Source organism: Callithrix jacchus, chromosome 12 (assembly GCF_049354715.1).
Source record: "Callithrix jacchus isolate 240 chromosome 12, calJac240_pri, whole genome shotgun sequence".
NCBI lineage: Eukaryota > Metazoa > Chordata > Mammalia > Primates > Cebidae > Callithrix > Callithrix jacchus.
In genome coordinates this window covers 115,342,272-115,849,068 of record NC_133513.1, presented here as the reverse complement: position 1 = coordinate 115,849,068, position 506,797 = coordinate 115,342,272, and the positions used below count along the sequence as shown (strand labels likewise).

At 45.5% G+C, this 506,797-nt stretch overlaps 5 protein-coding genes, 2 long non-coding RNA genes and 1 other non-coding gene across 77 annotated transcripts; 4 read left to right on the top strand and 4 right to left on the bottom strand.

The window, feature by feature from the left end:
* Positions 1-16,308: 16,308 nt before the first annotated feature.
* On the bottom strand, positions 16,309-83,325 carry PLEKHA1 (pleckstrin homology domain containing A1). 12 transcript variants are annotated; one of them, XM_078346698.1, is made up of 13 exons: positions 83,082-83,325; positions 63,367-63,527; positions 58,451-58,507; positions 56,092-56,137; positions 49,835-49,932; positions 43,039-43,164; positions 32,214-32,357; positions 30,620-30,688; positions 24,284-24,348; positions 23,569-23,632; positions 21,566-21,655; positions 20,300-20,370; positions 16,309-19,044 (listed from the first exon to the last, which is right to left on the bottom strand). In XM_078346698.1, the coding sequence occupies exons 2-13, from the start codon at positions 63,505-63,507 to the stop codon at positions 18,834-18,836; spliced, it is 1,182 nt and encodes a 393-aa protein (XP_078202824.1). In that variant the 5' UTR covers positions 63,508-63,527; positions 83,082-83,325; the 3' UTR covers positions 16,309-18,833. The 12 variants fall into 12 exon arrangements, with proteins under 12 accessions (XP_078202824.1, XP_035125237.1, XP_035125240.1 ...); XM_035269346.3 differs by having other exon boundaries at positions 20,330-20,370; XM_035269349.3 differs by having other exon boundaries at positions 20,222-20,370; positions 83,229-83,325.
* On the top strand, positions 82,309-87,483 carry LOC128929354 (uncharacterized). The gene is made up of 3 exons (XM_078346701.1): positions 82,309-82,631; positions 82,723-83,002; positions 87,319-87,483. The coding sequence occupies exons 1-2, from the start codon at positions 82,421-82,423 to the stop codon at positions 82,923-82,925; spliced, it is 414 nt and encodes a 137-aa protein (XP_078202827.1). The 5' UTR covers positions 82,309-82,420; the 3' UTR covers positions 82,926-83,002; positions 87,319-87,483.
* Positions 87,484-121,986: 34,503 nt separating this feature from the next.
* Positions 121,987-122,090, bottom strand: LOC118146520 (U6 spliceosomal RNA). Its single transcript, XR_004732380.1, has one exon. It is a non-coding gene; the product is annotated as a U6 spliceosomal RNA (small nuclear RNA).
* An 8,798-nt stretch (positions 122,091-130,888) lies between these two features.
* Positions 130,889-200,579, bottom strand: BTBD16 (BTB domain containing 16). 8 transcript variants are annotated; one of them, XM_035269336.3, is made up of 17 exons: positions 200,355-200,579; positions 199,500-199,599; positions 196,588-196,646; positions 194,732-194,916; positions 187,782-187,855; positions 185,495-185,638; positions 182,323-182,412; positions 181,146-181,260; positions 170,904-170,973; positions 169,625-169,755; positions 161,910-162,029; positions 139,510-139,601; positions 137,336-137,418; positions 136,015-136,092; positions 133,784-133,882; positions 132,089-132,277; positions 130,889-131,033 (listed from the first exon to the last, which is right to left on the bottom strand). In XM_035269336.3, the coding sequence occupies exons 3-17, from the start codon at positions 196,597-196,599 to the stop codon at positions 130,965-130,967; spliced, it is 1,551 nt and encodes a 516-aa protein (XP_035125227.3). In that variant the 5' UTR covers positions 196,600-196,646; positions 199,500-199,599; positions 200,355-200,579; the 3' UTR covers positions 130,889-130,964. The 8 variants fall into 8 exon arrangements, with proteins under 8 accessions (XP_035125227.3, XP_078202821.1, XP_035125225.3 ...); XM_035269334.3 differs by having other exon boundaries at positions 130,904-131,033; positions 132,091-132,277; positions 194,732-194,880; XM_078346695.1 differs by lacking the exon at positions 199,500-199,599 and having other exon boundaries at positions 194,732-194,880.
* A 22,774-nt stretch (positions 200,580-223,353) lies between these two features.
* Positions 223,354-469,426, bottom strand: TACC2 (transforming acidic coiled-coil containing protein 2). 50 transcript variants are annotated; one of them, XM_035269317.3, is made up of 25 exons: positions 469,309-469,426; positions 442,311-442,389; positions 432,381-432,440; positions 413,462-413,577; positions 383,537-388,789; positions 382,883-382,996; positions 338,169-338,294; positions 330,470-330,604; positions 277,141-277,277; positions 264,052-265,363; positions 262,071-262,106; positions 260,019-260,079; positions 258,532-258,826; positions 252,373-252,434; positions 250,329-250,444; positions 248,807-248,978; positions 247,320-247,457; positions 246,362-246,451; positions 239,382-239,525; positions 238,883-238,959; positions 235,297-235,340; positions 228,652-228,812; positions 228,313-228,419; positions 227,805-227,925; positions 223,354-223,905 (listed from the first exon to the last, which is right to left on the bottom strand). In XM_035269317.3, exons 2-25 carry the CDS (start codon positions 442,341-442,343, stop codon positions 223,840-223,842), a joined length of 8,976 nt encoding a protein of 2,991 aa, XP_035125208.3. In that variant the 5' UTR covers positions 442,344-442,389; positions 469,309-469,426; the 3' UTR covers positions 223,354-223,839. The 50 variants fall into 50 exon arrangements, with proteins under 50 accessions (XP_035125208.3, XP_054099378.2, XP_054099372.2 ...); XM_054243403.2 differs by having other exon boundaries at positions 258,625-258,826; XM_054243397.2 differs by having other exon boundaries at positions 432,381-432,437.
* LOC144578765 (uncharacterized) lies at positions 318,710-321,543 on the top strand. Its single transcript, XR_013525162.1, has 2 exons — positions 318,710-318,812; positions 320,825-321,543. It is a non-coding gene; the product is annotated as an uncharacterized LOC144578765 (long non-coding RNA).
* On the top strand, positions 407,371-452,555 carry LOC118146416 (uncharacterized). Of its 2 annotated transcripts, XR_013525161.1 has the most exons (7): positions 407,371-409,689; positions 424,953-425,073; positions 427,177-427,413; positions 431,977-432,167; positions 448,727-448,869; positions 449,771-449,917; positions 450,495-452,555. It is a non-coding gene; the product is annotated as an uncharacterized LOC118146416 (long non-coding RNA). The 2 variants fall into 2 exon arrangements; XR_004732214.3 differs by lacking the exon at positions 424,953-425,073.
* Positions 469,427-486,881: 17,455 nt separating the features above from the next.
* On the top strand, positions 486,882-503,455 carry NSMCE4A (NSE4A component of SMC5/6 complex). Of its 2 annotated transcripts, XM_002756684.5 has the most exons (11): positions 486,882-487,196; positions 487,957-488,034; positions 491,158-491,288; positions 494,284-494,435; positions 497,021-497,120; positions 498,133-498,223; positions 499,633-499,727; positions 500,750-500,798; positions 501,556-501,650; positions 501,737-501,823; positions 503,287-503,455. In XM_002756684.5, the coding sequence occupies exons 1-10, from the start codon at positions 486,911-486,913 to the stop codon at positions 501,809-501,811; spliced, it is 1,152 nt and encodes a 383-aa protein (XP_002756730.1). In that variant the 5' UTR covers positions 486,882-486,910; the 3' UTR covers positions 501,812-501,823; positions 503,287-503,455. The 2 variants fall into 2 exon arrangements, with proteins under 2 accessions (XP_002756730.1, XP_054099370.1); XM_054243395.2 differs by lacking the exons at positions 499,633-499,727; positions 500,750-500,798; positions 501,556-501,650; positions 501,737-501,823; positions 503,287-503,455 and adding an exon at positions 499,254-499,626 and having other exon boundaries at positions 498,133-498,227.
* The last annotated feature ends 3,342 nt before the right edge of the window (positions 503,456-506,797 follow it).

The window sequence follows — 506,797 nt, the reverse complement described above, 5'->3', positions numbered from 1 at the left end:
GCCATCCAGAACAAAGTCGAGTGATGAGAAGTCCGGTGATTTTTGCTTTTATTGTTTTGTGTGGCATGTATGTGATATCTAGCGTGTTTACAGAGGCTACAGATTTTTACACACACACGCAAATAAAGCTATTTACATACACATTTAGTAAAAGACTTGGAAGTATTAATCACTGACATGTCAACACAGGACATTTCTTGATGGAGTTACACATTTTTTGTCTTTTCTTTTTGCTTACATGGATGTTCTACAATGAGGTATTTGCTTTACAATAAGAAAAAAAAACATTAAAGCTTTTCTTTTTCAAAACAAAACAAAAGATTCTTGTCTTGAGGAAGTCTTAGGCTCACAAAAGAAAGAAAAATAAAGACTAGTACAGTAACAGTGATGGTGGCTCTGTGTCCACAGGAGCAGAGACCAAAGGAAGGAATGGTCAGTAGCAGCAGTGGAAGCCAGGGAGGCTCCATGGAGGATGCCACGTGGTGAATTGGGTCCTGGAAGATAATGAGAAGCTCACGGAATGGACAGACAGGGAAGCGATGCGTATTTGAGTGGGAGGGAAATCATCTCCACAGAATTACACTTAAAGGGTTGTCCTTGCTTCTAAGGGTCATTATTGAAGACCACCTAACAATTTTCTACAAAAACTGTGAAGGACATTGGTCCCCACGTTACTCAGTGTCAGCTGTAGCTCAATCCATATCATAAAAGATTCCAAACATTTACTATCTGGAAGGTTCTCTAGTTCTAAAAGATGATATGCTTTGTGGCACCAAACAACAAAGGCTATTCTAGAACTCAATGTTTTCCTTTTCTGTTGCCAGAAAACTCAGAGTTTAATTGGTGTTTATCTGTAGTTAACACCTTTCTCTGATTACTGATGAAATTCTGTCTATATGGAAGACTATCACAAAAAGACTTTATTACAACCTGTGATTCATGTTCAATTAGTCCGAGCTGGTTCATGCACACAGCCTTTCTCAGCGGGTTCTTCATCTGAACCACAGAACACAGACGTGATTTAGGCAACTGTTTTCTCAGCTCCAAGGATACTGTGTAATGAAGGCCATCCTAGACGCATAGGAGAGAAGTTAATTCCTTACATGTAATAGATAATGGATATTTTAGGGCAGAGAATCTCAAACTTTTTTATGGGACAGGGTCTCACTCTGTTGCCCAGGCAGGACTGCAGTGACACGTCAGGCCTTACTGCAGCCTTGATCTCCCGGCCTCAAGAGATCCTCTCACCTCAGCACCCACTGTGAATAGCTGAGATTACAGGCATGCACCACCATGCCTAATTCTTTTTAAATTTTATTAGAGACAACATCTCACTATGTTACCTAGGCTCGTCTCAAACTCCTGAACTAAGCAATCCTCTCACTTCAGCTTCCCAAAGTGCTGGGACTATAGGTGTGAGCCACCATGCCCAGCCAGTCTCAAAGTTTCATGGGTGTCAGAATCACCTGTAGGTCTTGTTAAAACAGATTGCCTTTGCTAACCCCAGAAAATCCGATTCAGTAAGACTGGGATGGGAGCAGTAATTTGCATTTCTAGGAAGTTCTCAGAAAGGTTGATATTGTTGGTCTCAGGGAGCACACTTTGAGAACCTCTTCCTTAGGGGATGAGGATTTAATTTCTCTCACAGCAAATTTAAGAGGAGCCCACAAGGTGATTGTTAGCACCTGACATTAAACATAAAACCGAACATGCATACGGATGAAAGGGGCCCAGGACCCGCTGCTGAAAGCACGGCATTGGTGTAGTGCTTAGACAGCGGACATTACTACTAGAATCCATTGGCATTTGCTTCTTATCTTATTTACTTCTCCTTTGCGCCAATCTAATCAACAAAGAGCTGGATTTGAGCTGTTTTCATTTTCTAATCTCTTCCAAATTTTGAAGTCTTTGGCTTTTAAAAGGAACTGCAGTGAAAGGAGAAAAGCGATTTAGTCACCCCAAAGTTTAAGAGCAAAAGCTTAAAGTGAATTGCAGTTCCAATGAACTGAACCGAACATTGGTGTGGAAAGGGAAAAGGGAATCAGGTGTTTTGGGGTCACGATGGCTTGTGTTATGGGAAAGATGAGAAAGCAATTCCAACACCTCCAGGAGAAAGTGGCATTTTGGTGAGAATTGAAGGATGGGTGGAATTAACAGGCAACAATCATTAGGAAAGTGGCATTCCAGGCAGAAGAAACAGCACGAATAATAGCAGGAAGGTGGGAAACCAGGAAATGGAAACGTCTGGTTGAACCGGAGCACAGGATATACACAGAAGCACTGTTTGAGAAGGAGGATATGGAAGAGCCATGAACGTAGGCTAAGAAGTTCAAATGCTAGTCACTAGGACAGTGTTTCTCAAATGGGGAACCTAGACAGGTTCTACGGGCGTTACATGTTTTTTACAAGAAATTGTACTTTTTACATTAAATTTTGATAATTTTTTAAAGACTCCTAAATTTAATTTGGATGACCTCCTCTTACCCGAGTACTGCCACTTTAATCTGGTGGTATGTTTGTGATCACATTGCTGCCAGGTAAAAGTCAGAAGATATCACAACTTGTCATATATGCAATCTTCACAGTAGTTGTAGATTTTGAGTTGAAGACAAATTGGCATCTGCAGTAATGTGTTTCTTTTTAAATAAATTCTGTATATTGTGCTCAGCTCCATGGAAATACATTAAAAAACTTAGATAAAATATATAATTTTCTAGGAATAGAATTGATCAAAGCTGACCCCAGAAAGACAGAAAGCCTAAGCATATCAATATTCATAGAGGAAATGAGGAAGTTGTCAGTGGCATACCCTCAAAGAGCACCAGGTCAAGAGGGTTTCCTAGGGAAAGTCCACTAACTCTTTAAGGAGTATAGAATTCCAATTCTTTTGAAGCTGTTCTGTAAGAGCTTAATTTTTTTTAAAAACCTTTCAAGTTTTTTCTTTGAAGCTAGTAAAACACCACAAAACCTACAAAAACTAGAGCTACACAAAAGAAAAATGCAGACCAATATTATTTATATTTATGCCAAACTCCAAAATAATAGCAAACAAAATCTAGCAGATTTTAAAATAACATATCTTGACCAAATGGGATTTATTCCAGAAATGTAATGTTGGTTAATTATTAGGAACTGCATTAATAGCTTTCACCAAATTAATTAAAGGAGAATAAAAATATTATTTCCAAAGGTCATTAACAACATGACTTACACAAGGACATAGTCCCTTGACTGAGAGTCAGCAGGAACAGCAGATGACAGTATCAGAACCACAGAGCATGGAAAACCAAGCCACTTTGCTAAGAAATGTGGAGGAAAAAAGGGGAAAAAGTTTGGTCCAAGAAGGCAGTTCTGAACTTTAGCAGTCCTGTAACTTCCCACTCCTAAACTCCTAAAAGAGGAGATCCTTTTTTCCTGTGGCTTAAGCCAGTTTGATTGAACTTTCTTCTGATAGCTGGAAATATCTCAACAGAGAGAAAGAAAAAGAAATTAAATTGAGGTGAAGGCTGGCAAGATGGCCAAATAGGAACAGCTCCAGTCTGCAGCTCCCAGTGAGATCAATGCAGAAGGTGGGTGATTTCTGCATTTCCAACTGAGGTAGCCGGCTCATCTCATTGGGAATGGTTAGGCAGTGGGTGCAGCCCAGGAGGGCAAACCGGAGCAGGGTGGGGTGTCACCTCACTCAGGAAGCACAAGGGGGTGGGGAACTCCCTCTCCTAGCCAAGGGAAACTGTGAGGGACTGTGCCATGAGGAATGGTACATTCTGGTCCAGATACTATGCTTCTCCCCACCTCCTCGCAACCCGCAGACCAGGAGATTCCCTTGGTCTCCTACACCACCAGGGCCCTGGGTTTCAAGCACAAAACTGGGTGGCCATTTGGGCAGACACCGACCTAGCTGTAGGAGTTTCTTTTAGTTGTATCTGGAACACCAGTGAGACAGAACCATGCACTCCCCTGGAAAGAGGGCTGAAGCCAGGAAACCAAGTGGTCTAGCTCAGCAGATCCCACTCCCACGGAGCCCAGCAAGCTAAGATCCACTTGTTTGAAATTCTCACTGCCAACACAGCAGTCTGATGTCAACTTGGGGCACTCGAACTTGGTAGGGGGGAGGGGCATCTGCCATTACTGAGGCTTGAGTAAGTAGTTTTCCCTTAACAGTGTAAACAAAGCCACTGTGAAACTTGAACTGGGCAGAGCCCACCACAACTCAGCAAGGTCCCTGTAGCCAGACTGCCTCTCTAGATTCCTTCTCTCTGGGTAAGACATCTCTGAAAGAAAGGCAGCAGCTCCAGTCAGGGGCTTGTAGATAAAACTCCCATCTCCCTGGGACAGAGCATCTGGGAGAAGGGGCAGCTGTGGGCCCAGCTTCAGCAGATTTAAATGTTCCTGCCTGCTGGCTCCGAAAAGACCAGCAGATCTCCCAGCACAGCGCTTGAGCTCTGCTAAGGCACAGACTGTCTCCTCAAGTGGGTTCCTGACCCCCATGCCTCCTGACTGGGAGATACCGCCCAGCATGGGAAGACAGACACCTCATATAGGAGAGCTCCAGCTGGCATCTCGCAGGTGCCCTTCTGGGACTAAGCTTCCAGAGGAAGGAACAGGCAGCAATCTTTGCTGTTCTGTAGCCTCTGCTGGTGATACCTGAGTCTGCAGTGGACCTTTAGCAGACCTGCAGCAGAGGGGCTTGGCTGTTAGAAGGTAAACTAACAAACAGAAAGGAATACCATCAACATCAACAAAAAGGATGTCCACACGAAAACCCCATCCAAAGGTCACCAACATCAAAGACAAAAGGCAGATAAATCCATGAAGATGAGGAAAAGCTAGTGCAAAAAGGCTGAAAATTCCAAAAAGCAGATCCTCCAAAGGATCACACTCCTTGCCAGCGAGGGAACAAAACTGGATGGAGAATGAGTTTGACAAATTGACAGAAGTAGGCTTCAAAAGGTGGGTAACAATCTCCTCCTAGCTAAAGGAGCATGTTCTAACCCAATGCAAGGAAGCTAAGAACCTTGAAAAAAGGTTAGAGGAATTGCTAATTCGAATAACCAATTTAGAGAAGAACATAAATGAACTGATGGAGCTGAAAAAACACAGCACAAGAACTTCATGAGGAATATACAAGTGTCAACAGCCGAAGTGATCAAGCAGAAAAAAAAATATCAGAAATTGAAGATCAGTTTAATGAAACAAAGTGTGAAGACAAGATTAGAGAAAAAAGAAAGAAAATGAACAATGCCTCCAAAAAATATGGGACTATGTAAAAAGACCAAATGTACATTTGACTGGTGTACCTGAAAGTGATGGGGAGAATTGAACCAAGTTGGAAAACATTCTTCAGGATACTATCCACAAGAACTTCCCCAACCTAGCAAGACAGGCCAACATTCAAATTTAGGAAATACAGAGAACACCACAAAGATACTTCTCAAGCAGAGCAACCCCAAGACACATACTCATCAGATTCACCAAGGTTGAAATGAAGGAAAAAATGTTAAGGACAGTCAAAGAGAAAGATCAGGTTACCCACAAAGGGAAGCCCATCAGACTAACAGGAGATCTCCCTGCAGAAGCCCTACAAGCCAGAAGAGGGGGGGGGCAATATTCAACATTCTTAAAGAAAATAATTTTTAACACAGAATTTCATATCCAGCTAAACTAAGCTTCATAAGCAAAGGAGAAATAAAATCATTTATAGACAAGCAAATGCTGAGAAACTCTGTTACCACTAGGCCTGCCTTATAAGAGGCTCCTGAAGGAAGCACTAAATATGGAAAGGAAAAACCAGTACCAGCCACCACAAAAACATACCAAATTGTAAAGACCATTGACACTATGAAGAAACTGCATCAACCAACAGGCAAAATAACCAGCTAGCATCATAATGACAGGATCAAATTCACATATAACAATATTAACCTTAAATGTAAATGGGCTAAATGCCCCCAATTAAAAGACACAGACTGGCAAATTGGATAAAGAGTCAAGACCCATCAGTATGCTGTATTCAAGAGACCCATCTCACATGCAAAGACACACATAGGCTCAAAATAAAGGGATGGAGGAATATTTACCAAGCAAATGGAAAGCAAAAAAAATCAGGGTTTGCAATCCTAGTCTCTGATAAAACAGACTTTAAAGCAACAAAGATCAAAAAGACAAAGAAGAACATTACATAATGATAAAGGGATTGATGCAACAAGAAGAGTTAACTATCCTAAATATATATATGCACCCAAAGCAGGAGCAACCAGATTCATAAAGCAAGTTCTTTCTACAAAGAGACTTCATCTCCCACACAATAATAGTGGAAGACTTTAACACCTCACAGTCAATATTAGATCAACGAGACAGAAAATTAACAAGGATATTCAGGACTTGAACTCAGCTCTGGACCAAGTGGACCTACTAGACAGAACTCTCTATGTACAGAACTCTCTACCCTAAATCAACAGAATATACATTCTTCTCAGGACTACGTCACACTTACTCTAAAATTGACCATATAATTGAAAGTAAATCACTCCTCAGCAAATGCAAAACAATGACAATCATAACAGTCTCTCAGACCACAGTGCAATCAAATTAGAACTCACGATTAAGAAACTCACTCAAAACTGCACAACTACATGGAAACTGAATAACCTGCTCCTGAATTACTACCGGGTAAATAATGAAATTAAGGCAGAAATAAATAAGTTCTTTGAAACCAACAAGAACAAAGACACAACGTACCAGAATCTCTAGGCCACAGCTTAAGCAGTGTTTAGAGGGAAATTCATAGCACTAAATGCCCACAGGAGAAAGTAGGAAAAATCTAAAATCAACACTCTAATATCATAATTAAAAGAACTAGAGAAGCAAGAGCAAACAAATTCAAAAGCTAGCAGAAGACAAGAAATAACTAAGATCAAAGCAGAATTGAAGGAGATAGACACACAAAAAAACCCTTCAAAAAATCAATAATCCAGGAGCTGGTTTTTCAAAAAGACTAACAAAATAGATAAACTGCTAGCCAGACTATTAAAGAAGAAAAGAGAGAAGAATCTAATGGACACAATAAAAAAATGATAACAGAGATATCACCACTGATCCCACAGAAATACAAACTACCATCAGAGAATACTATAAACACCTCTATGCAAATAAACAAGAAAATCTAGAAGAAATGGATAAATTCCTGGACACATACACCCTCCCAAGACTAAACCAGGAAGAAGTCAAATCCCTGAGTAGACTAATAACAAGTTCTGAAATTGAGGCAGTAATTAATAGCCTACCACCCCCAAAAAGCCCAGGACCACATGGATTCACAGCTGTATTCTACCAAAGGTACAAAGAGGAGGTGGTACCTTTCCTTCTGAAACTATTCCAAACAATAGAAAAAGAGGGATTCCTCCCTAACTCATTTTAGGAGGCCAGCATCATCCTGATACCAAAACCTGGCAGAGATACAACTAAAAAAGGAAATTGCAAACCAACATCCCTGATGAACACTGATGCAAAAATCCCCAGTAAAATACTAGGAAACTGGCTGGCCAGACATCAAAAAGCTTATCCATTATGATCAAGTTGGCTTCATCCCTGGGATACAAGCCTGATTCAACATACGCAAATCAATAAATATAATCCATCACATAAACAGAACCAACGAGAAAAACCACGATTATCTCACAAAGGATGCAGAAATGGCCTTTGATCAAATTTAACACTGCTTCATGATGGAACGTATCTCAAAATAATAAGAGCTATTTATGACAAACCCACAGCCAATATCACACTGAATTGGCAAAAGCTAGAAGCATTCCCTTTGAAAACTGGCAAAAGACAAGGATGCCCTCTCTCACCACTCCTGTTCAATATAGTATTGGAAGTTCTGGCCGAGACAATAGTCAAGAGAAAGAAAGAAAGTATATCCAAATAGGAAGAAAGGAAGTCAAACTGTCTCTGTTTGCAGCTGACATGATTGTATATTTAGAAAACCCCATTGTCTCAGCCCCAAATCTCCTTAAGCTGATAAGCAACTTGAGCACAGTTTCAGGATACAAAAATCAATGTGCAAAAATCACAAGCATTCCTCTACACCAATAATAGAGAGCCAAATCATGAGTGAACTCCCATTCACAATTGCTACAAAGAGAATTAAATACCTAGGAATACAACTTACAAGGAATGTGAAGGACCTCTTCAAGGAGAACTACAAACCACTACTCAAGGAAATAAGAGAGGACACAAACAAATGGAAAAGCATTCCAGGCTCATGAATAGGAAGAATCAATATTCTGAAAATGTCCATACTGCCCAAAGTAATTTATAGATTCGATGCTACCCATCAAGCTACCATTATCTTTCTTCACAGAATTAGAAAAAATACTTTAAATTTCATATGGATCCGAAAAGAGCCTGTATAGCCAAGACAATCCTAAGCAAAAAGAACAAAGCTGGAGGCATCACAATAGCTGACTTCAAACTATACTACAAGGCTACAGTAACAAAAACAGCATAGCACTGGTACCAAAACAGATATATACACCAATGGAACAGAACGGAGCCCTCAGAAATAAGATCACACATCTACAACCATCTTATCTTTAACAAATCTGACAAAAACAAGCAATGGGGAAAGGCTTCCCTATTTAATAAATGGTGTTGGAAAAACTGGCTAGCCATATGCAGAAAACTGAAACTGGATCCCTTCCTTACACCTTATACAAAAATTAACTCAAGATGGATCAAAGACTTAAATGTAAGACCTAAAACCATAAAAACCCTAAAAGAAAACCTAGGCAATACCATTCAGGAGATATAGGCATGCACAAGGACTTCATGACTAAAACACCAAAAGTAATGGCAACAAAAGCAAAAATAGGCAAATGAGATCTAATTAAATGAAACAGCTTCTGCACAGCAAAAGAAACTCTCATCAGAGTGAACAGGCAACCCACAGAATGGGAGAACATTTTTGCAATCTCTCCATCTGACAAAGGGCTAATATACAAAATCTACAAGGAACTTAAATTTACAAGAAAAAAACAACCTCATCAAAAAGTGGGCAAAGGATATGAACAGACACTTCTCAAAAGCAGACATTTATGTGGCCAACAAACATATGAAAAAAAAGCTCATCATCACTGTTCATTAGAGAAATGAAAATCAAAACCACAATGAGATACCATCTCACACCAGTTAAAATGGTGATCATTAAAAATTGGGAAACAACAGATGCTAAAGAGAATAGAAAAAAAAGAAAAAAGAACAAGTGATTGGATTGGAGGCAAAAAAAAAAAAAGAGAGAATATGGAGAAACAAGAACACTTTTACACTATTGGTGGGAGTATAAATTAGTCCAATCATTGTGGAAGACAGTGTGGCGATTCCTCAAGGATCTAGAACCAGAAATACCATTTGACCCAGCAACCCCATTACTGGGTATATACCCAAAAGATTACAAGTCATTCTACTATAAAGACACATGCACACATTTGTTTATTGCAGCACTGTTCACAATAGCAAAGACTTGGAATCGACCCAATTGCCCATTAATGATAGACTGGATAAAGAAAATGTGGCGCATATCCACCATGGAAGCTGGATTTACCTGCAGCTGTAAAATGGGTGAGTTCGTGTCCTTTGCAGGGACATGGATGAAGCTGGAAACCATCATTCTCAGCAAACTAACACAGGAACAGAAAACCAAACACCACATGTTCTCACTCATAAGTGTGTGTTGAACAATACAAACACAGGGAGGGGAACATCACACACTGGGGCCTGTCTGGGGGTTGGGGACTAGGGGATGGACAACATTAGGAGAAATACCTAATGTAAATGACAGGTTGACCATGGCACGTGTATACCTATGTAACAAACCTGCATGTTCTGCACATGTATCCCAGAACTTCAACTATAATAATTTTTCAGTGAAAATGAAGAAAAAGAAAAGAAAAAAATATATATTATTTCCAGACATGTTGAAGATATTTAACAAAATTCAATCACCATTAAGAAAAAAACTCAATAAAATATGAATAATTGGCCATTTCTTTAATCTGATAAAATACTTCTCAGCCCAAAAGTCAGCAGCACACTTCATGGGGAACCAATAGAGTAAGCTTGTCCAACCCACAGCCCACGGGCCACATGTGGCCCCAGGACAGCTTTGAATGAGGCCCAACACAAATTCATAAACTTTCTTAAAACATTATGAGATTTTTTTGTGATTTTTTTTCTTTAGCTCATCAGCTATCATTAATGTTAGTGTATTTCATGTGTCGCCCAAGACAATTCTTCTTCCAATGTGGCCCAGGGAAGCCAAAAGATTGGACACTCCTGCACTGGAGGCTTTTCCACTAAATTCAGGGGTGTGACAAAAATGACTACAGTTAGTCATTCACGCACACAGAACTCAGTGGGTTCTCAGTGCTGCTCAGAATACCCTAAATGTCCCTAGTCCATTCCTTCTCCACAATCCTAGATATCTTCTATTCTCTCCTCATGCCTTTCACACCTTTCCCCACCTTACCTGCAGTTGAGAATTCTGTTTCCTGGTTTACTAAGGCAAACAGACTTTCAGAGAGTATCCCTCCACATCTACCCACTTAGCCAGTGGCTGCACCACACACTGTGCTTTCCCGCCACAGATAAACACCTGTGCATTCGGAGAAGTCAAGCCTTCCACTTGTACACTAGCTTCCAACTCATCTCCCTTCCTCAAGGACTTGTTCCAACAATTCTGGACTCTTCTACATCATCAGTCTTTTACTACTGACTCATTTCATCAACAAATAAGCCACCATCTTTTGTTATTTTAATTTTTTTTTCCTTTGAGACAGTGACTCACTCTATCACCCAGGCTGGAGTTCAGTGGCACAATCAGCTCACTGAGGCCTCAACCTCCTCAGGCTCAGGTGATCCTCTCATCTCAGCCTCCCAAGTAGCTGGGACTACAGATGTACACCACCACACCCTGATAATTTTTGTATTTTTCTAGAAATTTTCGTATTTCTGTATTTTTTTTTTTTTTTTTTTTTTTTTGCCATGTTGCCTAGGCTGGTCTTGAGCTCCTGGATTCAAGCTATCCTCCCATCTAGGCCTCCAAAAGTGCTGGGATTACAAGCAGGAGCCACCACGTCTGGCCAAGCCACTATCTTAAAAAGAAAAGATTACTTTTGCTACTAGCAACCATCCCCTTTCTCCAGTCCTCTTGCAGTAAAAACTCCTCAAAAGTAGTTCTATTTGTCCCCACCACTCCACCACCACAAGCCCTGGCAAGATCACCAATGACATTTGCACTGTCCACACCGTCAAACACAATGAGCATTTCTCAGGCTGCCCCTTACCTTGACCTACAAGCGGCATTCACCACATCTGATCACCTCGTCCTGGCTTCATTTTCTTCACTTGGCTTCTAAGGCACCACGTAAGATACCCTTGATGTGGTGGTCACACCTTCTCACTCATCATGGCGACTACCTCCTCTTCTTCCAAAGCTCTTAATATTGCAGTGCCCCAGGGCTCATGCCATGGTCCTCTTTTCTTCTTTCATCTTCATTCTCTCTAAAGGTGATCTCAACCAGTTTCAAAGCCTTAAACAGCACCTAATACCTTGAAGACTCCCACATTTTTATTTCCAGTAATGATGTCTCTCAATTCCAGATTTGCATATCCAAGTGCCTGCCGTTTCTACTTGGATGCCTAACAGACATGCCTAACATTCAATCCTGTGATCAATACTGCAATTAGGATCTTTCCCATCAAACCTTCTCTACCTGCAATCTTTGCTACCTCAGTTCATGGCTTCTAGTTGTTCAGGCCAAAAAACTTGTCATTACTCTTAATTCTTCCCTTCCTGTCACTTGCCATATCTGCTCCATTGGAAAATCTTCCACCTTCAAAAGAGACAGGCAAAAAGCAAATGGAAGAAAAGATAACATGAGTGACAATAGGAACCAAGACCATGAGCATGATGTATGTGAAAGTCATCAAGAAACAGACTCCACTGGGACCAAAGGCCCCTATTTGGAAATAATAAATGTTTTCACAGGGAATAGAATGCATTCATGTCATGAAGATAAGGTACCAAAGACAGGCAAAAAAAAAAGCCGATGTGGCAACTTCCTTACCATGGAAAATTCCCCATACCCCCCCTCTCTTCCTGCCTCCTAAAGAAAACTTATATGAGAGGTATACATACCACATTTTGGGAGGGAAAATAGAAAAAAAGACAATGGATCCTTAAGAGAACAATTTAAAATTTCTCTATCATTTTGGGCCCCCAAATAAACCTTCAGAAATTTATAGTCACATGGCTTTTACTTAGAAGTACCTTTTTCTTTCTTGGGACCCTGCGAAGTGCAAAGGCCCTCTCCATCACAACACTTACCTTAACCCCACCATCACCCATGGGTCACTTCGCTCTCTGATGTGTAGTTTTCCACGCTAGATTTTATCACATATTTGTATTTTCTCTTGGCGGATTCCTTGTGGACACTGTCATCTTCTTAGGCCTCCTGTGTGGTGCACGTCGAACACCAAAGACACCGACTGGACCAACTCCATCAGGTCAAAAGTTCTCCACATGGAAGAAACCTGGTAGCCCACACCAAGTGATTATCTTTATAACCAGGCCCTACAGCTGTTTCCAAAGCAAGAATCCAGCATCTTAAAGCTATTTTAATCTGTTATTTACTCTACCTTATTCTGGTAACCTTATTTATCAAATGTCAGGGCTTGAACTCTTTCATGGAAGTTTTCATCGGATACTTAACTGTGATTGATCCTCAAGTGTTAAATGTAAAGGTGGGTACAAAGAAATCTGTCATTTGAAGTAGTACGGTTCTAGAAATGTTGAAAGCAGATTGAATTCGTTGAATAATCTGGAAGGAATATTTAAAAGGCAGTTTCCAAGACTTCTACTGAGACAGCAGAAGTGGTGTGTTAAGACCCCAAACTCTGATATCAGAAAGACACATTTCAAGCCTAATGTGACTCTGGGCAAGTGACTAAGTCTGCTTCCAAACCTATGGAATAGGAGACAGATGTGACTATAGAAAGAACAACTGAGAGGAGCCTTTGTGCTGATGAAACTGTTCTGCATCTTGACTGTGTCAGTGTCAAGATCCTGGTTATAATATTGTATTACAGTTTTTCAAGATGTTGGGGAAAACTCTGAGTAAAGAGTACAGAGTATCTTTTCCTTTTCTTTTTTTTTTTTTTTTTTTTTTTTTGAGATGGTGTCTCATTATTTTGCCCAGGCTGGTCTCAAACTCCTGAGCTCAAGTGTTCCAATTGCCTCAGCTTCCTGAATAGCTGGGGCTACAGGCGTGTGGTTCTATAGCATTTCTTACAGAAATAGAAACTGACAGGTAGGACATAATTTTTAAAAATCAACTTTATTTTCTAAACCCAGGTAAGTTCTTGGAAATAACTAAAGCTCTTTCCAAATAGGACCAAATACTAAATATTCTCCATTTTGAAAGTTTTATTTCTTACAACTTACAATTGTGTGAACCTACAATTATGTCTACATAAAAAATTATAATTTGTATATGTTGGTTTAAATTTTACATTAATTTCAAAACTATCCTAGGCAATCACATATCTTCTCTAATTTTCTATGGGGGCAATAAACAAACACTCCAAATTACCGAATTTTAAATTTAGCAATGATATAACCAGAAGGTGGCGCTGTTACCACATGAATATACCACAGTAAGACCCTATTAAATGTATCAAAAAATACAAAGATTCAATCAATCAAAATTGTAAATGCTAACCTCAAATCAGCAATATTCTCAATGTGTGTCTTGAGGTTTAAAACATACTGTTTACATGAATCATTTAAAAAATAGACAACATACACAAATTCTATATGGACTAACCTTTCGAAACATAGATTGGTATTAAGCTGTGATATCTTTACATTTTTTATACAAATATTACTTGCCTTACCAACTGTTAACAGAGATTTTGATAAAGGTACAAACACCACTTACAGAAAATTCCTGAACTGCAACTAGCAGTGAAAGAATTGCTAAGAAAGGGATCTCCTTTTTGTTAAAGCAAAAATGTTTACAACTTTCCCTTCTTATTTTGGGTTTAGGATAAAAACATAAAGAATACTTTTCAAAGGAAAAAAAATAAGTTGCATCAGTTAATAATTACCAAGACAAAGATAGCTTTTATCCAATTCCATTTTATATGACATAGAAAGTGACGTTCCAAAACACAAGACACTTGCCTCAAGTCAGACATGGCAGAACTAGAGTTGAAGACAGGCCCCAGGATGCCTGGTCTAAGACAGCCATTATATTCAGACCAATGAGACACTAGGCAAAAAGAAACTTTTAATGCAAAAGGCAATACTTTTGCTTGAACCATGTACTGTTAGCCTAATTCTACTAGTCAAACTAATTTAGATCTTTTCAAAAATGGATAAAATGTGTCCAGGAGTAAGCTTTAAATAAAAATTATGTATCCATACAACACAGCCACTTATTTGGAGCAACATCAACAAGACCAAAGCAGCCGTGGACAAACACGATGGTAACCATCAGGTGTCCAAGACCCAATGGGAAAGAGAGAAACCATTTGGAATATCAGTCACTTTCAAGGAAGGAGGCTCCTGGACAAGAATGACTGAAATTGTTACCCAGGCTATTAGCATCTCCCGTGGCTGGTATGAACAAGAAAACATGGGTTACACATGCAACGGCACATTTTTTTTTTTTTTTTAAGACTAGTCAAGTGCAGTAGTGTGAAGGGGGGAAAAGAGTAGAACAAGGAGTTCATAGGAAATAATTCAAAGCCCTTCCTAAATAGAACCAAATAAATGTTCCCTTTTGAAGTGCTGAGCATGCTGCCACAAAGGGGTAACAAACATAAACATACCCATGATCCACTGTCTAAGGGAACTAGAGAGCTAACAGGCAAAGCGCAGACACAACCCCAAGATCCTTGCATTCTAGGGCAAATGTGTCCCATCAATTTGTAGGAGCAGCATGTTAGAACACATACACCAAGTACGTAAGCTGCTGTTTCCCAAGTCATTTGACTCAACAGAGATCTGAGGGGCTAAGATGAAGAAAGCATTTCACGCAAGAAATGGCCTTCAGAAAAAGAGACTGAGGAAAAACAAGAGACCAAGTCAACGTGTTTTGGAGAGGAGGTGTGGAATCCCATAGGTTATTAGGAAGCAACCTGGTATATTTGGTTAATTACTCTAGCTACACCCTGGGCATAGATCCTAGTGATGCTCCCAAGTTCAGTGAGAAGCCAACAGTTGCAGCCTCCTTGCTAACATGCCCCATGGGCCAGGCAAATCCTCCTCCTTTCGGGGGTCTCAATCTATCTGTTAGCATTGATGGTGGGGGCTTGGCCTAGCTGATCTTTAAGATGTCATTCAGCTTTTGAGGAAAAAGTAACAGATCAAGATGTTCACTTTGATACTTACCCTGCACAATGGCAGGAATAGGGTAATCCAGGAGAGCCCCAACAGGACATGAATAGGTGAGCGGAGATACTGGTTCAAAGTCATTCCTGGCTGAATTTCAGAGGACAACGTATGAACACACCCGGGAAAAGCAGCAGGATCTGACAAGGGTTTAGACACCACAAGCAAAAGAGGGTATCTCAAATCTTGAAGGCAAGTTGCTTTAAGGAAAGAATATTCCAGAATTTCAAAAGTACAATTTATGTAACAAAGCAAACAGGGATACACTTTTCTCTAACGTGTGAAGTTCACACATTGTACATAAACGCCTTGTCCTCACTTACTGGAGAAGTACTGAAGCTTTACCTGTGCACCAAGCACTGCACTAGGCCCTGTATGTGGTGTTCACTGCAACAGATATGGGACATTTATTACCAACAGGGAACGTTTCCAAGGAGCAGCCTCTAACACTTGACATAGTTTGAGTGCATCTCAACTGCCCACCCAGAGATCAAGATGCTCTCTGCTTTCAGTCTTATATCAGGCCATCTAAATAATCATGGAGCCCTGTAAGTAGCCCAGATGATCCACACTATGCTCGGAAGCTAACATTGTAATTTTGCTTTTGAGAACATGTTTTTTAATTAAGAAAAATGAGCAAGTTCATTCCCCTATCAAAAAAATGTTTCCTTCTATGATTTCACATGAAGTGATGCCTTAAGAATTCAGTTCTGATGTTTCTTATTCTTGCAAAGATTACCAAATAATTACTCTGTCTTTAAATATGTAAATTGAAGTCAATCAACCAAACACATCCCTAATCATTTTATTTACTTGTTCACACAAGAGCTGAATGAAACAAAATGAGAAATAAGTCAGAATAAACTCTGTGCAGTTTATTCTCAAGTCATTATACAGTGTTCAACCAGTTTGACATATAAAGATAACAGACTTTAACAGTAAATGTTGGGAGGCACACATATATTCCCATTCTGAAAGAAGACATGTTATATATACAGAAAAAAATGCAGCAAATATTAAGGTATTCAAAGTAATTTTTTTGAACTCAGATGTAACATATTTACCAGAAAAGTGTGTAAGTTTTAAAATAATTAAATAATTTCCACTTATAAAAGAATTGAGATAAATACTAGGAGACCCTGACAATCACAAGAACATTTTCCTATGCTACTGAACAAGGACAGTTCTATTTAAAAATGTCCCAAAATAGAGCTAATATTTTACCACCATGAAATATATCAAATTGCAAATACCAAAATATGCTAAAATGAACATGCAGTGTGGAAGCTGTACCAAAATTAAACAGCATTAGGTTCTTAAATATTGCAAAGTGTCTATATCAGATTTCTCGGGTGTGTTTATGAAAAAGAAACTTCCAAAAAAGCCATTATAGTGAATATATCAGCAGAAAAAGTGATAATTAAAAATCTCTTTATCACTTTCAAATGTAGCTGCAAAAGAGAAAAAAATCTAACTTTAAAAAAATATTAGCTTATGAATAAAAAAATTGAGTGGTATACTCTTTATGCATACAGATTTTTAAACTGATACTATATAATTCTAATAGATCTTAACCTCTGGACCCCACTGCTGTAGTAGGAAATTTTTCTGTTTCAGACAAGAAGTCATCTTAGAAAATGAAAAAGAGAAATTTTCAGTGATATGTACGAATTCAAAACAAAACAGTACAGTAAAATGGCAAAACATAAAAAATAGCAGCATATGAAACTCAAGACTGTTTTTTTAAAGCAAATGTTTAAGATGGAACCACAAAAACGGTACTTACGGGTCAGGCGTGGTGGCTCACACCTGTAATCCCAGCACTTTGGGAGGCTGAGACAGGTGGATCACCTGAGGTCAGGAGTTCAAGACCAGCCTGGCCAACATGGTGAAAGTCCATCTTTACTAAAATACAAAAGTTAGCCAGGTGTGGTGGCATGCGCCTGTAATCCTAGCTACTGAGGAAGCTGAGGCAGGAGAACTGCTTGAAGCCAGGAGGCAGAGGTTGTAGTGAGCTGAGATCACGCCACTGCACTCCAGCCTGGGCAAAAGAGCGAGATGCTGTCTCCAAAAAAAAAAACCAGTATTTATTCAAACTGGTCTATAATTCAACACCAGAAATGAAGAATTCTTTAGAGAGTGCTTCTATCTATATGTCAATGATTAAATGTATTCCCAAGTTTGTTTTCTTTAAAACATATATATTGCACAGGTAGTAGAATACCAGCATTCTGGTATCTCTAACACAAAATGCTATCTTATTTAACACATTAAACTATTCTACTGAAAATCAATTTTATGTCAATGTTTCAAACCAGTCATGTAGGAGGACTTTTTAGCATATGAATCTCAAAACATTCCTAAACAAGATGAAAAAACACAGGCACTTGAATCTAGGTTATTAGTGACAAAAAGGAGAGGTCACAACAATTTCATGACTAAGGGCAGTTACGTCTTTACATATAAACTTGAGGTCTTTCACCGATCCAAATATAGAAATAAAAACTATTTACAAAACTTTTGTAAGAAAATCAGATCTCCCAAAAATTTCCTACCAATTAATGTTTGCTGAATAAAGCACTGACTGCTCCAAGGCCTGATTAAGCTTTTTCAAACAAACATCTAGGACAAAGTTGTCTGAATTCTAGTTTCTCCTTTTCTCTTCCCCAGTATAACCTGCAACCCTTACTGTTGGTCGAATAATATCCTCTATGCAAAATTTGCAACTCGCCTCAAGATTCAGGGCATCAAAAATGGTTGTAATTTCAACACAGTCCACATTGTAGTATAAATTTTACAGCACCACAGACATGATGAGTTTAGGTATCTTGGTCTGGCAATATTTCATTTGGTAATAGTGACCAACAAGGATGTGTAAATACTGAACATTTAATCAGACGTCATAGTAGCATTTTTTTAAATGACCAAAGTAATTAATCAGCATTTTTAATGTTTTAAGTTGTTAAACATTTAAACTGTCAAAATCACTAGGAAAAAATATTACACACACATTGTTACCCACCCAAATGAGAACACACAATGTTTCAGACAGATGACAGTGAGATATTTTGGATTTTTCCTTATTCTTTCTTTTTAAAGAAATTATATTTAGTTTGGCCACTCCCTAGATTCTTGGTTCACCAGCTTATAAAGAATACACCTAAGAGGCAGCATAATATCTGCACTAAAAACCATTTCCCCCTTTATCATCTTTGGCTAGAAGCCTCACGAAAGGAAACTGAGGCAGAGGCAGACAGGCTCCATGCACGTCTGCCTCACACGTCACTGACCGGGAGGCTCGCGTCATCCAAGTCTACTAGGTCACCATCTTTTTCCTGAGGGCCATTTTTACTTTGAGGTTTTAACAGAGCTTGTTCAGTCACTTTGGAAGCTGGTTCTCTTGGAGAGACAGTCTGGACCTTGAAGTTCCCTGGCTTGACCTTGGCAAGAGATTCGTAAAATCCTCGCTTCTCCATGGTAAAGCTTGAGACCAAAGAGTTGCTGCGAGAGGCTGTGGAATGTGAGGTGGTGGCGGCTGCGGTGGCGGGACGGAAAGCGTGTTTGGATTCTGAAGGACCGGGGGAATGCTCCTGCGAAAAGAAGTGACAGTCAGACACAGTCTATCACTAATGACCAGGTTAGTCACTCAGTGTGAGACTTGATCCTCTGAAAAACAAACAACACACACACACACACACACACACAAAGCACAAGCAGAGGCCATGCAGCATAATGTGCAAGTTCTTTCCCAAAGCAATGCATTTTTAGAGGTGAGTTTAAAGCGATGATAGCCAAAAACCATTTCCACTAGGAAACCAGCTCCGTCACCAAAGCCGAATTTGGCAGCTTCTGACACTTTGAAGATTCAGCCAACCTAAACTGAAATACAGTGTTCCAGCTGCAACCGAACTGTGTTTAAAAGAGAACCTCCCAGATGTATCATTTTATTTAAGAGCATATTCTCAGTCAACACTAATTATCCCACATAATTTAGAAAGCAAATATAGACTATGACAACGAAAGGCCATATTTCTTTAATAAGCATGAATCAACATCTTTCAAACATTATTTTGCTGATAAAACTTAAGATTTTCCTTCCCTGAATTTCATTGCAACCAATAATAGCACAGTCTTTTCATATTTTATTTAATTTTACTTCTGAATAGGTCATATATTCATATGGCTTAATATTTTAAAGGTAGCAAAGGGTACACATTTAATCCTATTTTAAACTGTGGTGAAATAATTATCAGTTGTAAATGTTAATTTCAATATGCCTCTAACTAGATCAAATCTGAAGATATCCTTAAATATGGCCATTCTAAATACACTGCTATATACTAGCATTTTATATTCCTTTATACTAGTGGCTTTGAAAACAAAGTGCTACAAATTACCAAAACACTATAAAGTCCTATTAGATGGCTAAATTTCAGAGATTTTTAAATGCCATGCAAACTATAGTAATGTACAGTTTATCCAATGCATATGCATGCATTAGTTTGCATATATTATTAGAACAATGGTGCATTTCACAAGTGTTATAGTATTTTAAAAATCTTAAAGTACATAAAGAAATTGAAACTCTTGCAGCAGTTCAGTATATTAATTTTTATACGTTAATGTCTCTTTCTGTTAGTAAAGTTGTATGTTTTAATTTTTTCTTTTAATATATATATCCAATCTGATGACTACAGTGAAACAGTTTGCGTTAGTATTGACAAAATCAGTTACAATAACTGCAAAAGGCAGTTTGGTTAACTCAACTTTCTATGATCAGTTGTAAGTAGTGAGTAAGTCTGGGCCCTCCACTAAGAAGGCACGTTTGCGTGAGAGCCCACATACGTGCTGCATTCACCAGTTCTTGATGTATACCTCTGTATACAAGGGTTCGACAGCCTTCTGGCCTGCCGCATCTGGAACACAGTGCAAAGCTAAGATTAGAGTTAACCTATACTGGGTAGAGGGAGGAAAAGAGAAAATTCTGCTGACAGTCATAGCTAGATAGTCTAATTTGCCCCCACCACAAAGCACAAAACACAAACATCCTTCTGCAACTTTTCCTCTTCCCAACAGACATTGTTTTTGCAGAGAGTCTCATACTTGACTGCTGAAAAAGTCACATAAAATACAGGCAGTTACAAAATGAACATCTATGAAAATGACTTATTGGATATTTCAAAAAGGATATAAAGAGAATGACTTAACAATTAAGAAATCAGAAACATTAATTTCTATTTATCTGTAGTTACTACTACCAGAAAATAAAAGGCAGTGTTATAATAGTATCAGAAAAAAATATTAAAAGTGTAAGTATCTAGCATATATATCATACTAAATCTACATAATAAAGGCTATCATGCTACATACGAGACTATTTTCTGCAGATGGCAGTGCTACATTTTAAGATACTTTGAATTTTCAGATCTGAGATCACTGGCCATTCCAAAGCTAAATCTAATTCTTTTGTACTTGAACATAATAAAAATCTTTTTTAAAAATATTTCTGAGTAGAACGTGTATTTGTATTTCAATTTTATTATCATACTACCACAGAGATAGTTATGGTAGTTTTCAGAAGCAGACTTCTCAGGTAGGTTTCCAAATGAGCATGAAAACATGAACTGGAAACACTGGGAGCACTGAACTGCATTTAAGGTCCCAGCTGCTATGGCATGGTGAAGCCAAAGGTAAAAAACAAAACAAAAAAACCTCAACTGAAATCAGAGGAAGTGAAGTGGAAACCAAGATGTTCACAAAACTGCGTAATGCTACAACTAAAAGTCTTAATGATCAGGCCATACACCACACTAAGCATCTGTCAAATTATGCCAAACCTAGAGCTAAGACAAAGCAAGGAAATGTTCATTCTTTAGTTGCCCTGCTTGTGAATTTAACACAATACAATTCACAGAAAGTTATGTATATGTAACACTACAAGGAAGCATTAAATTAGAAATGCATTATTTTTTGGAAGTCCAATTGGTATAAAAGTCAACATGCAAATAAATCTCAATAAAGAAAGAAACCAGATGGACTGGGAGGAAGGAAAACAATTCAACAGGATGGGGGGACCCAAGGGAGTATCACCCCAGAGAGCAGGAAACCTACAGAAGACGCAGATCTGCCGGGCCCCCGCTGTGCTACGATGGCGCCAGAGACTGCTTTAATCCAGCTGTGCATCTCTTCAGGGCTATCAGCCTAAAGGAAAACAGAACTCATTCAGTCAACTTTTCCTCAAAATCACCTTCTACTTCTATAAAGCCAATGTATTTACTTTGATAATTTAAATACTATTGTCAACAAAATCACTCTAACACAATTGTTTTCAAAAAAACTGAGAAATTGTTTTTTAAAAACAGGTTTTGCTAGGTCTTACTTCAGAGACATAAATGGAGCACTTCAATGTCAAGATCAGACCCATCAAAAGGCGTCAATGAATATCTCCAGAGAGAAACGAGAGGCGGAAGTCAGAGAAAACCCTTCCTATTTTACTCTACCACTAGACCACCTGAATCGAACGCAAGATTTATGCAGTTGCATAATTTTTTAAAATTCTGACATTATTTTACATATTATTTTTCTGGAAATAATTTCTAGTAGTACCCTAAATCCTACAACAAGTATTGACAGATAAGTCTGGCTTTCAATATGAATTTTAAATCTTACTACGAAATTAAATCCAATTAAATAAGGCCCCAAGAGGAGTTTACAGAGATACTGCCTCTTGCTTCTATATTCTAAAATATTATACTTCTAGAACCTAGAAATATTAAAAAATTTACAATACAAGATATTTTTGAATAAGTAATATTAACAAAAACTTAAAAACAGGCAAAGGTACAGTATATTTCATTCAGTACTAATGGAAATATAATTCTAGAAATTAATTTGACAAAATAGAAAGGGTCACACTCTGATACTCTCAATTAGAAACTTACCCTAAATAAATCAGCCAAAGTAATGCACAAAGATGTATTTCATCACATCATTTATTGCAGTAAATGTATAAAAACTGTGCATATAAACGTTCAGCAACATAGTAAACAGGAACAATTTACTAGTGGAACATCAATACAATGGAGGATGGTGCAGTTCTAAAAGGTCTTCAGATAATTTTTAATGACATGGAAAAAAAACAATATAGGAAACAAACAGAATATAACACTATATTTAGTATGACCCCACCTATTATAAAAATATATACCTGAAGAAAGGGAGCAAAAACATAAGAATGGTTGCCTCAATGTGGAATTGACTGTTTTATAAACCACATCTTTCTATATTTTCATTGTTTTCTGGAATAAGCATATTTAACTTTAATAAAACAAAAACAAATCATCTTTTTTTTTTTTTTTTTTTTTTGAGACAGGGTCTCACCCTGTCACCCAGACTGGAGTGCAGTAACACGAGCTCAGCTCACACCAACCTCTGCCTCCTGGGTTCAAATGATTCTAGCGCCTCAGCCTCCCAAGTAGCTGGGCTTACAGGCCTGCATCACCACACCTGGCTAATTTTTGTATTTTTAGTAGAGATGAGTTTTTTCCATGTTGCCCAGGTTGGTCTTGAAGAACTCCTGGACTCAAGTGATGTGCCTGCCTTGACCTCCCAAAATGCAGGGATTACAGGCGTCAGCTACCACACCAGCCCAAATCTTTATAAAAACTTTCTTTTTAAATAATTCAATGAGATATGCAAAAAGTACAATTTAAACTTAAATACAGGATGCCAACTATCAGATCTACTCTCTACTTTTACTTTGGGTATTTTCTTATAAGGTTACCAAAAAATGATATAACAGAAAAATCAAAATTCCAAAATATGTGCAAAAGTAATCTGACTTGAAGGTACACACTTAACATCTAAATTAAAAGCATTTCCCTTTCTCCAAATACTTAGTTCTAGTTCACTATTCATAAGAAAGAATATTCCCACTTCCTGAACATATAACTCTACCAATAACTCTATATATACCATCCTTCTATTAAGCTGGTGAATTACAGTCGTCATATTTTTTAAACCTCAAGAGCAACAAGCTTATTTATGTTTATTTCACCTCTAAAATTATTAATTGCTTGTTAGGAGGATCTACAATTGCCAAATAAGTATCTTACCTGCACGTAGAAAGTTCGAGACGTTGTTACAATTTCAAAGAGGTTGTCCCTCATCATTATGTCACTGTATGAAAAAAAAATCCAATTATACTTAAATAACAGTTGTTTGACAATTTCTCTGTTTACCCAGTACCCAGCATGTGTCAATAAATAAATATGAGGTAAAGCACTGATTTGACAAACCCAAATTACTTTTCCCCATTTATTTTCATATAAGATTTTACATATTTTATGTAGTTTTGCTTTTAGAAAAAGTTCATAATGCAACTTTAAAGTTCAGTTTGATGAAACACTGTCACATTTTCTTGTGTTGTATGCTCTACTCTGCATCTTTTAAACACTAAAATTAATACACTAATTTGTCAAATCTGATGGCCAAACCATAAGCTGTTTACATTAAATTTCTTCCTTTCCATTAATAAGCCGTTTGTGCATTTTTAGATTTCAAAGAAACAAAGGATTGTTTCCTAGTTTTTAGTTTTCAAATGAACAAAATATTTCAATCTGAGGGTTTTGAAAATTCTAACATATCTCAACTATAAAGAATTAAATATAATCTTTAACCTGAGGGTTTTGAAAATTCTAGCATATCCCAGCTATAAAAAGTTAAAACATAACTACAATTTATATGGAAAAATGTAATCTGTAAGTATATTACTCAAACTAAGGCACTGTTCTGTGTTCATACAGGCATCAAGTCAGAGCTGTTCCTTACCTTTGCTTACATTCCTGGACTTTATGAACCTCTTTAAGTGGAATAACACGAAGAGGTTCCTTTTCCTGGCAAAAAAAAAAAAAAGGCGGATACATGATGTTCATTCTTAAAATCCTTCCAAAGGTTAGCTGTCTTATTTGAAGACCCATGTGAAAATCATACTTCTTTTCTGAAGCACATCTCAGAAATAAATCTACCTTCTTAAGCCATCCAGCATCTGAACAGCTCAAACACTATAGTCTCATATACACTGTTGTTTGAAGCAAAAAAAAACTGCATATGACACTTATTTATGTTATTTCTGGCCTTAAAGACAGCATAGCTTATTAAAAGCTATTAGCCATCAGACTGTCCCCAATGGACGCATGTGCCAGTATGCGCAGCACCTTCTTTTCTGGAATGTCACTTTGATATACAAGTCAGCAGAGCAAGTGCACATCCAGCTTTCACTTAATTTTGCCATTTTACAAATATCACTTCTATAAATACACACACACACACACACACACAATTGTATGTTTACTAAGTGCTGAGACATCTGCTAGGTTTTAAATGTTTTATCTCACACTTTCCACAACCCTACAACATATGTACTATTTATTCATGTGCTGAAACTGCAGATTAGACATGTTAAATATCGCAGCCAAGGTTACAAAGTAGATATAAGATACAAATATAAAACTGGCTCCTAATAGCATATTTCTAGTATACATTCCACAAAATATAATATACATATTTCATTCACTATGCAGCATGAAAATTAAGATATATCATTACTTTATGCAGCACCAAAGATAAAACTAAACCATGATGGAGTACTTTTTTTATTTGAGACACAGAGTTTCACTCTTGTTGCCCAGGCTGGAGTGCAATGGCGTGATCTCAGCTCACTGCAACCTCCCCCTCAGGGTTCAAGTGAATTCTCCCGCCTCAGCCTCCAGAGTACCTGGGATTATAGGTGCCCACCACCATGCTCAGCTAATTTTTGTATTTTTAGTAGAGAAAGGGTTTCGCCATGTTGGCCAGGCTGGTCTTAAACTCATGATCTCTGGTGATCCGCCCACCGTGGCCTCCCAAAGTGCTGGAATTACAGGCGTGAGCCACTGCACCCAGCCTGGAGTGCTTTAAAAAATAAAAAAATAAAAATCACAGATCTTTTTTAAAAAGTTTCACAAAATAGTTTAATTTTCAAATAACTTCACACTATAAAAGACTTAGAAAAATGGTACAAATAATATCTATATATCCTACACCGTGTTTTCTGAACTGTTAATATTTTACATTTGCTTTATCACTATGTTTATATATGTGTGTGTGTGAGTATATAGAGATTCCTGAAATGCCTGAAGGTAAGTTGCAAATACGATGTACCTTTACTACTAAAATACTTCAGTGTGTATTTCCTAAAACATGGATGTGCTCTTGCCTAACCACAGTGCAATTATGAAAACTGGAAACTCAACACTGATGCAATACTATAATCTACAGACCATCTTCAGCTTTCACTAACTGCCCTACTCATACTCTTTACAGCACAAGGACAACTATTTTCTGATCCAGAGTTTAATTAATCCAGGGTCATATCTTGTATGTAGCTGTCATGTCTCCTGTAACTGTGGTACAGTTCTTCAACAGTTTTTCAGAGTTTTAAAAAGACCAGGCCAGTTATTTTTGTAGAACACCTCCCAGTTTGGGTTTGTCTCATATTTGCTGAAATTCAGGTTATACATTTTTGACAGGAAGCCATAGGCATGACACTGTTCTTCTCAGTGGACCACTATTAGGAGGTACACACCTGATGGTGGCTTGTCCTGTCACCGGTGTGTTAACTCTGATCTCTCGCTTAAGGTCATGTTTGCCAGTAACTGTAAAATTATTTTTTCCCTTTGTCATTGTTAAGTATCTTGTGAGGAGATACCTGGAACCGATGTAATACCGGGATTCCCATCATAATTTTACCACTAGTTTTATCAAACACTGAAGCCTCTTGCCTGAAACCATTACTAGTGGCTGCCAAATGGTGATTTATTCTAACCCCATCAATCCATCTACATGTATTAAGACAGAATTTTATTCTAAGGAAATTTTTTCCTTCTCCATTCATTTATTCATGACTCATCTTATTCTATGTAATAGAATAGTAATGGATAGTATAATCCATTACTATCATTATTTATTTTGTTGTTTAAATTGTCTGCATTTTGGTCAGGCCCTTCGAGGTAATTTCTGTGTCCTTTTGACATGTTCCATTCATTCTCTGAGGCACTTCCTTATTTTCTGGTACAACTTCATTTTCTGACCTCAGGTGGTACTTTATCTGCCCCAACTCTGAAATCAGTTATATCACCAAGGGTTCCTGATTCCTTTTGTTTACAGAATGGCATTTACAGTTGCCTTTGGACAGGATGGGTAGGGATTTGCCAATCTCTTCACTCAGCCACAACCTTCTCATGATAGATGAGAATATTTCAGTGCAGTTTTAATTATCAGTGATGTCAATTTTTAAAATATTTAAGACCTATTTTAATTTTTTAAAATTGAATATTCATGTCTTTTGTTCATTTGCCCACTAATTTCCCATCCATTTTCTTTTTTAAATTTTGAAACAATCACGAATTTATACAAGGATTGAAAATACAGCACAAAGAACTGATTTTCCTGAACCACTTCAGAGTGAGTTACTGACCTGTCCCACACTACCCCTGAATACTTCTCCTATAAAGACATCTCTTACATAATCACAACATAATCATCAGAATCAGAAAACTATGCCCAAAATATTTTTTATTAGAGCAAAAGAATTCCGTTCAGAAGCACGAACACCATCTGCTTATCAAATATTTTCTTTCCCTCAGTCTGGAACAGCTCCTCATTATTTCCTTGACTTGCATAATCTTGACTCTATTGAAGAGTGCAAGGTATTATTTTGGAGAATGACTCTCATTTGGGTATGCCTCATGAGATTCAGAGTATTCACCTTGGGCAGGAGAATCACCAGGGTGATGTTGTCTTCTTAATGCTACCCTGTCAGGTGGTAAGTGACTTCAGTTTATCTCATTAACAATGACATTCATTTTAATCATCTGACCAACCTGAGTAAAGTCGTATCTGCCAGGTTTCCTGGCTGTAATGTTATAATGAATCTCTATGTACTCACACACACACACATATAAACATAGTGATAAAGCAAATGTAAAATATTATCCCCTTGTACAATACTTAATACCTATTTTAGTAGATAGGTACTTTGAAACTATGTAAATATCTCATTCCTCATGATACATATAGATATACATCCATTCACCAAAAACTACAGTTTCTCTGACAAGAAACTTGGCTTCTATTATCCTTAATGTATTTCCTTATTTTATCAATCAGTGTGTATGAGGCCATTCTCCCGTCTCTGCCACACCCCCACCTTCCCTTCCCCATGTGGATGCCCTTCTCTCCCTACTCCACGTGGGGCTAACCCCCTAAGAAGACAGCCTCCTTATCCTGCGTGGGCTCTGACAGCCACACAAGGCTACACTGGTTCCTCTTGGATGCCTATGTTGCTTTGCCTCACCTAATAAAATGGGGTCTGAATTGTTTGGGATTGACGGAAGGAAAAGAGGGCAAAGACGATGAGGAAAAATCCTCTCATTTCTTAAGATTCTTTGTAAGTTTTATCTCTAATATATGTTGCAAATATGTTCACCAGTTTTTCAGTTGTGCACTTCAGTCTTTTATACTTATTTTTAAAACTTTTAAATGATCTTTTAGAGATACACACTGAGATATATCCAGATGAAATGGGAGATATCTAGATTTGCCTCAAAATATGAAGCAGGAAGTGGCTGGTAGAACAGAAACAAGACGAGCTGAGCCATGTGTTAACAATTATGACATCTAGGTGATGGGTACATGCAGGTTCCATATATTATTTCTGTCTACTAAAAGTGTATGTTTACACTTTTCCATGATGAAAAGGTTTTATAAATGAGCCCATTTATACTTTAAACATGTTTGTCATATATCATTCTTGAGCATATATAAAAAAGAAAAATATAAACAAGATATACTGGTCACAATTTTTGTTTTTTGACATGGAGTTTCATTCTTGTTATCCAGCTCGGAGTGCAATGGCACAATCTTGGCTCACTGTAACCTCCGCCTCCTGGGTTCTAGAGATTCTCCTGCCTGTCTCCTGAGCAGCTGGGTTACAGGCATGTGCCACCATGCACAGCTGATTTTTGTATTTTTAGTAGAGATGGGGTTTCTCCATGTTGGTCAGGCTGGCCTCAAACTCCTGACTTCAGGTGATCCGCCCACTTCAGCCTCCCAAAGTGCTGGGATTATAGGCGAGAGCCACCGCCCTGGGCCTGGTTATAGTTTTTTAAGATTTCACATCCAGATTCCAGATCTTCCAATCATTTTTTGACTTGGAGCCACCAATGTCCAAGTTTTTCACTCCACGCCATTCTTTACGCCAAAAAGTGTTGGTGATGCAGTATTTAAGAATGTTTCAGGATATCCCTGAGATTTTCTCTGAAGCTGCCAGCACTGTTTTCTGCACATGCTGATGCTGGTGTCTTCTGGATTTTACCCAAAGGATAGTATGTGCAGCCTGGCTGCCCCTCACCGTTAGCAACTCTAAGAAATACCCCTAAAATTTCAGAAATGTTAAAACTGGGGGAGGGGAAGCTGAGACAAAAACTACTACAGAAATATTTACTAAGCTTTGAAGACCTGTACACTGGGCATTATTCTGTGGAATTTAAGAAAAAGAACAAAGAACTACCACAGGAGATAGATTAACTATACTCTGTAAAATTAGGAAAACATAAGTATAGTTATAATTACTGGTCTTTAAAGGTTTTCAGCTTTATCTGCAATTTCCAAATACTGAAAATATTCCTAAATATTAAAACTACTGTTGATGATGGGGGCACATGACAATTTCCCCACCAAAACTCAACTCCTGGAGGCCAAAGAACTTTACTAATTATTCTCCTTCATTTCCAGTTCCCTGAACAGTGCGCCAGATTCATGGAGAGCTCAATGAATGTCTGTTGCATGAATGACTCTTCCCAGAAGTATTGGCATTAAATAAAATCAATGAGTCAACCTGCTGACCAAGCACAACTGTAGTCTTCTGAGACAACAAGGCAGGTACTTTCTAAACCAAGTAACTACCACTTCCAGTTGAAGCTCTTAAGCTTTGAGAAAGCCACAAGCTAAAATGCCTCTTCTTGCTGTGCTATGCCATTTTATATTCATTCAAAGACACTTACTGATTGTCTACCAAATGCCAGGCCCTGTGATCATAAAAGACTACAAGAGTCTTTACCCTCAAGAAGCTCATTTAATTTAGTAGCAAAGACAAGTATGCACGTGACTGCAAAACCTGAGAAGAGTATTATGATAGAGGTATGCATAGGGTACCACAGGACATACAAAGAGAAGACACTTAACCCAGTCTAAAAGCTTACCTGAAGGAGCTGACTGCTGAGGTCAGTCTTAAACTATTCCCTTCCTATACACTAGTGCTCTGCTGGCCAATACAGTGGCCATTATGTATAATGATGTAAATTTAAATTAATTAAAATGAAATAAAGTCAGTTTCTCAGTACACTAGCCACATTTCCAGCACTCAACAGCTACATGTAGGTAGTGCCATTGGAAAATACATATACGAAACATTTCCATTTGTGCAGAAAGTTCTAAGGAACAATGCTGTTCTGGTGACTTCATTCAAATAAAGTACAAAGTTCCCTTCTCAAAGATCCGATACAAAAAGAAGAGGTAGGATAGACATTTATAGTACAGAAGTGCATTCAATTTATCCAATAAGCGATTTCAGGACTCAGGTCACCCAACAATATTTTAAATAAGGATGCTACTCACACAAGGCAAAGAGGGAATTTCAATCTCTGATCCTACCTTCAGGGAGAACAAAAACATTTTATGTGAAGTGACTAATGAGTCAATCTGAACTAGGTAAAGAAAATGTTAAGAGAAGACAGAAATACAGAGGCTTAAATGTTGACTTTACAGACAGAATTCTTTACACCAGCTCCTCTGATGCCCCTTTAGAGAAAATTTATAGACTAGGGGATTCTGAGATCTCCAGATCTTTCAAGGTCGAATGCTGCTTTGAAGATAGGATCTTTTTACTTAACCACAAATTTAAGAAAAATATCATTAACCAAAAGCATCACAACCAAATAAACTGTAAGTATCTCTAAAAACTAGTTATTCTAAAACTAGAGAACAGTACCAGAAATTATATATAATCACTACAATGCAACACTTTTCAAACATTTTTATGGCAACATTTATAATGTAACAACATACCAGCTCAGATTTGAAGTAGCCTATTGTGTTTTCATCCAACTGAAAATATCTTCTCTTCCAGTTTTTCATCTACCAGAGATGAACACAGACATAAGACTTCTCTGTTTCTAAGAATGTCAAATGTTAGTCACCATTTAATTACCCTGATACGAACCCACAATCAGACATGCCAAGCACCGAAATATCTCATTACCTCCCTGAGAGATGCGATAAATTAAATCTCATCCCTCTCTAGCTACCCAGGCTTTGAATTCCTAATTCAATTTTTGGTGCCTGGCTTTCATCTTTTATTGTATGATTTTATGGTATTATTTCATTTATTTGATGCTGAAACAGTTTTTATATTTTAAAGCACTTCCCCTTCCTCCTACTCCCTGCCTCCTTCTGCCCCAAGTAAAGAGCAAACACAGGAAATGTTATTAAACCACATTAAGTTTCTCTATCTGTAAAAATGCACGAATTCTTCCACAAGTACTTTTTAGTAAAGCAGTAAATATTTAATAAAGTAAACCTATTTTGTACAAATATTTTTTGTCAATAAAATACCGTTTTTGCAAAAGCACTTAAGGAAACAAAAAGGAACCATCAGGCTGTCTCTGTACATAAAACAGAGAGCATCACAGCCTGATGAGAATACTGACTCTACCTGCAGACATTCTACAGTAAGAAACCCCTGCCCTCACCGCCATTTTCCTCAGCCTAAAGCAGGTCAAACGGGGTCAAAGAACATTCCTCTGGCTGCCCTAAAAAAATTAGAGTTTCCAAAAACTGATGAGAAGTCAAACAGAACAACCAAAATAATTTAAAGTATTTATTTACTCGCAGACTTTTAAAAAACATTTTCAAACTTTAAAGTTTATTATCTTAGGAAATTCTAAAGATCTAGTTCACACAAAAAGAATGGCTTAGACAGCAAGGTATGTTGCAACCTCAGAAATACTGGTAAATTTACTTGCTCTTACAAAAAAATTCATCATGGAACTAATTATGTGGGAATACCTGGGCTAACCCATAACAGCTTTTACCAAGTACCAGGTGCTATGCAAAGGGAAACACACCTCTCTTATTTACATCTCTTAAAAAGCAAAACTCTAGATGGTAGGTTTTATATGATATTCCTTAAAACCGAAACTGAGGGCCTCAGAGGTTAAGTAAGTAGCCCAAGGTCAGAGAGCTTACCACTGGGGCCAGCCCAGTGCCTAATCAAGGAAGGGACCCTACCATCCCCGACTCCTTCTCCAGCCCCTGGCCTGCCATCTCCCCACTACAGCTCTTTTTCCCTGACCCACTCCTGAGGATGAGTGGAGATCAACAGAAAAACTTTCTAGAACATTAAGCTGTTAGAAAAGCTCATTTAAACTGAAAGTCAATGGTAATAGGCATTAACTTTCCTGGTCCCCTGCAAACCAAGCAAATAATAGCATTGAGTTTTAAGCACAGAATAACCCCTATTTTATCTCGTGACTCTCCTCAGCATGCTGGTCTCTCACTTTGGGTCTTTCATAAAATAAAGCAAACAATTTGCCTGTTAATTTGAGTCTGCTAGAACAGAATCCCTTTTTCATTGTTTCATATATTTTGTTCGGCTACTCACCACAGCTCCTTGCTTGACACAATATCCAGCTTTGATAACTGCACTATCCAGAGGTGGTTTAGGAGCAAAGTAAGGGAGATGGCTTTGTGACCGTTTCAGATGATTTCTGTCAATACTTTCACCACATTCATTTACTTCTTCTTTCTAAAACGAAGCAAAATGAATAAATAATTTTCTTGCTTGTTTAGTTTCAAAGCATTCTTTTATTTCATGTTATCCCAGTGGAAAATCTTAAAATTCATCTTAGATTAGTTAGAAATAGATTTCTGAAGGGTTTTCTAATTAATCTGAGATACTTAATCACAATTTTCCTGTCACTGGTTAAAGCACAAATTTCCATTCCTCTTCTGCACCAGTCCTGCCACCAGCGCTCTTTTTGGGAGAAAGGGTTAACTTTTTATTTTGAAATAATTATACAGATTCACCAGAAGCTGCCCCAAAAAAGTACAACAGGTCCTATGCAGCCTTTCACAAGTTTCCCCTCAGAGGGGAAACTCCATAACATCAAAAACAAGAAACTGACATTAGTACAACCCACAAACTTTATCCAAAGTTGACCAGTCTGACATACATTCATTTGTCTATGTGTCTACACAGTTCTATGCAGTTTTATCACATATGTAGATCTGTGTAACTACCACTACATTTCAGACTCAGGACCGGTCATCACCCCAAGGCTCCCTTGTGCAGCTTTACAGCTCCTGCCCCCAAATCCCTTGGCAACCTGTTCTCCAAGACTGTAACTTTGACATTTTTTAAACATAATGTAAATGGAAGCATACGGGAAGTTATCTTTTGAGATTATCTTTTTCCACTCAGCATAATTCTCTAGAGATTCGTCCAGGCTGTTCCATCTATCTAAAGTTCATTCCTTGCTATTGCTGTATTCCATGGAATGGATGGATGACCAACTTCTTAACTGTTCACCCATTAAAGGACATTTGAGTTGTTTCCCGCTTTTAGCTATTAGGAAAAAAACTGCTATCAACATTCATGCCTAAGTTTGTGTGTGAACATCATTTTCCCTTTCTCTACGATAAACACCTAGGCCTGCAAATGTTGGGTTGTATAGTAATCACAAGCTTACTTTTATTTAAGAAAAGAAAGAAAAAACCTCCAAAGTGTTTTTCTGAGTGGCTATACTTTTTCATTCCCACCAGCAACACCTGAGAGATCATGTTTCTCCTCATCCCTGGCAGCACTGTGTTATCATTAACTTTTATTTTAGCCATTCTGACAGGTGTCCAGCAACATCTCATCATGCTCTTAATTTGTATTCCCTACTAGCTAATGATGGTGAACATCTTTTCATGTGCTTACCAACTGTGTATTTTTTGTCTTTTGATAAAATACCTGTTCATGAATTTTCTAATTGGATTTCTTGGGCTTTTTACTGTCAGGTTCTGAGTTCTTTACATGCTCTTTATATGTTCTACATATAAGTTCTTTGTCGGACATGTGGTTTGCAAATATTTTCTCCCAGTTTGTAGCTCTTCTTTTCAACCTCTTAAGAAGGTTTTTCACAGAGCAAATAGTTTTTATTTTGATGAGTTTCAATGTACCTATTTTTGCTTTACAGATTGTGCTTTTGATTTATCACAACTCTGCCTAGTCATAGAACAAGACTTTCTCCTACGCTCTTTTCTAAAAGTATTGTAGTTACATATTTTAAAAGTCAGTCCAGTGTGTTTTTTAAAAAAAATTGGCTGGGCATGGTGGCTCACGCCTGTAATCCCAGCACTTTGGGAGGCTGAATCAGGCAGATCATCACTTGAGGTCAGGAGTTCAAGACTAGCCTGGCCAATATGGTAAAACCCCGTCTCTACTAAAAATGCAAAAATCAGAGCCAGGCATGGCAGCACACACCTGTAATCCCAGCTACTCAGGAGGCTGAGGCAGGAAAAACACTTGAACCCAGGAGGTGGAGGCTGCAGTGACCAAGATTACACCACTGCACTCCAGCCTGGGTGTCAGAGTAAAACTCTGTCTCAAAAAAATAAAATAAAAATAAAAATAAACTATACCCAGGTTTTCATGTTCCCCGATGCACTGGTTCCATCTGTTTATTGACTGACTTTTTTTTTCAAGACACAGTCTCACTTTGTCACGCTGGCTAGAGTGCAATGGTGCAATCTCGGCTCACTTGCAACCTCCACCTCCCGGGTTCAAGAGATTCCTGTTCCTCAGCCACCCAAATAGTTGGGATTGCAGGCATGCGCCACCACACCCAGGTAATTTTTGTATTTTTTAGTAGAGACAGAGTATCACCATGTTGGTCAGGCTGGTCTCAAACGCCTGACCTAAATGATCTGCCTGGCTCAGTCTCCCAAAGTGTTGGGATTACATGCGTGAGCCAATGTGCCCAGCCAGTTCCCTATTTATAATATCTGACAATCTAGAATCCCACAAATAAGCCCAAAGTATATTTCTAGAATTTCTAAATTTCCTGAAAAAATCTAAGTCCTAAGAGTCACACATATCTTGAGGAACTTTCAACCCTTTCAAGGTTTAGACAGGTCAACACTAATTATATACTTAACTTTTTAATCCTAGCACTTAACTCACTGCTTATCCAATACTGAATACATTAATGTAAATGAGATTTAGTGTTCTCTCGTTACTATATTGCCTAAATGCTTTTACGATACTATTTTGTAATCTTTAAAACTATACTACAAAATAAATGACGCAATAAAATTCTATGAGATTTTTTTAATTACACCCCCCATAAAATCCTAGAACCTACTGAAATATCTATAACAAAATTACAATGCAACAAAATCTTAACTCTAAGCAAGATTAAAATAGCCACAGATACAAACTAACACAATATCTTAACACAACTACAGGAAAATCTTCTTAGCCCTTATGTCAACATAGGTCATAATACAAGTGAAAGAACCCTAACCTAGCCACATAGTAACCAGAAGGTTAACAGTTTTAAATCATTACTTTCGGAAAAGGAAATACACAATCCTAGCTTATTTTTTTATCCAACTTTGGTGAAAAATGTACATTCCTATGACAGCAGACATTTTTGTTCACTAACATACCCTTTGTCAAGCATAAAGAAAACACTCAGTGGTTAATTAATTAATGTTGTAAGATTTCTAATCCCACTAACCACCTCCCCTAGCAAAAGACCTGAAAAATGTGGGGGGTAATACAATCTCATCTAAAAGATTTATAAAATATCAAAGTCAAAGTTCAAAAGGCACACAGGTAATAAAAATGCCAAGCTTGGCAATACCAATTGATTTCCTTAAAATTCTTGGTTTCTCAACTACTAGTAACTTAATTTCCACTACAAATTATCCTTTTCAATAGTAAAACAAGAAATTTAAGCTCAAACAAGAGTTTTAATTTCATCAAAAATTGTTTATAAATTTATATTTTTCCTAAAACCCAAATAAAGACTTAATTTAGCATATTAGTACTTCTGAGACATAATTTAGTTAAAATTCATCCGTTTAGCTCACGTAGGCCAGGTTGTAGAAAAAAATAATTTTAAAAATTACTACTTGCAAACTTAAGAATATTCATCGTAGCACTGTTTATAAGGGTGAAAAAAACAAATGGGGGAAGATCCAAGATGGCCGTTTAGAAGCAGCTCAGGATTGCAGCTCCCAGTGAAAGCGCAGAGGGTGAGTGGATGCCGCATTTCCAGACGGATCTTTATTGCCCACAGACCAGGAGATTAGCAGGTGGAGGAGCCCCACAGGTCGCCAGCACAGATGTTTTGCCAGCACCCTGGCACGGTGGTTCTCCGTACAAAATACACTGGGTCTGCTTGACCTTTTAAGCTGGCGATTGGAACTCTGGGAAGGCAGAGTCACCCATTCATCTGATTAACAGGGAACTGAAACAGGGAGCCAAGCCAGGAGATTCCCAGGCAAAAAATCGCCTGAATCTCAGCGCTGCTGTTTTAGCCGGTGCAGTGGGTCGCCACACGGGAAATCACACAGATCCCGGCAACTTTTTAGCAGGCGACTGGAACACCTGGAAGACAGTCAATCGTTCAACTTAAAAAAAAAAGGGTCTGAGGCAGGGAGCTAGGTGATCAGGCTCAGCAGGTCCCACTTCCACAAAAAAAAAAAAAAAAAAAAGCAATTGGAAACGCTCTGGGTTGAGAGTTTCATAGCAAGCACAGCTGAACCAGGGACGGTCCAGCTCTGTAGAGGAGGGGCATCCACTATTACCGAGGCAGTAGTCCGCCACGGCTGGGGCAGTCGCTGCAAAGGCAACCTGCCATTACAGAGAGAGTCCACCATTACACAGTTGGGCCACCATTGCTGAGGCAGTTCTAACCAAACCCATATAAACAGGACTGCAGGGAAGTTCACAGGGCAGCAGGGCGGAGCCCACAGCAGCTCAGCAAAGCCTCTGCAGGCAGACAGTGACTAGGCTGCCTGCTTGCTGGGCAGGGCAGCCCTGAAAAAAAGGCAGCAGCACAATGGAAAATCATAAATAAAGCCCTAACTCCCCAGGACAGAGCACCTGGGAAAAAAAGGGGTTTATGAGTTCTGCTGCAGCAGATTTAAATTTACCTGCCCAGCAGCTCTGAATGAACAATGGAGCTTACAGTTCAGCACTTGAGCTCCTATAAAGGACAGACTGTCTCCTCAAGCAGCTCCCTGATCCCCATATATCCAAAGAGTCACCAAACAAAGGAGAGATCACACTGACTTTTGGCGGGCATCATTCTGGGACAAAGATAGCAGAAGAAGACACTGGTAGCAACCCTTACTCTTCTGCAGCTGTTGCAGGTGATCCCCAGGCAAGCAGGGCCTGGAGTGGACCTCAGCAGTCCTACAGCAGAGGGGCCAGATTATTAGAAGGAAAACTAAGAAACAGAAATAACTTCATCATCAACAAACTGGACGTCCACTCAGAGACCCAATCTGAAAAATCAGCAACTACAGAGATGACAGGTGGATAAATCCACAAAGATGGAAAGACACCAGCACGAAAAGGAGGAAAACGCCCAAAACCAGAACACTTCTCCTCCTACAAGGGATCACAATTCCTCACTAGCAAGGGAACAAGGCTGGATAGAGATTGAGTGTGATGAAATGACAGAATCAGACATCAGAAGGTGGGTAATAAGAAACTTCTGTGAGCTAAAAGAACATGTTCTAACCCAATGCAAAGAAACTAAGAATCGTGAAAAAAGATTTGACGAAATGCTAACAAGAATGGACAACTTAGAGAGGAATATAGGTGAATTGATGGAGCTGAAAAACACAACACGAGAACTTCGCGAAGCATGCACAAGTTTCAACAGACGAATTGACCAAGCAGAAGAAAGGCTATCAGAGGTCGAAGATCAACTCAACGAAATAAAACGAGAAGGCAAGATTAGAGAAAAAAGCATAAAAAGGAATGAACAAAGTCTCCAAGAAATATGGGACTACTTTGGGAGGCCGAGGCAGGTGGATCACGAGGTCAAGAGATCGTGACCATCCTGGTCAACATGGTGAAACCCCGTCTCTACTAAAAATACAAAAAACTAGCTGGGCATGGTGGCGTGTGCCTGTAGTCCCAGCCAGTCAGGAGGCTGAGGCAGGAGAATTGCCTGAACCCAGGAGGCAGAGGTTGTGGTGAGCTGAGATCATGCCATTGCACTCCAGCCTGGGTAACAAGAGTGAAACTCCATCCCAAAAAAAAGAAAAGAAATACGGGTCTATGTGAAAAGACCTAATCTACGTTTGATAGGTGTGCCTGAATGTGACGAAGAGAATGAATCCAAGCTGAAAAATACTCTTCAGGATATTATCCAGGAAAACTTCCCAACTTGGCAAGGCAGGCCAATATCCAAGTCCAGGAAATACAAAGACCACCACAAAGATATTCCGCAAGAAGAGCAACCCCAAGGCACATAATTGTCAGATTCACCGGGGTTGAAATGAAAGAGAAAATGCTAAGGGCAGCCAGAGAGAAAGGTCGGGTTACCCACAAAGGGAAGCCCATCAGACTCACAAAAGATCTCTCAGCAGAAACCCTACAAGCCAGAAGAGAGTGGAGGCCAATATTCAACATCCCTAAAGAAAAGAACTTTCAACCCAGAATTTCAAATCCAGCCAAACTCAGCTTCATAAGTGAAGGAAAAGTAAAATCCTTTGCAAACAAGCAAGTACTCAGAAATTTTGTCTCCACCAGGCCTGCTTTACAAGAGCTCCTGAAAGAGGCACTACATATAGAAAGGAACAACCAGTACTAGCCATTCCAAAAACATACCAAATGCTAAAGAGCATCAACAAAATGAAGAATCTGCATCAACTAACGGGCAAAACAGCCAGCTAGCATCAAAATGGCAGTATCAAATTCACACATAACAATATTAATCATAAATGTAAATAGACTAAATGCCCCAACCAAAAGACACAGACTGGCAAATTGGATAAAAAGCCAAAACCCATCGGTATGCTGTATCCAGGAAACCCATCTCACATGCAAGGATACACAAAGCTCAAAATAAAGGGATGGAGGAAGATTTACCAAGCAAATGGAGAGCAAAAAACAGCAGGAGTTGCAATTCTTATCTCTGAATAAAATAGCCTTTAAAGCAACAAAGATCAAAAGACACAAAGACGGACATTACATAATGCTAAAAGGATCGATGCAACAAGAAGACCTAACAATCCTAAATATATACGCACCCAATATAGGAGCATGCAGATACATAAGGCAAGTTCTTAATGACTTACAAAAAGACTTAGACTCCCACACGATAATAGTGGGAGACTTTAACACCCCATTGTCAGTATTAGACAGATCAACCAGACAGAAAAGTAACAAGGATATCCAGGGCTTGAACTCAGACCTGGAACAAGCAAACCTGATAGACATTTACAGAACTCTCCACCCCAAGTCCACAGAATATAACACATCACACCCACTCTAAAATTGACCACATAATTGGAAGTAAATCACTCCTCAGCAAATGCAAAAGAACAGAAATCATAACAAACAGTCTCTCAGACCACAGTGCAATCAAGTTATAACTCAGAATTCAGAAACTAACTCAGAACCGCACAGCTTCATGGAAACTGAACAACTGGCTCTTGAATATTGACTGGATAAACAATGAAATGAAGGCAGAAATAAAGATGTTCTTCGAAACCAATGAGAACGAAGACACAACATCCCAGAATCTCTGGGACACATTTAAAGTAGTCTCTAGAGGAAAATATATAGCAATAAGTGCCCACATGAGAAGCAACGAGAGTTCCAAAATTGATACCTTATCATCAAAATTGAAACAGCTAGAGGAGCAAGATCAAAAAACCTCAAAACCAGTAGAAGATAAGAAGTAACTAAGATCAGAGCAGAACTGAAGGAGATAGAAAAACCCTTCAAAAAATCAACAAATCCAGGAGCTGGTTTTTTGAAAAGATCAACAAAATAGACCACTAGCCAGATTAATAAAAAAGAAAAGAGAGAATAACCAAATAGATGCAATAAAAAACAATAAAGGGGATATCACCACAGATTCCACATGAATTCAAACCATCATCAGAGATTATTACAAAGAACTCTGTGCACATAAACTAATAAACCTGGAAGAAATGGATAAATTCCTGGATACTTGCCTCCTCCCAAGCCTAAACCAGGAAGAAGTCGAAACCCTCAATAGACCAATAACAAGATCTGAAGTTGAGGTAGCAATTAAGAGCTTACCACACAAAAAAATCCCAGGTCCAGATGGGTTCACAGCCAAATTCTACCAGACATACAAAGAAGAGCCCTTCTGAAATTATTTCAAATAATCCAAAAAGAGGGAATCCTTCCCAAATCATTTTATGAGACCAACATCATCCTGATACCAAAACCTGACAGAGACTCAACAAGAAAAGAAAACCTCAGGCCAATACCCATGATGAACATAGACGCAAAAATCTTCAATAAAGTACTGGCAAGCCAATTGTAACAGCACATCAAAAAGCTTATCCACCATGATCAAGTAGGAATCATCCTGGGGATGCAAGGCTGGTTCAACATACGCATGTCTATAAATCTAATTGACCACATAAACAGAACCAAAGACAAAAACCACATAATTATCTCAACTGATGCAGAGAAGGCCTTTGACAAAATTCAACAGCCCTTTATATTAAATTTAAAACTCTCAATAAACTAGGTATTGACGGAACGTATCTCAAAATAATAAAAGCTATTTACGACAGACCAACGGCCAATATCATACTGAATGGGCAAAAACTGGAAGCATTCCCTTTGAAATCTGGCACTAGACAAGGATGCTCTCTCTCACCACTTCTATTCAACATAGTACTGGAAGTTCTAGCCAGAGCAATCAGGCAAGAAAAAGAAATAAAGGGTATTCAAATAGGAAAAGAGGAAGCCAAATTGTCTCTATTTGCAGATGACATGATTGTGTATCTAGAAGACCCCATCGTCTCAGCCCAAAATCTCCTGAAACTGATAAGCAACTTCAGCAGTCTCAGGATACAAAAATCAATGTGCAAAAATCACAAGCATTCCTATACACCAATAACAGACTTAAAGAGAGCCAAATCAAGAATGAACTGCCATTCACAATTGCTACAAAAAGAATAAAATACCTAGGAATACAGCTAACAAGGAACATAAGGGGCCTCTTCAAGGAGAACTACAAACCACTGCTCAATGAAATAAGAGAGGACACAAACAGATGGAGAAACATTCCATGTTCATGGTTAGGAAGAATCAATATCATGAAAATGGCCATACTGCTCAAAGTAACTTACAGATTCAACGCTATCCCCATCAAGCTACCAATGACCTTCTTCACAGAACTGGAAAAAAACACCTGGAACTTCATATGGAACCAAAAGAGAGCCCACATAGCCAAGTCAATTCTAAGCAAAAAGAACACAGCGGGAGGCATCACACTACTGGACTTCAAACTATACTATAAGGCTACAGTAATCAAAACAGCATGGTACTGGTACCAAAACAGAGATATAGACCAATGGAACAGAACACAGGCCTCGGAGGCAACACAACATACCTACAACCATCCAATCTCTGACAAACCTGACAAAAACAAGCAATGGGGAAAGGATTCCCTGTTTAATAAATGGTGTTGGGAAAACTGGCTAGCAGTGTGCAGAAAGCAGAAACTGGACCCCTTCCTGACACCTTACACTAAAATTAACTCCAGATGGCTTAAGACTTAAACATAAGACCTAACACCATAAAAACCCTAGAAGAAAATATAGGCAAAACCATCCAGGACATAGGAGTAGGCAAGGACTTCATGAACAAAACACCAAAAGCATTGGCAGCAAAAGCCAAAATGGACAAATGGGACCTAATCAAACTCCACAGCTTCTGCACAGCAAAAGAAAGTCACTAGAGTGAAGCGGCAACCAACAGAATGGGAAAAAATGTTTGCAGTTTACCCATTTGACAAAGGGCTGATATCCAGAATTTACAAAGAACTAAAACAGATTTACAAAAACAAAACAAAAAAGCCCATTCAAAAGTGGGCAAAGGATATGAACAGACACTTTATAAAAAAAGACATACATGAGGCCAACAAACATATGAAAAAATGCTAATCATCACTGGTTATTAGAGAAATGCAAATAAAAACTACATTGAGATACCATCTCACACCAGTTAGAATGGCGATCATTAAAAAATCTGGAGACAGCAGATGCTGGAGAGGATGTGGAGAAATAGGAACACTTCTACACTGTTGGTGGGAGTGTAAATTAGTTCAACCATTGTGGTAGACAGTGTGGTGATTCCTCAAGGACCTAGAAATAGAAATTCCATTTGACCCAGCAATTATAATATATAATTCCATTTAACCCAGCAATATATAATCCCATTACTGGGTATATATCCAAAGGATTATAAATCATTCTACTGTAAGGACACATGCACACGAATGTTCATTGCAGCACTGTTTACAATAGCAAAGACCTGGAACCAACCCAAATGCCCATCAATGATAGACTGGACAGGGAAAATGTGGCACATATACACCATGGAATATTATGCAGCCATGAAAAACAATGAGTTCGTATCGTTTGTAGGGACATGGATGAACCTGGAGAACATCATTCTCAGCAAACTGACACAAGAACAGAAAATGGAATACCGCATGTTCTCACTCATAGGCGGGTGTTGAACAATGAGAACACATGGACACAGGGAGGGGAGCACTACACACTGGGGTTTGTTGGGGGGAATAGGGGAAGAACAGTAAGGGGTGGGGAGTTGAGGAGAGAGAGCATGGGGAGAAATGCCAGACACAGGTGAAGGGGAGGAAGGCAGCAAATCACACTGCCACGTGTGTACCTATGCAACAATCTTGCATGTTCTTCACATGTACCCCAAAACCTAAAATGCAATAAAAAAAATAAAATAAAAATAAAAAAGAAGAAATGCAAAAAGTGAAAAAAAAAAGCAGCAAAAAGGAAAAGAACTCTATTTGTCCAATAAAGGATTTATAATTTATGGTAAATCCAAACTACTATGCAGTCATTAAAAATGATATAAAAGGATTTTTGATGACTTGGAAAATGCTCACGATTTAAGTGAAAAGAAATCTGTTTACAAAGTGTAATATAGAACTCATCTCTCCACTTCTGAGGAGAAAAGTACACCGAAGAAAGGCTCAGAGAAAACAGGAAAAGTGTTCAATGTTATGCGACTTCCAAATATTTCATAATACTTCTGAAATAAACGAAAATACTTTATAGTAATTCAGTATTGTACTAATTCAGCAAAGACGCAATGTTTTAATTTTAATAATACAAAAATCAATATACAATAATTAGATCCTCACACAGTAGAAGAGTTACTATCTTACCTGAGTGGGAGTAATGATGGGTACGCCACCAACAATATCAGTTCTGTAAGACACTTGCTTCTTCCCACATTCACCATGGCGACTTAGGTTATCAGAATTAGGCTGTGAGTCTGACTGCTTTGGTACCTGAAATCGTAAATGAAATGAATCACTCTCCAACCAGCATTACACATGTGAACCTGTTTTCTCACATAATTTCTAATTAATATTCCGTTTGCATATAGCTGACAAATACATATAAAAATTATGTATAGTCCATGTATGTACTTTTAAGTTCTCACACTACTTTTTCTGTTTGAATAATACTTTATAATATAGCTATCACTTAATGAGTGCTTACTGGGGCAGGTACTATTTCACACATTTTTCTCATTTACTACTCCTGTCTACCCTACGTATAGGGGCTCTACCCCCGCCTAAGAGACAAGGAAATAGGCTCAGGGCATTAGGGAATACAGGCTGAGATCTTCACTATAATACATTCTAGCCAAGTGTGTGTAATTCTTCTAAACCCAACTGCTGTGCTCTAGACCCTGTTTACTGGCACACTTACTACTGGCTTACAGCTCTTTGCTGTTTCTTCCCTTTCTCCATTCCTACCCATGATTCTGGAATCACGGCATATTCAGTCTTTCCTGGCTTTGAGACAGAGACTGTTACCAAAACCATAGTAAGTACTCAGTAAGTGTTGAAAGACGGCCTCAATGGAGGAATCCAAAGTCAGCAGAAAAAATAAGCAAATTCTTAACACAAATCAAAAGGTTCAAAACAAAAATTTTCACTAGAAATTTAGAAGCCAAATTCTAACACTTAGATCAATGATAAATCATTCACAAGTACAGGGAAACAATGACTGCGATAACAGTATTATCTTATAACACCTCACTAAAGTGGATGAAAGAATCAGAGGTATCACAAATGTTTAACATATATTTTAGCTTTTCTTATGTGGTCTATTCAGGAAATAAGGTACCCATAGCTAATCATTATTTCTAACTGTAGACTGTTAAGCATGCAGTCTGTATTTAAATTATACATTTTTAAGGCTGTGAATAAAATGTCATAAAATCTGCTCAGCATTAAATATGATGTTGAACATGATTCAGTCTTTCTCCAATGATTCAAAGGGCATGTGGAACCTTGCAGTCTTTCAGAAACACTATGACAATCAGTATTGTCAGAAATACTACTGACAATCACAGAAGTAGTGGTACAGAAACATTTTACTTAGTTTGTCTGTCATACAGCTAATTCCTGTTAACAGAGTACTGGTAAAGCTACAAGACACCATTCACATTGTATTCAAAGACTCAAACCATTTATTAGTGTGATTCCAAAGCAGTGTGGTTTCTCAAACTTTAGCGTGCATAAGGTATCACCCAGGAACATTATTTAAACCTTCAGCTTCCCCTGCTTCAAACCCAGAAATTCTGACTCAACAAATCTATAGTGGAGCTCAAAAACCTGCACTTTAAGCAAAAACACCAGACATTTTGAGGCAGGAGTTTCATAAACCCACTTTGAGAAACACTGCTCTAAAACCTGTGCTCTCCTATACAACGCTACTCCCACCAGATTTGTGGAAGAGGGTATACAATTCAGATAAGGATTTGTAAAGCAGCTTTTTGTAAAATACTGAGTAAACATAGTCCATGTATATATGAAAGGCCATGGAGCGACAGTAAATCCCAATCCACACAAATGTAATTTATGGATATAATAAATGACTTGTATCTTAGGTGACTTCTAAAACCCCTTCTCCCTTCCTTCCCCACCTGCCTCCCTTGAAATGGTTCCTCTCAGGCCTCAGGCCCACCCTCCAGCCTCTGGTTCATATTCATACTACAATCCCCAGCACTGGCAGAAACAAAAGAGAGAGAAAACAGGAAAGAAAAGAGAATCCTGAATACCTCTTCAATTCTTCTAAGAACTTGCACACTTTGGAGAGCTTTTTAAAGGCAATAAAATAATGAACAGAATTTTACTTGTCAAATAAAATTAGGATAGTAATACCCTGGAATGATCTGCTAAGGAAGCCCATTTTATTTTCTATAAGGAAGCCCATTATATTTTCTAATGAATAACATCATATATTTCAATTATTCTGACAGAGAAAATATGGCCCAGTTATCTCACTGAGAAGAGAAAATAGCATTAAGAGAACTTGAAACCAGAGAGAAAACAATCTATTCAACTAGATTTGATGAGAGGTGCTGCTAAGAGATAACTCATAAGAAAAGTAGCAGTTATTCTCCCAAGAAGTTTAGTCATACATGGAAATTATTAAGAAAACCCTTTAAAATCATCCTAAAAAATGCCAAAATTTATTTCGTTTTTCAATTTTTCTTAAACTACAATATATTAAAAATCCTTGCTTATGCTGTTAAGCTCACTGCTTCTAATATATCCTTATAATAAAATCATATGCTAATAATTAACTTAGAATGGCTAACTTGGAATCATCTTGTTCCCTAAGAACAAGAAAAGTTCAAGCAAATACCCATGAATATGGATAACTCCTTTAAAAACCATAGGTACCACTGGAAAACTTGGTCTAAATTCAGCCATTAAGATAAACATTTTTTTAATGTTTATCTAATTTCAGGGACACCCCTCTGCCCCCAAACCATCCAACTGTCCAATGAAAATCAGAAAAGTGATCTCACTAAGCAGTTCGCACATGTCAGACATTGAATACGCTTGGTTTCTTTGTCTACTGCCTTTCTCCCTTTCCCTGACTTTCTATCCTTTTTTACGTCACTGCATTTTTTGTCGGAGATCTGAATGTGTTCCTGGCAGGCATTTGCATGTGAGCCTAATAGTAGGAAATTCTAATAACAGGAAAAGAAAAGGTAAAAATAAACTACAGAATAAAGAGATGAAAGAAACAGATTTAAGTATTTGTGAGTAAAATACATGAAAACACGGCAGGTTTCTCAAAAGTTAAAGGGAAAGCTGAAATGTGATGCTGGGCCAGGCACGGTGGCTCATGCCTGCAATCCCAGCACTTTGGGAGGCTGAGGAGGGCTTATCACTTGAGTTTTAAGACCAACCTGGACAACATGGTGAAATCCAGTCTCTACTAAAAATACAAAAATTAGCCGGGCATGGTAGCACACACTTGGAATCCCAGCTACCTAGGAGGCTGAGGCATGAGAGTCACTTGAACCCTGGAGGTGGAGGCTGCAGTGAACTGAGATTGCACCACTACACTCCAGTCTGGGCAATAGAGCAAGAAAAAGAGAAAGAAAAGAAGACAGACAAAGAGAGAGGGAGAGAAAGGGAGGGAGGGAGGGAGGGAGGGAGGGAGGGAGGGAGGGGGGGAGGGGAGGGGAGGGGAGGGGAGGGGAGGGGAGAGGAAGGGGGGAGGGAAGGGAATGGGAGGAGGAGGGGAGGGAGGAGGAGGGGGAGGGGAGGGGAGTGGGGAAGAGACAGAGAAAGGGAAATGGAAAGGGGAAAGGGGAAAGGGAAGGGCAAGGGGAATGGAAGGAGAGGGAAAAGAAAAAAAAGAAATTGTGATGATGTTCCATTTGCCGAGAATAAAAACACGCAGACACAATCTTCTGGGTCTTATAATCTTTCTGAGAACTCTATATCTACTTGCTTCCCGTTTCTATTAAAAATAAATTGAACTTGTGGAGTTTCTGCCACAAATTCAAAGAACTAATTTTTACATTCAAATCAAATATTTATTTTTAAATTTTAAAAAAGACATGTTTGTTTAAAAACAATGGATCTCTATTCAGGAATAAACCTACATCTTAGACATTCCTTAAAAATCAATAAGGGAACAGAAACCACCACACTTAGGTTGTTACTACTATAAATGAACAGTGGAAAGCATACTCTAAAATTTGATTTTCCTCACTCCAGTCACTGATACTCCCCCTTCAGGGCTGATTCTCCCATGTTGCTCTTTTCCTTTTCGTGCGTGTGTAATACAGATGGTCCAAGACTTACAATGGTTCAACTTAAACTTTTCAACTTTACTGTGGGTTTGCTGGGGTATCAAATGGGTTTTCAACTTGTGTTTTTCACTTACAGTGGGTTTATCAGGATGTAACCCCATCATTAGCTGAAAAGCAACCGTAAAGGGAAAAGGATTTCAAGTGGCACCCACCTAGACTTAAGTAAGGAAAGTCACAGACTATAGTGTTGGAGGATAATGGATTAAAATGGCAAGATATTATAACTAGGAAATAGTTTAAATATCATTCTCTTGCCCATTGTCCTCTAACTACCTCTATTTTGAAACCACACACTTCCAAACTCTAATTTTGGATTTCGAAAATTTTTAAATTTATATATCACACAGTACTCAGCAGACAACTAAATTACATAGTTGACCAAAATGAGGTGATTCCATAGAAAGATAAAGTGCACATATATCAACACATATACTTAAAGTTTTCAAACAATCTACATGTAAATCACCAGTAATTTCCATAGAAAAATATAACAAATTAGAGATTCCACTCTTTAATACACTTAAATGTATAAAATGCACATAAAACCGGTAAGATATAAAGGAATACAATTAACGTAAAGCATATCTTATTAAAGCATGGGAAATTCTTTCACTGCTACCGTATGCGTTAAATGTGTATCTATCTAAAGTTTATTTTTAGTAAGTGCTATGAATTCTACACTCACTTTATTAGTCACTACATTAATAAGGATTTCTAGATCTTATGTGCTTATATTTTCCAAATGTGAATTATAAAAACATTAAAATCATTTACCAACAAATTTATCTTAAAAACTATAAAAATTTCAACATGTAAAACTAAGCTGCAAGACTACAAAAGCTATTTAGAAGTCTTCTTAGAGTTCTATGTCTGTTTCTCCATCATGCTAAAAAGCTTAACTATCATTTGTATAAGACTGTTTCATACCATTGATCAATTAGACATAGCAATTCAAGACCCCGCAAAATGGTAAAAAGCCTGAGACCATTCACTCCATTTTCTTGTAAAGCACTAAGAAACCAGTGTGCTGCTTGTATTATAAATTGTAAAAACAAGAATTAATTTAGTAAAGTTATGAGATATTATCTTTCTAAAGAATTTTTTCAAGCAGAGAATATTTATTAAAAGAGTTAAAATGATTAGCTAAAAGCTTTTAAAAGCACATATGTCTGAATCAGTTCAAAAAACTGCTTTCCTGAAACTGCACAAACCTAAAATAACTTCTGCTTCAAGTACAGATCAGATGCAGCGCGTAGGCGTTTTCTGTCATGTGCTAACAAGCTGTTCTAGTACAAAACAAAAAAATTTGACTTAACTCTGAGAACAGCTTTAACTATACTGACTCTTTCTTGTGTTGTGATATAAATACAAAATTATTCATTTTAGATGAAAACTAACAAGTAACTAACATATGCTGACTTTCAGGGCACATGTTCTTTGAGAATATGTCACTTAGGGTCAGTAAATAACTGCACTGTATTAAAAAGAAAACACCAAAATCAACACAAATCTCACAACACAAGAATTCCTTCCCAATATTTTCCAGGCAGGACTATGATGTATTTCTCTATGAAAGTGTAAAGGGAAAGGTGAGGCAAGATACAATCAAATTAGAGCCTATCTACTTGCTGCTCATTATCATTAGCAAACTCTCCGTAAAGGTTTTTGGCTTTAGGAAGTCACTCATTGGTGGGTGATGAAAAATGAGAACACATGGACACAGAAGGGGAGTACTAAACACTGGGGTCTATTGGGGGAAAAGGGGAGGGCCAGTGGGAGGGGGAGGTGGGGAGGGATAGCCTGGGGAGAAATGCCAAATGTGGGTGAAGGGGAGAAGAAAAGAAAGCACACTGCCATGTGTGTACCTACGCAACTGTCTTGCATGCTCTGCTCATGTACCCCAAAACCTATAATCCAATAAAAAATTAAAAAAAAAAAAAAAAAAAAAAAAAGAAGAAGGAGAGGGCAGGAAGCAGTAAGGCACTGTTCTTTAGAGTTCGGGCTCAAGAGCCCAACAAACTGGACTGGGCTTCCAACTCCATAGTCTACCAGCTATAAAACCTGTAAAAAGCCATTAATCTTTCTAAGTCTCACTTTTCCAGTTAATTTAGGTAAAACCTTCGGTCTAAGATCTGGTACAGTGTAATCAATAAATATTCATCAGAAAAGCAAAAACGAAGAGAAGCACACGTTAGAAGCAAGAAATTGTAGCATGGGAAAGGAGGGCAAGGGTACCAAGCCCTGCAACAGAAGGAAAAAATTCGGACATGGGAAGTTTAGAGCTTAAGACAAATTTTTCAAGGGTCACATGGGTAGGACCCTCTGGCTGCCACAACCCTTCAAACCCAATCCCTATCCCTGTCCTCATTTTTCAGCCTTCGTCTCCCCTTGTCCTGCTCCTGTCTTCAACTCCTTCCCTATCTGACCCCAATCCCAGTCATGGCTTAGAAGAGAGAAGTGCCTATTCCCCAGGTAGGTGGCAGGAAATCTCTTACACTATACTAGAAGAAAAAAAATATATCCTCCGGGTAGAACTCTATGTGCTAAGTGCATTTTCTCCTAGAAACGTTGTAAGCAGTGATTAAGATCTGCAGTAATTTATCTCCTTATTAGGTATATAATAGGTTAAAAAGGCAACCATGGGCTGATTAAAGGGCCAACAGTCACCAAGTACAAGAAAAATATTCAAATTCTGAACCCCTGCCTTTTAAACAAAGTTTGTGTATGAAACCTATTGGTAAGCTGGGAACCTTTGGTAGATGTATTTTCAAAATGAAAAGATTAATTCCAGACACTGAATGTTTTTTCAAAACAATAAATATACTTACTGTAATTTTTATAGCTTTGTTTAACACATTTACCCATTCCACTAGGTCCTGCTGATCATTGGCTTGTAGGAAGTACTTCCTCATTCCTGCATTCATAACTGTTGACAGAAAAAAATAGCTCACCAAATACTGTACTTATTACCTCTAAATTTATTTCTGCAGTAGCTGAAAAACCTTGTTAGGTTCAACACCATGACTCTTGTGGATTCGACAAAATATATCAGACCACATATAACACTGCTTTCATCACACAATAACACAGGTAAAACTCTTATTTTGTCATGGCCATGTTTTTCATTAAATGAATACACCACAATATATTCAGTCAATCCCCTAATGATAGACTCTTAGGCTAGTTCCAGTTTTTGAAATTATATAAAATAACACAGTGAAACATCATATACATATATTTCTCCAAACTTGGCTAGCATTTCTGGGGAACAAATTTCTTGACATAGATCTGTTGAATCAAAGAAAACTGACATTTAAAATTTTTATAGGTATTTCCAAATCATCTTCCCAGAAAGCTGAATCCATTCATAATCCTACCAACCACATACGCAAAGGTTTATTTCATCTAAAACCCCTCCCCAGAACTGGTTATCAGCACCTGTGGATACCTCTAGTTTCTAGTTTTCAAAGGCTCTGTAGCATTGGGGCTGACAATCTGCAAGCAATATTTCCTAGACCCCAGCTAAGGCCATTCTCTGCCAATCTGATGAGAGACTGTAAGGTGGCAGGGGAAGAAAGAAAGAGGAGTCTCTCCTTGATTCCTGCTATTGTTGACCTCTCTCCAACAGCAGCACAAAACCAGCTACCGTAGGGGGCCTTTTCCTGCCCCACTACACTAGCCTTGCAGAGTCCTCCTGGATACCAATAGCTCCATGGTGGCCTCTCCTCCACTGCCCTAGGTTATAGTAATACTACTGTCTCTTCCCTGTTGTCTCTCTAGCCCTTGAACAGTAGTTGCTTCCTGCAGTTCCTAATTTCTGGGTTACTTCAGCATTCCCTTCATGTTCTTTCAGCCTTCCAACATTTGGGTAACCAATTCCTTGTAACAAATCCCTTGAGTTTGAAATACCTAGTGTGGTGTTTTCCTAATACTCTTTAACAACCTCATTGGTAAATAATTGTACCTTGTTCAAATTTTCATTTCTTTGGTTATTGAGATGTTTATTAGCCAAAACTCACAAATATCTTATGAGTTTTACTTTCTTTGCCCATATTTCTCCTGAATTGTTCATTTAGTATTAATTTATACAACTTCGATATTAATCTGTTCTGCTTTATTACCAGTACTTTTCCTAGTCTGTCATTTTTTTTTACTTTAACAGTATTTTTGATCAGACAGAAATATATTATGAATCTTTTCTATAAATGCGTCCAGATTTCATATCATCTAGAAAATCTCCCTAACTTAAGATTTGTTTTTCTAGACCTTATGAATTTCCTTTATACTTTAAATCTTAATACATTTGGAACTTTTATGCAATTTAGTTTATATATACCCCTTTAGGGACTATGTACTCGTATAAAGCAAAGGACATGTGCACATACAGTTGTCTACAAACTATCACATTTCACTCTTGAATTAAAGCTATTTATTATACACCATATGCACTTATTTTTAAAAGCATAAATATTATTCTAGGAGCTAAGTATCTGAATAGTTATACGGCTGCAATTGTTCAAATATAAAAATGACTTCCAAAAGTCTCCACCAAAATATTAAAAGATATACTAGCATACAGCTGAATGTGACTAAGAGAAGGGGGAAATGCAAGCTCTTAAGGAAAACACACAAGATTTTGAAATTGGAACTGAGACCAAGACACTCTAAACTACAGCTTCCTTGAATTGAGATGAAGGTCTTAGAAAGGAAGTCAAAGTCTATCTTGCAGAGCGCTACAAAACAACCAGCCTAAAACCTTAAAAGAAATTTAACACAATGTAAATCTGTTCTTGTATATCTTTATAGAGACTGGAGAAGTTATAAATGCCATAAATATGTATTAAGATAAATCCATAACTCACTAGGATGCTATATATATCAATAAGTAACTTCTGTTTTTAATTTCCAGTCATCAGTAAGGCTTCCTTTCATCATCTTTTTTCAGCTTAGGCTGAAGCTGAGCTCTCTTCATAATGGCTTCTTCCCCTCAATGTTATTTTGGGCATCTGCCCAGAATATCGTAAGAGTTTAAAAATCTATGCACTTATTAATATACTACACTTGGTACACAGTAAATGCTTAATACATATATTTTTGAATAAATCATATTTATATAAGGATCTCTTCTAAGGGAGGGAAGACATGTAAATATGTATCTAAAAAAGATTCCTAGTATACCTTGCAATCCGAATAAAATTTCATGTACTTTAAGAACTATTTCATGGCAAGATGTAGCTATATAGGTATGATATAGAAAAAAAATCAGCCTGGAATCAGTCCAACCTGACTAGCTTATGCACTTACAAGCAATATTATCTTACAAACATTACTTAATTTCTCTCAGCCCAATATTCCTCACCTATGAAATGCGAATGCCACTCATTCCACTTCTTTAAGGGGTATCAATCATATATGTAAAGAAATTAACACAGTGCTTGGTACAAAATGTTCTTCACTGTCATCATCTGGAGATTTCTAAGAAGTAGGGAAGCACTGTAAAAAATGTAAAGCAGGGCACGGTGGCTCACACCTGTAATCTCAGCACTTCGGGAGGCCATGGTGGGTAGACCACTTGAGGTCAGGAGTTCGAGACCAGCCTGGCCAACAGGGTGAAACCCTGTCTGTACTCAAAACACAAAAATTAGCTGGGTGTGGTGGCAGACACCTGTAATCCCAGCTACTTAGGAGACTAAGACAGGAGAATCACTTGAACCTGGGAGGCGGAGGTTGCAGTGAGTGGAGCAACCAGCCTCCCAGGTTCACCACTGCACTCCAGCCTGGGGGACAGAGTGAGGCTCCATCTCAAAAGAAAAAAAAAAAAAAGTAAAGCAAGTTACTGAAATGTGGCATATTAGCAATACTGTTGGGGAGGGGAGAAAGGGAAAGAACGAAAAAACGTCGAACAATTAAAAAAACAAAACTTTGACACTGATAAGTTGTCATGTTTCTAAAGCATGGATTTCACTGTGAATAATAAATGCATACCTAGAGGCCTGTAGCCTTCCTACCTTTTCCACTTGGGTATTTATTTTATTTCAAATCTTTATGATAAGAAAGAACAAATAAAATGGATAAAACTTGAAGCATAAACATTAGCTTAACTGCAAACAAAAATCATCTCACAACCTGAGATCAACTGGTTATGGATACATAGTTTTGGATCAAGAGATTCTACAGTATCTTTTTTTTTGGTCAATTTTCCCCAATCTGTTTTCTCTATTCAGTACTTTATCTGTCCTCTCGGTCTCTATCAGATGTTGAACTTCCCTGATGTTTTTTATCTCTATTCCATTATCTATCTTGACCTTTGTTCTACTTTCAGATTTCTGTGACTTTTTCTGCTGAGTTTTGCATTGTCTCATGTACCTTCTCCTGTTTGATAATCCTCTCTCTCAACATATGTTCAGTAATCCTGGGCTGTCTATTCGTATTTTAAAAGAAAGTGCTAAAAAGACCGATGAGAAGCTCTCTTGGGTTGTTGCAGGGCTGCTGACTGTGGACCTCACTAGTCAACTACAGCAAGCTCTTTCAGCAGAAATGCCCGGATATCAGTCAGTATCTATGGATCTTTCCTCCAGTGTATTCGGATCTTACTCACCTAAACCTGGCTGCCCAGTGCTCTGGGGCTGGGGTTGCATTCAGTGTGCAGACTTTCATTTAATCCTCCCATTTTCAGTTTCATGCTTCATTCCTTTCCCTCTTCGGGACTAGCGCCCCTAAGTATAGAGCCTCACTGATTCTACTTCTGGAGACACCACACATCCCATTTCCTGCTGGGACAGGGGAAAGGTGTCTGCCTGATCAACCTAGATGGAGGTAGGGAACAGAGGTTGTTTCTGATATAGACAGGCAAACAAAGTCCCTGTTTTTGGTCCTTCCTTACTGCTGCTTGCCAGAAAAATGAATCTCCTATATCTAAGCCTATCTGGAGTTGGCTTGGCAGCAGAACACTTAAATGGTGAGCTTTTCATTGGCCTCTTCCTCTACTCTGCTAAATTATCTACCATTCCTCTATCTACTTTTCAACTTTACACACTGAGGGTTACGAATAGTCTGCTCCCTCCATCAAAAATGGCTTGAGTGTTTCTTGTTCTCACTGGTTTGGGACAATTTGAGAGAAGATATATTGACATTCTGAATGAAAGTTGTGCTATTTTAGAAGCCAGTGCCTCTCTCTCTAAAGGTAAGCATTTCATGAATCTTTACTCCCATTGGTAATAGAGAACAGCTACTGACTGACCAATGAACGACTCATCTTAATTTTTTATTCCAACTAAAATCACCCATTCTAAATACCCCAATAAGCATGAATGTCAAAGCTATTATGGTATATTATTATTTCTGTAAGTTTGAGATTTTTTTTTAAAAAAAAGGATTGTCGAAGGTATGAACATTATACATTCTGAAATACAAAGTCCTCAGTTAATTTGACTTGCAATACCCATTCATTTACAAGGCTCTGAGGCATCTTTCTATAACCAAAATTATAACAAGTAATAAACATGTAACTTTTAAAAATAGCTTCATAGTGGGATAAAAGCATTTCAGAGGATTCCCTTGACAGCCACATTTCATCTTGCTCATATTAAGATGCTATTCCCAACTAATGACTAAAGAAACCTGCCCTTTTCAAGCAACAGAGCAAAAAACTTCAATTCTACCCCCAAAAGTATCTTTCTCACTGTAATGTATCCCTTGTGATGTTAGTTGGCCACTCCAAATATTTGGTCCTTCAGTCACTAATGTCCACTAACATACTGAGAGGACATCAGTTCTCCTAGCTTCAACTATGACTCCCTTCTTAACACTCCAAATGTCTCCAGTCTTGATCCTCAAGCTCCATCCAGTCCTCAATTACTGTCAACAGAACATTGGAAGTTCCCCATCATTTCAACCCCTGAGCAAACATTTTATGCTATGTAAACAGCTCTCCCTGACTTGTCACTGCTTTAAGCAAACTTCCCTGCTACCTCTCTCTTCCCTCCAATTCACCCATATCCACCAAGTCCCTGTACTTTTCCTTCTTTTCACCATTCCTCCTTCTCCCATTGCCACCACTCTAACTCAGGACCTTTTATAAGTACAATAGTTCAAAAGCCACTTACCCAGTCTACCTACATGAAAACTTTCCTATCCATACAAAAAAAAACAAACCTCCTTCACCTTATGTCTGCTTTCCAGATGCTCTCTTTCTCTTCTCCCTTTTTCAAAGTAATAAAAACTATCACTCATCAAAACACAGCACCCTGGCTTCTGCCTGCCTTTTTAACTCTCTAGCGACTCATCATACCCTCCAGCTTCAGAGTGTTCAGCTCCAGAGACACCACACTCTTCTCCCTACAAGCCTCTGTGCATGTAGTCCTCCTGCCTTTTCTCTGCACAATAAAGGATATAAGCAGGAGTCTAGTTGGCCACCAGTGTAAGCATCTCCTCCTCTAGGGAGGCTCCCCGACTCCTGAGCTCCCCACAAAGATTTGAAGGTCTTTTTCTGTGCTTCTTTAATAGATCACATATCCCTTTATCTACAGGTTATGAGAAATGAAATAATAATTGTCTGGTATTTTTATCTATGAGACAACCAGCCTTAAGGGCAGCAACTGCCTCTTATTCATCTTACAGCCCCAGTGCCAAGCACAGTGCCTGGCATACAGTAAACATTTTCTGAGTAAGTTAATCCAATGCCCTCGACTACTCCAACCCCAAACTACATTTCTCACTACCCACAAGCTAAAGACCAAATCCTTTTAATTATTTATATGTTTAATGGAAAATAACACAAGGTAGAAAGTTTAAAATTACCTGAAATCTCACTGGAGGTGATCATTATAAATCACAAAATAACAGTTACATATGGGTAGAAGAAGGTGGTTGTAATTAGGATGGGACACAGGAAAGAGGCTTCAGGGTTGGGAGGAGAATGGGTGAAAAATGTTATTTCCTTATCTGTATAGTGGTTACAAGGGAATTCACCTTAGAATAATTCAGTAAGCCACAGGTTTTGTGTGGTTTTCTGCAAGAGTTTTCTTTTGCAATATGATACAATTATGCCAGTCTAATTTAAAATACATATAACATGGCTACTCACCAAAACAGAACTCAGCCTTTGGCCTCAGCTTAGTAGCATCGCTAACCTAAAGGAAAAACAGAGACAGATGGTTCCTCACTTCTTCATATAAACCTAAAGCCAAAACTTCCATATGTATGATTTCCCAATAATTATACACATTTAGCCAATAGATTTAAAATTAAACTTTAAAGACAACTGAAAAAGAATGGCAAATTCAATACATAGGATGCAGTTCCCAACTGTAAGAGGTAATAAATAATACTTCCATATTTTCTCTGAACAAACTTGTTTTCTCTTAGGCTTTATGTCACACATACAAGTATTTTTAATGTAATTTTCAAAATATCCTCAATGAATATTCTACAAGAACTGAATTCTTCCCAAATAACGTATTTTTTAATCAGCTGATTTTTAAGCAAAAATAGGGATGGGTAAAGGGGACACTTTATATTTAAAGTCCACAAATCCAGGCATTTAACTGAATTAATCTTAATTTTAATAATTAATTAAGGCATTACTCTGCTATGAGGAGATCAAAATGGTACCAGATCCCCTCTTGCACAGGGGAATACCCTAGGATAATGGGATCACTTTATTAAGTGCAGCTCATGGTTCATTTTACAAAATGAGGCAACTAGCTACACTTGGTTGCTGCTATCCCTTTAAATAGAGCAGCTCCCAGAAGCTCATTCACTATTGTCATGCTGTTGTCCAGTGAGAGAACTCATAACTGTAGCATCTGTTTTGTACCTACAAAAGGAATTCTAAGTCTGGGGTTCCTCACTGATCCCAACTACAAACTCATAGTTCTGAATCACACACAAGTTTGTTCTAGAAATTTTTTGAATAAATTTTTTTTGGAAAAAAAACTGGTATATCGAAAGTAGAGTACAAACTGCACAATTTAAACTTTGGTAAGGGGCAGGACAAGATGAAAGTTAACAGAACTGCACAGAAAAAAAGTTACTTTTTAAAAGAAGAGCAATGGAGGAGGGGAAAGCAGGGGGCCAGTCACCCTGCCTACTTTACTGAGTTAATACTTGACTTAAGAAAGAGCTTCCATACAATATTTGTCATATGTAAATTTACCTCATATGATTTTAACAGGAAAATGTTTCCTTTTAAATATGTAATTTTATTGTCCAAGGGCTAATTACTTTTCTCTTCTTTTTGGTCAGTAAGAATGAATATCTCTATTGTAATACTGATATAAAATACTTTTTTTTTTATAACATCTGTCTTGTAAACAGAGGCACATTTGTAAATTGGTCTTCTGTTGAAGTGATCTACCTATGCCAATGGATCTCAGTATATGCATAATAGTACCGATATTATTTAATAATATTGTATTGTTACCTTTTGCATCTCATATTTTAAGTCATCAACAAACTTTTATTGCCTTTATGTAAAACACACACACACACACACACACACACACGCACACACACGGCTAGCACCTCAGCATTTCTTAGTTCCCTAAACATTAATAAAAGAAAATACAAAAAAAAAGGTACCTGACGAATATAAAATCAACATTTTTTATTTAAAAATTAAAAAAAATAGCATTGTAAAACTACCAAAAAAACAACGAAGAAAACAGAAATTAAAAGACACAAAGTGAAAAGAGGGAGAAGAAACCAATCTTTCAAAATAAAAAATGGTCCATATTTTCCTCAAAATAAAACATTAAGAAACAAAGTATCAAAGGCAAGGGGATTTAAAAGTTAGAAACAGTCTAAACAAACATAATACAGACTTACAAAAATCTCCAGACCTTCTCAAGGCAGAACTTAATCTTTTCACTGATTTCTCCCTTTCTGATGTTCATATATCTGATCATAAAAGTTAACGTTATACCAGCACTTTGGGAGGCCAAGTCAGGCGGATCACGAGGTCAAGAGATCAAGACCATCCTGGCCAACATGGTGAAACCCCATCTCTACTAAAAATACAAAAAAAAAAAAAAAAAAAAAAATAGCTGGGCATGGTGGTGCGTGCCTATAGTCCCAGCTACTTGGGAGGCTGAGGCAGGAGAATTGCTTGAACCTGGAAGGCAGAGGTTGCAGTTAGCCGAGGTCACGCCACTGCACTCCAGCCTGGTGCCTGGTGACGGAGTGAGACTCTGTCTCAAAAAAAAAAAAAAAACAAGTTAACTTTTGCAATTTGCCACATACTGTAAGTTAAAATCATATTCTTCATAATCGTATCGATTTAAAGAATTTCCTAAACATAGTAACCAGGTACTGTTTCAGCATGACAGAAATCTGAACATCACTGTTAAAGGACACAGAAAGGTAACTGCTGCTTCTATTCATACTCTCATTCCCAGGGATTTTAATTCACACATGAATAGAAGACAATGTATAATAAAGACTACCTTTGAAATGTAGGTAAGTTTAATGGCTCCAACACGTGATGATCCAGAAGGTAGGTTCTAGAAACAAATTATTAATATATAATTAGTATCCAATATTATGAATTCATTTTATAATATAATGTTGCACATACACTTCTGACAAGTTAAAAAACTCAATTGTTTAATATCACATTTTACAAATCAACTTTTCTTCTGTTCAAGTTTTTACTAGATCTGGCATCAGGTCCACAGCTTGGATAACAAAACTGAATCCTACTCTGTTCCATCATGATACATTCTATGACTAGAAGGCTATTTTTATTACTGAAGCTAAACTAATGATCTTTTTGTGAGCTTAAAATGCCATAAACAAGATCAGATTTTGTTTCTGAAAGCAATGGGAAAATATTCAGAGGCATAAAACAAATATAATTGTAAGATACTTTAAAAGACTATACATATTGCTTTGTTCTATTAAAACTTGTTTATCAAATATCTCTTAACAAAAACGGACAGCATTTCCCCCCATTAAATGGTTTAGTGTGTTATGCCATATTAATCTACATTCTTTTTTTCCAAAAAAATGTTTGCTTCTCTTTACATCATATGCAGGGGATGTAGGCACTTTCACACACAGCATTTTCATTCTTCCCTTAAGTTACAGATGTAGTTTGCATCACAAAAGAGTTAAAGGTGAAGAATTAGGGGAGAATCATCTCTGGTTGAAACTACCCAGAAAAATTGAAGGAATGAACAACATTTAGGCTGGAGGGTAAGGAAAATTTTGAAACACAAAAGCAGGGGAGAATATTCCAAGCAGAGAAAACAGAGAAACTATGGCAAGCAGTTGAAGATGCACAGAAGCTCTGTACTAGAATGAGAGAGCAGCTGTGTTGGGCTGTATGTAACGTAGTGCCCTGTAAGACTGTAGTACAAAATGGAGGTCTGAAAACTTGAACTAAGAACCTAATCATAGAGGACCTAAATAAAAAACAAAGTAGCAAAGAATTTATATTGTAGAGAATTTAATCCAAAGAAGAAGGCTATGAGCAAATCTGGAATCAAAATTATGCTTTAATTAATACATCTTATCATAAACTGAATGGATTATAGAGGAGGAGGTAGAGGTAGGAAAACCAGACAGAATAATCTGGGGAAAAGAAACAAAACATATAAATGAAAAGACTGATGGATTTCAGAAGTAAAAATGAAACATTAGTTTCAGTTGATTTTGAAAATTACTTCTGCTGGAGATTAGGCAGGATCAACTTTTCAACTGACTTTATAATAATGTACTCAAAAAAAAATCTATGGGCTTGTTCTAATGAATTGATAAGGAGGTAACTGGAAGCCTAGACATTTCAAAGTCTTAAGATTCCCAAACATGAACTGCTTATTGTTGACAGGGACACATCTTTTAAAAACTTTCATGCGTATATACTGTAAAACTGCATTAATTATGTTCTGCTTTAAACTATATACTATGTACAAGCTTCCAAATACAAATAATAAATAGTAAATATGTACATAAAATTATAATTAATATATAACATTAAAAAGCTATTTGTATTCTTATATATAATGTTTTATATTTATGGGTTTTTGGTTAATCTTAGAGAAGGTAAAGAAATGTAAATATATCTTGAAGAATCTTTAACTACTACCAAAGTGATTATTTCAAAAACTGTTACCCTTCCATTCAAGGGTAATAATTTATTTCTTCTAAGTGTTCCATGAGCCTATTATTTTAACTGCTGAATAGAGCTCAAGGCCTTTGTGGAAGGAGGAGAAATGAGACAGCAAAACATGACATACAGTGTCACGGTAATAATAGCACACTACAGGGAAAGGTAAGTAGCTGAGACAAAAATAATATTCAAAATATCCAGTCTCTATGGACTAGAATGATTACCATCAAGTTGGACTGGAACAAAAAAAAAGAGAGATTCAAAATATGTTACTTGACAATGAGCAAGAAATAATAAACTAATACAACATTTAAGAAAAAAAGGAAAACAGGCCATTTGTTGATTATGAGTTCCTAAACTCATTTTGCCAAATACTTGTTTAAATCTCTTCAGATTCGTACAGCTACTTAATTATTCCCTTCTCCATCATTACCAACCTCCTTGACAAAGCACAGAAAGCCTCAAAGTGATCCCTAATAAACAACAGAATGAATTTTTAAACCAATGGTTAGTGGTAAATGAAGCAGTGGTCAGAGGAAAAAGTGGTTCCCTAATAACAGATGGATCAAACATTTTCTTTCTATACCAAGCTGTATAACCATGTTACTGTACTTTGACATAAGCAACTAGATTGAACATACAAAATTACCATTTTTTTAGTAATTCAAAATGGTTGTATATTAGCAATTTCATATGGTTCGATCTAATTGCTTTATGTCAAGGTGCAATAACATGGTTACACTGATCATAACAACCTTGGTAAAGAAAGAAAATAACATAATCTTAGCAAGACATTTTACTAAAGTTTTCATGAGTAGGTATGTCTTGATTATTACATTTAAAAGTGACACAAAGTTGGTACTAATGGTTAATACACTGCCTGGCAGAATCAAGATTTCCTAAGTTGGAAAGAAGATATAAAATTAAGAACGAACTGAAAAAGATTTGAAATTCTGCACTTAAAAAAATCAGCACTATGTCCAGAAAAGCTATTGCATTAATTCCAACATAGAGATCTAGCTTTTAAAAGTTCATGTAGATAAGACCTAGCTGAGTGCAAACCTAACAAATACTCCCCCTGCTATAGGCAAAATGATCTAGTCTCCAAGTACGTCACTGGCTCTCCTGCTTTGATCTCTGCCTGCCCACACTATTCTTTGAGCACCAGAATACTCACTTTTCCATCTCTTAGTCATTATATCCAAACTTCTAAGTCTATTTCAAATGTTACCACTTCCATGAAGACTTCAACTCCTTCTACTGGCTGTATAACCTTTCTCTGAATTCCAAGTTCATGTCTTATTCAGGGTAATAAATATATTCTATTTTGTACTTAATTCCTTTTAGCTCTGTTAAAGGGGTAGTACTGATAAAGAAGACTGATAAGAAGAATCTATTATGTAGGAACACAGAAAAATAATCAAGGAGTTTCAAGTAAAATTCAGGAGAAACCATATAGATGTCAACCAGACGGTGTGAAGAGAGAGAAAAATCAGGGAGAGATAACAGGCAGAACTGTACAATGGCTCATATGGGTGAGGAGAGTTCCCTTACAACTCAAATTCTACATAAACATAAACACAAGTATATCTGTATCTTGTCTAATCTAAAATCAGTATATAGTGAAGAATACTGTACTAGTTATCAAGAGACCTAGTTCTTGCTCTGTGAAACAGAGCAGAACCTTATATAAGTCTCTGCTCTTCCCTAGACCTTCCATTCCTCACCCACAGAAGAAGCCTACTGGACAAAAATTAGCTTAAAAGTCTGCTAGAGATTCATCCCTTGTTTTGCACATACTTCCCTGCAACATACAGCACCATTTTTAACTTTTACAATAATTTTTATCTGAAGACAAAAAGTTCTAAAAGGCTGGGTGCAGGGGCTCATGCCTGTAGCACTTTGGGAGGCCGAAGTGGGAGGATCACCTGAGGTCAGGAGTTCAAGACCAGCCTGGCCAACATGGCGAAACCCTGTCTCTACTACAAATACAAAAAATTAGCCATGCCTCATGGTGGCACATGTCTGTAGCCCCAGAAACTGGGGAGGCTGAGGCATGAGAATCACTTGAACCTGGGAGGCAGAGGTTGCAGTGAGCCAAAATCATACTGCTGCACTCCAGCCTGGGTGAGACTCCATCTCTCAAAAAAAAAGTTCCAAGGTAGAGAAAGTTGAAAGTTTAAAACTACTCCACAGATGATATCTAATCTCAGGCCCCTTACAGATCTTAAAACTGAGATTCTAATTTTTAAATTACAACATTTACCGCTATGTTTTGCAAGGCAGCAATAAAATCAAAATGCATTTCAGTTCATGGTTGGCATGACAATGATTGACTCAAATCCAACACTACAAAATGAAAGGACTACAAATGTGTAAGGGTATCAACTAGTTAAGTCATTTATTTATTAAAAAATAACAGTCTGGCTGGGCATGATGGCTCATGTCTGCAATCCCAGCACTTTGGGAGGCCAAGGTGGGAGGATCACAAAGTCAGAAGATCGAGACCATCCTGGCCAACATGGTGAAACTCCGTCGCTATTAAAAATACAAAAAATTAGCCGGGTGTGGTGGCACACGCCTGTAGTCCCAGCTACTCGGGGAGGCTGAGGCAGGAGAATTGCTCGAATTGGGAAGTGAAAGATTGCAGTGAGCCAAGATCAAGCCAGTGCACTCCAGCCTGAGTGACAGAGCGAGACTATGTCTCAAAACACACATGCGCACGCGCGTGCACACAACCCACCCCCCCCACCACACACACACAGAGTCTCTATCCTAGATACAGCATCTTAAACCTAAATTTAATCTCATTAAAGGGACCTTGGTATTAAGTCTCCTTAATGCAAGAGAATCATCTAAATCATCTATCCCGGGTCTTTATTTTAGCTATTGTTTAAAATACACATTACAAAAAAAAATTTCTTATTTTGGGGACAGCTTCAATTATTATTTTTTTCTGTGACTCAAGATCTAATTTCCTAAAACCTAATTTTCTATCAGAGAGAGCATTTCTCTCTCGAGGAAAAAATATATACAAAAGCATTAATTCTTATCAAATAAACTGTTTCACCTTCTGAAATTCAAACAAGATGGCAGAGGTCAGGGGTGCAGAGCGGAGAGTACAGCCAGTGGAAATAAATATAAAAATATACTGTTTAAGAAGACAAATTCTAAAATCTGTACAGTATGTCAAATACTTAAATACAACTTTCTATGCTTTTAAAAGGTAATCCTTGGAATTTTACAAACCTGTGGATTATCCATGTACCACACGAAACTATCTTCTCTGGTATCCAGTATGAAGTACCTTCGAAGAAATTTCCCACTGTTTTCATTTTCTTCAATGTCTAGAAAACCACAAATGCGATTCTGACGATCCACATAAGGCATTTCTAAGCTTGAACATTACACTGTAAAATAAAAATATTAACAGTAAGCTCCCTATGAAACAGAACTTGCCAACATTAGGTAGGGCCAATTAAAATGAACACAACACCAACATCTGAAGCACTGGCAAAAATCCCTTTTGAAATTAAGTTATGAATTGTGGTTACTACAGTAACTATTTACATGAATCGTGGTTACCACAGTAACTCCTTACTTTGATGGGGACAGTGGAGAGCTACTTCGCCTCAGTTGAATAACTTACCTACTTTTTCCCTAAAAAACCCCAGGGGAGCCAAAAAAAAAAAAAAAAAAACAGCTATCCAAATTTTCATTTCCTGGAGATACTCTATCCTTTAGATTACTTTAGAAGTGCTTAAATTCACAAAACAATAACAGTTAACGTTTAGTGACCACCTGCTACATGCCAGGCTCTGTGCAAGGTTCTTTTTCCTGTATTATCTCTTCTTTTTTTTTTGAGACGGAGTTTCGCTCTTGTTACCCAGGCTGGAGTGCAATGGCACGATCTTGGCTCACCGCAACCTCCGCCTCCTGGGTTCAGGCAATTCTCCTGCCTCAGCCTCCCGAGCAGCTGGGATTACAGGCACACACCACCGTGCCCAGCTTTTTGTAATTTTAGTAGAGACCGGGTTTCACCATGTTGACCAAGATGGTCTCGATCTGTTGACCTCGTGATTCACCCACCTCGGCCTCCCAAAGTGCTGGGATTACAGGCTTGAGCCACCACGCCCGGCCTGCATTATCTCTTCTAATCTGAACAATCCTAGGAGTAGGCATCACCACCCCAGCAGATAAGGAATTTAACATAGAAGGGAAGTGACTTTCCAAAATTCCAAAACTAGTAGGCCAGAGTCAAAGCCTGAATCCAGACTACTGCATTCTGGAGCTCTTATGCTCTAAACCATCCTCTCTCTCTAAAAACCCTGAATTGTTAAAATTAAAGTGAATCAAATTAATTAAACTTAGTTAACATAGTGGAAAGAGAGATAAGCAGGTATGATGTGCCTCCTGGTGGAAGACACAAACATTGGTAGCTGGATATAGAGGGGATCTAAAAAACATTTTTTCTTGTTATAGAAACACGCCAGTTAGAATGGCAATCATTAAAAAATCTGGAGACAACAGATGCTGGAGAGGATGTGGAGAAAAAGGAACACTTTTACACTGTTGGTGGGAGTGTAAATTAGTTCAACCATTGTGGAAGACAGTCTGGCGATTCCTCAAGGCCTTAGAAATAGAAATTCCATTTGACCCAGCAATCCCATTACTGGGTATATATCCAAAAGACTATAAATCGTTCTACTATAAGGACACATGTACACGAATGTTCATTGCAGCACTGTTTACAATAGCAAAGACCTGGAATCAACCCAAATGCCCATTGATAATAGACTGGATTGGAAAAATGTGGCACATATACACCATGGAATATTATGCAGCAATCAGAAATGATGAGTTTGTGTCGTTTGTAGGGACATGGATGAATCTGGAGAACATCATCCTCAGCAAACTGACACAAGAACAGAAAATGAAACACCGCATATTCTCACTCATAGGCGGGTGATGAAAAATGAGAACACATGGACACAGAAAGGGGAGTACTAAACACTGGGGTCTACTGGGGGGAAAAGGGGAGGGCCAGTGGGAGGGGGAGGTGGGGAGGGATAGCCTGGGGAGAAATGCCAAATGTGGGTGAAGGGGAGAAGCAAAGCAAAGCACACTGCCATGTGTGTACCTACGCAACTGTCTTGCATGCTCTGCTCATGTACCCCAAAACCTAAAATCCAATAAAAAATTAAAAAAAAAAAAGAAAAAATGTTTTTTAGATCCCCTCTATATCCAACTACCAATCTACAGGAGATACAGAACACAGAGGAACATGCTAAACTGCACTAAAGGAATTCAATCAGCCAAAGTCAGACTATAAGAAACAAAAGAGCAAGAAAAACAGTTTCTTTAGCAAATAAATTATTACAGGAAAAAAGAGAAAATGAGACATTATAGATTAAAGTAGACTAAACAGGTATATCATATTCTGGTCCTAAAGTACTGTAACTTTTGTTATACTGATTAAAGTTTAAAAAACATTAGGTGCCAAGCTTTGTTTCTCTAGAGACTACAGATACGTGATTCCTTTCTGGGTGATGCTTAGTCCAAATCTACACCAGACAGCTGTTCCTATTCTGGTACATCCATAGCTGGCACCATTGTATCTTTCGGCAGGATGAATTTACATAACTAGTTCTTTATTTAGAGGCTCAAAGTAAATTTAACTTACAGTGAAAATTCCATTACAATGCACACTGATATATTATGTATCTGCATCACTATTCCATATGCAGTTGGAGAAATTATAAAACACACCAAAAAGTTTTAAATAAAAACATCCAATAAGTTTGTGTGTTATTATTGTCCTTATATATCTAGCACTTTAAAGGAAATAATTTCTTTAATAAATTTACCATAAGTTTGTTTAAAAAAAAAGTTTACAATGTAATCAAAGCTTGAAAAATCAATATTCTATACTACAATATACTACAGGTAAAAACTATCAACTTGCCATGAGAATAAACACAGATCAGTGGAAAAGAATTAAAAACACAGAAACAAACCCATACATCTATAGTCAACTGCTTTCAACAAGGGTGCTAATACCATTCAATGTGGGGGAAAAAAGCCTCTTCAACAAATGGTGCTGGTACAACTGGATATCCACATATAGCAGAATGAAGCTGGACCCCTACCTCACACCATATACAAAACTTAACCCAAAACGGATGAACAATCTAAGAGCTAAAACTAGAAAACTTTTAGAAGAAAATACAGAATAAATCTTACACTTGGTATTGGCAATGAATTCTTAGATATAATACCAAAAGCATGAGCAACAACAAAAATAAAATAAACTGGACTTCATCAAAATTTAAAACTTTTTTTTGCATCAAAGGACATCAAGAAAGTCAAAAGAAAATCCAAAGGAGGAAAGAAAATATCTGCAAACTATATATCTGACAAGGGTCTAGTATCCAGAATATATAAATAATTTTTAGAATTTAAAAAGAAAAACCAGTCCAAGTTTAAAATGGGCAAATGTCTTGAAGAGCCATTTATCCAAAGAAGATAAACAGCCAACAAGAACATTAAAAGATGCTGAATATCAGTCATTAGGGAAATCCAAATAAAAACCACAATGAGATAAAACTTCACACCCACTAGGACAGCTAATTAAAGGAGAGGAGAATAACAAGTGTTGACAAGGACATGGAGAAACTGGAACCCTCCTACATTGCTGGTGGGAATGTAAAATGGTACAACAGCTATGTAAAACAGTTTGACAATTCTTCAAGAGTTAAACATAGAATTACCATATGACCCAGCAATTCTACTCCCAGGTACACACACACCTCATTTTACTGTGCCTCATTTTATTGTACTTCACAGATATTGGGGTTTTTACATATTGAAGGTTTGTGACAACCCTGCCATGGCAGATCAGAGCTCACTGCTTCCTTGAACTACTGGGCTCAAGAAATCCTCCTGCCACAGCTTCCTAAATAGGTGGAAGGACTACATGCATGCACCACCACACCCCAGTTAACTTTTTTATTTTTTGTAAAGACAGGATCTCATTATGCTGCCCAGGCTAGTCTTGAGCTCCTGGCCTCAAACTATCCTCTTGCCTCAGCCTCCCAAAGTGCTGGGATTACAGGCATGAGCCACCATGCCCAGCCAAGTGTCTCACTTTAAACCAAAAGCCAGAAATGATTAAGCTTAATAAGTAAGTCATGTCAAAAGCTGAGACAGACCAAAAGTGAGGCTTCCTGCACCAAACAGCCAAGTTATGAATGCAAAGGTAAAGTTCTTAAAGGAAATTAAAAGTGCTACTTCAGTGAACACAAGAACAAGTGAAAGAGCTTTATTGCTGATATGAAGAATGCTTTAGTGGTCTGGACAGAACATCAAATTAGCCACAGTCTTCCCCTTAAGCCAAAACCTAACCCAAAGAAAGGCTTTCTTCAGTTATTTGAAGGCTGAGAGAGGTGAAGAAGCTGCAGGAAAAAGAGCTGGAAGCTAGCAGAAGTTGGTTCATGAGTTTTAAAGAAAGAAGCCATCTCTATAACATAAAAGTGCAAGGTGAAGCAGCAAGTGCTGATGTAGAAGCTTCCACAAGTTATCCAAAAGATCCAGCTGAGATCAAGAAGGTGGCTACACTAAAGAGATTTTCAATGTATGTGAAAATCTTCTATTGGAAGACACCATCTAGGACTTTCACAGCTCTAGAGAAGTCAATGCCTGCTTCCAAGCTTCAAAGGACAAGTTGACTATCATTAGGGGCTAATGCAGCTGCTGACTTTAAATTGAAGTCAATGCTCACTTACCATTCTGAAAATCCTAGGGCCCTCAAGAATTACAATAAATCTACTCTGCCTGTATTCTAGAAATGGAATAACAAAGTCTGGATGACAGCACACTTGTTTACAGCATGCTTTACTTAATTTTTTTTTTTTGAGATGGAGTCTCCCTCTGTCACCCAGGCTGGATTGCAGTGGCACAATCTCAGCTTACTGCAACCTCTACCACCAGGTTCATGTGATTCTCCTGCCTTAGCCTCCCAACTAGCTGGGATTACAGGCACATGCCACCATGTCAGGCTAATTTTTGTATTTTCAGTAGAGACAGGTTTTCACCACGTTGACCAGGCTGGTCTCAAACTCCTGACCTCAGGTGATCCACTAACCTCAGCCTCCCAAAGTGCTGGGATTACAGGTGTGAACCACCACACCCGGCCACTGAATACTTTAAGTCTGCTGTTGAGACTTACTCCTCAGAAGATTCCTTTCCAAATATCACTGCTCACTGACAATGCACATAGTCACCCAAGAGCTCCTATAACATACAAGGTAATTCATGCTGTTTTCACACCTATTAACACAACATCCATTCTGCAGCTCACGGATCAAGGAGTAATTTCCACTTTCAAGTCTTATTATTTCAGAAACACATTTTGTGATACTGAAATATACATTTGTGATTTGAAATATAGCTGCCATAGATAGTGATTCCTCTGATACATTTGGGCAAAGTAAATTGAAAACTTTTTGGAGAGAATTCATCATTCTAGATGCCATTCAGAATATTCATGATTCACAGGAGGAGGTCCAAATATTAACATTAACAAGAGTTTGAAACTACATATAGGACAGAAACAGCAAAAGGACTAGAATTAGAAGAGGAACCTGAAGATGTGACTAATTACTGTAATCTCATGCTAAAACTTGAACAGATGAGGAGCTGCTTCTATGGATGAGTGAAAACACTGGTTTCTTGAAATGCCACAGCCACCCCTACCGTCAGCAACCATTACCCTAATCTGTAAGCAGCCATCAACACTGAGGTAAAACTCTCCACGAGCAAAAAATTATGACTCATTTGAAGAGGCTCAGATGATTGTTAGCATTTTAAAGCAATAAAACATTTTTAAATTATAGTATGTACATTTTTTAGACATAATGCTATGGAACACTTAATAGACTACTGTATAGTATAAAAATCATTTTTATAAGCACTAGGAAATCAAAAAATTAGTGTGACTCATTTTATCATAACATTTATTGCCATGGACAGGAACTGAACCCACAGTATCTCTGAGATTTGCTTACAGATATTCAGAATTGAACACAGGTAGTCAAACCCTTATATATGAAATGTTCACAGCAACACTATTCACAAATAGCCAAAGGGTGGAAACAACCCCAATATTTATCAGTGGGTGAATGGATAAAATGTGGCATATACATACAATGGAATATTATTCAGACATAAAAAGGAATGAAATTCTGATACATGCCCTGGATAAACCTTGAAAACATGCTAAGTGAAAAAAGCCAGCAACAAAAAGGTACATGTTGTATGATTCTATTTCTATGAAAGATCCAAAACAGATAAATCCTGAGACAGAGAGGCTGACGAGAGGGGGAGATGCGGAAGAGCTGCTTAATGGGTGATGAAAATGTTCTGACAGTAGATACGGGTGATAGTTGCACAACGCTGACACTGTGAACATATGAAATGTCACTGGGGCCAAGCGCGGCAGCTCATGCCTGCAATCCCAACATTTTGGGAGGCCAAGGCGAGTGGATCACAAGGTCAGAAGTTCAAGAGCAGCCTGGACAACATGATGAAACACTATCTCTACTAAAAACTACAAAAAAAATTAGCTAGGTGTGGTGGCAGGCGTCTATAATACCAACTACTCAGAAGGCTGAGGAAGGAGAATTGCTTGAACCCAGGTGGTAGAGGTTGCAATAAGCCAAGATCACACCCATGCACTCCAGCCTGGGTGACAGAGTGTGACTCCATCTCAAAAAAAAAAAGTCATTGAGCTGTACACATTAAAATGGGTAATCTTATGCTAATTTCACCTCAACTAAAAAAATTAAAGAATGGTGTAATACTACTTACTAGGCAGTTTCTACAATGACTATCCCAATATATTTATCTTACTTCTTAGTTTAAGAGTAGAGCAGATAAATTATCTACTTGAAAAAACTCAGTCTTAGAATGCTCACTCCAGAAGTCAGCTGTCATATAGGAAATTTAACTGCCTTAAGACTGCCCTGTTATGTGAAAGCCAACTAGTCCCATGAATAAGCTAGTGGAGAGAGGTGGCCAGCCCACACCCAGCTGTTCCAGCCATTCTAGCAGAGTGAGCGAAGAGGCTACCTTGACCATCCAGCCCAGTCAAGCCTTCAGATGACTCTTGTTCCAACTGCTATCTGACTGCAACTACAAAAGAAAGACCCCAAGAGGGAACGGCTCAAATGAGCTCCTTCAACCCAGAGAACAGTGAAAAATAATGAGTGTTCTTTTACACACAGAAAAGCCCTCGGGCATATATCATATAAATACAATAAATATATAGAGCATTCAAGAATTCTATAAACAAATATGTCAAAATTTTCATTCATTTTTAGTGCTATAGATGAAATTATCACCTGAATAACTACTTGAAAATTAAAACACACTTTTAAATAAAATATAAGTAAAAGAAGAAATCAAAAGGGAAATTATAAAACATTCTTAACTAAATGAAAATTTTAAAAAGTCAAAATTTGTGGTATGCAGCTAAAGGTTTAAAGATGCTTTTATTAGAAATGAGGGTCTAAAATCAATGATCTAAAACTCCACCTTAAACAGCTAGAAAAAGAAGGTAAAGTATAATAAATATCAGAAAAGAAACTAATGAAATTGCAAACAAACAATAAAGAAAATTAAAACCAAAAGGTGTTTCTTTGCAAAGATCAAATTGATAAATCTATAACTATATGGACCAAGCAAAAGAGAGAAAGGAAATCACCAATATTAGGAAGTACAGAGAGATTATCACTTCACACCCTAAAGATATTAAGTGGGTAATAAGAATTCATGGAAACAAATTTGACAATTTAAAAGTCAACAAATTCTTTGAAAAAACACAACTTTGAAAAAACTGGCACAAGATGAAAAAGAAAACCTGAAGTACCTACTTCTTCTACCAAAGCAAATGAATTCATTACTAAAACCCCAAAAAGAAAAGTCCGAGCCTAGAATAGTTCATATGTAAGTTCTACCAATCCCTCAAGGAAAAAAATAACACCAATCTTTTACAAATTCTTCTAGTAAACAGGAGAACAGTTAATTTTCAACCAAGGTGCCAAGGCAATTTTGTAGAGAAAGGACAGTCTTTCCAAAAAATGAGACTGGAATAATTGACTGTGGAAAAAAACTAACTCTAAATGGATCACTGACCCAATGTAAAAACTAAAATGATAAAGCTTCTAGAACAAAATATAGGACCAAGTCTTCATGACCTTAAGGGTAGACAAATATTTCTTAGCTAAGACACAAAAAGCCTGAACCATATAATAGTTAATATATTCACAATGTAATCAAACTTTAAAACTGCTCTTCAAAAGACACCATAAAGAAAAGACAAGCCACGAAATTAGAGAAAATATTCATATGTATGTATCTAGACAACAACTGATACCCTAGAACAGGAAAGTAATTATTACAATTCAATTATAAGACAACCAAATAAGAAAATGTTCAAAAAGCTTGGAACACACAAGCTGACAAAGATATGAAAATAATAAATAAGCACACAAATAGATGCCCACCATAATTAGTCAGCAAAGTGCAAATAAAATCATGAGATACTATAACACACCTACTAAAATGTCAAAAAACAAAACAAAACAAAACCCTGACAATACTAAATGCTGTCAAAGATGTGAAATAAATGAACTCTAATACGTTGCTGGTGGGGGAATGCAAAATGACATAGCAACTTTGGAGAACAGTTTGGCAGTTTTTACAATTAAGCACATCCTTAGAGTACACCCAGCAGTCCCACTCCTAGTATTTGTATCCAGTATTTGATATAAGCATAACCCTTCAGTTGACACAAATGTTTACAGAAGTATTATTCATAACTGAACAACAAGAAAAAAAACAGGAACAACCCAAATGTCCTTCAACTGGTATATGAATAAACAAACTGTGGTACATCCAACACAATAAAATATTACTTGGCAAAATAAAGGAGCAAACTACTGATACATGTGCAACTAACAAATTTCAATGTATTTTGGTATGTGAAAGAAGCCAGATCAAAAAGCGTATGGGACATAGAACAGATCAGTGGGTAGAGGAGAGAGATGACTTAAGAGAGTAATTTGGGGTGGGGCGGGGGAGGGGGGTGATAGAACTGTTCTGTATCTTCATGGTAGGATACATGACTATGCATTCGTGAAAACTATAAGCCTACATGCCACAAAGAATGAACTTAACTGCCTGCAAAGTGAAAAAAAAAAAAAAAAAAAAAAAAACTAACAACAGAAAACAACAACAGTGATAGAAAACAGATCAGAGTTGCTAGGGCATGGGACGGGGATGGAATGACTACAAAGGAACACGAAAGAATTGTTTTTGGTACTAGAATTATTGTACATTTCAATTGTGATGGTGGTTACACAGTTGTATGCATATGTCAAAACTTACAGAATTTTACACTAAAATGGGTAAAATTAGATCTCAACAATCTTGAGTTTAAAAAAAGATACCATATGCACTCAACAGAGGAGCTAAAATTAAACAGACTGTCAACACCAAATTCATCAAAGACGTGGAACATCAGAATTTTTACACTGATCATAGAAATGTAAAGGGGAAAACTACTTTGGGAAAAGTGCTAGGAACAAAACCAAACATATACCTATACTATGAACCAGTCACTCCATTCCTAGGTTATTTACCCACAAGAAATGAAAGCATATATGCGCATATTAACTGACAAATGTTTATGGTAGCTTTACTAACAAGATTCCAACTAGAAACAACCCAAATGTCCATCAACAAGAAGGTAAATAAAATGTGGTAATCTACACAATGAATACTGCTCTCCAGTAAATAGGAGCTACTGACAGATCCAACAATATGGGTGAATCTCAAAATCATAATACTAAGTGAAAAAATGAAAGACATAAAAGGATACAGCCTGTATAATTCCATTTCTGTAAAATTCTGAAAATTGCAAACCAATCTATAGGGGCAGAATGCAAATCAGTAGTTGCTTGGTGCTGGGGGAGACGGGAAGGACTTTAACTGGCATGAGGATACTTCTCAGAGTTATGGGAATGTTCTGTATCTTAATGTGTTTGTAGACATGGTTAAAACTCATCAAATTATACATTTTAAAGAGATGAAGTTTACTGAATATAATTTCAAAAAGTTAATTAAAAATCCAGTAACAATTTTGTTTTTTGAGAAAGGGTCTCACTCTGTTGCCCTGACTGCAGTGCAGTTACACGATCTTGGCTCTCCACAACCTCCACCTCACAGGCTCAAGCCATTCTCCTGCCTCAGTCTCCCAAGCAGCTGGGATTACCGGCACACACCACTACTGCCGGGCTAATTTTTGTATTTTTGGTAGGGATAGGGTGTTTCAGCATGTTGGCCAGGCTGGTCTGGAACTCCTGACCTCAAATGATCCACCCACCTAAGCCTCCCAAAGTGCTGGGATTACAGGTGTGAGCCACCACACCCAGCCCACTAACAATTTTAAAAACTCATTTATAAATTACTACAAATAAAGGTTTTTAAAAGTTTTCCATAGCAAAAACTCAATAAGCCAAGTCAAGGCCAGCAGAAAATATTTGCAACTTATATCATAGACAAAGGGCTAATTTCCCTAACATTTAAAGAGCTTGCAAAAAGGTCAAGGGAAATATATCAAACGTTCAATAGAAAAATGAGTAAAAGACATGAACATTGTACCAATAAAGATATAAAAATTTCCCATTTTGGCCCTTATATGTATGAAAAGATATTCAGTATCACTCATAATCCCATATTGAGACGTAGCCATTGCCAATGACATCGCAAGAACAGGAAAAACATGAGAAAAGCCACCATAGGAATTCAAAGTGTGTACTGTAAGAAATGGCTTGGGAAAGATAACTGGTTTCATTAAAATTAAATTCAAAAGCAGTAGAAGAAAAGGAACTAGAGGAGCAACCTATAAATAAAAAAGGCTTTAAAAGACATCTGGACCAATCACGACATGTGGATTTTATTTAAATCCTGTTTCGTTAAAAAAAAAAAAAAAAAACGGATATATTTAAGAAAATTGAAAATTTGAATACTGCCCAATATTAAGAAAATAGACACATTATTTTTGGTGTGATAATGGCATTGTGGTTGTTACCCAAAAAAGGAGTCCTTTTCATTTACAGATTACTAATATAAAATAAAATGTTACTTATTTGGGGCCAGGCATGGTGGCTCACAACTGTAATCCCAGCACTTTGGGAGGCTGAGGCAGGAGGATCGCTTAAGCTCAGGAGTTCAGGCCTGCAATATGAAGAGACATTATCTCTACCAAAAAAAAAAAAAATTATCCAGGCATAGTAGTGTGCGCCTGTAGTCCCAGCTACTTAGGAGGCTAAGGTGGAATAATCGCTTCAGCCTGGGAGATCGAGGCTGCAGTAAGCTATGACTGTGCCACTGTACTCCACCCTGGGCAATAAAGCAAGACCCTGTTAAAAAAAAAAAAAAAAAAAAAAGACGTGAGGTGAGGTGAGGTTGAGTTGAGTTGAATTACCTGGGATTTGATTCAAAATAATTTGAGAGAAGGGAATAAACAGATGAGGCATTGGTGGTTGGGTTGATAGTTGTTGGGGCTAAATGATGATGTTCATTAGTCACACTATTCTATCTTTGTGGATGTTCACAATTCTCCATAATAAAAGAAAGTTGTTTTAATTTATACTACAGAGATACACCATTATCATCTATTTGACTGGCAAAAATTCAAAAGCCTGACAACACACCCTACTGATGAGACTGTAAGAAAACAGAAACTCTTTTACTGCTGGCAAGAATGCAAAATGGTAGAAAACCTACTGGGTGAATCGGGTCCTATTTAACAAAATCATATATGCTTTTATCCTATGATCCAGCATTCCTACTTGGTACTGTAATCTGAAACATTTTAGGTACGACAGGACTTCCAGACCATTATAATATACATGATAGGATAATGTAAATATACTGATACGATTAATTATATTTAAAATAAAATATGTATTTGTTATTAGGAACCAAGACTTTCACAATGAGAGAAAAGAGGTACAAATACAAAACAGAACAAACTGTGTACAATGCGACTGAATTAGAAATACTATGAACTACATAATCTCTGAAAGTATGATAGTAATAGAAAATCACCACTCTGTAATCCCAGTCTCTCACTGATTTATACAAGCCATCTTCAATGAACACTAAAACAACTAGATGAAATGTTGTTAGGAAACAGAATATTCATAGTCACAAAATATCACCCCACAGTTTTGTTACTAATTACAAACAGGAAATACACCTTCCTTTACGTTGGAGAGATCTTACAGCCCCCACCTTTACCAAATAACTTGTTATCTCTTGAAACAAGAATCTACTAACAAATTCCACTTCTCTCTAAACAAACTAAGTATGGTATAATTCCACTAACATGAAATATCCAGAATGGGCAAATCCATAAAGATGGACTACTAGTTGCCTAGGTACGGGATAAATGAGTTGTTGTCTAAGGATGGGAGGGTACAGGATTTCTTCGGAGGTGATACAAATATTCTAAAATTGATTGTGGTATTATCCATATAACTGTGAATGCACTGAATCGTACATTTTAAATAAGTGAATTATATGGTGTGAATTATATCCAGTAAAGCTGTTTTTTAAAAATAAACAATACAATTGTCTTTCATTCTAGAGCACATTAAAAACCCTAAGGAAATTTCACCTCCCAGACCTCTATTGTTGGAGTATCCCAGAGAGTGGTCTGAGGATTATATACTCAGACATATACTCAATGTCTTGGTGAGCTTACTCATTCTCGCCGGTCTAAATATTGATGACTTCCAGACTAGTATCTCCAGCCTTGAACACTGTTGACCTCCAGACCCATGTATATAAGTGCCTATTCTATGGTTCCACTTATCTAACAAGCCATCTCAAACTTAACTGAGCTCCAGACATTCCCTTCAGAAACCTGATCCAGCCTTCCGCAGCTCAGTGAAGGGCCACTCCCTTCTTCCAGTTGTTCGGGCAAAATATCTTGAAGTCACACTTAAGTTTTTCTCACCCTGTAGTAGTCTGTTCTTGCACTGCTCTAAAGAACTACCTAAGACTGGGTAATTTATAAAGAAAAGAGGTTCAGTTCGTTCACAGTCCCACAGTCTGTACAGGAAGCGTGACTGGGGAGACCTCAGGAAACGTATAATCACGGTGGAAGGTGAAGAGGAAGGAGTCACCCCTTACATGGCTGGAGCAGGAAGAAGAGAGAGAGAAGAGAGGTACACACTTTTAAACAACCAGATCTCATGAGAACTCGCTCACTATCACCTGCCACGAGGCCCCTCCTCCAACATTGGGGATTACAATTTGACATGAGATTTGGGTGGGGACACAAATCCAAACCATATCCTATCCCCATGTCCTATCCATCAGCAAACCCTGTTATCTTCATCTTCAAATTATAACCAGAATCCTACTTTTCACCACTTGCTGCCACTCTGGTCCAAGCAACTGTCACCTCCCACCTGGATTATTGCCAAGGGGCTCTCCTTGCTCCAGCCCTTGCCACATTTCAATCTATTCTCAATACAGCAGTCAAAGAGATCCCATTAAAACAATGATTCAGGTGTTCACTCAATAAACACACATATTACTACTCATAAAGCACTTTTCTAAATTCCTAAATATTAGTTGATTTAATCCTTAGAACAATTTTACAGATGACAAAACTAAGGCACTTGCTCAAGGTCACCTGCTTAGGAAGTAGCAGTGCCAGCAGTCAAACTAGAGGAGTCTGGCTCTACGGTCATACTGCTCAATACTATGTAATACCTCCCTCTTGCTCAAAACTCTTCAATGCAATAGATGTCCACTTATTAGAATTACCTGGGAGTTTTAAAAATTGCTGATGCCTAGGTTAAAACACCACCTCCCCCACCAGCACTGACCAATTAAATCAGAAACTGGGATGGAATCCAGGCATCAGTACTTTTTTTTTTTTTTTTTTTGAGACGGAGTTTCGCTCTTGTTACCCAGGCTGGAGTGCAATGGCGATCTCGGCTCACCACAACCTCCGCCTCCTGGGTTCAGGCAATTCTCCTGCCTCAGCCTCCTGAGTAGCTGGGATTACAGGCACGTGCCACCGTGCCCAGCTAATTTTTTGTATTTTTAGTAGAGACAGGGTTTCACCACATTGACCTGGATGGTCTTGATCTCTTGACCTCGTGATCCACCCACCTCGGCCTCCCAAAGTGCTGAGATTACAGGCGTGAGCCATCGCGCCCGGCCCCATCAGTACTTTTTTAAAACTTCCCCAACAATTCTAATGTTCAGCCAAGGCTGACAACCATTGTTTCAATAGGATCTCATTCAAAGTAAAAACCTAAAAACCAAAGCCCTTATAAAGACCTCTAGGTCTGCCCTTACCCTATCCCAATACCCACCTCCTCATTCATTTGCCTGCTGAACTCACCAGACAAGATTCCCACACAGGGACTTTTAACTCAGTTACTTTCTCTGTGAACACTTCCTTTAAGATCTTATCTAAAACTGCAAATACTCCAAACTGTTCTGCCACTTCTACCTCCACTCCCTATGTTATTCTTCTCCTTAGCATTTACTAACATTTAACAAATGATATGATACAGTTTACTCATTTACCTGTTTCTTGTGTTTCCCCACACTATAATGCAGGCTCTATGACAGCAGGGATTTTTTGTTTTTTGTTATTTACTGTTGTTTCCTCAATGCCTAAAACAGTGGTTGCCACACAGAAGAGCCTCAGTCACTATCTGTTGAATGAAGTATTAAGTAACCCACAATCACTGCATCAAAGATTAACATTAAGTTTCCAGATAAAAAGTTGTTTCTTCCTCATCAGACAAGAATCATTTACCAGATTTAACTGGTTTATTTAGATAATGGAAGGAAAAGGTTCAAACACTGTATTTTCATTTGAATTTATATCCTTAGTAAAAATTACATGACACAGTTATATTATTAACATGCTCTCCCCATCCAAATTTCTCCTTCAGCTTTACTCATACTCTAAGATAGAGTTAGATCTTACAAATCAGTCATAAATTAACATAATCACAGTTAACACTTCATCAGTCAGGAACCAGGAAGTCAGCCAAAAAATAAAGCAAAACACAGAAACATCCTGAGTGATATAAGAAAAAGCTACGAAAAATTGAATTCTGCACAGTGAGATCTCATCAGGCCCATAGGCCCATAGGACTTCATTATTATTTGTTAAAACATGTCGAGTATGACTACTCCTATTGCCCCACAATCACTGATAAACACAAAGCTGAGGATATATAGACATCAACGATCAAATATGTGTAGACTCAGGCATGGCTCTGACACCCTAATCAGCACTATCCTTCCACTATCTACAAGCGGTTCACAGAGGAAAAAGAACTAGAAGTCTTCCAAGTCTTCAGGGAGAACACAGGGAAAGGAAGAAGGTCTTCACCCAAAACAATGGCAGGGGCCTCCAACAGAAATCACCACGAAGATCAGAAGGGCCCAGAAGAGACTTGCATCCATTCTCCAGCTCCACATCTGCTTATGCAGCAGACAGAGTGACTGACCCTGCATGTCTACTTGAAAAGGGGGACAAAGAGAACTGATGAGAAATGGCGGGGCTCGGAAAGAAGGCAGACTTAAGTGGTCTGTATGCCACTATTTGGCATCACGAGGAAGTGAGTTTCCAGTGGGTTGAATGCAAACCATAGAGTACTTGGACTGGAGTTGTTTTGCCATTATCAAAATATCTGACTGCAAAGAGAAAAGATCTCCACCAGGATGCACGCACATTCACATAACCAGTAGGTAGACTGACAGGATAGGAGCAAGCAGATGGGTGTGTAGGTTGGAAAAGGTTTAGTTACAGAAAATTTCATATCCAGAAACTGTGCAGCAGGAGTCTCCCTGAAAGATCTCACCAAAATGCCAGCTTGGTTGCCTATCACTGGACTGCAATGGCCTACCACTGTTAATCAAGTGAGCACCAGATAACAAACACTTGTCTTTTTCCACTTCTCTCCTTGACAAGTTAGTATCCAAGAAGATCCCTCAAGAGTAAAAGGAAAGAGATATCCCAGGAGCTTACCACAAGCCCTCCGGACCCCAAGGGCTTCAGGAAGTAAGTGGCCTGACCATGCAGAAGGAAAAAAAGCCTTTAGATTGAATATGAGATTAAAAGTTCAAACTGGAATACACTGGAGTAGTTTTGTTTTGTTTTGTTTGTTTTTGAGACAGGGTCTCACTCTCCTGTCACCCAGGCTGGAGTGCTGCAGCACAATCTCTGTTCACTGCAATCTCTGCCTCCCAGGCTCAAGGGATCCTCTCACAACAGTATCCCAACTAGCTGGGACTACAAGCACGTGCCACCACGCTCAGCTGATTTTTCTATTTTTTGCAGAGACAAGGTTTTGTCATGTTGCCCAGGCTGGTGTCAAACTCCTGGGCTCAAGCCATCCTCCTACCTTTGCTCTCTGAAGTGCTGGAATTACAGGTGTGAGCCACTGAGCCCAGGACAGAGCTTTTTGATAACTAAATGATAGAAAAGCTATCATTTACCATGTTATGGAGGATGGGGGACAGCAGGGTGCGAGATAAAGAGCCTACAAAATATAGTTAAAGGCAGTGAATGGGGAAAAACAAAACTCATGTTTGTTTTCAGTAAGCTCGGACTGCTGAATAACCTGATGACATACACAAGAGCATTTTCACCCTAATAATGGGATGGAACACCTGACATGGAAGTTCTCATGAGGGATTTACTGTACTGGGTAAGATGCTACATTCGAAGCCTTCCGAGATCACTTCCAATTCTAATGCCTGTGATTGTCTTTTCCTTCAAGAGGTTAAACTGAATCCTGAATCCAGAATCTAGAGTTCAATGGTTAAACTATAAAAGGCTAGGCTGCCTAAAGGGCTAAAACCCAAATGGAGAATAAAGCTATCAGATCGACAAGTCTGATAAGAGTTCCATGTAGGAAACAATATTTTGCTTCTAAAATTTATTTAATTAAAAAAAATCCTAAATTACTAATTTTCTTTTATATTCAACAAAAATCCCAGTTCAAAGAAAGCTTGTAAAATCCTCCAAATCCCATCTTCCTGAATAAGATCAATTTGACTAATTAAAAGTTCTACTAAAATAAATAGCAAACATATGTTGGCTTAAGCATCTTCTAGGAATAGCAAACTCACATATCCGTTATTAGACAGTATCCACAAGGAAAAAAGTTACTTACGGTCAAATGGTTAAATATTGCTCATTAAGTGGAAGAGAGTTCCAGTGCTATAACAAATAACATGCTTCATGTTTACATAAAAACATCCCAGATTTTTATGTTTCTAAAAACAATTAAGCATTACAGACAATCATCTAAAGCTTTCAAGTTTCTGCCTTTTCTGAAAGCCTTCCTTTTGGATACTGTGTTGATAAACTCTTAAATGCTGTGTATGTACTCACAAATGGTCAAAAAACCTAAAACCAAATCTTAATATTTATCTCCTACTGAAGTCATTTTATTATATCACTGAAAATCTAAAAGAGGATTTTTTAATCTTGAAAATTAAATTTTAATATTACCAAAAGTAAATTGCTCCAGTATGAGGAAAAAGTAATTATATGTATATTACCTCAGCTCACAGTTGGAATCAAATAGGAAATACTTTAAGGCAGTTAGTACCATCAGACTGAAAATTTTCTAATAAAAGCAGTGTTATTATTGTTACAATTACTACACTATATTCAGAAAACTATCTTCCCTACTCTCAAGTTACTGAAACAAGAATGACGACTTGACATCAAGCGATGTATCATTGTCAAAGTATGAGTTAAATTATGCTAATAAATTATTTCTTAAATTTCATCCTGAGTTACAAATTATCACACAATTAAAACAACTTTGGGATCTGCAGCATGACTAATAACAACAGTAAAGAACTTCCAGGCTTAAGTCAAAAAGCCACTTTTTAAAAATCTCCATTAAATATTTTGGGAAAAATGTAAAATGTTTCCACCTTTCCCAGGTATCTTCCTAGGAGTCTCCAATGTTGTTATATCCCATAGGTTAGCAACCAATACTTGACTATTGGCCACAATGACTTTTTAAAGAAAAAAAATCCATCACTATTCTTAACATCCTTAAACACTTCTAAAAAAGTCCTTCCTGCTTATGAACTCATGGCAGTTTCCTCACAATTGTATACTTATCCTGTTTCACTGTCTCTCCTAGTCTATGACAAACTCAAATTTACACACCAACTTTCCTATGTGGATACACTGCTAAAACTGGGGAGAAAAAAGATACAAACCTGCTACTTTCGCCCCTCCCAAAGCAACAATGAAAATACTCATTAAGATAAAGATTGGAAGGTTAGCGTGCACGCGGTGTGTATGTACACATATATATTTATATAATACATGTTTTCTTAATGTCACACAAGTTATCCATTGGTGGATAAATTCACAACTATCTACCTTGATACAGGTATATGCTACAAGAGAAACCATACAGTGTAGGGTTAATGGCACTATAAAATAACTTTATTAATTCAAATTCTGTCAACCTTAAATACTCTTGTTTAAATTTATCAGTACTCTAAAATGATTTTAAAAAAATACTTTAACTCCACTGGGGGAAATATTCCTCTTGCCACAAGTGTGTCAACATGAAAAATTAAGAGCGTGAAAAATAATAGGCTTTTGGTGGGAATAAATCTTAAATTATTTTTAATATAACGGGTCTTCAAGATTGTGAAGAAAAACATAGTTTTACAAAACAATCATAGAACTCTTACCCAGACTTTGCTCTAAATGGTTTCAATGGCGTCAAATTAACATAGAAAGTGTGCTAGCTGAGTACTTGGGGAAATAAAGCAAATTGATCAGGAGTTCTAAGATAAAAGACAATGGTGTAAACTTCATAGTGCGCTATTTGTTCCAGTCATTAAACACACAGGAAATAAGTTTTTCTATTTAGAAAACTAATTCACAAGGGGCAATGACTTCATTAAGACAAAGAAAATCTTATTAAAACAGCCAGTAATCGATTGTAAAATAAGAAAACAAGTATTGCAGAATTGGAAGGTGGAACAGACTAGGAAAACACATAAACTGCCTGGATTATGTGTTCCTTGAACCTCTTCTTGCACTGCCCCCAATGAAAGCAAAGGAGTTTCATTATCCATACCCCCAGCCCTCTGCTCGGGGGCACAGCCAGAGGCAGTAAACACTGTAAGCAACAAGACCGCTTTCATTATGACAGCACTTTCCCCTCTTTCCAGGAGGGTCAATAGAAAGCTTCTGAAACAAACCACAAACCGCTCAGGACGGCCCCAAAGCTCTGCGGTTGGCAGCTGGCCTCGGCGTCGAAAGACCTGGGTCTGGTCGCCTCTCCGGTGCCACCTGCGTGACCTTGGGCAAGTCGCTTTCAACCCTGCCTCTGGCCACCTGCCCCGAAGGTGCGAAGGTAAATCGTTGACACCACCCGACTTCAGGGCCCTAGGCGGAGCCGGCTTCGGCCTCGGCGAGTCCTGAAGCCAAAACGTTTTAAACACCAGGAAAGGATGCCCGGCGCCGCACGCCCGGCGGGCACAGCCCTGGAGAGAGCCGTTCCGACCGGCACCGCCGGGAATCCCCAGGCAGCAGCGCGCACCGCGCCCCTAGCGGGATTTCTCGGGGGGGCGGAGACGCAGAGGAGCTCGTTGGCCCCGCGACCGCCGTCGGCCTCCCGCCCTCCCCGCCGGGTGCCGCCGAAGGCTGAGGGCTGAGGTCTGGAAAACAATCGCGGACCCGCGGGAAGAAGACGCCGGCCCCTCCCGCCGCCCCGAGCCCGGGCAGGTGAGCGGGCCAGGCGGCCTCCAGGTGCAGCAGCGCGCGGGGCGGAGGTTCGCGGAGGGGGCGCTGGCCCCGCACTCACCGGCGCCTCCGGCCCCTAGGCGGACGCCTCTCCGCTCGCCCCGGCGGGCGCCGCGCTCCCGAAGCCCCGCAGCCACCGCCGCCTCGCGCCCCGCCCCGGCCCCCACCCCCGCCCCAGCGCGGCTGCGTCCCTCACGCCAAACTTTACCGGGGCCTCGGCCCGGAGCACCCGCGCCGCCGCGGCCCCGGCTCCTACAGACGCCCGGCTGCCCGGAGCGGCGTCCACGACGGTCCGCCCGCGCACTGCGCACGCGTCTCCGCGCCGCCTCAGCCCCCAGACGGCGGCTGTGATTCCGGAGCCGGCGCTCCCAGCTCGCAGAAACTACGAATCCCGGCAGGCCCCGCGCCGGTCCGGGCGGCGTGGCGGGCCGGGTGTTGGGCGTCTTCCTAGTTCCAGGGGCGGAGGCCTCGGCGCGCCGGAGAGGGCTGCGTGAGGAGCTCTGGGCCGCCACGCCGCGGTGCTTCCTGGGAATCGTAGTTTTCGAGCACCACGGGGCTTGGCTTGGAGGTGGAACTCCGGGTTCTCTGATGTCATCGCCTAGAGCTGCGAGGCACAGGGATCTTTAAAAATAGACTTCGTTAGTTTGCAGATAATTTGTTTGCAAGCTGTCCCATAATCGGTCCAAGTGGCACAAATTCACAGGCTGCGGTGTGACCTGGAGAAAAACGCTTTACAGCTCTGCGCGCCAAATTTCCGCTCTTAACCATTTCTCCCTCCCTGCAAATGTAGCTCCACCTCCTACTTACAAAGGTGTTAATAGTACAGGAGGATGGGAGAAACTTAAAGAAGGATTAGTCGAAATTCTTTTAGCAAGGGTGGAGCATAAATATGTATCGTGGTAAATATTAGTTAAATGCTGAATATATAACGTATTTCTCGAGCACTTACTGTGTTCCAACTACGTGATAGGCAACCAGGCATTTATCTGAGAGAGAGACACTGTCGCTGCCCTCATGGAGCCTGCAGCCTGCATGGGAGAAACTTCCGCAAACAAGCAAAATCGTTACCGATTTTAATAGAATAGCCAGACTGAGAAAGTTCAAGAGACAGTAGCAGTGGGGTGGGGGAGGTTCTCAGAGAGGGTGACAAGGAAAGTTCTCTGAGGATGTGATATTTGAGCTGAAACCTGAAGAATGAGTAATATTCAGACATGCAAAGAACTGGGAAAGAATTACATGCCACGCCTTTCACAGTGCATGCCACTCTAGGCTCTTAACAAATATTTGTTCTTTTTGTGTGCTTCTTCCTTTCCTCTCTCTGCACAACCTTAGGTCACATCCTATCCCCTTCAAACCCTTTAAAAAATCTTTAGCAACGTCTTTCAGAATATCCTTCCTATGTGAAGATGTACATGAAACAAATGTCCAGTGGTAAGATGAGCTGTACAGCTGCTAGGACAGAAGACACAAGCCTGGTGACAGGCTGGCATCTGACTACTTAGCCACTTCTTTATTTGAGAACTGGGTTAGAAGTCTGGGCGCTCAGCCTGCTGACTTGTTTTCTGTTTATGGGGCATCATGCAGGATTTTGAGTTTGTCTCTATTAAAATCTTACAGGGAGCTTACCTATTATCGGAATCAGAGGTGTGGTGAAGAACGGTGCTAGATTTTCCTGTATAGACTTACCTATGTGACTTTATGCAGAGAGTGACACTTTGCCATTCTGACCCTCAGTGACCTCAACTGTGAATGAGTGTCCTCCACCCTGCCTGCCTTACAGAATGTTCTCAGAGGCTGATAAATTGATGGAGGTGAAAACATCTTGCAAACTCAATGGAACGCTCTAGGACTGCCTCTTTCAGACTGAGCATTTTCAGTTGCATTTCATACAACGTGATTGTTCGATTATCTTTTGAGAAACCTTGGCTGTGCAGCTTTTCTGACACCTGTGTCTTTTGGGGGCCTCATCTGTGTAATGGTTGAAAGGATTTGGCCTCACTATAATTTATAAAGTAGCCAGAGCAGATTGTTTCCTTTGGTCCACATAGTGGGTTTTTGTTGATTTAACTGATTCAGTGTGTAGTTAACTTTTAAGAATGAAAATCCAGGTGTCGCCTATCTTATCCCTCTAGGCATTTGAGTTTGCCTTCCCTGGCTAGCAGGTCTGGAAGGAGTCTCTAGCTTTTCAGCACTAGAATCTTAAGTGCTGTGATTACAGGTGAGCGCCTTTCACCCTCTGCAGGCTGGACCCACAGGGGATCGCTCTCCTGAATATTGTTTGACACCATTGATGAGTGGCTTAAAATTGTTCCTTTGGCCAATGTGGTGGCCCTCACCTGTAATCCCAACACTTAGGGAGGCCAAGGTGGGTCAGGAGTTTGAGACCAGCCTGGCCAACATGATGAAACCCCCTCTCTACTAAAGAAATACAAAAATTAGCCAGGCATGATGGCGGGCACCTGTAGCCCCAGCTACTCAGGAGGCTGAGTCAGGAGAATTGATTGAACCCACACAATGGAAGTTGCAGTGAGCCCAGGTTGTGCCACTGTGCTCCAGCCTAGGGGACAGAATGGGACTCAAGAAAAAAAAATTGTTCCTTTGTTCTTTTTGCATAACAAGCCCCCAGAATTGTTTGTCACTGAGAGCCATACTTACATACAATGAAGAAAGCCAGAGAAGTAACTCAGTTTTCCGAAGGACACACAAGATAATATCGGGACTGTTTTGAGGTTGCAATATAACCAGAACTTGAAGCTCCCGATCAGCCAATAAATACAGAGACAAAAAAAAAAAAAAAAAGCCCTCTGTTTTCCAGCCTTTTTTTGGATGCAGAGGTTTATTACATAACTGTGCTTTCAGTGTTATTTAAAAAAAAAAAATGTAGGGGGAAACTACAGTCTGGGAGCAAACCAAGAACACTCAGGACCCACTAAAGACACTAAGGAATGCTGGAATATTCCATGGCTACTTTTCATCTGAAGAAAAAGGAGTCCGAATTCAAGGATCTGCACTTTAGCAGTTTACCTTTTTTTTTTTTTTTTTTTAAGAGTCTCACTTTGTTGCCTGGGCTGGAGTGTAGCGACACAATCCCAGCTCACTGCAACCTCTGCCTCCCGAATTCAAGTGATTCTCCTGCCCTGGCCTCCCAAGTAGCTGGGTTTATAGGTGCCTGCCACCATGCCAGACTAATTTTTGTATTTTTAGTAGAGTCGGGGTTTCGCCAGGTTGGCCAGGCTGGTCTCAAACTCCTGACCTCAAGTGATCCACCTGCCTCGGCCTCCCAAAGTTCTGGGATTACAGGCGTGAGCCACTGTGCCCGGCCTGCATTTTACCTTTAAAGCATCACTGTCATCATTATCATCGTGCTTTCACATGTGAAATATTTTGATGTTTCATTCAAAAATAGCTCTTGAGCCCCTTCTGTTTGCTTAGTGCTGGGCTCTGGAGGCTCCAGACAGATATCAGCCCCTTAGACAACACAAAGAGCAGTGTACAGAGGCACACAGAAGGTTCCTGAACACTGGTCGTTTCTTTAATATTTGATGCCTGCAGCATTTCCTGCATTAATTTTCCCCCCAGCAATGGTCACTTTCCTACATATTCTGTATGTGCATATTCTAGCTTTTCAACAGTAGAATCCTAGAAGATTCCAGATGGGAAATTTGAGACATGCTTGAATGTAAAATATATTCCTTGTTTATTTGAAATTCAAAGTCAAATTCACATCTTTTATTTGATCTGAAAATGCTGGTCCTGAGAATAGAACACTTAAGCCAAGAGCCTCTCACCCTCTCCAGGCTGCACCCACGGGGGATCTCTCTCCTGAATGTTGTTTGATATCATTGATGAGTGGCTTAAAATTGTTCCTTTGGCCGATGTGGTGGCTCTCACCTATAATCCCAGCACTTTGGGAGGCCAAGGTGGGTGGATCACTTGAGGTCAGGAGTTTGAGACCATCCTAGCCAACAGGGTAAAACCCCTTCTCTACTAAAAAAAAAATACAAAAATTAGCCAGGCTTGATGGTGGGCATCTGTAGTCCCAGCTACTCAGGAGGCTGAGGCAGGAGAATCAATGGAAACCACATGATGGAGTTTCCATATATATATGGGATTATATCTCTATATGTAATTCCATATACTATATATAAATAATCCCATATTTATATATGTATGGTATTAAACACACACACACACACACACACACACACACACACACACACACATAGTTTGCATATCCCCTAAACTGTAACCTCCACATGAACAGGGATTTTTATGTTTTTTTCCCACTGCATCCTTAGTGCCTAGAACAGAAGTATGCGTTGAATGATAAATGATACAGCTTCCTTGATGGACAGAGCCAGCATCAGAAGCCAAGCAGAAGAAGTACCTCCAGAAGCAAACCTCTGTTCTAACCAGAAATCAGAAACAAGATAGAACAAAAATTAAACATGAACCAAACACTCTGAACCCGCCTTTGTTCTTCTTGTGTCCCCTCCAGAAACTGGGTAGCAAAGAGTTAAAAACAGCTCTTTCCTATTTTTCAGTGTACAGATGGCACAAGAACTCCAGGCAGGGAGTCAGTGGGGTTGCTTCTGTGGGCCAAGAGTCAGAGCTAGCTCTCTGACCCCGCTACACAACTGGCGACGACCAAGTGAGGGGAAGCGTGATTCTCAGTCCTCACCCCTATCAGGCAGAGATGAAGTGACCTGCCCAGATTACCAATCAGGTGACTGGAGTCTCCTTCTGGAGATAATTCTTACATCGCAGGGCCGGGGCACAATCCTCCTTTCAGGTGCCGTGAAAGACTGTCCACATTTTATGCTTACCGAGGTGCAAGAGTAGGAGTTCTGAGTAAGTCAGCAACCAGCCCAAATTCCAGGACCACAAAGGGAAAAACAACAACTGAGCATCCAGGGAGATGCTTGCCTCCTAGACATATAGAGGAGCAGAACTCGATCTCTCCTGCCATAGGATTATCAGACGACAAGGGAGGGAGCCCAGCACTGAACATCTGGTGGGGCAGGATATGAAATTGCTGAATGCCACTGGGGTTCTAAAGGTCCCAGCAACCCTATGATCTCTGGGGGTCTGGTGAGGTTCCAGCTGCATCTACACCCTAGTTAGGTCATGCATTAATTACCCTGACCACATTTGGCAGGCCTGGGATACTGGTACGTCCTAAAAGTGCAGAGCATGGAATGCTTGCTGTCATCCAAACATGTGGACTCTTGCTCCATTGTGGTAGGAAAACTTGAAAAACAAGATTTTCCGAATTCAAGATGATCATCCAGGGCCACAGTTGGGTGGCTAATTGTAGCACTGAAGTAGGGAGCGTTCTAGAAGGTGAAGGCTCCTTGCAAACAAAGCTGGGAGAGAGGATCTGGGAACAAGTCCATCTTGGGCTTCATAAGCTCCTTGGTCTGTGGGAACTGTACCTCAGACCCCTTCCCCTCACCTGTCTAAGTCTGGCCAAGCCCCTCTTTAGGTCAAAAGCCATGGGTTTCTCCCATCCTTCTTGACATCTGCCAGAAGAGTTTACTTCCATTGCATTCAGCAACAAGAACCAATGCCTCAAACATTCAGGAGTGCTGAGTGTGTGCCAAGCTCTGAGCCCCAAAAGAAGACAAGCACAGAAGTCACTGCTTCCACCAGGAGAACCTGGATGTCACAGGCCCCAGCCCAGGAAAGGAAAGTGAGAAGCTGAAGCCCTGGAGTCCATCTGCCCTGACTAGCTGGGTGACCTTGAATGCGTTACCTTATTTCTCTGGCGATATTTCCCACTTCACAGCCCCATCATTAGTCCTAAATAAAATAATGCAATAAAGGTCTGGCACATATTAGTGGCTCCGTCAATGTCAGCGGTTTTATGATTTAGTTTGGCCCAATTCCTGGGCCCACCTGACCAAAGCCATAATACATTCAGAGTCTCTTATATGGGCAGTGGGTAGGTTCTAGAATTATTCTGACTGCTGTGGTTCTTGTTCATATGAGGGTGACTGGGATGGAATTGTGGTGTGGGATCTTGAGGAATTTGGTGCAATGGGAGAAAAGGACCATGTGGATTTGGCGCTAGGGACGTAGCAGAGGCCTGACCTGGAAGGGCTCAGGCTGCCGGGCTCAGGGGCACTTGAATTTGTTTCCCCACAAATTTAAGACTTTTGAAACGCACTTGCAATGATTCTAATGTGCAGTAGATGTCTGGTTGTGCACCCAACCCCCGCCCCCCCGGCATTTCTGACCACAAAAATAAATAAGCAGAAATGAATTGACATGAGAAAACTAGAGCACTCTAAATTCTCCAGCTTGCCCCCCTCTCCCTCCCCCTCCAACCTACCTGCCCTTAGACTAACAGCAGGGGCAGCTTTAGAAATAGCATGCCTTCCCTGACCCCCTGGCATGTAAGTACATCTTTGTTCCTGACTGGCATTTAATAACAGTACTTTATGGTGAAACAAAAGCTGTAATCAGACGCCAACAATGGAAGCGGCAGTCAGCACTGAACAATACTTAGAATTCCCATGGCGATCCCCCCATCCGCAGCTGTGAGAACCAGAAGTCACAAGCATGAATTCCATTCATAATTATTCGCCCAGTCCCACTGTGACTTATGCGAAGCACGGCTTTCCTGCCTCCTTGGAGGGGCTTTCAAGGGGCTGAGAAGGGATGCCAAGCCTGGGCCCCAGCCAAGAGCAGCCATGCAGGTGTACATGTGGGGCTGACTGATGCAGTGGCATGGTGACAAAGCCAGACTGCTCCCACACTGGAGATTCCAGCAGCTATCTCTCCACCAGCACTTCATGCAAAACTTCCTTGACATAAAAGAAAGCTTTCTGCCTATTTCCTTATCCGAAACTGCAATCTGCACATTCCAGGATAAGCCCAGCAGCAGACTTCTCCTGTACCAAGTCCTGGATCCTTGGGGAAAGAAGGTCTTTAGAGGGACTGCTTTCATGGGTGTCATGCACATTAGAGGTTATGTATGTACCTATGCAACAACCCTGCATGACCTGCACATGTACCCCAGAACCTAAAGTAAAATTTAAAAAAAAAAAAAAAGAATCTGCTTCACATTAGAACTATTGGGATTGCATTTTTTTAAGACCCTACCCCAGAACAATCTGAATCTCTGATCACAAGGAACTAGGATTGCTATTATATCCTTCTTTCTTTTTGCTTTGTTTTGAGGTATAACTTAATTATAGTAATGTCTACAACTCTTAAGTATAAAGCTCAATAAACTATGTATCCACCATCCAGGGCAGGATACAATTCCAACACTCCAGAAGGCTTCCTCTAGCTCTAGCAGCCAGAGGTAAGCACTATTCTGATTCCTATCTACATAGAATAGTTCTTTCTGTTCTTGAAACTCATATAATTGTCATTACATAGTATGTATTATACTCTTTTGGGTCTAACTTCTTTTGTGCCACATGGTGTCTATAAAATTTATCTTCATCAATGTATGTTGTATTGCTGTGCAATATTGTTTTTCACATAAAGCACAATTTGCCTCTTTTCCAGTTGATGGACATTTGAATTTCTAGTTTTGGGCTATTATGAATAAAGCTGCTATGAATATTTTTATGTAAGTCTTTGGTAGACATTTGTACTCTTTTTCTCTTGGATATTGGGTGGAGTTGCTGGGTTATAAAGTAAGAGTACATTTAGCTTTATAAGAAACAGCAAAATTCTTTTCCAGATTGGTATACTAATTTTACTTCCATCAGCAGTTAATGAGAGTTCCAGTTGCTCCATTTTCTCACCAGCTCTTGATACTGTCAACCTTTCTATTTTAGCCTTTCTAGTAGATGTGCAACGGAATCTCATTGTGGCATCAGTAGTTTTAAAAGATCTTCAGATGATCCAAATGCACAGCAAGGGCTGAGACTCAAGGATCTCATCTGCCTCAGTTTATAGACAGTAAACCGAAGATAAAAGTAGAAAGAGTCAAAGTCAAACTCGGAGCTCCCCACTGCTGGTCCAGGATTCTTCCCATATACCTTTCCCTGAAGTTTAGTATTTGTCTGCCTTCCTGTTAGAACAAGGACAGATTTGGCCTAGAAACTGAGCATGACTTTAGTATCTCAGCACCACTGAGAGGGAGCAGAAGGAATTGGCAAAGACCCTCGGGCTGGCTCCAGGGAGACCATGTAGGTAGTCTGAAGCCCCACAGGCCAAAAGCCGAGAAACTCCAAGCGGGTGTTAGTACCTAAAGAAGCCTTGCAGACAGCAGTCAGCGTCCTGAGGGCAGCATCTGGCAAAGCCAAGCCCCTTATGAGTTCTCATCTTAGTCCTGCCACCTCCTGATTACCCAGACAGAAGCCCGATCACCACCTTTGACTCCTTCCCATCTTCCTTCCCCATATCCAGTGAGAGACCAAGTCCTGCCGGTTCTGACTCCTGAACATCTTTTGGATCCATCAATTCTCTCCATCTCACTGTTCCTAACCTAGTTCAGCTCCACCCATCTGTGCCTGGACTCCTGATCAGATTCTCCCTAGAACAATCATTTTCCCATACAAACCTAATAGAGCCATTATCCTGTTTACAAGCTTTCAGTGGGTCCCAATTGCCTTGAAATAAAATCTGAGCTTCTTCTACAACTCTCCCCCGGCCTGTAAGTCTGCAGACACTTCGTTTCAGTCTAACTCAACTGACTAGGGTTCCCCACACCCCAGCTATTCCCAGTTCCCTGCCTTAAAAAAGAAAACAGCTTTATTAAGATATACTTGGTATGCAATAAACTGGACATATGGAAAGAGTACAGTTTGGTAAGATTTGACCTATGCATACACCCATGAAAACATTGCTACAATCAAGACAGTGAACAAGGCCAGGCGCAGTGGCTCATGCCCGTAATCCCATCACTTTGGGAGGCCGAGGCGGGTGGATCACTTGAGGTCAGGAGTTCGAGACCAGCCTGGCCAACATGATGAAACCCCATCTCTACTAAAAATGCAAAAATTAGCCAGACGTGGTGGCACATGCTTGTCATCATCCCAGCTACTTGGGAGGCTGAAGCAGGAGGATCGCTTGAACCCAGGAGGTGGAATTTGCAATGAGCCAAGATTACAGCACTGCTCTCCAACCTGAGTGACAGAGCAAGACTGTCTCAAAAAAAAACAAAAAAGGCAATGAACACACCGTCACCCCCAGAACTGCCCTCTGCCCCTTTATCATTCCCCCCAAGCTACCTCTGCCACCCCAACAGCAACCACCGGTCTGCTTTCCGTTACTATAGTTTGCATGTTCTAGAACTTTTTGTAAATGGACTCATACAGTATGCACTCTTTTATGCATGGCTTCCTTGGCTCAGCCTAAGAATTTTGAGATTCCTCCGTGCTGCGTGTATCAGTTCATTCTTCTCTGTTAGTGGATAGTACTCCCTCGTGTGGATATACCACAGTTTCTTGATCCATCCACCTGCTGATGGATATTGGGACATTTCCTCTCCTGTGTCTTTTTCACATTGCTTCCTCCACCCAGAATGGGTTTTTCCTTCAGCCCCACCCGACTCCCTAACCTCCCACAAATAAAATCTGCCTACATGGGAACACAAACATTAACTCCCAACAAAACTCACTGACTGAGACATCTTTCTGAGCTTATAGAAGTGGCCCTCTCTCCTCAGCAACCCCACTTCTTCCCATGTTTATAGTGGTGTTTTCCCCAGGGGATCATGATTTCCTCAAGAGCAGGGACCATGTCTTAATTACCTAAATAGTGTCAGCCCCCAGTACAGCGTCCAGGATGGGAGATGTTGGGGGGCAGGAATTGGGTGGGTCATCAAGGGATAGTGGCCTGGTGGATGAGCCTGAGGGCAAATCTAACTTTCAGAAGGGAGGTTGGCAGAAACTAGGCAAGCCCAAGGCCTGGAAAGGGACTAGAGACCCCTATGGACAGTCTGACAGGAAATCCTGTGGAACAAACTCAGCTTGAATGTGATGTGCAGTTGTCCAGGCTCACTCCTGGTAGCAGTTCCAGGCGACTTAATTCCAAGCCCCCAGGCTTCACATCAGTGGCTGAGTCCCACATGGTCCCTGTGGAGATCAGCTTAAGAGCCTGGGAGAATGGAGCCCCTAGGTGGGGCATGAGTGAGTCCACCTACAAGGGACTGGTGGCTGGAGTCCTGGCATGACCGTGAACTCCATGATGGGCACTGTTACATGGTTCTGATCTCTCAAATACTGTTCCCCTTCCATTGGGGAATTTGGAGCTTCCCAGAAAGCTGGTCAGAAGAGACCATTCTGGGATTCACTGTGGAATTCCTCTTCCGCTTTCTCTTGTCCTTTCTCTTGTCAATTAAATTAAGCCCATCAGTATAGTTCTCAGTCTAGTATGGCAACCCAGCAGCACCACTCAGAAAGCCCAGTGTCCTGAATCAATAGTTCGCCATCTATTTGGGCTTTTTGTTCTAAAGAGATGATTGGCACATTGTTTAGGAAAACTTCTCCAAAAATACAAAAATGACTGATCTTTTATGAAGACCTAAATGACCACATCTCTATGATCGAAGCTTGTTAATTCATGATGCTGTTGCAAAAAGGTGCTGTTGGTGCCAGACAAACCCAAGTTCAAATCTACTGCTCGCCGGCTTGTGGAACTTTGAGCCACTCGCTAAAGTGTTCTGAGCTTCAGTTTCCTCCTTGAGCAAATGATCTCTCTGCTGCATAGAGGTTGTGAAGATGGGACTTTGCACACAGTAAGTGCTCAATAAGTGGCTTTTATTATGCTGTCTACTGGGCCATTAGAGGAGTCACACACACCCACGCCTACCCAGGCCCTTTCTGGGGTTCATCATCTTTACTTCCTAACAACGAATGAGTTTTCTCTGGAAGTTCTCCTGGTTATCCTGAAATGCCCTTCTCTTCATTCTGGGGCCCACATGCTGCCTGCCAGACTGTTTGTTTTGGATGAAAGAGGCCAGCAAGGGAGTGGCGGGCCTGCCCATACGGTTCCTTGAAACAAAAGTTGCTCCCTGAGTCATTGCCGGGAGAAGCCATTGCATCCAGGCACCTACGCAGACATATTAGAGGTAGGATGCCATGTGGCCAGGGCTGCTGGGGGTCGGGCAGGTGCACAGGCCAAGGGACAGGGACAGAGGGCCCTGTAAACCAAGCAAAGGGTACAGGTTTTATCCCGAAGAAATGGAACCGGATATTGAAGAGTTTTAAGAAAGAGAGAGACAGAGTCAGATTTGTGGATTACTTCAGTCCTCTGAACTCTTTGAGCAGTCTTTCTGAAAGTTCCCTACATTCCATCTTGCTCTGCCCAACACAGGTGGTATCCTGCTCTAGCCAAACCCCTAAATAGACTCTACACCTCTGCCTCATGTGGAATTCTCTCCACCTGGCAACATTCCCTGGTCCTTCAAGCCTGGCTTGGCTCTTTCTCCTTTAGAAATTCTCCCGTCCCCCAGCACATGATCATCCCCCATCCCCAGAACCCAGGGTTCTTTCCCATATACCAAGTGGACAGAGCCACTCAGAACTTGCTACTACATGTGGCTAATTCTTGGAGCACAGAATGCTGTGGAAAGAACAAAACCTTTGCATTTGCAGACCTGAATTTTCTAATTCTGTCCTTAGCCGCTGTGTGGTCTCCAACATCTCACAACATCCCTGAGCCACACTCTCCTCATTTGCACAGTGGGGCAATATGATGCATCTCCCAGGATTGTGGTAAGTATCACAGAAATATCAAAGCACTTTGTAAATAGTGATGATAAACAGAAACTGAAAAAGGCATGGGCTGAAGAGCTAGGAGGACCTGGGTTGGAACCTCGGCTCTGTCTCCCACTGGTTGACTGTATCTAGACAGGTCATCCAGTTTCTCTGTCTCCCACTGGTTGACTGTATCCAGACAGGTCATCCAGTTTCTCTGTCCCCTACTGGTTGACTGTAACCAGACAGGTCATCCAGTTTCTCTGTCCCCTACTGGTTGACTGTAACCAGACAGGTCATCCAGTTTCTCTGTCCCCTACTGGTTGACTGTAACCAGACAGGTCATCCAGTTTCTCTGTCCCCTACTGGTTGACTGTAACCAGACAGGTCATCCAGTTTCTCTGTCCCCTACTGGTTGACTGTAACCAGACAGGTCATCCAGTTTCTCTGTCCCCTACTGGTTGACTGTAACCAGACAGGTCATCCAGTTTCTCTGTCCCCTACTGGTTGACTGTAACCAGACAGGTCATCCAGTTTCTCTGTCCCCTACTGGTTGACTGTAACCAGACAGGTCATCCAGTTTCTCTGTCCCCTACTGGTTGACTGTAACCAGACAGGTCATCCAGTTTCTCTGTCCCCTACTGGTTGACTGTAACCAGACAGGTCATCCAGTTTCTCTGTCCCCTACTGGTTGACTGTAACCAGACAGGTCATCCAGTTTCTCTGTCCCCTACTGGTTGACTGTAACCAGACAGGTCATCCAGTTTCTCTGTCCCCTACTGGTTGACTGTAACCAGACAGGTCATCCAGTTTCTCTGTCCCCTACTGGTTGACTGTAACCAGACAGGTCATCCAGTTTCTCTGTCCCCTACTGGTTGACTGTAACCAGACAGGTCATCCAGTTTCTCTGTCCCCTACTGGTTGACTGTATCTAGACAGGTCATCCAGTTTCTCTGTCCCCTACTGGTTGACTGTATCTAGACAGGTCATCCAGTTTCTCTGTCCCCTACTGGTTGACTGTATCTAGACAGGTCATCCAGTTTCTCTGTCCCCTACTGGTTGACTGTATCTAGACAGGTCATCCAGTTTCTCTGTCCCCTACTGGTTGACTGTAACCAGACAGGTCATCCAGTTTCTCTGTCCCCTACTGGTTGACTGTAACCAGACAGGTCATCCAGTTTCTCTGTCCCCTACTGGTTGACTGTAACCAGACAGGTCATCCAGTTTCTCTGTCCCCTACTGGTTGACTGTAACCAGACAGGTCATCCAGTTTCTCTGTCCCCTACTGGTTGACTGTAACCAGACAGGTCATCCAGTTTCTCTGTCCCCTACTGGTTGACTGTAACCAGACAGGTCATCCAGTTTCTCTGTCCCCTACTGGTTGACTGTAACCAGACAGGTCATCCAGTTTCTCTGTCCCCTACTGGTTGACTGTAACCAGACAGGTCATCCAGTTTCTCTGTCCCCTACTGGTTGACTGTAACCAGACAGGTCATCCAGTTTCTCTGTCCCCTACTGGTTGACTGTATCTAGACAGGTCATCCAGTTTCTCTGTCCCCTACTGGTTGACTGTATCTAGACAGGTCATCCAGTTTCTCTGTCCCCTACTGGTTGACTGTATCTAGACAGGTCATCCAGTTTCTCTGTCCCCTACTGGTTGACTGTATCTAGACAGGTCATCCAGTTTCTCTGTCCCCTACTGGTTGACTGTAACCAGACAGGTCATCCAGTTTCTCTGTCCCCTACTGGTTGACTGTAACCAGACAGGTCATCCAGTTTCTCTGTCCCCTACTGGTTGACTGTAACCAGACAGGTCATCCAGTTTCTCTGTCCCCTACTGGTTGACTGTAACCAGACAGGTCATCCAGTTTCTCTGTCCCCTACTGGTTGACTGTAACCAGACAGGTCATCCAGTTTCTCTGTCCCCTACTGGTTGACTGTAACCAGACAGGTCATCCAGTTTCTCTGTCCCCTACTGGTTGACTGTAACCAGACAGGTCATCCAGTTTCTCTGTCCCCTACTGGTTGACTGTAACCAGACAGGTCATCCAGTTTCTCTGTCCCCTACTGGTTGACTGTAACCAGACAGGTCATCCAGTTTCTCTGTCCCCTACTGGTTGACTGTAACCAGACAGGTCATCCAGTTTCTCTGTCCCCTACTGGTTGACTGTAACCAGACAGGTCATCCAGTTTCTCTGTCCCCTACTGGTTGACTGTAACCAGACAGGTCATCCAGTTTCTCTGTCCCCTACTGGTTGACTGTAACCAGACAGGTCATCCAGTTTCTCTGTCCCCTACTGGTTGACTGTAACCAGACAGGTCATCCAGTTTCTCTGTCCCCTACTGGTTGACTGTATCTAGACAGGTCATCGAGTTTCTCTGTCTCCCATTGGTTGACTGTATCTAGACAGGTCATCCAGTTTCTCTGTCCCCTACTGGTTGACTGTATCTAGACAGGTCATCCAGTTTCTCTGTCCCCTACTGGTTGACTGTATCTAGACAGGTCATCCAGTTTCTCTGTCCCCTACTGGTTGACTGTAACCAGACAGGTCATCCAGTTTCTCTGTCCCCTACTGGTTGACTGTATCTAGACAGGTCATCCAGTTTCTCTGTCCCCTACTGGTTGACTGTATCTAGACAGGTCATCCAGTTTCTCTGTCCCCTACTGGTTGACTGTATCTAGACAGGTCATCCAGTTTCTCTGTCCCCTACTGGTTGACTGTAACCAGACAGGTCATCCAGTTTCTCTGTCCCCTACTGGTTGACTGTAACCAGACAGGTCATCCAGTTTCTCTGTCCCCTACTGGTTGACTGTAACCAGACAGGTCATCCAGTTTCTCTGTCCCCTACTGGTTGACTGTAACCAGACAGGTCATCCAGTTTCTCTGTCCCCTACTGGTTGACTGTATCTAGACAGGTCATCCAGTTTCTCTGTCCCCTACTGGTTGACTGTATCTAGACAGGTCATCCAGTTTCTCTGTCCCCTACTGGTTGACTGTAACCAGACAGGTCATCCAGTTTCTCTGTCCCCTACTGGTTGACTGTATCTAGACAGGTCATGCAGTTTCTCTGTCCCCTACTGGTTGACTGTAACCAGACAGGTCATCCAGTTTCTCTGTCCCCTACTGGTTGACTGTAACCAGACAGGTCATCCAGTTTCTCTGTCCCCTACTGGTTGACTGTATCTAGACAGGTCATCCAGTTTCTCTGGGCTTACTTTCCTCCTCTGTAGGTGGGAAGCATAATACTTGCCTGTGGGATTAATGTGAAAATCAAGTACATTAAGAGGTTGGCACTGTACTTGGCACAGAGTAATCTGGCAATGGATGTTAGTGCCCTTCCTTCCTTGCTCTCAAAAGACAGTGCTTTGGATCTTGGGGTACGCATGCATCTATTGATTGCCTAACTAGCTTAATTCCTGACCGGTGTGTGGATAGAGTGATGGAGGGTGGGTGGATGGAGGGATGGATGAATGAGCAGATTGGTGGACAAATGAATGTCTAACCAAATAACTGAATGAATCAATGGATGGATGACCGAACTGATAGTTAAAAAAAAACAAGGAGGACCCCAGACTGGGGTCCAAAGTGGCTCCCGCCGGAGGTCATGGCGCTTGCAAAGGCGAGGTCATCAGTTCAAGGCTAACCTGCGCAACCTCATAAGCTCTAACTGATTGGCAAAAAAAAAAAAAACAAGGAGCAAATGAGTGCCTGAATGAATGAACAGTGAAGGGAGAGAATGCGTCACTAAATGCGGGGCAGGGTAGACATGACAGTAAATGACTGTTCTGTGGCCCAGAGGCTGAGCCCCTCTGGCCTGGCCTTCCTGGTATGTGTAAAGTGCTAGTTACCATGAGGGCCCTCCCCCTATGGCAGACAGATGTCCCTGACAGGTAACGAGGGTCACAAAGTTCCTGAAGAGAAGCAGCTTCTGGTTTCTTTGAAAGTGCATCCAAGCCTGGATCCCAAGATGGCGGAATAAGGGGCAGCTCTGGAAAGCAGCTCCCAGCGAGAGAGACGCAGAAGCCGAGTGGTCTGCACAATTCCAAATGAGGTACCAGGTTCATTTTGTGGGTCTGGTGGACCCACAAATGGTATAAACCAAATAGGGCAAGTTGAGGCAAGGCAGGGCACTGCCCCACCCAGGAGGACCAGGGGATCTCCCCCTCTGGGACCTCGGTTCACATACAGCCCTCCACCCAAGCCCTCTACAACGAGAACAGGAGATCTTCACCAGGCTGAAAAGCCTCAGCGAGCTGCCTGAACAGGGGAGAACAGCAACTTTGGCCGGCGCCGGGGCTGTCAGCATAGATCTAGGCAGAAGCACTGGCTGATGCGAAAGCCAGAAAGCCAGCTGGACGGAACCACCCGCCCCAGAAAGAAGGGGAACTGAAAACAGGGAAACAGCCCATACGGCAGGACGAGTTTCCCCCCCTCCAGCCCCCCATAAGGCCCAGCAAGCTAAAAAACTCTCACTCCAGAGTTTCACACCCAGAACATCAGTTAGAGAGCAACCAGGAACGATCCAGCTCGGCATGGGGAAGGGAAGCCGCCATTGCAGAAGCCATCCTAATTTTCTTGAGTAAAGACTCAGCAGCTCCACTGAATCCGTGGCAGCCCAGCAGCGCCTCTGCAGGCAGACAAAGGAAAGGCCATCTCCCCAAGCAGCTACCTGAGATGGAACATCATTCTCAGCAAACTGACACAAGAACAGAAAATGAAATACGGCATATTCTCACTCATAGGTGGGTGATGAAAAATGAGAACACATGGACACAGGGAAGGGAGTAATACACACTGGGGTCTACTGGGGGGAATAGGGGATGAACAGCGGGGCGGGGGGAGCTGGGGAGGGATAGCCTGGGGAGAAATGCCAAATGTGGGTGAAGGGGAGGAAGGCAGCAAAACACACTGTCATGTGTGTACCTATGCAACTATCTTGCATGTTCTGCACATGTACCCCAAAACCTAAAATGCAATAAAAAAAAACTATGTAAATCCAATGAGATGGGAAGAAACCAGCACAAGAAGAATGAAACCATCAAAAACCAGAACACCTCTCCCCTACCACAAGATCACAACTCCTCAACAGCAAGGGAACTGAGCTGGATGGAGAACACATTTGACGAATTGACAGAAGCAGGCTTCAGAAGGTGGGTAATAACAAACTTGTCTGAGTTAAAGGAACATGTTCTATCCCAATGCAAAGAAACCAGAAACCTTGAAAAGAGGTCAGAAGAAATGCTAACCAGAATGAATAACCAGCTTAGAGAATAACATAAACGACTTCTTTATGTTTATGTTCTTCTCTAAAGAATGATAAAGGGGACATCACCACCAATTCCACAGAAATACAAACTACCATCAGAGATTACTACAAACAACTCTATGCACACAAACCAGTAAATCTGGAAATAATGGATAAATTCCTGGACACTTGCACTCTCCCAAGACTAAACCAGGAAGAAGTTGAAACCCTGAATAGACCAATAACAAGGGCTGAAGTTGAAGCAGCAATTAATAGCCTACCCACCAACAAAAGCCCAGGTCCAGACAGGTTTACAGCCAAATTCTACCAGACATACAAAGAGGAGCTGCTACCATTCCTTCTAAAACTATTCCAAACAATCCAAAAAGAGGGAATCCTCACCAACTCATTTATGAGACCAATATCATCCTGATACCAAAACCAGGCAGAGAAGCAACAACAACAACAAAAAACTTCAGGCCAATATCCATGATGAACATTGACACAGAAATCTTCAATAAAATACTGGCAAACAGAATGCAACAACAAATCAAAAAGTTTATTCATCATGATCAAGTAGGCTTCATCCCAGGGATGCAAGGCTGGTTCAACATACACAAGTCTGTAAATGTAATCCATCACATAAACAGAACCAAAGACAAAAATCACATGATTAGCTCAATAGATGTAGAGAAGGCCTTCGACAAAATTCAACAGCCCTTTATACTAAAAACCCTCAATAAACTAGGTGTTGATGGAACGTATCACAAAATAATAAAAGCTATTTACAACAAACCCACTGCCAATATCATACTGAATAAGCAAAAACTGGAAGTATTCCCTTTGAAATCTGACACAAGACAAGGATGCCCTCTCTCACTACTCCTATTCAATATGTATTGGAAGTTCTAGCCAGAGCAATCAGGCAAGAAAAAGAAATATAGGGTATTCAACCAGGAAAAGAGGAAGGCAAACTGTCTCTATTTGCAGACAACATGATCGTATATTTAGAAGACCCCATTGTCTCAGCCCAAAATCTCCTGAAACTGATAATCAACTTCAGCAAAGTCTCAGGATACAAAATCAATGTGCAGAAATCACAACCACTTCTATACACCAATAACAGACAAACAGAGAGCCAGATCAAAAGTGAACCCCCATTCACAATTGCTACAAAGAGAATAAAATACTTAGGAATACAACTAACAAAGGATGTAAAGAACTTCTTCAAGGAGAACTACAAACCACTGCTCAATGAAATAAGAGAGGACACAAATAGATGGAAAAATATTCCATGCTCATGGTTGGGAAGAATCAACATTGTGAAAATGGCTATACTGCTCAAAGTAATTTATAGATTCAATGCTGTCCCCATCAATGTCCACTACCAATGACCTTCTTCACAGAACTCAAAAAAACCACTTCAAACTTCATATGAAACCAAAAGAGAGCTGGCATAGCCAAAACAATCCTAAGCAAAAAGAACAAAGCCAGAGGCATCATGCTGCCTGACTTCAAACTATACTACAAGGCCACAGTAATAAAAACAGCATGGTACTGGGACCAAAACAGAAACATAGACCAATGGAACAGAACAGAAGCCTCAGAAGCAACACCACACATCTACAATTATCTGATCTTTGACAAACCTGAGAAAAACAAGCAATGGGGAAAGGATTCCCTGTTTAATAAATGGTGTTGGGAAAACTGGCTAGCAATGTGCAGAAAGCAGAAACTGGACCCCTTCCTGACACCTTACACTAAAATTAACTCCAGATGCATTAAAGAGCTAAACATAAGACCTAACACCATAAAAACCCTAGAAGAAAACCTAGGCCAAACCATTCAGGACATAGTCATAGGCAAGGACTTCATGGCTAAAACACCAAAAGCAATGGCAACAAAAGCCAAAATAGACAAATGGGATCTAATTAAACTCAAAAACTTCTGTACAGCAAAGGAAACCGTCATTAGCATGAACCAGCAACCAAGAGAATGGGAAAAAGTTTTTGCAATCTACCTATCTGACAAAGGGCTAATATCCAGAATCTACGAAAAACTAAAATAGATTTATAAGAAAAAAACAAACCCATTTAAACGTGGGCGAAGGATATGAACAGACACTTTACAAAAGAAGACATACATGAGGCCAACAAACATGAAAAAAAGCTCATCATCACTGGTCATTAGAGAAATGCAAATCAAAACCACATTGAGATACCATCTCACACCAGTTAGAATGATAATCATTAAAAAATCTGGAGACAGCAGATGCTGGAGAGGATGTGGAGAAATAGGAACACCTTTACACCGTTGGTGGGAGTGTAAACAAATTCAACCATTGTGGAAGACAGTGTGGCGATTTCTCAAGGATCTAGAAATAGAAATTCCATTCAACCCAGCAATCCCATAACTGGGTATATACCCAAAGAATTATAAAGTGTTCTATTATAAAGACACATGCACACCTGTGTTCATTGTGGCACTTTTTACAATAGCAAAGACCTGGAACCAACCAAAATGTCCATCAACAATAGATTGGATAAAGAAAATGTGGCACACATACACCATGGAATACTATGCAGCCATAAAAAACAATGAGTTTGTGTCCTTCATAGGGACATGGATAAATCTGGAAACCATCATTCTCAGCAAACTGACACAAAAACAGAAAACTGAACACCGCATGTTATCACTCACAGGTGGGTGTTAAACAATTAGAACACGTGGACACAGGGAGGGGAGCATTACATACTGTGGTCAGTTGTCGGGGGGCTAGGGGAGGGACAGCAGTGGGTGGGGAGGGTGGGGAGGGATAACGAGGGGAGAAATACCAGATATAGGTGATGGGGGGATAAAGGCAGAAAACTACCTTGACATGTATGTACCTATGCAACAATTCTGCATGATCTGCACATGTACCCCAGAACCTAAAGCACAATTTAAAAAAAAGAAAAGAAAGTGTATCTGGGTCTATCTTTGCAACAAAGGCAAACATTCTGGGGTTATGTGGACCTCCCCACCTTGGAGAGGAATGCCCACTCTAAGTTGCCACTAGAAAAGAACATCAGCCAAGGTGCTCTTCCATTTTGAGGTGAGGCTGTCCCTTTTGCAGCCACCAGTCTCCTTCTGGGAAAGAAAGGGCATCATTTGCTTCATTAGCGAAGATGGAACTGATGTCAGCAAGCCAGGGAAGCGTAGAATCCCAGGAAGAAGGAGTCTGGAGTTGGAGCATGGCCCTCATCCTGCTGTCTGTGAGCCTGTGGGTTGGAGATGACTCTGTCAATTACAGTATCACCCTCAGTTGGGGTGTCTGCAAGGCACCCCAACTGAGAAGTCATTCACAAGTACTATTTTTCATAGACATGCTAGGGGGGAGGCAGCCAAGAAATACCAGCCTCTCTTCCCGCCATTATACAGATAAGGGCCCCCCTCCATGGGAAAAGATGCGCTTAAGATTAGAGAGTGGCAGCAGAGCGTGGGCCACCTCCTTGAGTTTGATGATGCCCCCATCCTTCTGTACAGGCTCATAGGATAAAGAGGACACCCAGGTCCAGTTCAGTTAAAGCTTCCTATCAACTCATTGCAACAGTCAGTCAGTTCTGCAAGCCATGCACCTGCACCTGTTGCCTGATTTTCTCATCTAGATCCTTTTGCATCTTTGCACCTAGACTTTTACCACTTCCTTAAGGCAATGAGGACACTATGGACTTGTCATCTCTTCTTTGATGATGGACCCACAGACAAGTGGAGCAAAACCAAAGTACTGTGTGTCCCACACAGTACTGTTTTAGACTCGGTTTTATACATGTAGTTTCATTTAGAGCTTGCTACAACCCTGCCAGGTGTGTGTCCCATTTTACAGATGAGGAAAGAGGAGATTATGCACCTAAGAAATGGAAGAGCTGGGACTCAAGGTCTAGTATTTCCTGCCATGTCTACCATGGTGATCTTAAAAGACACAAAAGAGTGCTGAGCTTAACGGAAATAGACACACACACACACACACACACACACACACACCCCAGTTCAACTTAATATCATAATCCTGCATACACAGATTCCCCACTGAGAAAATGAAAACAAATCCTTGCTCATCAAAACCAAGAAAAATATCATCGAATCTGCATATGCGTATCTAATTTACCTGCATGAAAGGATCCTTCTGTGGCGTAGTAACACTTGGTGATAACATTACCTATCACACTGGGGCTCAAAAATTATAATCACATTACTAGCATTGTTACTAATTGGGAGTATTAACATCCACCAGTCTAAAAAAAACACCAGGATTTTTATTGTCTGTTTTAAATTTGTGTTTTAAACTAAATTTAAGAATTGCTGGCTCAAGAGGGGATGAGAATTCTCTGAGTTAATTAACTGAGGCATTCTCAAGGGCATATGAAGAGGGGTGAGGGGATGACACAGGTGAATTGCCCAGGAAATAAGTAGCCTTGATCCATCATCCAGAAAGCAGTTGGTGCTGTACTTGGTGCTTCAGAAAGGCTATCCCATAATGAAGGTGGCAAGAATCCCTCTTAGAGCTCCAAGCCTCAAATCCATCTAATCACCCATAGTCCACGCGCACCCCAGGCCAAGGCAAAACAGAGTGTGTCTTCTTTCCATTTTCCCTCCCTCTTCCCAGTGCCTGTCAGGACCCTTTTTTCTACTTTAGATGCTAAATTAAAATAACTCAAATAATGAACATAATATGAAGAAGTGAAAATTGCTTTCAATAATAATCACTCAAAAACTAGGTAAACATTCTTCCAGGTACCTCTCTACACAGATACATTCACCTGTAGACAAAGCTAAGGGATTTTACAAAATGACGTCATGTTCTGAATACTTATTTGTCAAAAAACATTTTATTTTGAAATAAAGATTCATAGGAAGTTGCAAAGATAGCACAGAGAGACCTCCTGTACATTTCACATAGGAAGTTGCAAAGATTGTACAGAGACCCTGCCTGTACATTTCACCCGGTTTCCCCCAGTGGTTATATCTTATACAATTATAGTACAATAGCAAAACCAGAAAATTGACATTGGTACGATGTGCATGTATACCTCTATGCCATTCTGTCGCATTCACCTAACTACCAATACAACCACGATGTGGAACTGTTTTATCACCACGACAATCTCATTCACCTGTAGACAAAGGTGAACTGTGCTACGCTTTATAGTCATAAACACTCCTCCCCACCCTACCCCCCAATATCCTTAGCCCCCCGAAACCACTAACATCCTACATCTCCATCCCACATCCCTATAGTTTTGGCATTTTGAGAATCATACATACATGGAATCACAGCATGTAACCTTTTGAGACTGACCTTAAGATCTATCCAAGTTGTTGTGTGTATTAATAGTCCATTTCTTTGTACTGCTGAATGGCACCCCATGGTACAGATACACTGCAGTGTGCTTAATCATTCACCGGTTGAGGGACATTTTGGTTGTTTCCAGTTTAGGGCTATTATAAATAAAGCTGTTATGGGCCAGGTACAGTGGCTCACGCCTGTAATCACAGCACTTTGGGAGGCCAAGGCAGGCAGACCACCTGAGGTCAGGAGTTGGAGACCAGCCCAGCCGACATGGTGAAACCCCATATCTACTAAAGATACAAAATTAGCCAGGAGTGGTGGTGCACACCTGTCATTATAGCCACTCTGGAGGCTGAGGCAGGAGAGTTGCTTGAACCTGGGAGGTGGAGGTTGCAGTGAGCTGCGTTGTGCCATTGCCATTGCACTCCAACCTGGGTGACAAGAGTGAAACTCTGTCTCAAATAAATAAGTAAATAAATAAAGCTGTTATGAACAATAATGTACAGATTTTTGTGGGGACGTAGCCTTCATTTTTCTGTGATAAACACCCAAGAATGAAATTACTGGGTCACATGGCAAGCATATGTTTAGTTTTTAAGGATCTATAAAATCGTGTGCCAGAATGAAATGGCTGTACCATTTTGCACTTGCATCAGCAATATAGGAGAGATCCAGTTTCTCCACATCCTCACCAGTATTTGTCAGTTTTTAAAACATCAGCTATTCTAATAGGTGTGTAATATACAAGGTTTCTTCTTTCATCATTTCTTTGTGCTTAGAGACTTCCTTTAGCTATTCTTTTTTTTTTTTTTTTTTCCGAGATGGAGTTTATCTCTTGTTACCCAGGCTGGAGTGCAATGGCGCGATCTCGGCTCACTGCAACCTCTGCCTCCTGGGTTCAGGCAATTCTCTTGCCTCAGCCTCCTGAGTAGCTGGGATTACAGGCACGTGCCACTGTGCCCAGCTAATTTTTTGTATTTTTAGTACAGATGGGGTTTCACCATGTTGACCAGGATGGTCTCGATCTCTTGACCTAGTGATCTACCTGCCTCAGCCTCCCAAAGTGCTGGGATTACAGGTGTGAGCCACCGCGCCTGGCCCCTTTAGCTATTCTTTTACAGTATGTCTGCAAGTGACAAATTATCTTGGTTTTCTTTATCTGGGAATATCTTGATTTTCTCCTTTTTTTTTTTTTTTTCCTTTTTTTGAGACAGAATCTCGCTCTGTCTTCCAGGCTCAAGTGCGATGGTGCAATCTTGGCTCACTGCAACCTCTGTCTCCCAGGTTCAAGTGATTCTCCTACCTCAGCCTCCTGAGTAGGCATGCACAGGCATGCACCACCACGCCCAGCTAATTTTTGTATTTTTAGTAGAAACGGGTTTTCACCATGTTGGCCAGGCAGGTCTCGGACTCCTGACCTAAGTGATCCACCTGCCTCAGCCTCCCAAAGTGCTGAGATTACACATGTGAGCCATCGTGCCCAGCCTTCTCTTTATTCTTAAAAGGTATTTCACTGGATATAGAATTGTAGGTTGATAGTTTTTTCTTTCAGCACTTAAAAAATATTTGCCACATCCTCCTGGCCTCTGTGGTTTCTGATGGAAAAATCTGCTGTCACTCAAATGTAGTGTGTGTTTGTTTGTTGTCTGGTTTCTGTTCCCCCTCCCACCTCCATAGGTAAAGCATCGTTTCTCTCTGGCTGCTTTCAAGATATTTTACTTGTCTTTAGTTTCCAGAAGTTGTCTATAATTCTTGGCAGGGATTACTATAAGTGTATCCCATTTGGGGTCCATTCAGCTTTTTGAATCTAGGTTTTTATCTTTTGCTAAATCAGGGACATTTTCAGTCATTATTTCTTTGGTTCCCTTTCTGCCCCACCCTCTTTCCCCTCTCTTCCTTGGGTTCTGATGACATATGACATAATATTTTTGTTATTGTGCCATGGGTCCCTTAGGCTCTGTTTGTTTTATTTTTTAGGCTATTTTCTCTCTTTTGCTCAGATTGGGTAATTTCTATGTTTCTATCTTCAAGATTATTATTCTCTCTCTCTTTTTTTTTTTTTTTTTTGAGACAAGTCCTCACTGTCACCTACGCTGGAGTGCAGTGGCTCATGGCTAACTGCAATCTAAACTTCTCAGGCTCAGGGACTACAAGCTCAGGATTATTTTGTCTGTCTTTTCATTTCTGTTGTTGAATCTATTCACAGAGTTTTAAGTTTTGCTTATTGTATTTTTCAGCTCTAAAATTTCCATTTGGTTCTTCTTTGAATCTTCTATTTCTGTGCTGAGAATTTCTATTTTAAAAAATTTATTCCAAGCATGTTTGCAATTTTTTATTGAAGAATTTTTATGCTGGCTGTTTTAAAATCTTTGTCAGATAATTCTAAATCTGAGTCATCTTAGTGTTGGTGTCTGTTGACTGTCTTTTTTAACTCAAGTTGAGATTACCCTGGTTCTTGGAATGATGAGTAATTTTTTATTGAAACGTGGACATTTTGATATTTTATGACACACTGGAACTTATTCAACCCTTGTATTTTAGCAGGTCTTCTGTGACACCACTGTGGCAGGTGGCAAGGTGTCACTTTGTTACTTGTCGGTGACGGTGGAATTCCAGGTTCTTGACTTGACCTTCACTGACACCCAGAGGGAAGGAACGTTTCATTATTCCCGTGCAGATGTGGAAATTCTAGCTCTACATTAGCCTTCCTCAGACACCACACCAGTAAGGAAGGGGAGAGACACCTCATCATCTCTGGATGGCAGTGGAAGTCCAGGCTCCCTGGGTGTTCTCAACCAGCATTGTGGGTGGGGTGAGGGGTAGGAGGCTTGTTGATGCAAGTCCTATCCTCCCACCTGGCCTGTTTTGACAGCACCCAGCGTGTGTGTGGAGGTGGGTGGAACTGGAGCAACTCATTGCAGCCTGCCGATGGGGGAAATGTAGGCTTGGCACTCAGCTTTACTGGCTTGAGTGGTGGTGGGGCCACAGTTTTTCCTGTAGCTTGGCTGCAGTAGAGTGATCGATGGCTAAGAGTTTTCAGTGTTGCTTGGCTGTCCCTTTCCTGGTCCTCTGGCTACAGAGAGTCCGCTTTTCTTGGAGGTTTCTTTGTCTGCACCATTGGTGTTTCCATGTTGCCAGCTTCTCCAGTGTGCATTCTGGAACATGGGAGACAAAAAGAAGACCAAGGAACTCACTCCCACTTCATTCCTTGGGTCCTAAAGCGTCTGGCCAATCTGCCTTCTTTTCTCCACCACACAAAGTCTTCTTAGGTTGTTTTAAACAGATTTCTAATGGCAGGATTCCAGGCAGTGGGAGAGGCTGGGGGGTGGAGCGGAGCAGACAATTAGGCCAAAAGCTCTTTTCTAAATTGTCGTCAGTGGGCATCACCTGTACCACAAGTGGATCACTTTACATTTTCCTTAGGATAAAAGAGCTCTTCTACACTGTCTTCATTGGCTTTTCACCCAGGAAGAGAGGTGAAAGTGTCCTTTAATTTACCAAGAAATGCCTTTTAAATACGTTGACCCACTTAGGTCTATCAGAAAGATAGTGGTCCTTTGTCCTCGTAATGGCAGAATGAATGACAGCCAGAATGAATTTAAACACTGGTCACGGGCTGTAGCTTTGTATTAATCTCATCAATTCCAAGGAAGCCATCAACTTCCAAAGCTCTTGACTTCCTCGCAGTATCTTTTACCTTGCTCAAAGCCAGCTATAAGCACAGTTGCAGCTGGGTGATGAGGATGGGCCTTTGTCTCCAGCAAGGCAGTGACTGGCAGCTCTGCAGTCTGATAGTCCCAGGCTCAAATCCTGACTCTGCTGCTGCTTAGCTGTGTGACTTAGGGCCTGCTCCTTCACCTCTGTGCCCTGTTTTCCTCATTTGTAAAATGAAGCTAAAAATAGCACCTGGAACCTCACAAGATTATTTGAATACTAAACAAATGTTTTATATAAGGTATTCATCACAGGGTCTGTCACGTAGTAAAGCAATGAATCTTAGTTATCATTACTAATACAAAGGTGACATTACTGGCAGGGCACAGTGGCTCACACCTATAATCCCAGCACTTTGGGAGGCCAAGGCAGGTGGATCACGAGGTCAAGAGATCAAGACCATCCTGGTCAACAGGGTGAAATCCCATCTCTACTAAAAATACAAAAATTAGCTGGGCATGGTGGTGTGTGCCTGTAGTCCCAGCTACTCAGGAGGTTGAGGCAGGAGAATTGCTTGAACCCAGAAAGCAGAGGTTGCGGTGAGCCGAGATCGTGCCATTGCACTCCAGTCTGGGTAACAACAGCAAAACTTCGTCTCAAAACAAAACAAAACAAAAACAAAGGTGACATTACTGTTGTTGTTACCAGGGTCTCTCTTTCGTTCTTCATGCTCCCTTTCCCATGCCCCGCAGTAGTGGATAGGTTGCTTTTAGGAGCAGAGGAAACCAGAAAATGTTCCCTGTAATACACGGTACAAGATGAAGCTGGAAATTGACCATGGGCTCTGTGGATACTGTGGGTGTGCCTGGAGCTCAGTGGCAGGGGCTCCCTCCGCCCCACAGGCTCTCAGTGAGGCCATGAGCACCCAGCTCAGAGATTCTGTGGGAGAATCCTCAGGTCTAGAGCTTTTCCAATAGCTGAGAACCTCCCTGCCCACCTAGGATCCCAGATGGTATGCCTGGGATACATCAAGAACGCATAATAAAGGTGGGTGACAAACAATTCTTGTTGCAAAACAAATGCATATATAATGGCCCAGAGGGCAAAATGATGGTGACTTTTGAAGATACAACATAGACGATTTCAACAACACTCTATGCACATGGGGGACAGAATATGTCTAGGGAGAGTCACTTACACAAAGACTCCAGAAGTATGTTCCAGAAGTATGAGTCTCTTTGGTACCTCCTTGCCATCTGGCCATCAGAGGCAACTAGGCCATCTAGGTCAAGGAGGCACCAGATGACATTTACCTGGATTGGACCTCCCTGCACCCAACTAAAGCCATCCTGCCTGCACAGCCCAGTTTTGAGTTCAAGCTCTGGCAGTTAGGTCACTGAAACAACACCTAGACCTTCCTTACCCTCCAGGGAATGCTTGGCCAACAACTCTCCTAGACAGTGTTGTGCAAAAGAAGGTGCTGTCTCCTTCCTTGGCTTTGGGTCACATAAGGAAAAGCACCCATTTAGTATCTTGACCCCTACCTGCAATCAGGTGTGTACTTCTACTCAATACATATTTATTAAGTGCCAGGCATGTTTGTAGGCACTTGGGATAAAAACAATGCCCTGAGTCCTCTTGCAGCTTCTGTTCTATCTGAATAGGGTAGGTGGGGCTGGGCTAGGAGGGACACACGGTAAACAACACACATGATAAGTGAGTACATGTCATGATCCATTGCAGGTGGCAAAGGCAAGCAGGTAAAGTGGATTGGGGAGGCCAAGGAAGGGAGAGTGTGGCCAGGGTTGGCCTCATGGTGAAGGTGATGCCTGTGCTCACGGTTGGTGGAGGGGAGGGAATGAGCTTCACAGAAGGCCACAGGACAGCGCCCAGGCTGAGCCCTTTATGGAAGAAAATCCCCATCTGCGGCAGGAATATTTTAATCTCTAGGCACTAAAAGCCAGTGCTTGGTCCTATGAGCCTCTGGACACTGAAGGAAAAAAAAATATGTTTGCTCCAAAATAAAAAGTAACAACATTGGAATTAATACATGTTTAATTAAATATTCACACACACACATATAACTTTTTTTTTTTTTTTTTTTGAAATGGAGTTTTCCTCGTCGCCCAGGCTGGAGTGCAGTGGCACAATCTTGGCTCACTGCAATCTCTGCCTCCTGGGTTCAAGGGATTCTCCTGCCTCAGCCTTCCAAGCAGCTGGAAATACAGGCGCCCACCACCATGCCTGGTTAATTTTTTGTATCTTTAGTAGAGATGGGGTTTCACCATATTGGCCAGGCTGGTCTTGAACTCCTGACCTCAGGCGATCCACCTGCCTCGGCCTCCCGAAGTGTTGGGACTAGAGGCAGAGCCACCACACTCAGTCTAGATTTCAATTCACAAAAAGTTCCCGAATATACAAAACTGCTAAGAAATCATGGTCAGTTATACATTAAATATTTTTATGGCTAAATAATTCCAAAAGCAAAATTATTGAAAAGCAAAACAGGTTAGCTGTAATATGGAAGGGGCTGAGTTTTCACATGTTTGCTGTCATGTGAAGTGGATCCTCCAAAAAGTTAGAGCAGGTCCAAGAGGGTCCTAAAATAATAGTCCCGTCCGTCAGGTCTAATGTTGCTTTGTTGCACGGAGTGACTCACTTTTCAGGCAGAAGTTGGTCGCCCGTCACAACACGGCGTCACCCACTGTGTGTAGATTGGATTCTAGTGCACTGAGAGCCTGTCTGCCTGGGCTGTGGGAGTGCTGGGCTGACTTATTCATTCTCTTGAATAAAATTTCAATTTCCCTTCGGAATCTCATTTTCCGTTGCATTCCTGTGTATCTCAGTCTATTTTGTGTTGCTAGAAGGGAATACTTGAGGCTGGATAATTTGTTTTTAAAAAGAGGTTTATGTGGCTCATGGTTCTGCAGGCTGTGCAAGGATCATGGTGCTGGCATCTGCTTGGCTTCTTGTGGGGGCGCAGGAAGCTTCCAATTGGTGGAAGGCAAAGGGGGAAACAGATATGTCACATGGTGGGAGAGGGAGCAAGAGGAAGGAGGTGGAGCCAGGGTCTGTTCAACAACAAGCTCTCACATGAGCTAACAGAGCAAGAACTCTCTCATTACCATGAGGTGGGCACCAAGCCATTCACAAGGGATCCGCCCCCTTGACCCAAACACCTCCCATCAGGCTCCAGATCCAACACTGGCAGTCACATTTCAACATGGAGTTCAGAGGAGGCAAATATCCACACCTTATCACCTTGTCATTTCTGAGCTGAGTCAGTACATCTCCGATTCTAAAAATAAGTAAAATAATGAGGGGAAGAAGAAAAGTATTATCGGCTCTTTCTTCCACCCAGGGGATATCCAGGAATTCACTGCATTTGCTAGTCAGAGAGACTCTACCTGGGCACTTAGCAAACACCTACTTTGCACCTGGCATGGGGCTAGCAACATAGTCCAAGAGGTATTAGAGCATCTGCTTTTGAGCCCTCATGCCCCAAAGCTCACTGAGTATGGCTACGTTGCATTTAGAGAGACTGGTCCTTTGGAAAGGGATGGTGGAAGGATATCCGGAGTGGATAGCAGAGCCATCAGCAGGCTTTCACCCCACCCCCTCAGGACCGCCTTATCCAGGGAGTAACAATCCTATTCAGAGCACGTCCCAGATGGCAGTCCTGCCCGTCTCTCCACCGGGGGCTCCCAAAGTGTGAGCCAGGAACCAGCAGCCTTGACATCATCCGCTGCTTTGCTGAATGCAAATTCTCCCATGTCACCCAGACCTACTGAGTCAGAATTGCTGGGGTTGGGAGCCAGCAGTCTGTGTGATTCCAAGCCCTCCACGTATTCTGATGCATGCTCAAGTTTGAGAACTATTGCTCTAAGTAATGTGACTTCTGTGGCTGAATCCGTGCTCTTACATAGTTTCAATGCACAGAGATTGTCTTTGACTCCAGGGAGCTCTGTGCCGGGAATCTTTTTCCAGAGCATTCTGAATAGCCCCTTTTATGGACCTGGGAGGTGGCCTGATGCACCCTGATGCAGCAGATAAGGGTGCTCTGAAGCCAGATGGTCCCTGTTCAGATCCTAGCTGCCATGCACGAGCTTCACCTGGTTGGCCGGCTCCTCTGGCTCTTTGAGGCCAGTTGCCTTATCTGTGAAGTGTCAATGATAACAATGGCAACAACCAAATAGGGTAGCTGAAGATGATGCCTTGGGAGCCTACCACATAGTAAACTCTCCAGCCTTCCTAGATACCGATAACCATTTTTTTAGATGCTCTTGTCACCCAGGCTGGAGTGCAGTGGAGCTACCTCAGCTCACTGCAATCTCTGCCTCCCAAGTTCAAGAGATTCTCCTGCCTCGGCCTCCCGAGTAACTGGGATTACAGGCATGAGCCACTGTGCCCAGCTAATTTTTGTATTTTTAGTAGAGATGGGTTTTCACTGTGTTAGCCAAGTTGGTCTTGAACTCTTGACCTCAGGTGATCCGCCCACCTCGGCCTCCCAAATTGCTGGGATTACAGACGCGAACCACCGTGCTTGGTCCTCCAATAACTGTTTTCTAAATGGAGTCATCATGACTTTGAAATCATGGCCACAATCAGGCCAATCCTCAGAACTAATGTGGCAGTAACCACTCCTCTCACATGGGCCAGCTTGCCTGTCAGGACAGGTGGAGGGCACTGTGACACACCCAGTTTCCCACCCAACGTGACTTCCAGTGTTCCTTCCTGGCAGAGGTGTGGATTCTCCCTTTTCTGACAGTCCTGGACAACCAAACAAGGCCCTCTCTGTCTGCTGCCAAGGAGACGGGGGTTTCGTGACCCTCTGTTTGCTGGAACTTGCTTTTTCCCTGCAGCAAGACCATGGTGAGTAGTAAAGCATCAGAGTGGCTTTTCTTTTCCCTCCTCTATGAGAAAGTCTTTGGCTGCAGATTCACATACTAAAGAATAAAGAACACTTGCAGGACTGCAGCCTTAAACAGGCAGTCTGTCCATTAATCTACACTGCAAGCTCCAAGCGTGTTCCACAGACTGGTACCAATGCACAGACAGCTATTGTCCACGCTCAATGGGATATTTGCAGAAATAGGGAGTAAGCATTTAGAAACCTTTGCAGCATTGGGGTTTGCAGCATGCAAACACACCATGAGTGAGGTTGTATTGTGTAAGTCTTTGAGTTACTCATTTTTCATTGTACTTTATACAAGTGCCCATCTAAGATTAACCTGGGGAAAACAACTGGTCCCTATCACACACAAACATTACCCATGTAGGGCTTTGAGAGGCTCAAAGATCAAGAACAGTTGGGATTTTGAGGACTGACCTCCAGAAGGAGAAAACTTGCATCAGTGAACAAGTCCTCTGCCTCTTTCTTTCCCCTTTTCTTCCTCCTCCCACCTTGGTATCACAAATGTTAATATTAGAATGATTCAAGATGGAAAACACGGTGATGCTAAGATCCTCTTGGGAGATTTTCTTAAGCACTGGGTGACCCAGAAGGAACATTCTAGAACACTCTTGACACTTGCCTGGAGGAGCCAGTCCTGAGAAGGGAGGACAGGCAGGGCGGTGGCGGGGACAGAAGATGAAGTCTGTAATGATGCTATGAAACGAGGCCAAGGAGGAGAAGGCAGGAAGAGAAAGACCCCAGAGGAGAAACCCCGCTTGCTTCCTCCTCCCTCCCCCACCCCCAGTCTCTCCAGCACCCTCAGGGAAGAGGAAGCTGTCACATGGCAGGAGGACCACTTCAGGTTCTCCCATAGCTTTCCACCGACCCTCCCGCAGGCCATCCCAATGGAAGAATTGTTCTGTGGGCCTCCTGTGCCATTTCAGCCTGGTGTGCAGTAGACAGGGAGATGTGTCACACATCTTTCAAGTCCCAGGCACTGGCCCTCCACCCTCAGGCGGTGTGTTTGGGGCGTCAAGCCTAATTAATTCACTGAGATATCAGTACTGTGACGTGTTGTGCAGCTGTGTAAGAGCCAGGCATTCCACGAGGAAAAAGGCAAAGTCCACGCTCTCGTGGAGCCATTATGAACAAGCCAGAAATGGGCAAGATCAGTCCAGAGAGTGGCAAAAAGCAAGAAAATAAAGCAGAGTGAAGACACAGGGCCAGAAGGAGAAGCCTGGTGTCATCAGCGTGCCACTTGCCATTGAGTTTCATGGCTCTCCGGGTGGATTCAAAATGTGTTACAGGTAGAAAGGAGTGATAAGAACTGGAAAGTATTCTTCCCAGAGAATCATACGTGATTTCCTTACAGAATGGGAGGTGTGGTCATGTCTGTGCTGTGAACTCAGGTCAGTGGGTCCACTGGGGAACAGGTGTCCTAGAGAGAAACCTCAGTGGATGCCAAAAGGCAGGCCCTTCAGTGGCCTGGGGGGTCCCAAGGCCCTATCTGTGGGTGGGCACCAACACACATGATTCCAAATAGCAGTGGCTTCTGCTTAACCCCCAACAATGCTATCTTTAGGGGAGCTTCATGTCCCTGGCTAAAACCTCTTGGTGATGCCTGCTGCCGGCAGGAGGACATTTCTCCACTGTCACCAGTGCCATGATCAAGATTGAGGTCTGCCTGTGGCCTTGAGATGTATGTAGCCTTAATTAGAGACCTAATTAGAAGGTAGGTAATTGCAAAGACAACAGATGGATAAATTTATAATGAAGGGAAGAAACCAGCCTAAAAAGGCTGAGAATACCCAAAATCAGAATGCCTCTCCCTCTACAGGGGATCACAGTTCCTCAACAGCAACAGAACAAGGTCTGATGGAGAATGAGTGTGTTCCATTAACAGAAGTAGGCTTCAGAAGGTGGATGATAAGAAACTTCTGTGAGTTAAAAGAACATGTTCTAGCCCAATGCAAAGAAACTAAGAACCTTGAAAAAAGGTTTGACAAAATCCTAACAAGAATAGACAGTTTGGAGAGGAATATAAGTGAATTAATGCAACTGAAGAATACAATACGAGAACGCTGCAAAGTATGCACAGGTTTTAACAGTCGAATTGATCAAACAGAAGAAAGGATATCAGAGGTTGAAGACCAACTTAATGAAATGAAGTGAGAAGACAAGATTGGAGAAGTAAGAGTAAAAAGGAATGAGCTAATTCTCCAGGAGATGTGGGACTATGTGAAAAGACCTAATCTATGTTTGATAGGTGTACCTGAATGTTATGAAGAGAATGAATCCAAGCTGGAAAATATTCTTCAGGATATTATTCAGGAAAACTTTCCTAACCTAGTAAGGCAGGACAATACTCAACTCCAGGTAATACAGAGAACACCACAAAGATATTCCTCAAGTAGAGCAACCCCAAGACACATAATCGTTAGATTCACCAGGGTTGAAATAAAGGAGAAAACTCTAAGGGCATCTAGAGAGAAGGGTTGGATTACCCATAAAGGGAAGCCTATCAGACTCACAATAGATCTCTCAGCAGAAACCCTGCAAACTAGAAGAGAGTGGGGGTCAATATTCAATATCCTCAAAGAAAAGAATTTTCAACCCAGAATCTCATATCCAGCCAAACTGAGCTTTATAAATGAAGGAAAAATAAAATTTTTCATGAATAAGCAAGCACTCAGAGATTTCATCACCACCAGGCCTGCTTTACAAGAGCTTCTGAAAGAAGTGCTATACACAGAACAGAACAACCAGTATTAGTCATCCCAAGGGCTTACCAAAAGGTGAAGAGTATCTCCATAATGAAGAATCTATATCAACAAATGGGCAAAATAGCCAGCTAGTATTAAATGACAATATTAAACTCACAAATATCAATATTAATCCTAAATTTAAATGGATTAAATGCCCCAATCAAAGACACAGAAAGGAAAATTGAATAAAAAGTCAAAACCCATCAGTTCACTGTATCCAGATCCATCTCATAAGCATTGTAACTTTCATCTCTGACAAAATAGACTTCAATAGTAACAAAGACTCAAAGAAACAAAGAACGACATTACATAATGGTAAAAGGATCAATACAACAATAGGAGTCAATGATCATAAATATACATGCACCCAATATAGGAACACCCAGATACATAAGACAAGTTCTCAATGACTTATAAAGATTCTTGGACTCCCGCACAATAACAGCGCGAGACTTTGACACCACATTGTTAATATTCGACGGATCAACGAGATAGAAAATTAACAGGGACATTTATGATTTGATCTCAGACCTGCAACAAGTAAATTCAGTGAATACCTATAGAATTCTTCACCCCAGGTCCACAGAACATACATTTTTCTCAGTATCACATTACACCTATTTTGAAAGTGACCACATAATTGGAAGTAAATCATTCTTCAGCATTTGCATAGCATTTCACAGACTTAAATGAAATATTGGTTGGCTGTTTGTTATTTTCTTCCCTTATCCTTTCCTGTCTCCGCTGATAAGCACAATTATTGGCACAAAAGAGGTTTTTAATACCTATTTTTAGATTGCATTCCAGCCTGGGCAATAGAGCAAGACTCCTGTTCTCTCCCCTGCTTTCTCTTTCTTTCTTTCAAAAAGAAAAAAAGAGAGATGTATGTAGCCTTCAGGGTGTCAAAATACATTGGGTGGGGTCTACCAGGCTGTAGCCATGCTGTAAAGTGTGCAACAGAAATGGAATAAATGTCCCTGCCCACTTCCATATCTCACCTGTCATCTGGGCCCCAAAGCAGCACAGCTTGTACCCACAAGCTGTCAGAATCCTTTGGAAAACAGTTCCTTCACCTCTGTCCATGGAGTCTCTCCTCACTTGACGGGCTCGTATCTGGGTGACAAGCAGGGTCAGGCAGCAGGCATAGTCCAGCCTCACAGGCAGCACCCTGCAAATAAGCTCATGCAAAGAGACACCTGCAGGCTGACACATTGCCAGCTTATCAGGTACAGCAACCCCTTTTGGCCTCACCTGGCTCTGGCTACATTACAAGAGACTCTTCCATTTTCACGGGAGGATTTTACAAATCAGCCTGCATTCGTTTCCTGCAGCTGCTGTAACAAAACACAAACCTGATGGCTTCAAACATCACCCATTTATTCTCTGACAGTTCTGGGAGCCAGAAGTCCAAAATCAGTTTCACTGGGCTAAAGTCAAGGATGTCAGCAGGGCAGGTGCCTTCTGAAGACTCTAGAGCAGAGCCTGCTCCTCTAGGGCCTGCTTGCCTTCCCCAGCTGTGGCCACATCACTCCCATCTCTGCTTTGGTAGCTTCATTGCCTTCTGCCTCTCTGAGCACCTGCCCTCCTCTTATAAAGACCCCTTGAGTATATGTGGCCCACCTGGATAATCTAGGATAATCTTCCCATCTCAAAATCCTTAACTCCACCACGTTTGCAGAGCTCCATTTGTCACACAAGCTAACTTTCACAGGTTCTGGGGATTGGGGTATGGATATCTTTGGGGCCATTATTCCACCTATCACATGTCCCCATTCAGGCCCTCATTTTGTGTTCACAATGGTTCTGTGAGGATGAGAAATTGAGGCTCAGAAAGGATAGACAATTTGCCAAAAGTCACCCAGCCAGAGAGTGGTAAGGAAGGAGGGGGTGGAATCTAGATTTAAGGGGTCTTAACTAAGTTGAACAGACGGTATAGTAGAGTAGAGAGGGTCAGGCATCCAGCATGTGAAAAGGCCTGCTGCTTTTCCCTCCACAATTTCTGCGTCTCCAACATGCCCGAGCATGCCTTTGTTCCTACTGATTTCTTTCAAGGGTTAAGAGTTGAGTGTTTGTTTGAGCAAAAGGGCACACCTGCAGACCGTCCTAGTTCAAGGAGTGACCCACTTTGTAAGAAAAGAGCTAAGCAGGCCACAGCTGGGTCCAATTTTCCCTCCCTCTCCCTGGCCTCTATGGTAGTCGAATGGTGGCTTGCACAGCACACACTCACATGTGGCTTCCTCAATGATTTTCTCAACGAACCCATGAGTTAATATACTTCCTGTTACTTACGGAGATGCCCCATATCCCAGGGACCCTCAGCTGTGACCCAACAGCAGGAACGGGAACTCTTAGCTCCCTGGCACTGAACCAGAAAAAAAAAAAGAGTCTTACAGCAATATTCACGTGTTATTATAATAGTAAGGCATTCCTCCAATATTTAGTTGGTGTTGGAGGCAGACAACAAGCATTATTCATTTCCTGGGTATCTCAAAGGCACAAACAGGAACAGTCGCACCTGCTTGGAATAAAACGTGCTCAGGCCGCAATAAGATATCAAGTGACTCATGTCACTTCTTGGGGAAGCCAAGAAATTGGCTGTGCTGTGCAGTGAGGCATAGATTAAAGTGAACTTAATCACTGTGTTCAAGACTCACTGAACCCTTTCTGGTGGCTCGGGGCAGACAAATGACAACCCCCCTGTTTTCAGCTGCAGTCCCATCTGACTTTCAGAAGCCTGGCTTCCTGCTTATCATTCTCGATGCTGCACCCAAAGTTTCTCTCTCCTTAAAGGAGTCTGGGAGCAAGTCAGGCCTCTTTGGTTGGGTGAGAAGGTGTCTCTCTGTGGCCTAGAAACCAGGAAATCCTGCTAAGTGAAGTAAAGGTTGAAGCTTCCTTTGCCTTAACCCACGTCAGCTCTGTGTAAGGATTGACCAGCCTCTTGAATGTGTCAGTCAAGGGCCCTTCATCACCAGCAACAGGGACAGAAATCAGCAGCAAGGTTCCTCGATGTTGGGAGGAAGATAAATTATCACGTCCACATTAGAGAGCAATTTTATACTATCAAATTGAAGTTACATACGCTTTTGGACCCATCAATTTTATATTAAATTTAGAATCTGCATATTTTAATGGATCATATTTACATACTTTAAAAAATGGTTTTATTTTTCCAGTTAACAGTATATCCCGGGAATTGTGCCACTAGGATGCTTCAACAACAACTTTTTAATGATTGTCTAGTGTACAGATCTACCCTATTGTGTTTAACTCCTGCTGCTAGGCATCTAAAATCACGCTGATGCTTTGGATTATGAACAATGCCATAAGAAATGCCTTTGTGCCTAAATCATGGCCTATTTTCTGGATTTTGATTTGATAAGTATAAATTCCTAAAGTAAGTTCGCTGCATCAAAAGGGCACGTAGTTCAGTCAGCTCTTGCAGGGTAATAAACCACTCCTAAACTCCTAAACGTAATTACCTCTTAGGATTCTGAGGGTTGGCTGAAGAAATTCTTTGCAGAGTTTCTTCTGGAGTCCCTCAGAAGGCTGCATTCCACAGGAGGGTTGACTGGGCTGCAAGGTTCCAGATGGCCTTACTCAAATGTGTAGCAATTGGTGCTGGTGGTCGGGCTGAGGTTCTCCTCCACTTGGCGGCATACTCTCCGGTAGGTTAGTAGAGGCCCCTGTACTACGTGGTCCCAGGGCTCCAAGAGGCCAGAGCAGAGGCTGCAAGGCACCTGGAGCTCCAAACTACTGAATACTACCATGTTACTTCTGCCACACTCTATTGGCCAAAGCAAGCCTCAGGGCCAACCCAGACTTTAGAGGATGTAGAAATAGACTCCATCTGTTGATGGGTGGCACCACAAAGCCAAGGGTGTAGACACAGGGAGGTGTGGTTCACCGGGGCCATCATTATAATGATCTGACACAGTAATTAACATCCTAAGCTCTTTTCTAATATGTCGCCACACTGACCTCAGAAGGGCAGTGCCCATTTACACTGCCACTGGCCAGTGTCCTTTGGGAGTGCTTGCCTTTAAACAAACTGGTACCACCACTTTGTGATACATGATAGCAAAGGAGCTTTCTGCCCCAAGGGGCCACAGTCACACCCCTCAGTGGTTACTCAGGACCAGGACAAGTTAACGAATCATTCAGGGAAGTTGCTCTCTGGGACGGGGCAAGGGCTAAGCTCTGTATCTTTCCCAGCTTGTCCTCCTTGTGGAGTCCTAATTAGGGAAAAGGAGCCAGTCTGGTGGGAGCTGGGGAAAGCAAAAGGAAGAGGCAGGTAAGCCACAAACCTGCCTTTCTTCATGGTCCAGGACAGGTAGCCCTTCTGCACTCAACTTATCACCAGACACCTGCAAGTTAGCTCACGGCAACCTTGCATTAAGCCCTCTTCAGCACAAAGCCCTCTTCGGCAATCAGCATAAGCATTATTCTATAAAATCTCCAGCCAGCCTTTGTTTCCTTGCAGTCAGCTCTTCTGCTGGCCTGCCCATTGCCTTCTCACAACATGGTTTCATACTTTAGCAAATCTGCCTTTCATTATCTACAAGTGTCTTGGTAAATTCTTTTATCCCTCCACCACTGGCCCAGATAGTCGTTGCTCACCTGCAACACATCTCACACCATGTTGACACCTGGCATTCTTGCCCAAGTTCCCCTCACCTCTGCTGACAAATAGCATCTAGAACAACTTTTTCAAAGCCCAGGATTCATCAGGGCAGCCCCAGGCCTGAAATTCTTGAATACTAGGTGCTCTTGAGAAAAAGACCAAGGTCCAGAGATGTCCCACCTGCCCATATCTCCAGCCTCTGCGGCTGGGTCTGCTGGCTCTGATCACTGGGGCCTTTTTCTGTGTTTTTTAAAGGCAGCAGTCTCACTTGCACATGTCTGGGCTTGAATCTTTTTTAGCCCCCAATTTCTCTTTAAAAAAAAAAACACGATTTTATTGAGATAGAACTAATGTATCATACAATTTGCCCACTTAAGTGTACAGTGTAATGGTTTTCAGCATATTCACAGAGTTGTGCAACCATCATCATCAGTCAATTTCAAAACATTTTCATCCCCTGAAATGGAAACCCTGTGCCCTTTAGTGACCATCCTCTTATCTTCCCAGTCCTAAGCAACCACAAATCTACTTTCTGTCTGTAGATGTTCCTCCTCTGGGCATTTTGTATGAGTGGAGTTATAGGATATGTGGTTTTCTGCGACTGCCTTCTGTCTCTTAGCATAATCTGTTCGGGCTTTTTCCATGCCAGCCCTACCTTCCTTTTTAAGGCTGAGGACTGTTCCATTGCATGGATAGACCATGCTTTGTTTATCCACACATCCACCAATGGACATTTAGGTTGTTTTCACTTTTCCTTTTTCTCTTTTACTTTTTTTAATTTAAAACAATTTATAAAATTTTGGAACGTTCCACGAATTTGTGTGTCATCCTTGCACAGGGGTCATGCTAACCTCTGTATCATCCCAATTGTAGTACATATGCTGCCAAAGTGAGCAGTATTTTTTCTCTTTTTGTAAAAAGGCCCTCTCATTCTGTCACCCAGGCTGCAGTGCAGTAGTGCAATGTGAGTCACTGCAGCCTCCACCTCCTTGGCTCAGGTGATCCTCCCACCTCAGCCTCCCAAGCAGCTGGGACTACAGGCATACACCACCACCCCCTTTCCATTTCCCCAGGAGCCTCACCCTTTTTGGTGCACGCCACCTCTCCTGGCTAATTTCCACTGTTCTGCCTGTTGTGAATAACGCTGCCATGAACATCCGCGTACACGTTTCCGGGTGGACATATGTTTTCATTTTCTCTTGGGTATGTAACTAGAGGTAAGAATTGCGGGGTCACGTGGTACTGTACATTTAATTGTTTGAGGAATTGCTGGGTCACGTGATACTGTTAATTATTTGAGGAATTGCGGGGTCACGTGGTACTGTGCATTTAATTGAGGAATTGCTGGGTCACGTGATACTGTTGAGGAATTGTGGGGTCACGTGGTACTGTGCATTTAATTGAGGAATTGCTGGGTCACGTGATACTGTTGAGGAATTGTGGGGTCACGTGGTACTGTACATTTAATTGTTTGAGGAATGCTGGGTCACGTGATACTGTTAATTGTTTGAGGAATTGCTGGGTCATGTGGTACTGTTAATTGAGGAATTGCGGGGTCACGTAGTACTGTACATTTGTTTGAGGAATGCTGGGTCACGTGATACTGTTAATTATTTGAGGAATTGCGGGGTCACGTGGTACTGTACATTTAATTGAGGAATTGCTGGGTCACGTGATACTGTTAATTGAGGAATTGTGGGGTCACGTGGTACTGTACATTTAATTGAGGAATGCTGGGTCACGTGATACTGTTAATTGTTTGAGGAATTGCTGGGTCATGTGGTACTGTTAATTGAGGAATTGCGGGGTCACGTGGTACTGTACATTTAATTGTTTGAGGAACCACCAGTTTTCCAAAGCGGCTACACCATTTCACCCTCCCACTAGCAGCATATGAGCAGTCATTTCTCTGCATCCTCACCTAAACCTGTTTTAATTCCCACTCCTAGGCTTCAGCTGTCTGTTTCAGCATTGCTTCCCCTGGGAGGGCTCTCCTTGGGCCTTGCCCCTGCGCCAGGATCTAGGTCAGCTCTTTGCTTCATGCTGTCCGGCAACTGTGTGCTCTTCAGAGCACCCAGGCACTCTTTAGTGCATATTCCACTGTTGACTGTCTTCCCACACACACTGTGGGCTCTGAGATGGCAGAGACTGTGTGTTTTGTTCACCTCCGCAGCCTCACCCGAAGCCTGGCCTGCAGCAGCTCACTGTAAATCCGTGGCGTGAGTGAAGTCAAAGAATGAAAGCACAAAGGTCACATGACTCATTCAAAGTTACAAAGCTCAAAGTCAGGAGGAGCAGCCACAGGAGCCCTTTGTCCCACATCGGCCCTGCCCACAGGACAGCCACTAGCCATTGTGTCCACTGAGCACCTGAAACGGGGGTTGGCCGACTCTTGGAGCACCGCCTATGAGTTAGCACTCCTCTCCAAGTGGTAGTTTAAAAAACAGGAAAAGAAACACGGCGAGAGTGACTGAGAACGAAATTTTAAATTTTATTTCATCTTATTTAAATTTAAATGTTTAGTGCAAGGAGAAGGAGGAAGATAAGAATAATATCAATGCAGAGCTGAGCTCTGCTTACCCAGCATGGCAACCTTCCGTTTCCACAGCACAGCTTCCTCCAGAAAGAATTTTGAGGCGGCCTCAGGCATGGGCACGCCCTGCCCCTGGGGCTCCACTTGTGGGGGGCCTGGGAAGAGACTGGGAGGCTTGGAACCCCAGAGAGTCTGCAGAGCCAGGAAGCATCCGGTTCTGGTTTCATGGTGGCCGCTGTTTTTACCTTGCTGCTTCTACTTAAATGTGGGAAGTAGAAAAGTTCCTTTTTAAAGTTTCCTTTCTTGTTAAATCATAAATGTGCTAATAACTTTGTTAAGCCCTGTCTGATGTAGCTATTAGACATGCCACACTCACAAGCACGTAGTACATTCTATGTCCTTGTACTTTAACCAAGATATCTGTTCTGGACATGCTCACAGGCATGTCCCAGCTCTCCATTGCTTTTACCTGTTTAGAAAAGTTTTAAGTATTAGCCAATTGGGTTTTAGTTTAAATTGTGAGGTCTGGCTCCAGCCAACAGAGATCAGACACAGCAGTAAGGACAACCTCAAATGCATAAGGAATAAATGTGTGTGTTTTCCTTTGTTCATTGTACTCTTGCGGCAAGATGGCTAGCAAGAATACCCTACCTGCAGTTCAGGAAGTAAAAATTGTGTTGCTGAAAGATCCTTTGTCTCACTGCCAATTTTTCTTTGCAGCCCTGAGCATGTATTTCCAACATGAAACTTATGGCAATTTAAATTTAAATAAATTAAAATGAAATACAATTTAAAACTCAATTTCTCAGTTCCTCCAGCCACATTTGAAGTGCTCAAAGGCCATGCGTGGCTAATGGTTACCACATCAGATGGAGCAGATATGGGACATTTCCATCATTGCAGAAAGTTCTGTTGGCTGCTGCTGCCCTCAGGGTCTGTCTCATAGAGGTTTCTCCTGTCTCTGTCTCCTCCAGGAGAAGCTCCCTCTACACCCTTCAGCTCTCAAGGGCTCAGGGCCCAGGGGCCCAATTCCCCACATCCTATGCCTATCCCCCGTGTGCAAGCAGGGCCTGGGACTTCTTGTACCCAGGTCAGCCCTGGGAAGCTCACTCATCTCCCCAATAGCTTGGTGAATCCCAAATGGTAGCCTAGGCTTACAAAGGCAAGAACAAACTTTCTCCTCCCTGGTATTACAAGACACACCAGTCTCCAGGATGCAGAACCCTCTAAAGAGGGGAGAGGGAAAACCCTCTCCCACTCTTTCCAATTCATCCCCATTCGGAGGAGCCCATGGGAAAATAAGACACTTCTTTTCCCCAGATCCTCCTCCTTCTGGTTCACAGGCTCAGCCACTCATATCTGTTCTTCCGTACTCACAGAATTTGAGAATCCCATGACTGCTGCCGGAAAAGACTGCAGAGAGCACCTGGGTCAACCTTTTCATTTTGCATAAAGGGAAGTAGGCCCAGAGAAGGAAGAGGGACTGGCTCAAGATCACACAGTAACCGTTTTGACCTTCAACAAGTACTACCTGACTCCAAGCAATAAGGGAGAAACAATAAGGAATAAATTGTATAAAGCACGTATATGGTAGGTGCTTTACAAATCACACCAACTTATTTAATTTTTACCATGAGTTTGATTGTGTATCTCAGATCAGTCTGAGGCTCAGAGAAGTTAGATGGCTTGCCTAAGGCCACACAGCTGGTAAGGGGCAGGGCTGAGATTCAAACCCAGGTCAGTGGTACTCTAGAACCCAAAAGATGTGGTGTCCACTTAATGAGCCCAGGGCCATCTTCCCAGTTGGAGGGGAGGGGCTGGGAGGTTAGCCAGAAGGTGAGCATCAGAAGTGAACGAGACATTTCAGACGTGGCACATAAAATGTTTCATTAACCAGTGCTCATGGCCACTGCTTTGGGCTTTGGGACTTTGCACTTTAAAATTCGAGTCTATGAAGTTCTTTCTTGAAAGAAAGCATGTAAGATTATCTTAAGAATTTTTATCTCAATACTAACACTTCTCACGTTCAGCGATGTTGTGATGTTTGGATGTTTGGATAAACAGAGCCTCAGCCAGGATGTAGTTTCACTTTCAACCACGAAGCAAGGAGACTCCCTGCTATAAAATGAGTTTTTAGGTTGCTAATTTTTGCCACTAACATTTTTGAGGTGGACCACGCCCCCTAGTGGAAAGGGGAGGACTGTGAATTATGGCTCACTCACAGGAGGGGGTCTCATTTCTAAGTTCTGTTTGTTTCATATTCTAGGAAGTTTGTTTAGCTTTGCTTTGAATCAGCCAGTGTGGTGAAATCGATTCACACGTTTTTTGTTATTGTCTGGATTTTGTTTTGGCTCTGGGTAAGGAAGACAACTGGGTGTGTGGAGCTCAGTAAGAAACCCTGCTGTGGAATTGACACAGAGATCAGAGTTTCTGGGTGTGACCCACAAACACCCTGCATCAGGATCCCCCAGGAAAGCCTGTGATAGTGCAGATTTCAGAGTGTCTCTCAGACTTCAAAATCAGCGTCTCTCAACCGCGGCTCAGGATCTGCACATGCACAAGATCGCAGGTGATTCAGATGCACATTCAGTCCTGGAGCCACGGGGCTGGCACAACACCTGTGTACCATTTCCCTCCATCCTAACCCTTCCAGGCCCAGGTATGTGCCATTCTCCCACCCTTGTCCCCGTCACAATCGAACGAGGTATCACATGGAGCACACCCTGCACAGCGAGGCCTGGCATGCAGCAGATGCTCCGTGCACATTGCTTTCAAACAGATAGTAGATGTTCAATAAACACCTGAATTAAACACCCTAAAAACATTTCCCCTCTTCTTTGTGGGCCATCAAGGGGTGGGGGGAAATAGAAACAGATGGGCCTTTGGCCAGGCCTGAGTTGGACTCCCAAACTCTGAGGAGTCTTGGATGAATAAATTTACTTTATCTGGGCTTTTTTTTTTTTGAGATGGAGTCTAGATCTGTCACCCAGGCTGGAGTGCAGTGGCATGATCTTGGCTCACTGCAACCTCCAGGGAGATTCAAGTGATCCTCCCACCTCAGCCTCCCAAGTAGCTGGGATTACAGGCATGTGTCAGCACACCCAGCTAATTTTTGTATTTTTAGTGGAGACAGGGTTTCACCGTGTTGGCCAGGCTGGTCTTGAACTCCTGACCTCAAGTGATCCACCCACCTTGGCCTCCCAAAGTACAGGGATTACAGGCATGAGCCACCCTGCCCAGTCTTAGCTTCCTTCTTATCAGACGTGGAAAATACATCTACCTCATGGGGTCAGGAGGATTCAGCAAGACAGTGCTTTGTAGGCATTTTCCCACCAGAATCGTCACTCCAGCTTGCTGGGGCTTCATTTTCCCCCTTGTACAATTAGGAGGTGGAAATGACATCACAGGGCCCCTCTCTGACACCCCAAGTCCTACTGTCTCCAGTACCTTCCTGTTGCTGGGTCAAGAGATGGGGAGGCAGCCCAATCCTTCAGTCCTTGCCTTGCCCTTTTGGGGCTGGCTTCCTCCTGCCCACCCCAGCCCCCCCACCAGCTTTGCGGCTGGCTTCCTCCTGCCCACCCCAGCCCCCCCACCAGCTTTGCGGCTGGCTTCCTCCTGCCCACCCCAGCCCCACCCTAGCATTCCCTGCTCTTCTTTACCACTCACCTTAGACACATTTTTGGTGTCGCTGCTTTGCAAGTTTCCCTCCCACTCTTGCAAACTCCTCGAGTATGAGTTTGCATATTTCAAATACCTAACAGTTGTTTCCCTTAGAGAGTGGGCAATCATTTGTGTTTCAGAGGTGCTTCCAAACAGCCTCTCCTCTCTTAGACGTCTGCAGATTTACTTGTCAGTGTTTTTAGTTCTTGTCATCCCCGTTATCCTATAAACTGTGGTAAAATGCCACAAGGTTGCATTTTTTTCTTGAGCCAGTAATACCAAGTTTCCAGGCATCCGTACAGGGGCTGGTCCATAAAGGGACCTTACATCCAGTGCTGCCTGCAGGCTCACAGCCCTGAGAGGGGGGCAGAGGGGTGGGTTTATGTCCTTTCTATAGATAAGAAAGTGATAGTCGGCTCAAGCCTGTAATCCCAGCACTTTGGGAGGCCGAGGCGGGTGGATCACGAGGTCAACGGATCGAGACCATCCTGGTCAACATGGTGAAACCCCGTCTCTACTAAAAATTACAAAAAAAAAATTAGCTGGCCACAGTGGCGTGTGCCTGTAATCCCAGCTACTCAGGAGGCTGAGGCAGGAGAATTGCCTGAACCCAGGGGGCGGAGGTTGCAGTGAGCCGAGATTGCGCCATTGCACACCAGCCTGGGTAACAAGAGCGAAACTCCGTCTCAAAAAAAAAAAAAAAAAAAGAAAGTGATAGTCATGGAAGGTAAGTGACAAGTGACTTTTCTGATGTCTCACAATTTTAAGGTGAAGCAAATATATCCTCTCCTTCTTCCCCAAATACCGTGCTCCCTACTAAAGAAATCATCCTGTTAGGCTGTGTAACCTCCCCGCCTTCCCCCACTCCCCCTCCACATTTTTTTTTTTTTAATTGAGACAGGGTTTTGTTCTATTGCCCAGGCAAGAGTGCAGTGACACAATTGCAGCTCACTGCAGCCTCAAACACCTGGGCTCAAGTGATCCTCCCACCCCAGCCTCCCAAGTAGTTGGGACTACAAATGTGCACCACCACGCCCGGCTAATTTTGATATCTTTTGTAGAGATGGGGTTTCGGCATATTGCCCAGGCTGGTCTCGAACTCCTGGGCTCACGAGATCTGTCTGCCTCAGCATTCCAAAGTGTTGGGATTATAAGCGTGAGCCAGTACACCCTTTTATCCTGTTTAACTCTCTCAAGAGAAAAATGGGGCTCTAAACTGCAAACCCCATTTTAAATGGAAAGAAAACTGTAAATGTACCTAAAATTCCTCCTGGAAAGTCACCCACCAAACGTCTCAGGGATGGCTGTCCCAGTCCGTTTTATTTTCTTCTTTGTATTTTCTCACTTTTCGGTGACAACATGTATGATTTTATTGAAGTAACGCTTCGTTTCTTAAAAAGTAAAAGAGTGAAACTGTCATGCTATTTGAAAATAAACTACAGCTCCCAGTGAAAACTTAGATGAATCTCTTAAATGTGATACTGAACAGAAGCATGTAGGCACGAAGGAGTGTGCACTGTCAGATTCTGTGTGAGGATACTCGAACTCAAAGGCCAAACTGATTCGTGGTGATGGAAGTCGGCGTGTTTTCACCTTGGGGGTCTACCGGGGGTGTCTGGGGTGCTGGTTTTGTTCTTTTTGTTTTTGATCTGGGTGCTGGTTATGTGGGTGTGTTCACCGTTCACCAAGCTCTATAATAGATTTGTGTGTGTGTATGTTGATTTTGTTTTAAAACATTGAATTTAAATACTATTTATGTGTATTACTAAGCGTGTTGGCACCCCCTTGGCTTATAGGCCCGAGCCAGTGCCTCACCTGCCTCCCCCTAGTAAACCCTAGTCCCTGCCCTGCAGGGCTGGAAAGAATCACTGAGGCTGTGTTATCCAACCATCTGCCCCACTGAGACACATCTGCCAACTGACCAAAACCCTTTACATTAGGGACTAACCTGGGGTTTCACACAGAATCAGTATAATATAGAGAGCTGGTTCCAAGATGAAGTAAAACTCAAGAAGCTAAACAGGGAATGAGGCAACCCAGAGATTGGTGATGAAGGAAGTCCCCACTGCCCCAAAGCCTGGAGGGACATAGGGATGAGGTGGTCTCAGAACCAGAAACAGGGACCCAGCATCCAGACAGATGCTGAAACCACTGTGGAGGCTGCCAGGCATGAGATGGGGCATGAGCTGGGCAGTGGAGGGAGGAGGTACAGTTACAGCTGGAAAATGCCCCTGAGCCCAGAGGGTGCAAACTACCCAGGCTTCCCCTGTTCTCTGTCTTCCAAGCTCCCATCCCCGCCTCCCATTGACTGGTGAGCAACCTGGGAAACAGGGCTTGAGGAAGGGTGGGGAGAACCTGTCAACGGGCTCCCAACACCCAGTTCCTTTGCACCTCCCTGCCAGGTCACGCTGCACAGGATGTCGGGTTCCACTGCTGGGAAGGAGGCTCCCCAAGTCTGTGCCTGACTCTAACGGGATTAATTAAACTAAACTTATCCACCTTGTTGTCTGTATGGTGTCATCGACTCTCCATCACTTTTCCAAAGACAATGGGTACTACAGTGTGGTGGACACACCCTCGGTGACCCTTGTATAATTCTCTCCCCTTGGGTGTGGGTGGAACATGTGACTTACTTCTAGTCCAGAGAGTAGGGCAGAGGGGAGGGGCTGCCAGTCCCATGATTATCACCTTACATTATATAAGATGCTGTGTAAGCAGACTAGAGTGAGAGATTCTTCCGCTGGCCTTGAAGAAGCAAAATAGCCATGATTTGAAATGTCTGTAGAGAGTCACATGGCAGGGAACTACAGGGGGCCACTCGGGCCTGTGCAACCTTCTCTCTATGCCAGTAGCAGCGGGGCCCTTGGTCATACAGCTGCAGAAAAATGAATCTGCCAACAACCTGAATACGCTTGGACATGAATTCTCCCTGGCCATGTCTTCAGATGAGAATACAGCCTGCCTGCTAGTAAACTGTAGTCTTATGAGGCCCCGAATATAGGAGGCAGTGAAGCTATGCCTGGATTCCTCAACCACGAAAACTGAAGGAATCAATGTGTTGTTTTGTCACTAAATTTGTGGCACTTTGTAACACTGCAATAGAAAGTGAATAAAGTGGGAAGGAAGGCTCTCTACTTCCCTCTTTCCAAACTGCAGAGCTTCAGTTGAAAAGGTGGGATAATAAATTTAGAGTCACGTAGAGGAATTCCCCGCTACCTCTTGTTCTGTCTGAGCCCAAACTGCCAGGGACAATGGGCAGGCAGTTCTGTGTGGCAGGCAGAGCTGCATCTAAGGGTGTCCTCTGTGCTCCCGGCTAGAGTCTGTTGCCACTGCAGGTCCTTCCATGGTGCTGGGAGAAACCAAAACGTCAGGGCTGGACTAGGGGTACTGTGGGTCAGGGCTGGTAAATGGACTCTCAGGTCTGGACCTCAAATGATACAAACATGGACAAAAGTTCGAATGAGACCATCACTGGCTGGGAATGGCACGGAATGCTCGAGTGTACCTTTTTACGCCATTTTATTTTCTTTTATGCAGATCAGTGTTGGGGGAAATCCCATAGATTCTTCTGGAAACTGTCAAGATGGTGGGAAGATGAATGCAAAAGTTGCATAGATTGGGCTGCCCACAGTTTGGATTTTCAAGATCTAAAACGTGAAACAAAACAAGGTGAATGCGACTTTTAAGATAAACACAATTGTCCCCCAGAAGGAGAAAAAGGAAGGCCTGACAGTTGTAGAAGCTGCTGGTTCTCAACTATGGTTGCTCATCAGAATGGCCTGCAGAGGGTATTTGAAATAAACTGCCAATAAATTAGGTATAATGTAAACACAATCACGTGCACAAATCTTAAGAGGACAGCTTGATGGATTTTCACAAAGTAAACACTCCTGTGTAATCATCACCCTGATCAAGACAGGTATTTTCAGCCCCACAGAAGTCTCCTTCTTAATGTTCTCCCTTAATTTCCCAGCCCCTCTCCCTCGCCCCCACAAAGGAAACTGTCACTGTGATTTCTAATATCATAGAGAATAACCTGGAAGCTTTTAAAAATACTGATACTCAGGTCCGACCCATGGAGTATCTGCTCTGGTGATGTGGGTGGGGCTCTGGCCTTGGGAGCAATAAAGGGCTCAGGTGATTCTGATGTGCAGTCAGGACTGGGAATTACTCACTGGCCTGTAGCAAAGTCTTATTCTGGTCATAAGCCACGCAAGGCAGTGGATCTGCCTGGTTGCTGGCAACCACCTACTGAAGTAGACGGGCCCCGTCCTTCCCCAGTGGGCCCGAGGCAGGTGGGTCTGGGCTGTGGATTTCAGGGAAATTAACGGGTCACTCACAGGCATCAGTGGAGGCAGTGATGGCAAATACACTCCACAGAGCCTCCTCATCTCAAAAAACAAACAAACAAACAACAACAACAAAACAAAAAAAACCCTTTGATGCTTATAAAATACATCTGGTATGACCCAAACCAAGCAGTCTGATTTGGGCTATATTTATCTGTTTCCTTGGTTTTTCATCCTAGAAGAGATTTCTCTTTAGCATTATTTGAAGCTGTGAGAATCCTCAAGAAACTGAGCCTGATTTTCCAGGGATCTCTAGTGTAGGGCACTAGAGATTGGAAGCTGGTGATCACCAAAGGATGGGGGAGAGAAAGAGCAAAAAGGAAATAAAAGAAAAAGACAACAGGGAAACTTGCACGGCTTTTGCAGGATGGCTTGGCCAACTCAAACTTCTGCAAGACCTCGTCTGTCCTGAACTCCTGCCACTTGCTGTCAACCAGGGTCCGGGCTCTGATCTCATACTTCACCAGGCGCACTGCTCGCAGGCTGACAGGCTTGTGCTTGTAGACCACGGAAGGGGATTCCAGGTCTGTGTGCCTTATTCTCTGCAAAGAGAGTGACCCACCTCAGGTGGAACTGCAATCGGGGTGGCCCAGAGTTCACGAAAGCCGGCACCTGGCACATAGACCCTGGTATATAATATGTGAGGGCAGCAAGAGGGCATTTCCCAATTGGCACCATCTCCTAAAAGTGGCTGCTGCTGAGTCAGTTCTCATTTGAGCCCTCACCCTACATAAACCACTGGCTCATGGCCTGGACTTTGGCGAATCTAGAAAAACACCATTAAGTCAAGCTTTATGACGGCTTTGCCAGAATTAAAAAACCAACATAATACTCATAAGGGCGTTTGGACTGGTATTGTCACATAATTCATCTCTTCCAATCAGAAGAACTCACTGTGTAGAGACGCCTGAGTCAGTGGAGACCAAGAGCTGAGGAAGAGAAATGACTTGCTCCAGGGCACATATGAGGTACTGGCAAAGCTGGACTAAAACTCTGGTTTCTTCATTCATGTATTCATTTCTTCATTTATCCATTCATTCATTCATTCATTCAGTCAGTCAGTCAGTCATTTAAAGCTCCTTTATACAGAGGTTGCAGTGACCCGAGACTGTGCCACTGCACTCCAGCCTGGGTGACAGAGTGAGACTCCATCTCAAAAAATAAAGAAAAGTGAAAAAATACAGCTTCTCTGTGTTCCTGGTACTGTGATTGACAGCAGTAATAAAAAGATTAATAAGACGTGGCCTCCCAAAAGTGTGCAGATTAGAGAAGAGAGACTTACAAGCAAATCTTAAGTGGAACACAGTGATCCTTCATCATAGTTGTCATTGTCACCGTCAACATCACCATCCTCATCTTCCCTACTGCATATGGTGCTCTGTGTGTCAAGCTTGTTCCAAGCCACCCTTTACACAGATGAACACATTGAAACTCACAGCAACCTGGAGAGGTATGTTCTGTTACCTTCTCTGTCTTAAAGGTGGGGAAACTGCACGTAGGAGGGTTCCTGGCACTTGCCCAGGTCCTACAGCTTGAAGGCCATTGGCCTGTGGACTCTTCACTCCTAAACATGGCATCTCCTGCCTCTCCTAAGGTCCAGCAGGAGCACTGCAGAGAAGGCAAGCACCCTCCTGAATTTTCTGGGGTCCTGCCCATAGTCCACTTTGCAGCTAAACAAAATTACCCCCTCTCCCAGTTGGGGGCACTATCAGTTATCTTCATGGGAGAATAACTGAATTATATGTATAAACTGAAGATGAATTGAGCCCTACATGTGGAGATAGAAGACTAGAATCTAATCCTGGCTTTACCAACAGAGGCTACTCAGTTTTCAGATCGTCATCTGCTAAGTGGGCTACCAGTACCTACTTCCCAAGGTTGTTATAAAAATCAAATGACAGCACATATATGAGTGTGGTTAGCACTTACAATGCAGTTCATATCGATTAGGAATTAATGATGAATCAATTATTATTAATTCAACATGGATTGACTCTAAATCTAAAAGACAGTTTCAGAGACATAACTTTCATGCATTCTACCCTTACCTGCATGTAAAAACTGTAAGAGGCAGTATCATGTTTGAGTCCCTTTATTTCAAAGAAGAATCCATATACAGCAATCAGTTTTGAATAAGTCGTATACTCCTAAATTGGGAAAGAAAAACGACAAAGTGAAGAGGGGAAAACATTTAGTATTCAAAGTCAGCTGGGTGCAGTTGCTCACACCTGTAATCCCAGCACTTTGGGAGGCCAAGGCAGGTGAATCGTCTGAGGTCAGGAGTTCGAGACCAACCTGGCCAATGTATTTTAGTAGAGATGGGGGCAAAACCCTGTGTCTACTAAGAATACAAAAAAAAAAAAATTAGCTGGGCATGGTGGTGTGTGCCTATAGTCCCAACTCCTCAGGAGGCTGAGGCAGGAGAATTGCTTGAACCCAGGAGGCAGAGGTTGCAGTGAGTCGAGATTGCACCAGTGCACTCCAGCCTGGGCGACAGAGCAAGACTCTATCTCAAAAGCAAACAAACAAAAACAGTCGAGAGGACATGGTAAAACAAAGAATAGCAACAACAACAAACATCGCTCATTCAGCACCTGATCTGAAGGTGAAAATGCAATGGCAATTCTAGTCTAGGAAACGGGAAAAGCCAGACTGAAATCCTTGGTAGTGGCAACTACCACTCCCAACTTGGAATAAGTTCACTCCAATTGGATGGCCACTCGACCTCAGTTAAAAAGGAATCTATACTACATATTAATGCTTTTAAGTGTGACATATTATTTCGAATGAAATAGACTTTGAACAATGGTGCTAGAAGATTCCATTGCCCAGTGAACCCTGGAGTCTACCTTGACTTGAGAACGACTATTAAAGGAAAAGCCATCAGTGGCCCCAAAGGTCAGCTTTGACTAATCCACCTTATTCTTTAAAAATATTTCAGTTCTCACAATATTATTTTAAAAAATTACAAAGCACAAAGGAAGAAGATATTTAGGCTGCACACAGCTCTGATTTAAAATTTCTTCTGTTTTTATGTTTTTGCCCATACTTTTCCCTGTATCTTCTTTCCCAGGTCCCTGGGAACCCATAAAGTTTGCAAAAGTTACAGTGTTCCCCCAAACCACACCTCACCCCCAATGTTCACAGTCCCCTGGCTGCCGTCCTGCTTGGCAAAGGTTTGAGATCCGGTAATCAGTGTTTCTGGAATGTTTACACCCTCCTCCCCTTGCTCTCGTCACTAACAGTTGGGACAGTTGGTAGAAGTTAGTTGCAGACTTAGTAGTAGCTACTGAACAGAGGCAATATTATTTACTCCTTATGTTCCTTAGTGAGGAAAAGAAGAGGTTAGGTATGTTCTTAGATGACCTTTAGTCTATAGACCTTTGAAACAAAGTATGTGGTTTCAATTTGAAGGGCCCAAGAGCCACTCAGCACTTGCAGAAAGTCCTGGCATCCACCTCTGCCGACTTAGGCACTACATCTCTGAAACCAAAAGGCTGGGCCAGCTTATCCAGGGATGACTCAGAGGGGACCCTCTGATTATAGATTCAAGGCCTCTAGTTCTTAGACTATGAATTCTTTTGAGATCACTGCTGGGGTGCCTAATCGAAGGAGACTGGTGATTTCTTGGAGAATTATATCCATCACAAGGAACCCAGCATGGAGCACAGCCAGCAACCCTGACCTCCCCTGCTCACTAAGTGTCAAGATGCCTTGCAATCAAGTTCCTTGACCCACTGCAGTTTTATTCTGAGATCCATCAAAATAGCTGCCCAGACTGAGTTCACCCTTATAACCTTAAACATGGACTTGGTGTGGAGTCTCTCACTGAGCCAGTTTGCAACTGCTGATGTTTGTGGGAAATAGGATGGCCAACCCTTCCCAGTTTGCCTTGGTCTTTCATGGCTTTAGAATTGATCTGTTGTACTTCTTATGTGTTTTCAGTCTCGCGTTTTAGAGATGAAGAAGGGCAGTGTGTGAGTTCTGAAGATGAATGAGTCACTAGTTAAAATTCAGTCCTGCTCCATCCCGGTACCACCAGGACCACTGGTCCCCTCAGGGGGGAAATTATTAAACAGCCTGTCCTAAGCCCCTGCCTTGTGAATTTTATTTCCAGGGAGCCGATGAGCATGTAGGAGAGACACCCATGATTCCCTCTTCTGTCCCCTGACCTTTCTACCAGGAGTCAGAAGTGATCACAGCCACCGTCCAGGGGTTCTTAACTAAGCATGAAAGGGACAGTTCTTTCCCTTGTTCGAGTGCAGGTCTCACTCAGTACCTGGTTAAAGATCAGCCCAAATCTCACAGCCTGGGTGTTAAGATCTTTCAGGTGAGCCATGTCACCTCCATTCTCCATCTGAAAGGAAAATGCACACAGCTGACCACAGTGGGATCCTCCAGACATAAGTGCCTCTCTTCATCTCCATGTCTCTTCCTTGATCTCTATACCCCTTACCACGTTTGTCAAAGAGTTTTGCCTCTAGATGCACATTCAGCCATTCATTCAGTTCACAGACATTTATTGAAACCCTACTGTATCAGTCCTGTGCCCAGTGCTTTCAGAGGATGCAAGGAGAAAACAGAAAAGTACCCGAGCAGTCTCACCTGGGAAATAAAATGTACACACACGGCAGAGATGACCACGGTCACAAAAATCAAGAGCAAGTAAGGCCCCTCATGGCAGGCTCCAAGGTGAGGGCTGGGGAGGGGAGGGAGAGGAATTCGAGAGGATGGCATTGGTAGCAGTGAACAAAAGGAAGGAGGTGGGCAGGGTCAGAGGACCAAGAGGGAGGTGGGGACTTCCCGAGACATCTGCACAGACTGTCCCCTCTCTGTCACTCCTTTGCTGCTCTGTTAGAGCACGGTCCTGAGTTATGTCCCAGAAATGCACCTCCTTCCACGGAGTCAAGATCTATGGTGTGGGCAGTGCTGAGCACTGCGGTTTGCACATTACAATAGGTATTTGTGGAGCAGGACTGAATTTTAACTAGTGACTCATTCATCTTCAGAACTCACACACTGCCCTTCTTCATCTCTAAAACGCGAGATTGAAAACACATAAGAAGTACAACAGTTTGCATGGACAATTCACAAAGGGGAAATGCTGCTGGAAAAACATTCCTAGCTACCAGTAATAAAGGAAACACACATTTAAAAATGAGATGTCGTCGTTCCCTTCTTGATAAACATTCCTAGCTACCAGTAATAAAGGAAATACACATTTAAAAATGAGATGTTGTCGTTCCCTTCTCAATTAACAAAAGCAATTTGAAATTTAAATGCTCTGTGTTGCTGAGTGTGTACAAAGAGAGACATGCTCATTTATTGCTGGAGGAAGAGTAATTTGGTCCCAACATTTGTTAATCTGTATCGAGAACAAAAATGCATATGGCGGGTGCTGGAATTACCCAGATTCCAAGTCTAGGTCTTCTCCCTTCTCTCCTTCCCAGGCACTGCTCTCCCTACTTTCCCTGGAGGACAATCCAGATATGTCCTTACCTCAAAGGTCTAAAGGTTTCAAATGTGAAACACATCTCCAGAAAAAACAAGGAGAGGCAATACATTTCAACAACTGTTTCCCTGCAGAGAAGGCAACTCACTGCGTGGTAATGGTTGGCTGCAACCCGGTGCAGCCACGACTCTGGGAAGAAGTTAAGGTCCTGCAGCTCCTCCAGATCCTTGCCTTGGAAGAAACACAAAAGGAACATTTTTTCATTTTATTCACACCAGAGCCTCAAAAATCCCATTTACAGAAAGGAAAAGGAAGAAGTCAGGAGCTGAGGGAAGAGAAAAGGGTGGATGGTCTCCTTTAAGATTTGATTGACAAAGTGGAAATAAAACATCTCAGGGTCACTGTGGTTATGTTCAGAGTCAATTCCTTTTGTATTTCAAATCAATTCTCTTCAAAAAAATCTTATACAAATACCAGCCTGGTCAACACGGTGAAACCCTGTCACTACTAAAAATGCAAAAATCAGCTGGGCATGGTGGCGTGCACCTATTATCCCGGCTACTCAGGAGGCTGAGGTAGGAGAATCACTTGATAGGAGACGGAGGTTGTAGCGAGCCAAGATTACACCAGTGCACTCCAGCCTTGGGGGAGAGTGAGATTCCATCTCAAAAAAAAAAAAAAAAAAAACAACTTATACAAATAAACTTCCAAAGGAATGAATAAATTCAACGGCCAATTCAACTTCAGTTTTTTAAAATCTATAATACATATTAATTATTTTAAGTGTAACTTATATAATTTTGAATGAAATACACTCTCAACAATCTTACAAGAAGATATTGCTGCCCAGTGAACTCTGGAAGATACCTTAAGAATTATTGTTCAGTTTACAATAGCAAAGACCTGGAACCAACCCAAATGCCCATCGATGATAGACTGGACAGGGAAATGTGGCACATATACACCATGGAATATTATGTAGCCATCAAAAATGATGAGTTCGTCTCCTTTGTAGGGACATGGATGAACCTGGAAACCAACATTCTCAGCAAACTGACACAAGAACAGAAAATTAAACACCGCATGTTCTCACTCATAGGCGGGTGTTGAACAATGAGAACACATGGACACAGGGAGGGAAGCAGTACACACTGGGGTCTGTTTGGGGGAAATAGGGGAGGGACAGTTCAGGGTGGGGAGTTGGGGAGAGAGAGCATGGGGAGAAATGCCAGATATAGGTGATGGGGAGGAAGGCAGCAAATCACACTGCCGTGTGTACCTATGCAACTATTTTGCATGTTCTTCACATGTACCCCCAAACCTAAAATGCAATAAAAAAGATGTTAAAAACAAAAAGAACTATTTTTTTTGTTTTCCTTGTAAAAGGAAAAGCCATAAGTGGCCCTTGAAGATCAGCTTTGACCAGTCCTCCTTATTTTTTAAAGATATTTCAGTTTTCACAATATTGTCAAAAAATTACAAAGCAAAAAGGAAGAAGTTATTTAGGCTGCACACAGATCCGATTAAAATTTCCATATATTTTTTTCTATTTTATTTTGTTTTTATTTCGTAGATCTCCGTTCCTCGATCCCTGGGAGAAAGTTAACAGTGTTCCCTGCCACCATTCCTCACCCTAACATTCGCAGCCCCCTGGCTGCAGTCCTGCCTGGCAAAGGAGGTCTGAGGTCAGGTCATCAGTGTTTCTAGAGTGTTTAGAAGCAACTTGGACAAAACATCAACCATTCCTGAGTTCTGGAGCTACTTATTATATCTGGATAGCTGGAAACGGCTTTGAAAATGTTCTCAGATGTCCTTTCAGATGCAAAGATCTCATGGGTGGCCTCCTGGACTGCTGATAACATGCTCCCCAATATGTCTTTCCTCTTTCCAAGTGACAGGTGCCATCCCCTGTGCCCAGAGCATGAGGTTGAGGGAGCACAGATCCAGAGTTTCCTCCCAAACTGCAGAACAAGGGGCCTAGAAGTGAACCGTGTGAAGAAGTAGGACATACAATTCAATCAATTCAATGCCAATAAAACAGCCCTTGGCAGCTGTGCACTGCTTCACAAGATACAAGCCCCTTCTAGCCATCATCAGATTTCATCAGAGTTCCAATTATCCCCATTTTACAGATAGAGAAAGTGAGACCAAGCAGCTATATGACTTTCCCCAAGTCACTCAGATTGGAAGTGGCAATGCCATGTTTCAGCCGATTCCCTTGGAAACATCAGGTGGGGCTCCCCCAGCAGTGGCTGAGGAGTGGACAGGTGCCCAGCAGCTTTCCCGTGGATGTGCTCACCTGGGCTAGGGCTTACCTCTTACCTTTGGTGATGTTGTGCAGACGCAAGCTGAGGAAGAGCGGCCTCAATCTCTGTCCTATATCCCGGTCCAGAAAGCAACGGTTCTTGGGAAAGCTTAGCAGAGGCACAAAGAAGAATAACAGGCCTTCAGCAAACTCCTTTCTGGAATAAGCCCAGGCTAGGGAAAGCCATGTCATACAGACTAGTGGCTTCACCAGCCAGAGGGGGATGGGGCCTGGGTCTTTACGGAGGGGTCAGGTATGTGGAAGCAGATGGTAGCTTAGATGACATTTTATAAAGTCCAGCCCCAGAGACAGTAATGGAGACAAATGCTTATATTCCCTTCAGCATCTAACACTGAATTCTGCACATAGTAGGTGCCCAGTAAATGTGTATAAAGTGACTGATGGGAACACATGTTACTTGACAGAGGACCTCAATATGCATTTTCTCACTTGAGTGTCACAAACTTCCTGTGGGGCAGACAGAGCAAGGATTGTTAGCTTCATTTCACAGATGAGAAACAGAGGCTCAGCCCAGACGGGAACCCAGGACCCCTAACTGCTCCTGTACATATGCTGCCTTTCCTGTAAGCGACCAAATGAGGCACTTCAAAAGTGCTTTCTGGTAAAATTAAAAAGAAGAGAACGGATGTGTTAGGTAACCAGTTTGAGCAGCTGGTTTCAGGATCATTTCTACTATATTCAGTTCAGCTTAATACTAAGCTCCAAATAACCTCCTCATGAAGCTGAAGGTCAGCACAGGGTTGAGAAGATGCAGTTCTTTTTGAGAAGACATGCACACACAGACACACATTCCATTCGCTGCCCTTGTTTTGAAACAACTTACTTCACAAAAATGGCCACTTCTCATAAATGGAGACCATGAGGAACCATGTTTCCAAGTCTCTTTGGAAACGCAGAGTCACTCCCACAAGGCAGAGCCTGCACAGGACCCACCCAGGGTACTTGTAGATTATTTTTCCATAAAGCAAGAGTGATGTCCAAGTCACACCCTGTGCCAGCTGGATGGAGGTCACCTCTGGCCAAGCGGCCCCCTCCGTCAGAGATGCCCGCCAGCTTTCCTGGAATCCTTCATTTTCAGAAGATCTGGGAATTCCTGGGACCGCCCAGCTGCTCCACATCAGGGATGCCAGAAGATAGGTCCAGAGGTGCAGAAAAGTTGTGGGCACAAAGACAAGTAAGTTCTGATTCGATTCGAGGGGTATTTACCAGCATCTACCCTGTGCCTGTCTCTGGAGGTAGACAGAGCAGCCGGAAATAAAGTCAGGTGGATGCTTTCAGAAGTGCAGAACTATTGGTCCTGGAACCAGCCCTCCATTACCCAGGGTAAGTGGAGCCGGGGCTGATGGGTGGGGTGCCTGTGCCCTGCAAACATTGACATCCTCTTGGGACAAATAACACTCGCTCCCTCCCTTTCCTCACACGATCAGGATGCCTCCTCCTTCTTCTGCCTCTTTTTCATCATGTCATGGAGGAACAGCTGAGGCGCCATCATGGCTGGGCATCAGGTGTCAAAGGGGAAGAACGGACCAAGCTGACGCCTTCCTCCTCAGCCTCATCCAGTGCTCTGGGGACAAGCCAGCACCTATGGTCAGGGCTCCATAGCCTGGCGCTGCCCTGAGCAGTGAGCCCCTGCTGGAGCTGCAGAAAGGAAAGGACCCAACTGGAGGAAAGCATTTCCCTCCATCAGGAAGCTCCAGGCCCGGTTCTGCTGATTTGCTTGGTGTGACAAAGCTGCTGGCAGGGGCGAGAGGAACCAAGACCCTGATACTCCTTTCAGAGGCACTCAGACTCAATGGCCATTCAGCCAGGGCCTCTCTGGACAGCCTTCCTGTCCCCGAGGATTTGGAAATAGCTTTGTTGAGACAGCTGGTTGGACTTTATGACTCCTTGGGCTCTCTGGAAAGTGGCACTGACTGACACCCACTTCTGTGGCTGACATGGAGAGGCCATGAGTCATCTCATCATTCAACCAAGCTGGGGACCCTGAGACAGGCAGACCAGGGTCTAGTCCCAGCCGCGCCAGCCACAGTCCTGAGACTGGGCCTCTCAGAGCTTCACTCTCCTTTGTCAAGTGGGAGCAGTCGCCACACCGGGGAAATGGGAGGAGTAAAGCTGACAGTGTTTGGGAAGGGCTTGGGCCGGCTGCTGGCCCCCAGTGAGTCCTCAACACCAATAAGCACCACCATTGTCCTCCTGCCCCAGGGAAAGTGAATGGACTCAAGGAGGGTCAAATGCAGGGAATTACTCTTGATGGCATTTGTCGTCATTGCCACCCTCCAAATCACCCAAGTTATGGACCACCTCAAAGAAAGGAAGTAGTGTCCTCAGCTTCTGAGTTCCTAAAATCTCAAAGGATCTGAGTTGTGGTCCACCCTCAGAACTGATCAGTGTAACCCGGCTCTGGGAGCCCAGCGAGGTCCATTGTCTTGGAGCCAGTGTCCTACACAGGCCACTCAGGGCCAGTCCAGCACATTTTCCATTTTACTTGATGCCACTTAACCATCTGGGAGCAGAGGCACCTACTCCTCCCTGGCCTAGTGGTGGTGTCACGTAAGATGGGAGCCAGCAGCTGCTGAGTCTAGGGACGGCTGTGCCTGGTTACGCCCGTGAAGTCAAAGACTGGCATGGTTTCCCCTGGTACTGTGCTCTGTTTGTGCAAAGACCTCTTTTGGTTTAGCACTTACTTTTTTGAGACAATTTCAGGCGATAGTTGAACTCTGCCTCCCAAAGTTCACTGAGGAACCCTGGGGGGTGACCCCTCTCGGGAAGACAGTTCACAATTCCTTGCTACTGAAAGACACACCCAGGTTGGCTCCGGGTTCTGCTTGCTAGACCCTGGGAACAAATCTCCCATAGACTCTCACAGTGCCTGGGGACAAGTCTCCTTCTGATGGGTACATATCGTAACGTTAGAGGTGCTCTTAGCCACAACTTTCTCACTTCCTCTACCCTGTCATCTGCTGGAGCCTTCGACCCTTCCTGCGAGGGTCAGGCCCACAGCCCTGATAGTCCCGGCACTTCGGATTTGAGCCTTAACATACATATATGCTACAGCACGGATGAACTGGGAAGCAGTACGCCAGACACAAGGGCGAATGCTGGATGACTCTGCTCTGTGAGGTACGTAGAGTCATCAAATTCCTAGAGACGGAAAGTAGAAGGGGGGCTGCCAGGGGCCACAGAGGGAAAATGGGAGTTGATTCATGGGTAGAGTTTCAGTTTGGGAAGACAGAAAAGTTCTGGAGATGGCTTCACAGCAGCGTATGCCACTGAACTGAATGCGTAACAACAGCTAAAATGGGAAAGATTCAGGCTACGCGTATTTTGCCACAAATTAAAAAAGAAATTGGAGTTAAAAATGACTTAGCTTATTTGAGAAATAGAACTAGCATATTAAATTTTAAGACAACACTTGAAAAAAATACACATTTAGGGCAATAAATGAGAAGAGGAAATGACATTTTTTTTTCCAAAATATAACTCAGTGTAGAAGACTTGGGACACTTCTGAAATCAAAGAACCAGAAAATGGAGGCCAGGTGCCATGGTTCATGCCTGTAATCCCAGCACTTTGGGATTACAGATCCCAAAGGGGCAGGCGGATCACCTGAGGTCAGGATTTCAAGACCAGCCCGGCCAACATGGTGAAACCCCAACTCTACTAAAAACACAAAAATTAGCTAGGCATGGTGGCAGGCACCTGCAATCCCAGCTACTTGGAAGGCTGAGGCAGGAGAATTGCTTGAACCTGGGAGGCAGAGGTTGCAGTGAGCCAAGACTGCACCACTGCCCTCCAGTCTGAGCGACATAGTGACTCCATCTCAAAAAACAAAACAAAACCAGGAAATGTTCCTCTTGGCTCCTAACACTCAAGTGTGGCAAATGAAACAATTCCTGCTGCTACCCCCACACCATGACCTACCAAAGATCACCACATTTTAGAATCCCTGTCACATGCTGTCCTGGGCCTTTTGTTCTACTCGGGGCTCAGTGAGTGTGTGCTGTCACCTCTATGCACCGTGCTTAGGCTGCTTGCCCAAGTCTACAGGCAGTGGCTGGCAGAGGTAGGGCTGAGACTCGGGGCTGACTTATCCTAACATGCATCTCATTTATTGCTTGTGTCTGCTCCTGGATCTCAAGCTCCATGATGACAGGGTTTGTGTCTGCATTGTTTACTGTTGTACTCTCAGTGTCTTTTACAGTGCCTGGCACTTAGTTTGCAAGATGTTGGGTGAATTAAGTGGATGAGCGACCTCGTACCCGCCAACTCTCCAGCCTCATTCACCCATCCCTCCACTCACCCATAACTTATCTTCTAGGAACGCCAATAGGGCCCCCCCCTGGTGCACATGCTCACACACACCTGCCTGCACATACAGGCCAGCCTATGCCACTGTCTGCATGCCCATGTGGTCCTGTCTGCTGTCACCATGACCTATCAGCTTTTCCCTGAGACTGAGTTCAGTGTCCTTCGCCTGTCTAGATGGTCCTGATCCTAGCACAAAGGGAAATCCTGTCTAATCAGAATCACAGCTGCCCTTTTTAAGAACCTCCTACACCCAGACTCCTGTGCTCCTTCCATTCCTCCATGCTTACTGCTGAAGGTATGTTTGGTGCTTCTCAGTATGCCTGGAAAGCCAAGAAGCAATGCTGGGGAAGTGAAAAGTTGGTAAGAACTAACCATAATATTTAGGGATCTTGAGAACAAGAGAGACTCAGGTTCCAGAGATCCAAGTTGAAGGAGAGCAGAGGCATCACCTTTCAGAGCAAGAAAAGACGCAAACAAGGCAAGAAGCACAAACATCAGATAATGAGAAATCCTCTTGTCCCAGAATACATCAACCTCCCAGCACAAGGCCTGGTTGAGTTATTCTAAAAGAGAACAATTTAATAGTCCTAATGTCCATGACTCACGGGATATTTCAAAATTAATATGCTGGTAAAGAGATCAGTGTTGTCACACCAGGGTTGCCCAGTTTCATGCTAACTCTGGCTACATCTGCAAAGGCCATTCATGAATCACAACAGGCACATGGCTTCTGCCCATCCTGGGGACGCAGCATCACAGCGCATTTCCCTCAAGAAATCAGTGGGCTCGGGGCACTCAGAGTACAGGGTGTGACAGGGAAGCTGTCCTTAAGTTTCCCTCTGCAGTTCCCTTGGGAGTGGTAAGTGGGGGAACGGGTGGGGGGAGATGCTGTTGGGTTCACCAGTGCACACCCACACAGCCAGCACATGCTCAAAAGAGGAGGTCAGAGGAGGAATCCATGCAGTGCGCACATGAGATCAGAGAAGGCTTTCTGGAACTGGCTTTGTGCAGCTCTGCAAAGGCTGGGTCAGATTTGGGTAGGGCACAGGTAAGAAGAGACTCAGGTGGAGAATCAGGGGAATCTAGAAGTTGGGATCATGTGAGAATTGGCTTCATTGGCTACGTTCAAATTACTTCCTTCTGGTAAGGCTGGAAGATCATTGGCAGAATCTACACTGCAGTGTCTGAGAGATACCTATTTAGTAATTAACAAATCAACTAAAGATCAAAATTACATGTCTGTTATGATTTTCCCTTGACTCTGAGACCTAAGAGTGTCAAAAGACCTCTATTAAGAAGACCAAGGTCAACCCCAGTACCACCATCACTTTACAAAAGGAGCCTCAGTAAGCTCCTCATTATCCCTGGGCCTTAGCTTATTCAACTGCAAAACCAAAGGGTGAGACCAGGTGAACTCTAAGGGACCTTACAGCATTGACCTTCTTTGATTTAATAAAGTGAGTAATTTATGAACTGGCAATAACTGAATGCATGTTGTTGTCCTGTCGCTTCCAAACTGCCACTCATTTCAATTAGTAATAATCATAAGAAGAGTTCTACACTATCCTCCAGCAGAAGGGTTTTGGAGGCGAGAAGACATTTTCTGCTTCTGATTATAAGGACCAATTCCTCCTGATAGAGGACTGAATTTTCCACCCTTCTAGCAGTCATTCAGATCCAGCCCTGCCCTACATACCATAAAAGGACACGTAAGAAGCAACAAGAAGCTACTCGTCAATCTCCTGCTGAGCCTGAGCATACACTAAGTAACCGGAGAGTCACCCCGAGGCCCTGAGAAGAGAGTTCCACTTGAAATGTAGCACACACACTGTGATGCCTAAGGCTGGAGGGAGAAAGTTTCAAATCAAAGTCAAATCCATACACAGCAGGACTGAAACCATCCCATGCTTTGGGCACTTCAAGCTGTCACTCTGCAAACATGACACTTGTTTCTATTTAACACTAAACAGCTGGCCAGAAAGTCACTATATTCCTTCTTGCAATCTGTATTTGACATGCAATGCAGAGTAGTTTTCAGAGTTAAAGTGAAATAGTTCAGAAGTTAAAATCACCATTAAAGAACATTCAAAGCATCATTCCTTCAGTACTTAGTCAAGTACTAGCTATTAAATACTGGGGACTAGAAGGGTAAAGTGAGTAAGACGCAGTCCTTGCACCAAACGGCCAGTGTGGGAACCACACATAGGAACAGACAATCACAATAATTATTTTATTTACAAGTGAGAAAGCTTACAGAGATGGGCATGCAATACTATGGAGCCCAGAGACTGAGCATGTGAACCAGACTGTGGGGGAAGAGGGTGCTCCTAGAGGGTTTCCTTGGGGATAACTGAGTTAAGTGTGGAGGCACAGTGGATCACTCCAGCAAGATGACATCTGAAATACACCAAACCCCTGTGTGATATAGCTGGCCTAGAATTAGAACCAGTACAATGCCATTTTAAAATGGGAAAACCATTTCCATTCTCCTCACAATGACTGCTAGCCATGACTTCTGTAAACTACTAAGATTACCTTGCAAAATGCAAAGAGAGGACAAGCTGCATACTTTCTCTTATCTGTAACTGCCAGAATTGCTGGCCTTTGTTTACCAAAGTAAGCACCCCCAGATAATTCCATCCTGGCGCCAAGTAACCTAAAATTATGTGGACCCCACACCTGTCCAAATAATGTATAAACTAATGTTTACCTTGACCTCTGTAAACCACTTAGGAGGCAATCGGAATGGCAAAAGTCCCCTGGCCCTTGGAATATCTGGAGCCTGCTCACCCTCCTCTCAGCCTAGGAGGTGATTGACAGCTTTCATTCCCATCTCCGTTCCTCACCCCCACTCCCAAGGTGGTTTTGTGGGTATAAAAAGGTCTTGTCACTCTTCTTTCTCTGCCACGGGTTGGAGAGACGTGAGTCGTCCGTGGTCGCCGGCAATAAACCCTGTAATTTGGCATTCTTTTGTTCTGGTGTTGACTTTCTGTGCTAAGTGCGATATAACACCTGAGCTCCTGATAAATCAGTTGATCTCTCTAAAGTCACCATAATTAATCCAAAATAAGATCATCTTCCACAGGTGCTATATTTTTTTTATAAATCACCATGGATTCCAAACTGCAATGGGCTGCTTCTCCCATCTTCTTTCATCTCCTTCTATAGCCAGGTGAACCAGATGAATGAATTAATCCTCTTGCTGCCATATTTGTTCTTACAGACACTCTCTCCACTCCAGCTTCTTGATATCACCAGAGCTCAGACCTTTCACCTCTCATGGCGACAGTGGTAACTCTTCCCATGGCCTCCTCACTTTCTCCACCCATATGTCCCCTACTTGAATGACTGATAAAACCGCACCCCACTCCTGACCCAGTACAACATAGACATGCATTTTATATCAAAACTCACGAGATGCAGTTAAAGGAGAAGCATAGCTCCAAATCAGAAAAGAAAAGAGCCTGGAAATCAGATGTCTAAATACCCATCTCAAGAGGTTAGAAAAAGAATATCAAACAATTCTTGAAAAAAGTAGAAGTAAGGAAATAATGAAGAGAAAAATTAATGAAACAGAAAACATACCATGGAAAAATATCAACAGGTGTGTCAAGTCAAAGGGTGTTTCTTTTAAAAGTGAATAAAATAAACCTCTATTAAGGTTGATCAAGGAAAAAAAGAAAAGAAATATACAAATTATCAATATCTGATATGAAAAGAGGGCTATCACAATAAATTCTGCAGATACTAAAAACATAACAAACATTTACCAAGTGGATTAAAGACTTAAATGTAAGGCCTAAAACTATAAAAATCCTAGAAGAAAACCTAGGAAATCCCTTTCTGGATTCAGTCTTTTCAGAGGATTTGTGATTGTCCTCAAAGCAATTGCAACATAAACAAAAATTGACAAGTAGGACGTAATTAAACTTAAGAGCTTCTGCACAGCAAAAGACATTATCAACAGAGTAAACATACAAATTATGCATCCAAAAAAAGTCTAATACCCAAACTCTGTAGGGACTTTAAACAAATCAACAAGCGAAAAAAATCTCATTAAAAAGAGGAAAAAGGACGTGAGCAAAAACTTTTCAAAAGAAGACATACAAGTGGCCAACAAACATATGCAAAAATGCTTAACATCACTAATCATCAGGGAAGTGAAAATCAAAACCACAGTGAGATACCATCTTATATTAGCCAGAATGGCTATTACGAAAAAGTCAAAAAATATCAAATGTTGGCAAGGCTGTGGAGAAGTGGGAACACTTACACACTGTGGGCGGGAATGTAAATCAGTTCAGCCACTGTGGAAAGCGGTTTGGAGATTTCTCAAAGAAATGAAAATTGCACTATATCATTTGACCCAGCAAGCCCATCACTGAGTATACACCTAAAGGAACATAAATCATCCTACCAAGAAGACACATGCATGCGTTTGTTTATCACAGCACTATTCAAGATCGAAAAGACATGGAATCAACCTAGGTATCCATCAGTGGTGGATTGAACAAAGAAAATGCAGTGCATACATACCCTAGAATCCTATACAGCCATTAAAAAAAAAATTATGCTCTTTGCAGCAACATGGATGCAGATGGAGATCATTATCCTAAGTGAATTAATGCAGAAACAGAAAATCAAATACCATTTCTTCTCACTTATGAATGGAAGCTAAACATTGGGTACACATGAACATAAAAATGGGAATAATAGAAATAAGGGACTACTAGAGTGGGAGGGAGGGAGACAAGGGCTGGAAAACTGCCTATTGAGTACTATGGTCATTACGTGGGTGATAGGGTCAATTGTACTACACCTCAGCATCATGTAATAGATCTGCATGTGTACTCCCTGAATCTGAAATAAAAGTTGAAATTAAAAAAAAATAAATAGATGTAAAATACAATCATAAAGACTTTTTAAAAATTTCACCAAGAGAGATTATTTTCTGGGCCATAAAACAGGTCTCAATAATTTAAAAGAACTAAAATCATAAAAACTATTGTGTCTGATAATAATGGAGTCAAGTTAGAAATCAGTAACAGGAAGATATATGGAAAATCCTCAAATATTTGGAAAATAGCACAGTTCTAAATAATCCATAGGCCAAAGAGAATTCAATGGGGAAATTAGAAAGTATTTTGAACTGAATGAAGTTTAAAACACAACATATCAAAATTTGTGAGATGCAGCTAAAGCAATAATTGCAGGGAAATTTATAGCACTAAACACTTAGAAAAAAGGTCTTAAACCAATGACGTTGAAGTTTCCACCTTATAAAACTAGGAAAAGAAGAGCAAAGTAAACATTTGACAAAATAAAACATCTATTCCTGATAAAAATGGTCATCAAACTAGAAATAAAAGGAACCTCCTCAACATGATAAAGGGTGTCTATTAAAAAACCTATAGTTAAAACTTTATTTAATAATGAAAGATTAAATTCTTTCCCCCTATAATCTAGAACAAGGCAAGAATGTCCACTCTCACCACTTCTGTCCAACAATGTACTGAATATTCTAGTCAGGGTAATAAGGCAAGAACAAAAACAGGCACACAGATAGGAAGGAAAAATAAAATTGTCTTGATTTACAGGTGATATGATTGCATATGTAGATTCCTAAGGAATCTGTAAAAAAGTTTCTAGAACTATAATTGAGTTCTACTATGCTTGCATAGTACAAAGTCAATGTAAAAAAATTTGTATTTCTACATATTAGCAAAGAACAATCAGAAATCAAAATTTAAATAAAAATACCTTTTAGAATAGTGTTATATGAAAGACTTAGAGATAAATTTTCTAAACAATGTGTAAAACTACATTAAACATTTATGAAAGAAATTTAAAAGGACTTAAATAAATGGAAATATATACCATATTCATGGATCAGAAGACTCAATCCTGTTAAGAGGTAAATTCTTCCCAAATTGGCCTGTGCATTCAAGACAATTCTTAACAAAAATCCCACAAGATTTTCCTATAAAAACCGTCCAGCTGTTTTTAAAATCAATATGAAAGTGCAAAGGAGCTAATCAAAATAACTTTGAAGAAGATTAACAAAGCTAGAGAACTTACATTACCTTATGTCAACACTTAGTAAAATGAATTATCTAATGAGGATAATGTATTAGTATAAAATAGAAATATGGTTTAAAGGAACAAAATATTGAGTCCCCAGACAAACACACACATATGGTTGATGTTTGACAGAGGTGCCAAAAGCAATTCAGGGAAAATTGAATGACCTTTTCAACACATTGTACTGAATAAATGGATATCTATATGCAAAACATGAACCTTAACCCTTACCACACATATATATAAAACTTAATTCAAAATTAGGCATAAATATAAATGTGACACCTAAAACTATAAATCTCTCAGAAGAAAACCTAGAGGAAAAGTCATAATCATCTTGCTTTGTCAAGATTATTAAGTAGGACACAAAAGGAATGAGCTGAAAAGAAAAAAATGTCAATACGTTGAATATCAAAATAAAAAACTTCTGATATTCAAAAAACAGTTTTTAAAGTGAAAATGTAAGTAATAGACTTGAAGAAAATATTTATGAAATATATATCTGACGAATGACTTGTATCCAGAATATATAAAGAATACTCACAATTTAATAATAACCCAATTTTGAAAATATGGGCCAAAGGTTTGAACAGACTTTTCATTAAAGAAGATAAATGAAGGACAAATAAACATATGATATGATGCTCACCATCATTAGTAACTGGGGGAATGTAAGCTAAAATCACAATGAGACACCATTACATATGCATTAAATTGGCAAAAATTAAAAAGGCTGACCAAATGTTAGCAAGATGTAGAACAAATGAAATGCCTGTAATCCAGCACTTTGGGAGACTGAGGTGGGTGGATCACCTGAGGTCAGAAGTTCCAGACTAGCCTGACCAACATGGCAAAACCCTGCCTCTACTGAAAATACAAAAATTAGCCAGTCGTGGTGGCATGCACTTGTAATCCCAGCTACCTGGGAGGCTGAGGCAGGAGCATCGCTTGAACCTGGGAGGCAGAGGTTGCAGTGAGCCAAGATCATGCCACTGCACTCCAGCCTGGCAACAGAGTAAGGCTCTGTCTCAAAAAAAAAAAAAAAAAAAAAAAAATAGTACAGCCACAATGGAAAACAGTTTGGCAGTTTCTTAAAAAGTTAAACATACTCCTACCATCTTACCGAGCCATTCCACTCATAGGTATTTATTTATTTAAAAGAAATGGAAGCATATTCTCCCATACAGACTTGTATGTGAATGTTTATAGTAACTTTCTTAAGTTACTAAAAACAACTTAAATGTCTATGAAAAGATGAATAGAAAACAAATTTTGGTAATCCGTGAATGGATTATCACTCAGCAATAAACGAAAAGATACAGCATCAGTGAATCTCTGAATAATTATGACAAGCGAAAGAATCCAGAAAAAAGGGAGTACGGACCCCATGATTTATTTATATAACGTTCTAGAAATACAGTCATGCACCACTTAACAATGTTTCAGTCAACAGCAGACCACATACAAGATAGTGGTCCCAAAGGATTATAATGGAGCTGAAAAACAGAACGGAAAGAGTCCTACCATCTAGTAATATCATAGCACAACACATGTGTTTGTGGTGTGGCTTGTGTAAAAAAAAACCCTACTGTGCCACCTGTTGTATAGAAGTGTAGGACATACAATTATGTACAGTACATAATACTTAATAATGATAATAAATGACTTATTTATGTATTTACTATTATATACTTTTAATCTTTATTTTGTAGTGTATTCCTTCTATTTATTAAAAAAAAAAGTTTGCAGCCTCAAAGAGGACCTTCAGGAGGTATTTCAGAAGAAGCCCAACGGCTTCTTCATAGGAGATGACAGCTTCATGGGTGTCACTGCCCCTGAACACCTTCCAGTGGGACAAGATGTGGAGGTGGAAGACAGGGACACTGATGGTCCTGACCCTGTGTAGGCCTAGACTAATGTGTGTGTCTGTGGCTTAGTTTTTAACAAAAAAGTTTAAAAAGTAAAAAATATATAATTTTTAAAAATAGGATAAGAGCTTATAGAATAAGATTATAAAGAAAATATTTTAGGCTGGGTGCCACGGCTCACGCCTGTAATCCCAGCACTTTGGGAAGCCAAAGCAGGTGGATAACGAGGTCAGGAGTTTGATCAGCCTGGCCAAGATGGTGAAACCCCATCTCTACTAAAAATACAAAAATTAGCCAGGTGCAGTGGCGGGTGCCTATAATCCCAGCTACTTGGGAGGCTGAGTCAGGAGAATCACTTGAACCTGAGAGGCGAAGGTTATATCAAGCCGTGACTACGCCATTGTACTCTAGTCTGAGTGACAGAGCAAGACTCCATCTCAAAAAAGAAAGAAAGAAATTATTTTTGTACAATTGTATAAGGTGTTTCTGTTTTAAGCTAAGTGTTATTACAAGAGTCAAAAGGTTTTAAAATTAAAAAATTTATAAATGCTTATGGTAAGCTAAAGTTTATTCATTATTGAAGGAAGAACATTTAGTGCAGCCTAAGTGCACCATGTTTCTAACGTCTACAAGTAGCACACAGCAATGTCCCAGGCCTTCACATTCACGCACCACTCACTCACTGACTCACCAGAGCAACTTCTAGTCCTGAGAGCCTCATGCATGCTAAGTGCCCTGTACAGGTGTACCATTTTTTACCTTTTACATCATATTTTTTTACTGTACCTGTCCTATGTTTAGATACATGAATACTTACCACTGTGTTACAACTGCCTACGGTATTCAGTACAGAATACATTCTGTTCAGGTTTGTAGTTCAGCAGTGATACACTATTCCATATAGCCCAGGTGTGTAGTAGGTTATTATCTGGCTTGTGTAAGCACACCCTATGATGTTTGCACAAGGATGAAATAGCCTAACAATGCATGTCTCAGAACACATCCTAGTTGTTCAGTGATGCATGACTATACAACATTCTAGAAAGTGCAAACAAATCTAGAGTGACAAGAAGCAGATCTATGTTTGCCCAGGAATGGTGGTGGTGGAGCTGGGGAAAAGAAGATAAGTGGAGTTTTGTTTTTTGTTTTTTTAAGTTGGAGTCTTGCTCAGTCACCCAGGCTGGAATACAGGGGTACAATCTCAGCTCACTGCAACCTCCGCCTCCCAGGTTCAAGTAATTCTCATGCCTTAGCCTCCCAAGTAGCTGGGATTACAGAGGTGGGCCACCACACCCAACTTTGTATTTTTAGCAGAGACATAGTTTCACCATGTTGGCCAGGCTGGTCTTGAACTTCCAACCTCAGGTAATCCGCCCACCTCGGCCTCCCAAAGTGCTGGGATTACAAGAGTGAGGCACCAAGCTGGACTAAGAGGGGATTATTAAGTGTCATAAGGAAACCTTTGTGTGGGATGGATGTTTTCATTATTTTTACTGTAATGATCATTTTATAGGTACTTCCGTATATCAGAACTCATCAAATTGAAGGCTTAGCTATATGTAGTTTATTGAGTTCCAATTATTCCTCAAAAAAGCTCTAAAGTCTGTTAATTACTGGTGGCAATAAACATAAAACAATTTAGATGAAAAGAACACATTCCTTAAAAAACAAAAGATAACTAAAATTGACATAAAAAGACCCATAAAATCTGAATAATACTACATATATAGAGAAAAATTCTATCTATAACTAAAAGTCTTCCAAAATCTCAAGCCCAAATGGCTTTACTGATAAATTCTTCTAAATATTTAGGAAGACAAAACAGCAGTCTCTCTCAAACTCTTCTAGAAACAGAAAAAGAGGGACTGCTTTTACACTTATTTGATAAGACTAGTGTAACCTCAATATTAATTAAAAGCTAGCAAGGATACACCAAGAAAGGGAAATTTCAAGCTAATATCTCTCATGAATATATAGGCAAAAACTCTAAATAGTCAGCAAATAGAATTCAGTGACATAAAAGAGGACAACATTGCTTGACCTAGTTGGTTTCATTCTGGGAATACGCAGTTGGTTCACTATTAAAAAATAAATCAACAATTCTATACCTTGATTGCAGTGCTGGTTAAACAGGCATACCTCTTTATCAAAGTCATCAAATGTACGTTTAAAATGTACTCATTTTGCTGTAATTAAATCATACCTCAAAGTTTATTGCTTTAAAAATCGATATATTTTACCAAATTAACAGCAAAAAGGAGAAAACTATGTACCATTTTGATAGACTCTGAAAACCATTTAGTAAAGCTGCAAAGATTCACTCATGATTCAAAACTCTAGAAATAGGAGGGGATTTTCAAAACTGTAAGAGCATCTACACCAAACCCACAGCAAACGTCATACATGGATTGGGGAATTAATGAAAGCTTTTTTCCTGAGACTGGGAAGAAAACGAAAAGATGTTCATTATCAGCACATCTACTCAACATGGTACTGGAGAGTCTACCTACTGCAATAAGGAAAGAAAAATAAGTGAAAGACACGAGATTTGGAAAGGAAGAGATAACTCTAGTATTATTCTTTAAAATCACATAATTATACACAGAAAACATATAAGAGAATATACAGACTACTGAAATTAACAAGAAAATCTATCAATATCTGAACACAAAGTCAATATACAAAAACGATTGTACTTCTATATGTCAGCAATGAACAATTAGAATATAAAAGTTTTAAATGATACCATTTACCATAGAGTCAGCACACATTCCACACTTAGAAATAAATGTAACAGAAGGTGAGCAACACTTCTATTCAATAAACTACTAAATTTTACTGAGAGAAATTTTATTTTTATTTTTTTTGAGACAGGGTCTCACTTTGTCATCTAGTGATTGGCACAATCACAGCTCACTGCAGCCTCAACCTCCCAGGCTCAAGTGATCCTCCTGCCTCAGCCTCTAAAGTAGCTGGGACTACAGGAGGGTGCCACCATGCCCAGTTAATTTTTTAATTTTTTGTGACGAGGTCTCACTATATTGCCCAGGTTGGTCTCCAACCCCTGGCCTCAGGAGATCCTCCTGCCTTGGCCTCCCAAAGTGCTGGAATTACCAGTGTGAACCACCGGGCCTGGTTGAGAAATTTCAAAAGACAAAGATTTATACCATTTTATGGATTACAAATCTCAGTATTGTAAAGAGGTCAATTTTCCCCAAATTGATCTATATATTCAATGTCTTCCCAGTCAAAATCTCAGCATTTTTCTCTCCATTTTTTCTTTTTTTGGTGAAATTTGACAATTTGATTCTAAAGTAAATATGTGAAAATCCAAAGGACCAAGAATGACCAAGGTAATCTGGGAGAAGAAGAAAATTGGTGGATGTCTTATTCCATCTCAAGATTTATAATGAAACAGTAACTGAGAAAGTGTAGTACTTGTTCAAGGATAGGCAAGACTAATGACACAGAATAGAGACACTAACAATGATGCGTGTGTCATAGGTATAGTTGTGTGACACTAACATGTAACACATAGCATATAACTTATGTTATGACAAAGGTGACACTGCAGAGCAGTACGCCAAGCATGGCCTTTCCAATAAATGGTGCTGGATCACTTGTGCATCCTTATGAAAAGAAGGACCGTGACCATGGCCCCTCCCTCATATCATACTTTAAAAAATACGTCTGGATGGACTCTAGATCTAAATTCAAGGTAAGACAATGCAGCCTCTAGAAGAAAATAAGAGAATATCCACATGGCATTAGAATAGGCAAAGATTCTTAAATAGCACCAACTATAGGCCAGGTGCAGTGGCTCATACCTGTAATCCCAGCACTTTGGGAGGCCAAGGCGGGTGGATCAAGACCAGCCTGACCAACATGGTGAAACCCCATCTCTACTAAAAATATAAAAACTAGCCAGGCATGGTGGTGTGCACCTGTAATCCCAGCTACTCAGGAGACTGAGGCAGGAAAATCTTTTGAACCCAAGAGATGGAGGTTGCAGTAAGCTGAGGTGGTACCATTGCACTCCAGCCTGAGCAGCAGAGCAAGACTCCGTTTTTTAAAAAGGCACTAACTATAAAAGAAAGGCTTGCTAGATTGGACTGCCTTAAAATTTAAAATTTTGTTCATCAAAAGACCATTATGAGGCCAGGCACAGTGACTCGTGCCTGTAATCCCAGCATTTTGTGAGGCCGAGGCGGGCAGATCACCTGAGATCAAGAGTTCGAGACCAGCCTGGCTAACATAGTGAAACCCCGTCTCTAAGAAAAATACAAAAAATTAGCCTGGTATGGTGGCACATGCCTGTAATTCCAGTTATTCAGGAGGCTGAGGCAGGATAATAGCTTGTACCCAGGAGGCGGAGGTTGCAGTGAGAAGAGATTGTGCCAACTGTACTCCAGCCTGGGCAACAGAGTGAGACTCTGACTCAAAAAAAAAAAAAAAAAGACCATTATGCAAGGAAGAAAGCCAACCACAGAGAGAAGGTATTTGGAATTCATATATCCAAGGACATGGACCAGAAGATAGAAAAGAACATGACTGACCAATAGAAAAGATGGGTAAAGACTTGAGCAGGCACCTCACTAAAGAAGATGCCCAGTGGCTGACAAATAAAGAAATGGTCAACCTCATTAGCAGGGTAACGTAAATTAAAAGGGAATACGCAAATTAGTTCCAGTATCCATCCATTAGAAAAGTGAAAAACTGGCCAGGCATGGTGGCTCACACTTGTAATCCCAGCACTTTGTGAGGCCGAGGTGGGTGGATCACCTGAGGTTGGGAGTTCAAGACCAGCCTGGCAAACATAGCAAAACACCATCTCTACTAAAAATATAAAAATTAGCTGGGTGTAGTAGTGGATGCCTGTAGTCCCAGCTACTGGGGAGGCTGAGGCAGGAGAATCGCTTGAATCTGGGAGGTGGAAGTTGGTGAGATTGTGCCACTGCATTCCAGCCTCGGAGACAGAGCGAGAAGAAAGGAAAGGGAAGGGGAGGAAAGGGAGAGATGAAAGACTGAAGATGCCTAGTGTTGGCAAAGATATGGAAAAACCGGAATTCTCATGCGCTGATGGTTATGGAATTAGCACAGCCACTTTACAAAACTGGTTGGCAGCATTTACTAAAGTTAAACTTATTCATGCCCAGTGACATAGTAATTCTACTCCTAGGTTTTACCCCACAGAACACTTAATTATGTGTACCACAGACGTGTTCGTGATTGTACACAGCAATACTATTCCTAGTGGCTGAACATGTCCACCAACATCTGAACAAACTGTGGTATAATCATATAATGACATTTTCTATGAGAATGAACAAGCTATTGCTACATGCAGCCACATGGATGGATGTTACAGATACACTATTGCGTAAAAGAAGCCAGACATTTAACAGTGTATGCCACACAATTCCACTTACACAAAGTTCAAAAAAAGAAAAGACGTGTCAGTAGTAAAACAGGTCAGGATACTGTTTCCTTTTGGTAGAAGAGGTAGGGACTGGCATAAGAAGCTTTAGGAGCTGGCCATGTCCCCTGTGCTGGTCTGGTTACACAGGTGTGTTCACTTTGTAGAAACTCATTGAGCTGTTCATTTAAGGTTCACGCACTTTCCTGTATGAATTTTATGCCTTGATTTTAAAATGTTCTTTTAAAAAGTTGAAAATTTGCCTGCTTCTGGCCTTTCTCCAATTACAGGTTTTCACAGCTTTTCTGAACTTCTCAGAATACCAAGTGGAATGAAATGATGACTTTTCCTTCATGGATGAAGGCAACAGCTTTGCTTACATTTTTTGTTTTTTCCTACAAGGAGATGTTAAATTTAATTCTGGACAGCCTATTTGTTTTTCTAAACTAGCTATTGCCAGGAAAACGGACTGAAGAGTGTAGAGGGGTGTGTGTGTGTGTGTGTGTGTGCGCGCGTGTGCACGTGCACTTTAGGTGTGTGTAATTGTGTATGCGTTTATCTGCACATAGGTGTATGTTTGCAGGCATTTGTGTGTTTATGTTTCCTTCTTACACTGATGTTCTTGGATCGCAATAAACTTGAAGTTGTTTCTAAACATCTCACTAGGCAAAGAAACTTCTTCAACATTAGATCAGTGTCTGAGGCACATGTTCAAAAAATATTTGTTGAATGAATGAAAGATTGACCAAGAAACTCAATGAACAAAAAAAAAAAAAAATGGGAGAGTTGAAAAGACTTGGACGTATGTCTTTATTTTTGGGTACAGTTGTCGCTGGAGAAGGCAATTATTCAACTACATTCCCTCTTAGCCTGTCTTCCGGACTCTGCTGAGACAGATGAGGAAAGGGGCGTGTGACTCATTTTACTCAGCTGATGGCTCTCGACCCTCCTTTCCGGATGCTGGGCTGGCCGAGGCCATGCCCGCAGCTGCTGCTCAGCTTCTTTCCTAGCAGGGTCAAGGGCCGGGTGAGCTAATATTTGTTCAGCTTGCCCCACTACTGACACGTTAGGAAAGAGCAGTTCCATCTTGTGAGTTCCCATAATGTGATGGCCTCAAAATGTCCCCTTCTGCTGGAAGTAGATTGCTCTGTCATTTATTCTATCAATATTGGCAATTTTAAAAATTGGGCCAAATAGCTTCCTTTCTTCTCATTCCCCAGCCTGTCTCCCCGGGGGTCTGCTCCTCTGTCTCACTTTGAAATGCTCCTGGCACATCCCGGTCAGCGACCACTGGAGCTTCCTTGATTAGCTGTTCCCTTTGCCCCTTTGAACTTTGTAGCTCAACGCCCCTGGTGACGCAATGCTGGCCCAGGCTGTGACTCCCTGCAGTCTCCCTCCACCTCCACAGGGAGCAGAGGAGCCTTAGGGCAGCCGAGCCCTCCGGCCACCAGCCCTGCTAGGCCAGCAGCTACAAGGCCCCCACACTGCCGCTGGTCAGCCCTGGGGATCCTCTGCAGAGAATGGCAAATGTGGAATCAGGGTGCCACCAAGCCTGGCTCCTGCCTCCAGGATAGATACCGCTCATCTACTGCGACATTCTTCTTCTCAGAGCCTAGAGCAAAGCTGAGAATCTTTCTTGGGCTAGTGCACTCAATGGGCACCCCCCCATCGACAAAAATAGAAATTTGTCTGCTATCGCTGTGATTTCAAGTTGCCACACACATGGCATTCTCTGAATTTTCCATCAGCATTTAAGACCCACTTCTCTGAGATGAACTGAGCTACATAAAAATGAACCCAGCAAAGTGGCTCACACCTGCAATCCTAGTGCTTTGGGAGGCCAAGGTGGGAGGACCACCTCAGGCCAGGAGTTTGAGACCAGCCTGGCCAACATGGTGAAACCTCATCTCTACTACAAATACAAAAATTAGTTGGGTGTGGTGGCACGCATCTCTAGCCACAGCTATTCGGGAGGCTGAGGCACTAGAATTGCTTGAACCTGGGAGGCAGAGGTTGCAGCCAGCCAAGATAGTGTCACTGCACTCCAGCCTGGGTGACAGAGTGAGTCCCTGCCTCAAAAAAGAAAAAAAAAATAGTACCCAGCACAGTGGCTCATGCCTGTAATCCCAGTGCTTTGGGAGGCCAAGGTGGGAGGATCACTTGAGACCAGAAGTTTGAGACCAGCCTGGGCAACAGAGTGACCCTGTTTCTACAAATAATAATTTTTACAATTAGCCAGATGTGGTGACATGCACCTATAGTCTCAGCTACTCAGGAAACTGAGGTGAGAGGATCACTTGAACCTAGGAGTTTGAGGCTGTAGTGAGCTATGATCATGCCACTGTACTCCAACCTGGGTGACAGAGCAAGACCCTGTCTCAAAAAAAAAAAAAAAAAAAACAGAAAAGAAAAAAAGTCTGATGGAGACTCATAGTTCAGTAAGCCATTATATATGTCTAATGAGGTACCAGGCAAGTCGGGGCAAGAGGAAGGATTATAAGCCCTTTGTTGAAGCTGCTTATGATGTCCCTGGGAGGGGCAGGATATATACATGAACTGCAGGGTTCATCAGGGGCTGGGCAGCACAGCCCATCACACACAGAGAGAGGAGGCAGAGCAGGTGGGGGCTGGAGAAAGCAGGAGCAGCCAGGTCAGATCTCAGGTGAGGGAGCCCGAGACTCAGGAGATACATTTGGGAGATGGAGGCTACTGACAAGGGCACAACTTCGAGGTGCTACCACTCTGGAGCAGGAGATGAGCTGAGCAGGAGGAGAACCATCCTCAATGCTAAGAGTGGGCCACAGGGTCCTCTGTGCTGGCAGAGTGGGCCTGCACAGTGTGCCGGGGAGAGCATCCAAGCCCCTCATTTTCCCATCTTTTCTCCCAGTCCGATCCAGAGCTTGCTGGAGAGAGTGGAGGGCTGAGCAGGGAAGGGGGAGGTCGGGGAAGGGACACAGCAGGCTCTGGCTGTCTGGAGTCACCCCCATACTATAGCGAGAGGACTTGGCCCTGTTGAAAGATTTGTTGTCACTGCTTAGGTCGAGGCAATGACATGACTTGGAAAGAAGCAAATGGTTTCCAACAAAGAAAACTGTACAGGATCGGGGGCTTGGGGAAATGCATGGAGATGCGAGGTCTGGGACAAGTCAACGTAGATTCAAAAGGAAAACAGAAGCAAAGCTGTGGTGGTGAGAGACACCCATGTGCCCGGCACTCGGGGGAAGAGCTGTGGAGTCTCTGGCTCAGGAGTGACAGCAACTGCGGCAGGGGGCCCATACCTGCACTCCCTCCTCCTCACTTGCTTCTCCCGCATTAAAAACACAGCTCTAATGAATCACCACATTCTAGCTCTTTTCCTATCTCCCAGTGCTAAGACATTTCCAGTACGAGAGCTGACCTGGAGCCAAACAGCAATTCCTCCTGGTGTGCATGACTCATTGGAAAAAAGTGTCTCATAGGCTATTAAAAGAGTGGGGGAGGGCGGGTAAGACATTTGGGTTCAAAGTAAATTATATGGAAACTAAACAAAGTACATATAATTCCGACACTGAGTACTGCTTTCCTCAAATAACAAGACAGCCAGAAAAAATGGGCTCTTTAGTTAACACAGTGCACAGATGTTCCAGAAATGAATTAAATGCTTCAAGACAATGCAAATGAAACTTGGCTTAAACAGGTCAATCCACCGATTAATATGGGAAGGTGTGATTATCTGCTAAACTCACATATGCAAAAGAAATGAAGCATCTTTACTCCACTTCCTTAAACTCGCCTCATCACCCTTGGAAGCCCTCATTCCTGAGGACGTGGGGAACAGAAGCAGAAACCTGCCAAGGTTACGCCACTGGTTACTTCCACAGTTTGAGGCAGATCCTCAGTGAGCTACTACACCAGCTTTTGTGGGCACAGGAGACGAATCAATCCTATCTGCTGTTCCAGGAATGGGCAGCAAAGCATCTTGGGCATTGGCAGATCTGGGCTCAATTTCGGCTCCACTCCTTATCACCTACATGATCCCTGACAAGATACTGCATTTCTATATCAGTTTCCCCATCTGTAAAGTGGGAATAACAAAACCAGCCATCGGTATTACGTAGATTAAATGGGATAATGAATTGATAGTGCCTATCAGAGTGACAGTACCCGGTAAAGCATATTTCAGTGGTGCCCACTATTATCATCATAATTGTTATCTTCCTTTAAAATGGAGAAGTTTAGAGAGTATAAGAAACTGGGTTAATGCTGTTAAACCTTTGCTCATTCAATTGCTTTTTTCCTTTGTCCAGAAAACCCAGAATTTTATGTGTTACCTAGAGAAATATAAATGTGAATGACCTGGCCTGATTTAGGTACATTAAAAAATGAATTTTATTCAACCTGAGAAAGCTGATTGTTTTTTTACTGAAGTTTTAAAGGTGAGGGTAGAGTGGTCATTTTCCTGAACAGAGGAGTACCTTTTGTATCATGCCCATTTCTGGACACAAGTTCCCAGAAGCACCTGATCATCTCATAGTCCAACACCTACTCGTTATTTACTTTTCTAGATAATCTGGTGTTCTGAAAGCATCCTATAATCTTAGGCCCCATTAAAAACAAAAAAAACTGCCCTCTGAATGATGCTATGAAAAATTATATCACCGATGCTTTTCCCCTGTGACATTATGAGCAGTGTTTTACATTTCAGTATTTGTGCATTTCATCAATCAACACTAAGTTATGTTACCTCTTAAAAAACGTCAGCATGGTTTCATAAGTCGGAATTGCCATAATCTTGTGGTTTAGTTGCAGGAAGACCCAAAAAAGTATCGTTTTCAGAAGACGGAATTCACTAAAGGTAAACAACCTGGCCAAAATAAAAAGATTGAGAAGAAATTTTAGAAATAGCACAAAATCATGCTGCTTGTAAGAAAATGGTTAGAATGAGTTTGAGAATGAGGTGACACCACCCTTGATTCTGAAGGTAGCCTCAGACTTTAAGCAGTTAAACAGCTTGCTCAAGGACCCTCAACTGGGAAATGGCAGAACTAGAATGTGAATCTCAGCAGCCTGGCACTGGGGCCAGGTTTTCACGCACCATCTGTGCCCCTGCAAAACAACGATCATCATTTAATGAGCTCTTACTATGTGCCAGGTGTTCCCAAGATGTTTTCTGTAGATTCTTTCATTTAATTCCACACAACCATCCTGCAAAGTTAGGATATAGTCCTTACTTTTATAGATGTAGAAATTGCAATTAACCCTATGTTTATTTGAAATTTTAGTATTTTTTGTTCATCATGGCGTTTTTGCATCAATTTTAATTCTAATACATTACACTAAAATACACTACATCTTGTTGACTAAGTTTTTTTGACGCTCCCTTAAATTTTGCACCAAGGTGAGTGCCTCACTTGCCCCACCTCAGTTCTAGCCATGATTGAGGGCTGAACCCTGAATAACTTATCCAAGGTCACACAATTCTGGGCTCAGACCTGGGTACAGGCCAGGTTGGAATCTCAGTTCCTTGCCAAACTGGCTGTGGAACCTCGTGCGAGTTGCTTAACTGCCCTGCAGCTGCAGTGTCCTCATCTGTGAAAGTGTGACCACAGCAGCTGCTCAGAGGAGAGTGGTGCAGAGGGGATGAGGTGAGTGGATGAGTTTCCTTTCGCTCCCATAACAAACTGTCATAAACCAAGTGGTTCGAAACAACACGAATGTATTTTCTCATCATTCTGAAGGTCAGAAATACGAAACAAGGTGAGATCAAGCTGTCAGCAGGGCTTTATTTCTTCCAGAGGCTCGAGGGAGAATTGTTTCCTTGGCCTTTTCCAACACCCAGAAGCCACCCACATTCCTTTACCTGTGGCCTCTTTCTCAGTCTTTAAGTCAGCAGTTCAGTATCTTCAAATCTTTCTATGGTTCTGACTCTTTGGCCTCCTTCTTCACATTTACAAAGTCCTTGTGATCATACTGGGCCCACCCAGATCATCCAGAATAAGCTCCTCATTTTAAAGTAAGCTGACACTATTCACTATAGCGAAGACATGGAATCAACCTAGCTGCCCATCAGTAGTGGACTGGGTAAAAAAAAATGTGGTACATATACACCATAAAATACTATACAACCATAAAAAAGAACGAAGGCCTGTCCTTTGTAGCAACATGGGGAAAGCTGGAGGCCATTATCCCAAGCAAATTGACACAAGAAATAGAAAACTAAATACTGCATATTCTCACTTATGCAGTGGGAGCTTAAACATTGAATACACATGGACACAAATAAGGGCCTACTTGATGGTGGTGTGTAGGAAGAGGGTGAGGATTGAAAAACTATGTATAGGGTGGCATTATTCTGTTCTTTAATTTGTATCAAGAAATGTCTGAGACTGGATAATTTGTAAAGAAAAGAGGTTTAATTGGCTCACAATTCTATGGACTGTACAGAAAGCACAATGCTGGCATCTGCTTGGCTTCTGGAGAGGCCTCAGGAAACTTATCATTTTGGCAGAAGGAAAAGTGGGAGGAGGATGTCACACAGCTAGAGCAGGAGCAGGAGACGGTGAGGCAGGAGGTGCCACATGCTTTTAAATGAGCAGATCTCAAGTGAACTCACTATCAGGAGAACAGCACTAAGAGGATGGTGCTAAGCCCCATTAGTGAGAAATCTACCCTCACGATTCAATCACCTCTCATCAGGCCTCACCTCCAATACCGGGTATTACAATTCAACATGAGATTTGGTGGGGATACACATCCAAACGACGGGTGACAAAATTATCTGTACACCAAATCTCTGTGGCATGCAATTTACTCATGTAACAACCTGTGCATGTACCCCAAACCCAAAATAAGAGTTGGAAAGAAGGGCCAGGCACAGTGGCTCACGCCTATAATCCCAGCTACTCAGGAGGCTGACGCAGAGAATCGCTTGAACCTGGGAGGCGGAGGTTGCAGTGAGCCGAGATTGTGCCACTGCACCCCAGCCTGGGCGACAGAGTGAGACTCCATCTCAAAAAGAAAGAAAGAAAGAAAGAAAAGAATCAGCTGATTAGTGACCTTAGTTCCCTCTGCAACCTTAGTTTCCTTTGCCATACAACCTAACATATTCATGGGTTCCAGAGAGTGGGATGTGGACACTGTGGGGCCGTCATTCTAATGACTACACACACACAAAGTGCCTAGTACAGTGCCTGGCACATCATGACATGCTCAGCGGCTGGAAGCTCTTATGCATACATGGAAGGGTCAGGTCCTAGCTCCAGAGCCTGTGCAGTGCCTGCTGCAGCATAAGGCCTCTCCTCCAGAAATGAGCATTGCCAAAGAATAGCTGCTACCCCATTGCGGCAGCTCTGTAAGTGTGGCTGTTTCCCAGACCCCTTCTCTAGCAGCCTCTGACGGTTGGTTACCTTTGCAACCATTTCAACCCTTCTTAAACCCACTGATATTTTCAGTCTCTGACCATGGACATAGCACCCTGGCCTTAAAATATGTCACCACTTCTTCATTCAACCACTGTCTGTGGTTATGGTGGGTGGCACGAAAGGCAAATCGTGACTCTAAAGGATACTGGAAGTGTCACCCACCTCTCATGCTATTTCTGAACAGAGTAAAACTGTCTCTGTCCTCTCCTTTGGTTTTCAGACCACCTACACATGCACGGACTTTGACTCCGGTCAGACAGGACCAAGTTTGTCACCATCTAGGCAATCATCGTGAGGCAGGAAGGGGACACTCTCCACAGAGCCACTTGGTATGATGTCCCCATGAAGAACTTTGTCAGCGGGGCTGGCGAAATGGAGGGACTTCCAATGGAAACTCCACACCTGAGGTCTTCAAGCCCAGAAGGTCCTTTGAGGTCTTACTAAAGAGGAGCTAGCAGCAACATGGGGGAGTTCTTGGGAAATCCATGAATCAGAATCCTGGTTCTATTATTTATGAAGGATAATTATTAAAGCAAATTCCTCTGTCTTTAGGTCAATATCAGACCTGAAAGTATTCGTTTCTGCAACAGATAACCACACCAAAGACATTCATACAACTTTTTATTTAACTAAGAGCTCTGATGGCCTCAATCAAGACAGAACTCACAAGGGCTTAACCCTCCCTCCCTGGGCTGCACCATGTGTGTTTACTGGCACTCACAAGCAGCCACTGGAATGTAACTGATATCTGTTCTTTAGAGAAAAAAAACAATGCTCTTCATAAGACACTGCCCTCTATTTTTCACTGAGAAAATTATATCTAAATAATAAAGGCCTTCTTGTGCATATAGACCATAGAGAAAGCCACGACCACGTGAGTAAGATATGAACAAGGATGCCCACTGCTGCATCACTTGTCTTGGCAAACAAACAAACAAAAGAAAACAAAAGGCCATTAGGAAGGGAATGAAAAGAGATCACTGTGCATTCATCCAACAGAACCATGTACAATTAAAAGTTAAAATGCTAATCAGATATGTAAATATCAGCATGGAGAGAACACAACACACGAATAAGCGGATAAGTTGCGGGATGTTGCAATCACGATGAGAACACGTATTTCAAGTTTAAATCTTTCAAGCCAGTATTATTTATGTGGCAAGAGGAAAATCAAGTAGATGAAATCTGCACAAGTTCCTAACAGTGGTTTAATTGTCTTTAGGAGGGGAAGGAGGCAGAAAATGAGCAGGGAATGGGACTGGGAGGGGCACATAGATGACTTCTGCTTCACTGGAAAGGTTTGATGTCTCAATTTAAGAAAAAATACCAACATTCGTTCATTTGGGGAGATGAGAACAACTGCATTTTGTATTATCATCCTACTTTTACACTTTTTTACAGTAAAAATAATATTAATATCCTTATTGTTCTTGACCATCAGTGAGGAAAATGAAGGCCTCATGCACAGCACATCAGTGGGCCAGTAATGACCATGGGATTTAAGCCACTCAGATGTGGGTTCAAACCCCAACTCCCATGTTGCATGGAGAGACTGTCAGCTGATCCCATGGTTTCCTATAATCTCTATCCCACAGGCAAGAAGCACCAATAATAGTATCCACCTCATTAGGCTGCTATAGGATTCAGTCTGGATAACCCACACAGAGTGTTCTGTATACAACTAGTGCTTAATAATTGGTGGGTATTGTTAGTATTAGCTAAAGAAGCACTGGGTTCAGGGACTATTACATTTGAGATGGTTGCCCAGAGGTGTCCCAGACACCCATGGGAACCTTGTCCCATGCTGAAGGGCAGGTTGTGGAACAAATGTGACAAAGAGGCCATGCATAGCTCTTCTTGGGGAATTCTTGAGACCCCGAGACTTCTCGGGTCACAGACGGGAAGTCAGGGAGAATTGGAAACACAGGCAGGCAGTGCTGCTGGTTGCAAGGTCATCTTTTGTTGAGATGGGAGCTAGATGGTGCTCTGAGGTCCCTAACCTCCTAAGTCCGTGAGGAGCTAGGCTTCCAGGAAAACAACTTGGAATGAAAGTTTCTTAGTATTAGAGTTAGTAGAACAGGGTAACCCAGCAGTGACCTCTATGAAGAAAATTAACTGAAAACCAAATGCCAGGCAAGTAAATTAAAACCAGAGGCCCAAGAGGTTAGAAAAACTGTAGCCTGTTTTACCCCAGGTGGTTTACATGATGGAAAACAAAACCTGAAGGAAGATGAGCTCGAGGGACTTCGGATAGAGACAGCCAAATGGCCCAGAAGCTGCAGCCTTCACTAAAAAAAATGGACGCTGTTCCAAACACCTGTGACCACAAACTGGGGGACTGGCCCCACAGCTGGAGGGGCAGAGAAGTCAGGCCAAAGGCCACTCCATCCCTGACGCTGGAGTCTGCATTCCACACATCCCACTCTGGGGCCACGTGGCTCCTTGGGACCATCAGTTCTCACTACGTCCTTTCAGTTGCTGGTAACCTTGGCCTTCATGACCAGCGATGAGGGGCGCAGCACCCAGGGCAAGATTGGACTTTGGAGCCAGTGGAGGCCCTGCCCCGCTCATTAGCCCTCTTATATCAGGGATAACAACTGTGCCCACCACAGGGGGTGGTGAGGATAGAAAGGGACAGCACACACAGCACACAGCACACGTCACAATGTTAGCTCGAGAAAGGTTCATTGTGAACCAGCTGTGGACCATGGTGCCAAATCCACGGGCCAGCAGCCTGAAACTCACAAGCACCCCATACGAGAAGCCCTAGCAGGTGAAACTTCTAACAAGCCTCCTCCTTCCTGAAGGGAGCCACACAGGGCTCTTCCCCCTTCAGTGATAGACTATCTGTTCAGACAGCTCCTGGGGAGGGGCCGGAGGAGCAGGACCCATTTTCCACATCAGTCATGTCTGCCAGGCCGGTGAGTCTAGACACTTGACACGTAATGCTCTTGACCTCTTTTCCTGCCCAGCGTGCGTCTGTCAGGCTTATGCCACCACTAACGTTCTGGTTGTGGTCAGACATTTTTTTCTCTTTAACCAAGTTAATGCTGCCAGGGTGTGACAGCTCAGCCTTTCCAAGGGAGGGACATTATGAAAACTCTAAGAGATGCCATGTTTATCTTTTCTTCAACAATTACGCAACTTTGCTCCACTGGGGAGTAGGGGAGCGCCTGAGTGGGGGAAAGCAGAGAACACCCCGGAATGACTTTAGAAGTGCACCCAATGTCCTGAGCTGGCCTGAAGCTGGGATTCCCGGGGGCTTCCTACAGAATATGGTCTCCTTCCCTCCATCCCAGAACTCCGTTCTACCTGACTCGCATCTCTGCAAATGTCAGGGCATTACATGCTATGTAGCCACTTCAAACCAACAGTGGAATAAATCTTTCCAAATCTAATTTCTGAAACCAGAACACTTTCCACACATAAACATGAGTAAACACTCATTTTCTAATATTCTACTAGGATTTTCAGTGGAATGTAGTTTTCACTTTTGAAATTTCCTCAAAGGTAATAAAATTTGGGTAACTTGGAAATGAGTACCAAGATCTTTTTGAATAAAGTCCTAAAGAGATATGACAACTAAGTGGTCCTAACAGAATCCTGCACTGGAGAAAAAAACACTATGAAAGACAGTATTGGGCAAGTGACGTTCAAGTATTACATCAATGTAAATTTTTTCAAGTTGATAACTGCACTATAATTTCCAAAAAATTCTTCTTCTTAGGAAATAAACACTGAAGCATGTGGAGTAAAGGACCTTAATAAATGTGACTTACCCCAAATATTAATATTTCAGAAAAAAAACAAGTGTGTATATAGATACACGCAGAGATGCAGATGATATAACAAGCAGGGCAGAAATTGAACTCTAGCGTGATTGACGGCACAGGGTGTATACAATCTATGCATTATTCTTGCAACTTTTCTGTAAGTTTGGAAATTCTTTTTCGCAAATACAAATGTTTAAGACACAAGTATAAAATAGAAAGTTCTTTTGACTTAGTCATTTCACTTCTGGGAATTCAATGTGGGGAAAGAATCTGAGATGAAGATAAATGTTGAAGGATGTTCACCAGTGTGCTATTTGTATTGGTAAAAGATTGGAAATAACCTAAAAAGCCTGGCATGGGGGAATATCTCCTTGAATTTCTGCAAAGGAGAAGGAGAGCTGGCAGAGGACAGGCATTTCAGGCAGGAGGATGGGCATGAACTGGGGCCTGGTATGGGGAGGTGTTCAGCAGGGAAGTTTCCGGGGGTCGCCGGTGGCTGCACTCACGCTGTGTGAGATCAAAGAGCCAGGTCCAGAGGCAAAGGCTGTTGGCTAGAGATGCGATTAGAAGGGGGTCTAGACCGGAAGCAAGACAGTTAGAGGTCACCTTGGTCCAAATAAGAGACCCTGGAGCTCCGGTCTTGGGCTGGGGCTGCTACCAGCGGAGAGAGGTCCATAGCGCTGGACTTGATTGGGAAGTAGAAATGACCCCAGGGTCGGGGTGCGGCCAAAGTGGTGTCCAGGACTCTCAAGGCTCTAGCTTGATCTGCTAGTCAGATGGTGGAGGAACACTGGGGGCAGGCTTGGGTGCAGGAAAGGGCAGGGGCACTGAGATTTGGGTTTTAACTCTAATTGCCAGAGAGGTCAAGCAGGCAGTCAGACATGTGGGTCTAGAATTATTCAGCAGAGGAGTCAGGGCTGGAGATGTAAATGATTCAGGGCGAGAGATTTTATTTTCTATAATGAGTGTGCATTAATGTTGTCAGGATTTTTTCTAAAAATTACTTAGGTAATTAAGTCTTTCATTTTTCCTACCCAGGCGAGTAATGAGACAACAGGGACTCAGAGGGTCCCTACCCACAAGAAGGAGCGTGAAGTGACCCCTGTTCCCAAGGCCGCACACAGCACCCTGAGTTCCAGCCCCAGCCGAGGCCCAACTGTCCGGGAGGCCAGGATGCTAAGGCGTGAGTGCAGCCTCCCCCAGAGCCCATCCCCCCCAGGTTAGCCCCCACCTTCTCCCAAGCCCCTCTCAGAGCCAGCTCTGACCTGGGAGACTTCAGCACTTTGTGGAGCAGGTCCTGCGGGACTCTGCAGAGGTGGACGTGTGTCCCCAGCAGAGGAACCAAGTTCATTTCCAGCCACTTCTCGCAGGCCGTGGTGAGCTGCTCTTCCTTGTACTAAGACAAGAAAAGCCAGTTAATGAAGTCCTGAACTCTTGGCGCCCTCTGCTGGCCTGCGAGGACGCTACATGTGTGCTCCGAGGGAGAGTCGCTGCAGACACGCTCAAATGTTTTCTACAAAATACGTGAATTACAGCGGATACCGTTTTCAAAGTGTTTTTTTCTACGCTGGAGCCGCTGCACTTGGCTGATTTAAATCAATCCTCACTGAAAACCTATGAGATGGGTTCATAGTCTTCCCTATGTTACTAGTGGGGAAACATACTCCCAGGTTCCTGCTCTTGCCTGTTACCAGTCACACAACTCATAAGTGGCAGAGCCGGATGCGAACCCCCCATAGGCCTTGCACACTGGCCCAAGTCAGTGGCTGATCATGGAGGGCTCAGGGGGTGTGCTCGAGGGAGTTCTGAGGCTACGGTGTGAACACACCCAAAAAGCAAGAATTAAAGGGCAGGGGAAGTAGAAAAGGCTTCCCCCCAGGGACCTTGAGAGAGTCTTAGCACACCTCGAATAGCTGCAGGGCCTGGGGTGCTTCTGCAGCCCAAGAGGTGCTGAGAAATGCTGACCAGAATGCAGATGCCACCACAAGTGGCCTTGGAATTGCCAGGGGGGTGAAGGGGAGGACGTGACAATAGGAAACTGTGGCATGCTGACTGGTAACCCCCAGGCCATTGATGGCCACACAGGGGGAGCTGGAGTCACGAGGCCTGGGGTTTCGACCCAGCTGGTTTCCCCAGGCACTGAGGTTGCTGCCCTCTGTGGCTCTGTTTTCTCCTCTGAGAATAAGCATTGGGTTCTATCATTTATTCCTAACTCTGGCACACTGACTAGACCCAGGTGGGTCCAGACCTCACAGCTCCAGCAAGAACGTCCTGGAAGCTCTTCTGCTGTTTCAGTGAGAAAGGCTCTGCTGCTTCTTCCCCACCTCAGATTAAAGTCTTTCTACTTTTTTGATGCTAAAACATCCTTTTAACAATAAAAAGTCTTTTTTAAAACAAATGTGTTCATGTGGCAAAATAAAATATATGGTGATGTCAAATAGATATTCTGGGGAGAACTTGGCCTGGTGGGTGAAATCCCAGCATCTGGGCTGCTCCTGAAGTCCCCCTGCCAGGGGTCCCGTGCCCTATCCGGATTATTCTCACCTTGCAGCCAGCCTCATAGAATTTCCTGATGGTGGTTGGCGTGAGACCGGCCATCATCACGTCCAGGCACCTACAGAGAGAACTGCAGTTTCTGGAGAAGCCCCGTGCAGCTTTTGGAGACGTGAGAAGTCCCAGAGGTTCTTTTTTTTCTTGTTTCTTTTTATTATACTTTAACTTCTGGCGTACACGTACAGAACGTGCAGGTTACATAGGTATGCACGTGCCACGGTGGCTGGCTACATCCCTCACCCCGTCCTCTACGTTAGGTATTTCTCCCAATGCTATCCCTCCCCTATCCCCCACTCCCTGGTATCCCTCCCCTAGCCCCCCAACCCCCAACAGGCCCCAGTGTGTGATGTTCCCCTCCCTGTGTCCATGTGTTCTCACTGCTCAATATCCACTAATGAGTGAGAACATATGGTGTTTGTTTTTCTGTTCCTGTGTGAGTTTGCTGAGAATGATGATTTCTAGCTTTATCCATGTCCCTGCCAAGGACATGAACTCATCCTTTTTGTGGCTGCATAGTATTCCATGGTGTGTATGTGCCACATTTTCTTTATCCAGTCTATCATTGATGGGCATTTGGGTTGGTTCCAAGTGTTTGCTATTGCAAACAGTGCTGCAATAAACATACGTGTGCATGTGTCTTTATAGAAGAATGATGTATAGTCCTTTGGGTATATACTGAGTAATGGGATTGCTGGGTCAAATGGTATTTCTATTGCTAGATCCTTAAGGAATCGCCAACACTGTCTTCACTATCTTCCACAATGGTTGAATTAATTTACACTCCTACCAACAGTGTAAAAGCAACAGAGACCTTTCACATGGAAGGGAGCCTTGCTTTAGCGATATGGACATTTGGCCAGAGGACAAGACCAGCATGGCTTCTTAGAAATAGCTCTGGGCTGGGAGATGAGGCCAGAGATCACATCCTTCAGGCGAAAACAAAACAAAAACCCTATAGCAAGGAACAGGATTACTGCTCAAAGCTGAAGTGCCACCAGGTGCTGAGCTAAGATTCGATTTTAGCTGACTTGGCCCTCTGGTCACCCCCTTCCTGAGGACCGTCTGTCTGTACAGAGCCTTATGGTGCCACTAGAGGGGCCTTAGGCCCCTTTCCACTCTGTGCACAAATGGAATCAAAAAGAAGCTTTCAGATGAAAGTCTCTGTGTGCTTATGACTAGGACCTGTTGGTTTGGCTCACCCGCCCACGAAGGATCTATTCACTGAGCATGTGCTACGTGCTAGGCACCCAGCGAGGTCCTCGTGCAAAGAACAAAACTGATAGGCCAGTGAGGTGACATGTTAACTCAACTTTCAGACAGATAACCACATTTAACAGTTATGTTAAGGGTTAAACAGTTAAAGAACAGGTGATGAGAAGGCAGAAAATGGGGACTTCAGCCTAGTGTGGTCAAATCAGAAAAGGGATCAGCAGTCAGAAGAATGGCACTTAAAACCTGAAAGAGGCAGACCAAGCATTGGTCAGGCCAGGGATTGGAAGACCAGCATCCCAAGGAGAGGAAACAGCGTATGCAAAGTTCCTGGGGCAGGAGCAGGTGCCAGGCTTTGAGGGGATGTCAGGGCTGGCCTAGCTGCAGGGCAGTGAGTTTGACACTGCTCCACACTGCCCCCTCTCTCTCCCTCTTTGACTACTGTAATTCGTCTGGGCTCAGTTCCGGCAGCACTTCCTCTTGGAAGTCTCCCTGATTGCTCCTCTCCACATACCCCCTTAGCTTTGATTTCCATGACTTCCTTCTTCTACCTGGTTCTTTGCCTCCCTCCAAGAAGGGCATGGGCCGGGGCAGATGGAGGGTGGTTGGTGTGCTCTGTGGCAGTTAGGGTCACAGACGTTTCAGTGACTGAAATTTCCCAGCTAATGGTAACCTCTCTTCAGCAAAATTGCCTCACAGGATGTTCATTCATTGAACAGGACACCTGAGAATAGCCACTGGGATCTCATATTGAAGCACAGCTTGGAACTCATTATGACTCAGTGGTTGTCCTAAGCTCAGCTGAGACACACACTGCTCACAGGCAGAGGCTTCAACGACATCTAGCACCTTCTGCACTTATTCTAAAATGTAGCCTTCAAGAGGCCAGACCAGAAGGCAGCTGGGGTCTCGTTGCCACCAACAACCACATCCCGAGAGGGCAGCTTTTACTGAGTTATATTTTGATGTTCTGCTTTTGCCAACATCAGGGAAAAAAAACATTACAAGATTCATTGTTCTATTTATGGATATTCTATGGATATTGTTGAGGACATCGATCATTAGGTCGTTTGGGGTCATCTGCTGAAGACATTCACAGTTTTAATACTAACAGTAGCTGTAATTCTCCCAAGTGTTTTTTTTTTTTTTTTTTAAGGGACGGGGTCTCACTATGTTGCCCAGTCTGGAGTGAAATGGCTATTCACAGGTGTGCTCCCACTACTGATCAGCACGGGAGTTTTGACCTGCTCTGTTTCCGACCTGGGCTGGATCACCCCTCCTTAGGCAAACTTGTGGTCCCCCACTCCTGGGAGGTCACCATATTGATGCAGAACTCAGTGCAGACACCCGATTGGCATAACGCACTACAGCCCAGAACTCCTGGGCTTGAGCGATCCTCCCACCACAGCCTCCTGAGTAGCTGGGACTACATACAGGCACACGCCACCGTGCCCGGCCAAGTGATTTGTTTTTTAAACTTTTATCTGGTTTTTATTTTTATCTCATGTCACTGATCAAGTGTCCCTTTTTATCTGCTGCTACCAAGTCCAGAGCTGGAGGTGTGGCCCATTTTAGGAAGAGCATGGGTTATTAGAGTTAGCATACAATTTTAGCCTTTCCATCTTTTTCTTTCTCCTTAAAAAAAATAATAATTTGGCATTCTGTTGCCTTATTTCATGTATTCATGGAAGCCACTCAAAGCCTTTACTAGAAGAAGTTAAGAAATTATCAGTGAATAAGTAATCTGGTCACGACCAAGGCACTTTACCCCCTCGTGTGCTAGGATTGGCCCTTCACACCATGAGACCGACTATCCATGAGGTGGTGTCTTGAGTACTGGAGAAACCTGTGCTAAGGAAACACGGGGCGCTGCTGTCATTTCCTGGGCACTTTGGCTTCTAGGACTGCTGGGTCCTGTCAATCCCGTACCTTGGCTGTCTCTTGAGCCTGCCCTCCTCCTGCTCCCACTTCCCCTGCCTCCTTCAGACCCTCCTGGTCTCTCAGCTGAGCCTCGGCATAGCCTCTCAAAAGCTGGCCTCCCTGCCTTGCAGCCATCCCACATCCTTCACACAGGAGGGGCTCAGCCTCAACTGCAGAGACTCTGCCACTCTCCCCTCCCACACCCAGGCTCCCCGCTCTGCTGACTGAACCAAGACCTACTCATGTGGCTACAAGGTCCTGCATGACCTGGGCTCATCCAAACCTCTGGCCATCGAAGCTGTATTGAGTCTTAGTGGCCAGGCCCATCCCAGTTTGTTGCTGCTCCGCCCTGTCCCCCCTCTCTCCCTCTTTGACTGCTGTAATTCTTCCAAGCTCAGCTGCAGCACAACCTCCTCTTGGAAGCCACCCTGATTGCTCCTCCCCCCATACTGCCTTAGTTTTGATTCCCATGCCTTCTTCTACCTGGTTCCTTGCCTCCCTCTATCTCCCGTGAAACAACAGACTGACAGGTCGCAGCCCTCCCCATCAAATCCATCCTGAGTGCCAGCTCTGTGACAACCTGCGCTGCTGGTTCTGGAAATGCCACCAGGGACAGATGGAAGCCCTTTCCTCCTGGAGCACATGGCCTCACCAGTCAGCAGAGGGTGAAGCCCAAGGTGTGAGGGGGCTGAACAGGAGGCTCGGGCCCCACCCTCACGGGGCTCAGGAGCCTTTAGATGCCAGCTTTTATCTGTCAAAATCTACAGGGAACACTAGCTGGGCTTGGAGCTGCCAGGGAGGAATGAATGCCCCAGAAGGCTGGCACCTTCTCTTATGCTTCCTCTTCCACACTGTCAAACTCATTGGCTGGACTGGACTGGAATGATCAGATTTCCCAGACCAAAGGAAGCAAAGAAAGCCACCCAGGCTCACCTCTGGCTCAGGCAGGTGGGGGCTTTCCATTTCCAGAATTTTTTTTTTTTTGAGACGGAATTTCGCTCTTGTTACCCAGGCTGGAGTGCAATGGCGCGATCTCGGCTCACCGCAACCTCTGCCTCCTGGGTTCAGGCAATTCTCCTGCCTCAGCCTCCTGAGTAGCTGGGATTACAGGCACGCGCCACTATGCCCAGCTAATTTTTTGTATTTTTAGTAGAGACGGGGATTCACCATGTTGACCAGGATGGTCTCAATCTCTTGACCTCATGATCCACCCGCCTCGGCCTCCCAACATTTCCAGAAATTCTAAAGGACAAGGTAATTGAGCACAGAGGAAGTTCAGCCCTGCATGGAGGCAAGAAAATGCTCTTCCGGGCCTGTGAGCCTGGAGGAGCCCAAGTGACAACCAGGGAGGTGCTCCGTGTGGATGTATGTGAGCATGTGTGTGCATACACATATGTGCATATATGTGCTGGTACATATATGTGACAGCCATAATCCCAGCTGTGACTCTAGCCCAAGTGCCAATGAAGAAGTTGACATGAGAGTCAAAGAAATATTACCCAGTGGAAGCTGTGTGCACACACTGCACACCTCAAAGATGGGAGGCCTCGGGTACGTGTGATTCAGAATTAAGCAGTCATCTGGCAATTTCCCCACTGCCTGGGAGCTCAGCTGAGATAACCTGTGAGGTCTCATTCAGTACCGGAACATTGTGAAGCTTTCAGAGTGACCTGGGGCACTTCTGTTACACACACACACACACACACGCACAGACCCTATGGTGCCACACCCTGCCAACTGCACCATCAGCCTCTCAAAGGCAGGCAAGACCCAGCCCAGCTGTGTGCAGGCCTGCCCTGGCCTCTGCCCTAGAATCCCAGCCCCACCACAATTATCTGGAGAATCTTGGGCAGGTCCCATCAACTTCAGGCAAGGCTGTTTGCTCATCAGTGGAATGAAAGGTTTGGCTCAGTATCTGCAGAGCCCTTCCTGCTCTGGCATTCAAAACAAGGCAGTGGGAGGGGAAAGGAGACTGAAGAACCTGCCATTCTTGGTTCATCTCTGGATCAGCTGAGGGGAGAGTTCTGAAGGCTAGATGTGGCTTCCAGTCTGCTCCTAAGGTAGGGCAGCTGAGGCTTGGAGACAGAAAGTGACCAGAGGCCCCACTTCAAGAGGGAAGCTGCTCTTCCAGCATTCAGGTCAGAGAAACCTTCCTGGACCACACCAGAAAATAGCTGCTCAGAAATTCTCTGTGTAAATGAGCTATGATTCCATAGTTATACATCACAAGGCTATGCTGGGCTGACAGTGGGTGATACATACCATGGAAGGGGCATGAGGAATCTCAGGGAAAGCTGGACTTTTCACCCCACCACCTTCAGGTCAAGGCCAGATTCCTTAGCTGGCTCTAAGAGGCTCTACCAGTGGGCTCTGCCTGTAACTCCTCATCTCTCATCTGCCACAGCCACCTAACCCCACAGTCTGACCAAACACACTGGAGTGCCTCTTCAGGACGCCAGGCCCCTCCTCAACAACGCTACCAGATGCTCCAGATTAAAGGCCCGGCCCCAGTCATTTCAGGATTCCCAGAATGAGGCATCCGCTCAAAAACGTTTGTGGGGTTGAATCTCACTGTGTGAACTCCACAAAAAAAGGAATTGAAACCTGTAAGATCCCCAGGAGAAATCCATCTCTTCCCTCTGCAGAGCAGCTAATGCCTTCTCTTGGTTTAGATGGAATATTCATTCATTCCTTCATTCACTCAGATAAAGAGCCTGAGGTTTAAGAAGCAAACAAACCAGGCAGACCATCTCCTGCCCTGATCTCTTCTTTATATTGAATTGCATCAGGAATCAGGAAAAAAAGCTACGAGATACCATCTCTGTCTTCAGGACGTCAAGCCGGTAGGCATACATCCCTGAAAGCGCCGGAAGAAGAAACAAAACATTCTAGAGAAATGAATCCCGGATCCAAGATGGCCAACCACTAACAGCTCAGGATTGTAGCTCCCAGTGAAAGCCCAGAGAACGAGACGACGCCACACTTTTGGACGAATTTTCGTCACTCACTGATCAGCCGATTCCCAGTGGAGGAGCCCCACGGGTCACCAGCGCCTCTTGTGGCCGCCGCAGCGGTTTTGCCGGCGTCTCGGTGCAGCAGCTCTTCATGCAGAGCCAACGGGACTGCTTCCCCTACTGACCGGAGTTTGGAGCTCCGGGAAGTCAGAGCCGCTTGTTGCGGACTCAAGAGGGAAGCCAGACCAGAGGTTCCCGGGCAGAAGGGCACCATCAGTCTTATCGCTGCTATTTAGGCCGCCACAGTGGGTTGCTCGGATCCCAGCACTGGGAATCAATAAGTCGGACGTCGACTCAGAAAACTAATTAGAAAGGCGGTTCATCTACAATGAACGGAAAAAAACAGCCTAAGAAGGCCGAGTATACTCAAAATCAGAACCCATCAGCAACGGAACAAGCCCTGATGGAAAAGGACTCATCAGCAACCGAACAAGCCCTGATGGAAAAGGACTCATCAGTAACGGAACAAGCCCTGATGGAAAGGACTGTGTTCCATTATCTGAAGTAGGCTTCAAAAGGTGGATGATAAGAAACTTCTGGGAGTTAAAAGAACTTGTTCTAACCCAATGTAAAGAAACTAAGAACTTGGAAAAAAGGTTCGATGAAATGTTGAAAAGAATAGACAATATAGAGAGGAATACAAATGAACTTATGAAAAATACAACACGAGAACTTAGTGAAATATGTACAAGCTTAAACAGCCGAATGGATCAAGCAGAAGAAAGGGTATCAGAGGTCGAAGATCAACTTAATGAAACAAAACAAGACAAGAATAGAGAAAAAAGGATAAAAAGGAATGAGCAAAGTCTCCAAGCAATATGGGACTATGTGAAAAGAACTAATATACACTTGATTGGTGTACATGAATGTGACGGAGAGAATGAATTCAAGCTGGAAAATACTCTCCAGGACATTATCCAGGAAAATTTTCCTAATTTAGCAAAGCAGGACACTATTCAACCCCAGGCAATACAGAGGACACCACAAAGATATTCCTCAAGAAGACCAACCCCAAGGCACATAATCGTTAGATTCACCAAGATCGAAACGAAGGAGAAAATATTAAGGGCAGCCAGAGAGAAAGATCAAGTTACCCATAAAGGTAAGCCTATTAGGCTTACAGCAGATCTGTCAACGGAAACCCTACAAGCTAGAAGAGAGTGGGGGCCAATATTCAATACACTTAATCAACAGAACTTTCAGCCCAGAATTTCATATCCTGCCAATTTAAGCTTTACATTTGAAGGAAAAATAAAATTTTTTAGGAACAAGCAAGTACTCAGAGATTTTATTACCACCAGGCCTGCTTTACAAGAACTTCTAAAAGAAGCATTATACACAGAAAGGAACAACCAGTATGACCCTTTCTAAAAATACACCAAAAAGTAAAGAGCATTAACATAAAGAAGAATTTTTATCAACAAAAGGACAAAATAGCCAGTTAATATCAAACGGCAGCAACCCTAAATTTAAATCGACCAAATCCCCCAATCAAAAGATACAGACAAAATCTAACAGTATATCCAAAGATGTACATAGACTCAAAATAAAGGGTTGGAAAAAAAAAATGTACCAACCAAATGGAGAGCAAAAATAAATAAATAAAAAGCAGGAGTTGCAATTTTCACATTTGACAAAATAGATTTCAAACTACAAGGATACAAGGATAAAAGGATTAATGTAATAATAAGAGATCTTAACACCCAGATACATAAGACCCATAATGAGATTTAGATTCAACGAGACAGAAAATTGATAACGATATCCAGGACTGGAACTAAGATCCAGAACAAATAAACTCAATAGAGCTCTCCATTTTAAACACACAAAATATACATTATCCACAAAATCTAACGATGTATCTAAAGATATACAAAGACTCAAAACAAGGGGATGGGAAAAAACTCACCAACCAAATGGAGAGCAAAAATAAATAAATAAATAGCAGGAGTTGCAATTCTCACACTTAATAAAATAGATTTCAAAGCTACAAGGATGCAAGGGTAAAAGGATTAATGCAACAATAAGAGATCTTAACACCCAGATACATAAGACACATAATGAGATTTAGATTCAACGAGACAACAAATTGATAATGATATCCAGGACTTGAACTCAGAGCCAGAACAAATAAACACAATAGAGGTCTCCATTTTAAACACATAAAATATGCATTAACCACTTTAAACACTCAAAATATTGATCGGCCATTATTGAAACCCATTTTAGGAATGAAGTAATATTCCTTTTTCCCTCTTTTTCTTTTTTTCCCCTTCTTCTCTTTTTCCCTCAAAAAAAAAAAAAAAATTCACAACGCAGGATAAAATAGAAAAAAAAAAAAAAAAGAAATGAATCCCATGAATGATTTTCCACTTGGTTCACTTACCCTTTCATAAGCATTCACGGTATGGAGGAATATTATGGGATATACGAAAAAGGAGGGGAGGTTCCAAGAAATGCTCCTTCTTACTACAGGTACTCATTTGACTTGAACACATAGCACAACACTTTCCATTTAGGAATTCCCGAACTTCATTCCATCCACCTTTATTCACTTCCGACATCTTGGAGACTGCCGGACAGGAGATTTTAGAGGGCAGGGATCCTGCCCATCTGGTCCCTCACTGTCTCCTTGGCCACCCAGAGAAGCCCAAGAAATTGTCCTTGAAGCAGGTGAATGAATGAGTGTAGGTGTGAGTGAATAACTTGACAAGTGAGCGACCCTAAGCAAACCCCTCCTGACTAAATGCCATTGAAGGGAGGGTCAGAACCACAAATGATGACATTACCACCTCACCCAAATTGCAAAGTGGAATAGCACAGTGTTAGATGTGCAGGTTCCAGGGCCCCTCGCCTTTCGAGTCCTGGCTTCTCTATTTGGCCGCTATGTAGCCTTGGGCAAGTTACTCACCTCCCGAGGCCCAGTTTTCTCCTCTGTAAAATGAGCATTGTAATAGTCCTGCCTCCTAGGATTGCAGGGAAGATGAAATGTCATCCCTGCCAAGAGCTGAGAACTGAGAGGCAAACAAACACTCCATCGCAAAGCCCTATGTGATGCCATCGCCTAATCCCCAACAAAGTCCTGGGAAGTAGATGGGACAAATAGTTTGAGCCACATTTTATGTCGGAGACCGCCAAGGTACATAGAGACTAAAGGGCACCTTTTTCAGAACTGAGCACAGACCCTGCATGGACCCAGGTTGCTTCTGACTTTGTAGGAAAAGCCTAGGAAAAGCAGACTGGGAGCTCCGACTCTCACCCCTCCAGGGTGCGGGCAGAAACACCAAGCAATGTCTGTTACCCTCTCGTGCTCATGATTTCTGCATCCATGAAACCAGGCAACCTTTGTCAGGATGAGGAAATGTTCATGTTCAATGCCAACTCCCTTTGAATGCCTCCTGGTCCCCCGCCACCTCTTCTCCACACCCTCGACACACCCTGATGAACCCCCCTGCTTGGCAGCCTAGGTGGGCCAGCGGAGTCTGAATGTCCAAAAGAGAGGCTGTGCCGCAAATGGGCAGGGGTGATTTTGGGGCTATTTTAACTTTGATCTTTGCATTTTCCTCTCTTCCAAAAGAGCTATAATATGTAACATTTATAACAATAAAAATACTATTTACAAGAAAAAACAAGACTATCTCAAATGAGCCAGAAAAATGAGGACTGACAGTGATGGAAAAGTCAGCTTGTCCTCCAACGGCCAGCCTCTGTGTATGTGTATGACTCAAAGGAGAGAGATTTTTTTTTTTTTTTTTTAGCCAACAATGAAAAGAGGTGAAATTGATAAGCAAGCCTGGCTTGAGGGCTACTAGGAAGTCACTGCGTATATGCACAAAGTCTCTCCCCATGGCAGAAATCCTCCCATTTGCATTTCGTTCCTGTGAGTGGAGAATTGAGAATTGTTTGGTGAAAATTACTTGCTAGTGGAATTAGCGTCTCCGTTCCTTTTCAGGCTTAAGGCCATGCTTGGCATAGAGACACCTGAGATGTCTTAGCCCAGTGAAGAGGAATGTTCTACCCAATGGACCAGGAACTGTCCTTCTGATTCCCCGAGGCCTGGCCCTACCCGAAGTCAGCCTTGTTTCCTTACCTTTGAAACAGGCCATTGAACTGGAGGATGTGGGCGGAAGCCAGGACCCCCAGCACGTTGTCCAAGAGAATCTCCACCTCACTCATGTAGAGGCTTTTCAGGGCCGTGGCGAAGGCTGGGGAGCACAGCCAAAAGGGCCATCAGCGTGGGGCTCTGCACAGAGGACACCACCTGGGGCCCTCCCTCACTCCTGCAGCTGGGAGGGCAGAGGGGTCCTTAAAGAAAATGCACCATCTCTGACCCAGATGCAGGCACCGCATGGAAGCTGACGATCTGCGCTACCAGCCTTTCCAAAGGAGCTGAGCGAAGCTAAAGAAAGCTGAGCTCTGAAAGGACCCTCTCTTAAGCCTGCTCTCAGGGGTGAGACCATCTTGGGGTTCTCTAACCTGGGGTCTGTGGCCTGTGCAGGAATGTGACTGCCCAAATAGGTGCAGAATGTTGAGTGCCTTTTTTGGGAGGCTGCAGAGACAGCAGATTCTCCTTAGAGTCTGGGGACTTCTAAAAGGTTAAAGCCTTCTTAGAAAGAGCCAGAATAATTTGATGCTTCAGGAACGGAACTGCCTTGGCTAGGAGCCAGGTGGACCTGGCTGATTCCAAGTCTCACGTGATCGCAAATCATGCTGTCATGCCATCAGTGTCCTCTGGCAACAAATGGCCCAACTAGTGCTGAAGTTTCCTCACCTAGTGATTCCTAAACAACTGCCATCACATGACATCACGCATGTTGCACAAAGAAGCCTGCCTCTGAGTGGCTGCGAAGGGATGGGGAGGGAGTGAGCCCAAGTTAGGGGAGGTGGTTGCGGGGGGTGTCAAGTGCTATTTGGGAGCAAGGCTGGGCCTCACAGCTTCCCTGGGTGGGTGTGAGCCTAGAAGGGCAATTCCTTTTGTTCTGGGTCCGTCTCTGAGAAGTCTGCTATTTCCTCCCAGTCTCTGCATCCTTCACACTCTTTCTCCATGACAACAACCTCTCTAGTAGTATTCCACTCTTCCATTTCTCCGAGTCACCCTAGCCTCCTCAGCCCTTCTTTCTGTGAATGTTCAGGCCTTTCTAAGAAGAAAGCACTGGACACTGTGGACTGTCGGTTTGTTTTGCTTTGCTGTTGCTTGTTTCATTTTTAAATCTGGGAGGACGATTTGTTCCATGGCATTCTCAGAATATAGACGAGTGTATACGTACGGACTTCAGTGACCAGTGGGTCATTGATCTTCAAGGAAATGGTCATCTTCTTGACGGGGGGTCTTTCTTTGGTCTTCTTAGGTGATTGAGCTTGTAAAGGAAATGAGATGAGGATGGACGGATGAGAGAACCTCGGGGGAGACACAGTGGGAGGCACCCACCACCCTCGCGTGTCCCTGAGGTTTCAAGACAGGAACCACGCTATAATTTCTTTGTTTGTTTCATAGATATATTTGTATGTATTTAGTTTTTCGGGCTCTGCCCATCATCCTCCCACCTGCTTCCTCTCACTCTGTTCCTCAGGATGGTGTGGACCTCCTGCCCTCCCTCCCTCATCAGGGACCTTCTCACATGTCCCTCCTTCCGATAGGCCTTTCCTAACCCCATGTTTGAGGTAGCACCCCACTCCCCGCCTAACTGACTTTGTTTCTTCATAGACTAACTTGACCATGACCTTTTATGTATTATTCTGTGTCCCTGTTGCACTCTTCCCCCCCCCCAGCCCCCGCCACAGCTCAGCTAAGGTGGTTTGCTCGCTGCTCCATCCCCTGGGCCCGCCCCAGGCTTCCACACGCTGGTGCTAGTAAATATTGGCTGAATGGATGCAGCACATGGATTCCATCGCCAGGGAGCTCAAGGTTCCAGACAATGAAAAGTGATGTGAGCCAGAACCAAAATGCCCATCATCCTGTGCAACTATAAAGAAACAGAGAGCAAGGAGTCTCTTTCCCTCAGTCTCCCCGCGCTGTCATCCGTCACCTGGCTCTGTGCTGGCTCTCATTCAGCAAATACTCAGTGGGAACCTACTAAGTGCCAGGCGTGCTCCACTCTGGATCACATTCTTCTCCAGCATGACTACAAGGCCTCCCATCTACTCGCGCCAGCCTGCCATCCACCCCATGGCAGGGAGTAAACGGGAGGATGCACGTGAGTGCCCAGAACATAGTAGGTACACAGGAGGTGGTGGTTAATGTTATGTGTCATGATATTTGCCATGTTTTGCCATCATTGTGGGTTTGTCCCCTCAGATGGTAAGCTCCCAGCACAATGCCTAGCATAAGCTAAGCATTCCACATAGGAAGGAAGAAAAGAAGGAAAGGAGGAGGGAGAGAAGAGAGAAGGGAGGGAGGGAGGGAGGGAATCAATTATGTCAGAGTAAGTGAAAGACAGAAGTTCAATATTCCCTCCAGGTTGAGTAAAACCCCCAAATTGGATAAGATATCAGTAATTTGATTATACTCTTCTCCAAGGTTCTCCAAGGCCAAGTTGGTTAGTTTGTTTTTAGTAAGTGAGACACTTCCTTCTTGGATCCCAAGCTAGAGAATAAACACGTCCTCTCCAGGACAGCTGCTCCTCTGCTCTCCATGGAAGGAAATCGAGCAGCTGGAGAGCCTGTGCATCTCTGGAGCCCAGCACTCCAGGGTCGGGACAGAAATTCCAGGATAGCCATGCAGATGACCTCAAGAACAGGGAAATGCTGACTGCGAGACAGGTATACAAACCACCATTGTCAGATATGTTCTTTTTTAAAGGCACATGAAGGACTGTGACTGTTCCTATCGAAAGACATGAATCCCAGGGCTTCATCAGCCCATGGAGCTTCGGAGGAGACGCTGGAGTCGTGACAGTCCAGGGCACTGGGGTTTCACCTCTGCACCTTCCCTGTTGGCTCCTAGCCAGGCAAAGCCTCTCCCAGGGAGGCTTGGATCAGAGCGGCTGTCTTAGAAGGGCCAAATATTTTCGTTTTAGGAACCCATTCTAGACATGTTAAAGACCGTAACATTAACGACTCCATTTCCCCTTCCAAACTCCCCTGCTTTTCCATGAACTCACTGTCTGGCTCACCAGAGCCTTTCATTGTCGGCCTGGCAAGTGTTGACGTGGGTACAGGGGAGGCGGAAGAGCCCAGTCTGGCTCTTGAAGATGCTGGAACAAAGGCTTCAGAAGAACACCGAAGCTCATGAGCCAGCACCCAGGTTGCTGCAGTTCTGCGGGAGCCGAGCTGGCTCTCACTGCCTGTGCAGCAGGGAAGGGCTGAGTCAGATTCCCGCAGGCGGCGGGGCTCTCCCTCCAGGCTCAGGCTCGGGCTCGGGCTCAGGGAGGGGAATGACCAGGGGTTCCAGCTGCCTGTCTGGCTCTGGCATAACAGGGCTCTGCTGGCATGTCTCGGAAATGAAAGTCCATCTTGACTGGTATGCTGGCTGGCTTTGGGGACTTCGAATTTTCCATGGCACCTGCTTACGAGTCAGCCCAGCCTGGAGCCCAAAGCAGTAGCTGGCAGTACAGATGGAGAAGACTTAGAGAGCTGTTGAGAGGAGGCCGAGGTGGTCAGGACTAGACACGGAGACAAAGAAAGAAGTGGCCTACGTTCTGTTTGGAATGAGGTGGAAGAGAGAAGAGAAGAGGAAAGAAAAGCAAAGACAACAAATGAAACAGACACACGCACATGGGCCTCGAGCCAGCACACTGAGAGCCACACAAGCGCAGATGTCAGAAGCCTGCCTTCCTTCCACAGAGCCCGTTTTTTTCGGGGGAGAGAGTATTGTTTTGTCACCCGGACTGGAGTATAGTGACACAATCTCAGCTCACTGCGACCTCCACCTCCTGGGTTCAAGCAATTCTCCTGTCTCAGCCACCTGAGTAGCTGGGATTACAGGTGTCTGCTACCACACCCAGCTAATTTTTGTATTTTTAGTAGAAACGGGGTTTCACCATATTGGTCAGGCTGGTCTCAAACTCCTGACCTTAGGTGATCCACCCACCTCAGCCTCCCAAAGCACTGGAATTACAGGTGTGAGCCACTGTGCCCAGCCCGTTTTTCTTCTCAAAGAAGTAGGTAGAGCCTCTATGTCTGGGCTGGCCAGATGAGACTCGGGTCATTACAAGGATAGTAACTGGCATGTACTGAGTGCTTGCTGTGTGCCAGGCCTTGTTCTAGAACCTCACACCTAGTACCCCCTCTACTCTTCAAAGCTGCATCCTAAGAACTATTATCCCCATTTTACAGTTGAGGAAACTGAGGCTGTCATGGGATGAGATAACACCATGGAGCCTTGCTCTTGACTGCTAGAGTGACTGTGGTCTCAAAACAGATAATAACCATGTTCCCAGCTGGGGACTCTCAAGATAGAGGGCACCGGGGCTCCAGCACTGGGCACCAGGGAGGAAGTACCTTGCAGAAGCTTCTCCAGCTCCCTCAGGGGAGATGTGCTGCCCTGTGCCAGGGCTTCCAAATAGAGCTTGGCCAAGGTCTGAGACTGGAAAAGCTGGGGCTGATGGAGTTCCCATTTGAAGCCCAGGCACTCGAGAATCACATCTGAGGAGGGAAAATGATGCTGAGCAAATGCATCAATAACGTGCCCACTCAAAGACTCGTCAGCTTCCTCCCCCGTCTCCTTTGCTAGGTGGGTCATTGGGAAGCAGCTGAAGCAGGGAAGCAGCTTCCACCGGCATCTCAGAGAGGAAGTGGTGAAGTATGGGCCTCGGGGAAGGCTTTGAGGGAGACACCGAAGCAGTCTTACAAGGTCCCCCAGGACATGACACAGCGGTCAACTAACAGCTGTAGGATTTCAGAGGCACTCACGCTGCCCTCCAACGTGGGGAATGAGGAAAGGTCATGGAACAGGGAAGTAAGGTGCCTGGGACTCTTTTGGGGGGGGGCTTATTCTGGCTTCCCCATGACAGTATTTCTCAGCCCCAGCACTGTAAACATTTGGGGCCAGATACGTGTCTGTTGGGGCGCTGTCCTTGCACCATGGATGCCCAGCAGCAGCCCTGGCATCTTCCTACTGCATGCCCATAGCACTCCCTCTCCAGCTGTGACACCCAAAAATGTTTCCAGACACGGCCACGTGTCCCCCATGAAGCCAGATCACCCACCAATTCCCTGTTGAGGACTACTGGGCTATGGGTACCAAAGCACGACCCATCTGAAAAGCAATAGCAGGCCCCCCAAAGAAGCAGGATTCTCGTGACCCTCCCTTGACAATATAAAGAAGGCTCTTTGCAAACTGCAGAAGACTTTCTTCAGGGGCAGTTATCCTGAGAACAAAATCAATGATCACCAAAAAAAGGGGGCTTTTTGATAGGAGGGCAGAGGGCAGAACCGAGGATAGCAGGGCAGGGGAGGCTCAAGAGGTTGTGGGGAGAGGACTCTGCATGGCTCAGCTCCTGTGTTGTTAGTACAGAGCTGGGGGAAGGAGACGTGCCTAAGACCCTCAATTTCAGTGCCAGACAGGATCCGAAGGGTCACTAGCCTCATCTATGTATTTCTTGGTTTTGCCATTAGTTTCACGGTGTGACCTTGGGTACCTGATTTTTCTTCTTCTTCTTATTATTGTTATTCACCAATGTTATGATAGCGTTTGGTGCTGGAGTTCAGGGGGGCTGTATCTCAAATCTTGCATCACCTTAGGTGGTCTGGTTATGCTGAGTTAGAAAGTCTCAGCCCATTAGGGTGATCGTAGGCAGGAACGGGATTGTGGACACAGCGTATTCACTCACTGGATGTCAGATTCCACTTTCAGAACGGTCAATGCATGGCAGCTGTCACTGATCAATTCAGAGCTTTCTCTCATGCAAGGAGATAGTCTCAGACTACGTTTCTTGTTCAGAGTTGAAGGTGGGAAAAAATGTATTAGCCTGTCTTTGGAAAAGAGGCTGGCTCTGATCTCAGGCAGCCACACCATGCAGTAGGCTTTATTAAAAAAAAAAAAAAAAAAAGCTGCTTTAAGAAACTGTCCAGCCTCCTCATGAGGCTCAATGAACCTTTTTCTAGCTGGAAGGACTTATCCTGATTCTTAATCTTACCTCGGAAAAGTCCTCTTGAACAAGCACAGCTGTGAACATCCAAGTCATGGCCGGTTAGAGCCGAAGAGACAGCTGCTTTATGCTTGCTACACTCGGTTTAGTCTTTCAGTTCAAAGGCTACTTTTTTTTTGAGAGGGAGTCTTGCTCTGACGCCCATGCTGGAGTGCAATGGCACAATCCCAGCTCACTGCAACCTCCTCCTCCTGGGTTCAAGCGATTCTCCTGCCTCAGGCTCCCAAGTAGCTGTGATTACAGGTGTATGCTACCATGCCTGGCTAATTTTTGTGTGTTTAGTAGAGATGGGGTTTCACCATATTGGCCAGGCTGGTCTCAAACTCCCGACCTCAAGTGATCCACACACCTCGGCCTCCCTGCTGGGATTACAGGTGTGGGCTATTTATTGACATCAACACGTTTGTCTTGATCACAGCTAGGAGCATCAATGTGTTTACCAAGCGTGGCTTCGCTCACTGCACATTTCACAAGTAATTCCAGGGCACTTATTATTTCTTAGATGCTGGGAAGTGGATAAGAATTGCAACTTATAGACTAGCACCCTGGCTCATGGGCTGGTTTTCTTCCATAAAGACCACAAGATGCCCCTGGAGTCAGCAACATTCTGGCTCAATCCACAGATAACAAAAACTCACCTGCCTCCCCACTTTGGATGTCCTCGTCCTTCAAATTCCCACAGAAAAGCTTCTGAATTTGTGAAATGCATAACCTCAAGGGAAATACAGACATGAAACCCAGGAGTTAGACTGACATTTTCTTCCGGCCACAGCAGCGTCATTCCAGCCTAAACCTCCTTAAAGCACACACTGGTCAGTCTAATCCTACCACGCCTTTGGAAGAGTATCTTCAGGTCACCGTTTGTCTGCTGATCTGAAAAACGGTAGGCTTTTTGATCGCTGGCTCATAACGCTGACTCCTGTTTTCAGTTTGTGGGTAGGCCTTACTGAGGAGGTATTGAGGTCATACTTGGCTGCCTGAATGACATCTCTGATAACATAGAGTGTCTAAAACATTATCTGGCATATAGGAGGTACTCAGTAAATATTCTGCTGGGAGCAAAGAATAGAGGGGGCTGCTCATTTCTGGGATGTTAACTCACCGACGATTTTGCTCGGAGGTCATACAGGTCCCACTCTCAGTGTATCCAAAAACTAAACTTAGCATCTACACCTAATTCGACCCTGCTCAGATTCTCATTTCAGGAAATGGCACCACCACGCTGCAGTTGCCCAAGCCAGCAAGCTGAGTGTTGTTACATCTCATCACTTGCCTAGATCTTTTGAATTTGTCCATCTCTCTTTGTTGCTATTGCTAGAGCCTTCGTTCAAGCCCCTGTTATCTCCCTCTGGTCACTGCCAAAGTCTCCAAGCCTCCAGCCCTGCTCTGCTCGGGTGCCTGCCTCCCACAGAATGCAAATTTGGTCTTGTCTCTCTCCTGCTGAGAATCCTCTAGTGTGTCCCCATTGCTCTTGGGGGAAAGCCCAAACTTCTTAGCATGGCTAACCAGCTCCTGCGTATCTCTGCAGCCTGGTCCCTCAACGGTCCCCACTCCAGCCCTTCTCAGTAGCCTGCACCTGGACCTGCCAACTGCTGCTTTCATCTCTTGCATGCACTGCTCCCTCTCTCAAATGCTCTCCTCCTCGCCTTTCACCTAGCCAAGATCCTACTCATCCTTCAGGATAAACTTCATTGCTGCTTTCTCTGGGGATGCTGGGCCAGTGGCTTTACCCCTGCCCATGCTGGAATTTCCCCCTTAAAACTCCTTCTGGAGTATCTTGTGGCTGCGTGTTTACTTGTGCATCCTCTGCAAGACAGACTATGACCCTGGCTCAAGCCATCCTGCAGGTGCTCCATCAATATTCATTAAACGAATCAATGACAACATAAACACCATGGACTCACCATGCTGAGCAAGGAAGTGAAACAAAATTTGAGTCACATATTCGTGGCTTAAAGACAGTCATCCCAGAAAGCCAGCCAGCCAAGAGACACTTGTGACCACAGCTGGTCTGTGTCATGCCGTGTCAATTTCACCATGCTGTCTCCAACAATCCCAGGAGACCTCATGGGCCAGGGTGCCTGCAGGAAGCATGGGTGGGAGCCTGTGTACAGAAAATTACCAACTACGTGCTGCCCTTTCCAAGGGGAGAGGATGGCTGCCAGTGACTCAGCCTCAGGCAGGCAGTGGGAGCTGGACTTGTTTATTCAACAGGAGCAGTGGGGATCTGACCCAAGCCACCCTCGCTTCCTCCCTCGATCCCCCTCATGGCTTGGGTGACACGTCTGGAAAGGGTTGGCCAGAGTCAAGAGTTCAGACCGTGATCTCAAAATGGAGCCACAGACTTTGGAAAATATGGCGCAAGGTCCATGAACTCAACTACCCACACAAACATCAGTGTCATCGGCTGAGCCAAGGGATGCCAGGAAGCAGAGGCAAGCACACTGCCTCCTCCTGGGTGTGAGAGCTGCTTCTCAAGACATACTATTTATTCTGCAGGCTCTGCAGTTCCCAAGGGCTAGGGTTCATTTTAGGATGACTGGAAACATGAACAGAACACATGGCATCTGTGAGTTGTCTCACTGTTTGGGACTAAGTGGTCTGAGATAAACTCCCCTTGCAATGCCTGGTGCGGGGATGCTGGGAACCTGCTGTTAGGCTGGAGCTCACTCCCCCAAGTCATGACCATGATGGAGAAAGGCAGAAAGAAGGGGAAGTAAGTTTCTCATGGACATACGGACTATCCAAAGGGCAAAATGCCAATTTGATTAACTAGGAAGAATTACATAGACCTGGGCTGGACCTCAGTTCTTCCATTTTCTGCCTCTTGGTCCCAGAGGAAGGGGGAAGTGAGAGAGTGTTTGGAATGCCTGGCATAGACATGCATTCAGTTAGCATTCTCCCTTTCATTCATTCCCCCTCTCATCCATTCTCCCTTTCATTATCGCTGGGAAAGGTGTCAAAATAAAAATGGAATTATGACATGTTAGAAACCCTGATGGAGCCTGCCATGGCAGCATGTTCCCATAGCCCCTCCTCGCAAGGCTGAGGCAGGAGGACTGCTTCAGTCCAGGAGTTCGAGGCTGCAGTGAGCTGTGATTATGCCTGTGAATGGCCATCGTGTTCTAGCCTGGGCAACTGAGTGAGACCTTGTCTCTAAATCTCTTTAAAAAAAAAAACAAAAAACAAAAAAAACAAAAAGAACCCCACCCAACAAATAGAGGTGGGGAAGGCCAAGAAGGGAGAATTCTCACTTGTGAATTCCTGATCATAAGAACTATCACAAAAGACTCTGCAAAACCTACAACAGTACACAAAGGCCATCACAACCTCACACACAAAAGTCCTGGGAGGGCATCTGCCTGGCAACTCGAACTGGTGTCACCCTTGCCATGGATCCTTGTAGCAAAGGATAATTATCCCAGAGCATTGAGGTAATCCTCCTCACTGTTCCTTTAAAAACCTTTGTCTTGCCAGGCACGGTGGCTCATGCCTCTAATCCCAATACTTTGGGAGGCTGAGCAGGAGCATCACTTGAGCCTGGGAGTTTGAGACCAGCCTGGGCAACACAGAGAGACTCCGTCTCTACAACATAGTAAATAAAAAATTTAGCATGTGGTGGCAATATCTGTGGTCCTAGTTACTTGGGAGGCTGAGGCAGGAGGATCAATTGAGTCTGGGAGGTTGAGGCCTCAGTGAGCTGTGATTGTATTACTGCACTCCAGCCTGGGCAACGAAGCAAGACCGTTCTCAAAACAAAACAAACGAACAAAACCCTTGATTTTTCTTTACGTCCCTGAACACACACAGCTTACAGTGGCACCGGTATTCCACTGCAATGCCTGTTCCAGAATAAACATCAGCTTCTTTAGAGAGCCTTCCTCTCCTCTCTGTTTGTTATTTAGGTTAACACTTCTATAAATGGGTCATTGGTCTGTAGTCTCACTCTCCCAGAACTGCTTTCTGATTAAAAATAAAATAAAATATACTGGTCCCTTCTTCCCACCCTCACCTCTTAAGCATGACTTCCTCCCACCCTTAGAATGGACTTGGCTTTGTGGGCAGAAATGGGGAAAACCACCAGGCACTTTACCAGCTGGGGACAGGGAGGGCTCTGGGTCTTTCCCAGGGTCATAATCCCCTACGCCTTTGTTGGGGTACCCCCTCCCCAGTCTGGCCTGAGTCACACCTCCCATGCTGGATCTCTGGGTTTCCATGACAGCATGCATCCATATACGCCAGTGGAGCCCATTGATGCACTTGACACATGTGCATTGAGCGTTTATGTGCCACTTTTCTAAGCTCCTTACATGAATTACATCATAAGTTTCTCACAGCAACCCTGTAAGACAGCATCCCCGATTTGCACATAAACTAAGGCATGAAAAGATTAGAGTGCCTGCAAGGAAGTTAGCATGTCCTCCTCTCAGCCTCCTCTCCCACACTCGGTGCCCCAGCGCCTGCCAAAGGACTAAGGCAAGAAGATCAGCTGCCTGAAGATCAGTACCTCTGACTGGCTGACCAGGAACTCCCTGCATCATGAAAACCCACAGACACAACAGAATGAAGTGCTGGCCAGCGGGGCACAATGACATACCCGAAACAGACAGGAATCTGGGAGCCTGGTCCCTCAGCTTTCCACCATGAATGACCCTTTCCATAACTCAAGAAATAAAGATTGGTCCCCACTCCCGTCCACGCGGACAGCACCCCCAGGTGGGAAAAGCAGCAATGACAGCATCCACGACAAACACAGCTTGCCGGGCGGGGCAGGAACAGCCATGGAGCACTTTGGGGGACATAACGTATGTGGCATGGGGCATTCCAGACCCTTACTGACAGTGGAGTTTGCCTCTGACAGTTGCCTGACGCCTGAAGGTTTACAAGAGTTACCAGGAAAAAGCCCTTCATGTTGTTATCTAAATTAAACACAACCTTTATTCTAAGATGTTTCTCACAATCACATGGAATAAATTCCTATTGTGAAGACAAAGAAAAGGTGTGTGTGTGTATTTGTATGTGTGTGTGTGTGTTTCTCTTTCTCTCTTTTTTATTTTTAGAGACAATGTCTCGCTTTCTCTCCCAGGCTGGAGTGAAACGGAGTAATCCATAGCTCACTGCATGCAGCCTTAACCTCCTCGACTCAAGTAATCCTCCCACCTCAGTTTCCCAACTAGCTGGGACTACAGGTGTGTGCCACCATGCCTGGCTAATTTTAAAATATTTTGTAGAGACAGGGTCTCACCATGTTGCCCCATGCTGATCTCAAATTCCTGTCCAAAAGCAATCCTCCCACCTTGGCCTCCCAGAGCACTAGGGTTACAAGTATGAGCCACCATCCCCAGACAAGTTTGTGTTTATTACAGAAAATCAGTTTCTCCCACACTCAGTAGACTGTACCAGTGACTCCAATTCTTCATCCCACCCTGTGTCCACACCTTTTGCATTTGTATTGCAAAGTATCTCTCCATAAGGAGATAGAGTAAGTGTTTTCTGTCCCTTGACTGTGAATTTGGCCATGTGACTTGCCTCAGTTCATGGGATGCTAGTGGATGTGAAATGGTGGAAGGTTTAAAACACACGTGTGCTCCTCGGCTTACCCTTATGCCCTCTGCTGTCATCACAATCAACAGTAAGCATGTGCCCAGGCTAGCCTGCCATCTCAGGAGGAGGACAAGGGGCTCAGGGAACAGAGCCCAAGTGCCCAGGCAGAACTGAGCCTGGATCAGCTGAGCACCAGATGCATGGGTGTAGACTCGCCCAGAACACCCAAGAGTATCTGCTGCCTCTGAACATGCAGCTCCCCAACATCACATAGGAGCGGGCCACATGTGTAAAACCTTCTCCCGGGAACACCGGTTCCTCTGCCCCTGCTGTTGTGCTGGAGGAAGGTGTTGTCCTGGGGGAAGTAACTTGGGAAGGTGCAAGGAGGCAGAATGAAATAATGGGGGTATTGGCTGGCAGAGCACGGAGCTGAGATACCCCAAAATAAAATCACTGGGATCAACTATTAACATGCTACTCAGGCAGTAAAAAACTTCTGCTTATTAAGCATCCACTACTTGCTAGAAAGAGTGCTAAGCATTTTCAATACATGGCTTCATTCAATCCTCAAGAGGACTCTTCATCTTGAAGAAGGTGCTGTATAACCATTTTAAAGATGAGGAAACTGAGGCCCAAAGAGGCTTAGCCACTGACTAAAGGTCACAGAAGTAGTAGGTGAAGAAGTGGGGATTCCATCCCTGTTGATAGACTGCTTTTAACAGTCCAAATGCTCAGCACCAAATGTCGTTTCTGCACCCCACCCCTCAGGCCACCGCTTCCACTTTAGCTCAGTGACTCCTGAAGACTTAGTCCTTGCTGCCCAGACCCGCTCATCAGCTTCAGGATCACTCTGCTGCTAGGCCCAGGCATAGCTCCAGCACCTGCATCCCTAACACTAAGGAACTGGGCAACGGAACAGGGCTGGCCAGTGGACCTAGAGAGGAAAGATTTGGCTGCTCGCTGAGCAAAGACTGAGCAAGCAGTTCTTCTGTGCTGGGTGCTGCCCCAGGAGTGCAGTCCATGCTCACTTCGATTTGGCTGTGAGCTCACAATACAGAGGCTGCCAGCCTAGGGACAGCAGTGGCATCAAGCCAGGTCCATGCCCCAGCAAAATGAGGTTTGCCTTCTGCAGTAGGGTTGCTACAAATTGCACATTTGTTTCCTCCAAATCTCATGTAGAAATCTGATCCCCGATGTTGGAGGTGGGGCCTAATGGGAGATATTTTGGTCATAAGGGCAGATACACCCTCGTTCAGGGGTGAGTTCTCACTCTCTCAGTTCCCACAAGAGCTCGTTGTTAACAAGAGCCCAGAACCTCCCCTCTCTCCTCTCTCTGGCTTCCTCACTTGCCATGTGACCTCTGCACACCTGGCTACTCTTCACCCTCCACCATGAGTATAAGCAGCCTGAGGCCCTCACCAGAAGCTGAGTAGATGCTGGCGCCATGTTTCTTGTACAGCCTGAAGAACCTTGAGCCAAATAAATCTCTTTTCTTTATACATTTCTGGGCCTTCGGTATTTCTTTATAGCAACACAAACAGACTAAGGCAAGGGTCTAGCTCTGTGTTTCCAGGACAGGCAAGAGAGAACTCATCACATGGGAAGTGAGGGTCCAGCCTACTGCTCGGAATACCATGAGACTGAGAGAGGATCCATTGATTGGGTGAAACTGGGCATCCCCCATAAGCTGTCTAAACACTAAGCCAGGACTAACTAGGTTTTGTTTGTCAAGAAATCAACTGGCTCCTGAATGATAAACTCAGAATCCTGTTTGGGTTCAACGTTCCCATGGAAAGAAAAACTGTTAAAAAAAACAAAACAAACTTCAGTCTTTCTCTGTGCTTTCGTCACCACCCACAGAAATTCACAGAGGAAGTAGTCACTATGACCCTGTCCATACCTAACAGCTGGCTCCAGAGTGAGCCTTCCTTACTGATGTGCCTGTGACAGCCACTCCAGCCAATCAGAGTGGCCCAACCATTAGGCACCTTCCCCCCCAGGAATGATGGGCCATTCCGTGCCACAAACCTTCGAGTCTCCCTACCTGTCTGGGTTCCTCAGAGCTTCCTCAAAGTCTACACTCAGAGCCTTGTACTTCTGGGAAAGTGAGAGCAGGTCCCCAGAAAAAGGCTGTTTGGGGAAACGCCACCGGTTGGTTGAGCCAGCGATCCGGCGTTCCAGCTGAGCTTTGTGCTGCTTGGTCATCAAAGGAAGAGAAGACATCTTTTTCTAACCTCACATGAATGCCAGATTTTCCAAATTGTAGAGGAGAAAGGAAAACAAGACAAATTTTACAGTGCTGGCTAATTTTTGAACATGGCTAATATTTCTCACGAGATATCTTCTCAAGCCAAAGACGATGTATTCCACTGCCCAAGGGTCTCAAGCTATAAAATAATTTGGAATTTAAGATCTAGGACAAGGGGAGTCAGCGGCGAGAGGTCAGAGAGAAAGGTTGTTTTTTGCAGGTAACTCTCTGGAGAATCCACAAGCAGGGATAGCATTATGCTGTAAGCACTGTTCTTTGAGTACTTACCCTAAGTTGTCATACAGAGAGATATGAAACGATGGAGATCTTGGGCAAGGAATTTTTTAACAGTGGTAAAACACATAAAACATAAAATTTGATCTTTCTTACAGAATACAATTTGGTGGCAATTAGTACACTTACAATGTTATGCAACCATTACCACTATCTAATTCCAGAACATTCTCATTACCCCCCAAAGAAATTCCATGCCTATGAAACTGTCACTCACTGGTCCCCCATCCCCAGCCCCTGACAACCACTAATCTGCTTTCTAAGATTAGTGCCTAAGTTCTGATTTCACACTTTTGCCTGTTCTGGGTATTATATATAAGTGGAATCACACAGTATGTGGCCGTTTGTGAACGGCATCTTTCACATAACGTTTCCAAGGTTCATCTGTGTGCTGGTACTTCATTCCTTTTTAAGGCTAAATAATATTCTATTGTGTAAATATTCCACACTTTGTTTGTTCCTTCATTAGTTGATGGGTACCTGGGTTGTTCATACCTTTTGGCTCTTGTGAAGAACACGGTGACGATTCATGGACAAGTTTTTCTTTGAACACCTGTCTTTTTATTCTTTTGGTTATAAACCTAGGAGTGGAACTGCTGAGTCTTTGGGCAGGGACTTTTACTTAGACATTTTCTTGAGGCTCCAGGGGAAATTCAGCAATTTCCTTAAGGGAGAAGGACGATACCCAGCATGGATATAAACCTTAGCCTGAAGGCTTGATGCAACCTAGCCAGGAAAAAAGCATCAGGAGGGACCCACAGAAATGGATGTCTTTGATCCCAAGCCACCCGCGGCACCAATGGAGAGGTGGCAAGACCAAGGGCCATGGACCAGAGGATTTGAGTTCAAATCTTGTTACTGCTACTTTCTGCTTGTGTGACTTTGAGCAAGTTATTTAACATTTTGAGGCTCTCAGGTCTCATGTGTAAAATGGGAATAATGGGTGGTGGTGGTGACAGTAATGGCAATTGTGACAAAGATGGTGAGGATGGCCACGGTGGGGATTGTGGGGATATCATCTTGTTTCCAGTGTGGTGAAAAGTATGAAATAGAATAAAGTTTGGGAAATATGCCTTAGTATAGGGCCGAGAAGATGGTGGGTGACTAAAGACTGTGGAATCTGAGTCTATACATAGTCCTGCTGTCACATGAGAAGTAAACATCGTCAGCTCAGACCGCAAGCCTACTCTCTGCTCTCTGGATGGCACTGCCTGGACGCACTCTTTCCAGCCAAATCAGCCAATACGCTTGAGGCCCTCGGTGGTGCAGGACCCAGCCCCTTGTGGAAATTGGTCCAAATGACCATAACCAAGTGCTTCCTCTCATCACCTACCTTTTTGAGAAAACGATCTACTTACCATGTTCGACATTATCACGAATGAGAGTGGAGATTACATGGGAGAGAAAGATAAGCAACCTAGAAGACAAAAGAGGTAAAGGTGAAATTCTCCATGCTTTTCCAAGGAATTTCTTCAAAATATTACAGAGGAGACTGGCCTAAAGAATCTGTATTTTGCCACAGGAACAATAATGAATAAGCCTCTGATGTGGGTTATTTATCCGTCAAGAGAATATCTTGTTGTTGTTCGTAAGCACATTAGTAGACAGATCCCTGCTGTTATTCTGGGAAAGTGGCTCAGATAAAGAAAAACAGAAGATAATCCTTTGCCAATGTGAGGAAGACCAAAAGATAGCCAGTAGGCTGATCACATAATTGATCATTCAGACCAGGAGAGTAAAGGGGTGATATTAATAATCAGGCCTGGACAATGGCTGTAGACCAGGGCTGTCCTGGAGCCCAGTAGACTGATGGTCACCCTAGCTTCCAGAGCCCTGAAAGAGGAAGAGTGGAAGGACTTTCCAGCTGTCTCTGAACATTCTCAGGGCAGCTGGTTTACAAGCAATAGAAACCCATTTGATTATGGGGTTAGGGGAGGTTAAGATTGATTGGAAGGATGGTGATGGGAGGAGGGTCTCATAGACTGAAAAGGAAACTGGAGAACTTTCTGGAAAGAAGAGGAAGCAGCTGCAGGGATCTGCATGGCTCACACCAGCAGCTGGTGGCTGTTGTCAGACGCTGCCTTTAGCACGGGTCGGCTCTCCCACAGTCCATCTATGCAGGGTTCTGCTCAACCCAGATTCTCAACAAGAGGCCCCAACTGCCCTGGCTTAGCTCAGTGGCCCACTCTTTCACCCCTGAGGGTAGACACCTTGACTAATTCTCCCAACAAGACCATGCACTGAGGACTGGGTAGTTCCCCAGAGCCACATCAGAGAAGTGAAGAAGGGGGCAAGCTAGTAAAACCAGCAGAATCCATGGCACTTGATGACCAAGAACCTCAGATGACCTCCCCTTTGCTCCCCAAACAGCACTTCACCCGCATCACAGCCAGGCTACGGTTCCTCCATCCACCAAGAAGCGTTTCCTGTGCAGTTGCCGCATGGAACAAGGTGTCAGCCGTTTCTGAGACGGCAGTGAGCAAAACGCACGTCTGGGAATTTGCATTCCACCTGGGCAGACAGGCGTTTCTTTTCCTTTTAATTACCTTAATTGGACTTCTTAATTGCAAAAATATTAATAATACATGCTTGTAATGAGCAAACCAATGCAATGACAGAACAAGAAAAAATTAACAAAGCTGCACAGTATTACTTTTTCTTTTTTGGGGGAGATAGGGTCTTGCTCTGTTGCCCAGGCTGGAGCACAGTGGCGTGATAAAGGCTCACTACAGCCTCAATCTCCTGGGCTCGAGTTATCTTCCCACTACAGCCTCCTGAGTAGCTGGCATTACAGGCATCAGCGACACCTGGCTAATTTTTTAATTTTTCTAGAGCCAGGGTTGCCCAGACTGGTCTTGAACTCCTGACATCAAGCGATCCTCTTGCCTTGGCCTCCCAAAGTGTCAAGATTATAGGCATGAGCCACTGTGCCTGGCCCCATAACATTTCCAACAGTGGATACGTTATTATTAAAATATTCCTCTGCCAATAGTCATTCAGGTTGTTTCCCATATTTTATTACCAAACAATGGGAACAATATGCATACACATTAGGGCAGTTTGTGTACGTGTGTGCATACACGTGTCTGCATATGTTGCCTATATCTGCATCTAAATGTATGTGTGTATGTGTGTGTATATACATGTATCTTCGTGTTACTGCTTTTAATTCTACGAAATAGTCTTCAAGTGGCATAGTTATGTCAGAAATATTTATCTTCAGTTGAAATAGTTAATACCAACTCACTTGCCCCAAAATTGCAGCAATGAACACTCCTATCATCAATTTACAAGTGTTTTTTTTTTTTTTTTTACAACATCTCCAGGACTAGGTAGCATCATCGTATTTATTTTTGCCAAGCTGGTGAGTGCGAGATGGTTTCAGATTATTGTTTTAATCTGAACTTTCCTGGCTACCTGTCAGGATGAGCATTCTTTCATATACTTATCGGCCCTTTAATTTTTCTTTTCTGCAAACTGCCTGATCACAGGCCTTTCACATTTTTTCTCCTGGGTTTCCGTAGTTACCTTAGCGTTTTTTTAGGAGTTCTCTATGTTCCATGGACACTAATATTCTGTCTGCCATACATGTTGCAAAAGTGAATCATTTGTCTTTTGACTTTGTTTATGGTAAACAGATTGTTTTATTAGGTATGAAAATGTGTCATGTGTAATTCCTTTGCCAATCTCTAACTTGAAAACATATCTAGGGGCCAGTTGCAGTGGCTCACGCTTGTAACCCCAGCATTTGGGAGGCAGAAGTGGGTAGATCACCTGAGGTCAGGAGTTCAAGACCAGCCTGACCAACATGAAACCCTGTCTGTACTAAAAATACAAAATTAGTCGGATGCAGTGGCACATGCCTGTAATCCCACCTCCCTGGGACGCTGAGGCAGGAGAATTGCTTGAACCTGGGAGGTGGAGGTTTCAGTGAGCTGAGCTGGTACCACTGCTCTCAAGCCTGGGCAAGAAGAGTGAAACTCCATCTCAAACAACTAAAAAACAAAAAAAGGAAAAAAAAGAAAAAGAAAACGTGGTGTCTGGGTACAAACATGACCCTGGTGTCTGTACCCACCTGCTGGCGTCCTAATTGGCAATTGCATCTGTGTATGCATGTGTGGTAAGAGCATCTTTGGCTGTTCAAGTAGCTTCCAGAGGTGCATTTCAGTTCAGAGCAATGTGTGTTTTCCTTGATGGCTGAGTTCCCACCTTGCATGAGGAGGCTTCTCCCACCTCAGGTAACACATACATGCTTTTCTGATTGCTTTACCTTATAGGAGCCAGAATGATGAACTCCTTAGCTTAGAATCCTTCATCAGCTTCCCACTGCCCTAGGCAGACCCCAAATCCTCAAAGTGGCCTAAAGGAATCTGAGAAAAGAGAAGAGGGTTCCATTCTAAAGGTGACCCGGTTGGCACAGAATAAATCCCACAGAGACAGGCTCGCCATGCCCATGGGTCACCGCTTCAGTTACAGAGAGAGGCAGGCTGGGGTTTGTACTCAGCTACCCAAAACTCCGGCTTTCAATCAATACCCAAGAACTTTTGTAGCTGATCTTGAAATCCAGGGACATTTCAGTGGCCTGGAAATGGGTTTGTTCTTTTTTCATCCCACCAGGCAATCTGCCCCTTCATACGTTTTGTTTTTGTTTTTAAGACGAAGGCTCACTGTTGCCCAGGCTGGAGTGCAGTGGCACAATCTCGGCTCACTGCAACCTCCGCCACCTGAGTTCAAGCAATTCTCCTGCCTCAGCCTCCTGAGTAGCTGGGATTACAGGTGCATGCCTCTATACTTGGTTAATTTTTTATATTTTTGGTAGAGACGGGGGTTTCATCGTGTTGGCCTGGCTGGTCTTGAACTTCTGACCTCATGATCCACCCACCTTGGACTCCCAAAGTTTTGGGATTACAGGCGTGAGCCACCACACCCTGCTCCCTTCATGCATTTTGAGAGTCTGTGTCTAGGTCCTTGTGGTGGGCAGGAGCTACCCACAATGGTTTCTTGGCTCCCAGACCCCTCCTGACTCCCCAAACTCCCTCCAGAGAGACCCAAGTCGAAGCAGCACCTGTCACTAGGACACCCTTCTTGGCCTCTGAAGTGGCTGAAAAGTACCCATCGTACTTACTGTCCCAAAGCCCTTTCGCCCAGCACAGGTGTGTTTACAGCCGACGTGTGCTGAGTGAAGAAGCTCCCATCACACTGGCCTCTGAGTTACAGGAGAGCTGGGGGCTGAGTGCCTTCTGAGCCTGAAGCCTGGAAGCGCTCATCACATCTGGGGCTCACCCTTTCCTTCTTATGGGCCAAGGCGCTTTGGCAGGGGGAGCTTGCCTTTGGCTTCCTGGGTGATTGTGAGCACCACGGCGACAGTAGCGAGGGTTCCAAGCACTTCCTGTTCCAGGGCAGGTTTCAGCTCAGGCCCTGGCTGATGAGGACAGGCTGTGAGAGATGGCATCTCAGAGACCAAGGTGGGTGCCATGTGTTTCCGCTCCTGTTCCTCACAGCACCTGGGGCAGCCCAGGACAGAGCTTCAGTGAGAATCAACCCCAAATCCTCAGGCCTCATCTGTAAAATGAGATTAGACTGGAAGCTCCTCAGATCCCTCCCAGCTCTGGCATTCTGGGGTGCTCTATTTCTAGCTTTTTCTAACTATCAGTGTTTTGACAAAAATATTTCAATAAAAATGGAGTGTTCTGTGTTATTAAAACTATGCCTAATGAGGTACTTTGTTGATGATTTTTAATGCTGCTCTCTCTGGGAGCTAAGAACTGCCTAAAAGTCAAGGACAAGACCGAGAGCTGTCCAGCTGGCATCCAGAGTGGAATTTTTTTTTTTTGATGGAATCTCACTCTATGGGCCAGGCTGGAGTGCAGTGGTGTGACCTCCTCTCACTGCAACCTCCACCTCCTGCGTTCACCAGGTTCAAGCAATTCTCATGCCTCAGCCTCCTGAGCAGCTGGGATTACAGGTACCCACCACCACACCTGGTGAATTGTTGTCTTTTTAGTACAGATGGGGTTTCACCATGTTGGCCAAGCTGGTCTTGAACTCCTAACCCCAGGTGATCTGCCCCCTCAGCCTCCCAAAATGCTGGAATTTCAGGTGTGAGCCACCACGCCCAGCCCTGAGTTCAATCTTACAGTGTCCTCAGCAACGTGCCCTGTGAAGCCCATACCCAGAACTAGGGGGTGGGGGTGGGAAGGTGGAGGCCACATGGGTCAGGGTCACATGGGTCACCACGGGTCCATCAAAGGCCTGGACCGCCACCCCAGGGATCACAGAAATCCCTAGTTACAGTACTAGGAACCCAGAGGCAGTGTAGCTTGTAAGACCCAAGACCAGCCTCTCCTAAGTCACAGACACCTTAAAGCAGGAAAGCAGCTGTGCGGCCTCCAGTGGCTGTGATCTAGAAACTATGAAACATTCTGTAAATGGAAGGTAACCCTGAATTTATCTCCCACTCAGCTCTCAAATCCTGTGATTCCGCCCCTCCCAACACCATATTCTGCTTTGCAGAGAAGCTGATCACTGTGGAATGTTCTGTGGGTGGTTTACCCATCTCTGCATCACCAGAGCCCAGCAACCAAACTTGGACTTTAGAAAGTGCTCAGTAGGGCTGGGCGCGGTAGCTTAGCTCACGCCTGTAATTTCAGCACTTTGGGAGGCTGAGGCAGGTGGATGACCCGAAGTCAGGAGTTCAAGACCAGCTTGACCAACACGGAGACATTCCATCTCTACTAAAAATACAAAATTAGCCAGGCATGGTGGTGCATGCCTATGACCCTAGCTACTCAGGAGGCTGAGGCAGAAAAATTGCTTGAACCTGGGAGGCAGAGGTTGCAGTGAGCTGAGATCCTGCCATGCACTCTAGCCTGGGCAACAAGAGTGAAACTGTCTCAAAAGAAAAAAAAGTGCTCAACAAACATCTCTAGAATTGGGTAACTGGATGCACTAGTCCATAACCAACATTCTGCCTGTGCACGTGCTTGAGCGCCACGTGTATACGTGTGCACATGTGATCATGTATGCATAGGTGTGTGTGTCTGCTTCTGTGTCTGTGGGTGCAAACATGGCCCTTGTGTTTGTACCCACCTGCTGGTGTCCTCATTTGCAATCGCATCCACGTATGCATGTGGTTAAGAGCATCTTTGGCTGTTCAAGTAGCTTCCAGAGGTGCACGTCAGTGTAGAGCAATGTCTCTTGGTTACGCACTGGATTTGGGTTTGGGAGTGAGATGACAGGGGGTTTCATGGTAGTATACAACTGATCCCAGCAACTGCCACCTGGTTAGAGAAGCAGCCAATTGTCAGGTTTTTGGTGTTTAGTAGAAGCAGCAGCAGCTGGCACCACAGTCAGGATTTGAAGTGAGATCCGAAGGAATCTACTGTTGCTCACCTCTCAGCCCAGCTCCTCTGGAGATCAGGAGGTAGGGAGGGACGTGTACAGTGAGAAGAATGCAGGCAACAAGGGGCTGAAGACACTGGCATGTCTTAGAGAGGGGGGTTAGGAACCCCAGTTCGGGGTCTGTCCACCATCACTAGACCCTCAGGGGCAGCATGAGACAGGAAGCAGGCCTCCAACAGCTGCTGCAGGGGCGCAGGAGCCTGAGGCAGAAGCTGCACTCCTGAGCCAGGGTGGGCCGTCTCTCATGCTTGAAAAGCAAACACTTCTTGTCGGTGTATTTTCCTTTTACAAATGCAGTGCATTTACACACAAATTCAGAGGGAAAATTCTTAACAATAAAAATCATTTGGATTCCAAAGCCAAAAATTCAGCATCATTAATCGTATAAGGACATTTTGTATGTATATACGCATTTTTGAAAATGCAGTCCTACTGTACTTACTCTTGAACATATGTTTCTCACTAACTGTTAGGCGTTTTCCCCTGCGCTCTTGTGCGTGACTGTTAATGGCGACGCTGTGCTTCTTGATGCAGAGGCAAGTGGGATTAGGGCAGGCAGCCCCTTCTAGGGGACATGCGGCAGCTCGAGGTGCAGCCCACCCATCAGGCTGCACTCCTCTCCAGGGCAGGGACAGAGGCTCATCCGGGCACCCATGCACGAGTGTGGGCACACAGCCACTGCGCACCTCCTCTCTTCCCTGACCATCGTGTTGCTCTCCACTCCCCCTCCTTGGGTCTGGTCCATGGCTTCCCTCCTAGCCCAGTGCCAAGAACATAGGGGTGGAGAGGAGCTGGGCAGAAGTCTGTGTACAAATGGACAGATTTCCTCTCTAGGCTGCTCCTTCCCCTCCATCCCAAACTTTTCCCTGCGAATTGTCCCTGGAATGTGACGCCCCATATAAGATTTCAGTTAACAAGTTTGAGAGACATTACCCTGGCCCATCTTGATATCCCACCTGCTCCATCATGGGCCAACCTCAGATGCCCTCCAGGTATCACTTCTGGGGTGCAGCTGAGAGCGGGCTCCCTCTAGTGGCCAATCTGTGGAAGCGTCCCAGGATGGCACGCTCCCAGCAGCCCCTAGGCAATATCCTGGCCTTGGCTGAATCCAAGGCTTTCTACAGGGTCTAGCTAGAGGATCGTGGCCTTCAGCTCACCCTAGAACCCTCAACACATACATCCTCCACAGATCTCCCAGGAACTGAGCTATTGGGCAAAGTCAAAGACAGCAAATACAAAAAATGGAAATAGCTCCCAGCATGTTTCCCTGAGAGCTCTCTGCTGGAGGTGTCAGTGTGCTGGGCCCGGGCAGTAACTCAGCCCCTTGGGCCCAGCCTATGAAGCAGCTCACAAGCTGGAAATCCCAAGAGCAAAGGTCTTCCGCGACTCAGACATCAAACCTCCAGTGCTGCCCTTGGCTGGAACCACCTTACGCCAAATCTCCTGTGTCATAGCTCCAGGGGATTATGAAGGGATATTCACCTTTTTCTTGAACACTCAGGGATGGGGAGCTCATTACCTTGCCAGAGTGCCCATTTCTGCCCACTCCACCAGTCGCCCACGTGGGGAGGTGGTGGAGTACACTGAAAAGAACACCCAATTCTGACCTGGTTCCGACTGGCTAGCTGTGTGGCCCTGGACACATCCTTAACCTCTATTGATGAAAAGAGAAAATCCGGAGCCCCAGGGGCCTGGAAGATTGGAGAGTCTGTGCCCGGGAGCCCCAGTGCACTCAGCCAGGGTTCAGGCTGCTGCTGGGAGTGCTGCCTCCAGACCAGGCCCTGGCGGAGGCCTTGCATGAGCCGAAAGACAGGGGCTTCCAGGAAGGAGAAGCAAAGGGTCCTGCCCTGGAACTGAGTCCTATATGGCAACACGGCTGATCTCAGTGATAAGAAAGGAGAACACAGTCAGACATGGAGGTTGATGCCTGTAATCCCAGCACTTTGGGAGGCTGAGGTGGGTGGATCACCTGAGGTCACGAGTTCAAGAACAGCCTGACCAACAAGACGAAACCCCGTCTCTAATAAAAATACAAAAATTAGCCAGGCCTGGGGTGCGCACCTGTAATTCCAGCTACTTGGGAGGCTAAGGCAGGAGAATAGTTAGAACCCAGAAGGCAGAGGTTGCACTGAGCCAAGATAGCACCATGGCACTCCACCCTGGGTGACAGAGTCCAACTCCATCTCAAAAAAAAAAAAAAAGAGAGAGAAAGAACAAGATTGGGTCCAACTGAACTGGCCATGAGCTTGCTGAGGAACCTTGAAGAAGTCCTCTTTTTATCTCTGGCTTCCAATTTTCTCATCTGAAAAACAAAGTTCAGACAAAACGACTCCTTCACTCCACCCACTGTTGATCCTCTTTTCCAAGATATTCTGGAGAGTGGTGATGCCAATGGGGCTGGCCCAGGGCTTGTTTCATTCACTCATTTAGACAAGATCTGAGTGTGAAGATTGTGTTGGGTGCTGGAGATAAAATGAGGACAGAGAAGGATGTGCACTACCTTCACAGCTTCATACTGCACATTACCAAGCTTACTTTTTTTTTTTTTTGAGACAGAGTCTTGTTCTGTCACCCAGGCTGGAGTGCAGTGGCACAATCTCGGCTCACTGCAACCTCCACCTCCTGGGTTCAAGTGATTCTCCTGTCTCAGCCTCCTGAGTAGCTGGGACTATAGGTGTGTGCCACCACGCCCAGCTAATTTTTATATTTTTAGTAGAGACGGGGTTTCACCATGTTGGCCAGGATGGTCTTGATATCTTGACCTTGTGATCTACCCATCTCAGCCTCCCAAAGTGCTGAGATTACAGGCATGAGCCACTGAGCCCAGTCTGGACTTAGATTTTTATGTAACATTTTGTTATGATGTTTTTAAAGTAACTTTATCAATGAAGTATCATATTTGATATGCTTGTTTATTTGGAATATACATTAAAATAACTACATAACTTTTTTAAAAAGTCATATGTGAGCTGCCCCTGAAAATCACTTTCTGTGCCTGGGCACCTTACTTTTGGGGGTTCGACCTCTGCGCTGTAAGGCTCACAGTGTAGTCACGTCGGTGAGCGGCAGGCACTCACAGGCGGGGTAATGGACCATATTACCGGCTTTTCCATTCTGAGGTATCGACATCTGGAACCTTGCTCACTCTGGAGAGACTGCCCCTCCCAGGGCTATTAATAATCCTGGAGATAATAAAGGACTCCTGCAGGCATGCCTTTCATATACAAACCAATGAAGCTACAGCCAATACCCCAATCGCCTCCCTTTATCAGGCTCTCAAACTCAGGGCCACTATCCACTTGCCCTAGTCACCCAGGGTCAGGTACTACCAGATGAAAGATAATCCCTATTCCCCAGAGCCCACTGAAGTTATTCCATCTCACCAGTTCTAACCCTGACTCCACTGCCTCACTCATTTCTTCCCATGGGATCCACAGTAAAGGCTCTTGCCCATGTTTTCCCCTCACTCCTTCTGCCTCCTAACCCTACTGCCCCCTCCTCTTGGGAACTGTAACAAATGATCTTTTCAAAGGTAATTATCTCCTTATCTATTGGCCTCACCATATCTCAATTGTAACAAAATAATAATAAAACCTATATTTTTAAAACACTGGCCCAGGCCCAAGGGTTCAAGGAGGACTCCCTGGAGGAAGTGACATAACAGAATAGAAGTTAGCTGAGAGACAAAATGATGGGGATAAGGGTGAGTGTCCCAGGCAGAGAGAACAGCATGTCCTAGGCTGGAGTGGAGAAATAAGGACCCACTGAAGGAATGATCCATGCAGCCTGGTTGCAGTGCAGGGTGAGAACAGAGGAACAAGGAAGGAAGGGGAGAAGGGCCTTGATATCCCAGGACTCATAGAGGCCAAGGAGTCTGAGTTTTATCTAGTTCTATCTCTTTTGATCTCCAAGTTGCTTTTCCAAATAAACCCAAAAGACAGTCCGTGAACTCTCCAGATTCTATCACTGAGAAGCCAGCCCTGAGAGTGCAGAAGCCCTGCCCAGCTGGTCACCACCAACCTGGGGAGGTACCATGGATCCATTGACCACCCAAAGGAAACAAACAAAGATGAGGAAGAACAAAGCCACTCAAATCTGCCTAACAATGTACACCCTTGGTGAGTCCCACTGCCGCTTCCATCCACTGAACATAAAGAATGCTTTCTATAGTCCATAAATGCAATAGAGGAGGCAAGTCCAGACTTGAAGGCAATGCCACCAACTAGACTAAAGAATGGATATAAGGACCCATCACATTCTCTCGGGAGCATCCTCTCCCCTCTACCTCATCTCTCCACCACCTTCTGCTTGGACTTCCTTGTAAAGAAAACACTTCTCCAGCAATTGTAAAGGATGTGGGCTTTTCCATCCTGAAGACCTGGGATTGAATCCTGGCTGCCTTGTTTCCTGAGTGATCTGAGCAAGTCTAACTTCTCTGAGCCTGTTTCCTTCTTGTAAAATAAAAATAGTTTTCATTCACCACATCATTTCAGGCTAAAAAGAGACAGCACTAACCTGAGTGAGCCACTGTGGGTGCTCAAATGTTAATACCTTTCCTCCTTCCAATAATCCCTGTGCATACACACACTTTGACCCTGTCCATACCCATCTCCACCCTGCTTTGTTCAGTTTTTTTCTAGTGAGAGCATCCTGAAAAACAAAGAGGCTTTGCTCAGGATCTGAGCAAGATGGCAGAATAGGAAGCTCCCAATCTTGTTCCCTGACAGGGAAACTAACTTGACAATATACAGTTCAAAAAGCCTTTTGAGACTCCAGTTATCAGTTGAGAAGTTGTTGTACCCCTATGCAAGCTCAAAGCAAAGAACAATCACATTGAAACAGGCAAGAGAAACCATTTCATATAGAAACAAGATAGCCCTTCCTCCAAGCCAGCACAACATGGTGCAGTGAGGAGCAAAAACCTCATGACTTCTCCACTGGGAAAGAAAAAAAAGAATGGAATGTACACTCAACATTTCAGCTTTTTGGCATGATGCCCACAGGACTAGTTTCTGTCTCATCTTACTTGGAGCAATTATGAGGAACTGGCATATTTTGGATGCCTGGGGGTCACTGAGAACAAAAGAGAGTTGAGTGTCTTGTCACAGTGCCAGAGAACCTGCAGTATATCAGAAGGAACAAGAGCCTACAAGCTCCTAAAAAGAAGCCAGCACACGTTTCTATTTGGGAAATTATACACACAAGTCCAGAGAAGATACATTCTCAGAAAATGTTCTGTGAGGTCCCCAGAATCACTGGCTGAACTGATGGGTAAAGGTTTTTCCCTGAGGAAGCTGGTCTGTAAAGACTATGAGGAGTGACTGCTGTGACTGTTGTTTTTCAAATGAACAAACCACAGCAAAAAATAAAATAAAAACAAAAACCCGCAACACATGAAATAGGCAAACATAATCCAATCAAAGGAATAGAGTAAATCTCCAAAAACTGCCCTTAAAAAATGGAGATCTATGAGTTCCCTGACAAGGAAATAAATACAATCATCTTAAAGAAGCTCAATGTGCTATAAGCGAACAAAAAGAGACAACTAAACAAAATCAGGAAAATGATGAATAAAACGAAAATAGCAAAGAAATAGAAACTGAAAAAGAACCAAAATGAAATTCTGGAACTGAAGAATACAATAATGTAAATAAAAAATTCATTAGACAGATTCGATAGCATAGTTGATCAAGCAAATGTAAGAATCAGAGGAGCTTGAAGAGAGATTATTTGAAAGTATCAAGTCAGAGGGGGAAAAAAAGAAGCAAAAAGAAAAGTGAAGAAAATCCGAGAGACCAGTGTACTCCATCAACCAGACCAATATGCATATTATAAGAGCTTCAGAAAGAGAAGAGAAAAAGGCAGAGAGCTTATTTGAAGAAATAGTAACTGAAAATGTCACAAATCTGAGGAAGAAAATATACATCCACATTCAAGAAGCTTACAGGATTCCAACTAGGCTAAACACAGGCTCACACAGAGATATATCAGAATAAAACTTAAAATTAAAAGATGAAAAAAAGAATCATGAAACAGCAAAGAAAAGCAAGTCATAATGTACAAGAGAGCCACTGTAAGATTATCCATAGATTTCTCAGCAGAAACATTACATGCTAGAAGGGAGTAGAATGATGTTCAAAGTGCCAGAAGAAGAAAACTGCCAACCAAGAATACTATATCTGACAAAACTTTTTTCAAAAATGAAGGTGAAATAAAGACCTTCCCAGATAAACAAAAACTGTAGAAGTTCATCACTACTAGACTTGCCTCATAAGAATTGCTAAGGGGAGTTTTCAAATTAAAATGAAAAAAAAAATTAGGTAACAACATGAAAGAAAACAAAAATATAAAGCTCTCTAGTAAAAGTAAATACATGTACAAATTCAGAATCCTGTAATGCTGTAACTGTTGTATAAATCACTTAATTCTTGTACAGAATTAAGAAGATAAGGAGAGGACTCAAGATGGCGCTGTGAGAACAACCCAGGATTGAAGCTCGCGGTCAATGCATGGAGGGGGTGAGTCAGGGCCGCAATTCCAGACGGATCTTTGTTGCCCACAGAATGGGGAAATTCCTAGGTATAGAGGAGACACGGGACTCCAGGCAGAGGTTTTGGCTGGTGCAGCTGGCGGCCCGTGCTGTGGCGGTGCTACACAGCACTCCGCACAAAGCACGTTAGTCCGGGTGCCCTGTTGGGCCGGCAACCTGAGACTTGGGAGGGCTGAACTTGAGACTGAACAGGACTTGGAGAGTGAGCCAGCCCAGGAGATTCCAGGGTCACAGCGTTTGGGGTAGCGCAGTGGGACAAACAAAACGCTCCCCGTGGAGGGGTTCCCTGAGGCCGCAGCTCCGTGGGGGAGGGGCATCCACCATTACCGAGGCAAACTGCCCCTACTGAGGTACACGCCCATTGCTGACGCAGCCTGCCATTGCCGAGGCAACCCGCTACAACAGAGAGACTCCGCCACAGGGTGTAGCCTGTGGCAGCAGGGCGGAGACTGCAGCAGAAGGACAGAGCCTGCAGCAACAGGGCTAACCTCACACCAGCAGGGTGGAGCCTCGGCAAGCAAATAGTGACTAGACTGCCCCCTAGCTGGGCAGGACAGCGTGGAGGACACTCACAAGGAAAGCCCCAACCCCCTCAGACAGAGCATCTGAGGAAAAAAAGGGGTTTTTTTTATGAGTTATGTTGCAGCAGAATTAAACATAGCAGCCTAACAGCCCTGAATGAACAACAGAGCTCACAGCTCAGCACTTGAGCTCCTATAAAGTACAGACTGTCTCCTCAAGCAGCTCCCTGACCCCTCTGTATCCAAAAAATTCACATTTGGCAGGCATCATTCTGGGACAAAGATAGCAGAAAAAGAAACTGGTAGCATCCCTCACTGTTCCGCAGCTGCTATAGGTGCACCCCAGACAAGCAGGGCCTGGAGTGGACCTCAGCAGTCGTACAGTGAAGGGGCTAGACTGGTAGAAGGAAAACCAAGTAACAGAAATACTTCATCATCAACAATCTGGATGTCCACTCAGAGACCCAATCGAAAAGTCAGCAACTACTCAGATGACAGGTGGATAAATCCACAAAGATGGAAAGAAACCAGCGCAAAAAGGAGGAAAACACCCGAAACTAGAACACCTCTCCTCCTAGAAAGGACCAAAACTCCTCACCAGCAAGGGAACAAAGCTGGATGGAGAATGACTGTGACGAAATGACGGAATTAGACTTCAGAAGGTGGATAATGAGAAACTTTTGTGAGCTAAAAGAACATGTTTTAAATCAATGCAAAGAAACTAAGAACCTTGAAAAAAGATATGAAAAAAATTCAAGGAAATGATAACAAGAATGGATAACTTAGAGAGGAATATGAATGAACTAAAGGAGCTGAAAAACACAATATGAGAACTTCACGAAGCATGCACAAGTTTCAATAGCCAAATTGACCAAGCAGAAGAAAGAATATCAGAAGTCAAAGATCAACTCAATGAAATAAAACGAGAAACCAAGATCAGAGAAAAAAGCGCAAAAAGGAATGAACAAAGTCTCCAAGAAATGTGGGACTATGTGAAGAGACCTAACCTACGTTTGATAGGCGTACCAGAATGTGACGAAGAGAATGAATCCAAGCTGGAAAATACTCTTCAGGACATTATCCAGGAAAATTTCCCCCACCTAGCAAGACAGGCCAACACTCAATTGAAGGAAATACAGAGATCACCACAAAGATATTCTGCAAGAAGAGCAACCCCAAGGCACATAATCGTCAGATTCAACAAGGTTGAGATAAAGGAGAAAATACTAAGGGCAGCCAGAGAGAAAGGTCGGGTCACCCACAAAGGGAAGCCCATAAGACTCACAGCAGATCTCTCGGCAGAAACTCTACAAGCCAGAAGAGAGTGGGGGCCAATATTCAACATCCTTAAAGAAAAGAACTTTCAACCCAGAATTTCATATCCAGCCAAACTGAGCTTCAGAAGTGAAGAAAAAATAAAATCCTTTGCGAACAAGCAAGTACTCAGAGATTTTGTCACCGCCAGGCCTGCTTTACAAGAGCTCCTGAAAGAGGCACTACACATAGAAAGGAACAACCAGTACCAGCCATTAAAAAGTCACACTAAATGCTAAAGAGCATCAACATAATGAAGAATCTACAAAAACTAACGGGCAAAACAGCCAGCTAGCATCAAAATGGCAGTATCAAATTCACACATAACAATATTAACCCTAAATGTAAATGGACTAAATGCACCAATCAAAAGACACAGACTGGCAAATTGGATAAAAATCCAAAACCCATCAGTGCACTGTATCCAGGAAACCCGTCTCACATGCAAGGATACACAAAGGCTCAAAATAAAGGGATGGAGGAAGATTTACCAAGCAAATGGAGAGCAAAAAAAAGCAGGAGTTGCAATTCTCATCTCTGATAAAATAGACTTTAAAGCAACAAAGATCAAAAGAGACAAAGAAGGCCATTACATAATGGTAAAAGGATCGATACAACAACAAGAGCTAACGATCCTAAACATATATGGACCCAATACAGGAGCACCCAGATACATAAGGCAAGTTCTTAACGACTTACAAAGAGACTTAGACTCCCACACAATAATAGTGGGAGACTTTAACAAGGATATCCAGGGCTTGAACTCAGACCTGGAACAAGCAAACCTGATAGACATTTACAGAACTCTCCACCCCAAATCCACAGAATACACATTCTTCTCAGCACCACATCACACCTACTCTAAAATTGACCACATAATTGGAAGTAAAGCACTGCTCAGCAAATGCAAAACAACTGAAATCATAACAAACAGCCTCTCAGACCATAGTGCAATCAAGTTAGAACTCAGAATTCAGAAACCAACCCAGAACCGCACAGCTTCATAGAAACTGAACAACTGGCTCTTGAATGTTGACTGGATAAAAAATGAAATGAAGGCAGAAATAAAGAAGTTCTTCGAAACCAATGAGAATGAAGACACAACATGCCAGAATCTCTGGGACACATTTAAAGCAGTCTCTAGAGGAAAGTATATAGCAATAAGTGCCCATATGAGAAGAATGGAGAGATCCAAAATTGACACCCTATCATCAAAATTGAAAGAGCTAGAGGAGCAAGATCAAAAAAACTCAAAACCCAGCAGAAGACAAGAAATAACTAAGATCAGAGCTAAACTGAAGGAGATTGAGACACGAAAAACCCTTCAAAAAATCAATAAATCCAAGAGCTGGTTTTTTGAAAAGATCAACAAAATAGACAGACCACTAGCCAGATTGATTAAAAAGAAAAGAGAGAACAACCAAATAGATGCAATAAAAAATGATAAAGGGGAAATCACCACAGATCCCACAGAAATTCAAACCATCATCAGAGAATATTACAAACAACTCTATGCACATAAACTAGTAAACCTGGAAGAAATGGATAAATTCCTGGACTCCTGTGTCCTCCCAAGCCTAAACCAGGAGGAAGCTGAAACTATGAATAGACCAATAACAAGGGCAGAAGTCGAGGCAGCAATTAAGAGCCTACCACACACAAAAAAGCCCAGGTCCAGACGGGTTCACAGCCGAATTCTACCAGACACACAAAGAGGAGCTGGTACCATTCCTTCTGAAACTATTCCAAATAATCCAAAAAGAAGGAATCCTTCCCAAATCATTCCATGAGACCAATATCATCCTGATACCAAAACCCGGCAGAGACCCAACAAGAAAAGAAAACTTCAGGCCAATATCCATGATGAACATAGATGCAAAAATCTTCAATAAAATATTGGCAAGCCAATTGCAACAGCAAATCAAAAAACTTATTCATCATGATGAAGTAGGATTCATCCCAGGGATGCAAGGCTGGTTCAACATACGCAAGTCTATCAACGTAATTCACCACATAAACAGAACCAAAAACAAAAACCACATGATTATCTCAATTGACGCAGAGAAGGCATTTGACAAAATTCAACAGCCCTTTATGCTAAAAACCCTCAATAAACTCGGTATCGATGGCACGTATCTCAAAGTAATAAAAGCTATTTATGACAAACCAACAGCCAATATCATACTTAATGGGAAAAAACTGGAAGCATTCCCTTTGAAATCCGGCACTAGACAAGGATGCCCTCTCTCACCACTCCTATTCAATATAGTACTGGAAGTTCTAGCCACAGCAATCAGGCAAGAAAAAGAAATAAAGGGTATTCAAATAGGAAAGGTGGAAGCCAAATTGTCTCTATTTGCAGATGATGATAGTATACCTAGAAGACCCCATCGCCTCAGCCCAAAAACTCCTGAAACTGATAAACAACTTCAGCAAAGTCTCAGAATATAAAATCAATGTGCAAAAATCACAAGCCTTCCTCTACACCAATAATAGACATAAAGAGAGCCAAATCAAGAACGAACTGCCATTCACAATTGCTACAAAAAGAATAAAATACCTTGGAATACAACTCACAAGGAACGTAAGGGACCTCTTCAAGGAAAACTACAAACCACTGCTCAACGAAATCAGAGAGGACACAAACAGATGGAGAAACATTCCATGTTCATGGTTAGGAAGAATTAATATCGTAAAAATGGCTATACTGCCCAAAGTAATTTACAGAATCAATGCTATACCCATCAAGCTACCATTGACTTTCTTCACAGAATTGGAAAAAACCACCATGAACTTCATATGGAACCAAAAGAGAGCCCGCATAGCCAAGTCAATTCTAAGCAAAAAGAACACAGCGGGGGGCATCACACTACCGGATTTCAAACTATACTACAAGGCTACAGTAATCAAAACAGCATGATACTGGTACCAAAACAGAGATATAGACCAATGGAACAGAACAGAGGCATCGGAGGCAACACAACATATCTACAACCATACAATCTTTGATAAACCTGACAAAAACAAGCAATGGGGAAAGGATTCCCTGTTCAACAAATGGTGTTGGGAAAACTGGCTAGCCATGTGCAGAAAGCAGAAACTGGACCCCTTCCTGACACCTTACACCAAAATTAACTCCAGATGGATTAAAGACTTAAACATAAGACCTGGCACCATAAAAACCCTAGAGGTAAATCTAGGCAAAACCATCCAGGACATAGGAGTAGGCAAGGACTTCATGAACAAAACACCAAAAGCATTGGCAACAAAGGCCAAAATAGACAAATGGGACCTAATCAAACTCCACAGCTTCTCCACGGCAAAAGAAACAGTCACTAGAGTGGATCGGCAACCAACAGAATGGGAAAAAATTTTTGCAGTTTACCCATCTGACAAAGGGCTGATATCCAGAATTTACAAAGAACTCAAACAGATTTACAGGAAAAAAAACCAACAAGCCCATTCAAAATTGGGCAAAGGATATGAACAGACACTTTACGAAAGAAGACATATATGAGGCCAACAATCATATGAAAAAATGCTCATCGTCACTGGTCATCAGAGAGATGCAAATCAAAACCACATTGAGATACCATCTCACGCCAGTTAGAATGGCGATCATTAAAAAATCTGGAGACAACAGATGCTGGAGAGGATGTGGAGAAAAAGGAACACTTTTACACTGTTGGTGGGAGTGTAAATTAGTTCCACCATTGTGGAAGACAGTGTGGCAATTCCTCAAGGCCTTAGAAATAGAAATTCCAATTGACCCAGCAATCCCATTACTGGGTATATACCCAAAGGACTATAAATCATTCTACTACAAGGACACATGCACACGAATGTTCATTGCAGCACTGTTTACAATAGCAAAGACCTGGAATCAATCAAAATGCCCATCGATGATAGACTGGATTGGGAAAATGTGGCACATATACACTATGGAATATTATGCAGCAATCAGAAATGATGAGTTTGTGTCGTTTGTAGGGACATGGATGAATCTGGAGAACATCATTCTCAGCAAACTGACACAGGAACAGAAAATGAAACACCGCATATTCTCACTCATAGGCGGGTGATGAAAAATGAGAACACATGGACACAGGGAGGGGAGTACTAAACACTGGGGTCTATTGGGGGGAAAAGGGGAGGGCCAGTGAGAGGGGGTGGTGGGGAGGGATAGCCTGGGGAGAAATGCCAAATGTGGGTGAAGGGGAGAAAGGAAGCAAAACACACTGCCATGTGTGTACCTATGCAACTGTATTGCATGTTCTGCACATGTACCCCCAAACCTAAAATGCAATAAAAAATTTAAAAAAAAATAATTAAGAAGATAAAAGTATAAAGATAACTATAAAACTATGTCATGTTGGGCATGGTGGCTCATGCCTGTGATCCCAGCACTTTGGGAGGCTGAGGCGTGAGGATTGCACAAGCCCAGGAGTTTGAGACCAGCCTGGGCAACGTAGTGAGGCTTCATCTCTACAAAAACCAAACAAAATTAGCCAGGCATGATGGCATGCACCTGTGGTCCCAGCTACTCAGCAGACTGAAGTGGGAAGATCACTTGAGCCCCAGAGGTTGGGGCTGCAGTAAGCCAAGATTGTGCCACTGCATTCCAGCCTGGGTGATAGAGCTCTCTCCACCAAATTAAAAAAAAAAAAACCTATGCTAATGGTTACAAAATATGAAAATATATAATTTGTGATACTGAGGCCATCTAAATGGAAAAGGAGGAAGTATAATTATCTCTGTTCACAGATACCATGACCTTATATTTAGAAAACTCTAAAGATTCCAAACAAAGAAGCTGATAGAACTAATAAATGAATTCAGTAAAGTTGCAGGCTGCAAAATCAACACACACAAAAACCAGTTGCATTTCCATACAATAACAGTGAACAGTTAAACAGAAAATTAAGAAAACAATCCCACCTATGATGGCATCAAAATAAACTTAACCAAAGAGAAAGATTTGTACACTAAACATTCCAAAACATTGCTGAAAGAATCTACAGACAAACATAAATGGAAAGAAAACCCGTTTCATGGATTGGAAAACTTAATAATGTTAAAAGTGTCCTGCAGATTTAATGCAATTCTATAAAAATCCCAACGTCATATTTTGCAGAAATAGAAAAAAGAATCTTAAAATTCATATGGGATCTCAAAGGACCCCAAGTAGCCGGTCACAAAATGACAAATATTGCCTGATTCCACTTACATGAAGTATCTAGAGTAGTCAAACTCCTAGAAGCAGAAAGTAGAATGGTGGTTGGTGGGGAGAGAAAAAGGGGGCTGCATATAGAATTGTAGTTTTGTAAGATACTAAAGTTCTAGAGGTCTGTTGCACGATAATGCGCACTTAGGGTCAGGTACAATGGCTCATGCCTGTAATCCCACCGCTTTGGGAGGCTAAGGCAGGAGGATTGCTTGAGGCCAGGAGTTTGAGACCGGTCCTGGCAACATAGCGAGACCCTGTCTCTACAACAAATAAAAAATGTACTGGGCATTATGGCACACACCTGTAGTCCCAGCTGCTCAGGAAGCTGAGGTGGGAGAATCACTTGAGCCCAGGAGATCAAGATTGCAGTGAACCCTGATGGTGCCGCTGCATTTCAGCGTGATAAAGCAAGATCTTTTCTCGAAAGAAAAAAAGTGCATATAGTTAATCCTGTACTGTACACTTAAAAAGCAGTTAAGTAGGGGGTGGGGGACTAGGGAAGGGACAGTGGGGGGTGAGGAGGTCGGGGAGGAATAACATTGGGAGAAATGCCTGATGTAGGTGATGGGGAGACAGCAAACCACTATGGCACGTGTGTATATATGCAACAAGCCTGCAAGATCTGCATACCCCACACTTAAAGTACAATAAAAAAATTTTAAAGGTGAAATGGACTTTTAAAAAAGCAGTTAAGATGGTAAATTCTGTTTAACCTTAATTTTTAAAAAAAGTATAACAATGTTAGAAGAAACAGTAATTTGAAATGTTAAAATTCACATTTCAAAACAAAAAAAAAAGAAACCTCAGCACCTTACCAAGGAGCTGGTGAAAGGAGCAATTGCCATTCTTCCAGGCAGTTCTTTCTGACCCTGCCGCCTCCCTCACCTGTCCCTTGCAGAGCACGGATGGCTTCTCTCCCAGGTCAGCAGCTGGGAATGGGGAGGTGTCTGCAGGGGGAGGCTCCCTGGCATGGCCCTTGGGCCCCTCAGAGCTTACACCCAAGTGGCTGAGAAGAGGAATCCCCAGGATCCCCAGTCCCAGGCTGCTGTCCTCAGTGACCACCCCCTCTTTCCTAGCTCCCTCTCCACCTACACCTACTCCCTGCCCTCAGAAGGTAATCTTCCTATCTCAACAAAGCTACCTTTAATTTGAGAGCCCCGAGGAAATGCTGAGCCAGGGAAAAAAAAGTTAGAAGCTCAAGATTTCAGCTGACTTAGCAAACCCAAGTTCCTAAGAATGCTGAGAATCCCAAAGCTCCCGGGGCACGGGGGAGAGGGGACCTCAAATGGGGTCAGGTGCCTGCTCTTGAGCTCCCACTCAGCAAAGCCAAATAATGTAAACAGTTCTCAGCTGCTATCCCGAGGGTGAACACGTGCATGAGAGAAAGTAAGTGCAGGGGAAAAAGCAACTCATCTGAGCCCATGTGGGTCCTGGGGCCAGGCACACCTCACAATGGCCCTGTGTGAAATGTGAAAATGTGGAGAAATAGGAACATTTCACACTGTTGGTGGGAGTGTAAACTAGTTCAACCATTGTGGAAGGGCCCTGTGGGTAAGTAGGAATCTTCACCGTGGGCCCAGAGCTGGTGTGACCTACCTTGGTCACAGTTAGAAGGTGGCAGAGCTGGCTGGGTGCAGTGGTTCATACCTGTAATCCCAGCATTTCGGGAGGCTGAGGCAGGTGGATCACGAGGTCTGGAGTTCAAGACCAGCCTGGCCAAGATGGTAAAACCCCATCTCTACTAAAAATATAAAAATTAGCTGGGCATGGTGGGAGGTGCCTGTAATTCCAGCTACTCTGGAGGCTGAGGCAGAGAACTGCTTGAACCCTGGAGGCGGAGGTTGCAGTGAGCCGAGATCACGCCACTGCACTCCAGCCTGGGTGACAAGGAGAGACTCTGTCTCAAAAAAAGAAAGAAGGTTGCAGAGCTGAGATCCCGTAGCCCAGCCCTTCATCAGGGTGAGCTTTCCTCTCCACTTTCCAGCCAGATGGCCCACTGGGGAGGTGGAGGAGGAAGAGGGTGCAGTCATCATCCCAGCCCTCTCTCGTGAGGGCTTCCCTCGTCTCATATCCCTGCTTGCCTTGATACAAGCCTTAAAGATCTCAAAGGAGAAGCCAGGTGAATAGAAACACAATGCTCAGGCACCACTGAAAAGCGTGCTAACAAATGATGGGTGGGCTGAGGCACACCACTTCCTGGACCATCCCAGGGACGGAGCCACAGCCTGGGCAATACTGGGGTAGCGAGGCAGCCAAGCATGGAGCTGGGCCTGAGGCCAAGCCTGGGAATCGGGGATTTAGTTTTCCATGCATTTGTGTGGGCTATAATTGCACACAGCACAAGCTTGATCCAACATCCATGTCTCCATCCCCAAGGCACCTACATGCAGACCCTGGGTAGGAGGAGGATTGAGGCAAGCCCCTCTCCCTATGGAGGAGCCTTTCTGTGGCTTGGCCCCTGCCCCCTGGACATGAGGCAGGCCTGGCCCACTTCTCCGGGATCCCAGGCCACAAACTCCTCAGAACCAAGAGAGCTGGCCCACTTCTCCGGGGTCCCAGGCCACTAAGGCCCTTATCACTTCTTTGCCAAGTCTCTATAATCTTCATTGTCATTATCCCCACCATTGATTAAGTTTACTGTGTGCCCAGCAGCTGTGTTCATTTTCCCTAACCTTCATAATAGTTGCACAGGATGGGCATTGCTACCCCCATGACATAGGTCTCCGGCTACAGGAATGACCCATTATATTCTGAGGCCACTCTTTTCTCCTCCTGAGTTACACTTATCCAAAGAGAAATAAGCTCTGTTAAGACACAATTCTGCAGGGGAACTGACTGCTTCCCTGCGTTTATCTGCTCTGGGCACTGTAATTTTCACGGCAGTCACGCAGGGTCTGTTTGGTTCAGGTACTTGTCTGTAACAGCAAGTAGAAATGTTTTCACTGGAGGCTTTAGAGACGGCCCAACAAATTAGTTGAGAACAACTTCAATCACAGGATGGAGGGAAAACTGTGAACATCTTCTCGTAGTCAGTTATACTATTTAACTACTATTCTCGATGTCTCTTCCCTCCTTCTTGCTGGCTGGGCTGACAGGTAGAAAAAGCGCAGCCCAGGGGCTGGATCACATACCCAAAAATGCATAGCCTACTGAGAGGGGAGGGGCCGTACATCCATTCAACCTTAGAAGGAGGTTATTTGGCAATGAGCTTCCCAAACTTTAAAAATGTGCAAAACCTTTGAGAAAGAGAAAAACAGCCGCTAGCATCTGGGAGCTGACCTGGCACTCATGGCTAGGCCTAGGCCATAAACTATTTCACAAACCATCGGCACCAGACAGGCCACTCGGACTGCAGTGAATTAGAACAAAAACAAGCCCACTCCACAAATGTCTGCATCCGTATGGGACATCATCCAAACCACAATAAGGAGCAGCTTGCTCTCAGTCCTGGCTAATATGTATGAGTGACTGTTGCCTCTTTACCAGTTTCAGCTTTCTCTTACTCTAGTCCTCTCTTCTTCTAGGTCAGATTTATCAAGGCACCCAGTCTTAGAATTGCCTCCGTGTCTTGGCAGCATTCAATGCAGAGCAAAGCCCAGCTTCCTGAAACCCTTGCTGGAATCACTAACCCAAGTCGGAATCCTATGCCTACAGCCTTCCTGAGACCCTCCAACTGAGAAGCACGGGGCCTCCTCTGGCGTGTGCCCTGGCTCACTTTTGCAACAAGCAATAAACCCCACTTGCTCAACCACAGGTCCCAGTGGTCTCTGGCTGGAGTGCAGTGACATCTTTAACCCAGGTGACCCACTCTTAAAAATTTAGCCTAGGAGAAAATGTGGAGAAATAGGAACATTTCACACTGTTGGTGGGAGTGTAAACTAGTTCAACCATTGTGGAAGGCAGTGTGGCAATTCCTCAAAGATCTAGAAATAGAAATACCATTTAACCCAACAATCCCATTACTGGGTATATACCCAAAGGATTATAAATTGTTCTGTTATAAAGACACATGTACACGTATGTTTATTGCAGCACTATTTATAATAGCAAAGACTTGGAACTAACCCAAATGCCCATCGATGATAGACTGGATAAAGAAAATGTGGCACATCTACACCATGGAATACTATGCAGCCATAAAAAAGGATGACTTCATGTCCTTTGCGAGGGGATGGATGAATCTGGAAAGCATCATTCTCAGCAAACTGACACAGAAACAGAAAACCAAACACTGCATGTTCTCACTCCATAGGTAGGTGTTGAACAGCAAGAACACTTGGACACAGGGAGGTAAACAGACACAATGGCATCTGTTGGGGGTTAGGGAGCTAGGGGAAGGATAGCGGGAGGTGGGGAGATTGGGGAGGGATAACATTTGGAGAAATACCTACTGTAGGGGACAGGGGGATGGAGGCAGCAAAGCACCATGGCAAGTGTATACCTATGTAACAATCCTGCAAGATCTGCACATGTACCCCAGAAATTAAAAAAAAAATTTAGCCTAACGAATACTCGGTTCATAAACATATGTAAGGATACTCCTGTGGCACGCACAATGATAGAAAAACAGGACACAACATAAATGCTCATCAGTACATTTGGTACAATGGAATGCTATGCAGCCTTGAAAATGATGAAGAGCTATACTTATTGATATGAAAAGTTTACCATAACATGACGGTCACAGTATAGTATTAGGTGAAAAAAAGTTGACAGAACTGTATGCAGGACCACCACAGACACTGCACAGGGTGGACTGGGTGGCACTTTTATAAATACAAACAACAAACGAGGTATTTTATAGGTGGAGAAAAAGGCCATAAAATATACATACAAACATTAACAGTTTCTTGGTTTGGGGATTGTAAGGTTTTTTTCTTACCTCCTAATTTTTTCACAATGGAAATGTTTTACTTAATGAGAAAGAAGTTTCCAAGAGATACAAGCGGGTCATTTCTGAGAACGGAGTCAAGGTCAAAATCCAGAGCAAGGGCAGAGCAGAGGTTTGGCCGAGAGAGGCGAGCACCTGGGTGAGGGGTCACGGCTGGGTCCCAGCACATGCTGTGACTGGGAGGTTGGGCAAAGCAAAGGATGCTGGCAATGGGAAGGAGGTAGTCTCTTTGCCCCAGCTTAGGGTGCCTGGCGGGTGAGGGTCTCAGTGGCACCAGAAGCAGGCTCTGATGGATGGATCTCGAAAGTGTAGCAGAAAGAAAACAAAGGATCTCAGAGCACAAAAGATGCCACGCATCACCGCGCCACACACCGGGAGCAGGCTGCCAGGCAGCGCGTGTGTGGTCCTCTCTCCTTGAGGACACAGCCTGGCACAGCCGAACTTCATCCACCTCGTAAATCACAGAAAAGACTCCCCACCCTGACCCCGAAAAGCTGAGGCTGTCTAAGGCCTATCCTGTTATGCATGGGGGTTGGCCTGCTGAGAAGAGTATCCCATAGCCACCATGCTGAGGCAGGAAGAGGGACAGTCCAGCTCTGAGCCGTCAGGGGCTCTGGTCTGCCTTCAGGTTCACAGTCCATACCACACATTGACACACACATGTACCCAAAGGTATGTCTACATCCTAATCCCTCCTTCCTGCGAATGCGACATTATTTGGAGACAGGGTCTCTGCCGATGTAACTGAGGATCTTGAGATAAGATGATCCTGGACGGGCACGGTGGCTCACGCCTGTAATCCCAGCACTTTGGGAGGCTGAGGCGGGTGGATCATGAGGTCAACAGATCGAGACCATCCTGGTCAACATGGTGAAACCCAGTCTCTACTAAAAATACAAAAAATTAGCTGGGCATGGTGGCGTGTGCCTGTAATCCCAGCTACTCAGAAGGCTGAGGCAGGAGAATTGCCTGAATCCAGGAGGCGGAGGTTGCGGTGAGCCGAGATCACGCCATTGTACTCCAGCTTGGGTAACAAGAGTGAAACTCCATCTCAAAAAAAAAAAAAAAAAAAGATGATCCTTGACTGGGGATGGCCTCAATCAAAGTTGGTGTTCTTTAAGAAAGGAGGGAAATCTCAGACACAGCGAGAAGGTCAAGTGAAGACAGAGGCAGAGATTGGAGTGCTGCTGCAGGTACACGCCCAGGGATGCCCAGGAGAGCCAGCAGCCACAGTCACTGGGAGAGGCATGGGACAGACTCCCACAGAGCTTCTTGGGGAACTAACCCCACAGACACTTTGATTTTGGACTTCTGGCTTCCAGAACTGAGAATAAATTTCTGCTGTTTGAACTTGTCAATATTTGCAGTGATTTGTTAATGGCAGCCTTAGGGAATGAGCACACCTTTCCACCCCAATGCCCCCCATCCACCCACGCTTCAACCTGGGAGCCCTGAGCAAGTGAGCAGCAGAGAAGCAATCTAAGCCAGGCACACTGCTAGTTTAATTTCCAAAGTGGCCTCATTACCTGCCGTCCATTGGCAATTGCTCACCCTTTCCATTCTTTCTTTAGAGGGGAATGGAGGTTTCGGGGTTGACCTTCACACACTAAGAGACTGGACAGAAAGAGTGACAGCCTGTTACTTCCTTGACTGAATAACAGGAAATAGATTTGCTTCCTAAAGTCAAAGAGGCTTTGTAAAACTCGGCCGGGCGTGGTGGCTCACACCTGTAATTCCAGCACTTTGGGAGGCCGAGGTGGGCAGATCATGAGGTTAAGAGATTGAGACCATTCTGGCCAAATGGTGAAACCCCAACTCTACTAAAAATACAAAAATTAGCTGGGTGTGGTGGCTGGCACTGTACTCTCAGCTACTCGGGAGGCTGAGGCAGGAGAATCGCTTAAACCCAGGAGGCAGAGGTTGCAGTGAGCTGAGATCATGCCACTGCGCTCCAGCCTGGTGACAGAGTGAGACTCTATCCCAAAAAAACAAAACAAAGCAAAATCTCAGCTAATCCAATGCATTCACTTAATTATTTAAGTAGCAAGTAAATATTTCTTATTAGCTTCATCTTACAAATGCAGCCAGGATAACAAAGAAAATGTTATTTAAATCTGTGGACAAAGCAATGACAGGGAAGAGCAGAAACCCAAATCTGATATTTGACAAAGGTGACAAAAGACTCAACCCTTCCCAGAAAATAAATTAGAGACACACTTATTGCCAAGATCCAAAGAAAAAAATTTATTTACAATAGAGAATTTTATTTGAAACATGCATTTCTTGTTTTTTTAAAAACAAATCAGCAAATGCAGATCAAGTTTACACTCCTTAAGGCAAGAGTCCCTATGCACGCTGTACATGTTCATATTAAATCCAAAAGCTGCTCACCCTGGGAACTCGTGTACAAAGGGCAAGGCCAAGGTCAGCAATGTGTGTTCTATTAGAGAATCAGACAATCTCCCTGATACAGGAACTCTGAGGTCAACTTGCTATGAATTATACTAGGAAAATGCAAACCAATAGCAAGAAATTCTGATAGTCTCCTTAGTACTGCATACAATCAAATCAACTTTATTTAGAAAGGAAATACAGTAGTGCATACGAAAAAGTGAACACAGAACCTGTCCATGGAACTGGAGGAACAGCAGTGTGCTGACGGTCATATTGCACGCGACAGTTAAGTCCAAAACATTCGGTTCAAAGTTAGCTTTTCCCCATTTTGGCAATCAGTTCATCACAAATCTTGGTGAGTTCTTCTATTTCCTTATTCTGCAAGTGAAGACAAGAAAGAAGTTGCTGATGGTTGAAATCTGGCCAATCAAAATGGTCATGGGGCTTTGTGGGGAGTTAGGGGGTCCACCGGGCCCCTTAGCCCCCACTGATGTTATCTAAACCAGTGAGATAAATGACTTGGAGCCAAACAATAGTATACATCCCAGCTCTAGCTGTGTGATCTCCCACAGGTTACACAACCTCTCTGAGCCTTGGTGTCCTTATCCCTAGAATGTAGGTGATAACATGTTTCTGAGAAGTAAATGAGGTGATAAATGTAGTTTCCTGATAGTGACCAGCACAGAGTAAAGGACTAACTAGTCTGGTTCCTTTCCCTTTATTTGCCTGGGAAGGATATGATCTCAGATGAGGAGGGTCTGGGGTAAACCCTTCGGGAGCACTGGAGAGTTACGCAGTTCTGTGTGAGTGGGATCACTCGCCTTGCTCAGAGGGATGCCAAATAGGTGGCGCTGTGGCTACAGGGTCATGACGAGGGGTGGGGGCAGATGTGGGTTGGCTTTAAGGCGATCCTCCCACCACACCTTGCCTGTCTAATCAAGGGGAACCAACCACACGTTTGTCTATCACAAATAATCCTACACTGTCCAACCTCTCAAGAGTGAGGGGATGCGGCAGGGCGATGCCTCCATCACGGACATGCCGTGCCTTTGCCGTGCCGAGCAACTGTGCCTTTGCTCTCAGATCGGTTACATGCCGGCCCTGATGCTGATCTGGTTCAACAGCGCAAACACTCTCCAATGGCCTTCTCCAGGGGGCTGGACCGCTCCAGCATACTGGAGGTTCCCGTGGAAGGTGAGTCTTCACCAAAAGCCCATCCCTGAGGCTGTGCAGAGCCCTTCCCTGAAAACCTTGGAACTCCTGAGACATGTTCCGGCCCAGAGCCCTGTGCCCTCTGTTTGCAGGTTAGAACTCCTGCTGTTGCTCATCATTGTGCCAGTGCTGGGGAAGAAGTGGCTCTCCTCAGCAGAGGGGAAGTTCCAGTCCTCCCCAGCAGCAGTCCCCGCTGGGAGAGAAACCTGCTTTGAACAAGATCCTGGCCCACCTCCTGCCTCGAATTTGCATCTCTAAGGTCAACAGCTGGAGAGAGACACTGAAACACCAGCTGGAAGATGGGGCTCTGAATAGGGTGCAGCACTGACCACTAATCTTAAAATTACTATTATTGGCCAGGCACGGTGGCTTATGCCTGTAATTCCAGCACTTTGGGAGGCCAAGGCGGGTGGATCATGAGGTCAGGAGTTCAAGAACAGCCTGGCCAACATAGTGAAACCCCGTCTGTACTAAAAACACAAAAAAATTATGGGCATGGTGGCACGTACTGGTAATCCCAGCTACTCAGGAGGCTGATGCAGAGAATTGCTTGAACCCGGGAGGTGGAGGTTGTAGTGAGCCGAGGTCATGCCACTGCACTCCAGCCTGGGTGACAAAGCGAGACTCCATCTCAAAATAAAAAAATAAAGAAATAAACATCATCAAACCCTGATAGAAATGGGGAACCATCTCAAACACATGCATTGCTACATTTCTCACCAAGATACATTTTATGTTCAACTGCTACAACAGCCAAAACGACTATGAAGGATGGTTTTTATTTCTTTCCAGATGGGGTCTTGCTCTGTTGTCCAGGCTGCAATGCAGTTGGCTACTTACAGGCACAATCACAGCGCACTGCAGCCTTGAACTTTTGGGCTCCAGCAGTCCTCCCACCTCAGCCTCCCACGTAGTTGGGACCACAGGAGCATGCCAACACACCCAGCTTCTAATGATTTTTGTTTTAATGGAAGATTCCATTTTTCAACTCACCAAATATGCCACACAGGGATTATCAACATACAATAAATAAAAAATGTATACTCTCCAGCACTTTGGGAGGCTGAGGTGGGTGGATCAGGAGGTCAGGAGTTCAAGACCAGCCTGGCCAAGATGTTAAAACCCCATCTCTACTAAAACCACAAAAATTAGCTGGACGCGGTGGCACGTGCCTGTAATCCCAGCTACTCAAGAGGCTGAGGCAGGAGAATCACTTGAACCCGGGAGGCAGAGGTTGCTGTAAGCTGAGATCGCACCATTGCACTCCAGGCTGGGTGACAGAGTGAGACTCCAGCTCAAAAAAAAAAAAAAAAAGCACACTCAACACTAAAACTGTAATGATAATAAATGCTGGGTGAGTGAGCAAAAACTTGCACTGGGCAGTTGTGACCACATACTGAGGTTACTGCTAAGAACAATCACGAGAGCCTATAAAACAGAGGTGGTTGAACACATCTGCCATATTTGCCATAGTCCAGACTTTCTGAGTGCAATTTTTATATTAAATTCTGTCTAGTAGCCATCTGTCTTTTTCATCCTAAGCAGAAAGTTGAGAATGAAATTAATGTCACACCTATATATAATTCCAGCACTTTGGGAGGCCAAGACAGGAGGATTGCTTGAACCCAGAAGTTTAAGACCAGCCCGGGCAACAAAGTGAGACCCCGTCTCTACAAAAACAAAAATTAAAAAACTAGCCTGATAGGGGGAAACGTGCCTGCAGGCTCAGCTACTCTGGAGGTTGAGGCAAGAGGATCACTTGAGCCCAGTTGTTTGAGGCTACAGTGAGCCATGATTGCACCACTGCATTCCAGCCTGGGCAACAGAAAAAGACTGCCTCAAACAAAAAAAGAAAAAGAAAAAGAATGAAAAGAATGATAACCAGGAGCATCCTGCTATAGGGCCCAGGGCCCAGTGGAGACTAGGTAAGTGTCAGATTTGGACCTCAGGGAAATCCATCTGCCCAATCATACAGCCTTCTCATTTCAGAGCTAGAGGGAACCCAGACTGAGGTGGGATGTGAGGCTTGCCCAGGACTGTGACATATGGTGCAGTGGGGCCAGGAGCCCTGATTCTTGCTCCGTAGGGCTCTTTACCCAACATCACTTAAATGGAGTGAGGGCTGGCATTTGCCCAGGGCAGAGATCACCACTGCTTGGCCAAATGCCCCTCGAGACCACTGCCAACCACAGTGGGCAAAGGAGGACGGTCAATCCCCTGGGGCTGGCTGGGTGCTCCTGGAGGAGCAGAGGCCACTCGGGAGGCACATGGATTCCTGATGCCAACAAAGGGTGCGTTGTCACAGCCTATCAAGGACCAAAATGCATAAGCTACTGCCCCAGGCTGCGGGGCTTATGGATGAACATGCAGGGGAACCCCAAGGCTCAGGAAATTGACAGGAAGGAGGCTGCACATTTGGAAATCCTCTCCTTGAGAAACATCCAGGGAGGGAGGCTGACCTCACTCACACATATACAGACTAAAGAGCCCAATGCTCAGAGGGCCCTCCTGGGCTGAGGGAGCTTCTTGTCTGTTCACCCAGGGAGTCAGTGTACACGGTAGATGTATGGGTGCCAGATACAAAAGCAGGAAACCTGGGCACAAACTGAGTGTCCTTGGGAAGATCACTCCTGTCCCTGGAACTAGAGGCCATCTAGGCCTTCCAGCCCTGACACTGCCCATGTTCTGCATCAGCTGGCCGCTGGTGCCAGGGCCTGGTGGGCACCCCATCCACTCAGCAGTAAGCATGCAGATGCAGGGGTTCAAAGGCTACATCTAACACACTGTAGGTGCTTAATAAATATCTGACAGATAAATGAATGTTGCAAAGGAATGAAAACGGCAGTAAACACATGCAGGCTGCAATTCCAGGCATGGTCAAGAGGAAGCTGGTCTCAGGGCTGGCATAAAACTGGAACTTCCAGAAGCAGCCAAGGGTATGTTCATGAAGCATGAACTCATCTTCAGGAGCAGCAGTGGCTGGGGAAGCCCAGCCTGTCTGGACTGGTCAGCAGCACAGAGAGCAGCAGCCCTGCCTGCCTGGAGGTCACACCACTCCCTGTTACCTTCTGCTCCAGTGTCCTTTCCAGGGCATCCACTCGCAGCTGCTCCTTCCGCAGGCTGGCCTGGTGGGCAGCTTGTTCCTGCTGAGCCTTGCCTCGAACCTGGGCGATCTCAGCATTGGCCCTGCAGGGACAGGGAGCTCGGGATGATCACTCTTTTTTTGTGGATCACTAGAGACACCTCCTGCTTCCCAGCTCCAGGCGGGGAGAGCAGCCTCATATAGCTCCAGCTCCCACCCACTGGAGCTGGAACACAGGAGCCCATGAGAACACCAAACCCAATTCCATTCCCCTGAGGCCAAGGTGCCAGGGCACCCTGGAGATTGCACACGCATCCTCCACTGATTAAATGATGCTAACTGTGTGTGTGCCTTCTCACGAGTCTTACCGAAACGTGCACTTGGATGATTCCCCCTTTCAAAGCCAATGTCACAGGTGCTGCCAGAGGTCCCAGCCTGCCTGGGGAAGGGCTGCTGGCAGACCCCTGGGAACAGCCCCACATGGCTGTTACCTGTCCAGTTTCTCCTCCGCGTGCACCTTCAGGGCCTGGTACCTCTGCTCCTCCTTCTTCACTCGGGACAGGTACTCTTGGGCACATCTCTTCAGCACCTCTTCATTCTGACACGCCGGCAGAGGACAAGCTTGTCAAGCCCACGAGAACAAATGCCCAGGAGTGGTAGGAATTCCATGAACTCTCAGATGCAGGTGCAACCCCAGGCAGCCAAGTCTGCCTCCCAGCCTGCATGGACCCCCTCCTCACAGGTGGCTCAAGATGGACTTCTGGAACCCCTAAACCCACCCAGTGCTCCCCACAATCTCTCCCAACCAGATCCTCCTTCTCCAGCCCCACCTTGCGGAAGCCTTCCAGGACCTCCTTCATCTTCTCATATCTCCTGAAGAGGTCGGCCAGAGACTTCTCCACAGAGTTCAGGTCGGCCAGGGCCTGTTCCTTCTCCAGAACCAACTGCTGCACCGTCTGGTGGGAGACCGACTTCTCTCTCTGTTCATCCTCTGGCAGGAGAGACCAGGAGCCAAACGATGGAGCCCAGAGGCTCGAAACTGGGTCTCTGGGGCCAGCTGAGGCCTCAGATGCAACTCAGCCTCACCAGCGGGGGCACCTCAAACCCCAGCTTTTCCTTGGGACAGACCCATGCCCCAGAGCCCTGCCAGGTTGCTTCTAACAGAACAAAACCCACAGCCCCGGCTTCCCAGACCCAGGCCTTGCAGCCTCACATGAAGTGGAAATGAGCCATTTTTATTCCCTAACCTATGCAGCCCCTTCACTGTCTATGCCGGCCTCCCTAGGGACGCCATGTGGTTGCTGACAGCAAGCACAGATCCAGAAAGTAAAATAGACATTGCTACTGAATTTTGTGTTGGGACCATTAAAGGGTGCTGAGGTGTGGGCTGTGAAGGGCGGACCCTCCTTCATATCAGGACAGAGAGGAGGTCTTTGGGGATCCTTAACATATCCGGAAACCCGGAGCCCAAAACCCGTCTTCTCTGAAATTCCCTCACACAGGCAGAGAGAGCTTCTTCGATACAGCAAGTGTCGTAATTCCAAGAAACTTGGAGCTACTTCTGTCAAGGTGAGTTTCTCAGTGATGCACAATGTAAATCAATTTGGGCCCAGTTCAGAGTGGCTGATCCTGGTGAGAGGAACATCGTCTTCTGCCCCACCTCTCTGGCCCCTGGCCATCCCAAGCTAATAATTTGCCCTAAATATCTAGAAAATTTTTTCAATTTGGGGCACATGTGCAGGTTGGTTACAAGGCCACACAGTGTGATTGATGCTGGGGTATGGCTTCTAATGAGCCTGTTTTTCAAGCCTTGTCTGCCTTCCTTCTGCCCCCACTTTGGACTCCCCCAAATCCTGTCTTCTGTTTCCATCTTTGTGTCCATGTGTAGCCAATGTGCAGCTCCCACTTATAAGTGAGAATATGCAGTGTTTGGCTCTCTGTGTCTGCATGGATTCCTTGAGGATAACGGCCTCCAGCTGTATCCACGTTGGTACAAAGGACATGATTTTTGTTCTATTTTGTGGGTACCTAGAAAATCATTTCTACGCTTATGGGAAAGGCGTTCTCTGACTACTCTTCCAGGGTTCCCCAACATTTGCTCAGGTCTCTGATCCCATATCATCTCCCCAGAGGTGCTGGAAACACCTCCTCTCCCTCTAGAGTCCTTTATTTTTCTCTTTTCAGCAGGAGCCACCCCTATCGTTGTATCAGATGTGTACACACGTGCCTATGCGAGTGCATCAGTGGCTCATCTCCCTGACGAATGCACGCTGTTTTGTCTGCTTGCTCTGCCCTGGGGCCTAGGATAGTGCCAGGCATACAGGATACCTGATTCACGTCCATGCAGCTTTTCTACCCTCATTTCACAGAAGGTGAAACAGAGGGTTTGAGAAGCTAAGTCTCACTGTTCAGAGAAAACTGCAGAGCCTGAACCCAAACCTGAAACTGTGATCACCACCACGTCTCTACATGGGCCTCTTGTAATGACAGAGCTTGAAGGATGCAGTTCCCTTAGTAGAAGGAGATTTTGTGGTGGGAGTTCTTTTCCCACAGGTTCTGGACACATCGGCATCTTGCCATACCCCAGTCTAGGCACACTGTTACTGTAAGGCCGGTTGCCTCGCCAGGAGCTCAGACACGCCCATCCCTGAAAATTATGTCACCAGAATCTGCACTCAGCATCTAGCTCCACCACGCCCACCTCTGCACTCCGCACTAAACTCTGCACTCGGTACCAACGCCCACCTCTGCACTCCGCACCAGGATCTGCACTCAACACTAAACTCTGCACTTGGCACCTAGCTAGCCTTTGGAAAACCCGCCAAAATTTAAAAGAAGCCCTGCCAAAAGGTGTGCAATAGCACAGCCCACTCACCAGAAATCCCGCCTACCTACCAATAGCAGCTCGCCCCTTCCACGTCCTGTTTCTCCACAGCCAATCAGAACGCCTTCCCTCCCTATAAAACTCCCAGCCTGAGAGGAGTTGGGCTTGACTTCCCTGGCCCCTTCCCCCAGGACCACGGAACCTTGTCCGGGAGTTAAATAAATTGGCATTTAATTTTCTTATGCTGGCCTCAGTTTCTTCATTTTAAACTCAGCAATAAACCTCACAAGACAATAACCCTTACTGTTACCATGTGGTGTGGTGGGATCATTTCCTACGTTTCAGCTCTGGTCTTGACATAAAGTTCTGACCTCTTGGAGTCCCAGCACCTCATTTCCAAAAACTCTCCCACATGAGTGTGCATTTATTCAGCTGAAAGTCTTGTTCACATACAGGCTGCTAGGCCCTAACCCACAGTGTCAGACTCAGAGGTCTGGGGTGGGGCAGAGACTGTGCACAGGTCACAAGTTCCCCAGTGACACAAATGCTGCTGGGGCAGGGACTCTGCCTGGAGAACCAGTGGCCCTGAAGATGCCTCATGTCCCTCCCACCCTGCCTCCAATCGTGGGATTACAGCTCCTAGAACTCTCACTACCAGTAGCCCAGAGCTGCCCAGGCCAGTGGCTAAGAGGCTCTGGAGTCTGACTGCCTGGGTTTGAGCCCCGATTCTGACACTGCCCATGAGTGACCCTGAGCAGAGTTTTAAACTCTCTTGAGTCTCAGCCTCTTTGCCTAAAATAGGGAAAAAGAGTATTTCTATCTCCTGGCCTTTTCAGGAGATTGAATGAGAAACTACACATAAAGTCCTCGACGAGGAGGAAGAATCCCGTATTGGCAACCCGTTATTAAGAGCACCATGGGCCATAACGAACTCTGTAACCCGCGGAATGAGTGCAACAGTGTCGCAGTGGCTCATGAAAAGGGAGATTTTTCACACACAGAGCCTGCTACACCCACACTCCTAAAAGAAAGGGCCTTTCAAAATGTCTCTAATAATCAAATGCTTTGAATTTTGGCTGCTTCCTCAGTTCCCAGTATGCTGCATGGTGGATATTCTGGGCTGATTTGAGCCCATGTGTATGTTTCACTTGACTTGGGAAAGGAGCCGTTTACCAGACCAAGTCCATCTGATTTCCTGGATCCAAGACTTTGCCGGCCTCAGGTTTCCTTTCCTCTCGACCTAACCCTTTTAAAAATAGAATTACCCCATCCCCAGCAGCTTCACAAATCCTTTTGTTAGTGACAAATGCAGTTAGGTTCTTCAAATCAGGAAAAAGACACCCTGCACTCAACGACAAAACAATGCTCCAGAGACTGGTTTTTTTTTTTTTTTCTGGCTTTTTCACATTATGAAATCATATGGGGGGAATGCAGCAATACACAAAGAAAAAAAAAAAAAAAAAAAAAAATAGAAAAACAAACAAACAAAGGGCTGCGATGGGCAGGTGTCAAATTGGGGGAAGCATTTACTTACCAGGCTTGCCTGTTTGTTTTGCAAGCAAAGGGCAAGAAGCAACAGAAAAATGGAAGCAAAACAGATAATCAGGGCAGTTGTCAGAAAAGCAGAAAAAAATCAATTGCAACAACCTGGAATGCAGAAAGCACAGAAGTCCCTTTTTGTTCTGAATTCTAAATAGTCAATATTTGAGCTTAAAAGACATATCCTCTCCAGTAACGCTGGATGCGAATGAATGACAACAGCAGGGCTGATGTCGCCCTGGTGTGGAGCATCTGTGAAAGCTGTATGGAGCGGAGCCAGGAAGAGCTAGCACATGTCTAGTGGAGCTGGTTTAACCTCAAAATACGACTACATTCCTTGTGGTCCTGAACTGCCAATCTCTCTGGGCCCGAGTTTCCTCTTTCACAAGGGATGCTGGTCGGGTGAGTGAAAATGGAAAGAAAAGCATGGAACCCAGGTGGGACTCCTGGGCGTGCTACTGTGCATGAAGACCCTGACCCGAACCATGCCAGAAAGAAGGCACGTCCTTCCCACAGCTAAGTGAGTCCCGCCATGCCTCAACCCCCTGCTGTCTTCCACAAGGACCTTGAAATCTATGGTGACCTTGGCCAATGACCTGCAACAGTGGCTGAAGGAATGACGACCGCAGGCCCGCCACCTTCTGATGAGAAAAGCCTTGGGATGACAAAGAGGACAGTGAATGAATGCGTGAATGAGGATGGGAACAGGGAACGGACACACAGTGAGATATCCCTCTGTGTGGCAAGGCTGCTCCTAGCCAGGGACACTGGAGGGGTCTCACGGAGCCACCCAGAGAGTATGCCAAGGACAGGAAAATGCTCTAAGGGATTGTGTGTACAGCTCTTGAAGAGAGGGACCCTCAGGCCAAACATGTCAGGTCTGGGAGCAGGGGTGGGGAGTGATGTGTGGCCCTAATCCCTGTAGCCAGGGTGAGCGGAAGGCAGGTGGTACTCTCTTCAGGGCTTGGAAGGGACTCACACTGCCTAGGATTGAAAAGGTCCTCACTGCTAACACCTGCAGATATTCTTTGAAAAAACCGTGGGAGTTGAGTAATCTTTCTGCCACGACAAGGACAGGACATTTATGCCAACTAGAGACATTCTCCACTTTCAATTTTCAAGAGGGAATGTCTATTTATATCAACTTGGCCAGCTGAGCAATAAAAGATGGCTTGGGTAGCCTCCTCTCAGGAGCAAAAGCTCACATCCTTGCCCTTGCATTTCAACATTTACCAAAATGTCATCACCAAGGGCAAAAATCACAGTGTATGGCTCTGAGATGGAGCAGGATGATTCCAGATGAGCCATGGAGGGCCTAAGTGAGGTTCTCACATCCCAAGACTCCAGGAGGCCAAAAAGTTGTGTTCGACTTGCTAAACTCTGCATAAGGAAAACATAAATCCCTCAGCCTGACCATTTTTGCCAGCATTTTCAACTCCAAGAGTTTTTTTTTTTATCTTATCCATATGTGTTCATAAATTCTTATACCAATTTAATAAAGAAGTTTCATTTTGATAGAAAGCATGTGTCGTAAGGCTCAACCTGAATAGGGTTTTTTTCTGAGTGCAATGCACTTTGTTACAATGAATCACAATTAAAGCTCCTTTGAATGAAAATGACTCAACTGTTGGGCTCTTCACCATTCCTGAGGCTACTATTATATATATATATTTTTTAATTGCATTTTAGGTTTTGGGGTACATATGCTACTATTATATTTATTTTGGGACAAGCTGGAGGTGTGACGTGGCTCATACATCTAACTGTTTGGGGCTGAGGGCCAGGTGCTAGCAGTGTCAAGCTTGGACACATGAAGTGTGGTCTGCAGTGACCTGGAGTTTTTACTCCATATATCCTTAGAAGAAAAAGATCTTTTAAAAACTGGTTATCGGGCCAGGTATGGTGGCTCAAGCCTGCAATCCCAACACTGGGAGGCTGAAGTGGGCAGATCACTTGAGGTCAAGAGTTCAACACCAGTCTGGCCAACATGATGAAACCTTGTCTCTACTAAAAATAGAAAAATTAGCCAGGCATGATGGCAGTTGTCTGTAATCCCAGCTACTTGGGAGGCTGGGGCAGGAGAATCGCTTGAACCCAAAAGGTGGAGGTTGCAGTGAGCGAAGGCTGCGTCACTGCACTCCAGCCTATGTGACAGAGCAAGACTCTGTCTCCAAAAACAAAAACAAAAACAAAAGCTGGTTACCATGTGCTGGGCATGGTAGCTCATGCCTATAATCCCAGCTCGTTGGGCGATTGAGGCAGGAGGATCGCTGAAGCTCAGGAGTTTGAGACCAGCCTGGGCAATACAGCAAGACCCCATCTCAAAACAAAAAACAGATTGTCACAAACCTGAGCAAATAAATAAATAGATAAACAAGCACCCCATAGCCCCAGGCACAATATCATTTCTGAATAGTGGTCATCAGCCTAAAAACTTAGGCTTAGAACTTCTGCAAGAAATGAAAAGAAAGGCTCAGGCATGTGTAGCTGATCACTTGAGGACTTCTTTCACTGTGGGCCAAAGCAAATTTGCCAGTACTGGCTGCCAGGGGCGCTGTGTTAAGAAGGATTCCGAGGCTGTATCCAATCTCAGTGAGACACAATGCTGGGGTCAGTGAACAGCACCTGCCACAGTCACAGGAGGAAGGGGGCAGACAATCAGGCCATGCATGGTCCATCGTCCTTGTCCTCGGGTCCTTGTGGAAAGTCGGGTATTTTGTCATTTGAGTCTAAACTAAGTCAGGGTCTAGGTATTTGTTTTCTATTCTCTCCCATAAGCAAAAAAGAAAAAAATCCCCCAAATATCCCAACCAACAGAAATCTCTTTCCCCACAAGGTGGAGAGTCTTTGGCTGGGTCAAATGGTGGCCGGCAGGTGACTGTCATGACTTCCCACGGGTGTGAGTGATGCTATGGCACAGTCCAGCAGGTTTCCAGGAAGCCCCAGGCTCTCTGTCCTGGGCCAAAGCCATATTTTCTGGAATGCCTTGGTCCCTCCCTGAAAGGCTTCACACTTTACCAGAAACCCACCCTGAGCCTCCTATCTTCCCAGGCGCCCTCACAGTTCAGAAACGTCGGGGCCGGCTTGAGCCCCCATAGGTCAGGATACCTACCTATCATCTGAGCGATGGTCTTCTCGTACTCGGCCACTATTTTCCTACAAGAGAAGTAAAGGCATGGAGTCATGACAGCAGAATGCTTTTCCATCTCTCACAGCTGGACGCCACAGCCTGACCCACATCCAGTGGGGCCCCGACTTCCTGGGTCACCTTCAAAGCTGGTCCTCGCCCTGCACACTCATTCTCCCAGTGCCTGACTCTAAATATGCCACTCTCTTATGCAAAGCCTTCGACACTCCGCACTGCCCACTGAGAAAAAAATAATACCAGGCAGAGTGGGGCATGCCTGTAGTCCCAGGTACTGAGAAGGAAGGGGTGGATTATTTAAGGCTAGGAGTTTGAGACTACCTTGGGCAACAGATCCTGCCTATACAAAAATGAAAAAAATTCATGAGGCATGGTGGTGTGCATGTGTAGTCCTAGCTACTCAAGAGGCTAAGGCAGAAGGTTCGCTTGAGTCCACGAGTTCGAGACCAGCCTGGGCAACATGGTGAAACACCATCCCTACAAAAAATACAAGAATGAACCAGATGTGATGGTGCACGTCTGTGGTCCCGGCTATGCATGAGACTAAAGTGGGAGGGTCTTGAGCCCAGGAGTCTGTGGCTGCAGTGAGCTATGATTGAGCCACTGCACTCCAGCATGGGCAACAGAGTGAGATTCCAACTTCCAAACAAATTTGGCAATTGAAAATAAAGCCAAACCTTCAGTCTGATAACTGACGTCTTTGCAATCAGGGCCTCCCTCATCCATCTTACCTCCTTCCATGCCATGTCATAAACATGGTGGCCCAATGAGAACAAATGATTTCTTGTTTGCTCTCGGCTTCTCATCCCCATGCCTCTGCCCACATTGTCCACCTTCCCTCTCTCTATTTCTACCCCTCACAGTCTGTTTCTCAAGGTCCAATTGAAATGCTGTCTCCTTCAGGAAGCCTTCCTTGATTTCTCCTTGGAATCCTGTCACCTTTCACCTTTCTCCAAAGCATCTTATGCATCTTGCATCATTGAACACAAGTCTTATCTCCTACTGGCCCAGAGTAAACTTCTTGGGAAGCTTCAATAAACAGTCGCTGCACAAAGCATTAAGATCCCCTGCTTGTCATACTGCCCCAGAGCTGTCCCCAAGTGGAAGGACCCATGTGTGAAGAAAACCAACCTGCTGGAAGAAACTTTTCAAAAAGAATCAGGGATTCATCTACATTACCCAACAATTATACCCCATAGGAGAACCAAGGACGGGTAACTGCTGAAGATCTGGGACCCTAATGACAGAAGACCATAGAGACACACCCCCGGCCCCAGGTCAGGAGGCCTGGGCTCCCGCTGGCCTTGTGCCTTCCAGCTGTGTGACCCTGAGCACAACATTCACAGAAGCTGCGGGTGCTCTGCTTACTCCTTGGTACAGTAAGGATCTTCCTAGACCCCAACTTTCAGGGCTTTATGGGAAATTCAATGAGGATGAAAGGGATGCTGAAGGCACAATGCATTCTGCAGGGTCTAATGCTGGGTGCCTGTCCTTGGCTGCTCGACCTTGGTCCTAAGGTCAGTGTCTCACCCCGAGATGGACTCCCAAGAAAGGTAAGCAGGAAATGAGCCCCTGAGGGTTCATTCCGAATCCTACCCAGAAGCACTGCTGTGTTTTCTATAATGAAACAACACCTCCTTGCATCTCAGAATCACAAGACTGATAGACTGTTGAGGCTCCCCTGTCTAACTCCATCACTGCTGAGGACACAAGGAGGTAAGGGATGTGTTCTTCAGGAAGCGCGGAGAGACCAGGGACCTGAAAATACCTTAGCTGTGCTGTTTTTTCACTCTACCTTCACAATGACCCTAAGAGGCAGCGCTCTCACTGTTCCCAGCATTACTGATGAGGACACTGGGGTAAATGTGATCCAGACACTCTTCCAGGATCCCAGGGCTGCCAAGTGGCACAGCCCAGATGTGAATCCAAGCATAAGACACTACAGCCTTTGTTCATAATCCTTCTGCTCTACTCTGTTGAGGCACCGTTATTTACTCCCATTTTAAAGATAAGCAAAGTGAGGCACAGAGTTAAGTAAGGCACCCCGGAGTGGCTGGGAAGCAGAGCCTGGTTTTCACCTAGTCTAGCTCCTGAGGCTGACAGGCTGACATTCGGGCCATTAAATGCTGGCACATCTGCGCCAGCTGGTGACATTTTGAAACCCTACCACATCAGCTAGTAAATGGTACCTCCTGGGGGCCCCTCAAGAGGTACAACTTCTCAAACCACAAATAAGCACTCCCCAGGCACCGAGAAGGCAAAGCGCCCAGGAGGCAAAAGAAATTAGAGACAGAACTTCCAGCCTTCCCAGCGTGCCATGCTTCATGTTCAGTGCATGTAAAAAACTAGAGCCACCCATGCCCCCAAAGTAAGAGACAAAACAAAGAGGTCTAAAAATAATGCACTGCAGGGCTCTCATTTGAATGTGAAATAGCACGCTAAGCTTAATGTCCAGAGTTGGTCACAGGAAACCACCAGCAGAAAGAAGGAACAAACAGGAGAATTTCAGGAAGATCCTACCATGACCTAGAAAATGGGATATGATTACCTAAAGTTTGCTTTCTACTTAAAATGGTGGCCAGGAATGCAATTGATCTGATAATCAACTAGTATCTGCCATTGTACTTATGTACACTATACGTGGTGACTGTACTTCTATTACGATATACCACAGATGAAATTAAATCATTTAGGCTAAAGTCAGGAAACATCCTAAATGTCTGTCCACAGAGACTGGTTCAATCAATTATGTTACATCCATACAATGGACTATTAAGCACCTGCTAAACAGAATGAGGCAGAGAGGAATAAAAAATATGTCCAAGATATGCTGATCAATTTTAAAAGAGTGGGCTGGCCACCGTGGCTCATGCCTGTAATCCCAGCACATTGGGAGGCTGAGGCAGGTGGATCACCTGAGGTCAGGAGTTCAAGACCAGCCTGGCCAGCATGGTGAAACCCTAACTCTACTAAAAATACAAAAAATTAGCCAGGTGTGGTGACAGACGTCTGTAATCACCACTACTCAGGAGGCTGAGGTAGGAGAATCCCTTAAATCCAGTGGGGTTGGAGGTTGCAATGAGCCAAGATGGCACCACTGTACTCCATCCTGGGAAAAAGAGTGAAATTCTGTCTCAAAAAAAAAAAAATTAAAAAGAGTATAGAATAATATATACTGCACGCTCTCTTTTGTTTTGGAGAAAAAAGAGGTTGCTTAGATTCACTGTCACATTTGTGATGAAAAATGGAAAATTCTTGGAAGAAGCCACCAGAAACAGAAGAGTCACCTGCAGGTTTGGAACTGGAGGCTGAGTGTGAAGATCTGTTTTGCATCGTAGATGTATTTATTTGAATGCATTCTTTAATTCATGTGCATGCTATTTTAGTCATAGTATTAGAGTAAAAATACTTTAAAAAATAGGAACCATGTGTAATAAAGGAGAGAGAATTTCTACAGAAGACACTCCCCTGTGGACCACACCAGGTCCAGTCCTCATCAAACCACAGGTAAAAGCGTCCTTCAGGCGCAAGCAAGGCAGGCTCCCCAACTCACCTCATTTCCATTACTTCCCGTCTGCTTTCTTCATATTTATCTTTCCATTCTGAAACTTCTCTCTCCTTGGTTATGATCTAGTTCAGGGAGAAGAAGAGAAAGGTTAGCCCCAGATGAGTGAATTCAGCTCTGAGCAATTCACAGATCAAGAAGAGGAGACAGTGAATAAATGGGGAACGAAAACTTCCTACAGCAAACGATAATTACATTCAGAGAACTTCCCAGAGCAGGAAAAAGAAAGAAGTCAGATATCAGACTTTCACAGTGCCCACTGGGGAGCAGCTGAAAGAGGCATGCTTTTTGTCACAAATTCAACAAGGCCCAGAAGGCCCTTTACACACAGTGTCAGGAAGATCAAAACCCACAGTCTGCTGCACACCTTTGCCTGCAGCATTCAGAGGACAAAGTGTCTCCAAAGACACGGGCTTTGTGGACTATGAGCATATGTGTTTGTTAATAAGTGGCAGGAAGAGGGTGGTCACACTACATGCCACAGTACCTCTGCTCTGGCAATCTGGAGGGCAGAGTCCAGGTCGGGCTGCTGGAACAGAAGGCTCGCAGGCTTTTCCACCTCGGCAGTCCCGATGCGGGAGTACAAGGCTGTTTTGGAGATGGAGACATCTGCTGGGTGAGCAGCCTCTCTCTGTGGTATGGTTTTTAATTAAAAAAAAGAGTTAACATTAATCATATGACAAAGAGGATTACACTCACCCTCTCATGAATGGGCCAGTTGTATGGTTTTGAAACAAAGAACATCAGAAGTATGAGAAAGTGCAAATATTGATGAACAGGGAAATGCCGAGTAGAGTCTATGGATGGAGATCTATCATTCTGCACCTGTGCAGGCAGACAAAGGGGCTAATGGCAGAGGCCCCTGCGGCTCCCAGGCCTTGGAGTCCAGTGTGTCTGGTACCTGCTTATCTCTGCCATTTATCACACGCTGAGCCACTTAGGCACAGCGCCTGAGAACCCAGGGCACTATTCAGCAGGCTCCACTTCCAAAATAAGATCTCAATGGCAAATAATGTTGAATTCTAGTCTACGTTTGCCTAGTTTTGAATAACCACAGATTTGATCACTTAGGTAAGACTGTTTACATTTCAATTTTGCGGGCATTTGCTCAGCTCCATTTGAAAGGATGCTGAGTCACACCAAGCTTAAGGCCTACTGTAGTCGTCAACCAGTGTCACCTTTGGCTGGGTAGAATTTCTGGAGGTGGGAGTTATGTTGGCATTTTGTTGCCCTGAAATCTGTTACATCAATGGGAAAATTAAAAACTGGGTCAATGACAACATCCACATGTGCTGATGAGACCCTGAACAAGTGGCGTGATCCACCACACCAACCCATCCAACCGATACTGATTTGAGGCTTTACGGCCTTTGTGGAGGACAGATAGTAGCCTCCCAGAGGTAACGAGGAGTCTGTGGTTATTCTTTTCCCTTTGCACAAAATGCTCGGCAATTTGCAATGCAGTTGAAATGCAGTGTTAGCAGCATCATCGACCAGCACAGCCGGGTTGTCAGTCTACCTCTACTGCGAACGAAACATCAAACCAACCACACTCTCAGTCCTATGCATTAACCTCGTAGCACTGCCATGGCTGCCCAGGTGAACCTCTACCCTAGTTATTAATCCTCAAGTGCTCTAACAGGCAGAGTAGGACTGCTTCTTCCCTTTGGGAATTATGGGAGGAAACTGAATGGTGAAAGGCCACCACGGTGTAGTAGAGAGAGGGAGATTTGGGGAAAGAATGATGAGGGCTTTCAAGGACAGCTGGTAAGATTAAAGAGCCAACAGTAACTGGTCTCTTCCACCACAAGAACAGGCATGTCTACGCCACAACAGCATCAGGGGAAAATGAACCCGAGAAGGGAGGCAGCTTAGAAAACTCAAGGAGAAGTTTAATGGATAGGACCGGAGATGACCGAGTTAGGACCAGTTAGTTAGCCGTAGACATGCAGGGTGAAATTACATCGTTTCGGTTGTCCTGGAAGAAAACCGTTGCCTGGATTTCATGGCGCCTGCCTGGCCTTGCATACTTGGGGTAGCCCTGAAGTGGGACCCAGATGATCCACTGGCCAGAGATGGGAGTGCACAGTCCCCTTCAACCAGATTCCAGAGACTTGCTCATGTGAGAACAGGGCAGGCTCAGGCTCCAAAGAAGCCTCTGTTTCAAGGACGCTTGACCAGAATATACATTAACAGCCCTCAGTAGAGGCAGGCTGACCTCCCAGAAGCAAGGGCACCACCAGGCCACGGGGCCAGAGCCTCTCGCGTGCAGGGCTTCACCTCTACTGTTTGAGAGTGGTTTTCATAGTTCTGCTTGTTATGGAGGAACTCCTCAGGGAGTAGTTGGAAAATTACACAGAGATCAAGACTCAACATTTGTCTTTATGGAGAAAGTTCATAAACACACAATTCCAAAAGGAATTTTATGGAGTGTGGTGGCTCACACCTATAATCGCAACACTGGGAGGCTGAGGTGTGAGGACCCGTTGAGGTCAGGAGTTTAAGAACAGCCTGGGTAACACTGTGAGACCCTATCTCTGTAAAAAATTTTAATAAAAAATATTGGGGTGACGGATGCAGTGGCTCATGCCTGTAATCTGAACGCTTTGGGAGGCTAAGGCAGGTGAATCATTTGAAGTCAGGAGTTCAAGAGAAGCCTGGCCAATGGCAAAATCCTGTCTCTACTAAAAATATAAAAATTACCCGGGCGTGGTAATGCATGGTGTAATCCCAGCTACTCGGGAGGCTGAGGCATGAAAATCACTTAAAGCCCAGGAGGCAAAGATTGCAGTGAACTGAGATTGCTCCAGCCTGGGTGACAGAGTGAGACTCTGTCTTTAAAAAAAAATAGGCAAAGGATTTTAAAATGAAAAACAAAAACTGTTCCCATCACTTTTAAAGTCAACAAGTGTGTGTGTGTGTGTGTGTGTGTGTGTATGTGTATGTGTGCGTGCACGCGTGTGTTTTAATGAGCAACATCAGTCACCATCAAACTCAGCGTGGACCTTCTGAAGATGAAAAAATGGAGAATCTCAGAGACTGGGCCAGAGGGTTTCCCAGAATGAGATTCAATGTTGACCAGAGTAAGCAGCCTCCCTGCAGTGCAGGAGAAAATTGATTTAATTAAAACTAACTTTATCATACTGGGCAGAAACTAAATATGACTGATGAAGGAATTAATAATTTTCATGTGGCTTAAAATCCTTTGTAAAACAAGAAAGGGAATGAAAAAAATCAATAAAATAGTGAGTCTTGTAAGAAAATGCAAACGGACACTACCCTGTAGACTGTTCACTGACCCCCTTCATCCCGGCCACCTGGTGTTTTCAATAAAGGAACCGATGACTTCAGAGCCCTCTTGAATTACTGCCCAAGTATCTGCGCGTTGATGAAATTCATTGTGTACACTCTGGTTTCTCCTTACGACCAAGAATTGTTTTTAACTGAAATTAATAGCTTTGTCTGTCGCTGATATTTTTAGATTAAACTTTGTTTCTCTCACATAACCCCTACTTGCTATTTTAGAGGGGCCAAAAAAGCCACTAGAATCACAAACTGAAATGTAAAAAGGCATGGGCCTTTGCGACCAGTTTCCAACCTTCATTCCACTCGAGTCCTGTAACCCTCGAGAACCTCTGGCCACTGTCACCCGCTTCAGACCTGCAGGTTGTGCCTGGGTCCTTCCTGCTGGCAGCCAGGGGTTACCCTAGCTCGAGGGCCCCTGTGGACAGTTCCCTGCTGGCAGCCATGGTGGGAGGGGCTGGCACTGGGGCAGGATCCCTGACCCCTGGAGCAGACAGAGGCAAATTCTGGAGAGAGCATCTGCACATCTGAGGCTGGGGGAGCCACGCCAGAGGGGCCACGGAGGGGTGAGGCCAGGAGTCAGGATGAGCGAGGGAGATGACAGCCACCTGGGTCAAGAGCATGGTGCATAGACACAGGCCTGGCACTCAGAGGGTGTCCAGGTCATATGCCGCCACCCAAGCAGGAAAGTGGCCTCCGCCAGTGCTGCCCCACCCAATTCTGACCACAGGCAGTCCCCAAGCCCAGGAGGAGTGGCAATCATGCCTTATGCCACTCCCAACACTGGCACCAGCCAGCTGCTCCTGGCCACTGAGTCAAGATACAGCCTCTACGCAATAACCACAGATGCTCTAAAGGGCCAAATACACGGTTGCTCGCGAGCTGGTCCTTGTCGCTCTTCTCAGGCTGTTCTTGTGGCTTTTGGGCATCACATCTCCCTCCTTTTGAACCTCGGTTTAATGTGTATGTATGGGGAGATAGTCTGTAACACAGCAATAGAGAAGGGAACACAGGACATGGTGCCAGGCTGCTCTATGACAACACAGGTTGCCCCAACTCCTTCTCCTGCTCATGTAAGTTCCAGGCATTGGCCTCTTCTAGGCCTGGACTGAGGGGCTACACCACTCACCCACCCTGGGGGCCTCTTGCTAGGACTCACCCCCTCCCTGAATCTTATTTGTGTGGCCTTGTTCCTAAGTAACGCAGACATATCCTTCAGTCTTCGTATTGGGTCCCCCTCATCCGGAAAGGCCCATAGCTTGCGCATCTCGGAGCGCCACCCAGATACAACATTCATCTTCCATCTGATGTGGCTGAGTGATCAATTCAGGGCTGCTGCACCACATTTCCAGGGACCTCGGTCAGGTTTGCCCCTAGGAGGACACAGCCGAATTCCATTTGACCAGAAGATGTGGAAGGAAAATAATGATAAGACTGCAGCCTGACACCCCAGCCCCTAAGGACTTTTCCCCATTTCTCACATTTTCTAACTGAGATGGAGAAACCCCCACTGCAGCTCCTCCAGGGCTGACTCAGCTCTCCATCAGACTAAAGACAAATGGAAGTCAAAGCTGCTCTAGGGAACAGCCAGAAAATCACTCCCCACTCTATCTCATGGTGATTTTCATCCATGCAATATGATATTTTTCATTCCAAGTGATTTCATCTTTGTGTTAGCAACAGCTTAAGACCATGTTGGCAAAATGACGGAACTGTGTCACCTACAGCTGAAATATATGGCCAGAAAAAAAGGCAATGGGATACACAGCTGCTGTTTTCTCTTCCTATGCATCAGCAGTTTCCATCCAATGCAGCAAGGGACGATCTTTCTACATGTAAAAGAAACCAACAGGGACCAACTTGAGGTCAGGCTCATGGACCACCCTTGGGCTGGGTAGCTACAGGGACAGCGTCTATTTTCCACAGGCCAACATCAGCAGGTAATATACTTTTCACAAAAGCAATACAAGTTACTCTGTTAGAGAAAAACCTTCCCTATTTACCCGAGACAGTTCTACCCTCAGAGAATGAATGTTCTTTTGAGCATACACTTCTGAAACAAAAGAGGTGGCTTGGGCTGCCTCTGCGACTCACAAACAATGAACACACACGACACTATTTTCTAACTCAGAATTGGGCACATATTCTGAGAAGAGACTGTAATTGACAAAAAGTCAACTCCTGGCCATTATTTGCCAACAGTTTTCTCTGGCTGCTCTCCAAAGGAGGCAGCAGGGGGACCAGGGCACTCAGCACACTCCATCTCTACCCTGAGGTATGCACCAAACATGCTCAGTTCCACCTCAAACTCTGGACAGGAATACACGGTACTTACAGTGGCCAAACTGCACATAATTCATTCTGTCTTTAAGCCCCAAGAATATCTAGAAATAAATCTAGTGGTGGGGCTGGGGGATCCTCACTGCTTCATGCTCTCTAAAAATCTTGCTTTCATGGAAATTCAACCTAAGTTTATGGTTTGGCAACAAGAATGAGGACATCCCCAATCTGTATTTATATTCTTGTCCCTGCCCTGAGTCTCACTGTTCCCAGCCTGCACACCCACAGTGTAACCACCTCCTGCCTCTGGAAGGGGCTTCTCTTTTGGGTATGGCCAAGGAGATCACACTAGAGGCCCTCAGGGCCAGAGCAGCAGCTGGACTCCTAGTCCTATACCAAGGATGACAGACACAGACACCACTGCCCCCTCTGCAGATGAGCTGTTACTCTAGGCAGGCAGGCCAGGGGCTCCCATTTTTACATTTGTTTTTAAAGTTAGGGGGTCACTCTGTCACCCTGGCTGGAGTGCAATGATGTGATCACGGCTCACTGTAACCTTGAACTCATGGGTTCAAGCAATCCTCCCACCTCAGCCTCCCGAGTAGCTAGAACTACAGGTGTGCGCTGCCACACCCAGCCAGGGGCCTCTCACTTGGAGACCTGAGTTCTATTCCCCAACAGGCTGATGAATCACTGTCAAGTGGCTCCAAGTCCCCATCTGTACAATGGGACCCGGATCCACCTACCAAGGAGAGATGCTGGGAGCACCTGATCCAGTAACAGAAGCAAAAGGGAAGTCTTAGCTGACGCAGCAGGTTTCTTTTATCACACACCTACGATGTGTCAAGCACAGCGCCACTCTCTGCACACCAGCTGTCTGTCATCCTCACAGCCACCTGTAAACTGGCTATTATCGGCCCCATCTCATGAATGGCAAAACTAAGGCCCAGAGAGGTTTACCTGCTTGTTCAAAGCCACAGAGCACAATCTGACATACCAGGTTCATCGGGCTGTCCAACTCCAGGTGGGGTGAGGGATGGGAATGAGGCCACCCTCAGAGATCAAGGTTTGCACGGACAGTCCAGGGGCAAAAACACATTCTGCATGTCATCAGCAACTCATTTAAGTTGTCAAGAAAAGTTACCCCAAACTTGGAAGCCAGGCAAAAAGATTTCTGCACGCCCTGTCAGTGTCATATTCCATGCTGAAACCAGGAATTGGGAAACTCCATGGGCCAAATGGCCCACTGCCCGTTTTGTAAAAAAACAAAAACAAATAGATAAAGTTTTATTGGAACAGTGCCAGACGGTATGGCTCACAAGGCTGGAAATACTTTTCTGCACTTTACAGAAAGGATTGTGTAGGCCTGGTCTAGGGTATCAGCAAATGTCTTGGTTTTCACTTACTATGTATTACTGATTAGGGTCTCGTCTCAGCAAAGTTATATGTTAACTTCTAGAAAATAGAAAAGTTGCAAATTATTTTTGTTCAATAGAGAAGCAAATGGCCATCTGTAGAAAAAAAAACCCTCAAAGGTCATAATTTTTTTTTTTTGCTCTGTTGAATCGGTGCTAACCAGCTTTCTAGCCAACTTTGCCATCTTAGGCTTTCCTTCTTCACCCCACTGATCTATACGTTGGTCTCTCTATTATCCTCCATTTAACCAGCATTACCATCCCACTGGTTTGGCATTATTGAGTTAAACAGATCTTAGCTATGTGCTCAGTGTGTGTTTATGCAAGAATGACACTTTCAGCTTTTTGGAAATGACCCTTTGCTGGACACCGACGATGCCTGCCTGGCGGATGGTTAGCAAAGCAGCTTCTGGACCCCAGCGGCACACAACATTCTCAGGAGGTGGCGCACATGGCAGCAAACCGGTACCTTGGCATCCTGGTGGCTGCGGGAAGCCAAAGCAATCTGCCTGGCCAGCTTCAGAGCTTCTATCCGCATGATGGCAAACTCTAACTCCTCCTGCCCGCGGGGGTGTGGGCAAACCGCAGGGAAATGCATCAAGACAGACGTCAATGGTTTCCACATCCGAGGAATGAATGTGCCATGAAAATGTGTCAAGACAGGCACTCGGGAAAAACACACGCTCCGCCTTTCTCTCACAGTTATCACCTCAGCAGATCATGAAATAAGCATTCAATTTCCTTTTTAAAAATATCACCCTTTTGAATGTCTGTCGGGGAGTATTGTGCAGTTGAATATGAAACGATTTTCAAAATGGGATCAAAATTTGTACTGGACTTTTTTCTTTTGATTTCTTTCCCTTTTTCTTTCTTAAGGCGAAGTTGGCCAACAGTCTCCATGAATGGATCTGCGCCTCTCAGGTGGCTGTTTGTTAACGGTCTCTCTAGGTTTGCTCTGAACATCCCAGTCTAGAGGATATCAATTAAGTTGTCAAATTTAAAGCCCAGAGTACATCATTGTTTTTTGTTCCAGATGCAAGGCTGAGCCCAGATGTTAACTCGATGGGAGTCTGAGACAGCCACGTGTACATAAACGGCTTGGCTCAACGGTGATCTGACATTCTTGGTTCAGTGAATAAATCACAGAAATTGCTTTTGGGGCTATCATTCTAAAAAATGACGATTTGGGTCCAGTTTCCAAATTGAAATAGAAATGGTTTGTTCAATATGTAATCACACAATTTGCATAACTTTGGTATCGTGGGTAAAGAACGTCACATATACCATTCTTTAAAGGGAAGATAGGTGACCGGGAACATTCTCAGCAGTTCCTCATCAAATCCTGCCTCATTTCATTTGGGCCTCGGGGGTTCATTCTCTACTGAGGTTTTGACAAACTCCCAAAAGGTCACACATGGGCTACAAACCTGAAGTTTCTGAGCGAATAGTGGGGGGTTCTTTTCTGCTAAGTCGGGCTCCAGATAGTCAAGTGCACCACAGAGAGAGCCGGGGTGAGCTAGCCTGCTGAGGAGGGCGTCAGAGGCAAAGGAGCCCTCGGGAGCTGTCTGAACACCGGCAGAGAGGAGGACACACAAGAAAAATAGAGGAGAACAGAGAGTGATATTGATTCCAAGCAAGGCCCACGCTGCCATTTGCTGGACATTTCTGCCTTGAGGCTAAAGAGAGTATCAATTAGCTGCCATTACTTGAGGTGCCATCTGGACTAATTCCCACATGCTGACAATGGACATCTTGAGATTGGCAGACCCAACCCCCTCCCCGTAAGCACAGCCTTCAGTGTCCTCCCACCCCCATGCCACCCTCGCTCCCTGTTTGATGAGTGGGAGCTAGCTAGTGGAAGGTGAAAGGCCAGTTAGTTGGTGGGTTTTCCAAACATAACATAACTCATCAAGAAATACCTTCAGGTATATACATATATCAAAAAAAGTCAGGTTTTGGTAGAGGTAATTTTCTAAATCACGGAAAGGTGATTTCCAGTGAAAAAGTGTCTTCTGATAGATTAGAAAGACCTCAGAATCAGAAGCCAGCTTTGTAGAAAGTGAACCATGGATGTGTGTTTCAGAGTATTATTGTGAGAGATCGATTCACATCTAGATCCTCTTTTTACCATTATTTTTCTCGTATCCACCCCAGCATCCAACTGCCAGACACACAGTAGGTGCTCAATAGACATTTGATGCATGAGAGAAATGGCCTACTAACACAGAACAACATATTTTTGTTGTTATTTTACACACACTAAATCAAGGGCCTCACACCTGCTTGGGGATTGCTGGGCAGGAGGTAGAGGAAATGCACATAAAATTCACCTAGAAGGATGGTGCATTCCAGATGTGTGGAAGAGCCCGGCATGGGCATCACTTACTTTGGGGCATGCACAAGGCCACGTGACACATGTGCAGTGCAGGCACTGGGGCAGGTGAGGCCTTCAGCTCAGCTCTATTTGCTCTGCAAGACCCCAGCAGGGCTTGGGGAGAGGAAAAATCCTGGTCTTTAAACAGGAGAAATTCCCATCACTAAGTCCCAGGAAAACTAACTGTGTCCCACGAGAGGCATCCCCTGCCCTCTGCCATCAAGGATGAAGTGGCAGAGGACTGCTTAGCAACTGTTCCAAAGCAACAGTCAGGGCCTAAGAAGGGAAATAGGGAAAATAAATAACCCTGAAGGCGTATGAAGTATTTAAGTGAGAAATGCAAAACCACACAGGTGTGAACAGAGAACCTCCCCCTCCTCCTCATGGTATGGGATCTCCCAGGTTAGCTTCTGTGGTGAGGGTGGGACCCATGGCAGGTGCCAGGTGAATGTTGTTCTGAAGGCCTGGCCTTCTTGGTGACAATATGCAGCTGGCCCACATCCCAGCCCCTGTGATCTGGGGCCCTCCAATCCCACTTACAATTTCAATTGCCTCTGAAGGGGTGCCCAAGGCCATGGCCTCTAGCTCCTTCTGGGAGGATTTCTCTGGCAACTGCAAGTGTGGCTCTTGATTAGGGGCCAGCCCTCGTGGGACAGGATGCTGGGTTTTTGTAGTAGCGTTCACAAGGGCTTCAGTCTCTTCAAAACTTGACCTGGGGGAAGCAAAGGACATCTTTAGAGTCTTCTCACAGGGAAACCCACTGAAATCAACCAGGATGCCCAGACCAAGTCAGTATCACAAGGAGTCCTGGACTTCGAGAGGGATATGGGCCAGGTCTCCAGTGGCCATGCAGCCTCTAGCTGGGCAGTCACCCCAGGGCCAAGTGACAAAGGAGAGGCAGAAGCACAGATGCCACGAGCTGTAGACCCGAGCTCTGGAGCGAGGCAGACTGCCAGCTGCTTGGTTGTGGACTCCGGGAAAGTGATGGGTACCATGCCTCCATTTCCTTCTCTATAAGATGGAGCCAATAGGCCTCTCTGTGAAGATTAGAGACTCTGCTTCGCTGTAAAGCACTGAATGCAGTACTGGTGCTGCTACTGTTTTAATAACGTCGCCGCCATCCTCATTTTCTCACCACTCTGGGCAGCCTGCAGGGTCTCTTTTCTAAGTTTGAGAAGTCAGTGCAAGAGCTTTCCCTCCTCCTGCTTAAAGAGGGAGGCAGACAGATAGGCTGGTCCCAATCTTACAGCAATGCCCACACTTATTTGATCAAACAATGCACTGCTCCAAACGTTAGCCCCGATGAATGCAAACGTGAACACCCACATCAACAATGTACCCAGGCACTTGATATGTGCCAGGTACTTCAACAAGAGCTTTACATACAGCATCTCTCTGGAAGGCAGGTGCCCTCTCCCCGTCGCACAGGTGGGGGAGGCTCTGGGAGACTGACAGCTTCCTTTAATCTTCAAAAACTCCCTGCAAGGTCCGTTTCATTATTACTTTTACATGCAAGGAAACTGAGGCACAGGAGAGTCAATTACCTCCCATCAGGTCACATAACCAGGAGGGGGTACAGGTGGGATTCGGGCTCTGAATGCTGGGCCACAGTGTCTCCCTTTAGACAAATGATGGAATAAAGTGTGTGCGCACTGGGTGAGATTATAGGGGTGAGTGACACATTCAGCTGTTGAAGCATTTCACTTTAGTCCAAAGGGCAGCCAGTAACAAAACCAATTTGTTTATGTCCCTGTGGACATTCACAGAGACTGAAGTGTGGGCTGGCCCGGTACCGTGGCTCATGCCTGTAATCCCAGCACTTTGGGAGGCTGAGGAGGAAGAAGCCCTTGAGCCCAGGAGTTTGAAACCAGCCTGGGCATCAGAGTGAGACCCTGTCTCTATTTAAAAAGACACACACACACACACACACACACACACACACACACAGCACTGACTGCCTGAATCTATGCACTGAAATGAAGTAGAAATAACAGCATGAAGGCGCTCAGAGGCTTTGGAGCATCCAGCGCTGTCTGTAACTCTCGCATCATGGAAGTCGTACCCTGAACACGGCGTCGGGGACTCTGACATGTGGACAGGAGGTGACTTGACAGGGCTCTCCTGAGACGTGTCAAACATAAGGTACAAGGCCTGCTTCTTCGGGGTGTCATCGTCCTGCTGCAGGGATCAAAGTCACATATCAGCATGGGTACAATTGGCCTGAAAGTGCAACTGAGATGAAAACCAAAGCACTTTCAACAGGGAACAAACAACCCAGGGAAAAGCCTTCAGTATTCTGGAGCCACCAGAAGAGAGGAGGAAGTTGGGCCCAGTTAGGAGTGCGGTGGGGAGGCCGGGTGGGAAGGAGGATGCAGAGAAAGTACAACTGAGTTCAAGAAGGAACGTGCGCCAGCGGAAAAGACACCCATGGCGTTGGTGAGCTGGACTCTGTTCAATTCACCAATGTTTACTGAGCACCCTCTCTGAGCCAGGAGCTGCACTGGTCACTGCAGATAAACAAACAGGTAGAGCAAGAGACCAGACCTGGGCTGACCATAGCTGAATGAGCCCAGGGCAGGGGCGGGGCCTGGAGACAGCTCAACAGGACTAGAAACAGGAGCTGTGGAATGCCAAGCCGAGAAATGGACACTGGCATCTCTCAGTGATGGGGAGACCTTGGAAGACCCCTCCACTTGCCCTGCTGGGATCCCCAAAGAAGTCCCTGCAATGGCCAGCAGGCATGCTGCTCTTCATGGCACGCCATCTCTGGGTGGCTCTGCTATCCCTGAGCAGGGCATGCTCCTCACGAAATTCATCCACGAGGCCTGCCAACACACTGGGCAGTGGGTGGGCACAAGAGGAAGGGGGCCCTTGTGATTTCAATCCATTTAAATCAAAGACCTCAAAGCACATGACAGTTCCACTTCAGCAGTAAAATGTCTCATCCTCAGTATTGTGTATGTGGCGTCAGCCTCTGGGGACACAGTTGTGACTACGGAGGTAAGCTCTTTAAGCAACGCACCAGGGGATGATGACAAAGCCCAGGCACTTCACTCGGGGAGCTGTGATCTCACTGACTTGGCACCTGAGTTAAGCCTGTGCATGGGGACATGCTCCTGCCTAACCTTCAGGTCTAACTTATAGCAACCTGTGGTTTGGAAGCAGCCACTGCAGCATCCATGATGGATGCAAAGAAAGATAAATACAGGAACAACATGCCCGGGGCCATGCGGCGCTGCAAGCAAGCCCTCCTGCATGCCACGCGTCTCCAAGGGCATCGCCAGACAACAGCAAGAAGTCGAGCTTGGAATTATTCCAAGGGCAGCAGGTATTATGCCAGGAAAGACAGTGCCCATCATAAGCTCTTAAAATGAAAAAGCAGGCCGGGCATGGTGACTCACACCTATAATCCTAGCACTTTGGGAGGCTGAGGCAGGTGGATCATGAGGTCAAGAGATTGAGACCATCCTGGCCAATATAGTAAAACCCCATCTCTACTAAAAATACATAAAAATTAGCTGGGCATGGTAGCGCACACCTGTAGTTCCCACTACTCACGAGGTTGAGGCAGGAGAATCTCTTGAACCCAGAGGCAGAGGCTGCAGTGAGCTGAGATCGCACCACTGCACTCCAGCCTGAGGGACAGAGCAACATTTTGTCTCAAAAAAAAAAAAAAAGAAAAGAAAAGAAAAGAAAAATGAAAAAGCAGGGAGAAAGGGAAAGGCTTATTGTCCAGAGAAAATATTCAGTTACTTAAAACAATTTCTCAAAAACAGCTAATAGTATACCTGAAAAACAACCAACACCTTTTTTTTTTTTTTTTTTTTAAGGAAATCTCTAGCTCTTTCTCAGTCTAGGAAAGTAATTCTGCAGGACATCTAATTGCATTCTATCATTTTCTCCCTGGAAATGCCAAACAAAGTGGAATGAGTACAAACCTCACACCTCCCCAGCCCCAGTCCATCATCGCTGTACACCCAGGAAGCTGTGTGCACAGGGAGCGCTCAATTTGGGGTCTGAGCTCCCAGAGATGCTCTGTACAGGGGAGGAGGCCCCTGCAGGCAAGAAAGCAAGTTCCCTGAGTGGCCCGAGGCAGAAGAACTTACAGGTAAGGAGGAGCCAATTTTTTCCATATATTCAATTTCATAGGAGTTTCTGTAATCCAACTCTGCAAGAAAACCAAAAACAAACACAAAACGAAAGATGACGTTAGTGCCAGAGGAAAAAAATGGGGAGATTTGTGCCAGGCAGGGTGGGCGCAACCATGGGGCTCTGGGCTATCGGACGGTGCCCACTGCCTAGAGACATCTGATGTAGCCTGAAGAAAAGGCTCAGCTCGGCTATTTTCACACAAGTGGTAAATGTCTTTCTGTAAAGGCGCTTTTGCCATTAGAGAAGCTGAGGAATTCCATGGCACGACCAAACACAGCCAGAGTGTGGCCGGACCTGAGCGCTCTGCGCTGAGTGTTCCTATAAGAGAGCACGTGCATTTTGGGTGCTGGTGTCCTCTGTAACTCTCATGTGCAACACATGGAATGACACATCCTCATGACGTTTTGGAATTGGACCCTTACTTGTCCCTCCCTGGGTATTCAGCTGTGGCCACACTCTGAAGTGAGGGAAAACCGGTATCATTCCTTCAGTGCTGCTGGTAAGAGAAGCTTTGCCAGTCACCTGGAGCCTTTCCCAGGGGTCTACCAGTGTCTACAGGGCTGGTCCAAATCCATTTTCAAACTCAAAGACTAGTAAAGTCCAATGGAAGGAGAAATGTCCTGTTTCAAATGATTGGAGAAAATCCCACACACTCAATGGAGACAGGAAACACCACTGCCTGCCTCCAGTACCTGGAAACTGAGCTGACACTCCACTAACTCCCTGTCCAGCAAAAAGATGGAGTGCCTCCTCTATGCTCTGCACTGTGCGGGGCATAGTGAATACAGTGGTGAATGAGACCAGAATGGACTTCTGTTGTCCTAGAAGCCACAATCTAGAGCTTCCAGATGCCCTTTTTCTACTTAAAAAGAAACCCAAGAGGTGAAGAGTGACCTGCTCAGAGACCCACTGTAAAAAAACACCGGTGGCAATCCACAAAGTTTAATCTATCAACTTTTTTAAAAATGAAAATAAATATAAATAGCAGATCTGGTTTAAAGCCCCTTTATTTCTGCCTATTATTAAAAGCATCATCAAAAAAATATGAGCTTTAAAATGACACATTTCCTGGAAGACTTTCTTAAAACCTGCAAATGGCTGAATAACCTCAACTACTTAAACACGTGGATGATCTTTCTGGAATCCCTGAATCTCCCTTGGTGAGCTAAACATACCCCTCTAGTCTGCATGGCCAGCTCATGAGATTGAAGACAGTTTTGTGGATTAAAGGCAAGAAAGACCTGTTTCATCCTGAATAGAGATGAGTAGAGAAAGTGGTTCTGACTCTCACACCAAGCCTGAACCCCAGGGTCTGCCCCAACTTAAGACACAGAAGCATCAGTTTGTAAAGACTTAATCTCCTCCTCACCTTAAAAATGAGAAGCAGGACAGGGCACAGTGGCTCACACCTATAACTCCAGAACTTTGGGAAGCTGAGGCTGGTGGATCATTTGAAGTCAGGAGTTCAAGACCAGCCTGGCCAACACGGTGAAACCCTGTCTCTACTAAAAATACAAAAATTAGCCAGGTGCACACCTGTTGTCCCAGCTACTTGGGAGGCTGAGGCAGAAGAATCACCAGAACTCAGGAGGTGGAGGTTGCAGTGAGCTGAGATCGCACCACTGCACTCCAGCCTGGGCAACAGAGCGAGACTCTGTCAAAAAAAAAAAAAGAGGGGGAAGGAGGAGAAAAACAGGGATGGATGAGGTGATGTTTAGGGTCTCCTCCTGATTTATCACTTCCCAGGTATAGAACCCCAGAACGATCATTTTACTGTTCTATTATAAACTGTTTAAGTTGAGAAAATAATAGTGACTCAGCTGCCTCTTCCAAGGTATCATTACAATTGCCAAGGCATTGTATGCTCTGAATTATTTAGCAGAAATCTCTCAGCACACCCCAATGCAGCACAGGGCACCCAGGAGGCACCAAATGAGCAACGGACCACTGCAGAGATTTTTCAGGGACTGTGGCCCCAGGTGAGCACCCAGCTCTGGTTACCAGCTTGCCTCAGTGAAGCGTCCCACCTGGAACCTCAGCTCTTCTGGTGGCTGAGTCTGGGTGAGTTTTAGGTCACGGAGCTCACTCATCTGCCTTCTCTGCTACCTGCCAAAAGGAAATCCCTTCCCACTGTCCCGCATCCCCCACTCCTCCCATTAGAAGGAGCAACTGACAGTGCAAAAGTGGGGTTCTCTGACACCCAGAGAAGTGTTTGCATTTGTAAGATGCCTGGTATCAGGAGGCCCACAGTTCTCCCAGTCAATCCCAGGTGAGTGGCAGCACCTGGAGACGCTCCTTCAGAACACCCCCTGCTTGTTGCAATCACAGTCATTTGGGGTCCTGATTTATAATTTCCAAAATGGCCTGGATAGGTTGTAAGAAAAATAAGTACCTCCTGTCATCTTGGGTGGTCTCTGATATATTTTGAAGAAACATCTTTCTGAAGTTGGTTTTCAAGATCTCACTCATCTGCTTCAAATCCTAAGCCTCAAAGGGCAGACCCAGGGGTGAAGCCACATCCAATTTCAGCCCTGTTTTCACACCATGCCACACACAGCTGGCAGGCTAGGAATGGTGATACCAACATACCAAGTGGCACATCATATTCTCAACTGGAGGAGATGGCCTTTGCTAATGTGCGTGGCTGCTCCTATTGGAAGAGCCTCAGCTATTGTTCATGGGTCCTGTCATTCCTGAGGGCTGCTTTTGGTAATCACTTCATACGGGGGCACTGCATAGTGAGAGGGCTGGAGTGTTTCTTTCATCTGACTCTAATTGTTGGGGGCTTGCTGGGAATGGGTAAGAGCCCCGTGCAGAAGCCAGGAGGAGGCTGTGAGTCCTGGTCTCCGTTCCCAGGATCAGGTAGGCCAACTCCCCTGATGTTTCCTTGCCTGTTGACTTATCTACCAAGTGGAGCTCAAAGTGCCTCATTTTGTAGGCTGAAATGAAATGCTGTACAATAAAAACCCTTCAAGGGGTGACACACATGGAAAGGAGTGTGATCAGATCTATTCCTGGTCATGGCTAATATTTATGGAACTAAACCTAAGTAACATCATGTTATGGGAGAAGAAAAGAGCCTAGGGAAAGAGGCAGGGAGGCTGCCTCCAGCTTCCCCACTGTCACCCTTCTAAGGGTGACATTTAGAAATTTCTTATCAAGTTCAAGAGATGCCACCCACCATAGGTGCTATCAAAATGTCAAGCCTGAATTCCTGAGCTCTGCAGTGCGATAGTGGCGGTGCCTGACCTCATAGAACAGCTGGGGCTTCCAAGGAGGGCACGTTCCCCTCTGTGACAGGTGGGAAGGAGGGACTAACAGCTGTGTTAAAGGACGCGGGGAGACTGGACAACCACCAAAGACTCACTGAGACTTGTGAATGAGGTACATATTAGGTCTAAAAACACTGTTAGGATTTTTAGATTTTTCTAAGAAAAAAATGCTTTGGTTCCTGACCATTAAACTAAAGACATACATGCATCAAAATCATATGCCTGGTTCAGGCCGGCTGCTTCTTTTTTTTGTTGTTGAGACAGTCTCACTCTGTCACACAGGCTGGAGTGCAGTGGCATGACCTCAGCTCACTGCAACCTGCACCTCCCAGGTTCAAACAATTCTCCTGCCCCAGCCTCCCTAGTAGCTGGGATTACAGGTGCCTACCACCATGACTGGCTAATTTTTGTATTTTTAGTAGAGATGGGGTTTCTCCATGTTGGCCATGCTGGTCTCAAATTCCATGTGATCTGACCTCAAGTGATCTGCCTGCCTCAGCCTCCGAAAGTGCTGGGATTACAGGCGTGAGCCACCACGCCCGCCCCAACTTCAGGGTGGTTTCTAAATGCTTTTCTCTGACATTTAGAAATTTCTTATAAAGCTCAAGAGATGTGACCCACCGTAGGTGCTATCAAAATGGCCAAGTCTGATGCTTGTACTCAAATGTTGCTTGCTGCCTCTGGGATGTAAAACCTCTTTCCCGCAGCCCTCCACACCTGATGCAGGTGATACCCATCGCAAGATCAAATTGCCGGGTTGACACTACTGAGCCGTGGACCTGCCTGACCTTGTATTACCTTTCATTCACAAACCTGTCTTTAGCTCCTATGATGCTGAGGGTGCTGTGAGGGACAAAGATGAACCTGACAAAGTTCTTGCCTTCAGGAAACATGCAAACTAGCTGGGAAGCAAGAAATGCACACACACTGTCATTATGGTGTTATGTGCCCCCAGCTCGGTCCAGACCAAGCACTAAAGGCAAGCAGAGCCAGGAGCGGATACCTAGGGAAAGGCTGGGAGGGGACAGCACTAAGGAAAAGGTGAGAAACAGGGATGAGGTGGGAGAGTGCAGCGTGGGCTGGGGTAAGGGTGTTCCAGCAGGTGGGGTCTGCAGCAACACTGCAGAGGCAGCTGAATGAGGGGTGTTCTGGGAAACGGCTCCTGCCTCAGATGCAGGTGCAGAGGAAAATGAGAATCCAAGGGAGGCTGAGGCCAGATTGTAGGGTCTCTGGGGTCAGGTTAGACCAAGATGGCCACTCTTTAATTTTTTCTTTTTTTTTTTGGAGACAAGAGTCTCACTGCCACTCAGGATGGAGTATAGTGGCACAATCTAGGCTCACTGCAACCTCTGCCTCCTGAGCTCAAGCAATCCTCCCCCCTCAGCCTCCTGAGTAGCTGGGACCACAGGCACATACCACCACGCCCACCTAATTTTTTGTACTTTGGGTAGAGATAGGGTTTTGTCATGTTGCCCAGGCTGGTCTTGAACTCCTGAGCTCAAGTGATCTGTTTGCCTCAGTCTCCCAAAGTGCTGGGATTACAGGCGTGAGCCACTGCGCTTGGCCAAGATGGTCACTTTTAGATCTCTCAAACCCCAAGACAGAGTGCCAACCTGACGGCCAACCGAAAGGCTCCATTTTGCACAAAACAAAATGCCAAGAAGTGCAAGTATACATAATTTGGATCATCTTTTCACTGTCAACTTTACAAAGGCAGTTCTGGGTAGGGAGAAGAATCCAATATTCTGAAAAATATGAAATAGATCTATCATAAATGTACACTGGTACCATGCCAAGACCTCATGGGCACAGAGCAAACCAGGGAGAGAGGCCTGACTGTGGAAGAGCGTCCAGAAGAAGGTGGGGGGTTTTTGAGTTACGATTAAAATCTACTTGCACCCTCATGACACTACCACCCCACCCAGACAGGGAGGGAGGAAGCAGTTTAAAGGAGATCTTAGTCTCTTACTAGCAGCAAAGAAGTGGAGACCAGACGTTCATGTGTGATCTCCTTCACAGTGATTTCTACTCAGTTTAAAAAAAAAAAAACTGTTAGAAATCCACTGGGTACAGGCTGGCCTGTAATCCCAGCACTTTGGGAGGCCAGGAGGGCAGATCACGAGGTCAGGAGTTTGAGACCAGTCTGACCAACATGGTGAAACCCCATCTCTACTAAAACAAAAAATTAGCTGGGTGTGGTGGCACATGCCTGTAATCCCAGCTACTCGGGAGGCTGACGCAGGTGAATCCACTGAACCCAGGAGATGGAGGTTGCAGTGACAGATGCACCACTGGATGCACCACTGCAATCCAGCCTGGACAACAAGAGTGACACTCCGTCTCAGGAAAAAAAAAAAGAATGCTGAAACTGAATACACACAGGAGGAAGGAGGATATTAATGGAACAAGCAGTGTCCGGAGCCCATTTCTGAGGAGGGAATCAGTCCTCTTAGCAAGTCTAGGGTGAATCCCTGGTTTGAGGCTTGATTTAAAGGTGTGGCCATGGTGTCTGAACACCGTATGGGGCCTGGGAATAATGGTGGCACCCAGCGACTCCAGGTCAGTGACCTACACTGAGAGTTTGACTTGAGTGACACTCCCTTGGAGCTATTTATCAAAATCACAGAGGGGAGATAAGACACAGCCAAAGCTCAAGTGGGCGCTCAGGACCCACCCGATGGAGTCCTGAGGTGGAGTTAGAGGGCACCGTGCCAGCTCTCAGCAGGAGTCATGGGTCAAGGGACAGCTGGTTTCAAGTCTCAGGCTGTTTTCAAACGCAGCCTGAGCTTCGAGTGCAGCAGGAGACGTGCAGACACTCTCGCGAAATGATCCCATGGTTACCTGGCTGAGAAGTTTCTCTCCTGGCCTTGGGCTCCCTAGGGCCAGTATTCTCCGAGGCAGAGTGGGGGTCCGGCTGGCCACGGAGTTGCTTACCCTCAGTGGGGGAACTGAATTTGGTCTCGTTTACAAAGGTGGACAGGTCCGAGGGCTGTGGGTAGTCCTGTTTGTCAGCCTCCAGGTCCACCGTCATGCATGTCCACTTCTGGTTGGTGACCGCCAGCTTTTCCTCATCTGTGGCGTGGACCACTGCAGAGATCACCGGTGGCGTTTCTGGTGTAGCCGCTGGGGTGGGGTCCTGCAAAGAGAAGAGAAGCAGTTTCTTGTCTCATCAGACTCTTGGTCAGAAACTACTTCCAACCACAGTTCTGGGGCCCCATGAGTCAGGACAGGTCCCGGTCACAGTCCTCGGCATGCTTTTCTGGGACTCTGCTCCAAATAGTCCATTAAGGAAAGAGATGGACACACAGATTCTTCCCTCTATGCATCTCCTTGTGTGATGCTTTGTTTCAAGGAGTAACCATATTTTTTAAAAAATCAGGATTTTATGTCTTGGTTACTTGAGCGCTCCTATAGTTTTATGACTGTGGTTACTGTGCGATACTCAGAGAGGGCTTCGGCCCGCACATCAATATCGCCAGAGTCACCTGACACTCATCACACTAGTCGCTGGAGGCAGAAAAGGGGGATCTTATCTCCATTCCCACTGGAGAGCGTGACGTGGACTAGGGCAGGGTGGGAACCTAGAGAGGTCATGGTAGAGCTGCAGCCGGAACCTGAGTCCCCATCCCCAGGGCTGAGTGCTTCCCTCCACTGCTCCCACCCTGGTCAGGGTCTGCAGGCTGGGGTTTTGCTGGCTCAGACTTGCAGGGGTGGGAGGTCTGCTTGTTCTGTGACCCAGAAATTAACCCTAGATGTATGGCTGACAGGCTTGGGGATAATCTTCCTTGGTCTGGAAACAGCATAGAAGAAATGGAACACATGTGATGGAGGAACTGGTGAGAGGGACTCTAATAAAGAAAGAACCCAAGCCCCACTTCTTTGGGGTGGGGTTCTCTTTTCTTCCCACTCCAATTTGGCTGCACAATGCAGTGGTCCTGACGCATGCTGAGTTTTTTTACCTTCTCACTCCGTATTTGTTCATCTCAAGAGTCTTTCTCCACTCGACAGTACTAGAAGTTCACAGCTGATCAACTGGGCCGAATGGAGAACGGGTCCTCTAGAACCCAACTAACGTTTTTACTGAATGTCTTCCTACTCTCGGGACACACTATGATCTTCCACAAAGTGAAGAGATCAAAACAACGTCTTGCAAATGTGAGGGACCCTCCAACTGAAGGCAAGAAGAGGGTCCTGGAAACATTATCTCGGAAGCATGCCCGGGATGAACAGAAAGCAAAGCTTCGTCAACAAGGAAGGAAAACCACTGGGGGGTGGGGCGGGGGCGGGCGGACGGGACGTAAAGCCATCATGATTGAAGAGCACTGTACCTGGGAAGGTGGATCAGAGAGAGGAGACCGTTTTGGCGACTTTTTCACCCTAAATGTGTCACTGGAAACAAAATGGAAAATGTAAACACAACAAGCAGAGGAACGGGACACCCCAGAGCAGTACAGAGCAGACCAAAGCTACTGCCTCTGCGGAGCCACCTGGCCCAGGCCACCCTCCCACTCCGCCACTCCAGCACCAGTGAGAAGACGGTCACTACCCATTCTCGCTTTTTAACAGCTATTCTTTTTGCCCCCAAGGGAGAGATCCATCAAGCCGGAAATCTTTAAAGAGAGACCATTTTGGAGAACTGACCCAGAAAATGAAGCTAAATTTAACTAAATGTTTTTATTTTATAAAGCAAATTTTTGGTGAGCAGATTAATTTATCTGGAGTCTTCCAGGAATGTCAGCCCAACTAAGATTAGAGGAGGAGCTCTATGCTCAGGACACCAATTTACAGACGGGCAAGGCAACACCTCACTTAACAAACGACTGAAGGGGCCCACACAGAAATAGAAAGCTCGGGGTCCCCAGGGAGAATCTGCTGAATCCTCCCGACCACAGGATCTTTGAGCTCAACGGATTCCCGTGCTCTGAAGGCTTCTAGGTGGAATCCTGACTAAAGGTAGGGCCAGGAGAGGTGATTGTTTTATGTCTTTTCCTAACCATGGTGAACAGATAAGATTCATAGCTCTTTTCTCCCTTTCTTTCTCCTTCACATGAATGGGGGGCTGTGAGGCAAAGGAAACACCAGATCAGACTCCTGAAGGCTCAAGGAAGCAGATCCCAGGAGGAAGGGGTGACTGTAGCCCGAGCAGTTCCACTCAATCCATCGTGCAGATGTCAGAACGGGGCCTCTTTCCACCCAGCAGACTGGCCCCTGCCCCTGTCCCCAGCCCCTCCCTGGGATGGCCCCACTACCGCAAAGCAAAGGCTCTGGGGGGGGTGGTCCCTCTCCTTAGATCCCGCCTCCTCCCCTGCTTTCCACATTAACTGGGTGGGCAGAGCAATTTGGCATTCAAGTTCCTTCCTTGTGTTCTCTCAAATCACTCCAACAATGGCATTTAATCAGTGGAAAGAAAAATACTATAAATGGCTATTTATAGCATTGATAACATTTGCCATTAAAACAGTGCAACCATAGCTTGAAGCATATATTTATTCATGCATATAAATATATAACCATATATTTTATAGTTGCTGAGTGGCTCAAAAGACTGAAGAAATCCCTTAAGCAGAAGAGAGCCTGACAGACTCCACCCTATCCTGGGACTGCTGGCCACCTGGGATGAGGTCAGCTTCCCTTGTAAGGACAGGGAGAAGGTGTATGCCTATGGAGCCCCCAGAGCTGCCCACAGATCCCTCCTGGCCAGGGGAGGCAAAGCAGCAGAGGCACAGAAATGGTTAGCTCTGTTTCTACTGACAGGTGGCAGGGTGACCCACAGATGACAGATGAGGCATGCTGATACCCAGCCAGGTCCTGGGTGACGGAGGATGCAGGCCCGGGGCTGCCTGGCGATGGCTCTCAGCCATGTGCTCCACTCTCTGCTGACCCTGCATTTCAGGGCACTCTGCAGGCCTCAATTTGGAAACATTTCTGCTTTACATGTTAGCAGGAAAAGCCATGGCCGTCACTGCCTGTGGTTAGACCGGCCAGTTATTTTAACGTGAAGCCACAGGAGTGTTGAAAGCAATCGCCCACTAGCCCAATTTAAAATGAAAGAATGCAATGAAGAGTTTAAAAAAAATTGTATGATTTCAGATGAAGACATCCAATATGCAAGGGAGGGAAAAAATTCCATTCCTGACAAGCAGGCAGATGCTAGATGATCACATTTTCACAGCCAAGCAGTCTCTTAGGCGAATCACTATGAAACAGAAAAGTAATCTTTGCTACTGGGGAGCCCCATGCCACATCATTCCCAGGCCCACCACAGAAACACGTCGGTGGCAGCCATAGAGGGGAAATTAAAAAGAGCTTGGAAGCAGAAACAAAAGGCAGAAAAGCAAGCACATTGGGCATAAGAGGCAGATTGCATTAAATTTACTTACAACAGAGAACACACAGACATCACATCTTCAACCATCCTAAGACAAGAAGACAAAGAAAAAGAGAGACAGACAGAAGGAACTGACAAAAAAGATAAATCTGCAGGCAACGGGTTATTAACGGGTTAGGATATGGCAGCCATCGCTACAGGGTCTACTTCTGAAGCTGGGCAGTGCCTCAACTTTTTGGAAGGGGCTGCTGGGGAACAGCTTCCTCTCTTGGTTCTAATGATCCCACAAAGCACTGGTGCCCCAAGAGCTTTACCAGACCCGTGCAGGGTCTTCAGAGCCAAAGTCCTTATTTGCACTCGAGGTGAAACCACAAGCTGGGCAAACTTCCCTGATCCCTGTTAGCTCTGATGATCCAACAAGAAAGTGGCTGGGGGCGCGTATGAGACACAGAATATATCTCAGAGGAGGAGGAGGTGGTGGCCACGGTCGGCTCTCATTCCACAGGTGGGAGAGCATGGCTTTGCAGTCTAGGCATGTCAGACTTCTATTCCAGGCTTCAAATAAAGTTTCCAACATGAATTCTAGGCTGTCTCTAGGAAGGATCTAGTTGGGTAACTGAAAAAAAAAAAGTCCCCATTTTGGCCAGGATGGCCTCCAGCCACCACTAGACAGTGGGAGGGTAATCCAAGGTCAAACCCTGCTGTCAAACCTCCTCTCGGGAGGCCCTGCGTTCTTCTCAGATGTTCAATGTTAGGGGGAGCCCAGAATGGGAGGTAAACATGTCACCCTGTCTCTTTCATGCCAGGCAGACCCAGAGGGGCCAGCGATGTGGTCTTTCCCCAGGGAATGGATCTCCACAGCCTTTTAAAATTATTGACAATACTTCCCATAAGAGTAAGAAAATCGCCAAGCTATTAACCACAGGGGCCAAATAATAAAGGGCCAGCAACCATCCAAGTGAGAGAAAGTCTTGGGATGAATTCTGGAGCCATGAGTGCTTGGTATTTAAACACAATGTACTTGGCCAAGTGTCCGTGGACCACAGAGCCGAGGACTAGTGGTTTCCTGGGGATTGTGGGGATTTGCTCCCTACTTTCAGGTTCCAGTTATCTCTTCAGAACTTACAGGGGTTTTGTCTACAAAAGATGACTGGAGAGAGAGAAGGCAAAGAGGAGTATTTCATTTTATTTATTTTTTTAGATGGAGTCTCACTCTGTTGCCCAGACTGGAGTACAGTGGCCTGATCTTGGCTTGCTGCAACCTCCACCTCCCAGGTTCAAGCGATTCTCCTACTTCAGCCTCCCGAGTAGCCGGGATTACAGGCACCCGCCACCACACCCAGCTAATTTTTGCATTTTTAGTAGAGACAGTGTTTCACCAAGTTGGCCAGGCTGGTCTCAAACTCCTGACCTCCGGCGATTCATCCACCTCAGCCCCCCAAGATGCTGGGATTATAGGCATGAGCCACCACACCCGGCCAAAGAGGGGTATTTCTTATGGGCTGGTCGGCATGCAGCACAAAAGGGCCCAGGCCACATCTCTCATTCCTGGGCCTTCTGGAATCTACTATGTTTGCCTCCTGGGCTAATGTCTCATTAATAGGCAGAAACAAATTCTATAAATTTTAATATTTTAAAGGGTATATCTCCTAGCTTCTCCAAAAAGCAACTAGTTACCAACAGGGGGATCGACCAGATCTTCAAGGGAGTTTTGAGCCATGGGCTCTCCCAGATTGCCCTGGAGTTGAACATCAGGTCTTTGGCTAAAAGTAAAGCTCTAGACCACTGATTAATTAAAGCAAAAGACCAAGGACACAAAGGGGTATGTGGATGGGAAAATGCCTCCACTCTGACGGCAGAGAGGAAGGAAAACACTATCTTGTCTGCCTGGTGCAACGGCCGTAAGCATGGCATCATCACAGCACCCAGGGGCAAAGTTAGGGCAGTCAAAGGTTATCCAGGCACATGACCAAGGGTCACAGCCAATGCACACCCCCGCCTCTGATCCTTACCACCTCCACCCCTGAACTTACGTCTTGAGGGGCGTCTTCTTCTTCTTGGCGGGCTTGTTTAGCCCATCCCCGTCCACTCCATTGGCTTCGAGAGCATTGGCTGGGATCTCAAAGGAAGCTGGGGATTTAGAAGGTGAGCTGGGGGTCTTAGAGGATGTCTTAAAGGGGTCAACGGACTCATCACAGGTGTCTGGGTCAAAGTTGTATGATTGTTGGGGCAGTTTGGGAGACTCCTGCATTTTTGAGGTGGAAGAAAAAGGGTTAAAATTGGGGTCATCCCACTTGTCAATATCAAAGGTGTAAGTACCTTTAGCAATGGGGATGTCATTGGGTTCAGCAGGGGATCTGGGAGGTGAGGCAGGAGTGTTGTCAAGTTTCTCGGGTGTCTTTTTCATCTTTGGCCTCCTCAGGGGCATTTTGGCAACTGGCTTTTTGCCTATCTTTTTGGTAGGAGGGGGGTTTTCCTGCTGATTGTCCCAACTACTCTTGTCCTCAGAATAGTCAAACTCCAGCCTCACGGAGAGCCCTTTGGCTGGAGAGTCCTCTTGCCCCCGGCTCTCTGATGGGGTTGCCTCCCCTGCCTCCGGGGCCGTGGTAAGAGGCAGCGTTTTCCTCCCGATGGGGGGCGAGTTCTGCACTCTGCCACCTCCAGAAGCCGGGGGGACAGCCCCTTCCGCACTCTCTGAGTCCGGAGGGCAGGCAGCTTTGGGCCCCGTGGCAGGCTCAAGGGGCGTCTCCTCCGATGAGGCTGGGCCAGGACCTTCCGTCTTGGCAGAGTCTGTCTTCGTCTCAGATGCGAGATTCTCCTCACTGGGGACAGGGCTCTCTTCGTCTGGCTCCTGTTGCGTCTCCTTCACTGGGGGGGTCTCTGTGGGTTTCTTGGTGGTCTGTTTCTTTTTTAAGGAAGGCGGCCTCGGTTTTTTAGTTCGCTTAAGGGTACTGGAAGCACTGCTGGAACCCGTGCTATAGGCATCTGGGGCGAGGGCCACGGCCTCGGGATTGCCCGAGGAAGAAGCACCATCAAAGTCACTGGCTTGCAGGCTGAGCGACCGGGAGAGTGTAGACTTAGAGATGGGGACGGAATCCGTGGACTTCCTCCGTGTGTTCACTTTGCCCTCCTGATTCTTAGCGTCTGAGGCACGGGGCTCCGAGGTCTGAAAGGTATCCACAAGCTCAATGTTGTCAAAGTCCAAGTTGTAAGTCCCGCTGCTGGCTATCGGCTTGTCTTCATCGAAGACGGCAGAGAAGGAGTGTGACGGGGGACGGAAGGGACTTCCTTCCACCGAGTCGCTCCGTGGGCCATCGGGGACAGGGACTGTCTCACAACCACATCCTGAGGAAATAGAGAAAAGTCATCGATTACAGACATAGGACACACTGGGGCACCTCTCCTCTTGTGCCAGAACATCACCCTCTAGTGAAGGGTTGACAAGCCACGGTCCCAGACCCCCCCACCCACTACTGGGTGCACTACTTGGATACAGATCCTGACCTACCCATTATTAGCTGGAGACCCAGGCAAGGCTTGCCCAGAGTTCCCTCATCTGTACAATGGGGGTGATGAGGACTGATTAAAGAGCAGCTCAGAGCATTAGTTAAAAAACACTCATCAAGTGCCTAATTAGGACCAGGCATGGTTCTAGGTACTAGAGATTCAATAATAAACAGAAATAGACAAAATCCTTCCCTTTCTGGAAGTTACATTCTTCAGGGAAGACAGTGAATAACGCGATAAACAGGGCGGGACCTGGTGTCTCACGCCTGTAATCCCAGCACATTGGGAGTCCGAGGCAGGCAGATCACTTGAGGTCAGGCGTTTGAGATTAGCCTGTTCAGCATGGTGAAACCCTGTCTCCCTTAAAAAAGTACACAAATTAGCCAGGCATGGTGGCGTTCACCCGTAATCCCAGCTACTCCAGAGGCTGACGCAGGAGAATCACTTGAGCCTGGGAGCTGGAGATTGCAGAGAGCTGAGATCACACCACTGCACTTCAGCCTGGACAACAGAGTGAATGAGACTCTGTCTCAAAACAAACAAACAAAAACAAAAAAACAAAACAAACTGTACAGAATTTCAGAGGGTGACACACGTTAAGGAAAAAATAAAGCCAGGATAGAGAGTTTCACTTCTAAAATAAGGTAATCAGGCAAGATCTTCTGAGGAGACATCTGAACAAAGACCAGAATGAAGGTAAGTGCTTGAACCAGGACTCCCGGGGAGGAAGCATCCTGGGCAGAGGGAACAGCGCGTGGAAAGGCCCTGCGACAGGAGCACCCCTTGTGTGTTACAGAAAGAGCGAGGAGGCCAGTGTGGCTAAAGCAAGGGTCAGGAGTGGGACAGCAGGACAGAGAAATCCTGCAGGAAGGCATAGGGTGTCTTCCATAAATATTAATAGCAGCCACGCCCACCAGCAAGCCTGTTCTGGATGACTCAGCCACTGTGAAGAACAGGGGCCTTTCCACGGAGGCCCCTGGCACCTGTGGTGGAACTTGCTGTCTGCCACCTGCAGCTCCAACCATAACCTCTCCTTTAGTCCTGTCTGCCTCTCCTTGGCCTTGCTTCTCGCCTATTCTCACTGCTCTCCTAGCTGCTTCCTCTCAGCTTTTCCACCTCATCAAACACTGCGCCTAGGAGGTCACTCCTATTTCCCCAACACGCCGATGTTGCTGCACATGCTGGCCAAATGATGCTCAAAGATCCCACCCCCCACTTCCCATGGGGATCTGGATGGCCCCAGCTTTGGCTCGGCTACTCTGGGTTCCGCTGGCACCAAGCGGCATCTTTCATGAATTTCTGAGTTCACAGCTGCTCCAGGCAGTCAAGAATGCCAGAAAATGATTTGCCAGAAAACTAATAGTGTGTCACTGGACAAGAGGGCAAACACGATAAAGCGGCCTGCAGGCCTCAGCACTGGGAGAATGCAGAGCCAGGACTGAACAGCGCTGCACAGATAAGACCTGGGACAGCACGTCCAATATGTGCCTCATGACAGGTGGGCTGCCCCCCAACCCCCTGCCCTTTGCCAGACAAAGGACAGGATGCTCAGCTGGATTTGAATTTCAGATAGATGAACATGTTTTTTAATGTAAGTATGTCCCATGCCTCAAGGATACTTTATCGAAGATTCAGATTTAATGGGCACCCTGTATTTTCATTTGCTAAATCTGCCCTCTCACCCCAACAAACAACAAGGTTTGGGAAATGCACGATTAACCCCATGAACTGGTCTCTTCCTGTCGATTTTCTCCGAGCAATTCATGCTCACGACTGCAAATCTCTGGGCAGTGAGTACTGTGCACAGTGCTTACCAAGCTTGGCTTCTAATCACCTTTCTCCTGGAGTACCTGGCAGAGAAATCAGCTCACAACACAAAAAAACTTCAAGCTCCTTGAGTTTAGGGACGAGCCTTAGCTTTGTTTCCACCTTGACTGGTCACACTTTTTCTTACAGGATCAACAAATGCTTGGATTGAAAGCATCATTTGGAAGCACGTCTCTGAGCTGGTCCTGGTTTCAAGCCTCTCACTCTCCTCTTCTCCACCCAGGGCCTACCTGGTGCAGTTGCCCTAAATACAGAGCTCTTTCTACCACATGGTTTCTCCAAGCACCCCTCTTCCTTCTCATTTCCAAAGGTATTGACTCCCTTCTTTCTAAAATCAACTCCCTCCCAATTTCCTCTGGGCCCTGGTACTCTCAAGTACCCCATCCTCCCACCAGCAGTGACCTCATCTTCCTGCTCTGTAATTGCCCCTGGATACACAGAGGGCACAGAGGACCAGGGGATGCTGAGGGGGACTGGGTGTTTTCAAATGAGCTTTGGCAGGAGGAAGAATGAACCTCGGCCTATCCCGTCATTTCTAAAGCAAGGCCCACCAACACCAGCCTTCTCCCTCTCACGCCGTTACACGTGCCTCTGCAGCCTGCAGGAGGCGGCCTTCGGAGGCCCTTCAGATGTCAGCAGTAATCACCCAACAATGAGCGGATATGCAGCTGAACCAACTGCTCATTGCTTCCTCCAGAAGAAAGAGCTCCCTGCCTGCTTAGTATGGCTTTCCTCCGCAACACTGACAGGCTCTCATTAGATCATCACGAGCCAGGAAACCTCATCTTGCCGAAGGGTTTCTTATCCTTGGCATAATGGACATTTGGGGATGGTCAGGTTTTTATCTTGGGGGCTGTCCTGTGCCCTGTAGGATGCTTAGCAGCAACCCTATCCTCCACACACTGGATGCCAGTAGTCCCCACCCCCTACCCCACTGTGACAACCAACACTGTCTCTAGACACTGCCATGTACCCTTGGGGCAACCCAGGGGGCAGAATCCTCCCTGGTTGGGAACCGATGTCTTATTGTGTTCGTCAACAGAGCAGGCTGCTCGGTGGGGTCCCTCGCAGGGCTAGAGGGTCCCCTGTGGTCACCTGGGTTCCCAGTCCTCCCTGCTCCCCTACTAGGTTTTTCTTATTTTTTGGAAACATAGTCTCACTCTGTCACCCAGGCTGGAGTGCAGTGGTGCAATCTCGGCTCACTGCAACTTCCACCTCCCAGGTTCAACTGATTCTCCTGCCTCAGCCTCCCAAGTAGCTGGGATTACAGGTATGTGCCACCATGTCCAGCTAATTTTTGTATTTTTACAAAAATAAAAAAAATTTTGGTCTCAAACTCCTAACCTTAAACGATCCGCCCACCTCAGCCTCCCGAAGTGCTGAGGTGCTGGGATTGCAGGTGTGAGCCACCACGCCTGGCCTTCCCTACTGGATTTCTAAACATCCACATAGCACATCTGCATGAAGACAGATGCAGACGCAATCAACTGTGTGATTCATTTGTTCATTCCACAAATAACCCAGGATGCCTCCTAGACATCAGCCACTGTGGGGTGTGCCATGGACATAGAGGTAAGGAAGGACAGGACCCCAGATGACTCCATCCACAACACTTTCTCCACCTCACATCTCCATTGGCACAGATCTGGGCAGTGCCCTGGAGAACAGTGCCTTGCACGCAGGCTCCAGGTTTCTGGCTCAGTCTGATGACAAAGTCAGCACCCTCGGCTCATCAGATAAAAAGGCTCAATAGGGCATCCCAGTTACATGAGCCTGCTGGGCCGCCATCACCAAGGACCACAGACTGGGCAGCTTAAACCACAGAAATGTCTTTCTCACGGTGCTGGCAGCTGGTGTCTTGGACAGTGTGTTTGTCTCTCCTGAGGCCTCTCTCCTTGGTTTGCAAATGGCCTTTTCTCTGTGCACACACCTGGTCTCTTCCTCTTCCAATAGAAACACTGGTCCCCATGGGATTAGGGCACCACCCGTATGAACCCGTTCAACCTTCACTGCCTCCTATAAAGGTCCTCCCTGCAATAATCACATTGGGAGTTGGGGCTTCAGCATCCGAATGTGGGGGCCACAATTCAGCCCACAGCACCAGTGCTGGGCAATACAACCCCCAAGTTGCGGGAAAGGCAATGTGTTAGAATGACAGGAGATTCCCAGGAAAGGGAGAGAGCTAGGACAGGGCAGCCGACATCACCCAGCGGATGTCACCTTTTCCAAAGACCACACTCTTAGCCTTGCTGGGCTGTTTCTCACAGGAGCACCTGCTGCCAGTCCCTGCACTGGTTCCTCTCCATCCTCCCCTCCTTCACCCCATCCCCCAATGAGTTCGCTCCGGGCAGGGATCCTTGGTGCCCAGAGGGCCAGTGATGTGGCCCGGCACCCACAGGCTCCTCTTAAGCTGACACATCATGGGTACATGGTCTCATACACAGGGAACATGGCTTTATATCTTCTAAGTATATGAACACTACCTTCAATTAGTAATATTTATTCTGGGAAAAGGTCTCCATTTTAAGTAGGCTAACAAGACACAAATAAAGCATTACTTGGTCTTTGTGTGACATTTTGCTGGTGGCTGTGGGCAGCTCAGAGCAAGTCCATGATGAATTCAACATTTCCCAAATTTGCCTAGCCTAAGACACACCTGAGACACTCATTAAAACCCCAGACTCCGCCTCCACCTGTCCCTTCCTCTGCAGAGCAGCAGTTCCTTCCTCAGGGCTGGGGTGAGGCTCTGAGCCCCTCCAAGTAGCAGGTGCCACAGGTGCGTCTGCTCATCGGGAAGTCTGGAACTGGGCTGGCTCACCTCATCCACTTCTGTCTGGGCCTAGCCTCCCTTTCAAAACCTCCGGTGGGCAACACTTGAGTATTTGGCCACAGAAATTAGTGGGCTTTGAGGATGGGCCTTTGAGCTCCAATTCCCTGTGTGGATTTCACCTCAGAATCGTGGGGCACCAGGGCTGCAGAAGTGCCAGGCAGAGGCTGTCCTTCAGTGCTCACTGTCCTCTGATGTGGGCCAAAACTGAGAGCTCGAGAAACCAAACCCAAAACTGACCAGCAAGACAGCAGGAGGCCTGTGCCATGGCTGCCTTCTGTCCTCAGACCAGTGGGTGTTCAGGCTGTCATGGAGACCCCACTGGGTCCCCGGAACCCCCACCAGCTGGGTCTGTGCTCCTCTGCTTACTGAGGTCGACCTTGCTCTCGTATATCTGCTCTCAACTTCTGTTCAGTTCCCAGAAATCAAGAGGGAGAAGTGCTGCGGAGGCATCGTGCGGACAGACAATTGCTGATCATGTTAACTCACTTAGTGATGAAGAAATTGAATTCTCTTTACATAAACCAAATTGTTCCCAGCTGAGTTGGCCTCATGAGCATCTAAGTAACAGAGCCACAGTCAGGATGGGGAGAACCTAAGGGGAGGCTTTGCTAGGTAGGGTAGGAAGTAAGAAGGCAGCCAGGAGCACTGTCAGAGTGACAGCCCCACTGTGCTGTGGGGGCGGTTCAGACAGCTGGGACTTCAGCAGCTCTGGGCTGGTCCTGGCTCCACCTAGAACATGCCGCAGGTCACCATTTTGTTTTTAAAGAGACAGGGTCCCACTCTGTCACCCAGGCTGCAGTGCAGTGGCGTTACCATAGTTCACAGCAACCTCAAACTCCCAGGCTCTAGCAATCCTCTCACCTCACCCACCTAAGTAGCTACCCAAACTCATGCCACCATACCCGGCTAGTTTTTAAAGTTGGGCTCTAGTGATCCTCCCACCTCAGCCTCCCAAAGTGCTGAGACTACAGGTATGGGCCATTATGCCCAGCCCACATGTCCCTCTCTGTCCTGCTTTGCTGACTGTCACTTCTCTCGTGTCAGCCAGAGATGGGCAACTTTCCCTGCCACGTCCCCACCTGCTGTCCTGCTGGGGCTCTTCCCTGGTGGGCTGCCCACCAAGGGGTCATGGTCCCCCAGGCCAGGCCCCAGCATCAGCACAAGAGCTCTGTCAGTTTACTGACCTAACTGCTCATTTGAAGGGAGAGGGAGAGGGAGAGGGCAACGGGGGAAATAACACTGGCTGTGACCTGGGGCCACTCCTCATCCTTTACAAGCAGGCATGATATGGGACACGTTGGAAAAGTGCTTTCTTTTTTTTATAGACAGAGTCTGGCTCTGTCACCCAGGCTGGAGTACAGTGGCACCATCTCAGCTCATGGCAACCTCTGACTCCTTGGTTCAAGCCATTCTCCTGCCTCAGCCTCCCAAGCAGCTGGGATTACAGGCATGCACCACCACGCCCAGCTAATTTTTGTATCTTTAGTAGAGACGGGGTTTCACCACGTTGGCCAAGATGGTCTTGATCTCCTGACTTCGTGATCCACCCTCCTTGACCTCCCAAAGTGTTGGGATTACAGACGTGAGCCACCGCACCCTGCCTAAGTACTTTCTTTAAAAGCTGAAGAAGACAGCACAAAGGTAGACCACTAACATAATTCAGATTCAAAAGATGTCGGTTTCAGAGTCCAGAGTCAGACAAAAAGCGGTGGAAACCTTGGCTCTGCCACTCATCTGCTCGCTGTCTTTGGCCAAAGTTCCTTAACCTTGCTGTGCCTCAATGTCTCTGTCTCTAGTACCTCCCCCGCATGTTACTATTGTTCCATTACATCACTAAACGTTGACCATAACAGGGAACACCTATGGGGCCTGCTTACACCCGTCTTCCCAGGAGGATAATGGCTGAGCCACTGGGGTCTGCGGGAGCGCCCGATAGTCCATTCGTGGTCCAACTGTGCCTGTGTGGATGTGGAGTGCAGTCCAGCCCCTCTGGCAAGGTGAACAGGCATCCAGAGGGTTGGGGCCCTGCCAGGTTGTTGGTGTCTCCACCCAAGGGGCACAGGACACATGAGGTCACCATCCCCCGAAGTAAACACAGCCACTGCAGGCAGGTGAGGTCGCCATCCTCTCACTTCTTCGCCTGGCTACGCAGCCCCCAAACTCTCCACCGTCCCCTTAGCCTGGGATGAACGGGTCTTGGATCTGTGGCTCTGAACCCATAAACCCCTGGCTCAATGGCCAGGGGCCCCTGGATGCAGTGCCAGCCTCTGCCTGGGCTGCATCAGAATCCCCAGTGATCTCATCTGTTCCCTGGACCTGGGCACATGAAACACTCATATGGTGAAGAGGGAGCAGCCAGCCAAAAAGGGTCCAAGTGCCTGTGGACCCTCACTGTGTGCTCTGGTCCAAATGTGTGGGTCCCCAAAATCCCTATGTTGAAATCCTCATATAAGGTGGGGCCTTTGGGAAGTGATGAGCTCATGGGGGCAGTGTCCTCATAAGTGGCTTTAGTGCCCTTACAAAAGAGGCCCGAGGAAGACTGTGTGTCCTTCCACGATGCAAGGACACCGGGAGGAGGTGCTATCTATGAACAGAAAGCAGACAACACCCTCCCTAGACACCACATCTGCCAGGGCCTTGGTCTTGGGCTTCCTGGCCTCCAGAACTGTGAGCAATTCATTTCTGTTGTTAGCAGGTGCCCAGCCTGTGGTTACGTTGTGATAGCCACCTGGTCGGACCTAAGACAGTGTGCTGTCATCAGCTGTCGTCGGGCATTCTGTGCAGGTGAGGAGGGAGAGTCCATAAGCACCTGGCCCAGGGCATAGCAGGTGCCAGGAAAAGGCAGCCATGGCCCCCAGCTCTTCACACGCCATGGTGACACCCACTTCTATGTCCCTGCCCCAGGCTTGGAAGGGCCTCGGCTGGGTTCTGGGCTACCCCACCCTATGACAGGAAGTCTCCTGTGGCTTCAGGAACACCCACACATGGACTGCTCAGAGATGAAGGCAGGTGACAGCGTGTACAACGACCAGCAGCAGACCCAGGGAGAATGGAAGCCACCGGGTGCTCTGCGGCTAGGCTGGGCACTGAGCTCCATTCCAAGTCAATGTGAGGAGAGCCGTCCACTACCAGCCGCTTGGAGCACAGTCAGTGCCTGGCTAGCATCTGCTGGCTGTGAACCCATATACCCCTGGCTCGATGGCTTGCGCCCCCAAGTGCAGTGCCACAATCAGTGCCTGGCGGGACCATGTCCCGGAGAGAGAGGAAAGGTGTAGGCACGCAGGGTACAGGGAGGCTCCCGTCACTTCCGAGGCCCCAGCATGGCCTTTCCCTGGGCTTGGCAGTCTTCACGCAAGAACGAGTAAAGAAGCTGCATTCCCCAACATTCATCAATGTCCTTGAAGGGCAGGTGAGCACTGTTTGAAGGGACCTGCCTCGGCTCTCCTGCCATGTCACCCCCACTGACCATCCACTGACTTGCAATCCTTTGCCCCATCCTCTGCCCCGGGGGCGTGGCCCAGGCTGCAGCTCTCAGGACAGGCTGGCAGGACTGGCCCAGCACACATCTGAGCAATGGCAGGTTCAGCAACGACTTTCACTCAGCACCTACTAAGTGCCTGCCCCGGGGTAGGCGCGCAAAGGCACCAGCTCACTGCACCTTCGAGGAGAGCAGTCTGGCTCCAAATGGAAGGGAGCTGGGCTTGGAGGTGGAGAGGCCTGGGTTCTGACGCTAGAGCCCCTCATCGGCTGCGAGACAGCACACGAGGTCCGTAACCTCCACGTGTCACTGGGAATCAGGGGAAGACATCCACTGTACAGAGACGTTGGGTGCATGCGGCCAATCCTCCCTCACTGCGTGGGAGATGAAACAGAGGACCTAGCATAGCCCTTACAAGGCAAATGCTTGATTGGGAGCCATTATTTAATTACATGACATGTCATTACGCCCTTCAGTGGCCAGTTTTGAGTTTTAATAACACGGTCACTGTACATCAGCCAAGCATTCTGTTCACACGACCGTGGGAGGCCAGAGCAGGAAGGATCTGAAGGGACTCACAGATCTCCCTCTTCATCTTACAGATAAGGGAACTGTGCTCAGATGAGCTGAGTCCTGGCCCACCCCAGCTGGCAGCAGGTGCAATCCTTTGCCCCATCCTCTGCCTCGGGAGTGTGGACCAGGCTACAGCTCTCCAGACAGGCTGGCGGGGCTGCTCCGGCCCACATCTTCCATCCCAGAGAGCACAGAGACGCTGGTAGGACCCAATGTAGGGCAAGTGAGTGCTTTATAAAATGTAGGTTGGCAGGAAGAAAAACCACATCTTTATTCACAGCCAAAGGTCTTGTCTATACTTCACGTGGTTCCCACAGCACCTTCTGCCACATCCCAGGCACTGTGCAGAGGAAAGTGAACAATAGATTTCCCCCCCGTGCCCTTCTTTCCTGTGGTTCTCAGAACGAATCTTTCTTCTCCTACAGCCACCTACACTAGCAAGCACAGCTGCCTTCCCACGCCTTTGTAATGCCCCATGCTGGTCTACAGAATGAACGAGGGGACCCTCCATCTGGGAGGTGGTTTTCTACCAGGGCAGCAAATCAAATGGATCTTTGTAAAGCCCAAGCTAGGGGGGCTTTCAGCAGACACAGTTCCAACCGTAAGTCTCCTCAGTGTACAACCCTTACACAGCTAGGCTCGCTGCCGTTTTCAAAGGAGAAGCATAAAGTCCCCGTTCAAACACTCCAATTGGTGTAATCAAAGGTTCTGAAGGGCTGTGACTCCGCAGCAATTAACTTTCCAGCCCTTTCCCTTGAGGTGGGGGTTATCTCTTAATCCTCAATAATGCTCATTCTTTTAGTAACTGCCATCTAAAAGAGAGGTGGGTGTGGTGTGTGTTCGTTTTTAAGAATGGAGATTGTTCTTTGCTTTGCTGAAAGGAAGTTAGGCAGAAGGAAGAAGGACCGCACCAGAGAAAAGAACAGAGTGGCATCCTGTTCTCCAGGAGCTGGCAGGACACTGGGAATCCCAGGAGACATGCCTGTGGCCAGAAGTGGCTTTCTCTGCATACTCCTTGGCGTCTGGGGATGAAACATGCCCTATAATATGCCATCATCCTCTTCTAAACTGTTTTCTTTCCTTTTTTCTTTTTTTTTTTGAGATGAAGTCTCCCTCTGTCACCCAGGCTGGAGTACAGTGGCGTGATCTCGGCTCACTACAACCTCCGCCTACCAGGTTCAAGTGATTCTCCTGCCTCAGCCTCTCCAGTAGCTGGGACTACAGGTGTGCACCACCACACCCAGCTAATGTTTGTATTTTTAGTAGAGAACGGGTTTTACTATGTTGGACAGGCTGGTCTTGAACTCCTGACCTCATGATCCGCCTGCCTTGCCTCCCCAAGTGCTGGGATTACAGGTGTTAGCCATCGCACCTGGCCAAGAATACTTTATTCTTAATCACACATTTGACCTAGAGATTACAATGTATTTGTCATTCAGCCACTTTCCATTAAAAATTATCGGTAACTTTTAAAAAATATTATGGGAAATACAGTTTTATGTGCTTTATTATACGAAATAAAGGCAGAGATGCAAATAACTTTCTGAGAACTATAGACAGCGCTCCTGGCTCTTCTCTACCTTCAAATCAAAGAAATACCAGTCACTATCCTCCTGGAGCCCGGTGTCTACACTGGTCAGCCAAATCCAGACACGGCTGTGGGCTGATGAGCTGTCACAGATGGGGAACACGGGAGCAGTTTTTGTTGAACTCCAGCAAAGGCGTCAGCTCTCATGAACACTGTCCTGCCTCCTTGCCCCAGCACAGGGACTTACTGGTTTAGGAACAACGCCCCGGGAGTGTACATCCTTTCCAAAACAATGGGCTGCTCAAATCCAGGGCGGACAAAAAGAATTCCACCCATTTCTTTCTAAAACCAGCATCAAGGTCAAAATGTTATTTTATTGTACAGTTTACCTGGCTCCCGGCCAGGGCAAGAGCACAGTGGAGGTGCCCAGCCCCATCCTTGGCTCCTTCTTAAGTAACGTTTGCCCTCAGGAGGAAGGGCCGGGAGAAGGGGACAAGGGGGACCCTGGCGGTGGCCGCTCCCAAGTATCCACTGTGTGGTCTAGAAGGGATCTGGCCCTGCAGATTCCTCATCACACAGGAGGGCTGTGGGCCAAGGAAGGCCACAGTGGGGTCCTCTAAGGTGTGGGGCCCAGAGCTGTCCAGGTCTAAGGACAATGCCACCTGGCCCCCTGGCCGGCCTATGGGGCCCTCTCTGGTAGGCCCCATCTCTTCCAGGCACCTATGCATCTTCCATGTGAGAGGTGGTTCTCTGTGCTGGTATAACTGTGGGAGGCACAGAATGCCCCCCAGGGGTGGCGTGGGGAGTGGATCTGCTCCACCTGTCCACTAATGACCCGTCTAAAAGGAACATCAAGGTGTTTTCACTCACATTAAGGGAAAAGAGATGTGGGAAAGCAATAAGAAATCAGGTGACACGAGATTAATGGGGAATAACCAAACCACCATGGTCTGCTGTGAATGTCTACCCCTCTATCCTCACCCCTTGCTACCTTCCTTCCCCAAGCCTGGTGTTGGAAATACACGTGTAGATTACAGGGCTGTCCAGAACAAACGCTCTTACAAGAGCAAGGGGCCAAGAGCTGGAATCCAAGACTACTGTGAACTTCCGAGACCCACTGCCCTCCTCCAAACCCAGTCGCCCCAGAGGCCGCCCCTCAAATTCTGCAAAGCAAATGCAGAAATAATCCAATGTATCTGTTTACGCTTTGTTTTCAAGAAAACTGCAAAAGCCACATCAAGCACAACTCAAAGCCAAGAGGCCGACTTGGCCCCCTGGGGTGGGTACTCGCCTGCAGCCTGCCCCACGAGGAACTGTCGCTAATCTCCCCCGGGGCTCATGGGCACACAGCTCTCTGCAGCCTCCCTGCCCTTGGTTACCTGGTTCTTCCGGGGGTGGCTGTGCGCTGACCTCGGGTTCTGGGATGACTTCGGGGGGCGGCGGGGGTGGAGCAGGTGGAGCTTTGACAGGGGTTGTTGACTCCGGGGTCTCAAATGCCTCTTCAGAATCAGAACTCCTGATGAGAGAGAGGGAGAAGCAGCACAGGTTAGACAGGGGCCCAGGGCCAGTTCTGCTAAGCAAGCGTGGCCTTCGGACCCAGAGCCAGTGGTGGGTTCTAGCTCGCTGCTCAATTAAACTGTGCAGGGACAGATGACAGGAAAGTAATTTTCTCAGTCGTGATTCCCAAGGGTGAATCTTATCAGTGGCTCTGACTGTGCAGAAACGATGTATTCTTTGAACTCAGCTCTACTGGAAATACATGCTTCTCGCCTTAGTGGCAAATACACACAGGGCAGATTCTGGATGAACTTCCACACACGCTCGCTATTGGGTGTGGATTCAGAGAGAGAGAGGCATTTACATGTTCAATGCCATGGTGCCAACTCAGCCACAGGATCCCCCCGCATCATCCTCTCCACTGATGCCTTCTCATCACCTCTCGTGACTTGGGAGTACTTATTCCAGTAGTGCTTACTGTCTTTCTCTTCTACTGAGCTCAAAAGACAGGAGGGCAGCCGGCCTTGTTTATCACAGCACCCCCGAGCCTACAGCAGAGGGCTAGGAATGAACATCCGGTGAGTGGGTAAATGGAGTGAATGAACGAAGCCAGCAAGCCGGCCAGGCAGACGGTGCATCAGACCGACACAAAGCACCGCCACCAACCCCGACACAGTGAAAAAAAAAATGGCCCTCGCTGGTCTGCAGGAAAGTCTGCTCTCAAGGAAGGCTCTTCATCCAGAAAACTGGACCGAAAATCCATCTGGAGAAACTCTGCTCACTAACAAGGAAAGCCACTGGCCAAGCCTTGGCCTGCGCTGAAGAAGAACCAACAGGCCAGGCGTGGTGGCTCCCGCTTCTGATCCCAGGGCTTTGGGAGACTGAGGTGGGAGGAGTGCTTGATGTCAGGTATTTGAGAGTAGCCTGGGCAACATGGTAAGGCCCCATTTCTATAAAAAATAAAAATATTAGCCAGGCTTGGTGGCACATGCCTATGGTCTCAGCAACTAGGGAGGGTGAGGCAGGAGGATCACTTGAGCCCAGAAGTTTGAGGCTGCAGTGAGCTATGACTGTGCCAATACACCCCAGCCTGGGTGATAAAGAAAGACCCTGTCTCTTAAAAAAATTTTAAAAAGATGAGGAAGAACCAACAGACAGCCCTCCCCATCACCCTGCTGCCACTGGTGACTCAATTTTAAGCCAGAAACAATAAGGCTCCCCACAGTACCAAGCTGGCTCCACCTATGCTCAAGATGCCAAGGGCCTGCGGTGCCAAGCCCAGCCTTGCCTCAGAGGACAGCTAGCATTGGGCAGCAGCAGCAGCTGGGGTGAGTCCATTTTGGAAAGGTTAAACAGACCAAAATACTGATTTAGTCTTGCAACGAGGGGGTTAATTATCAAGAGGGTGGACACTTAGGGTGGCTGACTGGCACAAACGATCCCAGCAAGCACATCTGGTGAAGACATGAAATCAGGGTGACCTGGCAGGTGAGTATGGACAGTGTGTGCACCAAGCTGCACTGGTGTCACCGAGCCATGCCACCCAATGCTGTGAGATGTTCACATTGGCAAGCTTCCACAAGGACCAAAGGACCAGGGACCCCAGGAGAGGTCACCATCTTCTAAAGTCTACCAGCCAGCTGGCAGAGAGCACCAGGAACCAAACCAATCCTTCCACTCTCCGCTGGGACCAGAGGAAAGAGCAATCTGGTGAGTTCCCTTCAGAAAGTCTATATCAATGCTTTTACAACTAGTTTGTTAGTGAGTTACTTTATCAGCATCAAAGACCCCCTTGCCCCGCCTCTACCCGCAAGGACCTTGGCTCCTCCAACCAGTCACAAAGCCTCCAGGGAACCAAAGAGTTTAAAAGAAACATCATCGCTGCTTTTGATGGGGTCCAATGAGCCAAAGCCAGTCTACTATTAAATTTCATGAGAAAATAATTCATGCAAACACAACAAAAGATATTGACTTCTTAAAAACACTCATGAATATCAAAGGGCTTAGCTTTTGTCTGTGGGGAGAATGTAAGATCCACACTTGCACAACAACAGATCGAGGTACCTGAAGTATCTGTTTATCCATGTGGAAAACAAAAGGAGGTCACACAACTGAGCCACAAAGAAGAATGAGAGTTCGGATCAGCCTGATGGCCGATGCAGGGCCCTGGGTGCAGCCCTAGGAACCAGCTTCCTCACCAGGCCCCGAACACCGCACCATCATGAGCAACACTGACACGATACAGAGTTAACTTGCCTTTTTCCAGAGCCTCCCTGGTGCAGCAGACTGGAGTCCCCACTGCTGGTCACCGCTGTCCACATCCACCGGGCCCATGCCACAGGGGACCACGTCTGCCAGGAGGCATAGGCCATTTCCGCTGAAGAACAGCCTCTGTCGCCCAAATTCCCACCCCTAACTCCCCTGCTGGTATCTCTTGGATCCAAATCTCTTTCTAGGTCACCAAAAAGTTAGCTGCACCATCAGCCCAGGAATGCAGGAGATGCTGTGAGCTTCTCCAGCGTCCAGAGGCCCCGAGGCTGCCCCACTCATGCAGAGATTCGGGGAAAGCCTGAGGGCTCATCCGTCCCCTGGCTCCTGCATTCCTGAGTACTGGCGACGTCAGGCTCTGAAGCACAAAAGGCCCTGCTCTTTCTCAACAGCACAATCGGCAACAGGGAGGGCCGGATGCCCCTCGGTTCTAGCTGCTGAATTCCAATGAGGTCTCTGCTGCAGCAGCTGCCCAGCCCGCGCACCTGCCCAGAGGGACCGCCGCTCACTATCACCCTGTGTGGAAGGCAGAGCATGGGGTGGCCAGGGCACACCAAGCCCCTTTGTGGTCCCTTGCCTGTTCACTATGAACGATTTCTACATCAAAACACCAGGGGCCACATGGACCACGAGGATGGCATTCCTTCCGGTGCTGCCTGCCTTGTTTTCATATCTCTGAACCCTCTCTTAGGAGCAGAGAGCAAGTTAATTAGAGGAGGTGGATGGCAGCTTTTTTAATTAGCTCTTTTTTCCCTATTCAGTTTCCCAGGGGCTCAAATGCATTTCTAAGAGCAAGGATTTCGACAGCCCACCCCCAACGAGTCAGTACTTTATAAAAATAAAGCAGCACTTTGGGGTCCCAGTGTATAAATGCAACTCCAACCGTCTCGGATTTTTTTTTCTACTAGAAAAAACCCAAAGTATAAGAAATTATTCCGTTAAGCCTTCACACATTTTAAAAATGAAAGAAAATAAATTTGCTGCAAAAGATGTAGCAGAAAGAGAAATGTTGTCATTACAATCTGCTGAAATCTCTCCATTATAGGAAAATAGCTTTACCAGGATATGCACATGCTATGTCCACCACAGAAGGAAATATGCAAATGCAATAAAATATCTCTATTTCTATAGTGTAAACCAACCTTGTCCAACCCGCAGCCCATAGGCTGCATGCGGCCAAGACAGCTTTGAATGAGGCCCAACACAAATTCGTAAACTTTCTTAAGACACTATGAGATTTCGTTGTGATTTCTTTCTTTTTTTTTTAGGTCATCAATTATCATTAGCGTTAGTGTATTTTATGTGTGGCCCAAGACAGTTCTTATTCTTCCATTGTGGCCCAGGGAATCCAAAAGATTGGACACCCCTGAACTGTAACACTTTAATTATCAGCATGAAAAGCATAGTAACTACCATTTGTTGAATATACTGTTATGTGTCAGGCATAAAAGTAAGCCCATTGTACATACATCTAAAGTTTTCAAAAATGCCCTGCCTAGCCAGGTATGGTGGTGCGCACTTGTAATCCCAGCTACATGGGAGGCTGACTCAGGAGGATCCCTCTGATCTAGGAGTTAGAGACTGCAGCAAGCTATGATCACACAACTATACTTCAGCCTGAAGGACAGAGCAAGACCTTGACTCTTAAAAAAAAGATCCTGGCTGCCAGAGAGCAGGCCCATTTTACAGATGAGACAATTCGGCATTAGGGGGCCGAATTCCTTTACCAGAGCCCGTATGGTTACCAAATGATGGAAGCGAAGTCTCAAATCCAGAACTGCCTGCCTCTAAAATCTGTGCCCTTTTCACCACCTCTGTGGCTTCCAAATATTTTTAGCAAGTTCCATTTACAATATACTTGTATTATAAGGGCTACCATGGAGAGCAACTGAGTTGTTTGGAGGAACCTGAAAGTCTGACTCGGGGCTGGAGACATGTAGGGCAGCCGGAAGCCTGTTGATCTCTCCCCCGGCTGCACGTCACCAGAAAGAGTCCTGAGATGCACCCATGAGTTACTACAAACAGCCCCTGATCTTTTTAAATTATACTTTACGTTCTGGGGTACATGTGCAGAACGTGCAGGTTTGTTACATAGGTATACACGTGCCATGGTGGTGGCTTGCTGCATCAATCCCCCGTCATCTACATTAAGTATTTCTCCTAATGCTATCCCTCCCCAATCCCCCGGCCCCCTGCTATCCCTCCCCTAGTCCCCCACCCCCCAACAGGCCCCAGTGTGTTATGTTATCCTCCCTGTGTCCATGTGTTCTCATTGTTCAATTTCCATGAGTGAGAACATGCAGTGTTTGGTTTTCTGTTCTTCTGTCAGTTTGCTGAAAATGATGGTTTCCAGCTTCATCCATGTCCCTGCAAAGGACATAAACTCATCCTTCTTTTTATGGCTGCATAGTATTCCATAGTACATATGTGCCACATTTTCTTTATCCAGTCTATCACTGATGGGCATTTGGACTGGGTCCAAGTCTTTGCTATTGGGAACACTGTAGTGATAAACATACGTGTGCATGCATCTTTATAGTAGAATGATTTATAATCCTCTGAGTATATACACAATAATGGGATTGCTGGGTCAAATGATATTTATATTTCTAGATCCTTGAGGAATCGCCACGCAGCCCCGGATTTTTAACGGCCTGTCCTGTGATTGTGGAATATTTTTGAATAAGGCAGACAGGGCAGGAGGGTCTACCAGCTGTACAAACTGGACTGATGTATCAGTACAAGGCAATCAATGTGCTGATGGTATCCAATAGCACACAGTGCAGTGCGTACAAACAAGGAAGAGAGAAACATGTGGCCCAGTGTGGACAGACTGCTGCCACCAGAACAGGGCCCTGCTGAGCTCCTCCACTGTGAATTAGCACGGCTTAAAAACATTATTTGAAGTACTTTCTTGGTCTCAAAGTCCCACAGAGAAACCTCTACTCCACACAATACTGAACTAAGCAGCTCCACAGTTGACACTGTGTCAAAGAAGGGCATGGAAACTGGCCCCAAAGCAAGAGGCAGGGAGCTGGAAAATGCAGACCCCAAGGGCCTATTTCCCTGAATTGGTGATTTGGTTTAAATATTTTCAGGTTTTTATTTCTATGAACTACAATAACAAAAGAGTTTAAGACCAGCATCCACACACATATATAATATACACATACACACATACACACATGTGTGAACGTGTGAATGTATCTCTGACTAAAACATAAACTTTTTTTAATAAAGAGGTACTATAGGTAGTCTCCAGTATATCATTAAATGGTTACATTTGCCCCAGTTTTATTGGAGATAATTCAAAGCCTTGGAATAATAAATTGCAAAGGCCATAACATCTTTTGGAAGAAAATTTAGAGATCATGTCCTATTCCAATACACTTACCCAGCTAAGGCCCAGAGAGCTGAAGTGGCTTGCCCAGGGTAACCAGCCCATGCTTGACAGCCATAGCTGGAAATTCCATAGAACTGAGCCTACCTTCATTAAGCACTTCCTCTAAACAAGAGCCTTTGCTCTAAACACAACACCCATCCTGGAAATTTAAAGTTTATAGGGGTTGTGCGCGGTGGCTCATGCCTATAATCCCAATACTTTGGGAGGCTGAGGCAAGCGAATCTCCTGAGGTTGGGAGTTCGAGACCAGCCTGACCAACTTGGAGAAACCCCATCTCTACTAAAAATAGAAAAAGTGAGCCGGGTGTGGTGGCAAATGCCTGTAATCCCAGCTACTCAGGAGGCTGAGGGAGGAGAATTGCTTGAACCCAGGAGGCGGAGGTTGCAGTGAGTTGAGATCACACCACTGCACTCTAGCCTGGGCAACAAGAGCAAAACTCCGTCTCAAAAAAAAAAAAATCTACAGTTTATATAATGTTTGAATGTTACCTGATTATCAAGAAATAATTCCTTCTTAAGCATCGCTTAAGGGGACGAGGAGACTTCCATACTCGAATCTAGGTCATTTCCTTAGAATTCCAGTTTGCAGTTCTGAACATGAAAGGGATCCGGGAGCTGGAGGGAGGGTCTTAGGACCACCCCTCAGAGTGAACGGACACAGTGCAGGCCAAAGACGGGGGCTTCCTTCCTCTGAGCTCCCTTCCGCCTCCCCACTCTTTCCCTTGAAGATCAAGCCCAGGTAAAAGCAACAGCTCCGGACAAAAGCCCTGCTTGGGGAAAACCAGCCAGCATTGTCCAGGCTGAAAGACCAGCTGCCATCCCTGAAGAGAGAGAGAGAGACCTTCCAGAGACAAAACTGAGCCTGCAGCGACAGATCAGACAGTCTCATTCATCTCTTCATCTCGTGTAAGAGTTTGATGAATCTGTGAGTAAGTGGGTATTTTTGAAACGGCTGCATGCTAGATTCTATTCAACAAAATATTCCACTGAATGAGACCTTCAGATAGTCTTGCCAATAAAACTTCCCCCCTCCCCAGTCTATGCATACACACACACACACACACACACACACACACACACACACCCCTCTCTGACATAAAATGGTACAATCAGAATGGTCATATTTTAAGGGCTGACAAAATGGTCTTTTACTTTAATTCATCTGTCCTGAATGTAGAAAAGGAATTGCTCCGTGATATCAATATCTAGGCAAATAAGAACATGATTTCAACACAAGCAGATGCCAAGACCCAATGGACGGTGAGGTGACTGAGAAGCAGCCAGCCAGGTGCTGCCTTCCAGGAACAAACACAGAGCTAGCTCTGGCAAGCCAGGCTGATAGAATTTTCTAGGTTGACACCTATGGCTGCCTCAAGAAAAATCAAAGCAGATGGCAACACATTAACCCCGAGATTCCCAGCAGGTCCTACTTTCAGAATCAAGTAGCTATCACTTTGTGGCTATGTTGTGACATTTCCAGGGTACCCAGGACACTAGCCACCACCGTTCTAATGGTCATGTTGTTGCTAGGTTATAGCGGCGGCATGACCAAGAGGAAACAGCACCGCAGACTAAGGAGTCCCATGACTGGGCTATGGCCAGGTGTTAATCGAATACAGCTGCAAGAAACAGGAACCCACTTCCGGAGTTAAACTAACCATGGTCAGGCGCCACGACTTATGCCTGTAATCACAGCACTTTGGGAGGCCAAGGCAGACAGATCACCTGAAATCAGGAGTTCGAGACCAGCCTGGCCAACATAGTGAAACCCCATCTCTACTAAAAAAAAATACAAAATACAAAAATCCCAGCTACTTGGGAGGCTGAGACAAGAATCGCTTGAACCTGGAAGGCAGATGTTGCAGTGACCCAAGATCATACCACTGCACTCCAGCCTGGATGATAGAGTAAGACTCTGTCTTAAAAAATTTTTTTTCTTAATAAATAAATAAACTAAAACAGAATGGGATTTCCTGAAAACCCAAGGAGGCTAAGGAGCCACATCTGAAGAGACAGAAATGAGGGCACTTCAGCCCTGCCACTATTTTCTGGCTCTCAGCTCATGGTTTAATTTCCAGGGAGGGAGCGTCTACTTGGCTTCTCTTGGGTCTCTTGGCTGGAAGAGGGCAGGGAAACTTAGTAAATGAGCAACCTGCTGAGACTCAATGGAATGGGGACACAGACTTCCCCAAAAGGCAGTCAGAAGGTGGGATGGAGGGCAGGCAGCCCACAGACAGCCAGAGACCACAACAGGCTCCCTCTCAGCTCCCCTGGACAAGCGCGTGACCTCAGGCAAGTCACCAGACCTCCCAGGCCTGGGGACTGTCACACAATTGGGGATATGCATGACTGTATGGATACTGCCTCCCCATCATTATTGCGGCTCTGACTCTGCTCTTGGCCTCCAAGCATTAGAAATTTGGGGAAATAGGGGACAGGCACAGCAGGTCATGCCTATAATCCCAGCACTTTGAGAGGCCAAGGTGGGGAGAATCACCTGAGATCAGGAGGTCCAGACCAGCCTAGCCAAGATGGCAAAACCCTGTGTCTACTAAAAATACAAAAATTAGCCGGGTGTGGTGGTGTGCATTTGTAATTCCAGATACTCAGGAGGCTGAGGCATGAGAATCCCTTGAACCTGGGAGGCAGAGGTTGCAGTGAGCCAAGGTCGTGCCACTGTACTCCAGCCTGGGTGACAGAGCAAGACTCTGTCTCAAAAATAGTAATAATAAATTTGGGGAAATATAATTTTGCTAGCAAGCAGACCAAGTCTTCTGTTTTACTTGGTCAAAGCTGCTGAGCTGGATAGGAAAGAGACCCTGGAGGCCAGGTACAAACTGTGGCTGGTGCCAAGCCAGGCCACTGGTGGACAACAGAGGGTGCTGAGGAAAGGGTGAGCTCTGGGTGGTGCTGAGGTCAACTTCATCCTCCCCTCAAGGGACATACAACCAGATCCAGGGCTAGGGGACTGCTTCCAGAATGAAGGGGGATCAGTGTGGCGCTGTGCCCACGTGGGTGTGCATACGTGCGTCTGCTGAAACTCACTCCCCTAACACACACATACTTGGTTTTCAAATCAGCTTGTTTGTGACAACACAAGGCTCTTTGCAAAAGAGAAGTGACCTTCTAGTGACCGTGGGCCCACTCCAGGACGAGCAGAGTGACACTGAGCCAGCCCCCACAACTCGGGCTCAAGATTTCACCAATTTGTAAGTGGATCCTGCTATGCTTTCCTGGAGAAAGGCCCGACTGTGAACCGAGTGTCAGGAGAAATAAAGGGAGAAGAGCCTCCTACCACCCTTTAGTTTCCTTCACACACCCGTATCCCCAAATTCTCTTTGCAGCTAAACTCCTTGCTTGAGTAACTTAATTGGAATCTTAAAACTCAGGTTTGGCCAGGGACGGTGGCACATGCCTGTAATCCCAGGACTTTGAGAGGCCAAGGTGGGCAAATCACTTGAGGCCAGGAGTTCAAGACCAGCCTGGCCAACATGATGAAACCCCGTCTCTACTAAAAATATAAAAATTAGCCAGGAGTGGTGGCATGTGCCTGTAATCCCAGCTACTCAGAAGGCTGAGGCAAGAGAATCACTTGAACCCAGGAGGAGGAGGTTGTAGTGAGCCAAGATCACAAGATCACGCCACTGCACTCCAGCCTGGATGACAGCAAGAGCAAAACTCTAAATTCCATCTCAAACAAACAAAAAAAAAAGTAGGTGATAGGCCAGGCACAGTGGCCCACTCCTGAATCCCAGCACTTTAGTAGGCCGAAGCAGGAGGACTGGATGAGTCCAGGAGGAGTTCAAGACCAGCCTGAGCAACATGATGAGAACCTGGCTCTGCTCATTTAAAAAAAAAAAAAAAGAGTGACAGAGGAGACGGAAAAACCATAAAGAAGACTCAGGAACTCAGCAAAGAGCAGCCACCTCTGGCTAGAGCTTCCCCAAGCACCTGGCAGGGGACAGATCCACCCCCATCAGTATCACCCAGCTGTGAATGAAGGTGAGTGGGATTACATGTGTAGTAGTCAGGAGAGCTCCAAGTTAGGTGAAAAGTAGGAAAAAAAAAAAAACCCAGCAAATTAAGAAATGTATATATAATGACCCTATTTCAGATAAAATAATTATATAAAAACTTACACAAAGATAAATACATATGTACAATTACGTACATAGATGTCCACATACAGACACACCATCTGAGTGTTGTTTATGTAAGTCAGAAAAAGACATTAAAACACAGGTACGAGAAACGAGGGTGCCTTGGTAAAGGGAGGATGCAGGCCCCAACGAGGCAGAGCTCACACACTGCTGGGGACACACGGGTCTTCCCGGATATGCTCACCAAGTTCTTCCAAATCTCACCCACGTCCTGGATACACGTGGAACCCAGTTGGGATTGGTTAGCTGGATTATGTCCAGGGCAACATGGCTTAAGGGAAGGAGCCAACGAGGACTTAGGAAGAAGCAGAAGAGTGGCAAAAATGTAGCTGTCCCCATCTGCATTGGCCAGGGAAGACACACCCACCAGACACCCCCCACTCCCAGGCTGTACTATCAGGGGTGCATTGGGGACCCGCTCCAAGTGTTCCCCCAGCCAGGAAGACACATCCATTCCACATTTGAGATTCATGTCCCACACTCACCAAGTGTCCTGATTTCAAGTGTGGTTTCGCAGGCAGGTACCCAAATACCAGGATGGGGGTGCCTCAGCCAGCTGCGAAGCGTCAGGAATGAGAATAACCCCATGGCTGCTGACCGCAGCTGACATGTTACAGACCTTCAGAGCTTCCTCATGTCTGAGCGTTACAACAGAAGAGGCACGTGGGTGTGATTCCTGACTGTTCACAATTTCAGAAGGACCTATCCCCTATCACCTGCAGGCACCTGGGCTGGTGAACCAGACAGATAAGGTCCCGCTCGCAAGATGCTCAAGTTCTCCTGGGTTCTGAGGATGAGAAAACTTGGAGCCAAGTGGTTCAGCATCTTGCCTGTGGGCTCAGAACCAACCAGGGGCAGGGGCAGAGCCAAGACTAGCATACATATCTTCTGAGCCTCAGCCTGACCCAGGCGCCCTCCCGGCTCACAGAGGCTCCTATATGTGAACAGGCTGGAGTCCTCATTTGCAAATGAGTCTCTAGCAGGTTTGGCAGTTGCAGTTTCCCAGAGCAGCCTCACCTCCGGGGGAACAAATCAGGAGAGTTTCTGCATCTAGATCCATTGCAGCCCATGGGGGCAGCTAGCCAGGCCCTCACTCTGTTCTTTTGGACCATTCACTCATACAAACAAGGAGGGGTTGTCTAACATGCTCATGCCATGCCATCCCAACTGCAAAGACCTGAGACTGTTGGAACCCACAGGGAGTGACATGGGAAGGTCGTCACATGGAGGTCCTCCTAGGCCTCTGCAGGAGAGTCATGTCAACCATGAATTCTGTTGCTCTCTTTATTCTGGGCAAAGGGCAACACCATCACAGGGCCAGGGGAGACTGAGAGGATGACTAATCTCAGGGTAGACTTGCAAAGAGGAGGCCACAGGATTCAGAGCAGTATCAGCTCTAGCCTTGGAATCCTGGCTCCCAAGCGCTTTTTTTTTTTTTTTTTTTTTTTTGAGATGGAGTCTCACTCTTGTCTCCATGGCTGGAGTGCAGTGGTGTGATCACGGCTCACTGCAACCTCTGCCTCCCGGGTCCAAGGAATTCCCCTGCCTCAGCTCCCAATTAGCTGGGACTACAGGCGCGTGCCACCACGCCCAGCTTATTTTTGTATTTTTAGTAGAGATGGGGTTTCACCATGTTGGCCAGGATGGTCTCCATCTCCTGACCTTGTGCTCCACCCGCGTTGGCCTCCCAAAGTCCTGGGATTAGAGGCATGAGCACTGCGCCTGGCCTCTTTTTGTGAGACAGAGTCTCACTCTGTCACCCAGGTTGGAGTGCAGTGGTGCAATCTTGGCTCACTGCAACTCCCACCTCCCAGGTTCAAGTGATTCTCAGGCCTCAGCCATCCGAGTAGTTGGGATTACAGGCACTCGCCACAACACCCATCTAATTTTTTGTATTTTTAGTAGAGACGGGTTTTCGCCATGTTGGCCAGGCTGCTCTCGAACTCCTAGCCTCAAGTGATCCACCCACTTTGGCCTCCCAAAGAACCGGGATTATAGACATGAGCTGAGGAGCCACCCCACCCAGCCTGGCTCCTAAGCTCTTCACATCGAATGTATCCTTACCTACGCATCTGTGTGTGTCTCTGAACCTGCCTCTTGCATATCTACCTTTCTTTCTCCACACCATGCCCCTCACTCTTCTGTCCGGTCAAAATGAGGAAAGGCACATTTGGAGGCCACCCTGCAGATGAGAATGTTCCATCAATAATTAGTTTATGTGTTTTGACTTTGTAACTTATCATTTACAGTTTCGCCTGAAAAGCGGTACTTCAACACCTTGCAGATATGGGGGAAAGATTTGAAGGCTCCCAGAGCACAGGACAACCTTATCCCTGCATTCATCTCTTGGTCATATTTCACTCCGTGTAAACCCGTTACTGAGTCATGCTGAGAAGTCATTGTTTTTAACAAATACAGACACACCTTACATGCAGTTTTCAAATCAGGTGGCTAAATCCCAAGCAACTCAGAAAACGTGGTGAGCTCCCGGTGGAAACCAAGCAGCTGGAATTTTAATCAGCCATCACACCGTCCCTGCCACGGATATCATGCACCTGAATGAGGCCTTCAGAAGCTTTGCCCGATTCAGAGAGAACCTGCATCCAGAGTAGGTTCCATATTTGGACTATTTCATTTATCCAAAAGTTGGTAGTTCTCAGGGCCCTGCCCAGAGTAGCTGTTCAACAAACACCTCCCACAGCACTTCTCCTCATCATGAAGGCAAACTCCAGAGTTCTTTCCCTGCTCTGCTAAATATGGCAACCTGTGGTCTACTGCGTGTCTCAACGAGTCTCAACCATGATTTGGCACATAGACATAAAGTGCGCAAACCCAGACGTGGGATGGAGAAGCTATAACAGCTTAATAGAAAGCCTGAACATCTAGAAAGTGTTAAAAGCTTATTTTCTACCGCAGTCTGCAAGCAGTGCAATAAACAGTCCGAGCAGAAGGAAGGAAGACTTAAACCTTTTCTCCCTTTCTTCTAACCTCTTTACACGATTAAAAAAAGAAAGACAGAAAAAGCACAGCTTGTAAACAGCACACTAATTGTAGGGAATAAGTATTGTTCAATGCACAGAAAATGTGCTTCTCCTGCTTCCGCAGGTCTTCACACTATTCTCTCATACATAATGCAGCATCCTCAACTCAACCCACTAATTAAAAATTCTGAAATGATGAAGTCTAAACGAAAGCACTTTCTTCACATATTAATATATGAATTACATGATTCTGACATCCTGTAGAAGAAACCCGCACCACAGCCATCAAATATGAGCATCAACTGATCTGGTTCCAAATTCATGTGAGGTGAGTAATTCTGGACAGGTTACTTAACATCCCTGGCCTCCGGTTCCTTCTCTATGCAATGAACAATAGCAGGTAGTAGATGTGGCTTTCAGAGCTGAGCTTCTATTTATAAAGCACCTTGCACAATGCCTGGCACTTAGAAGACCGGCTCCAGTCCTTAAAGCGTTAAAATTCTACAGCCCAAATTATTGCATCCTTCACCTTAATGCCACAAAAAAAGACAAAGTCCAGCCATGCTGCCAGTAGCCAGGGGACAGCTGTACCAGTGATTCATGAGTTTACAGAGCGATGCAAAAGGAATGTGATTTTCTTGCTCTTCCCACGCATCCAACAATGCCCCCTTCACCACACACACACAGACACATACTGCTAAAGTGGATGTGGGCATGGAACTGTAAAAATAAGCAATAAATTTCACGTGAACATTTACTGAATTAATTCACAGCCACTCGAGAGAAACTGTAATCAGCCAAACAGAAGAAGGGCTGGCGCTGTTTGTTCTAGGCTCTGGGATGTCTTAAAATTTCTTCCTCTTGTGGCTCACATAATCTCAGCATTTTGGGAGGCCAAGGCAGGTGGATCACCTGAGGTCAGGAGTTCAAGATCAGACTGGGCGACATGGTGAAACCCCATCTCTACTAAAAATACAAAAATTAGCTGGGTGCAGTGGCACTTGCCCGTAATCCCAGCTACTCAGGAGGCTGAGGCAGGAGAATCGCTTGAGCCTGGGAGGCGGAGGTTGCAGTGAGCCGAGATTGCACCACTGCACTCCAGCCTGGATGACAGAGTGAGACTCCATCTCAAAAAATATAAAAAAAAAATAAAAAAATCCTTTTTCCCTCTTGCATTCCCTGGGAGGAGGGTTTCTCAAAGCTGATACATGAAGAGTGAGAAAGGAGTCAGTCATTAGAGCTGGGGGGAAGGTTGCAGGCAGGGAGAACAGAAAGATGAAGAGCCCTGGGGTAGGAGGGGGAAGGAGGGGGGCAGGTACAAGGAATGGGCTTCAGGATGTTTAAGAAAACAAAGTGGGCAAGGAGGAGAAAGTCTGCCAGGAGACCAGTGAGGCGGGTAACAACGACAATGACCTGGCCTCGTTGAGACCCATGAAGAGTCTAAAACCCATTAAGGGTTACACAGGGCGAGAATGTGCCCTGAGTTGCTGGTTTTTTGGAGACCCAGTCTCGCTCTGTTGCCCGGGCTGAAGTGCAGTGTCAGGATCAGGGCTCACTGCAGCCTCAACCTCTTGGGCTCAAGTGATTCCCCCTCCCACCTCACAGCCCTTCATCTTTTTGTTCTTCCTGCCTGAAACCTTCCTCCCACCAGCTCTAATGATTGACTCCTTTTTCACTCTTCATGTCTCAGCTTTGAGAAGCCTCCCCTCCCAGGGAGTTTGGGAGTCACTCCGGAGTCCCAGTCTCCTGAGTAGCTGGCACCACAGGTACATGCCACCACACCTGGCTTTTTTTTTTTTTTTTTTTTTTTGAGACAGCGTCTCACTTTGTCACCAGGCTGGAGTGCAGTGGTGTGATCTCAGCTCACTGCAACCTCTGCCTCCTGGGTTCAAGCGATTCTCCGGGCTCAGCCTCCCAAGTAGCTGGAACTACAGGCGCACAACGCCACCACACTCCGCTAATTTTTGTATTTTTAAGAGACAGTGTTTCACCACGTTTGCCAGGATAGTCTCAATCTCTTGACCTCGTGATCCTCCCGCCTCAGCCACCCAAAGTGCTGGGATTACAGGCGGAAGCCACTGCACCTGGCCTTTTTAAAAAATTTTTTTGTAGAGATGGTGGTTCCCTATGTTGCCTAGGCTGGTCTCAAACTACTGAGCTCAAGTGATCCTCCCACCTCAGCCTCCCAAATAACTGGGACTACGGGTGTAAGCCACCACATCTGGCTAATTGTTTTAAAACATGTTTTGTAGAGACAGGGGCTCCCAATGTTTCCCAGGCTGGTCTCATACTTCTGGGTTCAAGCAGTCCTCCTGCCTCAGCCTCCTAAAGTGCTGGGATTACAGGCATGAGCCCCCAGGCCTGGCCCCTGCATTGTTTTTAGAAGGCCATTCTGACAGCTGTGAGAACAGCAGCAGGAGCAGGAATGGAAGCAGAAGGGTATGGAGCTTGCTCGCCGCCAAGGTGAGAAGCAGCCGGGTTTGAGTCACATAAAGGTAGGGTTAAAGTGAAGGGCATCAAGAAAAGATCTGAGATCCCAGCCTGTACTTTTGGAAAGTTTTGGCTAAAAAAAGCATTGCTTTTTACTTGCACTACAATTGATACCAGAAATATAATAGCTTTTTCTTCATTCCAAGAGATTCTGAATGCATTATATACCAGTTGACTGAAGAGTAACAAAAGTGTCAGACCCATAATCAGTGGTTTAAATATAACAAGGCAGATAAGTAATCTCAGATTTCAATTACATATATCAGAGCTCTAAAGAACAGATACCATTTCCCACATCACATAAGCATCACTGTCTCAAGGTTAAGAGTCAAAATAGATACTCAGAGCTGACCTTCTTCTTGCCAACAAACTTCTCAATTTCATAATAAAAGAAACAGAATAAGATATTGAATCTGACAGCAGTCACCTGGCTTTTCCTCTTCATCGTGACTTCCAGCCCTCTGACTTATAAACATGCTCCAGCGTCCTGTTACGTTCATGGCAAGGTGTTAAAGAGCAGCTCTGTGCTTTGTTTTCTCAAATCCGTTTCATCAAAGGCTCAAAGTTTTCCATTATCTCAATGTTACTGCTATTTAAAAGTCACACTTCTGGTTTCACTTAGAATCTTAATGTAAGTTGTATTTAAAAAGTAGGGGTTTCTCCTGTTTTGTTTTGTTGAGACAGGGTCTCACTCTGCCCAGCCTGGAGTGCAGTGGCCTGATCATGGCTCACAGCAGCTTCAAACTTCAAGGCTCGGGTCATCCTCCCACCTCAGCCTCCCAGGTGCTGAAACTACAGAGGAACACCATCACACCCAGCAAATTTTCTTTTGTATTTTTTTGTAGACAGGCTGGTCTTGATCCCTGGTGCTCCACTGATCCGCCAGCCATGGCTCCTCAAAGTGCTGGGATTACAGGCGTGTACCCGGAGCCCAGTCGCAGCTCATGGCAACCTCTGCCTCCCGGGTTCAAATGAATATCGTGACTCAGCCTCCCGAGTAGCTGGGACTACAGGGGCATACCCCCATGGCTAATTTTTTAGTAGAGATGAGGTTTCGCCATGTTGACCAGGCTGGTCCCGAACTCCTGGCCTTAAGTGATCCACCTGCCTTGGCCTCCCAAAGTGCTGGGATTATAGGCGTGAGCCACTGTGCCTGACCCTTTGTCCTGTTTTCTTAACTTATGACAGGATGCACGGATCAATCATCAGAAATAAGAAAGAACTGACCAGGCATGGTAGTTCATGCCTGTAATCCTAGCACTTTGGGAGGCCAAGCGGAGCAGATCATCTGAGATCAGGAATTTAAGAGTGGCCTGGCCAACATGGGGAAACCTCTCTCTTCCTAAAAATACAACAAATAGCCAGGCGTGGTGGCGTATGCCTGTAATCTCAGCTACTAAGGAGGCTGAGGCAGGTGAATCGCTTGAACCTGGGAGCTGGAGGTTGCAGTGAGCCGAGATCATGACACTGCACTCCAGCCTGGGCAACAAGAGCAAAACAGAAAGAAAGAAAGGAAGAAAGAGAGAGAGAGAGAGAGAGAGAGAGAGAGAGAAAGTGGGGGAGGGAGGAAGGAAGGAAGGGAGAGAAGGACAGAGGGAAGAACCATGCTGTTTGTGCTGCATTATAAGTAAATACATATTTAAATGAAAAAAATTAAGGAAGTAAAGAAAGAATCAAGGATTTTGCCAAAGTTTTGGCCCAATAAGGTGAAAGACCTAGGGGCTACAGCAGGAATGAAGAATCCAACAAATTTTGCCCAAAATTAAGATGGAAAAACTCTGACTTGACATTTTCACATCACACTTCCTTAAAAGCCAACACCGAGGGGTTTTATTTGCTTGGCTCAGGTGATAATCGTCACAAGACCACTGAGAGATTCAGCCAGCTCCAGATGATCAGGGTCCCTGATGATAATTCCACAAAACCATCATGCCACAGCCTCTAAACTTAATAGAAAGTTTATAATAAAGACATAAGCAATGGAGAAAAAAGCATTTCTGCCAAACAATACAGAAACATCCCGATACAGAAAAATCAGAAACTTCTTAAGTTTGTGGGACTGAGATCCCACAAACCCCCTTTTTCCTCTTAGATATGATTTTTTACCCCAGGACTTAGAGCAATGCAAGAGGAAGAAAGAGAAGAGGAAGGGTACGTGTCACCAAAAGGGGACAAACACTCAGGGGTTAATGAATGCTTGCTGAGAATGCTTGTTAATTGCTATGAATTGCTAGAGTTGCTATGGTCTGAATGTTTTTGTGTTCATAAGTAGAAATTCTAACCTCCAAGGTGACACGCATACGTGTGGGAGTCTGACAAAATACGAGACTCAAAGGGTCAGAAGAAAGTATTAAAAGGTGGCCGGTAATTTGATCATAAGAGATTTGCACCCTTAGAAAAGAGGCCCCAGAGAGACCCCTCACTCCTGCCATCATGCAAGGACACAGCAAGAAGTGCATCTAAGCCAGGAAGCACGCTCACCCTATGCCAAATCCAACTTCATCTCAGACTTCCCAGCCTCCAAAACTGTTAGAAATAAATTTCTGTTATTTATAAGCCACCCAATTTATGGGATTTTGTTGTAGCAGCCCAAAAAGTCTATGATGTCCAGAGGTGAGCTCGGCCAGCCTATCACTGTATATCAGATGCTGTCCATCTTTGATCTTGGCAGACTTGCTTCCTGACACCTGAACCCGGGGTAGACAAGGGGCTCAGTGGCCTCTCGGAGGCATGAAATGCTTGCTCCTTCACCTCCTCAGTGAGTCTGGGGCATGCTGTTCTACCTAGGATCTGGAGCTTCTAGCAGGGACCATGGCAGTTCTGGAAGGGCTATGCCCAAGTTTTGCCCCTGTACACCTCTGAAATCCACACTCCCAATTCTTTCTGCAACAGAATACTCCTGTTTGCATGCGATCACAGATCACAGCCACGGAGACTTGGGTCTTATCTCCTCCCAGCTTCATTCTGCTGCTCAGAAAACCTTTCACCTCTGAGCCATCCACTGCCTGGGCCATCATTTGATTGATTTTAGAGACAGGTCTCATTATGTTGCCCAGGCTAGAATGCAGTGGCTATTCACAGGTGGAATCTTGTGCCCTGTAGCCCTGAATTCATGGGCTCAAGTGACGTTCCTGCTTCGGCCTGCCAAGTAGCTGGGATCACAGGTTTGTGCCATCATCCCTGCAACCCCGTCCTCCTCATCGTTATGATTTTTAAAAGGCCCTGAACACAACCATCCCATTTGTTTTTCAAACTGCATCTTCCAAAGGCAGGTGACTCTGTCCCAGCCTCCCTCCACTGCTCCTTCCAAAATGAGAATGCTTTATTCGAAATTCTTAAATTCCTACTGCCCTCCTTTTCTGTGTTGGGGCTCGGGACACACCACCCCAAAATACAACTGTAGGAGACCAAAATATACCACCACAAACTATACTTGTCATATTTGGGGCTAGTTATTCTGAGAAACTGCAGACACAGGAGTAGCTCTGAAAAGCTGTCCTTGCATAATACACATTGATATCCGTCAAAAAAGCCTACATCTATCAGGACAGGGCCTGCTCCAGGCAACTGTGATGAACCAAGAGATTTTATGGGCGTTACAAGACCATATTTACTCATCCTACACTTCTGCCCTACACCCTTCCATAACTCATCTCCACCACCCACCAGAAGCCCCAGGCCCTCATTCCTGTCTGTGTCTCAGGGTGCTATATAAGCTTCCTTCTTCTGACCCTTCTTTTGAGTCTAGTATTTTCAGGCATATAAACACAATTACTGTGTTTTTTTTCTCCCATTAATCTATTTTATGTCCACTTAATTCATAGTCCAGCCAAAGACAGGAGTGGGGGGTCGGGGGGGGGTGGAGAAAGCCAGTTTTCCATCTCCTCCATTTGCTGACTTGCTGTGACTAATCTCATTCAAATGCTGGCTTTCTAGGGCCACGTCAGGCCTTTCAGCAGCTTGAATCTGCATGGTTATCTACAAGACCACACATTTTACAGAGAAAAAAAATCTCTTTTTGTCTGCATATACAATGGGATAGTAAACAAAATGATGTGACTCTTCCTCTTCAGCTAGGATGAGCTGTGAGCACTGGCATCGGTCCCCAAGTCCCTCAGAGAACAAGAGCCAGCCTATTCCCAGCAACTCCCCTGCGGGAGCCTCTGATGCACAAAACCACTGTCCATCTGGGGTGGAAGAGTCAAAGTTCTTCACCGAGCAGGGAGGACCTGAAGGGAGAATTTCAGGAATGCCAATTTCCAAACAATCCTACATGACAGCGCCAGCCTTGAACTTCTAAGAAGAAGGACCCATATATTAAAAGAGCCAGACCTCTGAGTCTACAAATGTGAAAACTCAGAATGAAAGTCGGCTTGAGTGGTACCCAATCTTCATCTGCAGCCAGCATTCTGCCACTTTGTCCTTTTCTATCTGACAACTTGAGTACTCCAATTTCATCTTCGTGTGTGTGTACCTAATTTTTGTTTTGAGACAAGGTCTTGCTCTGTTGTTCAGGCTAGAGTGAAGTGGTGCCAACACGACTCACTGCAGCCTCAACTCCTGGGTCTGAGCGATCCTCCCACCTCAGCCTCCCAAGCAGCTGGGACTACAGGCATGCGCCACCACACCCAACTAATTTTTGTATTTTTTGAGAGGGGATTTTGCCATGTTGCCATGCTGGCCATGTGGCACGGGCTGGTCGCTAACTCCTGACCTCAGGAGATCTGCCTGCCTCAGCCTCCCAAAGTGCTGGGATTACAGGCATTGAGCTATTGTACCTGGCCTATCTTCTAATATTTTTGACCAATAAAATATTACCTCTGGATAGTGAGAAGATATTTCCCTGGGTCCCTAAGCTGTGGACAATTCAGACAGTTTCCAGGCAAGTCTGTACCTGGTCACCGCAACACCTTCGGTTCCTTGCCTCTTACCCAGTCGGGCATTTAAGCCCTGAAGTTTTGAAGGGGTAGTCACCTTTGAAGAAGTGGAAGAAAATCAGTATCCAGAAAAATACAAATTCACATGATTTTGAGCCTACATCGGGAAATGCAATATGTAAACCCAGAGTGAGGATAAGGAACAGAAACTGCATTCTGGAAAGAACCGGGTCTGCGCAGGCTCGTTTCTGAGGTTTAGCACGGGTGGGTTTCCTTGTTGTTAAAAACAGTTCAGGAGTGCTAACTAAGGCATCCTTTCCCATGTGAACTCATGTATCCTTTCCCACAATGCATCCGTTTTTCCGTGTTTTCCTTCACTGAGAATTATGCTGTATTTAAAACACAAAACCTGGCCAGGTGCCGTGGCTCACGCCTGTAATCCCAGCACTTTGGGAGGCCAAGGCAGGAGAAATGCTCAGCAGTTAGAGACCAGCCTGGGCAACATGGCGGAAACCCCATCTCTAAAAAAGTACAAATTAGCCAGGCATGTCCCAGCTACTAGGGAGGCTGAGTGGGAGGATCATCCATGTAAGCCTGAGAAGGTTCACGGAGCAGTGAGCCGTGATGGTGCCACTGCACTCCAGCCTGGGCGACAGAATAAGACCCCTCTCAAAATAAGTTAGTAAAATTTAAAAATAAATGAAACCCACAGTGATCTCTTGTTCATGGGGAATCTAAAATAAAGCCAAACTCATAGAAGCAGAGAGTAAACCGCTGTTTACCAGAGGCTGGGAAGTGGGGAGAGATGTCAGTCAAAGGCACGAAATTTCAGTCAGATAAGAGAAATTAGTTCAACTAGTAGACAGTTCGACAGTCAGATCTATCGTACAACCTGGCCGCTATTTAGTTAATAACAATGTACTATACACTTGAAAATTGCTGAGAGAGTTTTTAAGTGTATTCTACACACACAGAAAAAGTAGGGGAGGTAATGCATATATTAATTAGCTTGATTTAGCCATTCTATAATGGAGTTTTTATGTCAGTTAAAAAAAAAACAGCACAGTGTTTCACCAACGTTTTATGCACCAATTCTTCTCCCAGTTCCCGATTTTTGCATTTTCTTTCTTATCTATAGAATTATTTAGCAACAGAGAGGGAGATGGGGTGTTAATTCCATTTCACTGATGTCATAAGGAGGCCTGAATGCCAATCATCTCAAGCCCATAAGTGGGCACTGTCACATGCCCAGAAACCTAGGGCAGGTCTGGGCTGAGCCAGTGCCCATGCCCACTAGCTATTTTCCTAGGAGGTATTGTTAGAGCATTGCCCTGTTCTTAGCAGTGGAGGTGGCTGGCTGGCTGATCTGGGCAGGCTCTATCTTGGGAGTGCTGGGTGAGTTTACACACCCTCAGCCTCCAACACACCTGTCTTGTTGGTCCAGGTAAAATATGCAGGTAACATACAGACTGAGAGTCGCACCTACTGGAAAAACAGAAGAAACAGAGAAACTGCAGTCAGGACAAAGAACCCTCGGACAGTCCACAGAGCTCTGTGGCACGACCAGGGAAACAGGGACAGTCCCGTCCCACAAAGGGAGAGAGGAGGGGGCAGAAGAGCTCTGTAGGTTGCAGCCTAGGCTTGGCCTGGCTCAGCCCAGCCCAGCCCCCACCCCTTCCCTGTCTATGGGAGAAGGTGGCCGCTGGCCCTGGTTCATGGAGCCTGGAACGTGCATGGGGCTGGAGGGTAACAGCTGTGCCTAGAGAGGGAGCTGGTGTTCCTGGTGTGTGCTCCATAGCACGCTCAGCCATGCTCTTCCCTCATCTGTTACCAGAACAGTTGGACAGGCAGGACATGAAGAAGGAAGGCCTCTGGCTCCTGAAGTCCTGCTTCCCCTTATATCATAGGGCAGGTGAAAGACCAACTTCCGCAGACACGCTTTCCCTTCTTGCCTGGTGCCCTTCCCACTGACCCCAGAGCCATCAGCAGCAGGGCTCCCGGGAACAGAGTGCCACATATGACTACACTCCTCAAGCCCCTTGCCTCTCCTGTTCCTCGTGTTCTTCTCTTAGGCTTTGCCCTAGCACCTGAAGATGCTCATGACAAGTGCCAGACCTGGAAGCTGCCCCAGGAGCAGGCTGCCTCCCACGGCCTCCCCAGTTAGGGCAGGAGACTGAGCTGAACTGTTAAGAGGCATTCATGGACCAAGCCAAAGCCCAGGGCACAGAGCCCAGCTCTCCTTTCGGGGTCCCCCGACCCTCCCACCCCCACCACCTGGCTCTGGGTCCATGCAGGCACGGAGGCTGGCGAATCAACTCCCCCAGCAGCTGGAAGCCAGTTTGTCTGTCAGGAGGCTCCAGAGAGGATGGGGCAGCCCAGGGAAGCCACAGGAGGAGGTCAGCTGTTCTAGACCAGAGGTGAGCCCATGCCCAAAAACTCTGATGCTTTGGGCTTTTTGGGGTTTTCTGGGGTAAGGAGGGCCCTATTTTTCTAAAACCATCCTAGCCATTACCCTGTAGGAATCCCTCCTGTTGGGCAGCGGAGATACATGCCCCCTTTTCTCTAAGTCAGTTTGAATTGGTTTTTTTTCTGCTTGTAACTAAAGGTACCCGAGCTCAGGCCACAGGCAAAGCCTGTGTGAGGATGTTCTGGGTGCAGCTCTGCCCAGAAATACCTCTACAGACCCGAGGCTCCTAGTCACAAGCCTTCGCCTGCTCACACAAACTCTGCCAGTCACTGGTCTGGGGACCCAAACTCAGCACTCCCGCACACAGGCCAGAATGCCAAGGGGGTGGCCGGCCCCTGACCCCCTCCCTGGCTGCCTCTTGCTCACCCTCTGTGCATTCCTGCCTCTTCCTCCTCACACAAGAGCCTGGTGCTGGGAGGGACGGTCCTCACTCCCCCAGCTGCCCCATGCCCAGGGTGGCATCTTAGGGTCATTCATAAAAGGCAATGGGCAGTCACAGGATCCTCTTCTGAAAAGGGGTCAGCTGGGAAGTTCCATGCAGGATCTAAATGTGCACAGATGTTTTCCCTAAAGTAAAGCCAGCCTCTCCCGCCTTCTTCCTGGAGGGAAAATACTTCCAGACTACAGTAGGCGCCTCCCTTTAATGCAGAACAATGAACAATGTGCAGCTTCCACCAGCCCCAATAAGTGGCACACAGGAGCCACCGTGAGAGGCCGGAGCCCCTTGGACATGGGCTGCTTCTCAAGTACAGAGACCCAGATCTGAGCCCAAGGAAGGGTGGTGCTGGCACAGGACTGCTGCAGCAAAGTCAGCCCCTCCTGGGTGGGCAGCAACGAACAAGCTGTGCCCATCCCTGCCTGACTCTCTCGCTCAGCAGTAGATGGAGAGCGGCCCAGGTATTTTCTTTTTTTTTTTTTTGGAGACGGAGTTTCACTCATTACCCAGGCTGGAGTGCAATGGTGTGATCTCGGCTCACCGCAACCTCCGCCTAAGTCCAGGTATTTTCTAAATGTCAAGTTTCAACCTAGACCAATAGCCTGCTGTAACCACGAGTCAAAACATAAAATTAAGCCCCCGGAAGTCCTGGGTCATGTCCCTGCAGCCTTGAGTACATTCTAACTCATGTCCAGGCCCCTATATTCAGGCTTGGATGGTCTTAACTCAGGCCAGTCTCAACAGGTGTCAGGTACCAAGAGGCCATAAGTTTGACCATCCACCTCTGGGCTTGCTGGGCCTCAGGAGGGGTCAGCTTCCTCTGTTGATGCTTACAGCTATTTTCCACTTGGGCTGAACACAGTAAACACCCACCTCCCTTGGAACCAACCTCTAGAACATCCCCAAGGAGCTGTATGTAGACAGAAAAGAAAAAAATACTTCCGAGCAAAGACACAAGGAAGAGCCTGAGCCAAGGGCCCAAGGAGGCCCATTCTTATTCCCAAATTAACCATCTACTGCAGTTCCTGGTGAGAGAAAGAAGTCGCAGTCTAACTCCTTCACCAGGTGGGAGGATGCCTCTAGTTTGAGTTTGCCGAAGGAGATGTCCACCTATAAATATTCTCTTTTAGCAAGTTGAAAGGTGAAGGGGAAAAAATAAAATGACTACCTGACTTATTTTGAATAATGACTAGCTGGAAAGGCCTAAGTGATACTTCATGGATGATGGGTTTGCGGGACTTAAAACCCTCCGTGATTCTAAAACCCTCATGTTTCCAGTTCTAAAATCCTCAGACTCCAGAATGCCACAAACACCTTGGAGCAAGTGAAGCTGGAATGTTAATGGTGAACTTGCCAGTAGCTGGCCTGAGTTCTCACCCCTGTAAGGACACAGAGCCACTGTGACCTGCCTCACAGCAGAGCTCCGGGAAACCCTGAGCAGAGGGGCCACCACCCGCCTGCCTCCACCCCTTATCTTGGTGGAGCTAAATCCATCCACTTCCATCTAAGGAGAAAGCAGAGGAAAAGGGTGTCCTTCTAAATAAGGAGGGCAGACAGGTACCAAACCTGCAGGGGGCCCACCACCCCCACCGGTCATCTATTATTTGTTGCTCAGCCATGGGGGTGCCCTCTACAGAAGACCCACCTTCCCGGTCCAGGCACTCCTTTCCTTTTTAAGGGCTACAAATGCAGAAACAAAGGTAATCTACTGCTCATGGCCACGCCACGGACTCCTGGTCTACCCAGCCAGCAAGTTCCTTGGGTGGAAAGAGATAAAGGCAGGAAAAAAGAGTCCAGCCAAGGGACAGAGCAGAAGACGCCTGCGGAGGGGAGTGGACGGAGCTAAGTCTCAGAGGCAGGACAGCGTTGTGTGTTCAAAGAACTGACAGGCGACCTGAGTCCTGGCAAACATCAGGCGGGAGGAGGAGGGGCGGGAGCCAGATGGCAGGGCCTGGAGGCGCTAGCAAGGGGTTTGGGTTTTAGACTAAATGCAATGGGAAGCAGATACAGATTTTAACCAGGGAAGGCCAATGACCTGGACTGTTCCAGAAAGAAGAGAGTAAGGGAAAAGGTGAAGATAAGGCTTGATTGTCGAGGATCTGGCACGATGGCGTCCCAGCACTTTGGGAGGCCAAGGTGGGCAGATCATTCGAGGTCAGGAGTTTCGGACCAGCCTAGCCAACATGGTGAAACCCCATCTCTACTAAAAATACAAAAATTAGCCAGGTGCACACCTGTTGTCCCAACTACTTGGGAGGCTGAGGCAGGAGAATCACCTGGACCCGAGAGATGGTGGCTAAGATCATGCCAGTGCACTCCAGCCTGGGCAAGAGGCTGAAACTCTGTCTCAGAAAAAAAGACTTGATCAGGTTTCTTGTTTGAGCACCTGGGTGGATAAGGTGCCAGGTATCAACATGAGGAAGAAGGGGGTGGGGCTGGGTTCATTTTAATGTATATTTGCTTTTAAGAGGAAGATGGGCATCAGAGTTCTACGTTGGACATGTTGAGCCTGAGCTGTCCAGGAGGAATCCAAGAGGAGAAATGAAGTACACAGTTGAATTAAGGCCGGGCATGGTGGCTCACGCCTATAATCCTAGCACTTTGGGAGGCCAAGGCACGAGGATCTCTTGAGCCCAGGAGTTCAAGACCAGCTTGGGCAATATAGGGAGGCCCCATCTCTATAAAACATTTAACAATTAGCCAGGCATGGTGGCATGCACCTATATTCCCAGCTACTTGGGAGGCTGAGGCAGGAGGATCACTTAAGCCTGGGAGTGAAGGCTGCAGTGAGCCATGATTGTGCCACCAGCGACAGAGCGAGATCCTGTCTCAAAAAAAAAAAAAAGGGAAAAGTACAGTGCTCAGATGAGAGGGAAGGATATAAATTGGGGCATTATCATCACATACTATTTAAATCTATGAGCATAAATGAGATGTCAGAGAGAGAGAGAACAGAAAACCAACATTGCCCAGGCCAAAGGGGACATAAGTCTGAGAGCCCTGTACCACTCAATCATCTGTATAACCAGGAAATCAGCAAACTACAACCTGCAGCCTGTTCTTATAACTAAAACTCCACTGGAACATGGATTTACAGTTGTCTCTGGCTGCATTAGAAATGTAACAGCAGAGACGTTGCTCAAAGAGTGCATGGCCCAGAAAACTGAAGGTCTTTTACATGAGGTCTTTTACAGAAAGTGTGCTGACCCCTTAATTCAAACCACCCAGGGGACTCAGTTTCCTTAGCTATAGAAGTCACCCACCTTGCAGGACCCAGGGATATAGTTATTTCTATACTGAAAAAACCTAGCACATGGTCAGGACACACAAGTTTCTGCTGAATCTGAGCCTGCTCAGCCGGCTTTTCACTCCTGGCTTCACCCCTGCAGCATCCAGCTCTTTTCATATTTGGCAACGGCAAACAGCACACACCTGCACTCCAGATACAACTGCTGAAGTGAATTTGTAAATATAAACAGAACAAATGTCATCTGAGCTACTGCTTCCAATGCAGGATAGACGTCTGTGAGCCGTTCTGACTCAGTCAGTTCCCTGCGGTCAATCAGTCTCTCCTAAACCCCTGGCCAACCTGACACAAAAGCGTCAGTCCATGAACAATTGGTTTTCACAGAATAATTGCTTATGATGCCTAAGTCCTCGTCATTAATCTTAAAGGGAAGAAACAGAATTGCTCAGCATCGCTTGCTTACCCCCAGAACACTGCCCTGGCTTGGGTAATCCATTTGGCAAGAACAGCCAATCATGTTTCAGGATAAAGTCGTTTCCTAGGCAACCAAAAATCTAGCCACAGAAACAGGCTGTAGATAGTGGAAAGAAACACGGGGATGGGAATGGGAGGGTCGATGGAGAAGAGTGACCCAGAACCCACCGACCTTGATCTGATGTTCACCTGCAGTGCCACACTCAGTCAGTATCCGAGTCCTAGCTGCTCACCCTATCCTCCACAGGGTACCTTGTCCCAGGCTCCCCAGCACGGCATGGCCCCTTTGATGATTGGTAGCTACCTGGAGGACCTTGGAATACATTTGCCTTCAGCCTACCTAAGAGAAAGCTTCCAGGCAAATCCCACAGAGAAGACAGTGAAGGCCCAGGATCCTTGTGAACATGGACACAGGGCCACGCTGGTGATATCGAGGAATAATGGCAGGGAAAAATACAGCTGAGCTTTCTTTGGGACTCAATCTCCCCCTCCCACTCTACAGATAATTCTGCAGCTTATTCTATTTTAGGGGGGGGAAAAAAACTCTAATTGTGTCCAACACTAATATCCAAAGTAAAATCTGCCTCCGGGAACCCAGAAACTGGCTACAACCCACATTAGGAACCCTGCCATTTAAGCTAAAGGATTTAGCCAAGGGTTGCCCCAAGAAACAAGGCCATGAAAAAGAGCTACGGCTGGTGCGCTGGCTCATGCCTAGAATCCCAACACTTTGGGAGGCTGAAGCGGATGGCTCACTTGAATCCAGGAGTTTGAGACCAGCCTGGACCACATTGCAAGGCCCTGTCTTTACAAAAAAAAAAAATTATTAAAAAAACATGGCCGGGTGCAGTGGCTCACACCTACAATATGAGCACTTTGGGAGGCTAAAGCAGGCGGATCATGAGGTCAGGAGATCGAGACAATCCTGGCTAACATGGTGAAACCCCATCTACACTAAAAATACAAAAAAATTAGCTGGGCGTGGTGGCACTTGCCCACAGTCCCAGCTACTGGGGAGGTGGAGGCAGGAGAATTGCTTGAATCCAGGAGGCGGAGATTGCAGTGAGCTGAGATTGCACCACTGCACTGGGAAACAGTGTGAGGCTCCGTCTCAAAAAAATATTAGCAGGACATAGAGGTGTGTGCTGATAGTCCCAGCTACTTTAGAGGATGAGGTGGAAAAATCGTTTGAGTCCGGAAGGTCAAGGCTGCAGTGAGCCAAGATCACACTGTCACATATGAGCCTGGGAAATAGAGTGAGTGAGACCCAGTCTCAAAAAAAAGAAAAAGAAAAGAGAGAGAAAGAAAGAAAAAGAAGAAAGGAGGGAGGAAGGGAGGAAAGAAGGAAGGGAGGGAGGGAAGAAGGAAAGGGAAGGGGAAGGAAGGGGAGGGGAGGAGAGGGAAGGGGAGGAGAAGGGAGGGGAGGGGAAGGGAGGGGGAAGGAAGGAAAAAGAAAGAAAAGAAAAAAGAGAAAGATCTAATGAGGGCTAAAGAAAGATTCCTGCTCAGAGCCCCAGCGGCCATTCCTGACCTTCTGAGTGACTGAGAGGTTGGCAATTTCAGGTACAGGGTATTTCCACTTTTGCAGTTTTATGGCACTTATGTCTTCTCAGAGTCTTTACAGATGTGGCATCTCACCTCTGAAAAACCCTGCGAGGCAGGAGGGGCAGGATCAGAGTCATCAGACTCTCTACTGCTCCCAAAGAGAAGGTGAGGAACCACATGAGGGAAAGCACTAGAACCCCACTTCTAACCACAGGCGCACGGAGAGCTCCAAGCACTCCGCCTACTGCAGAGATACCCAAGATCCGTCTTTTGCCTGGCCTCTCTCCAGCTACATCTGATCCCACTCACTTCTGAAATCTCAGCCCAAATGCATCAACTTCCCCAAACTAGCTCCCAATCCGGTTTTCTTGCCTGTCTTGGCCAATGCCACTTCTTTCTCTTAGTTCCCAGGATATGAAACTTCCCCTTTGTACTTGCCACGGTCTCTTCTCTGCCCTCCCCCATCCCATCAATCACAGAGCCTGCTGCTTCCTCCTTCATCACTTCTCTCCCACCCACCCTTGCCTCTCTACTTTGATCCACGGGTCTACAGAGGTATGGGTTTCCGTATTTGTGATTTGTTTTCAGAGCCAAGGCACGTGCTCACCTTGAGAGCAGGGCAACAGTCGGGGCAGGCTGACTTTGCCACCAGAACCACCACTTTCGCTCTCTGATGATAATGGCCCCCTGGCGGTTTTCAGCGGCTAGGGTGTGGGATTCGGTGGAAGCTGAGGGAACCCCTGAAACAGGGGGCTCCAACTACACAAAGGACAAAGTACTTAATGCTGCCTCACTTAGCAGAAGCCGCACCACATGGGCCTGTCACGGAAGCAAGGGATGAACAGCAGGTCTGATCAAGAGCTGCAGACCACATTCACTCAAGTACCTCCTGTCCCTTTCCCGTGTCTCCTGCCAGCCATAATGAGAAAGAAGTGCTTTCTGCGGGAGAATTCTCCCTCCCCTTGCCTCTCATATTCTACTTAGAAACAAATGGCCACTGTTGCTACACGACCTTCTTTGCCAGATAGGAAAGGAGCAGTAAGATAAGTGGCCAGCTGTTTTTCGTGGATAGGATGGCGGGAAGACTGAACTTCATGGAGCTCGTGACTTCTCAAGTTTTGAGATGCCTACGAATCACCTGGGCATCTTTACAAGTCCCTGGTTGAAATGGAGATTCTGATTCAGCTGGTCTGTGGTGCAGTCTGAGGCTCTGCGTTTCCAACAAGCCCCTTTGGGAAGCTGCTGCTGCAGGGCATAGCCCACCCTGGGGATATCAAGGGACTGGTCACCACTTACACCTTCATCCTCAGGCTTCAATCCCCAGTCCCACAGGACTTCTGCTGCTCCAATCTTAGTGCTTCAGTTCTCAAAAGGGAGATACAAGACTCGCTCCCTCCCTACCCCAATGCTGTCCTGCTGTCAGCTGGAGCTACAAAAGCTGCCCAAAGGCACCCCAAACCTGCAATTGGAAGGTAAGTTTTCTTTTTTTTTTTTTTTTTGAGATGGAGTTTTGCTCTTTTTGCCCAGGCTGGAGTGCAATGGCGCCATCTAGGCTCATCGAAACCTCTGCCTCCCAGGTTCAAGAGATTCTCCTGCCTCAGCGCCCCCCGCCCCCCAAGTAGCTGGGATTACAGGCATGTGCCACCACACTGGCTAATTTTGTATTTTTATTAGAGACAGGGGTTCTCCATGTTGGTCAGGCTGTTCTCAAACTCCCTACCTCTGGTGATCCTCCCAAAGTGCTGGATTACAGGTGTGAGCCACCTTGCCTGGCCGGAAATAAATCTTAAAGCTAAAGAATTTAAAAAAGAATCCTCCAATCACGTCCGAATCCTCTTTTGATTTCACTCTTATGCCCTGGCCCTCCTGAAACCAGTCTTTCACAGAGAACCAGCAGAGAAAAAGAGAAACATTCACTCTAGATTCGGGTTGTCAGGGGCTGTCCCCCTCGCCAGGTGTGCACCGTTTGTCTCTGTCCCTGCAGCCCTGACGGCATCATCTTACAATGCCAGCTCCTTCCTGCCACGGACCCCGCACCCTGTTGCTGTTCCGTGTATTATTCATGTGCATGCATTTTTAGCTACAGAGAAATACATGGTACCAAGAAAGACCCATGCCTGGGCAGAAGAGAGGTGCTCTCCGAATATATATATTTTTAAAACTTCTAGACTGGAAAAGAGCACATCTGTAGTAGAAAAATAAGCCCCAGTTATTCAGAGAGCAGAGACGGGTTTTGAAGAGGACAGATGCTAGCAATGGCACTGGCCCCAGATGCTTCCATTCTCTTCATTTTTTTTTAGAACAAAACTGTTAGGGGCTGGGGGGTGAGATTTTGTGAATGAGTGAATATACTATCTTAAAGATCTATATTTAGAGACATTTCAGATGCAGCAGTTCTAGGGAGGGAAGCCTCAGGCGGGTGCATATGGACCAACTCAACCGTGAAAATATTTGATAAGCAGCTTCCATCACCATGTGGCCATTCAGCCTGAAATTTTATTTAAACACCACTATCCCAATGTGCAGAACCTAAAGGGACCTTATCCAAAAAGGCATAGCTCCCTAACAGAAGCTCGCCAAACTCAGCCCTCACCTGACAGAATAGTGATCATTTATTAACTCAGCTGAGAACGAAGGCGGGGACTTTGAGGACTGGCGAGCTGAATTTCCAATGACTAAGGAGCACATTTTCCCAGACGTACAGTCACATTGTCCCTTCTGTTTCCTAAGCACTTTACTAGATAGGTCTGAGCCGTGAAAGCTAGCCAGTGCCTGTCACTGATTAACTCAACTTCAGTACAGAGACTTGCAAAAAATAGGTTAAAATTGTTCTTTTCTGCCTAGACTCGAGGTGTATTCCCATGCATCCAGCAATACTACGTGTGCAAGAGAAACAAGGCAGGCGCCGCACAAGGATCATGACATTTAAAAAGAAAACCCTCAAACACGATGCACCTCCATTGTAAGACGATGCCTTCTGAAGCTACGGGGATGCCTTCTGAAGCTACGGGGATGAAGACAAATGATGGGTCCACACCTGCTCCGAAGAATGATTCCCTGCTAAGAGCTGGAGCGCAGAAAACCACAAGGCTTAGCCTAGCATTACATCACCAAGCCAAGCCAGCTCCTCACTGAAGCCCAGGGGTGGGGACCCGCGAGGACGCCCCCCATGGGGCCCCATCCCTCCTACAACACACAGCCCAATCTCTACCATCTTTTAATCTACACATGAATGACTCTTAAGAACCCACCACTTTACTACCCCCACCCCCAAGTCTCCAGAGAATACTCTTCTCTGAAACATAGTCTTCTCCCTGGAAAAGGGGGTGGGGGCAGGTGAGGCTTGGGAGGTCCACTTTGGATACAAGCCTGAGTTGCTGAAATGCGACCCGTCAGGCAGACCCATTCACTAAGCCCCACCATCCAAACATGCCTGGGTAGGTAATGGGGACGACCATAACAGACACGCGATTTCTAATAAACACTCAGCCAGGATAAAGGCCACTTCTGAGCACATTAGCTCTGTGGTTGAGAGAAAAGATCGGATTCCTGGATCGATGCACAGTCAAGCACTGCCTCCACCAATGACAAGACCGTTCTGCCGTCTTTACTAATAATAGCAAGCGGCCTTGTCCTCGAGTGTTCACCAGAGACTGAGTATGTGGATGATGCTTAGGCTGACCGGACGGAACGTCCACCAGAGCGCACCACGCCATCTGCCCGGCCACACGCGCGGCTGTCTGCCCAGAAACTGGGCTGTCTCCCCGGGCACGGAGCTGCCACGCTCATGGGTTCTTCCTAAGAGGAGGCAGTCGCTGATGCCTGCCTGTTCCCTTGCAGGAAAAACCACTGTGCGGGGGGTGCAGAGGAAAGATGCCGACGGCAGGAGAAGTCCCCAACCATGCACCCGGCTGAGCGCCCAAAACCGAATTCCAGGGAATCGTTTCTGCCCACAGCAGTCACTTGGGGCTGCCAGATGCTCCTCCCAGAGCAGCCACCAAGTAAAGCCTTGCAAGGCTGCGGAGAACCCCAGGCCAGCCTGGGCTCCAGGATGCACAGGCATCAGGAAAGGCTACACTAACAAAGCCTGGGCATCCTCTCCTTCTCCCCAGGCGGCCTGGGGCAGCCCGGGCCGAGCACTTACATTGCCTCGGAAGCCTCCAGGTTCAGGTCGCTGGCTGGGGCTGGCTGCAGGGACTGCGACCCTCCCATCCTTGCTGTGCCCTGGCGTGCAAGCTAGCCGCGAGCGGGGCCAGCGTCCTGGCGCGATTCCTGCAGCCGGGAGCCGGGGCGGGCCGGCCGGCGGCCGGGGTTGCTGCACTGCAGACGAGAGCGGCTGCGGGCATCCGTGGCGGCGGCGGCGGCGGGGAGCTGCGACTCGCGGCCCGAGCCGGGGCCCGGGGGGCGAGCGCCGCGGATGTGTGCGCGCGAGTGTGGCCGGCGCGCGCCCGAGTGTGGCCGGCGTGCGCGGCTCTGCCCGGGGCGTGCGGGTGTGAGCGTAAGCGCCCGTGTGGTCCGAAAGGCTCGTCTCTTAAACCCCCTGGCAGCCGGCTCCGGTGTGTGACACGATGATGTCATCATCGCCGAGCAGCCCCAACGCCAGCATCTTCACAAAGCTCAACCTCGGGCTCCGGAAACGGGGCTGGGGGTGGGGAAGCGAAGACCCTCCCTCTGCCCCTGCCCCTCCCGCCTCCCCGGGACAGCCCGCATTGTGTGGCTTTGAAATGCAAATGTGCCGCAGGCCGGGAGCTGGGGCCCCAGAAAGGAGGGGCGTGGTGCCCGGGCGGGCTGACCACCGAGAGTGGGGGGTCTCAGCCCTGTTGGCTCATCCCTGCCAGGAGGAGGAAATGGTCTCTCCCGGCCCAGGACCAGGGGTGGCTGCAGAACAGGTAAACAGTCTGCAGCGGGCCGCGGGGGCGACGCTGGGAGAGGCGTGCGCCCTTCTCCACCGCGGCTTCTGCCTTCTTCAGGCCCCGGGCTCAGCAGGTAGCTGAGGCTTGTAGCAGGGAGAGCTGCGGGACCTGTCTCTCCCCTCACAGCCAGCCGGGCCTGGCCTCCAAGGGCCTTTGCACCGCACAGTCTGCAGGAGCTGGGGCAAGCTCGGGAGCAAAAGGTACTGGGCCTGCGAGCGGGCTGGGGCTGCAACACCATCTCTGGCCACCAGGTGAGCTCCACAAAGCCAAGCCCCGTGCAGACGCTCACCCTAAACAAGCAGAGGCCCAGCAAGCTGAGCCGCCCAATGCAGACCCCTAATGCAGGGTGCGTGCACAGGGCAAAGGCAGTTCTCTGTTACATGCATCAGCTCAGCTCTGGGTTTCTAAACACGTGCTGGGACTGCAGGAATGTCCGTGACACCCCATCACCAAGCTCCCAACGCCCATCCCCATCAGCAGCAAATCCCCGTCCCTGGCCCGTGGCTTGCTGCGAGACCTTCAAGGCTCGATCTCCTGAGCCTCCTCACTGACGGCTGCTGGAGAAAGAGTTCATCTCTGTATAGGTGCAGGAGATTTGGGGCACACCTGGGAACCCCACTGTCCCCTCTTGCCCTACATTCAGCGCACCCGCTTCCTGCGCTCCCAGCCGAGATTCATAACCGAATTCAAATGAACCTCTGATGGGTAAGTGGAAGACTCTTCCACGTTTTCCCAGCTTTTCTTCACCCATAGGGTGGTGAGCCTATAATGTAAACTGTGGCCAAAAGCAAAAGAAGTAACAACTAAATTGTTCAAAGCATTTTAAAATTGCCTCCAGTGCACTGTTTCCTAACGACGAGGCCATGGACATTTGGACAGGCTCTTTTGAGACTGCCACTTGAGGTCAGGTCGTTCCAGAGCTTCACCCGGACTGACTTTCACTGCTGCTATTCAATATCAGTGTCAAACAGAATGCCAGGCGATCAATTGCTTTCTGGGATGTAACAACATGAAATTTCCAGGAAACATTGAAAAGGTTTACTTTTGCATTTATATGAAAATAGCTAATGATTATGTCAATCTTGCAGGGAAGGTGGCTGTCAGGGGTGGCGTGACGAGGTGTGCTCTGGAAAGCACCTCGCCAGGAAGCCGTCACTCACTGTCAGCACTGGGTGTCACTTGGTGGCATGGATTCTGCAACCTGTTCATCGTGTTGCCATTCTCAGCACCCTGGGGGTTTGTTTCTCTGTCAGAAAACAGATCTCTTGGGCTCCATATGCAGGTGAGGGCCCAAAGAAGCTTACCACATGGAGCTGAACCATCTGGAAGCTCTAACCTGGGCTCCTTCTGTTTTGAGAAAAGTGGCCCTTTCCCTGGGCACCTAGGGACTGGCCTTCAGCCAAGCCTGGTACTCAGAAAATACATGGGGGAAAAATGAGGAACCACAATCAGAAATCATCTGCCAGCCGGGTGCAGTGGCTCACACCTGTAATCCCAGCACTTTGGGAGGCCGAGGCAGGCAGATCACAAGGTCAGGAGATCGAGACCATCCTAACACAGTGAATCCCCATCTCTACTAAAAATACAAAAAATTAGCTGAGCATGGTGGCATGCGCCCGTAGTCTCAGCTACTCAGGAGGCTGAGGCAGGAGAATCGCTTGAACCTGGGAGGCAGAGATTGCAGTGAGTCGAGATCACGCCACTGCACTCCAGCCTGGGTGACAGAGTGAGACTGTCTCAAAAAACAAAGAACCAACAGTGTTTTCCGAGGATATGCAAAAGCACAAGGCCATCTAAGTGTCATTGCCTTTAGTAGGTAGAGGTTCTGCTGCAATAACAAAATAGGGCTTTGAAATGAGACTGGAGTTCAAATCCTGACTTCTCCCTCATTAGCTGTGTGGCCTGAGCCAACTGTTTAACCATACCGAACCTTACTTCCTCAGCTGGCAAAAGAGGAAAAGCATCTATTTTGCAAGGGCATTGGAAAAAACTAAAATGCCATCTATGAATGCCTAGGACCAGGGTTCTTCTTTAAAAGAAAAAAATTTCCCCTAAGTATAGTACCATAAAGGAAATTAATGCAGCATTTAAGTGAAGTGCTTTTACTTAGAATCCCAACAACTGAAAAGTTATGACACAGTGACAGGGCATATTACTTATGCCCTGGGAGTGAGATGGAACAACACCATCTCACTGGTGTCAAAAAAACAATCAAGAACCAGGAGAGAGGCTGGGCACCGTGGCTCATGCCTGTAATCCCAGCACTTTGGGAGGCTGAGGTGGGAGGATTGCTTGAACCCAGGAGTTCAAGACCAGCCTGGGCAACATAATGAGACCCTGTCTATACAAAAAAATAAACAAAATTAACTGGTGTGGTGGTGCACAACTGTGGTCCCAGCTACTCAGGAGGCCAATGTGCTTGAGCCCAGCAGGTAGAGGCTGCAATGAGCCATGATCATGCCATTGCACTCCAGCCTGGGCGACAGAGTGAGAGCCTGTCTAAAAAAAAAAAAAAACAAGAACAACAACAAAACAGGAGAGAAATCAAATGTGGGCACCATTACAGTCAATGCAACTAAATCCCATGTATAATCAGTTCGTGTAAAGTATTTACGGAAGAGTCTCAGACCCTCATGGGAGACCTTTTGATGCTGACTTTACAAACAATTTTAAACAAAGCTGATGACCTAGTAATTCAGCCTACAGAACATGTGAAGCTGCAGAAAATGAGGAGGGAGCATGAACAGCAAGGGAAAGGGCTGTGCTATGGACTGAATGCTTGTGCCTCCCTCCCAAACGTATGTGTTGAAGCCCTGGGTATTTGGAGGTGGGGCTTTTGGAAGGTAATTAAAATTAGGTTACATCATAAAGCTCCCCTCACGATAAGATGATACCCATATAAAAAGAGAAAGGGACACGAGATTCCCCTCACCCTCCTCTGCTGTGTGAGGCAAGAAGGTGGCCATTTGCAAGCCAGGAAGAGAGGCTTCATCAAGAACCCACCCATGCTGGCACCCTGATCTCAGATTTCCAGCCTCCAGAACTGGAAGAAATCAATGTTCTCTATTTAAGCCACCTAGGAAACCCCACCACTCCTAAGCATGGGCCTAATGAGACCCTGAACTCAAACAGCCCCTAGGGGCCTTTAGACCACAGCCCACATATTCTAGGCCCCAGAAAACAGGCTACGCCCGCTTAGACAGGCTCCACTGCAAACCTTCCTATAGACATCCCCAAAGACACCCTAGAAACCTGGGGAAATCAAGGAATGCATCCACATTTCTAAAAAGCGGTTCAGCATGTATTAATCCACCTCTTATATACCTCGCCTATAAACGGAGAACCAGCTTATTCTCACATTACTTAACGACACCTACCAGAAAGATCAGCAAACCCGGTAAATCCCCGCAGCCCAAAGGTAAACTGCGTAGTGTAGCCTCTTCACTCCCACAGGGGTTCAAGGGACTGAGCCATGGTCAGAAACTGCCCATGGAAACACCCCAAGGAAAACAAACGTGAGTGGCTGCACCTTTGCCCCTGGCCTCAGGGAGTCTCCAGTTGCCATAGCAGCGAGACTCTCCAAACACTACCAATGGACCCTGAGCTGCTAATTAGCCCAAGCACACACACTCTGGAAAGTAGGTCAGATCACAGAAAAACCCATCTGAAGGAGCTAGGAATGTAAACACAGATGGAGAACGGGCTCCTCCAAGCCCCGGTCTTCACCACCACCATGACACCATGGTGGGGAGTGGAGGGAGGCTGAACAAAACCCCAGGGACTTTTCTTCAGGGAGCTGAGTTTTGAAACCAGTGCTGGTCTCTCTCTGAGAGTGTTACCTTGTTCCTCCATCTGAGGTCCCGCACGTCCACCCCCATGTCACACAACTCTGCACCCAGCAGTGCCTGAACACCCGAGCTCTGCACTGAGCTAGGCATGCTCACTGCCTTGCTAAAAACTCGAAGAACTGGGAAGCTGTGTGCCCAGAATGCAGCACCCACACATCCATGTAAGCATGGGACCTGTGAGCAGGGACAGCGCCTGGGCTCAGCTGAGAATGATGCAGTGCTGGGCTTTTGCCACTCAGGTGTCACAGTCCTCCCATGGACGCTGTTTCCTGGGCTTTGGGGACAGACTTCTACATCGCTCAGTGTCATTTCAAAAGTTGTCCACTGTCTTTGCAAGAAGTCCCAACTGGACCTCCTGGCTTTGATGTGGCATTGGAGCGTGGCGAGGTCCTCACTGTGGCATCACTGCTGAGATGCTGCCCTCTCCTCAGCTTCTCCATCTCTCTCAATTCCTCCAGAAAGTCACATCCCAGTTCCCCCATGTCCCCAGAGAGGTCTGCTCCATGCCAGCCCCAGACTTCTCTCTTCCCCCTCCCTCGGCTGCCTGCAGGTGTATGCCTTGGCACTGTCTTGCTGTGTTGGAGTCTCAGGTATATCTGTGTCTGGTGTCTCTGCTCTCTAGCCATGCAGGGTGCCCCAGGCACAGCCAGAGCCCCTGACGTCATGCTGCATCAGACCTCAGAGAATGGGGAGAAGGTCCTGGCAAAAGCCCTCTGTCTTATGATGAATAGAGAAAAGGCAGAAGATGGTTGTGTTTGTTTATTTCCAGCGGTACAGATATTCTGTTAACCTCTTACGTGCCAGCATGAAATCTCACATGCTCACCTTCATCTTTTCCAGAAGGTTCTCTTGTTCTCTCCTTGCAAAGGGCTGATCTATTTACTGCATCTCTTTCTTGCCACCTTCACCATATTTATGCCTGAGACCGTTCAAAATTGTTCACAAGCAAGTACAGCTCTACAGGTGACTCAGTTATGACAGAAGTGAAGGGGCTGGGAATTTTACTATTATACCCAGGGAGGTAACCCAAAATGGCTAGAAAATAAGTTAGTAAAGAGAGATGAGACTCACTTTTGTTTTCTGGGTTTTTGTTTTTTAAGACAGAGTCTTGCTCCATCACCCAGGCTAGAGGGCAGTGGTGTGATCCCACCTCACGGCCATCTCTGCCTCCCGGGTTCAAGCAATTCTCATGTCTCATCCTCCTAAGTAGCTAGGACTACAGGTGCATGCCACCACACCCGGCTAATTTTTGTATTTTTAGTAGAGATGGGTTTCGCCATGTTACCCAGGCTGGTCTTGAACTCCTGGCCTCAAGTGATCCACCCACCTCGGCCTCCCAAAGTGCTGAGATTACAAGTGTGAGCCACGTGTAATCTCACACCCCGTCAAGATTCACTTTTACGTTTAAATTAAGAATTGAGAAGATATTTGTAATCTTTGATTCCTTTAGGAAGGCAGGAAGAAAGGAGGGAAGAAGGAAGGGAGGCCAGTCCCCCAAAATCTCAGGGCTATACGAGAGGTGTTAGCATTAAGAATTATCATCACATATGAAAAAAAAATCAGTAACACAAATACCATATTCAAAAAGACTGAATAAGATTCTCAGAATCTTTCTTTACCAATTAATTCAGCTCTTTCTCTTTATTTTAAACACACCATTGCTGGCTTGATATTTCAGCTCTTTTGAGAGGGAAATGGTAGGAGACTCTTGAGGTAGCTTTTGAGAGAATATACCCTACCTAATGTCAAAAGGATTTAAGCTCACGATTCAAGAGAACAAAGAAAATACAGGAAGAAAAGGTGGGTAAAAGCCAGAGGGAGTGAGGTGAGCCTGGAAGTCCTGACCTAAGCCCTTGCTGGGGTGGGCTGCGAGTCTGGCTCCAAGTTTCCCAACAGCTAAAGCAAAAAGGGCAACAACTATGATCAGTTACCTGATTCATAAAATCCAACAAGTAAAAAAAAAAGACCATCCCATGGGTAAGCAGCTTCTGTTGTGACTTTCTCAACATGCATTCTCCCATAAGCCCTTTATCAGATGACTGTACATATATGGTGGCTGATGCCTTCAGCAATGTCCTCCCGCCAATACAATATTCCATTCCATAGAGCTAAGTCAGCACCCACAGCAGGGGCTCCTCAGCTCCCTTGACAATCAACAAAATCCAGAAATGACAAAGTTCCCAGAGATGCATTTCTAGTTGCCCCATCCTGCACTGAGGGTCCTCGCCACTCAAATTTCCATGGTAACAAGGTTACATAAGAGAATGCAAAGGGCAACATTAGGACGTCATCAGCAAAGCAACCACTTACAGACTTTATCTTCCCTCACATGCTCCTCCTGTCTTGACAAGTCTATTTTATTTGAGACAGGGTATCACTCTGTCACCCAGGCTGGAGTGCAATGGTGCAATCTCAGCTCACTGCAGCCTCAGCCTCCTGGGCTCAAGCGATTCTCCCACCCTAGTTTCCCTAGTAGCTGGGACCACAGGCATGTGCCACCATGCCAGGCTAATTTTTTTGTAGTTTTTGTAGAGATGTGGTCTCACTATGTTGCCGAAGCTGGTCTCGAACTCCTGAGCTCAAGTGATCCACCCACCTTGTCCTCTCAAAGTACTGGAACTACAGATGTGAGCTACCATGCCCCGTCATATCTTCACAAGTCTAGTCTCTGGCAGTCTCTTGCTGACTGAAGGGGCAAATATACAATGCCAACAACCAGAAAGCGAAACTGCAAACCTGGAAGGAGAAGGAGGATGTCATGGAGTCAGTGACAGCAGAGAATTACTCAAAACCCACCCCAGGGCTGTAAGAAAGGGCGGCTGGCACGGTCAGACCCGTGAGCAACTGAAGAAGAGAAAGTCGGCCAGCATGAGGACAGAAGGCGGCTTCAAAGAGAGGACGTGAAGATCAAAGACCAGGAGAAGCCCTCAGAGCTGTTATGAAGAAGCGACCCTGTTGTGTAAGCTGCAGAAGTCCAGTGTGAAGTGAAGAATATGCAGCTTTGAAAACCTGGCAAAAATATGCCCGAATCCTTTTTTCATTCTAAGCATTTAACGTATGGTTACCATTAAAGTCTACATTTTGTTAAATATAAAACAAAATCATTTTCATAATTTTTCATTTTTTTTTCCGGGTGAAATCTTAAACGTTCCTCTCACTATTAACCATAAAACTTCGATTTATTAATTAATTATTATTATTCTTTTGAGACTGATCTCATTCTGTGCCAGGCCAGAGTGCAGTGGTGCACCTCCCCGTCTCAGCTTCAAGTGATTCTCCTGCCTCAGCCTCCCAAGTAACTGGGACCACAGGCACCTGCCACCATGCCCAGCTAATTTTTCTATTTTTAGTAGAGATGGGGTTTCACCATGTTGGCCAGGATGGTCTCCATCTCTTGACCTCATGATCCACCTGCCATGGCCTCCCAAAGTGCTGGGATTACAGGTGTATGCCACTGCGCCCGGCCAAAACTTTGATTTATTAAGTGGACTCATTTTAAGTGGCCTTCCTCAGGTAACAGTTTCCTTTGGATAACCCAGATACCCTTCCTGTAACTACCTTTATAGACTGGGTTTAAGGTCATAGGCAAAAATCGAGAGGGTGGCCCACAGCAGATACATGGCCAAATAAACTCCCAACCGCCAAAGTTTAGGCTCCCACTCAGAAAGAAAGCCCCTTCCATCCTAAACCTGGTAAAAGGCCAATGCACTCACCTAAGCCAGGTGGCTGCATCTGTCTAGGATCAAACACATAACCAGTGTTCTCCGTCTTTCTTCTAAGGAAACTATTTCCAGGAGGAACTGAAAATTCAGTCAGCACCACAAACAATGTTTTGGTTCTTGTTTAAAGAGGTTTAATATTGCATTTGGTTTGAATGTTGATGTGTTAATCCACTGAGTTCCTCTACAGTTTAAAGTCACTGGTTTTAGATGCTACTTGGTACTAGGAATAAAAGACCTTTTAAGGAAAACATCTGGGTGTAAACAGAGATGGGGTCTCCCAGATGCCAAAAGTAACAGCAAGGCTGGTTTCTGAGGTCAGACTGGAGAAGCAGGTTGAGAAGGGCGGGTCTGTGCCTCTGCGGTGGGAGAAGCTCCCCTCAGTGGCCCCGTGGTGGGGTTGCCTCCCAGATGAAAGTACAGACAGCAAATTCAGAACCTCCACACCTCTCAGCCCTTCCCTCATTTTGAGCAGAGAGAGCAGCTACCTGTGACTGCCCTGGGGTGAATCTGCAGCATCTGGGGTGAATTTCTTCCCACGCCTGTCAGCAGCAGTCGAGACAGAACCTGGCACAGGGCTGCCCTACTTGTGAGCCAGGCAGCAAAAACCAGGCGCTGAGGCTCAGAACTGCTGACTCAAGGCTCCGTGAAGGAACAGAAATCCAGAACGCCGGGCCAGAAATAGCATCCGTGAGCATCTATTGATAGCATAAAGTCCGTGGGCACAGTAAGTGAATGAGCGTGTCAGCATGGGTGGGTGTGTGTGCGCGCTGGCATGTGTGTGTGCGCCTGCATGCGTGTTACCAAGCCCTAAAAATATTTCCCTCTTTCCATAATCATCCGAGAGGCCCTGTCGTATGATTCCCTCTACACCCTGCCTAACTGTGGCCAGCTGCAATTAATATATAATCCTGTCGGAGGCTAAGAGATTATTTTTCCTAAATTCTCAAATCTTTAGCAATTGATGTGTACGTGGGAAAAAAAATCTTCCCCTGACAACAGACTAACCAAATTCCTGCTTCATCTTTGCTGAGTTTATGGAACTGTGAGAGAGAGCTGGACGCAGGCATGACAAGGTTTTCTAACAGCTTGCAGAGGTTTTTGGCATCATTTGGCAAAAAATAAATGCATGGCATATTTACATATTTTTCCGCATCTCTTTAAACTAGGAAGACATGAAGGGTTGCTACTTTGCATAAGCATTTCCCCTGTGCGGTGACTACCTGCCTCAGAACCTACCTGTGCCTGTGATCTTAAACACAGTTTATGCACACACCCATGCTCCAGTCCTAGCAGCAGCGAGGGTGGTTCCAAGAAGGAGGGAGCCTGGCCGGGCATCAGGCCCTTGGATATATGAATGGAGAAATGGGTAGACACAGCTGTACTTGCAGACACAGAGGAGAAAGGCAGAAACCCAAACTGTTTCCAGCTGAGGCCAGGGCTGAAGGCAACTCAAGGAGGCCTCCCTGGGATGAGCCCTTCCAGGGCTGAAGGCAACTCAAGGAGGCCTCCCTGGGATGAGCCCTTCCAGGGCTGCCAAGAGACCCAGGTACCACATGCAGAGCCCGGAGCCAGCTCTTCAGTCTCCCTGACCTCGACAATCTCCCTAGCAGCAGACCTTGTTTGTTTTTGTGATTGGGGGAGGGGTGGGAAGACAGGTTGGGTGCTCGGCAGTAAGGTTTGCATTAAACTCGCTTCCTCAGACACCTAAGTCAAAAAGATGAATGGGTAACAACCGACATTATTCGCTCACTGGCATCCTAAAACTGACCCTGAGAAGTTATTGGATCCTCTGTGCTTCTGTTTTCTCATCTGTGCAATGGAAATAATAACAGTCCCTCTTCCAAACATGAAGTTTGCAAGGTTTAAAAGAGATAATACATGAAAAAGCCTCAGGCACTGCAGTGCCAGGCTTATAGCAAGTGCTCAAGGCATGTTTAGCTGCAGCTGCTGCTGTGGCTGTTTTGTGGACAAATGAGAAATCACTTTGGCCTGGGGAGGAGACCTGGTGTCCCTGCTTCACTCTCACAGCATCTCTGGGACCCCAAGCCCAGAGCTCTTCAATCAGGCAGAGGAGTGAGAGGCTGGCAGACTTCCTAGAGGAGTCCACGGGGATGACCCAACCCAAATGGTTCCCATCACAGCTTTGGCCTCAGAGCTTGGGACCGCAGCCAGTGTTTCAATTTTGCTGGGCTTCAGTTTTCCCATCTATAAAATGGGCACAATAAAAATATCTGCCTGATGGGACTGGTATGCACATTAAATGAGATGAAATATATATCAGGCCAAGCGCTATGGCTCATGCCTATAATCCCAGCACTTTGGGAGGCTGAGACGGGAGGATCACCTGATGAACCAGGCCAACATGATGAAACCCTGTCTTTACTAAAAATACAAAACTTAGCCAGTCGTGGTGACCTATGCCTGTAATCCCATCTACTCGATAGGCTGAGGCAGGAGAATAGCTTGAACCTGGGAGGCGCACCACTGCACTCCAGCCTGGGCAACAGAGCAAGTAAGACTCCATCTCAAAAAAAAAAAAAAAAAAAGATAAAGAAAGAAAGATAGATCAAAAGCACTGCTCTTGGTGCCTGGTAGGTAGAAAGTACTCAGTAAAGGCCAGGTGTTATCACAATAATGAAGTAAGAAAACTACAGCCACTCAGTGATGCTCCGGGAAGAACTGAAACCCCATCCCAGCCACAGCCTATTACGTTGCTCTCCATCCTTTTCTCCACAGGGTCCCAGGTCCCACCCTGAGTCCTGCCAAACAGCGTTGCAACAGTCAGCGTTCTGGTCACAGAGAGTGAGGATGCAGGATGGCCCTGCCCTCCTCCCCAGCTGTGTCAGTCTGGACAGATGTCTCGGGCTGTGCTGGCAGAGGCACTGCAGGCACCACATGCCAACCTCAGGACAACCTGCCTCCTCTTGGAAATGAAGCAGGGACAATGCACCATGGAATCATTCCATCACATCAGCCGTGTCAACACGCATGTCTGGAATGGAATGGAACAGAGCATCACTGCAGCCCACCAAGGGAAGCTCAGTGCCAGTCAGGGACACACATGGGGTTAGCACATGTGCACTGGCCACAATGTTAAGGTTCTCCCGTGGTTTGAGCAAAGCTGCTCTGGTCTGGCTGCAGGTCCTTCAACCTGGAAGACTTGTCGAACATGAGCTACATCCTTCATATGCATACATTACATTCCTTCATTTTCGTTTGCTTCTTTCTTTTTGTTGTTGCTGCTTGATCTTCCATCCCTCTTTAAGAAATCATTCTGCTTTTGTTTGCTGGCGTTTAGCCCCATTATCTAAACCCAAGAAAGGCAGGCAGGACCCTGTAATTCTTCCTGCATAGGCAGACGATGCTTAGCGAGATGAGTATTAAGACAGAGACGGGGGCAGGGATGGGGCACAAGGGGGGCAAGTCATCCCCACAAAGACCCACCATCCTTTGCCTCTTAGCTCAGGAGAATACTCCAGGGTGTCCATGTTGGTGGAATCATGTGGGGATTTGCACCCTCTGGCCCTGGGCCCCAGCCTTGAGCAGGAAGCGGAGGAAATGCTGGTGCTGAGCCTGAGGCCCTGGGCAACTTGCCCTGGAAAGCCCCTGCCCAGGGTCACAGCCCAGCCTGGGAGTAGACACCTCTGCAGTGTCACCCTCATAGTGTAACCCACGTTACAGGGTCACCACTGTATCCCCAGCACCTGCCTTTAGCCTTGCATACAGCAGATGCTCATTAAATGTTGGTGAGTGAATGAATTAATGCAAGCCACAAAGACAGACCCAGATCCTCTCCATCCCCGCAGCCACTGCTTTAGCTCAGGCTCCCACCGGGACCACAGTAACAACCTCTACACGGCCCTGTGACCTCTGGCCTCTCCTCTATCCACCCTCCTCCTCGCTACCACAGGCATTTCCCCAAACTAAATTCCATCCTGACTCTCCTCTGCTTGAAAAGAGAAGACACATTTCTTCACACTTCTTGGGCACCAGCAAACTCCCCGGTCCAGCTGCAGGCCCCTCCAAATCGGCTGAGGACCACCACCAGACCGCCACACCTCCCTCCAGTTGCTCCCCACTGACCCCGCTGCCTGAACCTGCCGGGCCTCGCCACAGCCCCAAGCTTTGGCACATTCGGTTCCTCCTCCCTGAAGCACTTTTGCCCTTCTTTACCCTCAGCAAACACCTAGTCATGCTGCAAAACTCATTGGTGATACTGCCTCCTCTGGGAAGCCTTCCCAGCTTCTCCAGGCAGAGTCAGGTGCTCTCGTCTTGAGTCTTTTGTTCTCAGCTCAGTTGGAGAGTTTATCATGTTGTCTTATGTTCAGTTTATCATGCTGTATTGTTCTGTTTCCAGAGCAGCTGTCTCTGCCTCCTTTTCCCCATCACTGCTGGAACCTGGAGTTGGGGGGCGGGGGGCCGGGTTAGTGTTAATTCAGTGCCTCTGGTCAAACACTGAGATACATTCTGCATATACATTTACTACTCACAATAACCCCCAAGAGGCGGGTACTACTAACCTCAACCTAAAGAGGCATAAACTAAGGCTCAGAGTAGTCAAGTAACTTACCCCACATCACACAGCTGGTAAACAGGCCAAGGGGCTGTCTTTCCAACTTCATGCTCCTTCCCCTGCACCACGTTATGAATAGTCTGTGGCACAGAATCAACCAGGATGTATCTGCTGAGAGGCTGCCAGGCTGGCAGGATCAAAAAATGCAAACAAAGCAGAAGAGGGGACCCAGGAAGGCTGTATCACTACACCTGGACTCCAGCGCTCAGCATGTGCTGCCAGTGTTTTTAAAGAAACTGACTCATCAGCATGGGCACGGCACTCAGGCATGGAGGAGTCCCGAGCCGCACATGCTGGTGCCACATCCCATCCCACCCTGCCTCCCAGAGCCCTGCCTCCCTTGGTTTGGGGGTCTATTTCTCCACCTCCTTTTGGGGTAGCCTGTAAACAGCTGTCTCCCGGCCACCCCTCTTTCTGCATGTCCACTGGGTCTGAGGGCTTGAGAGCATGCACTTGGCTTGGAAGGAAAGCAGCCACCTGGAGTGGAAGCACCTAAAACCATCCAGTTGCATCCGAGGGCCTGTTCCTGGGCCGCCATGCTGGGGGAAGGGGGTGGGCCCCTAGCTTCAGCTGCCCCTATTTGGGGCAAGCAGGGCCCCCCACTGCACTGGAGCCTTCCACCCAGCACTGCAGTGCTGAGCACATCTGGCCACGCCCTCAAAGACTCCTGCCCTTCCCTGAGCCCTATCTGCTCCTCCCCAAGCCCCACTTCAGGGTGGGATCCCTTCTAGGCTGCTCTAGGGGCCATGGGACTGCAGCCCAGATGGCATCACAAGCTGAAGCTTTGCAGCTTCTCCCAGCTATGACCCCACAGAAGGGCCAAGGAGCCCTGCTGCCTCTGCCTCTCCTTCCCCTCCCCTCCCAGAAGAAGGAAAAGAACTGCCGAGCTGGGCCCACAGGACTGAGGGGTCACCTTCTAACAGATGACCTCTGCTCTTGCTCTTCAGGCTGAAGCCAGGACGGCCCAGCACCTGCCCCACTGGAGCTCACATTCAGGAGACTGAGCAGGACCCAGGGGACCCATCGATGCCTCTGCGTGTCTCACTGGCCAGCAACACGGCTCAGTGTAGTTATGCTCAGTCTGCCCTGGACCCAGTGGGCCTCAGAGGCAAGAGAACGATGGAAACTTGGCCTCTGTAACCAAGCCACAATGCCACGAGACCGCAGAGACCCTCAGCCCAACAACCCAGACCTTTTCCCCAGTGAGACAGAGAGGCTCATCCGGACCCCACCTACGAGGCCAAGTGCTGCGTGTGGAGCAGTCTGGCGAACGGGCTCCAGTGCGAAGATACTTGGTGTTTTCCAAGGGGTGCGCTTCTCTAACTTGGGTGGAGGGAATGGGGGGTTTCTGCCCTTCCCTCCTGAGCAGGAAAAGCTCTCAGGTCTTGGGGAAGTGTTGACAGAGGGAAGGGAGCAATTTGGGGCAGGCTGCCCAAGGCGAGTGGGCCAGGAGCATGGGGTAGTCTCACCTGAAAGCCTGAAGAGCCATGGCCACAGCCCCCACAGGCCATAGCTCGGGGCCAGCATTTCTCAAGGGTGCTGTCTCCCGGGCATCCTGCCCCAGCACCAGGGATCCGGCTTCCTCCCTCAAGAAGCTCAGCTGCTTCTCCTGACCTGTTTCTCCTCCCAGGGCCAACCAGACAGCCCTTGGCCAGGTTTCCAAGTCACCAATTCCTAGGGGCCAGCTGTCTGTAGCAGGGGGTGAGGGGCCAGCCCTGAAGAGAAATGCCATTTGCGCTGCTCACACCCCTCTCAGCTCATGTCCCACACTCTGGGCTCTTTGCCACAAGCCCCCAGAGGTCAGCTGTGGTGGCCTTGGTGAGGCGAAGGTTCTCAACTTCTATTCCTGAACATTTTTATTATCAGACCCCTTGCCTGGCCTCAGCTTCAAACAGCTCTCCAAAGAGCTGACAGCTCTGGAAATGTCAGGGCGATCTGCTGACCCCACAAGGCTCAGGAGGCCATGCTGGCGAAGAAAGGAAGGCCCGGCAGAAGTGTGGTAGGGGCACCAATGGTCTCCCTCCCAGGCAGGGTAGGAGGCAGAGACTCGAAGCTCTCTCTCCCTCCCAGAATCTCTCTTTTCTCCCTCTCGAAGTCACATCTGTTCTCCCCAAGGCCTGTGGCCTAATGATTACCAATGATTGTGGGGCGGGGGGGGGTGAGAACTCCTGGAGAAAAGCCATTTGCACTGGAAATGTGGGATTGTCATCATGTCCAAGCAGCCGTGAGAAGCAGGAAGAGGCAGCAGGAAGTCACCAGCATGTTTGCAAGAACAGAGCATCTGTCGATTCTGTAAGAAGTGCCCTGGGCTTTCTTTGTCACTGCACCAGGTCTCACAGCCTCACAGCTCCCTTCCAAGCCCAAAGAGAGAAGACAAAGCCACAGATGTGGCTGGCACTGCAGCTGCCTGCGCTTAACACCCAGAAGGCGTGCTGGCTCCAGCAGGAGACGCCTGGCTGGAGGTGGGAACCCAGGGAGGATGCACTTCCAAATCATGAATCCAACCAGGACCTCGAATTCTGGCTCAGGGCTGGGCATGGTGGCTCACGCCTGTATTCCCAGCACTTTGGGAGGCCAAGGCGGTCGGATCATCTGAGGTCAGGAGTTTGAGACCAGCCTGGCCAACATCGTGAAACCCCATATCCACTAAAAATACGAAAGCTTAGCTGGGCGTGGTGGTGGGTGCCTGTAATCCCAGCTACTTGGGAGGCTGAGGCAGAAGAATTGCTTAAACCTGGGAGGCAGAAGTTGCAGTGAGATGAGATTGTACCACTGCATTCCAGCCTGGGCTACAAGAGCAAAACTCCATCTCAAAAAATAATAATAATAAAATTCTGGCCCAGGCTGGGTGAATAATGACTTCCATTTCAGTGAAATAAAATGTTCAACCTTACATCTGTGGAAACTCACTTTGAAAACCTCCAGGAACTCATGCGAAGGGAAGAAACACAGTTTATTGGATCCCTGGATCCAGGCCATGGCCCCATGGCTGAAAGAAGCTGTGGAGAGAGTCAAGGTGGAAACTACACTGAAGACAATGATAGAAACACAGCTGTCCAGGAGCCCCAGGAAATGGGGCCTCAATCCTAAAACCACTCCTGCCTGGGCAGGCAGCCAGCTAGATCTTTAACAATGCAAATCCCATCATATCACTTACAGCCTTGGGGCTTCTGGACGCTCTTAAAAGGAAGCCCAAGGAGCCCATGACCAAAGCTGCTACAATGGAGCAATGAAACAATGTAGTATTGGATTAGACCCACAGAATAAAACAAATATCCAGGAGTCCACGCAGATATAAATACACGCTTGAATAATAAATGGAAGAGACACATCTCCAGTACAGAAAAACTCTAATAATTTCTGTGGATGCTCTGCCCTAACAGAGGAGGAGGGCAACACTCCACCCTTTAACTGTACATGTAGTAACTTTCTTCTACAGACTATACTACTGAAAGGGGTTAAAAAAAAAAAAAAAAAAGGAATTTGGCCAGATGTGGTGGCTCACGCTGTAATCCCAGCACTGTGGGGGGCCGAGGCAGGAGGATCGTTTGAGGTTGGGAGCTAGGCCAGCATGGTGAAACCCTGACTCCACTACAAATATAAAAATTAGCTGGGTGTGGTGGCAGGAGCCTGTAATTCCAGCTACTTAGGAGGCTGAGGCAGGAGAATTGCTTGAGCCTCGGGGGCGGAGGTTACAGTAAGTAGAGATTGGACCACTGGACTCTAGCCTGGGCAACAGAGGGAGACTCTGTCTCAATTAAAAAAAGTAACTGTACAGTGGAGACACCCAACAAACATGACCTCAGCCAAGCAACCGAGGTCAATGTCAGCAGGGTATGTCATGTTGACGGTATGTACCCTCGACAGGATGTCATGAAAATGGCACTTGATCTCTTTCTTCCTCCCAAAACCCACAGGTGAGACCCAGTCCAGTCATGAGAAGAGCATCAGGCAAATTCTAACAGTGCGGCATCCTGCGAAATACCTGACCAGAACTCCTGCAAACTGTCCAGGTCATCAAAAACGAGGCAAGTCGAAGAAGAAACTGCCACAGCCAAGAGGCAGCTACAGAAACAAAATGGAAATGTGGTGTCCTGGATGGGATCCGGGAACAGAAAAGGGCGTTAGGGAAAAACTCAGGAAACACCTATCAACTATTGTCTTAGTCCCTTTTCTATTGCTTATAACAGAATACCTGAAACCGGATGACTAGTTAAGAAAAGCAGTTTGTTTCTTACAGTTACGGAGTCTGAGAAGTCAAAGGTCAAGGGGCTGCATCTGGTGAGGGCCTTCTTGCTGGTGGGAACTCTGCAGAGGCTGGAGGTGGTGCAGGACATCCTATAATGAGGGGGCTGAGTGTGCTAGCTCAGGTGTTTCTTCCTCTTCCTATAAAGCCACCAGTCCCACTCCCATAATAATCCAGCAATCCATTAATCCACGAATGGATTAACCCATTCATGAGTGCAGAGCTTCATGACCCAATCACCTCTTAAAGGCCTCACCTCTCAATACTACCATGTTGGGGGTTAAGTTTCAACATGAGTTTTGGAGGTGACAAATGCTCAAACCATAGCAACTATAGACTTTAGTTATTATAATCAAGATGTATCGAGATATCAATAACAATGATTTTTTTGAGACAGAGCCTTGCTCTGTTACCCAGGCTGGAGTGCAATGGCGCAATCTCGGCTCACTGCAACCTCCGCCTCCCAGGTTCAAGCGATTCTGTGCCTCAGTCTCCCAAGTAGCTGAGATTACAGGCACCTGCCACCACATCCAGCTAATATTTTTGTGTTTTTCGTAGAGACAGGGTTTCCCCATGTTGGCCAAGCTGGTCTTGAACTCCTGACCTCATGTGATCTGCCTACCTTGGCCTCCTAAAGTTCTGGGGGGATTACAAGCCTGAGTCACCGCACCCAACCAATAATGGTTTATTAATTGTACCAAATTACCTTACTATCAGTAAGATGTCAATAACAGAAACTGTGTGCTTGGATAAATGGGAACTTCAGACACTGTCTTCTCAATCTTTCTGTAAATCTAAACTCTAATTTTAAAAAAAACCTATTAATAAAAAAATTCTATCAAAGGAAACAAAAGATAAAGACCTCAGTCCTTCCTGCCACCCACTGCGTGGCAGCCACCTGGCCCTGCCCACTGGGCCACCTTGCTCTCCTTTCAATTGGGCTCCCCTGCTCTGCCTTCTCTTCCCTCAGGGTCCACGCAAGTGCTGCTCCTCCTCAGCAACATCTATTCTTTCCTCAGCATCTTCAGTGCACCCAGTCCAGCCCATGCATAAACACAGTCAGCTTAAGTTCTCAGTTGCTTCCCTGGGAAGCCATCCTCAGCTACCCGGACTAAGTGAGGTTGTGGGTCGCATCCATACAGGGTGCTGCACTTCTCCCCCAGTAACTGATCGCTCCAAATCTGTCTTCTCCAGCACTGGATGCTCCTCAAGGGCAGGACGGTGCCTGTCTTCCGGACCTCTGTGTCCTGTCCCTAGCACAGCGATTGGCCCAGAGTAGCCCAGGTTCATGCTGCAGAATGCTCAGATGTGTAAATGAATGAAATTCAGAAGCAACCCATATACAGCAGGCTCCAGGGCTAAAGGTGAGGTCAGTATGCCCTCTATGACAGGTTGAGAGCCATGAGCCCAGCTGACCTCAGGAATGAAGGACACAGAGCAAATGGGTACCACTTATGTCTGCTGGTACCAAGAGGCATCAGGGCTGCTCTCTGAGACCAAGACTGCATCAGTAAAAGGTCTGGAGTTTGATGTTTTTATTTTAGATTTCATTAGAAATCTACTCTAGCCCTTGGATAAGCTTCTTTAAAAAAAAAAAATGAGGTATAATTTACATACCAAAAAATAGTAAAATTCACTCTTTTTAGGTATATAGTTCCACAAATTTTACAAAACATTTCCATCACCCCCACAAAGATCTCTCATGCCCATTTGTAGTCAATACAAATCCCAGCCCCTGGCACCCACTGATCTGTTTTCCATTTCTCATTGTTCTGTCTTTTCCAGAATCTCTTCTAGATGGAATCATGTAGAATGAAGTCTCTTGAGTCCAGCCTTTCTCACTTAGCCTAATGCATTTGAGATTCATCAGTTTAGTTGCAGGAATCAGGAACAAGTTGCAGCTTGTTCCTTTTTAATGGGTAAGTAATATTCCTTGGCATAGACATACCACAATGTGTTGATCCTTTCACCAGTGGATAGATATCTGGGTTGTTTCAAATTTGGGTCAATTATGAAGAATACATGCATACGAGTTTTTAGGTAGACATATATCTTCCTCTTTCATAGGTAAATATCTAAAAGTGGGATTACTGGGTCATATGGTGGATTTATGTCTATGTTTATAAAAACCTGAGGGGCAGAATATTTGACAATAATAATTATATTCTTTCTCCAACACATTTTTTTTGAGCACCTATTATGTCCAAGGCAAACCAAGGGTGTTTCCCCAAACACCTGGCGATGTTCCTGCTCCCCAGCCTCTGCTTGTGTGGTCTCACTAGCAGAAAAGCAGACCTCCCATACATTTCCTTGTCCTTGGGCCAAGGATTATAGACGAGGCACTGCAGTGGATCCAAGAGGGGTGGAATCAATGTTTCTGCTCTGCCAACAACAATGTGAAATATGGAAAGTCCCTCTGGGACTCAGGACCAACAGAGCTGCAGGGAGATGCCACGAGATACAGGACAGAGAAGAGTAATGCTCTAGATGGCATTGCCCAGATAAGACAGGCTCTGGTCCAGCTCTGGGCCCATCCTGCTATTACCCCACGTTCCACAATCTCATCTGCATGCAGCGATCTTCCCTTCCTCTGATTTATCTACTTCTGGACACTCTGGTTTGGCAGTGGTCATCTACCCTTTGGGCACCCCTTATATTCTTGCCCTTTACCATGGCTTAGCTTTCAGCACTGTGTGTCCCAGCCAGCAGGAGCTCCCTGAGGACAGAGGCCTGACGTGCTCAGCACAACTAGGTGCATTTGGCTCTCCACAAAATACTGCTTAAGAATGCTCTTGAGGAGGCTTTAATGATTTATAATCAAAATCAATTGCTTGCATGGAACAGGAGTTTCACATACTTGCTCTAATCATTCACATTATGCATCAACTTGGCTGGTCCATTGAACCCAGATATTTTATCTAACCTGTCTCAATTTCACTGTCAAGATATTTTTTTAGATGAGATTAATATCTGAATCAGTAGATTTTGAGCAAAGCAGATTACCTCCTATAATGTGGGTGGACCTCATCCCACCAGTTGAAGGCCTTAAAGGAAAAGGACTGACCTCCCCCAAGGAAGAGGGAATTCTGCCAGCAGATGGCCTTGGGGCTGGCTCTGCTGCATCAGCTCTTCCCTGCTCTCCAGCCTGCCAGCCTACCCTGCATGATTTCAGACTTGCCAGCCCCCACAGTGACATGAGCCAATCACCTAAAATAAATCCCTCTCTCTGCACACACACACACACACACACACGTATATACATAGAAATACATACACATACAGATCATCCATCCATCCATCCTATTGGCTTGTTTCTCTGCAGAACCCTAACACACTCGCTTACACCATGCTTCCCACCGTGTGTGACATGAGAGGCAGGTGGGCAAGGGTAACCCTGAGATCCGCTACAGCCCAAATGATCAGAGACATGGTCTCACAGGTCAAACGGTCACTGCCTTGTTGGCACCATCCAAAACGCAGCTCACCCCACGACCTAGGGGGCAGAGACCACCAGACCCCTGCTCTCTGGGGGCAGCTGCTGCTGAGGGGGCTTGTACAATACCTGCTGAGGTCCTTGGCCAGATCGGGGCAGGAGGGACTGGAAGCTTCTACTCCATCACCAGCAGGGGCAGAAGGTGAAGCTGTGTGTTCTACAGCCGAGGGAGCAGGACCCACGTGGGCAGCAGCTGGGGAGGTGCTGGGGACACAATGGCGGAATTATTCCACATGGAGCTGGGGTCATTAATGGCACATTCATCAGGCCCTACTCACCCTACCCAACCCACCCGCCCACACGTGGAATGGACTCTTTAAACCCCGGCACATGGCTCCTGGGCTTCCCCACCCAGGCCTCCACTCCACACAGCCAGGCCTGCGGTGGCAACGCAGCGGCTGCCAGGCCAGGCCCTTAAGCTCCTCCCTCCTTAGGCTCCTGCAGAACGGGGTTCCTGTAACAGAGGCCTCTCAGGCGTCCGGGACACGCCATGTGAGTTTCCTAGTTTGATTTCTATTTAGAGGAGAGGATTTTTGTATGATAATTTCCACTAGTTTTTGATAGGCAATGGAACTCTATGAGGTGAGAACTAAAATACAACTGTACAAATACCCCGGGCTTTGCCCGCAAATCCCAAGGCTGAGAAAAATCCAGAGGAAAAGGCTGATGGGTAATCCAGGAACCTGCCCGGGCCCAGCTGGGCCGCCCATGTCCTGGGGGAGGAAGAGTTTCGGAGCGGAGTGTGGCCCTCGGGCAGGGAGCGAGAGCCCCCTGCTGGACAGCTGGGGAACCACAATGGCCTCTCGGGGTAGCACAGGAGAGAGCAGGCAGCGTGGGTCCAGCCCCGGCTCTGCTCCCACACTGTGGGTGGCCTGGCCTGGGGCTGGGATCCTAGGGTGGAGGTGGCAGATGTGTCCCCTGCCTTCGTGGAGCTCTGAGGCCCAGGCAGTAAGGGGCTGGGCAGTGCCTGCTGGACACAGGCTTGGCGTGCAGAAGAGATTCTGCTTTTCTCCACTGGCAAAAATCAAGGCTAGCAATGGCCTCCTCAGACTGAAGCCGGGAAACAGCTTTCAGGGTGGTGCCCTCCCAGCCTCTCCAGCCATCCCTGCTCCTGTCCACAGCAGGGCTGGCTGGGCTGAAGGTGTCTTGGGGTGGCCAGGCTGGAATACAGGGCTCAGCACCGAGGGCCTGAAACCCAGCTTGAGGGACTAGCTGGGGTTTGTGGTGTCACAGCCCTTGCAGTGAAGGATCACTGCTTCCCTCTGGGGGTAAACACCGCAGGGAGCTCCCAGATTGCAGGAGTCCAGGGTGCGTGGGCTTCTGGGCTGCTATGTCTGCCCACTCCATCTGAGAGGCTAGCACCCTGGTCTGAAGGGCAGCTGCCATGGGCGCCCACACCACACACTGGACAGAGGACTTCAGTCTTGCCCCTAAGTCCAGTCACAGCTTAGCAGATTCTGCAGGTCCAGCAGGCACTGCCCAGCCCCTTACTGCCTGGGCCTCAGAGCTCCACCAAGGCAGGGGACACATCTGCCACCTCCACCCCAGGATCCCAGCCCCAGGCCAGGCCACCCACAGTGTGGGAGCAGAGCCGGGGCTGGACCCACGCTGCCTGCTCTCTCGGGGCCCCACAAACAAAGAAAAACAGAGCCCCAGGAGTAACAACCTAGGAAAGCCCAGCGCAGGGCAATCCGTGGGGAACAAAAGTTACAAGTGTTTGGATGAAACCCAGCGAAAGAGCAAAGTGGGTTTGCAGACGGAGTGACTGGCCTCCTCTGTCAAACTTTTATTTCTAACAATTTGGGCAGTGGCTGAAATTAATTATTTTGTACAAGAATGACTCAAATGAATAATGCAAACTACCAGGGGCGTTTAAGCTCCTTACAAGAGCTATTTTACACTTTGGAGGCCGACGTGTATTCATAATCAGCAAATGGACCACGCAAGCTACTAGTCTAACACTTCCCTTTCTCCTCCCTCCACCACACACTTCCTACCAAGATTTTACTTAGTTTAACGCAAATTGAGGAAAGGTGGTTCTAAGTGTGGTTCCGAGATTTTAAGGTACTGTTTATCAAACTGCAAGGAAGGATCTCTGTCTCGGAAAACAATGGCAGAGAGGAGGGGATGGGAGGAGCCACCACAGATCTGCGGGCCTGACGTAATCACAGCAAGGCCAGCTCTGTGACTGCTGACGGGCTCTGGGATCTAATGCAGATGCCCCAGGCTACAAATCCATTCCCTGCCCCTCTCTGAGAACGCCCCGGGGCAGCACGACCAAGGCTCACTCACCAACCTCCCCACCTGCCCTGCACACCCACAGCTGCTCCTGTTCCTGAGGGGCCACCTGGCTGCTCCCTCCTCCCTTCCCTCTGTTGGCCCCAACTGCCATGGGCACACCCTTCCTGCGCAGGCTGGGTCCCATTAGCCAAAGGCACCAAACAAGTGTGACTCAACAGCTCATTTAAGAAAGGAGCCTCCCCCTCTTCCACGCCTGTTGGCTCATACCCAGGGGCCGAGGAGGTCAGGATCCCACCAGGAAACACTCAGTGACTCACCATCCCAGTCCCAGTGCTAACACATGGGCTCCCACAGACACCTCCTGGGCCCCACAGAACTCCTCCTCTTCCCTCCTGACCCTCCTCTTCCTCCCCCAATTTTCCCAGCTTGGAAGTGTCACCACCAGCCCGCCAGGCCCAGGCACTGACTTCCGGTTCTCTCAGTCCCCTGCCCCTCATCGCTCCTTCCTGCTGAGTCACCTCCTTCTCTTTCTGGAATCTGTCCTTGCTGAGGACTCCTGAGTATCCTGCTGTGCCTGCTTTCCATTTTGCCCCCTCAGATCCAAGGCCCCGCAGCCACCAGAATGACCCAACTCCAGTTCTGATCAGGTCCTTCCACTGGAGCCCTCCCTGACTTCCTACGGCATCCAGAAGCTGGCCCTCGAGGAGCCAGACAGGGTCCATGGAACTTCCCCTGAGCTGCCAAAGGGTAACGCTGCCCCAGCAGAGCAAGCAAGCAGGTAGCAGCAGCCAGCTCCTCGCCCACAACCCTGGTCAGCTCCTGTCTGCGTTCAAGCCTCCTGTGACCAGCAGTGACTTCTCTTAAAGATGTTGTTCTCAGAAGCCAGGCCCTTAACAAACACGCACCACCAATCCCAGGTCTTTGCGGAACCTTCCGGACAGCTGCCAAACCCGGACCAGAGAGGGCAGGGCATTGACATGGGGTCCACGCTTTCTGTGGTCTCATTCCACCTGTTAGCGTTATCTCACTGTCTTCCTCCACCGGGAAGCCAGCCTGGGTTTAACATCCGGGAGGCCTTTTTCCACTGAAGGAGTTCATCAGCATTTTCCAGACCTTATTGGAATGACGAAAAAGCTAAATTCAAATTCATGTCGAGTACTTATATTTTTGGAAGAGGAAGAATGTATTGACTTAAATTCAACCTATTTCTTTTGGTTTAGGAGACTTGACAACAATATAAACGACCACACTTTTAGCAGATAGCCCTGACTTATCAACCAAGACGTTCTTTCCTGTTAAGCCCAGCTGGACAAGACCTCAGATTCCATCTCAACATAGATCCCTCGGGAACCACTTCCAATGGGCCAGAGACGATGGATCAGGAGAGTTTGCAATCCCTGACTTAGGATCTTCTAAGGTCCTCACAAACAACTGGTCGCTGGTCCCACTGACCATGAGGCTGTGGTCTGGAGCCACACAGTCGTCGCTCCCGGGTTCACCTTCTGCCCGACAGCCCTGCAGTTCTGGCTGCAGTGAGACACTGTCAGTAGCTGCTGGCCTTTGAGTCCCTGCTCGGGGCTTTTGAGTCCTGGGCAGATCCCTCACTGACCTGACAGCACGTTTCACTTCAGAGATCGGCTCGAGCTGCCAAGTGAAGCCCTTGGGCAAGGACAAATACCAGAGTGGCCGGGACTGTCACGGGAGGGTGATAACAGCCCCCAAGGTGCAGGCTGAACACATGCTCCTGTTGGGCAGATGGGCAACAGCACCTTATCTCCCATTTCGCATTGCCATCTGGAAGGCATTTAGCACAACGGCCCTTTCCCCCAGGCCTTCTGATTTTTTTCTTCCCGAATCCCCAAGTGCACATGATATCATGTAATAGGGTGAGCGTTAAGGCCAAAGACTCAGGTTATGCTGAAAGCTTGATGCGAACTGCATAGAGGAAAGCGCTGTGAAGCTGTGGGTTTGGAGAGCCAGTCTTGGTGGATACAAACGACAGGCATCCAGTCCCACGGAGGCCTGGGACTTGGTAAAATGAGACTCAGTAATGGGAGATAGGACTGGCCTCTCTCAGAGGCGGCCACTGAAAAGCCCCAAAGCCCAAATCAGAAGGTGCTGAGAGGTGCTTGTGAATTGGCTGGAAACTTCGAGGCAGGCACATCCAGACATTTCTGGTCGCTGGTAAGATTCACCGGCATTCGAGCACCAGCCAGTCCACGTGGAAGCGTGAGCAGCCCCAAACAAGCTGATATGCAGATTTCCAGCGGGCACCAGAAATTAACCCTGAACTGGCTGGTCAGTTCTTCCCCGGTACACACCTGTCCACTTTACCTTCACGGCATGAGCCCGTGCTCAGAGGAGGGATGTTATTTTCAAACTTGACCCAAGCAAAACTTAAGCAGGAAGGAAAATATTCACCAAGGGAAAAGTAATAAACACCATCCCAGAACCATAGGCAAGGCTTTGGTCTGGCTTGGATCGTCCAAGTTATGAACCCCCATGCTTGGTCATCAGCAGCGGCTCTGTGGGCCCTCTGCCCTGAGCACTCTGGGGATGAGCCCTGGTTTACAGAAGCTACAGGGGTGGAGAGACAAGGGATGAAAGGAGACTGATCTTGGATATCCAAGATTATTCAGAAAGTCAAAATCTACCTATATAGATAAAGCAGCTCAAGAACCATGAAAAACCAGAACAAGACAGAATCTTGTGTTGGTGTAAACCACATGAAATTCTCAATATTTGACAATTGCCAGTGTGGCAATTCATGTGGTTCAACCCAACAGCAGCCAGTCAGACACTGGAAACTCAAAGGCTCTGAAGAAGTACAGAGGTGTACCCCAATTTACTCAGCACGCTGGGTGCTGGCTCAACAGATCTGATTCATGAAATGTCAAATACCCTCTGAAGGGTACAAAGGAATTCTGTTATTCATAGAAGATTTTTGCGAGATTCACTGTCTAAATTAAAAGTAATTCCTCCACTTTATCATTCAGTTTTTGTTCGATTTTTTGAGACTGAGTTTTGCTCTTGTCGCCCAGGCTGGAGTGCAATGGTGCGATCTTGGCTCACTGCAACCTCCACCTCCCGGGTTCAAGCGATTCTCCTGCCTCAGCTTCCCCAGTAGCTGAGATTACAGGTGCCCGCCACCACAGGCAGCTAATTTTTTTGGTATTTTTAGTAGAGATGAGATTTTGCCATGTTGGCCAGGCTGGTCTCAAATTCCTGACCTCAGGTGATTCAGCTGCCTTGGCCTCCCAAAGTGATGGGATTACAGGCGTGAGCCACCACACCCGGCCCAATCCTTGGTCTTAACAGAACTATCTCTTTTCTACCAATCTAGTAAAAACAACACAACAACACAACTCTGGATAAACATTCGGTAACAACGACAAGGCACCCAAAGTGCTCATTCCTTACTCAGATACTTCCCTAGGTTAGGTTTTAATCATGTCTGCATTCTGCCCCACGTTCTGAGTCTTTCCATGAGGAGATAAAGCCAAGAAGCTGGCCACGTTCTCAGCGCTGACATCTCTGCTTAGCCACTGGTCCCTTCCTGCATTCTGTGGCCACTCCTGGCCAGGGTTACAGGTAACACAACTGTATTACCTCACGTATCACCGTCCTTGGACTACAGAGAGACCACGGATGAGGCGGGGCCCCAGGACATGGTGTCTCAGGAAGCCTGGCTCTCCTGCAGCTCTGCCCCTGGAGGTTTCCGAACACAGGTGGGCAGCTGGGCCAGAGCTGCTGCAGTCCCAGCTCTGCACTTACTAGCTGTGCCCTGGAGCATGTTAACATCTGAGCCTCAGTCCGCTCAACTGTGAAATGGCAGCCATGACAGCAGCTCCTACCTTCTGCAGATGGCATGAGGATTTACAGATGTGATGGCACGCGCCTGTAGTCCCAGCTACTCAGGAGGCTGAGGCAGGAGAATTGCTTGAACCCGGGAGGTGGAGGTTGCAGTGAGCCAAGAGTGCACCACTGCACTCCAGGCTGGGTTACAAAGTGAGACTCCATCTCATAAAAATAAATAAAAATTAAAAAAAAAAAAAAAAACAGTTTCCAGCTTGGGAGGGGCCTTCAGAAGCACCCATCACACCCCCCTGCTGCCCTGGAATATCACTTCTGGACTGTACTTTCCCGTCCTGACTATCCCGTCCTCTGCCTTCTCCCCCACCAGGCACCTCCTCCTAGTTTTAAATAGGTGTATTGGTTCTGTCAGCCATCCACCTGTACCCCCAGGAAGGTGGTCAGCAGGGGCTGGCCCCCAGGTCCCTGTCCTTCCTCATCTGGTTCAAGTCACCACCATTCCTCCAGGGCCTGCCCAATGCCATCCTGGATACTGCAGTTCCAGAGATGACAGGTGACCAGTTCCTCCCTCCAGGAGTTCCCAGTCCAGCAAAGGGGATGGAATTAGATATGGGTCATTTACGAGAATCTGTGGAGGGCAGTGACATGGGGCATGACAGTGACTGGAGGAATTCAGAGGCAGGTTTCTCTCAGTGTGGGGAGAAGGCTTCTTAGAGGAAGGGCCACTGGGTCATGAGTTCTGGGAAGAAAGGGGCAGTATCTGTCCCAGTCACCATGGCTTTGCCAGCACTGTGCAATGTTAGGCAAAAAGCAGTTGTTTCACTGATCTGAACAGAAATTAAAATGTGTGTATGTGTATTCACAGACACACACATATAGACATGTGTGTACAGAGACAGACATGGGGGCATACGTGTACGTCTGTATAAAGACATGGGGGCATACATGTGTGTGTGTAAAGAAATGTGGATGTGTACATATGTGTATAGAGACATGTGGAGGCAGACATGTGTACTTGTGTGCCTATATGTGCATATATGGGCATCTGAGCTGACCCTGAGGCTGATTCTGGAAAAGCCCAGGTTCAATGCCAAGTTTGCAGGCAGAGGGAGCAGTGAAATCTGAATCCAGGCCAAGCACAGTGTAGATGGAGAGCTGTGATCAGTGTGGGGTTGCTGGGGTGTGAAGAGCAAGGAGAAGGGAGGCTGGTGGGAGGTGACATGGCAGAGGAGCCAGGGGCCTGTGGTCCCTGCCCCTGCCCTTCTGCCATGTGCTGCTGACCCTCTTCTCTGACCATCATCAAGAAATGAAGGAAAATGAGCAGTGAATGCAGCTCTGCCCCAGGAGACCAGAAGACAGCTAACTCGAGCATTTCCAGAAAAAGAAACAGCACCTTCTCTCTCCTGCAGGACATCTGTTTCAAATGGGGACCTTGAAGACCACATGGGAAAATCTCTAAAATGCCCCTTATATGTGCTGGGGGCTGGGTCGGGGGAGACCCTAGTCTCCTAGTCTTCCTAGTGTCTCAGATCATTCCTAAGGTCACAAGAAGAGGCTCCAGCCCTGGCACATACCTGTTCAGGATAAATGTGCAAACCCTGCGTGTGTGCGCAGAGAGGGTGAAACTGCAGGAGAGAAGAGGGGACAGGGGGAGGGAGGCAGCCTCAGGGATTGCGCCCAGGGTCTCACCACCAGCTCCAGGCCCCCAGCGTACCTCTGGGCTGTCAGATCTGTGGAGACCTGGCCAACAACATCACCGTGGTGGGAAGAGGCAACTAAGGATGGGTTTTCCAGGTCTGTGGGGACAGCTGGCTGGATGACATCATCTGCCACAGGTGAACTGGGGAGAGAAAAGGGAAAGAACCAAAACTCAGAAATATTCCTATGAGTTTTAAATGTGTTTTAACAGCATATTGCTATCTGGATCCTGACCAGGGCCTCAGTTTCCCTTTCTATGAGGGATGAGTTTGGTGCTGCTCAAAGCAGGGTCTGTCACCAGTCTATGCTGAGTCTTGTCTGTGACAAGATTATCAGCAGTCTATCCCAAGTGGCTGGAATTACAGGCACGCCCCCACCACGCCTGGCTAATTTTTGTATCCTTGGATTTCTGGTACAGATGGGGTTTCACCATGTTGGCCAGGCTGGTCTCAGACTCCTGAGTTCAAGTGATCCACTCACCTTAGCCTCCCAAAGTGCCGGGATAACAGGCGTTAGCAACTGCGCCTGGCCCCTTTGTAGCAATTTGATAGACTGTGTTGATGTGTTCAACATCCTACCACACACAGGACAGTCCCCAAGACAAAAGACTATGTGGCCCAGAACATCAACAATGCCAAGGTTGAGAAACCCTGGCCTTGAGTTTCACTTCTTTTTTCTAGTAATTCATTTATATATATATATGTATAAATAATATATAAATTATATTTATTTCTATAAATATATAAAAAATATATAAATTTAAATATATATAATTTTTATATATATTGTTGTTGTTGTCGAGACAGAGTCTCTGTCACTCAGGCTGGAGTACAATGTTGCAATCAATCTCAGCTCACTGCAACCTCTGCCTCCCAGGTTCAAGCTATTCTCACGTCTCAGCCTCCTGAGTAGCTCAGATTCCAGGTGCCCGCCACCACGCCCACCTAATACTTGTATTTTTAGTAGAGATGGGGTTTTGCCATGTTGGTCAGGTTGGCCTCGAACTCCTAACCTCAGGTGATCCACCTGCCTCGGCCTCCCAAAGTGTTGGGATTACGGGCATGAACCGCCGCATCCAGCCTTAATTATATTTTTTAAAGTTTTCATCTATTATGAGTTAGAAATTTAAAAATCACCCTGGTCCTTCAGGGACTGAGAGAGTCTGCAACCTCTTAGCACAGGCTGGCTCGGGATGCTGGACGAGGCACAGTCCTCAGACACCCATTGTCTTGTAGTCGGTTACCCTATCCTGTCGTCGGCGAGGTCCCTGAGGGAATTTCTGATGAACTCTGCTCTGTAGGCCTAAGTAGCAGGACCATTCTCTCCACTCCTTGAGCAGACCCTTACTGAAAACCAGTTCCCTGCTGTGAACAAGAGAGCAGTGGTACCTGCCTTCATGGGACCTCTCACAGGACAGCCTCAGGCAAGATCAGTTTTTGTCTCTGTTTTTTTTTTTTTGAAACAGGATCTCCCTCTGTCACCCGGGCTGAAATGCAGTGTCGCCATCATGGCTCACTGTAACCTCAACTTCCAAGGCTCAAGCGATCTTCCCACTCCAGCCTCCCCAAATGCCGGGATTACAGTCATGCGCCACCTTGCCTGGCCCAGATGGGTTTTTTCTACAATGCTTATTCAGTAACAACTGCAGTAACTGCTAAGAAGGAAGGTGCAGATGGTGATGAGAACACAAACTAAGAGCTCTTGGCCTGCAGTGGGGTGGTGGAAAGCTTCCTTGTGGTGTGGTGAGCATGCTGAGGCCAGCTCGGTAACAACGAATGTTTCCTGGTGCTTACCACGTGCCAGGAACTGTTCTAAGTACATACAGACAGCACTGTATTTGACCCTCACAATAACCCTTATGAGGTGGATACTGTTATAAACACATTTTACAGATGTAAAAACGAAGGCAGAAAGAGGCTGAGCAGCTTGTCCAAGGCTGCACAGCAGGTAGGTGGCAGAACCAGGATACAAACCCAAGCCTGACCCCAGGAGTCATGCTCTTAATCTCCACACGTGGCTTTGTCCCAAAGGTTGAAGAGTAAGAGGAAGGAAGAGGGTCTGGGCACGGTGGCTCATGCTTATAATCCCAACACTCTGGGGAGGCTGAGGCTAGAGGATCACTTGAGGCCAAAAGTCGAAGACCTTCCCGGGCAACATAGTGAGACCCTGTCTCTAGAATGTTTTTTTTTTTTTTTGAGGTGGAGTTTCGCTCTTGTTACCCAGGCTGGAGTGCAATGGCGCCATCTCAGCTCACCACAACCTCCGCCTCCTGGGTTCAGGCAATTCTCCTGCCTCAGCCTCCTGAGTAACTGGGATTACAGGCACACGCCACCATGCCCAGCTAATTTTTTGTATTTTTAGTAGAGATGGGGTTTCACCATGTTGAACAGGATGGTCTCGATCTCTTGACCTCGTGATCCACCCGCCTCGGCCTCCCAAAGTGCTGGGATTACAGGCTTGAGCCACTGCGCCCGGCCCTAAAACTTGTAAAGCTTAAGAAAGGAAGAGTATACCCCTACCGTCAGCCCTACCCGCCTTTCAGGGAGCCACATATTGAAAGCCCTGAATCAGGAAGGAGTTTGCAAAAAGTCACTGCAACTAGAGTACAGATAAAGAGGGGGGAGTCCGGCTGGGTGCAGGGGCTCACACCTGTAATCCCAGCCAGCACTCTGGGAGGCCAAGCTGGGTGGCAGATCACTTGAGGTCAGCAGTTCAAGACCAGCCATCTCTATTAAAAAGTACAAAAATTAGCTGGGTGTGGTGGTATGCACCTGTAATCCCAGCTATGGGAGGCTGAGGCACAAGAACCTTTTGAACCTGAGAGGCAGAGGCAGAGGTCTTAGTGAGCCAAGATTGCATCACTGCACTCCAGCCTGGGTGACAGAGGGAGACTCTGTCTCAAAAAAAAAAAAACAACGCAGGGACCATGAGGAGAAAAGGGGGACAGGAGACAGACCACAAGGCCAGGGCAGAGAAGTGGGACTTGATCCTAAGCAGAATCAGCCTGAAGCTTCAACCCAATGTTCAGCCATGAAGTGCCTTTGGCATTGAGATGAATGAGAACGGGTGGTCCAAGGCAAATTTCCGCAAACTATTTTCTTAATACACTTGGACTAGCACATGTGTGCACCCATACTTGACTGCTTAGTCTCCATTCTCCATGTTCCCACTCACCGTTCCACTTCCTCCAGAACAAGACCTGAAGCCGTGTGACCACACCCAAGGATTCAGAGAGAGAGATCTCTAGAAGGGGAAATGGGAGCAGCAGCCAGCCCACAAGAGTGAGGATGGCAGGAGCTCTGGATGGGCTCCTGAGTGTGGAATCACAATGTGTAGAATCCTAAACTACAGGCAATATGCACTTTCCAAAGTCAGAGAACCTGAGTGGAAAAGCAGACCCCAAAGTTTTGGCAGCACACACCGAAAGCCATAAAAGACTCTGTTTCTTTTGACACAGCCATGGTTCTTCCAATAACTTATTTTAAGGAGATAATTAAGGGCATGGGCAAAGATGCTGGTCACAGCTGTAATCAGGACCACGAAAAACCTGGAAACAACCAAAATGCCCAACAGTAGAGGATAGTACGTCAAATGAAGGCACACCCATAGGATGGGCTCGTTTGCAGCTGTTTAAAAAGTAAGGTAGGCCAGGCGCGGTAGCTCACCTGTAATACCAGCACCTTGGGAGGTGGGACCCACCCACCTGAGGTCAGGAGTTGGAGACCAGCCTGGCCAACATGGTGAAACCATGTCTCTACTAAAAAGACAAAAAATTAGGCAGGCGTGGCACCTGTAACCCCAGCTACCCAGGAGGCTGAGGAAGGAGAATCACTTGAACCTGGGAGTCAGAGGTTGCAGTGAGCAGAGATTGTGCCACTGCACTCCAGCCAGGATGACAAGGGCAAAACTCTATCTCAAAAAAATAATAATAATAATAATAATAATGTAGGTCTTCATGTATCTAGATGTAAATGTGTCCATTATTAACAGAAAATAAATTGAAGAAACTTAGCACATTTTATGTGTATATCAATATTTGTGGGTATGTATATCTCTACAGTCAACGTATAGACATACACACATGAACATGTGACAGAGAGAGAGTGGAGAAAGAGAAAATGAGAGCGAGGAGAGAGAGAGAGAGAGAGAGAGAGAGAGAGAGAGAGAGAGAGAGAGAGACAGTAATAGCCTGAACAATGAAGCAATGTGGACAAGTAATTGCCAAGGTGTTAATGGTAATTCTCTTTCAGTGGTGAAATCATTTGTGTTTTTTCTTCTTAATGAAATTTATGTCTACTCTCTAGTTCTATGCTGAACATATACTACTTTCATAAGTGAAATAAATTAGAAAACATATGCAAGAAGTTACTTAAAGTGCCAGGGAACAACTTCAATCTATAACTCAGTGAAAGCCTTCTGAGATGGAGATAATCAGAACGCCACTGTCTTTTCCCTGCTTCTGTATTCATATTTTCCACTGTGAGCCTAGACTTGCCTGCCTCATTCCAAGGCAGGAATGTAGTCAGTCTTCATCCATTAGGCACCACTGGAGAAAATGAGGTCCCAGTGAAGAGGACATGGAAGACATCTGCCCACATACTCTATGTGATGGCATTTTCATCTAAATTCTTTGGGATGGAATTTTTTTTTTTTTTTTTTTTTTTTGAGATGGAGTTTTGCTCTTTGTTGCCCAGAATGGAGTGCAGTGGTGCAATCTCGGCTCTCTGCAACCTCCACCCCCTGGATTCAAGTGATTCTCCTGTCTCAGTCTCCCGAGTAGCTAGGATTATGGGCATCCACCACCACACCTGGCTAATTTTTGTATTTTTAGTAGAGACGGAGTTTCACCATGGTTGCCAGGCTGGTCTCAAACTCCTGACCTCAGATGATCCGCCCCTGTCAGCCTCCCGAATTGCTGGGATTACAGGCATGAGCCACTGTGCCCAGCCAAGGGATGGAATTATTTTTTAAATCATAAACACTTCCCTGACTTTTTTGAGACAGAGGATCTTGAACATAATTAAATATTTTCTCAATGACACTTAGTCATCCTGGGCAACTGTGACATAAGTGAGTGACATTGGTGCTGTAGCACCAAATGCAACCCCTATATGTGAAGCTGAGGGAACTGGATTCCAGTCCAGGCCCACTGTGGATCTAAGCCAGGGGACTTCTCTGAGCTTTAGCCTTTCTGTCTGGAACAGTGAAGGCGCGGGACTACACAATACTCAGCCTTGTCCCTCACTCTCAGGCCATCAGCTGTCACTTCTGCTCACCTACTCACCTGCCTCCTCCTGCCAGCTTATGCCTTGCAGTTCTCTGCTCCTAGCAGGCTACAGGCTAAGAAACATGGCTGAGGGTGTTAGAACAGTGCATAACTCAAGAGTCAACAGGCTCTAAATAAAGTTCTACAAACCTTCCATTCCAAATCATTATATATAATGATATAAAAATAAACACATATGGCCGGGCGCGGTGGTTCAAGCCTGTAATCCCAGCACTTTGGGAGGCCGAGGCGGGTGGATCACGAGGTCAAGAGATCGAGACCATCCTGGTCAACATGGTGAAACCCCGTCTCTACTAAAAATACAAAAAATTAGCTGGGCACGGTGGCACGTGCCTGTAATCCCAGCTACTCAGGAGGCTGAGGCAGGAGAATTGCCTGAACCCAGGAGGCGGAGGTTGCAGTGAGCCGAGATCACGCCATTGCACTCCAGCCTGGGTAACAAGAGCGAAACTCCGTCTCAAAAAAAATAAAAAATAAAAAAATAAACACATATGTGGATAGACACATATACATTAGGTTGAACCACAGGACTGCTAAAAAAAGAAATAAATTGTCCAGTTTACACTGTGCTGTCAGTCCCAGGGCCTTTCTGACTTGGTAATGATCTGAATATTTTACAGGTGGCTAAGGATGGGAGCGAGCTGGATTCTGGGGAAATGGGGGGATTCTTCTAAAAAGCTCTTCTCAGAGGCTATAAACGGCTTCCAAGTTCTGCTGGTGGTGGTTCCAGGACTAGAGTGACTGAGATGTTTTTCATAGAAAAAAAAAAGTCTATCAGATTTTAACCACCAGCTGCTGCCACCAGCTGCTGCAGCCCACTATAAATTTAGTCAGGCCAGCAAACGGTTGATTTGCCACTGGAATGTCAGGGAGAGAAGGCTGTCCTATCAACAAGTGCTTCTGCTGAGGGCCATGAGTCACCCCTTCAGAGACTGGTGGAATGGACTCTGCCCAGAGAGGACGACATTCAGCCTCCGGCCTTAAAAGCCCACATCTTCAGTTCTGTACATATGAGCCAGGCCATGGGAAGAGCCCCGTGGCAGGCACCGGGGTGGATTTTGTGGAAATCGCACACCCCAACAGTGACAGGCTAATCGAGCAGGAGGAGCTGCAAGTCCACAGCAAGGAGAACTGGGAAGGGTGTGTCTTCATTGGCTCAGGCTGCTACAACAGAATCCCATAGATGGGATGGCTTATGAACAACAGAGATTTATTGCTCACGGTTCTGGAGTCTGGGAAGTTCAAGATCAGGTGCCAGTAGGCTCAGTGTCTCATGAGGATCCCTTCCTGGTTCACAGACAGCTCCTTCTCACTGCATCTTCACGTGGCAGAAGAGGCAAGGCAGCATGGTGGGGCCTCTTTTATAAGGGCACTAATCCCATTCACAGAGGCTCCGCCCCTATGACCTAATCACCTCCCAAAGCCCCACCTCCCCATACCAGAGCCTTGGAGGTAGGGATTTCAACATAGGAATTTCGGGGCTGAGAGGGATACATTCAGACTGCAGCAGGTGATAACAGAAGAATAAACTGCCATAGAAACCCAGGATTCCACAGGCTGGGATGATCCAGGAAGGTCCTGAGAGGAGAATAGCTGAGTCAAGCAAAGTGCTTCAATAGGCTGATGTGTGCAAAGGGCTTTCCAGAAGAAAATAAAAAGCTTCTCCCTCCCTCTCTCCAGGATGGTTCTGTCTGAAAGTCTTCTTTTCCCTTCCCCTTCTTATTTATTAAAAAGAACAGTATCCAGTATCAAGGATAACAGGAGCCAGGTTCTCACAGAGAAGAGCCTGCATATACAGAAGGTGGTTGGACTCCAAAGAACCCGCAGGTCAGGGCCGCAATCAGAGGGATCAGATAAATCCAGAACTAGCTGTGGAGGGCTGTGTGCACACGTGCATGTGCGCAATCACACACCTACTTCCAGCCTTCTCCTTGGGAGTCATGTCAAAGGACAAAAGAACCACGTAAAGGGACTCCCACTGCCAAATCTGGGACTGTTTGAGCAACACACACACACACACACACACACACACACACACACGCACACACACACACAGTCCTGGATTATAACCCATGGAAGAGAGTAATAATCTATGCATCCATTTAGATCTAAATAAAGACATGAACAAATGGGGAAGAAGGGAAAGTCCCCCTTACAATACAATGCCAGCTACTTAGTCCACGTAGGAGGGGCAATGCAAACAGAACACTGCTGTGGAAGAACCATCATGGCCGCGGCCAATTCAGGAAAGAGCCATCAAAGGATGCCAAGGCAGGCGGGGGAGTGTAAAGAAGGAAAGAACAGGCTGGGGCGTGGTGGCTCACACCTGTAATCCCAGCACTTTGGGAGGCTGAGGCGGGCAGATCAGGAGGTCAGGAGATTGAGACTATCCTGGCCATCACAGTACATCCCGTCTCTACTAAAAATACAAAAAATTAGTGGGGTATGGTGGCACGTGCCTGTAGTCCCAGCTACTCAGGAGGCTGAGTCAGGAGAATCGCTTGAACCCGGGAGGTGGAGGTTGCGGCGAGCCAAGATCGTGCCACTACACTCCAGCCTGGGGGACAAGAGCGAGACTCCAACTGGAAAAAAAAAAAAAAAAAAGATTAAAGAAGATTATTTACTTAACTTTAAATGAAGTCAGTTGTTCAGCTGAAATAAATTTACATCATTTATGTGCTGCTTTGACTTTTTTCTAATACAAATCGAGTAATATAGAACTCTTTTTAAAAATTATTTTTTTAATTAAATTTAGTTTTTTTAGATATAGGGTCCTGCTCTTTCACCAGGCTGGAGTGCAGAGGTATCATCATAGCTCATTGCAGCCTCGACCTCCTGGGCTCAAGTGATCCTCCCACTTCAGCCACCTGAGTAGCTGGGACTACAGGCGTGCACCACCACACCAAGCTAATTAAAACAAAAAATTGTAGAGATAAGGTCTCGCTATGTTACCTGGGCTGTTTTCCAACCCCCCGGCCTCCTAGAGTGCTGGGATTACAGGTGTGAGCCAACACTCCAGCGGAGTAATACAGCTCTTAAAATGACTCTACAGCAACCCAACTCAAGAGCAGGCTCCCTGGAAACTGTGCGCCCCACTTCAGAACTCCCGTGGAGTTCTCACCAACAGAGTGAAAGCTGAGCCCATTGCTGCTCATATCTGTTGACTCTGGTTTTGAAAAGAAAAGCCTGTCACAAATCAGCAAAACGGAATCTTCCAAGATCTGCATTTTTCACGGCCAGTTCTAGGCTGGGCATGACCCACTGGCCACAGTTAGAAGCCACAGGACAGACACCATGACATGAGGAACACACAGGACATCCTTTTTCAGGGCTGCCCTCGGCATTTTTCCGGGTGAGGGGCCCACAGACCCAGCTGCGCTTTGAAAGGTAGATTGCCCAGGTTCCTCGGGGCAAGCACAGCGGTGCTTTTTAGTTATGATGGAAAACAACTAATCTTTTCTGGATCTGACAAATGGCTATGAGGTGGAAAAGTGTGGCCTGGCAATCTGTAGGCCAGGCATGGGGTGGAGCCAGGTTGAGTAATAAGATTTCTAAGACCAGGCCAGGCATGGTGGCTCACAGCCATAATCCCAGTACTTTGGGAAGCTGAGGCAGGTGAATCACCTGAGCCCAGGAGTTCAAGCCCAGCCTGGCCAACATGGCAAAACCCTATCTCTACTAAAAATACAAAAAAACTAGCCAGGCATGTTGGCGTGAACCTGTGGTCCCAGCTAATATAGAGGCTGAGGAATGAGAATCACTTGAACTGAGGAGGCAGGGGTTACAGTGAACCAAGATTGCACCACTCCACTCCAGCCTAGGTGAGCGAAACTCTCTCTCTCAAAAAAAAAAAAGATTTCTAAGACCAGAGAGGTTGACCTCTCTGAGGAACAGAAGAGAAATGGTGGCCCTGAGATTTCAGGGACTTCACCTATGTCTCAGGCACGCTGATTTTATTTTTGGTGATAAAATTTGAATATACATGAAATATTAGAACACAAATAATTACAAAAAAGCATTAATGCTAACAGCAGTCATAAGGGCAGCTCACACTGTGAGCATTTGGTTGCCAGGTGTTGTGTGACAGGCTCTGCACCCACTCACTCATGCAGCCCCTCCTCTCAAGAGGACGAAGAACAGAGTCAGGACTGGGACCCACGCCCAAGAGCACAGGAGCCAGGAAAGTACGTAGCACGCTCGGGGCCTGACTCAAGCTCAGGAACAAGAAGATATCTCCCACAGGACCCTGGGGAAAGCAGCTTGTTGAAGGGACCTTGGAGCCTATGCAGGGAGAATAGATTTTCCACTCTCGGGTGAGAAAGCCCAGCAATTTAAAGACTGAGACTTCAGCTTAAAAAAAAGGAATTATTTAATACAAATACTTAGTTGCTTATATGTGTACGGTATCCTAGAGCTTTGCCAAATGCTGCTTTTATGATTCCTCGTCATCTCTATGAAGAAGGAAGACAAGTTACTTTATAGAAGAGGAGACTGAGACTCGAGGAATTAAGCAACTTGGCAAAGAGACCCATGACAAGAACCCTGGCCCTGTCCGCGTCTGGGAACCCACGCTGCCTCCCCGGGTCTTTGCTCTAGTGGGCTCGCCATACTCCCTGTCCAGAGTTCAGCGGCACAGCCCCAGGGGAGACACGGGAGGTGGTAGAGGCCACTGGCAGGGCAGGGAGAGGTGGCAGAGCCAGCAGGGGGATCGTGGCCCCCAGCAACAGGGCAGGGACCCTCTACCTTCCCTGCTGAATTCTCAGTGCAGAGTCAGCAATACATTTACTAGAAAGAAGGAACCAAGGAAGAGGCCCAGGTCCAGAAGCCAATGAAGCTGATACAATGTGATGCTCTGCAGCCACACAGAAGTGCACATTAGCCAGACGCAGTAGCTGACGCCTGTAATCCCAGCACTTTGGGAGGCTGAGGCAGGTGGATCACCTGAGGGTGGGAGTTCAAGACCAGCCTGATCAACATGGAGAAACCCCGTGTCTACTAAAAACACAAAAATTAGCCAGGTATGGTGGCACGTGCCTGTAATCCCAGCTACTTGGGAGGCTGAGGCAGAAGAATCGCTTGAACCCAGGAGGCGGAGGTTGCAGTGAGCCAAGATCATGCCATTGCACTCCAGCCTGGGCAAGAAGAGCAAAACTCCATCTCAAAAAAACAAAAGTGCACATTTGCCCATTTCAATTATGAGCTGTGCTTAGCCACATTTTGAAGCCAAATTTTTTAAGGCCCAAACATTTATTTAGATACTCCTGTGAAGCCTGGGAGCCTTCACAGATGAAGAAATAAAATGCCACTCCTCCTTCCTCTTGAGAGGTAGCACAGGGCAGGTGGCAGGAGGCCAGAGCCTGGGGCCACACTGCCCAAGCCTGACCCCACTCCAGCAATAAAGAGCTGTGCAACCTTAGAAAAGGTCCTCTCACAGCCTCAGTATCTTCATCTGTCAAAGATGGCAGTGACAGTCCTGCCTGGAAAGGGAGTTGGAGAGGATTGCTTGTGACCAGTCGTGTGAATACTTCTGTAGCAAGGTGCCCAGCACGCGCAGAGTGCTCCACAAATGATGGCGCCATTAAGACAAACACTGCAGGATGTGCTATTTCCCAAACACAAGACACTGACAATACTGTTTCAAAGTGTACACATGGCCCTCCCTCCCGCCTCTCCGGCACACCCAGGTGTGCGTCTCAGGTGCACAGGCTGCTCCTTCAGGCACCCCAGGCTCTATGTGAATATCAACTGGGTCTTGGATTAATAATGAAAACAGGGCCAGGAGTGGTGGCTCACACCCGTAGTCCCAGCTACTTGGGAGGCTGAGGAAGGAGAATCACTTGAACCAGGAGGCAGAGGTTGCAGTGAGCCGAGATCGCACCACTGCACTCCAGCCAGACGACAGAGCAGGACTCTGTCTCAAAATAAATATAAATAAATAATACCAGTGGCAACAAGTGAAGGGAAGCAATGTGTATGAGCACCTAGTGCATGCCAGGCTCTGTGCAGGCCCTTCATTACTGTGAGCAATGTGACTGCCAGAAGTCCCTCTCCCCAAAGCCACACTGGGCTGAGCTCCATCCCAGCTGCTCTGACTCCAGCTCTCTCAGGGAATGACCTTGCAGCGCTGCAGCAGCTTCGACTCAGGATGTGCAACGTGCAACGAAGAGGGAGTGGCATGCGGAGGGCCAGCGGGTGCTGCCTCCCTAAGGAGCGAGTGTGAGCAGCAGCCAGGGCACCAGCGTGGCTCTACCTACCAGGAAGTGGGGGCACAAGACCCTTCTCCTCCAAGGGCTGCGGGTACCTCTTCCACCCAATGAGGGTTTCAGCTATTCATCTCTAGGGTCTTTTCCAGCCCAACAATTTTCTGATCTGAAAATTGTTTCAGGTCTCAGGACCTTAGCAGAGTCATAGATTTTCCCTGATTCCAAAACCACACAAGCAGCAACATGATCTCCATTTGCTTTCCCTGCAATGCAATGAGGTGTAGACCCTTCACAAGGAGCAAAGCCACAGAGCCCACAGTTCAAGAGAGATGATTCATTCACTGATTCAACAAGAAACTGCGGAAAATCTGTTCTGCCAAACACAACACAAGGCACTGAGGATGCAGCAAGAAATGAGGCCAGGGCTGTCAGCCATCAGAGAGAGACCTCGCTACATAGCTGACCACAAGCCAACCTGGGAGCTCTAGAATACAGAGGCCTGGGCCAGCTAAGTTTCTGGGATGAACCGGTTTCAGTCAAGGTATGAAAGCTAACACCCAGGCTGCGTGTGGTGGCTCATGCCTGTAATCCCAGCACTTTGGGAGGCCAATGAGGGTGGATCACCTGCAGTCAGGAGTTTGAGGCCAGCCTGGCCAATGTAGTGAAACCCCGACTCTACTAAAAATACAAAAATTAGCGAGGCGTGGTAGCACATGCCCGTAATCCCAGCTACTCGGGAGGATGAGGCAGGAGAATCGTTTGAACCTAGGGAAGCAGAGGTTGCAGTAAGCTGAGATGGTGCGATTGCATTCCAGCCTGGGTAACAGAGTGACACTCTGTGGAAAGAGAGGAAAGGGAAAGGGAAAGGAAAAGGAAAGGGAAAGGAAAGGGAAGGAAAGGGAAAGGGAAGGGAAAGGGAAAGGGAAAGGAAAGGGAAAAGGAAAAGGAAAGGGAAAGGGAAATGGAAAGGAAAGGGAAGGAAAGGGAAAGGGAAAGCGAAAGGAAAGGGAAAGAGAAAGGAAAGGGAAGGAAAGGGAAAGGGAAAGGAAAGGGAAAAGGAAAAGGAAAGGGAAAAGGAAAAGGAAAGGGAAAGGGAAAGGAAAGGAAAGGGAAAGGGAAAGGAAAGGAAAGGGAAAGGGAAAGGAAAGGGGAAAGGAAAAGGAAAGGGAAAGGAAAGGGAAGGAAAAAGGAAGGGAGGGAGCATGTTGCTGCTAAATAAGGAAGAACTGTGCTTCATAGCACGTCTCCTGGTTTGCATTTTAAACAACACTGACGCACACAGGCTACAGGAGGTGTTAGGAAATCCATCTCCCCTAAATCAGTACTTCTAATCATAATGAGATGAAAAATACAAACACCACTAACTTTCCATTTGCACAGCACTTTACAGTTTGTTTATCCAGTATCTTCATGTGCATAGCTTCACTGGCCTCCCCAGCTTTGAGAGCCAGGTGGGCAGGGATAACCAGCCCTACCATCCGTGAGAAGGAAGGTGATTCAGACACTTTACAACTTCACGGCTTGCTCAAGGTCACACAGCTAGTAAGGGGGAGGGCAGGAACTCTAATACAGGATCTCTGTCTCTAAATTCTCGGCTTTCTTTATACTGCTCTCCCCCAACCTAAGGAAAATAAGTCTTGGGGACTTTGCTTTCTCTCAATTAGCAGCCCTGAATACACTTGCGAAGTGACAGACTGGAACCCGCACTGTGGATAGCGGGCAGAGGGAGGGGGACAGAGGTGTTACTCAGCACATCTGAAATGACACCTCCATTTCAGAGGATCGTCAGCTCTACACTCTCTGGGGAATTTCACTTGCTCCTCTGCCTGTTTCAGATGCATTGCTCTGTAAACTTTGGTTTTCCCGGGTCTTCTTTCTCATGCCTCTCATTTCTCCTGAATGATTTCAAAATCCTCAGGATGTTCTGTCATCACAGGGTGTTGCTGTGGAAATAATTATTGGGGTTATAAACAAGGACTGTGACCTCAACAGAGGAGAGGCAGAAAAAAACCCAGCCAGCCACCAAGGAGGAGAGGAATTCACAGACCTTGGTCACAAAGGGATAAGCAAGGGCACCCAGTCCTACAGCCATCTCCAGGCTCTTCTAGCCAGCACTAGTTACTGATTTTATTGCCAACTTCCTAAACCATCTCCTGATCATCTGTGCAAAACTTGCAAGGGCCTGCTAAACCCCAACTACAGTAAATCCAAGAATGGTTTGCTATTGGCTGTGGAACCAAGTCCTAGAAAAACACACACACATACACATGCATGTACACACACACGGGTGCTCTCCATCAAGCCCTCATTCTCTCCCAGCTTCATCTACGCTTACAGTCCAGAGTTGGGCAAGCCCAGAGACCCTTTCTTTCATCCTCCCAATGAGAACTGTCTCTGATGATTCCTCAAACCCTGGCAGCATCCTCTATCAGGACGCTATTGGCATTGGGCAACAGCAATGAGGCAGTTCTCAGCCGTGCAGGACTCTCCCATGATAGCATCTCAGCCCTCCCCAACTAGACGCCAAAAGCATCCTCCCCAGTCACTGGACAACCAAAAATATCCTCCTAATAGCAGTTCCCTCCCTAGTCACTGGGACAACCAAAAATATCCTCCCACATATCCAGACATCCCCTCCTGGGGTGTTATCCCCTGCCACAAAGCCTGCCCAATATGTGCATGCTCAGGTATCACACACACACACACACACACACACACAAACACACACTCACACCCCTCCTTGAAGGGGGAGGGCTGTGTCTTATTCAATTCAACCACCATCTACCTCCCGGGCCACGTCACTCTTGTGGCGTGGCATTTGAACCAGACATATCCTTCCTCAAGCAGTGTCTGTCTCCATAGAAGCATCAAACACAAATAACCAGGCTACAAAGCCAAATAAAACCAATGAGGCCAGCTGGGCGAGGTGGCTCACGCCTGTAATCCCAGCACTTTGGGAGGCCGACGCAAATGGCTGTGGCATTTGCATGAGGTCAGGAGATCAAGACCATCCTCGCCAAAATGGTGAAACTCTGTCTCTACTGAACAATACAAAAATTAGCTGGGGGTGGTAGCACGTGCCTGTAGTCCCAGCTACTTGGGAGGCTGAGGCAGGAGAATTGCTTGAACCTGGGAGGCGGAGGTTGCAGTGAGCCGAGATTGCGCCACTGCACTCCAGCCGGGCACCTGGCAACAGAGCAAGATTCTGTCTCAAAAAACAAAACAAACAACCAAAAAAAAAAACGAGGCCACAGGACTTGGCACAGAGAACACCAGGCCAAGTGTCCAGGGACTGGGGTTGGAGTCCTACCTTGATGTGTGGCCCTGGCCAAGACCCTGGACTCCTCTGAGTCTCCCTTTTCGTATCTGCACAATGAAACCTTGATCTTTAAGTTTCCTTCTTGCTAAATTATTTTAAATGTTCAAGCACGTTTCTTGAACATTGTTTTTTAAGAGAGAAAAGAGGATGGCTGGAACGGAGAGACAAGGGGCCAATTCTATCTAGTTCCACAGAGGGGGCAGCATTTGACCCAAAGATTTCCATATGGCAGTTCTGTAACCCGGTATATGAATAACTGTAATACAAGCAGGTCGTACTCCACAGTCACACTTCTGAGGCTCGGGATGCAGCTTTTGATGAGAGACTAGTGACGGTCCAGGAGCCAAGGAAGAAGCTCTGGGTAGCTGAGTTGTTGTGGCATTTGCACAGGGAGGGTGGCTGCTGGCCTATTTGCCGCTCTGATTCCCCTCCCAGAGAATGAGTCCCAGGCAGAGCCTGTGAGAAGGAGCCCCGTGGGAATCCACTCACCCGCCTGGCTTAACCGGCCCCATTCTCAGGAGGCCCTCCCCCTGGCCTCAGAAGGGAAAGCCAGCTGCTCTGGGAGGGAACTCACAGTGCAATTCTCAACAAAACCCTCCAAATTCCATCAACTGTCAACCCTAAAAACACTGCTGAAGATTCAACTGTGAAATCTGCACGTGCATCTGAAAGAATGAAAATCACAGATGAAACACTGCCTCACCTGACAGTCCCAGAAAGTTATTTCCAGATAAATGGAAATGGCTTTGAAATGTGGCCTCAATAGGGAATCAGAGAATCAAGAGTGGGGAGAGTTCTCTGCCTGGTAACAGAGCCGCACCTTCCTCTGGCATAGCACAGGAAACTGCCCTAGGATCCTCAATGTCCCTCAATGTGACATGAGGGCCCCCGACCCTCACTAGCCACCCCTCCTTAGGCCCCGCTTCTATTTCCCCTCCACAGCGTCTATTTCAGCTGTATTTCCACCCCCATCACAATCTCCCATCCTAGCATTTGACAAGAGCCTGAAGACAGCAACAGTAGTGATGATGATGAAGCCATTTTAAGAAAAGACCAGGACAGGACAGAGGAGGACACTCGGCCACAGCGTGGTCAGCAAATCCCAGCGCCCGAGACTGGATTTCCAGGACTCCCCGAGGCAGAGATGCATTCTGCGGCGGGAGCCAAGGACGCGGAGGGGACGCCCGGGAGGATCACGTGCTGCGCCCGATCCCCGAAGTGCGCCTGGCCCTGCTGACGTAACTATTCGGGAATTTAAAAGTCCCAAACTCGAAGGAAATCCAGCGCAGAGTTTTATGGCCAGTCCACGCGCCGCCGTGGGCCGCTGGGGATGCCCTCGCGCCACCCAGTGGGACCACTTGAGCTGGGAAGGAGTCTGGGGAGAAGGCGCAGAGGCCGCCCAAGGGCGGGGACCCCAATCCTGGCTGGGAGCCCGGTCACGGGCGCCGACCACAGCCATGCGCGGAGACCCCAACTGTGAGCGGGAATCCTAGCCACTGGCGCGCGCCCCGACCACGAGCTTTGACCCCTGGGCTCCCACTCAAGGGAACCAGGCTCCCAGGCGGATACTCCAGGTCCCGCGGTCTCCCCGCAGCCACCCTCCTCTACCAGCAGGGGACCGAATGTGTAGTTAGCCACTTTTCCACCCTCGTCCAGTCCCTGCTGGGGACACCGAAATGAGCTTCAACCACTTCCAGTACGCCTGCGTCTGCGGGCCAAGGTCCTGGGGGCGCCAGGCTTCTCCTGACCCCGGCCGCCCGTGGCCCCTGCACTTACCCGCCCGGGGAGATCCGGGATGGCCCGCATGGAGCCGCCTTCGTTCGGAGACGCCACTGCGAGAGAGCCCGGGGTCGCTGGGCTTTCCGAGTCCGGTGGCGGCACGGCGCGTGGGGTCACCACGGCCCAGCGCGGCCCTGGGACGCAAACTTTCCCGGGACAACGGCGCAGGGCCGGCGCGGCTCCCCGAAAGGCTCGGGAAAAGTTGCAGCACAAAAGGCCAATGACTGGGCGAGCGGCGGCGGCGGGGCCAGGCTCCTCCCCCAGCCCTGGGCGCTCCGAGCCGGGCCAGCGCTCCGCCAGCTGCTCGCGCAGGGCGCCCGCCACGCTCTCCTCCCCGGCCAGGAATGCGCAGGGCTGGCCCGCGGCGCGCCCAGACGCACCGAGGGGCCCGCGGCCGCAGAGCGGCAGGCGAGAGACGCACGGACCGACCGACGCGCGGCCCTGCCGCTGCTCCTGGAGGCACTACAGACTTCCAGGAGTCTCTGAGTCATGACAACTTGTTACTGTTCTTAGTTTTTCCACGGCCTTCCCGCTACGCCTGGCAACGCCGAGAAGGCTGTGGCGTGAGAACGGACTGGGAAGGTCAAGTACAGGCCAGGCGGCCCGCGCCTCCTCCGCTGGGCCCTGCCCGCCTGAAGCTAGCCGGGAGCCTCTGAAAGAAGCTGGGGGTGAAATGGTGCCTCGCTTGTTCCTGGAGCCAAACTTCCGACACTTTTTTCTTCACCTGCGTGGCCTTAATGATGCTTAGCCACAGAAACAGCGCGGGCTGTGCTGGACAGTATGCAAACCTTGTGACCGTGCGTTCTGTTTGGCTGGTGCACCCTCTGAAATCGGCAGAGGCTAAATCCAAACCAATTCCCGCTGCCATATTTCTAGGAATTGTGTGTGTATCTATTGGCATGTGAGGTTTGTTTTCCTTTACGGCCCTAATTACCTCCTTCACTAACATCGACCTGACCCCAGAAGTGGTGCTTACCTGCCAACACTATGGCATGTCACCTTTTCTCTAGAAATTTCTGCAGCTAGGCCCCAATCATGAAGCTCTTATGACTATATATAGACACCAAGCTTCCCATTTTAAGTTTAGTGTCACAGAAAGCACTGCTATAAATTATATACCAGGGACCAAAGGGCGAGAGACTCAGAAATTACTGGGCATTTCCTTTCCTCCTCTTAAAGAAACAGATCTTAAGGGCCCCTAATGAGGATTCTCTGTAGAATAAAGAATAGACTTTTACTGCCTTCTGTGAAAATATTGTTTTTAAAATAACTTAGTGCTTCTAAGAGTCACAGTTCTGATGGAAATGTAAATAGATTCCTTGTTCACATGCTTGTCACGGGTTTCCTGGTATCTTATTAATGTGTCAATTTCACAAGTTTGATAACCTAGACCCCAAAAGGCTATTTTAAATGTGTGCCATCTGCAGTTGGTGAAGTGAGAATAGGAATGCCCAGTCCTCCAGGTTCTTGTGCCCTAAATGTAGGTTGTTATATCCATTTCTGGTAGAAACATGCACCGCTCAGTGCCGTGTATGCTCCAGCACCCCAACTGGGCAAAGAGCTATGATGAATTTGAGGTGCCATCCATTCATGTGAAACTGCCCCTTCCAGTTGACAGATGTACATCCTTCAAGACAGAGGAAGGTGCCACTCTGTTTCGAAACTGACTGGTAGGTCTGTGTGGTTGGCGAAAGGAAGGCCCCAGCAAGATGGGCACATCTTCATCCCAGGAGTTGTGAATATGTTAAGTTACATGGCAAAGGGGAATGAAGGCTGTAGATGGAATTAAAGTTGCTAATCACCTGACTTTAAACTAGGGAGGCTATCGTGGAATATCCAGGTGGACCCAATGTCACCATGAAGGTCCTTTAAATGGAAGGAGGAGGAAAAAGAGAGTCAGAGAAAGAGCTGTGGCTGTGGAAGCAGAATGAGCGAGAGATGAGAAGATGCTGAGTTTGAAGATGGAGGAAGGGACGAGAAGCCAGGGAATGTGGGCAGCTTCTAGAAGCTGGGAAAAGCAAGAACATGGGTTTTTCCTCTAGGGCTTCCAGAAAGAAACACAGCGCTACCAAAACCCTGATTTTAGCTCAGTGAGACTCATGTTAGACATTTTACCTACAGAACTCCCAGTAAAATAAATTTGTGTTGTCTTAAGCCAAAATTACTAGTTTTGTGGTAATTTATTATGGCAGTCACAAGAAACTAATGCAGTAGGTATCTGGTTATTATTGTGACTTAATCCCTTCTTTGAAGGATTTTAAGATAGCTTGGATTTCATTAACATCTCCAGAGTGTAAGGTCATTCACGGCAGGAGAACTACTCTGAATGAGGAAGGCTGACCTCAGCACCTCTCTGAGAAACGACTGAGCTCGAGCAGTGCAATGGTCTTGGGCAGCCAGCATTCAGACACAGCCATGGGCCCATGTAGGACCAACTCCTTAGAAGATGAAATCAAGGGCTTCTCATATCATACAGGACTGAGCCTCAAATTCTGCCATGCAAAAACTCTTGGCCAGCCCACGTAGCTCTGATCCTAGCCACTACCAGAAATCTTGCCTAGATAGTGAACCTAGAGCTACAGTAAATGTGCACAGCCATCTTCTCCCGCTCCAAGTCAAGGTAGCAATGCAATAATGGCACAGAGGAGGAAAGATTCAGGCTTGGGCTCTCTGTCTTGAGATACCTGGACTCTACTGAAGACTAACTTGCAGGCAGCAACATATGCCTTAGAAATTGCATCCATGGCTGAATCTTTATGTAGGCTGAATCTTCACTTCCTAAGGATTCTTGCTCTGAGTACCAGGCTATAGTTCTGCAGCAGGGTAGTCTATATATGTGTTTACAGTGAGGCTCTACAGTAGCTGCTCAACTATCTTCTCCAGAGTCCTAGGGTTTCTGGAGTTATCTTAAAGGCATCCATAGCACCTGCAGAGACAGCTGTTTCACTTTTATTTGTCATATCTTTAAGATTCACATAAAATTTTATTTGGAGAAGAGGTTCATTAGGAAGGAAGGGGGAAAAAAAGAAAACGCAAAAACACTAATTTTATAGAGAACTTACGCCAAAACCCAAAGGAGATTGACTTACCCAGGGTCAAAGGTGGCATCGCGACAAAGCGAGCCTCTGGAACGGAGACTTTAGAAAACTGAAGTGGAGAGAACCATGTAATACACCCTATGTGTAACACGCAGCTCCAACGTTATCAAATGATGGCTAATGCTGTGTTAGCCACAATCCCACTTTCCCTCTGCTACTCAGATGATTTCGAAGCAAATGCTAGACAGCATCATTGCATCAATTAATATTTCTGACTGAATCTCTAAAAGCAAGAGCTGGAAAGGGAATTTCTGAAGTCTGTTTTCATTCTTCCTGAGCCCCCTGCCTCCGCTCAACAGGACTAGCATTGCTGAAGGGATGTCTATGACATGAAAATATCACTAGGAGACAAACACAACCACCAGACTGTGGGGCTGACGCTCAGTGCCAGTAAGGCTCACTGGGTTAATGTTAAAATGTAGATTCTTGGGCCCAGCTTCTAGACATTTTGATTCAGTATTTCAGGGAAGGGGCTCAGAAATGTGCATTTTATCAGGGAAATGCAAATTAAAACCACAATGCTATACCACCTCACTCCTGCAAGAATGGCCTTAATAAAAAAATTTAAAAATAGTAGATGTTTGTGTGAATGTGGTGGAAAGGGAACACTTTTAATGTAAACTAGTACAACACTATGGAAAACAGTGTGGAGATTCCCTAAAGAATTAAAAGTAGATCTACCATTTGATCCAACAATCTTACTCCTGGGTGTCTACCCAGAGGAAAAAAGTCATTCCACGAAGAAAGATACTTGTACATGCCATGTTTACAGCAGTAAAACCTACAACTGAAAAAATATGAAACCAGCCCAAATGCTCATCAATTAATGAGTGATAAAGAAAATGTGGGCTGGGCGCAGTGGCTCACGCCTGTAATCCCAGCACTTTGGGAGGCCAAGGAGGGTGGATCACAAGGTCAGGAGTTCGAGACCAGCCTGGCCAACATGGTGAAACCCTGTCTCTACTAAAAATACAACAAATTAGCTGGGTGTGGTGGCACGTGCCTGTGATCCCAGCTACTGGGGAGGTTGAGGCAGGAGAATCGCTTGAACCCAGGAGGCAGAGATTGCAGTGAGCTGAGATTGAGGCATTGCACTCTAGCCTGGGCGACAGAGCAAGACTCTGTCTCGAGGAAAAAAAAAGAAAACGTGACATATATTTATATATGTAAAGACAGAGAAAGCATTGAATACTACTCAGCCATAAAAAGGAATGATATAATGGCATTTTCAGCAACCTGGATGGAACTGGAGACCATTATTTTAAGTAAAGTAACTCAGAAATGGAAAACCAAACCTATGTTCTCTTTCATAAGTGGGAGCTAAGCTATGAGGACTCAAAGGCATAAGAATTATATAAGGACTTTGCAGTCTTGGGGAAAATGGTTGGCGGGGGTGAGGGATAAAAGGCTCCACACTGGGTACAGTGTACACTGCTTAGGTGGCAATGCACTGAAATCTCGGAAATCACCGCTAAAGAACTTATGCATGTAACCAAACACCACCTGTTCCCCAAAAACCTATTGAAATAAATATATATATATATAAATACGAAATGTGCATTCTAGCAAGCATATTTTAGATAATTCTTTTAAAAAATTATTATTATTATTACTTTGTTTGTTTGAGACAGAGTCTCACTGTGTCCCTCAGACTGGAGTGCAGTGGTGTGATCTAGGCTCACTGCAACCTCTCCCTTCTGAGTTCAAGCGATTCTCCTTTCTCAGCCTCCCAAGAAGCTGAGGTTACAGGTGCCTGACACTATGCCTGGCTAATTTTTGTATTTTTAGTAGAGACGGGGTTTCGGCATGCTGACAAGGCTGTTCTCAAACTCCTGACCTCAAGTGATCTGCCCACTTCAGCCTCCCAAATTGCTGGGATTACAGGTGTGAGCCACGGCACCCAGCCTGTAGATAATTCTAAAAGAGAGGCTTTTCAGACCATACTTGGAGAAACTGCATCTGAAGTTTTGTGGCAAGCATTGTTGGTTGCTTTCAAAACTGCTGTTTTCCCTCCTTGTTTCCTTACTTTTGTCCAAATAATTGGGTCAGGCACGGTTCTGTTACACATCCTTGGCCAATGAAACAGAAGAGAAAGTCAGCTGGGCCTTCTGGAGGCAGTTTCCTCACTCTTTGGAAGAGACGCAAACAAGACAGCATAGCTCCTGACTGTCAGGGGTCTTTTTGCCTCTTGCTATGGTCATGCAAGAGCACAGGGCCTGGAGCTGCTGCCGCCAGCTTGAAACAATGAGGGGAACATCTAGTCACACACTGAGTGTGGGCAGAGAGGAAGATGAAAAGGGCCTGGGTCCTCAATGATGTTGCTGAGCTAATGAATTACTCAACCTCGAAACTTCCTGCTGGTGAGATGATAAACCCGATTGTTGAAGTTTTCTTGTATTAGGTAGTCTGTTACTTGTAGCCAAAAGCAACTTCAAAGGGCTGTCAACTGTGGTGTTGAGAAGTGCTCATATGGTAGATACTAGACCTAAAGCTTCAGAAATGAATGAAAGACCACAAAACACATCATCATCCGCAAAGGAGTCTTGCAGAATACAAAAGGCAAATCAGTGCCTAGGATGTAATCATGTCCCTGTCCACTAAGCAATACTTTGCGATGTGTTTGCAGCTTCCTTTAATATTCTGTTGTGGCAACAATATTTTGCTTTCTCTGAGAAGTGGCAAGACACATAAAAATGAGAAGCCAGGCTAGAAACCTGTGCTCAAATTTGCCAAACACAGAAATAACCATTAATGGATAAAATATTCACCAGCATCTGCAGTCACCCTCTGAGTGCCCATGTGGAACTGAAAAAATATGAAACTAGCCCAAATGCCCATCAATCAACAAGTGGATAAAAATGTTTAAGACAGGCTGGATGCAGTGGCTCATACCTGTAATCCCAGCACTCTAGGGGGCAGACGTGGGTAGATCATGAGGTCAGGAGTTCAAGACCAGCCTGGACAACATGGTGAAACCCCATCTCTACTAAAAATAAAAAAATAGCCAGATGTGGTGGCAGGCACCTGTAATCCCAGCTACTCAGGAGGCTGAGGCAGGAGAATCACTTGAACCCAGGAGCAGAGGTTGCAGTGAGCCAAGATTGTGCCACTGCGCTCCAACCTGGGCAACAGAGTAAGACTCTGTCTTAAAAAAAAAAAAAAGTGATGGGAGGGTCCAAGATAGCTGAATATGAACAGCTCCGGAGTGCGCTTCCCAGCAAGAACAACACAGATGGTGAGTGCTCACTATATTTCCAAACAAGTATTCACTGCCCACAGACCAGGAGATTCCCTGGCCGAAAAGCATCATGAGTTTTCAGCACAGCTGGTGCTTTGGTTTGGCACACAGAAACTCACACAAATCTGGGTGGCCATCTCAATTGGTGCCTGGAATGCCTGGGAGACAGAGCCGCCCATTCAACTGAAAGGGAGGGTGCTGAGACAGGGAGCCAGGGGATCTGACTTGGCGGGTAACACCCCCACAAAACAAGCAATCTGAAAAGCTCTGGATTGAGAGTTTCACAGCAAGCACAGCTGGACCCGGGACAGTCCAGCTCAGTGTGGGGAAGGGTGTCTGCCACTACTGAGGCAGTCCACCAATACCGAGGCAGTTCACATAGCAGATGGGCAGAGCCTGCAGCAGCTCAGCAACACCTCTGCTGGCAGACTGTGACTAGACTATCTCCATGCGGGGTGGGAAATCTCTGAAAGAAGTCAGCAGCATGTCAGGAATTTATAAATCAAGCTGACCTTCCTAGGTCAGAGCACCTGGGAAAAGAGGCAGTTATGAGTTCCGCTGCAGCAGACTTAATGGTACATGCCTAGCAGCTCTGCACAGAACAACAGAGCTCCCAGCACGGCACCTGAGCTCCTATAAGGGACAGATTGTCTCCTCAAGCAACTCCCTGACTCCCGTATACCCAAAGAGACACCTCATAAAGGAGAGCTCAGGCCGACAACTGGCGGGTACCCTTCTGGGATGAAGATAACAGAAGAAGAAACCAGCAGCAGCCCTTACTGTTCTGCAGCCCCTGCGGGTGATCCCCAGGCAAGCAGAGTCTGGAGTGGACCTCTAGCAGTCCTGCAGCAATAGTGCCTGAATGTTAGAAGGAAAACTAAGAAACAGAAAGAAATAGCTTCAACATCAACAAAAAGGAGACCCCACTCAGAGACCCCATCTGAAAGTAACCAACTACAAAGACCACAGGTAGATAAAGTCACTAAGATGGGAAGAAACCAGAGCAAAAAGGATGAAAACACCAAAAACCAGAATGCCTCTCCTCCTCCAAGGGATCACAACTCCTCACCAGCTAGGGATCAAAGATGGATGGAGAATGAATCTGATGAATTGACAGAAACAGGCTTCAGAAGGTAGGTAATAACAAACTTCTCAGAGCTAAAAGAACATGTGCTAACCCAGTGCAAAGAAATTAAGAACCTAGAAAAAAGGTTAGATGAGATGCTAACTAGAATAAACAACTTAGAGAAGAATAGAAACAACATGATGGAGCTGAAAAACACAGCATGAGAACTTCACGAAGCACATACAAGTTTCAATAGCTGAATTGACCAGGCAGAAGAAAGGATATCAGAAATTGAAGACCAACTCAATGAAATAAAATGAGAAGGATAGAGAAAAGAGAGTGAAAAGAAATGAACAAAGCCTCCAAGAAAGGAGGGATTATGTGAAAAGACCTAATCTATGTACTTGAATGTGACAGAGAGAACGAATCCCAGCTGGAAAACACTATTCAGGATATAATCCAGGAAAACTTCCCCAATCTAGCAAGGCAGGCCACCATACAAGCCCAGGAAATACAGAGAACACCACAAAGATATTCCTCAAGAAGAGCAACCCCCAGGCATATAATCATCAGATTTACCAGGGTTGAAATAAAGGAAAAAATGCTAAGGGCAGCAAGAGTGAAAGGTTGGGTTACCCACAAAGGGAAGCCCATCAGACTCACAGTGGATCTTTCTGCAGAAACCCTACAAGCCAGAAGAGTGGGGGCCAATATTCAACATCCTTAAAGAAAATAAATTTCAACCTAGAATATCGTATCCAGCCAAACTAAGCTACATAAGCCAAGGAGAAATAAAATCCTTTACAGACAAGCAATTGCTGAGAGATTTCATCACCAGCAGGCCTGCCTTACAAGAGCTCCTGAAAGAAGCACTAAACAAGGAAAGGAACAACCAGAGCAGTCACTCCAAAAACAGATCAAATGGAAAAGACCATTGACACAATGAAGAAAATGCTTCAACTAACAGGCAAAACATCCAGCTAGCCTCAAAATGGCAGGATCAAATTCACACATAACAATATTAACCTTAAATGTAAATGGGCTAACTGCCCCAATCAAAAGACACAAACTGGCAAATTGGATAAAAAGTCATGACCCATCAGTGTGCTGTATTCAGGAAACCCATCTCATGTGCAAGGACACACATAGGCTAAAAATAAAGGGATGGAGGAAGATTTATCAAGCAAATGGAGAGCAAAAAAAAAGCAGGAGTTGCAATTCTAGTCTCTGATAAAATGGACTTTAAACCAACAAAGATCAAAAGAGACAAAGAAGGGCATTACATAATGGTAAAAGGATCAATGCATCAAGAAGAGCTAACGATCCTAAATATATACGCACACAATACAGGAGCACCCGGGTACTTTTTTTTTTTTTTTTTTGAGACGGAGTTTCGCTCTTGTTACCCAGGCTGGAGTGCAATGGCACATTCTTGGCTCACCGCAAGCTCCACCTCCTGGGTTCAGGCAATTCTCCTGCCTCAGCCTCCCGAGTAGCTGGGATTACAGGCACGCGCCACCATGCCCAGCTAATTTTTGTATTTTTAGTAGAGACAGGGTTTCACCATGTTAACAAGGATGGTCTCAATCTGTTGGCCTCGTGATTCACTCGCCTCAGCCTCCCAAAAATGCTGGGATTATAGGCGTGAGCCATCGCGCCTGGCCAAAGCAAGTTCTTAATGACCTACAAAGAGACTTAGACTCCCACACAATAATAGTGGGAGATTTTAACACTCCCCTGTCAATATTAGATCAACAAGACAGAAAATGAACAAGGATATCCAGGACTTGAACTCAGATCTGGACCAAGCAGACCTAACAGACATCTACAAAAATCTCCACCCCAAATACACAGAATATACGTTCTTCTCAGCACCGCATTGCTCCTACTCTAAAATTGACCACATAATTGGAAGTAAATCACTCCTCAGCAAATGCAAAAGACAGAAATCATAACAAACAGTCTCTCAGAAAACAGGGCAATCAAATTAGAACTCAGAATTCAGAAACTAACTCAGAACTACATAACTTCATGGACATGCAAACTGAACAGCCTGCTCCTGAATGTCAACTGGATAAAAAATGAAATGAAGGCAGAAATAAAGATGTTCTTCAAAACCAATGAGAATGAAGACACAACATACCAGAATCTATGGGACAAATTTAAAGCAGTGTCTAGAGGGAAATTTATAGCAATAAATGCCAACATGAGAAGTAAGGAAAGATCTAAAATCAACACCCTATCATCAAAATTGAAAGAGCTAGAGGAACAAGATAAAAAAAAACTCAAAAGCTAGCAGAGGACAAGAAATAACTAAGATCTGAGCAGAACTGAAGGAGATAGAGACAGAAAAAAAAACTTCAAAAAATCAGTAAATCCAGGAGCTGGTGTTCTGAATAGACAGACCACTAGCCAGATTAATAAAAAAAGAAAAGGGAGAAGAATCAAATAGATGCAATAAAAAGCGATAAAGGGGATATCACCACAGATTCCACAGAAATACAAATTACAATCAGAAATTACTACAAACAACTCTATACACATAAACCAGTTAAACCTGGAAGAAATGGATAAATTCCTGGACACGTGCACCCTCCCAAGCCTAAACCAGGAAGAAGTTGAAACCTTGAACAGATCAGTAACAAGGGCTGAAATTGAGGCTGCAATTAACAGCCTACCAACTAAAAAAAGCCCAGGTCCAGATGGATTCACAGCTGAATTCTACCAGATGTACAAAGAGGAGCTGGTACCGTTCCTTCTGAAACTATTCCAAACAATCCAAAAAGAGGGAATCCTTCCCAAATCATTTTATGAGACCAACATCATCCTGATACCAAAACCTGGCAGAGACTCAACAAGAAAAGAAAACTTCAGGCCAATATCCATGATGAACATAGATGCAAAAATGTTCAATAAAATACTGGCAAACCGATTGCAACAGCACATTAAAAAGCTTATCCATCACAATCAAGTAGGCTTCATCCTGGAGATGCAAGGCTGGTTCAACATACACAAGTCTACAAACATAATCCACCACAGAAACAGAACCAAAGACAAAAACCACATGATTATCTCAATAGACACAGAGAAGGCCTTTGACAAAATTCAACAGTCTTTTATGCTAAAAACTCTCAATAAACAAGGTATGGAAGGAACATATCTCAAAATAATAAAAGCTATTTATGACAAAACTACAGCCAATATCATACTGAATGGGCAAAAACTGGAAGCATTCCCTTTGAAATCCCGCATTAGACAAGGATGTCCTCTCTCACCACTCCTATTCAATATAGTATTGAAAGTTCTAGCTAGAGCAATTAGGCAAGAAAAAAAAAATAAAGGGTATTCAATTAGGAAAGAAGGAAGTCAAATTGTCTCTATTTGCAGATGACATGATTGTATGTTTAGAAGACCCTATCATCTCAGTCCAAAATCTCCTTAAACTGATAAGCAACTTCAGCAAAGTCTCAAGAGACACACAATCAATGTTCAGAAATTACAAGCATTTCTATACACCATAACAGACTAACAGAGCCAAATCATGAGCAAACTCCTATTCACAATTGATAGAAAGAGAATAAAATACCTAGGAAGACAACTAACAAAGGATGTAAAGGACTTCTTCAAGGAGAACTACAAACCACTGCTCAAGGAAATAAGAGCGGACACAAACAACTGGAGAAACATTACATGCTCATGGTTAGGAAGAATTAATATCATGAAAATGGCCATACTGCCCAAAGTAATTTATTGATTTAACACTATCCCCATCAAGCTACCAATGACCTTCTTCACAGAACTGAAAAAAACCACCTTAAACTTCATATGGAACCAAAAGAAAGCCTGTATAGCCAAGACAATCCTAAGCAAAAAGAACAAAGCCAGAGGCATCATGCTACCTGATTTCAAACTATACTACAAGGCCACAGTAATCAAAACAGCATGGTACTGGTACCAAAACAGCATGGTACTGGTACCAAAACAGAGATATAGACCAATGGAACAGAACAGAGGCCTTGGAGGCAATGCCACACATCTACAACCATGTAATCTTTGACAAACCTGACAAAAAACAAGCAATGGGGAAAGGATTCCCTGTTTAATAAATGGTGCTGGGAAAACTGGCTAGCAGTGTGCTGAAAGCAGAAACTGACCCCTTCCTGACACCTTACACTAAAATTAACTCCAGATGGATTAAAGACTTAAACATAAGACCTAACACCATAAAAACCTTAGAAGAAAACCTAGGCAAAACCATTCAGGACATAAGCATAGGCAAGGACTTCATGACTAAAACACCAAAAGCAATGGTGACAAAGGCCAAAATAGACAAATGGGATCTAATTAAACTTCAGAGCTTCTGTACAGCCAAAGAAACAATCATTAGAGTGAATCGGCAACCAACAGAATGGGGAAAAAGTTTTGCAATCTACCCATCTGACAAAGGGCTAATATCCAGAATCTACAAAGAACTAAAACAGATTTACAAGAAAAAAAAAAAAAAAACCCATCCAAAAGTGGGCAAAGGATATGAACAGACACTTTTCAAAGAAGACATATATGAGGCCAACAAACATGAAAAAATGCTCATCATCACTGGTCATTAGAGAAATGCAAATCAAAACCACATTGAGATACCATCTCACGCCAGTTAGAATGGCGATCATTAAAAAATCTGGAGATGAAACAGATGCTGGAGAGGATATGGAGAAATAGGAACAGTTTTACACTGTTGGTGGGAGTGTAAACTAGTTCAACCATTGTGGAAGTCAGTGTGGCAATTCCTCAGGGACCTAGAAATAGAAATTCCATCTGACCCAGCAATCCCATTACTGGGTATATACCCAAAGGATTATAAATTGCTCTATTATAAAGACACATGCACATGTATGTTCATAGCAGCACTGCTTACAATAGCAAAGACCTGGAACCAACCCAAATGCCCATCGATGATAGACTGAACAAGGAAAATGTGGCACATATACAACATGGAATACTATGCAGCCATAAAAAATGAGTTCGTGTCCTTTGTAGGGACATGGATGAAGCTGGAAACCATCATTCTCAGCAAACTGACACAAGAACAGAAAATCAAATACCGCATGTTCTCACTTATAGGTGGGTATTGAACAATGAGGACACAGGGAGGGGAGCATCACACACTGGGGTCTGTTGGGGGAATGAAGGGAGGGACAGCAGCGGGTGTGGGAAGGTCAGGAAGGGATAACTTGGGAAGAAATGCCAGATGTAGGTGCCGGGGGGATGGAGGCAACAAACCACCTTGCCATGTATGCACCTATGCAACAATCCTGCATGATCTGTACATGTACCCCAGAACCTAAAGTACAATTAAAAAAAGAAAGAAAGAAAAGAAAAGAAAAAAAGAAAGGAAAAAAAAAAAACCAAAATGTAATTTAAAAGCTTTTCTAAAATAACCACAATAATATTAGGCACCATTTTTGAGCACTGGTTACAGAGATGGCCTTCTGCTAAGTGGCTCCCATCTCTTCTCTGCTTTTATTCCCTTAATGTGTCTATACAGCAGATACTGCTATTGTCCTTAACCGGCAGTGGAGGAAGTGGGCTTCAGTGGTGAACTCACTTACCCGGAGGCCACACTGAGCAGTGCCAAGGTTCATACACAGGCTCTGCATGTGCAGAAGTCAAACTCCTAACCGGTCTGCAGGGACCCAGGCTAAACCGTGGGTTATTTCTAATACACTCCAGACACGTCAGGAGAGGAATACGCCAGGAGGAACCCAGCCATATCATAGGAATTCAGCTCTCACACTCAAAATATAAGATCCATTGTCTGGCACAGTGGCTCTTGTCTGTAATCCTAGCACTTTGGGAGGCCGAGGCGAGCAGATCACGAGGTCAGGAGTTTGAGACAAGCCTGGCCAACATGGTGAAACCCCATCTCTACTAAAAATACAAAAATTAGCTGGGTATGGTGGCAACTGCCTGTAATCCCAGCTACTCAGGAGGCTGAGGCAGGAGAATTGTTTGAACCTGGGAGGCAGAGGTTGCAGTGAGCTGAGATCTCACTATTGCACTCCAGCCTAGGTGACAGTGTGAGACTCTGTCTCAAAAAAAAAAAAAAAAAAAAATCCATTTCACTGGTGAACTCTGAAGAACTTTCTTTTTTTTTTCTAGAAGGAATACTGCTTTGGTCGTCTGAGCTAAGTCCTCACATTCCATGAAGGGCTGTACAAGCAGCAAGATGCATTCCTGAACTGTAACCCAGCAAAACTTGGTTACAGGGTGGGGAGACATATTTGTAGAAGGGATTCAGCCTTCTAAAAATTCAGTCATTTCCTCCGCCCATGCTAAGATGAAATGTCAGCCTGAACCCAAAATATACACAAGGAAATGTGTGGGTGCAGCTCCGCACATGGCTCTCAGCCTCAGCCAGAATTTCTAGGCGTGGCCTTGGCATTTTCCTTGAGGTACACAAAGCCCACTTCGCACAAGCCAGGTCTGCACTGCTCGGACAGACGTGTGTTCCATGAGCCAAAGTGCTGACCGCTGGATTCACAGGCCAAGTGTACCTGGCCGGGATTCCCCAGGGGCCAATCTACTCCTGCACTTGAACGTGGCCTAATCCCAATTTAAAATAAACCTTTGACTAAATAGGAAGAAATATTCTGCCTGCTGTACCTTCTCTGGCAGAAAAACAACTTTCTCCAGGAGATAGTCAGATGTCCAAGTGACATCATGAAAAATAAAATATTTGATGGATCAGCTGCAGTAGCATGTGAGTCTGGTAGCTTGGGATATAACTTCTGGCGGTTCGGGTGAAACCCTGTCTCTACTAATATGAAGAATCTGGGCGTGACGATGTCGATGTTTTATGCACAACAGACAAATAAGCAAAGCCGAGCTGGTTTGATTTGCTTCTGCATGCCTTAGACCAGCTGTTCTGTATTGTGTAGAAATACCTGGCGAGCTTTGAAAATGTACTACCCCCAGGCTACACTCCCATATCCATTAAATCAGAAACTCTGGAACTCTGGGGGTGGCAGCCAGGCATCGACTTTTTTTTTTTTTTTTTTTTTGGAGACAGAGTCTCACTCTGTCACCAGGCACCGGGCTGGAGTGCAGTGGTGCAACTTCGGCTCACTGCAACCTCTGCCTCCCAGGTTCAAGCAATTCTCCTGCCTCAGCCTCCTGAGCAGCTGGGACTACAAGGCGCACGCCACCACGCCCAGCTAATTTTTTTGTATTTTTAGTAGAGACAGGGTTTCACTGTGTTGGCCAGGATGGTCTTGATCTCCTGACCTTGTGATCAGCCTGCCTCAGTCTCCCAAAGTGCTGGGATTACGGGCATGAGCCACCGTGCCCAGCCGCATCAACATTTTTTTAAGCTCCATGAGAGTTTTCAGTGTGCAGCCAATGTTGAGAAGAGTGCCCTAGACCCCTTGCTACTCAAAGGGTGGCCCATAAACCAAACAGCACTGTTCAAACTCTAATGGGTGAGGCGTCCTGCAGTACCTTGTAGTAGGAAATACTGTCTCAGTCAGCGTGAGCACACTTTACGATGTTCGCGCAATGACGAAATCACCCAATAACGCTTTTTTCAGAACAGCTCCCCATCATTAAGCAATGCATGACTAAAGATTCTAGCTCAGCAGGCCTCGGGTAGCACCTGAGACTCTGCCTTTTTCTTTTTCTTTTCTTTTTTTTAAAAAAAAGGATGGGGTTTTGCCGTGTTGCCCAGGCTGGTCTCAAACTCCTGAACTCAAGTGATCCTTTAGCCTCAGCCTCCCAAAGTGCTGGATTACAGGCGTGAGCCACCCTACCCAGCTAAAAACAATCCTTCTATAAACATTTGTTGAGAGGCTACTATGTGCAGCCCACTGGCTAAGGACCGAGGACCAGGCGTAGTCCCTGCCGTTGCGGGGGACTCTCTCCAATAGTGATAGATGTTCCTTGAGTGATAGCTGTCCCAGTTCTGGCCAAGCATTTCCGGGGCACTATTTCACTGAATCCTCATGAGGCAAGTACTAATTTTATACTCATTTTGCAGGTGAGGAAACTGAGGCATCATGAGACTAAGTAATATGACCAATGTCCTACATGTCAAAGCAGCCAATTTGAACCCAGATCTGTCCAGCACGAAACACCCAATCTCTTTTGCAAATGACAAAATCCCATTCACCAAACTGTAATACACTTGCCCTTGTCAGGCTAAAGAAAGGAACCTCGCTACTCCGGTGGGAGGTGGGGGTACTCCCGGGGAGTCGGAGGGTTGGGAAGGCTTCACAGAACTACGTTTGTCCGAGCCTCTACTGTCTCTTGAACCAGAATGTGGTCCCATCCAGGGCTACAAGTAGAGGGAGGGGCAAGGCAGGCAGAGGGGTCACCCAGAGACAAGGTACATGGGTCTGGCCCACATCTCTCAGCCACACTGGAGTTCTGCCTCTTCCGTCTTTACCATCTGGGCCTGCCTCTGCACTTACACCCTTCCCCACATTTCTATACCAAAGGAAAAGGGATGTAGAAGAGAAGACACAAAATGACCTTTGTTAGACCTTAGAGCCAGCAGCTTCTCAGGACCCTTCCTTCTCCAGAAAGGAGCAGAGAGCTTTCCTCCTAGAGTCAGTCATCATAGTCACCAAATGCAGAATGCGAAGAGAGTTTATTTTTATTTTTATTTTATTTTTTCGAGACAGAGTCTCACTCTGTTGCCCAGGCTAGAGTGCAGTGGTGCAATCTCAGCTCACTGCAACCTCTGCCTCCCAGGTTCAAGCGATTCTCCTGTCTCAGCCTCCTGAGCAGCTGGGACTATAGGTATGTACCACCACACCTGGATAATTTTTGTATTGTTAGTACAGATGGGATTTTGCTGTCTTGGCCAGGCTGGTCTTGAACTCCTGACCTCAGGTGATCCACCCACCTTGGCCTCTCAAAACGCTGGGATTATAGGCATGAGCCACTGCATCCAGCCCCAAAGAGAGACATTTCTGAAAGCAATAATGTCCCCACAGGAGGGGCAATTTTCTACCTTCCATTTTTACAGAATCCTCTCCATTGAAGATGAAATATGAACTGAGTAAGAGGTGTACACACTTCAGCAGGAGCCTGGTGGTTCCTAACACATAAGCTTCCCATCTTCATGAAGAAACAAAACTAAACCCTGCAACAATCATTAAGTATGTTTTATCGTCCATGAATTTATGGCCCGCTTGTAAAGAAATGGAGCTAAGCTGAGTTAAGCTGCAGCCTCTGTGCTGTGCCGCCCTGGCTTTCCTTTGCTTGGCTGAGAGCATTTGCAGGAAGGTTGCAGAAAAACCGCCAGGAAAAGCTGGTTGGGCCAGTGCTTGCAGCTTCTTTAATTCACCACAATTTGGGGAGTGTGTGGATGCTGCTGGGCAGGACAGATTCAGATTAGAGTTCAACAGAATGTTCTGCTGGAACTGGAGTTTCATCTCCTTCCAGCTGAGTGTGTCGGAAGGAGACTATGAATGACTATGAATGCCCCAGCCAGGCATGAGGTGGTACCCATCTCAAAGGCGAGCTTCCCTGCTACCCAGCCTTGGGTGCCAGAGGAGCATCTCCCAGCCCTCCGGCAGTCTGGCCCAGGGTTGAGACCTAAGCCCAGGCTCAGCACTCCCACTCTGCCCCGAATTCTCAGTCTGCCAATTCCGGCATGTATATGTTTCAATGCCAGCTGATTGGTCACTTGCCAGGAAGGGTCTTCTCCTCCGGCTATGATGCTATGGCATCTGGCAGGCAGGGCCAGATGACTTTTTATCCTGCCCTTTCCTCTGGGAAGTTTGGAAGGGGCTCACAGCTCTAAGTCATGCCAAAAAAGTCGAGGCGGTTTGTCCCATGAGATGTGCTCAGCACAGCCATGCTCACCACACAGGCGCTCTCCCACCCACTAATGTTAGCTTGCAGCTTCTCTGCAGCCGCTCCTGGCAAGAGGTTAACCCCAAAGCCCTAGTTTCCACAAGGAAGGGAATGCATTCCCCACGGTGCCAGATGGCTCCACTTGCATACTAGACAATACTGCAGCACGGAGGGCCACCCCCATCGGGAGGCGGAGGCTACCAGACAGGAAGGAGCATTAGAGGGTAGTGGCACATTCCAACGAATCCAGGCCAGATGTACGTGAACTTCAGCAACTATCCATGAGCCCATGTGTAAACACACAGTTACCTACCATTATCTACCTTAATAATGGTATTATCATCATGTAAATGACGATGGTAATATGAGTGACAGCAATAAGAGCAGCAACCCCTGATACTTCGGTGCTTACTGCACGCCAGGCAGGCACTTTGCTAAGCTTTCCACACATGTTATTTTTATGTAGCTCTTTGTGGTGGACCCTAGCATCATGCACATCTTTCAGGTGAGAAACTGAGGCTCAGGGTGGCTAAGGAACTTGCTAGAGTCTAACAGCAGAGCTGGAAGTTAGACGCAGCTATCTGCCTCCAAAGTGCTGTCTGACCTCATTTTCCAGGACAGGAACCCTCAGACTCACCTGATAGCCAGTTTTGTTGAATTATGCAGCAAACACGCATGCAGTGCCTATGGCACCTCGTGCAAGGTATCAGGTGCTGGGTAATCAAGAGCCATGCCCTGAAAATCTAACACTCCCCAAGAAACAAGATCGTAGCTTATTCTCTTGACCAGAGGCAAGACCAACTCTATCAAAATGGCCACAAACATATATCCAAGCAAACATTTCTAGAAAGACAACTTAGGATCATGATGTCCAACTTCCTGATCCTACAGGGGAGGGTAAGTATCGAGCAGACAGGAGCCCGTGAGCAGCCAACTCCTCAGGTGTGTGCTGGGCTGGGAGTCAACAAACACATCTGTCACTCACCTGCCCCACATCAACCCGCCTACCCACCCACCTAACCATTTACCCCAAACCTCTTTCTAGCAGAGGAGCCTGTATCCAGTGTGTCCTGAAAGCCCATCTCAGCTCTCCCCTACTGGGAGAGCCCTCAGTTTCTCCTTCTAAGTGCCTGGCCTGGGTGCACATTTGCTGAGCTGTCTATGGGGATGGAGTTGCCCAGAAGAGCCCCCACAACTCAGGGACCTTGACCACAAAGTCTCCACTGCAAGCTGACTTTGTGTAGGGTGTTCAGTGTCTCGGCTCATCTTCTCCCCACTGAAACCCTCCTTTACCCTCAGGTCCTGTTTCTTTGAGACAGGACCTCACTCTGTCACCCAAGCTGCTCCCAGGAGTACAGTGGTGTGATCTTGACTCACTGTGGCCTCGACCTCCTGGGCTCAAGTGATCCTCCCACCTCAGCCTCCCAAGCAGCTGGGACCACAGGCATGCACCAGCACACCAGGCTAATTTTTATATTTTTGTAGAGATGAAGTCTCACTATGTTGCCCAATCTGCTCTCTAACTCCTGGGCTCAAGCGATCATCCCACCTCAGCCTTTCAAAGTGCCAAGATTACAGGTGGGAGCCACCATGCCCAGGAACCCAGAAGGCTTTTTTCCTAAATACCCTCAGCAAGCCTTGCAAAAGAAAAGGACATTAAGAGCATCAGTAACTAGACCTGTTCCAGTGCCTTCCCTGGAAAAAGAAACACTTTCACAGTCTACATCTGAGTCAGCAGGCTGCTAAAATATTTAACACTGGACAACTTAACAGGCACTGAGAAAGTAGAGAAGAAAGAAGGAGCTGAGATGCTGGAAGCCGGGGCCTGTCCCTCACGCTGCCGGTTTTTCAGGACAAGAACAGTGTAGAGACATCAATTGAAAAACCACGTCTGCCCATTTGGGCTTCCTCCCACCCCAGTCTGGTGAGGGGTACCCTTGTAGGTGTGGCCACTGGGGGGTTTGTGGGCAGGGAGGGTTTAACACAAATGCTGCTGTCAGGAGCCAGTTCACTGGCCCATCCAGGGCTTCCTACAATGCCGGCTCATGGGCGCGGTGGCTCATGCCTGTAATCCCAGCACTTTGGGAGGCCAAGTCGGGTGGATCAGGAGGTCAGGAGATCAAGAACATCCTGGCCAATATGGAGAAACCCCATCTCTACTAAAAATACAAAAAATTAGCTGGACATGGTGGTGCATGCCTGCAATCCCAGTTACTTGGGAGGCTGAAGCAGGATTATTGCTTGAACCAGGGAGTCAGAGGTTGCAGTGAGCTGAGATTGCACCACTGCACTCCAGCCAGGGCAACAGAGTGAGACTCCATCTCAAAAAAAAAAAAAAAAAGGAATGCCAGCTCAGAGATGGGTCCGCAGGCCTGGGTGTGAGGACACACAGGTGAAGCCAAGGCCACAGGTGCAATGCGAGGCCTCCTTAGGTCAGGAAAGACACCTCCTGCTAATCACGTGACTGGGCAGATGTGCCATGAACATATATCAGCCTCCACTCTAAAGACACAACCACTTGGGTTCCCCACTTGCAGAGCCAGGCAGTGCAAGAGAGGAGGGCCCAGGAGGGTCTAACGCTCACCAAGCACCACCAGTGCCTGAGAAACAGTCCAGGGCTTCACATACACAGCCTCACCAAACCCACTGGCTCTGATGGCAAGAATTAGCCTCTGACGTCATGTGAAGAAACAGTAGCTTCCAGTTGGGTTGTCCTGTGTGGAAGCCACTAGCCCTGTGTACCTATTTCACTATAAATTTTAATCAGTTGAAATTAAACAAAATTAAGTTTGGTTACTCAGTGGCACCAGCCTCATTTCAAGTGCTCGAGAGCAACCTGTGGCCAGTGGTGGCCGTATTGAAGAGTGGAGATACAGGACATTCCCATCACTGAAGAATGTTTCAGGGACAGCACTGCTATAGGGAACGCCCTCCCCCGGATTCCACCTGGGTAGTAAGAGAATGATCAGTCTTCTGAACATAGATCTGATGTCTGGAAAAGCCTTGAGCTTCTGGTCCCAGTTCCAACTTTTATTAGCTTTTTGACCTTGACCAAGCCACGTCACCACTGGGAGCCTCCATTTCCTCATCAGCAACAGGGGTATACAAACAGCACCCACCCCACATGGTTGAGGCGAGAAAGAACCATGATGCCGTGTGTGGAATTACTGTGGCCCAGAGGAAGGAATCAATGAAAGGGAACTTACACAGAGAACTTGTGGCAGGTGCTCTCAATGAAGTGGCTCATTTAATTATTATTGTTATTACTTTGAGTTTATTCTTTTATTGTTATTATTATTTTGAGGAATCTTGCTCTTTTGCCCAGGCTGGAGTGTGGTAGCATGATCTCAGCTCACTGCAACCTCCGCCTCCCGGATTCAAGTAATTCTCCTGCCTCAGCCTCCCAAGTAGCTGGGATTACAGACATGTGCCACCATGCCCAGCTAATTTTTGTACTTTTAGTAGACACGGGGTTTCTCCATGTTGGCCAGGCTGGTCTTGAACACCTGACCTCAGGTGATCCACCTGCCTCAGGCTCCCAGGCATGAGCCACCTTGCCTGGCTGCTCATTTAATTCTAACAGCACTGTATGCAGGTACTATGTCACCCCCTTTTACAGGTGACTGTAATGCCCTGCAAGGCAATGCCTGCAGGATCACAGAGCTAGAACTTGGGCTCTGTCAACTCTGAGGCCTGTGCTTGTCCCACTCTAGACCTCAGAATCATATGGTCTTTTCTCAAAAGCCTAGAAGCAGAATTGGGGTGGCTGGCTTTGGTGAAAGGAAGAGCCCCATTCCCCCTCCTGTGGAGGGTCCCCAGTTCAGCACAGGCATCTGGAGGGAAACTTGCCATCAGGGGCCAGAACCCAGGTCTAGCTCTGCAGCTAGTTAGCTCCCTAGTCCCCTCCCCATTCCAAGCCTCAGTTTCCTCCTTCATAAAGTGGGGTACTCAACAAGAATGCCTCCATATCTCCTTCCAGCTCTCACCAGCTAGAGTATAAAATATTCATCTCTCAAATATTGATGCTTAAACAAACCCAAACCCAGGTCAAACACAGTGGCTTCTACTGGTGGCCGTAATGAGAGGTTCCCAGAGAGAAGCAGATCAGTTTGGAGACATTCAATTTGGGAAATCACTACCTTGACCTTAATGAAAATGGCCCTTGACTTTCAAGTGGCAGTGAGTGGCTCTTCCATGCTATGGGTTCAAGTGCAGTATGAACACAGGCCAAGGAGCAACGAGGCTCCCAAACCCTGGAGAGCCAGAAGCCAAGGTGGTAGTATGCCTGTCCCCATCACCTGGAGACAGTAAATCCAGCCCCTGACTCCAAGGAGGCCGCCACCTTTTGTGCAGATGCTTCATGAACCCACTTTCTAAAGAGACTTGGAGGCTCGGACATGGTGGCTCATGCCTATCATTATCCCCGTGCTTTAGGAGGCCAAGGTGGGGGAAGATTATTTGAGTCTGGGAGTTCGAGACCAGCCTGGACAACATAGTGAGATGCCATCACTAAAAAACATTTAAAAATTAATTAGGTGCAGTGGTACGCATCAGAAGTCTCAGCTAGCTACCTGGGAGACACAGAGGCCAGAGGGATCCTCGACCCCAGGAATTTGAGGTTAGAGTGAGCTATAATCTCACCAAAGCACTCCATCCTAGGAGACGCAATAAGACCTTATCCCTAAAAATAAATAAATAAAGAGACTTGAACCTTTTCCAAATGACGGATTCACCTCTAAGGAAATTTGTTTTACTTATGAAACACAGATGCTTGGGACATAAAGGCTACATTTTCAAAGGCCCCTTGACTTTTGTATATGATTGTTCACAGTGACTGAAGCTGTTGATAAGAACACAATCTGTAGAGGCTTTAGTTTCCCAAGTACATTTGAATCTGTGATCTCATTTCACATAATGAGCTCCTTGTGGGCCAAGCAGGGTTCTTGGAGCCCCCACTTGACAGACGGAAACCAAGGCTCAGAAACGTGGAAGGGCTGGAGACAGACGTTCATCCAGTTCCTGCATCTACCAATTCCTGCAGTCCGTTACCATTTCATTTGGAGATCTTGGGCATTGCCTCCTTTTGCTTAATTTTCAGGATGCTTTCGAATAAGTACACTTCAAATTACAAGAGTAGGTACTGTTGTAATCACACACTTACCATATACCAGCTATTATCCTAGAGGCTTTGGAAACATTCTAGTTTTATCCTAACCCCAATCCTAAAGGGGAGATGTTATTTTCCCATTTTATACATAGAGAAACTGAGGATTGAAAAGTTAAGCAGCTTATCCAAGGTAGCGAAGCCAGTAAGAGGCCAATGGGACCTCAATGCATCTGTCTAACTTAACTGCCTCCCATTTGAGAAGAATTGCTGTAAGTGACATTACCAAGTGTCAGTGTCCTATGTCATATAAAATCGGGGGTGAGGGCCAGGCGTGGTGGCTCACACCTATAATCCCAGCACTTTGGGAGGCCGAGGCAGGTGGATCATGAGGTCAAGAGATCGAGACCATCCTGGTCAACATGCTGAAACCCCGTCTCTACTCAAAATACAAAAACAAGCATGGTGGCACGTGCCTGTAATCCCAGCTACTCAGGAGGCTGAGGCAGGAGAACTGCCTGAACCCAGGAGGCAGAGGTTGTGGTGAGCCGAGGTCACGCCATTGCACTCCAGCCTGGGTAACAAGAGCGAAACTCCGTCTCAAAAAAAAAAATTGGGGGTGAGATCTGTTGTCCTGGCTTTGTCTGCTAAGAGAACTATGCTTAAATGTTGTTTTCTCTTTTCCTTAATTTACACAGGTGTAACCATCCTCTAAAAGCTTATTCTTAAACTTGAAAACGTGGTGTCACAGCTGGTAATTTTAGAAGGGAGTGGAGAGAGAAGGAGGCAACAGAGACCAAGTGAGAAGGAGGCGTGGGAGGAAGAGAGACAAGCGGCTCCAGCGAGGCTGTCAGGCCCCGCCAGGCCTTCCTTGACCGGAGGCCAGCTGTCCTCCCTCCGCCTTTTAACTCAACTTCCCTTCCCCGTTCAGGCTAGGTTTACACGAAGACCCTAAGCATCTGGGAACAATTTAATTCTCTTAAAATGTTGGAAAATACCTTTCCAACCATTTCCCTAAGTAGAAAAAGAATAAAGGAGACACAGAAAGAGAGAACGACTCCCTTTAAACACACATTCAGCAGCAACAAGCTTGGTGATATCCAGCATCGATCCAGAACCACATGTCTGAACATCAGTGCTATGTAACCAAAACGCCAAATTCTAGACTTTCCAGGAACAGGGAAGATAGTCATATATGTACATAGCTGAAATGGATTCAAGCACCTTCTGCAGAACAACCTGAAACTAACATGAGGCTGTCTCTGAGTCCCAGGGTCTTCCACAGGGAGGATCACACAATGTACAGAAATGTATAGCCAGCCTCTGTACATTTCATTCTATACATTTCCATACATTGTGAGTGCCTGCTTCTCTGAGTGGGGGCACACAGACCCCCATGGGTGTGCGGTGTGGCTGGAGGTAGGCAAAGCCACGGGATATCCATGCTGTATCCACAAGCAGGGTCAATTTGACTTCATAGGATAGAAAACAAAGCAGTAAATATATTTATGCTACCTTCATGTACGTGTGTGAGACTGGGTTACCAAACTAGCCTGTCGGTAGTTTGGTGCAGTGGCTCACACCTGTAATCCCAGCACTTTGGGAGGCTGAGGCAGGCGGATCATGAGGTCAAGAGATCAAAACCATCCTGGCCAACATGGTGAAACCCCGCCTCTACTAAAAATAAAAAGATTACTCGGGTGTGGTAGTGTGCACCTGTAGTCCCAGCTACTTAGGAGGCAGAGGCAGGAGAATCACTTGAACCCGGGAGGTGGAGATTGCAATGAGCTGAGACTGCACCACTGCACTCCAGCCTGGTGACAGAGCAAGACTCCGTCTCAAAAAAACAAAAAAGAAAAAAAAAAACTAGCCTGTCACCAAAATAGAAAAAGACACGTTTGTTAGATATTGAATCTGATACGTGGTATCAGCCCTATTCAAATCGGCAGAATCTTCAAATTTCAGTCCACAGAAGCACGTCACCTGGTAACTGCCAAGAGAATAGAAAACTTGGTTTTGCTTTGCTCTTCTAGAGGTAATTTGAAACAGTATTTTGATGGTGAAATACAATAAAATAGGCTACACAAAGATACTCAAAGTGTTGCAATGAAACACAACCTCAAAATATTTAAATTGTAGCAGATCACTCAGGGCTGTGCAGTAGGGGGTGTGAAAGAATTCACTCTCCTCAGCCATTGAAATATTTTAGCAGAGAGAGAATTCCATGCTGGAAAAGAAAGACAGCCAGTTTGGAGTTTCAACCTCAGGAGAACAGACTGAGATCCCAAAACCATCTCTACACTGAAGAGAGACAGAATCATGCAGGTCACCATACCAGAAATGCCCCTCACAAAACAATAGGGGATCTGACACCCACTGGGCATCAGAACAGGCACGTTCTGGCACCTGAATCGGGGATCTCATTTAACCCTCATGGCAATTCTTTAAGGCAGGTACAATAGTTGTCATCCCCATTCTACAGAGAAACAAACTGAGGTTATGTATGCAATTAGTAAGGAGCACAGCTGGGGTGTGAATTCAGAAACCTGTGCCTGAACTTCATCCTCACCACAGCTCCTGGCAGTGCCCACCGGAGTCTGACCACCCAGCCTCCCCGAGGCCACTGCTGACTTTCACCTTCAGAGATAACACCTGCCCCTCCTAGGAAGTGGGGCCCCTGGCCTGGCAGGACGTCCTCCGGGACCTACCCAAGTCCACATGTACAGCTTCCTCATGGTGAATGGGTTCATGTGTAGTTCAGAGCCTCCCCGGCAAGAGAAAGAAGCATTCTCAACCTGGCAGCCTGGGTGAGAAAGTCCAATCCAAATTTCTTCCGGAAACCCTCAACCAATGTTAGGAAGCCTTCTCCCCAAGAGCCCAAAGCACAGGGAAGGCCAAGTCTTTACGACCCCATTTCCTTCAAAGACCAGGGAAAAGCAGCTTCTGGAGGCAAATGATCCAGGTAGAATGTGAGCCAGGTATTCAAAAGCCACATATGTCATTTTGTAAATTTTGGGAGCCACATTAAAAACAGAAGAAAAGAAATAAATGAAATTAATTTTAGTAATACATTTTAACCCAATAGATCCAAAATATTATCATTTTGCATATAATGCTAATTATATGCAAAATGACTAGTGATATATTTTCTTTTTTTTTTTTCTTTTGAGACAGAGTCTCACTCTGTCATCAGGCTGGAGTGCAATGGTGCAATCTCAGCTCACTGCAACCTCCACCTCCCGGGTTCAAGTGATTCTCCTGCCTCAGCCTCCCGAGTAGCTGAGACTACAGGTGCACACCACCATGCCCAACTAATTTTTGTATTTTTAGTAGAGACAGGGTTTCACCATGGCCAGGATTGTCTCAATCTCTTGACCTCATGATCCATCTGTCTTGGCCTCCCAAAGTGCTGGGGTTACAGGCATGAGCCACCGTGCCCAGCCACTAAATTTTCAACATTGGGTGTGTATTTTACATTTATTGCACATCTCCATCCACACATAGCCAGGGGCTGCATTACTGGACCCAGCAGCTATAGAGAGTACAAAAGTCTCATCAGGAACAAAATGAATAGGAACACCGTCAGAACCTAAATTTCCGCTGCTGTTAAAACCATAATCAGTCATACAACTTCAGCCATTAAAATCTGTTTGTAGGCTGGGTATGGTGGCTCACGCCTGTAATCCCAGCACTTTGGGAGACAGAGGCGGAAAGATTGCTTGAGCCCAGAGTTTGAGACTAGACTGGGCACCATGGTGAAATCCCATCTCTACAAAAAAAAAAAAATAATAATAAGCTCAGCATAGTGGCACACACCTGTAGTCCCAGCAACTAGGGAGGCTGAAGTGGGAGGCTCACCTAAGCCTGGGGAGGTCGAGGCTGCAATGAACAGAGATCATGCCACTGCTCTCCAGCCTGGGTGACAGAGTGAGATCCTCAAAATAAATAAATGAATGAATAAACTTTTTAAAAAAGATTTGTTTTTAAAGATTTTTGATAGCACTGAAAACACTGAAGAGTATTGATGGCACTCAAAATCCACTAAAATGAAAATAGACAAAATACTAAATAACAGTAATTGGTAGGTATTGTGGTTGTGGCTTTTTCTCTAACTACTTTTCTATACCTCACAAGTATTCTTGAAAAATGAAGATTTATAATACTAATTTGGAAATTATAATTTTAAAATTTAAGGTAATTACAACAAGTCATGAAATATTTATTGCACTATTATACGTGTGGCTCTGCACGCTCCAAGAAGGTGATAAGATGTCTAAGGACTCTGAAAAAGCAGCCACTGATCTGGTCATTTGTGGGGTGGGGAAGGCTCTTCCAGGCTAGACAGATATTTCTCCTACCCCCTAACTGGGAATATAACAGATACATAACAGCAAAGGCTGCAGGAAAGTGTACTCTCAGTCGGCGGCCCAAACGGGTGTCGACTTGCATCTGTTTGTGTAGCACACGCCCACATCCACATGGGCCCAGAGTGATGGAGTCACCACTGCCAGGCAGCAGAGGCGGCTGGGTGTCAGCGGAAGTGTTCAGACTCAAAAAACAGGTGATGGTGCATTCTTTTCGAATGTGCAAAATATGAATCAGATCATTTATAAAATGCCTGCAGCTGTTTGGTAGGGTACACAGGTACTAATTTAAAGTGCGATTCCACCCTACTCATACATACAAGTGTGTATGCATGTGTGTGTGTGCACACAGCACCAGAACAGCCAAAGGCCTAGGGAGGCGGCGAAGCTCGTGCACAGTGAATCTGTGTGTGTACAATATCTCCATGTCCCCAAAAGGATGCGACTTCAAGCAGCAGCTTCTGCACAATGCTAGGTGGCGTTTCATTTAGAAAAGAACAGGCAGGCACACTGCAAGTGTGAAGGTCAGTGATTCACGGTTACATTTGCCATTTGTCCTCCTTGAATCTCAAGATCTCCTGGAGTGTGACTGCTGTTGGCGAGCCGTTCCTGCTTCAGAGACTAAATAAGCACTGAACCCATTTGCATCAAGACATCCTGAACTAGAGGAGTGGGTGCCTAGAGATGATGCAGGGGGAGTGGGGCTGGGGTATGATATCTGGGGGCTGTAGGGTTTCTGTTTGTGGGGATGACAACAACCTGAAATTGACTGTAGCCATGATTACACACTGTGAATATACTACAAACCATTGAACTGTACACTCTAAATGAGTGAATTATATGGTATGTGAATTGCATCTCAATAAAGATTCTTTTCTTTTTTTTTAACAGGGTCTCACTCTGTCACCCAGGGTGGAGTGCAGTGGCACAAACACAGTCACTGCAAACCTTCACCTCCTGGGCTCAAGAGAACTATCCTCGCACCTCAGCCTCCCAAGTAACTGGGACTACAGGCACATGCCACTGTGCCCAACTAATTTTTGTATTTTTTGTAGAGATGGGGTTTCACCCTGTTGCCCAGGGCTGGTCTCAAATTCCTGGGCTCAGGTGATCTTCCTGCCTCGGCCTCCCAAAGTACTGGGATTAACAGGTGTGAGCCACTGAACCCAGCCTGACTTTTTTACTTAAGGTAATAAACTCAATTATGAAAGCAACTCATTCGATCCCTTTTCAACAACAGAGATTTTAGTCATCCCAGATGCTACTGTACCTGTACATAAAATGGGAATGACCATTTGCTTCTTTCTTATATAAGAACACATGCTGTATAAGGACCACTCTCCTTTACAAAACATCCAGTGTGTCTGTGTCTGAGGAAGGCATCATGGCCTTCCAAAGACCGATATCCTTCACTGACCTTGCTGTTCCTTCTGCACCTCTGGCCTCATCTGAAGTGACTTTATCCACGACTCTTGGAGCGTCCTTCTTAGGAACCGAAGGTAAGACGGATGGGCCAGGCCTGGGGCTCTCTCTGGGATAATGAAAGAAAGTGATTGATAGGATGACGGAGACAGTAGGGCATTACTCCCTGGGTCCTATTTCCCAATTAAAGCTTTCAGTGGCTACTACAAAAAATAAAAAAAATCCCTAGGGGAGGAAAAAGAGCTTTAGGAATCAGTGGGTCTGAGATACTTTTGAATCATTTAGGGCCCCTGCCTAAATAAATCCAGATTCAAAAGCAGATGTATCTGGACTCCAGAAAAATGTATGACTGACTATAACCTATCACATAATAGTGCACAGCCAGCCAGTAAACAGTTCATACTTTTCCAGTGGCTTAAATTAGATAAATTAAGGGACACAAGAAAAGGAACAAGACAGTCAACAGCTTCCAGCCTCCATAGTTCTCACATTTTTCAGAGCCTCAGGACACCCAGAAGGGGTAAGCAGGTTCATTTAGCAATTAGATATGGAAAACTACCCGTCTATGCCACTGACTTTTAAAAATCAGGCTGGGAATCACCTGTGAAACTCATCACACATTCCTGTGGGAACTTTTTCATTTAGGTACCTGTCAGGGTGGAGCGGTTCTGAAGCCAAATGTTGCAGCTTTGGGTCGTGAGTTTCGTCAGGTTCTGGAGGTGAGGAGACACACACCTTCCCATCCCCGGCAGGAATGGGGCGCTCAGGCCCTGGCTGCTCCTTAGCCTTCCAAGGCGTGGCTGGGCTGTCCCCACGAAGGGCAGCTGTACCCTCCATCCCCTGGGCCTTGTCAGAGCAGGCTGCGTCCTGACAGCTTCCTGGCAGTGCCAAGTTGCCAGCTGCGATGGAGAACGCCCTCATAGTACCTGCTTCAGGCAGGTCACCGGACGCACATGCCCGTGTCTCAGCTGTGCGCAGGGTGACGTCACCCTCTGCTTCTCCAGCAGTGCCTGCCATCTTGCAGGGCTCCAGGGGAGTGTCTGCTATTTCTTCAGCTGGTGGTGCTGGGGTGCTCTGGTCGCCTGGGACATTTTCCATTTCTAAGATGCCAGCAGTGACTCCAGGCCTCTTCTCACCCTGAAGCACGTCAGGGGTCCAGGGCTCACCGTTGGCCTCAGGCATATTCAAAGCCTCCCTCTGGGGAGAAGGGGCTTGCAGGGCACAGGTGGACCCTGGCACATGCCCTGGAACCCCTGTGTGAGCAAAGTTCCCAGGACCGTCTTCTCCATGTGGACTGTCGCAGGTGGATGTTTCCTGGTGCTGCTTTCCAGAAGGATTTTTGTCTTCAGCCACAGCTTCCTCTCCATGGCTATGGGGGGCCACCCGGAAGGCAGCAGCTCTCTCCACAGGGAGCTCCCGAGTAGCTGCTGGTGAAGGAAGACCTGAAGCTAATTCCTGCCCGCTTCTCTCCTGCTGTGAGCGAGCCTGGCCTTCCAGGCCTGGCCAGGCTGCCCCTGGCCCCTCTGGCCTCTCATCTTCCCTCAGTGTGGGTGAGATACCTGCCATCTCCTTCCCCACACCAGCACCTGGCAAGTTCTGCCCCCAGGTCGGCCCTGCTGGACCCAGAAGCTTGTCTGAAGCTGGCTCCTGCAGAGCCAGACAGGAAATCTCAGCCTCTCCAGCCAAATCTCGCTTCTTCTCCGCCTGGAGTGGAGCAGGAGGTGCAGGGAGAGGGATGACATCCACTTCTGGAGGCTCATCTACAAGCTTTTCTGGGCCCAGTGGCCTGGTGAGGTCCTTGCCCACTGCACTCCTCCCAGCTGCTGCCTTTTCTCCAGGTGCAGTCAGGGCTCCGAGCACAGGCTTCTCGAAGATCTTGGCGATGTGCTCCCTGAAGTCTGGGAAGCCAGTGAGGGTGGCGATTTGCTCAGAGCTTGTGTCCACACCAGCTGATGTGCCCCACCTCGGGTCCTGGGGAGGCACTCCCATCCTCTCCCTGCTGCCCTCTATCTCTCCTGCTGACATGCCCTCCTCGCTGGCCTTGGCACCTGCACCCAAAGCCGTTGCTGCTTTCTCCTCCCCTGTTGCCTGCTGGCCCTTGGCCAGAAGTGGCATCCTGTCCAGGCATGGCATGGAGTCCACAGGTTCCTCTGTGGTCGTGGCTTTGGGGCTGCCGCTGTTGGCTTGCACTGCAGAGATTTCTCCACCTGTAGCTCCTGGTTGCAAGAGGGAGGTGAGGGAGCCAGCAGACAACTTCATGAAGGCAGCATTTTCCAAGGCAAGCAGGGGCTCCCTGACAGGACAGGGGCTTTCGCCAGGACCTCTGGGGCCTGCAGAGGAAATGGCTTTCACTCTGCTGTCTTCTGCTCCTTTCCGGATAGCACTGTTGACATGCAGGTAAGGGGTGTCAGGAGCAGCCACTTCTGGTGGCCCAGACAGCCGGAGCTCCTTTGGGTCTGGGACAGCCTGGTATGCAGAGATATCCATGGTGCTCCTGGGAATCCCACCCTGCTCTCTGGCTGGCAGCAAGGCATCCTGGCAGCTGGCCATGGGCTGCTCAGCTTGACAGGGCTCATGCGGGGCAGAGGTAGAAGCTTCCTCCCTGGAGGTAAGGCAGTGCTCGGTCTGAAAGAAGCCACCACTTAAAGTAGCTTCTCCCGGTTCCTCTGGAGCCTGCTGCTTTCCTGGGTCTCCTGCATCAGCACTCCCACCAGTCTCAGCAGCCCCCGCTTCACCACCTTGCTCCCCAGCTGATGGGAAACTTGCAAGAAGCTTTGGGGGCTCTTCATCTGAAGTGGCTGGGCACTCCATTTTCTGCTGTGGGGCTGGCACTGGTTGCTGCCTGCTTTCCTGGGTTTCATCACATGCCTCTGTCTCTGGGGCCTCCTGGGTGGGTGTGACTCTGGGGCTGGCAGGCGCCAGGGCTGGCGGGCAGGGAGCTGCATCCAGGAGTGCTACTGAGTCAGGCTGACAAGGTGGGGCCTCCACTGTGTTTCCACTTGCCACCTCCCTCTTACTCATGCCCCAGAGTGGGGAACAACCGTCAGCTGCTTCAGAAGCTCCTGCATCCCTCTGACATGCTTCTTCATGCTGGCTGCCTTCTTCCAAGGCATCAGCCAACGCCTGTTGAGACATGTTTGGCCCCTGCCCAGTAGAGCAAGTTTCCTTTCTGCTCAAGTTCCCTGCAAGAAGAAAGTCTTTTAAGGCATCTGCTGCTGGAGGCGAGACCCTCAAGGACTGACCGTCACCACATGCTCCTGGCTGCTTCTCCCCTACTGCAGGCAACTTCTGTCTCGTTGGTGCTGACAATTCTAACTTTTCTATGGGAGAACTCTCCCAAACCGTGTCAGTGGGAGGTGAACTGGGAGCATCAGACAGGCTGCCTTTGGAGAACTCACTTTGAAGTTCTGATCCCAGAGCCTGCTCCTGTCCTCCATGAGTGGGCAAGTTCATATCTTCCTGAGGTTCCACAGGTTCATGGATTTGGGAAGGATCTGCTCCCTGGTCCTTAAAACCAGGATGGCTTGGATAAGTCTCTTTCCCATTTTCAGGTGGCTGGGCCTGCTCCTTGAGCACATCAAAGATGGATGCCTCTGGGTCTGCCTGGGATGCCTGGAGATGCTGCTCAGAAGATAGTGGGGGCCATTCGGATGCAGCTTCTCTTATCCAGCCTTCCCCCGGGCAGGATGGGATTTCCTGCGGATCTTGGTCCAGGCTGAGTGCCGCGAGCCCCAGGTCTGCTGCCAAGTTCTCCCCCTTGGGGGGATGTGGCACCCCAGCATGAAATTCCTGTCTCAGTGCATCAGACCCCGGCCCACGGGGTTGACCTGGGGATGTCAGCAAGCCCGCCCCATCACAGCTGCCCATCTTCCTTATTTCCAATGTGCTCTCCCCTTCTGGGCCTTTGGGTCCAACCTCCACAACAGGAGTTGGCAGAAACTCTGATTTCTCTGATTCTAAAGTCAGGAGAGGCTCCATTCTCCCCAGTCCTTCCCTGCTCTGAAGGGTGTCAGGACATTTGGGCTGCAATCCTGAGCCCTCCCAGATGGCTCCTTCGGTAACGGTGGGCTCACCAGCTCCATCTGGCACAGGGGGCAGGATGGGGTCCTCCTCACCCAGCTTGTGTGGTGGGTCAGATGCATCGGCCTCTGATGTCTGAGAGTGAGGCCCGTCTGTGTGGCCGGCACCCGCCTTTCTGGATGGCTGTGCTGAGTGTGAGCTGGGATGGTCTCTGCTCTCTGCATCACTGCTTGGCTTTGAAAGCTCATCTTTGCCTACTTCCTGATCACGCATGCTGCTGGAAGCCCAAGAGTCCTCTCCTCGCAGGTTCCCAGGGTCTGCACTGTCAGGCAGCTCTGGGGCTTCTTCCTTTCCTCTAGGGCTGTCACAGGGTGATCCGCTTCCTTCTTTCACCACAGCCGGGCTTGTGGCATCTTCATGGGCCTCGGTTCCATCCGATGGCCCCAGTGACGCTCTGCCACTGTCACTTCGTGCATTGGGAAGAGGAGGGGGTGCTACCCCTTGTTGGACCACATGGCTTTGCTCCCTGTTCAAGTTCTCTCCCCATTCCTGGGATGATGGGGCAGGAACCTCTTCAGAGTTCCCCTCTGGATGCCCTCCCTTGCTTCCAAGGTCTGATGCTTGCCTCTCCAGTCCCATCAACCCTGCATCCGCCACCTCTTCTTTGGCTGCATCTGCAGAAACTGGCATCCCAGCCTTGGAAACTGAATCCCTAGACAATGATCTGGGACCTTCTATGGCAGTAGAAATCAGAGCAGCTGGGAGTGAAGCGAGTCTTGAAGCTGGATGTGCTTCCTCAGTCGGAGTGAGCAGGGAGGGCTCCAGGCTCACAAGCAAACCCCCTTCAGGCTGGCTGCCTGCTGCCACACAGACAACTTGATTGGGCTCGGTTCCTCGCATCCCTGACTGTGTGTGACCCTGAACATCACTGGTGTCCAGAGCCTCCTTCCCAGAGCCCCCGGCCCCTGGCACCAGGGCAGGACTTGGTGAGCCCTGGGGCAGCTCTTTGTGTGGCAGATGTGCTCCCACTGGCTGCTGGCAGCTCCCCTGGGAAGCGGCATTCACTTCTGCTTCTGGGGCAGCCCCTGCATTGTTCCTAGGGGGACAACAGGCACTGAGGAATTCCAAGTCATCTGTTAAATACTGAGGCGGCACCTCCACTTGACATTTTTCTCTGTCTGAGGCTTTCAGCGCTGGCTCTGGTGGGATTAGGGCCTCTGGTCTTAGGAGGGACTTCTCTGAGACAGCTGAGCTCTCTGTGCCCAGCCCGGCTATAGCAGTGACATCAGGGGACACTTTTACAGAAGCCACCCTCTGCCTGGACTCTGCAGGGGGAAAGCCACCTGCAGCCTCTTTCCCTTGGGACTCTAAATCACCAGGCTGGTCCCCCTCTCCACATGGGGGTGCCTTCACTGGCTCTCTGAGAGGTACTGGTGACATTCCAGGTGACTGGTCAATGCAACTGGAGGAGGAGGAGGAGGACTTCTGTCCCTCTTCCTTTGGCTTGCTGTCTCTTCCAGCACTGGCGATGATGGGAACCTCTTGGTGTGGAGTAGAGCTGTCCCTCTCAGTGGGAAACGCTGCCATGACATCCCCTGGGGCATTTGGGGCAGCTTCCCTCCTGGGGGACTGAGTGTGAGGACCATCTTCAGGTGCCGCTGCTGGACTTGCCAAGCAACCTTCCGGGGGACACTCGGCAAAGGGCACGGAGGACGAGGGGTGCTCTCGCTCCTGGGGCGGTGGCAGGTCAGGCAGCAAAGAACCTTCTGGTCCCCTGGCTCCCTGTGGGTCCTTCCTTGGCTCAGTCCCCTCTGGGGACACAAGGCATGGATTCAGGCTGGCAGAACTCTCAGAAGTGGTGCAGAAGCCTCCAAGACCAACGCTGCCAATGATGAAAACATTTAATGTTTCATTGGTTCTCAGGAATGCCAAGGACAGAGCCACACCGCAGGCAGGTCACCCCACCCACCCCCACAAAAGGCCACCAAGTGCCCTAACCACAGACACACCATCCTCATGCAGCTCATTCCTCTCTGCGAGAGCCCCTCGCCCAGCACCCCTCCAGTAATCAATACGCATGCCCTTGTTTTCTCCAAAAGCCAGTGCAGGGCATCTCAAACGCTCAGTGTGGGCTTTCCATGCTGGTCAGCAGTGAAGACGGAAATGTGGCAACTCATTTGTAACAGTCTAAAATGCAGGAAACCCAAAAAGGTTTCATTCGTTTGTTTGGGTGTGTGTTTGTTTGTAAGACAGGGTCTTGCTCTGTCACCCAGGCTGAAGTACAGCCGCACACCGATAGCTCCCTGCAGCCTCCACTTCCTACGCTCAAGCACTCCTCCCACCTCAGCCTCCGGGGTAGCTGGGACCACAGGTTTTCATCACCACACCCAGCTAATTTTTTAATGTTCTATAGAGATGGGGTCTCGCTATGTTGCCCAGGCTGGTCTCAAACTCAAGCACTCTTCCCACCTCAGCCTCTCAAAGTGCTGGGATTACAGGCGTGAGCCACCAGAAAGTGGTAAATAAGAATAAATCATCATAGGAGATTTGAACCAGTCCTGAGAATATTATAGGCAGGTCCCCAGCACTCCTAGAGGTCCTTAGATGTTCAGGAAAAAGCACAAATTGGTAACGCCAGGCTTTGAAATAAAGAGCGATTCCTGGTAACAGTTAACTTGATTCTTCACAGTTAACAGGTGGGACAGTCACAGGCACAACCCCCAGATCATTTCTATTTGGCTGTGGAATTTCTGCACCTGACCTATGTGTAACTTCTGAGAGCTGAATCACCTTCACACCCACATTTGTCTTAACTTGAACGCACTTGTCTGGGTAATGTGGGGGGAAAACTGGAACATGCAGAGAACTTGGGGGAACCTGGCTCCGAATTCCGGACTTGCCACGGATAACGATCTAGTTATTATAGACTGGCTTGCGACGTGCTGTGTTTGGACTGTGCTGCTCAATTCTACACAGTTTTAATGCTATGCATTTTTCAATTTTAAAAATAATATATGCAAAGTTTGAAAAATGTAGAAAAAAATAAGAAAAAATACTGCCACATGCTTGCCACAGAGTTCTAGTGAATTTCCTGACTTTTCCTACACAATTGTTTGGGGGTATAATTTTTTAATTTTTACATAATTGTGATCAATGTACTTGTTATGATCCTATATGGTCTAGTAACAAGAGAAATTGCTGAAGGCAAAGCTAGCAGAAGTATGGTTTTTCTAATGCTTTTACCATTTTCTTTAAAGTTATTACACAGGAAATAGCAAAGAAAAATTGATGGAATCTTTTTGTAACTGTTTGTTACATGCACACACACATCACTCACGGCAGCCCAAGCGTGCTAATACCATAGACAGATGGGTGTTTACTGTCCCACCCTTTCAACACTTTTGAGGTTTCAAGTTTTCCAAAATAAAAAGCTGGGAAAATAATGACAGATGAAATTCGATAGGCCCCAGTGCTTTGTGTGGATTATCTCATTTAGCTCTGCCAACAACAGCTTTGCAAGGTGGGTACTCCCGTTGCCATTTGCAGATGAGAACCCTGGAGAACAGAGGCTAAGCATGGATCTCACCGTGGACAGCTGATTCCCCTGGCCACAATCTTCTTATCCACTCTGCTACGCAGAATGAATAAAAACGTTCAAGGAAGGCAAGAGCCTCTTCCCCCAGCGCCATTCTAGCCTCTGTCCTGCCTCTCAGCTCTGCAGTACATGTGTCGTCAGCTGACATCCGTGGAGGAGGTACACGCACAGGATCACCACTGCCGTCACCTTATCTAATGCCTGTTCCTGCACATAGGACATGGGAATGGTGCCTGAGGACCCAAAAGAGAGCTGCTACTGTGTCAACCAGATTCGCATTTTCTGACCCAAAAGCAGAGCTGACTAGGACAAAGAGGAGAAGACTCAGAGGGTAAATTACATAAAACCCTCCAATTCACAAATGGTCACGGAGGACAGATGGGCCCACAGAGAGTCCTGGCCCGAGCTGGCTGACATCTGGAAAACTACTCAGGGTTTGGGTAAAGTGTCTTGGCCTGGCTTTCTGGAAAGCACCAGGTCCAGAAAAAAACCCGATGTCTCCCCAACCAATGATGACTCCTCCTCCTCCCCCTCTTCCTTTTCCCCTTCCTCCTCCTCCTCCCCTCTCCCTCTCCTCCTCTCCCTCCCCTCCTCCTCTTCCTCTTCTTCCTCCTCCCCCTCCCTTCTCCCCCTCCTCCTCCTCCTCCTCCTCCTCCTCCTCTCCCTCTTCCTCCTCCTTCCCCTCTTCCCTGCTCAGCATTCTGCACCTGACAATTTTTCTTGTAACAAGCACTTTACATTTCATGATGTCCCGCCTATTAACTGAGGTCAAACAGTTTATTATGTGATAAGATTAAGGGTGTGTAATTCACCAATGAAGTGCACCTATTTACGTCGGCTTTATCAAGCTGGAAATAAATAAAGCCACTTTCTTGTCCATGCTTCCGACAGGAACTGCCAACGTGAGACAGTATGTGGCTTCCCTTCAGGCTGGCTGAAGTCATCACCATCTGGGACAAGACGATAAATCCTGTTTTGGCATCTTGCAGCCTTGTGCGGTCTTATCAGAGAGCAACCAGGAACAAATTTTCCATGGAGTGTGGGACACACAACCACCTCCCCCAAATCAGAACCCAGACATGGGTTTATTTGGCATAAGCTGGGCACCAGCAATCTCTTTGATTAGCCATCAGAAGTAATTTTAAAAGCCAGATTAAATCTGCTCACCAGGAGCAGATTTGCCTAAGGGCAGGAAGAATTCTAAGAACTGATCTGTTGAGGGCTCCCCGTTAATTGAAGCTTACATAATATCCTTTTGTGCTTCAAGATTGCGTTGAAATGTGTGGGATAGAGGCTCTGCTCAGAATCCACAGGCCAGCACCCTGAATGGAAGCCTTTCAGCTGCCCCTACACAGAGGGGGCACTGCCTCTGTGTGGAGGTCAGTGGGGCCCAGGGACTGCGGCCTCCATCGCAGACCAGATGCCCACAGCACAGTGAAGGGAGAAGCAGGGTTAGGGGCTGGTGGGGGTCATCTGCTGCAACCAAGGTCTGAGCAGATGATGGGGATGCAGATGGGTTCTTAAATGCGTCGTTCTGAAAACACACACACATGCAATGCTTAAAGGGAGGAAGGAGGCCAGCTGCGGAAAAACAAACTTGGCCCCTGCATGACCAGGCTTTCAGGAGCTGGCAAAACCATAAAGCAAAGCCGAAGGGATGGAGAGTTGCCATGTACTAAACACTGACTCAGGCCAGACCCTGTCAGGCACTTTTCATTTTTTTTTCTTTTTGGAGACCAAGTCTCGTTCTGTCACCCAGGCAGGAGTGCAGTGACATGATCTCGGCTCACTGCAACCTCCGCCTCCCGAGTTCAAGCAATTCTCCTGCCTCACCCACTGAGTAGCTGGGACTACAGGCACATGCTACCATGCCGGGCTAATTTTTGTATTTTTAGTAGAGACGGGGTTTCACCATCTTGTCCAGGCTGGTCTTGAACTCCTAACCTCAGATGATCTGTCCACCTTGGCCTCCCAAAGTGTTAGGATTACAGGGGTGAGCCACCGCACCAGGCCTGGGCACTTTTCCATTAGGATTGCATTTCATCCACACAACAGCCTGGTAGAGGGGTGGCCCCCATTGCATACACAAGGACATTTTCCTGAAGAAATTCAAGACAGGACCCAGGCTCAAAGAGCTGTTGATGCAAAGCAAGACAGAGCCCAGTGGCTCTGCCTCCTGCTGCCCTGTACGTGCTGCCTGCACAGGTGCAGGAGCCCCTCCTCCCGTCCTGCCTGGCCCCTTCATTCTGTCCTTCCAGCTGTGGCCAGAGCAATAGCTTAGAAATCCAAGTCTGCTCCTGTCACCCCACCGTGGCTTTGCTTTGCTCTCAGTTGTAGCCCCAAACTCCCTTTCCTGACTCATCCCTCATGAAGCTCCCCAGCCACACATCTGCCTGGAGCCTGCAGCCCTCTGCCCCCCACCAGGTCACAGGTCCACTCTTCACTTCTCAGTGTAGCCTCCCTGCCCTGGGCTCCCAGATCAGTTTCTTTCCCAGGCCCACCTAGTGCTAGTCGCGATTGCCCTCACTACGGTTGGTGACCATTTCCCAACCGTAGTGGGAGGTGGAGGAGGAGGAGGAGGAGGAGGAGGAGGAGGAGGAGGAGGGGGAGGAAAAGGGGGAAGGAGGAGGAGTGTAACCTAGGCCAGGCCCTAGTCTCCTTGCAATATCATATCCCTGCTGCCTGGCATATAACAAACGAAAATGTTGCTGAAGATAGGAATGTACAAGTGAATCCAAGGATGGCTGGATAGAAGGATGGACAGATATGACTGAACCCAAATCAAAGATACTATTCAGAAATGTTCCCAAATCATGGCTGTTTCACTAGAAGATGATGAACATTTTTTTTTTTGAGCCAGAGTGTCACTCTGTCACCCAGGCTGGAATGTACAGGCATGATCTCAGCTCACTGCAACCTCCAGCTCCTGGGTTCAGGCAATTCTGTGTCTCAGCCTCCCGAGTAGCTGGGATTAGAGGTGTGTGCTACCATGCCCAGCTAATTTTTATACTTTTAGTAGAGAGAGGGTTTTGTCATGTTGGCTAGGCTGGTCTCAAACTCCTGAGCTCAAGTGAGCCATCCGAGCCAGGCCCAAACCACAAATATTCTTTTTCTTTCTTTTCTTTTCTCTTTTTTTGAGACAGAGTTTTGCTCTGTAGCCCAGGCTGGAGTACAGTGGTGCGATCTTGGTTCACTGCAACCTCCGCCTCCCAGGTTCAAGTGATTCTCCTGCCTCGGCCTCCCTAGTAGCTGAGACAACAGGCACATACAACCACACCCGGCTAATTTTTGTATTTTTAGTAGAGGCAGGGTTTCACTATGTTGGCCAGGATAGTCTCCATCTCCTGACTTTGTGATTTGCATGCCTCGGCCTCCCACAGTGCTGGGATTACAGGTGTGAGCCACATTCTTTTCTTCCAACAAGCATACCATTCCAGTAACTCATTAGTCTGAACTTTCATTTTATAAATGAGGAAACTGAGTCTCAGAAAAGGCAAAGTACCTTTTTTATGCTTTTGTGAAACAGAGAAAGTTAAGGCAGCACTTCTCAGCCACACATCCCCATGCTCACTGGTAGGCCTAAGGAATCAGGGCGTGCACTGCAAGTAATTTGTGACTAATTATAAAGTACTACAGCCCGTGAATGATTTATTAGTTTCATAAAGTACTATAATGAAAAGATTAGTTATAATTCATAATATCATCACTGTTACTCACTGCATTCCGGGGTACTTTCTGGAAAAGGAAAGCGAGGGGTAGAATGAAAGCCAGTGAGTTAGTGGGATAGTTTGAGTGAATGTTTGTCCCCTCCAAACTCCTGTTGAAACTTAATCTCCAGACCAGGCGAGGTGGCTCATGCCTATAATCCCAGCACTTTGGGAGGCCAGCGCACGTGGATCATGAGGTCAAGAGATCAAGACCAGCCTGGCCAACATGGTGAAACCTTGTCTCTACTAAAAATACAAAAATTAGCTGGGCGTGGTGGTGGGTGCCTGCAGTCTCAGCTACTTGGGAGGCTGAGGCAGGAAAATTGCTTGAATCCAGGAAGCAGAGGTTGCAGTGAGCAGAGATCTCACCTTTGCACTCCAGCCTAGTGACAGAGGAAGACTCTGTCTCAAAAAAAAAAAAAAAGAAAGAAAGAAAGAAAAGAGAAACTTAATCTCCAAACATAATCATGTTGAAAGGTGGGGCCATTAAGAGGTGAAGGTGATTGGATCATCAAGGCCTTGTCCTCACGAATGGATTAATCCATTTGTGGATTACTGGGTTATCACTGTGGCTTTATGTGAAGAGGAAGGGAGACCTGAGCTAGCTTGCTCATTCCTTTCACCAGTGATGTCCTGTGCCACCTCAGAACTCTACATAAGCTCCACCAGCAAGAAGGCCTCACCAGGAGCAGCCCCTGGCCCTTGAACTTCTCGGCCTTTATAACTGTAAGAAATCAATGTTGGATGTGGTGACTCACGCCTGTAATCCCACCACTTTGGAAGGCCAAGGTGGACAGATCACATGAGGTCAGGAGTTCAAGGCCAGACTGGCCAACACGGTGAAACCCTGTCTCTACTAAAAATATAAAAATTAGCTGGGTATGGTGGTATGTGCCTGTAATCCCAGCTACTTGGGAGGCTCAGGCAGGAGGATCAGTTGGATCCAGGAGGAAGGGATTGCAGTGAGCTGAGATCATGCCATTGCACTCCAAACTGGGTGACAAGAGTGAAACTTCATCTCAACAAAAAAGGAAAGGAAACTCCAGAAGGTTTTCAGTCCGAACCAACATGAAATCAGAATAAAGCCAGTTAATTCAGGGACCACGTAGATGTTCACAATGACACAGCTAAACCTCCATGGCCACCTAGTCAATTCACTGTCTTTATTCCTGTCCTCAGCTTTGTGTATTTTTCTCTCCATCAATCATAAATCTAGTAGGCAAGGTGCAGTGGGGCGGCAAATGGCCAGAATTCTCTCTGTCACTTCATTCCCTATATTTAACTCACTCCCACCTTTCTCTTTCTTCCCTTTTCCATCCCACACTGAGAATACTGCCTAAGAAGCAGTCTCCTCAAGAACTTCAATTGAGCCAACTCTGATAGATCATTCTGCATCAGTTATTAGTGACTAACAAAACCTGCGGAGTATATGCCCTCCATAGTTTACACCTTGATCAAGGGCTTTTAAAAACCAAACTCAGTACTTCTCACAATATGATTGCTAGGTATGTAAGAATGAAGCTTCCTAGGCCAGGTATGGTGGCTCAAGCCTCTAATCCCAGCACTTTGGGAGGCCAAGACAGACCTATCACCTAAGGTCAGGAGTTCAAGACTAGCCTGATCAACACAGTGAAACCCCAGCTCTGCTAAAAATACAAAAATTAGCTGGGCCTGGTAGCAAGCACCTGTTTGTCTCAGCTACTTGGGAGGCTGAGGCAGGAGAATCGCTTGAACCTGGGAGGCAGAGGCTGCAGTGAGCCGAGATCGCACCACTGCACTCTAGCCTGGATGGCAGAGCAATACTGCATCTCAAAAAAAGGGATGAAGCTTCCTCTGTCTTTAAGGAACGTGGAAAGCACTAGGTGAAGTGTGGTTAAACAAGCTTTTGTACTGCAGGACTTCTCAGAGCATTTGAGAAACCACTGTGCACTGTGAGTCAACCAGAAGATACATACATACTGTTTCCCAGATTTGTTTCTCAGAAACCTTCTTCTGCCATTTTCTCAGTAGAACTTTGAGTAGGATGATGGGTCACAGAACACACTATGGAAAGCACAGGCTTCCGTCAAAAGAATTGGTGAGGACCTTCCAGATGCCCTTTAGAGGACCACACAGATAGTTTTCAACACACACTGTGTTCACCTCTCACCCCTCCTGGGTATCATCTGCTTGTAAACCAGCAAGATGTGAACTGCTCTTTTGGGTCTCAAAGCAAGGCCAATTCAGGTCTCTGAACACAGGGAGTTCTCAAACCTTCCCAAGGTAGGATGTTTCCTTCCCCCTCTCCGTGGTGGGTCCCCCTTCTCCCCATCCCAGGGCTGCCTGCCACTCCCGAGGCCCTGTGTACAGACACCCTCTCAGCACCTGCCATGGTCTCTTTATTTGTTTGTTTGTTTGTTTCCCACTGGGATCTCCCCAAGGTTACAGGGAGCTCATCTCATTTATATTTTTATATTTTAGTCTAGCACTGGTCTATACTCTGTTGAATGAATGAATGAATGATGGCACAAATAAGTAAATAAATACTTTTTTTTTTGAGACTGAGTCTGGCTCTATCTCTAGGCAGGAGTGCAGTGGCACGATCTTGGCTCACTGCAACCTCCACCTCCTGGGTTCAAGCAATTCTCTTGCCTCAGCCAACCAAGTAGCTGGGGCTACAGGCATGCGCCACCACGCCAGCTAATTTTTGTACTTTTTAGTAGAGACAGGGTTTCACCATGTCGGCCAGCATAGTCTTGATCTCTTGACCTTGCGATCCCACCCACCTTGGCCTCCCAAAGTGCTAGGATTACAGGCCTGAGCCACCATGCCCAGCCAGAAATACGTTTGTTTGTTTGTTTGTTTGTTTGTTTGTTTGTTTGTTTTGAGCAGAGTCTTGCTCTATCGCCAGGCTACAGTGCAATGGCGCAATCTTGGCTCACTGCAACCTCCGCTTCCTGTGTCCAAGCAATTTTTCCCCCTCAGCCTCCCGAGTAGCTGGGACCACAGGCACATGCCACCATGCCTGGCTATCTTTTGTGTTTTTAGTAGAGACGGGGAGAAATAAGTTTTTAAACTGACAATTGTACTGGCACGATAACTGCTCGCATAGGTTGATGCCTGCACTGTGGGAGGTGTCACCTATCCCAGAGACTTTGGAAAAGGGATGTATCTCCTAAGTGATCCTCGCAGAGGACAGCATTCTCATGTTCACAGGAGAGGAAACCTGCCATGCCTTACCAGTTACAGTATCTCACAGAGAAAGACGCCTCCTCAGAAACTTCCTTGCAACCCCAGAACACTGTGTCCAATCCACGCACATGGTCCTCACTTCTCCAAACAGCCCTCCCCACACAGAAGCCCGGAGCCCACTGACCTTGGCAAGACAGCCAGACCTGGCTTTGTATTTTAACCTGGTTTTATCTTTGCTGTGCTCATTCTTCAATAGGAAAAAAAAAAAACCAAGTACGTGATGCTTGAGCAATCCAGGCAACAGATGACAGAAACATATGTGCAGGTTGTAAAGAGCTACTGGGGAGATCGATGTGTGTGTGGGGGGTGTGGATTAAACCCCAAGGTATCCTTGCTTTGATACAAGTCATATGAGAACTTCTTCTTTATTTCTTTTTTTTTTTTTTGATGGATCTCCCTATGTTGCCCAGGCTGGAGTGCAATGGTACAATCTCAGCTCACTGTAACCTCCACTTCCCGGGTTCAAGCAATTCTTGTGCCTCAGCCTCCTGAGTAGCTGGGATTACAGGTGTCTGCCACCATGCCCATATAATTTTTTTTTTTTTTGTATGTTTAGTAGAAATGGGGTTTTGCCATGTTGGTCAGGCTGGTCTCGAACTCCTGACCTCAGGTGATCCACCCACCTCTACCTCCCAAAGTGCTGGGACTACAGGCATGAGCCACTGTGTCCAGCTTCATATGAACTTCTATATGACTTCAAGGTCAACGTGCCTGCCATTCCATTCCTGAGAATCCATTATCCAGCACAGTGTGGAGGATGGGAACAGGCAACTGAATTTCAAAGAAAATTCAAAAACAATCTTTTAACCAGTTTTTTTCAGTAACCCTCTCCTGGGGTCCCAAAAGTCAGGTGAATGACCCCATTTTATGATTCCCAGACTGGTTGCTGGAAGGGGCTGCTGGGTCGTTGCACACCAGTACTCCCCACAGCCGGAATGATCTTGTCTTCCACATCTGTCTGCTCTCCTTTATATGTCTCTAGATAAAGTCATGCCAATGACATTCTGATAAAATAATAATTTCTGAGCATTCAGACTTTTCTTAATGATTAAATATGAAAAATAAAACCACTATCCCATTAGAGAAAACATCTGTTTTTAATCACAATAAAGGTATTTAAAACTTGAATAAGCCCAAATCACGGGATCTGGTAGAATATTTGCCTGAATATAAACATCTGCTTAATTTTAAGTTACACCTTTGCTAGTGCTTCATGGAAACATGCAAACGAGAGTTTTGCTTGGCTAGCTAGATTCTGGTGGTGTTTTTATGTTATTTTGATATAACGAGGGTATTTTGAACAAAAAAAAGTGGTAAACATATTTTTGTTATATCCCTTCTTTTTTTTTTCTTTCAGACACGGTCTTCCTCTGTTGCCCAGGCTGGAGTACAATGGTACGGTCTCAGCTCACTGCAACCTCTGCATCCAAGCTCAAGTGAAGCCTCAGCCTCCTTCTACCTCAGCCTCCCGAGTAACTGGGACTACAGGCATGCACTACCACACCTGGCTAATTTGCTTAGTCTTTCTAGAGACAGGGTTTTCCTCTGTTTCCCAGGCCAGGAACTCAAACTTCTGAGCTAAAGCAATCAGCCCACCTCAGTCTCCCAAAGTGCTAGGATTATAGGCATGAGCCACCATGCCCAGTCTATATTCCTTCTTGATAAGACTTCTAGAATGAATTAAAATCATTTTCCTGCCACAGTAAACATTGTACAAAACAGGGAACATAGTAGAAATGTTCCTTGATGACTGAAAATCTTTCAGAGAATTTGGGGCATCCTCTGACCCATAAGACATTACTGGTTTTACCTGTCTCCGACTGAGCTCGTGTGTCCCGAGTTCAAAAATGGGATGAAGAGTTTCTTTTTAGAATAAATCCCCATTGCCAGTCTATTTTGTTGAGATCCTCTCTCTCTAATCCTATTGATCTAAATTAGGGGGAGAAAGTAGATGAGTCAGCATTACTGGGTGCCAAGCTGGTTCAATGTCAAAGACATAAAGCTCATCCAGCTTCCTTCCCAGCACTAACACAGCTGCAGTGACAGGTTTGGGAAGATTAATCACTGTCAAAGTTGGCATTTGAGGTCACAGCAAGACACAGGAGAGACTGTGAGTGTCGGTGATGCAAGGAGCTCTTGAAGAGAGAAGAGAAACAGCTATGTACACAGCATCTTCTCTCTTATTCTTTCATTCTAGGAAGGTCTCCCCACCTCTTCCAAAATAAATGCCAGATGTTTTGCTGCATTCCCATTTAAAACCCAAGAAAGGAACTTGATATGGTAGCTTTTCAATGTTTTCAGAGAGCCTAGGTTGGAAGACGTCATATGAAGAATTCTTAACTACAGGAAGGGCTGGACTAACAGAGGGTTAGCTATGAAGGAAGACAGAGGAAAGGAGGAGCAGTAATCCCTGGAGACAGAAGAAAACAATGAGGCAAGCCTTGCTGTTACCCCCACTGAAGGTCTGGAGAAAGTGGCACAGAGAGGGAGGTGTCAGGTTGTTGGAAACAGCTGCTCAGTGCCGCAAAGAAATCAGCACTGAGACTAAGGATCTCTCAGCAAGCAATTTTTACTTCCTGGACTGCAGAAAGGGTACCCTCACTAGCCATCTTGCCACGAGAGTACAATGAACAAAGGAAAAGCAGACGTATTTATCCTTTACACATCTGGGGTTGTTCTTACTGCTGTGTCTGATGTCTGTTGGCTGGAGCAGGACCTCACAAGGTAAACTAAAACCCAATTGGCTAACAACTTAAAACTTTTTAAACATGGAAAAGCAATGCCGAACTGGAGCACGTCCAGCACAAGTATCTTGGTTAAAGTACAAGGGCACAGAATGTACTACGTGCCTGTAAGCATGGCATGTTTAACAGCTACATAGGATAGGGCTTAACAAAGAGCCATTAGCACACTTACAATTTATTCTTTAATGAGAAAGGAAACTTTGAAGAGGAACTTTTACTTCCCACACAGGTGGAACCCAACAGTCTCCCTGACTTGAGATGAAGCCTGCGTATCTGGGGAGATCTAGGAAGCTGCAGTTCCCAGGGCAGAATACTAGAGAGGAGAGGACTCAACAGAGAGAACCCCAGAGATGGGCAAAGTACTGATCAGCATGTGCTGGTGTGGAAATCCCCTGAGGTGAGGCACAGAACACCTGAAAGATTTAGGAGGAGCAATACTCAAAGCTCATACACAGCTGGGAATGGTTCCTCTTTCCACCAGCCAGAGTGGAACACCTCATAACTCACAGGGCATCTGTTAGGGCATTAAGACAGGTTTTGCCTCAGTGGTGGGGAAGATTAATCCTCACCTAAACACTGCTCTCATCGATTTAACAAAGTGAGACGCAAAGAATTAAGCTGTTTCAAATAACTTAACTGCATCCCAGAGCAAAGCTCATACTATTTAGAGGAATACAAAAATATCCAGAACCCAAAAAGCTTACAGTCCACAGTGACTAGCCTGCAAGCAGGGAAATGTGACCCACGACGAAAAAAAAATTAACATAATTTGCCTTGAACCCAGAAGTTACACAGATGATAGAATTAGTACACAGGACTATTTTTCAAGAATGATAACTGTATTCCATATGTTCAGGAGGATAGAGGGAAGACTGAGTTTGTTAAGCACAGATGGAAAATGTAAAAAAGACCCAAATCAAACTTCTAGAGATAAAAACTACGATGTCCAAATAAAAAACTCACTGGGTGAAATTCATGACAGGTTAGCCACTACAGAGAAAAAGATTAGTGAACTTGAAGACACAGCAATAAAAATGCCCCAAAATGGAACACAGAGAGAATTAAGACGGAAAGAAATAACAAAAAATAAAATAAATTAAAACATCAGTGAGCCATGACACAAATTCAAGTAACCAAATGTATATGGAAATAGGGTTCCCAAAGGAGGAGGGGTGATAAAAAATATTTGAAGAAATAATGACTAAAAAATCCCCAAATATGATGTAAATGATGAACCAACATATCCAATAATCTCAACGAATGATAAGCTTAAGAAACAGTCAGGGCCAGGTGCAGTGGCTCACACCTGTAATCCCAGCACTTTGGGAGGCCAAGGCAGGTGGATCACTTGAGGTCAGGAGTTTGAGACCAGCCTGGTCAACATGGTAAAACTCCATCTCTACTAAAACACAGAAATTGGCCAGGTGTGGTGGCATGTGCCTGTAATCCCAGCTACTTGGGAGGCTGAGGCAGGAGAATTGCTTGAACCTGGGAGGCAGAGGTCACAGTCAGCCAAGATCACACCACTGCCCTGTAGCCTGGGCGACAGAATAAGACTCTGTCTCAAAAAAGAAAGGAAAAGAAAAGAAACTGAGAAACCTACAACAAGGCATATTGTAACCAAACTGCTTCGAACCAGTGAAATTTTTTTTTTTTTTTTAAGACAGAGTTTCGCTCTGTTACCCAGGCTGGAGTGCAATGGCATGATCTCAGCTCACCGCAACCTCCGCCTCCTGGGTTCAGGCAATTCTCCTGCCTCAGCCTCCCTAGTAGCTCGGATTACAGGCACGCGTCACCATGCCCAGCTAATTTTTGTATTTTTAATAGAGACGGGGTTTCACCATATTGACCAGGATGGTCTCAATCTCTTGACCTCGTGATCCACCTGCCTCGGCCTCCCAAAGTGTAGGGATTACAGGTGTGAGCCTGTAATTACAGCACCTGGCCCACCAGTGAAAAATATTAAAAGTAGCCAGAGAAAAAAAGAACAAAGGTAATAATTTTGCTGGAAATAATGAAAGCCAGAGTACAGTAACACAATATCTTTAAAGTGTTGAAAGAAAAAAACTGTCTACCTAGAACTCTTTACCAAGACAAAATATTTTCTAAAACAGGTGAAATAAATATTTTTCCAGACATACAAAAGCTAAAAGAATAACCCATAGTAGACCTGCATTTCAAGAAATGTTGAAGGAAGATCTTCCAGCAGAAAGAAAAGAATGTGAAATGGCCATTAGGATCTACACAACAGAATAAAGAACATCAGAAAATGGAAACTATGCAAGTAAATACAGTCTCCTTTTCCTTATTACTTAAATCTCTTTTAAGAGATAATTGCTGATTAAAGCACTAATAATGTGTATTATGGGATGTGTAGCTCATGTAGAAAGACAAAATAGCACAAAGGCCAAAGGGATGGAATGGAAGCATACTGTTGTAAGCCTCTTGTAATATATGTAAAATGATATAATCATTTGAAAGTAGATTGTGAGATATTAAAGATGTATGTTACAGGTCCTAAAGCAACCACTAAAACAACACAAATAGTTGTAGCTAATAAAATAATCCAAAGGAAGGCAAAAAGGGAGGAAATATGAAACTAGACTATAGATTTAAACTAACCATATTAATAATCACATTAAATGTGAATGTTATAAACACTCCAGTTAAAAGGCACATATTTTCAGGCTAGGCAACAGTGGCTCATGCTTGTAATTCCAACACTCTGGGAGGCCAAGGTGGGTGGATCACTTGAGGTCAGGAGTTCAAGACCAGCCTGGCCAACATGGTGAAACCCCATCTCTACTAAAAATACAAAAATTAGCTGGGCATGGTGGCAGGTGCCTGTAGTCCCAACTACTCAAGAGACTGAGGCAGGAGAATGGCTTGGGAGGTAGAGGCTGCAGTGAGCCAAGATCACACCATTGCACTGGTATGATAGAGTAGCCTGGGTGATAGAGTGACACTCTGTCTCAAAAAAAAAAGTATCGATTTTCAGAGTGGATTAATAAAACAAGATCCAACTACATGCTGCCTACAATATAGGTATTTAATTTTTTTTAACCACAAATAGGCTAAACATAATAGAATGGAAAAAGGGAAAGATGTACTATGCAAACATTAATCAGGCCATTGTGTCTATATTATATAAGACAAAATAGATTTAGCAGCAAAAAATATTATAGACATAAAGAAGATAATTTCACAATGATTAAGAATTCGAAAAGTTAAATACAAATTCAATAAAATAAATTCTAAATTTTATACATTCTAAAATAAAGATTAAAAATTCTAAAAATCTTTGTCTAGTAACAGAGCTTCAAAATACAAGAAGCAAAAACTGGTAGAACTGAAAGGAGTAATGGACAAATCCACAATTACCGTCTGGTATTTCCAAACCCCTCTCTCAATAATTGAGTAAGTGGATAGAAAATCAGTGTGGATACAGATGACTTGAACAACATTATGGCCAATTAGTGTGACCTAATTAACACTTTGTAAACACCACCCAGTAACAGTAAAATAACATTTTATTCAAGTACAGATGAATATGTGCCAGGGAGACTGCATTCTGCACACAAATTCGAGATGATTCAAGTTATACAAAGTATCTTATGTGGCTACAATGAAATTAAATTAGGAATCAATAATAGAAAGATATCTGGAAAATCCTCAACTATTTGGAAACAATAACACGTTTCTGAATAACCCATGAGTAAAAGAAGAATGAAAGAGGGAAATTGTAAAGTATTTGAACAGAATGAAAATGAAAACAGAAATATCAAAATTTGTGGGATGCAGCTAAAACAGGATTCATTGTGACATTTATAGCACTAAAATCTTATATTTTAAACAGGTCTCAAATCAATGATGCCAGCTTCTCACCTAAGAAACTATAGAGACACTGGTCACAAAACAATGTAATTACACCTAATTCTCCTGAACTGTACACTTAGAAATGGTTAGATTAATTTTATGTTCCACCCTTTTACCACAATAAAAAATAATTTAAAAACTCAATAAGTATCAGTGTACAAAAGAAACCAGACAGCAAAGCATATATACTGTTTGATTCATTTACATAGAGTTCAAAACCAATCAGTGGTGACAGATGGCAGTTTAGTTGTTACTCTCGGGAAGGAGTATTGACAGGGAAGGAACAAGAGAGAACAATGTGGTGTGATGAAACCGACCTAGGTCCGTAACTGGGTATGATAACACAGGTACAGGAGCATAAGCATTCATCCAGCTCTCAGATTCAGACAACTCACAGTATGTCTCTAAAACAGGAATTAGAAAGAAAGTAACTTTAGAGACACTAAAAAGAGAGTGACTGCCAAGAATGTGAGAGGATGGAGTGAGGGGAATGGGTGGAGCCTCAGGGGTTTTTAAGGCAGTGAAACTAACTAATATCCTAACGATGGAGACATGACATTATGCATTTGTCAAATCCGTAGAACGTATAACACAAACTGAACCTCAGTGTAAACTACAGTGAGTCCTCAGTGCTGTCCAGTGGCTCCCAGTGGCTCTTGGAAACTGCATAGCCATATTATTGCAGGTTCTCCAATACTATGGTTTCGCTCGCTGTAGTTTTAGTATAATGATGAGAAAAAAAACTGGTCTCATTATATGTCATTTCACTTAAAATTGCAGTTTCTGAGAACCTATTAATGACACTGAGAACTTACAGTATAGACTGTTATTAATAATAATGTATCAATATTGGCTAATTAATTGAAACAAATATACTGCGTTAATACAAGGTGTTAATAATAGAGAAAACTGTATGGAGGAGGGAAGGGTGTGTGGGAACACTTCTGTACTAGCTACATGATTTTTTGGTAACTAAAACTGTTCTGAAAATAGCCTATTAATTATTTTTAAAGTGCATAGACATACATAAATTGTATATATACACACACACACACAATTTTTTGTTGTTGCTGTTTGAGATGGAGTCTCACTCTGTCACTCAAGCTGGAGCACAGTGGCACCATCTCAGCTCACTGCAACCTCTGCCTCCTGGGTTCAAGAGATTCTCCTGCCTCAGCCTCCCGAGTAGCTGGGACCACAGGCAGACACCACCACGCCCAGCTAATTTTTGTATTTTTAGTAGAAACAGCATTTCACCATGTCAGTCAGGCTAGTCTCGAACTCCTGACCTCAAGTGATCTGCCTGCCTCAGCCTCCCAAAGCGCTGGGATTACAGGAGTGAGCCACCATGCCCAGCCACACACACACATTTCTATAGGAGTGTGTGTGTGTGTGTGTATACTATAATATATATAATGTATAATATATACATATTATTAATATATATGTATGATATATACATACACATTAAGTGTGCATATATATGCATATATAATATACATATATATTATATATACCTATATACACACAATATAAATATACATATTATATATAGTATATACACTTTTATATATGTATATATTATATATGTATATTATATATGCATATATATATGCACACATAACATACCACCTTACAAAATATAGCTGTCTCACAATCAATAAAAGAACCAGAAAAAAGCAGAAGAGTGAGGAAAAGACACTAACTCTGTGAAAGCCGTTGTCTGCACATGGAGGGTGCATTGGTGATTGTTTCCTCTCCACAATGCACTCTTCGCTATGTTCCAAGTAGCTACAATAAATGGGTATTATCTCATAATGGAAAAATACTCCTCTTCCCCTCTTTTTTAAAGCCTCAAATGCTCTGTTGAAACCAGAGGAGCAGAAAGCAGGCACACACCTAATTCAGTACATGATCTTCTTTTTCAGCCTGTCCAAAGTCAGGAGCTCACTCCTCCTCTCCCTCCCACTCTCCTCTCTGTGTTTACTTCCTGCCAAAGATAAATAATGAGTCAGAAGCAGGAAAAGGAGGCGGAGGCTGCTCTCAGCTCTGCCTGACACACCCTGTTTGGGCAGGAGCATAGGAATTGATCTTAGAGTCCACCAAAGTTTGGAAGGAACAGAGAAGGCCGCTTAGGAAACGCAGGGCTGGGTCTTTAAGAGCTGGCCCCAGCCAATGCGCAAAAAGCTCAGATCTTTTTGAGTTTTCTTTTTTCTATTTCTAAGATCTGACCCAGTTTATAGGAAAATTAAGTTTTAAGGATTGACCAAGGTTGACTTTCTAATTCTGGAGACCACAACACAAATACTTTCAGACACCTGTGAGAGTGAGTTATGAGACTGGGTTTCAGGCAGCATCAACGCAGGCTGGATCCTAGTCCTCACCCTGTCATATTATGTCTGTGTGACCTCGGACAAGTTCCTTAACCTCTCTGAGCCCTGATTTCCTCTTATGGGCCCCTTAGGTCATCTACAGCCATACACAGAGCTGCCAGATGAGGTGATATGTGTGGCCCTGGGCCCAATGCTCAGCTTGCAGCAGACCAGTTCCACAAATGACAGTGAAAGGAAGGAGTAAGAAACATCCTGGCCTTTGATTTATAGCCCATTTATTTCATTGTTTCAAACCATCTTTCTTCTCTCTTTTTTTTTTTTTTGACACAGTCTCGCTCTGTCACCAGGCTGGAGTACAGTGGTGCGATCTTGGCTCACTGTAACCTCCTCTCCCTGAGTTCAAGCGATTCTCCTTCCTGAGCCTCCCGAGTAGCTGGGGCTACAGGTGCATACCACCAGGCCGGGCTAATTTTTGTATTTTTAGTAGCACGGCGTTTCACCATATTGACCAGGTTGGTCTCAAACTCCTGACCTTGTGATCTGCCTGCCTCAGCCTCCCAAAGTGCTGGGATTCATGGCAACCAGCCTCAAACCAATCACTGCCCCTGCCTTTACCTTCGGAACACTTTCCTTGCATGCATAAGCCCTTGTTTGTTTTATTTTATTTATTTTATTTTATTTTTGAGATGGAGCCTCACTCTTGTCACCCAGCTGGAGTGCGGCGGCACGATGCTCGTCACCATGCCCAGCTAACTTTTGTATTTTTAATAGAGACGGGGTTTCACCAGGTTGACCAGACTGGTCCTGAACTCCTGACCTCACGTGATCTGCCTGCCTTGGCCTCTCAAAGTGCTGGGATTATAGGCATGACGCACTGTGCCTGGCCCAGCCCTTGTTTAAAAGCAAACAAGCCACAAAGTACTTCCCTAGCTTCCTGTTACTTGCAGGATAAAATCTCAACCCCTCACCTGACTGACAGATTCTCCTCATTCCTTGTTTTCAGTGAACGTCCACTGCCTTGGTCTGCACTCACTTCCTGCTCAGCCCTAGAGAGGTCCAGTTCAGGAATTCTGCCCCTCCTGGAATGGCCCCTAGAGCCTGCCCCTTTCACTCAAGCTCCCTCCATCCCTACTAGGAGACCCTCTTTGTCCACTCCAGCCCTCAGGGAAGGCTTCTTCTGAGCCCCAATAGCACTGGGCGGAGGCGGTCACTCAGCTGCGTGGCAGAATGCAGCAGTCCTCATTGCGTGGTCCCTGGACCAGCGGCACTAATCGTGGTAACTTGTTGGAAATGCTCCGTCCCAGGCCTCACCACAGACTGGCTGCATCAGAGCCTCTGGAGGTGAGGCCCAGCAATCTGTGTCTTAATCAGCCTTGCAGGTGATCTTCATGCCCACTCAAGTTGGAGAACCATCAGGTAACAGCTAAGACTCCAGGCTGTTCAGTTTCCACTCTCCTTCATTCGGTGACAAAGTGAGACAGGGTATGGACGGGACTGGGCCCCCACCTGGACTCTACCAGACCTTGCATACCCCATCTGGTGCCATCTTTGTTGACCAAGAGACCTTGAAGAAGCGAAGGTAAGCAGCATTCACCATAATCTTACTCAAGGGAGTGAATTCTGTGGCCCGCATGCACACAAGTCCAGAAGAACGACCCATCTTCACCCCTTGCCTCATTATAATACTGAAATACCCACCCAGGTGGGGCTTATCTGCCATTTTTGGGGTTTTGTTTGTTTTATAAGCTTTCATTTTAAGTTCAGGGGTACATGTGCAGGTTTATTACATAGGTGAACTCGTTCATGGGGGTTTGTCGTAGAGATTATTTCAGTGGCCAGGTATTAAGCCTAGTGCCCATTAGTTAGTTTTCCTGATCCTCTGCCTCTTCCCAGCTTCCTCCCTCCCACAGGCCCCAGTGTCTGTTGTTCCCCTCTATGTGTCCATGTGTTCTCATCATGTAGCTCCCATGTATGAGTGAAAACATGCAGTGTTTGGTTTTCTGTTCCTGTGTTAGTTTACTAAGGATAATGACCTCCAGCTCCAACCAGGTCACTGCATCTCTGCCATTTTTTGATCATGCAATATGTGGCCTAATACGCTCTTTCACCGCCCATGCCCTCTGTGCTCTACCCTGCGTATGTAACGACATTCCTCATGCTTGTTCACGTCACCCTTTTTTTTTCTTGGAGACGGAGTCTTGCTCTGTCACCCAGGCTGGAGGGCGGTGTGGCGCTATCTCAGCTTATTGCAAGCCCCACGTCCGGAGTTCAAGCAATTTTTCCTGCTTCTGAGCCTGCCTCAGCCTACCGAGTAGCTGGGACTACAGGCGCATGCTGCCATATCCAGTAGAGACGGGGTTTCACCGTGTTGCCTGAGCTGGTCTCGAACTCCTGAGCTCAAGCAATCCACCCGCCTGCTTTGGCTTCCCAAAGTGCTGGGAGCACAGGCATGAGCAACCACACCTGGCCCACCCGTCTTAAAACACCAAAAATACCTGTCCTCGGGGAGCCAGCTGGAGAACTCCGCTCCAGTGCTACCTCCCTTGTGTTCAAACATAAGCACCTGACAAAGCCTTGTTTGGAAAATTTGCTTGGTCTTGTGTCAATTGCCATTGCTGAGAGCCTAAGCACTGTGGTCAGTAATCAAAGGCTCCAGGAATTCAGCTAGGAATCCCTCAGGGGCACTCCCTGCCTGCGTCTCACTCCCTGAGAAAAGCCAGTCATCTCTGAAACACTGCCCTTGGCCCTTCTCGGAAGGAGGAGCAAGTATGACACGGAAGCACAGGAAATGGCCAATGTCCAACCATTTTTGACCTACCTAAATGGCCATTTCTCTGGTACAATCTAATATTAAAGTTCCATTATCTGGCAAAAGGAAAAAGCTGTTCAGTCACTGGTTGGTGATATCTGAGGAGGGCGGACCCAGGACCAGTCCAAACTGGACATCCAGGTCAGCTGTACCGGTGTGGACACTGCTGAGCAAGAAAGAGGTACTGCTGCGGTTAAGCCTCACCCTAGGAGGCTGGGATCATTCTCCCTCAAGAACCCAGGAGCCTGCGCAGGGATGGTCATCAGGGAGGCACCTCCCAGACGCCGGGCAGTTGAACCACGCTGGGCTAAGTTACAACAGCGACACCACGTGGCAACCGGAAAGCAAGGCAGTTGAACTGATGGGACCCCACACTCTTCCTATGGAAGAAATTACCTGCTTTGGGGATGTGTAGACCCCATGTTCTAGCATAATTTGGAGGGAGTGAAGAGCCTCAAGGAGAAACAATGGACTCCCTACTTCTAAGGTAGATTATATCATGCTACAAGCCTCAGTTTCCTCATCCGTAGAGTGGAGACAATGCCTGGGCAGAGGGACGATCTCTGGGAATATAACCCGTGCATTCTCCCTATTCCTTCCATTGCTCCATGCCCAGCAGGTGGCCACTGCAGGCCCTTCTGTGTTTTCTGCTTCTGGAGTTTTTCCAAGTAGAAAACAGAAAGAGTTGCAGGTCAATGGATCTTCCCACCTTTTGTAAAGGCTTACATCCTCTGAAGAGAAAATGCCAGTTGTCCAATGAGGCCGAGGGACAGATGCCTCAAGGTCAATGCGCCTGACAGTGGAGAGAAAGGGCCCTGGACAGTGGGGAATCTCTGAGAGTCCCTCTCTACCTCTAGACCATGTCCTTGTGCTCAGAGGGCAATAAGCCGGGAGGGTGCTCGAGGAAACAGCCAAGGGGCTCCCAGAGCCTCACCAGAGATTTCTTCCTGCCTGCAGTGGCAGAGAAGCAGAGCACGGTGTTCACCGGTATCACAGGGAAGGTGCTGGGGTTGGGGAGGGAATGGATGATGGCCTCAATGCATCAGGATCTGGAGAAGGGATTCTGAAGGATGGCTGCCCTGGGTGATATGGTTTGGCTGTGTCCTCATCCAAATCTCATCTTGAATTCTCACGTGTTGCGGGAGGGACCCAGTGGGAGGTGGTTGAGTCATGAGGGCTGGTCTCAAACTCCCTGCACCAGCTCTCTTTTCTTTGCCTGCTGCCATCCACATAAGATGTGACTTGCTCCTCCTTGCCTTCTGCTATGATTGTGAGGCCTCCCCAGCCACGTGGAACTGTGAGTTCTTCATTAAACCTCTTTTCTTTGTAAACTGCCTAGAGTTAGGTATGTCCTTATCAGCAGTGTGAAAATGGACTAATACACAGGGGGTACTCACCAGCCTGGCAGAGTAAGGACTCAGGATCGGAACTGAATACATTATAAAAAAATGCAATGGGGCCAGGGGTGGTGGCTCACGCCTGTAATCCCAGCACTTTGGGCGGCCAAGGCAGGCAGATCACTAGGTCAGGAGATCAAGACCATATTGACCAACTTGGTAAAACTCTGTCTCAACTAAAAATACAAAAATTAGCTGGGCCTGGTGGCATGTGCCCGTAATCCTAGCTACTCGGGAGACTGAGGCAGGAGAATTGCTTGAACCAGGGAGTCAGAGGTTGCAGTGAGCTGAGATTGTGCCACTGCACTCCAGCCTGGCAACAGAGTGAAACTCCGTCTCAAAAAAAAAAAAAAAAAAAAAAATGCAGTGATCTATTGCTCACACAGAGCATTTGGCACAGTGCTGGCACCCATACTGAAATGAACGTTAAATGCTCTTTAGCCTTCTTGGTGATGCCAAGGACGAGTGACTCACTGAAACTGCACACAGGAGAGCCTGCTCAGCCAGGAGCGATGGACTCAGGGCTGGACTCAGGACTGGACTGACTGTCAGCCCTTGCAGAGTAGGGGGCCTGTTCCTTCTTGATAGATGGATTCTGAGTTAATACAGGGCCTTGCACTGTAGACACACATTTATGGAGGAGAGTCATGTTTTTAATTCTGAACAAGAAACCGCTTTTTTGAGCATGTTCTTGGAAGGAACCTCTTTTTTTTTTTTTTTGAGATTGAGTATCCCTCTGTCATCCAGGCTGGAGTGCAGTGGCGCAATCTCGGCTCACCACAGCCTCCAACTCCCAGGCTCAAGTGATTCTCCTGCCTCAGCCTCCCGGGTAGCTGGGATTACAGGCACACGCCACCACGCCCAGCTAATTCTTGTATTTTTAGTAGAGACGGGGTTTCACCATGTTGGTCAGGATGGTCTTGATCTCCTGACCTTGAGATCCACACGCCTTGGCTTCCCAAAGTGTTGGGATTACAGGTGTGAGCCACTGTGCCTGACCAAAAGGCACCTTTTTTATGCTCAATTTGCATGCCAATGAGACGCCATTCTTCCAGGAAAAATAATAATTGACTAAAGCTGGGGAACAAGCAACAAAAGCCCTTTGAGCTGCTGCTACTCTTCAGTCCAGCTGTGACACAGGCCTCTTAGGAGATCCCAGACCTCACCAGGAGGGAGACAGAAGAGCTGGACCCCAGGCCTCAGCCAGAGTGGCTTCCCTTGTGTGGGATTCCAGAAAAGACAAATCCTTTCACTAGCTTCATAGTCATCTGGAGCCAATTTAGAGGTCTCATTAGAACCGAAGACTAAAACCTTTGTCCTGTGACCCTGATGAAAAGTTCATAGAAATGGAACAGCCATGGGGGTCTGGGGAGGTAAAGGAGACACCATCTTCAGCAGAGAAGAGAGATCAAATGTGCTGTTTGAGGCATCGTTCTCTGATTCCCTCAGCAAAAAACACGCTACCCATCTGATTGCCTTTCCCCTAAAGAAATCCAGAACTCCTGCCAGGATGCCCCAAGTGCCTCCTCTGGAAAGCCACATTGCACAAGCCACCCAGGAAATAATGACCCCAGCATGGAAATTCCTGCCACCAGAGGTTGCTCTTACTTACCCAAAACAAAAAAAAATGTCACTTTGAGTCTTAAGGTTTTGAAAAGCTATGAAGTAGCATGTGACCCAAAGTTTCACTGTCTGTGATGGGCTGATCATTCAATTTTGCATTTTTGTTCCATGGTGTTGCTGTACATTTGTTTCCCAAAAAGCCTGTCACGATAGACTCCTGGGAGCTGCACTCCAATTGTTCAGGAGAGTTTTTCTCACCAATTCCACGGCCCGTTTGTGAGTTGAACCCACAAGCAGTTATTAAGTTCCCCCAGAGTTCTTGGTGTGTGTCCATGCTGGACACCAGGTGCTCGAGTCTCCTGGACTACTGCTGTGTATCCCCCAAAACTATGACTATGGGGCCCACATGGGGAGATGGCCAGGAGAGAGCCCCGTCATGGAGCCCTAGGGCCCGGCTGTGGTTCATAACAAGAGCCAGTGACCAGCTGGGCACAGTGGCTCACACCTGTAGTCCCAGCACTTTGGGAGGCCATGGCAGGTGGATCACCTGAGGTGAGGAGTTAGAGACGAGCCAGGCCAATATGGTGAAACACTGTCTCTACTAAAAATACAAAAATTAGCTGGGCATGGTGGCAGGCGCCTGTAATCCCAGCTACTTGGGAGGCTGAGGCAGGAGAATCGCTTGAACCAGGGAGGCAGAGGTTGCAGTGAGCCGAGATCGCGCCACTGCACTCCAGCCTGGGAAAGACTCCATCTCAAAAAAGAAAAAAGAAAAGAAAGGCAGTGACTGATGGGCCACCCCTGCACTGGCCACATCCCACTGCCACAGTTGGTTTCTGGGGTTCATCTGCCAGCCTCCCTGGGACGAAGGGCTTGTGTGGCTTTGGTCATTGTGCCCTCAGTCCTCTGTTTCACAGCCCAGTCCCCTCAATGGTCACCACGCTGGGATACAGACTCCACTTAGCCACAGACTAGATGCTGATAAATCCCTGGGAACCCTTGACATCTTCCATTTTAAGTTCTGACAATGAAGATAAGCTGGAGCGTGGCTGGAATTGAAGTCTATAATTACTAATTTCATCTTTGGGCAGGAAAACAAGGACGGATTTTTCAGTCACTTGCAGGCCTAGCCAATCAGAGAGGTCTGTGAACCACTGCTTGGAACATCTCACCACTGAGGACAATAGCATGTGTTTAAGGGTCCAGTTTCCAAAGCAAATGGGGCAAAGCTAATGCTGGAGCAGGCAATGAGCTGCGCAGGCCTTGGGCTGCATCCACCCTCCAGAGCCAGCCTCCTACCTGGATGTGTCTTCTCTGTGGTCAGGACTTCCGGGCGTGTCCTGCTGCTTCCTTTTTATATTCTGGCTGTTCCCAGGTGGTTGCGCAGACCTGGGGGTCTGAGCTGATGAAATCCTCTGAGCCAGGAGAAAGAGAAATTGGAAAGGAAATCAGATAGGAGTCTCTGAAAACACAAAAACATTTATCAACAGTGCACCGACCATAGCATTCAAGGTAAGGTCATTCACTTGCTGTGCCATCCAACGAAGCACCTACTATGTGTAGCACTGAACGAGGCTTTGAGGATATATGGGGGGCAAAGCAGAGGTGGCTGCTGCTCTCATACATCAGAGAAGAAACTAAGTTAAGCAATTCCAACTGAACGCTTTAGCAGAAAAGCAGAACTGCGGGCACCTGTCATACTCTGTGGTCGCTCGCTCCCTAGAAGTGGAACCATTTAAACTAAGGCTGAACGTGTCCGGTTTGCTTGCGGCACTACTGAAATGAAAGCACATTTTCCTCCCTCCACTCCTGATGGCTTCACATATCAGAATTCAGCTGGAAGCCCAGGGATAAAATTCACTGAAAGAAGAAAACGATGAACCTTAGAAATCTCGACCCAACCACGTGGGATCCTAACCACTCTGAGAGCTGGTCACCCTCTCTTTCACTTCCAGGATAAGCTTGTCCCCTGGTCAGTTGATCCGTTGTTGTTGTTGTTTTTATAATCTATATCCATACAGACTAGTTGATTTTTAAAACCAGGATGCAAAAATATAAGGCTCAATCAAAACTTTAAATCACAGGACAGAGATGAGATTTTAAAAAAACAAAACCCAATTTAAGTGATGCTAATTTTGTATAACATAAAAATCAGAAAAAGGGAAAGGGCTTTTGTAAATCCCAAGCCGTATTTCCCAAAGCAGTGATTGTCTTTTCCTTTTTTTTTTCTTGTTCTTTTTTTCTTTTTTTTTGAGACGAAGTCTTGCTCTGTTGCTCAGGCTGGAGTGCAGTGGCATGATCTCAGCTCACTGCAACCTCCACCCCCCAGGTTAAAGCGATTCTCCTGCCTCAGCCTCCCGAGTAGCTGGGACTACAGGCACCCGCCACCACATCTGGCTAATTTTTGTATTTTCAGTAGAGACAGGGTTTCACCCTATTGGCCAGGCTGGTCTCAAACCCCTGACCTTGTGATCCACTCACCTCAGCCTCCCAAAGTGCTGAGATTACAGGCATGTGCCATGGCGCCCGGCCTATTGTCTTTCATTTTGTTTCCCCAGCAGTTACTCTGTGTCCCCTGCCCCAAACAATACACACCCCTCCTTCTGGGATGGGGTCTGACTTCTTTTAAGAACAATTCTACCCATACCCTCTCCCCCTGAGGTTCTCATGGAAAATGCCAGTCAGAGTGCCCCATGTCCCTGCCCACTAGAGTGTGCATGACACTCAGGTCAAGCCAGGACCTTCTACGGGATTCCCTGAAGAACCACAGTGGTTCTGGTTGTGGGGGTTCTATAGAAGGTGAGTGCAGGAGTCACCTGCAGCCTTGTTTCCAGCTGTGATGGAAGAAGCCAACACAGCAAGACACAGCAGAGCTGGCAGGCAGAGAGAGGCCAAGATGCTGGGCAGAGGGAGCAGCCCCACGGGAGCCGAGGCCTCGTTCTGCCCCAGCCGTCCAGGGGCTCTGTGATGAGGCCGCATGAGTTTCCCCTTTTCACCTCAGCTGGTACGAGCTGAATTTCTGTCACTGGCAACTAAGCGTGCATTCCCCCAACCACCAGATCAGCTTGGAGGAAAAGCAAAGTATTCTGTGGTCAAACACCTTTGACAAGTGCTACATAATACAGGCCTCTTTTAGAAATTCACAATGTACGTTAGCATGGCAAGGATTCTGAATTCTACAGCAGAATAACTTGCTGAATTTTAATTCAGAGTTTGCCAGAATTTCTTGCCCACAGGACTCTTTGTTTATGTACCGCAGTTTAACATCTCACACAACTTGCGTTACACGGAGCACACATTTGAAGACAGCACCAGACCTCATTTCTTTCTCCCTTGCTTAAATCTAGCAGATGGTGCAAATCTGTAGGACAGACATTCCCTAGCCCGTGGGCACCTTCATGAAAATCAGAAGGTGGCACTCTTCTGGGCCAAATGCGTGCACTGGGAGCAGATCATGCCACTGTGTGAGTTAGAAACAGCTTCCCTAGCCAGGCGTGGTGGCTCATGCCTGTAATCCCAGCACTTTGGGAAGCTGAGGCGGGAGGACTGCTTCAGCCCAGAAGTTTGAGATCAGCCTGGGCAACATGGTGAAACCCATCTCTACAAAAAAGGAAATGGAAATGGAAAGGAAAGGAAAAGAAATGAAAGGAAGAGGGAGGGAGAGAGAAAGAAAGGAAAGGAAGAGAGAAAAAGGGAGGGAGGGAAGGAAGGAAGGGAGGAAGAGAGGAAGGGAGGGAGAGCGGAGGAAAGAAGGAAAAGAGGAAGGGAAGGAGGGAGGAAGGGAAGGAGGGAGGAAGGGAAGGAGGGAGGAAGGGAAGGAGGGAGGAAGAGAGGAAGGGAGAAAGAAGGAAAGGAGGGAGGGAAGAGGAAGGAAGGGAGGAAGGGAAGAAGGGAGGGAGGAAAAGAGGGAGGAAGGGAAGGAGGGAAGGAGGGAGGGAGGGAAGGAGGGAAGGAAGAAAGAAGGAAAGGAGGGAGGGAAGAGGAAGGGAGGGAGGAAGGGAAGAAGGGAGGGAGGAAAAGAGGGAGGAAGGGAAGGAGGGAGGAGGGAGGAAGGAAAAGAGGGAGGAAGGGAGGGAGGGAGGGAAGAGGGAGGAAGGAAAGGAGGGAGGAAGATAAGGAGGGAGGAAGGGAAGGAGGGAGGAAGGGAGGGAGGAAGGAAGGAAGGGAAGGAGGGAGGGAGGGAGGAAGGGAAGGAGGGAGGGAGGGAAGGAGGAAGGAAGAAGGAAAGGAGGGAGGGAGGGAGGAAGGAAAAGAGGGGGGAAGGAGGGAGGAAGGGAAGGAGGAAGGAAGGGAAGGAGGGAAGGAGGGAGGGAGGGAAGGAGGGAAGGAAGAAAGAAGGAAAGGAGGGAAGGAGGGAAGGAGAAAGAAAATTTTTAAAAAGGCTCCATTCCTCCCCTCACATTGCTCACAGTCTAGGGAGATAGACCCCAGCCCTAGGGCTGCAGGGGTGTGAACACAGAGGGCACCCAAGAGGATAGTAGGTATGGCTCCTGCCTGGGGTGAAGAAGACAGCCTCCAAGGTCCCTCAGGAAGGGGGTGTCCCCACCCATCAAACTCTATCAACCACTAGTCTGGGGACTTTGTACATTAATCTTGGCATTTCTGCAGCACACGTAAAAGCAAATCATCTGCCTAGTCTGCACCTGGGGACTTGTTGACCGTCAGACTTGTTGGGTGGGCTGCAGTCCTTGACCTTCAGACACCAGCCTGAAGAGCAGGCTAGCTTTGGCTAGGTTTCCCCTCCCTGGTGCACTTTTCTGAGTGGCTGGCTATCTGTGTTCATCCCATTGTGTCCAAAGGTAAAATGTAATAGATGCTTCATCTCTCAGGCACACATACGGTCTAGTGCTAACATGAATACTACAATTCTAAAATTTTCTTTCATTTTAGCTGAAAGACAGAAGGAGGGGGAAATAAAACAACAGCCACCAGGTGCGGTGGTTCTCACCTGTAATCCCAGCACTTTGGGAGGCCGAGGCAGGTGGATCACCTGAGGTCAGGAGTTCAAGACCAGCCTGACCAACACAGAGAAACCCCATCTCTACTAAAAGTACAAAATTAGCCGGGTGTGGCAGTGCATGCCTATCATCCCAGCTACTTGGGAGGCTGAGGCAGGAGAATTGCTTGAGTCGGGGAGGTGGAGATTGCGGTAAGCCGAGATCACACCATTGCATTCCAGCCTGGGCAACAAGAGCAAAACTCCGTCTCAAAATAAACAAACAGCAATAAATGGTCCTGTTATTGAGCATTAACTAATGCCAGGCACTGGGCCAGTATCTTTCCTAAACTATGCCATTGAATCTGCACAACTGTCTAATGAGAAAGATGGATACTTGTGTCCCTGTTTTAGAGCTGAGGCTTCGAGAAGTTTAGTCACTGCGCTAAGATCACACAGCAGTGGAATCTAGACATAACCAATTATCTCTGATTCCAGAGCCAGGACACGGCATAGAAGTTTGAGCCCTTCCATGGGGCAGTGTTGAAAGAGGCAGAGGGAGCTGGGAGTGATTCCTCACACAAGAGGGGGCTGCTGACCCAAAGTTGGCTTGACCTCCATTCTGGCTGAGCCAATCCTTAATGAGTGCCCCTGCCCTGCCCCAGCGGGCCTCAGCCTCCTGATCGGTGCATCCAAGGGCAGTCATCCCTATAGGACAGTGTATAGTCAAGACCATGGAAACTTTCAATCACCTTCAGTTCACACTCTATAATCATCTTCAGAGAAAGATTTCTTTTTTTTGAGACCAACTCTCACTGTGGTACCCAGGCTGGAGTTCAGTGGCATAATCTCAGCTCGCTGCAACCTCTGCCTCCCAGGTTTAAGCAATTCTCCTGCCTCAGCCTCCTGAATAGCTGGGGCTACCGGCACACACCACCATGCCCAGTTAATTTTTATATTTTTAGTAGAGACGGGGTTTCACCATATTGGCCAGGCTTGTCTCGAACTCCTGATCTCAAGTGATCCACCTACCTCAGCCTCCCAAAGTGCTGGGATTACAAACATGAGCCACCATGTCCAGCCAAGATTCTTTGTCTATACATCATAAATATTTGAATGCATGATTCTCACATTTTACTATAATAACTCAAGATTAATAATACAGAGTGAGTGGCATTTTTATATCAGGGTCCTGCATTTTTGAAGTTTTAACCCAATTTCTGCTTGTCTGACTGCCATGCAAACCTCAGCTCCTAACACCTGAGGCCAGGCTCCCCTTTCAATCACCACATGACTTGCTGAAAATATTCTGCCAATAATTTAGCAGATAAATCTCATGTCCAGTATTCCAGGAGCAAGATTTCTTTAAATTAATTCTGGAAAGAAGGTGAGTAACAGCCCAGACGATGCAAACAACAGATGGAATAAGGAGACAGATCTTTGTTCCAAGTCCAGGGGGAGAAAGGGACCACGTGGACATTTCCTCAGGCAACTGACTATAACAAGGGCTTGGATTTGTCTTTGAAGAAGAAGAAAAAAAGCTCCACCATTTTTTTTTTTTTTTTAAATGGAGTTTTGTTCTTGTTGCCCAGGCAGAGTGCAACGGTGCCATCTTGGCTCATTGCAACCTCCACCTCCCTGGTTCAAGCAATCTCCTGCCTCAGTCCCCAAGTAGCTGGGATTATAGGCATGCACCACCACGCCCAGCTAATTTTGTAAATTTTTTTAGTAGAGACAGGGTTTCTCCATGTTGGTGAGGCTGGTCTCCGACTCCCGACCTCAGGTGATCCACCCGCCTCAGCCTCAGCCTCCTAAAGTACTGGGATTACAGGCAGGAGCCACTGCTCCCAGCTCACTTCCCTTTTTAATAGAAAGCTAATCTGCAAGAATGATACTTGTTCTCCTCAACAGAAACTTATCTGGATGGAGGAGTTAAAATAAAAGTAACAGAAATATCTGTGTGAGGCCAAGGGGCGGCGGCTCACACCTGTAATCCCAGCACTTTGGGAGGCCGAGGCGGGCGGATCAGATCACAATGTCAAGAGATCGAGACCATCCTGGCCAACATGGTGAAACCCCGTCTCTACTAAAAATACAAAAATCAGCTGGGCGTGGTGGCACGTGCCTGTAATCCCAGTTACTCAGGAGGCTAAGGCAGGAGAATCACATGAACCCAGTAGGTGGAGGTTGCAGTGAGCTGAGATTGTGCCAGTGAACTCCAGCCCGGTGACAGAGCAAGACTGTCTAATAATAATAAGAAAAGAACAAGCCATGTGAATGGCACGTTGCACTTTTCAAAGCTCTTTGACATCCATCTGATTCTCACAAAATCCCGTGAACTATAACAGGCAGGTAAAATAATGTTTTCCATTTTACTAATGAGAAACAGAGGCCTGCCTTCTGCCCTCTGCAAGTCTCCTGCCTTGAAGTCCAATGCTCTTTCCACCAGAATACTGACACCCCACATTTACAGAACATTTACAGAGCATTCTTTCTGCTACAACAGCAGCAACCTATTATGAACACTTTCTATGTGCCAAGTACTGCTCTTTTAAGTGCTTCACATATTTAAACTCATTCAATCCTTAGAACCCAATATTATAGCTAAGAATGCCGAGCACAGAGAGGTTAAGCCACTTGCCCAAGGTCACACAGCTTGGAAGTGGTGGAGCCAGGATTTGGACCAGGATGGTTTGGCTCCAGAGTCTGTGCTCTTGTCCCTGCCTTAACCTGCTTCACCATACTGTGGAATTTGTTGCTTTATGGTCTCTGCCGTTATAGCAACTGGACATTTGAGAAGAATGTGGCAGGAGCCTAGATTTAATGCCCAGAATAGCACCTGGCACAGAAGAGGCAGTCCATAAATATTTGTTGAATGTATGAAAAATAGGTTATTCTTATTTAGTCTGGTGGCCACGTCTGCAAACTGAAGGACCCACCCTCAGCCCTTGGAGCTCTCGCTTTTGCCACATTCCCTAGTGTCTTTGAATCTCCCCTTCCTGTTCCCCATCCTTAGCAATGTCTTAAGCTCTACTGCTTACTGGATTCCAAAGGACCTGTGTGTCAACAGGCATCCCTGCAAAACAGCATGCGTTTCTAAAGTTACCCTTTCCACTTCCAAATCGCAGGCTGGAAAAACAATTGGCAAGCCTCGCAGGACACGTGGACTCGCCCAGTTGCTTCTTCAGATCTTTCCTTTGCTGCCATTGCTTGAGTAAACAAAGTCTTCCGTTGGCTCTGGAACACTCCAGAGCCTGGAGTCTATTTTAAAGCAATCTTTAAACAGTTACAGCAATTTTCCAGTCCTAAAAAATATGCTTTGGAAGGAGCTAAAGTATTTCACCATCAAAAAAAAAAAATAATTCCACTTACCTCTTAAATGCTTCATCACTCTAGACAGACCACAGCTTACTGGTCATGCCAACAGCCTTAATTAAACCATGCTTAACTGACCTGGTTATATCATGGCCAGAGTGTCTCCTCAAGTTGCCCCCTCTTTGAACAAGCTCCTTGGGAGCAGCGTGACTGCAGGTGAATGCTGGGAAGTGGACCAGAGGTCATCCCCATGGCATTAGGAATTGAATTTCAGAAACAACTGCCAGGCTGGCCAAATATGGAGGATGAACACATGCTCTGCGCTCGAGCCAGCAGGCTGCCCGTCTTCCCTGTCAAGGGGAGGCAAATGCTCACACCAGTGCTGCTACATCATCCCAAATGTTTCTTCACCTCCAAGGCGGCACAAAACATTGGTGAATACAGTTTGCAAAGGACCCCTCAGCCTAACCTAGCAGGTACTCTGTCAGGCCAACAAGCGAAAGGCCGTCAGGGTGGAACTTCAGCTTTCCACAAACGGAATGTTTTCTGATGTGATGCAGCGTGATAGAGCAGAAGAAATGAGTGAGCTTCCAAATCAGAGAGCGCTGGGTTTGGGTCCTCGCCCTTCCTTTAAATGACGCAGAATAACAGAATAGAGTTTGACGTGTGATTTTGATGCTTATGCCTCATGAATAGTAAAGGCTGAGCCTAGGTTCGGGGTAGACTCTGATGACTAAAGCAGGCAGGGTGTAAAACGTTAACTTTAGGAGAAGCTGGGGAAGCATCTGTATGGGAGTTCTCTGTACAATCATTGCAACTTTTCTGTAAATCTGAAAATATTCTTTTTTCTTTTTTTTTTTTTTTGAGACAGAGTCTTGCTCTGTTGCCCAGGTTAGGTGCAGTGATGCAATCTCAACTCACTACAACCTCCGCCCCCTCTAGGTGCAAGCAATTCTCCTGCCTCAGCCTCTTGAGTAGCTGGGATTACAGGTACACGCCACCACACTGGGCTAATTTTTGTATTTTTAGTAGAGACAGGGTTTTACCACATTGGTCAAGGCTGGTCTCAAACTCCTGACCTTGTGATCTGCCTTCCTCGGCCTCCCAAAGTGCTGGGATTACCGGCGTGAGCCACCGCGCCCAGCCAAATCTGAAAATATTCTAAGAAGTTGGCCAGGCATGGTGGCTCACACCTGTAATCCCAACACTTTGGAAGGCTGAAGCAGGCAGATCACTTGAGGTCAGCAGTTTGAAACCAGCCTCACCAACATGGTAAAACCTTGTCTCTATTATAAATACCAAAACTAGCCAGGCATAGTGGTGGGCACCTATAGTCCCAGCTACTTGGGAGGCTGAAACATAAGAATAGCTTGAACCTGGGAGGTGGAGGTTGCAGTAAGCCAAAATCACACACTACACTTCGGTCTGGGCAACAGAGTGAGACTCTGTCTGAAAAATACATACATACATACATAAAGTAAAAAGCTTAATTTAAAAAGAGAGTCATAGTTCCTACTACCCTTGTGGAATTTTGAATATTGTGAATGAATGAGTGATATGTAATAAACAAATCTACCTTCCCTTCCTCAAAAGCATTTGGGTCACAGGCAGTGGGCATTACCCTAAAAGGACTCAGGAATCTCAAAGATCTAAGAGGTGACACGTTCTGATGTCTTCAGTCTGTAGGGGAAAGGGAAAGCTTTGAGGCTTTAAAAACACGCCCCATAGGGCTGGGCGCCGTGGCTCAAGCCTGTAATCCCAGCACTTTGGGAGGCCGAGGTGGGTGGATCACGAGGTCAAGAGATCGAGACCATCCTGGTCAACATGGTGAAACCCCATTTCTACTAAAAATACAAAAAATTAGCTGGGCATGGTGGCGCGTGCCTGTAATCCCAGCTACTCAGAAGGCTGAGGCAGGAGAATTGCCTGAACCCAGGAGGCAGAGGTTGCGGTGAGCCGAGATCGCGCCATTGCACTCCAGCCTGGGTAACAGGAGCAAAACTCCATCTAAAAAAAAAAAAACATGCCCCATATTGATGACCTGTATGTATTTAATATTTTAGAAACAGTATGATTTAAAGAGAGTTGGGCGAGGTCAGAAAGCCTAAATCCATGTGCCCTTGGTCAGATCAGTTCCCCTCTCCAAGCCTCTCTCTCTCCATCCATAAACTGGGGGCCACAATCTCTGCCGTTCCCTACCTCAGTGGGTGACAGGAATACCTTGCAAACAAGAACTGTACAAATAGAAGGGAGAGTCTCTTTATGCAAAGAGCTGGGCGTGTCAGGATGGCCTATACTGTGTTGTGATGTTTCTTTGATTATACATAAGGTACAGACATAAGCCTTATTTTTTTGCCCCTCTAGAATCCCTGTATCCATTCGTTTTCATGCTAGAGCGGCAAGAGGTTTGGTTTAAGAATGAGCAGGCAGGAGGCAGTAGTCCTGAAACCCAAGCTTTACGCTTATTTAGCTGTAAGTCTTTGAGTTCTACACCTCCAGTGCCGTATCTGTAGAGTGGGGATCATAACTGCAGGGTTCTTCTGAAGGTTAAATGAAGGACAAGGCTAGACCATCATAGACATTGTACATGCTGGTTATTATTGTATAAAGAAGAAATAGATTCAAAACTCCTTAACGATGAGCCCCAGTGGCTATCTCAGCTTAGAACAAAAGCAGTTAATCAGAAGTTCAGGCTGGGTGCAGTGTGCTAAAACCTGTAATCCTAGCACTTCGGGAGGCCAAGGTGGGTGGATCACTTGAGGTCAGGAGTTCGAGACCAGCCTGGCCAACATGATGAAACCTCCTCTCTACTAAAAATACAAAAATTAGCTGGGCATGGTGGCAGGGGCCTGTAATTCCAGCTACTTGAGAGGCTGAGGCAGGAGAATCGCTTGAACCTGGGAGGTGGAGGTTGTAGTGAGCCGAGATTTCGCCACTGAACTCCAACCTAGGCAACAGAGTGAGACTCTGTCTCAAAAAAATAAAAAAAGAACAGAAGTTCAGTTCCATCACTCCTCCTAAACTTAACATTTTACACATTTGTTCAGATGATGCATCTGGCCAAAACCTGGAGCCATGCTGTTCAGCCACTGGAGTGAAAACTAGCACCCACCCTCCCAGCTGGGGGAACCTCAGAGCAGAGGCTGTGAGAGCAGTAAAGAAACTCAGCTGCAATGGCTCATGCCTGTAACCCTAGCACTTTGGGAGGCCAAGGCGGGTGGATTGCCTAAGCTCAGAGTTCGAGACTAGCCTGGGCAACACAGTGAAACCCTGTCTCCACTAAAATACAAAAAATTAGCCAGGAGTGGCAGCATGTGCCTGTAATCCCAGCTACTTGGGAGGCTGAGAAAGGAGAATCGCTTGAACCTGAGAGGTGGAGGTTGCAGTGAGCCAAGATCGCACCATTGAACTCCAGCCTGAGCGACAGAGCAGGACTCTGTCACCAAAAAAAAAAAAAAAAAAAAAAGAAAGAAAGAAAAGGAAAGAAACTCTCTACTGTCATAAAGATTGAATTAATTCTTGCTGTTTAATTTGCTCTTTGCTCAACTTCTTTCCCATTCAACACAGTTAAAGTAGCCCAGATGCCCCCTGCTGCCTGTGGAATGTTGGGAAATGCTGCCTATCCTGGGCTGACTGGTGCTGCTGTAACGTTGAGCTCCTTGAGTTCCTCAAGAACTAAATAAGCGACCTTCGAGTAACCCTAGAGCACCAAGCATAGCTTTAAACAAGATGTGCACATTCATTTGGGGCTTTCCTCTGTCAAGCAAAGTAACAATAACCACATGGGGCCTGAGCAATGGACAACCTCAGCCTTTTGTGATGACCTGACCCTGGGGACGACTTGCACACACAGATTCTCCTGTCCTGGTCCTCTGTTCCTCAGAGGTCCATAGTGCTGAGGTCCCCTTTAGGAGCAAACCTTACCCAGGCCACATCTATACACAGAGCAGGGACCCAACCTGGGAGACCTGCCCAGGCTGGGGGAGGCGTGCCTGCTGAGCTGGCTCTAGGTCCCTCTGATGTTGCCTCCTTCCTGCTCATCTGCAGCTCTGAGCTCAAACATCAGCTCCCAGGAGCGCCTTCCCTGACACCCCGGCTAGGTCTGGGGTCTATGCACCTGTCTTCTTGCTGCATAGCATTGATCACAGTTTCTATAGTTGAAAATTATATTTTTTGGTACTTGCTACAGAAACACCCAGAAAATAGAAATGTCGGAATGGAGTTACCCAAATGATGACCTGTTTTTAAGTCAGATCATTATAATAATTGGATTGAATGTCTTTTATTCCTCCCCACAGGGTCAGAGCCATAAATGGGAATCATGACAGCCCCATGGCCAAGGGGAAGTCTAGAAAGTGGTACTATAGGGATTAGGGTTGTCCTTCCCCTATGAAAAACACGTGCTTGGAGCTTGGAGCTTGGGTGTCCCCTGTAGGGTCTCCAGAACTGAACAACTGTGAAGCCTACCTTAGGGATTTGGGGCTGTGGGCTGGCATGGCCCTCATTTCACCATAGAGCTTTCTTTTTTTTTTTTTTCAGACGGAGTCTTGCTTTGTCACCAAGCTGAAGTGCAGTGGCACAATCTCGACTCACTGAAACCTCCACCTCCCAGGTTCAAGTGATTCTCTTGCCTCAGCCGCCCATGTAACTGGGACTACAGGTGTGTGCCACCATGCCCAGCTAATTTTTTGTATTTTTAGTAGAGACAGGGTTTCACCATGTTAGCCAGGAAGGTCTTGATCTCCTGACCTCACGATCCTTCCACCTTGGCCTCCTAAAGTGCTGGGATTATAGGCGTGAGTCATTGCGCCTGGCCAAAGAGCTTTCTACACAAGTCATAATGCATGAAACCCCAGGAAGGGCTGTCAAGTGGGGACAGCTCTCATCACAGTGTCACCACCAGTTCTTTCCCAGAGAGGGACACATGTAAGCCAGGACCCTGACCCTCCTGGGGACAGGTGCTGCTGCCCTTGGCTGGGTATTAGACATTCTCCCAACTTCACATTGGACCGTTTCCTCCCGCCCCTAAATTAGTTCCCCTCCAGAGCCTTGGTTATACCTGTGGCTTTCTCTTCATTTCCAACCATCATTTGGTGCAATACACCACCTGGCCAAGTGTGCTTTAGTCTCCGAAGCTGCTTGGAGCCCCCTGAGAACAGCCTCCCAGGAGATCTAAGTGAGTCCATTCCCGAAGGAAGGAGCAAGAGTAACAAGAAGGACTCAGCTTGCTGCAAAAGGCACCCACAGGCAGGCGGGGCTGAGGCTCCATGGCCCCAGCTCAGTAAGAGGATCCTTCAATTAGCAGATAGAACAGGCTTCAGGCTGAGTGTGGGAATCTTCCTCCTCCATGGCTTCTCTTCCCTCAGGAACAGAGAACAGAACCCAAGGCTACCACTGAAATTCAGAGTTTCAGTAGCATTTGTGCTGACAAAACAAGAAATCACTGTGACTGGTCAGCAGGTATCTAAGGTGATGTTATTAAAATTGACTTTTTTTTTTTTTGAGATGGAGTCTTACTCTGTCACTCAGGCTGGAGTGCAATAGCACGATCTCTGCTCACTGCAACCTCTGCCTCCCAGTTTCAAGCAATTCTCCTGCCTCAGCCTCCCCACTAGCTGGGATCATAGGCATGTGCCACACACGCCTGGCTAACTTTTTTGTATTTTTAGTAAAGACGTGGTTTCACCATGTTAGGATGGTCTCAATCTCCTGACCTAGTGATCTGCTGGCCTCAGCCTCCCAAATTGCTGGGATTACAGGCGTGAGCCACTGCACCCAGCCAAAATTGACTTCTTGAATAAGGTAAATCACTTTGTAATTAATGCAACAATTAATTGTTGTCACAAAATGCAAAAAGCAAATACTGTTGAAATAAACTGCTGGCCCACTGCCTAGAGGCTCTGAGGAATGGTCCTACTTCGCTTGCCTCCCTGCCTCCCTTGGTCTGCATGAAGGCCGAGTCCCCCCAGTCACCTGCTGTCCCCCAATTCTGCATCTCAGGTTGCCCCATATACCTGCTGCCTCATCTGACCTTATCTCCACTCCCACTTTCCAATTCCCACGCCTTTTTCTGCACTCAGATCAGCAGCCTGAACCCTCATATCCCGGGATCATCACAGAACAGACCCTTAGCCTTCCCACCCTACCCACGCTGGCTGCCCTCTGAGAACCCACCAGGTTCTGACCCTCTCAAGGGGAGGCTGATTTTCCTTCCAAAAGCCCCGAAGATCATGGCTTCAAAACAGTCAGGAGGCCAGGCGCAGAGGCTCACACCTGTAATCCTAGTACTTTGGGAGGTCAAGGTGAGCAGATCACCTCCGGTCAGGAGTTCGGGAGCAGCATGGCCAACATAGTGAAACCCCATCTCTATTAAAAATACAAAAATTAGCCTGGCATGGTGGCACATGCCTGTAATCCCAGCTACTCGAGAGGCTGAGACAAGAGAATCGCTTGAACCTGGGAAGCAGAGGTTTCAGTGAGCCAAGATTGCACTGTTGCACTCCAGCCTGGGTGACAGTGAGACTTCGTTTCAAAACAGAGAAAAGCAAAAAACACAAAACAGGGTCAGGAACCTTGTGCCCCACAATGTTCTTTCTAAGCCATTTCACTTCTCCCCACCTGCAAAACCCAGTGTCCCTTTAATGCTATGATGATGTAACTGAGTTCCCCATTTTTCTAAGAGGAAGAAAAGGGTTTTTCTTAATTCTGATGTTTTCTTATTTTCTCTCTCCTCCTTTTCTCATGTTCCTCACTTCCTACTTAGCTCTTTAGAAATGCAATTATAACCTTGACCTTCCCTTCACCGGAAGCTACCTATAGGACAAGCTTATCTGACTATGCGCTCACTTAGAAGCTCCAGACCCAGGAGTTTGTCTCAAGAGACAACTGTCAATTTCCAACCTCAAGTACACACACAACGGAACTCCAATCCACCTGGAGATTATCTCAAGACAACGGCTACCTTAGAACCTAGTTTTGTGTCAGCTGGACCACCTGGTGGGTAAGGCACTGAAGCAAGTTGTCATTCCCCACCTGCCCACTCCCTCCCTGCCTGCTGTACATGCAAAGTCCCCCTTTAAAAGTCCCTGCTTTCTGCCCCAAAAGCAAAGCAGTACCCTTAAAAGCAGAAACCTGTCCATTTTCCCCTAAGCTAAGCTTTGGAATAAAAAGTCACTTTTTTCTTTTCTTTTTTTTTTTTTTTGAGACGCAGTCTCGCTCTTTCATCCGGGCTGGAGTGCAGTGGCACAATCTCAGCTCACTGCAACCTCCACCTCCCTGGTTCAAGCAATTCTCCTGCCTCAGCCACCTGAGTAGCTGGGACTACAGGTGTACGCCACCATGCCTGGCTAATTTTTTGTAGAGACAGGGTTTCACCATGCTAGCCAGGCTGGTCTTGAACTCCTGACCTTGTGATCCACCCACCTCAGCCTCCCAAAGTGCTGGCATTACAGATGTGAGCCACCGTGCCTGGCCAAAAAACATGACTTTTTTCATGTCAGCCCTCACTCTTGTGTTTTGGTTTGTGTGTGTGTTTGTTTGTTTTTTTAGACAAGGTCTCACTCTGTCACCCAGGCTGAAGTGCAGTGGTGCAATCTTGGCTCACTGCGACCTCTGCTCCTGCTTCCCCCAGGGCTGAAGCAATCCTCCCACTTCAGCCTCCTGAATAGCTGGGCCAACAGGTGCATGCCACCATGCCCTGCTAATTTTTTGTATTTTTAGCAGAGACAGGTATCTTGCTATGTTGCACAAGCTTGTCTCAAACGTCTGTAGTTCTTGTTAATTGACTCCACAAGTGGCGAGTGACTAAAGCTGTGTTTCGTTACAGTGCTACTGAGTGCACTCCTTTTACTCTCCAAGGTATCTCCTATAAAAACAAACAAAAAAAAGCCACAAAAACCTACAAAAAGCTTCACCTCGGAGCCTCTGGCCTCCCAAGCTTCTTGATCTCTATTATTCCAGGACCTTAGCCCCATCCAGAATAATGAGCCAAACACAGCTGAGGTGCTCAGCCCCTTGACCATGTGGACAAGAGAAAGACTCAGGCACCGTGACTATTGAGCTGCAATGAATAACCTGAGACCCTGAGCTTGAGGCAGTGGAGATGTACTCACATGGATGGGGATGCATGAGGGCCTGCAGCCCCTGCAAAGGCTCAAAGACCATCTTCCTGAACAAGCCACGGGGACTCAACAAAGCAAAAGCCAGAGTGTAAAAAGGAAGTGTGGTCGGTTGGTTTTTATAAGTCCTTCACTTGTCAGTTACCCACTGGCCAGTTATGGGGAGCTCGGCCTGGCTGAGTGCTGAGTCTCAAGTCTGCTGAGCCCAGACAGAGCTGGGCACAAGTTCACCATCAGCTGCTCTGCTTCCTCCTTAGGGAGCCCTGACTGCTGGAGTCTCACCCCCAAGGTGAGTGAGCATACAGGCTCAATTTCCAGTGAAATACTCTTATATCACCATGCCTTTGTACCGCAACTAGAAGAAAGCCAGACTCCTTACCAGGGCTGGTCCGGACCTACAAAAATGAGCCCTCACCCACCCCCCTGGCTGCACAGCTCACCATAATTTCCCTCATCCACTTGTCTCTAGCCATGCTGGCCTTCTTTGCTGATCTTAAAGTACAGCAAGCAGCTGGAGTGGTGGCTCACGCCTGTAATCCCAGCACTTTGGGAGGCCAAGGTGGGTGGATCACGAGGTCAGGTGATCTAGACCATCCTGGCTAACACAGTGAAACCCTGTCTCTACTAAAGATACAACAATTAGCTGGGCATAGTGGCACACACCTGTAGTCCCAGCCATTCGGGAGGCTGAGGCAAGAGAATCACTTGAACCTGCGAGGCGGAGGTTGCGGTGAGCCAAGTTGTATCACTGCACTCAAGCCTGAACTCAGGCCAAATTGTGCCACTGCACTCAAGCCTAAGACTCCGTCTCAAAAAAAAAAAGTCCAGCAACCTCATTCCTCCCATACTGTTACACTATTCCTATACTATACACAGCTGTTTCCTTATTCCAGAATGTTCCTTCGCCAGAACCTTATGTGGCTGTCTCCTTCTCAGTACCCCAGGTCTCTGCAGAGAGCTCTCCCCTGTACTTCATCAAAAATAGCCCCAACCACAATGACATACTACTTCACACCCACGAACATGTAATTAAACACACACACAGAAAGTAACAAGGATGTAGAGAAATTGGAACATTCCTACACTGCTATTGGAAATGTAGAATGGTGTAGCTGCTGTGGAAAGGTTTAGTGGTTTCTCACAAACATACACATAGAATTATCGTATGATCTAGCAATTCCACTTCTAGGTATATACCCAAAAGAACAGGAAGCACAGACGTAGATACTAACACGGACAAACATATTCATCACAGCATTATTCACAATAGTCAAAATATGGCAGCAACCCAAGTGTCCATCTACTAAAAATACAAAAACTAGTCGGGTGTGCCGATGTGTGCCTGTGATCCCAGCTGCTCGGGAGGCTGAGGCATGAGAATCACTTGAACTGAGGAGGAGGGGGTTGCAGTGAGCAGAGATCACGGCCACTGCACTCCAGCCTGGGTGAGAGCGAGACTCTCAAAAAAAAAAAAAAAAAAATGGATTAGCAAAATGTAGTCTATACATACAATAGAATATCATTCGGCCTTACAGAGAAGGAAATTCTGACATGCAGCAACATGGGTGGACCTTGAGGACATTATGCTTAGTGAAATAAGCCAGTCGCAAAGTGAAATAATAATCACATACGAATACTATATGATTCCACTTACACGAGGTACCTACAGTAGTCAAATTCACAGACAAAGCAGCCGGCTACAGTAGCGCGTGTCTCTAATACTGGCTACTTGGGAGGCTTAGGAGGAAGGATTGATTGAGCCCAGGAGTTGGAGGTTGCAGTGAACTTTGATCGCACTACTGCACTCCAGCCTCAGCAATAGAATAAGACCCAGTCAGAAGGAAAGAAGGAGGGAAGGAGGAAAGGAAGGAAAGAAAGTTTCCCAGGGGCTGGGGAGAGGGAGAATGGGGAGTTGGCGTGTAATGGGCAGAGTTTCCGTTTGGGAAGATGAAAAGGTTCTGGAGTTGGATGGTGGTGATGGATGCACAGCAAGGTACTGATGTACCTAATTCCACTGACATGTCCACTGAAAATGGTTATAATGGTAAATCTTACTTACACATAGTTTACTGCAACAATAAAAGACAGCCCCTGAACCCGGTTACCACTGGAAATTTCATGATGTGTTTTCTGCCTATCAGCACCTCATAAGGAAACTTCATTTAAGCAGATCAAAGGTGAATTGTTCACTGCTGATTCTCAAGTGCTAGAACAATGCCTGGTAAACAATACACACACCATAAAGTTTCAAATGAAAGCACTGTAGTTACTCTCTGATGTCTGTCTATTCACTTGCTTATCTGACTTTCCAGTTGGCTATAAGTTCCAGAGGGCAGGGCCCTTGTTTGTCACAGCACCTAAATAAGTACCAGCTGCCCAGCAAGGAGGGGCTTCCTAAATGCCCACCAAGCTAATAAAAAAACTATATCCACATCACATCTTGGCATGGGAGCTTGTGACTGAGCTCTTGAGCTCTGCTGCAAAGCGCTACGGAAGACCTCTGGGAGATGGAGCTGGACAAAGTGCTCCTCCCCTCACAGGGACACCCCTGGAGCCTGGACTAGAATCCCCCAAGATGACATTTTGTCTCCAACCTGCCGCTCATTTATGGCAATGAGCAAGTGCCTTGTCCTCCGGATCCACCATGCACAAAACTGAAAAATAATGGAGGTGGACCAGATGAGTGTTTCTTTCCAACTCTGATTCCAAAACATTTTCTTCTAAAAGCCACCTTGCAATATAAAGTCACATAGGGTAAGCCGTCCTGGTGGAAGGTGGGGGGGCAGAAAGCTGGATTCTGCCCTCTCCACTTCCTCTTTGTCCTGGGCCAGTCCTAGAAGCATTGCTATTGGCTCCAGGATTTCCTGGAACCCAGTTTGGAAACCACTGGCCTAGCAGCCTTAGAGACCCAGGGTTCTGATTCTCACTCCCCCACTCACCCAAATGACCTGGGATGATTCACCTTCCAAGCCTCCTTCTGTGTTCACAAAACATGAGTCATCAGCCCAGCTCATGGGATTATGAGCAGAAGCAGATGAACTCACACACGTGAAAAGGCTTCCCAACACCCTATGCAAATGGTTATTTCACGGCCTTAAACATCACTCCTTGCTGGGATGTGCAAAGAAAAAAATGTATCCAGCGCACCCACCTAACAGCCATCCACCTGGATGACTGCCATACCTGGCCAGGTGTGAAGGGGACTTCAGAGCGGGCCAGTGAGGAGCCAGGGGTTTTACAGCCTCACCCTGACCACACCTGTGAACACACACTAACCTCAACGTCCTCTCCAGGAAAAACCACTGCGAGGTAATGCAAAGCTCCTTATTTACCCCCTTCCCCAGAGGATGGCAAACACTGGGCAGAGCTACAGCAGCGGGACTCAGCTGGCACACTGTTGCACCCCACTGACCGCTGATTCTGAATTTCATCTTCTTTTACGACAGATCGGTTTTGCTCACAGGCAGCAAATGTGGGGCCACCAATCCATCCCCAGCTTCACTGGAGGCCAAAGGAAATCAAGGCAGAAGAGTTTGGAGGCATTAGTATTGGTTCCTAGCATCTGCGTTCGTTTCTGCTGGCAACACAAGCCTTATTCAGCATCGCAAAACACGTCAACCAAGCCAGTCTTGGACAGGTACTAAAATGCTATCCTAAAAAATCTAAACATAAATTGTCAATTTCAACTGTGTTTTACAACTTATTTGGGATGGATGGAAGGAAGCAATGGAAGAGGGAGGAGGAGAAAACCTAAATATATAAAAGCACATGCCACACCAAATATTTGCAACCATCTAGGCGTTAGAAAGGGGCTAGAGGGAAGCCATGCAGAACGCACATTCCCCAGTACCTGTGGGGGCTCAGGGTCTGGAGGCCACAGGATGACATTATGCACGCCGGCATCCTCCTGCTGAAACGCAAAGGGATCTCGCCGTTAGGAAAGGTCACAGGGGACAGGACCAGGTGGGCAGTCTTGGCTGGTTTTTTTTTTTTTGTATTCTTTTTTCTTTCTTCTTCTTCTTCTTTTTTTTTTTTTTTTAGACAGAAGTCTTACTCTGTCACTCAGGCTGGAGTGCGATCTCAGCTCACTGCAACCTCCACCTCCCAGGTTCAAGCAATTCTCCTGTCTCAGCCTCCCAAGTAGTTGGGATTACTGCTCGGAAGGTAGTGTGCCACCATACCTAGCTAATTCTTGTATTTCAGTGGAGATGGGGTTTCATCATGTTGGCCAGGATGGTTTCTAACTCCTGACCTTAGGTGATCACCTGCCTCAGTCTCCCAAAGTGCTGGGATTACAGGCGTGAGCCACCACACCTGGCCATGGTTTTTATTCCCAAGCCAAACCCATGAGGTATGTTCCCACGCTGCCCATGGCATCCCATAAATTAGACAACAGAGAGAGGAGGAACCAGGAGCCCGAGGGTGTGTGAAGTACACAAGGGCCAGGACCGGGCAGGCCTGTCCCTCACCCTTCACCCTGGTGACACAGCTGCTCCTCAATGCCTGCTCCTTCATCTGTGAACAGAAGGTTTCTTCAGATTTAAAGAATCTTTCCTTCCAAACATTCCCTAGCAAGCAGGATTCAGGGACCTCCAGGTACACTCATAGTCAGAGAGTCTCCTGAGGGCCGAGGGGCCTGGGTGTGATGGGGAGTGTGCCTGCTGGGGCAGAGATCGCAGTTTGGAGGTGTTCACAATGATCCCAGTGTGAGAGGGTGGGGTTGTGACAGCAGAGAGGGGGAGGAGAAAAGCTGTCAGAAAAGATAATGTCATGGATATGTGCTGCCTTTATGTCCTTTGAGAAACTACTCCAAGTAATACTGAAGGGGTTGGTATAGAGCTGGACCCACCTTGGTCCTAAGGCAGGTTCGTGACTCATGTGGCTATCAGAGTGTCCCATATTCTGCATATGATTGACTTCAAAAAGAGCACATGACACAATCAGGGTCAGTTAGATTCCTTATGGGGGCTGATTAGCAGGCTGGGGCCAGGCTCGGGGGCTCATGCCTATAATCCTAGCATTTTGGGAGGCTGAGGCGGGCGGATCACCTGAGGTCAGGAGTTCAAGACCAGCCTGGCCAACAAAGCGAAACCCCATCTCTGCTAAAATAAATACAAAACTTAGCCAGGCATGGCAGTGCATACCTGTAATCCCAGCTACTCAAGAAGCAGAGGCAGGAGAATCACTTGAACCCTGGAGATGGAGTTTGCAGTGAGCCAAGACTGTGCCACTGCACTCCAGCTTGGGTGACAGAGTGAGGCTCTGTCTCGAAAGAAAAGAAGGCTGGACCATTGGCTGGAAGAAGCATGGAAGGCTGGACATGCCAAGGGCATCTTTTCCACCAGGCTGGAGGTACCTCCTGGACACTAGGGAATCACAGAGGAAAGTAGAATGTGATCCAGTGAGAGGGATCCCCAGAGCCATCTTTTGAATCTCTGGACTCAGCCACTATAGCAGCCAGACCTGCTCTATGGGCTTCTCAATTCCATAAGCCAACGATCCCTTTCTCTGCTTATGGTCACTGAAGATGGGCTTCTGTCTCTTACAACCTTAAAAAAAGTTAGCCTGCCTGAAATTTGGAAGGCTAAACGGCCAGGCCATTCATCAATTAATTAATTAGACATAGGATAATTTATCACATATGGGGGGTGGGAGTGGGTGGTGTCAGGGGGAACCCCCAGATTTCTGTCTTGGAAGGCCAGGTAGATCATGGTACCCAAGACAGGGATCGTCACAGGAGGATAAACATGATTGGGGCAGAAGGCTGAGTTCAGATTTGAGGGACTTGGGGTGGCTGTGGGTCACCAGGTGCTGAGGTCCAGGAGATAAAGGAAAGGTAAGTCTGGGGCCCCAGTTCCCAGGGAGAGCCCTGAGTCCTGCAGCCAGACACACCCACGCTTCATTCCTATTTGTTTCTCTACCAAAGGCAGACCTCGTCCGGTCCTAAAATCCACCAGACAGGGTTATGTCTGGCTGAGGCTGGAGAAGTGAAAACCTGCAGAACCAGGAAAAGATCTGCTCACTCAAGGAGAATGTAGGCTCAGGAGGGAGGATAGAGTCAGGAGCGGGTAGGAGGTGAGAAATGAGGGACGGGTGGAACGGGATGTGGGTTATTTAACCCCCCACACCAGCATTTTGACCTTCCTAATCAGTAAAGATCTGAAGCATTAGAACATCCATTGCCTGCAAGGACGCAGTGAGACAGAATCTCATGCCCTGGTGAGAGAAGTGTAAGTTGACATCACCGTTCTGGAAGGCATTCTGACAATGTATATAGCAAGAGCCTTTTGAAAGTACTAACCCTTCGTTTGACGGTACAATTTGATTTCTATGAGTGTATCCTAAGTAAACAGTGTACATTCAATTCTGGACAGGGGGGTTCATGAAAGTAACGGGGAGAAAACCTCAGCCATTTTCAGCTTTGCCTATATTCAGGTAGAAATTGATCTCAGGTCAAAGAGATTCACCCACCTCCCTGAGGTTCTGTTAGAGCAGTTAAGCCACAGGTTCCTGTACTCTAGAGCTTCTCAACCTCAGCGCTGTTGACATTTTGTGCTGGATAATTCCTTGTTGTGGAATGATCTGTGCACTGTGGAATACTGGGCAGCAACACTGACCTCGACCTACCAGGTGCAGGAGCACCCCATCTCTGAACTGTGACAACAAAAACTGTCTTGAGACATTGCTAAATGTCCCCCTGAAGCACAAAATCATGTACCTCCCACCCTGGACAACTGCTCTATCATGTTTGTAGCTGGTAGTGGAGCCTGCAGGGGGGTTGGGTTCCAAAAGGATCCGTAAGACCCCAAAGAAGGGGTTGAACCTGAGCTGCTTGGTTAAGAAGCAGGACTAAAGGCCAAAATATGTCTAGTGGCCCGTACTGTGCACATTGAGGGCACTCACCCGAGAGCTGTGCCCTTCTCGACTCTAAAACACAAGACAGAACATTCCTTCAAGTGGAAATTACTGGGAGGCATGCCCGGAGCCAACCCCAGCCAGGAGGCACATTTGTTTGGCCCCACAAGGTGCTTAAAAATAATTGAAATTAGTTGCCAGCATTTTGTTAATGTAAGATTTCTTTACACAATCTCTTCTAGAAACAGAACAGGAGCAGGCACTTCTCAACTCATTGTGTGAGGCTACTATTAACCTGATGAAAAAACAGACAAAAAAGAAAACTACAGAGAAATGTTTCCTATGAATTTAGATACAAAAGTCTTCCAGAAAGTGTCAGCAAACTGAATCCAACAATGTGTAAAAATAATCATACACCCTGATCAAGTGGAATTTATTCCCGGCAAGCAAGGCTGGCTCAACATTTGACAATCAATCAGTGTAATCCAGTATATCAACAGGCCGAAGAAGAAAGATCATACAATTTACATCGATTGATGCAGAGAAGGCATCTGACAAAACCCAACACTCAGTCATGATAAAAACCCACAGCAAACTGGAATCGAGAACTTCCTCAATTTGATTACAAGTAGTATGTTTAAAAACAAAACAAAACTCTACAGCTAATATCTTACTTCACCGTGAAAGACTGACTTGGAACCAGGGAAAGATGTCTCCTCTCACTGCTCGTGCTTAACACAGCACTGAAAGTCCTATCCACGGTAATGAAGGAGGAAGGAAGGAAGGAGGGAGGGAGGGAGGGAGGGAGGGAGGGAGGGAGGGAGGGAAAAGGTACACAGAATGGGAAAAAAAAAAAGAAATAAAACTGCCCCTGTTTGCAAATAACACGATTATGTACACAGAAAATCCCAAGAAATTTATAAAAACAAACAAACTTCCTGGAACTAATAAGTGAGGTCAGCATGGTCACAGGATGCAAAGTCAGCAAAACAATATATTAATAATGAACATGTGAATGCCGAAATTAAAAACGTGATACCATTTACAGTTACTCCAAACGAAATATAATACTTAGGTATTAACTTCATAAAATACACGCAGGCTCTATATGTTGAAGATTACAAAAATGATAATGAAAACGAAAATAGGCTGGGCGCAGTGGCACATGCCTGTAATCCCAGCCCTTGGGGAGGCTGAGGCGGGCTGATCACCTGAGGTCAGGCGTTCGAGACCAGCGTGGCCAACACAGTAAAACCCCATCTCTACTAAAAATACAAAAATTAGCTGGGCGTGGTGGCACACACCTGTAGACTCAGCTATCTCTTGGGAGGCTGAGGCAGAAGAATGGCTTGAACCCAGGAGGCAGAGGTTGCAGTGAGCCAAGATTGCACTACTGCACTCCAGCCTGGGTGACAGAGTGAGACTCTGTCTCAAAAAAAGAAAAGAAAGATGACCTAAATAAATGAAGAGACATACCATGTGTTTATGGATTGGAAGACCCAATATAGTAAAGAAGTCAATTCTCCTCAAATTAATCTGTAATTTGACTATAATTCCTATCAAAATCTCAGAAGGTATTTTGTAGACTTGAGTAGATTTATTCTAATATTTATATGGAAAGTCACAGGTGCAAGAATAGCAAAACAATTTTGGGAAAGAATAAAGTAAGAAGACTCACTCTACCTGATTTCAAGACTTATTATATAGCTACAGTAATCAGGACAATCAATGGGCAAGAGTAGCAACCCCAGAAACAGAGCCACCAAATATGCGTAACTGCTTTTTGACAAAGGTGCAGAAACAGTTTCGTGGCGGAAGAATACTCTTTTCAACAAGCGTTGCTAGACAGATGGACATTCCTAAGTCTAAAAAAAAACGCAAAAAAATGAATCTCACCCTCAAGACAATGAGAATACAAGCCACAGGCTGGTAGAAATTATTTCCAAAAGACACACTTTATCCAAAGTATACAAGAAATTCATAAAGTTCAGCAAGAAAACAACCTAATTTTAAAATGAGCCAAAGACCTGAACAGACACCTCACCAAAGGAGATACTCAGATGGCAAATAAGCATCTGAAAAGGTGTCCCACATCCTATGTCAACAGGAACACACAGATTAAAACAAGATACTGCTATATACCTATTAGAATGACTCAAAATCCAGAAATACTGACCTCACCAAATGCTGGGGAGGATATGCAACAGGAACTCTCATTCACTGCTGGTAGGGATGCAAAATGCTACAGCCACTTCGAAAGACAGTTTGGTGCTTTCTTACAAAACGAAACATACTCTTATATGATTCAGCAATCACACTCCTTGGTATCTATCTACCTAAAGGAGCTGAAAACTTACGTCCACACAAAAACCAGCACATAGATGTTTATAGCAGTTTTATTTATAATTACCAAAACTTGGAAGCAACCAAGATGTTATTCAGCAGATCAATAAACTTACATTCAGGCAATGGAAACTTATTCAGGGCTAAAAAGCAATGACCAAGAAATGAAAAGACATGAAGGAACCTTAAATGAACATTACTGAGTGAAAGAAGCCAATGTGAAAAGGCTACATACAGCTGGGGGCGGTGGCTCAGCACTTTGGGAGGCTGAGGCGGGCGGACCTTGAGGTCAAGAGATCGAGACCATCCTGGCCAATATAGTAAAATCCTGTCTCTACTGAGAATACAAAAATTAGCTGGGAGTGGTGGCATGCGCCTGTCGTCCCAGCTACTCAGGAGGCTGAGGCAGGAGAATCGCTTGAACACAGGAGGCGGAGGTTGCAATGAGCCAAGACTGCATCACAGCACTCCAGCCTGGGCGACAGATCAAGACTCCCTCTCAAAAACAAAAAATAAATTAAAAAAAAGGAAAGAAAAGAAAAGAAAAGGCTACATACTGTAAGATCCAACCATATTACATTCTGGAAAAGGTGTAACTCTGTAGACAGTACAAAGATTAGTGGTTGCCAGGGACTGACGGGTGTGGGAGGGATGAGTAGGTGGAGCCCAGAGGATTTTTAGGGCAGTGAAACTACGCTGCATGATACTAGTCATTTGTCCAAACCCAGAGAATGTGGAACACCTAAATCATGTACCTTACACAGCAATTAACTCAAAATGAATCATGCACTCAAATATAAAATATAAAATGCAAAACGTTAAAACTTTTACAGAAAAAAAAGCAGAAAATCTTCAGGTTGTTGTTGTCAGCAGAGTTCTTAGATTTATTACCAAAAGCAGTACCCCTAAGAGGAAAAACTGATCAACTGTTCCTCATCATAATTGTATACTTTTGCTCTGTAAAAGATCCGGTTAAAAGGATGAAAAGACATGTTACAGAACAGAAGAAAATATCTGCAAACCACGAACTGACAAAGGATTAGTCTAGACTGTATAAAGAACTCTGAAAACTCTTTTAAAAAATAATGATAATAAACGAATTAGAAAATGGGCAAAAGACATAAACCTATTTTTCACCAAAGAGAATATGTAGATGGCAGATAAACACATGAAAGGTGATCAACAGCTTTATCCATCATCAAAATGTAAATTAAAACCACACGGAGATACCACAACACACCTATCATTGGAATAGCAACACCGAAAAGTGACACCACTAAATGACATCCAAGGTACAAAAACACTAGATCCCTCTTATGTTGCTAGTGGGAATGAAAAATGCCATAGCAACTCTAGAAAAGCTTGTCAGTTCCATATAAAACTCAACATGCAACTGTCATACAACCCAGCAACTGCGCTCTTGGGCATTTATCTTAGGGAAATGAAAATGTGTGTTCTCAAAAAACACCTGCACACACGGGTTCATGGCAGCTTTATCTGCAATAGACAAAAACCGGAAACAACCTAGAAGAGTGTCAACGGGTGCATGGTTCAGCAAACTGTACAGTACATCTACTCCTGGAATACCACTCAGCAATAAAAAGGAATGACCTGTTGAAGCACACAGTACTTGGATAAATTTCAAGAGATTTATTCTGAGAGGGGAAAAAAAAAAAAGCCAATCCTTAAAGGTCACAGACTGCATGACTCCATTGATATAACGTTCTTGAAATGACAATATTATAGAAATAGGAAACAATACAGAATAGGCATAGTGGTTGCCAGAGGTTAGGGAAAAGAAGAGCGAGAGGTGGGCGTGGCTATAGAAGGGCAACAAGGGGAATCCCCTGGTGATGGGCATGCTCTGTTATCTTGACTGTATCAATGTCAGTATCCAGGTTGTGATATTGCATTATAGTTTGGCAAGATGTTACCCTTAAGGCAAACTAAGTAATGGGTACATGGGAACTCTCTGTATTCTTTTTTTTTTAATTTATTTTGGAGACAGGGTCTTGCTCTGTTGCCCAGGCTGGAATATACTAGTGCAAACATAGCTCACTTCAGCCTGAATCTCTCAGGCTCAAGCAATCCGCCCACATCAGCCCCTTGAGCAGTGAGGGCTACAGGTGTGCACTACCACACCCAGCTAATTTTTTTCTTCGGTAGAGCTGGGTCTCCCTATGTTGCCCAGGCTAACCTCCAACTCCAAGGCTGAAGCTATCCTCCCGCCCTGGCCTCCCAAAGTGCTGGGCTTGTAGGTGTGAGCCACTGTACTTGGCCTCTCTGTATTGTTTTTTTAAACTGCATGTGAATCTACTAATATCTCAAAATAATAAGTCTAATTTCAACACTTAACATTTCATAGAAAACTATGGCTTTCTGAGTTCTTTCGAACTCAGAACATTGGGCCCATCTTCCCACAGGGCAATCATCCTCTGGAGCTGATGGTAGCTGCCTTTTTAGACAGTAGGACAAGAACCACCCCCGCCCCGACCCCCGCCATCTTCCAGAGCACTTGCCGCTCCCTGTTGTCTCACACCCAGTCTTTTAACACAATTCTTGTTTCTGGCCTGCCCCTAAAGACCCTGGAGTTTAATACCTTTTCTTTTGAAACTTGTTTTCTTGCTTGAGAAAAGAAGATTGTAGAGGCCAGGCGTGGTGGCTCGCGCCTGTAATCCCAGCACTTTGGGAGGCCGAGGCAGGCGAATCACAAGGTCAGGAATTCGAGACCAGCCTCGCCAACATGATGGAACCCCATCTCTACTAAAAATATAAAAAATTAGCTGGGCGTGGTGGCACACACCTGTAGTCTGAGCTACCCGGGAGGCTGAGGCAGGAGAATTGCTTGAACCGAGGAGGCGGAGGCTGCAGTGAGCCAAGATTGCTCCACTGCACTCGAGACTGGGCAACAGAGTGAGACTCTGTCTCCAAATATATATATGTATATACAAAAATTAGCTGGGCAATTTTGTAGGGAAGAAAAAGGCAGAGGGAAAATGAATTACAGTATGTGAGTTTTTAGATCCAATTTTCCTATTCAAGGAACTCAATGCCTTTAATCCAAAGTTTCCAGTTCATGTGAGATAAATGGAAAAGTGTCTCCCTGATTTTGTTCACTAAGGCATTAAGTTAAAACTTTCAAACTTAAAATAGACAATAAAAAAACTGAATATGTTGTAATAATCTCAGCCTGTGCACAACGAAGCAGTTAAAGTCCATTTTTCCATTATGAAAACCTTGCTTAAGATGAGAATGACCATTCACATTTAATCTGCCCAACACTGATAAATTTCAGAATCTTTTTTTTTTTTTTGAGATAGAGTCTCTCTCTCTGTTGCCAGGCTGGAGTGCAGCAGCACAGCCTTGGCTCACTGCAACCTCTACCTCCCAGGTTCAAGTGAGTCTCCAGCCTCAGCCTCCAGAGGAGCTGGGGTTACAGGCATGTGCCACCACGCCCAGCCAATTTTTGTATTTTTAGTAGAGATGGGGTTTTACCATATCGGCCAGGCTGGTCTCAATCTCCTGACCTCGTGATCCATCCACCTCAGCCTCCCAAAGTGCTGGGATTACAGGTGTCAGCCACTGCGCCCGGCCGATTTCATGATCATTTTTTAATGGCCATGGCTTTATTTGGGGGAACAGCATGGAAAGGTCTTATTTTAACGTCTGTGAAATCCGTGTAAGTTGATGGGTGGGCACAACCTAGGAAAAATGTGCCAATCTCTCTTATGTCAGTTTTAGAAGACAGAATAAAAACTAAGGCCAGGCCTGGTGGCTCAGGCCTGTAATGGTGGCTCATGCTTATAATCCCAGCACATTGGGAAGCCAAGGAAGGAGAATTGCTTGAGTCCAGGAGTTCAAGTTTAGCCTGGGCAACATAGCCAGATCCCATCTCTACAAAACCTAAAAATTAGCCAGGCGTGGTGGTGCATGCCTGTAGTTCCAGCTACTTGGAAGGCTGCATGGCAGGAGGATTGCTTGAGTCCAGGAGTTCAAGTTCAGCCTGGGCAACATAGCCAGACCCCATCTCTACAAAACCTAAAAATTAAAAAATTAGCCAGGCGTGGTGGTGCATGCCTGTAGTTCCAGCTACTTGGAAGGCTGCATGGCAGGAGGATTGCTTGAGTCCAGGAGTTCAAGTTCAGCCTGGGCAACATAGCCAGATCCCATCTCTACAAAACCTAAAAATTAAAAAATTAGCCAGGCGTGGTGGTGCATGCCTGTAGTTCCAGCTACTTGGAAGGCTGCATGGCAGGAGGATTGCTTGAGTCCAGGAGTTCGAGGCTAGAGTAAGCTATGATCATGCCACTGCACTCAAGCCTGGGTGACAAAGCAAGAGCATGTCTATAAAAATCGTAAGTAGAACTAGCGTTTCTGGCTTTAACTAGAGCTAGCCTTAATCATAAGAGAATTCTGATGACATGAAAATGGCTACATCGATCCACAAATGTCTGCACGTATCTACGCAGAAGCTATCCTGGCTTGTACCTTGCTGGGTGAAGATGAGATGCTGTAAAGAGAGCTTAGTCAAGGTCTGCCAAGAGCACTATGTATCTTGAGGGAGAAGCTTCCTGACACCCACCTGGTTGTCCAAGGTGCTGTTCTCATTGCCCATGGTGATTCACGGTGCCCAGCGTCCCCCAGAATTTTGTCAGAGGTGACTGGAAGAAAAAAAGGTATAAACATCTGTTAGATGAAAAAAGATCTGAGGTTTTTTCTGTCCACTCATCTCCCCAAACTCAAAAGCCAGATGATGGGAAATGTTTATCTCTGCAGTCACATCGTGGAAAATTACTTTTGAAGGGTTTTCTTTCACAATCTGCCATCCGGACTTCTTTCTCAATACGGGCTGGTGCTTTTATTCCCCACCCCGGGGTTGGCAGACACTTCTGAAAAATGAGTTTGTTACTGAGACTCTGAGCTAGTGCCAGCATACACTTATATGTATATATACAAACGGAGTGACAAAAGGGGTCCGTTTGCCAAAGAGCCTGAGGAATGCTGCTCGTCGGATTATTTGCTGTTTCTAATTGTGTTCAGTTTGGAAATTCAGAGTGTGGCTGGTTTCCCACTGTTGGTGATGGCAGAGCTCGGCGTCAGACATCAGGAGGCGTGAAACCCACTGCTCTCCAACAACATATGGTTTTTATTTTTTTACTCTAAACACTTGTTTCATCAAATCAGTTTCACTTCTGCACACACTTTTTATCAAGGCAGAATGGTTTTCTTGCTAAGGAAACTGGGTGATCGGGACCAAACTAGATCGTGCAAGGCAGCATAGTGCCAAATCAACTGGAATCATTTCATGGGCTCACTTAGTGACACGGTTTATTAATGATCATCTTCATTAGGATGCTTCCCACACAGTTCACAGAGAAGCCCAGCACATTTACTCACCTCATCCAACTGAATCCCGTAGGGTGCTATGACATATGCAGGCCTAGAGGTGTTACCTTCACTTTTTCTAGTTAGAAAAACTAAATTACGGAAATCAAAAAAATCATAGACTTTCAGAGCTGGAGCCATAGAGATGACCGGTCTAACACAGTGAGGGAACTCAGGCTGCAGAAGGTAAGGAGTTTGCCAAAGACCCAGCTTGGGGAGGCCAAAAGTTGGAAATAGACCTCAAACTCCAGCCTTCTAATTGAAGATTTCTTCATGGAAATATGGTTTTCATCACACTATTTCCTAGGAGAGCTTAAACTTCACCCGTTGACTTGCTTATTCATTTAACCAACACTGACTGAGTAGCCACCCTGCACTCCGTGTACCGAACCATCACTCGAAAATAAAATGGAAGTGGTTCGAAGAGGCCCAATTAAAATGCCTTCAAACTGAGAAAATGGTGAGTGAGTGAGTGATGTCCCCACAGCATTCAATCTCTCACTCCTAACCCTCAATCAGAAGGATATGATTCCTTAATCCTTTCTTGCCTTTTGCTGTAGACATGCACACGCACACATGCTCTCTTAGAGAATGTAAAAATCTACACACATTTAAAATTAATCACTTCCATTTATTTTTTATGTTCATTGGGAAGATGATCCCTCATTAGAAAATAGTGAGTGTTAGAATCATTGTCTTATCAATTATTAACTTCCTTGTATCATTCAGGTTGAACCGTAAGGTTGAAAGTAATATTAATACATGACAATCGTTAACCAAATTAAATGCTATAACCTTATTAAAATCAAGGCATCTGAACTAGGTTTTTGAACAAACGGACCAAACAGACTGGCAAAACTCCTGGTGAGGTACACATTTCAAAACCTCCGAGGGAAGCCTGGCTGCGTCCCGCTTGTAGGGAACTCTGCAGCCACCACCCTCTCGGGCTTTCCCAAGACCAGAACCGAAGGTGCACACACCACTGCCTCCTACTTACATTCGGGGGTGTTCTGGACTTGGAGGCTGCCGGCGCATGGAAAGTCTTCCCTTCAGCAACCGGACTTTCTCCTCTTCCATTCAGAATTGTGCGAGTTCTAAGCAGAGCCCCCGACCCACCTCAAGCAGTCGGGCAAACAGCGCGTCTCCGCCCTCGCACTGGTGCAAGCCAGCTGCACTTCCTACCTGGGCAGGGGCGGTGCAGAGCGGTCGCGATTAGACAGGCGTTTCTGCCCACGTGAAATCAGCATTTCCCAGCCCGTCAGTTTCAGGGCCTTTCACACGGGGATTTTCCCCATTATTACATCAGCAGGGCTCCTTTCAGAAAAGGCTTATCCAAACTAAAGTAGGCCCCTGCCATCTGATTGGCCGCACCTAGCTGCTCAGAACTGTCCCTTGCAAGGAGCCCTGTCCCAGGAACCTCTGGCCTCTCTCTTGGCCTTTATGCAGTAAGGCCGGGAACAAGCCTTTCTTTCAAAAAGAAGCCAACTGCTCCCAGGGTTTCCTGTTTGCACCTGGGCAAATTACACCGTAAATAATGTGGAAACGCACATACAAAAAGAAAACAAACTTGCAAAAATGTGATGATGCAGCAGTCTGGCACCTGTTTATGGAGTGTGCAAAATGAACTTACCCAGGCGTGGCTTGAGTTTCAGCAAGTGAGGTCATAAAAAGCAGCAGATTTGCCCAGACCGCTGATAGGCAGAACTGCCGGCCCACCCTGGGTGGAGGAGGCCCTGCGGACCTTGGGTGGGGTGGAGAGCACCCACCCAAAGACCCTCCTGCCTAGTAGCGTCCCGCCCTCCACCCCCAGAGTTACCACTCAGCGTGCGTGCAGCCAGTGTCTGTTTTTGTGCAGTGCAGAGCCTTTCAGGCAAGTGGAAATTCCTTACCCCTGCCACGAGGTAGGACCACTCCATAGAAACAAATTAGCATTTATTTCATCACAGGCTTCCAGGAGACCAGGCATTTTACCAAGCTCAGAGGACCCTTAGGAGCTCCTGGGAGGTGGTGGAAGAAGCTAGATGAGGGTGGGTAGATGCAGCAAACCAGCATGGCACACTTACATCTATGTAACAAACCTGCACGTTCTGCACATGTATATATTTTTTTAGAATAAATAAATATATATAGATAAATAAATAGAATGAGATCCAGTTTTATATTAAAAAGAAGAAGAAGAAGAAGAGGAGGAGGAGGAGAAGGAGGAAGAATAATTCCACTACCAGTTTAAAAAAAAATGTTCAATGTGAGAGACAAGACTGTTTGCCTCTTTCCCCTCAAAAAACCACAGGATAATTTTTCTTTTTCTTTTTTTGAGACAGTTTCACTCTGTCACTCAGGCTAGATGAACTGCGGTGACTCTATCTCAGCTCACTGCAGCCTCTTCCTCCAGGGTTCAAGTGATTCTCCTGCCTCAGCCTCTCGAATAGCTGGGACTACAGGCACCCACCACCAGGCCAGGCTAACTTTTGTACTTTAAGTAGAGATGCGGTTTTGCCATATTGGCCAGGCTGGTCTCAAACTCCTCGGCTCAAGCAATCCACCACCCACTTCAGCCTCCCAAAGTGCTGGGATTACAGGCATGAGCCACCATACCTAGCTACAGAAGAATTTTTCTAAGGAGATTCTTACTATGCAAAATGTCTTGAATGGACCAGTTGGGAATGGCAGCAAGTCTTCATCAGGAGGCAAAACACAGGGAAAGCCCTGGCAAAGGAAGGAGAACTAGGGACTACTCCTGAGGACTGGGGGAGGGAGGGAGAAAGGATGGCTCACCAAAATGGTGGCAGCACAGGGGACTTTACAGGTGGGGCATGTGCAGTACTCCAGTTGTGTGCATTGCTGTCATGTAAAATCCATTAAGTGCCCTCCAGAAACCACCCTCCAGAAACTGTCAACTCTGTGACCTACACAAATGCCTGGAGTGACTGGGCTTCCGTGACAGTGTGAATGCTCTGAGCAGAGAGGAGAGTCTGCTCTGGTCCACTCCGGCGGCTGTCACCCCACCACAGATTTGAAGGCTCCAGCAACAGTTACTGTCTCATCATCCTGGAGGCTGGACATTCGAGATCAAGGTGTTGGCCGGGTTGGCATCTCCTGAGTCCTCTCCTTTCGGCTTGTGGGTGGCAGTCTTCCCCCCATGTCTTCATGTGGTCTTCCCTCTGAACCTGTCTGTGTCCTAATCTCTTCTTCTGAAGACGACAGCCATGTTGGATCAGGCACCCCCACAGGACCTCATTTTATCTTAATTACCTCTTGAAAGGTCTTATCTCCAAAGGCAATCACATTCTAAGGTACTAGGGTTAGGATTTCAATATGTGAATTTCGTGGGGACACAAACAAATTGGGCATCTTATAGAAGAAGAAACTTGGAGTCGGAAGAAGCTAGAGGAAAATGTAAAGCAGAGGCATTTAAAGAAGTCTGTGGGAAGGTGCTTAGAATGGGGCAGTTTAAACCACTCTTAACTAGAGCTTCAGAGCACAGAGGTGAAGAAGGCCTCAGGCATGCAGGGACTCACCTTTCTTTTTCTTTGAGACAGGGTCTCACTCTGCCATCCAGGCTGGAGTGCACTGGCATGATCATGGCTCTCTGCAGACTTGATCCTCTGGAGTCAAGTGATCCTCCCACCTCAGCCTCCAAACTAGCTGGGACTGCAGGTGTGCACCACCATGCCCGGCTACTTTTAGCATTTTTTGTAGAGATTAGGCTTCGCCATGTTGCCCAGGCTGGTCTCCAATTCCTGGGCTCAAGTAATCCACATACCTCAGGCTTCCCAAAGTGCTGGGATTACAGGTGTGAGTCACCATACCCACTGCTGGCTTTATTATTATTATTATTATTATTTATTTTTTAACATTTTGGGCTGCTGGGAATGGCCTTGGAACAGAGAAGCTGTGATGAAGGAAGAGGAAAAGATGTTTGCGTGCAGGGGTGGGTTTGGTTAAGTTCTGCACCAGCCAGAGACCCTGGTGCTGGAGGATTAAAGGAGAAGGAGGGGGCTGGTGAGTAGAGCAAACAAATACCTTCCCTTTACCACCGTCCCCAGGGCCATCCTGCAGACAGTTGCTCGTAAGAAGCAGATGCTGGTCCCTAAGCTGCACCTGCATACGTCTGCACAGGCTGGGTCCCTGGACCTTGACATGGGAGTTGCTGCTCATGTGAGGCCATGGGTCTAGAAACCCATTGTTCCATGTAAGTCCATTCTAAATCAGGTGGCAGGCCTGGCGCAGTGGCTCACGCTTATAATCCCAACACTTTGGGAGGCCGAGACAGGTGGATCACCCGAGGCGGAGAGTCCAAGATCAGCCTGGCAACTGTAATCTATTACTCAGGAGGCTGAGGCAGGAGAATCGCTTGAACCTGGGAGGTGGAGGTTGCTGTGAGCCGAGAATATGCCACTGCACTCCAGCCTGGGCGACAGAGTGAGAGTCGGGTGGCAAAACAGGCCTCCTCTTGCCTTCCCTTTCACATGCTGGCTTCTAGAATCTCCTCAGTTCCACTAAGCGTTCTCTGCAAGTCATCAGCTGCTTTTATTGTCATTACTATTGTTGTTGGGTTGTAAATTTATAACAGGCCCAAATAGAAGAAAGTGAATGACCAACCCATTTATGTTGAAATATTTGCTGGGTCAGTGACATATCATTCCAGTCCAGTCCCTCTCTGTAGCTAATGCTGGGTATCCGATGTTAACTTCACCAGAGCTACTCTGTGTCCTTGAGGAAATGATACCGTGTGTCTTTAAAAATTATCCATGATTGGCCAGGCATGATGGCTAATATCTGTAATCTCAAGAACCGGAAGACTGGGATGTTGGGTAAATCATTTCCAACCTCTAGGCCTCCGCTTCCTCATCTGTAAAAAGTGGCTTGTAATCCCAACACTTTGGAAGGCCGAGGCAGGTGGATCACTTGAGGTCAGGAGTTCATGACCAGCCTGGCCAACATGGTGAAACCCCATCTCTGCTAAAAATACAAAAGTAAGCCTGGCATGGTTGTGTGCACCTGTAATCCCAGCTACTCGGGAGGCTAAGGCACGAGAATCGCTTGAACCTGGGAGGCAGAGGTTGCAGGGAGCCGAGATTGTACCACACTGCACTCCAGCCTGGGTGATAGAGCAAGACTCAGCCTCAAAAAAAAAAAAAATCCATATTCTAGGCTTCTAATTAATTTAAAGTGGCTTGCCACAAATTTACAAAGATTGTTTTCTACCCGGTTGCTCTACGGACAGTGTCTAAATAGCCAGGTAAAACGGAACTCTTCCCTCAACTTAATCTTAAATTAATCTTAATTTTAAGATTAAAATACTGCATTTATTTATTTCTTACTTTAAAAGACAGTTGTTTGAGAAAAAATCTATTTTCCAACTGGTGTTTTGGTGTCACATTATCAAAGCCATAGAAGCCCATGAATGTAAAATCAGGACAGGTTTTCATTCATTAATTCACTTATTGATTTATTTTGTGCTTGTCTTATGGGCGTGAACCACCACGCCTGGCCAACACTGAGGGTTTTTTTGTTTGTTGTTTTTAATGTGCCAAGTTCTAATGGGTGCTCACCTCCTTCTTTCATACTTAGAGCAAAGCTATGAGATATGTTTTGTCTTTTATTTTTTAGCAGATGAACTGCTGAAGCCTGTAAGTGCACATCAGTGGTTTGGCCAAAGTCCACCAGAGAGCAGAAGGAAGGATGGAGACCCTGTGTTCAGTGAACAATGTGATGCTACCACCTTGGGAAGATTTTTTGCAAAGAATTCAAAGGTAACTTCCTGTCTTTATCTCTTGTTTATTTCATCTGTAACAGAGCATGGTTTTTCTAGTTGTTGGCAACAAAAGCTGGTTTGGAAGGTACCAGCTCATGTCATCCCCCTCCTTAATCAGGGAGGAGAGTGGAAGGTACAGGTTTGGGCCAGGTGACTAATCACTGTGGCTGAGGCAGCCTAGCAGAAGTGGGTAGCCAGAACCACAGCCAAGTTGACCAAGAGCATAACTGGGGAACTGGGCCCTATGAGCAGGTCTGCAATACAAGGGAAACGGAAACATGAGAACCAACACAGCAGCAAGAATGTGCAGAAGCTACCACGGGTGGAGCAGGTAGAAGATAGTGCTAGGACCCCAGCACTTTGGGGAGCTGAGGCAGGTGGATTGCTTGAGGTCAGGAGTTCGAGACCAGCCTGGCTAACATAGCGAAACCCTGTCTCTACTAAAAATACAAAAGATTAGCTGGGCATGGTGGCAGGTACCTATAATCTCAGCTACTCAGAAGGCTGAGGCAGGAGAATTGCTTGGACCTGGGATGCAGAGGTTGCAGTGAGCTGAGATAGCCCCATAACACCCCATACTCCAGCCTGGGTGACAAGAGTGAAACCTCATCTCAAAAAAAAAAAAAAAAATCATACAGGTCTTGTGTTGTTTTCTTAATGATAAGACAAAGACTCAAAGAGGTTTTGCAGCTTGACCAATACCTTTTTTTTTTTTTTTTTTTTTGAGACAGAGTCTTACTCTGTCACCCAGGCTGGAGTGCAGAGGCACAATCTCGGCTCATAGCAACCTCCTCCTCCCAGGTTCAAGCGATTTTCCTGCCTCAGCCTCCAAAGTAGCTGGGACTACAGGTGCCTGACACCACAGCCAGCTAACTTTTTGTATTTTTTTTTTTTAATAGAGACAAGGTTTCACTGTGCTAGCCAGGATGGTCTCAATCTCCTGACGTTGTGATCCACCTGCCTCGGCCTCCCAAAGTGCTGGGATTACAGGCGTGAGCCAACCGCACCGGGTCAACTTGCCCACTGTCTTTACCCCATACTGTTCGGTGAGTACAGCCTAGTTGTAAAGCCGGTTGCCTCACCGGGCGCTCGGACACACCCATCCCTCTCCATGCCTGAAAATTACGTCACCAGAATCTGCACTCAACACACGCCCACCTCTGCACCCCGCACCAGAATCTGCACTCAACACTGAACTCTGCACTTGGCACCTAGCCCATTCACCAGAAATCCTGCCTACCTACCAATAGCAGCTTGCCCCATCCACATCCTGTTTCTCCACAGCCAATCAAATGCCTTCACTCCCTAGCGGACTCAGGCACGACTTCCCTGGCCCCTTTCCAAGGGACCATGGAACCTCGCCCAGGAGTTAAATAAATTGTCATTTAATTTTCTTGTGCTGGCCTCAGTTTCTTCATTTTTAAACTCGGCAATAAACCTTACAGGAGAAATAACCCTTACACTAGTAACGATCTATTGGGATTTGTTGCTATGTTAGATAATCACATCATGTTTTCTATTAGAGTTTTTATTCTCCGTTGAAAAAAATTATCTTTTTTTGCAACATGATAGAAATGTACCTGTTTTATAAGTTTAATAGATTCCGATTTTTCTCCTTCATAGAATAATTTAGATTATTAGTGCTGGAAGAAACTTGAAGACCACTCCCTCCAAAGCCTCTTTTCACAGATGAGGAAGCTGAGGTTTAGAGGTTGGAAGTGATTTCCCCAGTGGCCCACCGTCTTCCAGTTCCCAGGCTCGAACCAGAACTGGCTTCATAAGGCTTGCCTCCAACAGGCAGTGTCATCATGACCACGCCCCTACAGGCTCTGAGTTGTTTCTCCAGACCAGACCAGCAAGCTCAGATCAGAACCGCATTTTCTGCCGGGGCATCACCCCCCAGCCACAGAGGCCTCTGGCAGTTGGGTTCTGCATCAATGGAGGACACGGTCCAAGTTGTGTTTGCCCATCAAGGAGGAGCTCAGGTTCACCTGACCCAGCAGCTTCTGCGGTTGCTTGACAAACCCAGTGACCTAAGCCCATTGCTATCCACAGACGGCCCAGCCCTCATCCTTGGGCTGACAGGGGACCTCAGCTTCTTTCTCCGGTGACTGAATTCAGTGCTGTAGCTCCCTACCTTGCACAGCTGAGCATGGAGCTACTTATAGCTCTGTTATCATGTTCCTGTTTTAATACAAACAAACAGCCGTAGCCCAGGAAAGAGATTTATTAGAGAGGCTGCTTGCCTTCTGCTCTGGCAAGAGACCTTCATAGCACCAAGCACCTGGCTGCTCTGTGGGGTTTGAGTGAAACGATGACTCTTCCTTTACCCCATCCCCTCAGCCTCCTGCTTTCTTCCCTTCCTCCACCTCTGAGACCACCTAGAAATTTCGATGTAGAAAAGCCCAATCTTGTAGAACATCACGGCTGGGAAAACCTTAGGGATGGTGATCATAACCAGTGATCAGAAACACGACTGACGTATCCACCCCTCTGCTCGTGAAAGGCTGGGCCGGTTATTGAGTTATTGCTTGTCAGCTCCAAATCCCCCACAGTTAGATGTTGGGGGACTCTGCAAGCCCCATTTCTGCTTTGCCAACTGCTCCTCAAGAAGCTCTGCCAGGAGGGGGCAGAGGCCAGAGGAGGGAGAAGGACAGGGCCCTTCTGATTTTTCTCCTACATAGAATAATTTAGATTATGAGGGCTGGAAGAAACTTGAAGACCACCCTCTCCAGAGCCTCTTTCTACAGATGAGGAAGCTGAGGCCTAGAGGTTGAAAATGATTTACCCAACAGCCTACAGTCTTCCAGGTCCAACGCTCGAACCAGAACTGGCTTAGGAGAAAAAAACAGACTCTTTCCTGTCTGTTTCCTGTTTCTATGAGCAGCACTCTGGCACACTGCTTCACCCAGGCAGGAGTAGTTCCTTCCCTCAGCAGCGAAAGAACCAAGCTTGCAGTTTTACTGATTCCTGCAGAGCCAGCCACATGATGCTCCCTCAGAGGCACCAGCTCCAGTCCCCTGGAGTCCCCTCCATGGAGCTCTGAGGTTCACTTCTGAGGGGCTTCTCCTCTAAACTTCTAAATTTTAATAATCTCAACTTCTACTCTTTGCTTCCCCAGGCTTAAGGGTGATAGCTGCTTCCTGCAGTCACTGCCTTCCACGATACCTGAGAGTTTGTTTTTCGCCTTTGCACGTATCTAGACAACAATTCTTCACATATTGAATTCTACTAAAATAGCTAGGAGGTTTGGCTGCCTGTGGTTGCTCACGCTTGTAATCTTATCACTTTGGGAGGCCAAGGTAGGTGGATCACCTGAGGTCAGGAGTTTGAGATCAGCCTGGCCAACATGGAAACAGCATCTCTACTAAAAATACAAAAATCAGCCAGGCATGGTGGTGGGTGCCTGTAGTCCCAGCTTACTCAGGAGGCGGAAGCAGGAGAATCATTTGAACCTGGGAGGCAGAGGTTGCAGGGAGCCAAGATCACACCACTGCACTCCAGCCTGGATGACAAAGTGAGACTCTGTCTCAAAATAAAAAAACCTCGAAGGTTTAAGGTGTTCATCTCCTGACTCAATTCTGACTGATATCTGATATGCTGGCAGAGCTGGGGTCCAAACCTGGGTCTTCTTTCTCCTGGTTCAGGACTCTTTGCACTGGAACCCAATAAACATTTGCTCAATTAAAGGAATGAATACAGTGAGTTCACTCCAATCATTGGTTCCAACTTTAATAATACGTTGTTTCAGATTCCCATCACCACCACCAACAACAAATTATCACCTAATTGTAGCCTAGACTTCCTGTCATCTGAGTGTGAGGCTCTATCACAAGCTATTAGAATTGAAGGGACTGTGGCCAAGTGTGGTGGCTCATGCCACCAGCACTTTGGGAGGCTGAGGCAGGCAGATCATTTGAGGTCAGGAGTTTGAGACCAGCCTAGTTTAAAAACTCCATCTCTACTAAAAATACAAAAATTAGCTGGGCGTGGTGGCAGGCACCTGTAATTCCAGCTGCCCAGGAGAGAATCACTTGAACCCAGGAGGCAGAGGTTGCAGTGAGTGAGATGGCACCACTGCACTCCAGCCTGAGTGACAGAGAATTGTGAATGGGGGTTGGACCTAGGGCTCAGATTGGCGGGGTCAGAAGTGGGGTAGGCACTGGGGTAGCACAGGCAGTTGGGTCAGGGAGCAGACAGAGGGCTACGTAGACAGGGTCAGGTAGACAGTGACACAGGGCCAGGTGGAGACAGGCACAGTGTGGCTGGGGAGGTGGCAAGGGCTGCAGCCAACCTGGGAGGTCGGCAACTCTGCACTGCTCTTTAACAGGGAGATCTCAGGCAATCATGTCCTAGGTTGTTTCAGCCAGGTCATAAAGTATCTAGCTCATGAGCCTGAATCTGATTCTTCAGGGACAGAGGCCAGGTACCTTGGCAGGCTGGCTTTCCAAGTTATGAACCTCTAAACCAGAACCTAGAATATTCATGGAATCTCTGAGTCTGCTTGAATACTTCCAATGATGCTCTCACTACTCTCCGAGGCATCCTATCTGGAGAGAGCTTACCGGATCACTAGACAGTTATTTCTATTGCTCCACAATCCAGATCATACTCATGATTCTGTGAGAAACACCAGGGCTCTGAACAGTGAGGACACCACTAGGCAAGGACCAGGTAATGGTTAGTGGTGAGGCCCGAGGACCATCGGGGCCCATCTAGTTGGACCATCGCTTTAGATTAGGCCACAGGCCTTTATGCAAGAGCCAACCTAAATTTGCCTTGTTCAGAGACTACATAGTGTCAGCATATTCCCTGGTTTTCATGGCTGGTGAGTAGTGGCTGGTAGCTGGCCAGCCCACAGCTGAACACTGACACATAAGGGATCTCAGCTGAGACCAAGAGAACCACCCACAGGGTCAGCTACATCCATCCCAAGTTGCCAACCCACAGGATCAAAAGCTAAATAAATAAATTCTTGTTTTAAACCACCAAGTCTTGGGGTGGTCTGTATGTCGCAAAGCAAACTGATAAGATTTCCCAGAGCCTCCCACTTTCCTTCACACCAGCCCGTACCCAACTCTGGCTGGCAGTCATGAAGCTCTAACCATTGCATCACTAAGGATGCCATGTGAGGGAAGACCGAGGGATGCATCCAATCCCTCTCCATTGATGAAATGACCTTTTACAGGCATGGCCCCTTGACGGGCAGCCCCCAGTGTCGTCTTGGTCTATGTCAGAGTCAGTGTCAGCAGGATGTGGAAGTGTGCCGATCTCTCTGGGGATGAGGCTCTGAGCACCCCATTCTGGAACTGGAAAACAGAAACATGAAACTGCACGTTGATTCGCAGTAAAGGGCCTCTTCTTCCTCTGCTAAGCCAGATCCTTGATGACACATTGAAATATAAAGTTTCCCTTACTCGCAATTTCCATACCGTCCCTCTCTGCAGACAAGATTAGTGAAAACCATATTTCTTATTAAAACGAGCTGCCGTAGCCCACAAAAACTCAGACATCAGTTTGAACCCCAAAGCTGAACTATGCTTTCATTTTTGGATATCAAATACAGTATCAACGTCATGAAGAAGTGTGGGTTAAGGGAAGGGAGACAGAGGACAGAATGAAAGGGTGGGAGGCTGTTTCCATGCAAATAACATGGGGGAGATTTTGAGAGAGGGATAGTGTCAGTGCCAACCACACCAGAGCCAAGGAGATCATTCCTGATGACGCACGTGTCACAGCGAACTAAGAAACTGCAGGCATTTGCCTTCCATATGACATCACAGGACTTCGCAAATGCCATTATCTGACATCAGAGTTTTAGCTACATCAGGCTACTTTATCATGTAAATTAAAAATACCTTTTTAAAGCTTCTGTTTCCCAGGCAAGGTTATTGAAAATGTATCCCTAAACAATGAAGGATAATAACTATTATATAATTTTTAAATGTCCTTAATTAACAGGACTTTGTTAAGTACTGTTTGGCCAGTCTATACTTCTCCCCAGCAAGAGCAAGAACAGAAGAACACCTTAACCATATTTGGGTTTTGCTTTTTGTGGGTTTTGTTTGAGACAGAGTCTCATTCTGTCACCTAGGCTGGAGTGCAGTGGCATGATCTCTGCTCACTGCAACCTCCGCCTCCCGGGTTTCAGCGATTCTCCTGCCTCAGCCTCCTGAATAGCTGAGATTACAGACTTGTGCCACCATGCCCAGCTAATTTCATATTTGTTTGTTTTTCAGTTAGCTTTTGGGGTAACTGAAAAGAATACAGGCCTCCCAGTTACCTGTCTCCCAATACTTCCTCCCAAAGTGATATAAAACAATGAGAAAGGAAAAATGAAGGTACACAAAAGGCAGATTTTCTATAACTTGAAGACAGAACATAAAACAGAAAAGTAATCACTCTTCAAAACTGTAAAGAAAAAGAGGAAAGTCAGAAAACTCTGGATTTTTCTCATGCTCCTGTCCTCACCCTACCACAAGTGTTTGTGGAGAACAAAGGCGAACCCAGTTCCTAGAAATGGTGGGGACAGTACAGAAGGCAGCTGGTGAAAGTGATCTATATTGGTCTAGAATTATTGTCAGATGATTAAGTATACCCAAAGATAGAAAATTCTTTAAAAAGTGTCTTAGCAGGTCACAGCAGGGACTATTAAAAAGGAATTTCAAAGCACATGGAATTTAAACGGATAGATACAGCTGGGCATGGTGGCTCATGCATGGTCAGGATCATTTGAGGTCAGGAGTTTGAGACCAGCCTGGCCAACATGGCAAAACCTGTCTCTACTAAAAATACAAAAATTAGCCAGGTGTGGCAGCTGGTGCCTGTAATCCCAGCTACTCAGGAGGCTGAGCCAGGAGAATCACATGAACCTGGGAGGCAGAGGCTGCAGTGAGCAGAGATTTCACCACTACACTCCAGCCTGGGCAACAGAGTGAGACTCTATCTGAAAAAAATAAAATAAAATAAAGGTTACAAAATTAATAATAGGCCAGGTACAGTGGCTCATGCCTGTAATCCCAGCACTTTGGGAGGCCGAGGTAGGCGGAACACTAAGGAGTTCGAGACCAGCCTGGCCAACATGGCGAAACCCTGTCTCTACTAAAAATACAAAAAATTAGCTGGGTATGGTACCACACGCCTGTAATCCCAGCTACTCGGGAAACTGAGGCAGGAGAATTGCTTGAATCTGAGAGGTAGAGATTGCAATGAGCCAAGAATGCACCACTACACTCCAGCCTGGGTGACAGAGTGAGACTCTATCTCAAATAATAATAATAGGATAGACATGATTCAAAGGGCAGTGTTCAAACTGCACAACTTCTGGGGCCGGGAATGGGAAAGGCAAAAATGATCATGGGGCACCCAATGGCAACTGGGTGCTTGTCTTGGTCCATCTTCTGTTCCTATAACAGTACTAAAGACTGGGTAATTTATAATACGAAGAAATGTATTTCTTACTGTTCTGAAGGCTGGGCAATCAAAGGCTAAGGAGCCACACGTGGTGAGGGCCTTCTTGCTGTTGGGAGGACTCTGCAGAGTCCTGAGGTGGTGAGAGACATCACATGGCAAGAGGCTAGAGTTCGCCAAACTGGCTTTTATAACAGGCCTACCAGGCCTACTCTCTTGATAACTAACCCACTTTTATCTATTAACTAACCCACCTGTTAATCTATTAATTCATGAGTAGATTCATTCATCCTCATCCTCTTTTTATTTTACTTTTTTTTTTTTGACACGGAGTCTCACACTGTCCCCCAGGCTGTAGCACAGTGACACAATCTCTGCCTCCTGGGTTCAAGCAATTCTCCTGCCTCAGCCTCCTGAATTGCTGGGACTACAGGCATGCACCACCACACCCAACTGATTTTTTTTTTGTATTTTTAGTAGAGACGGCGATTTACCATGTTGGCCAGGATGGTCTTGATCTCCTGACCTTGTGATCCTCCCGCCTCAGCCTCTCAAAGTGCTGCGATTACAGGCTTGAGCCACCGCGCCCAGCCTCATCTTCCTCCTCTTAAGGCCCCACCTCTCAATGCTGCCACATTGGGGTTTAAATTTCAACATGAGTTTTGGAAGAATCAAACATTCAAACCACAGCAGTGTTAAATAGGGAAAAGAAAGAAAAAGAGAAAAGTTAGAGTTCTAGAAAAAGAAAAGAGCATCACAAAATAAAAGGACTCAGAAACCCTCTTAAACCTCATCCTAACAAACACGGCCTGTGTACAGGCAGACCAGGGTACTGTTAAAAAGGAATTCTATAAAACACCTCAAGGCTATAAAAATGGACAAGAAAGCCTGGGCATGGTGGTTCATGCCTGTAATCCCAGCACTTTGGAGGCTGAGGTGGGTGGGTCACAAGGTCAGGAGTTCAAGACCAGCCTGGCCAAGATGGTGAAATCCCAACTCTACTAAAAATACAAAAATTAGCCTGGCATGGTATCAGGCACCTGTAATCCCAGCTACTCAGGAGGCTGAGGCAGAGAATTGCTTGAACCTGGGAGGCAGAGGTGGCAGTGAGCCAAGATGGTGCCACTGCACTCTAGCCTGGGCAACAGAGCAAGACTCCATCTCAAAAAAAAAAAAAAGGACAGGAAGAAGGTCAATAAATCCATACAGAGCTTTTGAAAAGCAAAACAAAACAAAACAAAAAAAAAAAGGAGATGATATTTTACACATATCACCTGAGGAAAATCTTCCTTACATCCTGAGACCAGCCATGAAGAGGAACAAAATCCTAACTCAACACTCCAAGCAGAAGAAAATATTCTCAAGTCTGCATTTGAGCATATGTAAAATTCCTTGAATCAGAAATTTGAAAATGCAAATAGAAATGGACAAAAAGCAGAGAGGAATAAAAAGATTGTCAACTGAACTCCAGAAACAAAATATAAGAAGATAAAATTCTCTCAGAAATAAATAAATCATAAAAGGCACCCAAGGGATAAGATTCAAATAAAATTTTAATAAAGGGCATTAAAAAATCAGAAAAGCAATGAAGAGGATAAGAAATGGCATAAAGAAATAAAAAGGACTGGAGAGAAAGTAGGAAAATAGGAGACAGGCAAAGAAGGAATTAAAGTTCTATTATTGGAGTGCCTGAAAGAAAAACAAAACAATGGAACAGAGCTAATATTTTAAATCTGTGATCCAAGAAAACTTTCCAGAAACAGGAAAATACCCGAATCTACATATTGAAAGGACTCACTAGACACCAGGGAAAATTAACCCAAAACAATCAATCCTAAGATATGTCTCAGTAAAACTTTTAGATTTCAAAGACAAAAGATAAAAGACCTCCAGACAAGAAGATCTTTTTGGTTTACAAAACCAAAAGAATTAAAGTGGCATCCTATTTTTTAAAAATCAATGAATAGCCAGGTGCTGAATTGAAACAGGGTGGCTCACACTTGTAATCCCAACACTTTGGGAAGCTGAGGCAGGTGGATCACCTGAGGTTGGGAGTTCAAGACCAGCCTGACCAACATGGAGAAATCCCCTCTATTAAAAAAATACAAAATGATGTGGGCATGGTGGCATCTGCCTGTAATCCTAGCTACTCAAGAGGCTGAGGCAGGAGAATCTCTTGAACCCAGGAGGCGGTGGTTGTGGTGAGCTGAGATGGCACTATTGCATCCAGCCTAGGCAACAAGAGTGAAACTCCATCTCAAAAAAAAAAAAAACCACCAACACAAAAATGTAAAGTGTGAAGCAAGAATTTCCTATCCAGCCAAGCTGTTCTTCATTTATCAAGGCTAGAGAAAAACAATTTTCAACATATAGTAGGCTGGGTACAGTAGCTTGCACCTATAATCCCAGCACTTTGGGAGGTCAAAGCAGGCAGATCACCTGAGGTCTGGAGTTCAGAACTAGCCTGGGTTGGCCAATGTGGCAAAACCCCATCCCTACTAAAAGTATAAATACTTAGCCAGGCACAGTGGCACACACCTATAATCCCAGCTACTTGGGAGCCTGAGGCAGGAGAATTGCTTGAACTCGGGAGGTGGAGGTTGCGGTGAGCTAAGATTGTGCCACTGCATTCCAGCCTGGGCAACAATGTGAGATTCCATCTCAAAAAACAAAAAACAAAACAGTAATTTACTGAATTGTACACCCATCAGATTCGGTCTCGAGGAATCTACTAGGTGATGTATTTCATCCAACTAAGTAAAAACTGGCAAAACTTTAGTAAAAGCACTGAGGATGAGGATTAAAAAATAGGTAAATGAACATCTAAAACTAAAACAACTCTTAGATAAAAGGGGAAATCCAAATTGAAATTATAAAATAAAAAATAATAATAATTGTAACTGCCCAAGTGGTTTTTCCTGCCCGCTACCTGGATAGAGCCTATTTATCAAGACAGAGGGATTGCAATAGAGAAAGAGTTTAATACACGTAGAGCCAGTTTTATTACTACTCAAATCAGCCTCCCCCAAAATTCAGAGGCTAGGTTTTTTTCAAGGATAGTTTGGAGGGCAGGGGGCTAGGGAATGGGTGCTGCTAATTGGTTGGGGATACAATCATAGGAATATGGAAAAATGGTCCTCCTGTCCTGAATCCAATTCTAAGTAGGGGCCACAGAGGAGTAGCTGGTCTGGGTGGAATCATCTGGTAATCAGAAACGCCCAATTCTGTAAAGACATCTTCAAAGGCTAACCTGAGGCTCTACTATAGTGATTGTATTTACAGGAATAACTGGGGAAGTTGCAAATCTTTCGACCTCTAGAACAACAGGTGTAATTTTTTTTTCAGATGGAGTCTTGCTCTGTTGCCCAGGCTGGAGTGCAGTGGCATTATTTTGGCTCACTGCAGCCTCCACCTCCCAAGTTCAAGCAATTATCCTGTCTCAGCCTCCTGAGTATCTGGGACTACAGGTGCCCACTACCACACCTGGCTAATTTTTCTATTTTTAGTAGAGATGGGGTTTCACCATATTGGCCAGGCTGGTCTCAAACTCCTGACCTTAGGTGATCCACCCACCTCGGCCTCCCAAAGTACTGGAATTACAGGCATGAGCCGTTGCACCTAGCCGACTACACCTACATCTTAGCAGAATTTAGGCCTCTCTCATCTTCCTAACCTGGTGGGTTTTCATTAGATTTTTGCCTGCTTCAGCCTCCCAAACTGCTGGGATTATAGGCGTAAGCCACCACTCCCAGCCCCTTTCATTAGTTTTTTAAAGGTGGTTTAGTTTTGGGAAGGGCTATGATCATTTAAACTATAAACTCCCAAAGTTTTCTTGGCCCACATCCAGAAGTGACCACAGGCAGTTTGGAGGTGAAAGGCAAAGCAGAGTTGGTTAGGTCAGATCTCTTGCAGTGTTTTTTGCACAGGCAATTTCATGATGACAATGAAAACATTACATACATGTCAGAGTCAAAGGGATGTGTTTAAAGCAGTGATCAGAGGAAAATTCATTTCTCCAAACATATTTGTCAGTGAAAACGAAAGAAAATAATGAATTAAATTCTCAACTCAAAAAACTGGAAAGGAAAAACAAAGTAAACTAAGAAAAGCACAATGAAGAAAAATAAGGTTAAAGGCAGAAATGAAGTAGAGAAGAGAAAAATGAGTGATTAGTTAATAAATCAAAAATCCTAATTTCTTTTTTTTTTTTGAGAGACAAAGTCTTGCTTTGTCATCCAGGCTAGAGTGCAATAGTCTGATCTTGGCTCATTGAAACCTCTGCCTCCTGGGTTCAAGCAATTCTCCGGTTTCAGCCTCCAGAGCATCTGGGATTACAGGCTCCTACCACCATGCCAGACTAATTTTTGTACTTTTAGTAGAGATGGAGTTTCACCATGTTGGCCAGGCTGAAGGTGATCCACCCACCTTGGTCTTCTAAAGTGCTGGATTACAGGTGTGAGTCATCATGCCTGGACAAAATCCTAATTCTTAAAAAAGTAATAAACTAGAAAAATTATTAGCTACATTGATCAAGAATAAAAGGGGAGAAAGCACAAAGACACAAAATGACAAGAGGAAAATAATCATTGTAAGAGAAGAAATGTTCAACATTATAAGAGACTGATTTGCAGATGTCTATGGAAGTAGAAAAATGCATGAAATTGATAGCATCCTAGTGAATGCAGATTACCGGAAATGACACCATTAGAGTTCTGACACTTAAACATACCTATTTCCACAGAAAAACAATAGAGAAATTTACTAAGGAACTATACCACAACAAAAGGATCAGGTCCAGATAATTTCACAAGGGAATTCTACCAAATCTTCAAAGGTCAGAAAGTCCCAGAGTGCTCTACAAATTATTCCAAAGCATTTTAAAGGCAGAAGAACCCCTTAATTCCTTTTCTGAAGAATGACACTGATTCTTCAGCCTGATAAAGATGACACACACACATACGCAGACAAAAACTACAGACCAATATCGCTCATGAATATGAGCGATACAAAAATACTGAAAAAAATGCTAGCAAACTCCAACACTACACTCAGAAAACAATATAGCATATTGCTATAGACTGAATGTTATACCCACTGCCCCAAATTCATATGCTGAAATCTAATCCCCAATGTGAAGGTATCTGGAGGTGGGCCATTTGAGAGGTGATTAGGTCAGGAGAGCTCCTTCTTTATGAATGAGATTAGTGTCCTTATAAGAAGAGACTTGAGGGAAATGGTCCCTTTCTCTATCACATGAGGATACAGCAAGAAAGTGGTCATCTGCAAACCAAGAAGACAATCCTCACCAGGGCCTTAGCCAGCACCTTCATCTTGGACTTCCCAGGCTCCAGAACTGTGAGAAATAAATTTCCGTTGTTTAAGCCACCAGTCTATGATATTCTATTATAGCAGCCTGAGCCGAATAAGGCAATGATATATAATCAAGAGGAAAAATAATCAATATAAGCAGATGCAAAGATGACCCAGAGCTTGGAATTACCAAAGACTTAAAAAACAACTCTTATAACCATAACACAAATAATTTACTAGAAAAGGTAGATGCACTAGTGGAAGATATAGGAAATTTCTGGAGGATATATATGGTGGAGGATTTAGGAGAAATATGGAAACTCAAGAGGGAAATGGAAAAGTGGCTTAAGAGACAGATCAACCAAAGCAATTTGTGAAACTCATTTGGATCCTGATTTAAATAAATCAAAAGTTTAAAAAATGAGACAACCAGGGATATTTGAACATTGGCCCAATTTTTAATATTAAGTAATTATTTTTTTGTATGATAAGGATACTGTGGCTATACACTTACAAAAAGAGTCCCAGTTTTTTAGCGATATGATATGGTTTGGCTCTGTCCCCAGTCAAATCTCATCTTGAATTGTAGCTCCCATAATTCTCATGTGTCATGGGAGGGATCCATGGGAGGTAATTCAATCTTGGGGTGGGTCTTTCCCATACTGCTCTCATGATACTGAACAAGTCTCAAGAGATCTGATGGTTCTGTAAAGGGGAGTTCCCCTACTCAAGCTCTCTTGCCTGCCACCATGTAAGAAATGGATGGCTTCGCTCCTCATTTGCCTTCCACCATGATTGTGAGGCCTCCCCAGCCGTGTGAAACTGTGAGTCAATTATCCTCTTTCCTTTATAAATTACCCAGTCTCATGTATGTCTTTGTTAGCAGTGTGAAAACAGACTAATACAAAATACATACTTAAATAGTACTGATTAAACAATGGAATTACTTGTCTTAAAACAATCCAGCAGGACTGGGCACAGTGGCTCAGGCCTGTAATCCCAGCACTTTGGGAGGCCAAGGGGGGCAGATCACCTGAGGAAAGGGGTTCAGGACCAGCCTGGCCAACATGGTGAAACCCCATCTCTACTAAAAATACAAAAATTAGCCAGGTGTGTTGGCGTATGCCTGTAGTCCCAGCTACTCAGGAGACTGAAGCAGAAGAATTGCTTGAACCCAGAAGGCAGAGGTTGCAGTGAGCTGAGATCTCGTCACTGCACTCCAGCCTGGGTGACAGAGTGACAGGGTGAGACTCGGTCTCAAAAAAAAAAAAAAAGAAACCAATCCAACAATAGAGAAAGTAAGACAGATGTTAGTGGAAAGTAGGATAATATATGAAATAAGATCAACTGTTGTAGATAATTGTTGAAACCAGTAATGGGTATATAAAGATGCTTATAATATTCTCCCTACTTTTGTCTATGTTTGATAAGCCCATAATAAAATATTAAGAAAGAAAAGGAGACAGGCTGGAAGGGAGGAAAAGAAATGCTTCCTTCCTCATTTGCGGCTAGGACCCACTCCAGTTCCTAAGCCAATCCTTGCCTGTCAGTGATGGGCTTTGAAATTAGGTTCCCTCTTCCTAAGCAGGCATCGGGCAATCTGCCAGTAATTTAGGCTACTAAAGTAAGCTAGTTTTGATTTACATTTTCTAAACTGAATTTCCTTGTTGCACTTCAGATGTGAGAGTTGGTGTCTCCAACAGAACTCTCAGTCCAAGTGTTGCATCCCACGTCTTCACTTAGCCCTTCTCTTGCATCTGTACTACCACCATGTGTCTGACCACTACTCCTGGCTCCTAGACTTGGGCCAGCAGACTAATCTAGACACATATGAACATGTCTTTCAAAGGATAACTTCCTGAATTCCTGGGATCTGCCCATCTGACTGAAGCTCTGGAAGGAGTGACTCATTGCCTTGGGCATTGTGTTTCCTCTATCTACTTACTAGCTGATTCTCCACCATTGTCATCAGTGTATGCAGAGGGTCATTTCTCTCCACACCTGTTGACCAAGGCATGTCAACCCAAGTCTCTTTGTTTATGCCAAATGAAGAGGAAGGGTGCAGCAAAGCATTGACAGTGCTGGGGCAGTAAAGCAGGCTGGTGTTGGGCAAAAAGAGGCACACTGACAAATGTCAAATAGGGAAACTTCCACCAGCTCCTGCAAACGGTAATGTCACCACGTGCTTTTCAAAGAATTGGAACACATGAGACGATGCACTTGTGACCAAGTGGGATTCAAGCGTTGGTTGTCTCATCTGTTTGCTATGAAATATGAGACACAAAATCACTTTGTCAGATTCTAACTTGAACCTTATTACCAGTTTCAGCAAAGGGATATTCAGAGGGATGGTTTTCTGAATGACCAAAAGTGAATACAAATCTGTGCTTTTTAAGCTCAGGGAGCCAGCTACAAAATTATGTCCCCTCAAAATAAAAATATTGGTCCCGCTTAGAAATGACCACTCTACCTTCCCATACATTTGTACCTTTCCAGGTCCTTTCACATGTAACGTAGCACAAGCAGAGAAAAATACATGTTCAGGCTGAAGTCTTGCAACTCAGGATTTCATAGGTGGTAAAAGCAGCTACTCAGAGGAGGTCAGACCCTGGTAGGGCTTGGATATTTCTTTGGAGCCCCAAGACAATGAGACACAACCAATTTCAGTCACTCCTGAACTTTATACCGATATAAGCAGCCTGGCTGAATAAAGTCAGCCAGTGTTGCTGGGTTTAATCTCTTTCCAATTCTTTGGCACCTGATCTGACACGGAGCTCTGCTGAGGCTGTTCCCTGACTTGAGTGTAGAGCAGAATTTCCCCTTTTTAGGTCACAAATTCAGAGTAGTCACTCATCACGGCAACTTTCTCCACCGTGTCGATTTTAAACACCCTCATTATTAACACTTACGAAACGTTGGCAAGGTGGCAGCTATCTTGAGTTGCTCCTGCTATCCACAACATATCACAAGATTGAATCATAAAAACAAACTTGCCCCTGCAGGCTAAATGAGAAAAACACAGTGATATCCACCTCTTCTAAATACAGCTGAATTAAGAACCCCAGGACAAGGGTCACAGTGGGTTGTCTGGAGATCTGCTAAGGGTGTGCACAGGCCCCCAGAGAGGAGTCTTCCTTGTCAGTTTCTTGTGTAGTGTCTGGCTGCTCCCTTGCTGCCACCACCTGAAGTCTTGGTCCTCATGCCTGCCTTTGGGGGTGGGATGGGACCGCTTGTGCTGAGACAGATAAATCTCCCCTAGACTTGTGGCCTCCTTGGGATTCAGAGAATTGGACAGGATTGCATCAGAGTGAGTTTGGTTTTCTACTGGCCAATGCTCCACATCTACACAGCTGTATTTGCCTGGCTCTCCCTCCCCACTATTAGCCAGCAGAGCTGTCCCTTACCCCAGCATGTCCCTGATTGTTAAGTACGTGCGCTTGCATGCAGTTAGAAACACTGTCATTGCCCTCATCATTCACTTCTCTGCTCCCATGAAAGCACACACTTGAGCAGCAATTTTGGAGGGCCTGCCTTTGTTCTTTTCTCTGAAAACCACTCATCCCTCACCCCTCCCAACACCCCCCTATCACCCTACTCTCTGAGTGAGTGGTCCTGGCCCACCACATCAACCCACCTCTTAATTGGACTAAGGGTAGATTCTGGCTTACATGGGGCCAATCAGATTTTCTCTCTACATATTTAATAAGGAAGACAATCAAACAAGGCCACTCTTCACCAGGCAATGAGGAATGGGGGCCAGGACCAGAATGAAGCCAGTGGTTGCTGAGAAGCAGAGATAAGAATTTGCTACAGCCCAAAACTATGTCTGCTCGACAAATGCCCCTTTTCAGGTGGGTTTCTGTTTCTTGCAACCAAATGTGCCCTGATTGAAAGCACACTCAAGGCCAGGTGTGATGGCTCACCCCTGTAATCCCAGCACTTTGGGAGGCTGAGGCAGGTGGATCATGAGGTCAGAGGTTCAAGACCAGCCTGGCCAAGATGGTGAAACCCCGTCTCTACTAAAAATACAAAAAGTAGCTGGGTGTGGTGGTGGGTGCCTATAATGCCAGCTTCTCGGCAGGCTGAGGCAGAGAATTGCTTAAATCCAGGAGGCGGAGGTTGCAATGAGCCAAGATAGCGCCACTGTATTCCAGCCTGGCTGACAGAGTGAGACTCCATCTCAAAAAAGGAAAGAAAGAAAGAAGAAAGAAAGGAAAGAAAGAAAGGAAGGAAGGAAGGAAGGAAGGAAGGAAGGAAGGAAGGAAGGAAGGAAGGAAGGAAGAAAGCAAGCACACTCAAAAGCTGTTCATGATGCCCAGATGCTGCCTCATCTCTGTTTTCATCCTCTTTCAGCCTCTCTGCAGCATCTGAGACTGTCCCCTAACTCTCTCCTCAAACCTCTTTCCACATAAGCCTTTCATAAAAAGGTGCTGCAAAATCCCCCTCTTTCTCCGTCTCCACTTCCTCCTCCCACTCACTCAGTAAAGCCAACCAAGAGCTTCAGGATTTGGTGTTCCAACCTGGTCTTCTCATTGGAGAGTCCATTGATTCCCATGGCTTTCTCTATTGAGTCCGGGGAAAAGGCTCTAAATCTAGACCACCTGCTCTGACGTCTCACTCCTACACCAACTTCATTTTTAAATCTCCTATCAATGTCTCTACTTAGATGACTCAGCCCCTTGAAATGTCCACTCACTGTCTTCCCCTCAAGCCAATCCCTCTCTTGCCTTGCCCATCAGATTTAGAGGACTTTGTTTGTTCACTCATGTGGCCTGGGACCATTGTGGTCATTCTACACCTTGCAGTGACTGCCTGCTTAGCATCACTTAATAAGTGTTTGCTGAATGAAATGAAGAAATGAATGGGTATCTTGTATTTTTCCCTCTGTTTCATTCTTCTTCTGTCTTCACAGACAATCTCTGACTGATAGAGTTTGGAGGTTTGTCTCCTCTTAATCTCATTTTTAAATGTGATCCCCAGCATTGGAGGTGGGGCCTGGTGGGAGGTCATGGGGGCGGGTCCCTCATGAATGCTTTGGTGCCTTCCTTGTAGTAAGGAGTGCCTTCTCACTCTATCAGTTCACCTGAGAGCTGGTTGTTTAAAAGGGGCTGGAAGCCAGTCGGTGTGGCTCTCTCCTGTAATCCCAGCACTTTGGGAGGTAGAGGCAGGAAGATCGCTTGAGCTCAGGAGTTCAAGACCAGCCTGAGCAACACAGCAAGACCCTGTCTCTACAAAAAAATAAGAAAATTAGCTAGGTATGGTGGTGCATGCCTGTGGTCCCAGCTACTTGGGGTGCTGAGCCACTGCACCACTACATTCCAGCTTGCACAACAGAGCAAGATCCTATCTCAAATAAAAAATGAAAAGGGGGCCGGGTGCAGTGGCTCAAGCCCGTAATCCCAGCACTTTGGGAGGCTGAGGCAGGTGGATCATGAGGTCAAGAGATCAAGACCATCCTGGTCAACATGGTAAAACCCTGTCTCTACTAAAAATACAAAAAATTAGCTGGGCATGGTGGTGCGTGCCTGTAATCCCAGCTACTCAGGAGGCTGAGGCAGGAGAATTGCCTGAACCCAGGAGGCGGAGGTTGTGGTGAGCCGAGATTGCGCCATTGCACTCCAGCCTGGGTAACAAGAGCGAAACTCCATCTCAAAAAAAAAAAAAGAAAGAAAGGGTTTTGGCGGCTGGGTACAGTGGCTCATGCCTGTAATCCTAGCACTTTGGGAGGCTGTGGCAAGCAGATCACAAGGTCAAGATGGTGAAACTCCATCTCTACTAAAAATACACAAATTATCTGGGGATGCTGACCTGTGCCTATTGTCTCAGCTACTCGATAGGCCGAGGCAGGAGAATTGCTTGAACCTGGGAGATGGTGGTTGCAGTGAGCTGAGATCATGCCACTGCACTCCAGCCTGTGTGACAAAGTGAGACTCCGTCAAAAAAACGAAGAAAAGGGCCCGGCATCTCTCTTGCTCCATCTCTTGCCATGTGACAGGCCTACTCCCCCTTGGCCTTCCACCATGACTGAAAGCTTCCTGAGGCTGCAGAGAAGCCAGTGGGTGCTAATGCCAGCTTCTACAGCTTGCAGAATCAGAAGCCAAATAACATCTTTTTTCTTTATAAATGACTCAGTCTCAGGTGTTCCTTTATAGCAACGCAAAGCAGACTAATACACTCACCATGCCCTCTGGATTCCGTCTTCTCAGCATCTCTTTCATTGTTCCCTTCCTCACCATTCCCCTTGTTTCTGGGGCAGACCCTCCTTTTATTGAGATTTTTTTTTAGGAGGGGGACGGAGTCTTGCTCTGTTGCCCAGGCTAGAGTGCAATGGCACAATCTCCACTCACTGCAACCTCCACCTCCTGGGTTCAAGCCATTCTCCTGCTGCCTCAGCCTCCCAAGTAGCTGGGATTACAGGTGTGCGCCACCACACCCAGCTAATTTTTTGTATTTTTAGTAGAGATGGGATTTCACCATTTTGGCCAGGCTGGTCCCAAACTCTTGACCTCATGGTCCACTGGCCTGGGCCTCCCAAAGTGCTGGGACTACAGGAGTGAGCCACCACGCCCGGCCGGCCTCTTCTCTGCCCATTGGAGCTACTGTGGAAGCAGCCTGGTATCCCTGCTTGCTTGCAATTTTAACCTGACAAGTGGAATTCTGGGAAGACGGTGGCAGGAGAGCTTTTAGATCTTCCCAGGTTTCCTCAGATAGACAGAACAAATAGATAGAAACCCCCCAAACCGATGGACATTTACAGCAAAATTGGAGTGTACTCCTTGAACCTGCCTAGCATTGGTGTCTGTGCAGGAGGAAGCAGAGAGAAGCAATAGGGGACTGTCAGCTTGACCTGAGAACAGGAATCTTCTATTCCCCAATAGCCAACAGGGATTCATTGGAACCGATGATGGGCTGATGTGGAAGCAGCCACTAGAACTGGGGGGAGTTTTTCCCCCATATACACACATAAGCAGGTATTACACAATAGGTTATAAATGGTGTCAGTGGGATAAAGAATTTTGATCGGGGCGTTTCTGTTTTACGGAACGGGGTACGAAAGAGTACATACACACACTTCTGTGTTTCACTGAACTGTAGGATTTTCTCATGAGACTTAGAATTCTGCCTAACTTCAGCTCTAACCTGGTGATTCATTTATAACTGATACCGAGTCAAACTCAGATACACAGTGTTTGTCAAGATCACACGGCAGCTCCAGTTGGCAGGCACAACATCAGAAACAGGTCTGGAAAGGTACGCATGAGAATCCAGAGAAATACCTGTGCAAACATGTCAAGGTCAACGCAATCACGAGCTTTCAGATGACTTTCTCCCACAGAGTTCTACAAACCCTCAGGGCCTTAGGGGTTCTCTCTTAAATCATCATTTTGCAGAATCACAAACACTTGAAACTAAAATTTGTGATGGGCAGAATCACAACAGAGTCCAGAAGAAATTTCAGTAATCATCTAGCCCAACCCTTTATTTCACAAATGAAGAGACCAAGGTCTGGTCTATGAAAAGTAACCAGTGACGTATTAGAAAAAGTGCAGTTCATTTGGCTTAAGAAACAAGGAGTGGAGAGGCACAGATGTGCCTTTAATTTCACTTTATAAGGAAAGCATGCAAGCAATGCTTTATCCCTCTAATCTCAGTAGTCAAACCGGTTTAAAGCCACAGGTTGCCTGAAGGAAGAACCCTCAGTCTGAGACTCACTCACCCAGTAGCCCCCCAGCATGGAGAGCTCAGCGGCAGGAGAGGACCCTCTCTTCCGGAGGCTGCTTTTCAGCACTGCCCTCCACCCGCGGTCTGTCTTCCCCAGGATCACATGGAATTGTGCTATAAATGTGCATTGGCTTAGGGTTGGGAACGCCAGCCTGGGAGGCAGTGGTGTGTAAGCAATCTGACCCAGGCCAGGCAGCAGCTTTCCAGAAGGCTCTGCTGCCCAGAGGGAGAGGGTAACAAGGAGCAGAAGCCTGCAAGTGCCGCCAGCCAGCTCCCTGTGCTTTTCACTATACATTCACTTGGGATCTGAAGCCAGTGTCAACCACCTTGGCTGCAATTTGATTTACCTGATTTATATTTTGGCTGGGATCAGCCACTTTTCAAAACAAAGCAGGCATAAAAGAAGAAAAAAACAAGCCATAAAATTAGCAGTGCTTCTTCTAGTAAACAGGCACCAGTCATCACCAGCCTCAACTGACCTCACAGTATCAAGAAGTCCTTTTTAAAAATGTCAATATGCTTCCTTCAGAAAGGGAGAATGAGCAGTTAGTTAGGCTAGTTCTAAACACCTGGCCACCTACAGTTTCATCAGGAGCCAGGGAATTAAAGACGCAATCACACAATGGGAAATGGCTGGAGAAAGGGTGAGGCACTCTTTATATACCAACACTGAAAACTCTTCAGGATACATCAAGTGAAAAATATTAAGGTACAGAACACTGTGCATAATATACCGTTTTTGTTTTTTGTTTTTTTTTTTTTTGAGACAGAGTCTTGCTCTGTCGCCAGGCGCCAGGCTGGAGTGTGGAGTGCAGTGGTGCGATCTCAGCTCACTACAATCTCCGCCTCCTGGGTTCAAGCAATTCTCCTGCCTCAGCCTCCCGAGTAGCTGGGACTACAGGCACACACCACGACACCCAGCTAATTTTTGTATTTTTTTAGTAGAGACAGTGTTTCACCATGTTGGCCAGAATGATCTCGAACTCTTGACCTCAGGATCCGCCCGCCTCAGCCTCCCAAAGTGCTGAGATTATAGGCGTGAGACACCGCGCCCAGCCTACTATTCTTTACGTAAAAAAAAAAGAAAGGGGGTGGGTGTGGTGGCTTACACCTACATAATCTCAGCACTTTGGGAGGCCAAAGTGGGCTAATCACCTGAGCTCAGGAGTTTGAGAAGAGCCTGGGCAATACAGAGGGATCTTTAGTCACTACTAAAGATACAACAGCTGAGGTGGGTGGATCATGAGGTCAGGAGACCAAGACCATCCTGGCCAACATGGTGAAATCCCGTCTCTACTAAAAAAATACAAAAATTAGCTGGATATGGTGGCACGTGCTGTAGTCCCAGATACTCGGGAGGCTGAGGCACAAGGATCGCTTCAACCCAGAAGCAGAGATTGCAGTCAGCCGAGATCGTGCCACTGCACTCCAGCCTGGTAAGCGAGTGAGACTCTGTCTCAAAAAGAAAAAAAGATCAACAAAAAAAATTAGGCAGGCAGGGTGGTGCAAGCCTGTAGTCCCAGATACTTGGGAGACTGAGGTTGGAGTATCACTTGAGCCAGGGAGGTTGAGGCTGCAGTGAGCTGCGATGGCGCCACTGCACTCTATCCTGGGCAACAAAGTGAGAATTTGTCTCCAAGAGAAAAACAAAACAAAAACCCCAAAGGGAGGTATACATTTATCTGTGTATACTACATTATAAAGGCAATGATCTAAACCTAACCATACAATGCACTATATCATAATATATAAATAATTCTTTCTGGAAACTCACATAAGAAACCGGTGACAGTGGCTGGACTGGGAGGCAGGGAGAGAGGAAGACTGTTTCCTCTCATATTTCTTTTCTAGTCTAGTGATTTTATCTCAGGTGAATGTAAAAGTTTTCAGAGAAAATTTAAAAGGTAATCTAATTTTCGTCAGCAATATTTAATTTTCAAAATCATTCTAGTATTCAGAGTGCAAATTCAAGTGACCATAACTCATTTTTTTCACATATTTAAAAGTTGGTTCATGTCTTCCTTATGAAGACAAGAGTTTTATAATAACTAAAATACTGTAATACCAAAGGACCTCCCAGAGAGTTTTGTTTTGTTTCATAGAGGCAGGGGTCTTGCTATATTGCCCAGTCTGTTCTTGAACTCCTGGGCTCAAGGGATCCTCCAGCCTTGGCCTCCCAAAGTGCTGGGACTACAAGTGTGAGCTACCATGCCTGGCTTCCCAGGGAGTTTTGAATGAGGGTTCTGAAGCCTGGATACTTAGTTTTGATTCAGCTATTTTCTTGCAGTGACTTGGATCAATTGCCCAAACACTAAGCACTTCCACTTCCTCAGGTATAAAAAGGGAAGGATTCCACACCCCATCTTCTTCATAGGCCCAGCATGACCTAATCATGAGGATGTACATAAAAGCCTCTAAAAATGGAAAATCCCTATTCAAGCTTTGAGTTATTCTGGGCAATTACATTTTATAACTTTTTTTTGAAGTTCTTGTGTAATTCAACAGTTAAATAACTTAAGTCAAATGTTCCTGTAGGAAAAAGCATAAAAGTAAAGGGGATCCCACCTAAAAACATGTGGTGTTATTTTCCTATTAGCACTTTTCTGTCTCAAAACCTTCAGGTTTAGAGATCCAAGATGGCCGACCACTAACAGCTCAGGATTGTAGCTCCCAGTGAAAGCTCAGAGAACGAGACGACGCCACATCATTAGACGAATTTTCGTCACTCACCGATTAGCCGACTCCCAGTGGAGGAGCCCCACGGGTCGCCAGCGCGACTCTTGTGGCCGCTGCAGTGGTTTTGCCGGCGTCTCGGCGCAGCAGCTCTTCACGCAGAGCCAACGGGACCGCTTCCCCTACTGACCAGAGTTTGGAGCTCCGGGAAGTCAGAGCCGCTTGTTGCGGACTCAAGAGGGAAGCCAGACCAGAGATTCCCGGGCAGAAGAGCACCATCAGTCTTACTGCTGCTATTTAGGCTGCCACAGTGGGTTGCTCGGATCCCAGCACTGGGAATCAATAAGTCGGACGTCGACTCAGAAAACTAATTAGAAAGGCGGGTCATCTACAATGAAGGGAAAAAAACAGCCTAAGAAGGCCGAGTCTACTCAAAATCAGAACCCATCAGCAACGGAACAAGCCCTGATGGAAAAGGACTCATCAGCAACCGAACAAGCCCTGATGGAAAAGGACTCATCAGTAACGGAACAAGCCCTGATGGAAAAGGACTGTGTTCCATTATCTGAAGTAGGCTTTAAAAGGTGGATGATAAGAAACTTCTGGGAGTTAAAGGAACTTGTTCTAACCCAATGTAAAGAAACTAAGAACTTGGAAAAAAGGTTCGATGAAATGTTGAAAAGAATAGACAATATAGAAAGGAATACAAATGAACTTATGGAGTTGAAAAATACAACATGAGAACTGAGTGAAATATGTACAAGCTTAAACAGCCGAATGGATCAAGCAGAAGAAAGGGTATTAGAGGTCGAAGACCAACTTAATGAAACAAAACGACAAGACAAGAATAGAGAAAAAAGGATAAAAAGGAATGAGCAAAGTCTCCAAGAAATATGGGACTATGTGAAAAGACCTAATATACGCTTGATTGGTGTACCTGAATGTGACGGAGAGAATGAAGTCAAGCTGGAAAATACTCTCCAGGACATTATCCAGGAAAATTTTCCTAATTTAGCAAAGCAGGACACTATTCAACCCCAGGCAATACAGAGAACACCACAAAGATATTCCTCAAGAAGACCAACCCCAAGGCACATAATCGTTAGATTCACCAAGATCGAAACGAAGGAGAAAATATTAAGGGCAGCCAGAGAGAAAGATCAAGTTACCCATAAAGGTAAGCCTATTAGGCTTACAGCAGATCTCTCAACGGAAACCCTACAAGCTAGAAGAGAGTGGGGGCCAATATTCAATATACTTAAAGAACAAAACTTTCAGCCCAGAATTTCATATCCTGCCAATTTAAGCTTTACATTTGAAGGAAAAATAAAATCTTTTAGGAACAAGCAAGTACTCAGAGATTTTATTACCACCAGGCCTGCTTTACAAGAACTTCTAAAAGAAGCATTATACACAGAAAGGAACAACCAGTATGATCCTTCCTAAAAATACACCAAAAAGTAAAGAGCGTTAACATAAAGAAGAATTTTTATCAACAAAAGGACAAAATAGCCAGTTAATATCAAATGGCAGCAACCCTAAAGTTAAATCAACCAAATCTCCCAATCAAAAGATACAGACAAAATCCAACGGTATATCCAAAGATATACATAGACTCAAAATAAAGGGTTGGAAAAAAAACAAAACGTACCAACCAAAAGGAGAGCAAAAATAAATAAATAAAAAGCAGGAGTTGCAATTTTCACATTTGACAAAATAGATTTCAAAGCTATAAGGATACAAGGGTAAAAGGATTAATGTAACAATAAGAGATCTTAACACCCAGATACATAAGACACATAGATTTAGATTCAATGAGACAACAAATTGATAACGATATCCAGGATTTGAACTCAGAGCCAGAACAAATAAACACAATAGAGGTCTCCATTTTAAACACATAAAATATGCATTAACCACTTTAAACACTCAAAATATTGATCGGCCATTATTGAAACCCATTTTAGGAATGAAGTAATATTCCTTTTTCCCTCTTTTTCTTTTTTTCCCCTTCTTTAAAAAAAAAAAAAAAAAAAAAACCTTCAGGTTTTTCAGTTTCTCAGCATCACCTCTCTTGTGCACAAATTCTTTCTTCCAAATGAACAGCCTGGCATAACAGGGTGGGCTGCTCTGGGCCTTCTTCACAGCTTTCTATCACATCTCACTTCTGTCCCCAGTTTATTGACCTGGAAACAGTTTTTTAGTCTTCCCACTAGTACCAACACATAAAACTCGGGTGAAATGGTGTTACGGTTTGGCTGCATCCCCACCCAAATCTCATCATAAATTCCCATGTATTGTAGGAGGAACCCAGTGGGAGGTAATTGAATCATGGGGGCAGGTCTTTCCCATGCTGTTTTCATGATGGTGAATGAGTCTCATGAAATCTGATGGTTTTATGAGGGGGAGTTCCCTGCACAAGCTCTTTCTTTGCCTCTGCCATCCATGTAAGACGTGACTTGCTCCTCCTTGCCTCCTGCCATGATGATAAGGCCTCCCCATCCATGCGAAACTGTCAGTCCATTAAACCTTCTTCCTATGTTAATTGCCCAGTCTTGGGTATGTCTTTATCAGCAGCGTGAAAATAGACTAATACAAATGGCTTTGAGATATAAAAAAAGTTTTAAATTACGCTAAAGTCACCAGCCAGAGCTCCAGCATCTGTAACAACAGTGCAGATCCCACGATCCTGATGAAAACCTGCAGATGTCCCTGTATACTGGCTGAGATGGGGCCACCATAGAGCAACAACGTGAGTGCAAGTTTCTAGCATTCACTCAGCTGCTCAGCTTTGAAATGATTCTTCACCAAAACATGCATTCATTCTTTAGCAAAAGCAAAGACTTATTTTTAATTTGAGGAGATGTAAACTATTTCAAAATTTGCTCATAAAGTCAGGGTTGAGGCCAGGAGCAGTGGCTCACACCTGTAATCCCAGCACTTTGGGAGGTTGATGCAGGCAGATCCTGAGGTTAGGAGATCGAGACCATCCTGGCTAACGCGGTGAAACCTCATCTCTACTAAAAATACAGAAAATGAGCTTGGCATGGTGGCAACTGACTGTAGTCCCAGCTACTCGGGAGGCTGAGACTGTAGAATCGCTTGAACCTGGGAGGCAGAGGTTGCAGTGAGCCAAGATCACTCCACTGCACTCCAGCCTGGGTGACCAAGTGAGACCCTGTCTCAAGAAAAAAATTTAAAAGTCAGGTTCAATTAATATTATTTTATTTCCTATTACTTCATATTTGCCCAATTTAAATACACATAAACACAGCCTTGCTGAAAATCACTAGTTCCATATGGCAGCGAGCACAAAGAAAACAAAGTATTTCCCAGGCAATGCTTAGAGCTCCTGATTATTTGAAACCTCTGAGAGGAAAATAAATTTAAAGTAATGTTTGGAATGACAATAAACAGGTGGATTTATACAAATAAATATATAATGTTTAAGGTTCATTATCTACATACATAGTGAAAATAAAAACCCTCTCTTTTCTGCAGAAGACAGAACACACAAATGTAAAATAATAGCAAAGACATTTTTTAAAAACAAGTATGTCCAGGTCAAGCACAGTGGCTCATGCCTGTAATTTCAGCACTTTGGGAGGCTGAGGCAGGTAAATCACTTGAAATCAGGAGTTTGAGACCAGCCTGACCAACATGACAAAACCATCTCTACTAAAAATACAAAAATTAGCTGGGCATGGTGGCAGGTGCCTGTAATCCCAGCTACTTGGGAGGCTGAGGCAGGAGATTGAGTGAACCTGGGAGGCAGAGGTTGCAGTGAGTTGAGATTGCACCACTGCACTCTAGCCTGGGTGACCCAGCAAGACTCTGTCTCAAAAAAACAAAAACAAAAGAAAACAGGTATGTTCAGACAGTAATGTAATGATGTGGCAAAGTGGAAAAGGCACATTAGCTGACAAAAGCTTTCTCCATGGTTGCGGATAATGGAAAGTGGATGGAGGTCTGGTAATTGAGGAATCAGGGCAGAGGGGCATTAGTCTAGATTGGGGATAGGAGGAGGGCTGAAGGGGCTCCAGCCCAGACAAGACTCTGCAGATCCTGGAGAGGCTCTGAGACACTAGGAACAATGGTGTGAATGCACTTGGGAAGAAAACTAAAAGTAAGTGTCGAAGGAATCTACCCTTTGCCCTACCTGGCCCTGTCTCAGCAGACAAAAACAAAATTGAAAACAAATGCAGGCCGGGTGCAGTGGCTCACACTTGTAATCCCGGCACTTTGGGAGGCCAAAGTGGGCAGATCACGAGGTCAGGGGATGGAGACCGTCCTAGCCAACGTGGTGAAACCCTGTCTCTCCCAAAAATACAAAAATTAGCTGGGCGTGGTGGTGCGTTCCTGTAATCCCAGCAACTCAGGAGGTTGAGGCAGGAGAATTACTCGAACCAGGGAATTGGAGGTTGCAGTGAGCCGAGATCGCACCACAGCACTCCCCAGCCTGGCGAGAGAGTGAGACTCCATCTCAAAAAACAAACAAACAAACAAAAAGGAAAACCTTTCCTATATCCTCATATTTAAAATTCGGGCAGCATGTGGTGGCTCACACCTATAATCACAGCACTTTGGGAGGCTGAGGTGGGAGGATCACTTAAGCCCAGGAGTTTGAGACCAGCCTGGCCAACACAGTGAGACCCCCACCTCCACAAAAAAACAAAAAATATGAGCTGAATGTAGTGCCATGCACCTGTAGTTCCAGCTATTTGAGAGGATTGCTCCCGGTGGGAGGATTCCTTGAGCCGGGGAGGTTGAGGCTGCAATGAACCATGATTGTGCCGCTGCACTCCAGTGTAGGCAATAGAGCAAGACCCTGTCTCAAAAAAAAAAAAAAAAATCCACAGAAGGTTGAAGGTAAACTCAATAAAATATGTCATAAAACAGAATTAAAGAAAAATTTTAAATATGAGAAAATAGGCCGGGTGCAGTGGCTCAAGCCTGTAATCCCAGCACTTTGGGAGGCCGAGGCGGGTAGATCACAAGGTCAAGATATCGAGACTATCCTGGTCAACATGGTGAAACCCCGTTTCTACTAAAGATACAAAAAATTAGCTGGGCATGGTGGCGCATGCCTATAATCCCAGCTACTCAGGAGGCTGAGGCAGGAGAACTGTCTGAACCCAGGAGGTGGAGCTTGCGGTGAGCCGAGATCGCACCATTGCACTCCAGCCTGGGTAACAAGAGCGAAACTCCGTCTCAAAAAAAAATATATATATATATGAGAAAATATTAAACGCCTGGAGAGTTGAACCATGAGGTCCCTATATAAGTGACAGGAGATGCAGACATGAAACAGGAAAGTAGAAGGAAGAAAGTATCAAGGAGGTAATATAAAAATACTTCCTATGCTGCGCACGGTGGCATGTGTTTGTGGTACTAGCTGCTTGGGAAGCTGAAGCAGAATCACTTGAGCCCAGTAGCTCTGGGCTACAGTGAGCCATGATCATGCCATTTCACTCTGGCTTGGATGACAGAGTAAGACTCTAGCTATAAAAACATAAACGAAAAAAACAATAAAATAAAGCATAATTTTTTCTGAAGTTGAAACAGGCAAAAGGGCTCACTAGGTGCCTAGGACAGTAGCTGAAAATATCTCACACAGTTCTGTGGGTTGGCTGGGCTCAGCCAGGCAGTTCCCCCCTTGAGGGATGGTGCTCCCCAGCCACTGAAGCTAAGAAGATACAGGAAAAGGTTTTCCTACCCTGTATTTTCAAATCATGGGAATCAGAGACAAATTCATTTTCCAGCCCTCTCCTCCTTACTTACCGCACTCCAGCTGTTACCAGCAGGGAATTCGATGGATCTGCAGCCACAACTCAATTCTTGCCTCCTCAGAGGAAAGAATTTGCCCAAGGGGCGTAAGGCAGAGTGAGAAAACACGACAATTTTTAGAGCAGGAGTGAAAGTTTTTTTTAAAAGTTTTTTAAAGCAGGAATAAAAGGAAGTAAAGTATACTTGGAAGAGGGCCAAGCAGGTGACTTGAGAAATCCAAGTGCACCGTATGCCCCTTACTGCAGGGTTTTATACGTTGGCACGGTTCTGGAATTTGCATTTCTTCTCTCCTGATCCTTCCCTTGGAGCAGTCTGTCCACTTACACAGTGGCCAGCCAGCACTTGGGAGTGGCCACACTCAGTGCGTTTACTGAAGTTCTGCCCATGCTCATTTGAGGCATTTTTCCCTTCCCAGTCAAGTATTCCTTAGAAGAAGGTCATCTATTAGTTAAACTCTGCCATTTTGCCTCTTAGGACGCATGCTTGAGCCCACTTGCCCAACTCTTGAGATCTTATCAGGAAGCTGCTGACACCAGCTTCAGGTGTTTTCTATCTATTGGGAGACGGCCTTTCCCTGCTGGGGGCTGTGGCCAATAATGATTTTAGAGAAGCAGTGTAACAACCACCTGACCATCACATGATGATTGCCTGACATTCCTGGTTGGGTGGGGGTGGAATGACCTCTCCTGCACTGCTCATGTCCTCCTAGCTAACACAGGTATGTGTGTCTTCCTGAACTTTCTTAAATGTGTCAGACTCATTTTAACCCCAAAGACTTTTTTTTTTTTTGCTATTGCCTTTGACTACAATATGCTTTCCCTGTATTTTTGCATGACACATTACTCCTTACAATTCAAGCCTCATCTCAAATGTCACCTCCTCAGGAAAGATGTTGTGCTGCTCATCACATCTAAAACAGCAACTCCCAGGCCAGGTACAGTGGCTCATGCCTGTAATCCCAACACTTTGGAAGGCTGAGGTGGGTGGATCACTTGAGGTTAGGAGTTGGAGACCAGCCTGGCTAACACGGTGAAACCCTGTCTCTACTAAAAATACAAAAATTATCCGGGCATGGTGGCAGGTGACTGTTATCCCAGCTATTTAGGAGGCTAAGGCAGGAGAATCGCTTGAACTCAGGAGGCAGATGTCGCAGTGAACTGAGATGGTGCCACACACTCCAGCCCGGGCAACAGAGTGAGACTGTCTGGGAAAAAAATGCATCTTCCAGTCTCCACCTATTTCCTTAGCCTATTTAAATTCTTCATAGCATTTACAATTATCAAATCTTATTTTTTTTCTTTTCTTTATCATCCGTCTCCTCCGTGACAGTAGGAAATTTGTCTTATTCATCATTATACAGATGATTCTGGAGCCACCCAACGAGTTCTTCTTCTTCCCCACTGCACAGACAAAAATCAATTCACTGAGACCATGGCATTGCAATAGAGAAAAACTTTAATTGCCGTGAGGCTGGCCCACGTGAGAGAGCTGGAGTTATCCCTCAGATCAGTCTCCCCGAAGGGTCGGAACATAGGGATTTTATGGACAATTTGGTGGGCAGGGGGTTGGGGGTGAAATCATATCGGTGTGGAAACAGTCCTGATGTCCTAAGTCTGCCTCTGAGTGGGGCCACAGGACCTGCTGAGTCATGAGTCTGAGTGGGGTCGGTCTGAAAAACATCTCAAAAAAGCCAATCTTAAGTTCTACAACAGTGAGGTCATCTATAGGAGCAACTGGAAAAGCCACAGATGTTGTGAATCTGGCCACATGACCCCTGGGCAGAAAGGACTACAGAAACTATGCCTGCATTTTAGCAGAGTTCTGGCTTCTCCCATAATCTTATTCTTGTGACCTTTTGTTAGTCTTACAAAGGCAGTTTTGGTCCCTGAGAAAGGAGGGGTTTAGTTTTAGGGAGGGACTATTACAATCTTTGCTTTCAAATTGAATGATAAGTTGAGTTCCTCCCAAAGTTAGCTTTGCGTATGCCCAGGAATAACCAAGGACAGCTTGGAGGTCAGAAGCAAGATGAAATCAACCATGTCACATTTCTGTTACTGTCAGTTTTGCAAAGGCAGTTTCAATTCCCAACATAGTGATAATTTGATGTATATTTATCGTAAGATGGTGGAAAAGTGAGAATGCTTTCAGCAGAAACTGTACTTTGAGAATTCAAACAACTGTTCTGTTTTTCACATTCAGTACAGTATCCAATAAACTATATCAGAGATTCAACACTTCATTACAAACTAAGCTTTGTGTTAGATGATTTTGCCCAACTGTAGGCTAATGTAAGTGTTCTCAGCATGTATGAGCTAGGCTATGTTGTGCTATTGAAACAGCTACATTGTCTAGGGTATTTACCCTGGGGTTCCTCATCTGGCAATGAGAAATAATTCAGGACACGGACACACGTAGGTGGCTAAGGAGTGGAAAATCTAATAGAGGAAAGCGGGGAGAGAGACGTCTAAAAGAGGGGAGGCGATGGACCGAAGCAGATTTTACAGGCAGGCTGGAGAAGGTGGTGTCTGATTTACATAGGGCTCCTAGATCAGTTTGATCAAGTATGACATTTACATAGCCCTATGGAAGAATGGCCGCCCCACCCTATGCAAATGGACTCTCCAGTTGATTAGTGCCATCTTGTCTGCTCTTTTTTTTTTTTTTTTTTTGAGACAGAGTTTCACTCTTGTTAGCCAGGCTGGAGTGCAATGGTGCGATCTCGGCTCACCGCAACCTCTGCCTCCTGGGTTCAGGCAATTCTCCTGCCTCAGCCTCCCGAGTAGCTGGGATTACAGGCACACGCCACCGTGCCCAGCTAATTTTTTGTATTTTTAGTAGAGACGGGGTTTCACCATGTTGACCAGGATGGTCTCGATCTCTTGACCTTGTGATCCACCTGCCTCGGCCTCCCAAAGTGCTGGGATTACAGGCGTAAGCCACCACGCCCGGACTTGTCTGCTCTTTACTGTACACACGGCTGACAAAGTGAAAGGAAGATGGAGCCACCATCTTGAACATGTCCAGTCCCTAGTTCCTGCTGGTATTCACCCGTGTAAGCTCCCAGCTTGCTTGTCTATATCTGCAGCTCGACTTTATGGGCTGCTCTTTGTTAGAAAATTATTTGGGGCTGCTTTTCACTAAGGAGAAAAGCTTTTCCGAGTATTTCCGTACCCTCACTATCTACCTGAGTAATTTCTTCTTAACTCCCACATCACTATGATGTTCAGTAGGTTAGGTGTGTTCAATGCGTTTTCAACTTATAATATTTTTAATTTTTAATATAGGAGCACCTATATCATCAGTGCCTAGAACGTACCTGAAATGTTTGTTGAGTGAATGCTCAATCAGAATATTTGCTGGGCACAGTGGCTCATGCCTGTAATTCCAGAACTTTGGGAGACTGAGGCAGGTGGATCACCTAAGGTCAGGAGTTTGAGACCAGCTTGGCCAACATGGTGAAACTCTGTCTCTACTAAAAATACAAAACAGTGAGGCAAGGTGACCCACACCTGTAATCCAGATACTCAGAAGGTTGAGGCAGGAGAATTGCTCGAACCTGGGAGGTGGAGGTGGCAGTGAGTCAAGATTGAGCCATTGCACTCCAGCTTGGATGACAAGAGGGAGACTCCATCTCAAAAAAAACCAAAAAACAAAAACCAAAAAGAATCAATTTCAAGCAGACAATGGAACAATGCCTTTAAATTCCTAATGAAAAATTTTCAGCCCAAAATTCTATATCCAGGCAAATCTTCAACTAAATGGAAAACTAGAATAAAGACATTCTTTAAACTCCTAAATCTTGCTTCCTTTACATCTCTTCTAAGAAAGTACCTCAGCAAAACTGGGGCATAAACTAAAAGCAGTTTCAAACATGGAATCCAGAAAGTAACGAATTTAACCAAGGATGGCAGTAAAAGGAAGCCCCATGGCTCAACTATATAGCAAGACTGGAATAAATAAGCTCATCCAAATCGAAGTGGGTGGACACAGGGCCCTGGGATGGAGATCTCTAGGAAAAAAAAAAGGAGAGCCATGCATGGTGCCTCATGCCTATAATCCTAGCACTTTCAGAGGCTGAGACAGGTGGATCGCCTGAGGTCAGTAGTTTGAGACTAGATTGGCCAACATGGTGAAACCCCATCTCTACTGAAAATACAAAAATTAGCTGGTTGTGGTGGTGGGTTCCTGTAGTCCCAGCTATTTGGGAGGCTGAGGCAGGAGAATTGCCTGAACCCCAGAGGCAGACGTTGCAGTGAGCTGAGATTGTGCCATTGCACTCCAGCCTGATGACAGAGCAAGACTCCATCTAAGCAAAAACAAAAACAATAAGGGCATTTATTATCTCCTGTAACAAGATGTCCAGAGAAAAGGCAGTGGCAGCAGCTTGGTGATGTCATGCAGGACTTGGGTTCTTGCTGTCGCGTAATGTTGATTTGTCCTCGCATGGTCACAAGATGACTGCCATATTTTGAACAACATATGCAGACACGACAACATTTGGCTAAAGAGGAGCACTTCCTCGTAGTGTGTCAGTTTTATTGTGTAGAAAAACATTTCTGAAAAGACCTTCAACTGTCTTCTCCTTAGTCCCAGTGACATGTGCCACGTTTGGGTTGAGGCAATAGAGCCAAGGCACCAATCCTGGCCTGCCTACCTCTAGGCTTCTGGTTTTACAAGAAGAATTGTAACCATTTTGGCTAACACACTATAGTGGGATTTCTCATATACCTAGCAAAACAGTCCCTGGCAGAGCCCTTACCCACAAGGCTGGTTACTCTCCATTTGTCCCCATTCCCACCTCAAATCCATCTCCATCTTTCTCGCTCCTGCTCTGCTCAGGGACTGGCCTATGGACTGCATCACAAAGGTTCTCTTGCCCTCTGGCATCCTGTTGGCCTCAGCCAACAAGAGGTAAAAGCAGGGGAGGAGAAGTTGGAAGGATAAGATCAGGGCATTTCTGCCTTCAATTCCTCTTTGCTTAGCATTATGGTCCTGGCAGGGCACAAACTCTAGAACCAGAACGCCTATCTGGCTGCTCCTTCTGATGGCTTCAGTCTACATGGGGCTCTGATAACACTGCTTTTTCCTTTGGACATTTTTTTTTCCTTTTTCTTTGAGACAGGGTCTCATTCTGTCTCCCAGGCTGGAGTGCAGTGGTGCCATCTTGGCTCACTGCAACCTCTACCTCCCTGGTTCAAGTGATTCTCCTGCCTCAGCCTCCCCAGGAGCTGGGATTACAGGTACATGCCACCATGCTTGGCTAATTTTTTGTATTTTTAGTAGAGACAAGGTTTCACCATGTTGACTGGGCTAGTCTCGAACTCCTGACTTCAAGTGATCCACTCACCTCGGCCTCTCAAAGTGCTGGGATTACAGTGTGAGCCACCATGCCCGGCCTCCTTCGGACCCTATAGGCCTTGGGGTAGTAATATCTTCCCATGGTTGCTCATGCTGGGCACCTGGATTTGTTTCCTATGGCTGCTGTAACAAATTATCCGAAACTTTGTCTCCAATTCATCTATTTTTAATCCTTCGGTTGGTGTCACATCTAAAAAAACCATCACCTAACCCAAGGGCACAGTGATTTACAGCTAGGTTGTCTTCTAAGAGTTTTACAGTATTTGCTTACATTTGGGTCCAATCTATTTGTGTTAATTTTTATATATGGTGTGAAGAAAGGCTCTAGCTTCACTCCTTTGCATAAACATATCCAATTGTCCCACTATTATTTGTTGAAAAGACTATTCTTTCCCTATTGAATTGTCTTGGGACAATGGTTATTAATCAGTTAACCATAAATGAATAGGTTTATGTCTGGACTTTCAATTCCATTCCTTTCATCTATATGTCTCTCCTTATGACAATACCACACAGTCTTGATTATATAGCTTTGTATTAATCTTAAAATTAAGAAATCTGAGTCCTGCCAAATTTGTCCATCTTTTCCAAGATTGTTTTGGCTATTCTGGGTCCCTTGCATCTCCATATAATTTTTTTTTGAGACGGAGTCTCACACTGTCTCCCAGGCTGTAGTGCAGTGGCGCAATCTTGGCTCACTGCAATCTCGGCTCACTGCAATCTCCGCCTCCTGAATTCAAGCAATTCTCCTGCCTCAGCCTACTGAGTAGCTGGGACTACAGGTGTGAGCCACCGCACCCAGCCTCCATATAATTGTGGTTTTTAAGACAAGGTCTTACTCTGTCACCCATGCTGCAGTGCAGTGGCATGAGCATAGCTCACTGCAGCATCAAACTCCTGGGCTCAAGCCATCATCTTGTTTCTACCTCCAGAGTCAGTAGGGCTATAGGTGTGCACCATGCCTGGCTAATTTATTTTTTATTTTTTGCAGAGACAGGGTCTTGTTTTGTTGCCCAGGTTGGTCTCAAACTCCTGGCTTCCAGTCATCCACCTGTCTTGGCCTCCCAAAGTGCAGGGATTACAGGTATGAGCCATCACACCTGGCTCCCTATGTGAATTTTAGAATCATCACACCTGGCTCCCTTTCTTCTGGTGATACCTAGAAGGCAAAGGCAAGTACCTGAATTATCTGTGTGCCCTGCTGTGCTTTGTAGGGTGTCTACCCTATAAGTACACCTTAAATACTCTTGAATTGAATGAGTTATGTTAGGTTTTTCTTTTTGAGATGGGGTTTTGCTCTTGTTGCCCAGGCTGGAGTGCAATGGTGCAATTTCGGCTCACTGCAACCTCAGTAGCAAGGATTATAGGCACCTGCCACAACGACTGGCTAATTTGTAGTATTTTTTTAATTGCATTTTAGGTTTTGGGGTACATGTGAAGAACATGCAGGACTGTTTCATAGGTACCCAGGTGGTAGTGTGATTTGCTGCCTTCCTCCCCTTCACCTGTATCCGGCATTTTCCCCCAAAATTTGTAGTATTTTTAATAGAGATGGGGTTTCATCATGTTGGCCAGGCTGGTCTTGAACTCCTGACCTCGGGTGATCCACTCACCTCGGCCTCCCAAAGTGCAGGGATTACAGGCGTGAGCCAACGTGCCCAGCCTATTTCAGGTATTTTTGTGTGGAGCTTGGAATGAATTTCACCTAGAAGAATGCTAAGTTTCCATTACAGAACACTGAGCTACAAGCCACAACTATGAAACAATTAACTGTGGTTTAAACCATGGTTTATGGCTTACTTTTCAGGGAGTCTGGAGGTACGTGGTTGATTCAGCAATTCAGCCATGTCCATCTTTGCTCTCCACTGTCCCCAGCACTCTGGTCTTTCCTCATGCTTGTCACCTTGTAAGTACCAGATGCTGCCAATATGGTGGCCCCACATTCTTATACCAGCCATCTTAAAGCGGGAAAAGGGTCGAGGGTTTTCTTTTCTGGAAGCTTTGTGTTCTATCCAGTTGGGAAGCCCTCTCACATCTTACAGACCCAGAGTGCATCACATAACCCTAGACCAGTCACTGGGGAAGGGAAGTGAGATTACTGATTACTGGGACCTGGTTAGAGCAATCATGTTTCATCTAAGGAATCAGGCACACACATGTGCCCTTCCTGAAATACAGATAACCCAGGGTGGGTGAGGTAGCAGCTGTTGGACACCAATGAACTTGAACTAACTCAAGTTTAGTAGACATGGTGCACAAAATGGTCTATTTGTAGGTTGTGTGGTAACCCAACTTGTAATATTGTTCCTTCAAGAAAATGTGCTCTTAGCACCAAAGAGAACTTTTGAGAAACAATACTCCAATACAATCCAAAATACATGGAATGAAATTCATACATTTATCTTTCAAAGTATACGGAATATAATTCCATCTTTCTTGGGCCCTTCAGGAAGTATTCTTAGAATCTTCTAGTTCGAGTATCAGGTCATGCATGCTCACATCTGTAATCCCAGCACATAGGGAGGCCAAGGTGGGCAGATCACTTGAGGTGAGGTTGGGGCTTTGCAATGAGCTGAGATTGCATCACTGCACTCCAGCCTGGGCAACAGAATGAGACCTTGTATCAAAAACAAACAAACAAAAACAAAAACAAAAAAAGAAGCAAACGTGAACACAGACCGTCATTGAGACCAACCCAATAGTCCTATAGACCGTTTATTTATTTATTATTTTGGATAAACTTAGAAATTATCTTTTCTAGTCTTAAGGTTAAAACTTACATTTGTTTAATCTGAGTTCCTTCCTCAGGAAAGGATCCCCCAGACCTCTCAAAAAGTATAAAAAAACTGAAACTCACCAGGTGATTGTATCCAATGAGACAACAGGCCCTCTCGTAAGTCCCCAGAGCTTCCTTCCCTCTCCTGAGTTCCTGTTTTCCCACACATTGTTACATTGCTTCGCTGCAACTGTATAAACTCCTGACTTTAGTTGGGCAGGGCAATGAATCTGAGACTGCTCTCTTATCTCCCTGAGTGCAGCATCCGAGTAAAGCCTTTTTCCTTAGTAATAATGGTTGTCTCCGTGATTGGCTTTCTGTGAGGGTGGGGGGGCGGGCAGCAGGGCGTAGACCAAAACCCTGGTGTTCTGGTGACATTGTGTTGTAGATATTTAGAAGGATGGTTAACAGTTTAACCTGTTAATATGTCTGTTCTGCCATACTTACAAAAAGTGGTATTGCCAGCTGCACATAAACATTTGATTCATCCACCGGCCCCCAACCCCAGCCATGATGGCAGGGAAACTAAAGTCACACGTGAGCAGCTGAGCACTTCTGGTCTCCACGTCCCGCGCTCATCCTGCTCCACAGCAGGAACCTTGCTCAACACACATGTCCCGCGTACCCATGCTGGTGCCAGGCTGTGGCTGTGTCCTGGGCAGGCAAAGGAACCCAGGGAAGATGCAGGTCCAGTGGAGTGGGAAAGGCGGGCAGAAAACCAAGATGCTCACGGCCCTGCAGTGTGGAGTAAGGGGGAGCTCATTGCACCTCTGTCAAGGGAACAAAGGATCCCCTCCAGGTCCCTCTAGTGCACCCAGCAGTTCCGGCAGGCGCCTTGGAAACCCGGCCGGGCCCGTAGGCGGCCTCCCGCCACAGGCGTCGCTGTGTGCTCGCGCGGGTCCCGGAGCCGCGTTCCGCTGGGAGCGGGCGCTCGCGCAGAGCAGGGGTTTCAGTTTCTGGCGCGAACTTCCGCCGTTCCGAAGTTGCACGGCGAATTGGCGCGATGTCTGGGGACAGCAGCGGCCGCGGGCCCGAGGGCCGAGGCCGGGGCCGCGACCCGCACCGGGATCGCACCCGCTCCCGCTCGCGGTCCCCGCTGTCGCCCGGGGCCCGCCGTGGCGCCGCGCCAGAGCGCAGGGAGGCCCCAGAACGCCCGAGCCTGGAGGACACAGAGCCGTCGGATTCCGATGACGAGATGATAGACCCGGCCAGCTTGGAGGCGGAGGCCGACCAAGGCCTGTGCCGCCAGATCCGCCATCAGTACCGGGCGCTCATCAACTCCGTTCAACGTAAGGCGGCGCCTCCGTGCTGTGCGGGCAGAGCCGCCGTCCCCACCCTGCGCCGGGCGCGGTGGGGACGACGCAGGAGGCAGATGCCGGGTGCAGGCCCCGCGTAGCGCGGGCGGAGACGCGCCGGGAGCAAGCCCTTCGCCGCATGCCGCACCTTAATTGTTGACACAGTGCTCCCACAGTTATGTGGCTGGAGCTGCGCAACCTGGGCGAGGGGCGCGCGGTTCCTGGAGTAACAGGCTGGGAAAGCTGGAGGCCAGAGCCGTTCGCGGACCCGCCGGAGCCCAGCCAGCCGATGGGGAGAGGCAGGACGCGGACTCTGCGTGCTTTGATTGCTCCCGGCGGTCCTCCGCCAGGGCTTCCGCTCCCGCAGCGGTAGCGGCGCGCGAAAGCTGTCAAATGCACGTTCTCGGACCCCACCGGGGGAATCCGATTCTCCGGGTGGACCCGCCCAACTGTGCAGTGGTTCTCAAGATGATGGTGGTGTTTGCAAAGTTTGAGAACCAGTCGGTTATGGAGCACTCAGAGGCTGCAGCCAAGTCCAGCCCTTTGGGTTAAGGTTTGAGGGGTCCAGGGTTTCCTTTTAAAATTCATGCTGCGTAAAGGGTAGAGTAGCCTTTCTCTTTTTTCGGGCCATTTTGGTTATAATTACTCGGCGCAGGGGCCACGGCTTGGCTTTACTGCTGTAGGTGATAACTTTGTCAATTGCTTATTAGTGAATACTGAGCTAGTTTCCCAAAGTTTGTATTTTTTTAAATAGAAAACCGGGAGGACATACTAAATGCCGGCGACAAATTAACAGAGGTCCTTGAAGAGGCCAACACTCTGTTTAATGAAGGTAATTTGTTATTTTATATATGATACTGTGTTTTATGATACTTTTAGTTAGTGTTACATAAGCACCAAATGATTGACATCAAACAATTCCCACATTTGCAATAGTGCTTTCTCAGTTTGGGAACCGTTTCATTTTAGCAATAATGCCATTTTTATTATGCACTTACCATATAATGAGGGCTTTCCATGAAATTCTGGGTGTGGGTTCCGCAGTCTGTCTTAAGCTCCCAGGTGATTCTGTTGCCTGTTCAGGTTTGAGAACTTTACACGCGTTACCTTTTATCTTTTTCTTGTGTTTACTGCTGTATCCCTAGTACACATTGGTTGAGTGGATGAATTAAAGAACTGAGCTCGCCTCTGACATCTTGTTTCTTTCCTGTCCCATTCTCAGTCTTGCCTTCCTCAACTCCTTGCAGTTGGTCCACGTGTAACCCCGTGGAGGTGGCAAGGCCTGCAAGTGGACCTACTGGTTTCCAGTCTGGGGTGCATGCGTATGCGTGTGTAGAGAGAGAAATCAGGTGCGTGTGTGTGTGAGAGAGAGAGAGATCCCAGGTGCGTATGTGTGTGTGTGTGAGAGAGAGAGAGATAAATCAGGTGCATGTGTGTGTGTGAGAGGAGAGAGAGAGATCCCAGGTGCGTGTGTTTGTGTGAGAGAGAGAAATCAGGTGCATGTGTGTGTGTGAGAGGAGAGAGAGAGATCCCAGGTGCATGTGTGTGTGTGTGAGAGCCCAGGTGCGTGTATGTGTGTGAGAGAGAGAGATCCCAGGTGCGTGTGCGTGTGTGTGTGTGAGAGATCCCAGGTGCGTGTGCGTGTGTGTGTGCGAGAGATCCCAGGTGCGTGCGTGTGTGTGTGAGAGAGATCCCAGGTGCGTGTGCGTGTGTGTGAGAGAGAGATCCCAGGTGCGTGTGCGTGTGTGTGTGTGAGAGAGATCCCAGGTGCGTGTGTGTGTGAGAGATCCCGCGTGTGTGTGTGAGAGAGATCCCAGGTGCGTGTGTGTGTGTGTGAGAGAGAGAGAGATCCTAGAGCCCTGAACTCTAGGCCATGGGTGCTTTAAAAAATAACCTTTGTTTGGATTGAAAGCAGTGGCAGTGGTATGGGTAGCAGCCATCTGCCTGCCCGGTGATAGAGCGGTACTCCCTGATGTGGATACTTAATCACAGAGCCATAGGACTGCTCCCCAGACCACTCTCCCCTCCAGGCCTCTCTGACAGGTTTGTGGAAACAGAAGGGGAGAATGCAGCCAATACGTTGTTTTTTTCTTTGGTATTTGAGATGGAGTCTGGCTCTGTCTCCCAGGCTAGAGTGCAGAGCGCCATCTGGACTCACTGCAACCTCCGCCTCCCAGGTACAAGTGATTCTCCTACCTCAGCCTCCCAAGTAGCTGGGATTATGGGTGCGCGCCACCACATCCAGCTAATTTTTGTATTTTTAGTAAAGAAGGGGTTTTGCCATGTGGGCCAGCCTGATCTTGAAATCCTGACCTCAGGTGATCCACCCGCCTCAGCCTCTCACAGTGCTGGGATTACAGGCATGAGCCGCAGCGCCTGGGCAGTTCTTTATATTCTTAAAGGACTGGAATGTTTATTTTTAGTCATTGCTGAGTATGACTCGTGCTTTAAATGTTGTCTCCTTTTATCACTTTATATATGCTCTCCAATTTCTGCCCTTCTTTGACCACAGCCTCCTTCCCATTCCCCATTAGTCTACCGATTTGCTAAGCCTCATCAAAGCCTTCAGGAACCAGGTCTTTCTCCTTCACCTGGTTAACTCCCTCCCCTGCCCTCTTAAGCTTTGTCTTCCTCTCGCAGCCGGACTCCCAGTCTCCTCACTGTTAGTCTTGACTTGACTCAGTTACTCCCCTGATATTTACTGTGCCTCTGGTCACTTCCTTATCCCCACATCATTTCACCCTTAGCTTTTCCGCTATTTAAAGCAATACTTTAGGGCAAAATTATTCACTTAGTTGGGCCCTAGGAGTTGCTCAGTGACATTTTTGGATTTGATGGTCTGAGTTTGTAAAACAGATGAAAGGAGAAGGGAGTGGGGCAGGTAGGCACAGGATGTTCGTGGGAGATGAAGGAAGAGGTCAACAAAAGGAAACAGTGGGGCCGAGGGGGTTGGCTTAATCAGACCCTGCGGGCAGCAGGGAGAATGTAAAGTAGTCCCGGAATACCTACAAAGAATCCTAAAGGAAGCCTCAGAGGGGTGTCGCTCTGTCAGCCAGGCTGGAGTGCAGTGGCATGATCTTGGCTCACTGCAACCTCTGCCTCCCAGGTTAAAGTGATTCTCCATCTTCAGCCTCACAAGTAACTGGGATTACGTGCGTGTACCACCATACCCAGCTAATTTTTGTATTTTTAGTAGAGACAGGGTTTTACCATGTTGCCCAGGCTAGTCTCAAACTTCTGAACTCAAAGTAGTGTGCCTGCCTCAGCCTCCCAAAGTGCAGGGATTACAGGCGTGAGCTGCTGTGCCTGGCCTGTTCCTCCTTTCATTTAAATCTTTTTCCATAGCTTATCTTAAATCCCATGTCCTCTCTCAAGCCTTTTTTGAGCATCCATCCTTAGAGGTCACTATCTGCTGCCTGTAGACTGTTGATTTGGGTGGCTTTGCTGGGTTGCCTCTGAAGCCATAGAGAGGCATGAACCTCCTGGTGCCAGCCCGGCACATGCCATGATTTTGGTTGAGGCTTCTTAGCAACTTACCTATTGCTATTCACAAACCACCACACCAAGCACAGGGCCCGACATGGAGTGGGCATTTGATTTTCCTTATGTCGGCACACATGATGATCATGACTAGGATGAGTCAGGGAAAAGTGAGAATTAGATGTGAAAGGGGTTTTGCTCAACTGGAGTTATTTAAGAGATTGTGATTCAGCCAACAGGAGTAGGGGAACTAGAGAGAAAGCTGGCTTTTAGGAAGATGGGTCAGCTTTGATGAGAGATTTTGGTGAGTTGGGCAGGGGAACAGGTTTTAGAAGGATGGGTCAGTTGCCTATTGGGATTTTTTTTTTTTTTTTGGTCCAGTGGGAAATCCTGGTAAGTAGTTGCAAATGTAGGGAAAATATCTATGGTTAATGTATATTTTGTAATGTGAATATTTTCTTTCTTTTTTTAATAGTGTCCCGAGCAAGAGAAGCAGTCCTGGATGCCCACTTTCTTGTTTTGGCTTCAGATTTGGGCAAAGAGAAAGCAAAGCAGCTGCGCTCAGACCTGAGCTCGTTTGATATGTTAAGATATGTTGAGACTCTAGTAAGTTCAAAGCTATAGACTCTGAATAAAAAATGTTTTGTCATATATTGTATAATTATTTAAATGATCTTACTTCATCCTTCTTTTTTGGTCTCAGATTCCTCCAGAGAGATCTTACTAAATTAAACAGATGAAAGTAGAGCTATGTGGGAGAATTTAGGGTGGGGGCTTAGAGCAGTTTGAAAATCCTGTTGTGTTCTGTCTTAAGATGCTGGGTGCGGTGGTCATTTGCCATGGCCGTTTTCCCTCTGTTCACTCGTGTTTTAGATCATCCTCAGTGACCAGAGACCTTTGTCCTGGGCTGGGCAGAAGCCCCTCTGAGATGGCAGGGCCCAGCTGGAGTTGAGTTAGGCCTGGCGAGAGGGCATGTTTGGTCTGTCTTTAGAATATTTCAGAACCATATGAATATGATTGGGTTTTGCTTTTTGTGGTTTTATGTTTTATTCACCTTTCTTTGCCTCTTGACAAGTTTAAACAGTTGTTACCTGCAATTCCAGAACTATTCCTTAATGAATTTACCAAAGAAAGAAAAAGCACACAGAGACTGACCGTGGATCTTACTTTGTTGTCTTTTAAAAAAATTCTATTCTGGCCAAATGCAGTGGCTTATGCCTGTAATCCCAGCACTTTGGAAAGCTGAGGCTGGTGGATCACCTGAGGTCAGGAGTTTGAGACCAGCCTGGCAAACTTGGTGAAACTCCATCTCTACTAAAAATACAAAAATTAGCCGGGTACGATGGCGGGCTCCTGTAATCTCAGCTGCTCGGGAGGCTGAGGCAGGAGAATCCCTTGAACCCATGAGGCGGAGGTTGCAGTGAGCCAAGATCTCACCTCTGCGCTCTAGTCTGGGCTACTGAGCAAGACTCTGCGACAAAAAAATAAATAAATAATTCGCTTCTGAGCCAACCTCAGATAATGTAATGTGAATATACATTACCCATAGATGTTTTCCTGGCACACATAGCTGCACCTCAGCATGAACATTGCCTTTGCATTTCTAACTGGATGTTTATGTTAAATGTTTTTAAAAATAATTTAGTACTATTCGATCTGACCAGATGAAGTAATTCTTTCATAAAGGCATGAGGCACAAGATTATTTCCAGTTCGTCTTTCAAACCTTTTTTTTTTTTCTTAGTGTTTTATAATTGTGAAGCATAATGCACTTAGGAAAATGCATTCTAATATACGGGTCAATAAAGTAACCATATAATGGGTATTTCTTTAAAAATTACTTTATCTGGTTAAGCTCTGTACTTTAAATAACCTATCAAAACAAATTCTAGAAGTCTTAAAGCATAATACATAAAACCTTAAATTTTTTTTTTTTTTTTTTTGAGACTGAGTTTCGCTCTTGTTACCCAGGCTGGAGTGCAATGGCGCGATCTCGGCTCGCTGCAGCCTCTGCCTCCTGGGTTCAGGCAATTCTCCTGCCTCAGCCTCCCGAGTAGTTGGGACTACAGGTGCACGCCACCATGCCGATAATTTTTCATATTTTTAGTAGAGACGGGGTTTCACCATGTTGACCAGGATGGTCTCGATCTCTTGACCTCATGATCCACCAGCCTTGGCCTCCCAAAGTGCTGGGAGCCACTGCGCCCGGCCCCAAACCTTAAATTAATAGTTGTCCAGTCTCGGTGGAGAAGACTTTCCTATGTATAACATCAAATATAGACACTATGAGGAAAGATGGGTGGATCTGTCTGTCAGCTGAGCAGACCAAAACTGTCATGTCTGCCTCCTCGGGTGCAGTGGGAGAACAGGCAGCAAGGGAGCGGAGAAAAGCTGACCGCAGTGCTCTGACCAGCCCCTTGGAGGCTTTCTTCTTTTTCAAGTCTGGTTGCCTTGAATAGGGTTAAGCTCCCTGAGGGTTTTGTGATTATTGTTTATATATGATATTGCCATCGTAATTGGATAACTTCTAGGCATTTCACAGCATAATGTAATAAAAGTGTACTTTCATAAAAGCAAATTCAATATAACACATTTTCTGTAAGATAGTTTGAGATGAGAGAATTATTTGACTTCTGCCAACTCTTCCCAGGAAGGCAATTTTAGGATGAGCCATTCTCTCAGAGGTGCTGGGCCACTGCTCTCTGGATATACTGAGATACAAGCTGAATAGAGATTTGTAGGAGGTTGGCTAAAAATTAAAATCTGAACACCAGCTGAACTTCCCTGTGCTATCTTGAAACTTTGATGTGAGATTTAATTGTATATTTTTATGCTAGTGCAGCTTTGCTGATACATGAACTATTTGTGACACAGAAATTCCCGGGGAGGCCCGGCGTGGTGGCTCATGCCTGTAATCCCAGCACTTTGGGAGGCCAAGGTGGGTGGATCATGAGGTCAGGAGTTGGAGACCAGCCTGGCCAACCTGGCCGACCTGGTGAAATCCAGTCTCTACTAAAAATACAAAAAGCCAGGCGCAGTGGCAGGCACCTGTAATCCCAGCTACTTGGGAGGCTGAAGCAGGAAAATCGCTTGAACCCAGGAGGTGGAGTTTGCAGTGAACTGAGATCATGCCATTGCACTCTAGCCTGGGCAAAAGAGTAATACTCTGTGTCTCAAAAAAAAAAAAAAAAAAAAAAAAAAATTCTCAGGGGGCTGAGTTCTGGCATACCTAAATCCCTCTGGTTGCCAGTGGGCTAGAGCAGGGTTTCTCAGCACTGGCACTAATTGTCTCCAGGTATTGCCAAAATACCCGGGGGAGCAAGTATACCCAGGTTGAGAACCACTGGTCTAAATTGTTTCACTTTCTCACCCAAAGATTTTAAGTACATTGAGGAATATTTTCTGCCAAAAAGAAGGTAGCTTTGAAAATTGGATTTTAACTCCAAAGTTATTGTAAAATAAGAAATTTAGCCAACATGTTAAGAGCCTGAAAGCAGGCTTTGCATCTGGCCTCTTAAAGGTTGAGTGATGCAGATTATTGGATGTGGACAATGATTGCTTGTGGTTTAACTGGGGTTTTTTGTTTTCCTTCATTTTTGTAGCTGACACATATGGGTGTAAATCCGCTAGAAGCTGAAGAACTCATCCGTGATGAAGATAGTTCTGATTTTGAATTCATAGTCTATGACTCCTGGAAAATATCAGGCAAAACAGCAGAAAACACCTTTAATAAAACCCATACATTCCACTTTCTGTAAGATTATTTTAAAAATCCAACAGACCAGCCATTTGTGAAACTTAAATTATGTTTTCTTGTAGGGACAAAGATTATTTGGTCTTGTAGAGGTGACAGTCTCTTTATTTGGAGACTTTCAAAACTGATGTAAAAGTTCATAAACACTAGGCTGGGCATGGTGGCTCATGCTTAAAATCCCAGCATTTTGGGAGGTGGAGGCAGGTAGATCATCTAGGCTTAGGAGTTCAAGACCAGCCTGGGCAACATGCTGAGAACCTATGCTCTACCAAAAATATAAAAAATTCGCCTGCTGTGGTCCCAGCTGCTTGGGAGGCTGAGGTGGGAGGATCACTTGAGCCTGGGAGGCAGAAGTTGCATTGAGCCGAGATCATGCCACTGCACTCTGTCCTGGGTGACACAGTGAGACCCTATCTCAACAAAAGTCCATATAAACTCTAGATGTGGATGGAACCTTAAAGGATCTCTCATTCCGCTTTAGCAGGAAAGCTCAGAACCTCTTTACCAGTGCTGTCTCCTGGCTCCTTTGCTTCTAAGCTCATGAAACTCGGTTTATCATCTTCGAAATCCTTATCTTATGATGGGATTTCTTATCAGTAGGAGGATCCTACCTTGTTGGATGACCACTCACCTATATTTGAAGATTCCTTGTCACTGCCACATGACTGCCCAGTTCATTTTTTAGATAAAGCTCATATTTAAAAAAAAAGATTTCAGCCGGGCACGGTGGCTCACGCCTGTAATCCCAGCACTTTGGGAGGCTGAGGCAGGTGGATCATGAGGTCAAGAGATCAAGACCATTCTGGTCAACATGGTGAAACCACGTCTCTACTAAAAATACAAAAAATTAGCTGGGCACGGTGGCGCGTGCCTGTAATCCCAGCTACGCAGGAGGCTGAGGCAGGAGAATTGCCTGAACCTAGGAGGCGGAGGTTGCGGTGAGCCAAGATCGCGCCATTGCACTCCAGCCTGGGTAACAAGAGCGAAACTCCATCTCAAAAAAAAGAAAGAAAAAAAAAAAGATTTCTTGGACAGGTGCGGTGGCTCATGCCTGTAATCCCAGCACTTTGGGAGGCTGAGGTCGGTGGATCAGGAGATTGAGACCATCCAGGCTAACCCAGCGAACCCCTGTTTCTACTAAAAATACAAAAAAATTAGCTGGACGTGGCGGTGTTTGCCTGTGGTCCCAGCAACTCGGGAGGCTGAGGCAGGAGAATCGCTTGAACCTGGGAAGCAGAGGTTGCAGTGAGCTGATAATCACACCTCTGCACTCCAGCCTGGGTGACAGAGAGAGATTTCTCTAAAAAAGAAAAAAAATTTCTTTCATATTCAAATGAAATTGGCTTCTGTTTCAACTTCCCAGCTTGGTCCTATGGAGAAACCAAAAACAGCTCTTACTGGTTCTTCTCTAACCGGACCTTCAAGCTTATTTGTTTTGTTGCCCAGCAAGTGCTTTCTCTAGGGTAGCCATCTGGCTTCTTCAGTCCTTTCTTCTTTAAGTGGTATAGCTCCTGGGCATTTGTCTTTTCTAATTCACCTTTTTTTTTTAATTCATCCTTTTAAAAACCTTTGATATTGCTAGCGGCTCAGGTAGAAGGCTTTGGAGATGACAGCGCAGTAGTGTCGTTTGGGGTCTGGCATCTATTTTTAGGAAGACTTCAGGTAACTCAGGTGCCCAGAGCCATTTGTATACATTCTGTTTAGTAGAATATACACCACACTTTATCATAGGATTAAATCTAAAGCCTCGTTTTTTGCTATTGCACTAAACTCATAAATCCTAGGCTCTAAAGATAAAGTCTTCAGCCTTGTCTCATCATTCAGCCCAATTTCCAGCCACAATGAAGTACTTTAAACTGTGTCTTTCTACTTGCTGTTCTCTTGGTCTCCAGTTCCTTTTAATCTTTTCCATCCAGTAAAGTTTATCTCACAGGCCCCAACTTGGAAGCCTCCAGCAACTTCTCCAGACAGAGGTGTTATCAGCATAGGATCCGATTTCCCACATCACTCCCATGTCTGGGTAGATATCTCTGCCCAGGTATTCTCATAGCACTTGAGCAGTACTCTCTAAGCATCCAGGATCTCTACCATGTTATTTGATTGACTGATTGATTGAGGGATACTGCTCCTTGTTATGTTGAAATGGACCTATATGCATAATGTATCTGTCCATCTACATCATATCCATTCATCTCAAGTGGGACCACATGAGCCTGTATTCTTGGGGCTTTCGCCTCCACACGATACATCTGTTCCTGTAGCCCAAGTCTGTATTAGGGCTTTTAGGTTAGGTGGGAAGACATCACAGGCACATTGACTGGCTTACTGTGCAGGGCAATATGAAGGTGTCTGAGGAGGTATCTGTGGTTGAGTAAAGCTCCTAGGAGTTTTGTAGAAATACAAATAAGTCAGAAAGGATGTCATAAACCTTACCAAGAGTCTTGGTCTGATGTCAGCTTATATATATATATATATCACTGATGCCTGGTCTGAATTTGACTATACCATGCAAACTAGTTGTAATTAGTGAAATTAGTTTGTTAAACAACAGGCAAAAAAAGGCATGAAAGCATATTTTTCATTAGGTTGGGTTCAATATATGGAGAGTTCCCTGCGCCAAAGCCACGAGTTGATCGTCCAAGAAGAGTTCCTGCAGTCCGAGAGGAGAGGGCAATGCCCGCCCAGGTTTGTTTGTTTTAAAATGTTGCTTTTTAAAAAAACACCTAGAAGTTAAAATAGCTGTTAAAATAATGTGCATGCAAGTTGGCCATTTTTTCTAAGCTTTTGGGTCTGGAGCCAGGTTTTGTCACTTAAATGTTTATCATTTTATTTAAGCCATTAAGCATTTTATTGGATTGGTTGCTTGTCTTTGTTTAAACTAATTTCTGTAGTTTTCATCAGTTCTAAGCCAGGGTTTCTCTCCCTCAGCGCCGTCAATATTTAGGGCTGGATAATTCTTGGTTTTGGGAGCTGTCGTGTGCATTATAGGGTGTTTAGCAGCACCCCTGGCCTCTACCTACTGTATGTCAGTAGCCCACCCCCACCCCCCAATTATGACAACCAAAAATGTCTACATATGACAACTCATGTCCCCTGGGGACAGGGGGAAAGTCACGCCCACTTGAGAACTACTGTTTCTAAACTGCCCTTTTGTATTTTGCTATTTTATGTTCAACCTGAAAATAGTTGATTTTGTAATGTTACTCTTCTATTAGTAACTTGAAACTAGAAAGTCTGTATTTTTTTAAATGATATATGTTAAGATGGGGATATAAACTGCTAGCAATCCCCAGCAGAAGACATTTAGACTGGGCACAGTGGCTCATGCCTGTAATCCAGGTGCTTTGGGGAGGCTGAGGCAGGAGGATCACTTGAGACCAGAAGTTTGAGACCAGCCTGAGCAACATAGCAAGACCCCATATCTAATTAGACAAAGTAGCATGAATTAAAAAAAAAAATAGCCAGGTGTAGTGGTGCACACTTCTAGCTGCTACTCAGGAAGCTGAGTTGGTAGGATCGTTTGAGCACAGGAGTCTGAGGTGACAGTGAGCTGAGATTGTGCCACTGAACTCTAGCCTGGGTGGCAAAGCAGAAACCCTGTCTCAATTTAAAAGTGTGGGTGTGCAAGAGAGAAGAAAAGGTTGTTAATAGGCCAGTAAGTCAGCCGTCAGCTTGATAATCACTTTAATTTTTTCAGTTAAGCAGAATGGAAGAATCTCACCAAGAAGCAACAGAGAAAGAAGTAGAAAGAATCTTGGGATTATTGCAGACATATTTTCGAGAAGATCGTAAGTGTAACACCAAATTCAAAGTGGATTTATCTGTCCAATGAGGATACTTGTGTTGAAAAGGCAATTTCAGCTGTATGTAATGTTTGAAGCATTTTGATAACTTCTTGGCATATACATTTAATGAGGATTCTTCTCTCCTTTTGAAATTTCATGTGAGAACTTCAAAGTTAACTTTTTATTTTTATCTTTAAAAGATGGGGATTTTTTTGTTACAAAATGAAATATGCCATTCAAGTAAGAAGTGTCAAAAGTACCTATTCCACCTCATTATAAAATGCAGGGTCTATATTTTCAAATTATTTTGTTTATCAGTCCTATCTACCTAAATAGTTTTTGTTTTTCTTTTTTTCCAAGCTAATCATAATATGAACATTCTCCTGTGAAGTGACTTTTCCATGTGGACATTCTTCCATATTATTACATACAGATCTCCCTTATTTTGCTCACTGATTCCCACTATATGGCTGTACTATAAATATATTTAACAGATCCTCCATTAATGGATAATTAATTTTTTTTTTTTTTTGAGACAGAGTCTCACTCTGTTGCCCAGGCTGGAGCACTGTGGCACCATCTCGGCTCACTGCAGCCTTCACTTCCCAGGTTCAAGCGATTCTTCTGCCTTAGCCCCCGGAGTAGCTGGGATTACAGGCACACGCCACCACGTCTGGCTAATTTTTTTGTGTGTGTATTTTTAGTAGAGACGGGGTTTCGCCATGTTGGCCAAGCTGGTCTCAAACTCCTGACCTCAGGTGATCTGTTAGCATCAACCTTCCAAAGTGCTGGGATTTTAGGCGTGAGCACCATACCCAGTTGGATGATTAAGTTCTTTATAGCATTTTACTCTTCTGTGAATTGCTGAAGTAAAAGATCTTAGTATGTAATTTTGTGCACTTATGCTTGTATTTCTGCAGGACAGCCTTTTAGAGGTGGCTTCCAGGTAAGTGGGCATACATGATTTTAGAAGAGATGCCATACTGACCCCCAGAAGGATTGGACTGATATACATTCTTTTTTTTTTTTTGAGACAGAGTCTCACTCTGTCGCCCAGGCTGAAGTGCAGTGGCACAATCTTGGCTAACCGCAGCCTCCACCTCCTGGGTTCAGGCAATTCTCCTGCCTCAGCCTCCTGAGTAGCTAGGATTACAGGCACGTGCCACCACGCCCAGCTAATTTTTGTATTTTTAGTAGAGACAGGGTTTCACCATGTTGGTCAGGCTGGTCTTGAACTCCTTGGCCTCCCAAAATGCTGAGATTACAGGCATGAGCCACGGTGCCCAGCCTGGATTGATAGACATTCTTGCATCAGGATGAGTACTCGTCTTTTCTTTGTCTGTCTGGCTAATGCTAGAGAGTACTGATATTATTGATTAGCAGAAATTAATTTTTTTTCTTTTTGTCTGTAGCTGATACCCCAATTTCCTTCTTTGACTTTGTGGTTGATCCACATTCTTTCCCCCGGACAGTGGAAAACATCTTTCATGTTTCCTTCATTATACGGGTAAGATTAAAGATTATTTTTTGATTGCTTTTATATGCTTTTAAAAGGATACAGAAGAAAAGCTGTAGAAGGGAGCTGGCAAAGGTATCTGTGTACACTGGCCAGTGTATGTTTCAGACCCATTGTAGCAAAATATTAATCTTGGCATATTAGGTAGAAGAAACTACCTAAAATTTTATGTGCTTGCTTTTATGTTTTAGACATTATTTAGAGAAAGAATTGGAAAAATTTGAATGCAATTGTAGATTAGATGACAGAATGGTAAAACTGTTAAATTTCCTGATTTTGATAACTGTCATATTGTATAAGAGAATATCCTTCTTCTCAAGAAATAGTCACTGAAAGATTAGGGAAAAGGAGCAGGCCACCTATCATTCTCACTTCATTCTTCAATAATAATATGTAGAGTGATAAAGTAAATGTGGTAACTGACACTTTAACGACTGATGAATATGGGTAAAGGCCATATGGCACATGTTTATGGTAGTCTTATAACCCTTTAAGTCTGAAATTATTTCAAAATTGGTTTAAAAAAAACTCTACTTAGAAATGTACCATGGAAATTTGCTTTAGACTGTCTTTAATCTTACTTCAGGTTGCATTCCCACATATAAGATGAATTTGATATTAACCTCAGAGAAAAGCTTGTGTCAACCGAAGTATTTTCTCAGAAATGATAACAAAGGCATATTTTGCCAGTGGTCCCAGTGACAGAATTATGCAGAATAAAATGTGGAGTATTCCAAAATACATATAAATCAGTTAAAGAGACAAGATGAATTTCACTTAAGAGATTCTCAGGATGAATGCTGTGTCTGAGTAAAAGAGCTGATTAGAGACCCAAAAGATACCCTGTGTAAACAAAAGATATCAGAGAAGTCTTATCTATCGTCACCTTATTATTGATACGGTATAATTTGATTCTCTAAGATACTGGGTTTTCTGAGTAGTTGTTTTCATCTAGTGGTTATAGATTTGAGTCTACATTTTTGTCTTCTCCTAAAATCATGTTTTCACTTTAGGATGGTTTTGCAAGAATAAGACTTGACCAAGACCGACTACCAATAATAGGTAAATGATACTATCTTCGGAAAAATTAATTTCAGAGAAAATACATTTGTTAGTAGAATTTAAGTAATGTATTTTACTAAATGTAAATGCATTTTCACTGTAGATTAACTTTTACAATGTTGTATCTTGCTCAATTACCTGAAGATACTGAAAACATGGTCAGTGTCTAAAATTTTGATGGATTCATCTGTATCACTGATTCAGCATCTGCTGTAAATATTAGCAAAGAAATGATACAATTTCACTCAGATTTTAATTTAGAAAGTTGGTGATTGCAGTCATTTTTGTAGTATCCCTCTTTCTAATCATGTGTTGTCAGATGCCAGCACCTTCTTTTCTCCTTGAGGTTCTAGGAATCTTTTATTCTTACGTGAATAATTTCACTCTCCATTCTTATGTCCTCCTCCTAAGGTCTCCTGTGGAGAGTGAATACTTCCATCACACTTGACTTTCAATGTTCTCAGTGTCCTATTGGACTCACTAGGACTTAGCTCTCTGTGTCACACACACATAGATATGCAGATTTTCAAATGTCTGGAATGTGTTACTCTAGTATCTGTTTCTTTTAAATGGAAACAGATGGGATTACTGGCTTCTGTAATAATACTGCAGCAGCTCCATAATGCATGAAATCCTAAAAAGTATGTACTCTTACAAGTATCTTTTCAATACAGGTACCGTTGCTATTACTCATCGGTTTCTGTTTAGATTACCTGTTCCAATTTGATAACCTTTGAAAAATTTGTCTTTCAAACAGAGCCTGTTAATATTAATGAAGAAAATGAGGGATTTGAACAAAACACACAAGTTAGGAATCAAGGAATTATAGCTTTGAGTTATCGTGACTGGGAGGTAAAGCTTTGTTGCCCCTGCATAGTTCTGACTCTGATTTCACTTGCAGTAAACTCAGTGCCTAAATGTTCTTTGTTGTCTGCCAGGAGATTGTGAAGACCTTTGAGATTTCAGAGCCTGTGATTACTCCAAGTCAGAAGCAGCAGAGGCTAAGTGCTTGATGCTCGCTGAAGGTAACATTTTTAATGGGATGGCTACAAAGTTTTATTAATGTTTATTTGGCAATCCAAACTATTCTTTTTCCCTGTTCCAGGGAAATTTTGATTTTTGCCTCCCTCTAGTGCCCTATTCTTAGAACTGTGTGTAACAGGTGAGAAAGGCATAGTGATTCTACTTTCCCTTTTCTGGATTAATGACAATGGTGCGGTTAAGATTTGCAGCTGAGGCTGGGCGTGGTGGCTTGTGCCTGTAATCCCAAGGCTGAGGCAGATGGATCACGAGGTCAGGAGATTGAGACCATCCTGACCAACATGGTGAAACCCTGTCTCTACTCAAAATACAAAAATTAGCTGGGCATGGTGGCGTGTGCCAGTAATCCCAGCCACTCAGAAGGCTGAAGCAGGACAATTGCTTGAATCCAGGAGGCAGAGGTTGCAGTGAGCTGAGATCATGCCACCGTGACAGAGCAAGGCTCCATCTCAAAAAAAAAAGAGAAAGATTTGCAGCTGAAAGAGGCAGTACAGGATTGTTCTTGGTTTGGTGGAGTTTCTTTTTTTTTTTTAGTAAAAAATAGAAAAAAGATCTCACTATATTGCCCAGGCTGGTCTCAAACTCCTGGGCTCAAGGGATGCTCCCACCTCAGCTTCCCAAAGTGCTGGGATTATGTATGAGCCACTGCACCCAGCTTCTTCCCCGCCCCCCCACCAACAAACTGGTAAATTAGCCAAGTGAAATGTTGAATTCTCCAATCCATGTTGTTGGTCACTGTCCCATTAGATTTGCTTATTTTGCAAGTACAAAGCAGAAAAGGAGGATTAAGATAGAATTACCTTAGAATAATATTGGTAAATTGGTATTTCTGAAATTTGTATTAGGCTATGAAAGAATTATTCATTTATATGAAGGGTAACATTTCTAGAAAGAAATCTTAATAATGGTCTGCCATTTTGTAGTGCAGACAGTTGTGGATGGGAATCAGAAGACCTAGATTCTATTGGCTTCGACCCTTACTTTATTTATTTTTGCCCCTTACTTTAAAACTGTGGGCAAGTCGCTTAATCTCACCCAACTTCATTTTTTTAAAATCTATAAATACATGTATAAAATAGGAAGATTTTTAAGTTAGATCATTGCTAAGGATTTTTTCGAGCTCAAATTTTCTGATTTTGAGCATCAAAATAAACTTTTTAGTACTCAATGTAGACACTTAATATGTGCTTCAATTATCTGAAATACTTTTGTTCCAAGATAATTTACTTCTGTAAAAATATTTTAAATGAAAGAAGTGAATAAATGTAAAATATATATATACATACATACATACATACATACATACATACATACATATATGATGTGGATTTCCCTGGGCCCTGCTCACTGAGGAAGGCTAGTTGTTGGATTTCATTTAGGTATGTTATACGAACTTTTGGTTTGTTACTTATAAACTGTTAACCAGATATTTCCCCCCCTTTTTTAGGACTCAGATGGATAGTGAAGTCCAGAAAGGAAAGCGGCACATATTGTATATATTGTATGATTCAACATTTTAAAAGGCAGATTGTTTTTAGTAAAATGTGGCTTTTGATAGTTAATACATTTGTCATGATTGTCTTTGATTAAAGGAAACTCACTGCCATATTCACAAATAATTGTAGTTACTCTTTATTTTCTCGTCATGGGAGAGGGTCTCCTTTGTCTAACCCTGTCCCAATGAAAGTTTTACTTAGGTCATTAATGCCCTTTGGACCATTATGATTCCTTTCACTTCTTTTTGCCACGAAGTTAGCTAGTCAAGTCAACAAATGGGTTATACCATATGAAACTGTTGTTTTCATAGGTAAAACATGGTCAAATATGAGCAATTTCCCATGATTCAGCCTCTGATTTACACATAAGAAGCTATTAAATCCTCTGGCAAGCCAGGCCAGACTACTCTCCCCAGCAAAACCAGCCCTTGTTCCTTCTTGCCAGCATGCTGCTCTGTGCTTCTCATCTCTGCTGGGCTTTCAAGTCTAGTCAGTTTCTTCTCCCCCCGGTGCCCACTTTTCTATTTTATTTTTTCTTGCTGCTTCCCTCTGGCATCAGGAGTGGAGGTGTGTCTTCTGTGGAAGACTCTGGGCTCTAGTGCTTCCTGCCTCCTAGGGGAGTCTGCTTGCTCTCTGTCATCCCCTTGACCTGTATCTGGAGTTTTCCCTTCAATCAACCTTCAATCATCTCTCATTTAAAAAATAATGACCCTCTTCAAGCTGCTATCCTATCACCTCTTTTTTTTTTTGAGATGAAGTTTCACTCTGATTGCCCAGGCTGGAGTGCAATGGCCTGGTCTCAGCTCACTGCAACCTCCACCTCCTGGGTGCAAGCGATTCTCCTGTCTCATCCTCTTAAGTAGCTGGTATTATAGGTGCCTGCCACCACACCCAGCTAATTTTTTTTTTTGTATTTTTAGTAGGGATGGGTTTTAACCATGTTGGTCGGGCTGGTCTCTTAAGTCCTGACCTCAAGCAATCCACCTGCCTTGGCTTCCCAAAGTTCTGAGATTATAGGCATGAGCCACTGTACCCGGTCCCCTATCACCTCTTTAATGAGAGTCACTTGCTGTCTCCTCTCGTGTCAGTCCATGGCAATGTGGCACCTCCTTTCCTGCTAATTTACTGAGACTGTTTTATGCCAGATTTCCTAATTCCTTTCCAAATTGTTAATGCCAGTGGATACATGGCTGTGCACTTGACAGTTGGAGATTGATGCCTTGAAAATTGTGTATCCTTGATGTCTGTTGCTTTCCCGGTTCCCCTTTCATAGTCGCTGTCATCATTTATGTTTCATTCATTCATTCATTTGAGACAGAGTCTCCCTCTGTCACCAGGCTGGAGTGAAGTGGCCTGATCTCGGCTCATTGCAACCTCTGCCTCCCGGGTTCAAGCGATTCTCCTGCCTCAGCTTCCCAAGTAGCTGGGACTACAGGCGCACACCACCTTGCCCAGCTAATTTTTGTATTTTTAGTAGAGACGGGCATTTCACCATGTTGGCCAGGATGGTCTCCATCCCTTGACCTGATGATCTTCCTGCCTCAGCTTCCCAAGTAGCTGGGACTACAGGCGCACACCACCATGGCCAGCTAATTTTTGTATTTTTAGTAGAGACGGGCATTTCATCATGTTGGCCAGGATGGTCTCCATCCCTTGACCTCATGATCCTCCCACCTCAACTTCCCAAAGTGCTGGGATTACGGGCGTGAGCCACTGCATCTGGCCCTTTGCTACATTTATTCACCGAACAGTCTGAAAACTTGGATGCCTAAGCTTCTTGAAAATGTTACAGATATAATCAATTGCTTATTGGACAGCATGTGGGCTATTTTAGACATGTACAAAACAGCCCTTCAAGTCTTCTCCCTATAAGACCTATATTGGCACTTTTATGACTTTATTTTCTCAGAAAGCTAGGATTGTCCCCACCCTCCACAGACTCCCATCTGTTATCGCCTACTTCCTGTCCACCACTCATCAGTTACTCAGGGATATTCAAAGCCTCACAAGCTCAGGTCCTTTGCCTACATTTCCAGGCCTGCTTCCTCTCTAAACCCCAGCATTTCTTTTTTTTTTGTTGAAATGTTGCAGAATTTCAGAGACTGGAGAAACAGTTGAGGTTGTAGGAGTTTATTTTAGGTGTACACCGGCCTAGCTCAGATTTGCATCCAAAAATGGTTAAGCGCCTAACAAAGACAGTACTTTTTATACATGAAGTACACAGTGGCGCTAAAACAAGTTTTCAGGTACAGAAGAAAGGCAATTTATCAAGCAATGATAGGCACCTAACTTAGGCTTACATATGACTGTTGATATGCAACCCAGATATTCACTATCTGTAGAGCTCAAGGATTCTAGCACGAGCCTCATCATTTGCCCTCTGCTATGTGCCCAGAAGGCAGGAGTCCAGCCTGCTTGGGCATTTATTATGACCTTTACAGAAACTTAACAGTTATCAGCTATAAAGAACAAGAATGCAAGAATTTATAAACTTATAAACGTATACAACTTGCAGAGCAAGATACAATTCCACGGGAGGGGGAAGAACTCAGGGAAGTTTGCTTATAGAAGAAAATTTCATTTCTGCTTCTCTTCTGCATTAACTTAGGTTGTTTTGTTTTCTCTTTTCAAAACAGCTTTATTGAAATATAATTTACATACCTACAATTCCCACGTAAACTGTATAAATCATTTTTTATTCTATTCACAGAGCTGAGCAACCATCACCACAATCTAATTTTGAACATTTTTGTTCCTCTGACCCTGAACCCATTAGCTGTCACTCTCCCTCACTTCTCTTCTGACTTTCTTACCCCTAAGCAACCACTAACCTACTTTCTGTAAATTTGCCTGTTCTAGACATTGCACTTAAATGGAATTATACAACATTAGGCTTTTTTTCTTTTTTGAGACTGAGTCTTACTCTGTTACCCTGGCTGGAGTATGGTGGCGCAATGTTGGCTCACTGCAAACTCTGCCTCCTGGGTTCAAGCAATTCTCCTGCGTCAGCCTCCTGAGTAGCTTGTACTACCCATGTGCACCAACACACACGGTTAATTTTTTGTACTTTTAGTAGAGACAGAGTTTAGCCAGAATGGTCTCGATCTCCCGACCTCGTGATCCACCTGCCTAGGCTTCCCCAAGTGCTGGGATTATGGGCGTGAGTCACCGTGCCCCGCCCAACATGTAGTCTTAATGATGCAACTTTCCAAGTTCTTTTCTAAAGTTGCCCTCCTCTTTATCATTCATTGTTCTCCTTTCTACTTGTTTCAAACTTTACTAACTTGAGAAACTTAAAAGTGGTTACATTTTGCAAACCAAGGCTATGTTGCTTTTCATTTTGTACCTTTCTGTAACTACTGAACTTTCTAACCTTGTACTTTGTTTTTTAAATTACCAACAGTAGTCAGGCACAGTGAGTGGCTCATGCTTGTAATCTAGCACTTTGGGAGGCTGAGGCAG

What these genes read in the sequence shown, in the direction of transcription:
- PLEKHA1 (XM_035269340.3), bottom strand. Translation starts at nt 63,507, where the DNA reads ATGCCTTATGTGGATCGTCAGAATCGCATTTGTGGTTTTCTAGACATT. An exon ending in GGTACATGGATAATCCACAG is followed by an intron (nt 58,508 to 63,366) that starts GTTTGTAAAATT and finishes ATTTGTTTCTAG; the next exon opens with AACCTACCTTCTGGATCATC. An exon ending in GTGTCAAGCAAGGAGCTGTG is followed by an intron (nt 30,689 to 32,213) that starts GTGAGTAGCCGA and finishes CATCTCTGGTAG; the next exon opens with ATGAAAAACTGGAAGAGAAG.
- LOC128929354 (XM_078346701.1), top strand. Translation starts at nt 82,421, where the DNA reads ATGACAGCACTTTCCCCTCTTTCCAGGAGGGTCAATAGAAAGCTTCTG. An exon ending in CCTGCCCCGAAGGTGCGAAG is followed by an intron (nt 82,632 to 82,722) that starts GTAAATCGTTGA and finishes TTTAAACACCAG; the next exon opens with GAAAGGATGCCCGGCGCCGC.
- BTBD16 (XM_035269331.3), bottom strand. An exon ending in GCTGGAGAAGCTTCTGCAAG is followed by an intron (nt 182,413 to 185,494) that starts GTACTTCCTCCC and finishes TTCCTTTACAAG; the next exon opens with CTCAATCACCTAAGAAGACC. An exon ending in ATGCTGACGTTTTTTAAGAG is followed by an intron (nt 139,602 to 161,909) that starts GTAACATAACTT and finishes GCCTCTGCTAAG; the next exon opens with CTTTCCCAAGAACCGTTGCT.
- TACC2 (XM_035269317.3), bottom strand. Translation starts at nt 442,343, where the DNA reads ATGGGCAATGAGAACAGCACCTTGGACAACCAG. An exon ending in GCCACCCCCGGAAGAACCAG is followed by an intron (nt 265,364 to 277,140) that starts GTAACCAAGGGC and finishes CTATTTCCTCAG; the next exon opens with GATGTGGTTGTGAGACAGTC. An exon ending in CGGGAAGTAATGGAAATGAG is followed by an intron (nt 235,341 to 238,882) that starts GTGAGTTGGGGA and finishes CTTCTCTTGTAG; the next exon opens with GAAAATAGTGGCCGAGTACG.
- NSMCE4A (XM_002756684.5), top strand. Translation starts at nt 486,911, where the DNA reads ATGTCTGGGGACAGCAGCGGCCGCGGGCCCGAGGGCCGAGGCCGGGGC. An exon ending in ACCCATACATTCCACTTTCT is followed by an intron (nt 494,436 to 497,020) that starts GTAAGATTATTT and finishes ATTTTTCATTAG; the next exon opens with GTTGGGTTCAATATATGGAG. An exon ending in AGACCGACTACCAATAATAG is followed by an intron (nt 500,799 to 501,555) that starts GTAAATGATACT and finishes TCTTTCAAACAG; the next exon opens with AGCCTGTTAATATTAATGAA.